Below are 546,564 nucleotides of genomic sequence, written 5' to 3'. Positions count from 1 at the left end.
TTTTTTTTAAACTTGTGTTCATTTGGATTAGTATTTTATCAGTAATGATGTGTGTGTGTAGATAATATGTATTGACAATTTAAGTATCACATATATTTTAAGTGTGAGAATAAATAAACAGTGCTGAGAAAATCATTTAAGTACTAGACTTGTGTGTGTTGATAAATAAAGAACTCCTAAAGATTATAAGCTCCTTTGAGTTTTCATTGTTTTTCAATGGCAGATCACACCAAGCATGGTGTGTCATTTTGGCCCAATACACAGTTTCTTTTTTCATTAGAACCTTTTTACATATCAAAGGCCAACAAGTAAGAAACTGAACCACTAGTGGTCAGCAAACACAAAATGATTAAAATTCCAGAAGCTATTAGAAACACATCTACGACACTTACATGACCAAACTTGTAGCCAGTATCACAATTGAGGAAAAGCCATCTTCCTTTTGAGAGATTTGAACACATTTAGGCCACACATTTGTTAGGAGTTCTTAAAATAACACAATACAAATAGATCTCACAGCAAACCTATGTGTTGCCAGTGAAAACATAATTTAGTTTACTTCTAAATTAAGCTTTAATAAATGGAAGTAAGTTACAAACAAGTCGTTTTTCCTGCAGTGACAGCTTAGCTCGCTGTTTCAGGATAGAGTGACAAAACGCTTCACTTGATTTATCCTAGCCAAACAGGGTAGAAACAGCGCCTCCTAAAGGCACCAATCGTAACTGCAGTTACAGCGAACAATGAGCGCTGCTGTGAGCCTATCCCGCCACCACGGTCAGTCTGAAGGGGCCCCGCAGTTCAGAAAAACCTAGAGATAGGATGTATGGAGGAGAGACTCGCTCTCACGCACGAGTCACGCATTCACAAAACTGCCGGTGACGTCACTTAGCGACTTCTAACGACTTTTGACCGTTAGCAACGGTTAAGGAGGAGATTCAGGGGACGGAGGAAAGCGGAGGTTAAGCAGCCAGAAATTTTACGTTGTATTACTGCATTTACAACAGCAGGTAAGTTTTATGTTCCACATTTAAGGCATGACCTCCATAGCCAAGGTCCTTGTAGCAACATAATGAAAGGCAATGGAAATGTTCTTGCACTCAAAGCAAGCCGTGACGCTTGTAACGGCGTAACTGTAAATTTAGAGAAATAGTGGGTGTTGATTGTGTCTCCAGTTAATAATGTCGCTAAAATTTCTAAGCAGTATTTCTCAAGATTAATAGTTTTTCCACCCGTCTGGTAAAATACGGTATTGTCCTGGGATGTGCAGTTAAATGTTGCGTCCCGTTTCCTAGCAACAGGCACCGCGCTGACACCACGCTGCTTTCAACAATCCGCGCCTTTTTTAAAATGCCTGCTTGCTTGTCATGACTTTGTGCTTTTTATTTAACACGTTGATACGTTTGAGGAGGAACGCACCATTAGAATGTTTTAGATAGAAACAAAGAGGTAAAACTTTACACGTAAAAAAAAAAAACAATTCCCACATGATTTTCACCCTTTAGACATTTTGATGTAATCATATCCAGGTGCTTTTTGTTGTTTCCCAGGCAACGACATCAAAAAAATGTTTTAACTTTGTGTTCTTATTACTGTCAAGGGATTCAAAGAATGTGATCCTATCAGTGAAACCATTAATCAAAGATATTTCTCTCAATATTAAAAACCCGTACGTCTGTTTCAGCATGGCCTCGGGATCAGCGACCGCCGCAGACGCGGAAACCGCTTTCCAGAAGTTTGCAGTCCACGGAGATCCTCATGCGACTGGGAGGGAGATGAATGGAAAGAACTTTGCCAAGATGTGCAAAGACTGTCAAATTATAGACGGCAAGCACGTCACTTCCACTGATGTCGATATAGTTTTCAGCAAAGTCAAGTAAGACTTAGGACAGTATTCATCTTCTCAAAATATTAATGCTAGCAAAGTGTCCCAACAACAAAGAGCAGGAATGTCTGTTTCATGTTTGGTGATTATTCTTACTTGTTTTCTTTATTTTTTCAGAATAAATACTCTACATTTGAATAACTATTTCAGCACAGTTTGTGGTTTTATTTTGATAAAGGCTACCATTACAGCAGCGTTTATTAAACAACTACCCTTTTTACATAACCAAAATATATCTCCACATAAATGATGTTGTTTATATTCACACAGAACTTCCATATGACATTTTCAAGTTTATTAAAAAAAATAAACTTGAAATACGTATTTACTTGAATAACGTATTTATTAATACGTATTAATAAATATTCATATGGAAACATGCATGAGATTATTGCCAGTTGGCTAATTCCTATCTCTAGTTCTATTTGCAGGTTGGTGTTAAAGCACAATGACAGATAAAACGGAAAAAATAGCAGTAACAGGGTTTGTCCCTTTTTTCTTTTTTTAAACCAGGGCAAAGACCGCTCGTGTCATCACATTTGAAGAGTTCAACCAGGCACTGCATGAGTTGGCTCAAAAGCGATTCAAAGGCAAGGTCCAAGCGGAGGCTATTGAGCATATGTATGGTCTCGTTGCTGGGCAGGATCCTGCCAATGCTGGAGTCACTGTAAGTATAAGCAGGTCATATCAACGCCTCCTTCAACACTCTCATGGGTAGATTTCTGACTGACTCGATGGGTCACTTTCATTTTGATTGGTAAAAAGAAAAAACAATAGTTTTTAAAAATTTGTGTTACTCATGTTAACAGCAACAGATGGTATAAACATGTGCAACACAATGTATGTATTGTGCCATGAGTAACACAATACACGTCGAATGCTATTGTTTACATCTGGAAATTTGTATACATTTCCGTATGTAAATGGATGTAAGGGTTAGGGTTAGAACAACCTCCACACTGGAACAACCTCTAGTGTTGTGCCCTCTAGCGACACAACACTAGTGGGCAAAAAGTCTATTCTTTTACTTGCCACCCATAGCTGTGCTGCTGCTGTAGTACAATTCTGTTGACAAAATTAAAATTGGAGATGTAGGTATTATTAATCTAGTGCAGGGCACCACAACAAGGGAAAAATAACGCAGAAAAACCGGTGAAGAACAACTCAAAACCACTCGTATTTTTCTTTTTTTCTCGTTCACCTTGTTGGATTTTTTTTTCAGGTTTTATTGGCTCTAGTGGCCTTTATTTGATAGTGAATTGACAGGAAAATGAGTAATGAGAGAAGGGGGAAGACATGCGGCCAAAGTGGTCAGGCCAGGACTTGAACCCATGACATCCACGTCAAGGATTAAGGCCTCCACATGTGGGTTGTGCTTAACCCCTGTGCCACCACAGCACTCCCACTTAGTTGGTTTTATGCTGCACACGAATCCACTGTCATAGCAACTGGCTGACAACATCTGAACTAGCTGACAGAGCAGATATCACGTTCAAGTGTATCAGGATTTAACACCAAAAACACGGCAACAAATAACAGAACACTGAGTCCAAAACAGTTGCATGTATTCAGGTTTGATGTTTATTTTGCGATTATTAAGGAGGGATTATGTGAAAACAGTAGTGGTTGATTAGCTAATTGCATCACTAATGATCTTTCAGAGAGTAGGTGTGCAGGTTGCCTTTTTTTGTAACTGAATGGAAACACACCGAATTCCACAGCACATCTTCGTGATAAGGTTGTCAAAGTCAAGCTAGCATAACTGACCTGCTTTCCTCTCCCTCGCTATTTTTTTTAATTAATTAAAACTTTTTAGTGACCTGTGATATGGGATACTTTTGGACCTGGTTTTCCAGTTGTCATAGTGTTGACAATTAGTAGCAAAACATTGCGTCCCTTTTCCTTTAATATATCACGCATACATTTACGATTTAGCTTGTTATGTTAAAAAGTTGACAGCTAAAGCCAACGGTATTCATCATCATGTGTCAATGTGTCTACTCCGCCAACGATGCAGTGCAATCTAAGTTGACAGTGTGTATTTCACGCGTTCCTTTTTCGTATCTGAACTGAATGAACTGTTTTGCATGTAACTTACTACTTTAGGTTTCTCATCGGATGTTTTCTGCTTTTCATTACTTCTTAGAAAATTTCAAAGGTAGGAGGAGTGGACAGACTGACGGACACATCCAAGTACACCGGGTCACACAAGGAGCGCTTTGACGAGTCAGGCAAAGGGAAAGGATTATCTGGGCGTGAGGAAATGACAGACGCCAGTGGATATGTGTCTGGTTATAAGGGCAGTGGCACTTATGACGACAAGGTCAACAATTGATAAGCAAATAAAAAACGTACACAGGCAACGCACTTGTATTTGTTGAGAACAATATTAACGAGTAAGAAATGTAAAAATATACATGTAATATTTGACGATATGACTGAAAAACATGTCACGATATAAGCGTTTCAAATCATTGGACATCAATAGCTATTGATTAGCTATTGACAGTTTTTGATTAGTTTTTAGTTTTAAATAGCTAAAATGCTCCCAAACTGTTGTTGCAGTAATTTTTTTAAGCACTCAAATAAGTTATGTATTCATGAAAAAGCTACAGAAAAATTGTTGCTCACCCTGATATATTCATCCTAACTATTATTCTAGTGGCAATAGCAGTGGAATAAACTACACCTGTTAAAAATACCTCTTTGATGGCTGAATGTGAATATTTGATCACTCAAAATCAAAGGAAAATAAAGTTCTGGTGGAAAAATGACAATTCATAGGATTTTTTAAACTCCTAAATAGATCTTTGTTTCTAGCAATAATTATGAGAATGAACGTTTTTTTTTGAGTTAATGAGCCGTTTAGGATGCGACTCTGTGTGTTTTAAGTACTTTGCTTTTCCCACAATATAATACATTTCCAAAATACTGAATTCTGGATTTCTATTACCTATCCATAACTAATATTACAAAACATAAAGACTTGAAATATTCAACTCAATATTTAATAAATCTGCATAATAAATAAATGTCACTTTGAGTGAAAAAAAAAGATTTTACTTTTTTATGATATTAAAAGTTTTTGAGAAATATCCACGTTTATTAGCATAGAGTTCTGAAGTTTCTTTAAAATTCCAGCAGATGGCAGCACTGTCTGAGGAATGTTGACGAGGATTTAATGTCCAGTATTTAAATTGGCTTTTCAGCTACAGCCAACACAGGGCCCACAGACACCAGGAAGCCCTCACAGATCACATGACTCACCCAGAGGGCACATCCTAAAAGTAACACTCAACATCACTGAGCTACAGTACATCACTGTTGTAGGTGCAACAATATTTCTGTTAATTGTTTGCTTTTTACCCACCAGTAGCTTTTAAATGACGCACAGTGATACGGAGCCCCCTAGCGGACATAGGGAGATTCTGCTTGATGATCAAACACTTATTTCACTCCCTATGATGCACATTTAAAAACATGTCATGGATTTATTGGAGGTTCTGTCTAAAGACTAGTTTAAACTATTGTTTTAAAGTAGATGGTGTTAATTTCCTTGACAAATCTAAAGAAGACATCTTGTTTCCAGAAAATATTGTGAATTAGCCATTTTTTTCCCAAGGAAAAATAAAAATAAAGGAACACAAACAAAGTTTGAACTCAAATTCATACTTCTGCATTTTAGTTATATTTTACATTGCACTTACTCAGTGCAGCACTTTGCTAATGAAAGGCCATTTTGAAAATTACACCAAGTCACATCGCACTACTTCACTTTCAGTAGATGGCGCCCTCTCGTTGTATGCACAAGTTTTCAGAAAGGCAGGGGGGAAAAAAAAAAGTTTTGTCAGCACATTTTGCTCCCATGCTCAACAGAGCCAGCCACAATTGTTTATAAAAGTTAAGAGAACTCAGCTTACTGTTTTGTGTCTAGTGCAATGCACTCCTTAACATATCGGAATGTTTAAGGGTTTCACAACGTAGAAGTCTTAATAAAAACGATGCAAACAATAAGAAATTGGAATGAGGAAAACCTAATGAAAAGCTGTGTCAGAGCTGTCGGGTTTAACGGGTCTTATTTTTTGGTTTGGTTTGTTAAAGATGGTGTGAAAACATAACTTCCTGTGAGAAACCATGTCATTGCAGAAGAATGTCTGTGCACGACGAAACTTTTTGTGTGAGAGGGCAATGGGTGGGTGACAGTACAGGGGAGTTTCAAGAAGTTGGGGTTTGCGCAATATGTGGTCGGAAAGAAAAAAGGCATTGGATGTAAAAGTAATATTAATATTTTGTCACAAAGGTATTAATTTCATCATGAATTTCTCTTTATATATAATGTTGTGATAAAAACTCTTCTTCTCTCTACCAGCTTTTCAAATCTAGACACCAATTAGATTTTTACTCATTATTCTTGGATTCTAGCGTTTCAGTACAGCTCCCACGCTCTTCTTGCCCATCTTCTTTTTTCTCTCTGGCTGTTAAGACTTTATTTTATTTAGGGGTAAAAGGAGTCGAACACACTTTTCAGAAAAAAACAAACTTTTATTTTCACCATACTAATTCAAGCGGAAACCCGTACAAAAATGTGAAACCTGTTTATCAAAGCTCAAAGGCAATTTATTGAACTTACAGAATGCAGTAAAATGATTAAAATAATGTATTCATTATTTTATAGGCTTTACAAACACAATACTACTGGTAAAACATGTAAAAAATTATTGTCTTCTGAAAAATATATTCCCATGCAGTAAAAACCCCCAACTCTTTCCTTTTCCAGATGATGGATTAAACAGCGCTTTTGACATGTTCAAGGGTTGTAGGGATGTTGTTTTAAAGCTTAATAACCCTTCTTTAATCTTCCCCACAACTTTAAACCGGACCTGATTTTCCTTTGGGGGTCATGATGCTGTGTATTCACAAAAAAAAAAAAAAGAAAAAATACACAGCATCAAAAAAACATCTCTAAGTCCTTCACTGCTATGTGATTTTTGTGAATAACATTGTTTTAAAATGCCAGAAGTGTAAATTTAGTTTAAAATACATAGTTACAGAATTACGGGTTTAAAAGAGAGTGAGTGAGAGAGAAAAACAATCACCAAAGTATTTATTCTGTAATTTGGCAGTCAAGATTGCTCTGGACACCGGTGCTATTCAGAATGTAAACAGTGTTACAGTCGGAAAGTTGTTTCATGGGTTTGTCTTTGCTGATTATTTTGAACGTCTCATAAGGTGGAATGAGCACCTCTTGCTCTCTGTCTCCGAGCTTTGGGTATTTTTTCAAATAAGCCCCGTGGCAGGTTCTAATTTTAAAGCATGTAGTCTTACCAAAGCTTGTCAGAGTTGATAAGCTGGAGGTAGAGGTAAAAGTGCCAAACCGAATCACTTTGCTGACAACGCCGGTGAATTTGGATTTGGTTCTGCGGAAGGTTGTGTGACATTTACCGTCACTGGTTTTCAGGATCTGTATCGCTCTGGTCAGCCAGAAATGTAAAGAATGGAATGAAAAATTCGAACCATACTGGGTTCTGTTGGTCCGGACTGCTTCGTTGAATGTCCTATAGAAGTTTTCTGGTCCTCCAGCTGTGTACGCACAAATTGCTTGCAGGTGGTCTTTTGTTAAAGCCTCATCGCCTTTCTCTCTTTCTTTGATTTTCTTCTTTGCACACTTTTCTGCTGTTATCCACATGTTTTTAAAGTTCTTCCTCATTTCCTTTTTGAAGTATGTGCCCTTGACCTTTGCTTCCATCTTTGTAGCGCAGGTAGAGTACATGTCATCAACTGAATTGTCAACCATGTCCAGGGGGATGGACTGATCATCTTTCGTAATGAAGATGCCAGAGATCTACAGGGAAAGAGAAACAAAACGTAAATCCAAATGAATCTGTTGTATTTGCTTATACGTTTTTCAGAATATTAACTCTGATGGGAAAATAAAACATCGGTGTAATCATCTCCCATATCAAGACCAAGACTTCATGAACCAAAATAGATAAATTTAGTGTAGTTTTAATTATATCATAACCCTTTTGTGGTATTTTGTTGTGAATTTGCCTCAAGCAAAGTTTTTATACCAGTGATGCCTGTTTATGCATATTCTATACACCATGGATTGCATTGGAAGCTCTTTTCTACCTTCTATTAGTTATTGTTATGCTCAATAATGTCTAAGCTAGTTAATTTTCATACAATACACCTAAATACTGTATGTGTCTATTATATGTGCTATTTTCAAATGAAAAACTACTGATAATCTGACAAATGAATTGTTTGATTATTTTTAAATTAGTGATTTAGTATTGGGTTGAGGGCAAAAAAAAAAAAGTTGATTAGTGCCTTTTCTAAGAGCGCCAAGGTATGATAAGATTTTATGCTTTCAGGAATTGTAACAGTAAAGATGGACATTTGTTGTTTCAGTTAGTGTTATGGTGAGAAAAAAGGACCTTTCATTGGAAGAACTGTAATTTCTTGCGGAAATCAGTTGCAGTTTCTTTTACACTTTGGACTCGGTCTACTCCTGATTCCGCATCAGTACTTATTAAATCAAAAGCTAACCACTTTTATTTAGTGGTTCAATTACGCTATACTGTATTATGTAAGTGGTGCGCAGAAGCAGCCTATCTGAGTAATTTTAGTATTTGTGTCTGTGGGGGCTCTGCTTGTATGCAAAGACAGATATATGGTCAAAAATATATTTTTTATTTTTAATGCAGTGAACATTCTAGAATATTGTGTCAAAGTTTTTTTTTTTTTGTCTAATATCAGCCATTAATACCCAACAGTTTGGTTATGACTGATTCTTGGCTTTTTGTGATCATTTGTTTTGACACTTTTCAGTGATTACAGCATCAAGGAGAAGTGCACATATTACATTCTTGATATCTAGATTGAGACTCTGAACTAAATTATATTTTACACTAGAACACCAACCAAAAAGAAGCTCCACTTACCTTGCAGGCGCATAGAGGAAGCATCCAACCAAGCAGCAAATACAGAGAACCAAAAACCAGCATGTTGGTCTTCATGACTGCAGTCCTGCAAGAACAAGTTCAGACATGTAAAAACTGATTTATGACTTTAGTGAGGGTAAAAAAAATAAAAAATAAACAAACAAAATCTAATTTACCCCATACAACAATCAGAGGTCTTTGAGATGACTAAGAGTTATAACCTGCAACATCATTTTCTCTCTCTCTCTCTCTCTCTCTCTCTCTCTCGCTCTCTCAGAGATAGTCTTCCAGTTGTCTCACACTAACTGAAGTTAAAAAAAAGCATTGTTAGCTACTGTCAAATAGAAATAAAATGTATATTGCTTTGAGAAACACATCCAATCACCTTCTTGTGGCCGAAACAAGCAGGAAGTGTGTGTCCTTAAAAATATGTAGAAATGAAAGGAAGTTTAACAGCATCTCTAAGTAGACTATAAAAATTACTGGCAAGTGTTGTTACAAAACTACAGCATGTGTTAAATCAGTAGATTGACAAATCCTTTTGTTACAATCAATAACTGTTATTGGTCTCACATACTAAAAAGTTAGCTTTAACCTTTTAGCCGTTCTAGAAAGCAAAATCTACCATAAGAGCTCTGTAGATTTATTAAGGCTTGCATCTGCCATGTACGTCTACGAAGTGAAGTTATGTCCATCCTTCTAGATATCCACTCACACCTGAAAATTGTGATAATTTTTGTGCACAACCTAAGAGACATGTCACACATGCACACATTCACAACACGCAACCTTCTCTTATAGGAAATGAGGTTAATTTGAACAGGAAAGGTGACACATCTATGCATCTGCGACTTGCAGTTGTAAACTGACTAACCAAAGTGTTACATTGCGAAGGAAAATTTATCATCACATTCCGTAACCAAACTAAAGTTGAGAGGAGTGAGAAACTGCTCTTGACTCGAGGCGTGAACTAGTAGTTTTGAGAACTTCAGTTCTGTTCTGAGAAATGCGCCGAAGCGACTGAGGAAACACTGTAACACAGAGGTCCTTTTTGAAACAGGCAGGAAAAGATGCATGAAAGAATATGATGGTGTGATTTTACCATCCCAGCAGATGGCAGCATTGTTAAGGGATTTTGTTTTCCCTGTTCTATGATGTTCTCATCACATAAATCTTGAGGAGGGGGGAATGCAGTTTGCTTACTTTAAATTGATTTTTAGTTGAAGTTGCCAATAAAAAAATCGGTTTCAAGGATGTCAGCCCCATTACGGCGATCCTCTTAATACTGATAGAAGCCTAAGAATAGAAGTGAGGAGGGAATAAAAGTTGTTTTCCTGGAAGAATTGAAAATGTTAAATATAGATGTGCGAAGAGGGACTCTGGTATTTTATCTGAGAAAGGAAATGGTAGAAAGATCAATGTGATGGGATGCAGAGTGAATTTAAAGGCAGGGGATGTTAAAGTTGTGGCGCGCTTGGAGGCATTGATGAGGAGCAGATATTTGGTTAAGCTGAAGCACACCCTGGAGAGCCGAGTGAGAGCAAAACAATATGGCAACGAGTGTAGAGGGAGCAGAATAAAGAAGAGACTTGGTGTGTTTTGAGCATACAAAGAATGTGTATAGAAGTAGTTTGGTGAATTACTTCACCATTCCCAGTTGAGAAAAAAAAAAGAAAAAAAGAGATGAATTCTCCTAAAGGATATGCATAGTGTGGACGGCTATGAAGATGTAAGAATAGGGGGGAAAACCTGGGAAATATTGAAAGAGCAAATGGTTACCGGAGCAAAGAAAATAAATGCTCAACAGGGTAAAGAGAATGAAACTTTGGAAAATGTGAAAAAGGACAGGTTGAAAGAATGAAGGAAAAAATTGATGAAAAGAAGCATGATGTAAGAAAATGATATGTAGCAAAGCAGCATAAGAGAAGATGAGAAAGAAAACCTGACAAAGTACAAGTGGCTGTGGAAATACTGTAATACAATCAAATGATAGACAGACAGACACATGCAGAGACAGGCAGACAGACAGCCATGTGGAGGAAAAGTAAATGAAGCTGAACGTGAATATTTAGGTGTTACGTTTACCGCAAGTCATATTTGGGTCAGAATGAACATACAAAGTTAGGTGCTTTAGCCTGGCCATTGGGCGGTGCCGCCAATGGTGGTAGGAGTTCTTCCCATAACTGTGGGGGTTGTCGGTTCAAGTCCCCTCTTCGTCCGTCTCCATCGTTGTGTCCTTGGACAAGACACTTCACCCGCCTTGCCTGCTGGTGAAAAGAGACTGTTGCGGCACCAACTCTATAAAAAAAAGATGAAAAAGATTTCTTCAGACGTGAGCTGTTGGTAGAGATACAGCCCAGAAGTGTTGCACCTGCAAATGAAGTGAAACTCAGTTCTACAAAGTACTGACTGACTTTATGAAGTTTGTATTTGAAAAGTTGGAAAAAGTTAAACGGGTCTGAAAATCGCAAACACTCCAAACAGACAATAAAAATGACACAACAGGTTTTCTGACGACGTCTTGATGAGAGCAGAGTCATGTGAGTCCATTAAAGAACAAACGCAGAGAAGAAAGCCTGGAGTGAAAAATAGTATAAGAAACATTGTTTGAGACTCATGCTTGGAGAACTCTTGATGGAAACTGCAAAAGCAAACTATAAGGAAATGTTTTGAAGACCTGGGAATCAGAGCCAGTTAATTTAGAGGGTTGGAAGGGACGGATATGCTTGGTGATGTAGACGGTACAATTCTGAAGTGGGTCACATATTCCCCAACTCTGACTTGAAAACAGTGGATGTGAGTGTGTCTGTGCATGTTTGCTCAAAATACAAGTCAAACACCCGTTGACAGAGCCCAGATGTTGTGGCAGGTGAGCAGAGACTGCACCGTGTTCTCTCAAGGTTTTTATTTTTTCACTTTTACTTTTCTTTGATCTAAGCTTCTTCTCGTCCGCCCAATCCCTTCGTGGTTTTGTCAATTTACTTTGTATGTTTTCGCCATACTTTTCTCTTGCTCAAGGTAAACATAAATTGTTTTTAACGATACTGTGGAATTATTAAAGGCTGAAGAGAAAAGTTTGGTTTTGAAGTGAAGCCGTGTGGAGATGTTTGTGCTTTACCTGCAGCTGACAGCAGTCGGAGGAATCTGGGTTTGGAAAACGAGGGGGAATGGAGCGAGTCAGTTGTAAAGCTGGGCTCGTCTTCTTTTTTCAAACAACTCTTGAATTTTTTTCTATTTTTTTCACTTACCTACCACCAGTACCTCCATTGCTAACTAGAAACAACAAATCAGAGCCAGGAGGAGGGTCTAAGCACTGTCAATCACAACCTCGGGCTTGATAGCAGAGCCTGTCGTGAAAGTTCAGGGTAGTTAGTTTGGAGGATAAACGGTTTTCCTGTAACAGTCGGTTGTTTCTCCACCATTAACACATTGAGCAGCGAGTATATGAGATTGATTGACATCGCTAAGACCCTCTTCCTGGCTCTGATTGGTTGTTTTTGGTAAGGAGGGGAGCATTTCTTAAGACAGCAACAATAGCTCAGGGAATGGGTGGAAAAGCTCTTTTCACAGATTATCTGTCTCATACCATACTGTCACAAAATGTTGACACTTTTAAAATAAAAAAACCCATTTTTTTAAGGAAAGTTACATACTGCAGCTTTTAAAAACAATGTTTCAAGATTACTTTCCTCTAATATTAAAATTATTTGAGAGACATAATTGTGTCACAAAGGTGAAAGCGAGAAATCTGTAAGGGGCAAGCACTTCTTCACAGCTCTGTAATCAAATTAATGTCTCCAACACTACAAAGTGCTGCAAGTAATCAAGCAAAATCATCGCCGTGACTACCGAGGTTTCAGCACCACCTGGTGTAATTACCAGTTACAAATTAAAACAAAGTGTTTAGTTAACTTTTAACAGTTTAGGGCAGTATTGGGTAAAAACAAAAACCTTACAACAAACGTTCTTCACCTCATGGGGTAATACTGTGAGATCAAATCACTACGTCATATTGACGTCGGGTCTCAAATTTCTCATAAGCGTTAACAAAGATGTTAAATGCACAATAAACTTGAAATGAAATCAAACCCATTAACACATGAAATACAGCCTAACGCCTTCAGACATTTTTTTAGAATATATTTTACATAAATGATAGAAGCAAAATGTCCTTAAACATCCCACAGCATCTTGTACAGCATTTTGTAGTCGATGTCCAGTCCGAGGTAAAACGGTTAATAAGCTTGGAAGCTTAATGAATTTTAAATCTCTGTCCAATAGTGCCAAACTTGCAATGCTGTTTTGTACAGATTCAATTTTCCACCTCGACGACCAGCCAGTTAGCATCGCTCCAGTGACAGTTTAGGCAGGTGCCGGTTTTATTTGCTATGTTTTCGTGCTGTATTCTGCCTAGCTGATTTGTACGTGAACATATCCGCCGATTTACCACATAAGCCTTGTTTATTTCGGCTTCAAAACCGTCTCAGAGAAATGCATCAATTTCTATCAAAGCATGCTTACTGGGATTCTTCTTTCAATCTTTCAATCTTTTTATCTCTCTTTGTTTTTAGTTTCGCAGTCCTACTATTTGTGCTTGTACTTTAATATCAGGCAGCATAGCGTGTCAGTGGCAGCAGTCCCCAGTGTTGTGCTATCACTTTCACTTGCCTGCTGTACTTCAAATGAACTGCTCCGAGGGTAACAGTGGTCGGGAGTCAGGAGTCATACTGAAGGCTTCAAAACTAAAGCTTTGTACATGAACAACTTTGTACATGTTTGTGTGCACAGCTAATTATTCAGAGCAAACTGGCTGAGGATGATTAAGCAGGAGGTGGAAACCGAGGCCCACTGTATGGGATTTGGAACTGTTGAAAATAGATAACAGGACGCGCCGCAGTTAAGGGAGCAGACAACATGGACTGTGACTGACAGAGCGAGAGAAAAAAATAGATGAGACACAGTCTGTATTTTTTAACCACGTTAAAAAATAGGGATTCTGAAAAAGGGACTCAATGTGTGGAGCAAAAATGAAGCTAGTTTATATCGTTATATCACATCATAACGTTAACAGGAAGGAATTCACTGTAGAGCATATCAACTCTGCACAAATTTGATGTAGAATTTCGTACACATTTTAAGAAAATACCATAAACCATTTCTACAGGAAGTGAGTCTACCTCATCTTCCCTTGAGTTGACCAAGTTGTATTCCTGGTCCAACAAAAAAGCTTTTGATTGAACATAAAACATTAGGACAAACGTTTGTGGGAGACATATAGTAATTCTCACATTAATAATGTGAGGAAAGAACTAGCCTGACTAGTGCCTTCCTATGTTATTCCATTTGATTCAAGTCTCGCTTCACAAACAATCTGGGCTTTCTTCCATTGACCCAGATTTCTTTGGTAGAGTTTATACCTGGCTAATCAGTGAATAGACAGAGAAGTTGTGAACGATTACGTTGATTTTCAGCATTATTTTAGAATTGCAGTGTGGATGTAGTTTTAGCATACCCACATACCTAGCTAAGTCCCTCCATGTGTAATATGATGATGATGATAATTTATTTCAGACAGACATTTCACCAACAAAACATAATGATGAAGACTTTACTTTTTCTAAGAATGAGTGCAATACCTTGCTACCAAATTTACATACTCAAGTACATGTAAATACACCACACACACAGATATATATATATATATATATATATATATATATATATATATATATATATATATATAATTTAGATTAAAAACTACAAAATATGTCTTAAAAAATTGGAAAATATGTATTTAAAACCGATTATGGATTTAATTGATTCTAAAATTAATTAAAGCCGCAAGCGGCGTTGGGCAGGAGCTCAGCGCCACTTCAGCCTATTGGCCACCGCGGGGTTCCAGCACCGCCGCCCGCCAGCCACCGCAGACGGTCTTGCGCAGTTTCCAGCACCGCCGCCCGCTCACCACCGCAGAAGCTGTCACGCATTTTCCCCGCCCGTCCACCAGGCAATACACATGAATGCGTTCGGCAGCGCTCCCTGACGACTCACAAAAAATCTGGTGCAGATCGGTCGATGTATCGAGGAGATATAGCTGATGGATTAACCTAGGGGGCGCAGTGGAGCCAAATTACATTTCAATTCTGTTGAGTTCTTTAGAGGTGAACAAAGGTCTTACATATTGAATTTGGTGCCAATCGGATCATCCATGTGTGATTTAAAGACAATCATATGAATATGGCGAGGGACTGATATTCGCCATTTGGCCACGCCCACACGGTTCTTCCATCAGCGAGCATTGACAGAGTTCATCATCATATCATTTATGTCAGTTTGAACATAATTAAACCCATATAAATAACAGAGAAAAAGTAAGACATACAGCAGGAAAAACAGGTGACTTCCTGTCTGAAGTGGGCGGGGCTAAGGTGACGACATGAACTGACCATGACAATGTGATCAGGACTGGTCTGTAGAGAGAAATAGGAAGTCTAATGCAGCTGTGACCTTGCATGTGGAAGTTATTGAACATTTTTCTCTGAAAAAACAGCTTCTCCTACAATCTCTTAGTTATTGGTGGAGTAACACTGACCCCTACTGGTGAAATACACATCTAGTTATTCATCATCTATAGTTGTCTGATGACAGATTCTGTTTTCTTATTGATCTGTGTGTCATTGGTCGAGTGATATTTACCGTTCTTTGCAAATTTCTAATATAGTTTCTATACAGTGACAGGTGATTTATAATATTGTGACAGGTCCCGAGTGTCAGGACTGCTGTAACAGTGATGACACAATCTAGAGGACAAATAGACAGGAGCCCTGGCCACAGACCCGTCCGCGAAGGTGCAACCGGCCGAGGCCTCGTAACTGGCCCGCACCACCCGAACCTGCACCACGTCGCAAACCTGCGCTTCCCAACATGGGCAGAGGGGACCATACACGGCCCGCTCCTCTACTACCGGACGTCCAGCACTCGGAGGATCCGGATTTTACCGAAAAGGTCAGGATTCTCCATCGTATAATTAAAGTGATACATCGGCCTGCGCCGATGTATGACCTCACCAATGTTGAGAGCGACGAGACCGATCGTTCTCCGTCCTCCCTGAGGAGGCTGATGGACCATCTGTCGGATGTCATCGTACTGGCCTTCCCCTCGGCCGATAAGGCCCTGCTGATTAGCGGTAACGCCAGAAATTGGACAAGGCCTGTCTGGCCACGGACTTTGGACTACGGTGGGGGTTTGGACCAGGGGAGTGGGAGGCCCCATTCGAGGTCGCAGCAAAATGGGAGCAGCGTAACCTGGGGCGTCGCCTTGATTTTGGGTATAAATTGTAAGTAAGTAAAATGTTTATGTTTTAGAAATTTGTTCTCTGGCTGAATTCCTTGCAAAAATTACATGAAACAGTGGTGTGGAATGGTATTCTTGGATTAAAAAAAGCGGCTATCAACATGATAAAACTTTGTGAATTTAATTTCTTTAATTGCTTTCTTACCAATGTCCATTTACCAAATAGAAATGGAAAGTAAATATTTTTTAGATACACAAACTTCAGGAAAATTACTCCATTGTTTTTGTCAAGCTCTGCCTGACCATCCTGGTTGCAATAAGCAACACAATTCCCTATGATGCTGTATCACTTCAGAGTTATTAATCAGCAATCCTGCACATATTAGCATAAACCCGTATTGCATTTACAAAGATTTTAACTGATTGTGTAAATAGGCTTTTATGGTTTCCGAAAATAATATATGCATGTGAATGGGGGGTTTACGAGGCACTACTGTTGTGCGAATTGGAGTAAGTGCACTGAAGTGTGTCTTGTTTTAAAAGGGATGATTTGCAGACCCATAATCATAATTCATCCACCATAAGATTTAAGCAGAGACAGTCATTTCAAAGACAATTAGAAAGAAAATAGGAATGTGCCCTGCTGCGTGAGTTTATCCTAGTTACTGTGTTATTGTCTCCCTTATGTTGTATATGAACTGCAATGTGAGCAAATGTCTGTGTGTGAATGGATGTTGAGCCATGAAAGCTATAACTCACTCCCTTGGTGGTGACTGTCTAGTTTCTAATCATCTGTTTTTAACTTTGAACAATCTCATGGGACTTGCAAGAAAACGTAAAGCATCAAAGTTTTGCAATTTAGGTCCCCTGCCCTCCCCCCCACACACAGACTAGTCTAATACTTTGCAATTATTCTGCTAACTGGATGTTCTCTGGTCCTGTATAGTGAAATCAACTAGTTCCTACAGAGATTATGGGGCCTTATTGGACACAACAACACAGTCAGATGACTCCAATGATTTATCTTTTGTTTCTTTTTTTCCATCTGCATGCCTTGAATCATTTACACCTCTCTAAGAACTGGCTTGTTGTTGCATAAATGTGTATTACAGCCTTGAATAAACAAGTGAAAAGCAGAGAGTGTTGAGAGTTAACGGACATCTGTGTGTGTGAAAGATTGGCTCTACAGTTTGTCAGGTAGCAGGTGAACATCACTGAGCTACTAACTTTGTCATGTAATTATTGTGAGTGTGTTTACTTCTGTACATACTCATGTTTATGTGTAGGTGCAAATGTGCGGTCTTGACCTAGGGCATATATGTGACATTGTTACACAGCACCTTTGTGACCAACACTTAGAACGACCTACTTACAGACAGGAAAAAATCAGCTATAGCCGAAGTTGAACACGTCTATGCACCACAAATCTAGAACAAACTTCAAAAAAAATACCAAGATGTCATGATTTGCGTTTTGACGGACGCAAAAGCAGAAAGGCAGAGACATCGAGTAAATGAAGAATGTTTAATGAAACAAAATGATGGACACACTTACAAAAGTGAGAGGGAGCAGAAGGAGCCAGAGCAGAACAAAAAGCAAAAATCAGACAGGCCAAACAGTGTTAACAGAAGCAGTCCCAACCAGAAAATGTTTCATAAAAACGTTTAAACACTGTCTTATTTTAAAGTCAAACATAAAAGATTTTCTATATTATGGTTGTTTGGTGCTAACAAATAATTTTTTATGGTTTGTGTTACGGCTGGAGGGGCTGATGGAAAGTCAGTACGTCAATGCAAGTGGCTGGATTTCCTTAACGGTCAAAACAGTCTCTTTCAAAATACAGTTGTGGAAGGGGTACACAAAAATTGTAAATTAATACCTTTACTCTTACTATTACTTGTCTTGTTGATTTATTTTTTAACGTGATCTGAGTTCCAACAACAAAGACATTTTTCTACAGAAAGATGCTACATAACGATGGCGAAGGGAAGTGAAAGAAGAAGGCACGTAATTTGAGAAAATTGTGTAAACATTATGTTTCTCTACAGCATGTCCATAGTCATGCTAGCCTCAAACTATGGTACTCGCTGTCGCGTCTATGCTTTGCTATAGTATAAATTACCTTTGGGTTTTAATTAAAGCCGGATTTTTCTGTGTTCTTTAAAACCATTCTAATTTAACAGTAATCAATGCAGTGTTACTATAATAAAACCTTATCATCTATAAATCAATGTCTGATCATCTTAAGATCAAAGAATCTAAAAGTGATTTATAGTATTATTTGAAATGACTTGCTCATCAAACAATCCATCAACGACAGTGCAGGTAATTAAATGCTACACTAAAAATAAGTAAACAAAAAAGTTGTGAATGATGAACTCTGTTTAACGAAGAGACGTGCTTTTGTAATTAACCAATGAGAAGTGCATTGATGCAGAGGTAAAGAAAGAAGGGATGTGGAAAATGAAATTAGCATGTGAGAGTGTGCATATGTCTTAAGTGTGTTTGAGAGTCATGCAGGGCTTGATGTACTCATCTGGTTTTAAATGGGCAGGTGCATCATTATGTGCTTGAGAAACTTGGTTATAGTTTCTTTCCTCTCCTGGACACAATTTCCTCCAGTCCCTCACTCCCACACATGCAAATCTGGGGCAGAGGAAAGAACTATAATTTTATTACAATATGATGTGCACTGACTTGTAAATATGCCACAGAGTGAAAAATGAGTCCTGGAGGTGTTCAGGAGCGCACCGCTCGCTAAGAATTGTTGAGGAAATTATGTAAAACGGAAGTTTAAAACAAGCCTGTCAGTATTTTGTTTTCCCGGCTGTAAATGGTAAACTTGTTTTTTTTGTATACATAAATTCAATGTGAAGCCACTGATCAACTTCTAAAACTCTGTCTGTTCCCTTTTTATTAGGTCCACTCTGTATATATTCAATCTTTTTTTATGAATAGTCAAGTCAAGTCTCTCTCATGTCTCTGAGAGCTGAGCTACTTTAGCTGTTGGTAGCCAAGTCCTTGTACTTAATGTCATGTTGTCAGTAGTGTTTAGGATAGTATCTGACTACCAACATTAATACTGTAAAAAATACATGATTTAATGGAATCATTTATGCTTGGGTTTTGTTTTATTGCATTTACAAAATTACATTGCACCAAGTCTTGACCTCTTGACATCTTAGTTGAACTCTAGTTCGTTTGCCTAGAAACTCTGTTTTTTGTGGGGACGCATCAACTCGCAAACGAACTTTGATCCGCTTTCAAACCTGCATATTGGTTCAGTTCAAGTGAACTCTGGTGTGGTTCAAATGCATACGCGAATGCTAAGCAGAACAGAACCCGCTCCAAAAGCTGGAAGTGGACTAAAGCGCAGGGCATTCTGGGTAAATACATCCAGTTAGCACATGCTAGTGCTATTTGTAGAAATGGCAAGTGGTCTTTTACCAAAGAGAAATCCTACAACCGTTAAAATATAATGCTACTTTGTTTTTGTCTACAATTCGTGAAGGAGGAAGCAGCGCTCAGCGTCTTCTTCGGAGGTTTCTGTGTCATTTTCTTTTGTGTTTCTTTATTATTGGACTCAGTCCAGTATGAAAGAGAACCGCACCAGCTGAAAATGTAATAAATGTTGCAATTTTTTATCCCTAATCGAACTGAGTGTACCGGAAAGTATTGGGTATAAATTTACCCAAAAATAATATATCTTTAAAAATCAATTTCTTCTTTAATTTTTGCTGTAAAATGTTAAGGTTATGACTATAAAATTTTTGATTTTATTTATTTGATCTTAGGTGGAGGCGGTCAGAGAAATCGGTCTGTGGTATCCTTGGATACAGAGGAATGTAGTCTTTACAAATCCTCTGTAACAACTTCGCTCTTCATCAAATAATGGAAAAATAGTTCTCTTCTTGGTGCTCCTCCAGGAGAACATGGACACAGACTCACTTCCCTTTGACGCTAAAGAATCTTCCAGAATGCCTCAGGCGCCCTCCTGTGTGGCATGCAACACAACCATGCCACTACAAATGCTGACACATGCTAACAAAAATGGCTCCATGTGTTCAAGTTCAGTTTCAATTTTAATGCATCTGGTGCTAACATGAGCAGAAGACGCACTTCAAATGTACAAATACAGGATTTGTTCAAGATCCCCTTTAGGAGTGTATGAGCAGCTGAATGCAACACATATGTATATTCACTGCATGCGTCTTTTCTGCTGTTTAAGAAGAAAAGAGACACTCCATGCATTACAGCATGGGCCCATGACAATATTTGCATTTTCTAGAAGCCAAGCATCTGGGCTTTGTGCATACGCAGAGCTTCTATTTTTAACCGTCGGCTTATTATGAGCCTGGGGTCTCCGCTTGTGTTGCTTCGTCAGAAATTAAAAAGGTGGGAAACCATTGGATGTGACCGTACCCACATGCACAGGTGCCAGCGTGAAAAACGGCTTTTTTACAGTGTTATTACTCATGCCTGACTTAATATACATTGTCCTCTAAGTCAGCAGGGTGCGCAGTAGAGGTGTACATCTCGACGTGGGTGGGTGTGCTCATATGTGGAAAAGTACTAATACAAGCTGTTCTACACATCTTTAGTATGCTAATCCTTTTGTGTCTGCAAGAGGGTGTGTGTGCGTGTTTCACGGTGGTCTACTTGACCTCCTCTCCACCTCTTTCCTAGTCCTTCTGCCTTCAATACCATCAGCATACTTCACACTGCTGCCGCCTGCCCACACACTGGTGCTTATACAGGAAACAAGGCACGCACACAACAATGCACCGACAACGAAGGGCAGCTTCTCCCCACCAAACACATTACCCTCGGTGATCCGACAATATTTAGACCAACTGCTGGAATGACTGCTGTCTATCTGATCACCCACAAGCAGGAGCAAGGCATAAAGACGGAGACAGCAAAGGTGGACAGCGAGGAATGTAAAAGAGAAGAAAAAAAAGGATAGGCTAGTGTGATGTGACCACAGGAAAACGGGGTAAAGAATGAATGTGTAGTGTCTAAACATTTTATTCTAAAATTGTTTCAAACCTGCACTGGTTGTAACGTTGCACGCTCACAGTTTGGAAAAGAAGCTGCTCTGCTGAAAGTGAATTTTTACAATCATGAAAAAGGGCTGGTCCACACGTAGCCCAATAAAAAATGAATAGGCTTTTATGCCATTTGGCTTTTCATGCATATGTAAAATTCATTTAAAATCACAAAAAATGATTATTAACAAAAACTCCTACCGAAGTGATGATTTGAGAATTCTCCTTATTTGCATGTGCATATGGACATTGGAAACTGGAGATTTAGAGTCCCTCGCACTGTAGTCTGTGACGTGACCATTGTTGGGAAGTCATTTTTGGTTCAAATGGTTTTTGCTTATTTGATTTTTACAAACTCAATTTCTCCAATACATTGAGTTGTATGGGAGAAAGAACGCACATGGACTTGCTTTGACAAGATTCCCAGTCGACATTGACTTGTGTTTTATTAAACTTTACTCTCTAACTTGGTATTTAAAAGTAGTCCAACTTATCTGCCTGTCCACACAAATGGATCTCTTGGCGACATGTTTAATTCCTAAAAGGAAGTCGTCATTGTTTTGAAGGATTGTGATTGGTTGACATTTTAGCTGTGCCCTACACTGCCCCCTATGGATTTGGCATGTTAAAACAACGGGTTTGTGTGGGAGAACGATTTTACTAAACCGATCCTATGTAGAATATTCTTTAAAACAATGTGGCAGACATATTTGTTTTTATCTAAACCCAGCTACGTGTGTACAATGCCTAAGTTAAACCTCAGAAATGTTAATGTGGATTAACAAGCATCATAAACCACATTGTCACAATTTTGCACCTGACAGTATTTTACTTGAACTTGTATGGGCTCTTTGCACCTCAGCTTCCACGTTCGGGGAAAACGATGGAGGCAAGGCCTCTGTTGAAATTTTAAATGTCGCTAACATTTGTCCTTGACGTATGTGACGCACCAGTTAGACACTATGAAGCTTACTGGAAATTACCTGCACTGTGAACAACCATCCTCCAATGCGAAGTGCCAAGCTGAACAAGATGGCTGTTAATCCCCTCCAGATGTCCAGCACACCTGTACATGTCGCAAATGAAGTTGGTACAAATGTCAACAGAAGAAAAATTATGGGAGGTACTAAGAAATTTTGCAACGTATTCCCAATGTGGAGTGAACAGTCACTTAATTTCTGATTCAAAACAATATTGTATTTATCTACGTGTACCAGCTTGAAATTTCACATGCTCAAATTACAGGCAGGATGATACTCGTTCTAAATTAACGCTTAGAACAAAATTACTCGTAAAATAACAAAAACTAAAAAGTGACTGAAAGCTATAGGTTTTAACAAGAAAAATACACATAAGCACAAAGATAAATTACACTTAACAATTTAAGAAAAACACCTTTATATCTTAATTGATCAATTATTAAATCTTCATAATTTTCTCGAGTTTAATGGCACAAATGTATTTTTCAGGCTTATTTTTGGTACTGCAAATAATTTTAACAAGTCATTTATTTTTTTCTGTATTTATTTTGAATTATGGTAGGAATGGTTCTCTGTAGCTTACACTTACAGCGCTAAGTTACGACTATATGTGCGATGAGGACTGTCGAAAAATACTACTTCAAGTGTCCCTCTAATTACATCGGCTTGCTCTTTGTTCTAGTCCAGTAGGAAAATGTTTCACATATAAAACAGATGACCTCATACTCAAGGGTGAGTGGATCAAAAGTTTATAGTTGAGGGTCAACATGAAATGTGTGGTTTTTTTTTTAAAATATAGATTAATAATTTGTTTAAAAAGAGCTGACTTCTGCTTGAATAATCTTAAAAATGTATCCTTTTTTTTTAAGTAGTTGAATTGTCAAATGTAACATTCAGGCAGGAAGAAACCTCAGATAGTAGCAGGTGTGTTACCGCAATACAGCAATTCTAGATTTGACCCTTATTTGTCTTGTCGGTCTCAACCCAGCCAAAGAGATCATGTGTGTTTATGTACGTGTGATGCGTGCATTTCTGCAAAGGACCAGATGAGGTGGGAACAGCTCGCATTAACCTGCCATTTCACAGTCCACAAAATGCAATAATGTGGAGGCAGAACAGGCACCCTATCCCCACAACAGCGCGCGCACACACACACACACACACACACACACACACACACACACACACACACACACACACACACACACAAGCATTCCCTATTTAATATCTTAGGACATGATTGCCTTGACTCCAGCTGTAATCACACCATTTTTATAGGACCTTTAAAGTACTGCCCCAACACCCAAGAGCACACGCACAGAAAAATGTGTTTTGATCTTTACTCCTGGACATTATCACTGAATTACATTCAATTTAATTTACAGATGCCCTCTGTAATGTAAGTGCCACTAACATGTTTTACTGGACCATTGGAGTTCTAGGTTTCTACATGTAGATGTACACACCTGCAAGAATCTTCCATGTGGAAAACATTCGTTACTGACAGAAAGTTAGCTTACATGAAGTTAAGTGATTTGCTATTGTTGAACCAATCATAATTAACCACAGAATAACAAGTTACAATTTAGATTTTTACTAGATGATGTATGTCACGTTGAGAAAAAAAGTGCAAATAACTCAAGAATTAAGAACTAACACTGCCAGAGTTTGCAGCGCCCACTATCTAGTAACGATCAGATTGTTTAAATTGTATTTTCAGATATTTTATTGGATAGTTACTTAGAAGGACAAGCCTTCATATGTAAGGTCAGATATATTATTTTTATGTCCTAGCTTGGTTGTCCTCGCTAATGAGTGCTAATGTTGTTAGCAGCTAACTCAGTGCCGAGTCCTGGACAAAAAATATGTTTATTTTATTTTTTTATTCTTTTTTTAGACATTTATTCTAAAAAAAAAAGAAAAAAGAAAATAAATTAAATATAACCTTCCCAGCCATACAGTCACAGTGAGCTGTGATTATTCCCCCACATGCTTCGTGTCTGGACACGACACGCGCATGGGGTTTCTGTAGATCGCTGTGAATGGTTGACCTACATTGGACCTGAATCCAGCGTCCTACAACGACTCAACATTAACGTACAACTCCAGCATGAATTTGGGTTTACAGAAGCTAAATAAATTCCAAGCTCATAGAAATAACATGGGTTAGTTCTTTCTTAGCAATAGCATCGTTGTCATAGACTAATTACTTAACAACTCACTACTCACCCTGCATAAACAAATCGAAAAATGTAACAATCAAATCAGGTAGTTATTCTGAACTTAAACATTTTATTATCCAAATAACCAATCAAGTTTATTTATATTGCACATTTCAGCAGCAAGGCAAATCAAAGTACTTTACATCATTAAAACACAAAAATAATGGTCTTGAAATGGCAGCGTCTTCTGAAAGTAAGAAATCAATTAAAAACTTGATATGGCTATTTCAGTGGTTCTTGAAGCAGTAGGGTAAACACACCAAACATCTCCTTTGTTCATATTTTACCTTCGTTTGAAATCCCTTTGCCTTGCCAACGGTTAAGTAGGTCACCTAAAACTCATGATCCTCTCAGGCAGAGAAAAGGGAGACAAAGATTGTAGCTAAAAAGAGAAATGGGACAAAAGAATCTTACAGATTATTTCTTTTTTCTATGATCCTTTCATACTATGCATAATTTAAGTTCATTCAATCACATGGTGGTGGTCCACCACGTCTATCTCTCGTGATATGATCTTAGTGTTACTGTGCTTTAGATTTATTTAGCCACGTCTCGGCGGTCTGGAGGGTACATTGTCTGTGATTCCCTGGTAGTTGAGCCTTGACTCTTGCATCTCTGCTGGATACAGTTAGAAAAGACAACAGTCCAAACACAGCAGCCTCCTATTTGCACATGTACATATTGCATTTGTGTTTCCATTCACCTGTCTATTGATTTTCTACATCTGCGTATCCTTGTAGGGCGTCTGGAGGGCTAATGCTTATCTCCAACAGTCACTGAAGGAGAAACCCAGGATACTCCCCGGACAGATCCACAGTCAATCACAAGGCAACATAGAGACTGACTCACTGACTGACATACGAGTTTGTTTCCTGCTGTAAATAAACAATTCTATTGTTCAAAGAAGCAACATTAACAGGAAACGTAGTGGTGTCGTTATTTCATCAGATTTCAGATTTATGGCCTCAGCCCGAGCCGAATTGGTTGGGCCAGAATTATTTGCTTGATGGTTGGATCGACCTCAGACTACTGCTGCACTTTTAATAATCCTAACGAGAATATACACCGGATAAAAATATAAACGTCCCATGTCAAATATAAGAGTTTTATTAACATTTGGGTTACGCAATATATAGAAAAACTCAAAATATATTTCGACTAATTACTGATCTTCATATCAGCATCGATGACATCGTGGTTTGGCCATTTGTAGCGGATTGACAGTCCTTTGAACATGATAGGGGTCAGGTTGAGGAATTTGCAGAGCATGCAAGTTGGCTTCTCGTAGGCGGTTACGGACAATCTGAGGTGTCTGTTGTGCAGACCAATTGTCTCATCAGCTGAGTATGCCGCAGATGGACGAGTTGGATGAGGCGATCTTGTGCTGGAGTGGCCGACGAGGATGAGGTCGATTTGCAGTAGTGCCAGTCTGTTGGAAACAAACTCTGAAAAGGCCAATGGTCCGATAATAGAGATTGAGCCGTGCAGCTACTGCTCTAGTGGACATTAAACAAACGCTAAGAACAGGAGAAGGTACATTGCTTGCTTAAGTGGTGGTCTAAAAACTAAAGCTCGTAATAAAATTGTAATTTAAAAAATATGTTGGGTTGGTTTACTTAACGCCCGTCACTCGGGTCAGATCAGGCTCAACCACAGTGGGTCTGATCTAAACTCTAATCAGATTTAAGCCGGGCCTCGTGAACAACCTGTATATTCAAGCACATTTCTAGCTGCCTTAATTGAATCTTTCAGTTGAGCTCCTGAGCCAACCGTAGTTTTTGCTACAAAACAAGCAAACTATTGTATTGCATACATCATCAAGGCAATCCTTCTCTACATCCAAACAAAACAACTACAACTACAGAAGAAGTGTCCATTACTAAATAAGTAAATAAATCAGAATTACTAAATAAATATATCTTGAAATAAATAAAAATTAAATCTTGGGGGCTGGGGGGTGGAATAAACATTTTATTTAGGAACATTTTACTGTCTTAGGAGCATGTATTTATTTAATAGAACATTTACTAATGATTTTTTTTTAGCAACAATTTATTTAATTTTGAATTTAGAGGCTGTCCATACGTACAAAGAAAAGAAAATATAATAAACTGTTTAAGAACAGCAAACTAAAAGAAGGGGGTAAGGAGAAGTCGAACATCTAATCTAAAGGAAAATATAGGCTGGAGCTGGTAGGGTGATAAACAACCAGGGATGAAGCAACAGCGCCTGAGATAATGGAGGCCGCACTAAAGTGATGATCAACATCAACTACAAGTCTTGTTAATGGTCATGCTGTGTGCGGTGTATGTGCCATTTAATGAGTGTGCAGAGCCAGAGCAATATTACAGTATATGTCCAAATGATACTCAGATATATGCATGAATCATAGTATTTGTCTGTTACTGCCCAGTTCTGTGCTGCACTGCTGCCTTTCATATTCTTTTTGTACACAAGTGGACTCACACATGAACACACACACAAACACACATGCACAAATACCATACCAACTTTATTTATGAAGCACTTTATACACCGACAGGGCCAAAGTGCTATACACAATCATAAAATACAATGCAATTATAAAATAGTAAAGATCGAATATAAAATACTTATTAATGTACAGACACAATACAACAAAGTGAAACCTCTCAGATTCTGCCAAAAGCCAAAGAAAAAATGATGGGTCTTAAGAAGGGACTTAAAAGCAGCGAGTGAAGAGGCCTGTCTGACGCCCAAAGGAAGATCATTGCATAGCTTGGGAGCTGCCACAGAAAACGCACGGCCCCCTCTGAGCTGCACTTTGTCTTTGGTAACTTCAGAAGCAGCTGATCAGCCGACCTGAGGGAACGGGAGGGTGTGTACGAATGTAACAGCTCAGTTAGGGAGGGGCAAGGCCATTAAGAGCTTTAAAAACAAATAAAAGGATTTGAAAATGAATCCTAAAATGTACTGGCAACCAGTGTAAGGAAGCTAAAATAGGGGAAATATGGTCACATTTTTGTGTACCTGTTAAAAGACGTGCAGCAGCATTTTGTACCCTATAGACAGATAAAGTGTAACTTGCCTCGCTAGATAAAGAATGTTATTACCTGCTACATATTTTAGCCTCTCATAATCTAGATCACATCACCCCAATATTAAAGTCCATCCACTGTCTTCCTGTATCTTGGGAAATAGACTTTACAATATTTTTGTATTCAGTTTATGAATCACTGAATGGCTTAGCACTGTATTCTATAAAAACCAGTTGTTGTTGTTGTATAAACCTTCCAGGCCACCCAGGTCTTCTGGTCCAAGTCTACCCTGCATCTCCAGAACCAAGAATATGGAAAAGCAGCATTCAGTTTTTATTATAAAGATGAGTTGGAAGAATTGTCTCTTTTTCTTTGTAGACATTTTGCTACTAGAATGAAAGGAGCAAACTTACCTGGATTCTACATTCTTTAGCCACATTCATTTGGCTTCTTCGTCTTCTGGTAGCCAATGGAAACTGAACCTAAAATCACAGGAAAGATCCTGTTTCACTTTGAGTGCATGTTTTACACACACTTGTACAAGCCACAAATTAAGGTTTGTCGGGTTATAGGTGTAGTCACAAACAGCAGAAGCTGCAGTTTTTCACGGAGACATATGAAGCCTTGGCATACATTCAAACTGGAAGACTCTTTAGCCCCACCTGCATCATACCAATCGGCGCATCTCGCTCATCGTCGTCGACCTATCAACGCCGGACCAAGCCACATCACGGCTAATCACCGACCAAGCCCCAGTTGATAAGGACCTCCATCCATGGCATCTTCCGCTTTCCAGCTGCGCTCAACCCTCCTCCGCTCCTTCTCCACCTCCACTCTCCTGGCTCTTCGGGCACCCGTCCTTCTCCGACCTCCACCACCAGTGTCGGGCCCCGGGGGATGACATTCCTAATCAGCATCGGGAATGCTCATCTGGGCTTATTGCAACCTGATGCTCGATGTCCTCGGCCGGGGCCCGAACACCAGACAACTTTAATTCACGCCTGTCAATAAACCTTTTTAATCGCTGTCTTTCTCCGTCTGAGTCTCTCCAGATTGAAATGTGATTATGACAAAGTACAAGAAGAAGAAATTTTGCTAAATTGCAAACCTGGCCTCAGCTTGCTACTTTTGAAAAACTATCCATTTATGTTTGGGGATGGCATGTTCCTTTTTCAATATTACAGTCCAGATCTCAACCCCAAAAAAACACTTTTGGGAGAAATTAGAGAGGAGAAAGCAAGTCGAGACTTTTTGTGCAATGTAACAAAAAGTCTTGTCAAGGAAACTTCGAAGTTCCCTTGACACGTGTTTGATCTGACTATTACGTTTCTGGAAAAAACACAGTCCTATACCACATAGAAATCATTCTCAGAAAAACTAAAGCTGTTGTTGCTACACATAGTGAACTGGAATCATATTAAACCAATATGGCTGCATACTTTTGTACATTTATTAGTGTATATTCATTGCCTAACAATTTTCCTGATGTTGATGCCTGTTTATATGAAATTTCTCTTTTTCCCTCTCAACAAACTCATTTTGTTCAAGCATTCCTTCACCCATTTTCTTCTGTTTAAAAGGTTTAATGACTTTTTGCAAGATTTTAAAGGGTGTCATTTATATCCTTTTTCACTCTCCTAATGGGAATGGCATTTATTAGCTGATTTGCTAAATTAAAGAAAAGACAGGATACGCGTGAAAGGCTCAGAAATAGACAGAAAAAAAACCCTATAAGGAAATACCTTACCCGAAATGAATCGTTTTTAAAATGGACTATCATCAATTCACAAAATTATTCTCACATTTCTACAATTAAGTCTTATGCTTCACAGCACTTAAGAGCTATCGAGCACAATTTTAATATCTTGCTAGAATTTTCATATAAATTATAAAGCAATTTGCATGAAATATGATTTGAATACATTTAGTGTCCTGTCAAGAATAAAGGAAGGGAATTTTTTTTTAGCTTTGAATGTTCTTTGATCCTTGATCAATTCATTTCAAATGCATTACATTTCCTCTGACAAGTATTCACTAAATTGATAATTTTCTGAATTTCTCATGCAGTGAGGGCTCTGATTTGATGTTGGCCTTTTAAAAGTTTTATATCTACATTATGCTAGCTCAAAGGTTTCCTTGACACTCGCTTGAAGTTTGGAACGTTATGAACTTGAACAAACTACTGGAGAAGCAGAGGGTGGAATTAAGTTGTCTGAGACAAAATTCGCCCTGGTAAGTCTGCAACAATCGATCCTGTCAGCCATCAAGGTTAGTGAGACATTTCCTTTCAAGTTTGCTCTTCCAAGATGTCCTTGTAATTCAGGCTTCTTGTGACACCTTCTGTATCAGGGATCCAACAAAGAAACAGTTTGTGCATCAGCCCGTATGTCTGTACATGGGTCTGTAATACATCATATCCAGGCTGACCAGACTTCATGCTGCTGAGATTTAATCATTTGGTTTTTTTCCGCATTGAATTTAAGGGCAACCTGAAGTTCAAAGGACTATTAAACTCTATTGCCTAATTGATTCTTCGTGTTGTTTGTTCTCAGGAACGATCTGGCTCTCTGTCTTGTTTGACTCGTCTTGCTTCTCCAATCCTGTGATCAAGTGCAGAGGAAGTAGTTCTGTAATTGTGCCGCAAATGTTTCGGCCAAAGGTCCAGGGAATTTCGACGTTTGGCAAAGGGGTTGTGTTGTTTTACTGCCACTATCGATAAAGACTACAGCTTTTGTTCTTTATCATAAGACAATCACCTTAAGCATAACAGCTAAGACAAGAAAAAAATATTTAGCACATCAGTGAAGCACCGTCTGATTTTAAGTTAAAGAAATGTTTGTTCATTTTCTTACTTTAGCAGTTATAGGTATTTATAGAATTGTAATCTTATGGTTCATTCTTTGGTTTTTCAGTTTCAAAACAAAATAAAAAATTGTTTTTTCTGTTTTAGGTTTTGGATTTTCCCTACACACACACAAAAAAGTAAAATCAAAATAATTAAAAATCCAGAGTGTTTCATCTGTTACATAGCAAAATACAAGCATATGTTGTTGTTTTTTACATGTAGCGATACCAGAAATTACAGAAGTTGCCAAAGAAGAAGAATCCGCAGACGATTATTTCACTATTACCTTCAATGTAAGGTGAAAAATATTTTTTACATTTTAATAAAAAAATCTTTTGGAGTTGTTTTTCTAATTTAGTTTCAAAACAGAAAACAAGAAGACCGTCTGATTTTTTGTTTTGTCTCGCTCTATTTTGACATGAATCCTCGTGAATTTTTAATGAACTATCATGAAACTAACAATTATTTTCTTATTAGTTTTAGTTTGTCTTGCTCCCTTTACTAATAAATTGCTTTCCCAACAAACCACCACCTTAACCAAAGCAGCCGTCAGTCATACTCCACTCTTCTCTTCTTTGAAATACCAGGGAGCTTTGCTACATAATCTGGTGCTCCTCACTTTTGCCTTCTTTTCTTTTGATTACACTGAACAATCGAGTGATTTCAGGACTTTTGTGATATTCCTCTCATCCCTTGACAGCTTCTTCTAGTTCTATAGTGTAAGAATATTCTGTTCACTTTGCATAAAGCACCCGGGGAACACCCAGACATATGGATTATTATTCATTTCCTAAAGGGAACCTTAAATTGCCCTTATATCCAAAAGGTGGAAATTATCCGTACAACGTAATGCATGAGAATGCCAGAGTGGAGTTTACTAAAAATGCCAAACCTTCGTCGATAGAAAATAACTTCCAACAGTTTCCTGTCACCTCAAATAGCTGTCACACTAAATTACGCAATCTTACGATCTAGTATCAGGAACTCAAATTGTATTATGAATTATAAATTTGCAAACTACCGGTACGTTAGTTGCTCTGAAGGGATAAAAACCACGACGTAAAGTGGTCCATATTTCCATTGTCGCGCAAGAGTGAACAATTCCAGATAAAAAGTCTCAATCCGATAACTGCAAAGACGTCCAAAACTACAGTAATGGAATTGAGATTAATGACAAACATACACGGGGAACACAAAAAAAACTAACAATCCTGAATGTACTGGTGAATAGGCCCAATATCTGTATGCATATCAGCAGTCAACAACAGGATGCTCCTCATTTTCCCAAATCTAAGCAATATGACACATTTTTATCCTCCCGAGAAAAAGGCTTCAGCACAAATCCTCCGCATATTGCTTCTTTAATGCTGCCATGTTGTTTTGACTGATGTGTCCTTCATTCCTCCGACCCAGAAAATTTACTGTACAGCACTCTGTTGCTCTCTTCTCAGAAAGTTATTGTCATGTTTACTGCTAGACGCCTTCTTTAGAAACAGATTGTATACTTCATTTTATGTGCTATGTTCAATGATTATTTGATGTAATTGTCAAGGGATGTGATAAAGTCACGGGTAGAAACAACAAAAGTGAGATTGAAAATGGTTTTAGATTTATTAACCAAAAGTTAAACAAGCAGGTATGTCAATAATTCCTTAATATTGATAAAAAGTACTAGTTTCTTTGGCATGTCACTTATGAAAACACATTTTCCCATGTAATGAGTGAAATAAGCAGCCACTGTAATTTTTCATCAATATGAAAAAATTGTTTACTTAAAACAAGCCCATGTTTCTTGCTAAAGAGTTACTTGTAAGTTATTTTTGTCTTGTTCCAACATACTGAGATATTTGCGCTAGAAACGAGACAGGAAATACTTGGGGAGATTTTGTGTTTTTGCAGCGTCATTCTCTGAGAGCGCAGGAAGCAGGAACAGGTCTTGCTGTAAGGAAACGCAGGGCTTGTTGCTTTGTAATCAGAACGGTCTAAAGTGCAAAGCACATTCCGTTTGGCCGGATTTACACAAACTGGCTGGCTCTGTGGCGCGCTTTCTCTCTGTCATGCATGCGTGCTTGCATCCTAATCGTGCTCACCCAGTTTGGGCTCTTAAAGGGGCTCAAGCTAACTGTACGGCAAAAGGAAAACAGGTGGTCAGCATCCCTTCAGGACATTTTCAGAAAAGGACATACTGCCAATGATATTAGCCCTGTGTGTTGACTGACACCTTAGTGGCTCTGCAGAATTTGGAAGTGCTATAAATAAGCAAACCTTATCCTTTTGTAGCCACTGTTTTTGTGCTCCTGCATCGTCAGAGGAGGGTCTAATTCAAACCAACCGAAGCATGCGTACGGAGCAACAAATGCTTGCATGCTCTCCGGTATGATGTTCGCGCACATCCTGGATTTTTCCCCCTCCAATGATTAATCGAGCCAGTGCACTTGAGGCTAAGCAGTGCAACAAGGCAACACTCCCTGCTCCAAATATCAATACTAAAACCCAATAGCAGTCAAATTACACAGCATACTGGTGATGGGGAACATTTTTAATCCACCTTGGGTAACACAGAGTGTTTGCAATGTTTCAGGAGATCAGGTTGTACAACAGCAGAACCAAAAGATGGCAAAAACCGATATTCACCGCCAGGGGCGCCGCTAAGAATCTTGGGCCCCATGACAAAAAATTTGTTTGGGCCCCCCCACGTAGCTGCTCTTACAATTTCTTGAGTCTATCTGATCTATCAAAAGCGTCACAATTTGAAAGGCTTGAAACTGCCTTGCTTTCTTTGGTCCAATACTGATAAATAGCACAATATTTACTGCTCATGAATTTTACATCCAACAGTCTGCATACAGTTTGCAAGTAGGTTGCGTAAATGTTTTCTATTAGTTTTAGATTACTGAAATGTCTCTCCCCACGAGCAACAGTCATAGGCAACGTGCAAAATATACATAAAACAATTCAAAGTTCTCAAAAATGCTATGAATTGCATTTGCATTTTATTCAAGCTGCAGTATATAACTTTAATAAAAAATATGTTTTCTCCATATTTGTTAAAGATGTCACCATGTTGTGACAGTTTGTTATGAGACAGATAATCTGTGAAAAGATCAATATCCTCCACCCTGAACTACTATTACTGGCTAAAGTAATGCAACGCCAAACAAACAAACAAACAAACAAACAAACAAACAAACAAACAAACAAACAAACAAACAAACAAACAAACAAACAGGAAAAAGCCAACTAATGGAAAAAGGTAAAAAGAAAATAATAATGGCCCCAGAACTCACCCTTGCGGAGCCCCACAAACTAGCACAGTCCAACGAGAATTTGTCTGTCTTGACTCAAGAATGTCCAATCAGACGAAAAGGAAGAAAAGCAGCCAGAACCTTTGACCTATTAAACAAACTTGAGTGGTCAATCGTATCGAAGGCAGTGCTGAGTTCAAGCAGGACTAGCACAGAGCATTTTAGTGTCATCAGCCATTAAGACATAATTGTAAACATTTACTAAAACAGGCTCAGTTTTAGTCAAAAAGACTAAATCTTCTTTAGATTGTCGCACTGATTATTGAGAAAGTAGAAGTCGTTTTTGGTAAAACAGCAATTCCCCTACCATTACCCATTATCCAGGAGGGCAAGGAGCAAACTAGTTAGCTTGCATTTTGATTAAAAACAAGCAAATTAGATACAAATATATAATTTAATTTTGATATTTTATGCTGTATTTGCAGTTTGTTTTTTTACATAAAATATAAATATGCATTTTTATTTTTGGAATCTTTACACTTGTTCGCCTTAACTTATATTTGTAAAGTGGCAGCTTCTTAAGAATACGTTTTCTGGTTCCAGAGACAGTCATTAACTGAGCAATCAGGGAGAAAACCAATCCTTCACATTAACAAATGGTTACTCAGTTGGAAGCGGCCGCCTCACCCAAAGGATGCCAAAGCCTCACAGTGAAGCTGGACTGCATCATTGATCCCACAGGGGTACCCGGAACAGAAGACAGGAAGCAATTAATGAGGCGTGAAAAAAAAGACATGATTGGAAAGGCACATGATGCTGCCAAGTATGATGCAAAAAAATAATAAATAAATTGGAAGGAAGCTGTGATGGTGGAAGGAGACAACAGAATAATCAGCCGCAGCAGCGTGCGGCGGCAAACACAACTAGCATCGCACAGTAGCAATCAGCGAACTGAAGCATCAGACTGGTAGAAAACAGAGCATACAAAGTAAGCTCAGGGTTATTAGTATCACTAAGACTCGGCTGATGATACTCAGCTGTCGATGCTTCATTATTGAAATGAGGTACTAATTTATGGCGAATAGGAAAAGCTTCATTATTCATTGTAAAATCACATGATGTCACCATGGATGTATGTCTGTGACAGTTATTACGTCCACTGTTGAGGATGTACACAGGTGTTGGTTGGAATCTGTTTGATTTAAATCTTCAAATTGAGAATGTGTGTATGTGTGAGTATGTGTGTGTCTTGCAAAAATATGCAGATCCTGCAAACCTTTCCATGTTTCTTCTCCCCATCACACAGTCACAGACTTCAATGTATTTCATTGGTGTTAATGTGATAAACCGACCCAAAGTAGCGCATAACTACGGTGAAAATAAACGGTATGTCGTTTTTGCACTTTTTTTCACAAATGAGAATTTGGAAAGTGTGCAGTGGCGTCCACATCTACATTCAGCAGGTCCCTGTTCTTCTTGCTTTTTAAATTGTAAATGGATTGAAGTTATTTCTAGTCCACACTAGAGCCACACTCACCCATTCGTAATCACAAACGCACACAATCATACACAAATCAATTGTTGACTGTAAGGTGTTTTATATGCCTTTGTATTTTTGTGTTTTTATGACGTAAAGCACTTTGAACTGCCTTTTTGTTGAGATGTGCTATGAAAATAAACCTGAGTGATTGATTGATCGATCAGTCAGCAATTTAGGATTAGGTACCTTGCAGGGACACATCAACATCTGGCAGAGAGAAGCCGGAATTGAACCCACAACCCTTTGATTGAAGACGATCACTAAACTGACCCCCAGCCAGCTGCCATTTTTATTCACATTTGTTTGCAGACTTGCACACTGAAGATGTGGGGCACGCAGCTGGCTGGATATGAGTGGTGCTAATTGTAAACAAACAAAATGCCCTGAAACTGTTGTTCAGGGTTTTACATCTGCAGCTGCTTGAACTCTTGACAAACCTGTAATCTTCTGCAGAAACAGACAGAAAAAGACAGAAACACAATTTTCCTTAGGTTATTTTTGTTCACCTCATTTCACGAAACTTAATGTCTGGTCTTACACTAACAGGCGAAGCGAGGAGGACGTTAATCTGAGAAGAGGCCAAGGGGTCCATGGCAACCCTGGAGGACCTACAGAGATCCTCCACTCAGATAGAGAGAATCTGTTCACTGAACTGCTGCTAATTGTACATTATGAAAAGCTGGCCTGTAGAGTAAAGCTATTGTTGGAAGACAAAATGAAGGCATGCTGAGATCTAAAGTCAAGTTGGCAGTGGAAGTCAGAGATACTACTGAATAATTACACAAAATAAAAGCTTTGAGACTTCAGTGCACACTGGACACGTTGCTATTGGCTCATATTAATCCGCATGTATTGACCTCAGCTATGTAACATGAATATAACTTCATTGTAAGCTTAAAACTAATCACATTAAACAACATTAAATCCTCTTATAAAGGGGAGTATTTTGTATTTTCCAGTCACTTTATAGCTCAAACAAGTAACATAGTTACTTGTTCAAACTATGTTGCTCAAAGTAACTGTTACTGTGAGCAACAACTTGCTCAAAATTTATATACACAATACAATATGCAAGTTTGAGTTACTTGGTCAAACTTGTATATTGTATTGTGTATATAAATTTTTCATAAAATTGTATATACACAATTTTATAAATATTTTATATATATATCAAAAATAAGTTAAAAGAAATTTGACTTCGCAAGTTGACGCCTCAAAATTAGCCTCTGTCTCTTCAAGAACCTCCTGCTCTTTCCGACACCCCCCCTTCAGCACGTCATCCCCACAATGCTTCTCCATTATGCTGTTTACAACTGTTCTTAGGACGGCTAATTGCTGCTGCTGCTAGTCTGGAGGAGCTGAGTGTGGAAGGTGCGTGGGGGAGGGGGATGTTCTGTGGGGCGAAAGCTCAGGTAACGATTGGATTTCTCAAACATCTATGAAAGAATCAAAGCAACACTGCAGGTAAGCTTTTGTCGAAGGAATGACATTATAACATGATGTAGAGCTAAAAAAAAGTTGATTTTAGATCATACACACCTTTTAACTACTGGCACCGACATATTTATGAGTTTGATATCCATTTTAAAGGCCTGACTGAGGGTAAGAAATTCAATTGGTGACACAAAACAACCTGCGCTCCTCCAGGCAAAGCTTTGCCATAGCTACCCATTGCTGTCACATGTCAGGCTTGATCTGGCTCACCTCTGCTGCCAGCACTTCCCACCATGCCTGATTCAACACACCTATTCCCAGACGTATGTGTTTGCACCCTTACTATGTTCCCATACTTTCTCTTCAATAGCGAGTGCCTTACATTCTTTTGATCCCTTTGTACTCTACTGCCTCCGCCCCGTGATTTGGACACCTCTGCCCGTTTGAATGGCATCCCTTAGCTTATTAAACAAGCCCTGTGACTTTGGATTCTGTCTGGCTTGTGCATTTAAATCCAGCTGCTTAGTTGACTGTTGCAATCGATATTTATTACACAGACAACATAAGAGTGTTGGTCAGCACAAAAGGCAGTGCAACAAGTTGCCCTTGGGTGAACATTGTTTATTGTACTTATGTCCTGAAACAAATCTATGGGATAACAGGGCATACAAAGGCAAGCCGGAGCTTTGCCTACCTGCACTGTGATGCTGGTAAGACACTAGGCAGTCACCTGCCTGATCAGAATGGAGTTATGTAGAGTTGTTTCTCTTAAGTTATGATTAACTCTGTTTCAGAAAATCTTTAAAGCAATCCTAATCTGTGAAAGCCTCGAATGGAACAGAGGACCTCAACTCTGTTTAGAGTACAACCTAAAAGACTTTCAAATGCAATTACAGCAAAGGCTAGCTAAACATAGTATTAGCACAATGGGCGAAAAATTTGGTTGATACCTTTAAGTTTACATGACGGAAGATTAATCGCATTACCTATTTTGACCTAAAAGCTTCTCTCCTGCCAAGTGTTACCTGGCTCAAAGCAGCGCCTCACACGGTCTTGTACTGCGGTCAATAAGAGAGAGTTACAAACATGAGTGAAAACATGAGCAAAGAGAGTCAAAGTGGTTCTCTCATCAAAAGGTTTTGATTTAAAAACATCCAGGTTCGAGCGGACGTCAAGTATACTGAGGTTAAAGACCTAAATGTGGCCAAAGATGAGTTCAAATCCCGTCTTTGGTTGCTTTGCCGCATGTTTATCCCGATTAGTGGTTAAAACCCCCCCCCAAAAAACAGCACAAGGGACGATTGGATTAAACCTAGGTGGTACGTACCCTACTTATTGCAACGGTGGATTATCCTTCCACCAATGCACAACCAGTTCACAGTTAACACTTCTACGTTTGAAGCAACTACTTTTAAACCTTCCTGAATATAAAAACCTGGAAAACTGAGATGCCTGGTCTGAGACAATGAAAGTTTTTTTTTCTAAAAAAATGTTTTCAAAATGTGCATTTACATTTGAAGCCCATGAAGGTAAGCATCGTGATTAATCACTGTGCTAGAGTGTGATTAACCAATTGATTCAATTTTACTAATCGATTGGCATCAATTTGTTATAACTGAAAACAAAAACTTAAAACTTTGTGTCCTTTGGGTTTGTCTGTCACATAAAGTCCCAATATAATAGTTTTTGGTTGTTACATGACAAAATGAGAATACCTTTATAAGGCTTTCTGAGATGTGAGATAAATATTATGACATGTACTTCTAGAAGCAACGCTTACAGGTAAAAGAAAGGTAAACATTTATTATGACGACTGACGAAAGGGGAAATATTTGAAGAAACTCATATGACTATAAGAATAAGCGACCCATATCTGTTAAATAAGTAACAAGTATGTCCTATTGAGCAACATTCACTAAGGCTCTCTCTGTCTAGCACTCATATATATTGACACGGCACTTTCCCCCCATGCAGAATAATGATCCGAAGTGTGAAATGACGTTCACACACTCGCCGTGTGTGTTATTAAGAGGGTGCAAGCCTACAAGTCCATTTTTAGCCTCCCCTTCAAATTCTGTGTGGAGAAACTTTTCTTAGCAACAGTTACTATGCCTACGAGGCTGCCAAAGATTCATCAAAGTCCTGCAGAAGCTCAGGCTATACCCAAGTTGCAAAAAGAAAGAAAGAAAGAGGCAGCACAGAGATCAAATTGGAGAGAGAGAGAGAGAGAGAGAGCCGCCCGATGTCAACGACAGCTCTACCTGAATCGATAAAAGAGATGAAGTAAATTGTTTCTTCCCTTTTGACGAAGATAAAGCAGAACGATGTTCCGAGCACCAGATCCGCTAAGAGTGGATTTAGTTTAGAGCACTGCGTTCTGTCTACCTGCTTTCATCACGCCAAATTGCCCTATGCGAATAAATTATGACTATGTAATTTAGCGTGTGTGTGGGCGTGTGTGTGTGCTAGGGGCTACTGGGATGGGGAAGAGGGTGTGGTGGGGGGGATGAGCCATATGCTGGGCCATATGGGTCTGCAGGGGCTCTGCTCTGTCTGCCTGGGGGAAAGTAAACATCCCTGAAACACACACCAAAACACAAGTTTACAGAGAGCCAAGTTGCTTCTGTTGACGACACCATTTGATGTATCCTCCCTTCACCGGGAGAGGCCAAGACAGAGGGGAAGAAAAAAAACAAAAAAAAAAACGGCCAGAGGCTAACAATGTACTGTCTCGCGATTACAAGCACGCTCTTCAGTGATGCGCAACACATAAAGGTAAACAATCGCAACAAAAGCCGCACGGCTACACACAGCAACAGTAAACACACACAGCAATTTTCACTCTCAAATTAAATCAGGGCGATACAAACAGCTGCAGAAAGGTTCAGATGAAATCATAATGTAGTATTTGGACAGGATTAAGTATCAGAATGAATCCTGGGCAGTATGAAATGGGGGCATTGTTCTTCCAGCATGGTGGTCCAGCTGTGCGCTTTACCAACCAGCAGCGCTGCAGAGCTCTGCCCGGGTTTCTGGCCGAGGATCGATCGACAATGAACGTGTTTTTCCAAGTAATTAAATCCCACTTACTTTAATTTGCACCAGCAATTGGATATTTAATGGCACAGCACAAAAAAACCCGGCAAAAGTTAGTGTTAAATTTGATGTGGGACAGTAATTTTTGCTACATTTTGAGTGGCACAATTTAAACACAAAACTTGATAAAGGGTTTGTATTTGTACATTTATGAAAGTAATCCTATACTAAGTATGTGTAACTATTTTTGTAATAAACGTTTTGCTTTATGATGTGGACATGAGGAAAAGTAACCATTGTGACAATTATGGCTAATGAGGGATCCAAGTGAACAAACAAACAAAGCTGACTCATGGCTACCAACGCTGCCTCCAGTATTTTACCTGTTCCAAACCTAATACAATATCTCTGGAGTGCATGCTAGTTTTCTGGGAAATTAAATTTCGTGTTAGGTAGGGATGCACCAATTTATCGGTGCAGATTTCCCTAATTTTAGGAAATCGGTGATCAGCCAATTTTTACACGTGAAGTCGAGCTTAATCACCGATTAAGGTTTTCTTTTTTTTTTTGTTGTGTTTGTATTTCCTTCTAATTCATGTAAAGCATCTACCTCGGCAAAGCTATTTAAATCATGTGACCCAAATCTCCTTGTTTTGCTGTTATCCAACCCAATACCAAGCTGTTCACCCTAATAAAAACACAATTTATGTTACTTCCATGAGTTTTATTTTCAGTACAAAATAGTTTTCAAAGCCTTTTCAGTCTAAAACAGAAAATTGTTTCGTTTATTACTAAACAATTCCTGGCCTGTGGCAGGAAGAAATCCTTCCTGCCACATGCCATCTCACTGTACAATAAAAGCTAAATCACTGTTCTGCACTAATCAGTCCAATTTTGCACAACTGCACTGTGGCACACTTGCTGTACATATATTTACAGATACATATCTGCATTTTTTGAATCTTTGCAAGGACTGCTCTTAAGTTGCTTTTTATATTAACAGCATTTCATATTTTTACAATTTATAGCATTTTATATTTAATTTTTTATTTTATCTACAACTGCTACTCAGTGGTAGTTGTTATTGTGTCTTGTTTCTATGCTATAACTGCAAAGTAATTTCCCTGCTGGGATGAATAAAGTACTTCTATTCTGTTCTATTACCAATTGTGGAGTATACTCATTACTTTAGACCAACATTTGGCTTTATGCTTTTAATATCAGAGCAAATGGAGAAACTCCTGTTCTTCTAATCTAGAACAAACTTAGAAAGAGCCTTCTACTTAACACCTCAGAACAAGAATCAAACAACTTATTCTTATTAAACATGGGGAACCAATATGTAGTTTTACACTTTTGTCTTTCTTTTGGTTTTTTTGTTGCCTTTGTATTTCCTTGTAATTCATGTAAAGCACTTTGAACTGCCTTGTTGCTGAAAATGTGCTAGTAATGCTGTATTTTTTGCAACTTATATGTCTTTGACGTGAGACGTGCGTAATATTTCTGCAGTCAGGCGAAGTAAATCCGGACGTAAGCAGTGGCTAAAAGTTATAAACCTGAATATTATGAATTTACAGCCCATTAACATCAGAATCCCACCTCTCCTGCCTTTGACTACACATCAAAAAAGACTTCTCTACACACTTTGCAGTCAATACTCCACAAAAGGCTATTTCTATAAGTTGCATTTTCAGTTTTTTGTAAACTTTAAATGAGTCCATAAACGGCGGCATCCGTTATCACTTCCGTAATCGACGCGCTGCTGTGAGACGTCAACGTTCTTCTTCTGTGTGTGCGTGTCGCTTTAGGGTTGTAAACCGTTCAAACAGACCTCTGGTTGTGGTCATATTTAATTAGTAGTAAAATAAATAAATAAAATAAAATTAAAAAATCAGAATTGACCTTTAAGACTGTGTGAATAGTTTCAGCCTAACGATCTGCAGAGCTTGTAAATATTCGGTTTTAGCTGTTGTCAAAAAGAGTAAAAAATCATCCAGGTAGCTCGGAAGCGCGGCAGTATTTGATGAAACACTAATGCGAGCTCAATTTGCGTAAATTGCTCAACACACGGGACTGGAAGCTGAGTGTATTTGAGTAAATTCAAGACGAAGGCAGAATCCATTAAATGGGCCACCATGAGACTCGGCGCGAAGCGCGGGGAACCACAGAGCAGCTGTGACCGAGTAAAGAGGTAAACTTCAGCACTTGAGTGTGCTTTTAAAATGCCTCGGCTGTAAAACAACTTCGAATTTCAAGCAGCTTAAAGGAATATTCCCTTTTTGTGGGACACTTTAAATGTCAAACTGCTCGGGGTTATTTGTGTTTTCACATTTGCATTAGCGCAGGGGTCTCAAACTCCAGTCCTTGAGGGCCGCAGTCCTGCAACTTTTAGATGTGCCTCTGCTGCACCACCTGAACAGGATAATTAGGTCAATAAGGCTCTGGAGAACTGATCTACACAAGCAGGAGGTAATTAAGCCATTTCATTTCAGAGTTTTGTACATGTGGCACATCTAAAAACTGTAGGACAGCGGCCCTCGAGGACTGGAGTTTGATACCTGTGCATTAGTGAGGGGAGATTTTTTGTTTTGCTGCCACTTAAAATCAGTCCCATAGGTTCCGAGTTATTCCAGAGAGGAAAATTATCTTTTTTTTTTTTTTTTAAATAGGAACTAACTCATTAATAAAGGTAGCTACTGCCTTTTGATCAAAGAGTAATAAAACTTCTGGTGTGTATCCTTATTGCTCTACTTTAACCTAAACTAGAATGTTACCTGATTGTCAATGAAACTGTTATGCAACTGCTTTGTCCTCCTTGTACTGGGATCTCAAATAATTTAATTTCTTCTGTGTTGTATGAATGATGTAATCATTTGGAAAAAAAAAGGCATGAATATTCAGGTGTTATGTCTCAAGGACTAATGGAGAAACAGAAGGAGAAGCTAGCGTTTCCTCTCAAGTTTCTGATTTAAACAAAAGTGTAAAGCAGTTTTACAAACGCATATTTTCCTCAGATGTACTTCTCATTCATCAAATAAATATTGCAGTAATTGTCATTTATCTTGGCAAAGAAAAATACACATGAATAAAACCGACGCTAAGCGAAGCTACGTGTCAAAATTAGACAAAATAAGCTGACAAGTTCTCCTCAAAGAAGCAGGCTTTGCTTACTTTGCTTTCATTTTAACAGCAGTAGCATTTTCTAATCGTACTTAGCTTAAATATAACATCATATAAAAAATTATTCACCCTTGAATGTTTAAACTTTTACAAATCAACCTTAACCCCCCAAAATTGCATTTTTTGACAAAAAAAAAGCACAAAAATTCCCCTTTAATTTCAAAGTGGAAATGGATTTATACAAAATAAAGACAAGCAAATCAAAATATGTAACATAAAATAAGTGATTGCACAAATATTTAACCTCTTCAGGTCAGTATTTAGCAGACGCACCTTTGGCTGCGATCACAGGACAGAATCTGCACCGATTAGTTTCAGTTTGGTTACACATCTGGACGCTGCAGTTTTACTCCATCCTCAAAACTGGGTGAAGACCAAGTTTTTTTTTGAAACAGGCGTCAAAATCCAAATAAGTGAGTATTTTCAAAATAAAAACCATTAAAATGTATTCATTTGAACGTCAGCTGTCTTGTCTTTGTAGTGATTTCAACTGAATAAGGGTTGAAAAGGATTCCTAAATCATTGTATTCTGTTTTTATTCATATTTTACACAAAGTCCCAATTTCATTGCAGTCGGTGTTGCATTCATTTCTCACTATTTTGTAGAAATCAGCTTTCATTAAAACATTAAATGTTTTTTTGTGTGTAATTCTTTAGTTTAAAAAAAAAAAGCTAACTTTTGTTGGTCATGATTGATTTGTAAAAACAACAAAAGGGTAAAGGAATTGATGGGAGTGAATATTTTTATAAGCACTTTGTGAACAGCTGATGCCTGTGAAATGAAAACAACATGAAAAATGTAATAAACAAACTGAAATGCAGCTCAGTCAAGTTGGCAGCACAGATACAGTTCACATAATATTCTTGTACCCAGTGCATGTTGAGCCGGTTCGTCGGTGATGCACCAACATTCATGACAAATTAATTTGTACTATAACAAACACTAAGAAAAAAAATGTTTTTAAACTTTTCCAGTTATTCCCCTCACGAAGAATGGGAAACACATGATACTGTAATTACGGCTGATGATTACGATTAATAAAATACTACAGTAGTTTTCCACAGTAAAAAAAAAAAAGAAATAAAAATTGTGCCGTCTAACGACACAATTTCCGCTATTTTCAGCGTTTTCTGAACCACAGAGAACAAAGTCGTAGAGCCGCTGATTGACTGGAACGATCAGACAGTTGGGGTCGGAGGCAGAAACTGCACAGCCAGGGAGCTTTTACAGCTCATTACAGACCGGAGTCCCAGGGTTTTCTAAAGTGACTCCTTATCCATGCTTCTGTTGTTTGTTTATGTCTGTCTTGTTTCAGAAACTAAAACAGGAAAAAAAAGCAAGGATAAAAGATCCGTCTTAAAGCTACTGAGAGAAAGAACGATTCACCCAGCCAATAGGAACTGATATTTTTTTTTTGCTATATAACAACCAAACATTGTTTGGTTACCAAAAAATTTTTCACCCCCAAACTGAATATTATGTAAAATTGACTTTTTTGAGCTTTACATAATTATTATAACGCTCTCCCTTTCATCAAAATGATACCTTGAGTGTTGCCTTGATTCTTTCATGCATGTTTGAGAAATCCTTTAATCTCCCATGGCAACTGTTCAGCTTTGCAAAACGCTTGATGAAACTTAGCCCCCGCCTTTGAGGCGAAGCTCGTCCTCAGAGCTGAAGTTTCCAAGCTTCCCAGCTTCCGTCTCACGTCCCTTGTGACGACCTCAGTCAGCCCCTTCAGACTAGCCAGGAGCAATTAGCAAACATCTGGTTGAACATCTGCTGAGCTCATTATAGGAGCTACTTCTCAGAGAAATGCTGGCAAAAACGTTGTTAAAGTGTTAATAGAAGAGCCATGTTGTGAGTTTCAGAAAGAGCAGGAGCTTTCAAAGAGACAGAGGCCCAATTTCTACATGTCAAATTAGAAAATAACATTTTTGATAACAACCAATGGTAACACAGTTAACTTGATTATGGTATAAAATATGCACTTAGTGCCTGGAAAATACATAATAATGAGAAGGAAATATTTGTGTATTTCTCATCTATTCTGTCTCTTTCACCCGATAGAGTATTACGATCATCCTAAGAAAAATACGAGAATAAAGTCATAATGTTACAACTTTTTTCTTGTAATATTATGACTTTATTCTTGGCTTTTTCTTAACGTGGCTCTAAAACTCTGTCACACCTTTAGGAAGCACGAGGTGCTGTTCGCTTCTTCTGACACGTCCCTCTCTAGTCTTATAACGCTAATTTTTCCCTGAGATAACTTTCCTACCGACAAACTGATGGGGAGCAAAAACAAATTGAATACGCGAGTAAAACAAACTCTCCATCACTTTTCATTTAACCCAAGATGCGAATGCCATTTAACCAGCAGATTTAAAGAACAGCCACCTCATTTAGCATGGCATTAGAAGACTGCCATTAGGACTGGCTGAATAAACTCCAGTGATAAATGAGAGGTTTATAAACATTCTGTTCTGCTTGGCTAAGGTCATTATGCTTAAAAGGCCATTAGTTGAGCGCTCCTGAATGCATTGGCCGGGCTTCAATGCGACACACATCAGTTAGCATTAACTTTGGCTTGCAGAGTCCTTGTCAAGAGCCAAAGGGGAATTTAACAAAGTTCACAAATACAGCTGCTTCAATGGGAAGTTTACACAAGTGGGGCCAAATCTGAATATGGTATTCAGAAAGGAACAAATTATGTGGTTGGTATGAATATTTATTTCCCTACGTCAACTTTTATTCAGTTATTTACATTCAGCGAGAAGAAGAACTCCAAGTCAAGTAGCTGCTTTTCCTCATTCGGATGCACGAGGTAGGCAACCCGAAGTCAGAGGAGAGGAAGAAGTAGAAAAAAATAGGGTCTATTTGTGCTCTAAAATATCAAGTGTTAAATACATTTGATCCGTAGTTAGATGACAGAGTTTATGGCATTTGAGAGCTGAAAAAGCATCATCTCCTTTTCTTTTTTTCTCTCTCATATTTTCATCGCAGCTCAATCAATGAAGTAATGGCAAAGCGAAGCTGAATGGACTTTTAGAGAAGTCGCAGAACACAGAGTTAGAAACTTTACTGTGCAGCACCTTGAAGCAAACGATTAGCCAGCATAGTGTTTGGAAAGCATCAGGATCCTAGGGCCGTCGTTGGAATTTAAAAAAACATCGTTATCCCTACCAACAACAAAAAAAGAGAATCAGTGCCATTTCCAAACACTTCATGATCCACCAGGAGACAAACTATGCTGCAAAAAAGAAAAACATTGCCGTTGTTGTCAACACAAGATTTCAAAAAACATCTGTAGACGTCAATGACAATCAGGTGTTGTTGCTCAGCCGACCTCTGCTGGAGCTGAAGCGTCAAGAAAGACAGTGGTAAGAGCTCTTCACCAAAAAGGACTTACAGTTCACTGTTCAAGAAAAGCTCCATTGTTGAAACAATGGCAGTCATGTGCTTGGGCAGTCTGTCATTTAATCTGATGAGAATAAACTTGACCTCTTCGGGCAGAGGAATGTTGGTTTTGTAAGACAAAACCCTAAAACACAGCTTAACTATGGGGGTGGGAGCATCATGTCAACAACCGGCTGATTAAACCAAATCTGGGAACATCACAATCAGTTATACTGTGTGCAATTTGCAATTTTAACGCCCTGAAATTGGGCTTCTGTCTCTTTGAGAAGCTCTTCTTCTCTCTGACACTTTGCCTTCAGCACCTCATCATAACATTTTTCTACTTTGACAACTTTTTTTACCAGCGTTTCAGAGAGAAGTAGCTCATACAAAGAGTTACACCAGGCGTTTGCTAATTGCTGCTGCCGCTAGTCTGAAGGAGCTGAGTGGGGGAGTCGTTTCTGCAAACAGATTGGCCACCAGGGGAGATTCAATTCAACAGGTAAGTGTTTGATAAGGGAGTAACATTGTAACACAATGTGAAGCTCAATTAAGTCTTTTTTTTTTACATAATACTGCCACTTTAATGAAATAACACTTGCATTATATTATGTGACGCTCTAGCCTAAAATGAACGACAAATTAGACTGAAACTGATGTCTTCTGGCTGTGTCTTAACGTCTGATCGTTTACAGCCAGCACACACTTGTCCATCTTGATTATTTTCCTTTTCCATAAGTCTTGAAATCAAACTCCAATTACGCCATGTTGCTACTTCTTTTAAACTCCAACATTATGTGGCGTGGTACTTTCATTTTATGAACTTGGACTTGATAATGACGACGACGTCTACTTCCACCTGTTGTCCCTTACTAAACAAATAATAATAAAAAAACATGTAATGCTCGACAACACACCCCAACACGTTGAACGCAACTCAACTAAAGAAAGTCCACGAGTGTGTCATTTCAGACAAAAGGATGTTAAGTTGCTGTGAATCCAATCAGCGGGCTGGAAGCAGTGAGAGCCCCGTGGAACAGCTCACATGCGTGTGATTACCCTCACGATGTCATTCGTGATTATGGTAATTAGCAAATCACAGGATAAGATCGGGCTCGTCATTCCACACACAGATGTTAAGGGGGAAAGTCGTGCACATCGACATCTATTCAGCCAATAACAGGGTGTGTGTGTGTCGCGAAAGAAACCACAACCCAAATGCCAGTGTCTGTCGCCTAATGTCACCCTGGGTATGAGGTAGTAGCTTGGAACAAAATGTACGCGGTATATAAATCAGATCCTAACAAGCCCTAATGAGTCTTAACAAGCCTAAAGACCTCATACAGCCCTGATGAAAGGTTGACTATCTCGCCAACAGTGCCTATGCAAATTTTAAAAGTGCCACTGGCGTTCGGGGGGGGAATGCATCGGGGAGGAAGAGAGGGGAAGTGTGTTCGGGAGAATCTCAGAGGACTTTGTGTGTATAGGTGAATGCACAAAAGGCAGTGATTGTGTGCTTCTGTCTGAGCCGAGGGTGAAAATGTGTTTCCAATCCACTGGGCTTAAAGCAGGAAACAAGGGGAATTGCAGTCACCCATGAAGAAAAACAGATACTTTCTTTCGTCTCTCCCTGTTCCTACACGTTGCTGGGGAAGACAGTGATGAATCGCCTTATCAGGAATTTGAGTCGACAGCTCCGGTAAATGCTAATGGGGACTCCTGAGTATAACAATGCAAACTGAGAGAAACCTAAAGTGTTTTTATTTAAAAATATGACTACAGTAGAATTTTCTACCTGAGTCTGCTTTAGGTACCGGAGGCAAAATGAGTCTATGATTGTGACCAAAAAAATCCTCCATTAAGAATTATCTTCAACATGGACTCAGCAAACTGTGAAGGTTTTTTTTTCCATCCAACTCCAGCTGGAAGGAAACTTTTTGAAGAGAGCAATAGTGATGTCTGAGTTTTGTAGGTGGAAAGGATGCATGCCGTTGGTGACCAAGTGCATGTGCTAAAGAGGTGTGGATTTAATGTGGTGACACAATGTAATTGAAAAGAAAAAAAACATCCAATAACATATTTTAAACTAGTCTGGACGTCAGAAAGAGGATAGTAGATGTTTGTTAGCAGGATAAAGGCTACACTGGCATTTCTACATGATGCTTTCTATCATTTCTATTCAGTAACTTGCCACCATCAGCATGTGAATGTGTGTGTGAATGCGTGTGTGGGTGGGTGTGTGTGAATGGGTGAATGGGTCCTCTGGGCTTGATAAACGCTGTACAAGTACCGACCATTTGCCACTTTCCTCTCCATAGCAATAGTTGGATACCATTCTGATGGTTTTATGTAGACACTTTAGGCTTGGTATTAATTTACAAAATCAAATTGCCTATAGGCTGTTTTAATGGGAAACAACAAAGCACTGTGGAAGGATAGACACCCACTTGCACGTATGTTTGTATGCATGCCAAGCTAAAAGAAAGAAAGAAAGAGGCACCACCAAGTAAAAATTTAATTTGATATTTTATAAAATAGGCTAGAAAATCTTTGAAAAAGGTCTTCTCCCAAAAGGTCATTCCTCATCTCATTTTTTTACTATATGTGGTGGATGCTCCTCCCACCACCACATCGTGTTAGTATTTTTTCATTATATTACATTACAGTTTATACGTTTAAGTTAGTTATTTCATTTAGACATATATTTTTTAATGGGTTCACACTGATTTAATGTCTGTCTGAATTGTTTATTTACACTTGTCTTTTGTTTGAGGTGCTGCTGAGACAAACCAGCTGGAGGAGGAAACCTGGAGCATACCATTTGTTTTTGAAAGACTGAAGGGGGAAGACTTGTTTCAAGTTGTTTTTATTTAGTTAATTTTGTCACTTAAATATTCACTCATTGTTTCTGCTAAGTAAGAGTTAGTTTTGCTTTATTTATTTCATAGAATGCTTTAGTTAATTTTGTATTTATTTGTTCTTTTGTTATGTCGTGCCTCCCTCATGTGGTAGATTTAGGTTACTCCACCCCTGTTTAAGCAGCCTTTTGTTCTTTGTTGGCAGGTCAGTTTTGTTTGTGTTCAGTTAGAATTCAGTTGACCTCAGTTAAATTGTTATTTATTCTTTGACTTATTTTTGCATTAAATCTTTATGTTTTGTTTGCTATTTTGGAATAATTAAATTGAATTTTGGCTACTTTGAACATTTTTGTGTCCTCGTTTGAGTCTGGTCCCTCACACTATACAACCATAATAGGAAATTATGGCCATCTTCTGAACGGCTGTCAGTAACTCTGTAGGTACTTGTGTGTTTGGTTCTCTCTTGTTTACGAATTTAAATAAAATATAGGTTGCTATTGTATCTACAAGACAGTTTATTTATTTGTGTTGCGTTTCTCTGGTCGTTCTTGTGCCCCACTCTCCTTTGTATTGGTTCAGATTCTCATGTAGTGCTGGCCTTTTGGCTTTGGTTAATTAGATCCTTCTTCGACCTGTATTTTTTTCTTCCGTGTTAATTTCTTTGTACATCGATCACTTTACCTCAGTTTCTCTGCTGAGGTTTTCCTCCAGCTGCACTGCATTTCACTGTTAAGTCACACCTTGTTCTTACATCAGTTATCCGTGTTCCCAGTAGTTAACAGCTTATCCGTTTCCTCTCACCCTTTTGCCAGACTTTCATGCTGGTTTCCAGCTGCTCCAGATTGCTACCTGGTTCGCTTAGTACGTTTTCTTGGTCCACCTTTGCAGGTTCCTTGGTTTTGGAAGCGGACTGTTTAATAAAATCCCATCAAATCAATATGAGACTGATCTTCTCACGTCTGCGCCGGCGTCTCACTCCACCGCCCTGAAAATCATGACAAAAGAGATGTTAAAGAAGATTCCTACAAGGAGCCAATCAAACACTGTTGTTCAGATGGATATGTTAGTCATCCAAATTGTGCTCTGCAGGCTGGAGAGAAACCCTTACATCAGGCATTTCAGACGTAAATCCTAACGGGCTTTTAGATGTATGTCTGCTTCAGCACATCTGACTCAACTGATTAGCTCTTCACTACAGCTCTGCAGAGCTTGACTGCATGCTAAGGGGGCAATTTAATCATATGACTTAGTTGTGTAGGTTTTAGGGCACTGGCCCCAAAGGAATAGACTTAGTGCAGAACCCCTTACCTTAAACGGATCGTTCCCAATTTTTGAATTGAGGTTTAAAGGCCAGGCAAAGCAAATTTATCTGTATTGTACACTTAAGCAATGGGGCAATTCACCTAGCTTTACATGACGAAAAGATAAAACAACAAACAAGCAAGAAACATTACTTTGCAGTGAGAACATAAAGGAAAAACAATAAAAAATTGGCGTAGAGACACAATGATGTTCCAGTTGCTATTTATCAAAGGCAAGTCTAAAAATATGGGTTTTTATTTAATGGATCTCAGGGTCTTTGTATTTTTGCTGTAAGTTTGTTCCAGATTAGTGGAGACTAACGCTTCTTCTCCATGTCTAGATCATATTCTGCAGATGCATGGTAGACTTGTACCAGAAGACCCGAGTGATCTGGACGGTTATACAAAAACAGCAGATCCTTCTGCCCAGAACACACCAGACCAGGTTTGGGATCCAATCTGACAGAAGATGAGATCGGTTGATGAACTCGGCCATTGGGATCTTGCAGACCGCTTGCAAGCAATTCCCTGTGACTCCGACTGTCTGACCAAGAGAGACCCGAGGCCTTTTGGTTGGAACTACGTGGCCATTTGATGGAAATGTCATGTGTGATACAGGAAGTGAGCCACACATCCACCTTAGGGGAAACAGCAAACTAAAATATTTTACTCACAAAAGAGTGTTGTACTTACCATTTTTATTACCTCAGAAGTACTAAAAAAATAAGAACAGCAATCCAGTTAAAGCAGCTTTCTGTTTACTGCCAGACCTGCTTGTGTTTACATTGGATTGATTTCTGGAATGTAACATGAATACCGAGAAATCTGTATGTGTGTGAAAAGTTGAATGCAACTGGTGTGGTTTTGAATTGATGTATTTCTGTGCTAATCAATTCAGTGGTTTAGAAACTAACAAAAGTAAGAGCTTTAGAAATGGGGGGCGCTCTTTTATTCTAGTCTACACCAGGAAGCGAGCAGCAGCCTTCTGGATCAGCTGCAGCTGTTTTGAAAGACGTTTTAGTCAGACTTGTGACGACACTGTTGCATTAATCAACGCAACTAAAGATAAACACCTGGACTTTCTCTAGATCTTGCTAGGACTTTGTAGTTCTTTAATTCGGGAAACGTTCTTCAGGCAATAGAAGGTTTGACTTTGTAATTGTCTTTATGCGTCTCTGAAGGTTTGGATCAGAATCCAACACTATATCTGTATCTGTTTCTAGCTGTAATGTCTGAAGATGTGAGCTGACTCTTGATTGTGCCTCTTTAGGTCCAAATTAATTACTTCAGTTTTGTTTTTATTCAGCTGAATCAAGTTATGGCACGTCCAAGCATTGATTTATTCCTAAATGCTTGAATGGGTTCAGAGTCACCAGGTGACATTGTAAAGCTGAGCTGTGTACCATCTGTGTGACTATAGTAACTACATGTATCTTATTATTTGTTGTAATATGAACTAGCTGGAGCATGTTTATATTAAATAGGAGGATCCCCAAGATGGAACTTTCCCTAAGCTTCTCTTGTATTTTGGATTTTTGGATATTTACATAGAAACTGTTGTCCCAGTCTCAATATACGCCTCCATTTCTGATGCAAATAAACATTGCTGTGACATATCTGAGATCGGAGTTGCTTTAAGAACATACACTTTGCTCTTAGGCTGCGTTCACACTTTCGCCTGAAGTGACCCAATTCAGATTTTTTGTCAAATTGGGTTTTTTTTTAACAGGGCCATTCACACTGCCACACATAAGCGACCTGTATGCGTTCTGCAGTGTGAACGGGCACCGACCTGAAAGTGTCCCGCATGAGCAGTAGAGGGAGCAATAGCGTCAGCATTCTCAGTGTTCTACCAACCGCCATAAAAAGAAGAAGCGCTCAGTGTTTGTGGAAGTAAACATGGAGGCTAACGGCGGAGCACAGCTTACATATTTGAAGTTGTCGTCCAACCGGAGCAGCATATTAACAACTTAATCCTCATATAGTCCCTCATGGTTGTTGCTCTTCTTGCTTCGGCGTATCAGGATGCAGAATAGTGAGATTTGTCCAGTATCAGTGACGTTTGGCTCAGATGTATGCCACCTGGACGTTAGGTCGCATTTGAATCGGATATGGATTTGATATGCGTCGCATTTGAAAAGAATCCGACCCAACGTCTGAACAGCAGACGAAAAGATCGGACACAGGTCGCATTACGTCACAAAAAATCAGAATTGGGTCACTTCAGGCTGCAGTGTGAACGCAGCCTTACGCTCTCAAACTCGTTGTTACCTTCGGAGTTGTGAACAATGGCAGCCGCGCCAGAGTTTTTGACCACACGTTGTCAAAAATGATCCAGGAAGACAAAGGAGTTGTCCCAGCTTCCTTCACATGAACGCATAATATTCCCCAGTATACGGAGGAAAGTTCAGAATCTTGATCTTTATCATTCAATTCCAGTCATTTCTTTTTTTCTTGAATTGAATGTGTTACCCCAGGCTAGCCTATTAAACATAAATAAGTAAAAACATTTAATGAGTTCTTCAAGCAGCTCTTTAAAAAAGACCACATCCAGACCATAAATCCCAATCTTTAAGGTTGAAACTTAGCTAATCTACTTTTACACAAAATGAAAATACTGTTGCTTACATCCTCCAGAGGGGCTAATACCTGCTTATTGCCTTAAAGCCGATAACACTTCAATTCAAAACTGTCCCTTTGACAGTGCTTCATTAATCCACGAGAAATAATTCACCTTTTTGTTACAAGAGAATTGTAATAAAAATGCAGAAAACTTTGAGAACAAAAATGTACCATTTGTGGCGGGGAGACATAAACACTGCATTTTCATAAGCATGCATCACTTTAAGTTGCCTCTGATTCATCAAACTGGCTCATGCAAATGAGCAAAAATAAGATTCGCAAAATGGTTCGGTCTTTTATGAGAGGATCTTAACATTTCAGCTCTGCCTGACCCATAAACAGGGGCATTAGTCTGATGTCTTTCCCCTGATGTCTCACTCTGATTGCTGTCTGAATCACACACCCTCCTTTATTATCTGTGTCAGCCACTGAACTCCCAACAATTTGTTGCCACGTTCTCCTTACAGTCTGATAGAGATGACAAGCTTAATTAATGAAGTGGGTGGTGAAACTGCCTCTTTTGATTTTTCTTTGTGCTGAAACAATCTGTAGTACAAATACCTCATAAAAAAGACGTGGTTAAAAAGAAAAAAAAACTCAATAAAGAAGTGATGAAAAAGAAAAAAAAGTGTTTGATTTTTATTTTTTATAAATCTCACCAGGCTTTTGTTACATGGCACAATGTGAATATAACTCAACTGCAGCAGGAGGCTGATGTATAGAAAATGTTTGATGGATTAAAAATAAAAAAAACCCAGCAATCGTTAGGTTATATGTCTTTTCTTTTTTCAATAGTCTATTCAGGTTAGGCTTTAGCATCTTATTTTACATGGTAATTAAGGGTGCACCAATTAATCAGCTAGTCGATAAATTCATTTTGGGACATCAGTGACTGGACGATACTTGCATGTGAAAACGATCTTATCCACAAATTTTAATTTTTTAAGGTCTAAAAATCAACCAGTGTCCTCTGTTGCCGTGACAGAGGTTTGACTGATAGACCTGTCCATCAAGTCTGCATGTTTGCAGTTAACAATAGTTATCCCACTCAGTGACTTTCTTGCTACATTTAGTAACAATTCAGACAAAAAAAAAACATATAAACATCAGTATTGGCCAAAATCAAAATCGGTAGGTGAGGGTTTTTGGCGATTGGTGAGAAAACTGCTAATTGCCAGCGCCAATGCTTTTTAACATTTACAGTAGTATTTTTGTCCCCAAAGATAACTTGTAACAAGCAGTCTGAGCGAAACTTAACAACTTTGTCCCTCGTAGCTAAGTAACTTGACTATCTATCCTAAAACTAAAAATCACAAAGTGTTTGGTTGCCAAATAAAGGAATGAAATAGAGATATGTGTAGAAAAATATCTAAAACTGTATTTGACTAAAGGTTCGTAGCCACCTTTTAAGATAAAAAACTCGGTATAAATTCAGTGGTGTCTCTTAAATGGACTTCATGTGGTACTCAGTATAGGACACGTATCTGCCAGAAATTACTGATCCTTATTATAAAGGTGAAGAGGAACTAAGAGTGGCCTCTGGTAAGCTGACGCTACGGCCCGACTTGAGTTGTTAGGCTTCAGAAGGTTCGAAATGCAATTAGGAGCTTGATCATGCAAAGCCTAAAAGGTTAACTTTCATGCTTTTAAAGTGAACTGTGAAAATAACAGGTAGAGACATCTGTACAGGAAGTGTGTGTGTGCCTCTCTATTAATTCAACTTAGGAGTTTGACTTGACAGTTTTGTACAAGCTGGAGCCCATCAGATAAAAAATAAAAAAAATCCATTAAAGTAATCTAAATGAGAAACTTATCCCTTTCAAATTCATGCCTTTACACCAAACTGGAAATATTTATGAGCGAAACGGTTTGGGACCAGTTGTGTAGAGAAAGCTTAGAGACAAATGTTCATCAGGTCAGACTGGTCCGCTGAATCCAAGACGTCTAAAACTCCCTTCTTTAAGGCTGCGTTCACACAGAAACTGTTGATGCTCAATTACATTTTTTTTTTTTTAGCTGAAATCGAAGTTGTTGTTGGGTTTTTTTCTTGCGCGGTTGTTCATAGTATTTGCCGTGTTGTTTTACATGAATGTAAATATTCTACCTGTCTTTGCACCGGAGTGCTTGACAGTGCTAGGCAGACAGCTAGCAAAAACGTTCAGGCATTGGTTGTGGTCTGAGCTTTAATGTAAAGCTGAAAAATAAGCATAAAAAAGATATGCATGAACATCTTGCACGTCTCAAGTAAACTCTGATATATGAAAGACTGTTAGAAATTTCACATGTAGTGCGACGAAGGCCGTTTGAACACATTTAATATAGCTAACGCTAATGCAAAAAAAATAAATAGCAGACAAGCTTACTTGTTTTCCTGGACAGACTGAATTTTAACGAAAACAAAACCTGACTTAAATCCTGCCACAAGGAATCAGTAAATCAACGGAAGGCGAATACGAACTTTTTAATGCCGTCTTCTAAGTATCACAGTACAGTAAAGCTTCAACTTTTGAGCGTACACGACGTACGTTAAGGGCTCTTCATGGAAGATGTTTCATTACAAGATGCAAAAAAGTTCATTTAGTTTCCCCACAATTGATCTGGTAAATTTCATGTTTTGAGGGGGAGATGAAAGAAAAATGTCTGGGAAGAAAAGACTGACTGAGGATGACAGATGATGGCGCCAGTAAACATCACACTGTCAGCCAAATTGTCAAACAGTCATCCCATCTGGGGGATTTGTGACAGTCACAACACACAACGGTGATCCACTACTCAGATAGATGGATAAACAATTCGTGTTAGGGCGCGCACAAAAACAAAAGGCATAATCTGGCAGTGCAATTAGTCGTAATCACGCTTGAATAATGTGACTGTAATAACACTAATGTCGCTTTGCCTGTCATAAATTCACACACACACACAGTAGAGGAAACATTAAAAAAACAACAAAAAACAACATGACATTTTCACTTATAGAACTGACAGCAGTGGTTTTGTAGTTAAGCTGCCATTGCAGTTAATGGAAGATCCAAAGCGCCGTGCCTGTGGACGTGACTGGCTGCCTGCATGCGCCAGCAATTAATTTCTCCCCGTGCGAGAAGCCAATGGCGGAAAGCTTGCAGACAGAGAGAAACACGAGATGTATAAAGTTATTCTGCTTCACTTGGCCGTCTCCTCCTCCCCTCCTCTCTCGTTTTATCTTTTGTGTTTAGCCGTAAAATTGCTATTTCCATCTCCTCCCCCCACCGTCTTCTCTCCTCAGAAAATAAATGAGAGAAAACAAGCACATTTAGCGGTTATTGTCTTTCTCGCTCCCCAGGTCGAGCAATCCAAAGGTCTGGTGGCATGATGCGCACAGGCGTACAGGCCGAGATAACTCTGTCACACTTCAGCACGTGCATTTCCACTTCCACGCGGACGCCCACACGCATGGGCTCACGCACACACACACACACACACACACAACACGTGTAGGGGCGAGTCTTCAACTTGGACGGCGCAATAAACACAATGATAAAACCATTTCTTTAATAAGCAGTGTTTGTCATCCCTCAGCCCCTCAGCTATTATCACAGCTTCAACATTTATAGTGGCTCTTTAAATAACCGACCCAGGCGTTCTTACCCTACAGTGATACACACACACACGTGCACACCCACACACACACACACACACACACACACACCCTCAGGCAAAGGCATATATCCTGTTTCTTTCTGCTACATGTCTGACCCTAGTACGGTGGAGTTAATGGGAACATCCCTCTGATATGACTGAGGATTTCAGTTTTTTGATCAAACCATTCCATTTGTTTTAATATGGTTGGCTGTCACTGATTTAATTAACATATATATATATATATATATATATATATATATATATACAATATATACAGTATATTTCTTTTTAAATGTAAATAATTATCTCAAGTTTCCATTGCTTATTATGGTTCTTTGCTGATGAATGGTGCAAATATCTAGTGTGGCTGGCACAAATACCTCAGGAATAATGGAAGTACATTTTTGCTTAAAAAATACATTTAAAAAACTTATATATATATATATATATATATATATTCAGATACCTTTAAAACTGCAATCATCAGAGGGTCTCAATTCATTTCTCTGTGTTTGTGAAATAAAACATGAAAAATTGTGTGCTAAGCTATGGCCTTATCTGGCTGTTGCTATGACAATGACCTTGCAACACGAACAAATATTAAGTACTGACTAAAAATAAAAAACATAAAATATTTTTTATTTAATATTAACAATATAGTTTACACTACAAAAGCTCAATGATTTATTGGATTCACACGTCTTACTACCCCACTTCAGATATAACTTTAAAATACAATAAAAAGTATTTCACTTTCTGCTAAAACTATTTTTTTTTTCCTCTGCGAGGAACAGGTTCCATAGCAACTTAGATTTCACCCATATGAGAAAACATGAGTTAACGGGTAAAACTACAACTAGATTCGTTACAACCTCAGAATTTCCTTTTCTGCAATATCGCATGTCTGGTCAATTTTATAAAAAAAAAAATAAAAATAAACACTGCTTTAATCTCTGGAAGTTTGTTACTCACAGCATCCTTGTCTAAAAACGTGAATTTGTTTCTCAGTTCGCTTTTCTCATTGAGTAACATTTTCATAACGGTCATATTTCTCAGCATAAGTCTCCAATTTTTTTTATAAAATCCTCTGATCAAAACTGGTCGTGATGACCTGAATCATCTAGCATCTCAGGGCGTTTTTCATAGAAAGCAGTTCTCTTCGTTATATTAATCCTAATAATATTCTCTCAGTGAGTAATCCTACCTGTCCACTCTGTGGACTCGTGGCTTCTGCTTGGTGCTGGATTTTTCTTCTGACTCTGCTCTGCAAGAAAGTTATGGGCATCGCGTCATAAAAATATTTAAATGGCACGTTATGCGACGTGCCACAACGCCACACAATTCATTGACTTGACTGAACAGAGGTTTGAAGTAAACGAGGTTAACGTGCGTCTGAACCTCTTAACAAAAATAAACCCAACCTGATTGCTATGCAGGAAGTGACACGCCTCAGAACATTTTAGATTTCAGATCTTCTCCATCTGCTGCAGTGGAGTTGATGAAAAAGCTAAACATGCTAGCATATTTAATCACATGCCATTTCCTCTAACCATCCTCCCAGTCTTTGAAAGTTGAAGGGGCAGTTATGATTATATCACACTATTTATACCATAAAAGGTCAGTCCTCTTTCAAATTTGTATTTGAGACTCTTTGCTTACATAGCAAGTATGTGGATTTGGACACTGTGGACAAAATTAATGAAAATACGAATTGCTTTTAGGAATTAGGTGGATGCATGATCAAAAAGAAAAAGCTCTTCTGTTGACATTTGTGCAAAGAATTCAATGTATGTTGAGACGGGAAGGTTAATCTTGTTTGAAGTAAGTGTGGCCAAAAAAGATTAAAAAAAAAAATGTTGTTATATATTTCTTTAAAGATATATGATGCTATAAAGATATGGGCTTTATTATCCAATATATTTCATCAAGTGTCAGCATCCACACACATTTACTACAAAGAGCCAACTTTATTAGCTTTGATTTTGTAGAGGTCTGACATATTCATCACGTTCGTTCATCTTCTCTCGCTCTCTGGCTCAAGAAGGTGTGACATATAATTATGTCTTATATCTTACTTATATTTTATGTGGGACATAACTGAGTCTCCGTTGTTTTTTTTTTTTGTCCTTTATCTGCCCATACTTTACAACGTTATGAAGATATTATTGGTAGCTTCCAGTCAAAATGAAACCTTTTTAGAGGCTTGCCCTGAGGTCGAACCTGACGGGATTCTCGGAATATTAACACAGGAAGCCTGAAACGAGAGGGCATGGGTCTTTGGCGCAGGTTAGCGAGACTATGACATAAAAATAAAAAAACATACTTGAGAAAGGCAGAAAGAAAAAGGGCTACGAGCAAAAAGCCTTTGAGAAAAGCCCTGACTCTTAAAAATAGCAACTCCATTAATATGATCTGTCCAGAGGCGATAATAAATAAAAAAGCGAAAAAGGCTCAAAATATTAAAAAGTCTTGAAGTACAACAAAACTCAACCAGAATATCAAATCAAAGGTATAACACTTAAAACGTTCCTTTTGAAAGTCTTAAAACTCTTTTGATTTTAATTGTAATTAGTTTCACTCTGACTTGCATTAACGCCAAAGAGTTTTCATCTGAGTTGTTGTAACACAGAGCAGCTCTTTCAGCAGTGTGTGTTTCAGTGGCTGTGAAAGGCGATGTGAGCTAGTCTGTATGTAAGGATATTTAATTATTATAGAGGTCAGTAAACAGAGAATTGACCTGGAACTCAGCTAAACTGTAGAGCATTGTAAATTGGATGTGAGAATTTGTGCAAGATATTATGAGAACTTGTACAGCATAAAATCTGAACATGTGAAGGTAAATATTTACTTGTATTAAAAAAAAATCACATACACTGTCTTATTCAAATTTTTCATTTAGCGCGTTAGCATTTTTGTAAACTTTGAAAACATTTCGTTCTCTTAGCTTCCCCTAAATGATCAATTCTAAAACCCTAATTTATTTGGCTGTTTTTGTAAACTTTCAGTTGGATAAAGTTTAACATCTCTGTCGAAGTTTTGGCCATTGAGGTTTATTCTGTAGCGAGAACGCATTGCTGTAGAACAGCAGAAAACAGCTCAAAAATCTACCGATGTCCTGCGCGCTGTCTGTCCGAGGCCTACAGCGGTAAATTGGGCAAGAATAAGGAGCACAAACTATAAAAATCCATAAAACTAAAACCATGAGTGAAAGGTCGGTAAATTTACACAACCCGACTCTGGGTTTTGACTTGTGCCTGGCTTCACTTTTATCTTCAGGGAGCGGCAATAATCCTCCAATGAAAAGGGGAAAAAAGACTTGAAAGCTGATTGTCAAGTGAAACATCCAATCTGCTATTTAAGGCCAATTAACTGAAGGTGTCATCACAACAAACTGTGAAAACTTTAAATCTGTTCTTTTAGATTAACAGTCACCAGAAGTACAAATGTGAGAAACATGCCTGCTGAACCATATGCTTTCCTAGACGTACGTCTCAGATGTTGAACCTTCTTGTATAAGTTTTAAAAGAACATTTACAAAGGAATTCAACAGTTCTGATATTGTATTTGACAAATGTTCACTTTATGCACCTCTATTGAAGGAAGCAGCTGTCATAGTACAAAATATGCTGAGCACAGTCATGAAGGACTGAACTTCAGCAGAACAAAACCTTGTAGTACAACTGAATTGCAGATAGCACTAAACATGGTAACACAATAGGTTTTCAGTCCACTCTTTTCGTTTTTCCACTGTAAGAGTGGACCGTGTCTGTGGAGTTGATGATGGAGTCATCAGAGTTTGGTTATCCAGTCCACGTGTGTCTTGCACTGAATACAGTCCAGCAATCCATCTGAATGTGGCTTCATAACTATTTCTGTCAATTGCCTTTTAACTATTGGATGCCTGGGTTGCTCTTGGGCAGCTGGGTTCTCAGAACAAATTCAAACTTCTTTCCACTGAGGGACTTTACCAGCACTGCAGCTTTACCGATCTTGTTTGTGGTGTTCTTTTACTTGATCTCAGTTAACAGCAGTGAAAAAGAAAATATCTGATTTGTAAATCTCACAGTCCTATCTTAACTTATTGTAGTTAATGTGGTCGACGGATGAGTGTGAAGTGACCAGGATTAGAGTAACCCTGTCTAAATTTGAAGTCAGAGTGGCTCTCAACTAGAAAAAGTTAGATTGGTCCCTTCAGCTTGGTCCCTTAGCTCAAGTGTCTTGGTATCTTTGTCAAAAGTGAATGTAGCACGGAACAGAATATGGATAGACGGTACCAGTCTGCTAAAGGGGAAAAACAAGATCCCACATACGAGTGACTTAAACAAGCTTTCTCTGGAGAGTGGCTGGGAATCACTAGGCCTCCTGGGAGCCTCCCCCTGGGGGATTCTCCATGCACATCCAACCCCTAGGCATAACTAGTACCTGATGGAGGGATTGAATATCCCCTCTGGACCTCCCAGAATGAGCTGGAGAGACATTTCTAGTTTTCCCTCCTGAACCTGTTGCCCCTGCAACTTGACTGTGGTTTGGTGGAAGGCAATGGATGGATGGCTGTTAAAGTTGACACAAATCGCCCTTACGGTGGGTATGAAAAGATACATGAATATTGCAAAACATTCTCGGTTAGATGGTTCCTTTTTAAGTCCTTGTAATTCAAGTGGGAGGTATTTGCGATTCTTAAAGTTTGTTGACCTAACTGATGCAACAGAGTATATTTTTTTCCATTCTTTCTGTATCAATTTATTATTATATTATTATTGTCATTTCATGGAAATTTCCAAAACAAACAAGAAAAAAAGAAACATTTTTATCAAAAGACACAACTTTATTCCTGCCTCTTCATGCCTCAAAAACGCCATCGCCAACTCCACTGCAGACAAAGTGCAAAGCCCTACCTGACCTCTGCCTCAACACCACCAGTTTCCAATGAAAATGGTGAAAGAGGCACAGCAATGGCACACAATGTCAGGTGTGACCAGATGGGGCCAATCTGTTTACAGTGAAGGCGGGTAGCGGAGACTGTTGTCCCACCAGGTCTGATACGTGGAGGACGTGCCGGTCAAAATATCAAAACAGCAAGATTAGGTTCGCTCAGTTGGTTGTCAGAGGAAACTGTGCTGGCCTTTTGATGTGAGAGGCACTGCAAGATGAAGCGTCCACAGTCAAACATACAGAGAGCCACTCAAACAGAAAAAAACATTAATCTTTGAGTTCTCACCACCCACTGGATACAAGCTAAGACTTGTCAATGCCCTGCACTACTTGCACTCTAACAGAGAACTAGGAGAGAAGGGAAAACCATGTGATGTGTTGAACACTGGATGACAACCCTAAGAAAGAAGCAGAGTATGCCTAACGGGACATCAGAACACGGTGTTCCTTAAGAGTAGCAATAGCTAAGGTACATGTATCTCAGCCTTTTATTCTAGCCCTCAAATCTCCATTCTGCAGTGGGTCTGCGAGGCCTTCCCCATAACCAATCCCTTCAACCGATATTACAATATCTGTTCAAATAGGTTTTAATAATTTACTTCCAGTAGTCTATATTTTATTGTAGCATCTCTCTTGACTGCTTCCTGTAAAAAGTGTGGATTATCAATGTTTCATCCAATCAGATTTCAGTCTCTATGTGTTGCTAGGGGCAACCTAATTTGTCCAGGGCCTTTCCAATCCATAGAGCAAGCGTACGTTGAACTACACAATATAGGAGCGGAACTGGGTTATTTTTTTTTTGTTTGTTTTTTAACCAATCACTTGTGAAACTCACCTCACAGTCAGCTAGAAAGCTTACAATGATGTCAGAGGTTTTCTCCCCACTGATTGGCCAGCCTCTCAGCAGCCTAAAAATTTTGCTAGCAAAGCTCTCATTAATATTTGTGAATTCATTTTTATTTTATGCCCACAACGGCTGACGAGGAAGGAGAAATTGATTTGGTCTCATGAGTTATTATTTGTGGCGTTACTGTGGAGAACACCACACATGTATCTTTGAACAAGCCAGAATTTATCTCCAATTCTGGTCATGACTACACCTACATCCACCAGCGGACATTTACGACATTTACTGCCGTCCAGTGAATAAAAAGAACACATGTCAGGAATACAACTGAACAGAGGAGTTCATTACCAAAGAATTGGTTCTTTATCTACAGGTGTGGCACAGCTGCAGCTGTAGTGTAGAAGGTGTTTTTTTTAGTTGTCCTCACTGGATTTATTGTCTTCATAATAATAATATTTACTCTGAATACACAAAATGTCCCTCATTATTAATTAGAAGTGGGTTAATTGATTAAGCAAAGCTGCTTATGTTTCACAAAATGTATTTTTGCTACTATTAGTAGTAGTGGCATACTGTTGGAAAGCATTGGCCGTTGCCATGGTTATTTGGATATGTGGTGGGAGCCTGCTGGGTATTTTTACCAGTTCACACATGTGTTTTTGTGTGGGGTCAGACCGGTCAGCTTCATAACTTCGTAGATGTTACTATGGTTAGTAATATAAAAATTATTTTTTAAAAATATATATAGGATGTGTGTTCTACTACCCCTCCGTCTGGTAACTTTGCTTTTTATGTATTTATATTATTCTCTTAAAGTTTCATTCAACAATTATTTGTTGGAAACAACGGTTTCCCAACCTTGGTCCTCAAGACACACTGTTTGCATGTTTTAAATGTTCCCCTGCTTCAACACACCCCATTCAGGTGATTACAATTCAGCAAAACCCTGTAAATCAGCCATCAATTGAAATCATGTGTGCTGAAGCAGAGAAATGCCTAAAACATGCAGGGCAATGTCCCTTGAGGACCAGGATTGAAAACCACTGGTAAAAAACAAAGGATGTGGAAAAAAACACAGAACAGCAGATTAAAATTGCAGAGCATCTGTTTCTCTTTTAAAGGCTTGGAAGCTTTGCTAGACCACTAATAACCTTTTTGAACCAAAATTTAACAAAAAATCTAGAGCCATTTTTCAGAAAACTGTTAATAAAAGGGCGGTTGCGATTTGGTGTTTCTGCAAGATAATGACCTAAAATGCTTCCATGGCAAAGTTCAATAGAAAACCTGTTGATGTGAGGATGAGAGCAGAGAAGGAGAGTACTTAGGATCCTTCTCTCTGTATCCTTCAACCTTGTGGAGTGGTTTTAAGAGAAGAGTAAGTGCTGTCTTACTGCCAGAGAGGGGCGCATTTTACTACTTCAACAAAATATTATTTTAGTCTCAAGGTTTATTTTCTCCCTCTATGTGTTTACAATGTGTGCCATCAGAACTAACTTGGCTAAAAGTTCTTGTGAAAGTCACACAAATGCACAGAAATACACAAATCCCCATAAGTATCAAACTTTGCATGACAGGTTATCGCCACAACAGCTTTTTTTTTTCCTATGTACATTTCCTTTGTTGAAGTCATGTCCATCTAAACAACTGCACTGAGTGTTGCTTTACAACATAAGTCTTTCCTGGGTTTACTTGTGGATAGAGACTTCATGGGTTTCTCTGGTTACTGCAGATTCCCTACAGAATCGTCGGTGTGTTCTCTGAACTAATAAAAACAACGACTTCAGCTGTGTTCAGATGAGTAAGAAAGCCATTTATAGTGCTGTAAATGCCAATAACAGCTCTTCATCCACTGTCTCGTTAACCACACACCCATACAAGAATCATACTTTTAGGTACTTTTAAACATGCCAAAAATTTTTACACTAAATTAACTCATGCACAACGCAAGTCACATCACAGATGTTGTATTGCTTTTTAGAAATGACTTAATTTGCAACTCTAAAGAACAGCTGCTTGGTATACAAAATACACACACATGCACATAGTATGTCTTTCTATTTTCACAAGGATTTTGCATTCACTTTAATTTATTTGTCATTCATTTCTATAGCCTAACCCCAACACTTACCCTAAACCTAACTTTTACCAGGACATACCGAACCCTAAGCCTAAATTCAATTCCCAACTTAGTCCATAACCTCAGCCCTCATCTGAAAAACAGTGCTTCTTCTGATGGGGCCCAGACTTTGGGTCCCATAAGGAGTGGGTCCACACAATGTAGTTTTTGTTAGAAATATGGGGCCTTAACTGAATGAAATACAAGACCATACACACAGCGAGTTTGTATTTCTACCCATATTAGGACTTTGTATTGGCTTCCATTCACTTTCGTAACTCCATTTATGCCTAACAGACATTTTCCATAACCTTAACCTAAACCTAAATAAGTGGGTTCACCGTATTAGGATTGGTTTTTGGTCCCCGTAAGGTCCGTCGGCCTTCAGAAGGTTAGTAAATACACCAGAAATGGTCCTTATAGTATGACTAAACAAGTACACACACACACACACACACACACACACACACACACACACACACACACACACACACACACACACACACACACACACACACACACACACACACACATGCACACGCATATAATGTTCATGACTTTGCTACTGACTTTGGGGAAGTAGCTTGTCCTTACAGCTACTGCCCCTCTAACATGTTTCAGGCCAGAAACAACAAAGTCATGCTGTCCATCAGCCCAGATTTGGGGACAAGGTGATTGCCTAGAGGGTATTTTTAATTAATGCAACACATATAAGAATACTTGTGAACGAATATATTAAATTAAAGCTGATCTTTCAAATAAGCTTTTAAAACGTATAGCAGTATTTAAATAAATAAACTGACTATGTGCGCTGGTACCAGTGGCTCTCGCCAGATTCAGTTGTACTTGGCAGAATATTTTGCTCTACATATATTTGTGCAGCATGTGCACCGACGCTGTCCCTTCTTTTCTCTCTGTAACTTCAGCTGTCTCACACACTGAGGCGTCTGGGGGTTTGTTAAGAATTCATCTCTAGGGAAACCCAAGGAGAGAGTTGCTGTAGAAAGGAACTGAGAGGTGTTTCCAGGAGCAGAGGGGATTTTTTTCTTTCTAAAGTGAAGTAGACAAGTAGGAGAGGAGGTAAAAATACAATACACAGAGAAAGACGAGAGATTGGGAGGCTTGTTTATATATAGCCACTGGAGAATGAAGTCAGTACCTCCAAATTGAGAGCACTATCCACCTGCTATGTAACAAGCTGATAACAACTGATTTGTGATACGTTTAACTTTGTTGTTGGAGATGAAGTGAAGGTATTTACAGAAAACCAGACAGGTCAACTCATCATCAGCAAAAGGGAATATTGTGGCACAATTGCAGACCTAGCAAGACATGCTACCTACTCATACTGACAAGCCAAGAAGTAAGATAAATATTTATAGAAAAAGCCAAGAGGAGGGATCTGGTGACTCTAGAGGAGCTGCAGAAATCCATAGCTCAGGTGGGAGATTTTACTATATTGACAAGATAACCATGGGCAGCAAGAAGTGATTTAGGATATTTTCAAGATGGAGACGTTAACATATCTTGTGAAAGCTCACAAAGGCAGATTCTACTGAATTTGGAATAAATGAATTATATTCATAATCCCAACCAGAACAGACTGTATGTGAAGTTTTTATTTTTACTTCCTAAGTTCATGCATAAAACATCTTCAAATTTAATTGAGTTCCTTCCCTTTTGCTTGAATGAATTAACCAATAATAATTAACATACATTAACCACTGAAGGAGAAAAGTGCTGCATCCGGTTGTAGCTACAAAAGTTCATTTCTACCTGTAGTCCCCAAAATACACTTAAAAAAATAAAGTATATGAATAAATAATAGTAATAATCATTGGTTGGCTTTTAAATTTTAAGAGTGGTAAGAAGAAAGCCATTTTTGGAGAAAGCCCTAAGACGTTTTGCTTGGAGTTTGTCACAAGGCATTTGTGCCACACTTAGCCTGAGAAAGTAAGTGAGCTTGTTGGACTTTCACATGATAGAACCTGAAATCTTTAATTCCTGTAGTGAAAATAATTTATTGGTTTTTTTTTTCACTCTAGCAAAGTTCCCAAGACGTTGAGAAGAGAGCCGGATCATCACAGATCCCCAGCAATTCAAAATGTAACTAGCTAAGAAAAAACACCCCAATTTCTTAATAGTATTACATCAATAAGAGAGTTTTGTTAAGACATAAAGTGGGGATATTATGAAATATATATACATATACTGTACATATATTCACTTATGCTATAATGATATTCTCTCATCAAAACATACCTTGAGTGTGACTTTGATTCTTTCATGCATGTTTGGAAAGAGCAGAAGCTTCTTAAAGAGACAGAGGCCCAATTTCAAAGTGTCAAATTTCTTTTAAGTCATGTTTTATACATACAGCATTGTTATAATTACTTAAAGTAACAGTTACTTGATTGTGCAATACAATGGCACTATTTGGCATGAAAATATGTAATACCGCCCCTTTAATCCCACAATTTTAGGAAATAAAGTGAGATAGAACTTTATGTGAACTATTATTATGATTCTATATTGCATTGTGATTCTGTGTTTGTTATGATGTAAAGCACTTTGAAATGCCTTGCTGCTGAAATGTGCTATACAAATAAAATTTGATTGATTGATTGATTGATTATATATGTATCTTCACACCAAGGATTAAATTATCTGCACTGATAACATCAGTAGAGAATCATTATAGCAACAAATGATGTTCTGACTAAGACCATGCAGGATTATAACTATGTGCCATTTTATTGTTTTTGTTTATGGTTCTTCTTTTTAGTTCTCAGTGACTTGTGTAGGAAAAGGCTGTGGTCACACCAGAGAAGTAGTAAAAACTACAGTTATGGATAATAAATTTTATGCTTGGTTCAATCCGAATCTAAACTGATTTCTCATCACGGAAAACTCAAATATAATTTGGGGAGAGACAAAAAAAAAAGAGGGGGGTAAAAAAAGAGAGATGCAGGAAATGAGAGCAGAGGCTCAGATTCTTTTTTTCATGCAATAATTAAACCTCCCTTTGAAGTATACACTTTAAAGGCCTCTGATTTCAATTCCCAGTAACTGGATGACTTAAAAAGGCCCCTTGTGTTATTGTTGGTGATGATCTCCCCCGCCCTCCGGTTGCGGTATGAAACGTGGATTTTGACAATTTGTCTGTGAACAAAACATAACTTGTTGCTCCATCACAGGACGGCCACTTCTTTAATTTCTCTTCCGTTGAAGTAAAAAAAAACAAACAAAAAAAACGAGGCGTTTGTTTGTGTTTGGGCTGGGAGAGGCATAGCTGCAGTCAGCCCCTCGGGACAGGAGGGTGGGGGAGGCTCGCCTCCTGTCTCTGCACTTTCATACATTTAACAATCTTCCACCATTATTCTGTTAATTGGGAACCAATGCAAATTTCATGAGAGGTGATTCTTGTTTTATTTGACCTTTAAATCAAAGATAAAGGGACAGGGGGAAAATCAAACGGACGAGCAAGAAAGTGGCCTACAAACAGACCAGAAATTACTACCGACAACAGAATCTAACAAAGTGTGCAAGTCATCGCCAAGCTTTGTTTGTGCGTAGGACTTACATAGGTATTTGTATGTAAATTAACCATTTACGCACATTAAGTTTTTGTTGCCATTTAGAACTGAATGGGAAATTTCTGCCATTTGGATTTTGAAAAGTTCAAACAGATAGAAAGTCCTGAATTTTGGAAGAGAGGTTCTGTTGTCACCTGCAGTAGATAAGTCCAATTACATCTTTATTTTGTATTCATCCAAATTAGCTGGTCATGCAAGCAACTTGCAGCTTGGGGTAGGATGAGAAAATTGATTTGTCTCCTTTTTGATCTCACTTGACCGCAGGACGTGGCTTTTATTGGTAAATTTGTAGTTGAAGCGACGAAAATTGTGGATATTGTTTTCTATCTCAGACTTGTTTCACCGTAGCATGCCACTTTAAAGCGCCTTAAATGCAACAAAAATCTAAATCTACAAGAAGAGTGCAACATCAATGAGACGGTGCCAAAGAGAGGAAAAAGAAAACGTGCTTTTAAGCAAGTGTTAAAAACAGAAAGAGATGGGGGTGGGGGGATTTCCTGACCTCAAACGGGCTGATTCCACAATTTAGGAGTCCGAGCTACAGAGCCTCCTGTGTATTTATTACAGGTGTTTGGGACTGCTAAAAGCATCTGGTCGGGCGATCTAAGAGGATGTGATGGCCCATAAAGGTGAAACAGTTCAGACAAACAAGAAGGGCTAAGACCATTAAAAAAACTTGAAAACAAACAAAGGAACTTTACTAACTGGAGTTACGTGCCCTTGTTTAACCTGCACCAGTTAAAAACCGCAGCAGCAGCATTTTACACCAGAAGGAGTAAAATGGAGGCCAGCTCTGATTTAAAAAGAAAAAAAGTTGCAGTAATCCAGACTTGAGATAATAAAAGTACGCTTTCTCCACAACGTTATCTCTAAACCTTCTGTCGTTTTTCTTGATTTATTTGTCCAGAAATTGATGAAATCTACTTATTACGTTACTCTGGCAGGCAGTTGGTTGAACCTTTTTCCTTTTTAGGGTTAAATAAGTAAAAAGAGATTCAACACAAATATAAACAGCACCACCATGTGGCTTTATTTGTTAAAAAAAAAAAAAAAAAACTTAAAAACCCCAATAAAAGTTAATCAAGTTTATGTGACAAAATGCAAAAAGATAAATAAATAAATAAATAAATAAATTGCTTAGGCTTCGAAAGAACCTAATCAAATCCTGAACTACCGTGACACCTTGACATGTTTTTCTGGACCTGCCTTGTTGGTGCAATTTTATGGGAGCTTCTTTGCCTTTTAGACCTGCAAATTCTTGACTAAAACCGCACTGTAAAATACCAGCATATTAAACATTCATATCCTTTAGAGTAATTTCTCAATAAAACCACCACCTAAAGCGAACCTTCGAATGCGACTTCAAAGAAAACTCTCAACTTAAAACATGAAACACTTTGCTCTTTTCCTCACTTCGTTTACTTTAAGCATACATATTTAAATAGCACATCGGCGCACATGCTCGTACTTCGGTCGTTAGGCGAAATGCCATTGTAGATGCAGGAAATGGTTTCCACGGCGATGTGCGGTGCTTTAGGGCTAGAGAGAGCGACGGCGGCCCTTCAGAGCTCAGCGAGAGAAAACCTTTGGACTTGCTGAGGAAACGGCTGCTGTCTCTCGGTGGTTGTTGTCTGGTGAAGATGCGAGGAGTGAAGCCTGGTTCTGGTTCTGACAGGAACAGGAGGAGAGTAAACGCACATACTGCACGCTGCGTACACTTCCCCATCTCCAGCCGCATGTAGGAGTCATATAGGAGTTTTTCCTTTTGTCACAGATGGAACTAAAGGGAAAAAAAAAAACACTTATAGTATCCATTTACTGTTTCACTTTCAGAACATCCCATACAGAGAAACATGGAAAAACCTTTCACAGCAGCCAGGCCAGCTGACATATGAATTACTTTGTAACTTTTTTTTGTTTTTACACCCTTAGTGGAGTCACCTGAAAGAGATTAAGTTAGCTTTGTTAGCTAAACCAAGCATCAAAAACATCTCTTGCTGAAATTTCAACTGAGCATCAGAAGGGAAGAAGAAGAAGGGATCTAAGGGACTTGAAACGTGTAATGGTTGTCAGTCCCCGGCTAGCAACGTAAAAACTGCTGACCTGCTTGGAATTTCACATTGAAGCTGGTTTACAGAAAAAAGTCTGAAAAGACAAAAAGCTGCAGTGAGACAGTCGATGTTGGAGCCAAAGTGGTCAGTTTGATTCAAGACAACAGAATCAGACTGTCCCAAAGAAATGTTCAGATCAGACCAGGCATAAAAAATTAAAAACTGATGTAAAGTTATATCTAACCTAGACTAGAATAACTAGAATACACAGTCCTGGAAAAAAGGAAGAGACCACTGCACTGAACCTCACCAAAAACCTCCTGGTTATTCCACCAGATATTGATTTCTGAACTCTTCCTGAGTTAAAACTTTAGTATTGTTGTGTCTAAATGAATATGAACTTGTTTTCTTTGCGTTATTTGAGATCTGAGAGCACTGCATCTTTGGCGTTATTTTTTACCATTTCTCATTTTCTGCAAATAAATAATACATTCTTCCTTGGAATTTCAGAGACATGCTGTAGAATAAAAGAACAATGTTCAGTTTACTCAAACATTCACATATAAAGAGTAAAATCAGAGAGACTGATCATTTTAAGGGTTCTCTTAATTTTTTCCAGATCTTTATTCCCCGAAAGTCTTGTTTGTTAGATTAACATGTCAACTTTAAGAAAATAAGAACTTTAAGTTGGTGTTACACACTGACTTGCAGCCACAGATGAAGCCAGTGGTTTTTTTCCCACACTTTAGCCTCCTTAGTTCCAGCTGAACATCACTCAAACACGAAAACCTACCTGAGTGCTAGTGATCCTGTTCATCCATGTATGTGCACCAGTTCTCTGATGGATCCTTCACAAAGCTCAAATGCTTCAACAATGGCTTCAATATGACCCCTCTACCAATAACCAATGAAGCAACATTGGGACAGAGCGGAAGATTAGCATCATGCATGTACAGCTGACTAATCTGCATAATACTGTCATATCAATATGGACCAAAATCAACTGGGTACTAGTATTGTGCACCTCATAAAGTAGCGAGTGTGAAACTATGAGCAATCTTTCTAGTTCCCCCGGCTAGATTCCCTCCAAACATCACTGAGTAAAGGGCTTCCAAGTGGCTCTTTTAGTCATGATTTGTCCTGTCAGCATTGGCAAAATACGTCCTTTGCTTTTCATTTTATGTTCCACTTCGGCTCCCAGACGTCAGCGAGAGGGCGCGACTTTTTAATGTGTCGTAAGAAGTCCGGTTGTAGCTCAAATCAAGTCTCACAGGCGCAGGGAAATCATTAAATCACGGCACTGAAGTCCTTTGATGCATAAAAACGTCAGCGAAATCTTCCTGGTCCTGTTTTCCGAGAAGGCCCGATAAAACCGCTGTTTCTCCAAGGTCTCACTGCGTATGCCCTGATTTAGGACTTAAAGCAGAAAAAATGAAATGTACACTCCTTGATCCGACAGCAAAAGTATCCTTTCATCGGTTATGAGTACATGATGTGTGAATACATCCGCTTTGATGAATGCACAATTTTGGTCTTTGAATATCCAAACTTTGTTCTCACAGGGAACTTTAATCTTAAAAGTAGTTAATTATTATTATTATTTTTTTTTTGCTCTAATGTGACTCCACCCACTCTCTGAGCAACATCTTCTTTTCTGTCAAAATGGTAAAGACACAAATGAAGTTTTTACATATGGCCTGTCTAATGTCTGATTAAATACTACAAAGCTTTTCTAGCCATCAACCAACGTCCGACATAAACTGGTTGGAAACTTAACTGCTGTTTTTATAATAATGGTGGGTATGGGTGTATATATATATATATATAGACATATGTAAACCCAGATAAGATGGAAAATTAATTAACCTGTTTATTTTTGATTTGATTTATTAATGACGGTCCATCTGAAAACATTGTATGAGTTTACGGGGTAGGAGTTCATAAGTTTCTTACTTCTTCCTGCTCCTTTTCAAGCATGTCAAGATTACTGTGGTACAAAAAAATGTGTCTTTTGCCTTCCTTGTTCTTGTGCATGATGTTATACTACTAACAAGTTTGAAATAAATAAATAAATAAATAAGTGGTAGAGCTGTTTTAAATTGGTTTGGTTGGTTACCTGGCCTTTTTAAATAGTAAATGAACTGAACTAATATCATGCTTTTCTGGTCGTGTCGACCACAAAAATAACTAAGGATGCGCTGATTGTTGCGATTATTCGGGTGTGTGAGTGTTGGGTGGGTACGACTCTTCGATTTGCGTCGTTTGAAAAATCTCTGTTGCAATGTCTTGTGATAAAGAATAAAATGTAATATGTAACAATGAAGACGTGCAGAACCACCGAGGGTCCAGCCGGTCCTGGAGCTGAAACTGTCCCACAACCTCGTTGAGAAATTGTGTGAAAGCCACATCCATGTTAGAAAAGCAAATAATTATTGTGAACTCTACCAGTTCCCGCCTTAGTAGGGGCGGTAAGTGAGCAGTGTGCGCACCAACATGATTAATAGCGCTAAGACCCTCCTCCTGGCTCTGATTGGTTGTTTCTGACAGTGGCGTTTCTCTGCATTTCATACTGAGAGAAGATGACAGAGCAGCTCCATTTTTTTTCACAAATTACCTACATCATACTATAGTGTCACGACACAGTGATAGTTGCAACAAATATGTATAAAAACATATATATATATATATATGAAAAGAAAATTACATACTGCAGCTTTAAGTGAGGGCCACCTGTTTGACACCAAAAAACCTTTATAGAATAAATAATTTTACTGATTTTAATTCACACCGCTATGATTTTGAACTGTTAATAATTGGGTTACACAGAATCAGCAGCAAATGTATTTTAGAAATATATTTTTTTTCGACAAAAAGCAGCGACTGACCCGAGTGGTGATGTTGGATTGTGATCGTATTCAAAATAATTATGCATCTGTTTTTGTGTTCATCTCAGATCTGTAAAATTTTAAGATTTTTTTGTTTTTTTGCACTCTTGAGTCGTCTTTGCTTAAAATCAAAACACATTCACGTTTGTTTGAGGCAAACAGAGCATTTCAAAGCCAGACGGTTCTTTTTCGAATGCAGGACTTTCCAGGATGTCGTGCCGGAGCGCTACTCGGTAATATAGGTACATTTATTTTGTGTTTTTTTTTTCTCCACTCTGTGGCTCTCTGTCCACGCCTCTCAGCCCCCCTCAGGTAAAGCAGCGGTGACAGCTATGAATCTCGGTGATGAGGTTTCTGGGCAGGTCCAGGATTATCTATGGGCCGGGGCCGGTTGGAAGGGGTCGCGGATGAGAAACAACATAATATTTTCGCTGAATTATGATTGCTCCCTGCAGTTGAGTATCCTGAAGTGTCTTTTCTCATCACCTTTGTGATTACTGCAGCAGGGTTGGAGAGGATGTTCAGAGGAATCTCCAAGACGTAGCAGAGATATAAATTAGTTTTTCGCACGTCAAGGACCGACGCCTCAGTCGGGGTGTGCAGACGAATGATGATGGTTTCCTGAGTGAACGGAGCCTGGTGTCAGAGGCGAATTACAAGATGGCTGTATGTTTGGCCAATGAGGATCTCCCTCAAATCAACTTCGTACCAATCAAGAACATATGCAGAGGAATTTTAAAACATAATTCTGTTTAAGATGTAGTCTTGTGCTACAGTACGTAGTTGCTTGATGTATTGCATCTAAACCAGTCTCCTTTCAGGTGGGAAGTGATGATACAACAGTGTGCACGTTGCAAGCTGTCTAAGAACGAGGGCCGGTAAAACTGTTGCGTTAACTGTTTTTTTTAATACTTTTTAAAAAAATTAACGCAACGATTCATTTGTCAAGTGCCCCGTCTGTGTTGCCGTACCTCGCTTCCGTATATCAGGGCCCAAAAATTGAGAAACTTTGAGATTAAGTTCAAAAGATTTTAAGAAAGAAAAAAAAAAGTTGGAGATTTCAGATTTCAAAAGTCGAAGGTTTTTGACTTTGGAAAATGTTCAAACTCGTCTTTCCAAAATTATTTGAGAACATTTCTGAGATTAATCTCAAAACGTCTGTCTTTTGTCATTTACGCCGTTTTGGTGGACATTTACTAAAGTCGTCGTACTTCTGTTTGCTCTGTCAAGCTAGCGGCGGATAAAGAGAAAGGCACGCTGTTAAATGGTCTGTTTCACATTAAGTTTAATGGTTTTTTCTTCGAGTAGCTAAAACTGGTCGATCTGTAAACATGGCTGAGGGTTCAGGACTGAGGGATGTGATCTGGTTTCAAAACAAAGCAGAATACTCTGAGATTATAAATTGCAGTTCGCACTAATTGATATCGTTTTTCAAACAGCGAATGTTCTAAGCTAAAAAAAAAAAAATGTTTGTAATGCCTTTTAGTTAAGTTATATTCTGCCTTTTTTATGCCAAATTTATTTCAACACTTCTAAACTGAGTAAAAAGAAAACAAAAACAAATTCCTTTTGTCACATTCTTGCCCTCATTGAAAACTGAATCCGTCTTTATTGTAATTTTCCTTGAGAAGCGATTAATCGCCGATAAATTTATAACCGGTTTGCGATTATTTTGTTGATTTTTAATAAAAGCCCTATTCCAAAAACACACGCTATTTTAATGTGTGTTTTGAAGGATTGTCCTGATATTTGAAACTGCCTTCCACACACAAGCCCAACTCATTCAGGGGGTTAGCTAAAGAGCTCGACTATCTGGCCAGAAAAAAACAGGAAGAATGCAAGCAAGGTGATGGTAGGGTCATGCTGAGGGTCTGTTTCACTGATAGTGCTCAGTGGAAAAATATTTAAAGTAACTACAAGAAGATATTCCAAAACACAGATTGAATAATTTTCTTCAGTTGCCGCGATCGCAAATACATATTTTTTTGCGTTTTAAGCAAAACGTCCAATAATTCCCGTTTCCAAAATCCCTACTCATTACTCTGGTAATTCAGCAAAACCAACAGATGCACAAAGATCCAAACACAGACACTCATGTACAGAGAAACCCAAGAAAACAAACAAAAAGAAAACAACCCAGTGATGCAACAAAGTAGCAACAGCTAGAGCAGCCCTCCAGTGATGAATGTGGCGGCTTTGGTCCGGGTGCCGACAGAGAAAAGGGTTTGTGGACGATTCAAGAAGAGGTTGGTGGCATCATGCCCTCAGCTGTGAGGCAACAGACGACGTTCTTCAAAGTTGACCACCGCACAGCGGTAAGCTAACAGAGGTTAGATGAGACAGGAAGATCAAACCCGGGAGTCAGATCAGCGATGGTGGCAGCATAAAGCATAGCTACTGGGAAACGTAAAAAACAAAAGAAAAACATTAGAGAGAGGGCCACAGAAAGAGATTTGAAAAGTTTAATAAAGCCAAGTAAATTTAACAAGGATCACAATTTGTCAGGGTTTCAGTGACCGGCAACAAGGCAGAAAAGCTTCACGAAAAGGTGCAGGGATCAGAGAAGCTGCTAAGACGGGAGCTACTTCTGAAATAAGAAAGACATTAAATGTAGCGGACGCAAGCGAAAGAAACATCCCAAAGAACAGAGACCGATGAAGGATTTCCTAGTAGGTCTGTGGCAACTCCGAGTGCAGCTAAGGTTGGCAAAAAACTTATAAAACGATGCAGGTTTAAACTGAATAAGAGCAATGAGGATTCAGTAAACAGTCCAGACAGAGGACGTGGGGTCATTTGTTTGTTTGGAAAGTAAAGTGCGTCTTTAAATATTTAAGACTAATTTGAGCAGGTGAGCAAATTGTTGGGGGTGGGGGGGATTATTTTAAGTATATTTTACTCTACCACTGTCCTCTCTCGAATATTTCCATTGATTTCTCTCCATTTGCAAGTACCGATGCCCCCCATTGGATGTGACATTTGTTCCGCCGTCCTTCACTGCCCAAAAAGGCAGATAGCTGAAGGACAACAGATGGGAAATACACCCTCACTGCAGATGATCAGAACTGGTCTTCAGTTTTATTTAAAAAATACTGCAACCCATGTATTTATTTATTTTGGATTTGATTTATGCTTCAGTAAACATACCCAAGTGTTTAAGTTCTGGTCAGAAGATTACATGGATTCACAGGGAAGGTATTGTATTAATTTGAGTCATTTTTCACATGGAATAAATATACAATACACAACTTCAATAATTTCTTAAACACCAAAAACAGGGACACAATTCTGGATTTAAAGTGGATTTTCGACATACAGGCTCAGGTATATATTTACACCCCAACTTGTAGTAGTTTAAATGTCCGATAGGAAGCTGTTAAGAAATCTATTTTCTTTTAGAAATTAAGCTTCTGGCATATATTTCTGATTGGAAATGTAATGAACAAATCTTGTGAGCAGAGTTGGTGACGCTCATTTAAAATGGTTGACTTCTTGGCATGGACGTAAATTTTAAGGAGAGTCCCCAGTTTAGAAGAAACTTGATGTTTATCCGTTCCTAAGATGACTATGTACATCTAGAATCCTTGTCCTGTTGAAATACGCAATAATGTCCAAAATTTCTATCAACTAATCAAAATGGACAACCGGACCAATCGGCAAACAGAAGAAGCTGTGAATGACGCTTTCAAATACTGAATCGACGTTGACGGCCGCCTCGTTCGGCTCTGCGCTTCTCTATTCGCGGTGAAAAACGGTTTTTAGACGCAAGACGGAAACATGAGGTTCCTATTTTAATCTCAAACCAACAAGCCAGAGTCGAAGTTTGGACACGTTTTGTTGTTCTGACAGAACACAGAACATTTAAAATGAAACATTTTAAATGAATTTCCATAATAAAAATGCCCAGATATCCAGGGAAATTATCTCAGAAGCTTGTTGATGCTGCACGAAGCAACACACCTTTCTCTTCTGCTCGTTGAGTGACATTTATCCAGAAATTGGTGGATGACTCTTAACGGTTTAAATAATTCATGAATGAAAAAAATAAAAAATTTCATGCCAGTGACAAGCGGACATACACTTTTGACCTGGGCTGTAACCGAATGTGAAAAAGCACACAGTATTTTTTCATACTCTAAATCAGAAACCCAATTCCAGCGGAAACAAAGGAGGAAGGGAAGGTATTACTGGAACGGTGCCATCGTTCCTGCAAAAATAATATATATATATATATATATATATATATATGTGATTTTGGAAACCAGTCATTGTGGCCAGGATTGTCCTTTCCTGCAGATAATCTCAGACCAGCATGCGCACAAACAATTGTTCACCCTTCCACAGATTTAGAGTAAAAATAGAAAAGAATGCAAGGGAATATTTTTATTCCATTTGTCAAACTACTCGTTCAACGGACCCATTCCTTCGTCTGCCCACACAGAGCAGCTTACATAAACGACTGCAGCGGCTCGGCCCACTCAGTGTTTCAGAGGGCAGTTCACAAGTAAGAGAATTAGAAATGCATGGATTCTGTAAATGACCTACGTCTCGGAAAGAAATGTTAACACTTGGTTCGGTCTTCGGTAGACTCTGCAGAGCTATTTTCTGCACGTCTGATTTCGTGTCGACGAACCCGGGAGGGAAATACACAGACGAGGATTTTTGATTAAGACTAAAAAAAAACTTTAAATTTAGAAATGAGCTTTAAGTGCTTCAATTTAAGTTAATTATTTATTCTTTTGAGCCAAACGATTTTAGAATTAATCATTCCCTGTGAACCCCCCTCCCCCCAAAAACAACTTATTGAAAGAAAACATTACAGAAGAAACACAGATTAGAGCAAATCAGTTGTCCTGGTTCAAACGAGTAAAACAATTCTCAGAAAATGTAAAGCTCATCACAGAACACATATGAAATATAGGCCAAATTTTTTATTCTTGTTGCGCTTTTATCGTAACGTAGTTCACTGATGGAGTGACACGTACGTTAGAGGCAGTATTAAAAGGTTTTAATACATCCAAGATCAAACATCCTAAGTTTTCCGATGCATCAATACAGGAAAAATTGTAAGAATAATAATAAAAAAAATTAATCTATTTACACATTTCCATTAATTGAGAAACTTCCCTGCCTAAAAAACCTCAAAGGTGGAACTTTTAAATATGGATCAGTTGTTACAAATATGCTTTAGTTGCTAACCTGAAAATGTAAAAACAGCCTTAGCTGATTGACTGATTGATCTTGTGAAAAAAAACAAGTTAATCCAATGAGAATGTTGTGAAGATCAGACGTGCCAACAACTTTATTTCCATCATTACAAAAAAAAAATAATTTTTTTAACACCATGGTTCCAGGACACCAGAAGCAACACAAAAGAAAAATCCCACAAAGCGCGTTTAGTTTTCCAAATATTTTCTTCACTCCTCTTCAATCCATACTGCATCTTCATCATCCTCTGCCCTGCTCGTCCTCCTCAGTTAGCATTTTACTTAATAAGAAAGCTGAAAAAAAAAATGTAACTGTTATTGAGAGGACAGACATACAAAACACACACAAACATCAAAATTATAATTTTTTTCCTAAAACTGTTTGTGAAAGCAGGTAATCAGGAAAATTTGCTCAAATGTCTGAAAATACTCTGGCATTTATTGAGGGAAATGAGAAGTAACAAACTCGCCAATGAATATTTCGAGGCCGTGGGCCGTTCAGGATTCAAAGCATGCGCTTCAATCATACAAAGGAAGTAGCAATCAAACATAAATAACATCCATTTGAAATGGCACTGCTTAATATAAGCAGCGCTAAAGTGCAGCATCTAATCTCAGGACTGGAAAACTGAAAAAAAGAAAAAAAAAAAGGCTTGCATGCTTCATCCCCCTCTGATCTCACAAATAAATGAGGAAAGTTTTGAGTCGGTTAAAGTTGGAAAACTAAGTAAATCGTCGAGTTTGACGTTCTTCTAATTTCTGCTGCAGTTTCAGGACTTTAACATTTTTTAATTCTGTAAAAAGGGAGTAAACAGATGACGTGGTGTCTATAACAGAGGGGCAAAAAGTCTTTAAGGCTGGTTGATATGGCTGAAAATCCCATCACAATGCAAGCATTTCATATCAATCGATATTTATAATTATTGACTAGTTTTTTTTTTCCCCACATTCTCAAGACGTACTTCATATGGACGGCACTCTGTCCGCAGACTGCTCACATTTAATGTGAGAAATTTCTTAATTTCCCACAATCCAAAGGGATTCTACTAGCAAGCCCGATGAGCTAGCCGGCCGTATAGACCCGTTTCTTCTCCACCAGGACGCAGCAGTCATACTACAGCGCTGACTCTCAACATTATCAGCTTGGTGTTGCATACAAAGCAGTTTGATATGAGCGCTGTTTCCTGCAGAGAAGTTTCCTATAAAAATGTGCTGTTGTTCAGGCTTGTCCGGCGAACCTAAGCTTTGAGTCTTTGCGGACCTCCAAGGAAGTGAAGTACGCCCAAATATGTTGGGGGGGTAACATGAAACTGCTACTGCGCAAGTTGCTCAACAGGGTGCTGCTAGGCAACCAAAGAGTGAATGAGTTAGTTGACGCCATCAACATTTCTTAGCTTAGCCGTGAGAGGCTGAGCGTCTAATGTTTCTCCTGAGACTACATCCCCCAGAATGCTGTGCGTTTCTGGATTGGAGTTCGGTGAAATGATCCGACATATTTTCTATTTACATTGATCACGAGTCTGCCGCGATATTTGTCGTTATTGTTGTATTGCCCAGCGATACGAAAGCAGTTCTATCTTCCATCTCAAGCTGTTTGTAAAACAAGCAAAAACAAATCTCCACCAGTCACCTGTGCTACCAACACTACAGTGTAAAACTAACATCTGAGTTACTCCCAAGGTAGTCGGTAATAGTTACGGATTTTCATTGGATATGAGGGAATGCATGAATCACACGGCTGCAGAAATTCACAAAAAAATGTAGCAGGACAAATATATATGAAAAACAACAACTGAAAAACAAGATTCAAGCCTCTGGAAAAATAATCACTGAGCTCTGCTGGAGAGCACTTGGCCTCCTGAAACTCACTAAACTCTACAAGTTAGTTTCAGCATTTGGGAGCCGTGGGTGCAGCACTGTAATATCCTGCTCAAGTGGCGATGAATTGAAGACAGACTCTGCAGACCTGTAGAGTATTTTCTGTCACACATTAAATCTTTCTTTTCTTTTTATGTGGCCGTGACCTTTAGCTAAAGGTGAGGCCAAATTGCTGCTGTTCTGGCTCACTAAGCCACAAAAAATGACTGTCGACACATTTCCAACATTTTCCGCCTTTGGAAAACATCTATTGGCCGATGACTGCTAAATGAGTCGGCTGAAGAAGAATAAACGGTGAAAACGTGATAAATGTACTTCAGAACCGATGCGGCAAACACTGAATGCAGCTAAAACTGCTGATTTTATTGAAACACTGCAATCGTTTTGGGATTCAAATTATTCAGCTTTGCATTTAAATTTGAATGTATTGTTTGTTTGCACAGAGTTGGAATGAAGGAATTTGGTCCTATAGTTACCTGTAGGGGTATCCGTGGTACTTGGACCTAAAGATGGAGAGCAGGAAGCTGAAGAAAAACACCACCAACCCGAGGCCAACCAGGCAGATGACTATGCAGAGGGAAAACAAAATGTCAGAAAAAGTATATTATAAATCACATGGAAGGGGAAATGATTATGGAGGCTTAAAGTAAAAATCTGTACCATTACATTTCAAGTAGTACAGTGAAATTCAAAATAACAGAAGATGCAGCATGTGCAGGCCTTGGGGAAAGTCCCTCTGATCAATTTAGATTGCACTTTTATGTTGTTCAAGTGCTCGACATAATACTAAACTTACAAACCCAATTTCACCAAAATGATTTCAATCTCGTGGTTTTGGTTGCCGTTTTGTGATCAATTTAAGAATAAAAAACAGTGGACTCTTGCCTATTCTAGGTTCAGTGTTCACGGACTCATCTCTTTGTGGTTAATGCGCGTTTCCAAATTATTTGTGGAAAATCTCCCTATTTATGGATTTTTGCTGTTCAGAGAATCTAACATATTCCAAAGAAAATGCAGCTTGGGAAGCTGGAAGATTTGCAGTGTTACTTGACTTTGGTTTTTGTTTGCAAAGCAACCTTTCCAGGAGCGCCATTCAATTTCCAGGAGATAAGACTGTAGACGTCATCGTCTGCGGTAGTGCCAAGACTGTTTCCGTAGCATCTGAAGGTATATTTGGTGTTTGAACAATTGGAATAGGCACTTATACCCCCTTTCCTTTATAGGATTTCAAGTATTTGTGGGTGATTCCCAACTCCTGTGAGTATCAGGCTACAACAGAGGCAGTCAATTTTCTTTTTGATTAATATTTCTCCAGGGTGGTTTTTGGTCGTGACTAAGCTACATTAGCACTCCATGTGGCCGTCACAACGACTGACCACAGAACACCAAACCAAGCTCATTCCTGTTCTTTGTTTATGACAAAAGACTCTGACTATATTGGTATGAAACCGGCTTTAGATCTAGGCCACAGTATCAATAGTAACAAAGTGATGTGTAAAAAAGGTATATTCTGAAATAATCAACTGAATGTGACAATATCATGTGAATAAGCTCTTCATCTAGCCATTCATTTTCTGTACCAGCTTAAGTCTCGTACAGGCAGGGGCGCCGTATAGGGGGGGAAAGTTATGACAATTTCAAGGGCCCTTGACCACAAGGGGACCCACCACATTTTTTTTTTTGTTGTTCATAGAAATAAAAAAAAAATGGGGCCCTGACAATTACAAAATTAATTACATGGTGTTTTCCAAAATTGTTTTTAGTAGTAAAAATTAAATGTTACCCCTCCCAGACCAAAAAGTACACATTTGCCCTGAAATGGTTTGTTCCTGCTTGGAGCTTGACGGTGTTCAGCAGCAGTCAGTGGAAACAAGAACGACTGTGGCAATAACTATGCTATCCTAGAAAAATAATAAAGTTAGGTTTTCAAAATATATATAGAGAAAGGGGTAAACGTGCCAATTTATAACCCAGTTTTTCTCAGAGAGGTGGGTAGACTGTGTGAGATTATCAACCATTCAGCATAATTAGTTTAGCTACAGACTGTTTGCCTCCATTTCACTGGCATTTAATGAACGAAGGAAAGAAATTACCAACATATTCATATAACTTGTCTCTGTACCTTTTACCACTTAACAACAGGTGGTGGAGGATATTGATTGTTTTCACAGATTATCTGTCTCATAACAAACTGTCACTACACGGTGACAGCTTTAACAAATATGGAGAAAACATATTTTTTATTAAAGTTATATACTGCAGCTTAAATAAAATGCAACTACATAGCATTTTTTGAGAAGTCTGGATTGTGTTATGTATATTTTTTACGTTGCCAATGACTGTTGCTCGTGGGAGAAAGTAAATATTGTGCTATTTATCAGTATTGGACTAAAGAAAGCAAGGCAGTTGCCAGCCTTTAAAATTGTGACACTTTTGATGGATCAGACAGACTCAAAAACATTGTAACAGCAGCTGCGTGGGGGGGCCTAATTTAATTTTTTGTCATGGGGCCCCAGATTCTTGGCGGCGCCCCTGCGTGCGGGTTATACAGAGACTGATCCTACAAAGATCAGAAAAAAAAGAATCCACAACGTTTTCAAGCAACTCCTGCGGCTGCATTCAGACTGTAACAAAACACTTTCTAAATATGTGGAGGTATAGAAATGTTTCTAGCTACAGAGAACAGACTGTACTCAGATTTATACAGTAATGGCTTTAAATATATGGCTAAAAACTGAAATACTTTATGAAAAACTGAATTCAGTCAGTATGTAGAGTTGGTCTCTGACTGAGGAGAACAAGCAGCACTTAGCAGTTACCCACAGCTCCGACAAACTAAACTGACTTTCAGAGAAACTCTCAACAGGAAAGGCCTGCTGATTACAGCGACAGTGTGAATATGTTTTAAGATCTCAAATATATGTTACCCTCTAATGACCTTGTTTTTTTATTTGATTATGCACCGTAAGAATACTTAACATTCAACCTAAAAAGCTGAAGCACAAACCTCAAGATTTCAGTTTCAATTAACCGCATTTTCAAGCTTTCAATTTGCACAGCGCTATGCAGAACTTGCAGACATTCTAAAGTCGAGCGTGGCAATTACAAGACAAAAACCTGTGATTTTTGGATACTGCGGGGCATTAATCTGGGTGCTTGATTTCAGGCTAAAGGCGTTGGTTTTAATCATTTCACTTGCATCAGTGACAACAAGTGCTGATGCAACGCTCTTTGATCTCTGTTCAAATCGAGGCCGCTGGCAGGGCTCAGACGTGGAAACACCGACGGCGTCCTCGTCTCCTCGCGTAAACAAACATCTTAATTTACCCGACCACACAGTCCGCACCTGAGTGACGCCGCACACCAACAGCTGAACTAATTAACATTGATAATCTTATTAAAATGAAATGTCTGGAAACAGTTGGTGGTTTTATTGATTTACGGGAACCGGGAACACAGTTAGCAATTCAAATCCGATCCGTTCAGTAAAACTCAGTTTGACTTGCAGGGCTGAGAAATTCAGAAATTTTCCTCTTTTTCTTTTTTTACTTTTGTAAAATCTGAGGCTGAACAAAACAAGACATTTTCCATTTAATATGGTACATATTTGAAGTGCTTGGGGGGGAAAAAAACAAACACCTTTTGTCCTGCCTAGCATTTCCTCTACACCGGGGGGTCGAACTAATTTTCATTTTGGGCCACATCAAAAATCTGAATGTTCTTAACATTGTTCCAGAACGTATTGATAAAACCCATTAAACTCCTAAAATATCAACAAACAGATGTTTGTTTCAGCATTCAGTAAGTGTTTCTTAAAATGAAATAATAAACATCTTTGCACACTGGTCAGTCCATCCAGGATTTTGTGATTGTATTTATTTTTATAAAATCACAAATCTTGTGGTGATAATTTAGAAATATTTGTATGGAATCTTTGCGATATTTGCACAAATGTATGACGTTAAATGTGACTTTTTATTAATCGCAGTATCGATCACTGACTATAGCTTGACCTCAAGAAAGACTGAGGCAGCAGTCACTTTTTTTGGCCAATTTTGAGAAAATCTTTTTAGTAAAAATTAGAGAAAATTGTGGGGATCTGTTGATTTTGTGTGAATTTGGCATGAATGTTGCAGATTTGCAAAAAACTGTAGGGACTTATTGATGTAATTTCTAGTCCAGAGGGCCACATGAAAAGCTACTGCGGGCCAGATTTGGCCCATGGGCCTCAAGTTTGATGCGTTTGCTCTACATGTAATTGATTTTGGCGCACTGCCACCGCAAAATAAAAGCCACCCCGTCTTCAGAATGAAGTGTGATTTTTGTATATATGTAGTCATCATTTGTGCACTTGCACTAAACATAATCATGTTACACATTTAAATATCATGAAATACTAAAATTGACTTTATTTTTAAAACCAACACTGTTGGCTCCTGCCTGTCTTGCTGTGACGCTCGCTACTGGGCGCTGCGCTGCTCTGAGGAATGAAGTAAAACTGGAGGCGGTCTGAAGTAGATGGAGGGAAAAGGCAAAAAAAAAAAGGAATGTTACGTGGAACTAATTTTTAGTTCAAGCCTGTGAAAATGACCCATTAAAAATATGACTCAATAAAAATATTGATCCTAGAGGAAACCCTGCTTTCATTTCAAGATCCCATTTAGCTTGAAAAACAAATACAGTCTGGATTAAGCTTCCTATCCTATAATAAGGTTTCCACTCATCTTTATCAGGGTTGCTAAAAACCAAAAAACAGCTGTGCAACACTAATTCACACACATAAAAAAAATCATACTCAAATACATAAAATACCTAAAGGTGCTCAAACTTCAATTCCAGCTCGTCAGATTCAGATTAAAACACTGCTCTATTAAAGTTACTAACCTTTTAAAATGCCCAATCATAATCTTTTCAAAAGCCTCTAAAACCTCCTCAGCTCAAGTCCTTGTCACAGTCCATGTTGTACAGGCTGTAAAATATAGATATGTATATATAAAATCGTAAATGCATGCACATACCCTCGTGCGGCGGTTAATCCTCAGGGAGCACCGTGTTGAATTTAACTGTCACCGCCAACAGATACGGCTAATCAGGGATTAGGATGAGTGCCTCTCTTGAAGACCAAACAGTGAGATGCGTTGGCACCGCGTGTGTGTGTCGGAGTGTGTCATTTAGTGTCAGAACAAAAGATTTGTCTGGAAAACCAAAGTAGTGTTTTAGTGTCAACCTCAACATAGGCAAAGCTTTTATAGTTTGCATGGCTCAAGCGTGTCAACAATAACACGACGAGAAATACATTTGTGTGAGACTGCGATTCCATCAATATAATTAAAAATTGATTTACTTAAAAACGTTATTTTTGTTTTCTCAAATTGTCCATTTACAGGCTGTGCGTATCACGAGCTGTTACATTAGGGGTTCTGCCCATGTGTTTATGTGCTGCGATATTTTCGTAAAGTGCCAAGTGGCAGATTCCTCTTTGCGAGTCGCAGATGATAAAACTGAGCATGTATCTGAGCGTAATGCTCTGAAATGCGCACATGCAAAGCATTTAAAAATGTCAGGTTATTTAAGACCCTTGGCGAAGTGACGAGCTGTTCAGACTGAATCATTTCCTTCACCGACAAAGAACATAATCCCTCTTTTGACTGTATGACTTGGCTCAATCTAAATCATAACATACGGGGCCATTAAAAACATTAGGAAAATCCATAATTATATTAGGGGAAGCATGTCTCATTAGGAGACAAATGGGAGGCGACTGCAATGCTAAATTACCCTAAAAGAACTTGTTGACGGTATGCGCTGTTTTAGTATGCACATTTTGATTTCGATGTGGCTGGAAAAAAAAAAATCAAAGCATTTTGTTCTCATAACATTAAAGCTGAGATGTATAGTAAATCTTTTTGAAAAAAGGAGGACGTCATAGTAACAGTATAAGTTAGATTGACATCAATATCGATGAAATGCATAACATGCCAGTCCTTCAAGGCTATAATGAGCTGCTGAGGTTCTTTAAGAGTATTTTGAGCCCAAATGTCCAATTACTAAAAATACTTGCAAAAAGTAAAGGAGAAAGAAGAGTTTAAAGTTTAAAACTACTGAGAAGAATATCTCAAGGCTGCAAGACGGACATTCTGGGTTTGCGGGGGAAAAAATAATATCTTACCTGCAGTGGTAGTAGTAGAGATTGATGAGTAAAACTCATGAAGCTGCATAGTTTAATTCATTTCTTGAAATCTTAAGCATGTACATAGTTTGATAAAACCTTCTGCTTATCTCCATCTTTATGTACTTATTCTTAATCTAACTTTTTTTGCTGAGATTTGTCATCTCTGACTCATGCTGTAGAATGACCAATACACTTTCTGTTCATTTGCAAATGTAATAAACACAACTGGCTAATAAAAGCTACAAAGTTAATTTTGTTGTAGTCCAATAAAATGTATTGATCAAATATTGAACCTGTGTCAAGGAACAATTTCTTTGCATGAATAGAAATATTTACATTTGGTAAATTAAGAGTGTGATATCAGTTTAATCTTTCATAAACAATAGAAATCTGTAAAGTATGAACAACAGTAAATATAGAAACCTGAAGATCATCTAGCAGCACATATTTGTTATTAAATCTATTTTGGACTTAAACTGAGATTTTCCCCTTACAGAGCAGTTTCTTTTATTTGGATTCTTCTGTAGAAAAGCTAACACGATGTATAACTACACGTGTATGCTTGCATATGTAGTACGGCTAACAAAAATGTAGCAAAACTGTTTCTCCACAGTACTTGAAGCCTACCTTTAAACGTCTCAAAAGCTCTGTGTCGTTTTACAGACCTCAGAGAACGTACGGTGTGAAACATCAATGATTCAGCGCATCAAAGGAAACTCGGGATATAAAAGAGGAAGTGGAAATGTTCGTGTCTGGGTCTATTTTGTGATTCCGGAGTCAAACACCTGCAGAGAATCTTTAGCCTGGTACAGGCGAGGTGTCACTCGCATCTTCAGAGACACGGCGCACCGTCTGCTTGCCATCATTTTTGGAGAAGTGTTCATGCTGCAGCAGGATAATGAGGCCAAATGCACCTCAAAGCGGTGCAAAAAAAAAAAAAAGAAAACACAACTTGAAGATCAAAGACGACCAGGGAGAGGCTTTAGGATTTTCATTAACTGGAGTGCAGCAACTATAAAAAGCAGGGAAACTCTAAAGAGATAAGATCTGCATCTTCATTTCTTTTTGTCTTTTTTATTATTTTGACTCAAACTGCTGAAATTTGCAGCTGGAGACAGCTTTTACAAGGTGGAATAATAAAGGTTCAGTATCTACACCACTAGACGTTTCAGAACTACTGCTTGTTCTCATTAATCTCTAACTTCACTACACATAAGATGATTTATTTAACGTATGTTTTTCTCTTAGTTCTGATCATTTTGGCTTATCATCAGAACTAAGGGCTGGGCCATACGGCCTAAAAACCAACATCATGATATACTGAGCGGCTAAGAGAAACTGAATTGGTGAATTCAGTTACTTTTTTGGAGTTTTATGTATTGAATTGCACCTGCCTTCAGTATATCACCAAATAAAGCAGTGGCAGCAACGTTGACTTTATCAATACTACTGAATTTATTTAATCTCATCTGACAAGAATCAACATTTTATTCAGGAGGTGATATATATATATATACTGGTATATATATATATACTGCTCAAAAAAATAAAGGGAACACTTAAACAACACAATATAACTCCAAGTAAATCAAACTTCTGTGAAATCAAACTGTCCACTTAGGAAGCAACACTGATTGACAATCAATGTCACCTGCTGTTGTGCAAATAGAACTTTGTACAGAACAAAGTATTCAATGAGAATATTTCTTTCATTCAGATCTAGGATGTGTTATTTGAGTGTTCCCTTTATTTTTTTGAGCAGTATATATATATATATATATATATATATATATATATATATATAAAAACACAACTTTTAACCTGAGAGTCTGAACTGTAGCTCATGTTGGGATCTTTTGTCTACGCTGAATTTTTTCAATGACGTCTTCACTCTTTAGGCTCCACCATTGTTCCACATGCCCCTTTAATAACAGTCTGCATCTGAGGAAGTCCACTTACACATTCTGTATCTCCCATATGAACTGTTAGAGCAAATAACAGCAGGTAACGCTGCATAGCAGCACTCAGCAGTATGTAAACTGTATTCCAGGGACTTTAAACCCACCTCTACTGATTACACCAACAACAGGTATTTATAATAAACATATCCAATTTCAGAGCATATCTTTATGTAACAGGCATCAATAGATATTTAACAAACGTTAAATGGCACTTTTTTCAACTTTAAAAAAAAACAAAACTCAACCAAGATAATCTGAACTGTGTTAAATAAAGGTTGAAGATTGATACCACTAAGAACCATTTGTCCACTATAAATTCTAGGCGAAAGTTGTACACCCAACATGTATCATCTATAGTCTGTGCGAGTTCGGCCTGATACTGCAGAAAAAGGAAAATGCTTGAGGCAGTTCATTTTAATTTCCCAGTTTTAACGTCTCAACAAGAACTCTCGGGTAATCTTACCTTTAGGGCATGTGTCCACAAAGCATTTTTTATTTTTTTTTTTTAAGTGGCCGAAAAGCGCTGACGGGGCTCTTTAAAGTGGCTGAACACACTGATTCATCAAGAAGTGTTTTCGCTCACTTTAGAGTTGTCTAAAAAAACACAGTGGGATCGCCACTTGCACAGCATAAAGCTGACCAGGAACACCCAAGAAGATTCATCCTCTTTTCCTGACAAACACACAGCTGAGTAAAAACATGGCCAAGTGAAGATATTTGATGGTATGAATGTTTCTAAGATACAGTCCTATTTAATAAATTGGGATATGTGTTCCGATAGAGTAAAAGTAAATTTAAAAACAACTTTTCAAGACATAAATAATAAAACCTTTTATTAAGCCCACTTTTTTAAGTTAAAATGTTTTTTTTTCTATTAGTCTAAGGTAATATTCTAATGTAAAATTTTGTTTTTCCAGTAGCTGCGAGTGGAAAGTCCTCATGATTAACAGAAATAAAGACTTTAAAGCATTGGTCTGCAACTAATTATTTCACTTTGTGAACCGAGTTACTGAAATAAACATACTTTTTAATTTCTTTCATATTTATTAAATGTTTCTGTAATTTTATTGAAACTATCAAGGCCCAATGTTATACAGCAGAATCTTGTTATTTGTGAGTGTTAGGTTCCACAGCAGCCTGTGAACATCTAAAATGTGCGAATACTTGTTTTAAAACTCTTACATATGTCCATTTTAAGTTGTTCACACACCAAATACACACAGGTGAAATCGTCTTAGCGCTATCGCAGAAGCTAATGTCAGCAGCCTTCCTTATCTTGCTTTTGGGGATCAACCAATCAACTTGGCAGTAAGTGTTTGGGGCTCCTGGATTGGCTGCTTTGCAAACGTCGCCCAATAGGGTCTCAAGTAGCATTGCATCCTCTATATCAACTTCCCAAGCTGCACTTTCAAATACTTTAGATAAGCCCTACTAAAAACAACAAAAAAGGAAATCTGCCAACAGGAGGATTTTACAGTGGAAATGGATACAGTGAAGCTTGGCTACATTAGAAATTGTTGGGACCATTTTCATGTTTAAACTGAAAAATTTATGGAACTTTAGTAAAGAAAATAACAGTAAAGAAAATAAAACTATTCCGTTAAAACAGGCAGGATGCATCACCTTTTCTCTAGATGATTAAATCCACCCAATTTTCAATGGAAACAGCAAAAAGTGAAACATTGATATTCGTCGGCAATGTGTCATACAAATGAAAATGGACTTCTGGTAGTGATCATGAGGCACTGCTAGGTTATTTCTCCAACTTGACACGGTTTATGTTGATGGTACACAGTTTGGATATATCAGATTTCTCCATTGATACTAAAAAGCAAGGTTTGCAACCTTAGTAATGAATATGAAAAATTGAAAACGTAAAATGCTAAAAATTTGCTTGACTTAACTTTCTATTTTACTGTCTTGCCTTGTACTTTCCAAAATTCAAACCTTTATGTTATAACAATTTGACATCTTAACCATCAGGGCTATATTTTACAGCACATAGTGTCTTGATAATTTTATAATTTACCTTATTTTTGCTTACTGGTTTTAGCAAAGTAATAAAATGCAAACATCTGGAGCTTTAAGTTTAGACAAAGCCCTGAAACTATGTTGTGCAAAAAAAAGAGAGAAAGAAACACTTACTCCTTCTCTTGCCAACATCTCCCTTAGAGGTGGCGGCTTCGTTAAGCAGAACCATTCCCATGGTGATCGCAGCATCTGGGAAAATGTTGTCAAGGAAACAAGACACATACGAAGCAAGCTGGAGCTGGAAAAGCAAAATGACCCAGAAGTAACTTTTAGAAATATGGGTCCATGTTCAGCTCAGCTAATAAATAAATATACATAAAACATACATAACAAATCCACACAGTGTGGATACAGTAAATGGACAAGGATATCATGAAGTAATTTTGAAAAAGTGCTTTAAAGGAATTTGTGCAGAAACTTAATCATTTGTTGAAACTAGACCAGCGTAAATTATTTCTGTAGGTTATGGTACGAAATGTTTAATTATGCAACAAACCTCTCTAAAATAAGTGAACTACAAATTTTTTTTACAGTAAAAATAGAAAAATAGGAACAAACTGTGCAAGGGATGAGATGTGTATCCTTTCAGAAAGACAAAATTAGCAATACATATTTTTGTAAAGCTATTTTCTTACATTTTTAAAACCCATTTTGCTCATTTTAACAGTTGAAATTCATTGCTCTGTAATAAGTAAACACAGCATGACTAGTCATAGCTTCTATCCACTGTTAAAATTGGTGCAAAAACTGAGATTTCTGCATGGAAAAAAAAACTGAGTAGGAGCCAACACATCATGTTGATCTGGCTAAAGAAACAACAGATCGATGCAAGGTGAGTGCTGTGACACCCAGATTTAAGGTTCTGCAATGAGGTTAGGAATCCTGCCTAGGATTTCAGAAACAAAATTCATGTCACATCAATGACTCTAGCAGTAATAAGAGCAAGTGTATGTTTCTGTCAAACTCACAACAATTTAAAGAATATATTTAAGAGCCTGAACTACTTTTCAGCTGCTGTTATATCAGATGTGAGAGGCAAGTAGAAGAATTCGTCTCAGATACACAATCCCAGTGCAGCTAAAAGCATTTGTTTTGCTTGGCTTCTGCTTTGTGACATAAGATCCCTGTGAGCAGTATTGCTCTCCTCCAAAAATAAGTCTTCTTGCCAAATCTAGAAAGTTGCGAATTGGTCTTGTTGGTTCAATAACACAGTTGTCCAAGTAACACAGTCTTTACCAGTCTCGAAACTGGTGGGCAAGCCAGCTGGCAACACCGACGTAATAGAAGCAAGAACTAAAAGTACTGAAAGGGGATTCTGGATCTATTTCCCAACTCCCTGTGTTTCCATTACAGAAGTGTGCAAAACATTTTTGATATTCCGATAATGTAAAAAAAAACAACAACAAAAAACCCCTCAAAAACTTCAAATTAGCTGTTTCAATAAAATAAGAAACACAGTTGGAAACCAGGCCACATCGTCATCCTTCTGCCACATCCAGTAAAATAATAATTTTGATATAGCCAAAAAAAAAGACAACACCTCATCCTAGTGAAAACCACAAGTTCTTTCGATATTGCCATGTTTCCATTAAGCAAATTTCATTTTTGTAATTCCAATTTGCGCAATTTTAAGATGAATATGAATGAAAACGCAAATACTGACTGTTGCAGATGTTCCTTTTTATACTAAACAAACTATTTACATTTGAAGAACCAAACTAAATGGAGGACTTTTCTGGGCATGTTATTAAGAACAAAAATAAAAACCATTTTGCAAAGGATAATAGTCAAAAGGTCTTAACACCACGAGCACACCAAACAAAATTTGATGTGTTAACATTTAGAGGGGTGTGTGTGTATGTGTGTGTTTCATCTAGATATGACTGGAAGGCTAAACACTGAGGGTGAACAAGCAAACATTTCTCTGCAGCAAGGCCAACCTTGGACCAGCTATTTCCACTGGGATAAATACAATAGTTAGAAGTGAACGGTATTATTATTGATAGAATAGAAGCAAGCACCAGAGCAGGCACACATGGGCAGACAGGCAGAGAGAAAAAAAATACATGCTGCCAATCCAGTCCACAATCATCCACAGAGTTTTTCACAAGTTGAAGACTTTGGAACAAATCCCCTAAAGGAGGAAATATTAAAGATGAACAATTTGTCTAATTGTCAAGGCAAGTTGGTGTCATTATTTTACAGAACGGACACAGAAGGCGATGCTTTAATATTTAGCAATCCAAAGTTTGAAAGGCGTACAACATAGGAGGGAACTTGCTTTGCGACATGTGTTGGTGAATAAAGGAAAAGTATTGCCAAAATGAGCCTCAGACATGTCAGGGACCTTAAAGTTGCTCTGTGATTAGCATTTTGGAGACCATGAATGACAAATAAGCCAACCAAAGGATACTCAGGAGCAGGATGATGTGAGATTCGGCCACAAACTGAGCCTGGCTGCTGCCGTGGATGTAACTCTGTGGGAAAGAGAACAAGAAAGCAAGAGACAGACGTTAGGCTTGGCAGTGTTATTTTCAGCTGGCAAAGTCTAAGATTACATGGGGAAATTTGTAAAATAAATGTGCTGTAGGAAATTACAAGTATCAAACAGAGCTTTTTTTCCCCCATTCAAAAACCAAAAACTTTTTTATTTTTGGTTTAAATCCCCCCAAACACTGAAACTCTGTTGAGGAAGTTTAATCTTACAAGAAAAAAAAAATTATATGGAAAAATGAATCTTAATCTTAATGCATACTATTCAGGTAAAGAGCCTTCTGCAGTCTACAGAGGTAAATGATATCCCTTTATTCTTCAAGTACGATAACATTGCTTTATGTTAGATAATCTACACTCAGTTGCAGCCAAATGGCATTCAAGCTCTGACTTCATAATATATTTACTCTTAAAGCAGGAAACCGGAATACAGTGTCAAGGAAATGTCTCCTTGCTTTGAGATGATATTCTATAAACCCAGACGGCTCGAGAAATGTTCGTAGAAAATGTTTGTACGTCACTCCATGAATAAATCTGTGCATGTGCTATGAGAAGACGAATTATCCTTCACGAAGCAGTAAGGTCAACCTGAACCAGCAGTGAATCTTACTCGATCATAGAATCAAATCATTCACTGTTCAGTTTGTAGTAGAAACTTGCTGTACAAGATTCACAGCTGATATATTTTAAATAGAGCATTAATGCAATACACAAACCCAAAATACACAAAAAAAAAGATAGTTTAAGAGACTCAAACTACAGTCGTATTCAATAAATCAGGGCTAGACAACATGGCTGAAAAACGTATCATGATATAGGTGTTTCGTATCAGTCGATATTGATCATTTTTGATTAGTTTATTGTTTTAAATATTTGAAATACAACCAAAGTAGTGACGCAACCTTTCCTGTTTTATCCAGTTTTCACTTCATGCTGTTTATTTTTAAGAAGTTATGAGGCACAGTGGTCAAACATCAACAGGCTATTGCTAGGTTACCAGAGAGAGAGAGAAGTGAGTGAGTGAGTGAGTGAGTGAGTGAGTGAGTGAGTGAGTGAGTGAGTGAGTGAGTGAGTGAGTGAGTGAGTGAGTGAGTGAGTGCCACCAAACCTAGCTTAACTGGCCATGAGAGATTGAGCAACTGAAGTCTTGCCTCTGCCTACATCACCCAGAATGCAGTGCGGTTCTTGATCGAAGTTCAGTGAAATGATTGAATATTCTGTCAGACGTATTACCTATTGATATTGATCATGTATCCATCACAATATTATTATAGATGTATTGTCCAGCCCTACAATAAATGATGGTTTTAATAACATTCAAACTTAATAAACGAGTCTGCATCTGTTGAGATCTCACTTTATAAAAATCAACTGGTAGCTTCCTCTCCAGGCCCTGTGACAGACGCTAATAGAAGAAAAACAAGAGAATAAAGTGTCATAGCTAATGTATATATATTTCTTTCTTTTTGCTACAACTGTGACATAATGACTGGGATATTGCTAATAAAAGCAAGTCATTAAATATATAGATCAGCAGCAGCTGGTATAACCACGGTGCTAAAAGGTTTCCTAAGGACAGGACTGTTAACTTTGCAAGACCTGCCCAAAATAGTGACCATTTATGACTCACAGTTAGTAGTAGTGCAATCCTTTGGACTGTTGCTCCACAACTGAGCACTTCTAGTTAAAAGTCTGATGCCTAATTCAACAGACATCTGTCAGCAAGCAATGGGGAAAAATCATTGTGAAAGACCACAGGAGACAAAACAGAGGTCTTAAAAGAAATCAAGCAAACATAAAATTATTAGTATCTGAGTTTACGGCACACAGAGCCTGGCTTTCCACTTGACTGCCACAGAATTTAAGGATGAAGAGTTGAATAGAAGACGACAAAGGAGGCAGGCATGCTGTCCTGCTTCAGTGGAGAGACATAAAGAACGTTTGCATTTGAAAGCAGACAAAGAGGAAAAACACACACAAAAAAAATTATCCTTTTTGTTCCAACAAAAACTTGGTGCTCTGCTATAGCAATTCAGATAGTGGTAAAGTGGCCGTCTTTCAAGATAGAGGAGGAAAAGTTTGTTTTTTAGCCATATGGGGAAGGCTTTTCTGATCAAGCTTCAATTATAAGAGTTAAATCCTTTCTAATCAATGCAACAAGGGCAAATAAAACTGGTTATTTCTTGAATTCTAAAAAAAAAAAAGTACGATATTAACTAATTAATGGTTTATTAGATTAAAGTTAGTTCCAATTTATTTATAACGTTGATCTTTGATCTTTCTTCAGTGATTTAGTTTGGTCGCCATTCAGCAGAGGGCGCCGCTTGTCTTCTTTACCCAGTTGATACAGAAACAATGACGGCGGATGGCGAAAGAAACTGTCCAAACACGTAAAATGCACTTTATGCGATTCTGTTCTGAAATACAAACACTCTTCAGGCTCCTTAAGTTTCAGCTTAGTGGCACTCATTCAGCCAAGCTGCTTGACGGAGCAGCGTCAACTTCTCACTAAAAATTACTGATGTGCTACGAAGACGAGAGGAGGGGATAACGCAGAGAAACTGAGATATGATGCCAAAAGCCCAGTTGATGTTGAGGGCTGTCGTAAGCTCATAAACATCTCTCTGTTCATGTGGGATTAAGTGGCTTACATACTTTAAAATAAGTATTTTATTCTTATTTTATTTAGCAACCTAGGAGGTTCCTTATTTGTTATATTTAAAAACATGTCTAAGTTAAATAATGGGGGGGAAACTCAATTTTGATCAAGTCAGTATTTTAATATCGCTGACAAAAAAAGTATAACGGTTGCTTCTTTTTTATAATTCTGCATTTTATGAAAAATAAAATGAGATCTTTATGTTATCTAAAGACAGTCAGCTCTGTTGATACAAGAAACCGCTGTTTTTAATAAAATTGTGTCATCAATTCATTAGTTGATCGATAATATCAAATAACTTTTGATTAACTCATTACTCGCTAACTTGCATCCCTGAGATTAGTCAGAATGAAATATTTTTCCTTTAAAGTTATTTCTAGTAGTGATAAATAAAATGGTGAGATTGTGTAAGCAATTTAAAACTTGTGGGCTCCAATTGAAAAAGTACCGTGTGTGTTTTTAGGAACCTTCTTCACATATTGATGGTTCTAGTTTGACTTCTAAAATATACAGGTGACGTGTCAAGGCGATGCAAAACTCACTGGAATCCCACGCTTTCTGGCAACATTTTAAACCAACGTAACCGTCATTATCTCTGCCACCCCATCGGCCGTACTTTTAAAATGCACAGCACAGCACATCAATTTTGGAATACGGATTTCCGTGTGTAGCCCTCTCAGTGTAAACAAAATCACGACAGAAAAAACGCACAGAGAGGCTGGAAGCAGACACGCTGCTTTTGGGATGAAAAATCCCTCAATCCATGGCCGGGCACTTCCAATTAATCTGATGGATTAGAATGCAGGAGTTTTATTCATTAGTGTGCCGAGCACAGAGTGTGCATGTCCCAGTGTATCTACGTAAGCACCAGAAATCTCTGATAAAGTTTGTTGTTTGCAACAAATTTGCTCACTTGAGGGAGGCACGGCTGTGTGAGAAGTTAGAAAGACAAACACTCAGGTGGCGCGGAGGTAAGAGCAGAGCAACACCTACAGTTATGTAAAACACAAATTAGCACAAACATCTTCTGGAAACTGATATCAACCCGAAAGGAGTTTGTAAAAAATAAATCAACTCACAAGGCAGTTTTAAGTTAACTTGCACAGTTGAGGTGAAAATTATGGAAGATTTTGGTTTCAGCTAATATTTTCATTTACCAACAAATCTACTCTGACAAGGTAATTAGGTCTGTCACGATAACACATTTTGCTGGACGATAAATTGTTCCAGAACTTGTGATAAATGACAATATTGTTGTTTTCAGAACATTTTCAAGTAATACTATAGTAATAATGGCATAAAAATGCAGGGACACATTCTCAAAGATCAATAAACTTTTAAATTCTAATGAAAATTTAAACTGGAAGATATTCGGAAAATCCAACATAAATCAACAACAGAAACAACAAAATATATATATCTTTCAAGAAAAGGGATAGTTGAGAACAAAACACCAGACTGAAGACTTTGATCATTCAGTTTTTGGTAAAAGGAGAGAACAGGAGAGAAAAAATAGAGAAAAACAATAAATCAAGCAAATGAAAATTATTGAGTTTCTTTTACTTTAACATGCGGTTAATTGATTTATTGTTTATTGTGACAGGCCTAAAAGTAATACTTCCCTTTTAGAATAGCCTAAAATACATTCCACATAATATTCACAAGCATGTTACCATTTGATTCTGTATTTGCTGGTCTAATCTGCTGGGTTTTTTTTACTTAAAGGCACTATTTTATAAAAACAGAATATGAACCATCATTTCTTGCTAGTTTCATACAGTAACTGTATGTTTCTAAATAAACGGAGACATCCCTCTTCTTCATTTTAAACTGGCTGAGAATTGCTTTAAGGCATTAAGTAGTTCTACACTGGAGACCTGTCAGGTACAATTGTAGCTTACATCCACTCCAATTAATTTGATGGATTAGCTTCTTTTTCTTCGTTTAGATTTTGAGCAAAGCAATCGAGTTAATTGGCTAAAACTACCCAGCGTTAAAGTAAATTGAAAAGTTGTATGAAAAATGTTTGAAATTTCTTTAACAAATTTTAGATCACAAAGTTCAAGCACACAGGTAATGTGTGTGGATTTGGTTGCAATCCAGAGAAAACGCTGTGAGCTGTGCGGTTTTGTGATGAGGCTGTTAACATGATTAGTATTCTAAGAGCTTAGTTTAATCAAGACCCAAGCTAGCATAAGAAATCTAACACCAATCCCCCTGCTGCGAGTGAAATATGCATCAGTACATTTTCATTAGTAGGTTTCTAAAATAAAAATGTGAAGAATGTGTTTTTTCAGCGATCAGAGCAGCACATTGTAAATTTGTGTCCATGCTCTTTTGCTCTCTCTTTTTGAGAACATGGACTCCGAAAATTTTGAATTTTTTTTTTTTTTATAGGAAGTACATTAGACCCCAATTTTTCAATATTTAATGGAAATTAAGGGGCTGCTCTAAAGTGTTTTTTAATATAAAAAGCTTTTAAATAAGCAAGGCTAAAGCCATCTAACAAGGCACGCTTTGACAAATGATTGTCAAGGGCTTCCACAATACGTCACTCTGCCGTGCAACATTTCAAAGAAAATATGCACAGACAAAAGCAGAAGCTCCAACAAATATATACTGCTCAAAAAAATAAAGGGAACACTTTAAGTGTGAAACACCTGTTTAAGTGTTCCCTTTATTTTTTTGAGCAGTGTAGATTACAAGTTTCAATTTGACAAGTCAAAGCTGACAACATATGTTAGCAACAAGTGCGATTTTGCCCTTTTCTACTTTTTTTTCTTCTTCTAAAAAAGACAAACCATAGTAATGTCAACCCATAATCAGTGTGGGCTGATAAACCTTTACATTTAGCCAGATTTATCCATTTTCCATCCTCTATGGTGTATTTGTGTATACAGTGTGTGCCTGAATCTGTGCTTTGGATTTGTTTTCGGCTGGTAAAGGTCAGGAGGCACTCAGACAGGGAAGATGATAAATGGAAAAATAAAAAAAACTGGAAAAAAACAGTGAAAAGAAGGTAAATACTATATAGAAGAGATATGAAGTGAAAACAGGTGTATAATTTACAACAGGAGGTGATTTATTATGGCTGTGTTCAAACTACTATTATGATAGGAACTGGGCTTTTTCAAGTTGTTGAGGACAAGGGTGTCAGTTACGATAAAACCTAAAACAATGCTGATCCTCAGATTTACAAAAAAAAGATAACTAAAAAAGGTAAGAGAAATGCCAAAGCATTTATCTATCACTTATAAAATATAAGGGAAATAGTTATTGGTTCACTGAATCTGAAGTAAAAACAGTCTACTTTAGTCACAGGTTTATGTTTCACAATTTCATCATCTTCTTGATATTTATGCGATGCGGTGTTTTACACACTCCGTTGAGATTTCAGCTTAATTACTCTGGAGTCAGTTAAAGCAGTCTGAAGTGTTTTTTCTCTTATCCATATTTCTTTTGAGGAGACGTCAATCATCAAAATGAGATGACTTCAATTTCCTCAGCAGGCTTTGTTATACTACTAATTTTATTTTCTGGATCACATCCAGTCTAGCTGGAGTGGTGGCTTAATGCCATATTAATTAAAAGGTTGCTGTGATAAATTAAGTGCTAAGGCCTTTCTTATTGGTGGAGTTAAGCAAGAGTTAGTGTTCAAAACACAAACATTTTTTAACTGTTGCTAAAGACGACTGGCCTGAAAATTATTGCAATGACAATCATTGTGAAAAAAATAAATGCAGTAGTCCTGTGTGGGACGGTAAATGGGGCTTGTAGACCAATATTACAAGTGCTGTGATCAAAATTGCAAAGTTTAATTTTCTGGCAGAAGTTCATGAAAATAGAAAAACCAGTGAACACATTAACTCTCACTATTTTGTAATATTATAATTTGGCTCTGAAAACCCATACAGGGTTACAACCGACCATGAAAACAGCTACTGTGGTGTGACCTCCATGTCCAGCACTCAGTACTTTGTTAAGGATTGTGGAGAATTATCCGTTCTCCATGCTAAGTTTTTGATGTATGAGGTTGAAGAATAGTTGGTGAGTTGAATTCATGAATTACATTTATTAATACCAAAATACAGCTGGTCCATTTCCCATGCTACCTTTTGGAGCTAACAGACAAAATGGCATCAAACAGAAGTTTTCCATTCCCTTTGTTAGCCTCCATCTAAGCTACACCCTAAAGAGGGCGTTCCCTAGTGGTTCATACCCCTTAAGCCTAGTTTTGAGGGCGTTTCCTAACATGTCCTTTCTTTTAGCTTTAGCTTTACAACTAGCTAAAGATAGAAAAACACAGAATTATTTATTCTCAACAGGATGTTTTGCAAAAGAACTCTGTGCTTCACTGGAAAGTCATTAGTGTTGGCCATGATTGTGCAGAATGATATTTAATGTAAAAAAAAAAAGTTATTTTAATAAATTAAATAATTAAATTATTTTTATTAAAATCCCTACAAGTCATTATCAATATTATGAATGATTGTGACTTTATGTGAAGTAGCAGCTTAAATAGGTCACCATTATGAATGTTTTTTTACCACCACTGAAATTAATTAAATTTTGATCATACAATTTATGAAGTTATACTTTTATATGATCAGACTAGAATAATATTACTAGTAATCAATTAATCCTGAAAAAATCATAATGAATTTGCATTCAGTACTAAATTTACTGTAATTATACCCACACAGAGTTACACACAAGCCTACAATTTTACAGTGACTTACAATATTGTCCTTCTGCACTCAATGTTCTGACATAATCAGGTATTATTTATGTAAAGTAATATGTCCAGCTAACCTTTTTTCACTTGTGATTGGATCCTTTTACTAGGATTTCAATAAGCAGGTACATGTAAACTACACCAGGAATTTACCTCAGTTCAGGTTTAGTCCCGTTTCTTTAACCAGTAGTCAAGAGTCTATTTGCTGTTATTTAGTTAACGCTCCTTTCTCTGGATTGCAGCAGCAAAGCGGCCATGTTCGTCTCCATTTATTTAATCTCTTCAGCAAACTCAATAAACGAGGTTAAATCCAGTCAGGTTTTACCATCTGGTTCTCATCATTATTCATCCCAATAATTCAGAGCTGAGCTGAATTGTAACACCAACATTTAAATGTGTTGAAACCGACTGCCACAGCACAATTTGCACTGTAAAGTCCTCTCTATCCACGACCAACATTTTTAATTGCGACTCCTGAGGTTTAAACTCTGCTTAACGAGAACTCTGCCGTCTAGAAGGGCTGCAGTTTGGATCAGCTGTAGTCAGTGGAGCTTACACCAAAAATGATCCACAGAATGTTAAGCATGTGATTGGAAATTATGAGGCTGAATATGCTTTGCTGCAGACACAGTTTGACAAAAATCTAATGTCAGCTGGCTGAGGAAGTACACACCGGACCACACCCACTAACTTAAAAAAAAAAAAAAAAAAAAAAAGCAGGCCGAGCTTTTCTGAAAACTGCAAATGTCCACATGGTGAATACTTTGAGGTTTTTCCTTTGCATTTAAAAAAATGCTTTATTAGAATTATTTGACTTTTGGCTTTTTTAGCCCCTTATTCTTAGCAAAGTGGTGGAAAAAGAAATGAAAAGTAGTTTTGTGTGTCAGTACGTCCTGAACGTACATCTGTGTGCGTGCGTCTGTGGGGTGAGCTCAGTTTGCTAGCTAATGCTTCTTTCATAAGCTAAATGTAGCTGTACATTGAAACTAACTGAAAATGAATAAACAGACTCTTAAACAACTAAAACTGCAATATGCAACCTTTACAACGACACGTTTTCTCCATATTTGCTAAAACTGACACCATGTTGTGATTATATGCTATGAGACAGATAATCTGTGGGGGGAAAAAAAGATCAAGCTCCTCCACCTCCTCTGGGCGATACCATTGTGGTGTGCAAAAATACATCGCTCTCAGTCAAAAACAACCAACCAGAGCCAGGAGGAGTGTCTTAGCGCTGTCAATAGTGTTTGTGTACATGCTGCTCAATGTTCTAATGGTTGACAAAACACTCACCGTTACAGGAAAACAATTTATCTGGCATTATTTATAACCATGATAACTAGCTTTAGCATTCATTGCAGATTATGTTCTGGCAAAGTAGCTGTAGCGTAGCAGAGAGAAAGGGTTGGGTTCGTGTGATGGTTTTTGTGCACGTCTTCCGATGACATCCTGCAGCCGTCCCTGGCCTCACACACACTTCCTCAGCCTCTTTTGTTCTTGCTCTCAACACTTTTCGTCTTCCTCTCGAGTTTGTGCCGTCATTAGTCGCAGTGTTCAAAGGGTGTGACAAAAACATGTTTTTTGGCGTCATTAGTTTGTGAAACTCAAATAGAGAACGCACAACCGTTTCCTCCCAGGGAGTGTACGAGTGCTGACTGTGTAACAAATTTTGCCTGTCAAATTTGTGTATAGCTTTGTTAAAGCTAACCTCCGCCATGTCCCATTTTGTGAGGGTATAAGCAAAAAAAAAAAAAAAAATGAGCAAGCGGTATTTCGTGGCTGCACAGTGTGACGCACAGCAGCTCCATCTACTTTGTTGTGCCATTTGTCAGTTGACAAATCCTTTCAATGGAATCTACCTGGCTTTGCTCGCCCATCATTTTAAAGGAATTACACTGTCTGGGAAGATGAAGGGATTAGAGAAGGGGGATGAGAGAAAGTTATATATAAGAAAAAGAAGGCGAGGGAGGAGTACAAAAAGGAGAAGATGGGTATCTATTCAACATCGTGTGCACAGCGGCCATGAAGCCATTCACTGTCGCAACAGACAGAACAAGAGAGAAAGGATCCAATGTGGCTAATCCAGAACTATTTCAGTCTGTTAGCTCAAGAACGTCAAATGTAGAGAGTTAGCATGCATCATGTCACTGTGCATGAAGACTGCTGCGCTTACAAAAAATGAAGCATGTAGAGTTGAAACTAATGCTTAGAGTTTCACAGACTAGTCTTTTTTGCACGCAATTATAAATAAATCTGACTCATTTTTGTGGCATTTGAAAGTAAGTTAGTAATTCTGACCGACCTAAAACCAAATAAGACGCTTGGTCCGATTCATTTTCAGATGGTGAGTAGAAAAATTTTACATTTATTTATGTGTACGTAAACTTCTGGTTTCAACTGTATGTGTTTCACTTTCTGAAAAGAATTACAGAATAAATTAGCTTTGATAATATTCTAATTAACTGGGAAACATTCACACTGTAGTGACACCATCAGGCATTCAGCATGTTTTTTTTCCCTCAGAAAAAGAAAAGTGCCAGCAACAAGTTAAAGGTAACTAAAGATAAGCATGTTCAAATTAACGAAAGAAAAACAAAAATAAGAATGAAAGATTGTACAATAAAGGCAAATTTACAACAGAAAACACTTGGTTATGCATTTCCGTAGTAGCTGTAAAGTGCAAACAGGATTCTTTAAGTTTTCCTCTATTCTTATGTAATCGTACACTGATGCAGCCTTTTCTGAACCTTTCTGAAAAATAAAAATAGTTTGTGCCTGCTTGGAAGGAAATCTTTTATGACCTGCTGACCAATGCATTTAAAAAATATGCCCATAGCTCCAGTTTTTAAAACTGCTGAATTAATTTCTGCTTATATCCAAAAGCCCGTCTTAACACTTGACTAAGCTTTAATGCTGCCATCATCACCATGTTCAGTCATCTAAAGGGTAGAACATGGTATTAAAATAAAAAAGGACAGACAGGCAAGGAGGAATTATTCAGATTAGCTAAAAAAAAAAAAAACACAACACACTTCAGCTTAAGTACTGCTGCATAATGTGTGAATAGTCAGAGATGCAAAAGATGGACTGGAAATGAAGAATAAGTGAATAGAGGAGAAAGAAAGAAGGAGTCAGGGAACAGGCAAAGAAAGAAAAGGCAAAATTCACAACATAACAAGGATTATTAAGCATGTGGGAGTTGTCACCATTGTGTAACTAGGAATTTATAGAATACATTGTAAACAAAAGGAATATTTTTAATCCCTCTCGGCTCTATTCTTGCCTTATGAATTTGCTGTGGCAACATTTGGTTTCACTTTTATTTGAATAGTGTGCATTTATCATACCGTTTATCATTTTGATTTATCGTTGTCACAAATCCCAAATAATGTTTTTTTTTTTTAAAAATGGTTACGTATTGTCTGGATTGATAGTTTTAGTAGTTTCTCCAATTGTTTGTTCAATGATGGTGTCATTACATAGCAATACATTTGGAAATATAATTAAATGCAGTTACTTTGTGCGGTTTAGTGGTACAAATCACACTTCTGCCGGTGACTGGCGACCTATAAAAAATTCATATTATCAATGGGTGTTTCTCAAGAGCAGAATTTGAGTAAACTGTCATACAGTTATAGAAAAAAAGAGTAATAAATGGTTGTTTTATCATTATCATAACAGTACTACAAAATATCGTGATAAAACTTTAAATCCATATCATTCTACCCTAAGTGCAACACATATAACGAGAATTTAAGTTATAGTGAAGATGTATACATTTTATCTTTATAAAGTAACAGCTGTAGAAAAGAAAAAAAAAACTCTATTTTTATTTGCACTTAAGTGATTAAATCTGGATTTAGAGTTTTGGTCACATTTACTTCCACTTTGAAGTGCTGAAACTCGCCTGGGCAAAACAAACCCGGCTCAGGGGGAAAGTAGCAAAGAGTAGCTTGCCTGTAGAAATGACAGCGAGAAGAAGAACAGGTGAAGGCTAAATTAAAAGCAGCACTGGATGACTGTGTAGCCTATCATCAAAAAGTTTGAAAAACGACAGAGGTAACATCCTCTGATAAATAGACCGCCTTTTACACTGAGCAAGAAAGAAGAGGTGGAATGGAAAAAGGGAAGAGGCGGGCAGGGAGGGGGGCTCGAAACGTGTGTTTTTATTACTCCACGGGAGTCTGTGGATGCTGTGTGGACGCCTCTCAGCTGTGTGTTTGTGCAGAGTTCTGCTGCCTGTTTTTCTTCCCCCTGTTTCTGTGTGAAATTGATCAAGTGTGTCCACAAAAACCTCACAGCTCACTTGTGTATTTGACCTTGTCCCTGACTGATAGTGGAAGAGTTTTTGTGCATCTGTGCATGCAAATGTCTGGATGGCATTTGAAACAATATCCTTTTAGTTGTGCTTCTAAAGTACTATTGTCTATTGTGAGTTTTTTTTTTTTCTTTTCAAACATCCCACTCATTACTCCATCAACATCCATCCTCAAGCTCCTTTTTTTTTATCAACTTCTCTCCATATAATCATTTTCTTCAGTTTGCAACAGATTTTCCTTTTAATTTCACACATGAGTGAACAAACTTAAATGATGACCACCCAATTCGCACCTATGTGACGGCTTGCACACACATCGTCAGTAAGAAGCATTTGTCTAAAAATAAAATAAAATTTAAAAAAATGCGGCAGACAAAATGGACTGAAACAAAAACGTAAAAAAGAAAAACATTAAAATGCCCCAAATATAAACAAACATTTAAAAAGAAAAAGAAATAGATCAGAGTTGTTGAGAAAGGTTAAAGTTGAGGAATAAGTTTTACGGGGATTAATATAAAGGTTGACAAAATATATATTTAAAACATGGAGGGAAATAAATGTTTGCATTTCATACCACTTGTCCGTTCTGTGGATTTTTGTGGGCGTAGGGAGGACCTCGAATGTGATTCCACATCTGTCCAGATGTCATTGCAAAAACCACACACTGTTACAGAGAGAAAACAAGAAATACACAGAAGTTGAGAGAGCTGAAGTCTGAAGTGAGGCAATAATGAGAATTTTAACTAAGTACATAAAATAAGGCAATTATTTTATTATTTTCTTAATAACATTTTTTCCTACACAGTTTTCAATTTAAAATTCCACATATTTCCGACCTTTTTTTTCCAGTAATTGTCTAATTGTGTTCCACAAAACATAACATCCATTTATGAAGTTAGCATTCAGTCCAGTATCTTGATGAACTGAGATCAGCTCCTTTGTAAGATGGTTAATGCTTGAACTTGTAAAATCGGAACTAAATTATTTTACACAGTTTGTAATTTTTGATGTCTTATCAAAATTTACAAATTTAATTGGACACCATGATGTCCAATTAAAGTCCCGTCTAGAAAACTGAACTATTCATTTTTAGATTCTGTCAGTATCTCAAAAACCAAAGTAGTTTTGACATTTAAAAAAAATAAAGAGACAAAGGATGTAGTTTAAACTTAAATAAATCTAAAAAGTCATTCATTTTTCATAAAAACATTTTCTTTTTCTTTTAAACAGCATAAAAAGGGTCGTATTTTTTCAGTAATTATTGTATTTCTCTATATTTATCTAGAAATTCATTTCAATCCTTTTTAGGACTTTGTGGGAAATATCTCTAGACATGAGGAGAAACTATAAAAACTAATCTTGAGTATTATGCTTTGTCATTTTTTTTAAAACAAATTTTTCATAGTATACCGGTAACTTTCCCCTTGGTGATTAGAAGGTTTTAACACTAAAGCTGGTGTGTGTTTGTGTGTGGGGGTGCATGTGTGTGTGTGTGCATTCAGTTATCATACCAATGCGGCCATGGCCCATCCAGTCTTGTTATATATGAATTCCAAGTTGTTTCTCCTCAGATACAGCAAACCTCCAACCAGAGACACCAAAAGAGCCAAAGCAATAGTCCCGGAATAATTTGGAGGACGGAAGACACGGATCTGAGAGGGAGATAAGAGATCAGCAAATCAAAAAATACCTCAAATAAGTGCTACAAGAGCATTTAAAACCTGTACCAAATATTCTCTTTGCACAAATCCACAGTAAAGCACAGGTTTCAACCTTGAACATATCAATTAAAGTCTGAAATGAATTCCAGTGATGTTTGTGGCAAGAATTTATGATTTCTAAAAGCAGAGCATTTTACAAAAATAAGGTTTCTCAAACATTGGTGGTATGCAGAGCAAGATAAAAAAAACGTTATTTTGGCAAACATAATGCGTCAGGTTGACATTTTCCCCAACCTGCTTCTCCATTAAACTTGCTCATGTAATATCATTTACAAATGAGAAATTCTTGAAAACGTTTTGGTTTGTTGACAATCCACAAGGACATTTTTTTTCCAATGATACTTACAAGGTCATCACTAATTGACTGGTTGCCATGACGCATTCTTCCGAGCATTTTGATTGGTTTAAGCACCAGAAGTGTTAGGAACCCTATCAGGATATTTCTATGAAGATGTAAGCATAATTTCTTAACTTTTTTGGACATTTTTCAGATGTTTTATTAAAAATAGTTTTTAAATCTTTTATGCTGACATAAATATGCAGATGATCCACATCATTTGTAAACAGAGAGCAACACAGTTACTTCGGTTGTTGCTGCACATTTTTCCATCGAGCAGATTTGATTCTGGGAAAGAAACGTTCACTATTACTATATCAAAAAACATTTGAAAACTGGCCCTGTCCTAAAAAAAGAAAAGAAAAACAAGGTCTTAATGACCATTTTGCACATTAATCTTTCTGAGGGAAACATAATGTATTCTATAATCATAAGAGAGAGAACCGAGTTAACAAAACAATTAAATATCTTATGCTAGAAAAGAAGAGGAAAATTAACTTTTACTCTTCCTAACTTATGCAATAACTTTACATAAATACGTCACATGAAGAAGCAGTTAGGTTATTCAAAATTTTGTACTTAAATGGCAGGATTATAAATAGAAGTTAATCAGTAAAATCTTTGGACGAAAGCTTGCACATAATCTTTTTTTGATGCTTTTGCACATCTTATTAAATTCTCCCACCTATATTTATGACAAAGCAAAGTTTCCTAAACAGATTATAATTGTATTCATGATTATGTTAATTTATTCAATTATATTTAATATGAAAATAAAGATGCCTAAACCCTTCCATTCTGAATATAAACCATCAGACTGAGGTGGATAACATGTATGTGTAGAGTTAATTAAAACACTTCTTTTTTAAAGCAATACAGAGCTATTCAACTGAAGTTGTGTTTTGTATTTACATTTGGGCTTGAATTTGAGGCTGAAGGTGAACCATAACAAAAAAAAAAGAAAAAAAAAGATTGCCTGCAGTTCTTTGACCCTCAAGACACCAAGGCAATGGGAGATCTTAAAAAAATCTCATAGTATTGAAGTAACTGCACTTTAAAACTGAAAATATTTCTCCAGCTGATGGAGAAATTGTAAATGTGCCACAACTAAAAACAAAAATTAAATCTGGGTTTCTTGCAAATGTGCATTCGTCTGCATCGGTAGTTTATCAGGCTGTACCTGAACGTCTGTGCGATCGGCAATCCACTTGGCCAGCTGCTCTGAGGCGAAGCCGATCCTCTGGAGGTCAAACGTATCAGCCCTCTTAGGTTTTCCCTTTGCAGGGAAATGCATGAAAGTTGGAGCGCTGTTCATGTTCAACTGAAAAAGAAAGGAAATAAGCCTCCGATTGTGAGAATCAATTTGTCAAACATAAATCTGTCATGCATTATTTTTGCCAAGCAAATGATGGAAGAGACAAGTATTGCTCAACCTCTCTGCTTCCACGTAATTATTGGTGGCACAGTATACATTGATTGAAATAGTAATCTGGTTTTGTTAACACATTCAACAACTTATTGGTTTGACAAAGCAAAATTTTTCACCAAACTATGTCTAACGTCACATTCTTAAATATTCTGGTTTTGCCTCTTCTTCATTTAAGCCATCACTAATTGGCCCAAATACGCTCTGACAAATTAATACAAATAAACTTCAACTTATAAGAAAAAAAAAAACAACTAAATGTGAACAGCAGACTTGGTGATGATTTCCTCAGTCAGAGCAAAGCTGTAAATGCTCACTCTTCTACATCACCAGCATTTTGCAGGTGTTTCATGACGCTAAAGTGCTGCTGCCAGCTGTAAAATGGATTTGCTAATCAGTGTTTTGTTTATGCCAACGACAGAAGAAAAAACAAGCTGTCAACATCGTGTCCACCATTTACCCAGACAATCCAGATAATAAAGCTTTCCAGTGAAGAAATCTTAGGCCATCTACAGTATGTCGACTCGTGGTCAGGTGCCACTATGGCTCAGAAAGGTCTTGGTGTTGAGATGTAGTTGGTAAAAATATAATTAATTTGTAAAAGAAAATCATCTTGGGTGACAAAAAAACAAAAACATACGTTTCAGAAATATAATCCATAAGTAATCACAACACATGAGCTCAAAGCTAATGAAACTACAAAAAAAAACAGAAACATGTCACCAAATTTATCTAAATCTAAATGAACAGATATACAGTACAGACCAAAAGTTTGGACACACCTTTTAATTCAATGAGTTTCCTTTATTTTCATGACTATTGACATTGTAGATTCACACTGAAGGCATCAAAACTATGAATAACACATGTGGAAATATGCACTAAACAAAAAAGTGTAAAACAACTGAAAATACCCCTTATATTCTAGTTTCTTCAAAGTAGCAACCTTTTGCTGTGATTACTGCTTTGCACACACTCTGCATTTTCTTGATGAGCTTCAAGAGGTCGTCACCTGAAATGGTTTTCACTTCATAGGTCAACCTGCCCTGTCAGGTTAATAAGTGGGATTTCTTGCCTTATAAATAGTCATGAAAATAAAGAAAACCCATTTTAATTAGAAGGTGTCCAAACTTTTGGTCTGTACTGTGTATATATATAACTTTAGGAAAAGTTTAAGATCTAAAAAAATATATACTGGTTTAAAAATAAATAAAAAGAATATTTGTGCTGTTAAAATGTCTTTTGGATGGAAAGACTTTAAGGTTGTGATACAAACTGCCTACCTGTTGGAAGACGTCAGCTCCTTCATCGTAGTCCACAACCGTGAAGAAGAGCTTGTTGGAAAATGCAGATGAATAACGCCAGGAGTTTGCCAGGACCTGGTATTCTTCATTCGCTTGCCTATAAAACAAAAACAGGACAATTACAGCTACTTAAGCAATTTTTTATAATAGTTATGATCCTATACAGTGGCTTAGTTTTTCAAAAGCTCATTTTGCAGGTGCTACTCTCTTATATGGCATTTTGTGAATAATGGATTAAATGTGGCCAGTTTTCTACAAAAGATCCCCTACAAAATTGTAAATTGTTAAACATGACATGCATGGAAACTTGCTTTGCAGCTATTACTATTCTATGTTGGTAGAAGAAGGTGCTGTATTTATTATACTTCATTTACAATCAGCTCAATAATTTCCCTTCTTTCTCTTAATGTTTTCACAGGACCTGTTTTCATCATACTTTCCTGCACCCTGATCTGCAGAACAGATCATTTAGATCATCATCGGCGGCCATGTTTACAGCTAAACAAAATTAGCACACAAACATAATCAGAAAATGAAAAACTAAAAGAGAACAGAACCAAGGCACACATTATGCATCTTTGGCAGTATAGTCCCACTCTGTCTCAGAAACGTCTTTCGTTTCTAAATGCTGAAACCACCTCAGTATGGTCATCTCCTCTGAAGGTTTTACTGAGTGGGAAGTCATCCATCAGGAAACATGAGTGGTGATGTTGTATTGCTATAGCTGCTGCTAATGGTAGGGCAGACGCTTTGAGGCGTCAATCATAAAAATGTCTGAATAAATCCAGGCAGAACTCAGGCTGGCAGGGTGAGAGGTGATATTACAAGCATTTTACTCAAATTCAACATCGAATTCTACTTTTAATGTAGAATTCGATTCATGATGCTAAAGCGTTTCAATCCCTTGAATAGAGCTTTTATTAAGGACACCCATTTGACAACCAAGGGTTTCATTAGGATCGCCAGGTGTGTTTTGAGATATAACATCTCAGTGGCTCGGGTTACCTACCATGTGCTTCTCTTACAATGGTGGGAAAGGAAGAAAACCTTGCAACACTTGGTGCCAGGTTCCACCTCTAGGTGACAAATTCTAACAGGCATTTGGCTCACACTCCAAATGACTGAAACTCTTACGAATCCAAGTTTCTATATCAAAGTCAACAAAGCTAATAGGGTACAATGGGATGTCTACTTTGTTGAGCAAAACTTCTCTGGCACATGCAGGCAGTCAGCATCTCCACATGGTACGCCGAACATGCCGAGACAGTACATGGGATAAAACGAAACGTTCAGATTGCTAATGAGTTTTTACTGCAGCAGTATTCGTTTTTATGTTTAGCTACGTCAAAGGAATTGAAAATACAGCAAACTAAATAGCACCTGAACGATATTTAATTCATGTTTTATGTACTGTATGAAAAAAGCAACACGAGTGTGTACGCAAAAGGAATGTGTTGGATCCGATATAAATAACTTCTTGAGGTGTGAAAGGTTAAGGCAAAATTCAATCAGTCTACAAAGATGAACGATGGTCTAAACGGAAACTGTTGTGGACAACTCAATGACAAGATGCAACTCATGTCAAGCACAGAGTGGTTAGGATATAAATATGTGCTCAAAAATAAAAGTTCTTGAACCGTGATCAATAAAATGCCACTTCATTTTTTACCAACAAGATTTGCTTGGGTTATTTTCTACACTTCTGCACTGTAAACCAAAGAAGTTCTTCTCTTTAAGACAAGCTACTAACAATGGTTATAATTTTCATGCATAGTCATGGGACGAACTAACACAAAATGCAAGCATAACAGCCAATTTAAATGTAATGGGCAAAGAATGTCAAAACAGAAATGCGTTATTTGCTTGAAGGAGTTATTTTTAGATGCGGTTTTATACTTGTTTGTATAGTTGCCATTAAAAATTAAGATTTCAAAACACTAATTTGTTGACAACATTCAATGTGGGGGGAAAAAAGATTTCTATACAAAGTATTTAATTATTACATTTCATTTATTTTTTTATTTCATTCACTCAATAAATATGAATAGTTCATGTAGCAACTAAAAGAAATCATGACTGAAAAGGTGCAGAAAGAAGTATAAACTTAGAATATCGGTGCCCAGCTGTGTATGTTCATATCTGGTTTGAACCACATAGAAGCTTACAAATAAATAGATAAAAATGAAAACACTCAGAAAAAAATATGATAAGCCAGCTTTGGCAATACAGCAATTGCTTATAAAAATAGTTATTCTTAAAATTTTAAAATGGATTTGTGAAGGCATTGTGAAACAACATGCAAGTCAGTCATACCTTTCTGGAATCAAAGGGGAGCTGACATTTTATGAATCATATGATTCATGATGAATACCTTACATAATCAAGAGACTGATGAGGCAAAACACTGGCTGATTAGAGTGAGAAATCAGGTCAAAATGGACAAGGATGGTGCTTATTTCAGAAAGTGGTTTAATGTCTCCTTGGAGACGTCGACGTGGTCAAATATAAGGCTTACACTAAATAGTCGAATGCCGCTACTCAAGTTTACATTACAGTAAAACACGAGCATGCATCATGGCTTCTGACTCCGAGATGAAATTGTCAGTGTTTGTCATGTTCACTCAACCTGAGCCAGACATCATGACAGTACAACAGAGTTTGAGCTTTAGCGGCAAAGGTGGATTTCTCATAGACGAATAAGCAGGAGCTTTACTGCAGGGTGGATCGCAGAGTAATATTTTCTTGTTTCAAAACACTTAGAGGTCTTCATTTGAAAGACCTACTTTTAGGGTATGGCTATATGTACAGTCATGTTCAAAATAACAGCGATGTGTTTTAAGAACAAAAAAGCAAAAGTTAAAAATCCTCATAACATCTTTATATCAATAATACAGAAAAATATTGGGAACATTGTTTTAAGAAGCAACAAACCGGCTTTCATCAGTTCACAAAATGTTGCACCCTTTCTCTTCACCCAATGTGTTCTGTAGCAAACTAACTTCTACATCCCACTTTCCTCCTTTCTCATTGATTCTTTGGTTACTCTGGGACTGGTCAGTGTTCGACCCTGACTTTTTGGCTATTTTCTTTTTGTTCTATTCAAATTGTTTTCTGTGTGTTCCAAGTATACTTCTCTTCCTGTTTCATCTGCTCTGTTTGTTTGTGTGGGTTTATTTCTATCTGAAATTTTATTAGGTTTATTGCTTTAAATAAGCTAAAAATATTTTTATCTTTTTTATTTTTATTACATCTTCCATCAGTCCAAATTGTATATAATATCTGAACTAGCGTTTCTGAACGGGGGCGGTACCGTTCAGAGGGCGGCAGAGGACGCTAGCAGATATTTTTACAAAAGAGGGGCGCTTGCTCGAAGGTAAACTTTACACCTTATATGCACAACAATTCCAGTTTAGACTTTGAGCAACTTGCTAAAACGGCATTGTGTAACATTAAAACATGCTTGGCTGCAACTGTGTCGATGGCTGTTCTCATTCTCTTCAGTGTTTGTTAGCTTCTCCTGCTACTGGTAGCTTCACTGCATCAGTTCAACGTTACACTGGCTGATGGCCTTGCTGTGATTTACTTGTCTGATGTCTGATTTTCAAATATTTTATGTTTTATTGAGGATTTTTGTACATTTAGGATTTATTGGCAGTGCTGTGATCATGTCAAAGCAACAACTTAAATTAAAAAGTGTTTTATTGTCCGTCTGGATGCTGCCCGCTTCCATGGAAGGACAACATATCGCTCCTATAAACATGTGATGACTAAAATCACGATACCCTCACTGTGTATCCCTCAGAAAAATGAACCAATTTAAATATAGAACTCCCTCCATGTGTGATATCACAGAGAGCGTTCATTTTATATAGTCAACATCGGTACTGAAAGTGATCTGGTGTGAAACAGTAGCACCACAGCAATTTTGAATTTTAACCATCAGAATACCGGGATTTTTTCTGTTGTTTTAAAAGGTTTACGTCAGTCTGCTTTTTTCCATCAATACGCTTCCCGACCGCTCCACACCGTAAGGGGTAAAAAAAAAAAAAGAAGAAGAAGAAAGAAATGATGCAAAAAATTCTGAAACAGGAGAACCTGGACCTAGAGTGAAGCAACGAACTAGATGTGATTCAGGATGAGAGAATCCGTGAACAGTGAAAAATCAATGAGTGGCAAATTAGGTGAAACTCATGATGACTAAGCGGCGCAGCACGTGAATGGCGTGATGAGTGAAGATTACTGGTGGTGAGCGTCAATACAAACGATAAAATAAAACTTAAAAGAAACTAAAGAGGACATAACAATAAACCAAGAGAGGATAATACTAATCAAAGAAAACTAAATGGAAACAAATGAAGAACAAAATGCAAGAATAAACTAAGAAACTAAAGTAAATACAAAGGAATAAACTGGTATGCAAGACCTTTTGAGTAATAATTAACACAGAGGACTATATGGCAAGACTAAACAGTTATTGTTTCCAGATAAAAGGTAAAATAATATTGTTGAAGTGCACAGCTAGAACTAAGAAGAAATATATTTTACAGACGATAACAGTAATAAGGGACTTATCACTTATTTATGTTTTTAATTAGATTTGATATATTTATTTCTTCAACATTATTTTTCATGACAGTGTTAATATCATGAGGCTGTTCAGTGACTCCATGATACTTTCAATCTGACTCATTAGGATTTGACTAAGAACCAGCCTTGGTCTTTGTAATTTCTGTCCAGTAAAACTATTAATCTATAAATCAATAGTCAGGTTTATATAAAGATATAACCCATGTTTCTGTCTCATATTTGTATGGCATTAAAATGATCTGGAACTTTTGTTTTTCCACTGAAAGCTCTGGTTTGCATAGTAAATGCCGTGTGGGTGAATTTTTATGAATGATACTCTGATGTCCCATTCTCCTGAAGGCAGCACAGAGCTGCACCACCAGAAACTCACAGAAACAAAGAAGAGTTATGATTATATAGTTGCAGTTCTACCCATGTTTTAATGTTGCAGCGCACAGTCTTTTTGCAAATAGTTTAAGCTTTAAACTGGCATTGTTGTACATATTTTATCTGGTCAATTTGTGAAAGATTTAACAACTAAAATGGCACAGAATAAGAATGTTTTTTCCACTCTGATAGGCTGCCGTTGGGCTTACCGATTTTAAGATGAATGCCCATTCATTACATTTTTCGTAGGCGCCTGTAAAAGTAATTTCTTTTCACATGGCTCTTTTGTTCTCGGGGAAATTATTTTTGATGATAAATACAGAAACAACCATAAAAATCAAAACATCAACAGTAGTGACAGTAATATTAATAATACAATAATATTCAGGCAAAGTAGCCTACAATTTCTTTGGTGGGGGGCGGTGAGGGACCTGGACAATGGACAGGGGGGCGTTGGCCCAAAAAAGGTTGAGAAACACGGATCTAAAATATTGGTAAATATCGGTTTTTCCCCAAAACAGCGATACTTACATCTAATATCGGCCCAACTTTTCATGTCAGTGCATCCCTAACTTTGATGACGAGGAAAAGATTAAATCATTCGATCAATAATTAAAACTGAATCTTCTGTATAATACAGAATTAAGTAGCATTTCTGAATTTCTTCTAACGGCTATGAGTTTTCCCCAGCAGTCGACCTACTTTTAAATTTTAAACAACTTGTTCACATTAAAAGTCAAACTCTATTGGCTACTCCAGCTCCATGTTTGTTTGATCTGACAACTTCAGTGCCTAACCAACAGCCTTGTGGTAGAGCTCTACACTGTGAGCTACCGTAGCACTCGTCGTTATCTACTGCAGCGTTAGGGGCACTAAGTTTATGAAGCAGGAGAACAACACAGATAGCTTTGTAGACAAACAATTAAGTGGAATCACTAGAAATACAACATGTTATGAGCCAAATTATTGAGTCATTTTACTGCCCCAATATGCAAAGATCACAGGCAAAAGCGAGATGTGCATTTGAAGGCTTTTTAAAGCTGTTTGCCAAGTGAGACAGATATTCCATTTTATTAATCAATCAAAATCAATCAATCAAATTTTATTTGTATAGCACATTTCAGCAGCAAGGCATTTCAAAGTGCTTTACATCATAACAAACACAGAATCACAATGCAACATAGAATCAACAATCAAAACGCGACATTAAGTCAAGTTCCATCATTAAATGTGTAATTGATTACGTTTCAAATACAATCCTAAACAAGTGGGTTTTTAATCGAGATTTAAAAGAGGTCAGTGTTTCAGCTGTTTTACAGTTTTCTGGAAGTTTTTCCAAATTTGTGGTGCATATATGCTGAAAGCTGCTTCTCCTCATTTGGTTCTGGTTCTGGGGATGCAGAGCAGACCAGAACCGGAAGACCTGAGAGGTCTGGAAAGTTGATACAACAACAGCAGATCTTTAATGTATTGTGGTGCTAAGCCGTTCAGTGATTTGTAAACTAACAACAGTACTTTAAAATCTATTCTTTGAGCTACAGGGAGCCAGTGTAGGAACTTTAAAACTGTCATTAAGTGTCAGGTGTGAAAATGAAAAGGTTAGCAAATGATACCTGTGTGTAGATGCAAACTCTGCAATATCAGAAATTGTTTTCAGGAGGAGAACTTAGGTTTGCAGCTAACTTTCAAATCACGTTGTCATCATGATTATATGGAGATGCTCTTATTTTCCCCAGGAAAATACCAAATAGGCCATAGTCTTAATAGTTATTTATATTAAAAAACTGCATTAAAATCCTGTTTTTATTAGTAAGACATTTTTCAGACGTTTGTGTTTAAAATCGCCTAAAATGGTGTGATAGTCTTTGCAGGTCAGCACTATTTGGCTAACAGGTTAAATTCTGACCAGCATTAATAGCTGTTCCCATGTTTGCTTGAAATGCTTTCCTCCAATGCAGACACACAATCTCTGGGCTGTGGGTGTGTATAACGTATAAATGACCACTTTCTCCATTTTCACCAACAAAGGGAGGTCATTTGTGGAAAGTCAGCATCTTGTCCCAATCCACACTTTTCTTCACTTCTACTGTGCTCCACTATTTAAGTTTAGGGGATGTGAAGTAAGTTTAAGATAAGGTTAGGATTTGACTGGTAATGGTTAGCCATAAATGCAGTTACTAAAATTAATGGAAGTGAATATAAAGTCAGTTTGATGGAAATACAACACTGTGTGTGTGTGGCCTTGTATCTGCTACATAGTAAAGACAATTTTTCCAACAAATAACACACTGTGAAAACTGACAACTCCTATGTGGTGCTGTTTTTGCATGATGAGTTAGTTTTAGGACTTTAAGGTGTGAATTGAGTATAGGTTAGGTTTAGGTTTAGGCATGAACTGGTAATGTTTAGGTTTAGGGAAGGGTTAGGCTACAGAAATACATGAAAAAAGAAGGGAAGTCAATGCAAAGTCCCTACGATGATAGAAAGACACACTGTGCATGTGTGTGTTGACAGAGATTTTTTTTGATTAGACTCTAGTCATGTTGTTGTATGCTGTGATTAAGCTGGATTTCAGCATAGATTTTATGGAATTGTATAGCTAGCAAACATGGAGATCCAAAAAAAGCAGCAGTGGTGACCTGAAGCTGCTTTCAGAACAATGGACAGCTCCAGAGCCGTCGCAGCTCCAGGTGCTGTCCGTTGTGCTGAAATGAAGGTGCATTAAGAGCAACATGGCTTTCAGTTCAAATCTGTTGTAGTCTTTTTTTATATATATATTATATATATACAATAGTGGGTTGACTGGAAGGTTTATATTCGACATATTATAGATCAGCTGGTTTATCTAAACCCAAGGAATGAGGGTGAATGAATTGTTGTCTCTATCTTGTGACTCAACGTGAATTAACTGATAACACAGGAATAATAGTTTAGAAAGCAGGTGGCAAAATCTAAATGCAAAACTTATATACTTTTAAATATTGCACATTTAAGGATGGTGTTCCAAGTGTTTCTAAGTCTCTCTGTAAGTAAGTAAGTGAGTAACTTTGTCTCAATGGTCTTATTTTGTGAAATTTATTCATGTCCCACTGGCAGTGTGACTAGCTGGAGTATTTTTGATCAAAATGTCAGTGTAACCCACAGGTTATCATTACATAAGACCATTTGCTGTTCTGATTGCGTGTGCAGTTTTATGAATATACAATCTGGGCGACAGGGGTGAGCCAAACATCAGCATATTTCTAGGCCAGGCGTGTGTGTGGGGATGCAGGGGTGCGCGCGTGTTTGTGTGTGTGAAACGTGAAAAATGCAGTTTTTAATGTTTAGTAGGGGATATGACAGTTGTTACTGTGGTGGTAGTATACCTGCAGACCGAACACTGCCTTTGAGGCTGCAGGGCGGTGAACATGACGATAACGGAGTAGTTCCTGGGCGGGGCCTTGACGAAACGGCGGAACTTGTCTCCGTTCATGCGGATGACTGAGCGTCGAGAAGACCACTCCATCATCTGCTCAACCTTCTCCGACAGCAGGTTCTAAACGCAGAAAATAAAGACAAAACACAGATAATACTTTTAGTTCAGATTCACAGAAAATGACTAGCTGGATATGTACAGAGTGTTCAGCTCACGAGATAAGATAAATAGGCTTTTAAATACAATACATTGTAGTGAAAGCACTTATTCCAATATCAGTTTGATGGCCACCAAAACTATAATTCACAAGGGGAGTGGTAAAGACAATGATATGATAGGAAAAAAATTGCATAATTATCACAATATTCAACGATCACACCTCAATATTATATTTTTCTCTCATCGTGAAGCCAAAGATTTAAGGCAGTGGTCTCAAACTCCAGTCCTCAAGACACGATGTCCTGCATCTTTTAGATGTCTCTCTGCTTCATTACACCTGACCCCAATATTAGCTCTGTGGAGCTTGACTGCATGCTAGTGAGGCAGTTTAGCCATTTAATTCAAGTGTGTAGGACAAGGGACACATCTAAAAGTTGTAAGACTTTGGTCCTCGAGGAACGCCGTTTGACACCACTGGTTTCGGTCAAGTTCATTTGTATAGCACACGTAGCAACTGTGGCTCAGTGGTTGAATATTTATCTAGCGATTGGAAAGTTGTAGGTTTGATTCCAGCTTCCTCCAGTCACATGTCGAAACGGCCCTGGGCAAGGAACGCCACCAAAAGTTGGCTAGATTGGTGTAGAAATGTGTGCAAATGGGTGAATGTGGCTCTAGTATAAAAAGCTTCTGAGCGGTCAAAATGACTGCAAAAACGGCGCGCCGTGGTGGCGTAGCGGTTAGCACGACCCGTATTTGGAGGCCTTGAGTCCTCAACGCGGCCGTCGCGAGTTCGGCTCCCGGACCCGATGACATTTGCCGCATGTCTTCCCCCCTCTCCTTCCCTGTTTCCTGTCAGTCTACTTTTGTAAAAAGGGACACTAGAGCCCACAAAAGACCCCCTGGAGGGGTACAAAAAAAAAAAAAAAAGACTGCAAAAACAATTTACAAGTTCAGTCCATTTATCATCCACAACAATCCTCATTGATCACTGGCGTTCCAATGTTCCATTTATTTTAGCTCTAACGTAACTATAAACAGTTCGATTTTTATCCTTGTTTTTAAGGAACTCAGTGTTTTGGCAGCTTTGCAGTTTTTTGGAAGTTCATTCCAGATTAGAGGAGCATAGAGGCTGAATGTTGCTTTTCCATGTTTGGTTCAGAACAGAACCAGAATACCTGAGAATCTGAAAGAATATACAACAACAGATCTTTAATGTGTTTTGGTAGAAAGTAGTTCAAGGTATTTGTGAAGTAACTGAAGCATTTTATAGTCTATTGTTTGAGCTACAGGGAGAAGTGGAAGGACTTTAGAAATAGAGTGATGTGTAGTATGGTAAAACTCCAGAAATACTCCTAGAATGTCACAGATTGCACAATATTAAAGTTTTTAACTTCTGGCATAGAGGAGAAAGTACTCCGTGGTGATAGTATTTATGTTGCACTCCCAAAAGACAGCAACATCAAGAAGAAACATGAGAGGCTTGAGAAATACTAAGGGCTACTGAATAAAAAACACCATCTGGCTGGGAAAAGAGCTCGACATCAGAGCTGGAGCGCAACTCTGCGGATAAACAACTTACAGCAAACATGTACACAAAGACTCATGCTACAGATTTGGGAGATGAAATACTTTCGGAGAGATGGATTTATGTAATTTTGCTTGGGTTCAGTGTCCTTATACTGTTTACATCTGTAAGTCTTTATGATGCAGCCAGTGTTGGTTCTCGAGGAGCTCGCTCAGATACTTGCCGACGTGATCTTCCCCACGCCGCCGCCGCTGCAGCAGCTCTGAGCTGAAGAGTGATGAAATAGTTAGACTCGAGATGAAATGCTTGTTTTTCCAACCTCTGCTGATCAAACTGTACCTTGAGAACCTCTGGAAACAAGAGGCGCACGTTTGGTTTCACGCACAATGCAATCAATGGTTTTGAATGAGAATGAGCTGCATATCTGAGCTCATGCATTTCTAATTAAAGACTTCCTATCTTATAATGTTTGGCATACTGTGACATGTGGCAAAGACTTGCATGACAAGCTTCACTGCTCCCTTAGTCAGCTGTTATCAGCTAGCACACCGATAAAAGTCTAAATCTGCAATCGCCTAATAAGGAGAAAAATATGAACCCTTTTTGGAAGTTTGTTGCATCACATAAAACATAAGTACCCCAACTTCTGTCCATTCCTGTTTTTGGTGTTTTTTTTGCACACAGGTTTTTAAGTATTGGTTCAAGCAGACAGTAGTTAAATAATTCAGCAGCGCCCCTCCATTCGACTGCTAATCGAACACTCCTACTTTCACACAGATCAACAACAGGCCTTAGAGTTGCAGAAGTGAAGCGTACACTGAATCTCTCCAGTAAACTGCCTGGAGACAAGATCAACAAAGATGAACTAAAAATCTGGAGGAGGATAAGGAAGAAAGTGAGGCAGTAAACAGGAGTAATGAAAACAAGCATAATGTGTTTTTGGGGGGTCATTTTAGATAACATGATAGTCATCTCTAAAGGAGGAGCAACTACATAGGGTCCATGTCCACTGTAGGTTTATTGTTTTGTTTGTTTTTTTGCTTCTTTGCCTTTAATTTATCCATCTTGTTTTAGCCTTCATGCCTTCTGCCCTAAAGGGAGAGCTGCCAGCTCTGAACTACAGTCTGTAATCATGGCCTGTCTCACTTATGCTTCTCAAACACTTTCTCACAAAGAGAAAAAGAGTAAAAAGAAAACCTCAAAAGAAAAAAGATCCAAATTATGTTAAATGTCCAGCAAATAAATGTCCAGCAAATAAAATAAAACTGTAAATAAAACGTAGCCATATTTCTGAAATACAAGCTTAAAAAGAAAAAGTCAGTGGAGGGGAAAGGTTTATCCTAATGTGCCATGAAGATTAAAGTGGATGCCTGTATCAATTTTAGATTCGTAGACAGAAAACAAACTTGGGAGCTGATTATTATTAAACGGTTTGCCAAAGGGAGAACACCACCTTAGAGCACAGCAAAAACACCAAATCGTAAGTATTTTTTCTCTAGTTTCTAATGTAATCTTATTACACTTGAAATGAGACAAAACTTACTTGCAAGTGTCTTTTCAGCAAAATATAGGAGCTTGTTTTGAAGTAAATAATTCCTTAATATTGATAAAAAGTTCTACTTCCACTGGCAGATACATTTATTTATTTATAGCAAGACAATTTCCTCATGTTTCAAGTGAAATAATCTGCCAATAGAACTAGTAGTTTTTCATCAATATCAAGGAATTATTTGCTTAAACTTAAAGCATACAGCTGACGAGATACTTTTTAAGTTAGTTCGATCTTAATTTTAGTGTACTAAGATATTTGTGCTAGAGACTAGACAAAACATACTTGGTCATATTTTGTGTTTGCATTGAGAGTGTTGCAGTTATCATATCTCACATCATTGGTCCATAATGTTGCATGATGTTAGTTCACTACATTATATCTGTTCCAATTAACTTTGACCAAATTGTTTCAGTTGTTTTCACAAAAGAGCCTATGCGTTCACTTTTCAATGACTGATTTGCCAGCAACAAACTCTTCTACAACAGAATATGGCTGTAATGCAGATATACTGTACATACAAGAATTAGTAACAGATTCTTTTGAAAAAGAAGAAAACGTATGAATAAAGCCTAAATTAAAAAGAAGCTCTATGTGTGAAGTCTGTGATGGGTTGCATTTTGATCAAGATTCCTTGAGGGGGCACTCTGTTGGTTTTTGTTTGTATTTTTTATTTTAATTAGGTTTGAACAATGTGTCCAAGTGTCTCACAACTAAACTGCTAATAATTTTTTGGGAAAAACAAAAACAAAAAAAAATCAAGTACAATTTGTCCGTGAACCATTTCAAAGAAACTTACATGAATTGACTTGACATGAGCTGTTTATTTACCTTCTGGGTCTAATAAACAACATTTTTGGGATGCTGGAAGGTTATCTTAGAGATCGCCGTAGCTCGGTCATATAACGAGTTACAAACAAATGCATCTGGACTCCCACATGGGAGGACTTGACCTTGCAAAATTAAGAGAAAAATGTTTAGCTAATGAACTTCGGTGTACTTGTAAATTTTGAAGAGGAGTCCACAGCCGCAGCCATTAATGTGCTTGTGCACGCCAAACAGCTGGAGATTAGCTGTGTCCTTCAAGGCTCGATAGCGTAGCGTCAGCGCCTCGTGATACAAGTTCAACTCAACATATGCTTACTTGTGTCTGGTCAGACCTTGGGCAGTCACAAATTACTAACCGAGTTCATTAACTGGAGAGGAAAAGAAAGTAGAAACATTTAAATTAAAGTTACTTACTTGGTTCTTTTAGGAATCTGTATAACTATGTAACATGTCTATGTTAATTAATACATTTGTGTGGCCAATGTTACAATTTAAAACAGAATCTCCCACTGAATTATCCTGATCCCTTTTATTAGTCCACTTCAAATTAAATAAATTAGTTTTTTTTAATAAAACTTACAAAGTATTTACAACAAAACGAAGACAGTTCTGGACAGAGAAATACCTTGAGATAAACCAACTCCTTCGCACCACCACGACTGCTCTTTGCCTTATCCAACCCTCAAACGTATGAGCTACATGCGCACTGACAGTCTAGAACCATTAAAAAACATTTATTTTCTACCCCGCTGAGCACAAAGGGCATTAAAATGAATCACGTCTTCTGCCGGTGTGTGTTTGGTGTGTTTTTATGTCTGTGTGGGAGCGACGCTGAGTGAGGAAGATGCGCAAATGCTCTGCAGATACCCTGCATTATCTCTCAGATTCTCTGTTAGCCACTCTAAGTATGTCATAACCTCTCCTTACATCACACACACACATTGTAGGTACATCGCCAGGAGGCAAAAAGCATAAATAGCACTTAACCATGGTTGCAATTTCTTGACAATTCCCTATTTGTTGTTCTTTCTTGGATTCATTTCTCTCTTACCTGTGGTCATTTCTTATAAAAAATCAATATTACTAAGTCATTTTCTAGTCATTTTTTAGAAACATTTCTCATATTTTGATCAATTTTAAGTGAGAAAGCGCTAAACACTAACATTTATGTCAAAACACAAAAACATGGTTACATTTAACAAAACTGTACAAAAAAAAACACAACACTGTCCGATGCAGAGTATTTAAAGCAACAACAGTAAGACTTTGTTCAATCAAGTCTACAAGAAGGTGGGAAAAAAAACGATACAAGGCAAAAAAAAAAAAAGGAAAAAAGGATGGGACAGACACAAGCAGAGCGAGAAGAGTAAATTGGGAAGAAAGAAAAATCACAGCCAGGAGGAAGATGACACATTAAGTGTAAGGCAACTGATTTTTGCACTGATGAGTACACAGCAGGAGGTTATGGAGGGCATGACAGAGGACAGCCATTTCATCAGCCATTCTGTTACACAATCATAAAGTCACTGTGCCGGCCATAAACATGTTTTTTTTTTCCCTCACTGTTGCTCTTTATTTGATTCTCAATGCTGGAAACAGAAACATTAACAATAACGTATAATGATTTACTGTAGTAACTCGTAAAGATTAGTGAATATACTTTGTTTTCCCATGTGAAAAGGCAGAATTAAGTCAAACTAAAAAGCACAAAGATCACGCAGATTTGAGTCAGAAAAAGCAGCGGATGTGTCAGAGTGGCAACAATAAGGAGAAAGCTGGAAGACAAAGGATTCTGCGTTTGTTGCTGCGAACATTATTATGCATAGGAGGTCAGAGTAACGCTGTGGCTCGATCGTCCACTGCTTTATGGACAGCAATAGATCAACTGAGACGTGGTGTCAACACTTCTAAGAAGCCAAGGCTCTTACTGGGTGTAAGCTGGAATGAAAGAAGACAAGATGCACTGCATGATGGGAAATATCAAGTAGCAACTTTATACGAAATCTCTGTGCTGCGATGTGACTTTCTGCACCGGTTGCATGTTCTCAAAGATTCCACTTCCTTTCAAAGGAAAGAAAATCATTTAAACCAATCAAATCATTACAAAAGTACTACCACAAACTATAACAGCTACATACGCAGCAAAACTGCACCAAGTAAAAACTGTTGGATTTAATTAGGACTGATATGATTAATCTGATTAATCGTGATGAATTGATTATTGAGATAATTGTCAACCAATTTATTTATCAACTAAATAAATTTTTAAAAAACTAAATATGTTCTACCTAAAATTCCTTAAGTGGAACAGTATTAGCTTCACTTAGTTTCAATTTTGGAAAAAAAAAAAAAGATAAAATAAATTTTAAAAAAACACAATAACAAAAAAATCTCCTATTAACCACCCTTTGCTATACATTTATTAATCAGTTATTCCAAAGAATAATCAGTCCTATACTGGGCTACACTTTTCACATGTTGATGTTAGAAGTTTATTTTTTTAGTCATAGATGCAACATTTGTTACAAATGATCAAACATTCAACAAAAGAATGCAACGTTATTGTATTCTAGGCAATAAAATGTTGATTTTCTTACTTAAAATTTTTTATATGCATATTTCCATCTATTATTGCATTTCTAAAATTGTAAAAAAAAATTTTTAAAAAAGCTTACATAAAAAATCGGCAGAAGATGCCAATTTTTTTTGTACATGGCTAATCATCAGAATAATCAATAGATTAATCAATAACTAAAACAATTATTAGCAGCCCTACATTTACTGTTTGAAAATGTGAATGTAGCACCTATGCTCACATGGAGAAGTCAAAAAATAGTTTAAGCAGCTAAAGCAAAGCTTCCAGACATTCCATCAGCTTCATAAATCATCAGTTTTCAACACTATTATTAATTTAAATGCACCTTTATCTCAAGATGCCTACATCATATCTGTTTCCCCTATAGTAACAAACGTTGCAGGATGCAGTCCCACTGAAAAGACACCGATAATAAAGTCACACTGCTGACTGTCTCGCGATGGAAAATGTTTTTCCACTTGTATAACAATTCGGACAGTTTTCTGACGCTTAATGAAGTACTGATGAAGTGCTCTGATCTTAGGACTGTTGCAGCAGAAAGCCAGAGTCAGACATGAACTACTTCAACATATTAATAAATAGGCGTCCACTCCATATGAATACGGGTGTAAATTCTGAGAAGATCCTGCTCACAACAAATGAAGATGACAATAAAATTTGATTGAAATAGCATGCCAAGACTTTTCTGAGTTTCCAAGTGCACGTCGCACCATAAACACAGCTTCATAAAGCTTTCCATATAACAATAAAAGCTTCCCATGGGGTGACTTTTAGATAATGGATGAGGACAACCAGCCAGGTATTTGATCTGCAAGCCTTCTAAATAATAATAATACAATAGCATTTGTCCTCCAAGCAATCTTTTCCTCTGGGAGATTTTAACACGTCTATTGTAAATGAATGGGTCTTGACTTTGGCCGTCAGCCCCCTATATAGTTTCCTCCAATCCCATCTCTAAAAGAGGGGATTATGAGAAATTGGCTTCATTTAACAAAGAACAAAGACTTGTCTCACACACAAAAATGCAGAAAAGGCCAGAAGGCAGATAAACACACAGTAAAATAGAAGGAAAAAAATATATAACGGAAAGAAAATGAGTCAATTCTGTTACGTACCATCCTTATAATGATGTCAGGACTTTCAATATTGTGTTAAACCAAAAACATGTACATGCATACAGTCACCCCCCCCCCCCCCCCCCCCCCCCCCCCCCCCCCCACATAAGGAAGCGCAAAAGGGCACAACAAATAAAAACATTTAAAAAGTTGCATTCAATTGGATGGCATTTTTATGACTTCTTACAATTTTCTTAGTCACCTTGAGGGGAAACAGGTGACTGAGAAAAAATATGAAGTTTAGATAGATGCATATGGATAAAAGAGACAAACAGAAAACAAGGTTATGGGATAGAGGAAGCAATAATATGAGGAACTCAGGAACAAGTTAAAAGAAAAACAAATGCAGATAAAAGTAGAAAATATATGTACAAAAACCAAAAACAGCAAAAAAGGAGTAAAACAGCTCAGACAGTCATAATCATAAAAGGTTTTTTCCACACACATTATCTGTGTACTTTTTCCCCCCATCTTCCTCCTATAGGTCCAGTAGTAATCTCAAGTTTTCTCAACTGTTTCAGATAGAAAAAGAAGAAACAATGTTCGGGTTATTTATCTCAAACAGGGAAGCAAACTGGAGGTCTGTGAATTCAAAAAAAAAAAAAAGCAAGTAATGAATAGTGAATGCTTTGTGGTGGGGATAATCGACAAATAATCAGACTTTGATTAATTTTATTTGGCTTGAAATGGCCGTCCCGATTAAATATAAAATTCTGATTAGACCAAAATAACCTTAAGTGACCTCCTGCTGGTATGTAAGATTTGCCAGTCTTATTATGTTTATGTACAACAATCCATAAGAAGGATATTGCTTTTCTGGCAATGCAGAATTAATTAATTGGTTACATTTTGCTTTGGTGTGTTTCTATGTTTTACATATTCACACACTGGTGGTGAAATAATGTGGATACATTTAGATCCCCCACACTTAGAAAAAAGCATTAAAGAAAAAGTCAGTTTAGAGAAATATAAACAGGACCATGCAACATTTAAACACACAGTGTGTGAGTCCACTGCGAGTCAGTGGCAGTGTACTATTTCCCTCTCACACCTGCAGTCAATCAAACCAACAAGGTATCGTGTTGCGAAGTCTGCATTTGTCAGCTCATAATCTGCGATTCCCAGAAATATCAAGAGTTGTCACTTAAGGGACTACGGGAGCGGATTTGTCAGCTTAACTGCCAAATAACAATTATTGGAAATAAATGCTTTTTTTCCCTCCGCTTTTGTCTGAGCGTCTTTCCAAATGTCTTTCTCCGGTGATTTTTTTCCTTTTCATATATTTTGCCCATTAGTGCGAGCAGTCATCTCTCTCTGTGATTCTTTGCAGACTATCTGAAATTTGTCTTGCTTACAGATAACCACTTTACTCTAAAAATCCCAGGAAAAGAACCTGACATTTGAAATCTGTCATTCCGTCTCTTCAAGGCACCTGACCAGCTTTTTCTCTTTTTGCTTGTAGTAATAGGGAGTCTGTCGTCAATCTAACTTATAAATTTAATTTTCTGAAATGACTTTGCGTGGGTGGGTTCATCATTCCCTTTATCATGTTAAGACATTCAAGATTTGAATGGTGCCTGTCACCATTTTTAGAATTTCATCTGTGTAGAATAATTTTGTGCTTAGACATCTATTGCTTCAATCCACCTGAAGATACAGCTGATGGCAATTAAAAAAAAAAAAAAAAAAGACAGGCGATCATTTGCATTTTACCTAAAATTATTTAAATAATTTTGTGACTGCTAGTAAGTAAAATGGTTAACAGTCAATAGGAGAGAGGCACAGAAAATGCATATTTATTTTAAAGGGGCAAGAAACTGCTATGCTTCAATGTGATGACTTAACCTACTCACTGGTCAGGTGTTTTCATCATGCAACTGGCAAAGATATAAATTGAAATGATTACATTTTAATGGAAAATATTTTTATGTGTCAGGTCATTGAAAAGCCTACTGTCATAAGAGGTTACAAATACAGGCCTACTTCACACACAAGGCTAAACGGTATAATAAGAGTAATTTAATACTGGGTTCTTTACACATTAAAAAAATAAAAATTCACTTTACTTCAGAAAACACTACAAATCTGTGCACAAACTAATATATAATAAAAGCATTTCAAGCTCTCCAAACTGCAGAGTACCAAAAGAAGCAAAGAAAAATGCTTTTGGAACAAGGCTGGAAACTACCGAGAGTCAAATAATCGACAAACGCATAAATGGAGCCCAGAGCAAGAAAGGTCTTCTCCCAAATTTGAAAAGGAAACACAAAGCAAATATGAAAACCTCTTCATCTCCCTGCAGCTGTGGTGCAACATGTTGTTCAAAAGTTTTTTTATTGTTATTTGCCACAATATGAGAGGTGGGATGGTAAACAAAAAGCTCAGTTTTAAAGTCACAGTTTGGTGACGTTTTGGAGCAGTTACAGCTATAGACAAAATAACTTTTTTTAATTCAATGGTGAATATAGGGACATAAGAAACTGTTTGTTTTTTTAAAAATTCAATATAGACAAAATTAACTGAAAATTAGCCAATTAGCTATACCCGACTAGTATTATTTCAAAATCAAATCAAATCAAATTTTATTTGTATGAGACATTTCAGCAGCAAGGCATTTCAAAGTGCTTTACATCATATCAAACACAGAAACACAAAGCAATATAGAATCAACAATCAAAACACGATATTAAGTCAGGTTCCATCATTAAATTTGTAATTGATTACGTTTCAAATACAATCCTAAACAGGTGGGATTTTAGTCGAGATTTAAAAGAAGTCTCACATTTATTTGCGCTGCATTTAAATGTGATGCTTTGATAAAGAGTTCAGTCCCACATAGGCCTGTCACGATTACAAGTTTTGATAGACGATAAATTGCCCCAGAAGTTATCGCGATAAACAAGGATATTGTGTCAAGACCATTTTTGAGTAATAAAATGGTGACAGCATGGCATTGATAGAATACATTCTCAAAGATCAATAAACTTTAATTTCTAATGAACATTTAACACTGAAACTGGAAGACATTTTAAATATCCAAAATAAATAAACAAAACAACAGAAAAGATAAATAAAATTAATCATGAAGAATCTATAAACAAAATTGTCCTTCCAAAGAAGAGATAGTTGAGACCAAAGAGTCAAACGTAAGACCAATTTTGGTAGAAAGAAAGAGAGAAAAAAGAAAAAAAACGATAAGTCATGCACCTGGAAATTATGAGATCATTATTGATATCATTTTAATTTATCATGTGGTTAATTGATTTATTGTGACAGGCCTAGTCACACGTCTACTGCTGTAGAGATTCCTGAAGCAGTTAGTATGGCTTTGGCAAGGTCCGCGTCACTACAATACTCTACAAGCTGAATTTGTACTGAAGTTTATTTTATCTTCATTCCAGTTACAGTCCATTCGAGTAATCCCATTTCAGTGGAATAACTAAATCCAACATGAAGTCAGGTACTAGGGCTGGGCGATAAAACACTAACGACAGCCATCACAATACAGGATAGAAAATGTGTCCAATAGAACGGTGATCATTTCTCTGAACTTTAATCTAGAACAGCATGGCATTCTGGGGAATGTAGGCAGAGGACATGCTTTCGCCACCATCCTTCATAACGGCTTAAAAATAAAAGGGCAAGATGGAGTTAAGGGACAAAATGAGTAGAGCAGCCTCTCCATGGGCTGCCACCTTATCGTGGTGGAGGGGTTTGAGTGCCCCAATGATCCTAGGAGCTATGCTGTCTGGGGCTTCATGCCCCTGGTAGGGTCACCCAAGGCAGACAGGTCCTAGGTGAGGGACCAGACAAAGTGCAGCCCGAAGACCCCAATGATGAGTAAAAACATTGGACTTGGCGTTCCCTCGCCCGGACGCGGGTCACCGGGGCCCCACTCTGGAGCCAGGCCTGGAGGGGGGGCACGATGGCGAGCGTCTGGTGGCCGGGCTTTTACCCATGGAGCCCGGCCGGGCTCAGCCCGAAGAGGAAACATGGGCCCCCCCTCCCATGGGCCCACCACCCGTGGGAGGGGCCAAAGGGGTCGGGTGCACTGTGTGATGGGTGGCGGCCAAGGGAGGGGACCCTGGCGGTCCGATCCTCGGTTGCAGAAACTGGCTCTTGGGACGTGGAATGTCACCTCTCTGGTGGGGAAGGAGCCGGAGCTAGTGCGTGAGGTCGAGAGGTTCCGGCTAGAAATAGTCGGTCTCACCTCGACGCATGGCTCTGGTTCTGGAACCAGTCTCCTTGAGAAGGGCTGGACATACTTCCACTCTGGAGTTGCCCAGGGAGAGAGACGTCGGGCAGGAGTGGGCATACTTGTTGCTCCCCATCTCGGCGCCTGTACGTTGGGGTTTACCCCGGTGAACGAGAGGGTAGCATCCCTCCGCCTACGGGTGGGGGGACGGGTTCTGACTGTCGTTTGTGCTTACGGGCCGAACGACAGTTCAGATTACCCACCCTTTTTGGAGTCCTTAGAGGGGGTACTGGAGAGTGCTCCTCCTGGGGACTCCCTTGCTCTGCTGGGGGACTTCAACGCTCACGTGGGCAACGACAGTGAGACCTGGAGGGGCGTGGTTGGGAGGAACGGCCCGCCCGACCTGAACTCGAGCGGTGTTCTGTTGCTGGACTTCTGTGCTCGCCATGGATTGTCCATAACGAACACCATGTTCAAGCATAAGGGTGTCCATATGTGCACTTTGTACCAGGACACCCTAGGCCGCAGTTCGATGATCGACTTTGTCATCGTTTCATCGGATCTGCGGCCGTATGTCTTGGACACTCGGGTGAAGAGAGGTGCGGAGCTGTCCACTGACCACTACCTGGTGGTGAGTTGGCTCCGGTGGTGGGGGCGAAAGCCGGTCAGACCTGGCAGGCCCAAACGTGTTGTGAGGGTCTGCTGGGAACGTCTGGCGGAATCCCCTGTGAGACGGAGCTTTAACTCCCATCTCCGGCAAAACTTCGAACACGTCCCGGGGGAGGTGGGGGACATGGAGTCTGAGTGGACCGTGTTCCGTGCCTCCATTGTCGAGGCGGCCGATCGGAGCTGTGGCCGCAAGGTTGTCGGTGCCTGTCGCGGCGGCAACCCTCGAACCCGTTGGTGGACACCTTCGGTGAGGGATGCCGTCAGGCTGAAGAAGGAGTCCTGTCGGGCCTTTTTGGCTTGTGGGACTCCGGAAGCAGCTGATGGGTACCGGCGGGCGAAGCGGCATGCGGCTCGGGCGGTTGCTGAGGCAAAAACTCGGGCGTGGGAGGAGTTTGGAGAGGCCATGGAGAAAGACTTCCGCACGGCTTCGAGGCGATTCTGGTCCACCATCCGGCGTCTCGGGGGGGGAAGCGGTGCAGCACAAACACTGTTTATAGTGGGGATGGTGTGCTGCTGACCTCTACTCGGGACGTTGTGGGTCGGTGGGCAGAGTACTTCGAAGACCTCCTCAATCCCACCAACATGCCTTCCACTGAGGAAGCGGAGCCTGGGGACTCTGGGTTGGGCTCTCCAATCTCTGGGGCGAGGTCGCCGAGGTGGTTAAAAAGCTCCTCGGTGGCAAGGCTCCGGGGGTGGATGAGATCCGCCCGGAGTTCCTTAAGGCTCTGGATGTTGTAGGGTTGTGTTGGTTGACGCGACTCTGCAATATCGCATGGACATCGGGGGCAGTTCCCCTGGATTGGCAGACTGGGATGTTGGTCCCCCTGTTCAAAAAGGGGGACCGGAGGGTGTGCTCCAATTATAGAGGGGTCACACTCTTAAGCCTCCCTGGCAAGGTCTATTCAGGGGTCCTGGAGAGGAGGGTCCGTCGGATAGTCGAACCTCGGATTCAGGAAGAGCAGTGTGGCTTTCGTCCTGGTCGTGGAACACTGGACCAGCTCTACACCCTCGGCAGGGTCCTGGAGGGTGCATGGGAGTTCGCCCAACCAGTCTACATGTGTTTTGTGGACTTGGAGAAGGCGTTCGACCGTGTCCCTCGGGGAGCCCTGTGGGGGGTTCTCCGGGAGTATGGGGTACCGGGCCCTTTGATACGGGCTGTCAGGTCCCTGTATGACCGGTGTCAGAGTCTGGTCCGCATTGCCGGCAGTAAGTCGGGCTCGTTTCCGGTGAGAGTTGGACTCCACCAGGGCTGCCCTTTGTCACCGATTCTGTTCATCACTTTCATGGACAGAATTTCTAGGCGCAGCCAAGGTGTTGAAGGGATCCGTTTTGGTGGCCTTAGGATCTCATCTCTGCTTTTCGCAGACGATGTGGTCCTTTTGGCTTCATCAAATCGTGATCTGCAGCTCTCGCTGGAGCGGTTCGCAGCCGAGTGTGAAGCGGCCGGGATGGGGATCAGTGCCTCCAAATCCGAGGCCATGGTCTTGAGCCGGAAAAGGGTAGAGTGCCTTCTCCGGGTCAGGGGGGGTGTCCTGCCCCAAGTGGAGGAGTTTAAGTATCTCGGGATCTTGTTCACGAATGGGGGAAGAAGGGAGCGGGAGATCGACAGGCGGATTGGCGCAGCGTCTGCTGTCAAGCGGGCGCTGTACCGGTCCGTCGTGGTGAAGAGAGAGCTGAGCCAAAAAGCGAAGCTCTCGATTTACCGGTCGATCTACGTTCCCACCCTCATCTATGGTCATGAGCTTTGGGTCATGACCGAAAGAACGAGATCGCGGATACAAGCGGCCGAAATGAGTTTTCTCCGTAGGGTGGCTGGGCTCTCCCTTAGAGATAGGGTGAGAAGCTCAGTCATCCGGGAGGGACTCAGAGTAGAGTCGCTGCTCCTTCACATCGAGAGGAGCCAGTTGAGGTGGCTTGGGCATCTGGTCAGGATGCCTCCTGGACGCCTCCCTGGTGAGGTGTTCCGGGCACGTCCCACCGGGAGGAGGCCCCGGGGAAGACCCAGGACACGCTGGAGAGACTATGTCTCTCGGCTGGCCTGGGAACGCCTCGGGATTCCCCCGGAGGAGCTAGAAGAAGTGGCCGGGGAGAGGGAAGTCTGGGCCTCCCTTCTGAAGCTGCTACCCCCGCGACCCGACCTCGGATAAGCGGAAGAAGATGGATGGATGGATGGATGGATGGATGAGTAGAGCATTACAAAGAAAAGTGTAGATAAAAGAAAAGGTCAGTCAATTAATAATTATCGATATTGTGTGATTTTGCCCAGCCCCAGCAGCTACATCCCTTGTCCCTGTTCAAAAATGCCAATTTTAATTTTAATTCAACAAACTTTCTTTCTCCAACATTGACTAAAAAAGGATCATGGTCCCAAACAGCACACTGATGATTGTGACAAGTCCTCCGGTTCTGGTTTGTATGTATTATCCATACAGAACTTGAGTTTTTGGGTTTTCCTCATGCGTTTTCTATTTACAGTCATATTGGAGCGTTCCATACTCTTCTTTAGTTTATCATATTTAACTACCAAAGAAAAAAGAACTGAAACCAAATCAACTTGATCAACATGGATACAGAACTCCAGACACAATTCAATTTGAGCACTTGAGTTCTAACACTTGGTATTTACACACCAATTCTTTTCATTTCAAGGAAAGAGCCGTTATCTGTCTACATTTAGTGGTTTAGACATTTCTGTGTGCAGGTTTGAACAACGATAATTGTTTGGGTGGGCGGGAGATTCAGGCAAAGCTCTAAAATGTGCTCTATCCTCCGACGGTGTTCATAGTGCCTCATACGTGAAATTAGGGGTAGCGGGGAATACTGAAGAATGAGAGACGCTTCAAACTGCTCTCTGTGCAGACATAGGAAGGAGTGGGAGTATTTAAACGGCTTTACAGTGAATGAAGAACAACATTACCATCTGACCCTTGTTATAAAAGTGCAGAAAGTCCAATGGGGAAAAACACTAGCTGTGGGCACATAAAAAATTTTAAACACACTAAATGGTCAAATTTACATACTCAAAAGGAAAACAGTCATGAGAAGAAAAAAAAGTAATCTAGGCCATGAGAAGCTCAAGTGAGTCCTGGCTAACTTCAGTGTCATATTACATGCTCCCCTGTTAGATTTTTAGCTGTAATTCTTGAAAATTTGAGAAGAATTCAGTCACTGTTTATTGTTCTCACAGAGTTCTTCGAGATGACAGAGGTCATGATATTTTAAATGATTCTCTTTTTTTCAGTCCCCGTAACACTGGCATTAAATTTAAACGCAATTCAGAGCAGAAAAGGCATGTTGAGTACCAATGAATATATTGATGTATAAAGAAATCAGGTGACCAGTGCTGACCAGTGGTTGGGCAGGTCAGAAACTAAAAAAAACAAAAAAACAAAACAAAAAACAGGTTTCTAATTAACTGTATGCACACTAAATCTAGCCACTACCAGTTTGTGTAACACTCTATGGTGCGGAAGCTGTTACTGAATGAAGAAGCCTTAAAGTTACAGAAGAAGAAGAAGATCATTTTTTTGATTTTTAACAAAACATTTATTACACAATAAGTCATCAATAAAAAACGTTGCATACTCAGGTCAAAGATCTTACAAAAAACACTAAATATTTACATTAGCAGCTTATTATTATAGAAGAAGAAGAAGAACTTCTCTACTTTATCCTTGTTTAGCTTCACACCTGTCATGGAACATGCTACATTTTAGAAAAATCTGTTATTAATCTGTGGTAATAATTGCTCTTGGTACTTCAGCACCATTCAAAACATTTTGGGACTTGCATTGTTCCAAATCTACAACCTTCATAAAACTAGACCACAACGATTATATCTAATGGCGAGGCATGTAAGAGAAAAGTACCAAACAAAATATACACCGTGAGATGTCCTTGATGTGAAATATTAAGATTTAATGGGTTTTAATCAGTTTAAATAGAACCTACTTTCCCTCTCAACATAATGTTACTTTTCTGCTCTGGTAGAAAAAACTTGATGTAGCAAGTTTTTTATACAAAGGTGTTACATCAATGGCAAGGGTTAGGCTTTGCAAAATGTAAACATTTAGCACTTAAGTTAAATTGGGTAAGTCCTGACAAGATAACAATGACTGGGCTCTCTAGAGAAACACATTAGTATCCAACTGATTTCTATCTACTTTATGTTTAAGCAAAACTTCTTCATTGGCATCACACTAGCAGCTTCCCCTGACTCAGAAGCAAAGCTTTTTTAAAGAGTCGCTTCCTCTGCAGAATCGCCCGCTTTATGACCGGGATGTTCATTCAGATGTTAAGATGACAATTATTTGCCAACAGATAAAAAAGGGTCTGTGCGAGCATTGAAGACAGTTTGCCTAAACTATCTCGACATGCTGGTATAAAGAGAGTCAAACGTAGCGGATTGTTTTTCTTTTAGGCCACTCAGCAGTTACTTGCAAATGCGAGCATATTCTTTATAGCTCTATGGGATGGGGGGAAAAAAAGTCAGGCCAACATTTCAGCACAATCATTAACTGCCCTCCTCTGCATTCCAGCCTTTATTTCCTCTACCATGTAGAATTTGATAATATTCACATGCAGATAGGAGGTGAGAGACACGCTGCTTGAAATAGTGAGAAAGTAGCCAATGACAACAAAACAGATTGGGACATAAAATAACTTAGACCATTTTTGCTGCATATGGAAGATTTAAGTTTTTGAAGCGAAAGGTGCCGCTGCTGTAAAGGTCACGAAGTTGAGACATGTCTGGAAATATGATCAGTGGTCTTTGCTCTTCCTCAATTCCCAGATGTACTTGCTAACATTTAATAACTAAAGCCATCATTCGCTTTCTCTCTTGTGAAAACGAATGCAACGTCCGGACATGCAGCGTATACCAACATATCAGCAGTAATTATTTCTAATAGTTAAAGTCATGGTGAGCAGCTTATTGCACATGCAAGTATACTAGCTGTATAGGTAACTGGCCTTGTACCTCATTAGCCTTCAGAGACTAACAATAGCATTAGTGCCTCATAACTGGGCACATAATCTGTTCCTAATTAGCCTCATAAACTATTCTGATATGTTATGTGCATCTGCTTAGGTAAGCACGGTTAGTCTCAGAAGACCCATTAGATAATCAGGACCAGGAGTTTTTGAAAAAACTTAAAAAATATAACGAGGATACCTGACTTTACATTCAGCACTTGCATTTTAGTAGAAAAACGTATTCCAGCATTATCAGCTCAAGTGCCTATTGTTAGCTACCTTAAGAAATTTTGCTATTCATAGAAGCACAAGTACATAGTCTAAGAAGAGCAGCATGGTGGTTAAGATTAGGGACCGCAGCTTCAGCTCCTATGGCGTCCTATTCCTTTACTTTGATTGCATTTTGTCACTTTTTCTCTACCTTGAGGGGTTCACTAAACTATATTCATTGATCTAATTTGCTGTCACTCTGCCTCTGCCCTCCTAATCATCTGGTTTGAGAGAGTGTGTAACTTTCCGGTGGCTCCTTATTCTCTCATTTCAACAGCGTGCCAAGCAATTTCTTTGGACAAATCAAGAGTGAAACTTGATATAAGCCCTGATTTCTTCACATGATTCACCCCCACTTCAATCTCCTCTTGTCCATAAGAGAATTAAGCAACCATGTAAACAAATGCCAGGTTTGCAGCTTCGAATGCCCAGGTCGGACCAAATGTTACGTTTTTGGTGAGACGTAAGGTGTCACACTAGGACAGTGGCTCAAAATGTCTTTTCTCCCACAGGGATAAGGTCCATCAAGTCTCCGTATAGGAAATAATGTTTACTTTGACTTGATTAAAATATTGTATACATTTCAAAATAAACTGATGTGCCATTTTTTTCCTTTTTACTGGCTGGAAAATGTATATATTCATTATTTCCCCGTTTTTTACCCCAATCGATCTTAATGTAGAACTCTTAGAATATTTCTAGCAGCCCAGTGAGCTCCAGGTGTCTTACACCAAGCAGCAAATTGGCATCAGTCTCACACAGGAGATGGTGAGCCAGATACACTATAAAGATCATGCTCTGAGCTAAGCTGGTGAAACTAATTGGCTGGTTGATAACATGAACAGCTGGGAAAGGGAGTGACCACTAGTTGCACAGTTTATTTAATGGCTACAACAATCAACATAAATCAAACTGCTCATTAGATATCATCCATCAGTCATAGTCCAAAGAGAGGTTTGTTTTCTCCGTCTCTTTTGCAGGCGCTCTCTCACTCTTGTTCTTTCTGGCTTTTTGAAGATTTACCAGATTGGCCGCGATTGTTTTACTGCCTTGAATCTACTATTATATTCAAAAAATAATAATTACGAGGGTCATTTGTCAGGTTAAAGGTACCTTTTGGAAAATTACCTTTAACTTGGTGCTAAATATTCGTTTCAGTAAGCCTGTGTTTCCGTATTAAAAATGTTTAATCGTCTGATGCAATACTTCAATTTCAAATCTGGAAAATTATCCTAATTAACAGAAAAATGCTTTTAATTATATTTCTGTGTGTAATTAATCTATATAATGCTTTTCTCAGTGAACAGAACTGAAATAATATAACAAAAAAATTATTAAGTATGACTGCAGTACCTGGGCTTTAAGCTTCTATAAAAGAAAGGAAAACAAAAATTACGAGTATTGACTTTTAAAATACTTTGTTGTGCTCGATGCAGATGATTAAAAAAAATCCAATAAAATAAGTGTATAAAGGCAAAAAAGCAAATAAAAATCTGAATGTGAAAGTAAAATGCAACAGAGAATGAAGGGGACCAGATATGACACCTGATGGTATTCAGCATTTATCCTGACTACAGCTTTATGCTAAACCGCCTCAGTTCATCCCATTATATTAAAGCATTAGTGTGTGTGCAGCTGTGAGTGGCTCTAATATAACTTATTTTGGGGGTCATAAATAACCTCAAAGTAAGACATTCATGCACAAAATTGTAGCTCCTCATAAATCTCAATGTAATATGTTGGTGGGAGATGAGCCCTTTTCTATATTTTTCCTCTCAACAGTCTCACCTTCCCATGAATTTTCCAGCAGCAATAATCACTGCAGTCAAACGCTGAACTCCATCAACATTACCGCCTCTTTTCCCTGCTTCCCTGATATTCCTCTGGAATTTGAAGTGCTTTCTTGACATCCTTTGGACAAATAAATATTTTGAAAAAGCATTATGCAGTATACAATATTTCCATAGCTCCTAAGCAGTATGACTGTTTAGGGGGCACTCTAACCAACAAGAAATGCAACAATGAACCTCGTGGATTAAAAATACATAATGTAGAGAAACTCAACAGTATATTTCTTTCTACCAAATTCATTGTACCAATTCTTCCTTTCATCTTGATATAATTTCACTGTTTTCTATATAGATGGGGGTACAGAATGATGACATGCAGACTTTGAGCTGTCAACCGGAGCATCCAAAGTAACCTACTTGCAGTATTCTAATGAAAGTCACATTTTTCCTCTTCTCCTTCCTGAAAGAAGTAGCAGTGAAGCAATTTAGTGTTAATTTTATCCCAACTGGTAGCCAAGTTGGTACTGAAACTACCTGCATCACAGTGTCAACTGCCTGAAGGCCTCTATTTAGCTGCTTAAGAGAAATAACCTAACACCATTTTATGGTGCGTTACTAACGTACAATTAGTTATGTTTATGCATCCAGCTGTTAGATGATGTAGATATAATTAGTGCAAACAGCTTTGTTTTGTTTAATAATTTTAATTCTGGATGAGCTACCTGACTTTTTAGACAGACCTGGAAAAACACTGTTACAGTAATCATTTTTAAAAAAATCTATTAAAAAACACTTCATAGTGATATGGTGACATTGAAATGTGGAGTTGTGAATCGTCTACATAGTTATGGTTAACTTATCTTATTACTTGTTATGTGAGCTAGAGGGAGAACATAGACAATAAATAGGAAGGACCCTAAAACAGAACCTTGCAGAATCCCATATTTTATTTTCCTCAGCTCCAATGAAAAGTTACCCATTGAAATGACGTCGCTGTTTCTTCGGTGAGGCTCAAACCAGTCAAGTTCTGTACCAGAATCTCCAAACAACAGTAGCTACCGCTGTATGAGAAAAGAATTAAATAAAAATACATTTTATAGCATGTGAATCGCGTTTAGTGAGAACTGACAGGTAACAGATTGAATAACAGATTATTTGGTCAATTCCACTTCAACTAATCAATCATGTAGAAGTGGGTAGACTGAGTAAACTACTAAATTAAATATAATTTTTGAGGGTGCTTCTAAGTGTGATTGATGGCAATGAGTACTTGATATTTTCAACTGCGAGGAACAAGGATGCATAGAAAGGAGTGATAGAAGGGGAACAAATAAAGAGACGACACTGGAAAATATGGGTTGGTTAGGCAAAAAGATGAAAATATTGTTGCCACTCAAAAGACTTGTTAGAAACATGATAGGAAGGGGAGGGCAAGAGGAGGAGGAATAGCAGCGGAAGAAAACGAAGCGGAAGCACAGGCCATCAGTCACAGAGAAAGCAGGCCTGACACCCATGCATCAATAATTCAGATAAATACGGTTAATGAGCGAGATCCAAACAGAACACCCCTGAATTTACTGGGAGAAGAGTGAAACGCTTCCCAGTATGAAGCGCTGCTATTTTTAGCCCCAATCGGAGTTTTATTGACAAGAGGGAAAGAAAGGAAAGGGCACAATATTCATCTCTTTTCACCCATGAAACAGAAAATCACCAGAGCCTGAGCTCTAGCATGCATATTTCCACAAGACACCAGGGGAAAGAAAAAAAAAGCTAGAGAAAGAAACATCTCTCCCAAAAAAAGCACTTGATGAGGGTCTGTGGGGGGGATTGAAAGCTCAACACCAAAACACTGAGTCATTACTTCTGTGACAGATTGAAGAAATAAAAGAGAACAAAGGTCCTTAACATTATCAAAATGTGCACCAGCTTTTAATTTTAATGGTTTTTTTATGCGACAAACAATTTTGAAAAGGGGGTTTTCTTTTGTGTCAAAAACACTATTCTTAGTTTTTGTTGTTTAAAAAACGAGGAGTAAACACTATAACACCTTGTAAAACCAGTAACAGTAAATGTTGACTTCTAGCAATCGAGTTGTTCATTTTCTTATTCACACCAAATTACATACTTTTTGGGCTATTAAATATTGTTAAAGTAAAAAAAATAAAATTTGAAAAAAAGGAAAATGTGGAATCTGGAGAAAAAAACATTAAACAATTAGAGCTATTTGTAATAACATGGACATATGCATCAGAGCCATTAACTAAAAGTAGTAGCGTTATCAATCAGTACAAAGATCAGGGGAGTTTTCATAAAAACTAGCATCTTAAAATACCAGGCCAACAATGTAACAAATCAAAATAATTTTACCATTGTAACATTTCAAGCTGGTAACCATTTCATCCCTACCCTAGACATGGCACTAACCCCACAAACATCCAAGTATTAATTCATTGTAGCAAATGAATGAATAGATTAATTTATGACAAAACTACTAACTATATCCAAACATCCATATATTTACTAAGGGTCAAAGAGAACTACAAAAAGCCATATCTTGTCAGCTTTGTCACAAATCACAGCTTTAAAATCTATTATTTCAAAGGCATATTAAGAATGCAAAAACTGTAAAGCAGTTACAGTTTTTGTAACTGCTTTACAGTTACAAAAACTGTAAAGCAGTAAAGTAGAAAAAACTACTTTTTTCTACTATTAGAAAAAAGTAGTTACTTTTTTCTAATATGAAGTTGTCAGAGCGAAAAGAAACAGTCAAAATTGCTTACACAGTGTTCATCTTAAAACGCTCCGGTTTAAAGTCTGCAAGGAGCTTTGGTTATGCCCTGAAGGGTCAACCACAGAAGTTTATTGGACCTCTGTGTGCAGAGGTAGCAGGCTTTTATTATTCCGATCCACTTATTAGACTGGTCCCTGGGTGGTACCAAGCACACAACTTTGTAATCTCCCTCTCTAGATATATACCTCTCCAGATATTACTGTCCCTGCTTCAGAATCACGGTCCTGAACTTTGTTTCCTCCTCTTGCCTCCTCTCACTATGCATGGGGAGGTATACGAAGTGCTTACGCAGCCCCTTTCTTTGTGCTGTGGTCAGCCGGAAGACAAAAACTCACCACTGTCTACAATTTAGAGATGAACTGGGGTGATGCACAAGAGTCTATCTAAATACTATTAACATCTTTTACCCATTAAATGCCTCTGCCTAAGGAGTATCTGGAAGGTTTTTTAAAATGAAGAAACTCCTAATACCTTTATGCCTGTGTCAATTTACCTTAATTGAAAAAAAGTACAGTTTTCTAAAAACGAGACGAGGAGAAAAGAGGAAAAAGCCTGAGAAGACTCCATTAAAGATTCAACAATTTAATCTTATTTGAGCATAAAAGAAGCTTTAAAACTATAATCTAAAAGTACATGAAGATTCAGGTAGTCAAGACAAAACTACAAGGTATAAAGATCAAGGCCAAAGCCCCTGTTAACGCTCATGTTGATTTCTAATGTGGCAAGCAGGAGAAATCATGGTGTCAACACGCATTTAAGCGGCGGCAAATTAAACAGCTGTTTTAATGTTTTTTGAGGGCTTTGAACTTTACGGTGCAGCTTTTACATTACAGACTTGAATGGAGGACAGCTCACTCAAAAACAACCAGTGGATTTCGAGTTTTTTTCAGTTTCTCTGAACTTCAATGAACAGCCGGTTGATTTGAGGGCAGAATCACTTCCATTTTCTGCAAGCACTCCACTGATTACCACCAACAAAGAAGAATGTACAGCAAATGACAACAAAACAAAGAGGGCAGGAAGAGGGAGATGCGTGGAGATTTTCTAAGCTACGGAAACATTTCACACAAAAGAAAAGTTTAACGTAAAGTGTAAAAAGAAGAATTATCTTCCACTGCGGTAGTACTACCCCAATGAATTGGCACCAAAAACGCTAACACTTGGCAGCAGTGATGACAACTCTGGATTACTAAACTTTTGTTATTAAGTCTCTGTGTTTTCCAACGCATTAGAAGTGACAAACGATGTTGTTGGCATACAATTTGTGTGCATGTGCAATGAATGAAAATAAGAGTTTCTCCATCGTGGAATAACGGCTGGAATAGAGCCATGCAAAGTTACTTTGACGCAGAAAGCATAGTAGAAGCCAGACAGGCTAAAGGCTAATGTTTGTGCAGCTGTAGTCTCTTGCTTTAGCTAATAGGTAGGACATTAGTTGGGCGGAAGGGGAAAGAGAGTCGGAAGACAATATGGAGACTAATTACATCGTTGGCAAGAAGAGCTGGTATTTGGCTGTTTAAGGCTGGACAAACACAAAGAAGTGTGGACTGCAATTTACGTCGAGCGCATGTTCTGACAAAGTCGGGGAAAACCCCAAATCTGTTTCACTATCTGAACCAGCGCCACCAGCTGGAGCATGCAGAATGTAAAGCTTAATCCCAGATGAAAGTGAGTGTATCTGAATTCCCAAATCAAAATTTTTGGGTGGGGTTTACAGAACAAAGGCAATGCCTATTTTATTAGTTAAATTATGTGTTTGAAAGTTGCTGAAGAGGATAAAGATTTTAAATGTATATTGTTTGAATGTCTATTTTATAGCTTTGGGGGTTTTTTTTCTTAAAGGTTATAAACAATTGCGTTAGGGTTTTTTGTCTTCTTACATTTCTATTCTATTGCTTATTCTTAAAAAGCAATATTCAAAATGAATATCATATTTCATATACATGATATTTATCTGTTAAGAAAAGAATGTCCTGTAATCCTGAAAGATTTTAGTTTAAAATTAGCCTCTAATTTATCCAAAGCAGTAGCATAATGTTCAATGACATGTTAAACTTTTAAAGGTAAATCTCTAAAATAAAAAATAACCTTCTATTATCTTAAAATCCCACCTAATAGTAAAACTATAGCAAAAATAGTAACTTGTTTTATATGATTTCCATCCATATTGGCTGATGTAAAAAAATTTCATTGAGATAGAATTGTTTTTCCATATCGCCCAGCCCGTATATGACACACACTAGCCAGCCCCAGACAGAAAGGGCAGCGAGGGAGGCCAGAAATCGCTGAGATGAATACAAAGTGCTGCATCACCATTTTGTCCATTTCCAGCTAAATAAGATCTTCCTCTGCCGGCTCCACCTTTCTGTCATGGCCCTAGGCTGGCAACTGCGAAAGTAGATTCCACCCATTATAACCCTTCAATATCTCTCCTGTGCCTCCCTGAAAGTAAGTCTGTGTGTAGGTGAAGGTCCGTGTGTAGAAGGTGGCATCTTTCTTTCCTCTATTTAGTGCTATTGGAGAAGCACATACCTAGATACATTTCAGATGTGTGGGAGACTATAAATTGTACTTTCAACCCTTTAGGGGATAGAAAGGTGTACCTTTGTTGAGCTGTTGCAATCAGGACCAAAGCTATAATGTGAATCTTTTCAGCACAATGGATAAAATAAAAAGTACTGCTCAAAATAAGCACTCTCGTCAATAGATGATCACAAAAGTGCTCAACTATCATAGTGTGTAAAAGTAACAATTCATCACTGCATGCTATGAGCTGTAATTTTAAATTGACCTCCTACCTTCTCTTTCTGTCTCCTTCTCTGTAATTGCTCCTTGTAGTCATTCTAATACCTTTCTTTCAGTTCTCCGTTAGGTGTATAATTTTCTCTGAACTTTAAACTCCTAATGTTGCGCCCTACATTAAAGAAGCGTTATTCAGACCCACTCGTTATGTGGAAAGTGTGCGATTTAAAGACATATCCAGGCCAGATATGAATCAACGACAAAGTAATTTAGATTAAAATGATAAACGATGGCCTTTATTAAACTGCTTAGTCTCATAAGCCATATCGCACCGCTTTGGTGTTTGTCACTCATGTCCAATGGTTGCATTTAAGAATCCCAATTCATTTGCCAATGCTGAACGCTATAAAGCACGGCAAACATGTCGCTTTCAATTATTTATAGATTTACTCACCCATTTATATGCTTTTCCATCAGTGGTTAATCTGCCTATTTATTCCTCATTTATTCTTTCACTCAGTCAGCTTTTTGTTCTGTTGACACATCCAATTCTTTGCTCATTAATATGCCTGTCGACCTGTCAGCCATTTTCCCCATACATTCCTTCTACGACTCCCTTCATAATCTGTTCAAATACTTCCCCATCATCTGTACAGTCAGCAAAATAAAATGGAGCAGTTGAAAAAGTTTACCAAAAGACTTAAAATGTTCCTCTGACTTTATTTAAATAAGTGGTTCTAAAGCAAAATGGATCTGAGCTTCATTTATCCACTTTTAGCAGTGTGGTAAATTTACAGTCACATCCACAGCCAGGACTTTAGAGGCCTTGCTTCAACTGACATGGAGTTATGATAATGAGATTCAGACAGTAATAACCCAGCTATTACAGACCGAGTAATATTCTCTTAAATGTTGTTTATAACACATATTTACTGTTATGAGTTAGTTATTTGCTTATGTTAAAAGTTGCTACAGATTACTTGTAAAATTAAATAAATAAAAATACAACAGCTGCATATCAGATGTTTTTTTAGTTTTAACATTTATTCGTCCTTTGTGCATCAGCTTGCTCTAATTTTAAACTTACCCAATATTTAAGTCCTTTTTGTTTTGTTTAATCAGCGTAGGTTCTGTTAAACAGTTGTATAAAAATATGTGCAATTCTGTAAATGGTTGAGCTAAGCTTTATTTCTTATACAATAAAGGACCCTGTGTGTTTTGGGTTTCCTTTTTGGGTTTTTTTGAATTTTTTTTTTTTTAAATTTAGATAAACTGTGCCATCCCTAACTCTACATGTATTCAGAACAAATGTGTTTTAGATTATTTTTGTTTCATATTTTTTATGTTTTGGGGTCTACAGATGTAGCTACAAATTAGCATTTCTAGCTATAACCTGGAACAGCACAGCTCTCCTTCAGTGGTTAATGTATGTTTTACATTGTCCTATCTTAAATAAAAATCATTCATTTATTTAGGTGTTTGTACTAACATGACTATGGAATGCTACAAAAAGTTTAAAATCTAAACTTTAAACTCTGTTTCCCTGATTTTAAATTAACAAAACTCTGTTGTAGAGCAACTCCTCCCACGCAAAACAACTTCATTTCTGCTTCAAATTTAAATAATTTCTGCAAACATAAAAAACAAACTAAAAGGAAATATTTGAATTATAAATATTTTTATCTAAAGAAATTCACATATGAATTTCACATATAAATGCTATTTAATGATAGTTTTTAAAAAACAAAAATGGCTAAAACTGGCAGCAGAAAGCTTCAGTAAAATTAGACTTTGGTAATCAGTGACAAAATTCTGTGACTAGGAATGTTAAACTATAATGCCTGAAATTGACTGTATTCTGTATATTGACTGATTTTCTATTATTATTACTACTATTTAAGACATTTCTTTTATCATTTTATAAGATAAAATGATAATTTTATAAGATAAAATGATAAAAGACATTTTGTCTTATCAGTCAAACAAATCTTTTGTTTATATCAGCCTCATAGTTTAAGTTAAGGTGTCACAGCTGCATATGGACGTGCATCCAGGCTATGCACCAGCCGATTCGCAGATTAAAATGGAAACTGCAAACGCCATCTACCTGGCGCAACCCTCTGTTTGCCAGCTGACAAACGATGTGCCACCAGTACGACAGCTCTGAATGAAAATGCATCCGTTTCAAACGGGGCACGCTCACGGCTGCACTCAGGTATTTCAGAATCCACCCAGAATATTTCGGTATTGGTAGAAAGCTCGCAAATTTAGCCTTTAAAGCAGAGCATGCAAAAAAAAAAAAAAAAAAAGGGCTCCGGGGACCAAAACGCTCAACACAATCACTTTACTTACGCTGTCTGGCTGTGCAGATCTCAGAAAACAAGACAGACAGGAGGCAAAACGAAAACAAGCATTAAACAACCGCCACTCACTACATGTAAGAACTGGGAGGGGAAAAAAAGAGAAAGAAAATCACTCAAGTACCAGACAATGTTTAGAACAATTGCTTGTCAAAGAAAACCGTCTATTATGTCTAATGAAAATGGGCAGCAGATGTATAATGCATGAGGATTATCAACATTCAGAATGCAAACAGTTAGAGGTAGACGCAGCAGGTTTTCTAAAAATTTCACTCACACTTGGACGATATAAACAAAAATTCTTTTCTGCACTGAAATAACCGTGTTAGTCCATTTTATTCATTTTTTTTCTTGCCACACTTTGAATTTACTTATGAAAAATTATATATTCCAGTGAGTGTCTATGTTTGCGCTTAACTCTTCAAAATAATAGATATTAGCTATTATTAAAAGTGTAATATTCAATATGTTATTTTAGCTAAATTATTGCTTTTCTGTTGGAAATGAAATATTAGATCAAATAATAAAAATTGTGTCATTAAAGCACCTGGGACCATGAAACTGATATGCAAACCTCATTTTATAAGCGACACAATATTAATACAAAGAGTTTTGATTAATAACGATCATCATGTGAGCTATTTAAGCAATAATATGAAGATTAGTGAATGAAAACCTGATTAACCACAAGGTGTTCTGTGTATACCTTCATGAACAAACACACAAAATATGCAACCAGAAATATATCAATTAATAGTTTGGGGTGAGTACATGTACAATCCATTAAAAGCTGAGAAATCCAGGGTGTAAACATGCTAAGGCTATCATTTCTACTTTCACATAAATCAGTCTGTTGTCTCTATCTTCATGCCTTCAGAGTAAACCAGCAGAACCAAAACAACAACAAAAAACCCCACAGCTCTTCTGTTGAACGACAATCTGCATGAGATCGAGCATTTAGCTTTCCTGTGTGGTTAGTTAGACCTCTTCCGCATTCACGGATTACATGAAAGCACACCCCGTATTTCCATTTCGTTTGCGGAACCCAAACAGACTTCCAATAAGCACAAAACATCCACATATAGTCGGAAAATATTCTACGTCGCTTTCTGACAAATTTAGTTAATAGAAGAAGAATACGTTTTGCCTGGTTTAGCAACTGCACGGCGTTAGCCTCATGGCTACAGCTGCGTGCTTTGTTAATCTCCGTGTGTTCTCAAAAACACCGCTCTAAGCACATTTTCTATGTGACTGCTCTCTTTCACATCAAACATGTAATTTGTGCGTCTAAAACGCAAATTAACCCTCTCGTCTCACGAGCCTTCTCATGACTGCTAGCTTGAGTAACACCGGCAGGTTACACCTGTGCAGCTCCTGTTTAAACAGCAGGAGGAAACTCTTTGGTAAAACATGCCCGGACGGCTCAGACATTACCTCTTTCTTCTTCTGTCCTCCTCCGAACGGCAGACATATCGCCAGCAGGAGTAAAACAGTCAGAAAGTGCAGGTTAACAATAGGGTTAGTCCGAGTAGACGCCATGACGGAAGGATGCTGACAGCGAGACACGTATCCGCCAAATGATTGGGTGTCGAGTTGACCAATTAGAGCTAAATTCTTGGAAAGCGGAAGTGTATGGGGTTTGTAGTTTTTGGCTTCGAAAGTCTTTGGCTAAATGCCATATCTGCCGACTCAGTGTAAAATATATAGTTTGAATGTAGTTAAAACATTGTTCAAATGGCTCAATACGTAAGTAATTTATTATTTTTGGATCAAGCAAATAATTTATCTGTCAAAAGTGTGAAAGCATTGGTTTTTAGGAGCAAGGAAAGTAGGGTTCGGCTGACCGAGTGTTGCAGACACATAGCCTATATAATTAATGGGAAGAGAAAAAAGACTAATGAAATCAGTAGGGGTAACATGTCATCTCAGTCTCATGATGAAATCCCTCCCACTCTTTGTTATTAATTAAATGCAGTCTATTACCCTTCCAATAAATTATCTGCATGAGAAAAAACAGCCCGTGGAACTAAGTAAGCAAATCTCTTGAGGCAAATTATTTGGTCAGTTCAGTAATGCACTTATTTGCTATTGTGTAAAACAGACTTTTATTTGTATACTTTTCAGCCCCCCCCCCCCACTCTCACTTCTGCTTAGATCTCACCACCACGCACACACACACAAACACACACACACACACCCTCACACCATGCTGATGAAATGAAACCTCTGCTGGAATATTAAAGTCAACGCACCGTGAAACAATCATTACATATTGCAGTCTTGTTAAACCACAGTTCATTCACTCACACCCACATACTCTGAGCTCAATAATGGAAACATTCTCAGACTTTCTGGGCCTGGTTGTAAAATGATTCCAGTGAACTTGCATTATTGTAATGTAGAGCTCGAGTTTCTTTTTATTGTTTTATGGTTATATAAGTTGCACTGCAGATCACATCTACTTTTGCTGTCAGCAAGGAGAAAATAGTCATGGATAAATACAGAAGGCTTTTTTAACCTTCAAAATATACAGTGCCTTGCGAAAGTAATCCTTGAACTTTTTTTTCCTTTTCGTCATTCTACGAAAGTAAGTTTTGCTGACATTTTATGAGATAAATCTGCAACAAATACAGTATAATTGTGAAGCTACAAGAAAATGATTTGTGATTTTAATTGAAAAAAGACTTTTGTCTAAAAATCTGAAAAGTGTGGTGCAGATTTAGCCCTAATTAAAATTCAGTACAATCATATGTCCCCAGAATTTATTAATTTTGAAAACAGAATCCACCTGCAAGTAGCTTAATCTCGGCAATAATACAACTATTGTGTGAGCAAACATCATCATTAAGACATGAGAATACACACAACAGGTCAAGGATAAATCCATGGAAACACGTAAGCAGAGGTGGTTTGTAAAACTGCATCAAAAGTTGTGAAAACATTCAACATCAGGGTGCATCCTTAAAATCTTAAATTAATGTACCTATCTAAAATTAAGGCCTTAAAATGTCTTGGGATTTTTCTGTCTTGCCAATTCACACACAGACATCTTCATTGAGTTCTGTGAGTCAAGACGGTTGAAGCTACCAGTATCTCACTGCTAACACACCCATGCTAGCTAGCTAGTTAGCTTTCTTGCATCTATCATGGGTAAGTGCAAATTTATTGCCACTTGGCTGGGCAAAGTACATACATTTCTGCGTAGATAAGTGTCTTAAATTCTTTGGATAATAGTCTTAAATGTCTTACAAAGTTTTAAATTTAAATTGGTGAAACTGATAATGAATCTTTTTAGCAAGGCACTATTCTTATAGACAGACGAGTAAACTTATCAAAAAAAAAGCATTTTGATTGCCTTGTGCATATAGATATGTATGAAAGTCAAGTTGGTAAAAAATAAAATGATAACCTAACAGCATTGCCAATGATACTAAAATCATGGGTTGAAAGTTCATCATCTTTTAATTGCATAGTACTAATCAGGAACAATTAGATGGTAAATAGTTCCCATTCTTGCAATTGATCTTAACCTTGTTTAAGCTCAAAATAGCTCTTTTACAATGTCTTTCTCTTTCACTGATAATCATTTAGCACTTTCTGTTAAATACTTTAGCGATAATTGGTGTGATTTTACTTGTAATCAGCTGCAGGCTTGTCACGGGCAATGGTACATGCTGTGTCTTGCCCAAAGACACCTCAACATGTGGCATGCCATGAGATCAAATTTCCAATTCTCTGATTGGAAGACTACCACTGAGTGACGGTCACCCTGTGGTTCAACCGTGGAGGTTAAGCAGCAGTAGTAAGGAACTTCTAATCACAAGTTTTTGACCATCAGTGATCATCAACAAATGAGACTACTTTAGTAAAAGCAAAGAATTTGCTGGTGGGGAACATTCGGCTGTATGTTAAGACATTGGCAGGGAGAAGAAAAAAAAACATCAGTAATGATCTTAAAGGGCCATAATTAGAAATCCCAGCAAAGTCAGGCTGGGACAGGCCTCTGACAGTATGTTTAATCTTAGAGTTCAAGGCAGCAGGACAGTTTAATTTAATTAAAACAAGTTGGGCTTGTTTTGAAAGATTGGAAGGTACAAAACTTCTTGTTCCCAAATTGCATCTGGCAGCATGGCTTGTGGTTTGCAAATTTGCATTTGTACCAACCGCAGAACTCATAGTCTTGTCCGTCCAGATGACAAATAAGATCTAGACGGTTATTTTGCAGAGCGCTGTGTTTGCCAAAATCTATGCACGCCGTCTCAACACAAACTCTTCAAACGGATTGGCAGGCAGAGTAGTGGACAAGTGATGATTAAGTGCTGGTTTTCAGCTGCCACGAGACCTAGATGTCTGGAACTCGCCGACAAACTCCCTTCTATAGCCACCAGCTGAACGTGATTTAAATGGTCAAACACAGCAGGGCATTCATTTCAAAGATACCAATAAAACTACAACCAAGTTGCTGAACAAAAGGGCGATTCAGTGAATCACAATCGTCATGTGAAAATCCAGACTTACATTTAAATGAGAACTATTTTCAATAAAAACTCAGGCCTTGTTCTGTAGATCTTTCTTAAAAACCAAGCAACTAAAACACCACAATACATTGACTCGTAGTGATAGTAAATATCTGTTAAGTGTTTTGTATGTTTTTTATAGCCCAGTCACACAAGTGCATATCTTGCTTTCAAACCATTTTGAGGCAGGACTGACACATATTATGGTCAGATGGTCATTAACATTTAATTATTAAAGAAACGTATTTTATCCTATTGCAGTAGCACGCTGTACTTTACACAACCACACACTATACAAATCTGATGGGGGTCACTCACATCATAAGTGACCCCCATGCAATATGTACATACTCAGTACACTTTAAATTGTTTATAAACTGTTCATTATTTTGTGATGAACAAAATATGCAAATTATTACTTGGCATTTTGGGAAATGGTGTGAAGGCACCAATTGAGATACCTGTCTTATAGTACAGACACTGTACACCACACAGATGCTGCTTGCTTTAGAGCAGCCAATGGGAATAATTGACAAAGTTAGAAGAAAGTGAGGGATACACAGAAAGATGGCAGAAACATGTTAACATATCTTTTTTGCCACAGCTCAGCAACATTGTAAATCTTTATAGCTCTGCAGCTATATTTAAGTCACATTAAAGGAGTGGTATTATGTATTTACCAGGCACATTTTATAGCTCAATGAGGCAACTATGTTACTTTAATTGTTATGTATCAGAAATGAATTAAAAGATATCTGACTTCCCAATTTGACGACTTCATATTGGCCTCTGTCTCTTTAAGCAGTTCAGGCTCTTTCTGACACTCTGGCTTCAGCACGTTATCACAACAATGCTTCTCAAAATGCCATTTACAACTGTAAACGGTTTGCTAATTGCTGCTGCTGCTAGTCTGAAGGAGATACTATAGAGCAGGGGTGTCAAACTCCAGTCCTCAAGGGCCACTGTCCTCCAGTTTTTAGATGTGCCACAGCTACAAAACACTGGAATGAAATGGCTTAATTACCTCCTTCTTGTGTAGATACGTTTTCCAGAGCCTTGCTAATGACCTAATTATTCTATTCAGGTGTGGTTCAGCAGAGACACATCTAAAAGTTGCAGGGCACCGGCCCTCCAGGACTGGAGTTTGACACCTGTGCTATAGAGTAAGCATGGGTGCCCAAAGTGGGTCCTGGAGGGCCGGCATCCTGCATGTTTTAGTTCTCTCCCTGGTGGTAGAAACAACCTTCTCAGCATGTCAATGTTCTTCTTAGGCCTTCTAAAGAGCCATCATTGGATCCAGGTGCGTTAAACCAGGGAGAGAACTAAAACATGCAGGATGCCGGCCCTCCAGGACCCACTTTGGGCACCCCTGCTCTAGAGTAACGGTAAGCTTTACACCAGAGGTGCCCAAAGTCGTTATTATCACTTCTATTTTGTGTTTGTATTTTTTGTGCAAATCTACATGCTTCAACATTGCTGCTGGTAAACGGGAAAGGTTATTTCTATTCATTTTATTATATTCTAAAGTGTAAAAAATCTTTTAAAAAAAATTAATACATGATCCATCTTTTTGCAGTTTTAATGTGGGTTAGTTCTTAACTCTGGGTTAAGAATCCTTAAGCTTAAGGACTCTTAAGGGGGGGGGATGATCAATTCTGAGGGGAAGAAAAGTGAAAGAAAAAAAGGAGGCTTATGGATGATGTCATTTCCAGCTGGCACAGAACTGTGTGCCCATATCTGAGGTCAGGCACTCCCTTGTTAAAAATAACATGGCCCCAGAAGAATGATTAATTACCTGCCAGCAGAAAGTTTATAGAAGAGATGGAGGAGGAAATATGGGTCCATGAGAGACAGAAGAGTAGGAAGCAGCTGTAAACTGAAACAGAAAAGGGAAGTGGTTGAAATCATTAGAAAAGAGACAGATCTGAGTCAAAGCAAAAAAAAAAAAAGCACAGCATGTATAGAGAGCTGCACCAAAAATCTAGAAAGAAAACTCTCAGACAAAAAAGGAAGGAGGAGCAGAGGATGAGGCATTTGTTAAAATTGCGTCAACAAACGTCTCAGTGCTCTCCAGCGTGTTAACGGTCAATGACTGAAATTGCGTGTCTGTGTGTGTGACACAGACATGCAGAAAAAGAAAGATTGTTTACTTTAGTTTGCCTTAAGCCTTTGCTTCTTTAATATCTAAACTATGTGGAACATAAGCTTGTATGAAATACACAGCTGCTAAATTAAAATCTTTAGACACTCATCATTTTCAAACACATGAAAATAGTTTCAAGCCAACATCTGCACAAGTTAACCGTTTTAGCTGAATTGGCTATGAATGTACCTTCCCTGTGAATTATTGGAAGACTTGCACAAGCTGTGAACAGCATGGTCCCTGTTATACGTGGCAACTAAATTGAGTCTGAATAACAAGTAAACCGTATGACTGAATGTCTATTTGTGCATACACCGTGACATTTATTATACTCTGAAACCACTATTTCTTTATAATTATTTGTCACATTTTGTCTTTAGATGGACATTCTACAACCTTTAAAAAATCTGATTTGCTAAGAGAACATATAGAAAACGGCAATCATAAATTACTTAAAATTGTCATGTTCTGTGTTGTCTGTGTATTTAATTAGAGTTTTCTGTGTCCCCGAGTCTTTGTGTTGTCCTGTCTTCCCCTTGATTGTTTCCCAGGTGTGTCTCGTTTCTGTGATTACCCTCCCGTGTATTTAATGTCACCTGTGCCCCAGCGTCTCTGTCGGGTCCTCGCCTCATTTGGCGTCTTTGCTGTCTTGTGTGTGTTCAGTCAGTCCAGTCTTTTACCTCGTTGCTACCTGTGATGAGCCTTGGTCTTCGCTCAACAGTGCTGCCTTGGATTTTGGACTGTTTTTGTCTTTATTAAACTTCATTCACTTCACTACAACCTGGGTCTCAAGCGTCTGCCTCACCATCTACACCGCATTTCATGACAAAAATACGTAATATGCATCATAGAGTCATATAGTTGGATATTCCCTTTCAACTTTTATGTGATTATTTGATAAATTAAATGACTTGTAACTTGTAAATATGAAAATAATCTATAGAGAAAAGTTCAAAGGTTATAATGGGTGGGATTGAAGACAAACTTTAAAATTGCACAATAGGATGGCGAGTTTTGATCGTAGCTTTGGAAAGGTATTGCTTCGTGTAGGTTCAACTGAAACTAACCTATAGAGTTTGTCACAACTTATTCATCTGTATTTTAACAAAGTGGATTTCCATTGATATTTTCAGGAGAGGCACCACTTATTAATAATAAAGAAGATTCTGACATATCTCCTGTTAACAACTTCAAAGATGCACATAGAGGAAATATGCAAAAAGGCCGGTTTCCATCATGATAAAGCCGTTGGAGCCATGACCATGGTAGAGGATAAAATATTTAAGGTGAGACAGAGAAGCTGTGGGTTAAAGAGCTAGCTGGGTGGCTGAGGGCAGGACAGGAGGATGCTTGTGTTAAGTTCATAGCCTCTGTCCAGTCTTCCATTGATCTGATCCACTTTCTGCTTGTGATCTTCTCTGTCCCTGACCACACATTTCTCACAATGCTTTGCTGTAGCTTCCTCTCTACTTATGCCTCCTTGCTGCCTCTAATCTCGATTTCATGTCATTTTTGTATGCTTCTCGATAATTTATTGTCTCCTTACCTGATGAAGTATCTTTTTTTTTGTTAAGCAGTTCCTTAAGATCACTGGTAACCCAATGGTTGTTACTGAAGAAGAACCTTGCTGTACTGGTGGGGAGAGGGTTGTCTACACAAACTTTTAGATAGTCAAACACTTAGTTATGGCATTAATGTAATGTCCATGTGCCAGGCAGGGTGCAACCCAGTCGGTGGCCTTGAAGCAACCCCGCAAGGCTTCTTCGATTTCATGTGACTGTCTTCTCAGTTCTTTTATCACAGGTTCTCTCTGTACAAGAGAAAAAACAAGATTACAATCTGCTGTACGAAAAGGAGGTCTTCCAACAGATGTTTTTTTCATGCTTCCCCGATTTCTACATAAGAGATCAAATGTGTTGTTGTCTCTGGTGGAGCAGCTGACAAACTGTTAAAACCTTGAACGTGTAGCAGAGACTGATGTGTGGTTTTAATCTCCAAATGCTGCCACAAATGCCATCGGGGAGTTGTGTCTGTTGCAACAGCAACAACTGAGCTGCTGATATTGCGAGCAATGACGCCAAAATGCATACTGTTGCTGGAAGAACACTGGTGAACCCGCCTTGGAAAAAAACTTGGAAAAAGGATTTTGTTGTACAGTAGCATATCTTGGAATTCACCATCTGTTGTTGACAAGCACTGCTAATCCACCTCCTATGCTTTTGCCACTGCTCTCCAAATTGTTGTAGACCATGCAAACATGTCTCAGTGACAAAAACAGAATACCGCATTAGTGGTAACTGTGGGTAAAGCCAACCAGGTGACCAGGTGAATGCAAACAATGGAGTCAATGAAAACATACTCAAAAAGTTCTTAGCTCATTGATTTAAATGGGTTCAATACCCTCTAAAGCTTGGAACATACAGTATCCACTTTTGACAGAAGAGTAATAGGCAGGAAATACACCTGAGATACCCCAACCACATCAACTTACCTCGATCTCTTTGTGCATGTGAATTTGTTTTAGGTAAAACATGTGGTACTTGAGACCTGTCATATTCTGTGTTGTCTGTGTGTTTAATTAGAGTTTTCTGTGTCCCCGAGTCTTTGTGTTGTCCTGTCTTCCCCTTGATTGTTTCCCAGGTGTGTCTCGTTTCTGTGATTACCCTCCCGTGTATTTAATGTCACCTGTGTCCCAGCGTCTCTGTCGGGTCCTCGTCTCGTTTGACTTAGTCTGTCGTCTGTGTATCCAGTCCGTCGTCTCGTCCGTTGTTTAACGGTTGCTACCGGCGTCGAGCCCTGGCTTCCGCTCGGCTGTGCTGCCCGTTGTTTGGACCATTTTGGACTGTGTTGTTTCTGGATATTCATCATTAAAAAACCATCATCTCTCACTTTACCTGGGTCTACAGCGTCTGCCTCACCATCTCTACACCGCACCTCATGACAAGACCATTTTTGAAAAAATAAATAAATAAGTAAAAGTGCGCAGTATTTTAGGTAAACTTTCAAAACAGTGCTACAGAAAGATTAGGAAACATTTGAAATGATTGATTTGGGTAGTATTTGGAATATGTTCTGCAGAGATGATTCACTGCATGCTACATCCCTTGTCATAGTGCCATATTTAGTAAGACTAATCACTGCTACAAACTAAAGTTCAATTAAGACCACAAATTTGAAGAATGGAATCAACAAAGCATCCTAAATGAAGTTATTTTGAATGATTTCTTATGTTAAAAGGGGATTTAGCCAAAATTTAAATATAATATAATTGTGTTAATATTTTAAATGAGTAATTTACAAATATTTATATATATATATATATACACACACACACACCCCACACACGCTCATTTAGAGAGTTGGACCCTTGTGGATCTTTGACAGGTTCACCACTTTTGTCTGATTTACTCAAAACGCTTTGGAAAACTAAACAAGACCTGGATGGGCTATGACCCATTATATGCCTTAATTTATCCCTAAAGAATCTAAGCAACGACAAAAGATCTGATTAAAGTGAAGTATAAAATATATAAGTAGCCTCAAACTGACAATATCGTCTTCTAGAAAATGTTTATTTTTAAATGGACCGTTCCCTATCCTAGTGGTTCTATCCTTCCTTCACATTTTCCACTCTCCAGCTCCCTCTCGATTTTCATTCTGCTTCCTCCTTGCCCAGCCCGCCCCTCCTCACCACACCTGCTCTCCCCACGCGATGTATATCTTCTGTCTCCTTTGTCAGCATTTACCTCCTCACACACACACACGCCTGCGAGTCATTCCCCACTCCTACTAATTATTATTATTATTCCCCCTATCGGTCTTATTTTTTTGCCACTCGTATAGTCCAAACATGTCTTTCCCCCTGCACGCACAATATTCAATAGGTGCTAAAGGTAACGCATAGGGACCATTACGGTCGGCAGGCGGCGACACTTTATTACGCAGCAGCGGGGGGATCAGGACAATGATGGCAGGATGAAAAATGAATAAGAAAAGTTTTGCTGTTTCATAAATACGTGACCAAAAATCTACTTTTGTGTTTCCACAAAATCGCACAGTGACGCGCGCGCCAAACCTTTCACCTTTCGTAAAAGGCGTGTTTGCGATAAATATTGTTAATTTCTTGTGTTTCCATTTTTTTCTTTTCTTTTCTTTTTCTAATTTACGCGCACGGGCTTTAAACCGAGCGAGCCCAGACTTTCTGCAACCCTCTCCCAACAGTCTCTGCATTTAAATCTCTCTTGACTTCAGTGGCAAAGCAGCATTGTCGATTCATCTACTTGATTAGAGCTGCTCCCCCTCCCAGTCTCTGTCTCTCTTTCTCCTTTACACACACGCGCGCCCCCCCTCCTCCCCCCATCCCACACACACACGCACACACACACACACACACACACACACACACACACACATTGGTACGTCAGTCATTGAAATAATATACAGCAACCTTCCTTGCTTCACTCCTCCCGTCTCCCTACAGCTCTCCACTGTTCAGCATTTCTCCCATCAGGTTTATCCTCTCTCCCTATCTCTCTCTTTTTCTCTCCCTCCCTCTCTGTTTCTCTCTCTTCCTCTCCTCTTTCGTGGAGGGGGGGGGGGGGGGGAAGCTCATATCTCTGGCGGTTTGCCGCATGGAAGTCGCCCAGGCTAGACTGAATCTTCTCTCCCTGACTCGGACTCCATTGGCCATTCCGCGGCAGCGACAGCGAACCCAACGCCACATGAGTCGGGACACGCGCCGGGATGTAACGGCATCTATCCGCTGACCGACTGTAAAAAAAAAAAAAAAAAAAAAGAGACAGAGAGCGAACGAGAGAGAGAGAGAGAACCAGAATCCCGGCATCATTCCAGCAGAGGGAAGGAAGTGGATTGGGGGGCGTTGGGGGAATGTTTCTCACTCAGATGTAACAACCACAGAAAGCAGGGATCGCCAAGTGCGCAAAAGCCGCTTCTTCCTGAGAACATCATTACGCACGGCGCTGCGCTCTCTCTCGCTCCCCCCAGCCCCCCAATTTCTTTTTTATTTTCACGTCTTTTCGTTCCCTCCGTTCACTGCACGGACTGACCGGAGGTTGGATGTACATGTGTGCGCGCGCGGCGGTGGGGACTTCCATGGTGTGAAGTCCAGATTTTTTTTCCTTTTCTTTCTTTCTTTCTTTTTTTTTTTTTGCCAAGCGACCCAACTGGAGGCTCGAAACTGAGAAAATCCGTCGCCCTACTGGAATATTAACAACCCAGTCTTAGCAGCGGCCCAGGGGAGTTGCGGGGAGGGAAGATGTTGCTGCTGCACCAGCAGCAGCAGCAGCAGAGTTTGGGACTCTAGAGAGCTTCCCCAACTTTTCTTCTTTTTTTTTGTTGCTTTCTCTCCCCTCCTCTGGCTCCGTTTCTAATCTGTTTTCCTCTGATCATCTTCGCCTTTGGGACTTTCTGTTTGATTTGCAGCTCAACGGAATCGGTCATGGACCGCTCCACGTCTTTGGATATCGAAGCGCTCAAGGTAAGACCCAACCCCTTCACCCCCAAACCCCTCGGTGTTAGGCGGGGAGGCGCGAAATCACTCCCGCGGAGTGAGCTGATGTGCCACTCTAGATGGGTGGCATGTTGGGTGAGCGCGACTGATGAGTGACTGATCGGTTGTCTCGGGTGACTGCTTGGATTAATCCGCCGCTGAGTGACTGATGGTGAGTTGGAGGGGATGGTGGGGGGAATAGAGGCTCGTGGCGACGGCTTTGATAGTTGGCCGAGACTCAGTTTGTTGGACGTGTGGGGAGGTCTTGAAAATATTCAATGTAGGAGAAATCCATAGGAAAGTAGGAAAGAGAGACTGAGCAGGTTAAGTTTCACTGCGTTCTCAACAAACGCGCACCGGTTTGGATGTACCGGTGAAATTATGACAGTGTTCCCCTGTTACCACATTCATGACCTATCTCTTCTGTAGAGGTTGGTGGGGTATCCAAAAATTGTACCCAGGGAACAAGCAGCACTATTTTCTCTTAAAATAAAGAAAAATAGCAGAAATCAAAATTTCTCAAGTGACAGTAAAAAGGTATTTGGTCAAATGTCATGAGTATTTTGAGTGTTGCCATTTAATCTGATTTAATTTGTGAAAAATTAAATCACCTGAAAAGAAATTACCTGTGGTCCTGTAAATATTGCCCCCCCAGATTATCATGTACATTTTTACAAAAAGTTGTCATGTTATCGCCTTTTCGTTATTTCGAATCAAAAGACAGGTCAATTTAATCCACCATGTCAAGTAGCATGAGCTTAAACTATTGCAATGAGCTCCCAACTTAAATGCATGTAAAATTCAACGGGGTACATTTTGTCCAAGTGTGCAAGTAAAGTTCTGCAGTGTGTGATTAAAATAGGCTCTTGTGTATGTTGAAATAATGTATATGTTGCTGATTCCCGTGATTGTCTGAAATATGCTTACACATATTGGACAGAAGCAGTTGTTAAGCAGTAATCAAATGCGAGCCACCGAGGGTGGAAACGTGCTGCTGTTGTACTGTGAACCAGTGATTGAGTAAATGAGCAAATAAATGAAATTCCCTGCGGTTTTGACATATTTTTTTGGTGGGGGGGGGACGACTTGATGCTGTGCCGACGCAGAACTTCAAAACGACTTTGGCCAAAAACTCGCAGATTGTGGATTCAAAAGATAAAAATTGGCATTCCAAATTGAACATGACCTCAACAGTTAGCCGGCGAAGCTGACCCACAGAACTGAGCAAGTGCCAAACAACTCTTTCTGAGCTTGTGAAATGTTGCTTTTCTTGCTCTATCTTTAGAAAGTAGAATACAGAGAAATGTTCAGCTTCAGCCAGGAAAACATCACTTTAAAGAGAATCATTCCAAAGAACTTATGAATAATTATTAGATACGTTTTTAGTAAAGCTGTGAATCCTTCATGTACCAAGTCTTTGGAAAATTTGGCAATAAAGTGTATAGTTCTTTATAGAGATGTTACTTATTTGTCATTTAAAGTGTCTTAAGGTAAAAATTGTTGTAAACTGGTGTCATATAAACCTGGTAAAACCGAATCCCTTGTTCAACGCTTTGCTTCGTACAGAGGATTTGGAACGTGGGCTATTGAGAAACGATTACTTGCTTGAGATGTGAACTCTGTTGAAGTTTTAATCGATTGTTAGCGATATTACCCAATCACTAACGTTTTAGTCATGACGTGTGTAATGTGCCAGTTACGCTATGACGTTTACCAGAAATCGCTTGTGCTGTAAACAACCAGCCCTAACTGCGAACAGAGAAGTGCCGCGCAGTATGACATCTTTGCTAGCAAAAAAATGTTTTAAGCATTCCCCTTTGTCCGATTTTAATCTCTCAGCATTTGGAAGGAAGCGTGGCCAACTTCGAATTAATGGCTTCATTCATTCCTCCGGTGCCATTGTCAAACTACAACCGTGGTAAACTACAGCGCAGAAAATCCATGTCATAATTTCAAAACTCCTCCCTCTGTACCTTGGGTTGAACAAACTGGACAAATTGAGCTCAATGGGAGAAATCCCAAACAGGCACCGAAGGGAGATGAGAATTGTACAGAACTGCGTAGAAAGGCAATGGACAGGCAATCAATTAAACTGGATTGAATCCTACATGTATTAAAATGGTGTCATCATTTTTTTAATCATATACAACAAATTTAATTTTCAAAAAAATAAAACTGCTCATAAAAGTCCTTAATGCAGTCTTTTTGAAGTGCATGCCAGGTGCATTATGTCACTGTGATGAGCTGAGTGTCAGAGGGTGTTGATTTTTTTTTTAAGCAGAGAAATGTTGAGAAGACACAAATCCTGGATTGAGCTAAATTGCAACGGTTGCCTCCATGTAACTCCCAAGTGATTGTCTGTAATCAAATCCCAGCCCTGGCCGGTATCAGTGCTCCACTCTGCACATTAAGTTGATAAGATTTTCACTCTCTGCTGGCAGTCCACCTTTTCATCTGCTCACCTGCCAGATGTTTTCCGGGCAGCGGTGAGAACCCCCCTAGGTTCCAGCGCATCGGCCATGGGCGCCCTCAGAGTAAACACGTTCTGTGCCCTCTTGTGTTCCTGTATTTGTATAGCAGTGTGTATGCGTACGTGTGTATGTTTGTTAGTCTTGGTGTGGACATGCTTGTCTATACAGTGGTGAGACCAAACTGCTGCCTGGGAAAGAAAATCCTTTCAAACACAGTTAACTGGAGGTGTGCGTCTGGAGGCGCACACTTTCAAGCTTACTGGATTTTAAGACACTGAATATAAATTAAATTGACATTTATACACTCCAGTCCAATTTATTGAAATACCTTTTTTTTTCTGAGTGTACATGTAGTATCTGGAGGTGTGTTAACACTGGTCTATGCGAACAATCCCAAAATGATAAACAGAAGAGGACGGCATTTAGACAGCAGCAAATAATGGCCAAATATTGCTGTGACCGGTGCGTGTTTGTCTTGGTTTGACCAGGACCGTGTGCTTGTAAATCAGTGCAGGTTTCAATATCAATGGAGCAGTTTAAGTGGTATTGATCTTTAGTAATAGCTGTGCTATAAATTCTATGCAGAATAATAAAGGCGGTGAATTTGACCCTCTAGATAAGAGGCTCCTGACTTGCAACGGCGGCATTTTGAAATGTAGTTAAGCTTTGCCGGCGTTACTGAAAGTATGAACGTGACAAGATGGAATCAGATGAATTGGTTTCGAAGTTACAGGCACAAAATGGCACGCAAATATGTATTCATGAGCAGTTTTTAACATATTTGCTAAAAGTGTCACTGCGTCGTGGCAGTATAATATGAGACGGATCGTCTGGGAAACAACCAATCAGAACCAGGAGGGGGGTCTTAGCGCTGTCAATCAATCTCGTGCTTAATGTGCTAATGGCAGAGAAACAACTTATCGATATAGGAGAACTGTTAATCCGCCGTCATTGGTGAGCAACGCATACACAAGGTTGACTGACAGCGCTAAGACCCTCTTCCTGTTTCTGTTTGGTTGTTTCTGATTTAGCTTTTTGGTTTGTAGTTGACACTGGGAGAAGGCAGAGGAGCTGATTTAGCTTTTTTCACAGATTATCTGTCTCATATTATGCTGACGTAGTTTTAAGGAATATGTAAGAAACACATGTTTTTTGTAAAAGTTATGTACCGCAGCTTTAAACATACCTAAAACAGGAAAATAGAGCATGTCACCCCAGTCCTAAAGTTCGTCCACTGGCTCCCTGTAGTTCAGAGAATAATACTTATATTAGTTTATAAATCACTGAACAGCTTAGCACCAAAATATATTAAAGACAACAACCTTCTGGACCTCTCAGGTCTTCTGGTTCTGCTCTGTATCCCTAGAACCTGAACCAAACATGGAGAAGCAGCATTCAGCTTCTATGCACCGCAAATCTGGAACAAACTTCCACAAAACCTAAAATTTGGCAAAACACTAAATCAAGATAGAAAGAAAAAAAAAACAACTAAAATACCTGTTTAGAGTTGCCTTGACTAATGACTGGAGCACTGATCAATATATTTGATGTGCTTTATGATTTGATGACAGTACTTGACAAAATGTTTATTGCTTGTTTCACAATTGGTTACAGTATTATGTGTCTATGGCATAAATCACTGTGAACTGCCTTGTTGCTGAAATGTGCTATGCAAACGAACTTGACTTGACTCAAGCATATGGAAAATAACAGGGTGACTGAATTATAACTCCGACCAATGAATGTTAATGAATTACAGCAGAAGCTCTGAATTATAAACTAACTACAGCTTCTAAGCCTGATTCATATTAGTTCCTACAAAAATACAGGCCAACTAGTCTGAATGAAGCATGAGTGTGAATTGGTGGTTAGTTGCCGATTGTGGTAGCCGACAAAATATTCTCACCTGGAGTTCCGGACTGTGCCCAGGCTTTGGTGGGAGTTTTTTCTTCTTCTTCCCACCCTGGTTGCTCTCTTTCATTCAACTCCATTTGATAACCACCCAGTGCAGTCATAGTTTTGCATTTCTGGCCACTGAGCAGCTCAATTTGAGCAATTGGGGGTTCAGTGCCTTTTCCAAGGGCACTTCAAAAGTAGCTGCTGAGGGACGGGAGAGCATTACTCATTCATTTAAGCCAGCCAAACCCGCCCCCGTCCCTCCGCCGCCCCTCCCCCAAAAGCTTGCTGCTCTAACCTTCAGGCAAGCACAATTTGTCATTTTGTGTATCATCGCTTCCGTTAACTCTGGTAAAAGCATAAACAACAAAAAAAAAACACGAGACAAACAAACAAAAAAAAGAAACATATGAAGTGATAACTTAATGCGCTGCGATGTGGAATACATTATGTTGTGCTGACAGTCGTGTTTGATGAAGCTGTCACTGTGACAGCTGCGAAACCTGAAAAGTGTCTGCCTCGGTTCGAGCCAAGTGGAGTCGACGCTTCGCCACACCGCAGGCTTCGCAAACGTTTGCACGTCTGCAGATTTCAGTTTTGAATCCATAACAGATGCGCCGCGACGCATTAGGATAACTGAGCGCGGCACTGAATTAATGTCAGCGTCCTCCCCAGTTGCCAAATGAAAGTATTGATAGCCGCATGTGAATTTGTCGACATGGCAGTTTCTCAATCTGTGGGATGGGACCACACAGCGCTGACATATTGATATACGTCCCATGTCTATATTTCTTACTTATGTATGGAAAATGAATACCATTACGTGGGAATATAGACCTGGGATTCAACAGTCTGTCATCTCAAGGTAACCCATTTAAGAAAGTGAATCTGGATATTGCCAACTTTTCGACCGATTCATCAACCAGTCTCAAGATTTCCTCCTAGTTCACAAGTCCATACTATTCAAGTTCGTTTGGAACCACTAGTTGGTTCACTGTAGTTTATCAACTCTAAAGTTGTCTGAAGACTTCACTTTCCAACATTGCCAGAAAAGTTGCTACCTGATTGGCTTAATGAGCATGCTATCACTACGTTTGATTGGTCAGCACACTCACATGACCGGACCCCCATAGAGAACCAATTGTGTATTCTCAAGAGGAAGATGGGACGAACCGGCCCAAGCACTGCAGGTGAGCCGAAGGCTGCTATTAAAGCAACAGATACAGAAATCCATGCACAAACAACCTTCGATCGGGAGTCGAGTCCTTATGCTCAGGAGGCCAACATTTCTGTATTAAATCTGTGTTTTCATTGGTTGCCTGTACTATTCAGATTCTCTCATTAAGTGGGTTTCTATGAGTTGTAGGTCATGATCACGCTAATTCGATTTATGCAATAGATGATTTTCAGTGTCTGTGTTGAATTACTGAATTTCTCGGTTATATCCTAGTTTATTGAGATGCACCTGTCAGTTTTTGTTGGCTGAAGAAGTGCATTCTCGTCCACTCGTTAGACTCTATAGCCTAAAATGCTCCTTAGTGTACTACAAAAAAAAAAAAAAAACTTTAAAAAGAACAAAGGAAAAGCGTTAATGTCTCTTCACTGTTACACATGTGGTGATGTATTTTTACTATTTTCTCTAGACATTTTGAACTTTCGGTTTCTATGTTGTGCTATCATATTTTCTCTATATTTACAAGGTCTTTCGCTGTTTGCACTGTTAGGATTCATGCAAACACCCACTCCAATAAACAAAAGCATTACACGCAGCTCGGGGCGTGAGAAGATGGTGTTTACGGTAATTTGCCAAGTCCAGTAGTCAGTGTTACAGTTAATTACCTCTTCTTGCAGAAAGACCACTTCCACTACACACTAGTGTTCACAATGTATGAATTTGACATTTTTTCTATTCCCCCTACAACATGGAAAACAAACTGAGACCAAAAATACTTTACTTTTTTTTGTTTTTGTGTGTGTGTGTGTGTTTATGTGGATCCAATTTTATGAGTTCTTCTAAATAAAAAAAACAACAACACAGCAACAGCATTTAAAGGTTTAACAGCTTCAGGGCTCCTGTTGGCCTTCTAAAGGTTAACTTTCAGCATTTAAACTCTCCGTGTGCACACATATTCATCTTGGGGGGGAGAAATTAGTTTCTGTTGTGCTTGTTGAGCAGCTGAGCATAGTAATCCACTGTGTTGAAGCCTCAGACTTTAATATTGCTTCCAGTCGTGTGTGTATTCCGGTTTGTCCACGTATTAACACCCCACCACTTTACTTAATGAGATGACTAAAAGTAAACTTTACCACACATTGTCTCTCTGTGTGTTTTTAAGCTCACATTTGTAATTATATCCGTGCATGCTAGCAGGGTCCTATCATGAGTTTACAATAACATTGATAAATAAGTGAAATACTGCAATGTGTTTACCAGAAGCCGCAAATTTAGCTTCTTTTGACTGTTGCGCTTAGAACCAACGTGGCTTTAATGTCCGCTGTGCTTGTAATATTCAGGAGTAATCTCTGTTAAAAAAATGTGGACATTTTGGTCAATAGACTATCTACATGTGGGTGTCTGCCTTACTGTGAGTACCAGAGAAGGGTCCTATGTTAACATTTCTACCTTTGGAGCCCAGAGACGGGTCGACTGACCTGAAGGATTTTAGCTATATTTGGTTATTTTAGCTATAACCAGTTTTGCATGATTTTCCACTCCTCCTTTCTGGCCTGACGGTCAATGGCCACGTTTACAATTGAAGAAGGGATGCTAATTTGAGCCATCAGAATTGTCAGTTTGGACTCAGGTCTTTTGACCCTCTTTTGGGACTTCAGGGGAGAGGTCGAAACCCTGGTACTCCCAGTGTTAAAAAATTAAACAAGATTTAGTTTATAAACTGCTTCAGTATGGCAAAAGTAAGCCTTTGGTCTTATGTTTCTTATTTTATAATAATAATAATAAAGAATAATAAATCACTGAAGAAAACATTTGGACATAAGAGTGATGTGCAGCTCTAGTTGTTAGATGAGCAAGGTAAATTTTCTAATCTGCCTCACAGGTTCCTCTGACTTTAAATGCTCAACTATAGCTGACGATGTTAAGTCTGCGAGAAAAAACTGGGATGCTTATTAGGTCGACCACGACGGCGAATTAGAAGAACGACAGGCAAAAAGAAAAGAAGTTAATTTCTGCCCAAAAACTCAAGACATTTTGAGATTAATCTGAGAAATTATCTAGGAAAAACTTGGAAATTTCTGAGCTCCAAAAGTTGGCGAGAAGAAAAAAAAAACAACTCACAATAAAATACATGAAATTCTGTAGTTGTAACAACAACAACAAAAAGTAAGACAGTTCAAGAGGCATAAAAGGGTTTGCTTGGCTATATTTGCTTCCCGAGGTGCACTTTGAGGGCGGTTTTTAACAAAATGAAGTTCTCCATGTGTAATATTGCCACAGTTGATGCTTCAGCAAAGGAAGCGCTGAGGCATACTGCCAGCTCTGACAAAAGAGCAGCATTTACCTCGTGGATGTGGTGAGTCATTTAGAAGAATTCACACGATGACATTCTGAATGCATCTGCTGCAGTGTGATGCTGACTGCAATTGAATACTTAATACTGTGAACTGGTGAGCTGGACCGGAGCTGCACCCCCCCATCCCTCCCCTCCCACGTGAAAAGCTAGTGGTGGAGTCATGCTGTATAAAATCCTGCTAAGATTGTTAGCCTACATGCCATCTATTACCCTAATTAGTCCAACTTGACAGATTTTAGGGGTCAAACCCAAGGTTAATGAGTTTTTTGCCAAATAGGGAAAATTTAATTTACTTTAGAATTACTGATCCTGCCAAGCCAGTGTTTCACAGGAACCTAATAAATGTTCGCAGTTAAGCTCTTAGTTCTCCCAAATAAATGGCGTCGCAAACTAAAGCGCACTCTGCATAAAATTACACGCCAGACAATGACTAGACTCAGGTAAAGTTTACTTAAGCATTTAAATTGATTCAGGGACACGTGGCAAACACTCTGACAAATAATGCTACAAAAGCAAAAGCAACTTTTTCGGTTTTTTTTAAACCCAGAGGGAAGAAATTATTGACAAGAAAAAGTGTGCAGACGCACGGCTCCCGAGCAGATACCTGGGGAAGCGAAGGCACAGAGAAATGCAGAGGTGCTCAGTAAGCTGAGGGGAAGAAAAAAAAAAAAAACCCATGGAGTTCAACTTGGCTCTGGGGATTCTCGAAGGTCCACATCACCACACGGTTGTTGTAATTACCCACACATGCGGATACACCCACAGACCTGCAGCCCATCAGCTCCTGCTAAAAATAGCTGGCAGTGGACAGATTTGTTTACACATTTTCATATGTCCTTGAATACAAAAGAAAATGCAGCAGAGCAAAACCACCCATGCGTTTTTCTCAGCGGTATTTACTTTAATATCGGATCGCCACTCGTGACAATAATCCGGCAAACTCGACGTCTATGGAACCTCGGCGCTCCCCAATGAGCGATCGGTCTTAACAATGACCGATGCTTCCCCGTGTTACCTGCCACTCAACCTTTCAACTATAAGCCTCGGGCTGCGTGTGAATGCCGTGTGTTTCTACTCGTAGTATGTCTCCAGTCGCAGAAGGGAATACTTCGGTCCACTTTATGTTCCGTCCCTGCAACTGCGTCGTCCTTCACGCGCTGATTTTTGACGTGGGGAAAGCGCGCGGCCTCGCGAGATTAATGCATGCACGGACGCGAGGCGCGCAGCATGTATACCGTAGCCGAAAGTTATCAACACTTTGGATTGGAGCGCGATGATGTTACAGAACATGCTTCATTTGCCGTATTTTCACACAGTCATTCATCTTCCTGTTATCTGCACTGCACTCTGTTCTGAAGCTGTCAGAAAGTATGGATGTGTCTTTGAGTGCGGCCGTGACCTTGGACTGCGTGTTTTCTCCTGTCCTTTTATTTTGTGCAAGAGCAAAACGTATTACTAAACAAACTAAACATTTTGTTTAACATTTAAGGTAAATGTGGTGGAATTTTGCTCAATGGTCCCCTGATTAACAAATCAACTTTCAATGACGGTACAGCTGCAAATCTTACTTTTTCATTACCAGTTTTGTACATCGAGTGAATTATTTATTTTTTAAATTGTTTTTGTAAAGTGTGAACATTCATTTTCAGATCTTACTTCTGAACCTTCACGGATTTATTGTTAACACGACTATACTGTGATCGGAGCCATTATGTTGTATCCCTGGCCGTATGTTTGTGATGACCTGAATACAAAACGATTCTGGATATGGCAAAACATATAGAGCAAAAATGAACCATGAAATCCTGAAAACACTGACACAAATGGAAAAATAAAACCCAAAATACCCAAAAATGTTGATGCAATGCTTGACATGCATTATTATAGGTCGTGTCCGTTTGTCCACCAACCAGGATGCTGCAGAGTGCGGCCAGACATGGATCTCGTGTTCATTACAGGTCTCAGTCATTTAATCCTCATTCCCCCCCCACACTCCCCTCTGCTCTAATTGCCATTATCATCTGGAGATTATTGCAATATGACTCACTTTGTCAACACCGGTTTTCCTCAAAATTGAATTATGCGACAATGACAAGGTAATCAAGATCTGGTAATTGTTCCCTGATCCTGCTATGGCAAGGTAATAATCACCTGTGTTTTTTTTTTTGTTTTTTTTTGTCAGATACACCAATCACTGCCTTTTATCTGCGGCTGCAGATTAAACACAGAAGCTGAATCCGCTGTCTGTGCCTTTGATTATAATTAAAAGTGACTATTTTTCGCCAACGGGGGCAGATTTGGCTTTATTGTGCTTATTGTTCACTGTCAATTTACTAAAATGAAGTTGTATTCTCTATGTCGTGTGCTTTCCGGAAGCCTACATGCTCCTCCACTCACCATGTATTTTACCTGTGACAGAGAAATCCTTTCAAGGAAGCTGAAAATCTTGGTGTTGAATTGCACCTCAATCTTTTGATCCCAAAGCTTATTTTATCTTATTTAATTTTTTTTCTGTTATATTTCTGCAGCAGGTCAGCTGTAATGTGCCCCAGCCTGAATATCCTTTCACGTGTCCTTGCAGGTGACAATGAAGTGACAGGCTACCAGTCATCTTTGCAGACGCAGTCTTGTTGTGCCTGCTAGCTCCCAAAGCGCAGATGTGGCTTCAACCGCTGACACGAGTTTCACTCGAGATACGAGTTTAATTCAATATGAAAAGCGCAAGGATCCTTAGCCAAGAAGATTGCTGTTACCGAAACAAAGCAAGTCTCACTTAATCTGGTGAAATCACTATTTTGATTGTTTTTAAGACACACCCCAGATTAAATTACTCCCAATATCACACAGAAAGTGCAATATTTTGTCATGGCCACAGAAATCAGTGTAGATAAATTTTTCTTTCAATTTTTTTCAAATTTCTCATTGTTTATTAATCTCTTTTACCTCACCGTTGCATTGTAGTATACCTTTTTCCATTTTCGCTTAGTCATTATGTCTGTGAACATAATGACTAAGCTTTCCAACAACAATTGGTCAGCTATCCTAGGGTGACCATATTTTACTTTGGAAAAACCCGGACAACCTGCAGCAGGGTGGGGGGGCTGTTGGCAAAGCCAGGAGAACCAGCAGCGGAGGGGGTGGGATTGGGGAAACCGGAACACCTTGGAGCGGGGGGGGGGCTGCTGGACAGAAAGTCTAAAAGCGGGAAAACTACATACATTTGCGCTTTCTCATGTTGTTGACGTACTGACAGCCATCTTCTGATTAAGAACAGGGCTGCCCGCACTGACGCGGCTCAGGGATTACGTAATTTGCAGTTGACCAAAATCCCGGACGATTTTTAAATTCCCCCCGGACATCTTTTTAGGTCTGAAAAGTAGGACATGTCCGGGAAAAAGAGGACGTCTGGTCACCCTAAGCTATCCTTAAGTATTTCCTATTCTTTTCATAAGAAGGTATAGCATGTTGTTCTATTAGCTGGACTTTGCTTTAAACTCAATGTAAGGAGTGAAAGCGCACACGGCCAGAACACACAGCTGCAGGGTTTATTCTACACATGTGGGGACAGATCACAACAAAAACAATGGCGGATAGCATCGTGCTACGTTGGGCTACTTAACCTGGTCAGTTTAGCACAACTTCTGATCAGTAATATATGTGTGTTTCATATATTACTTGTATGTAACAAGCATAAGTAATATATATGTGTGTTTTTTATTTTATGGGTTACTGTTTCTCAATAAAGTGGTAGCTAAGGGTCAAAAAGCACATGTGCGTTTCGACGACATGCTGAGCTCACAGCGCCATGTAGTGGCCTGGCATAACAACTACAAGGTGTATTGGCGGTCTTGTCTAAACATGAAACTTTTCCCCAATTGACATGCAGAAATACTGTCAGTTTCCAGACAGCGGTCTCATGTAAATTATAGCCTAACTTATGAACTATGTTGTTTGCCGAATACAAAACAGTTTTAATCTGTGTTGTGTTCCTCGAGGAATAAGCCCATTAGACTAGATGAAAAGGCTTCAGACTCCACAGCTTAATCTATTAAAAGGCTCTCTTTCAGCATAGTGTTTACCATAGCCAGCTAATTAAAACTCGATTGTTTGTGTCAATCCGTATTGTGTACTACTATTCTCCCCATCTAGTGTCCAGTGGCCTGCAGTCAGGCTGGGCAGAGTCAGGACTGTCTACCATAGGCTATTCTCAAAAGGTTATTCAAAATCAACTTTTGCTTACATAGTTTTTCTTTTTTATATAGACACTGTATAGTCACCGAATCACTTTAATGCAGATCAAAAACCGAAGAGTTAAGTATAGTTAAAAAGAAACAATTCAACATTGCCCTCTTCTGGTCAGGAGGGCAGCTGGCTGGATGAGCGAATCAACCCGTTGTTTTGTTAGTGTGATAGCAATTTATGAGAAGCATGTGGAAACTGGTGAAGCACATGTAAACATCCACACAGGCAGCCTTTCATGCAGCCTTTTATGTAGCTTTTTAGATTCACTTACATTGCCTATGCATTACATTTAGTTACAAAGCTGACTTGATAGCAATGTGACTGCCATATAGCACTGAAATAGGTTTTTTTTTATTTTCACTTGGAAAAAAAGCTGGGAAACATTTAGATCTTAATTTACTAAGCAAGAAAATGTCGGTCCTTACAAAAGGCCTATAGTTTTAAATTTTGTTGCTTTTTTACAGGGATGTGTATGGTGAAATGTCTGGATGACTGCAGGCTGATTTGTGCCATTAATTGAATTCCCTGGTCATTATAACTGACGTCCAGCAGATAAATATGTAGATGGCATCAGTTAAGAAGTGATTGGCTTTGCATGCTCTCCACCCGTCTTGCTTCCTTATCTATCTTTTGCAAGACCCTGTATTTAGATAAAGCAATGTTTCTTGAGAGAACACATTTATTTTTCTATTACTATAATTCTAGCCATATAATGAAGTTTTATTCATGACACATATTTGAGATGGATATATGTTTTGTGGAATAAGGTTAAACTATTAAGGTGCTTTATAAGACATTTGAAGACAATTTATTTTTGTTTTCCTGCTGTTATAAGTTTTATTGAAGAAAAAGCATCTTTGTTCTTTTTAAATGAAAAATATTATTGATACCAGATCATTATTATAATGAGCAATGGCTTTTGTTATTTTTTTTAATTTTATTTTGGAGCCTAAACATTAGCATGGATGAACAGTGTCACGTAAAAAAAAGAAGCTTAAAAATAGAATATTAGCAGTCAGGTAGCATACCAATTGGGTAGAGGCCAAGGTGTATTTTATACCATTGATAATTTCACTTATTAGACTGATTTCAGAATGATTTAATGAAATTCCCATCAGCATGTTGACAGTTTGAGCTCATAGAGCAGGTTTTGTTTTCTCTCCAGCCAGCCTACAGGTATCTTTTTTTTTTTTTTTTACTGATCCAAACACGGTTACCTGGGAGACAGAGCCTCATAATTTGTTGTGTAAATTTTAATTGCTTTATGGTTCTTAAATTCTGACACTAGGACAGCAATACGATCCTATTAAAGGAGCGGTTCTATGTATTTTCCAGGCACGTAGTGCCGTTTTATGGCGCAATCAAGTAACTTTGCTAGAAGAAATTTGATTCCACATTTTGACACCTTGAAATTGGCCTCTGTCTCTTTAAGAAGCTCCTACTCTTTAGGACAGTCAGCGTTCGTCCATTATGCTGTTCACAACTGTTCGTACAATTGAGAGGTCGTTTGTATGATGAGCTCTCAGCAGGTGCGCAGTTCCACCAGGTGTTTGCTAATTGCTGCTGCCACTAGTCTATAGGAGCCAAGCTCTGTGAGGCAGAAGCTTGGCAAGAGACTGAAGCTCAGGAGGAAATTTGTGGAAATAAGCGTCACTTTGTAGGAACAAGCATTTAGGCACCCCCGAATGGTTGCCATGGAAGACTCAAGGATTTCTCAAATATGTTTATGATGAGGGAATGACATTATATGACATTATTTTGCACAATACCCCCCCTTTAAAAGGTCTGAGTTAAAGGTGCTGATTTTATTCCATTTCATGAGAGAACTAACTAATAAAATGAAGGAACCAGAAGAGACGTATAATTTTCTGTCATAAACTCACATGTAATGCATGTCGTGATGAATGCTGCAGCCTTACACCATATGGTAGGGTCACATAAAAGTGTGATTTCAGAAGGTGAGGATTAACCAATGGAGCTAGCGGACGACACGCTAGGAATCCTGATTGGAAATAAACACGTGAACATTGGTGACAGACAAAGACGCCTTAACCGACTCCGCAACGTTAAGGTGTCCCACCGGGCTAGGTTAGCATCTTTTACAGTATTCCACTAGCTGCAGAGTACATTTATCTCTTAGCTGCATCTGTCTCCCTGTCCCTCAGCCCCTTGACAAGTAAATCATCTCTTCACCTGCTGTGACAGCACAATCCTAAAGTCTGTCATATCTGCAGGCCAGCGTGGGCCACACACATGCAAAGTGCACTGCTGCGCACACACACACACACACACACACACACACACGCACGTGCGCAAACAAACACATTTCCTCAGAGGGGATTTGCCCACTCAAGGACAGAGGTGACATCTCATCATGAGCCAAATGAAGCAAGAGTGGCAAGGAGAGGAGAAGGGAAGGAAGAGAGATGGAGGGATGGATGGAGCGGAACAACAGAGCAATATGTAGGAGGCTGAGTGGAGCTATAAACCAGCCAGACAACTGCTGCTAGGAGTCAGCAGCTTGGAGCTGAAATTATATTAGTACTTTTGTTTGGAAATAATAGGTACTGAGGATAATGACACGCCGAGTGTGTGATCTATAGGTGAACTGTAAAGGCTTTCGCAGATGTCTGTGTTTAGAGATGGGCGCTCTAACGTCACCATATGCTGAAGAAGTCATCCAACTTGCGGTAACAAGGTGTCAGAATTACAGAACAATGCGACGTTTCTTGTAGTTTTGGCTTGTCGTCTCAGAGAGTTACGTAAACAACGAAGCAAACTGAACCACTATTAAATCACTCTTACAGTAGAATTTGGGGTTCTTGGTTTAAAAAAAATAAAAAAATACTGTGAAAGAGTAAAAGATAGAATACAAATGATTTGTCGGCCTGCTACAGTCAGAAAATGCAGTTCGGTTCTGGAATGTATTTGTTCACTTCTTTCTTAAAATACTTGGACTGATTAAACCTAAACTCTAGAAGTCGACACTGAGCAGAAATTTTTACATACATAAGTTGAGATTAAAAAAGCCATTGTACTTGAAAAAGAAAAAAACACTTAAAAAGGAAACAATTTCAATGCAGTTTTTTTTTTTTTTTTAAATAGGGCCTGTTTAAAATGAGACAAGCTTAAACAATACAACACATAGGCTAGTCAAACATGGGCGGGTTTATTATACACTTATTTCTGGTTCTTTAATACACAGTTTGTGAAACAACCAGGGCCTTCTGAAAGCAGAACAATGGAGATCCTGAAGCTACGGTCACATAAGTTCAATGTGATGTCATTCAGATATCAAGATAAAGAAGTCCAGGGGTTTTTGTGGATCATTAAGTTGTGTCAGGTCTTTGAAGTATATGCGTCCCTTGGCTCCGAGTTTGAACAGTGTGTGTTGCTGTGTTTTTTTATGTAATTAATCAGAAACTGAGTCATGCTGAGTTTCAGTATCAAGCATACGACATCCTGAAGTGAGTAAAGTGTCTATGTCTCTGCAGAAACACAAAATTTATGGTACTTTTGGTCTAGTTTCTAGTGCAAATATCTTAGTACACCTGCAATAAGACGAAACTAACTTACAAGTAACTTTCCAAGAAGAAATAGGAGCTTGTTTGAAGTAAATAATTCCTTAACACTGATTTAAATAGCACCAGTTCCATTTTAACATATAAAAACATATTTACCATGTTATAAGTAAAATAATCTGCAAGTGGAAATAGAACTTTAAAAAAAATCAACATTAAGAAATTATTTACCTAAACCAAGCTCATTGCATGTGTACTAAGATATTTGCACTAGAAACTAGAGCAAAAATACTTTGTAAAAGTTTGTGGTTTTGCAGTGTAATTCACTGAGTGATTACAATGCTGCAATAGTTGAGTTATATTTTCATCGATTCTGGAGCAGTGCACATGTGTCGTACACATGATGTTTTAGTTTTAATAAAACTTTCCTCAAATTTCATCTCGTTCACTTGAATCCAATCCTGTGTTTCATCTACTGTGGTGAGCTGGAGGGATTGTTACATCCCTACTTATGAATAAAAACCAAGAGATTATATTTGAAAACGGTTTTTAGAAGTCCCGTTTTATCTATTTGAAATATCCGAAATGGTCTTTAAAAGCAAAGTTACTTCTGAATAAAAAGAGCGACAGCAATAGAGGTAGTGAAATTATACATTAGCGAGCTATAGAGATAATGGAAAAAAATCCTCGCAAAAAATAAAAAGAGGCAAGAATGTGAAGGAGAAATGAAGCAGAAATGAGGTAAAATGAGGCAGGCTCTTTGCCTCTGCCCGTCTCCCCAATTCAGAGGTGAGAAAGTGAAGGATAGATGGAAATGGAGTGACGGAGAAGAGGACGGAGCAGTGTGTTTCGCTTCGGAGAGCCCCAGATGGAAAGTGATGATAATGCAGCCATAGAAAGAGGACAGAGAGAGGGAAGGAAGAAAACAGCAGAGATAAAAATGGCGTACAGGAATGGTTGTAGAAAGTCAGAGCCAAGTTCTCTTTTTTTTTTAAGAGTTGAAGGCAGAGAGAAAGGGAAGGTCAGAATGGCCATAATGGAGCAGAAATCCAAAACAGTGAAAACAAACAAACAAAAACCCATACAAAAAAACCCAAAAATGTACAAGACCCGCTAAGCCCTTGAAACATCCACAGCATTGGCAGCGTTCTTCATCCTGACCTAAACTCTGGAGGGGATTTGAAAAAATAAAATCCTTTTGTGCTTTCCAGAGGGACGGCTAAGTTTGATCAGGTACAGCGACTGACAGGCAGCACAAACAGATGTCATTAACCTGTTACTGCTGTAAAAGATGCACTGGAAATGCACTGGGTAACTTTTACGATATGTTTTTACATATTTACTAAAACTGCCACTGTGTAATGACTTTATAATATGAGATGGATAATCTGTGGGGGAAAAAAATCCTTTGCTTCCTGCTAAGCTCCAGCTCCTTCCATATAGCACAGCTAGCTGTAAAACGCTAGTTAGCATAGCCAACGATGACCATGAGTAAACAGTTTTCTTGTAACTGTAAGCTGTTTCTCTGTCGTTAGCAGAGCTGTTGCAAAACAGCAATTTTGAACAGCACGTGCACAAGCTTAATTGACAGCGCTAAGACCCTCCTCCTGGCTCTGATTGGTTGTTTTTCACTAAGTCTTGTATTTCTGCAAATGAGAACCACAGGCAGAAGAAAGAAGAGCTCTATTTTTTTTCACATAGAAACAGTTGATCAAATATACAAAAACAAGAAACATTTCCTGTCAAGTAAAAGTTACCTGCTGCAGCTTTAAAACTAATTTAGTTCAGAAAATAAACTGGTGCTGCATTACGTCTGTAAGTTTAGATATTTCAGTGCGATACAAGTTGATTTATAACAGCATAAATTATGCAAGCGGCTGAGCATATGGTAGAGTCTCCCCTTAATCTTTTGAATGAAGCAACATGAAAGACAAACAGAGCAACACTTGCATGCCAGCTGCAAACAAAGAAAGAAATAATGATCGGAACGTTTCACACAGGAGTTTATTTCCCGACAAAACAAATCTTTGAACGGGGCCCCGATGAGGAATTCAAAGACTCTTCGGGTGGACAAAGTCTTGGCTAAGAGATCACGCCACATTTTATCGCGCTAGAAGTTGATCAAATGTGGCATATTTGATTTTCCTTTCATGACAGAATGACAGAATTGGTCATTGTGTCGAAGTCAAAGGTAACAACTATAGCTTGATGTCAAACACTTAAAAAAAAGAAAGAAATACTCCTAAATAAAATCAAGGGCTACCAATCGTCTTTAGATGTTACTTTTTTATTAACATGGAGTCCACTTGTGTGTGATTCAATCTCAGTGTAAATAAAGCTGTTTTATGAAGAGCTTAGAAGTTTGTTAGAGAATAATAATGAACAACCAGCGTCATGGGAGACCAATGAACACAGCAGAAAGGTCAGGTTTAAAGCATGGTTAGGTTATACAATAAATACTGTCTAAAATGACATTGCTTAATTATAGATTGATTGTAAATAAATAGACAATCAACCAAAAATAATAATAAGACACAAAATCTCACTGGAACAGCGATCCTAAACAAAGAGCCAGAACTATTAAGTAATAATGCAGAGCAGTATAGTCACACATTACAATGCTGAAGTGCAGAACTGAATGCAATTAAAAAATATTTGGTGTGGCTTCATCTGGTCTCACTAATCTTGAATTATTTCCAAAAGAGCAATATTTAGAGCAATATTCTAAATCTCAAGATGTTCAAAGCTGGCAAAATTTGAAAAGGTTAAAACTGGAACGAAGGTTTTCACGAGGCACTCAACCTCGTGCCTCCTCCTCTGTGACATTGGGCATTGCTTACCGGGCAGGTAAAGGCTGTATTCTGATATATATATACATACACACATGCTGGAGAGAGTTAACCTTTCTGTTTGAAAAATCACTGTAATAAATCTTCCCTTCAGACATCAATAAAGTAGGTATACCAGATGAACAAGCGAAGCTGCGGCTCAGGCATCTTTGTGCAGAGGAACGCTTGTTAAACACAAAGTGCTCGATACAATCGCTGTAACTCGGCCTTATTACTTCTGCACTTGTTTTGCCGGGAAGTAGCTCTACGTATTGCTTTTGTCAAAAGACGGACAGATCACGTGTCTCTCATTCCCTAAATCAGAAAATAAATAATGGGATAATAACTCTTCACAAACAGACTTATTCTCTTCCATTGTTGTGATGGCGTTTCTTTCCAGTGCAGAGATTCCCTTGATCTTGTCCTTTTACCTGCTTTTGATGCTCAGTGTGTATGTGTGTGTGTGTATGTGACTGTATAGCGTGCAGCAGCATGTGTCAGCCTGAAACTTGCTTGTGTGTTTGTGGGCATATAGAGGCACCCCTCTCTCTGTCTCCCAATGATTTGCTGTGAGTTGTTTATTCTTTGCGAGTTTTATAAAAATGCTAACCTTCCGAGTTTTTTCTTAGATGCAGCACAAACATTTTTTTAGTGGCTCTTTCACTCTACGGATCAGTGCTGTCATTTAAAATGTGGAATATCACCAAATCCTGCTACAGTGAGAAACATTTGGCACAAGTCTTAACCAAGTTTTCCCTCTGTTTTTTTTTTTACCCGTTACAAACTACGATGACATCTGAAGATTATGATTGCTGAGATTATGAATGCTTGAGCTTCAGGAGTAAACAAACATGATGAAGTCATCTGAACTGGAAAATGTGAGGGACAAAGAAGTTTTAATACGCATAGAAAGTAGACGATGACAAAACTGCTCTCGCATTGTTTCTTATCTTATGTTGCATGGGTTTAAACATAAAGAAATTAAGCACATTTCATAAAAACCTAATCTTGTCACATCAATCAAATAAAGTTCATTAGCATAGAAGGTGAATAAACAGTTTTAGCTATTTCTGGATGAGCCATCCTTCTGTTACCACATTGACACCATCCAGATAATACAAGCCTAATGCTCCAAGGTGACCCTATGTGGTCAAATCGTTATGTGCTCAATTTGATAATATAGTGAAAATAAATGGTTTTGTATACAATAACCATTTGGTCACAACAAGTGCTTTGAAGGGGGTAAAATAAGATAAAATACATAAAAAAGGAATAAAAGAGGATAAAACACAAAAGAACGCATAATGAAGTTTAAAAAGATAAGAAAGTAGGCCAAGCTGCCATCAGTTGTAGCCACTCAAAGCATTTGGCATTCAGATAAGTGTGGATCTTCATCATGTCAGACAGTGTCTGCATAGCATAGCATGATTTTAAGTCATGGTATTTTTGGGTTGTTGTTGCAATGTTTGAGTAAATTCTTTATCAGTGCTGCAAAGGTGCAGCATGTATGGCATATAGCTTTTATTGTAGCTGAGCTTAACTGAATTTCTTCAATAAAATATGCAAAGGAAGGCGATAAATATTTATCAAAAGCAACACATCTTCCTTTGAAACACAAATGAGTAAGAGAATTCATAGAATGGGTATTACTTGTCAGAGCAAAGGATTTAAAACAAATTCAGTAACCGTTCAAGAAAATACCTTAGCTTTAAATTAAGTTTGGTAAAAAGGCTACTCAAGCACCGAGTCACTGATCATAAGACCTGATTAAATATTTTAAAACCACATCAGCAGACAGCCAAACATGGGAAGCAACGTGCACATTCTGGTATTTTAAAGACTAACACGAAAATATTTATCCAAATAAAGGCGAAGATTGAAATCTGTCTCTTGTGCATATTTGGTTAAAATGTGTTTGTTATTTATTCAGTGAAATTTCTCACAGTGCTTAGAGCATCCAGAATTGTTTTACTTTAGTAAAAGTAGCAATATTTCACCATCATGTCATTGAAGTAGATGTAAAAAGTTTGTTTTAGTCAAACTAACCCTAAAAGCTTGCTCTGCTTGTTAATTAAACTGAACACTGGATTCCTAAAAAATATCAAACTTTTTAAATAAAACACATAGAAAACCCAAACAAACTTTTAAAACCAGAATATTCTTTTATTTACTCTTTGTCTATTAGCATTATTTGTTCTTTAAATGGTTATTTATATCATATTAGGTAATACTGTTTATTAAACTAATGATCATTCAAACTCACCATTCCTAAACAATCAACTAAACCACAATACTCTACTAAAAGCACAACAGGAGACCGGATCAATCATAACGTTCCACCATTTCAGCCTCAGGAGCCGATTGGGGGATGAAGAACTGTGACTCTGATGCTTTGGTCTTCTGAGCTCTGACTCGTCTGCAGCGCCGTTCTCCTGATTCATGCTAATTGATGCCACTGAAGAGATCCGCCGACAAATTTTTAACACTTGCCTTTTCATTCATCCTTACTGACGCTCTTCGGCCAGGAATGTGCTGTGCACTTACATCTGTATTTCTGCAAGAGTTTTTGCTTTTGAGGACGAGGTGGAGTGTCTGGAGGACATTTTAAAAAAGGCGCAGGTGTGGTACTTCTGTCTCTAGGCAACCAAAACGGCAGCATAGGCTGTGTGTGTGGGGGAGTGGGGGGATGAGGGAGAGGAAGCGTAGATTCCCCTCTTGACAATTCTGCTGGCCATCTTGTTTTATTCTGTTCATTATTGTTAAATTCAGAGCTAAAGTGTGTGTTGATATTTATTGGACGTTTAGGAAAATCCAGAATGGGACGCAACACTCCGCTGCCAAATAAAGGCCGGTTTTGTGTTTCACGGGACAAGTAAACATATCCGTTTCTTTTACTCAAGGTAAACTTTGCAGCAAGTCTTAAAGACGCAAATTCAAGACTGAGAGACGCTACGCTTTTGACTTTTTCCTCCTTGTTCTCTGTTTATCTCTACAAACTCACTGTCAGATAAATACGAATTGCTACCTTCGGAGAGCCTGACTTTGGTACTTAAAGCTCGTCTTTTAGTTTTGAGTTGAACTTACTTATGAATAGCATTCATCTCCACACCACTTACAGATTTCTTTAAAATTTACCGAGCTCTATGGTATTAAATCCATCCATAACTGAAAGCGGCTCCTTTGAAAGAAAAAAAAAAGTAAATCATAAAAAGACTTCCTTGCTTTTTTTGTTTTTAATACTTTGTCATGAAGGGCAGTGATTGAAGGCGCGGGATTTATTCACCTCTTTGTGGTCAGTGACTGGGGGGAAAAAAAGCATAGTGACTTTATATGTTTCTGGAAGAACAGAAATCTAGCTATTGTGTTAGACTACTTTTAAGATACTTTTTCTTTTTGAAGAAAAAATGCCTTACAGCAGAAACTATTTGACAACATTCTGTATGTGGGAAAGCTTTTCTTCTGTATAATTGTGTCTGTTTCTCTGGATCAATTCAAGCCCCCGTTTTCTACCTTCTTGTTTACTTGGTGTGCTTTTTCGGTGAGCAGATGTTTTAGCCTTGAGCAGATGTTTTAGCCTTGAGATTGTCCAATAGATGTTTTTTTTTTTATTGTTGTTGCCCAATATCGCTCTCTTATTGTTGAGCCATAAACTCTGATCTTAGCTCAAGCAGGTCAGGGCCGCAGTGCTTCAGATGTTCTCGGTTCTTTTGTGTCCTGCTGGATGTGCTGCCATCGCTTTCCTGGAGTAATTTAGGGAGATGGGTCTGTCCTGTGATTCACTGGAGTTCCGCAGTCATAGAAATTACTTTGTAACCCTTTCAATACTGATAGATAAAAATGATTTTTTTTCTCTACCTCTTCTTAGAGGGGCAGTGTTGTGTATATTCCAGACCATTTTACAGCATAATCAATAACTACTCACCTTTAGTTGTTATAAAAATGCTGTATATATCAAACATGACAAGGAATAGCATTATAATAGGATATGATGCTCAAAAATGTTGATTTTTGCATAACACTCTTCCCTTCCTTAAGTGACATCTTGATAAAACAGGTCCAATAAACATGTCCATAAGACATGAGTAAAATTGAACTCACCTTTTTTCCAAAAGATGTGGTTTATCATAGTTAATTTAAGATTTAGCATGGGGGATCCATTTATTTTTAAACAGAAATAGATGATTTCATATCGCATCAATAGTGCAGTAGGCGCGTTTAAGCGTAGAGTAATTCTTTCGGTAGGTTAGCACCAATAAGGTCCGGTGTTGTCTGAAGGAACACAGAAACGTGACGTGTGTTTCTGTCTAAGTGCATGTGCAGGCAGTGGGAAACAGAGTTATCCTGTTGTTCGGTGACAGCTGCTGTCACCAGAGGAGGCCAGAAACAGACAGGGCGGTTTGGCAGTACCAGCTGAGGACTTTTGGTGCCCCTCAGCGTGATGGCCTCCGTATGCCAGCTCTGTGTTAGAACTTAGCGGTGTCGAAACGTTCAGACCCGTTTGTTTTTTTCCACGACACATGATGGGAATCGGACGCAACGGTGGAATATATCAAGTGGAGAAACAAACAACCAAGCAAAAAAAAAAAAAAAAGGCAACTGAAAAACTGCTGGAAAACTTTTGCCACAAAAACTCCGGTGTTGTCTCACTGCTACCTTAAGTGATGCTATATATTTAAATATGTGCATAGGAAGAGATGCACATCTTTAATTCTCTTTGTTCTAATAATGTTCCGCTAACAGGTAATGAAAAAAAACAATATTTACGAGTAAAATATGACATCAGACCATTAAAAAAACTATTTTAAAAAACAGAAATGTGGGCTCACAGACAAGTATGTTTAAAATGGTTGTTATTTTCAACAGGTACTTTTAATTTGACAATTGAGTTGTTTCGTGTATAAAATTCACTTAAGCGGATGATCATAAAAATGTGGGAGGAGAAAATGTGTGTTTTTCACTCAGTTGTGTAATAATTCTGCACAAAAAATAATATCCCAATAATTGTGGATGTAGATTTTCCCAAGGAAGCCAAAACCTCACTTTTACTTTCTTAAGCATTTACGCTTGATGTTTAGGACCATGTTTGGTTAAGCAAGAGTACTGTAGTTAGTGATTAATATAAATAAAACTTACCCAATAATTGTGCACACGGTGTAAGCATTTATTACCAGAAAAACACAATAAAAAAGCTGTAACTTGATAAATGACAACCACAAACTCCAAGATAAAATGTCAAATAGCCAATTCTAGTGAATGCTGATCAGATCAAGTCAAAACAAATAGTTTGTTGGGCATAAAAAGCAGCGATACAGAAACATTAGTAAAGTTGTCATTTGATTTATAATGTAAAATTAAATATGTTTTGCACAAAAGATTGTTTGCCCTAACTGGAATTTGTCGCAACTCAACAGCCTTAATCCCAATATACATTCACTATTGAGAGCAGGAGTGCATCCATGACACCACACACAGTTCAAGCAGGTAGCAAGATATGATGTTCCACTAAAATCAGTTCCTCGTGTGTGGACCTAAATAACCAGACATTTTTCATCATATCCCAATATATGACCAGACAGGAAACTAAAGCAACACATCACTCATCAAGGCATTCTAAAACGCAATTTGTGTGTGAACGGTGATGTGCGTCAGCGTACTGACCATCTGTGGGAGAGTGTCACCGTCTCAGAGATACGAGATACCGCTCGGAGACCGTCGTGCTGAGCAGATTGGCAACGCCAGATATTTGAGCAACAGTCCCCAAACGATAATTGATTTTACTGAAGAGATCAAATCTTGGAGCAGCTCCAATAAAAAATAGCGGTTGCAAAGGGAGAAACTGAGATTGCGGCGTCCTTACAAATTGAAAAGTCGATACAAAAGAGGAGGTCAAGAGATAAAAGGGTCAACAGAAAAGATCATACTTTATTGAGGGCCATTAAGCTGCTGTTATTTAAATGGCATTTTTCATATCAAATGTGATGTTTGGTACCATTTGCCTTGAACCTTCTGTTAATGCTAAATTTAATTTCCTAATAAATGAGCATAAAGTCCTACCTATAGTGGTCCTGTAAACACGTTTAAGGCTTCCATAGGGCAAATATTGGATAAACATTTAATATTGACACTTTATTTTTTAAGCAGCCATTAAAAACAGAAACTACATCCTCTTTAAATTGAAACTGTCTTTATCAAATGTTTACAGCAGCCTTCACGTTTATTAGTATGAGTAGTAAATACACACACACACACACGCACACACCCACACACAATCCTATTCAGCAGCTTAATTGTACAGAAAAATGACAAAATTATTTTCAGGGCCAGGGGGAACAAATCTCACCTGAAAACATTGTTTTCTCTTTTATCAATATCACTGGGGCCACAATTATTTACCATTAAATAAACACAACGCAATTATGTATGTCAATTTGTACTTCACATGTATTCAAGTTATCTTAATAACCTGTTTGTTGAGATATATTGCCCAGTTCTTCTTTGTCGCTCTTCAAAATGGAAAAGATGAGAGGAAATGGAAGTAAGGCATTGTGTTGATCTTAAGTGAGAAAAATAACAAAAGAAAACATCTATTCACCTTTTAATTTGATCAGTTTCTCTTTCAAAGGTCATTGGAACAAACCTGAGCGGAGTGCATAGTATTATGGACTCCAGTAATTACCATCTGTTTTCTATACTTGGTTAATAGTTGAAAACAAAGTAGCTAATTAGCCGACATTAATATTTTGGGCAACGGGAAGAAGCCAAAGCATCTTGGGTTTAGGAAAGATCCAAGTGTTTGCATAAGACACACAAAGGCGCCTCAGTTCAAACCCATGACATAATTGCTACAATGCAACATCGCTAACCGAACCACTGTTAGCTCTTTGAAACACCTACATTTTTATTTAAAAGTCTAATGGCCTCTGAGAGCAAACTCAATGTGGATCAACATGAGTCAGTCAGCAAAAAAAAAACAAACAAAAAAAAAACTCTTCACACAAAATCTCGCTTTTTTTTTATGATCGTAGCCAAATCCTCAACTTGTGGGGTGAGCTCAAGAGCAGAGAACTTGAAAGAAAATCATGGCTCCGGAGGATCGAGAGAGATTGTGCAAAGAGCAAGGGTCGAAGGGCATTCTCTATGGAATCTTGAACTTTCAGAAATGTGGAGATGTGCAAGTGCCGTCCTATTGCAAAAAGGGCTCCTTTTAAGTGTGGTGTCAGGGTTTTTTTGGGTTAAAATAAATACATCTTTGTGAGGATTTGAGCTTTTCTGTGTGTTTATTTTAGGTTCCTGTATCTTCTGAGTGTCTGTGTTGTCATGTCTACCCCATGATTGTTCCCAGGTGTGTCTCGTTCCCTGATTACCCTCAGTGTATTTAATGCCACCTGTGTTTCCGTGTCTTTGTCGGGTCCTTGTCGTATCGGTCAAGTGCCCGATACACTAAAAGCTCAGAGCTGGTAGCAACTGAGCTTTTAGTGTCTGTTTATCTGTACTACCTGGATTTTGGATTTGCATTTCACCATTAAATCATCTTTATTCACTTCAACCTGGGTCCTCTGTGTCAGCCTCACCACCTCTTGCCGCATTTTGTGACGATCCTAGCACGGAATTAAATGCCTGGCTGGGTAAATATAATCAAAATAAGGTGGGACATTTGTGCATTTTTAGTGTAACGTGTTATTGCAGAAAAAAAAAATTGGTTTGGCTTCTTTTGCACATCTGCAACAGGTGTGTCAGTAGCTAGAGAACAGAGTGGGTTTATTCAAAGGCCTTTCAATTTCTGTTTCGTCCCCCCCCCCCCCCCCCAATGACTGTGGTGTGCACTTTTGTACGCTGAGATGTAAATAATTTTAGAACCTGGCGAAGGCCAGACAATTTTCATCACTAAATACCTAGAACTGAGGGATGGGTTATGGTGAATGGTTATGTTATCACATAGAAACTGCTGAAATCTGTGACAAGAAATACATTTTTAAAAACAGTCATGCAGCAAATCTTTGTACAATTCTGAACTGCTTTTGTTTCTCTGTTATTGGCAAAGGGTCGATCTCAAAATGTCGAAGCGATAAGGAAGAGGTTACAAAAAATGCCACAAAAGAAAGATTAGAACCAAGGAGTGTGTATGCACGCGTGCGTGTGTGTGAGGCCTCTAAACTGTTGTGTTCACATCTCCCCCTTTTCTATCTTCAGCTGAAGCCAGTAATATGATGATTGGGATATGATCTATATAGGTTTAGCCTTGAGTGGGGATGGCTTTTAGACCACACATAGACACACACACCCCGGCGGAAGGCCCCACTTTAATCTAGCATGCATTTAGACATGACAGACGATTTGGTCTTATCCTGTAAATATGTCAGCCGGCACTCCTCTCTCTTCCCTTCCTCTCATTTACTTTTCTCTCCATCCCTGCTCTCTATCTTCCATCCCCTGTGGGGTTTTTTTTTTTTTGCATTTTCTCTCCTCCACTTTACCCTTGTGTCTGCCTTTGCACAAAAGCCCACCTTTGCTCCTTCCTCCCCCCCACACACACCTATTGCTCTTTCCTATACCTCATCCTCTTTTCCCATCCAATCTTTCTTTCATCCATTCCACCACCTTCCTGCACTCCTGTCATCCATTCGTCTTCCCACCCCACCCTGCACCCCGACACGCAAACACACACAGATGGGATCAGAGGACCAAGTGAATGCGTGTGGGTGTGTGTGTGTGTGTGTGTGTGTGTGCGTATGTGTGGTCGAGCCATGAATCTTTCACAGTTTGAGCGGTCTGACTTTTCTTGGTCTGGATCAATGAACACAAAAGACGGCGTCCCCACACTGCCCCCTAGAAATCAGCTCAAGTGTTCGCATGTGAGCCTCTTGCTTGAAGTGGACACCCCACAAACAAGTGCATCTAGCATATGGCCCTATACCAGCAGTGTGGTTACTGGAGCTGCAGCTGTGCGGACATGGGTGTTTTTTTTTTGTTTTGTTTCGAGTGACTGGTCACCTGTGTGGTTTGAAGCCTGTCACAGCAGATCCACGCTGGTATCTGTGGGAAGCGATGGGAGGGTGGTCACCGCATCGATCGATATGTCAGCCGGTGCACACTTGTCCTCCGTCTTTCACTCTTCACTTTGCGATTTCGCTTCAAACCTACCTCTTCCCCCTACTGCTGCTCTCTGCTCTTTCCCTGTACCTCATTTGAATACATTTGACATTTTCTAACCCCCCCTTACATCTGTAAATCGCCGTCATTCCCCTTTATTTACTTCCCTCACTTATGTCTTTAGTGCCAGTTTCCTTCCCCATATTCCTACCCCATGGCGACTCCCCATGAGGTACTTCTTTTCCTTCTCAGTTTAAATCTGTCTTCATCACCCCTTGTCACTTCTGTCTCCTGTTCTCTCTCTTGCATGTTCAACTAAGACTGCCAGATTCCCTCTTTCCAGACACCCACTCTCACTCGAAGGCAGTAGTCTATTTCTGTGCATTAACAGTCAGTCATCGCTGCCCTCTGACAAAAGGATATGTCTAATTTATTACCCTATCCTATCCTCTCGCTATAAATTTGTCGCCGTGGCTGTTTACCAGTCGGTACGCGCGCTCCACTTATCGTTTCTCTCTCCATCTCTTCATTGGAGTTATCTTAACAGCAACGACGTGACAATAACAACCACAAACAGTTACATAATTTGAAGACTTTTGTGCATAAAGCGCACAGTTATGGTTAGGTTAGGAATTTGCGAACACTCACCGCAGTCATGAGCCTCGTTAATTTCATGAGAATGGTTCTCATGAATTTATTGATTTATTTGGACCATTTCGGAGTTCAACTTATTCATCAGATTCACAACAAATGTCATCTCAAGGCAATTTGCATAACAGCCAGATCCGAGTTGTACGTGGAAATATATAGCGAATTCAAATTTGATTCATTTGTAAACTGACATGTAAACATGATTTATAAAACTGACTTCTGGGAAATTCTGTTGGTCTTGGGGGAAGGGGCCCTGTAGGTTTGAAGGCCCCAACACGATGCCTGTGCTATTGCGATGTATGGCCTACAAAAATAAGAGGGAGACTGCTGAATTCACAGACTGTAAAAAGACACCCCGTAGAAGAGCAATAAACCAAAAAAGGCTATTGCAAAAAAACAAACAAAAAGGCGGGTGTTTACAAAGTGCTGTGTGTACATACAAGAAAATTAATGGAAAGTTAAGTGGAAGAAAACCGTCTGGTAGAAAATGGTACACAAGACACGGGGATAACCACTCCCTCAAGAGAATGTTCATTCTGCTTATAGCTTTGATCATTTGTTTTCTGTGTTTTGTCCTAATTACTTTGGGTTTTGATTAGATCAGCCTTGTTTCTATTGTACTTTAATTCAGTCTGTAAGTTATTTTAGTTAGCTCATGTTATTTCTTGTGTTTAGCAATTCTTTGGTACGATTAGACGTATGTTTCCCCGGCTCCCCTGTTACTCTACTCCCCTGTGTTCTTCTCTCCCTCAGCCTGCCTTCTCCTCTACCTTCACAGCTGCACCCGGTTAGTAATCAGTCCCAGTCCAACAATAAAACTCCCAGTATTTAACCAACTTTTCTTAATTCAATACTTGGCTTGGTGGTTTAGCAGGCACACCATAAATAGAGGCTACAGACTTTGACGCAGCTGTCCCGGGTTCAATTCCTAGTCCTGGGTCATTAATGTTCTCCCCTTCTCTGTCTGTTTAGCTACTAATGAATAAGACAAAAACCTTAAAGAGAACAAATAGTCGCATGTTCTCAAAGTCAGATGTGATATTCTGTGACTATTGCCTCCAACAGTTATTTTACACTGCCTTCAGTTTTGGAATATATGCAGATCCAGTTCTCCGTCCCGTTTCCCTCTGGTGTTGAGCGATCACTACATGGAGTTGTGGTGAAGTTTGCATGCGAGTTCTAAAATATGACTTGCATAACTTGGCTCAAAATTGATTGCTGCAGATATTTAATCATGAAATGAAGTCCATCATGTTCTGTAAGACTGAGTTTAGCTTTTTCAATGTTGTCCTGAGTTCTGTAGTCTGCTGCTTTTGTTTTTTTGTTTTTTTTTTTGCCTTTCTTGCGCATGAGTATAGTGGTCAAACCAGTCAAGCTGTCATATTCCATGAATTAGTCTCAGCTGTATCTTGTTGCAGTAATCATTGTCCCGCTATTTACTGTCTTGACTGTCTCTGTTATCCGTTTTCTCAGCGTTACCTCCTGTTGTCGTATAGTTGCTGATTTTACATTTAATTATTAAAGCATTCTGTATATCTACAGCAGTGGTCCCCAAACTACGGCCCGCAGGCCAGATGTGGCCCGCCTCCACATTTGGTCCGGCCCCCTGAACAATACCAGAGTATTTTCATATATGTGCATTTTTATTTGATAAGTTGGACTTTTGCAATAAAATAAATGTTCCTTAGTAATGAACTTTATTTATTATTAACTACTAGTTAGCAACTATTTTATACATGCATATAATTGACCCTAACCCTTTTTTTTATGTGGAGAACCCAGTGTTATTTGGTTATTATTTATTTCATAAATAGTGTTATTTCCTGACTTTTGTTCTCTGAAGAATCTAGAAAAGGTTATTTGATTGTGCTTTCTGAAAAACAATACATTTTTATGTTTAGCACTCTTACAATCATCACACTTTTTCTGTTACAAACTGACCCCGGCCCCCCATCAGAGAAGGGACAAGTTATGTGGCCCTCACAGGAGAAAGTTTGGGGACCCCTGATCTATACAATGTCATCAGGATACAGTTTAATGCCTGGTTCACACGGAAATATTACACAGAGTTTTCAAACCCTGAGAGACCACGCCCACACACGAGGGGAGAGCAGGTTTGGGAAATCTTGAGGAAAAAAAAGTGAGTTCAGAGTAAACAAACATGGCCGACTGGGAAGAAGTGATGGCCATAGTTTGTGGACTTTAGCAGAACAATAGAAAAAGTTGTGTCCGACGTCCACCTTACCTTTTCTGGTTTACCACGTTGCGGCCGAAACAATCCAACACGCTGAATATCTGCAATTTTAGACCGGAGTGGTTCCGACGTCCTTTCTAGTAAATCAGATCAGCCTCAACACTCCGTACATGGAAAGAATATCTCTTTAGATTATCTTAAAAGCCGTGTCGACAATCAGGGCATCTTTAAGATTGTTGTAACGGGAAAATTGGGATAAAAATTGTCATAAAACCTTGCCCTGTGAATTATGCATAAGTCAGATTTGGCATACGTAAAGAATTAAATGAAGAAGACAAGGAATTATGAGGTTAATTACTTATAATCCCTATCAAAGTTTATTTTGAGTTTATCTTAATTATTTTTTTCTTTTTAGCTTGTCATACTGTGTTGTAAAAAGCATCAATCATTTTGTTTTTCTTTCTTTGTACTGTCTTCACTGCTATCATACCCACTGTTAAAGGCATTTCTGGAAAAAAAACCCAACAAAAAACAATTTGATCAAGGCAATTATTGGATAGATTTGACATTCCCAATCATTAATGACTGGTGAATACCACACAAGGTTTTTCTTTCTTCCATTTTTTATGTTGAGAAAAAAATTTATATCAAAGATTAACCTGGGGCATTATTTATCTATTTTCTTTCTTTTGGTAATAGCATTAAAAACCATTCATTTGTGCTTTTTTTTTTGTTTGATTATGTTTTGGGGAGCATAAAGAGGGGTTACCACATGAGACCACGATCATCGAGTCTAAAATCTGGCATCTCAAGAGCCAGACTCTCATCCGGTTTGACTTTCATCTGCCAGCTCTGTTCTTTATTTCCTCTCCTGCGATTCCTTCAGGACAGGGTTTCCACCTCTCATTTCTTTAATTATGCTCTTTATTTCCAAAACGCCCCGAGCAAGTTTTCTGAGTCCATTTCTCCTGATGTAAAATGTGAAAATAAACTCCTCCTTAATGGGAAATGTTAACTGTATTTTTCTGTTTAATTAAGAAATCTGAGAAATCCAGCTGTAAAAAAAGGATCAGGTAATTTGTTAAAACGTAATTATATTTTAGAACACATATTTAAAGACAGACTTGTTAGTTTACCGTAGTGTGCCGGGTAATTTATAAAGCAACACTTCCATATAGTGGTTGAATTTTGTATTAATGGAAGTGACCTTGTGAGTTCAAAACGTAACTTTACTTAGGAAGTAAAGACATCTGTCTTGCGGTCAGGCTTCGTTACGCCTCTGTATTGTTTCAGCAAACCTCGCAAACATCTCATTTTTTCCGGTTGCATCTCCAGTAAAACGCGAAAAATATTTACGTTAGCTTGTATGCTTAATATAGGCCAGTGTGCTCCACTGTGCAAGTGTATTCAGGAGAGCACAGTCATTCAAGATACAGAAATAACACAGTCCAAGCTCACAAACAAGCTATCGCAACATGTCAGTTAAGTGCTGCTAATGTGATGGCACCAATATCATTGACAGGCACACCATTCCTGTCAATGATATTGGACAAAGCCTCGTAAACCCGATCACATGCCTCCTATTCTTCAGCATGATGAGGAGCCTCATCATCTAGCTCTGTTAGCACAAGAGCAAAAGCATGGGCAGCTCACCTTACAGACGTAGAGACGCAGAGAAAGAAATTAGTAGGTCTAGACTCTGAGATGGCCGTGTTTGTGAAGAGTGTCTGCGTTTCGCTTGTTTTTTTTTTCCTCATTAAGAAAAACCAAAGCAGTGCCCATTCATCTGCAGACGATTCAGCTCAGTCTTATCCATTCTACCATTACTAATGGATAAAGAAATGCAGATACTTACCTGCATTAGCCAAAGACCGAGTTGTTAGAAGCGTTCATCTTTCAAAAAGGGTGAGTCCAGAACAGGCAGAATTAAGCAGAAAAATGATGTTTAATTGCCGTGTTTGGTACCTTACAAAAACAACCCGTTCCAACAACGCACAGTCAGCCGAGGCTAGTCACGTCTAGGATCCCACAAACACTGGGGATAACAAGAGAACTTAAATACACTGGGAAACACAATCAAGACAACCAAAAACAGCTACGAGTAATATGCCCAGGTAGAGGGGCAAAAACGACCTAAAGGGAACAAAAAATACACATCATAAGAGTACCCCCCCTTCTACGGCAGATGCCAGACGCCGTAACACCAGAAACACTCAAAACAGGAGGAAGGGCAACAGTCATGCGGAAACACAGTTCTGGGCGGCCCCTGTGGGCAAAAAGAGGGATGCACCCATGAAAAGTCCATTCGGGATGGCGATGGTGTATTGGAGGAAAGTCAAGGTGAGGCCCCGGCGGGCGGTGGCTCCCAGCTCCCGCCGGGCAGCTGCTAACCGGCTCCGGCGGAGTTGCCCGAACAGCCGGAGAAGCCTCAATCTAATCCAGCGGGGAGCCCATGTGTTACCAACATGGGCCACCCTCCAGCAGGGTCGAGGCCGGGCCTCCCGAAGCTCACCCCCGAGAGAGGGCGCTGCAGGAGGTGATGACGGGGGGCCGGCCACTGGAGGCTCAGGGGGCTCGGACGCTGGAAACTCGGGAGGAGGGATTGCTGGAGGCTCGGGAGGAGGGGTCTCGGGAGGAGGGATCGCTGGAACCAGCTATGGTCCGGGACGGACCCTCGGAGCTGGCCGCGGAGGTGGTGGTCCCAGGAGGCGATTCGGGGAGCAGAGTCAGTGAATTTACTCCTTCAGCGTCACAGTCACTGTTGGAGATTAGAGTTAAAAAGCCAAGAGTTATTCATTCCATTTTAACACCTCCATATTATATATAATAACACTTTGTTTTCACTCTTGATTTTAACTACTAATATTATACACCCAAGAGTTACATATTTTGAACAAAATCTACTAACACCAAAACATTTAACACTTTTTTAAATTTGCGGTGCAGTGAGCTGCCATTCAGACAAACTGACACCAGTCCCAACCACTTTACGCATGCAAAGAAACTGCACTCTCAATGTCTAGGCTTGAAAAAAAAAGAAAATAAAGAGATGGCATACTTAGAACCCCAAATCATTCACCCTTATGTATTTGAAACAATCTTGACTTTGTGTCAAGAATGTGGACAAAACTCTTGCTTTGGTCATACAGGGATAAGATTTCCCTCAAAAGCATTCGTAGCAATGCAGCCTCTAGTGACGTCATCCACAAGATGCCTTGCGAAACCCAATTTCTGCAAACTATTAATAATAGTAAGAAAAAAAAACATGTCTGTAGTTTGTGAAAAGAAAATAGCTACTTGCCCATATTTAATGTTTGTCATGGTTTCAGTTCTGTTTAAACTTTTATTGATCAAACGAGGCAATACAAGGAAGACCCATTATCTTGCCACACACGTTACAGCGAGAAGGAATGTCAGAAAATAAAACAAACTCTCATTTTACATATGTAAATCTGATGCAACATTTTCAGTGTGAGATTGCACTGCTGTTGCCATATTTTACTTCTTGTGGAGGCGCTATAGTGCCTCCACTACAATGGCCCTTACTTTGCAAAGCTAACAGTGGTCAAATGCTTAAAAGAAAGAAGTTTCTTTCAGGGTTCTCATATATTCCTTTAAGATTTGGAAACCTTTTTCTGATTTTCACATGACGTGCACAACACGCACTGTTTGCTAAGATATATTTAGAACATTTCCAGTTATAAAAAAAAAAGAAATAAAAAAAAAGGCTTACGTTTGAGCATCAGTATCCCACTGCTGTTTCTTGAAGTAGGACATCTCCGTTAGAATTAATACTAAGAAAGACATTATTATTCATTTTGATGCTCTGGACTACCTCGTGCTGGAACCAGGATGCGGTCCAAAATTGGCATTCATTAGGGAGCGCATGTCGACATGGCGGATGCAGCATCCTCTCAGGCCCTCGCCTGATTAAGACGGCTGAGTCTGAAACGTAAAACGGGCCTCCGGGGAACAGTGTAAGTCGGCTGCTGACTAAGGCCTTCAGCTTTAAGGAGCTGCTTTGGAAGACGCAATAATTTACACTCCTTCAGAGGTAGCTCATGAGCAGGTGAGTACATTCATCATGAAATACTCCCCCACCTCACCCCCTTTTTTTAAATTAACAGCGCAAACTGCATGCCAGCAGGTCTTTGTTTCAGGTTGCTAGATTATCCAGCTCAGCTGGAGTCTGGGGCTGTTGTTTTATCGCAGGAAATACAACCGGGGCGGCTGCTTCCGTTTACTGTTTTTGCGTCGTCCAATTCATTTCAGGCAACTGATGACAAAAAATTGATCAGGTTTGTTTGTGAAAATTAGTTCAATGCTGTCTGCGGGGCACCACTTCAAGGATAATGAAGCGGGATATGGCTCCAAATGATAAAGTGGATCTTCCCTTTGGTCGCTCCACAGCGTTACGTTGCTTTATGGAAGTTGAGGATCAGGGGAGGCAGGTCTGCTCAAATTAGAATCAGTCACCCTAAATTGTGGTTTCAGAGCTCCACGGCGTTTTCCTGTAGAAACTGACTCGGACTGTTTCATTTCTATCTTCATTGTCCCCCGTATCAGTCTTTACGGCTCTTCCCATGTTTTACGATCCTTTTTTGCTCTTATGCTGGTAAAAGAGTTTCAATACATTCCTCTCACAAAGGTGGAAAAAAAAAAGTTCAATCTTCTTGTCGTGTGGCTATACTTACTGTAATGTTCTTTTTTTCATGCTGGCTAATATGTGCATTTCTGCTAACTATCATTTGATCTTCCGAATGCTTTTATAATAATTTGCTTACACGGGAAAACCCATTAAGATTTAAGAGTCTGGAGAAGTGGTTCTGGAGAAGATGACAGAAACTAGCAAAAATACGCCCGCTTTGACAAATCAAATGTGGCTAATAAATGATTTGTTGTTGTTATTGTAGTTAATGAGGTGAGGGCGTGACAGCATCACCACCACAATACTGAAAATTAGTCATTGATACAATGCAGTCGCGATGGTAGATATAAATAAACGAATAGGACCGATCCCATTTCTGATCCCTGAGGAACCCCTTTGGATACAGTGAGGGAAACAGATGAGATAATGTCACATTTCACACTCTAACCCTCATTTCCTGATAGCCAAGGCAAAGGGGTTTATTTGTTTTGCACGTTTTTAGCAACAGGAAAAATTTAAGTGCTTTACATGATTAAAAAGGAAACAAAAACTTAACTTTTCACTGGAAAAGCAAAGGAAAAGCAATGACAGGTTAAAAAAGCAGACTGCGATTTATGATGTTCCTTTTGTTATTAATCAAGGGAAACTCTAAACACGAGGGTTTTACTGGAGATGAAAAAGAACTCAGGTTTTCAGTATTTTTGCAGATTTTTGGAAGTTTGTTTCATACTAGAGGATAATAAGAACTGAATTCTGCTTCTTCATTTTTTTGGATCTGATTCTGGGTGGCAGACCTGAACCAGAACACTTGAATGGTCTGGAAGGTTGATACAACAACAACAATAGATCTTTAACATATTTGGTGCTAAGCCGTTCAGTGATTTATTAACTCACAAAAGTATTTTAAAGTCTGTTCTCCGAGCTTTAGAACTGGGCTGATGTGCTGTGAAGACATTGTTACAGGAATAATTTCAACTCGAGACAAACGCATAGAGGAGTTTTCAAGATCTGGTTTGAACTTCAGTCCTTTTTTTGGTAACACTTTATTCGACGGGGTGTGCATAAGCCTGACATAACATCTGTCATGAAGATGAAGGCGTCTTTGTGAATGTTTACTGAATGAAGTGTCATTCGGTAAATAATGACACTTTTAATACAGAATTGCATTAAAACTCGTATTAAAAGTCCATTGAAATTGTCAGCTTTGCATTATACGTGTCATTATTTACCAATTGACACTTCCTGACAACAGTCGTAGACATTCATGAAGACTCCTTCATGTTTATGACAATGTCATGTCAGTCTTATGCACACCCCTTCAAATAAAGTGTTGCAATGTCTTTTAGGGGGTAGAAGACCGACTTTGTAAATGTCTTTATGCGTCTCTGGAGGTTCATGTCTGATCACTACACCCTCCCCAGATTTTGGTAGTCAGTATTGACTAGTTTTCACTTTAAAAGAATATGATCTGTATTGTCAACAGCTTTGACGATGGGGAAGTTTTAAAAAAAGAAAAACAACTGCAGTGAGTTCTGTGTTGTTTAGTGCCTCAATAAAGCCAAGCAAAACTTGTGAAACCAGGTTTATAAATCAATTCTGTTTACAGCAATGCGTTTCTCTTCCCTAGGCTAGAATACACAAAACCATTGTTTGACAGCAACTGTGCAAAAAACCAGATGAACTGACCAAAACTGACAGCATGAAAGAAAAGTAAGAGAATATATCCCTATCAGTCTCCGACAATGCTACTCCCACCTGTTGTTTGTCCTGCACTGTGACTTGACTTTTGTCTGACAATAAAAGACGAGGAAGCTGAGCATCGATCCCCCCTGCAGGGGAGCCGTGATGCGGGAAGAGCTCCCCCAGCAGCAATACCCCTTCATGTGCAGGAGCACCAGAGTGGGAGTTTGTGAGTTAGACTTTATTTCAGTGTGTGTTTGTTCGTGTGCGTGTTTTGATCTCGTCGTTGTCTGCACTTGCCCACATCTTGTCGATCTGTAGGTGGCTGAATGTGCTACGAAGCCGCCTTTTCATGCTTTTTCACGTAATTGTATATCTTCGGGCACTTTGAGTTGCATATGGAATTGCGATTGCGTTACTGGTGCTTTGGGATTCTGTTGACGTACGGGGTGAATGCTTAAGTCTGCACACTTGAAAATCTTTTAGGCTTTCTCGCTGTGCTTTTACAGAAGTGCATGTTTTTATTCTTTTCTTTCCCCGTCCATTTGCCCGTACGTGCAGCAGATTATAGACTTTCACCCATCACCGAGCACACAGCACCCACAGGCTCTCTTACTCATACTGGCTTCCTTGCACAGTTTAGCTGGTGAAAACTCACGACTTTTCCCCGCTCTGTCAAGACTAATCATACTGTAGCAGACACAACCAGGAACATCTTCTCAAAAAAAAAAACCCAAAAAAATCATGTATCTCCATCACAAATTTCTCCTCAGTGAACCCTCTGTCCTAAGTATTTCTACAAACACAACAGCTGAATACTAATTTAATTGTAATATTGACAACCAAAAATGAAAGAAAAGATGAAAACAAGGCTTCAACAATGAACAATGTCATGTCTTAGCCACTGAAAGCATACAGTATTACGAATAGTGAGGCAAGTTAAGAAAAATATTTGCAACCGCGATATGTGGGTAAAGTTGAGTCTGCACGTGTATCTAATTCTGAAATAATGAAAATAAAATGACAGATCGGCTCTTAAAGTAACGTCAACAAGCAAATCGAACTTCATAGTGGCGCTTTTTGTCCACATTACATATGGATTGGTCTGTCTGTTTTGGTCTAAAACAGACAGAGTAAGAGAGAGTGCTGTGAACTTGGATTATTCCATTCTCCAGTTTTAAAATGATACTTTTATAATCAAATGTTGCTTATTTTCTTTTCACTATACTGCCCATAAAAAAACCCATATTATTTCTATTTCATCATAGTTGGGGACTCTTAAACTCAACATAACAGAGCTCAATTTCAGCTTGAATAACATTGTCAAAAAATCTAATTATCTGACTTTCTAAAACAGTTTTTCTCCAGCTGTTTATTCTATAAAATCCATCTGGTTTTGAGTCTTTGTGATGAATCTCAGTTATTTTTATATTACCTATGCAGTAGTCTATGCAGTGGGCTTTACGCAATGTTTTGTTTCAATGCTCTTGTTGCTTCAAGCAAATACCAATAAAATATTAATTCATGAGTGAAAAACAGAACAACTGACTCATGTTGAACACACAAAGACAGGTTGGAGAATTCGATTGCAGTACATGCACCACTAATACACTGACTAACACATCCCTCATCAAGTCTTTGTCACAGACATGAACCTTTAACGCCAAGAAAAAAACCTGTGAAAATTTTTTTCTTTGCATTTCTTTTACCCTAGGGTGACTCATATACACAATCAATTTTTTTTTTTCAACAGACCCTGTGGTTTTCAAAATATTGATCTCTACCAAACAGTTGAGATGTCACTTAATGGTTCAAGTACATGACGTAATAAAAATACCAAGTACAGTAGATAAATTAAAATAAAATGCTAATTTATAAAGAAATAAACAACAAAAAATGTCTGGTTCATTGGATACAGTTTATTTCTGTCAAAATGCCACAAAACACTGGTTTTAATTTCAACCAAGGAAAACATTGCGTCGAAGAAGGAAACTATCCTATGACAGAAAATTATTCCTACCTCTCAAAGTTTCAACACAACCAGTCGATATTGGTGACAGATTTTTGTGTTTCTGACTTCCTGGTTGGAGAGGGGACGAAGAAGAATGCTATTTAAAGAAACAGTGCCCTCTAGTGAATTTCTTTAGCATATCGTACCTCAACCAAGCGGCAGAGATGGCTCAATCGGGTTAAGCTAAGTTAGGCACTCCTCATATTGAGATATAGAGACCCAAAATGTGCTAAACCATATGGTTGAGTGGGCAGAGTTTGGTGTAAATCTGAAGAAGAAAATTAATGCCATTATATGATTTCCAAAGCAAGCTAACTTGACAGATTTCTTTGGTGACAGTCAAAGACTCTGATTCCTTTCGCACGTTAGTGTTCATAATGCATTAGATGTATGGTTTGGTGATGTAATATTAGTTTAATAGGGATTATAACACACCCATTAAACCTGCTTACAGGGTTATTGACTGCCTGAAATGATGCTTGATGGAATTAATACTTTACTTCATAATCCGCTCTAAGCCGAGCATCAAGCTCAGTAAATTAGTGTTCGAACATATACTATATACAAACGCAGCTGCACCTAAACTGATGTCTATTTCAAAATCGATTGAATTGACCGCAGACAGAGACTCGCTTGGTGATGTAAGCTTAGTCCAAATAGTAATCAGTCAGTGTCTGTCCTAATCAGGCTGTATCCGGCCCATAGGCTGACTTCAGGAACTTTTTCTTCTACCTTATCTTCTTCACTTCCCCTTGTCTGCCTGCCAGACTGGAAAAAATAAAAAAAAGAGCAGTCGTCTAGGAAAATGTCTCTGCAGGATACTCAGACATACAGAAAACAAACGCCACAATGCTACACAGACTTTATTTGGTTTATCTGGGTCTCCAGCTCAGTATTTACACTTCACCAGCGACAGCTTGCTACACTTTAAGCTGATCTTTGCGTATGATGTTGGAGTCATCACTTTTGGTTCTTAGTATTGACACAGGCTCTCCATCTGTTTCCCTGTCAGAGAGCGGGGAGGTGGCTTGCTTAAACTTGCACACAGCTTTGCAGAGGGGTGTGTGTCTGTGTGTGTTTCCATTCGAAACCCGCTTGACGTCTACTCAGCACATAAACAGAAAACGTAACTTTGGCATGTGAAAAGTGGTGCGCCTGATTTCTGTGGCAAATTATGAACAGTTTTTCTTAAGTGGCATGAAAACCCTCCAGAAAAATATAGTTTCATGTCTTTTTTTTATTTTACTGCGGATGGTAACAGAATAGCAAATATGTCGTTGGTGTTCTAAAGCAAAGTATGTTTCTTTGTTGATGGGATCCCTGTGGGAGGCCTGTTTCCCCCACTGTTCCTCACACTGTGCATCAAAATCAATGGAAGATGTGCATTAATTAAATCACTGATAACAAGTCCACTGGGAGAGATTGACTGCAACAAATAATGTAGGATCCTCTTTAAAAACTAAAAAAAAAAAAAAAAAAAGCATCCTGCTAATCTTAAAGCTTTTTTTTTTTTTTAAATGAGCTACTTTCAATTTAATAAACACAAAACTATCTTGGCTCGTGAATACATCAGTGTCATTAAAGATCGAGAGAGATTTCGCAATAGCATTTCTTTTCTAATATTGAAGGCTTTTTGGTTGCTGCTTTAGACTGTTATCATTGGTACAGTGTATGGAAGTGAGTGCTGTAAAACTGGTATCCTATATTGGTATTTGAGACATTTATTTATTTATTTTTTTCATGTGTCCAGTTCGGCCATTGCAGGCATACCATATTAATAAGCAGGTTGCCTACGTGTGCCACTGCAGCTTTGCTCTATGCAAAACAACATGGAACCCGGACAACGTGAGTGACTTTATTGAATCAAGACAAATCACTCGCCGTGGACAGACCACGCTGATGGAATATGAACTCGTGTTTGGATGGCGTGTGTTTGTGAATTTGTCACCTGGAGGTGTAGAGCTGTTGAAATGGTGTGAAGGGCAGAAAGCCTGCAACTCTCAGCGCCCCAGACCGGCAAAGGTCAGACAGCCTCGGCTCCTGAAGGTTGCAGCAGCCCCGGGCAGACGGACACCAGGATGGGTTGGTACTGTAGCACAGGAGCAGCAGCCCCCAGGCCAGAGAGGCACAGGGGAAGATACAGAGCACCGAACCCCCCCAAACCAGGTGCACTGCTGTCACGTTCTGAAGTTCAGGCCAAACTGGAAGCCCTGTCCACCTCCTTGTCTTAGAACTCTGCTAATAAAAGATTTCACAGGCACAGGGGAAAGCCTCCAACATTTTTTAAAATTTTTTACACAGTTTCTGTGGCACAGGACATTAAATGTGGCGTGATTTATGTTGAAAACAATGTGGTAAACAACCGACCCAAGCAATGCAGCAAGAGTGAAGACAAAGCAGGAGCTAACGTTAAGCATAGCATCGTCTGCATAAAGGATCTTGATTGCTGAATTGTTGGCTCCAGTTAGTTGAATTTTGCTGTGTTTTGACACAATGCTTTCAGAATGTGTGGAGTTCTTATTAATTCACCTTTTGTGTTTTTGTTTTTTATTTTGACACAAGATGCTCATAGGTAGGCGGGTTCAAGCCATGCTTGTTGCACTGTTAGCCTTTTGCATGTTAGCAATCAGAAGATTAAAACTATAACACTGCAACAAACCACTTTGAGAATATCGCAACTGAACGCTAAATGCTAAAGTTAGTCTGGTGCTAGATTCGTTACACATATGCTATAATATAAGATTTCAAGCTTTTATTTTTGCAGTTTTAATGATTATGGTGTACAGGTAAAGCAAACCCAAATTTCAGTGTCTTGGAAAGTAAAAATATCACATTAGACCAATCAAAGATTAATGTTTTAAGCACCTTGACTCTATGTGTGATGATTCTATATAAGATATGACTTTCACTTTCTGAGATGACTGGCAAAAAATATTGCACTTTTACACAGTATTCTAATACTTCCAGATGTATCTGTACAAGCTGTTAGTAGCTTACTCCAACCAAGGCCACTGCTTCTTGTTCTCATCGATGGAACAATTTAGCTTGTTTTCTTTTACATTGACTAAGTGAACAACTGAAAAGTGCGATTTGTAAAACTCAAGTGTGTTGTACTGATGGGATAAGAAATGCACTGGGAGAATGATCAATACTTTTAATTAAGATTGTTCCTAAATGATGCTTGGTTATTAGACTTTTGTGCATCTGTACTGAAGTGACATATTTACTTTCCTCATGTTAGTCTTTGGATCATTGCGACTGCAGAGTGGGTTTAAGGTGCTCCTAAGGTCAGATCAGGAAACCAGCAAACAACAACATAAATAAAGTCTCCAGCTTGGATAGGCCGTCTTATCTGTTTCTCACACTGTCTCTGCCTCCTCCACGGTGATCATTGGTCCTATTGATGGGCAGAGTGTGTCTCAGTGCATCAATATGATCTTCAGTAAGAACCCTTCTATCGATAATGCGGTCTGAAAAATAAGGTTTCGGGATAAAAGTGAGGTAAGAGGAAACGAAGAATTTCTCTGACAAGACTAGCGATAGTTCCCTCAAGTACACTTAAACAAACACAACCGCACACACTTTGGTTCCTCTCTTTTAAATTTTTTTTTTCTGAAAAACAGAATACGTTAGGTACCTGAAACACCATGTAGGATTTTGTTTTTTGATGTGTTTGGTACATTTGTTCTACACAGACTGAAAATGTTAGGAATTAATATATTTTTGCTGCCGTTTGGTCTTTGGCATAGTGCAACTTCATAAAGGTGTAAATGTAAGGGAATCCTAATTTATCCTTAGTTGGTCCAGTAGGCATCATCAAATGTCTCTAGCCAATTTTGTAGCTTCTCATCATTTCTGTTCAGAGTCATTGAGACAGTTGGGCTGTGGCTGAGCTAAGAAGAAATCTCATCAAACCAACTTCAATGCTGAAAAACAGTAACAACCTTACCGAACTGACGGTAAAATATTCATTTCTGTAGTTTTTCTGACAGGGGAAAACAGGGTGTACAACATTCCTATTACTGATTGAAAAAGCTCCATGAAGATTTCTGTCAGTAAATGTTTTCAATGATCTCCACGAAGCTCTGACCTGACATGTGCAAACCAATCTATTTGCAATACCTCATGCTCACAATGAGCGGGGTTGTCACGCCGAGATATTCATGTTTGGATGCAGAGTTTTCATTATTGAGCTATTTCAATGAGACGGTGCATACGTGTAATTACAATGTTCCCTTAGGTGATCTTGGGCTATTTTCTGCTCGTAATTTTCTCAGTATTTGATGACTGATAGATTTGAAACGTTACAGCTGCCTAACGGCTTAAAAAGGGATCTATTTTATTATTTTTTTAAAATATGCAAGCACTAAACACTGTAATGTTTTAACCATAATTTTGCTTTGTAAACAGTCGTAGTGTTGGCTCGTTTGAATTGAAAACTTGCATTCATTTAAATTTTGAGGAAAATGGAAGGTAACATTCAAGGTGTTTTATTGATTTATTTATTTTTCTGATAAAGTCAAGAATGGCTTACCAGAATGAAACTAGATGTAGTGAAGGGAGCCAAGGGCACGCCGTTGCAGAAGGCCAGGAAAAGAAACGAACAAAGGCAAAGAACATGAGTGAAGATTAGACTTGAGAGACAGAGAGAGCTGGACAAAATAAAAATTAAAAGACGGATGCCGATTTAACCTTGTTGCTATTGAGTGGTGAGTAAAAACCAATTAGCTCACTTGTTCTGAGCTCTGTCATGTTTGCTTTGCTAGTATCCGCCTGCGAAGCTCTCAAAGTGTGGCTCTATTATAGGGTGAAAGATGACAATGATTTCAGCAGCACTCAGCGGTGGTTGATTCCTGTAATAAAACCACCGAATGCAACTTTCACGAGGTTGGTACATTCCTGTTATGTAGATGATCAAAAGCTTGAAATAGAAGTCGTAGCCCCATCATTATTGCCTCTGCCCTCGCAGAAAAAGCCTCTCTCTGAGCTACCTCGCCTTTTAGACTCCCCTGTAAATTACAGCTTGTCTCATGTAGAAACACTTGGTCCAATTTTTTGCAAATTATACTTTGAAATCTTTGGAAACTTGTAGCCTTTGTCAAGATCTTCATCTGAGCCGGAGGGAGAGAGAAGGGGAAATAACTGGTGGTCTGACAACACCGCGTTTAATCCAAGGCAGCTATAAGTGAAGTGCAGGTATGTTGCCATGGTGAGGACCTGCTTGTCAGTTTCATTTTCGTAGCTCAAATTAGGTTAAAAAACTTCCGCTTGCCAGTTTCTGATAAGGAACGTAAGTCTAGGATTTAAAACGCCTTCTTGAATGGTAAAGTAAGACCCTACAATTAGATGGCATTAGTCACTTCTTCATTTACTACAGTTTAAGTAAAGATTTTCATGTAGCGCTCCATTTTGTGCAAGATGTTCAGTTGAAAAGGAAGATTTTATTTCCTTGTCGCACAATGATTGTTTGGCATTTAGACATGACAATTTTAGATTTGAATGCTTCACAGAGACTCATAAGATATATAAGCCTTTAAATAGAGTCAAAATATATGTAAAAATCATGTTGCAATCATAAAAGTTTGGGGTTTGATTCCAGCTTCCTCGCATGATGGATTGGTTATTCCCTTTCCAGGGCATTTAATTGGCTAACAGTTTTTGTATGTTTGTTTGTGACTGGGTGAACGTAGCTCTACTGTAAAAAAGTGCTTTGAGTGCTCTGTGTCACTAAAAAAAAGCACTATATGTTCAGTCCATTTACCACTACTGCCATTTTACTGCCCCGGACCAAAGTGTAGTGCAGAAAAAGGAAATAAAAACCTTGAAAAAATAAACTATAACAAAGACGAGACATAAAATAAAATAAAAAAATCATTAAAGCATAAAGCAAACAAGGCTGTAACACACAAAACAGACTAAAATAAATGGAACATTTCACGTGGTGTCAAAGGTCAGTGCAAAGAGTTTTCAAAAAGGGATTTTGAAACGGGATCCAAAGAGGCTTTTTTAGGTCATTCCACTTTTTTGGAGCTGGAGCAGCAAAGAGCACACCCTCCTAAACTTTCACTTCTTCCCTTTAGACACACTAAGGAGCAGCTTTAGATGACCTGACAGAATGGCAGGTTGTCTAGAGAAGTAGGTTTGAGGTTTAGAATCACATTAAAAAGACAAACTATAGGATGAATTCTGCAGTCAACGTGCAACCGGGGGAGTTGTGGCGAAATGGATGAAATGTACAGCTGCCACTTTAAAGGCATCCAGGAGCATTTTCCGCCTTCTGAAGTTAAGCAATGGAGGATTTAGTAACACCCACTTAAAATGCATTGCGGCTTTAGTGGTGATGTGGATTACTGTCTCAACGCGCTTCCTAGAGAGAAGGGTCTTTATTTGGTCCAGCTGCCTCAATTAGTAAAAATCGATCTGAGTATTATTCTAATCCGGTCTAATCTAACTGCAAATCATTATACTTTAGCAATAATTTAGCAGATGTCGCACTTTTGTTTTTGAAAAGGATGTAGATTTAACAATCGTCAGCGTGGAGAAAAGTGAAACAACACACCGTTGTGTTGCAGTATGAAACAAAGTGGAGAATAACAGAGAGGAAAGAGTAGTGGGCCTAAAACAGATCTCTGCGGGACTCCACATGACCCAGTGCTGTGTCCGTGACGTAACCACTGTCAAACACAGCAACCAAATCCAAACGTACGATAACAAAATCCTCAAGTTATCAAAATTTTGTTGCATGTCTATAAGATTTTCTATAAGAAATGATGAGATTTCTGTCTTTATTTTTCTAATCTGACAATACTCGTTGCAAGACTGAGCCCTTGTAGAGCCAACGTGTCGGCAACGATCCAGCCAAAGTTGCACTACCGCCCCACTTTGCACTATCTGAAAAAGTCCAACAGTTTCTGAAAGGGGAGACGTTGTGCTTTCCAGACAATCTGAGGTGCACTCTTTCGTAGACGGTAAATTGCAAAAATAGCGCGCTAGATATTGAAAGTTCCAGTTGTTATGGATCAATGGGCAAATATATATTTACTCACATGACATTTAAATAACTTCGTACAATTAAAATAAGCAAAAATATCCAAATGGAGATGTGAAACTTGGGGCTAAAAGGGTTAACAAAAACAAATAGAAGTCAATAGTTTGAAAAAAAAAATCGGTTGGACAGGAATACAAATTATGACTTTGTCCTGTGAACCAGTATGCTAAATTAAACCCAAAACCCAGGAATTGGTTCATGTTTGAACCAGGACAGCTATGTCACTCAAATTGGGTTGTTTCCACGCCAGCCGGAGTGTACAAACATTTTATTTATTTATTTATTTTTTACTGTTATTTCAGGTGCAGCTATATATTTAGGTTAGTTTATGAGACTGGAATATTAAAATGGCCGTATGGACTTAAGTTGCCTAAAACACAGGTGTAAACTCCCAAAGCCAAGCTTGTCGGCAACCGCAGTGAGAAGGGAGGAGAAAAAGGAGAGGAGATTAGCCGAGACAGAGAGGATTGACAGGAAGGAAGGGAGAGCTGGAGAGGTGAATTGAGGGAAGAAAGAGGAAGGAAGGAACATGGACAGCAAGATAGATACAAAAAGAAAGGGGAGGAGGAGGAAGGGGAGCGGAGCATACGCTGAAATAGAGTAACTGCAGCAGTGCTGTTAATTGAGAGGGAGAAGAGATACAGCAGAAAGGAGGAAGAGCAGTGCAGAGAAAGCTACGAAGAAACGCATTTAAAAGAACAACGTTTGCTGCTTTCCACTTCTTTTAATCGCATCTTTCATTCCCTTTTATCTGTATCCTTAGTGGATTTGTTTTTGCAGCATTAATTAACATATAGAGGCAATGGGAAATCAATATGTGTGGCCTATCGATGCTAAAGACTGTTTCTACTGGGACAGTTTGCCTGCTTTCTAAATACCTGTCAACAAATATGTGTAATTGTGTACCTATTTATCTGTATGTGCGTACATAAAGGTTGTCTTAAACTATTTAAACGCCTTATTAAGTTTAGTTTCATCAATTTGATTTAACGAAAAATCATTTCTTAATACTTTCGCATGTTCTTTGTAGAGTGCTGAATAGCTTTTTGCCTAATGCAATTTTATTTATGAAGCAATTTTCACGGTAACTTAGTCAAGGTGAAAACAAAAGAATAAAATCAGTTATATAATCAAAATACACTTTTTTTTTTTAAATATGTGGAAATGTAAGTATGCAATCGAGAGTCTGTATTGGCATAAGCTACATTTTAATTGACTTGATCTTGTAAAGCAGACCATTTTTTTCATGTCCTAATTACAACATTTGCATTATTATTCTATTTTTTTGCTGCATATTTGCTTTAAACATTGCATTTGTTCACACATCATTTTTAACCAAGGTCTAGCAACCAATAAATATGTTAGTGTGTTAACAATGTCGATGTGTGTGTGTGTGTGTATGCATACAGGGTGTGTGTGCTGCTTTGTGCTGCAGCTGTTAGACAGGGTTATGTCCTTTAAAGGGAGGAGAATGATACACTGTGTGTTTGCACTCAATTGCTTTGCAGTTATCTCTGCCAAAGACTTTTCCTTCTCTTGCTTGTTATTGATTAGTGTCATTTTGGCATACGCAGCACTGCAGCTGATAATTAGTTCACTCTACTAAGCTAGCATCTTTCTGTTAAATGTTTTCCTATTAATGGCTCAGTGGAGAGAGAGAATGTTGGTTTATGTGCTTTAATCCAGGATTTAAGGAACATTTAAATGCCTCACTTTCTTTTCAATTATTAATTCCGATGGATTAAAGAAAAAAATATATCGGAACAAGAAGATTTTCAGAGTAGGGTGGTTTAAAATGTTACTCCAAGTAACCAGACCACATGGAAACACAGGAATTATGTTGTTAAAGGAAAACATAACATTCCTCAACAATGTCAGAGAACCCTAATTACCCCGTCACGCCCATCATAAGTAGCTTTAGCTTCAATATCTAAACACTATGCTCTCAGAAAAATAACGCTCCATCATTGCCAGACTTGCATTTTTTTGTTTTTTGTTGTTGCACGGGTCCCACTGCTCTCACACACCATGTTCAATCAACAGGTCTGATACAGCTCAACAATTTCCAACATTTTCTACTCAGACCGAATAATAACGTGATAAAGGAGACGACTCGAGACTCTTTCTGTGCTGATCAAAAATTACTCAGGATGCAAAATGCTTGAGATTGAAAACGAAACCAAAGGCATTACCTGTTTTTTTTGTTTTTGCTTTTTTTAAAAAAAAATTGGCTAACAATTATCGGACCACTTGACACGCGAAAAGGCCTGAAAGTTAATTCTCAAGACGTCAAAAGTGACATTTTACTGGGACTCTAAACCCTTGATCACAATATACCCACACTCTAACCCATTTCCTGACATCTAGACCTGTGTGAAATTCATTCGTAAATCTGTCAAGTCACATAGAAAGACAGGGAACAGATTGAGTTTTGGTGCATTGATCATTTACAATGTCATAAAGAACCAGAGTTTTTCCACACCTTTCTAAAAAAATAAAAATTTGCTAGCCGTAGCGCTGTTTTAGAGTTGAACTGAGGTTAAATGAATAAATAACAATTCTTGTACGCTTGGGGCTACAGCACAGCCAGCAACTAAGAGAAGTTGGAAAAGTAGCACTTTAAAACTCACAACATGTTTACTGCCCATTATTTTGTGGCAAGGGTCTGTCTTTAGTATCGATGGTGTGGCAGTAGAAATCATATTAAAAGTCCCTGCAAACAGAACAGTTTTAACGCCATGATTCCCGATTATTAAAAAAAACATATACCTTGAAAAAAAATGGCCAAAATACCTGATCAAACATACATAATGCTCACTTAGAAGATTAAAGAAAAACAACACTCGTTGGAGCTTCTAATCCTAACATCTGAAGGGTAATTGCGCATATGTTAGCCTGCTGTCAGTGGACGTGATGTGTGGCGTTTGATTGCTCTGTCGTTAATCTTACTTTTCTCTCCCATCCTATGGATTTTATATATTTAGGTGTGCAGGCTGGGTGTGGGGGGTAAAGAAAAAAAACAACAAAAAAACGTGTGGTTGAGTATACAAATGATGCCGCTGTGAGGAATTGTTACTCGCCTCAGTATATAAATTTTTTGTCTGTTCATTTTGTTAAATTTGTAATGTATTGCTTGTAATACACGGTCCACATCATCTCTCATCTCTGCAGAAGGCTTCTCTTTTTTTTTTTCTCCTCCCGGGGAAGGCTGAGGCAAATCATCAGTAATGTATTGTAGATGCTGGAGATACTGCATCACTCAGGGTTTTCACCAAATACTCAACGCCTTCGCTGAGCATAGTTATTTCCTGCTTGGTATTCCAAACAAATGAAACAACTTGTGGAGAGCTTCAGAGTGATTTGCATTTATTTATTTTTTCTCCGTCTTTTCTTGGAGTAATGCCATCTCTGCATTACAGTGAACTTTTTTGAGTGCTTTGAGGATGCATCCTGTATACTTTGACGTCAAAAACGGAAAGCGATGGAATATTACAAGAATTATTAGATACACCTGTGGTGGTCCGCATTTTGGTGTTTTTGAGATGCGCATCCTGCATTTGAAACCTTTTGTGACAAAAACAAACAACCTCCTGAGAAACTCGACTGGCTGTTGACACACGCAGAGCGCCGACGTCGCCGAGGCCGACGGGAAGCACGCGAGGGAGTGAAAGGGGGCGGTTTATCCAAGAGGGGCATACAAAGGTTGGGGACCTGCTGGGTCGGACGAGGAACCCATTATAACTGCTTGCAGTTCTAGTTTTATTCTGTGGTTCTGGAAAAGAAAAACTGTTTCTTTTTCCAACACTTCCATTCAGTTCTTAATCAGGTCAGCTCAATGGGTGGTATTTTTCTACTTTTTGTAAGAAGTGAAAGCTTTTGTGCAACAAGGAGCAACGTCGTATTTGTCTAACTTGCTTGCTGCTGTTTTAAGTGAATTGTTTTATTGATTGTAGCGTTTTGAGATTTCTATAAATGTAGAGTGCATTATATTAAAAGGTATTATTATTAACTTAACTCTGCTGCACACCTAAATAATAACTGTGGCAATAATGGCTTTCTTAACATTTATGTTTTCAAATGTACGTTGTGCTTCACTGTTGGAAAAATTGAGTCATAAAATGTTTATTTCATGTGTTTGTTTATATTTTTCCCAATTAATAAATGTATTTCACCCTCCCATCCATGTAGCCTAACAAATAAGCCGACTGTTTTCACGGTTAGTGGATCTTTTCCAGACACATCTTCAACATATATTTCATCAACAACATATATTTCAATGTGAACAATAAAAGGTAATGAGGCTGAAAGACGGTATAGTTAAAAACCCGGCTGGTTGCTCGTTGCTGCTTCGCTGTGTTTTACCGTTCAGTGAGCGCGACTGCAGTTTTTGCTTTGTGTGACCAAATTTGAAACACCAGCTAATTTGCCACTTCAAAAGTGATGATTGTAAATTAAAGAAAAGATGACTGCTCCTTGGTTTTGTCTAATTATGCAGACCCGCTCACAGCAGCACTTTTATTGGTTAAAATTTGGACATAATAAGCATATTTTCCAGTGGAAAAATAAATAACCTTGTGGTTATTCCACCAAGTATGGTTTTCTGAACTTTTCCTGAGTTAAGACATCAGTATTGTTGTTTCTCAATGAATATCAACTTGTTTTCTTTGCATTATTTGAGGTCTGAGCACACTGCATCTTTTTTTGTTAGTTTGACCATTTCTCATTTTCTGCAAATAAATACTAAATGTTTGACTGGAGTCTCATAGAGATGCTGTCAGTAGTTCATAGAAAAAAAAATGTTGATTTTACTTAAACATATAATCATTTTAAATGGTCTCTTAATTTTTTTCCAGAGCTGTATAGGATTTTTTTTCATTTAACTTAATTTCAACAATAGATATATATATGCAACTATAGGCAAATACCAAAAAGTCACCTCGTTTACTTATTAAACAACAGGCATAAATCAAAAATAAATTTTAAAAATAATTGAATCCTTGAAAAAAAAGTTAGAACACTCTACCTTCTAAAGACTAACGTTAATGACAATTCTTGTTGCTATTTTCTAGTTTCTTACATTGACTGGAGGGAAGTTTGCCTCGCTCCTCACTTTCAGCTGTGAGACATTTATGGGATTCTTTCATGTGGTACAGTATATTGTAAGGAGCAAAATTGTATTACTAATTCTAATACCTCGTATTTCACCTGCTCTTCTGTGAGCGTTGGCAAATAACAGCCATTACACATTGTGTTTACGTCCTAAGATAATGCAACAACTGTTAAAGAGAAAAACATGTTTATTTTTAAAAGTGTGACAGAAATGAAGACAAACTCTGCCTTTGCGTCTCAATGTTTGTTTTTTTTTAATAAACACCCTTTTCTTTTCCGCATCGTTGCGCAATCTCAGTCCGTTTACGTTTAACAGTAGAAGAAGAGCTGATCCCCCTACTTTTTCTCCAGATACACTTTGATTATTTAAACCAATCTTCAACATCCAGTGGCTTTAAATTCACAGAATGTATAAAGTCTGTTAACGTTGGGACGCGTTGGTGAAAATTTAGCATATACTTTTACCAATGTAGATGTATAAATTCACCATCTAAGTTAGCAGGATGTGAGAACAAACACTTTCCTCAGTTCAAGCACTAATAAGACTTACTAGCAACTGGAGCAGGTGTTATCACCTCAACTTAATGAACGCCGACAACCCTGAAGGAAACGACTAAGCCGCTCACGATGCGTTTTGCTCTTTTTTTTACCTTCTGGAAATGAGAACTTAAGGCGTGTTTCCCTCACATAAGCTCAAACACTTGTGCACACAAAACACACACTGTAGCTCTCAGAATAGCTGCGAGAAGGTGTACAGTGACGATGACAGGCAGAGGATGAATGACCCGGTGGAGTTTCACTGAGCTGACATTTCGATAATTACATGCCAATCTCGCGCTTTCATTTCCTCCACTGACATACACAAACTTGCCAAAACACACTACTACTCTACTGTATGTATGCGTGCCGGGCGGCCACGAGAAACGCAAACAATGTGCACGCAAACACAATTAGGAACGCCATGATGAACGCATTCCTCGTTGCACACAAGGAAACTTGCGTTCAGCACGTTTTGGGTTGTAAAGTAAAAGTTTTAGAGCCACACACACACGTGCATGTACGGAGACCGGACGTGTTTTCCGCAATGCGTCTGTTCAAATTCCTTACTGTGTTCATTTAGAGGTCTCATCAAACTTTAACCACGCGGCGTACAGAGCTTCAAATGGAATAAAGCACAGCAGTCAGTTAAACTGGGACCACAAACACACACATACTGGGGAGAGGGAAAAAGCTGGCGCTGCAAACACACAAGCTACACACCAACTCACTGCTTTCCTTTGCTCTAGAAATCCGAAAACTGTAAACACACGGTTTACAGTTTACGGTCGGTCTGTTGCTAAATATCAGCAGCTGGTATCATAAGCCAGTATATTCCGTTGAGTCCCGAATATTTTGTATTGATTTGCATTTGTCAATTTGGATATGTCAGTGTTTGCTCATGTTGTGTTCAGTCATTAAAAACGACTCGCTGTTTGTTCGCTGTACAATCTTTATTTTTGAGTTCTACATCTTTTTTTTTCGCTGTGTTTTTGAAAGGCATTCTTTCTCCCAAGTAGTCTTTTTTTCACCCTCTGCCTCCCTCACAGCTGCAGCACATCCAGGTAATCAGACACACCTGTTCATTATCCAGCACTCGGCCTGCTCAGTGCGTTTTCTCCTGGCTCGGTTCCATCGAGTTTCAAACATTTCCTCATTGAGTCTCGCCGTTTTTCTGTTACCACCTTCTGTGTCACCGCTTGTAAGTCTCTTTCTCATTTAACATTTTCAATGCTTTAGGATTACGGCTGTATATCATGAACAAATCTTGACATTTTGGTCAGTCTTTTGGTCTTTCTAGGATCCCTTACTTCTGTTATTCTATCACAATTGATTTGTTTTTCTTCCCTTCTGTTTTGTCCTGGATCGGATTTTAGTTTTCATCACTTTACTTCTGACTCTTTTTTTCTTCTTGCTTTTCCTGTAAGACACAGTGCTGTCAATCGATTAAAAAATGTAATCAGCTTCATCTGATTGATCACCATGCTGAACTTTTTAAACTTGAAATGTAAATATGCACATTAAGCAAATGTTTTATTGTCTCAAACGTTCCCTCTCTTTTCACTTTCTAGAAGAAATATAGTAAATATATTTTTAGAAGTATTAACTATAGACTGCTTGTGCTTCGGTGGAAAGAAAATTCAATGTTGCAGCATTGTTGAATAGTTGATTGCTTCTGTGAAGTAGGTAGCCCTCCATAGGAAAGAGGGTTTTAGGTCAAAATAGGTACTGCAATTAATCTGCATTACATGTACATACTGTATTAATGCATTAGACTTTGCAGATTAATTGCATGTGTTCATGCGTTACAGTTGACGGCCGCAGTAAGAAAGTTTTTGGGTCAGTTTGCATCATCAGTTGTCAATCAATTTTGGACCAACTTTGGCCGCTGACTCTTTGTAGTAATTGTCAAAAAACTTCAGCCTACTAGATGTTACTCTGATAAACGATACCTACCAGCTGGAGACCCCCAGAGGGCGCATTTATTTTTACAACTTTAACTTTCTGTCCTTCCTTGTCGCCGTGCTGCTGCTTTTAGCACTGCTGTCTCTCGGCCTTGTCCTGGCGCCGACGCTCTACCCAGCGTCCAAAAACATTTATATTGGGCTAAATGGTCTCTCTACATCGCCCTCGGGACAAAATTTTCTTTTATCCTTTTTTTTGCATCAATGGTTGTTTGTCCTGTGTATCTCTGTGTTACCCTGTGTTAGACTAGTGAGAAGTGCAGGGTGCTCCCTGACTTTCCCCCGGTTGCTACTGGAGGTCGGTACCAGCTCCCTGTGACCCTCGACGGCAAAAAACAGGTCAACGTATTGGTGGATTTTCTTCCATAGCAGCTTTTTATTTCTAATAAGCCAACATTGTTCACTCATTGTTTGCCAGCTTGCATGCTCACATGTGGGTCATCTAATTAACTACTAGTTAATACACTTTTTATCTCATTTATTGCATCTCCAACAAAAAATTGTAAACACTAAAAAGCGGTTTGATCCATAAGAGTTTTCTAGGTGTAACCCAGCAACGGCTTTCTTAAAAACTCTTAAGGCATGTCACACGAATTAAGACAATAAAAGCAGCATGTAAGCTCTAATAATTATATACAATATTTTTTTTCAATCAGTTCAACCAATATTCTTTAAACCTTGAGGCCGCCATTTCAATGGCTCCATCACCGAGACTCTGCCTGTTTGACCCCAGTCTTATTAAGGGCACAGATGAGATGAAGTGCCCCCAAACCTGCACAGCCATAGGAGATTTCCTCTCTGATGCTCAGCCAATAGTCTATCTGTAAGACATTAAAGGGCCGTCTCATTAATCACCGCTAGAATCACTCACCCTGAGGGTGTCTCATGATTTTATTGATACCCGTCTCTTTAGAGGGCCGTTGCCCCCCAGACCCCTGTCTGAGACTCCTGGTGGAGTGTATGATTGGTTGTCCCAGAGGTGAAAGCGGACATCCATTGGCTGTCGTGATCAATGCGAGTTGTCTCAAAAAATGAATGACAGTCCTTTCTTGTCAACTCAGACTTGCTCGCTCGTTCAAGCGGCCTGGTTCAAAACGCGGCGTAGCGGCTGGGAGACGTGAGACCCGAGGTACATCTCTGCGTCTTAATATCAGAAAGGTTGTATTAACAAGGGCATTGCTAACAATATGACTCTGCATCTTTATGAACAAACAACTCGATTGTCTGCAAACTTTGCTAAACAAGTGAAATAATCTTTTTACTTTGCCTGGGTTTTTTTTGGAGGGGAGTAACGGTACGGTTCGGCAGATCTTAATGACATTGAGTCAGAATTTGTTTACTCCCCCTTGGCTACCCGTCCAAAAAATTCATCACGGCTGTCCCAACACACGGCACAGAGCGGTGACGTACAGTATTATTTAAGCCTAAATTCGACATGAGCAGATGACTAACTAGGGGGATATTTTTCAAAATTCACCATAGATATAACTTTCTTATAATTTCTCTGTATCCTGAGGCTGTTAACGTGAACTATAAACAAAGTAAATAAATAAACTAGACTCAAGGTCAGGGCAGCATGTTTGAATAAATGGTTTTAATCTCAAACCAATCTATTCATACACTGAATCGTTTTGACATGCCAGGTCACATGGCCTTGGAGAGGAAGTGAGCGGTAGTGTTTTCAACCATTAGAAATTGTGTGTGTGTGTGTGTGTGAGTGTTCTGTTATGTAGCAGCATCTTGATGGGAAATCTGACAGGAGTGTCTGCTACATTTTATTGTCATGCAATACTCTTCTCTTCTAATTGTTTTGCTTTTCTTTGTTTTAGCTCCTCATTGCTTTGGCATTTAGTATTTTTGTTGGTCCACTTTATTCAAATGCCTGAACAGATCTGCTCTGTTGTACTTTGGCCTTTTTAGGTGCATTTAAAGAAAACAGAGCAAAAACAATCTCAGGCTCTGCACAGAGAATTGTACTTGAATAAGAGAAACACTGCTTGAAACTAATGCTACTCAGGTAAAGGTAAAAAGTAGCCCTCCAAAAAATTATTTAAGTAAAAAAAAATTATTTTGTGAAAATACTGAGTAACAGATCATAACATCTGATTTAATATTTCAACATGATGTCATCAACCAGACAAAAATGTAAGATTTTGTGCAAATTCTGGTCTTTTTAAGGACTAAAATAATAATAATAAAAATAATAATGTAGAGTTGTCAAACAACTAATTCAGGCAGGAAAGAATAATTTTTTTCTGAAAAAAAAAAGCAAACAAAAAACTTCTTAACCTAGTACTTTGACTAGTTAGAGTACATACACTTTGTGGCTGCCATCAGCAGCAGTTTATACAGTTTGGGTTAATTTCATGATTCTAATTTGGTGTAGATAAGTTAAAGTGTGCAAATTGTTCCGAAGCGGAACCAATGTTTAATGTGATGTTTCATTCCGGGACTTTTTATGGTGACACGCAGCACTCTGTGTAAGGCAGCATGCTTCTTTTTTGCTGTTAGTTGATGGAGAGGTTTCGGTGAGGCATTAAGGCTCGTGTAGCTGATTACAAGAAGACGTTACACAGAGTTTTTTGTATTAACCCTTCCAGGTTGAAGCGGCCAATGAGGTACGCATTTTTTTGTATTTTAATTTGTGTCTAATAGTTGTTTATTCTCTAAGTGAATGTGTTTCTGTAAATATGTATTTTGTGTTTGTACAGTTCTCACGGCATAGTTATTAAACGCCAGTAACAAAGAAGAACGCCTTGTGTCCGTTTTCTGCTTGGAGGGAGTTACAGTGAGAACTCAGTCTGCTCGACATGAGGTGGCGAGATGAGGAACTGTGCCTTTCAGTCGCTGAGCAGGGGAGGATTCGTCGCACTCTAGCATCACGCAGATAAGATTGTGCAACACCAGAAACTGAAGCAGCAAGCGCTTTCAAGTTTACATTGATGTTCCAACAAGTGATACATTTAAAATAAGTTAAATGTTAGGAAGTGGATCAACTTTGTTTTAAGGAGACACTGCAAGTGTTAAAATTAAGTAATCTGGTGTTCTGCACAATTCTGTTTAAGTTCAAGGTTTTATCTAAGTTTTTGTAAACAATCATTTTACATATTTCTGTCATTTAGATGCTAAAAGTGTTGGATAATTAAGTGCTCAGTTTTGAGTTGGTTATTGTTAAGTCATTAGTACTGTAAAGCTATAGCTATAAGTCACCAAGTAATAAGTAAACATTGCATAATGGAGCAAATGACTGACAATGAAACTAAGAAGGGCGACTTATTTAAAGACAGTAATGGCGCAACTCTACAGCAGTCATCAGAACCGGAAGAGGAGCCAAGAAGAAGCCAAAGGACTAGAAAGCTTACTGAAAGGGCTCAAGAACTGCATGATACTAAATCAAAAAAACTGCAAGATCGTTTTACCAATACTTACGATAAATGGAAAGTGACGGCAAAGCAAGCTAAAAGGGTGATAAATGGAACTCCATCTTCTGATGTTGTGCAGGAATTGATGAGTAAGATAAGTTGTGCATCTGCAGATGTGAAGCACAGTTATGAAGAACTGCGCAAATGTGTTCTTCCAGGTAATGAGATCCGTCGCAGAGTAGACACCTGTGATGCTGTATCTGAAATAATCTTGAAAAATGCATCCACTTATCTTCACAACAAGGAAGACTGTGATGATCAGACAAAGGATGTTGTCTGGCCTGAGTCTGGTTCTGTGTTTCTATCTTCAGTCTCTAATACTACAAGTAAAGGTTCTCGAAGTTTAAACTCTGCTAGTAGTTCAAGTATGAAGTCCAAACAGTCAAGCCTTTCCTCTATTAGAAGACAGGAGGCTGCTGCAGAGCTAGCTGCTACACAGGCTGCTTTAAAGGTTCTGCAAAAAATAGAAAGTGAACAGCAGGAACTTGAAAATCTTGAAGAAGAAGATAGAAGGAAGATGGCATTACAAGAGGAAGAAAATGTGGCAAGAAAGAAAGCACTGGAAGAAAAACGCAGACAAATAGAACGTCTACAGACTGTTAAGAAGTTAAGTGCGGCAAAGGCACGACTGCAAGTTTATGAACAAGAAGCAAGTTCAGATGAAGAAGTTGCAGAGTTACTTCATAACCAGGCAGTTGAACGACATCGATCTTCTGGAGCTAAAAGAAGTTCCTATGAACATCCACACCAAGCAGCCAGTGCCACAGCTCTTGCTGAAGCAATAGCAGAGTCTATTAATGTGAGCCGTCTCCCAGTACCTGAACCTTCTGTTTTTACTGGAGACCCACTAAGATACAAGGACTGGAAGATGTCATTTCAAACACTAATAGGTAGAAAAAACATCCCTGTAAATGAAAGAGTTTATTACCTTCGTAAATACGTTGGTGGATCTGCAAGAAAAGCCATTGAAAGTTATTTTTTATTAGGAACCGATGCAGCTTATGATTCAGCATGGGTTATCCTGGAAGAAAGATTTGGAAGCTCCTTTGTGATAGCTAAAGCTTTCAAAGATAAGCTTGCATCGTGGCCTAAAATAGGACCCAGAGACAGTGTTGAACTGAGGGATTTTTCAGACTTTCTTAGGGGTTGCCAGGCTGCAATGTCCCAAATTAAAAGTCTAGAAGTACTGAACACCTGTGATGAAAATCAAAAACTTCTCACAAAGCTTCCTGATTGGTTAGTTGCTAGTTGGAACAGAAAGGTGATTGAGCTCGAAGAAATTTGCAATAATTTTCCTACATTCAGTCAGTTTGTGGAGTTCATCACAAGGGAAGCAAAAATAGCTTGCAATCCAGTAACTTCTCTTCATGCCTTGAAATCTGGTGATGTTGAAAAAATAAAGACAACAAAGACACGAAATGTTGGCGCAAAGGTGTTTGTGAGCAACTCTGAAGAGAGTCCGGAACATAAAGGCTGCATCTTCTGTGAAAAACAAAATCATGGCATTCAGAAATGCTGGAAATTCAACGAAAAACCAGTTCAGGAACGTCTTAAGTTTGTCCAAACAAAAAAATTGTGTTTTGGATGTTTGCAACCAGGACACCACTCTAAGAACTGCAAAAGAAGAAGTATTTGTGAAACATGTAAAGGAAAACATCCAACGTGTCTGCACGAAGATCGTGAAAGAGCAAATAGGAAAGAGAAAAGCAATGATGAGTATGCAGAGAATGTAAAAGTCTCTAAACCCACAAAATCAAAGGAAAAAACAGAGCACAATCATAATGTTGAACTCTCAGATGAAGCTACATCAAACAGAGTAGTGCAAGGCATGGACGACATGTACTCTTCTACTGTTGTTCCTGTGTGGTTATCTACGTCAAGTAACCCAGAGAATGAAATTCTCGTTTATGCTCTACTTGATAACCAAAGCGATACGACATTCATCATGCAAGATAAGGCAGATGTTCTGGAAACAAAAGGAGAACCTGTGCAGTTAAAACTCTCCACACTTTCATCCAGAAATACAATTATCCCAAGTCAGAGATTAGTTGGACTGCAGGTGAGAGGTTTTTATTCATCAAAGAAGATTTCTCTACCTGTAACCTATTCAAGAGAGTTCATTCCTGCTAATCTAAGTCACATACCGACCCCAAAAACTGCGAGAGCATGGCCTCATCTAGAGCATCTTGCAGAGGAGATTGCTCCATTGATCGAGTGTGATGTAGGACTACTCATAGGTTACAACTGTCCACAGGCTTTGTTACCTAGAGAAGTGGTGTCGGGTAAAGATGACGAACCATTTGCTCAAAAAACAGATCTTGGATGGAGCATAGTCGGTTGCGTTAGCCCGTGTGTTGATTATGGTGATGCGATTGGAAGCAGCCATAAGATCATCATGAAGTCTGTGAAACCCCACTCTCAGACATCTAAGAACCTCACAACTGAAGTGAAATACATTTGTAGGACTCAAGTTAAGGAGTTCATTTCTCCACCAGATGTGTTGAGGATGCTTGAGTCTGACTTCAGTGAGAGAAGAGTTGAAGATGCAAATTTATCTCAGGAAGATTTGCGGTTCCTATCTATCATGGAAGAAGGAGTCAAAATTAAAGCAGATGGTTATTGTGAAATGCCACTCCCTTTCAAGAAGGATCGACCAAATCTCCCAGATAATAAGGTGTGTGCAGTTCACAGACTCCGATGCTTGAAAAGGAGATTTGAAAGGGATAAAAAATACCAAAATGATTACGCAAACTTTATGAGTCAAATCATAGCAAATGGTGATGCAGAAAGAGTTCCAGAAGAAGAAATTAACAAAGGTTCTGTGTGGTACATTCCTCATCACGGAGTCTATCACCCACACAAGCCAGGAAAGATACGAGTCGTATTTGACTGCTCTGCAAAGTTCGAAGGTGTGTCATTAAATGATTACTTGCTCAGTGGGCCAGAATTAACGAACAGTCTGATAGGTGTTCTCTGCCGTTTTCGTAAAGGACAAGTTGGCATAATGTGCGATATTGAGCGCATGTTCCATCAATTTCATGTTAAAACAGAGGATCAAGACTACTTGAGATTTCTCTGGTGGGATGATGGAAACATTCAGGCTCAACCATCCATCTATCGTATGCGAGTTCATCTATTTGGAGCTGTATCATCGCCAGGCTGCGCAAATTTTGGGTTGAAACATGTTGCGGCCCAAGGTCAAGGTCAATACAGTGAAACAACCATCCAGTTCATTGAACGAAATTTTTACGTGGATGATGGACTGACAAGTGTTGCAACCAAAGATGAAGCTATAAGGTTGGTAAAGGAAGCAAGACAACTTTGTAGTTCTGGCAATCTACGACTTCACAAGTTTGTTTCCAACAACCAAGATGTACTTGCATCCATTCCAGAAGATGACTGCGCAGATTCAGTAAGAAATCGTGACATGACTCTTGGAGAGTCACACATAGAGAGAGCTTTGGGAATTAAATGGTGTGTTGTTTCGGACCAGTTCCATTTCAGAGTGATTGTGGATGAACGCCCACTTTCTAGAAGAGGTGTTTTATCAACAGTGGCATCCATCTATGACCCTCTTGGGTTTGTAGCACCATTTATTCTGGTTGGGAAGCAAATACTTCAAGAGATGTGTCGAGAGAAGATTGGATGGGACGAGCCATTATCTGAAGATCTCAGACCACGATGGGAGTCTTGGCTGTTGGACTTAAAGAATCTATCCGACATCAAAATTCAAAGGTGTTATCTCCCAAAGGATTTCAAGGAAGTCGAAAGATATGAGTTGCATCATTTCTCAGATGCAAGCGTTAAAGGATACGGTGAATGTTCTTACTTGAGAGCAATCAGTATATCGAACCAAGTCTACTGTTCTTTAGTTATTGGTAAGGCCAGGGTGACCCCTACAAAGGTCACCACAGTACCCAGACTTGAGCTTTCAGCAGCTGTTATTGCTGTTCGAACAAGCAACCTGCTTAAAAAGGAGTTGGATGTTCAAGCCCAAGAATTCTTCTGGACTGATTCAAAGGTCGTTCTTGGATACATTAACAACGATGCTAGACGATTTCACATATTTGTGGCAAATCGCATTCAGCGCATACAAGAAGGTTCCAATCCGGATCAATGGAGATATGTGACCTCTGAAGATAACCCCGCGGATCATTCATCAAGAGGTCTGACAGTTAAAGGACTGGTTACTTCCAATTGGTTCACTGGTCCAGATTTTCTCTGGCATAATGAACTTCCTGCTAATACTGTTAAGGTGGGAGAATTGGAAGCTGAAAATCCAGAACTACGAAAAACTTTTGTACATAAGACCCTAACGACAGAAGAATCTTTGCTCAGTCGTTTCTTAAGGTTCTCAAAATGGACAAGACTGGTTAAAGCCATTGCACGACTCATACGATGTGTCAAAGAGGTCAAGGGTTCACTCTCCAGAACCAACAAAGTCACCAGTCTTGAGGAGAGGAAAGAGGCAGAGTTTTTCATCATAGCTACAGTCCAAAGGGCAGTATTTTCTGAAGAAATCCAAGACCTAAGCTCCAAAAGGGAGATAACAAAGAACAGTGCGAAGAGGCTGCATAAACTGAATCCTTTCTTAGATGAAAAGGGTGTGCTCAGAGTAGGAGGTCGGCTGGAACGTTCTTCTTTGCACACATACATTAAACATCCAGCAATCTTGCCAAGCAAAACCCATATATCACAGTTGCTCATTGACCACTTCCATCAAAGGGTTCATCATCAGGGTCGTGGGATGACCATGAACGAGCTCCGATCAAACGGCATCTGGATATTGGGATGCAGTCACGCAGTGTCTTCTTACATTTACAAGTGTGTGAAATGTAGAAAGTTCAGAAGAAATACTGAAATACAAAGAATGGCAGATTTACCGTGTGAAAGAGTGGAAGCATCACCTCCCTTTACCTATTGTGGAGTGGATTGCTTCGGTCCATTTTACATTAAGGAGGGAAGAAAGGAACTTAAACGCTACGGTCTGTTATTCACATGCCTGTGCTCGCGTGCTGTGCACATAGAGCTACTTGATGACATGACATCTGACGCTTTTATTAATAGTCTTCGAACATTGATTGCCATACGTGGAAATGTTCGGCAGCTTTGGTCAGATCAAGGAACCAACTTTGTTGGAGCAAGACGAGAGTTCTTGGAATCCGTAAAGGAAATGGACCAAGAAAATCTAAAACAATTAGGTTGTGAATTTGTCATGAACCCACCATCTGCTAGCCATATGGGTGGAGCCTGGGAAAGGCAGATTAGGACAATAAGAAGTGTGTTGACATCCATTTTGGATCATTCATCCAAAAGACTTGACATTTCATCTTTACGTACATACCTTTATGAGGTCATGGCGATCATAAATAGTAGGCCCTTAACAACTCACCTGCTCAGTGATCCCTCTGCTCCACAGCCTCTTACACCGAATCATATCCTGACCATGAAGTCTTCAGTGGTTTTACCACCACCTGGTGAGTTTGTGAAAGAAGACCTTTATCTTCGCAAAAGATGGCGTAAGGTACAATATTTGGCCAATGAATTTTGGACCAGATGGAAAAGGGAATACCTGCTGAATCTTCAGCAAAGAAACAAATGGTACAAGACACAGAGAAATGCCAAGATCAATGACATTGTGATTCTGATGGATAATAGTCTACCCAGAAATGAGTGGAGACTGGCCAAGGTCACTAAGGTGTTCCCTAGTGAAGATGGAGTCATTAGGAAACTCGAATTGTTGATGAGTGATGCAACACTTGACGACCAAGGAAAAAGAGTTAACAAGCCAGTATATCTTGAGAGACCCATCCACAAAACAGTTACTTTAGTCGAAGCTGAGTAGCTCAGTACTGTGATACATGACTTGTTGGATTACAGATATTTGTTGTTTTTCTTTGTATTCAGGTGTAGTAGGAAATCATCTGTGATTTGGTGGGAGTGTGGCTGCCATCAGCAGCAGTTTATACAGTTTGGGTTAATTTCATGATTCTAATTTGGTGTAGATAAGTTAAAGTGTGCAAATTGTTCCGAAGCGGAACCAATGTTTAATGTGATGTTTCATTCCGGGACTTTTTATGGTGACACGCAGCACTCTGTGTAAGGCAGCATGCTTCTTTTTTGCTGTTAGTTGATGGAGAGGTTTCGGTGAGGCATTAAGGCTCGTGTAGCTGATTACAAGAAGACGTTACACAGAGTTTTTTGTATTAACCCTTCCAGGTTGAAGCGGCCAATGAGGTACGCATTTTTTTGTATTTTAATTTGTGTCTAATAGTTGTTTATTCTCTAAGTGAATGTGTTTCTGTAAATATGTATTTTGTGTTTGTACAGTTCTCACGGCATAGTTATTAAACGCCAGTAACAAAGAAGAACGCCTTGTGTCCGTTTTCTGCTTGGAGGGAGTTACACACTTTATATAATGACAGGATAAAGTACTTCAAGTGATAAAATATGCTGTTCGCTCTGCTAGATCTACAAATAGCACAGCAGGCTGAGCAAATAGAAAATAAAATTAGAACAAAGGTTGTGTACGAACAAGAAGTCTCACTTATACATAAATTGTAGGTCTGTGTCTCATGCATTTTTTGCTAACATGTTTTTTTTCAGTGAAGTTACAAACGGTGGGCAGAAATTTTATTAAAATAAGAGTAATGATACGCCATTTTAACATTACTCAAATAAAATTAAATGTATGTTGTAGAAAAACTACAAATGGCTGAATCCTTTTTTCCCTACCAAATCAGATTTCACATTCACTTATCGTCTAAGAGATGTCCGTCTTGTCTCCTATCAGAATCAAACTTGTTGGTTAAAGGGGGGGAAAAAATTCTAAATCTACCAGGGGTGTGAATATTTTATTTATTTATTTATTGTAATCAATGGATCCTGAATTAACAAATTCATTTTGTCCTGCTATTATTTATGATTTATTTTTGATGAATCCTGCAAGTTCCAGAGAAATAGTCAGTGAACTGGCAGGTTTGAATTTAAGCATCTTGAAATGTGTGCATCCTGTTACAATCTGGTGTAAAACTAACAGAATTTCAGATCAGCATCATACTGACATGACGGTCTGGAGCTGCTTCAGGACAGACTGCTGCAAGTGAAACCATGTATAGTATTTTGCTCTCTAGCAGAAAATCCCAAAGGAGAAAGTCCAGCCACCAGTTTCTAACCTTGAATTCAAGTTCTGTGTAATTATGCAGCTGGATGATGATGGTGCGACTTTCACCAGGAAATCCAGCTGTTTGTGGTTTAAAAACTAAAAAAAAAAAGGTGGCTTAGTCTGGGTGGTGCTGTAAATGGCTTACAAAGTTATTCGATTTTGGTGGAAAGTTGCTTTGTCACAGGGTTAGGTTTGTTTGCAATGTTTGTTGTTGGGGTTTTTTTTCTCCCCCAAATGAATCATTTAAAAACTTGGATTATTTTAAACATTCAAATGTGATAAAACAAGCAAGATGTGATGTGTATTTAAGGGCAAATCTGCAGCATAATTTCTGTATGTATTACAAAGGAAAACATTAAATCTTACAGTACAGGAAAACATGTACAAATATGAGTACAGAGTCATGCTATTAGTATGCAGGCACTATGATTAACTTACTAATACTGTTTATACAGTACTTTAAAAAATGTTTATCATGTACATCTCTAATTTGTCGATGAGAGAAATGGTTTTAATTTAGACCATGATTGGCTTTAGCTACAGTTTGCAGATTTTGTGTTGCATCATAAAATTAAAGGGGCGTTATTATGTATTTTCCAGGCACGTTGTGACATTTTACAGAATAATCCAGGAACTATATTAGATTGAGTTGTTATAAAAATGCCGTGCTGGGGGAGCAGCGCCGGGGGCAGGTGTGGGCGAGGGTTGCTCTGTGGGGCCGATGCTCAGCGGGAGCCTGCAGCCCTGAAGACGAGCTTTGTGAAAATGGGCGGGGCTTTGTGGGAGCAAGCGTTTAGGCGCCCCCAAGTTTTTGCCCTGCGGGATACAAGGCTTCCTCAAACATGAATAAATAATGAAGCCAGAATTCTTGGAGTGTTTTTGATGAGGGAATAACATTATAACATGATACAAACCTATAAAATAAATAAATTTTACATTTACACTTAAAAAAAACCCAAAATTAACAAGCCTACTAGTCTGACACCACCCTCATCTGCTCACATAACATCTGTTTAGAGTGTTTACCCATCCGGAAATAGATGCTGTTATTTATTTAAAAAAACAACAACAAACACTTCATCGGTTATTAGTTATTTTTATGGCACTGCTGCTGGATCGGCTTCAAGGATATTTCAACTCTAGTCGCTGAGCATTTCCATTCATTCCTCACTCTCATCTGAAATGTCACATTTGTAAAAGCGCAAATACTCCTGTCTGCAGTTTGTGTTGGATGGGAGCTTACAAGTGTGCGTCTGTTTGCCTACTCCTCCCTCCCTCCCCCACTCTCCCATCTCCCACGCCTCACACCCCACTTTACCCACCGCCCTCCGCCTCGTATCAAATGTCACATCTGCCTGTCTAAATGGCACTGGCTTCACTTAACACAGAGACACTGTTGGGTCCTGCTTCTACTTTAACACAATTGTCGGCGAGCGTTGGGAGAGAAATTACACACACACACACACACGCCAAGACTCGCTCAAAAGTGCCGGCATGCACACACACGTGGCAGAAGCCTCCGACAGCCTCTCTGCTCTGTGACGCAGAGGAAGCTCTGCATGTCCGTTTTTGGTAAAGTCCACTTGGTCTAAAGTGAGTGTCTCTCACTAGTTGCTTACGTGTCCATCAAAATTAATACCGGGAATTCCCTTGTTCCCTTGAATCCGCAGGGAAAGTTACAATATGGAAGTGTGTGTGTCATGGGACGTGATATTGTGTTCACAAAGTAAGGGTGAGGAGAGAAAGCTTGCTGGCTGCAGTAATGGATTCCAATTCTAGCTTCTCCTCCAGTATCCCATCTCTTAAGACGACCTCTCCTGTTTTTAGACTCACAAACAGACTAATCTCAATTCCATCCTTTTTTTTTATTCTTCTTCTTATTCTGGTCCTTTCTTTTCCTCCTCCTCCTCCTCTTTGTTTAACCTGCAGATGTCTAATGAACAGTTACTTGGATGAGAGAGGTCTGTCCTCCTCGGAGGATCCTTTCGCGTCAGGATTAAGAAATTCAAGCACATTACAAGTCTTCGTTTATCAGAACCTACTGTGAATGTCTCAAGGACAAAGAGCAAAGATTTCCATTACGGAACACTTTTAAGAAAGTAACAGCCCTCTAATTCATCACTCGTCATGAGTCCCTTTAGGTTTTTGTACGTAGAGTGGGCCTAATGGATCCTACAGTAATCAAATGGTGCCTAAATGTGTCCGGTGGGGAAAGGTGTGTGTGTTTTTAAGGCAAGATATACAGCTGAAGAAGAATGGATCTCCAGTTATTTCCACGTTAACCAAATAGGAAACATGTATGCATGTTTGTTTGCCGTTTTATCGTTTAATTTGTTATAATTGGTATTCTGTATTCATGTTTGGCAATTTCTTTTCCAGAAAAAAATGTAGCTGTCTGCTTTGGGAGTTTATTTTTATATTTTAATTTTGTTAGAGGGAAAGGGCTATTGCGACCTTGTAGAGGAGATCTCTGAATGGCAGTTTCCAATTTGGTTTCTTCGTTGTATTGAAAATCTGACTGGTTTTGGTTGTTTGTTTTTTTTACCTAAGTGACATTAGTGATATTTATAGAAAACTATACAAAATATTTGTTCACATTTCATGTTCGTATGTAAATATATTTATTAGTATTTAAACTTACATTGCATAATCTTGGATTAACAATGAATCGTCTTCATTTTTTCCTTAAAACAACACACACTTCTCCGTTTACAAGGACAGCACTATTTATTAAGACTTTTTTTTTTAGTTAACTGATCTGAATCTAATGTAGTTGGCTGTGTAACCTTTGACCAATGGGCGGGGCTCAGAACCGTAACGCTATAACAAAAAGCATCTGCCCTCAATGTGAATTGAATGTGGAAATCCAACAGGTAATAAAAACTAATGTGGCTTAATTCAATAAATTCAACTGTTGCAGTAAAGCCATGTCATTTAGGGCGGAAATAATAATGGAAAAATGTCATAGTTGTATTTTTATATGTATGCAGGATTCATTCAACAATGATCGATTTAACCACTATTGTAGCCCCATACCTCCTGCACGTTTTCTGACAGTATAGGGAACCCTGCTGGAGTTTGTCCTCCCAGCAGCTTCATACACCAATTAAGTGCAATGATGACAAGCGTCTGTCAGCCATCAGGAACTTAAGCCTGCCATCATCTGGGTCCGGAGTCGTCGTCTTGTCACTGTGGAATGATCAGAGCGACAGCCTCTAAGGATTTCCTATCGAGCCTTCCCTCATTGGCTCCAGAGGAATGTGAGAGTAATGCTTTGAGTGTGGTCTAGGCCTGCCTCCTCAGAAATGGTACATGTTGCCTTCTTAAGCTGAAAATAAAAATCAATGTGTCAAGACTTACTGGAAGGAGGCTGGAGAAATGGCTTCCCAGAATCTAATTCCCGATGTCCTAATGCGGCGCCTGGAGTAAGTGTGGTTGTAAATGGTGGGTAGGCTCTTTATTTATTTTTTTCGTGGGCAGTAAATGCAGAGTTCAGGCGTGGAGGTTGCCGTCGCCGTTTATCGCCTCTTTCAGCGCTTCTCTTTCTTTCCGTTTCCTATTTAAATGCAATTTAGCAATAAATCCCACCACTGTACGGAGTCCGAGGCCCATCAGCTACCCAAGGTGTTATCTGGATAAATAGGAATTTTTTTACATTCTGGCCTCCTTCCTCGTATTTGACATCAGTTGGTGAGACATTTGTGGCAAAAATAGAAGTGCTTGTTTGTGAATGGTCGGTCACGTTTTGCAGGCTCCATGAAAGCACCGTCACAGCGAAGGGCTTCCCTCTGAGCTGTGTGATCAAGGTCACGGCTACAAGCATGTCCTGTACGCCCACGTTTCCAGTTTGACCCAGGTCCAGATGTCTCTCTCTGCTGGACGTCTTCATAACCAGCTATTGTTGTTGGTAATGAACATGGTAAGCACTGGATGACGACGGGACAGACGCTGTGTGGTGGATGGACAGTCAGCAGGATGTCCCAGAAAATGGAACGGCTGGCAATACTAACCTTACGGTCTTCTATTTAAAAAAAAAGAAAAAAAGACTGCCTCTTTAAATTCTAGAGATCAACATATTTTGCATTTAAGGTTTTTGGGATGTACTTAATTTTTCACAAGTAATCATGGGATCTATGGTGCGTTTCTGTGTGCTTGTTTTTAAATAATTCTTGAAGTGTGTAACTTTTATGGAAAAAAAAAGTTTTTCACATGTTGAAAATTGTCATTATATATTATATATATTCCTTTATTTAACCAGGTAAACCCCGTTGAGATCTAGATCTCATTTTCAAGAGGGACCTGGGCAAAAAAATTTTGCATATCATTATGATATGACAGAATCTGTGCTCCTCTGTCTTCTCCAAGTGCCCCCATACTAACTATCTCTATCAAAAACAGCCAATCAGAGCCAGGAGGAGGAGTGTCTTAGCGTTGTCAATCACGCTACGCTACATCTTTGGGAAACATTAATTGAAGGTTCGGTCTCTATTATGATGTGTTATGAGTTTTTTGGTGAGCGTTTGTGCCAAATGACACATTTAGCTGAGTCAAAAATCTAATTACTGTTTTGTACAAAATAGATTTTAAAGAATTAAAAAAACAGAATCATCAAATTATTATGTTTTTAAATGTGTCTAGATAGAAATGTGCATGTTAAAATTAAATTACCTTTTTAAGTTAATGGATTCTAAGTTGCCTTTTGCTTTTGTAATTGATGCAGCGATTCAACTTTTAGTGGCATTTTGTTTCAAAGCTTTCATTTCATCTGCAGCTCTGGTAACTAGCAATTTAGCAACAGGTTGCCTTAAAAGCTGACATTTCATAACGGCTATAACTTTTCAAGTTTTTCCAATGTGGAAGTCTGGATGCTTTTGAAAAACTATGCCAGGTGACTTTCTTGTCAGCTGCATTTATATGGATGCAAATTAAGGAAAGTAACGCGTGATTATTAATTTCCTCCACATGTTTTAAGTAAAACCTTCCAAGTTCGAAGCTGGAAAAATAAAAAAGAAGATGCACTGAAGTAAGAATTCCAAGAGGGAAAGATGGAGGTGATATGTTGGCTATGCATTTAAAAAATAGTAAATGAACAGTGCAAGACATAAACTGCACTTCTGCAAGTGTGTAACACAGTAAATGTGCCTGATATACAACTACATGACGAAACTTTTAATTGTTACTGTTTGGATTCACAAAATTAACATTAACATTAACATTACATTGTGCTTTAAGGTTTGTAACCGCTAGCAGACGTCTTACACATCAAGAGTTGCATGCAAAAGCTGAATGGCCTCTTTAAGTGTACGGAGAAACAATCACCTGATGATCCTGGTTTATAAATCTCAACTCGGCTTTGCTCCAGCATACTTGAGCTCTCTCTTGCATAGATCTGTTATCTCCCATTTTTTATGCTCTAATAACATGTTTCTTTTGCATGTTCCACGTGTTCAGACTGAAAAGGGGAAGCAGGCATTCAGTGTTTTGGCTCCTACAGCCTGGAATCAGCTCCAGTCTGAACTCAAGATGTCAGAACTGATTTCATTGGATTTATTTCGAGCGGTTCTTAAAAACAGGCAACGAGATTCTATTAAACAGTGTCATTGATTTTAAATTGTTTTCTATTGTTTTACACTTGTGCATATGTATTAGTTTTATTTTGTAACCGGGCTGCTATTGCAGACGTCTGCCCAGGTCCCTCTTGAAAATGAGGTCTAGATCTCAACGGGGTTTACCTGGTTAAATAAAGGAAAAAAAAGATAATTAATATTAGCTACTATTTTGTGTCTCAGGCAAAATTCAACAATTTTGTTATCTCTGTAGTTTACCTACTTTGCTTTTTATTTACTTTTTTTTTAAACCATTAATACCAAATCTCCTCAGACTACCACTAAAGTTAAAAGTTTGTTTCCAAGTATTTGTACCACAGTTTGGGAACCATAGCTCAAAACTATGTGAAGAACAAAGGTTTAAAAATGTTCTATCTTCAGGTTTAAGACCAAGTAGTGGAATTTCACTTTTCTTTTAGCATTTTGTTTTTCAAATCCAGTTCCATAACGCATACACACTTTGAAAATCAATGTTCCTTTTCACTGTATGAACTGATAAACTCGTACAAAACAGAAATAGCCAATTTGCAAGCAAAGATTTGCTTTATCTTTGCTTCTAAAACATAAAGCCAAGAAAAAGGGCATCCTGGCTTGGGGTGTCTGAAACCCAGTAGCTCAGTTCTGTACATAAAATCTTTCAAATGCTCATCGCAAAATGGGCTGAAAAAAACAACAACCTTGAATATTTAGAAACCATTCATTTCAAGGATCCGAGGTATAATTTTGCTAGTTTCTACTTTTCTGCTCAGGTTCTTGAGCTGTGTACATATGCCTTGAAAAGTTATGGAAGGTCATGAAAATACTTCCATTCACTGTATTGACAGCGCTGGGCAACAGCAGAATTTTTACGTTTAAAACATATCAAGTGATGAATGTGTGTGTGTGTTTTTTTTTTCTTCAGAAAGCCCCATAGGCTTTCATTTGTACATCTCGTCAAGAAGGTCAAACATTTAAAACAGCTTAAGGAGCGCACACACCAGCTGCAGCTAGCATTGTGCTGTTGTCAAGGACATTTTTTGGGAGCAGATGCTTGCAAAAACATATGGTGCATTCAAGACACACACGCACGCATACACCCCAACATGAGCTACACAGACGGGAACCATTGTTTTTTTTACATTTGTTTCATGATTTAGCAGACATTATATCGAATTACCCTAGTTATAAGCTTATTATAGCTCTGCACTGTGTCTTACCTTAACAAGGCTCAGTCCCTTTTCTGTACTCACTCTCTGCCTCTGCGTTTGCCTGTTCAGGGTCAGTGGGACGAGGGCCCGTCCCAGCTTGCACAACTTCCAGTTTACAATTAATCCAAAATAAATGTCTTTAGCATTTAGCAGTTAACAGGTAATTTCTTGAAGTGGCAGTATTGTGTGTTTTCCAGGCACACAGTGCCATTCTATAGCATGATTAAGTAATTATGTTACCTTCAGTTGTTATACAAATGCTGTATATGTCAAACAGGAGTTAAAAGAAACATTCCTTCCTGATTTAACAGCTTGAAATTGGGCCTTTGTCTCTTTAAGAAACTCCTGCTCTTTCTGAAACTCCGCCTTCAGGAAGTCATCACAACACGGCTCCTCTATTAACCCTTTAACGATGTTTTTAAACAGCGTTTTACTGAGAAGTAGTAAAACGCTGATGTGCCCTTCCACCAGGTGTTAGCTAATTGCTGCTGGCTAGTCTGAAGGAGCTGAGTGGGGGAGTCGTGAGTAAATTTTGTTCCAATACTCAAAAATCAACCTCCTCATTTAGATGATGTGGGATAAGACAGAACAAATCTCGCTTTGTGAACCCAAGGAATTTGCATCTTTCTTCTGCACAGCTTTATAAATAGTAAATTTAGACAAAAAAGAAAAGCTACAAGACAAATTAGGAAACAACTGTTTCTATGTGGATGCATTTCTAATTTTATCTGAACGTTTCTTTTGTCTGGGTCTGGGATTCCCTTCCACACTAAACCCAGCCTCTGGTTTAAGATCCCGTCTTCCACGCGATAAAGGCACAAGCTGCTTATAGAGATGATCACCGATAGCCGCCGTCCCTGTTGCGACACAGCAATGGCAGCAGCAAGCAAGCAAACACACACACACACACACACACACACACACCTACAAGAATTCTCCTACTATTAGGCAGCTCGAGGCCTTGCTGCAGTTTTGACATGGGTTGTTGTGATGTGCAACAGCATGCCAGCTAGCTGGGTGGGAGGATGTAGATGTGTTGCTGTACGCCTCAGTAGGACTGTAATCCATGACTCAGATTGTGTGTGTGTGTGAATTCGTGTCAGGAGAAAAAACCAGAGGCGAGTTGGGTTTTAGGTGAACCTATTTCAAGTCATGCTTTCCGTGTCGTGGGTTTGTGCAAACAGAGTTCAAAGAGTGGAGGTGCATTCCTTGAATGTTTTACTCTCTAATTTCTCCAACGCTTGTTTAAATTTGATTTGCTCTTCAAGTGAATCTCTTCACTTGCATATTTTATACAGGTTCCCCCCGAAGTCAAACTTTTAGAAACTGCTTTTTTTTCTTTTTTAAGATTGTTCTCAGAAATAGCACAGAGTAAAGATCAAATATTGTTGAAGGTTAAGTAAAACTATGACTTAAGAGAATCAGAAGCAGACAGTAATACATGTAAGGGGGGGGAAGGAGGGGAATGAGAAGAAAGGAATTCCTCAAAAAGATCAGAGGCAGGCTGAAGCTGGTGGTTGTGACTTGAATAGTAATAATCCCAAAGACACAAAAACAGAGTCAACGGGTGGGTGGGAGTGTTGGGGGGGTTTGATTCAGTCCCTTAGTAACAACAGATAGAGGCACAGACAGGGAAGGCACAGAAGATGAAATCCATTAATAGAAATATTATCTAATGATTGCAGTCGCTGGATGCGCGAGCTGCGCTGCCTCACGATGAGGCATCGGGATCAGCGGCGCTAAAATATGATCTGGCTAACAGCAGCTCAAAATATTGCAGTGTCACTTCGCTCTGTTTGGTACAATACACTGAAAGCACTGCGAGCACAGCTTACGTTTGAGACCCTGATGACTTGAAATAAGGCGGTGCGTGTTCTGAGAATGGAAACGATTGGCTCAATGTAGCAACAACCGAGGTTGCCGTTTAAGAGGCCTATGGTGAAAGAGAGAGAGATTTTCATTGGGAGGAAAAAATGGAGCAAGAGAAGCTTGTCTGTTTCCTCTTAGCCAAACGTTTAATTTCATATAAATTGTGTTCATTAAATTTTTTTAATGAATGTAACTTGAATGATCCATCTAAATGTGTAGCCTTTGAAATGCGTAACCATGACAATCCTGATCACTAACTGGAAAGAAGATACCAAACCCGCAGATTTGTGCACCGTGTTAAAAAAAAAAACCAAAAAGACATTTCCCCCATGGAAATATCTGAATGTTTTAAGACCAAACTCCTTTTCTCATGTTTTTCATTTTAGCTCAAGACAAAAACAAAAAAGCACAAATGGACTTTATTGCCGATTTACGGCCTAATTTCACTTCCATGTTAAAACACCTTCAAAGTACAAACTCTTGACTGAAAGGAGAAATAAAAAAGGGAAAACTGAAACAAAATAGTCGGGAAGGACATTTATCGCATCGCATCGTTCATTATTTATTGTGACAAATTTCTTATAAGAATTTCAATTTATCGTCTTGATACATTTTATTTAATGGTGTTGAATAAAAACAAAACTGATAGTTTTATCAGAAATGTTTGTGATTTTAAACGTCAGTAAGTTTGAAAGATTAAATAAAGCTACTGTTTGCAGCTTAGTGGTATGAAGTCCACTTCTTTAAGAGGCGTCCTCAAGAAGCGCATTTCAAATATTTCTCAAGTACAATATTTGTGTTTGTGGGGCTACGAATGCTGCGACATGCAGTCACAGCCACACAATGACCCAAGAAGAGGCACTGATAGCTTCTTTATCATTTTTACAGTTATCGCAATAGTACCACAAAATATTGCAATAAAATTCTAACGCTGTACCCCTCCAAAATAATAAAAACTACATGCTATTCATTTCCAAAACCAAGCCAAAATTAATAACAGTAAAAAAAAATACAACCAACTTTAAAAATGATACACAAGAGCAACAGAGGTGAATGTTTTGATGTCAGGTAAACAGGGCACCATTACTGGAGAGGATGGCTGCAGTTTCTGTCCTTTGGTAGAATAGGTTAAGAAAGCGTGATATTGATTAAACCTTTTCATCTTATCAGTATCTTGTAATATCTTCTCGTGGCTTTTCATTGACACTTGTTATGACTTATTCCTCTTGAAAAGTCCGGTATTTTTGGTGTGTAGAGAAACAGGCATTTTGTTCCGCCTCTTTCTAGGATACTCCAAGCATTTTCCTTTTCCAGGGTACGAACTCTCTAGTTGATTCTAGAAAGTATGCATGCAGAAGACAAAAGTCATCTTTTTATTTTTTATTTTTATCCCTTTCCAGCTGGCCTGTGCAGAACAAAACCGATTTCCGTAGTCAGTCAACAGCTCAGTGGACAATTGGAAAGGTGATTTCTTTACTGAAGCTATTCTTCTCCCCCTTCCTCCCCCATTTTCTCATGCAAATGAGGAATTTGACACACCAAAGGATTCCTGTCGAGTGTTCATATGCATGTGTGTGTTTTGTTGTTGTTGGTTGCTCTGAGAGAAAGCCTCATCTGTGTGAAGACGCACATTATTTAGCATGCTACCAAGTGAAGCAGAACATGGAAGAAATTTTAATCAAGGCTCTTGGTGAGCCTTTTGGTTTTGTTGAGGTGGCTGTGTGTGTGTGCGTGCGTGTGCGTGTGTGTGTGTGTGTGTGTGTGCATTTGAGCATAGATTATTGGAAAGGGTGTCTGGGGAATTGCAAAGAGACATCAGTTCTTCTCCCAACACTTATGAAGAAGCAAATAGCCCTGACCCTGACTGCTTAGGAGTAGATTTGTACCACTCATGATTTTATAGTGTGTATTTTAAGCAAATACAGACTTTATTTTGTTTTTTTATCAGTTCATGTCTTCTTGGAATAGTAACACAGTAATGGTTCATTTCCTCTCTTGTAATAAAGGCAGACCTTTCCAACATGTGCATGGTCAGCAATGAATTAATTTGAGGTTTTTCCTCTTCAATTTGAGAAATCACCCAAAGTTTAAACTCAGGTCAACCTTTAATCACGCCACAGCGATTCTGCAGTATGTAGTTAACGTTTTTTAAAAAATAATTTTAAAAGTTATTTTATTCTTGCGCACTTTACTAACTACACCTAATTACATTTCACCCGTTCTACCAGTTACTGCTTCACCTTGTCAATTAGTGACTTAATTAGTACTTCACTTATTAGTTACTCCTTTGATACACAAAGTATTGTCACCCTGCCAGGTCAACTACTGTACATTCAAAGTTTCACATTTTGGGGAGATGATACACAGCTCTAAATGTGAAAAAGAGCGAAAAAGAGCAACCTGTTGCTGGTGTGCAGTTTGTTTTTTGTTTTGTCTGGGAAGCGAAGCACAGAGACTGAGTTGAGCTAGAGCACTACACAGCATCTTCTTTGGCCTCTGCTCAGGTTGGAGAGTCATTCATCTTACTTGACCCCGTCCCATCACAGTCCGGTGGCCAAACACCACAGCAGAGAACCAATTCGCCAGAGTGAAAATCCACAAAATGTAGGGAAATACTCCCCCTTTGCTACTGTGGTACCAGTAAACCCATTGCAGGTTTGTTGTTTAATCTCTAAAGACAGTTTTTTATCCCCTCTATATATTTTTTTTTAGCCGAGCCTTCCTTCATTTGCTTGGACCTGTCAAAGGCATTTCCTTTTTCCACGCATATTTACACTGCGCCGATTCTTACGCTACTGTTCGTCATTATTCCTGCGTTTTGCATTGGGCTGACTGCAGTGACTTATTTATGGCCGTTTCAAAATGCGCTGTAGGTTTTGTTAAAAATAAAGAAAGCAACGAGAGAATCCACATTCACAGCTAATGTCAGCATTATGTGCAAGGTCATTATATCTATTGATGCTCCTGGCAGATAAGTGTAATAGTTCAGGTCGGGTGTCATGGGATCTTTGCATTGTTTTCATTTAAATCGCTCAATGTAGAGCAGTGGAATACAATTTATTAGTCATACAAGTGTGACCTCTATTATCTGCTACAGTAACGCAGGCTTTTAACACACTGAACATCCATCTTTTTCAGATAACCGCACTCCTTGTCTCTGGTTTTCAAAAATGATCATTCTCACGACTGACACAGCACATTTTAACAAAGTAGAGACTTCAGCCAAAAAAAAAAAAAAAAGCATAATTATTACAATCAGAATGTATCAAGCTCAGCAAAGTTAATATTTCCTTTTGACGTGGATTTGGCTTCGTCAGTCTACCTTAATCACCCTAATGAGCACATGTGGTTTTTTTTTTTGCTCTAAATAGTTTTCATCATTTTTGAAACTTTTTTTGGCTCAGAAAAATCTCAGTGCTCACGTTTTTCACCACAGCCTCAATGCACAGGTTTTCCATCTGTCTATTTGGAAGAGAAGAAGAATAAAGTAGCTGAAAATGAAGAATAATATTGTGATTTGTTAGCAGGTTATTAATGCAGTCTTGGTTGTTCTCTTGGTCTCAGAGTTAAACAGTCCCAACTGGGACTGTGAATATTCCTACACCGTATTATTCTTTGTCTGCTTTTTGTCTTGACTTGGACTTTTCCTTATCAGCAATATGTTCATAAGCCAACCTTTAAAAGGACTTTTTTTTTATGATAACATGGCGGAAAGTTATGATATTCCTAGTGACACGATGTACACAAGAAAGAGAAGTAAATCTCCAGACTTTTAGCTTGTGCGTTGCAGCATCATGAAAATGCACACTAATCTTCATGAACCCACACAGGTTGACAGCAAAGAACAAATCTAATGTCAGAAAGAGAACAAACACATTTTATACTTGTTTGTTCCTGGTGTGAAATATCTGGAGATCTTGGTTCCGGCATAAGTGGTTTGACTTTTGAAAAAATAGGAAACAGAGACAGAACACAAACATAGCAAAACACTGCTACTTAGGATTTGTGTTTATTCCGCAAACTGTTGTGCAGATTAGAAGATATGAATTAACTTTATATGTCTTATGTCTTTATACATATTCACGAAACATTTCTATTACTGACCTTTTTATTTAAAGGGGGAAACAGTGACAGATTATGAGTTAACCAGTGGCTGTTTGAACAGTCAAGGAAAAGGAAATCAAATGGTGTAGAACCATGCTAACAATCCACAGTCTAACCCAAGATACAATGTTAATGTTGACCTTTTTCAGTTTGTGTTTACAAGCTAGGATTTTAGCGCTGCCATTGAATATTTATGACTGAGTTGTCTGTAGTAGAAAATGTCATAATCCACCAAACTTTTCTTTTAAATCATCTGATTACAGCTATCATGAGATTGGTCGGCTGCTCTCACGCTGACCTCTACAGTGCCATAAAACAGCAGGGAAGGAGCTCCTTTGTGCTGAAGACTCTCTTTTCGTTGCTTTCCCCGACCCCAAAACTGATCACGATCAAAGCTGTCCTCGTTAACATCAAAGACGACTCTCTATTCTAAACCAAAGCCAAATGGCAAGGCAATCTGTGCTGAGCGCCACAAAATTCTCGGCGCATTACAATCTGAAAACTTTCTGTTTGCTGGGGGAAAACACCCACAAACGGTGGCAACCTGCTGCCACAAGATCTGCTGACCAGAGCCTGTAAAACACAACCAGAATCAATTGTTAGCTCGGGCAGACTTCAGAGACTCCTTTCACTCCGTATTCTTTTTTCTCCCCTCACAAAGTTTTAGAATATTTTTAATAAATTTCTTACTTCTTTCCATCCAGACTCTTGTTAAATTAAGTTAACTGAGGGTAATATGAAAAAGATCACACAGTTTTTGAATGCAAGGCCTAGTAGCAGTCGTTCATAATATTCTGGTTAGAAAAGTAATCATTTATGCACCCAGAGTTATGCTTGCTCTGGGTAAGGCCTGTCCAGTTAGTTAAAACACTCTCCCACACAAGAAGTCACAAACGCTTCAAATTAGTGATGGTCCATCTGAAGCCAGGCTTCAAGGCGTGTACTGACTAAAAAGGGGGCGTGTCAGATGAAGCCCCGCTTCGACGCTTGCGTCATCTTGCTGAAAACCGTGTGACTGGCAACAAACGACGCCTCGCATCACCTGGGACACATGACTGCTTCATTTTGCGTGTTGGTTTTCAAAATAAAAGCACGATAAGCAGTCCTGCTTCATGGGTTGTTGTACTGTAGGTGCTGTGGAAAAAAAAAAAAAAACTATTACCAAGCACCGTTCAGGTAAAAATCACTCAATCAGGGTTAATTCTGAATTGTGCACAACTCAGAGAGCAGTAATGAAGCAAGTCTGGATGAAAAGAGACAACACATGAGTTTTATACCAAGGATAAAGGCTCCAAAACAAGGGGTGAGACAGTCTGGTTCTGATGCAGCTGTGGAAAACAACTCCCAACCTTCTACATGTAACCCAAATAGTTATATTTTGATGGGACTAATCAGGAACTTAGAATAAACATATAGCAATACAACTAGCAGATGTGACCGTATTGTAATCTTCCACTTCATAGGTCATTTGGTCGCGCATGGGAGGAGAATATTCATCTTCAGTGGCCACAATAAAAGGAACATTGACCAACATATTTGATGTGTATTGACGATGGCACTCATCAAAATGTAATGCTTGTTACTGGTTTTCTCAATTGTCGATTATGGTGTTTTTTCATGACTTTATAGTTTTGTGATTTTGTGATGTAAAGCTCTTTGAACTAGTGTTGCTGAAATCTGCCACACAAATAAACTCGATTGATTGTCTGAAATGGAGCCAGCAAGAGGAAAATCTCTGACATCTGGGATGACTTTTAGATGATCGCTCATAATAAAATTCTTATTTAAGTAAAAATAATTAACCACTCCGCCTCTCCGTTTCTCACCTTCTGGAAATTTCCACTATTATTTGCAGTCTGATCAGCAAAGATACATCAGTCTTGCACAGCAGAATCAGATTTAATGCTGTTGCAAGACTAAAATTCTGCATGTAGCTAAATATAAAGGATCAGAGCCAATTAGAAATCCAGGAAAAAGCGAATGCTCCAACAGGCACTGCACTAAGACTCTATAACATCAAATGTCTTTATTGTCAAATCAGTCTATGACATAAAAGAAAACCCAACACAACCACTGACGTTCAACATATACCAGGATTAGATTGGCTACAAATCATTTTAATAATTAAAACACATGACAATTAAATATGATTTAATTGATTCTCCTGTTACTAAACATGAGTTTGATGAAAACTTTGCGACAATATTGCATTTACTAATTTTTGGAAGTGTGATCCAACTGAGTGACAAGCCTGTTACAGTTTCACCAGCAGATGTCACTAGTGAGTGATGAATAAAGCATTAATGACCCTTTTTGCAAAGCAAAGGCTTGGAAAGCTTCATTGCTTCTTGAGGCCACATTTGCCCATCACTACTTGAAATGATTGGGCTTGTTTTTTTTTATGTGGCAGGTGTGAAACTGAATAAGCAAACACGGCATACATACTTAAATGTATTGCGCATTGATTCCTTCCTGCCACAGCGACGTGAAATTAATTTCCATGGCAAAATATTGTAAATAGATCCTTAAATCCAGTTTGTCACTTACCTAATTATGAATTTAGCCGATACTGCAGGGAATGCCTTTTTGAGTTTGAACAGCGATACAGAACACCCAGTCTCTTTTAGCATACTGTGCTAGCTCTGTAACACATGGCCTGATCAGATACTTCCTGGTTCTCTTAAAGGGCCAGCATGCCCACTTAAGCTAATGATAGAGCCAGAACAGCTGAAGATACATATCCTGGCAGATGAATACGATTCAGGAAAACGTTTCAATAACTGTCCAAAGGAGATGCTAACGATACAATTGGTATATTTTAAAATTGGAATTGTAGTTTCCATATCTGATTTGAAAAATCCTGTTAACTTTTTTATATATATTTATATATACTGCTCAAAAAAATAAAGGGAACACTTTAAGTGTTAAACACCTGTTTAAGTGTTCCCTTTATTTTTTTGAGCAGTGTATATACAGTATATATATAGACTAACATTGTTTAGCCCAATGTTAGTCTTTACATCTTTGAACTTTTGAAAATGTTTGAATGTCTTTTCAACCCCCAAATAAGTGAAGATGTCTTAGATCTATAAGCTTTAAAGTGGGAGCAGCTAATAAACACGCTCTTATTTCTGTTGGACCATCAGTACATCGCAATCTTCTTTCAATATTGCCAAGATGCACTCTTTAAAAGCTGTGCTTTTGTTCCTTCCTCTTTTCCCCCCCATCTACTTCCTCAGTTTGCTGGATGCAAACTAAGGTCCTTTTCCATATTCTGGTTCATCACCGCCAAGTGTGCAGGACAGAACTTGGCTCACATCCACCTACGCCATTTCAGATGAAGCCCTTGTCTGAGGATTATGTTGCAATCTTGGTTTTAAGTCAAAGTATAATTACTTCAGTCCTCGCGTGCCATGAGAGGCGGCGCTGTTTACTCACCCTGGCGAGTGTGTCGATGTAAAATTTCAATCTTCCAGGATGAAGGAGCAACAGATTGGAGAAATGGGGTTTTCGCGCCTCCTTCGCTGGCTCCTTGTTAACTCACGCTCGGTCGACACTAACCTCTAACCCCCCGCCGTCCGTATTAATTATGCTACTGTGTGGATCAGGGAGGATTTATTAGATAGAGGGCAGCTTACAATAGCTGGCATTTTGCTTATTAATGATAATCACGATAATCCCCTTTTCTACTAGGCTGAGATTTATTGTCTAGGGACAGGAGACCCGTGTTTACGTGGCTGGTGGTAAATCAATGTCAGGCTCGGTTTTTTTATTTTTATTTTTCTGTTGTGTTCGGTGCCCTTCTTTATTGTACCTTTTTAATACCAGACATAGTTGACCTCTTAGCACTGACATGAGTAGTTACGTCTGTCATTCTTCCTTTCCTGCTGGTAAAATCACCATCTCCCACCTGTAATACCTTCTGTTCCTTTCCCCTTTTTGGTTTTCTTGTGCCAAATCTTTTTTTCTTCTTCTCCTCATTAACTTTGAGAGATGAAGCTTTTTAGCCATCAAACCTTGCAGTGCATTTAAGCTTTTTCCTTCAATTACACACTCCTTTTATGAAACCGTTTTTGTTTAAGATTCTTGTTTCTTTTTCTCTCTGTTGCACTGTTCTGTATTGTCCCCGTCTTGCACTCTTTGCTTTCGATCTAGCAGTTTGCTCCCTACGAATAGGTTTAAATAGTCTTTTTTTTATGTATCTATTTATAGTTTAGCTTGTGAATATTGCCTGTATTTTACCTACTTCTCTTACTCTAATTATCATATCGTGTTTTTTTTTTTTTATATATAAATGTTCCTTCCCTCCCCCCCACTCTTCTCCAGAAGTCACTGCCTCTGGGCCAAGGCTGCCTATTAGCATTAGAATACATTTACCTCATCCCACTACCACTTATTGTGGCTTTCTTCTTTTTTTTCTTTCCGAGCTCGGCGACGCTTTCTGCCATCAGCTGCTACATTCAATAAAGCCCAGCTATAGACTCAGTGTTTTCATCAACCTCCCCTTCCTCCCTGCAGCATGTTACTGTGTTTACGGAGTACGTGGTAGCAGACGACGCGAGCTTTGATTTAATGATACCGCAGCTCAGTCCGTATTTTAGATCCGGGCATGTCTTTGGAAAGATGCAAAATAATGCAGATCCGGCATGACTGAACAAAAACGGCACCTCTCTGGAAATAACTCTGCGGCCTTCTATAAACAAATGCGCGGCGATAAAACTGTGGCGTCGATGTTACACTCAGCAAATCGGCCAATCGCCTGAGAATAATTCAATTCATTTTACATGGCGACGCAATTATGTTTAACTTAGACAGGGCAGACAACACTAAAATAAAACATGTGGTCAATGTATTCTGCACATGATGTGGACAATAATTAACTTTAATTAGCTTTTGTTAGTTTTTTTTTCTCCTTCAAAGTGGGGTTCATTTATTGAGGAGAGCACAGGGAAGTCTGCACTATATGCTACATACTGTAAGTCAGAATAGACAGAGAGCCTTTGGTATGCAAATGATTAGCGATAAAGAAATTCCAACCAAGACGAACAGAACGCCCTTGCACTTCAGTTAGGAGAGATGAGGGAGACCTTTTCAAATCACACTGACTCTATTGCCATTGAATAGTCATTTGAGATAATTTGCCGACTCAGCTTTTATAGGACAAAGATGAGCATCGGCCTGGGAAGGCACTTTTGAGTGTCAGATTTATAACATCTTGCTCTAAATACTCTTCTGTTCAGCTGGCCTCATTGTTTGCTTCATACTGTGAAGCCGCTCAAGGTCCAATGGTGTTTAACTTTTGGTTTCAAGCTGTAGAGATTCTCACAGTCGCCCCTCTTTTCATGTTTTGCAACAACTTTGATACGACGTAAAATATAAAGTTATAAAGGAAACAAAAGAGACTCAATGTAACTATATCAGCTTTTAATAAGCAGGATTTGCTTGTAGAGAAAAAAACTTCTGACATGGTTTTGAAAGGTTATATCTGGAAATGTCGGTTATCGGCCATGAGAACAACATTATCTTATCGACTATCCATGCTAACCCAAATTTTCAGGTCAGATTGGTCATTGGTTTCATTGGTTGTTGACTATTGTTACTACAAATAAATGTGAAAATCTCCAAGATGTGATGACATTAAGCGTAAATGCGGCGTTTTCATTGTCCATATAATTGCATAATTTGACATTTCAAAGATAAATTTGCATAATGGGAAAATGCCAGTAAAAGAAAAAAACAACCCTTTGTTGTTTTTTTTTTCATCAAAAGTTTTGGCGCTAGGATGAGGTTGTTATTTGGCCGTAAGGAAATATTTGCAATGGAAACACTTTTTTTCGCTTCATACGAGTACCATGATCGACAACTGGATGTTGCTACTGGTGCAAACCACGAAGACGACGGCAACAAGTAGCTAGACGATGATGGCACAGCTTGTTTTTTAATGCCTTATTGCGTTTCTGATTTAGTGGAAACGCCACAGTTGCCAAATTGTGTCTTTTCGACATTAGTAGGATGTTGACAAAGTTTTGTGCACATTTGTAATGGCAACACAACTTTAGTTGCCTTGACACTAGAGTAAAATGAAAATGCCCACTTACTCAGACAAATTTATAAAGTGTTTTTCATGCTCTACACAATAGTGTGGATCAGACAAAGTACATGGAAAAACTTGTTATTTGGGTTGAGTCTACAAGACCCAGGACACGCTGGAGGGACTCGGCTGACCTGGAAACGCCTTGGGATTCCCAAACTGGAACAAGTGGTTGGGGCAAGGGAAGTCTGGGCCTCCCTATGCTGCTACCCCCGCGACCTTTTTTCGTCTAGTCTTTCACACAGCACTAAAAACCACTTGAATACTGAATTGCTCTCCTTGACCCTTGCAATAACGACTTGTCAAGCCAGTCTAATTAGTCAACACACACAAACTCTTATGTACACGTAGAGGGAAGTGCCAGAGGAATGTGTTGATTGCACCAGACTGTAAAGCTCTTTCCTAACCTTCAAAATCTGTAGGACTTTTGTTGACTGAATTTATGCAGTACGGCACATTTGTTTTTATCTCTATGAACTTCTTTATCTGTTCACATTAGGAGTCAGGTTAGTCTGACACCCCACAGTCAAAACTTGTGCACCATCTGGCCTTGCAGAATAAATGCGTGCGTATAATACGTCTTTGTTGGTCACATTTATATAAAAAAGGAGTCCATTAGGAAACGGCTGAGCTGTTTTGAATAAATCCGAGGGAAGAAGTGTTTTTTACCAACTGCAAAAGCCAAGTAAGGTAAAGATCAATTGAGCTTCGTTAATTGTATTTCAGGCTTGCCGTGAGATGATTTTTATCTCTTCTTGAAGATGCGGGGGGACAAAAAACAAGTTATCTGTGTAGTGTGGACGGCCTGTTCTCTGATAAAGCTTTCTGTCTAGGAACGCCGCTGGTCTTTTCTTTGGCGATTTTTCATCTTATGTTCTTCTTGTATGTAAATTGTAAGAGAATTCTCAAGGCTGATATTAAAATCATCCTTCAAAAGACAAACAGGAACAAAATGAGAACATCTAGGATTCCATTATTTTTTTTGCCTCTTTCATTTTGAACAATGTTTTGGAAAGCATTGTAATGGGAAAGAGTTCACTTCCCTATTACAATTATTGTCTAAAAAAGGAAGCCCATGGAGCTTTTTTAAAACGATTGTTTGCTTACAATAATTTTGTGCTTTTTTGATGATGCTAATGGAAGCTTAGCTGTTCAGAGTTGATGGTGATTACCACAAATGCAACACGTGTGTGTTACCTAACAATGGTTTACATTTACATGAACTCTGGTGTTCCTTTGCTTGGAAGTTAAAATGTCCTGCTGTGCCTCCATGTGTGTGTGTGCATGTGTGTGTGTCTTTATATGACTGACATTTTCTGTATCACGTTTTTACCGGTTGTTTGATCTTCCCTCTTTCATCTTCTCTGCAAAGAAATCTGACATTACCCGGTCTCTATATTCACCCTCGCTCCATTGCAAATCCTTACTATGACTACTTGTGTGTGTGCATGTCTTGGTCTGTATGTGATTGTAAGTAAAAGCTAAATACGTGTTTGTCTTCCTCCCTGGGAAGACAGACACCCATTGTACTATTAAATATGACATTTACCAGGGTGTCGTATGGGTTCAGTTTGTGTTTTAACTTTGAAAATGTTCTTGTGGTTTTATTGTCAGTAGGGCTGGTGTAGCTGATTACTCTAGTAATCGATAATATATCAATTATTCTGATGATTGATCAAGTGATTGAGGAAAAAATGTGATAAAATGACATATTGGTAAATAATGCCATAACAGCAGCATAAATTTCTGCTACACATATTGGCCCAAATCAGTGCATTCCTAACAATTAGTCTTATGTATCTTAGAGATTTAACCTGTAACAATAATGGCTCTTTTAACTTTTACATTTTAAGTCAAGGTGGAGAGAAATCATAAAAAAAATCTAAAGTTATATTTAATGTGATTAGAAAAAAAAGCAGTAGTCTCGCACAGTCACTCTTTAAAAACAATACTGCAGTCTAGTCTACGTATTCATCTTCAGTCCAAAAGGGGACATGTCCAGGGAAACTAGGATGTTTGGTGAACCCATGTTATGCTAATTGCACTTAGCATTCGTCAACAACTCATTGGTGGAAGTGAGAGTGTTGCGCAACACAAATAATCGTCTGGCTGGAACACAGTGCAGATAAAGCAGATAAAATCAAGGCTCACACAGCTTTAAAAATCAGCGTACTCGAATCATCTGACGCAACGTTGCAGCCCTAATTGTCAGTTTCTGGCCAAACAAACCTTTTCTCCATTTAAGAAGATTAAACTGGTTTGTAAATTGATTTATTGTGGGGGGGTTTTGTGTCAATTTTTATTAAACAAGGGCAGTTTTTCACAGTTTAGGTAATAATAAAGTTGTATTTTTAAAGCCTCTAGCACTCCTTACCTACAGTCCTTCTGATGAGATGGCAGAGAAATTGACCGAGTGACCAAACTTATTTTTTAGATGCATGAATCAGAAATTTGCCTTGCACTGCTGTTCAATTGGCTGAAATGAGTCTAATACACAGTTTCTTTGCTTACAATACAAATTGAGACATTTGGGGATATTTTGTGCTGCTAAACCACATGAAATCTAAAGCAGAACTACCGTATTTTCCCACTATAAGGCGCACCTAAAAACCTTCAATTTTGTCAAAAGCTGACAGTGCACCTTATAATCCGGTGCACCTTATATATGGACCAATATTGAGCCACAACAGGTCTCGCAACTACAGTAAGCAGCTGCCGACTTCATTTTCCCCCGTAGAAGAAGAAAAGTGCGGCGCATGCTGGGATATATGACTGCGCGAAGCGGGCCGTTTCATTTCCATTTGTGTGTTTGTGTAAAGACCCCAAAATGGCTCCTATTAAGAGACACGCTTATGACGCAGAGTTTAAGCTCAAGGCGATCAGTCACGCAGTAAAACACGGGACTAGAGCAGCAGCAAGAGAATTTAACATGAACGAATCAATGGTGCGGAAGTGGAGGAAGCAACAAGATGACCTGCGTTTGACTGACCTATCTGACTGTTTTGTTGACATTCTCTTTAGCGCAGTTCCATCTAATGGATGCATAACGTAACCCCAGCCTCTACTGTAGCGTCTATTCTATGCGCCTTATAATGCGGTGCGCCTTATATATGAAAAAAGTTCTAAAATAGGCCATTCATTGAAGGTGCGCCTTATAGTGCGGAAAATACAGTACATTGAGCTATGAGTGACATTCCTGTTAGGAAACCACCTGCAGTCAGTCAGTCAGTCAGTCAGCTCATATTACACTTTTTAATCTATAAAATTGAAAAAGAGCAAAAAAAGTATCAACAAACTGTGGCTAAAAATATGAACAATTTAAAAGTTACATTCTGCAGCTTATGCATTGTTTATGTAATCTGTCCTGATTCTTGTTGTTCTGTGATTCTGTACTAATGTTGGCATCGTTATAGATCGTACTCTGCATGCCTCCCTGTCTATTCAACTTTTTTATTTTTATTTTAAAAAAGCAGATTATTTATGTGGGGTTTTTGGCTTCACTTTGAGTCAAAATGATCCATCCTCCCATCCGTCCATCTTATCATCCGTTGTCTAAACCTGCTTGCCGTTTTCCAGCAGCCATTAAACAAGACGGGTCACCAATCCATCACCCGGCAACACAGAGGTCAAGCAAAGGGTAAATTCTAGATACCAGTCAACCCACCAGTCATGTCTTTTGACTGTGGGGTGGGGAGTTGGTGAACTCAGAGAGAACCCATGCATGTATGGAGAGATCATGCATATTTAATGAACAATAAGTTAAAAGAAATCTATGTTTAAATGGTTACAGTCACTTCTTTCAGTAATATTGAAGGGGAATCGGAATGATTTGGAAGCAGATTGGACTTCAGTGATGAAAGTCATTACCAACGATGGTTGAGAAGAAGCAGACATATCTCATTTTGGGTCTTTAATGCTTGTAAGCAGAAGTTTCCACTCAATTCCAGTTAAGTGGTGATGCTACAGAAACTCCATCTGGCCCTTTGCCACAGTTTTCAGTGGGAATTTTGCCAGGTCATTAAGTTCCCGAGACTTCTGCGTCCCGCTTCTGAAAGTCACAGATCGTGTCGGTTTATGACATGTCGGCCAAAAGGAAATAAATGTGGCACAATGGGAATCGTGCACAAAGCTCGACAATAATTGTTATCGAGAACACACGAATCCATTGAAAAAATGTCATCTTTTACTTGCTCTATTAGCAGTATATCATGCTATTGCTGCTGGCAGGATTCATCAGTCTAATCTCATTAGAAGCGCCACATCCTAAATATAGAAAAGCAATCTATTTTCAGCGCACGGCGTTACATATATAATTCAATTTCAGGAAAAATAAAGAGGAACATGATGACATTTTAAATAATTATGTATGGGAGCTTTTAAAGTAAACAGACCACTGCGATTCCTCTGCACGGATTATTTCAGAAGGCCTTATCTTTCTGGGCAGCATGCACTGGTTCAAATGTGCTGTAAAAAATCAACAAGACTTCGTAATTTCTGTAAACAAACGAGGAGAAGACGTGCCCCCTCAAATCTTGTATCTTCTAAGCCACCTTACAATAATAATGCCTAAAGCTTCTGCTCGGTAAAACACCAAGTCACGCCAGGAGGTGGAAATTCCCACACAAGATTTCGCAAAGTTTGACACGGGCACAGTTATTTGCTCATACAAATACCCTGAAATACACACACACACATGCACACACCAAGAGGCTCAGAGAAGGAGATGTTCAGCTTTCATGCTGTGAAACTGTGTTGATAGTTTGTTATACTGTGCCTTGATGCTGTTTGCATCTTTTTCACGCAGTAAAATAACAATAAAAAAAAATCGTTTTAAAGGTGGCAAAGTTCTGCTTCAGTTTTTTAATGCTTTCTCCTATCGCGAAAATGTTCCTCGATATTCTTCTCGCGCCCTGTCAGCCTCTTATTACGCCGCGCCTGTCGTTCTTTACTTGACAATCTCTTTTTTCCCTTTGTCCCTTGCGAATGCCATTTTGTCAGCCAGTTGTCATTTTGAGTACTGTCTTTCATTTTCTTTTTGTTTTTCTCTCTGTGTCTCAACTTCTCCCTTCTTTTAAACTGCTGAAATACCAGAGTCACCGGACGTGGAGTAATGGATGGATGATACATGCATAACCCACGAGCACAACCAAAGAAGATTACATTTGAAGTGGCTTGTCTTCTTGTCGGACGAAGCCTTGCTTTAAATGCAGATGTGAATTTAAACACCTTTTTGAATTTCAACGGAGCCCAGAACTTCGGACGTGGTCAGTGTAGCTTTCAGGAAGTGGCGTCAAATTGAAGATTCACGTCGTCACATAGAAATTGGCAGTTAATTACTTCAGAGAGTATTTGTCTGAGAGAAAAATTGTGATGCTACCCCGATGCAGGGGAGACTCTCTAAAGTCATGATCATTGAGCCGTGCAATGAGCATGATGGATGATAATTGTTCCCGATTGGAAAGGTTCCCACCAAAAGTTTTCTTTTCCCGCAAAGGTCAGTGGAGCAAGTGTGTGTGGGTGCGTGTGTGTGTGTCTGTAATCAGTCTTAACTAAGGTCACACAAGTTGGTTCAGTGTTATTACAATCCAACATTTTCTTTGAGAAAATGTAAACAGATCTCAAGAACATTTCTTGTATCAATTTTAGAACTTTATTGTCATTATGTAATATAAAACAAAGCTCTGTTTGGAGCAATCCAGTTGCGGTTAAAATGTGCCATAATATTTAATTGCTGTGTGTAGTGTAACCCAAACATTTCCCCTACTACCAGCCTATCCCTAACAACTAATCAACTTAATTCAGATCAAACCTCTAAAGCTAACTAGGAGAGCACAAGGGACCTTGAAAAAAGTGAGGACTTCCCATTGTTGTGGTCCTCGATATTGTATTATAAACAAGTACACACACCCACTCGCTTTCTGCTTTTGATGCTGATATTCTGTTATGTGAGTTGTTAGTGCAAAGGATCAGTTATTTCCATATCGATGTAAACATTTGCTTTTATTGTTTATTTTATTTCACGCTAGAAGTTTACTGTTCCAACCAGAGTCAGGACTGCTTGTGACAGGCGCCACAGCTGTAAACTTATGCTTTGCTTTGAGGTTTTGTTCCGTTTTATTGTTTATCGACAGCCAAAGATATTGCTCGTCTTGACATTGCAAAAACCATAACAGTGGCATTAAAAACTAATCATAGAACACAACATCGATTGTTGAACACTAAGCTTTTGCTCTTATAAGCCCATTGTCTGGTTTGCCTTTTCTTGGGGGGGGGGATACACACAGAAACAAAAACACCGGCTTGTGCACACGCACACATCATTCAGACAGACGCACACGACCCACTTCGGGGAGTATGCTGGCATTTCGCTGCAGCTCTTTCTGTTATGATGGTGCTGCACACCCTTTCAGACACCTCTCAGACAGATTGGCTCCTCGTCTTTAAGACAGCTGATAATGAATTTAAAGCACGGCCCTTGGCTTTGGCGTACCTGTGGAAAGCACAGTCCCAGACGATGAAAGAGGCAGACGCACACTATGTGCCTTGGCAAGACATCATAGTGAAATTAAAATAACTAGTGCTGGGATAAGGTTACACTGGCAGCTTTCGCACGAAGCAGTCCTCCAACACTGTAAGGTGCTCCTAGAAGTGAAAACAAATGAAACAGTTGTTTTAGACATATCCTAACAGGCCACAAATCTCTGAATTGATAACTCAGCACACATTACAGTCCACAATATCCACTTGAAGTTTTTATTGTCACAGTGTGGATTTTGTGATGGTATTTAGTTGCACATGATTATTTATATTGGTGAGGTCTCAGCACTCAAAAGTGACATATTATGCTTTCTTGAATAGATTAGGCTGGGTCTATACCATACATGTTCATTACATTTTTTTGCACAAAATATTTTTTTAGTCAATGAGATTTTAGTCTGCTCGTTTCAAAATGACCTGCAAGTAGATGCACAACTATGCAAGCATTAGTAGCGTCTTCTCTACAAGAATGCAGCAAATGGTTTCTGGATGGAAGGCAACAAAAAAAGCTTGTTTTCTTCCAGCAGCCATTAGCGCATACAGCAGTAAAACCAGCTGACCAAACACCCTGGAACTTTGCTCGGGTTACTAGGTGATGGGCTGGACTCACTTGGGGTTGCTAGGCGGTGGCTGATTCTGAAGGTTTTTGAAACTGGTCATTTTCCAGACACCAAAAAATGTTAACTTATTGCCAAAAAAGAAACCTGGTGGATTTCCTTAAGCCCATTCCAGATGATTCTGAAATGTAGCTAAGACTCAGGAACATCAAAAAAAATGTGAATGTCATGGAAAAGATTGATATTGTGTTCAGAAATTTCAAAAACAGAAATTTTTTAATTGCTGTGTGTAGCGACACTAACCTTCTGAAAAGTCAAATGGTTAGTGTGTATTATAAAGACTCCAGTTGATGGAGCACATATTTTACTGCTCGTTCTGTACATAGCTATTAAACATGAACTTCTTTCTTGTGGAGCTTCTGACTCTGATCTTATTTCACCTGGAAAGATAAACCAAGAGCCTTCGGAAGGCTATAGCTTAAAGATGCCTACAGAACCACATGATCTGCAATAGACTGAGAAACGGCAACCAGATTCCCTGCTCTTCACGACAACAGATTGAGATACAGTCAATGAACATCACAGGAACATTTTCAAGAGGCAACTCCAATGGAGGCCTACGCATACTGTGAAGATGCTCAAACGAACCTAAGGACGTTGAAGAAAAGCCTTTGTACATTAAATGAAACAAGAAATGGCGTCTGAAGTCCAACCTTTACAACAGAGACCTCGTTTGAAATAACAGATGGAAGCAACTAAAGAAACAACAAAGAGCACATCTAAGACACTGTCCGCCATCATGACTACAAAAAAACAAACTCATTCTCTATCATCAAGTGAATCCAAGCTTTCTCATACTAAATCCACTCAAAACCTCTTGGAGAGTGATGAGACCACTGTCAGCATGTTAGTCTGCATGGAAGGAAGTGGCAGTGGGGTCATGAAAAATGTTATTCCCAGAGTTGTGCATTAACCGTCCCCGTGGTTATGTTAGTCTGTTGGAACAGCATTTCTACAAACTCCGGGGAACCCAAAACTGTAAATTTAGTAGACCCCCAGGGGGTAGAGACCCAAGGAAGTGAGAGTGGAAAACTGTGGTGTGGTGGGGAGGGAGATAGTGGGATTCTGAATATGCTACGTATGCTGCTCAACTGCCAAGAGGAGACTCCAGAGAATAAAGTGCCACCCACAGTTTGCAGGTCAGAGTGTGCTAAGTCAGAACAACATGTCCCCAGGACTGCTTCCAATCTGAGTCCAAAGTAGACTTTCATTAATATTGGCCGCTTAATCATAAAAACATCCATCCATTTTCTTACACCCTTGTCCCTTAGAGGGGTCGGGAGGTGCTGGTGCCAGCTAACTTTCCGGTCACTAGTCTGTCGCAGGGCAACACAGAGACAGACGGGACAAACAACCATGCACACACACTCACTCACTCACCCCTTCGAATTTAGAGAGACCAATTAACCTAACAGTCATGTTTTTGAAACACCCCGGGCCGGGAATCGAACCCAGGACCTTCTTGCTGCAAGGCAACAGCTCTACCCACTGCTCCACTGTGCAGCCCCTCATAAAAAGTAAAAATGTGTTGGTCTGAAGTTCACAGCTCAAATAATTCCATGTGTAACAACTGTGGAATGAAACGTCAATAAAATGTGTAATTAAAATAAAATACTGTTGGCGTCCTAAATGCAAACAACTTGAACTAAAGCAAGAATATTGACAGTAGGCTATGATTTTAATAGAAAACAAATAATACAAGAGCAATAGTAAAAGGAAAGAAAGGAAGCATTCATGTAAAAATGCAGGTCAAGACACAAAAACCTTAAGCGTGACACATTTTTAAGGGTCAAAAGGGACTAACAGTGTCCCAGAAAGATGCAGCAAAGAGGAAGATGAGAAGGTTGTTAGGAACAAGAAAGGAGATGGATGCATAAAAAGGCAGTCCTGTGTGCTTGTGCCACTCCTCCTCCCCCAGAGGACAGTGTGATGGGGTAGAGATGAAAGGGAGACTTTGAAGAAGGAGTGATCCTTCCCTCACTCCCTGGAAGGAGGAGGAAGGGGATCAGAGCAGAGGCCCCAGACACAGTAAGAGATGTCAAGATACACACACTCGCGGTACTTTTCGCATTATGCACTTGACTTCTTTTTAGAAGCACTTTTGAAGGTAACTTTACAGTCCAATCTGTTTTGCTTTGAGCACACTTTTCTGAGACTGGATTTCTTTCACACTTTCTTGGTGCTGACAGCTTAGAGCTGCTGCTGCACACAAAAAAAGTCGCATCTCTGACTGCTGCTGGACAACGGCTGAGGTTAGGATGTTCTGTGAATGCGGCATGGCTCTTCCCTACGAATATAATCTATGCAAGTCAGATACCTCAGAAACTGGTAGAAAGAGAAACATCTTTCACAAAACACTCAAAAGTCAAGATCAGGCATCTCTGTGTACTTTCCTTAAGGGCAGAAGATAAGTTTAAGTCTATCCTCTGTAGTTACGCCACTCAGATGCCAATGACGTAGTCTTAGCCCTTTGGGGTTATGTGGTTTTCAGATTCAGGGTGTTATATAGCAATAAATGTTCTGTGAGACCACCTAGAGAGTGCATTTAAGGCAAAAACACACCGAGACAGAGTTAGATCTGCACAATCATCTTGCCATTTCTTGGTTGGGTTAAGCTGAAGTGCATAGAGACAGAGCAGATCACTAGATTTCAGCCAAGAAAAAATTTCTTCAGTAGCATTTATGGCAGAAAACAAAACAAAAAAAAAACAGATTGTCATACCACCGATGTGTTACACTCTTCAGAAAAGGGCTTTTCTGAAACTTTGGGTCAAAATACTGTGTACCAAGACTAATAAGTTCCCCTCTATGTCTTGTTTCCACAACGCTGGCGTGATTCATGGGACTGGAAAATGGAAAGGTTTGTCTGACTCTACTTGCTGTTTTTCATTCATACTTGAACAGAGTTTACAGTGCAGATTAGTGCTTAGAAATGTAGACTGTAGCAAATACAATGGGAGAAAAATAACCACGTTATTATACCATACCAATTTTATTTATGTAGCACTTTAAACACCAACATGATCAAAGTGCTGTTGGTGTCTGAAGAGAAAATTATTTTATTAAGCATGGTTGGTTGTTTTTTTTTTCTTTGTCTAAGTGTGAACTTAAAGTCTACAAATAAAGTTTGGATTGAAATATAGCAGCTTGTGAACATAAAATGCTAAAGGTCTCCTGAAAAGGGAATGATTGGGACAAAGGGAGCTGGCCATTTGCCCAAAACATTTGCAAAGCTTTGACATTTGACAGTTTCTAAATCAGAGCTAGCCAACACAGTGCCCGCAGGCACAAGGTTACCCTCAGGGACCACATGAGTAGCCTGCAGGGCATATTTTAAAAATGCAAAGCACAAAGCAATTCACACCATGAATCAGAATCAGCTTCAGTCGCCAAGCTTGTGCCCACAAACAAGGACGCTCACTTCAGTTTCACTTTGTTATCGATGAAGACATTTAAAGAGAAAATGATAAGGGAGTATGTCTGGGTTGATGGTGTTGAAGGCCGAGATGAAGTCCACAACCAGGATCACGATGAACGTCATTGGGTTATCGAGGTGGTGCAGGATGAAGCGTAATCCCAAGTTGACTCCATCATCTATCGAGCTGTTTGTCCAGTAGACAAACTGCAAGGGAGCCTACGAAGTTCTCCAGATCTTATTTATTGCGACGGTGTGTTTTCTGCGCACTGTGATGACAGTGGAGGGAACTTCGCACAGCTTCACAGACTTGTCGAAGAGCTGGGAGTGGGTTGGTTAGCGCAGGCTCTCAAGAAGAGGGTGGGAGACATTGTCAGGTCTTTGAGCTTTCCTTGTCTTCTGACAAAAATCCTATTTGGATCTTTTTCAGAGATCTTAAATCCAGGCAGGTGGTCTGTGGAGTTGAAGAGGTGGCTGGTGCATGGGATGTGTTTGTTTCAGAGTGAGATGTGGATGGCTTTGTGGGAAGTGTGAGCAGTACATCTTTAAACCTGCAGGTCATCTGCCAGAAAAGGATTCTGCTCCGTGTGTGTGTGTGTGGAGATCCTTTACATAGAGCATTTCTAGCTGATGTTGAGTCACCTGCTGAGAAGTGTTTCTTTTAGCTTCTTGCTGTGCCCTGTCTTCTTGGCCTGCTCTACTCCTGTAAGCCTCTTCCTTTCCCCTTTGCAGATTGCTCAGATGTGAAGTGAATCATTGTTCATTTTTGATGTGCATGTGAAAGATCTTGGTCTGCCAAGAAGTGTAAGAAGTGATGATTTAGTAAGTACATTTAAATCCATGACTAAAGACCTTGTTCTTTTAAACTGCTGGCAAAGTATCCCTGTAACATCTGTTTTGACTGCTCTGTCCACTTGCTAACAGTCCAAACCACATGCATAGAAGTTCTTAATTTCTGCCTATTAGTTGGAATGAGATGAAGCAGATTGTAGTCAGAAAGTCCCAAAGCATGCCTGGTGACAGTGTGATATGGATCTTTTAAAGCTGTGTAGCAACAGTCCAGTGTGTTTCTATCCCTAGTGGGATACTTAATATGCTTTCTGTATTTTTGAAAGTTCATTGGAGTGTTATTAAAAAGCCCAAGAACAATGATGAGAGGGCCTGGGTGTTTATTTTCCATGTCTGTTATTGGCTCAGCAAGCTATCGCTCAGCATCTGATGTGCAGGCTAGTGATGGGATGAAAACACTGGCCAAAATAAATGAGGGGAACTCCCTTGGTGAATCAAATGGTTTGTAGTCTATAAATAATAATTCCCGGTGAGGACTAAATGTTTTTGGCAATACTGTGACATCAGTACACCAACTTTCCTTTATATAAAACCAGATTCCACCATTTCCCTCCACAAAAGCTCTGTTCTGTGTTTGGCTTGAAACGACAGAAAGCCCGGCCCAGTTTGCAGTCACTGAGCCAAGTTTTGGTGAAACACGGGGCAGGACATCTGAGGCATACCCAACGTTTTCGAGTTATGCAGGACTTCATCCATTTTGTTAGCCATAGAGAGGACATTAACCACTCTATGGCTCGAGGGATTGCCGAATCTTTGCAAGTGTGCTTGCCTATTTACGCTATCTGCATTCCTGGTAAACCCCACAGAGGGCCACTATGCTACCAACCAAGATCTCATAGAACATGACTGGAGAGGACTATATGATGTTTAGGACTTCCTCTTTGGTGAGAGTAACCTCAGAATGGTGGCAAAGGGCAGAATACACAAACAAAAACACACAAAGTACAGGAGAACAAAGTACCAGCACTCCCACTAGAGTATGGGTGCCCAAAGTCGGTCCTCAAGGGCCGGCATCCTGCATGTTTTAGTTCTGTCCCTGGTGGTACCAACAACCTTTTCAGCATGTCAGTGCTCTTCTTAGGCCTTCTAATGAGCCATCATTGGATCCAGGTGCGTTAAACCAGGGAGAGAACTACACTAGGGGGAATATAGCTGTGTTGGAAGTTTGCTTTGCTAACATTAACAGAAATTAGTTTCTGATTTTACTTTCAGTTTCATCTTGACAAAGATAAACTACTGTTTAACTTCATGTTTAGCTCCATGCACAGGTTGCCGCAACACAGTGTGTGTTCACGAAGAAAGCAAGCAGTTGCCAAAAAGAAAGACCTGCATTGCTCAGAGATTCACACAGAAGACCTTTTCTCTACAGGATGAAAGTCCTGACTGCCATGCTGGGGAGCCAATGTACTCACTTCTTTCGAGGCTTGATTACTCAACCTTTCCACTTTTCATATGAAGACCTTACAAGACGCACGGTGTTCACAGTGGCACTCAACCTTTTTGATGTCCTCGCAGTCTAGTGGTACTGAGGAAAGTTGGGCAGAGAAAAAAAAAAATCTGTGATAACCTAAATATTTAATTGCTTCGAAATGTCACAGGAGAAGGAGAGCGAGGAAACGAACCCTGCGGGATCTTCAGAGAGGGTCGGCAGACACAAAAGGTTGATTGATAAGGCCAGAATTGTGTGAAATGTAATTTTAAGAAGAATTTAATTAAATCTGAGGAGAATGTAATTATATCTTTAGTGGTAAATGGGATTTGATGTTCCTGTTCCTGCGCCAAAAAGCCGGGTGGTCATGTGAGTAGCAACATTTTCCTTTGACAATAAATGTCCAGGGTCTTGCTCTAATGTGCAACACCTCGCCCTCCACCCCTAAAGTGTCCTTTAGGTCTGTCTGTGTCCCAAATGGCATATGATAACTTTGTCCTGCGCTCTGAATATTTAATAATCTTCTGAATCTGTGGCACCCAATTTAATCATCAATGACTTTTAGGATTCTACAGTCTCTCCAGTCCCTTGTTTTGACAGGTAGAGATAGTCCCAACTGGACAGGGTATTTGTTGCAGGACAGCCTTAATGAGTCACTCCAAAAAGAAATTGATTGGGTTATGAAAGCAACTAAAGTACTATGTATAAAATGTACATTGCTTTATTATTATTATTTATTATGTATATCTGCCACTTACGTCTTAAATTTTCAATAATGCTCATCTTTGCTGAAGCAGTAGGCTAATGGAAACATGAATTCTCTTAGGTTTTTATATGACTTGTTGATAATTTGATATGGCTTGTTGATAATACACCTTCTAACTTGTTATAGTGCGATTCCACTTATTTGAGTGGTTTATATTTTCATTACTTTAAAAAGGTATGATGTATCAATGTTTTTAACGGAGCTTCAATTTTCTTGAAATGTTACCAAATTATGCCGTACATGTTGAACATAAAACAACATCGCCAGTTTAACAGAATCCCTACTGCTTTTAAGGGCTCTTGCCTATTTAATCCAAAGTGCCAAAATCAACTCTCATGGACATTGAAGTGTGATGAAAATGGCTGAAAACTATTTCAACAGAGCTCTGTGCGAAAGGGTTGTGTGATTGGTCAGAAGTTTGTTGCCAGGAAACTGGTTTTAACAACAAAAACAAGAGACATTGACATGGGTTCCTACACATTTTGCAGCATGCAAAAATAAAATCAACCGTGTTGTGTCAAAAGAAAAAATAAGTAGATAAAAGCAGATAACAGGAACCGGAGATGATTAAGCACACTCAAAATCACAGCGGTAGCTATTTTGCATTAAGGGCCTTGATCAAGCACGCCACGCCATTGTCTTACCCAATGATTACTATTCAGTGTTTCCTTTCTTGGCATTTCAGCATCAATTGATGTTACACTTCCAGCATCTTCTCTTTATCTGTAAGTGTCGCACTGGTTATTGATTAAGACGATGTTGCCTTTGCATTCACCTCTGAATGCAAATCAAGGGAGCTTTCACTCCGTGTTATTTTCTTTCTCGCAGACGTCTAATGACGCTCAACGGAGCAGTCCTCAAGGGGGCTCCAGACATAAGACAAAGTCACCAGAATTGTTCTTGAGTCATGATTAGCCGTGTGTTTATGGAAGAGTGTTTGTTTGCATTAAAAGCTGGATAGGTTTATCTATTCTGTCTAGTAGACTGTCTAGAGCAGGGTTGTCAAAACCCGTTTTCATTTTGGGCCACATCAAGATCAAGAAGCCATTTGTGGCGAAATGTGTTGATAAAACTACTTGTTAAAAGACTGTTAAAATATCAATAAATAGCTGCTTCTGTATTTCATGACAACTTTTTGAAATTAAGTAATATTTAACATATTTTCACCTGTATCTAATTTGGAACAATACAGATCAAACTGTTAATTTGATTTATACAATAATGTGTAACAACACTACTCTTATCTTAAAGATTCTATTTCTATAGTTTAGAGGGCCACAAAAAATCTTCCGGCGGGGCAAATATGGCCCGCGGGCCTTGAGTTTGACACATGTGGTCTACAGCTACAAAAAGTGTTTGTCCCGAGCTGAAAGAAGAAATATTTTTGTTGAAGTCAGATGTAGAAGGTGTGGACTCAACAGAGGAAGTCCCATTGAATAGAGTAGTTTTGAACACCCACAATTTCCTCTATTTTAAATACAGATTTCATTTTTGCTAAAAATTGATGTTTTTCTAGTAGCTCTTGCTCGTTCCAGTGTTCTGTCTGTTTGGTTATTGCTCCCCAAACTTTGAGTTTCTGTAGCGTTGTTATGTTCAGTCGCTTCTCATTGCGTTTCCCTCAGCTGCCTCATGCTTCCAGTCCATCAGTAATCGCTCTCTTGCTTCCCACCTCTGCCGTCCACACCGGAGTTGGTGTTTTGTTTTTTCATTTCTTTCTGTGCCAACTTCAGTAGGATTGCAGTTCTACTCCACATCGTGTACGTTTTTAATCGCTTTTGTCTTTTTAGGAGATTGACTGTCCTCAGTTATGCCACTGACCCCTTACATTTTGGAGTTCTTCGTAAAACTTGACACCAAAAGGCTCATGTAGTGCTTTGACCGCTTTAAAACGTATGCCTCTTTTTTGAGAATTGTGCTTGAAAAAGACATGAATAAAATAAATTAGAACTCAGAAAATGTTAGGTTTATTTAAAGCACACTGATGTCACAATAAAGGTAACACTCCAGAGACCTGAAAAATCTATATCTATGTTACTAAGAGAGAGCAAATGAATATACCACATTCTGGAAATTTAAAAAAGACAACGAAATCTGTCTGAAAATTGAACTTTATAATCAAAATATTATTTTTGAAAGTATGTAGTTACAATCCAAATAACATCTTGCAGTGCAGAATCTGTCCATTAGCTGTACACTGCTGGGATTACAACTAATAAATTAATCATATAAAAAGTACCAATAATGCAGCTGTTACCATGATATAAATCATTTTTTTCGTTTATGCATGTGTTCAGGTCAACAACATCTACGAAGCTGTAATTATCTGCATGATTAATGGGAATATGTTTCCATCACACAATTCTGTTTTACATCATACTGCGTACCAGCTGAAATTACTTAAACTTTTTTTGTGTGTGGTGGGCTGTGTGCGTGTGTGGGTGTGTGTGTGGGGGTGTGTGTGCGTGTGTGGACGCTGTGCTGGAGCTTGAACGGAGAGCGTTGTGGATTCCGCCCTGTGAACGAATGAAACGCACACAAAGCGAGCGAGACAAAGAATGAGAAAAGTATTCTGACTTATTAAGCTGAACAACAGGCAGAATGCACCGACTGTGAAGTTAATCAAAGATTATTATTATTCTCACTGCTTTTCAAACGTGGTTCGGTAAGCCCAATTCGGCCTTCGGAATCACTGTGGAACGTACGTTGTTCCTGCCTAAGTTGGAGCTTGTGTGGATTTCAGTCCCCTAATCTGTGCAGAGTGTGCTTGTGTACACGTCTGTGTGTCTTGAGATGAATAATAACCTCTCTTTTTTTCCATCTCTTTTACCCGGCGCTTCCAAGCTTTGCTGACTGGAGTTCAATTACTGAACTCCCTCTGGCCCACATTTTATCCACGAAGAAAATGCTCCTTGATACTTAGATTGTGTGTGTGCATGCGTGCGGATGCGTGTGTGTGTGTGTGTGTGTGTTGCCGACGGCTTAATGTTGAAATGGAAAGGTAGAAATTCAACAAGTAAGTCTAAAAATGGCGCAAAATAGTTGGCTGTTGACACGTTGTTTTCAGAGGGAGGGTCTACAGTGAGCCTCTGAATCTAAAATATGTCATTTTAAAACATGTTCTATCTTTGATGTTATTTAAATTGTGTATTATTAGATAACAGTCATTCTGTTAAAGGGAAAAACATACTATGAAAATTGACAAGCTTGCTTAATTATGCTTTTCTTGAAACACTTTGTTGAACAACTTTTTGTTTTAATTCCAACATTCAATCTTTTTAGGTTCACAACTGACATCGTTATACATGATCAGATTTAACATTGATATAGTACAGATATCAGGGTAAACACTGGGAAAAATGGGAGGAGAACAGTGGTGTTAGTAAAGCTAAACTTTTCTCCTTATCCGATTAAGAAGTCAAGACAAAAACTGGCCAGTAAAGTTGACATTAACACCAAATGAGTTGCAGAACATCTCTATATGTCTGGGTTACAATTATACTTGAAATACAAAAGCCTTTTTTTCCCACAAAATACTCAAAGAACCTGCCTAAATCTCCTGAAATCCTATGGAATACCAATGAAACCAAGCTTTAACCTTATTTATTGGATAAATATTTACCACAAAAAACTGTTGGAAAAGTTGGATCTCAACAAGACATCCTACATAAATGAAAGTTAAATAAGTTAGTCTTCTTATGTGAATGTGGATAAAGTCATAAATAGTTTTAAACACCAGACAGTTTGTGAAACCAAAACTTTCAGGATTACTAAAAAGCTAAAGCTGGATTTATGTAGTGTGGCATGACAATGGTTCTCACACAGGCATTTAAATTGGCGTCAATAAATGCTTTCAGAATTGAGATAAATTACGTATCGGTTCTTTTTAAGTATTGTTGACAAACATCTTTTGAGAAAAAGAGAATGAAACAATATGTGAATTACATGATGGGAGTTGAAAGGAATGGGAAGACCACGAAGTTCAAACAAGAAGAGAGAGAAGACATTTCTTTCTGATCGGTGACATTTCAGGGAAAATTGCTCACAGTATTAAAAATGTAAGGTCTTACTTTTATAAGACAAATATTTTTTTGACTAAGTGTGTTTTGGCAGTTCCCTCCAGGGGCTTTAAATCTGGAAACCACTGGTTTGATTCATGTACATTATATTGTATCTTCACAGCATCAGCCAAGCAACAAAAGCACTTTTTTTTTCAAGCCAGGTTTGGTTATAATTAGTATAAACGATGCCGTCAGGGTGGTTTGTGCCAGGACCAAAAGGTAACGATGAAAATGACACGTGAGCCGAGACAATTCCTCTATTAATTGGTAGAAATATTTATTATTTATTGGGGTCGCACAACTGTATATTTACAGAACACTATGAACAGTTTATAAGAAATAAATACACGGTTGTCAAAATAGGCTTAAAACATCCTGTGGTGTGCTACACCATTTTGCACCTGAAATAAAAGCAGATAAACTGCCAAAACAATACTTACCATGCCAGTGGCAGAAGAAATAAAATATGTGCACAAGTTAAAAGTAAAGAAAACTAAGGGGTTTAGGATAACTCAATATTAGAGACATGTTTTTCAAAGGATTTGGTTCGTTTGACTCACTGACTTGTTAAAATAAAACCCATTCATCCATCCATTTTCTGTTCACCCTTTGTCCCTAATGGGGTCAGGAGGGGTACCGGTGTCCATCTCCAGCTACGTTCTGGGCAAGAGGCGGAGTTCACCCTGGACAGGTCACTAGTCTGGCGCAGGGCAACACAGAGACATACAGGACAAACAACCATGCACACACACACACACACACACACACACACACACACACACGCACCCACACACACACGCACACACACACACACACACACACACACACACACACACACACACACCTAGGGAGAATTTAGAGAGACCAATTAACCTGACAGTCATGTTTTTGGACTGTGGGAGGAAGCCGGAGAACCCGGAGAGAACCCACCATGCACAGGGAGAACATGCAAACTCCATGCAGAAGATCACGGGCCGGGAATCGAACCCAGGACCCTCTTGCTGCAAGGCAACAGCTCAAGTAAAACCCCACAAGCCAAAATTGTAACAAATGTTGCAATTTTGCTCCCCAATCAAACCCCCTCTACTGGTGTGAAAACACCCTAAATATCACAAGCCATGACAGAGAAAGCAAAGCAAAACAAAACAAGGAGGAGCTGAGAAACAGCTGAATAAAAGGTCAACCAGTAATTGTATGAAGAATAATTTTTCAGTTTACAGAATGGATGAAACGATCCGTGAACAACTTCTCTCTTACTGGCTGCAGAGTGACGTAGTGTTTTTCCTAATTGTTTCCCTGTGATGTTGACTGGAATGATGATGATGATGATAGAAGTTGTCTTCTCATTGTAGATCTACTAGTCAGTTATTTTCCACCATATTGATGCTGAAGTTGGCATGTGATTCAGGGATTCCAATTTGTCTCTATGTTGTCTGAGTATTTTAATATAATCTGGATTCCTTTTGATCTGCTCGAGCTTACAAGCTCATACATAGGGGAAATACATCTGATCAAAGATGTATTTTGGGTTTTTTTTCAAAGTAACAAAGTAGTCCGTTGCATGGTTTCAAATCAGAAGCTACAGATCTCATGCAAACATTTTGGTAGCAAGTGAAAACGGAGGCAAACGAACAATGCATCAACTACTGATTTGGTTAGGAGAAACTTAGTCTTCTTTCCTCCGGTAGAGCTACATACATACATACATACATACATACATACATACATACATACATACATACATACATACACCCCTACATACATACAGTACATAAAGACAGACAGATGTAAATTTGCAGATCATAGTGCAGATGTAGCATTGTGTGTTTGACAAATGTCTGTGTTTTATTAGTATTTTTGCCACCAATCTGACAAACCCAAACGGCGTGTTTCCACTCCCGACACTGTTTGCCATTTCCACTCTGTTCAAACATGAACCGGCCGAGCCAAATCGTCGCAGAAATGGACAAAGCGCAGACGCAGTGATAAAGCAAGGAGGATAGACAAAGACTAATGAAAGTATTTTTTTTTTAAAGGAAAGGCTCCGATTTCTGTCAACAGCATCACGTGTTTACTCGTGTGGCAGCTGTTTTTATAACCATCAACACTATCTAGTGCCTCTCTCTGAGGACACGGTGCCACGGATTGGTGGGGAGACAGATAACGACAGTTAGATGGGATTGTAAATCACACTCCCGCAAACAGACCTGCAATTCGACCTTGACTTCTGCAACTACCCTCTACATCTCATGAACAAGCGTTACTCTCCTTCTCCTCCCACTGGCGAAAACCAATGCTTATCTACTTTATATATTCTTTATATATAACAGAAAGCACACAAGAGAGCCAAAGAAAGGCGAGAGACTCTACGCGGCGCAACAGACAGGAGTGAGAAAAGGTGAATAATAGGGGTTGTGCCCAAAACAAAGAGGTCATATTTATACATAGCGTATTCAAACAGCGGGGGACTGAAAGGTGAAAGTAATGATGATGTCTTCATGTGAATGAGAAGACGGTGTGGTAGTGTAAGCTACGTCTTGTTGATGGGACTGTGTTGCTGGAAAGCAGGGACTTGCTAGAACGTGCTTTTGCGCATTCACTGGCCCATTATGGAGCGGCAAAACGATCACAGTCGCAAAATTAAAGGGAACAAGTTGGAGGTGCATGCTGCTCCTGTTTACGCTCCTACGGTTACTGGTTGTTCTGTTTTGCTCATGAGTAAAAAGAAGAGAATTGGAGGAAAAAAAGAAAATCTAATTTGACATGTATTTAAGCAATTTGTTGGAAGTAAGTAGGAGTGTGCTTTGTCTGAACACCACTTTCGCTTCAAGACTCTTAACATTGGATGATGTTGTCTTGCCACAAGTGGCGATTAACTTATGTAAGGAGGAAAGGCAACTTCACAACATGTACGAGTTGCTACAAAACAGGGTTTCCTGTGATTTAAAACACAGAAAATGGTTGGTTTAGTTTTAAAATGTTAGTAAATGAATGAAGAACTTATATTTTTAAAACTGTCTTTAGCATCTAATATTGATGACTAAGGCAGTCAGCATTCCTAACTGTAAACATTTGCATCTGTGTTTAAAACTGACAAAAAGTACTCTATTAAGACGTCCAAATGGCTGCAAAAATGTGCAAAAACATGTGTCACAACAGGAAGGTGCTGAAAGATCAGAAGAAAAAACCATATCGTATTCTGTACTCTGTTCAGCCTTCCTGTTATCTGCTAAAAGTCTTGCTCTCTTACACGGGATGAATTCCTCATAAAAGTGTAAAATCCAGTTTCCTAAGAAGTTGCTTTTTTGAGCCCTGGTGTTTGCGCTGCATTCATTCATTTTGAAACATATTGAATTCATAAAAAAAAAAAAGTCAGATTCTGCTCACCAGCCTACAGTTTGGTGCATCTCTACTAGAAAGTTTAATGTTTTGTTTTTTTTTATTTCCAATCGGTTTGTTTTGGTGTGTAACTAAATGTGCTGCCGTACCGACACGCACAGGCAAAAGTAAATCCTACTGAAAACAAACACTATAAATTCGGAGCCAGCACCGGGTTCGTGGAAGTTGAACGTTCTGCTCCTGGTGTTAATCTGTTCTACTTTCTAAACTGGGAATCCATTTGCTCCCAATTAGACATTCCTCCAATTAAACCTTTGGTTCTTCGCACCGAGACACAATTATATTGCGGGTTGCAACTCAGTGATCAGTTGAGACAAAACAAAGATTTATTCTTCGCCATAACCGATAATGACGTTTTATTTTAGTGTCTTGTGTTATTTTTATGCGTTTTTGTCATTGTAGCTTAGAGCCTACGTCTTACATTTCACCAAAAGGCTTGAGCGCTATAAATGCAGTCTTTTCTTTTTTTTTTACAGGTCACACCTTGTCAAGATCAGTTAACAGCAGGAATACATGTGTATTACATTGAAGGCGAATTGTCTACATGTGAAGCTGTAATGCAAGTAAAGCAGACGTTTCAGACTACAGTTATTTCCCGAGTTTTATTGGTTAAACCTACTTTTGACTGAAGTGTCAGAATTATTTTCTTTTAAGATTTATGAAGGGGACAAGATGGTTTTTTTGGGTTTGTTTTTTTTTTTTTTACAGAGTGTATCATTAGTGTCTTTCCAATGCTGTCTCAAGGCACCATAACCTTCAGCTCTATTAATCATTGCTACAGAGATCCCAGAGCTTATTTCCTACTCAAAAGACAGGACGCACCGCAAAGAAATTCTTAAAGTGTCCTTGAGCAAGGCACATAAGCTTTGTACAGCTTTAAACCCTGCGACTAACCATTTATCTTCTGCACCGTTGATTTGTTGAAAATAATTTGCAAAATCAACTTCTCTGCTGTCTTCAGCACATCTGGTCTCCATAGACACGCCTGTTTCAAATCGCTGTTTGCACTCAAAAAAAAAAAATTAAATCAATTAGGTGAAATTCCCTACGACAAACACAATGTAGTCATCACAGCGACTCGATCCATGTTTGCGCCGCTGCATATTTGTCTCTGTGCATATGTCTGTGACCAACCAACTCCCACACCGGCTCTATTAATAAAAGTATTATCCATTGTGACTCATTCCAACACCAACTCTGGCACACTGACTCATACAGTTCATACTCTTATCAGCAGAAGTTCTTTTACTTTTGAATATAACTTATTTGCACCATGTGCAATACTTTGTTTCCTCGTGAACAATTAAAATAACTTTCGAGAGCAAATGATTTTGTTACAGTAATTTGCAGCTGCTGACTTGGTAACAGGTCAGCAGTCACATGGTCAAATCGGTTCCAGGTCCCTTCCCAAGTTGAAACTACGCAACTCATTAGACTTCAACAGGCTCTTGGACACTTTTCTTACCGTAAAGTGGAACTAATTTGTCAGTGCTTGTGGGGGTTCTTTTAGGCCACGATTGTACTTGTTGTTCGTAACCCTAATTGTTCTGTAGTCATTAAGATTAAGAAGCCCTTGAGCTACGGCAATTTCTCTTCTACCGAAATGAAGTAATACTCTTTTGACTGGTACACTCATACCACGACAGATGGGTTACCGCCTTCTGCAGTCTTAAACATGTTTTAATCATGTTGATTTGATGTTAAGGGAAGTAGATAGTCATCTTATTCCTGATTGCCACTTCTTTGCTTTTTGTACTTCGTTTTTCCCCTTGAATAGAACAAACCTAAGAGCTTAACCGGAGCACAATAACCTGGCACCAGACGTGTGCAAAAAAAAAGAAAAAAAAGAAAAAAGGATTCCCAGACATTACTAAATACATACAGCTGTGTGCTGCTGATTCATGGAGATTAGAGGAGAATAGTAATCCTATTATCATGTTTAATATCCCCCCATGGCTTCTATTACACTTGAAAAGAGTGGATTGATAAGCGTTTGCTTGTGTGAGTACTGTAACAGAGAAGAAGTGGAAATTGTGTGCAGTGTGCCTACATTCTTCTGCTTTTTTTTATTTATTTATTTTTACAATTTCCCCAGCTACGTGTTTGCTGTGTTTGATCATCAGTAAAATACCCTAAAGTCAAGATCTTACAAAAACTGACAACTAATGTAAATCACACAAATGTCATATGTCTTTATTCCTGTCTGCAATTGATCAGAAACCTCCATGTGCTTAAGAGGACAAAACAAAATATAATTTGGATCTATTTAATAAAGTGTAATCAACTTTCCAATTAGAAGAGCTCCCATATTTAACTTTAACTTTAGTCTTGGTGGTTTTGTATGAAATGTGCCAAAAACTTCTGATATGCTTGACCTCCAGTTTGTATGTCTAAACAGCTGCTTGCTGTTTGTGTGTACCATATAATGTTCCATGTAGACATTATATGGTATTGTATATATGGAAAGACATCACCCTATAATGGACTGTAGTTACAAGTGGAGTTAGCCAGGGGGCGCTGCGAGAAAGTTGGAGTTAACATGAGACAAAAAAAAGTGGCAAAAATATATAAATATAAAAAGGACTCATAAATTTTCTTAAATTTTTATCAGAATTTTAATTTTGTTTTTCAGTCCCTTTTATTAACACAATATAAGTTAATATAATTGATTTAAATGTTATTTCTGTAGCTCTTTTTCTGATTGGCTCTCAGTCAAATTCGTCATCCAGTAGCAAAAACCATACTTCGGTAATAAAATAATATTAAAGAGAAAAGAGAGAAATGTAATGAAAAATTGTATTATCTGGTAATAAAGTTATATATCATTATCCATCCATGTCCCTTGTCGGGTCAGGAGGGGTGCTGGTGTCCATCTCCAGCTAACGTTCTGGGGGAGAGGCGGGGTCACCCTGGACAGGTCGCTAGTCTGTTGCAGGGCAACACAGAGACAGACAGGACACACAACCATGCACACACACACCTAGTTATGTTTTTAGACTGTGGGAGGAAGCCGGAGTACCTGGAGAGAACCCGCGCATGCACAGGGAGAACATGCAAACTCCGTGCAGAAAGACCCCGGGCCGGGAATCGAACCTTCTTGCTGCAAGGCAACAGTGCTACCTACTGCGCCACTGTGCAGCCCATACATCATTACCTGATAATAAAAAATTCCCACCACAGAACTCATGTCCATCTAAAATGAGGAGCTATGAGGCAGCATTCATACTAAATTAATGTAACAATTAAGGAATAGTGGCTAAAGAAACATTTTATAAGCTGATCATTACATATTTTGTTGCGTTGTCTGTGGGTTTGCAAAAGAGGTGAACGCTCTTTGAGGGGTCAAGGTTTGGAGACCCCTGATCCAGAGCGTTAACTTGTATGTTATTTTATGTAACTGATTTATGTAAAAAAATAAATAAATAAATAAAATTTGAAATTCTGAAAAGTCTGTCAAGCATAACAAGGAAAAAAGAAGAAAAAAAGAACCATCTACCCCTTAAGGCAATCATTTTCTTGTTTTTCACTTGGAATTGGTTTAGCTTTTGTGACTATTTGCATGTGTGGCCCAGGGGCTAATGGTTTTCTGGCTATAGATAAGTGTATAGCACCCAAATGTCCATTAGAGTCAATGGAAAATCAATAGTTTTCACATGATGGACCTAAACGTAGGCTCTAAAAGCATCCAAATGTTCTTTGATCTCAGTATCGGGGTTCATCGTTTGCCTCTCTAACCTTCAGCTGTCCTCCTCTGTCATGTCCCGCTCTACCTCTTCACTCTCCATCCAACTACACGTCATTTACTTGTCCCAGTCACACACAAGCAAACCGCTAAGATATTTTTTGTCGTTCTTTATGATTTGTAAATGGCTCCCTTCCCGCTCTGAAACGAACAGTCTTGATGTAATCCTCCAGCCCCGGTCTCTTCCATCGTCAAAGTGTTTATTTCTGCTCACCGCTGAGTGTCCAGCAGCTGAACTTTATCAATAGACCTTTAGAATATATGGAAGGGCCAAAAGCATCAATGGCAGCTAAATTGCCTCATTTTGCAAACTCACTCTCTCACACTCCCCGGCTCACGCACGAATACGTGTACCCACACACACACACGCCTGCGAATGCACAAAACAATTACCCCTGGAGGTAGTGGCGGCGATGGCCTGATACTTGACACTTGCAGCTAAGTGTTGACCTATTGCCCCCGAGCCTGTGGCTGCCTCCTAATGAATTTACCTTCGTTCAGTTTCTATTCCTTTCCCTTCCTGTTCTCCCTTTTCACTTGCTCCTCAGCTGTCTGCTCACATCACTTCCTGCCCTCGTCTTTTTGTTCCGTCCGCACGGCAGCGTCGAGCGGTACCTGTTTTCGTCTCAAACAAATACAGAGCCCAAAACGGTTCTGAAATACTATTGAATTTATTTGTGGGAATGTGTGCAGTCTACATGCAAATACATTTATTTTTCTCCTTTTTTTTTGGCATAATTTGTTCACCGACTACAATGTATTTTGGGAATTTTTTTATGTTAACGGTGCTTATTTGTGAAGTTTCCCCGCACCCCCCCGCATCCCCTAATCAGAAATCTGAAAAGTGTGGCGCGGTCACGAAAGCATGTTTCTATAGCTTTTGCACATCCAAAAAAACCTTCTGGAAATTCTTCTAAATAGGAAATCCTGAGTCAACATTGACATTTAGCCAAAAATAATCAACTGAATTCAGCTCTGGACACCTGTGACGTCCACAACACTTGATTAGCAGAAGCGTAAAAAGTAAAAAACTAAATCTGCCTCTTTGGCCGAAACGTGCGAGACCTTGATATTTATTGCCACATGTATTATAGATTGAGCCGGTTATATAGAGAATATCTGATGGATATCGCTGCCTACCTTGGAGGCAGACTGCAAACATGTATCTGCTGAGTAAATATTAGATTGCTTGGTCAGGCACACATTGGTTGTCATGGTAACTGAATCATTTGAGATGTTGGAAAAACATTGTTTTTTTTATATATGTATATTTATAGTAAATTGAGTTAGAGGGAACCTCTCTTTGTATGTGTTATATAGATCTTTACCAAACCAAAGGATTAAAGCAGTTTATTTAGGGGTTGTTTGACAATTACTTCCAAGATTTGTATTTGTCACAGGGCTTTTCAGTCAAGGTCTTCCTTGAGGTGTACATGTTTGTATTTTTCAACGTCGTTTCTGGGCTCTGCAAACTTCCTTCCCCTCCCTCCTGTACAGTAAAGACAGTGCAGGAAGTGGGCCAGGGCTACAGGGGCTGAACTGATGGAATTTCAAGGCGCCAACGCTGCTTTTCTTCAAGTCACTTGCCTCTTGATTAGTATGGATGCTAAATGAGCACTAATGGCAAAGCAGGTGAAAACTGTTAAGTAACAAAATAAAACAAAACAACCTCTGGGCCTAGGCGGTAAAGCGGCGTAACGAGTGGAAGGGGTGGGGGGAGAAAGGTTTTATTTGTATATTGCAATTTAAAAAAAAAAAAAGCAGGATGAGCTGCGCAGAGACCCTCGGGGTGCAAAGACTCAGGAGTTCTTTAAGAGCAAGCAACGGGAGCGAGGAGGGGAAGGATTGTGATGTTTCGAAAACATTTTAAAAAGAGAAAAGCTGCTTCCGTTGCAGCCTCTCAACAATGTGGTTATTTGGTTGTTGTAGCGCCTGCCTGTGCAATTGTTTATTAGCCTGAAATAAATTCATAATCAGATGAGTTTTCAGGGTCTGAAAGTCTTTAAATACTATTGTATAAAAAGTCCAGATTCTTAGGTGAATGTGGAGCATTTAAAATATTCTGGGGAAAATAAAAGAATCAAACAAAAACACATTTTACACTTTGTGTACAAGCGTGTAACATAGAGAAGCGTTTAATGTTTAATCCCAGGTCTCCGTAAAGCAGATCCTGTGACTTTTCAATCACACGATGGTCCTAGAATTACAATTTCAAAGTTCAGTTTTTTGTCTTGGACTGTAATGGCAAATACATAAAGTCACCAGTTGACCATTCCTTTAATAAACATGGAGTTTAAACCTGTTTTGCATTGAGCCTTTTTGGAAGAAAACGCACTAAACTGACCTTATCTGAGCGCGAGTTAGTTTGCCTTGACATGACTATTTCTGTCCTTAGCTTAAACTCAACAGGGAGAAAGGAGCTGCGCCTCTTTTTCTTCTGAAGCCGTGAAAAGTTCATGGTGAATGAGATAAAGGCATGAAAGATAAAAGCTTGCTCTCTGAAAATTTTCTTACTGCTACAAATGAAAGTGTAGTTTATTTATGGCAATGAAGTGAAGGGAACATCTATTTCAATCCAGTTCTTTTTTTATATTATTATTATTATTATTATTTGTTTTTGTTTTTTTTTATCCTGTCACATTATGCTCACAGTAAGGACAACAGGTGAGTCTGGCTTGGTGAGACTGGGGTTGTTACAGAACTTAAAAATAGCGCCGCATTTTTTTGTGCGTGCGTGTAGTTTATAATTCTCCTTGTGGTTCTCCTCATGGTTTCTCAATTGTGCAGCATGTGGGAATGCTAATTAATAACCAATGAAAAAAACTCAAAAGAGTTTATTAAAGGAATGAAGCACTCAGGGGTATAGCCTGTACCAGTAACACCTTCTGTCGATGAGGCCGCGGCTGACCTCTTATTAAAGTCAGGTGTTAGTTTATTGCAGTCGTGTTGCCTGGTAAAACTGCAAACTTTTAAATATTGTTGTTTTTTTGGGGGGGGGGGGATTAATAAGCAGATCAATGTTAATCATGCTTCTGAATGAATTTACAGTTAATTCAAAACTTAAGTAGGGCCAAGTTTTCTTACAGACGCTGCTTTTGGATCTTTAAAAACATTTGGAACTAGGCAATTTGTGCGTATGTGCAAGAAAACTGTAACGCTACTAGCATCGCAAAGCTACTAAGCTACTAAGCTACTAGCAACACAAAGCTGAAATTTACACAAAAATCCCACAGAAACTTTAAGGTGGAATCTTAAATAATCTGTTATAGAATACGTTTTTTTTTTGTTTTTTTTAATTGCACCTCTTTCATGAATGATGAGGTTGAAAAAGAGTCGGTGAGTTGAATTCATGAATTCCATTTATTAATACCAAAATACAGCTGGTCCGTTTGACATGCTACCTTCAGGAGCTAACAGACAAAATAGCATCAAACAAAAGTTTTCCAAAAACGTTGGCCTCTATTTAAGGAGGGCGTTCCCTAGTCTGTCACACCCTTTAGCCCTAGCTTTGAGGGCATTTTGTAACATGCGATTTCCTTTAGCTTTAGCTTTGCAACTAGCTAAAAGAGATAGAAGGAAAAACAGAATAATTTATTCTCAACAACGACAATCTGGATTCTGAGAATATCTCCTCTAAACTTCGCCTGATGGTACATTTGTTCCTTTAAACTAGGGGTCCCCAAAGTGGGTCCTCGTGGGCCGGCATCCTGCATGTTTTAGTTCTCTCCCTGGTTTAACGCACCTGGATCCAATGATGGCTCGTTAGAAGGCCTAAGAAGAACATTGACCTGCTGAAAAGATTGTTGGTACCACCAGGGAGAGAACTAAAACGTGCAGGATGCCGGCCCTCCAGGACCGACTTTGGGCACCCCTGCAAACTGTCGTCAGGTTTTCACGAGTTTGACCTGGTTTAAGTGGCTGTGATTCCTCAACATGTCCGGTTTGTAAGTGTGTAATCTCATGTCACTCAGTCCCGAAAAAGCAAAAAACAAAAACAAAATCTGGACTTTCTGCCTCAGACGGCCTCTACCGCAGAGGTTTGCTTAAAGTTTGAACTCAGGTTGAACTCATTTAATGAGAAGGTGTGTGATTATACAAGTTAGAGATATTTTGTTTTGTTTTTTTCTTTGGGTTAACTATGTTTCTATGAGTTATGTCGCTAACAGAGTCACATCAATTAGTACAATAATCTGCTAGTTAGTCATGTTAGTACTTTTTAAAAAATAATTCATTTTCTTTTCTTTTATAATTGCAGGTAAAGCCAATAGAAACCTGCAAATGGAGAACGTAACAGAACAGAAAAGGGTTTTATTTACCTAGGCTTTTGTTTCTCTTTAAATGAACACTTTCAGCTGAAGGACAAAATACACAGGTTAGCTAAAATATCCAGGTGGCAGGCATCAACATATAAAACAAGGAGAGTTAAGAGCACAGTTGCTAGTTACTAGTTTTAAAGATTCAAAGATAATAAACGGGATGTGTTTATGTTGTTCTTTTTTTTTTTTTAGTTCATAGCTAAGGATAAGACATTTACCTGGGAGGTAAAAGAAATGTAAAAATGTGTCTCACTTAGTAGTCAGATTATTTAGTATTTTTCTGTCCTACTGTGTAGTTCACACATCCTCAGAAAAACACGTTTTACATGAACTTGCCCAGGGTGGATCGGTAGTAACAGATGGACCTTTCACCACGTCTTTTCTCTATGATTTAACACAACTTAGTTTTTTTTTTATTCCGAATACCTTTCTGTATATCTTGGCTTAATTTCTTTCTCTACTATTCTCTGTATTCTGTGCGATGTTTGCTTTTAGGACTGCTGTCTGTCTGTCTCCTGTGGGAAGCGACATTTCTGGGCAGGGCCACCACGCCACACTACCTTCATCCTGTTCCAGTGTGTGTGTGTTGGGGTGCACACCCCCACATACTGTTTACATGCCCTTCAGACTCTGTCAATTTCCAAATCGTGTGTTTGCGTGTGCATCAAGTGTGTGCTTGTCCGCGTGTCTGTTCATGTGTGCATCTCTTAGTGTTGACAGCGCTGGCATCGAACCGTTGGAACCTTCTTTCTATGATAGTGTGGCTGAACCGTTTTCAGTGTATTATTTTCCTCTGTCTGTCTGTCTATCTCAGCAAGTGTTCTGTCAGATGTTAAACACTGAAAGCGATGCCCAGACCACTCTAATGTGAGACTGCTTTTCTGTTCTCTCCCAGTCTGTCTCGTCACGCTTTTCTAAAATAAAACACAGGGACCCAACCCCCCCCCCCCCCCCCGAAATGGCTCGGAGCTAAAAAGAAGAAGAAGAAGAAAAAGGAGGGGGAAAAAACTCTCTAAGGCTTCCTCTTTTTTTCCCCCACTACCACTACCACTTTATTCCCCATCCGCCTCCTACTCTTCTGCTTTTTCATCTTCTCGTCCTTAAAACACTCCTCTCTCTCTCTCTCACTCCACCTTCCCACCTTTCCGTTTCCACATCTCTCCATCCTTCTCTCCTTCCCACTTGGCATCTTCTCTCCTTTCCCTCCTCATTCACCCTTTTGATACTTCTCTCTCTCTCTCTGAATCATTAATGCCTGCCATGTCATGATCTGTGTGGATGTGAGGGGAGTTTAGAACGATTATTCCTTCTCACTGTATTCACTTGATCTCCCACTTGCCGCCGCCGTGCACAGGCAGCAGCACGCTCCCCACTCCCAGCACATTTCGGCGTCGGATGACTCTCTAAAAGCTTCGAATTAGCTCGAGATTTCACAAACATGTTGGCAGGTGGTGCCACTGTGCTGTTGCTCTCTTACTCTCGAATCTTAGTTGTTAGCGTCACCTCATTAGTGTTTTTCCCACGGAAAAAATAAAAATAAAAAAATGGTTCACTAAAATACCATATGGTGGAATTTTGGAGTTTCCTTTCGCATTTTTCGAGCCTTGCCTCAATTACCTCCTCGCCTCACAGTATGCAAAACGAAAAGGCATATGTTTTCAGAGTGAACCTTTGGAATCACAGAAGTCCTTCTTGAGTTTTATGTGCACTTCAGCAAAAAGTGTGAAGTATTTGCTGATACCGGCAGTGAGTTAGACTCACCAATCCCTTTTTTGTCCAACGTCTTCTACTTTATTTTCATCGCCCAGTAAACGGTAAAAAGTGACACAGTAACAGCTCTGGTTTTTTTTCCTACATTGTGACAGCAAAATAAACACTGTTTTTATCTTTATGTGCAATTAGATTAGAATATATGCAGCAAAAGTTTCAAAATAGAACGTTGGGTAACACTTTATTTGAAGGAATGTGCAAAAGAGTGATATGACATAAATATCACACAACACCTGTTATGAACATGAAGGAGTCTGCATTAATGTCTGACTGTTGCCATGACACTTTTAATGCAAAGTTATACTAAAACTTGCATTAAAAGTCCATTAAAATTGGCAACTCTGCATTAAAAGTGTCGTTATTTGCCGAATGACACTTCATGACAACAGCCAAACACATTCATAAAGACTCCTTTGTGTTCATGACAGGTGTTATGTCACGTTTATTATTATCATTAGTTCATGTCAGTCTTTTGCACACCCCTTCAAATAAAGTATTACCGAACGGTGTCGTTGAATGGTCCACATTTTACAATAAAAAATATGGCAAAAAGCAGTTTTTATTTACTCAATATATAATATTGAGCACAAATTCCGTACCACAAACTCTCAAGGTGGTATGACAATAAAAAATCCTTGAAACCTTGAATATCCTAATTATTATTATTATTTTCTTAGACATGGTTATATTTTTGTTTTAGTTTTCACAAAATTAAAGACGAAGCTTCACTGCTGGTACTGCTGCTTTGCGGCAAGAAGGTCCTGGGTTCAAGTCCCAGCTTGGGCTGCGTCTGCGTGGAGTTTGAATGTTCTCCCTGAGCATGTGTGGGTTCTCTCCGGGTACTCCGGCTTCCTCTGCTCGAAAACTCAAAAACATGACTGTTGGATTAATTGATCTCTCTCAGTTGCTTATTTGAAGCAACAAGATTATGCAAAACAACAACTTCAGCTCAATCTGCAGCAAACTGTAAGTAGACGAAGAACGATCCGAGACTGCTCAAAAACTTCTCACATGCTCCGTTAAACCTCTTATTCCTTAATAATGCGCAAAATCATACACCCCCAGTTTATTTCTCAACATGAATTACAAGTGAGTAACATTTCTTCACATTTCTTCTGCTTTTGATATAAGCCGAAAGCAGCTGGTGGGGGGAACATGGCAGAATAAAGCAATTTTACATCCAAATGCAGCAGCAAAAAAAAGCAGACTTTAAATATTTCTTTAATTATAAACAGCGCAGACATCATGCATTGATTTTACTTCACAATCTTATCTCCAGTCATTTTAATGCTGAGGAACACTTCAGTGGTATTTACAGAACAATTTACGTTAGCATTCTGCTTCTGAATGGCGAGATAGTTATAGAATAGTATGAAATAGTACAAATTATGCATTTAAATCAGTAAATATCCATACACGGCTGAACTGAGGAAGCAAGAGTATAGAACTCCGAGCGCAAAACTTTTGTTTCTCAACTCTTTACCTCCCCGGGTAGTCCAGGCCACAGTTGTTAGAAGCTGACATCTTGTTAATTTCATGCAACAATAATCTCAGAGTGACTATTCCTTCATTGTGGATTTTTTTTTTTTAATCAGCTGTTGCACACTTGAATATATATAGGCTGGACAGGAAATTACACCGCAAACAGCGAGGTTGAATTGCACAGCAGCATCCAGAGTAATAGCGAGGAGCTATTTGACATCAACTTAAATACTACATATTAAATTACTGACCATCTCCGAGGCCTTGACGACATTATCTCACGTATCTTCAAACTGATATTACATTTTCTTTGTTGCAACATATGCAGCTACATGGTGGGTGAACATAAGATCATCATTATCAACATGGAAATTAAAAATAACAGGCTGAGCAACGCCTGGTCTAACACTGTCCTCTACATTTTCTTCTTTGTCATTACTTTCTTTAGCTTTCTTTGGAAATTTAAAGGAAACCATGGCAACACAAAGCAGGGAAAACAGTGGTTCTACTGTTGCAGTGTCCGGCATAGAGTTTGTGTGTCAATCTAGCATTCGTAGAAGTTTTCCTGTGCCCACAGCTGTGTCTTGAAAACACACACACACAAAATTTGTAACGGGCAGATTTATCCATGAAAAATGCTTCTTTGATAAAAGTGAAAAATGTACTTAAAACATTTGGGTTTTGACATGAACAGACGTCGTACACCGTCGACTTCATCACGCAGGACATCGAGCGCACCAGTCGCTGCCTGGAGGAACTCTGAAGAAATGTCATTAAAGTCAAAGAACATTTTTACACAAGAGAAGAAATGAAATAAAAAAAAAGTTGTCTGAAAGCAGAAAAAGAGAGAAAAGGAAGTAAAATAACAGAAGATGACAATAAGAAACTCGCGTTGATCACCTTGTCCTCTGTTTTTTTTTCTTCTTTTTTACTAAAACTCACTATATTTGATCTGTCTGTGAATGCCTCTAAAAGCAAGTGTGTAGTTTCTGTTACAGCTTCAGATGTGTTTGTTTGAAGGTTGATCCCCCCCTCACTCCTCTTTAAGTTGTACGCAATGATTTCATAATCTTGTCAGTGTCTTTTGTTCGCATGTCAGTTGGATGTCAGCTTAATGTGTTACTTTTTTAAAAGGGCCTGGGGGGAAAACAGCTTTAGCGCTAATAGCTACATTTTAAGGTGCCATGCATGAGGCGGGTGTGTGTGTCCATACGTGTGCGTGCGCTTGGGGGTGTGTGGGTGTGTGTGTGTGTGTGTGTGTGTGTGTTCCGACTGGATGAATGCTCGCCTGCCTGACTTCCTGTCTCTCTTCTCAATTAAGCTGCACATTTCTTTCCCGGCTCGAGTCTGGAGAACCTTTTTGTTGTCAAACTTTCTATAATCCCTCACATGTTTTCTCCTGCGTGACTCACGAGTGAAGCTAAAACCTTACTTTTTTTTTTCTGGTTTGTTGATCCTTCATCTTCATCTTTTTAGAAAGTTTACCCATACATCAGAAAAGCACGCACCACAAGTGGTTAGTGTGTTTTTTGCTCTTGTTGCATCCCAAAGCTCTATCTCTTTCTCTTTTAAAAAAAAAAAAAATCAGTTTATCTCCAAAGAAAAAAAAAAGATTTTTGGTGACGTCTGATTATAAAGACAAATGAGGAGGTTTTGCATCATGAACCGCTGGACTGGATATTATATTTTGCAATCGATATATGTGGCTAGTATTATGTTAAAATGAGGAAACTTGATGGAATTACAAGACTTTAATGTAGTGAAGCGTATACCTGTATTTTCTTGGTCTGCTTTCAAATTCAAACCACACATAAAAGGTCGACCCTCAAGCTGAACTATATACGACATCAATTTGCGTAATTCTAGAGCAAAATAAACTGAGTCTAATATTGTAATCTCTTGTTGTTAAGCTAACATACACATAATTCTGACTCTTTCAAACAAAATAGTTTCCTCTCAGACTGGATTAGCTATTTTAGTGTTAGCGCACTTGGCTGTTAGCGTGCTTGGCTGTTAGCCTGCGGTGATTTTCATTAAATCAGAATAAGCATTCTGATGAGACTTGCTTGTCTCATTTTGTTTTTCTTTGATAAAAATGACCTTTTATGTTTCATCAATCCTGCGTTTCTATATTCAGATTTTTTTTATTGGACTAATGTAACATTCCATTAGCTGCAAGTGAAGAAGATACCAAGGTTTTGTAACATCAACTTCTGTAGTCAATTTGCATTTTGTGTTTCACTTGCTAAATGAACTTTTCAATAATACTCTGCTATGTTGGATGTGACTGTACTGACTTTTCAACATAAACAATGATTACTCTACTGCCTATGCTAATAGGCATATATGGTAATTACTCATATAAAGTTGCAAAAGAAAATTAACATGTCAACTAATAACCTTGCCGCTATTTTTGAAGCTGAACATAATCCTCAGCTCCCCGCATAAACAAGCAGATATAAGATAATGGAGGGATATGTTTTCTTTGGACATGCATTTTTAGTTGGATGAGTTTTTTCTTGTAATATTCCACAGCAGCTATGTTCCAGTAAACTGAAAAATATACAGGTGGCTGATCATGCAGGGTTATGGATTATCTGAATTTATAATACATACCAATACACTAACACAGAGAAATCAGATAAGATGCGTCAGATGTGAGAGTGTAGATGACAGACTTAAATAGGGAGACATGACTTGTGATGTCGCTTTCTTCGTTCAGTTGAACTGTGAATGTTGAATCCTTGAGTATTTTGGCTGCTGCTTTTGCAACACTGGCTCTAGAAGTAGCTTTGCTCGCTAATTCAAAGGCTGTGGGGCGATGTGTTCTTCACAATTTGTGCAATGATTTGCGAGCAGTGCTACGTCTTTGATCATGACTTTAACATACACTTGAGAAAACAATCTTTTTAAAAAATCAAATTGCCTTTTTTTTTAAATAGTGGCATTACCGTGAGATTGACATTATTTTTGATTTAATGTTAACCCTTAGTGAACATTTTTAAATGAACAATTTGTCTTTAAATATTTTATATAGAGGAAATCATCTCTAGGACTTCATGACTTAGACTAGAATTTAAACTCGTAGCATTTAGTGCTGACCTCGTAAAAGTGAAACCTAAAAATGAATAACATTTGCACCATCTCAAGCAATGAACAGGATGTAATATTAAGCCTCTAAAACAGTGATGCTGTGCTTTTTTCCTTGTTTTAGGAATTTCTGCTCTAAACGTAACTTTTATTTGTACTAACAAATTCAACAATTGCTCTGATTCCTATTAATTAGCTAATTTTGCTCACTTGTCTTTTTTCTAGAAAGACTAATATACACTTCCTGGCCAAAAAAAAACTCGCCACCTGGATTTAACTAAGCAAATAGGTACAAGCCTCCTATTGGATAAGTACTGCATAGGCGATTATCTTTCAGCTGGCAACAAGTTATTTAACCCCAGCTGATGCAATGAGTAACTCCTCATTTCTTAAACAACCATGGCAAAAGACACATCCTGTGGTCGTGGAAAAGACGTTAGTCTGTTTAAGAAGGGTCAAATCATTGGCATGCATCAAGCAGAGAAAACATCTAAGGAGATTGCAGAAACTACTAGAATTGGGTTAAGAACTGTCCAACGCATCATTAAAAACTGGAAGGATGGTGGGGAACCATCGTCTTCCAGGAAGAAATGTGGTCGGAAAAAAATCCTGAATGATCGTGATGGGTGATTACTTAAACGTTTGGTCAAATCAAATCGAAGAAAAACAACAGCAGAACTCAGGAGTATGTTTAATTGTGAACGCAAAAGCATTTCCGCACGCACAATGCGAAGGGAACTCAAGGGGTTGGGATTGAACAGCTGTGTAGCCGTAAGAAAACCTCTAATCAGTACGGCTAACCAGAAAAAAAGGCTTCAGTTTGCTAGGGAGCATAAAGATTGGACTCTGGAGGAATGGAAGAGGGTCATGTGGTCTGATGAGTCCAGATTTACCCTGTTCCAGAGTGATGGGCGCATCAGGGTAAGAAGAGAGGCAGGTGAAGTGATGCACCCATCATGCCTAGTGCCTACTGTACAAGGCTGTGGGGGCAGTGCTATGATCTGGGGTTGCTGCAGTTGGTCAGGTCTAGGTTCAGCAACATTGTGTGCCCAAAGAATGAGGTCAGCTGACTACCTGAATATACTGAATGAACAGGTTATTCCATCAATGGATTTTGTCTTCCCAAATGGAACGGGCATATTCCAAGATGACAATGCCAGGATTCATCGGGCTCACATAGTGAAAGAGAGGTTCAGGGAGCATGAGACATCTTTTTCACACATGGATTGGCCACCACAGAGTCCAGACCTTAACCCCATTGAGAATCTTTGGGATGTGCTGGAGAAGGCTTTGCGCAGTGGTCAGACTCTCCCATCATCAATACAAGATCTTGGTGAAAGATTAATGAAACATTGGATGGAAATAAATCTTGTGACACTGCAGAAGCTTATTGAAACAATGCCACAGCGAATGCGGACTGTAATCAAAGCTAAAGGCGGTCCAACAAAATATTAGAGAGTGTGACCATTTTTTGGTGGCGACTTTTTTTTGGCCAGGCAGTGTACGTTTTCAGTTTCATTACCAACATACATCCGCTTTCACAGCTCATGCCTTTTCTTCTGCTTGATATTTTCACAATTTTATGTTGCATTAAAGCGTTCTCATCATCTGTTTGTTGTCTGTCTGTAACATTTCTACCCAGTTTACTCCCAGAGCGGTGTTTACTCACTTCACCACTACTGCAGAAAATGTCCAGATGGAAATATTGGAATATTTAAGTTTTAAAGTCACATATGAAATGTTAAAAATTAACAATGTGACTGGGAAAGACTGCTCAAGCCTGTGAATATCAGAAATTAAAACTGTGCGACATATTTGAGGTGTGAATTTTAAATAGCACACAGCAGCGTACTGAAAAATATACACGTATCTATTGGTCATGCATTCAATGGATATGGATTTTTCCTTTTTCTGGGGACAAATGTTCCCAGCTGATCTCAATGACAAAGAATTATTAGTCAAATTATTCAGAATGTAGGTTGAGGTTTCAGCATGCTGAAATTAGTTGTTCATTAGCACAGACAGAGCCCCTGCATGAATGCCTGTGGTGTAGAACTGGTTTTTGTTTTGTTTTTGTTCTTTCAATGTCATTTTAAAGTAAGACAGATGAGCAATAGAATGATAGCAATATTAAGATATTTGGAATGCTGTATTTTTTTTTTTTTGGCAAATCTCTGAAATGTTAAAGCTAAACAAACAAACCTTTTCCTTTTTCCTGGAACAAAAAGTTTGAAATGTAATGCATATTCGTTTTAGGTTCAGTTAAAACTTTATTCAAATAACAAGGTGCAGAAAATAAGTTTATGTATGCACTTGTATGCTGAAGCCTATACCTACTTTCTGAATAATTTGTCACGATTAATATTCTCAAGTTCCGTTTAGGAGACACCAGCCAGCAGCCTGACCTTCAGTATGACTTGCTTAGGGATAAACGACTTGTAGTGACGTATGTAATTTTGTTCACTACTTAGTATTACTTACTCACAACTTACATTTTCATATTCTATCAGAATTTATTTATATTTTCATTATTAGGTAAGCTGACTCCCAAGTGTTTCTCTCTTGCCAGTGCACTGAATAAAACAGGAACACATGGAAGACTCATCAAACTAACCCACATTTTTAAAAAAGTCTCGCTCCTTTAATGTACCCATAGCACACACTTACCCACAACCCAGAGCTAAACTCACCCGCACACGCACACACACATTGCTCCAGTTGATTAAACCTGTCACATCAGACCTGTCAGACAAAGAAAGAGGGAGGGGGAGGGAAAAGGTGGAACGTAATCAAAGAAGGAAAGAGAGGAAAATATGACAAACTGTCCTTCACATGTATTTGTGATTAAAGAGATCAGAGAGGCAAAGAAGGGTGGCGCAGACACACGCTCCATCACAGCTCTGTGTGATGCTTAGGCAATGTAAGTATACAGCAACCCTTTGAGTATGAACTTATAAATAATAAAGTGGTGAAAAGGAAAGAAGCAGTAAATAGTTGTGACAAGCAAATGCATCATTTGAATTGCAATCAGCTCCATCTATCACACCTCAGCTGTTTATTTCAAATACACAAAAAATAAATAGAGCTGTGCAGCTTCTTTTTTTTTTCTTTTCTCTCTCTTTTTTTTAAGGGAAACAAAAACAGAAATGTATTTATACAAAACAAATTTTACTGTGCTGGCAACATTAAGAAAAAAAAAGAACTGTCCTTTTCTGCTTTATTCTCTTTTTTTTAACCCAAATATTAAATATGTTACTAAATCTGACTTGGCTAGAAAAATTTGCAAAACTTCAGCAATTCAAATGTGCATTTAGTTTTATGTGGTCATATTTCGACTAACTATCAAACTAACTAAAAATATGGAGAAAAGTGTACAGCGGACTGACAGTTTTCTGAGTGACGAATTCTCTTTTCTTTTTGCATGTGGCATTTACGGCCAAAGTTGTGGATCTTTTCCATTTTGTTGTCTGTCTTCTTCAAATGTTGTGGTAGCCATGGTAAGTAGCCATGTGTTACTTTCAAACATGCAACTTATTGGCAGAAACCAATAACCAAAGGTGTGTGAATGGCCAAACAAAGCCGGTGTGTCTCCCGAGTCGACAAAATGGCGCTGTCTTACACTGTGAACAAACTGAACTGAATTCAATCTCAAAAGTTTACCATTTCAAAACCTCAGATACTGCTATCTAAGCAACTTCAACTAGTATATATTTTCTCAGAAATGTCTTTTTTTAAATATAGTTCTTTTTTTTTTTTTGCATTTCTGCTCTAGTGACTTGCTTCTGGTTTTGCCATGGCGAGTCACATTCCTGTGCATGTTTCCTGACTTTTTCTAAGTGTTAACTTCCCACTTCCAATTAATCTTCTGGATGCATCTTAAGTAATGAATTGTAGTTTGGGGCTTGCCATGCATTTTTTTGACTTAGGAAATTCTGTAATGGCCTCTCCCAGAACCAACCAGGGTTTCCAACAGTGCCTGGCACACGGCATGGTTGGGCAGCAGCTCAGCCTTTATGGCCTAAGCACAATGCCATTAATGCTGTAACACAGTGCTAATGTGCTTCCATGCTTATGTTCCTGCACAGATACACACACACACACGCGCGCGCATACAACACTTTTACCAACTCAAGCTGTGTTTCTCTGGAAACTAATGGGTTGTGTTCCTAGAAAGACACAACTACTTAAGAACTGGTTAGGGGCTGAACACAGATGGTTGGGGTGCGTGTGTGTGTGTGTGTGTGTGTGTGTGTATGAGACTGTTCATTTATGTGGACTTCTATATTGGTGCTTGAAACTGATAGGAAGACAAACATATTTGAATTCTGCTGTTTGTTACTCTTGTGTTTCTGTGCAGATACTTCCAGATGAGAGGATCAGTCTTTTGATAACCATCCAGCTGAAGGTTGTCCTTTAGTCTCTGTTCAGATTCAGAGGGTTCAGAAAAGTCTCTGTGTTTAACTAGTTATAAAATGATTGGTAACCGAGTTATTAATTAATTTTAAAAAATATGATAAAATGGAGTTACTGTGTGCGGTTTAGTGATACAAATCACATTTCTCTTTTTTGACTGATGTCCTGAAGAAGCATATTGCAAACAGGAATGTTTTTCAAGAGCATTATTTGTGTGTGTGAGACTACGATAAATAGTTATTTATTCTCACTTTTATTGTTATCGCCATATCACCAGAAAATATTGCGATTAAACTTTAAGTCCATATTCCCCACCCCAATTATACCGTCCATTCTGTTCCCTTTGTGAGCATATTGATAGTTGAAGCATTTTCTAAATGCATTTCAGCTCTTTAACAGCAAAATGTGAAAAAATAAATGTGCTCTTGGAACAAGTGCAGTCAAAATAGGCTGTAATATGTGAATATATAGTCACATATACACCCAAAAGGTGTCATATTTAGGCTAAAATATGTAACCATATTCCAGCCGGTTCGCCACAAATCGGCTCCATGAGCTTCGAATGTTTAATTGGGAGTAGAAACTGGGACCAGCTGTAAAGCTGCTAACCTCTCTCTGCATCGATGGCTGCTAAGCTCTCGTCATAACCGGCTGCTAAAAGAGCAGAGACAGGCTGATAGCAGTGAGGCGTGAAGAAAATCTGCCCGGACATGGAGCAGGAGCAGCAGCCTTTGTTATCACTGCTGCCTCTACAGAGCGTATGACTCTGGATTAGCCCATCTCCAGGTAATGTAAAGTGTCTTACATGCCTGTAGGCGAGTAATTCGGCAGCGCGGACCTAGTTTGCAACCCATCTGTTGCAGTCTGCAAAAGAAAACTGGTGCAGATAAAACACAAAAACAGTTATTTAGCAACTCAAGATTTTAAATTTTATTTTATTGATGTTTCTTTGCATCAGTTCTCTGCTGATTGCTTCATATTTGAATTTATGTTAAAACCCCAACACTTATGCTACAAGTAAGGTCCGTGTGTTCAGTTTGCATTTCTTTCCTTGTTCACAGCATTTCTTGGGGTTATCCAGCGTCTTCCCGTTGACTGCAGACATGCAAGTCAAGTGAATTAGAGGGAATGAATTGCCCATAGGTGTGAGTTGGAGTGTGAAGGATTTTCTGCTCCTGCGAGTTCAACGCGACAGACGACAGGAAACCTGTCCTGGGAGTGTTTGTGTCTTTCATCCAGTGCATGCTTGGGTGAACTCCAAAATCCTCGTGACCTTGACCAAGAGCTACCGGGGAAAAAAGGGGGGATTCATCTGATGGCGCATATTTGCTTCTGCTTTTCGTTTCCTAACACATTTTGGTGGACACTTTTAGTTACCTTAATCTAATATTCATGGAAATAAAACCCAGACTAACTCCCTGGCTTCCCAAGGGCAGTTTTTACCAGGTAATAAAGACACAAAACAGCTGCTGTTCTACTAAATTAAAAAATAAAGACCAACTGTCACACGCATAAGAGGAAATAGCCAGATCTTGATATTTGTGTCTGTCTGGAGGATAAGACCTCAAGCAGTAATACTTCCCAGCTCTAAATGTATGGCCCTTTTAGAGACATAATTACCGCGACTCCCACACTTACTATGATGGCCAGAAGAAAAATGTGACAGACATAAAAGAAAAAGCTGAGTTTCATACTTAAGTTGTCAAATGCTGCCACACGGTTACAATCACCTGTCAACACAAATGAACACACAAGCCTTTCTGGCTGACATTAAAGCTGCACTATACCATTTACAAAAAAATAGTTCCTTTTTACACATTTTCTTAAAACTGTCACCATGTTGTGACAGTATAATACGAGACAGATAATCTGTGAAGAGACTGAGCTCCTCCACCTTCTTCCTGTGTTGTTGTTGCCGTCCGAAGAAATGCACCACTGCTATCAAAAGCAACCAATCAGAGCCAGGAGGAGTGTCTTAGCGCTGTCAATCAACTTGTGTATGCGCTGCTGAATATATTAATGGCGGAGAAACAACTTACCATTCCAGGAAAACTGGGTAGCTTTGCTATAGCCTGAGCATTCATGGCAGTGCCTCTTGTGGAGAAAAAGCATGATTGACAGCGCTAAGACCCTCCTCTGGGCTCTGATTGGTTGTTTTTGTATTTGTTCAGATGAGAGCAGGTCCAGGCAGAGGAGCTCGATTTATTTATTTATTTTCTGATTATCTGCCTCATACCCTGCTGTCAGTGATAGTTTTAAGAAATATGTTAAAAAAAAATATTTTTTTTTATAAAGTCACAGAGATCAAAAATATGAAATGTTTCATTCAGCAGCCTTACGTTGACATCAGCCTAAAGTCACAATAAAATAGTCTTGATTTTAACTTGTGCTCTGGGAACTTCAGACTTGTTTTGAACTCCAGGTAAACTGGGTGTGAAAGTCAACCAGTAAGTAAGCCACAAACCATTACAGTTATAGTGATGCTTGCTTAATGCGTGTGCATCTGATTAACTAGTTCACAAACCATGAGCTAACAGTGGTTCAAAACAATCTGTTCATGTTAGTAGGATCATAATAACGACACAAACGGACAGATTCAAAATCAACTGTGTATTGAAAAGCATCAGATTATTTAATGTGACTGGCAACAGAAACAACAGAGTCAGTGTTGGGATCAGAGAGTGGGATCAACAGAGTCAGAGTCAGGATGGGACGTTTTGAGCACATTTTTGTAACTTCCCAAGCAATGGATGCTTCCCAAGGAGAAAAACGCCTAAAACTCCATGAGGTCAAACTGTGTAATTAAGCATTCATATTCATTTTTTGCTTATGAGAAATGTACTTCCTAGGATATCTTTTGCATTCAAGTATAAAACAGATGATTTCCATGCATTACCTCCTGGAATGCAAGGTTATAGACAGACTTTATGGCATGAGAAAAGTCATTTCACTCATACATAGACTTTATGTTGGACTTGGACATGGGACAAAGACTTGATTTTGAGAATAACAACCAGATTCTGTAAATTACACACCAACCAAATAGTTCAAAAATAATAATTATAATTATAATTATAATAAGAATAAAGCATGCAGCAAAATGCTTCGTAGCTTCTAGTCTCTAGTTCCAAAATCTTAGTGCACTTGAAATGAAGCTAACTTACAAGTTACTTTTAATGATGATACAGGAGCTTGTTTTAAGCCAGGGGTCTCAAACTCCAGGCCTCGAGGGCCGCAGACCTACAGTTTTTAGATGTGCCACAGGTACAAACCACTGGAATGAAATGGCTTAATTGCCTCCTCCTTGTGTAGATCAGTTTTCCCAGCTTTGCTAATGACCTAATTATTCTATTCAGGTGTGGTGCAGCAGAGGCTCATCTAAAGGTTGCAGGACTGTGGCCCTCGAGGACTGGAGTTTGAGACCCCTGTTTTAAGCCCATAATTCCTTAATATTGATGAAAAAGTACTGCTTATAAGTGAAATAATCTACTAGTGCAACAAGCCCTTTTAACTTGTAACATATGGGGAATTACTAACTTAAAACACGTTTTAGAACAATCAACAAAAGTGAGAATTGCTATTGCTTTCATTAATCAGTTAGGGATTTGTTTTGGTTTTAAGTTGTTTAAGAAATCCACATGGTGAAAACATTTGTCATACAATGTAACTTAACTTTCAAAAATGTCACTGTAAGGTTTTTTTAATTTTTTTTATCCGCTGCTTAAAAATAAAGCGTGTCCGTGAGATTAAATTCCCGACTGTTCCTGTTATCTTTCGACACAAAATGTGGCAGGGACTGATAATTAACTTCCTCCCCGTCCTCCTTATTAAATTAACAGTGGATGGTGTTTTGAAAAAAAATGTAGTCGCATCAGAATTCACGGAGGGAGGTATGGGATGGTAAAGGAAGAACATCTGGCAAGAGAAGACACCTACTGAGACCCGGAAAGGTTTATAGGGCTACAATGAGTAACACACACAGATACATGCCCACACACAACCATGTGCACGCCAACGTACACATGCATTATCAAACTTTAATCAAAAGAACAAGAATTCAATGGACACAGTTCGTGCAAGCATCAGCCTAATGGTACGAGAAAAAAAAAACCTGCAACAACATAAACCTCATTATACATCCGTAAAATAAGATACGACTGCAAATTTGCATGTCTATTGATGTTTGTGACAAGGTGAAGAAGCTCATATTGCGGTGATAACAAAGATGAGACATTGTTCACCGTAGCATCATTTTCCACAGAGAAATCCGTGCATACACTTTTTGCATTTAAATGTGAAACTGCAGAGTAGGACGAAAGGAATAGTCGGTAGATTATTGCCATCAAAAAGCAATTTGTAAAATGGCTTAATCACCAAATAATGAAAAAAAACAAATAATGAAAAAAGTAATGGCAGCTCTAACTAGCACGTAACGTCCATTTAAAGTTCTTTGTGTTCCTAGCTTTGTTTTAAACCATCGAGAATGTTCTCCTGCTAAGCATTCCCTCCCTCGTGGAGACAGGAACGAGCTTGTTATTTGAATTTGTCAGTTGTTGTTTCAGACGCACCGAACTGCCATCTCTTCCCTGGACTTTGTCATTAGTGTTGTGCTGTAGTGCTCAGCTTTCAGCGAATTCTTCACATTTGAAGAGCTCTTGATAGCCCATAGACAGTTACTGTCACCAAGGCCCAATTTGGATGTCACTGTGATATTGTGCTTGTCATTTTGGCTCCTGACTTTAAAATAATCCTCACAAATCCCTGAACTAAAAGTTATCCTCTTGTTAGTCAGGCTACACTTACAAACCAATGTACCTGCAGTATCCTGTCCCAAACACAACACATTTGTGTTAGATAGATAGATAGATAGATAGATAGATAGATAGATAGATAGATAGATAGATAGATAGATAGATAGATAGATAGATAGTGTGGAGGTTCCTCCCTTGTTTCCCCAGTGTTAGTATTTATTTTAATGTTTTCATACAATACATTTATAATTTCACTCTTTTTGTGTTTATTGCATTAGGTTGTTTACTATTATGGGTGCACACATTTAGTAAACTCCTTTTGTTTATTTGAATTATTAACTACTTTGTTTTGCTGAGTTTGAAGGACTGGCTGAGTGAGAGGACTGGTTGAAAGGCAAACCAGGAAGTGGGACAAACCATCAGGCTGCTGGAAACAGGGGACTTGATGTTAAAGAACCTGCCTCTCTCTCTATTAATAGCATAAGTCCTTAAACAATTTTGGTGTTAGGTTGTTTTGTTTTTATAGTTGTTTTGTAGTCAAAATGTGTTGGTTTGAATTACTTATTTATGTTTATGCATTGTCTGTCTTTGTCTCATTTCCCACCCCTCCACGTTTGTGTAGGCTAGCCTTTGTGTATAAATTCCCCTGTGTGTTCATTGTGTGAGGTCAGTTTTTTGGTTTGTTATCCTGAGTTAGGTATGCCTTAGTTGATTTCTTTTGGGCTCATTTTGTTATATTTTTGAGATTTGCTGTTGAAAGGCTTTTGTTAAGAATTTTTGAAAAATAAATAGAAAATATTTTTTCATATATGCCTTTGTCCTTGTGCCTTACTGGTCGGACCGTAACATATACATAGATAGATAGATAGATAGATAGATAGATAGATAGATAGACTCATTTTAACAGAAGCAAAAAAAAAAGAGGCAAGACAAGTTGTACTCTCTGTCACTCTACGTCTTTCGTCTGATTGGTACTGTCAGATATGAGGCCATATAAAAATAATGCTTCCAAATCGTCATCTCACGCATTTCTATGCATGAGATGATGCTGTACCATACACAATTTGAACACACCCTGCCATGGATTTTATCAGACATGTCAAAAACTTCCCAGCTCTCTCACACATCATGGATATTAGACTTGTCCACCACTGTTACAGCATCAGTGCAACTTCAAGTCAGACTTTATGTCACAATTATGACCCAATAATAACAACGTCTAATCTCACACTGCGCTGTACAGACACCAGTGGATGTGAGATGGTTAAGCGGTGAAAGGATTGCCACATTGTGACATAATCCTGCTGCAGTACAAACTGTGCTATTGGGTAATTCAACAGTTTAAAGCAAACAGCACAACAATAAATTTAAAGTAAGCGGTGGTGTTAACTGTCAGGATCTGGGGTTGTTTGAGTTTGGTTTTGGATTTTTGTCATTTTTGGTGCTCCTTAGTTTTTCTTAGTTATTATTCAGTTCAATGTTCTTTCCCACTTCTGTTCATCCTCAGTGATTCCAGTTATGTTTTATCTTGTTTCTAGTTATTTTGTTCTCTAGTTTATCATGTTGCTCCAGTGTAAGTATTCCTAATGTTAGTATTTTTTCCTGTTCCCCTGTGCCACTTTCTCCTGCTCTACTACTCACACCTGTAATCAATTAGCTCATCAGCCCAGGTCCATTGTTCCCACTATCAACCTCCCAGTATTTAGGCTTTTCATTCTCACTTATAACTTGCCGATTTGTCTTGTTACTTACATCTTATCTCGTCACTCCCCCCGGTTCTCTGTGAACCCTTTGTGTCTCTAATTTGGCTATGTTTCGATTTTTGGTTTCCCCAGACTTTTTGTAAGTTTGATTCTTTTATTTTTTTTCATTAAAACCCTCAAAAGAACTGTTTAGTCTCTCGCCTGCTGCAGTTGGATCCATTGAATGCACACAACATGTCATTAACACCCTTATTAGAATTATGCTCTCGAGGAAGAGAGTGTAATATGAGGAAACTGGGAACGCTGTGGAAGTGCTCATGGCTTAGGAGAGAGAGAGAGAGAGATAAAAGTTTCAATATATTTTCCCCAAAAATTTCTAACACAGCTTTTTATTTGTTGTAGGTCATGTTTGGTCATTTGAGTGTAATTTAGGAGTTCATAAGCCTGCCAAACTGAACGATCACACTACTAGAGACCTTATATTTCTTTCATAGCTAGAGATTTTTTCTAAGACCACCAATAACCACATAGTGCGTGAACCAGTGGCACAACCTGCCACTTTACTTTCACACTGCTGAGTTCATAGTCTTTTAAATCCCTTGTTGAGACGCTATCCATCCATGACAGGTCTGCTGCCCATCATAAGCTATACAGACACAAAGGAGACACAGGAAAAACTCCAAAACACGTGGAACCTTCAAATGTAAAGGGAATAATCTATTTGGCTTTTACTATGACTCTACATATATAACATAATTACACAGAGAGTGGTGGGCACATCAATCACTTAGGATCTAATGCATCTCACACATCATTGTGCTCGGTCATTATTTGCTCCAAGGATATATCAGCAAGTGACATGCAGAAACTTAATTGATCAAACTATTTTTCTTTCGCCCGCAGCTGTGAAAATCTCCCAGGCCAGCCTTTAGTAGGCAGAGAGGCTGTAATGAAAAGCCAGAGGGAGGCCCCAAAAAGTCCAGACCAAGCTCTTGTCATTTTCGACTGCACAGGTCTGAACTAATAACTTGCTCTGTTCCCCCTGAAGATTTTCTTTGCTACTTTTGCCTTTGACTTGATTTTTTGTTTGTTTCTTTTAAAACCGTAAAACACTGACTGCTGTTGAGATTCTTAACAGATTTCACCGAGACTGAAGAGAACGGTGCGATTTTATTTACAGGGTTGCCATGGAATCTATTTAGTAGTTGCCGGTCATTCAGACACATTAAAATTCAGTACAATAGCTTCTGAGAACCTAACTGTGAATATTTCCTCTTTTTAGTGTTTTGGCACTGTGGTTGGGATGATAAGAATTATGGCAAACATAATGATGAAGCGTTATTTTTCTCTAAATGAACCAAATAATAATAAAACAAGCAAACAAAAGCTGAAGAGCCTGAAAGCTACTTATACAGAACAAAATCTGAAACTCTGAACTCGGTCTAACAAGCAGTCTCAAATACCTGCCACAGTTTGGGCTTACTGAAATGTATGGTATGTAACTAGATGGAGCAGTTTGTACAAAAACAAAGAATATAGGGCCTCGATTACTCTACTCAGGATAATTATACATTGGTGTGTTTATTCAGACATTAAGGCAAAATACCTGAAAAGTTAAATACCATGTTGGGCAATTCAGCTCTTTTGAAAATGTCACAGAAATACCAAAGACAACTTCACTAAGCTCTTTGTGAACTCAACTACATTTACCATTTCTTCTAAGAAATTACATTCGTCAAGACACTGCTGAAGTTTAATCGCAACATTGTCGAGACAAATTGTGTAAGATACAGTCAAACAAAAACAAAAAACCACTGGCACCGCTATTGTGTTGCGTTGTGGCGCACGCTCAATACATAAACCAAAGTAGACAAGCATAAAATAGGATGCCACGTCATTGTTCCCTAAAAGTCTCAATTTGTTAAGTGCACACACAAGAAAGCAAAATCATCACAAAACGCTCATTAAGAAAACGATGATACAGTAAAGTAACTTTTCCAAGAGTTGTGGATTTCAGTGATTTTGTACATGTTCTTACATTTCTATCGATTGGGTTTTAGAGTTGTGAGAATTTGTTGTTTTTGGAGATTCCATGTCCACTTCATGGGGTCATGAAGTTGTCAGATCTCGATCTGTCAGTAATCATGTCTGAGTGTGGCTGATGAATCCGAACCAACAAAATTAATGTCAATGATGACAGGTTATTCACCAAAGTGTGTAATTATATTTGACATAAGCTGCAAGGTTAGATAGATTTAATCAACAAATAAAATTAGGATTTGAAAACAGCTTTCTGTATGTACATTATTCATCTTTGTCTGATATTGCAGTTTGTTTAATCTTGTTTATGGTACAAACAAAAAAAACCCTAACAGGACCTCGGGGGGAATCTGAACTTTAATATCTTGTCTGTCTGTTACAAGGGTATCTGCGGAATTAAAATCAATCAAAAAATTAATATAAGTACACTGTATTAAGTATATTGTCAATGTTAATATTAAAACCGGTATTGCCTGCACATGTATTGAATTTCTTTTAAAATATGATTGGAAATTGGCAAACAGAATTATTTATACCCTTCTGAAAAAATTCTGGACAAGTCTTTGCCTTTACATCAAACAAAATGCTTAATATATGATAAGCTGTTGGCATCTTCACATCAATTTTTGTTATTCTAATTTGTCCCTTTTTTTTTTTTTACAGATTTGTTGCTTTTGTAAAACATTGACCCTTTGTTTAAAATGTAAAAAATAATAATTTTAATTATCCCTAAAAATCTTACTAATACTGCATTTCTCTCATGAACTTAATGCCATGTATCCTCTCATCTGGTTAGATACACTGTATGCAATATTGTGTGCTTTTTTCTTGCAACATGGTTTTCACTTGATACAGTGAGTCAGTACCTGTCTGACTTGTTTATCTATGTCTCTGTTTTACCTGTCTAGTCCTATCTTTCATTTCTCGTGCTCTGAGCTTCATTTTCAGCACATGTCCGGGAAAAAAAGAGATGCACCTGCACATCGTGACAATATTCTGGTGACAGAAACTGAACAATCACAACCCGCTAACAATGCCCTGTAGTAAGCCCTCGGAGATGCTCTAACATCTTCTTTTGGTTCAAAATGCGCCTGTGTTTTCAGTTCACACAACAAACTCGGGCTTTAGTACCATTCATCCTTCGCCATCCATCCCGCTGGTCTACTTTTGGACCCTTGTCAGATTAGTTTCACTCTGTTTGTCCAATTTCATTTCAGGTGAACAGTGATTTCACTGCCCTCAGCTCACAGCGAGTGACACAAAAGTGAGAAACTGTCCACTCTGTGACCATCTGAGAAATTTTTAGGAAACGATCATTTTCTTGTGACCTGCAGCATATGACGGGAGTAGAGAGCTGTCAAAATTAGATTTTTTTTTTTTCTTTAATGCAGCAGGGAGATGAGTTTGGCTGTAAAAGGTTTTCATAATTTTTTAATTAATAACCAAGGTTGTTCCTGATATGATAGGTCTGTCTTCTTTTTTCTTTCTTGCAGAAAGGTGTCATTGTCTTTAATGACATTTAATTAGTTTCAGCTCCAGTTTAACAATGCAGCACTACTCTGAAACAATTGTCATCTAAATGGAACTTTACAGGACAAACAGGTCCAATTCTTCTCAAACTATATTGAATCCAATTTGCTAATAAATTTAAATTAATGCTAATTTAATCAAACAGTTAGATTTAAGTTGAACTATTTACAAGGCTAGGGCTGGGCAATAAATCGATTTGATCAATTAGATTTTCTGTTTTTGGAGATTTCATTTTTGGAAAGTTTGATTTTGTTTTTCTTTCACCAATGTATTCTTAGGTTTCCATATTTCAGAATGATGTTAGCCCAACCAAGAACTGCCATCTTGTTTGACAAGCGTGTTTTACAGCTTGTATTTATTCTGGATCTACTCAAAGAAAGAAAGATTGAAATAAGACATTTTTTTAATAATTTTTTTTGTCATTACTAATGTTTTTAAGGAAAGAAATGAGGGGCCAGGGGATGAAAGTGATCGAAAATCGAATTTGGTATATATAAAAAAAAAATCTGAGATTTTATTTTTAAGCCCTGTGCAGCATGATTCAATCCTGCTTAAAATACAACACAGTAAATGCAGGTTGTTAGAAGCTTGTTAAACCTGACCTTTTATGGTAACCAAGTCTAAATTTCCTCAGTCTTTAAGCTGCTAGTTACTTTCTGAGCCAACAGACTCAGAACATCAGGTCCATTTGATAGACATCCCATACCTGGTCAAGTTGATACCAGGCCTCCTGGTACCAGTCCCACACCTTTCTCTGGATCACAGCATATCATCTGTGTTTTGAATGTTTGCTTCTTGTCATGCGGTGTGGTGAGGGTTGGTGAGGCAGACGCTGTAGACCCAGGTAAGATGAATGAGATGATGAATTTAATTGTAAATAAGTCCAGTAACAAGCAGCAGGCACAAGGAAACACAGAACGACGAAGAAGCTAACATTGACGCTACATAGACGAGGACCCGACGAGGAACAAGGAACACAGGTGGAGTTAAATACACGGGAGGGTAATCACAGAGACGAGACACACCTGGGAACAATCAAGGGGAGGACAGGACAACGAAGAGACTTAAGGACACAAAAAACTCTAAATGAACACAGAAAACACAGATCCTGACAGTACCCCCCCCTCAAGGGCGGCTACCAGACGCCCAAAAAAAAAAAAAAAAAAAACCACAACAAGGGTGGGCGGAGGGGCGCCGGATGGGGGGCCAGAGTCCAGAAAAAACAAAAACACAACAAGGGTGGGCGGAGGGGCGCTGGACGGGGGGCCAGAGTCCAGAAAAACAAAAAACTACCCACCATCGTGGGCGGAAACACAAGAAGGGCCAAGAGTCCATAAACAAACAAAAAACTACCCACAGGGTGGGCGGAGGCAAAGGAGGCGGGAACCACGGAGGTGGTCCGGTGGTCGTCCGCGGCGGCGGGAACCACGGAGGTGGTCCGGTGGTCGTCCGCGGCGCTGGAGGCGGGAACCACAGAGGCGGTCCGGCGGCCGTCCGCGGCGCTGGAGGCGGGAATCACGGAGGCGGGAACCACGGAGGCGGTCCGGCGGCCGTCCGCGGCGCTGGAGGCGGGAACCACGGAGGCGGTCCGGCGGCCGTCCGCGGCGCTGGAGGCGGGAACCACGGAGGCGGTCCGGCGGCCGTCCGCGGCGCTGGAGGCGGGAACCACGGAGGCGGTCCGGCGGCCGTCCGCGGCGCTGGAGGCGGGAACCACGGAGGCGGGAACCCCGGAGGCGGGAACCACGGAGGCGGTCCGGCGGCCGTCCGCGGCGCTGGAGGCGGGAACCACGGAGGCGGTCCGGCGGCCGTCCGCGGCGCTGGAGGCGGGAACCACGGAGGCGGTCCGGCGGCCGTCCGCGGCGCTGGAGGTGGCGATGAGTCCCGGGGGCCGCCCACAGACGGCGACGACGAGCCCCCCGAGGCAGGGTCTCTGGTGGAGCACAGGGGGTCTCGGTCGGAGCACAGGGGGTCTCGGTCTCGGGAGGAACGCTGGGGGTCTCGGTCTCGGGAGGAACGCTGGGGGTCTCGGTCTCGGGAGGAACGCTGGGGGTCTCGGTCTCGGGAGGAACGCTGGGGGTCTCGGTCTCGGGAGGAACGCTGGGGGTCTCGGTCTCGGGAGGAACGCTGGGGGTCTCGGTCTCGGGAGGAACGCTGGGGGTCTCGGTCTCGGGAGGAACGCTGGGGGTCTCGGTCTCGGGAGGAACGCTGGGGGTCTCGGTCTCGGGAGGAACGCTGGGGGTCTCGGTCTCGGGAGGAACGCTGGGGGTCTCGGTCTCGGGAGGAACGCTGGAGGTCAGGGTCTCTGGAGGAACGCTGGAGGTCAGGGTCTCTGGAGGAACGCTGGAGGTCAGGGTCTCTGGAGGAACGCTGGAGGTCAGGGTCTCTGGAGGAACGCTGGAGGTCAGGGTCTCTGGAGGAACGCTGGAGGTCAGGGTCTCTGGAGGAACGCTGGAGGTCAGGGTCTCTGGAGGAACGCAGGGAGTCTCGGTAGGAACACAGGGAGTCTCGGTCTCAGGTGCGCCGGCTGGAACGCCGGCTGATTCGGCCTCGGGTGCGCCGGCTGGAGGTGAGCCGGAGCGGAGCCTCGGGGCCGGCTGCGGGGGCGAGCCGCAGCGAAGCCTGGGAACCGGCTGCGGAGGTGACAGCTCCGGAAGGCGACGAGGGGCCGGGTCCACCGGCGGCTCACGTCGCTGTCTCCGGGCGGCCTGGGGTGCGCCGGCTGGAACACCGGCTGATTCGGCCTGGGGTGCGCCGGCTGGAACACCGGCTGATTCGGCCTGCGGTGCGCCGGCTGGAACGCCGGCTGATTCGGCCTGCGGTGCGCCGGCTGGAACGCCGGCTGAGGCCTCGGGTGCGCCGGCTGGAACGCCGGCTGAAACGGCCTCGGGTGCGCCGGCTGGAACGCCGGCTGAAACGGCCCCGGGTGCGCCGGCTGGAACGCCGGCTGAAACGGCCCCGGGTGCGCCGGCCGCACCGGTTGGGGGTGCTGGTCCCGGAGCTGGAGCTGGATCCGGGCTGGCGGAGAGACTGTGCGGCTTGGGAGGCAGAGGTTCGCCAGCCATGACGGCTAGAGCCGCCATACGCTCCCACTCTGCCTCCCTCTGCAACTCCACCAACCCCGGGTGCGGAAAGCGAGGAACCCAGTAGTCCAACAGGAGCCCCAAGCGGATGGCGAAACCGAGCCGTCGGATGGCAGCGTACGGCTTGGCCATCGCCTCCTTATACTCGCTGATCGTTTCCGTCAGCTCCTTTATATCTTCTGGGTCCATGATGTAAAACTAAAAAATAGCGTGCCTCACCGTTCGTCCTGGTCGGGTCCTTCTGTCATGCGGTGTGGTGAGGGTTGGTGAGGCAGACGCTGTAGACCCAGGTAAGATGAATGAGATGATGAATTTAATTGTAAATAAGTCCAGTAACAAGCAGCAGGCACAAGGAAACACAGAACGACGAAGAAGCTAACATTGACGCTACATTGACGCTACATAGACGAGGACCCGACGAGGAACAAGGAACACAGGTGGAGTTAAATACACGGGAGGGTAATCACAGAGACGAGACACACCTGGGAACAATCAAGGGGAGGACAGGACAACGAAGAGACTTAAGGACACAAAAAACTCTAAATGAACACAGAAAACACAGATCCTGACACTTCTAAAGCACGTTGTGGTTTTCTGACCTGTGAAAGATGCTATGAATAAAATTTACCCATCTGTTAAAAGACAGCTGAGAAGTACTTAGGTTTTTGAGTCTACACCCTCGAGCTCAACGCATCTGGCGCTTTTTTTTTTTCTCCGATTTGTGTAGGATTTTTATGTATTGGTCTTCGGGCTAGACATTGTAACTATTAATCGGTGTCATCGTTATGGTTTATACCTTTGGTGAAAATTATGCCTGATTCCAGCGAGCACTCAAAGCAAACTATGAGTGTTATGCTGTCAGATTTTTTTAATGTGGATGAATACTCAGTAGAACTGCCAACTTTGCATCTATGTCAAGACACTTTTTTCCCCGGCTCACAGTGCTTATCTGCATAAATTAAGAATTTTCCAAACATAAAATATAAATGTGGACACTTTCATCAAGTACTGAACATTCTAATCAGTGTCTGACGTCGCATAAATTACTACCTCGAAAGAAGATTGTGAACTCTCCGCAACTGAATCTGGAATGCCTCAAAAGCCATTTCAACGCATTTGCATCCCTCTTCGATGCGAATCGTGGCAAAATGATAAAATGTCAAAATTCACTTTTCCAACTTTTGGCTGGTGTGTGCAGCTGTTAACTTTTTCATGCGTCCAGTTCCCTCCAGTCACTCCCTGAACAGTACATTCTCGATAAGACAGTGGTGTGATGAAATATTGAGCTGCTCATGTGGACGAGTCGTCTTTTTGAACAGGACAGACAGTCGTGCAGATAAACAGATCTGCAGGGTCATGCTGTGCAGAAACGTGTCCCGTCAAATGTTCCACACCCAACGCAAAGCAATGAGATACATATCAGATGAACCACAAAACATGAGAGTCGGCAATAAAAGTATATCTCTGTGTTGTCACTGTAACTTACAGTTTAAGTGATTTTTAATTGCACTTGACAAGCGCATACTGTCTACTGTGTCGAGAGTCATGTAATATCCAATCAGCCAAAGCAAAAGAGCGTGAGCGTGAATGAGGTAGAACACGGTTACAGCTTGTGTATTGCACATTTAAAATCAATTCATGTATGAAAGCGACAGCTGTAGCTGCCAAAGACAGCATATATTATTAACTAACTAGAGGCACACCATGAATACTAGATGACTATTAGGCATTAGAGGAGTTGGGAATGTGATGAGAAATAATGTAGTGCAAAAGTTTGGCTATGCTTAAAAAGGCATCGCCTGGTTCAACGCATCCCACTTTTGAGTAAGTGAATGATTCAAAGCAGAAACATTTATCGGAGGGAGTCTTTTGTAAAGCCAATGAAAAAGATAATGACTTGTGTGTTTTAATAATGTTTCATTACCTGTATCCTTGAGAGGGATTGGTACATTTAATAAATTTGATGGGTCCACAGTGGTGTATTTGCATTTTTTACAATAATGCAAATCCATTGTTGGATTTGCATTATCCAACAATCTGCTAGGGCCAGCAGTGAATTTGAGCTGTGTTTGACCAGTGTAAATGTCATTATCAGTTGAAGAATTGCGCAATAATGTGGCGTTAGAACCCTGGAAAAAAGCTGGTGGCAGAAATAGCTAACATATAACAACATAAGATAAGATAAGATAATATTTATTGTCATTGTCATCAACAGATTATAACGAGATTGAGATTTGCTCGACTTGAGTTAAGATGCAGGTTATGTGTATATACATAATATACAAAGATAAAGAAATAAGTAGTACAAAATGAGAAATAAATTTTAACAAAGTGGTGTCAAGAGCAGAAGTTTTTATGCCTTTGAATTTAGTGCCATGATTGCCATCGGGTAAAAACTGTTTTTTAGGCGATTTGTCCTGGTTTTTATTGCTCTGTATCTCTTTCCTGATGGCAGCAGCTGGAAGAGACCATGGCCAGGGTGTGAAGAGTCATTTAAAATGTACAAAACTTTCTTGTGGAGCCTGGAAGTGTAAATCTGTTCCATAGTGGGGAGGGGGCAGCCTAAGGTTCTCTCTGCTGCCCTAACAACCCTCTGGAGCGCCTTCTTGTCCGCAGATGTGCTGCTGCCGTACCAGACACACAGACTGTACGTGAGCACACTCTCTATGGAGCAGTGATAGAAGGCCTGCAGCAGGTCTGAGGGGAGACAGTTCTTCTTGAGTATTCTCAGAAAGTACAGTCTCTGCTGTGCCTTCTTCAACAGCTCCTTGGTGTTGGTGCTCCAGGTTAGCTTGTCCTCCAACTCCATGCCCAGAAACCTGAACACTGGGACCCTCTCCACACAGGTCCCACTGATGGTGAGAGGCTGGATGTCCGTTTTGTTCTTCCTGAAGTCGATCACCAGCTCCTTTGTTTTGGAGGTGTTGAGGAGCAGGTTATTGACAGCCGCTTCACCTCATCCCTATACTCCAGCTCCCCCTTCCCGCCTGAGATGAGACCAACAACAGTCGTGTCATCTGCAAACTTTATGATCTTGTTGCTGGGGTGGTTGGAGACACAGTCATGAGTGTAGAGGGTGTAGAGAAGTGGGCTGAGCACGCAACCCTGTGGCGATCCGGTGTTCAGACTCAGTAAGTCTAATTATAGTAAGACGTAATAATAGTGAAACGTGGAAAAACATTTGAATGGCATTAGGAACATTTTGTTCATAGTGTCACTAGTGAGTGCTGATGATTTTGCTTCTTCACCATTTCATATGTTTGAATTTTTAAATGTTTATTGTAGTAAGTAATTGAAAGAAGATGGACATGTTTTTCACCACTAGAAATATAAAGTCATTTTCTACTATTTATTGTTGTCTGCTGTAAAGAAATGCTGTAGTGTAATCGCTATCAAAAGCAGAAATACTCAGGGTTATTTTGTGTGAGGACTGTAAAACTGTCCAAACAATGGATCAGTAGTTACAACCAACATAAAGGCAGTCTAATATGCAATATTCTGAAAATATTGTACAATTTAAGGGAATTATACTCTGTATTTTGCCTTTTAAAAAATTTAGAAATATCATCAGAAATATTTAACCGTCCTTTAACCATTACAAATACTCTGAGGTACAACGAAGAATTGCCTGAACATGAACTGGTTTGTTTCCAGCCATGGAAGTAGAAGGGGAACAAATAGCAATGTGTGAATAACAAATGGGGTTGTGAACTGACAAAGGAAACATTTTGCTTCTGTAACTGGGACAAATATTACAAAAACGTGCTTGAAAGAAATGGAGGCAATAATTTTGAGTTCAGCGTCTTGCCGGGGTCTTTCTGTTTGGAGTTTCTCTATGCTCTCTTTATGCAAACGTGGGTTTTCATCCCCTTGACCCCACAGCATGTTGGGTTGATCTGACGTTGTAGTTCCTTGAACTGTGTTTTCCCTGCGACAGACTGGTGATGTGTCCAATGTGTATCACTTCCTTCGCCTACAGAACTGAAAAGCATATCTGAGTTATTAGGAGGTATAATTCCAGCAAAACAATCACAACTTTGCATTTTAGTGAGCCAGAGTGTGATGAATTGTTAAATTACTCCTTGATTTCTTGTTTTCCCATGATATGACTACGTTTTGGTACAAAATCGGTGCTAAAATTGGGGTGCAGATAGAACTTTATTTACTACTCCCCTGATAAGAATAAAGGTTGAAGTTTTTGAAAAATAACTTCCAGCCATGAATGTTGACTCCGATGCTTTTGTGAACAACACGGCATGACGTGTACTCAGGAAAACAAAGCAGGATTCTTCTTAGATTGCTTGTTAAGCTGCAAAACCTTCCCACGTGCCCATCATCATTTGTTCCGTCTAAGCAGGCACAGCTGCACAGTGGGATGGCAATGTCAAAACACAGATGACTTTGTTATCAAAGCGTTGACATGATGTAATGCAGTGCGACTGTCTATCAGTGAACTGCGTCTGTCTGGGCAAGAACGGATCAAAGCCGGTGACAGACGGAGCCGCTGGTCTCTGCGAATGCAGCACGGATGGTACTTAACGACTGCATGGTGCGTTTTATTTACAGATGGTGGACAGAAGCCTTTGCACTTGACGCCGACGAAAGAAAAGTCATTTAGTCCAAGCAAAGCATTTCTGATTTAGTTGCAGAAAGAGGAATATAAATGAGCTGCTCACAGCACCGCTTCATCCCTTCAGTGATAAGAGAATATTGACTGAACGGCTGCTGTAAACTCAATAATTGTAATATATTTATTGAATGAAATAGCCCATATGTCATTATGTTCAAATACAGAAGGGAAGGATGGGACAAAAGAGGCTATTACACATTGAAAGCGTGAACGTAGGATCTTGAAAGTACCTTGAAAAGTTAATTACATTTTTGAAAGACACTATGTGGTACCGAGACGTGCTGTCCCAGTAAATAGTTGTAGTAAAGTGATTGCATTGCAGTCACTGCGTCATGGTGAGAATTTATTTTACTCTCTCCTGTTCAAATGCTGACTACTTAAAAAAAACTCTTGCAACTTTTGTGTCTTGCAAAATAAAGATATTTCCACAACATCTTACTGCTGTTGATGTGAGGAGCGGCCATATTGAAACCCGAAGTCGACCTTACAAATCGTAACTGATGGTAGTCAGACTTATACTCAGGCTTTCAGTGGGAAATCCAACTTCGGAGAGCGTTGCAGTTTATTTATCTGACTGCGAAGTTCGAATTTCCCAGTACAGAGTATAACAAGAATGCAGCATAACCTTTTTTGACATGCTCTCTACATATTGGATTAAGCCTCAGGAATCATAAAATGTTGTACAAAAATAGTCATTTTAGTTAAGAGGCAACAGTAACTACATTAATCAAGCATTAAATACTTTAAATCTTGACAAAAAATGAAAATAAATTTGAATTTTTAATCTAAAAGTTATTTTCCCATTCTGTTTTAGCAGTTCCAGTCAGAACTTTACCTGCAGTTTATCTTTTTAATTTTGAGTTTTGAATATTTATGTACCCTGCCAAAGGCTGGGGTACATCAGTTTCTAATAGGAGCTTTTCATATTCGCTATTGGCGTTTGGGTGTTTTCATTCAGACAAATTATACATTTAAGTCAGATTAAAGAACATTTCATAATCTGTGTTAACAAATTGGCGCAGCAATATTCCAGTGCATTTTAGCTGATCAATACAAATGATAACAGGTGGCTATATGAAAATAAAACCTCAAAGTTGTGTTTTTCACATCTTCATCTTCTCGGCCTATACTTTCCTTTGCTCTATCCCTTTTACAGGAAGGCATAATTAGATCAAATTAAACATTATTTGGAAAACAGAATGAGGGATGGCTAATAGACCTGATTGTCAGAGCTGGTTAGACATTGGCAATTCAGTAATTCACTTAACAACCAAACCTGTGGGACAAAAATGGCATTATTTGTGTCTGTACACGAGGGTGTCCCAGGTCAATCTGCGGCTTCACGTTCCAAATTTTTAGCTGGTGTGCAGCTGACCCAAATAAAGGATAAGTGCTATATCTGTAAGGTCCCAACAGTTTGCTCAAGCAAACATGGACAAGCATGCATTTTAACACTAATGGCGCTAATGAGGGTGACCCACCTACCACCTCCACTGAAAAATAGGGAATTTAAATGTTGAACAGCCAGCATAATGACTAGAGGCTGGAATTAACACAAAGTATTCAATTACTGTCAGCTTGTGAACGTCTGTATCTGTGTCTCCTGACAATGGCTACTTATAGCTCTCTGGTGGAGTGATCTTGAAGGACACAGACAGATCAATGAACACTGATCTTTACACACCTGTAAACCTAGCCCCGTCTCAAGTTTAACTTTGCAATGAAAAGGAAGAAAGGAGAGGCAGAGGCAAATGGTTCTGCAATAAATGAGATGGTACTTTCTTCCTCAATTTAAAAATAGAACATACAGTAAGTTTCAGCAGCTTTAAGTAAACACTTAACTGTCACATGTGATACTTGTACAGGGTACCGCAGCTTATTCCACTATTTAAAATGGTGTAAATAATTTTCAAAATGCATTTCATAGTGAAATAAAAGTAAAAAAAATAAAATAAAAAAAAAACTTTTTTAAGCTGTTACATAATCAGTTCTTTTGTTGGAACGGCCCTGGTCATATTTTATCTGCAGTCAATCCCCAACCTGTGTCAGGACTAAGAGCATGCTGCTGGCTAGACACATTAAAAATCTTATTGACTTTTAGTATGTTGACAATAAAAAAAAGGCTCACCATTTATAGTTCTCAATATTTCAAAGTGAATTTGTTCTAGATTTGCATTTCAACTGCTTTAATCTCCGCAAGATGCTTTTCAACTTGACATTAACTAACATTTTTCTCCTTCATTGCATCACTCTTTTGTTTGCATACTTGCTCCTGGACAAAAAGGCACTAGCTTTAGACAAAGTTTCAAACACTTGTCCAGCAGAGAGAAAGTCAAAGAAAAACATGTTGCACACCTACAAAGCCCGCCAGAATATGTAAGCTTTTTAAACGCGCACAATTTTATTTGGAAGGCAGCACTTGTTCTCCTGAAAGTAGCAGAAAGAGTAACTCTCCTACTTCTGGTACATATGGCAAAGATACAAGAATACAAAATAGCCAATGTGATTAATCCCTGTCTCCTGACAAGCAGCAAAAATCCAGTCATCACTAAATAAAAGGTTTTGACCTGGCTTGGCTGATGGAGGACAAACACTCCCTCTGATTGAGTTTGTCCTGAGACATGTTGTCTTCTCAGGATGTATATATTAGCTTTCAAAAAGAGGTAAAATGTGAAACAGAGCTGTTTGGAATATATAAGCTTTGGAAACATGTTAGAAAAACAAGTCCACAAATCTGACACTTAATTTTCCTTTGACAATAAACTTCTAAAAAAACAAATCAAGACAAAAAAACTGTCTCTGAGCTTCCTTCTGTGTCCACACAGCAATTATTATCAATAATCTGTCACTGTGTGGCTAAATAAAATAGAGGCATTGTGGCACATATTAAAAGATTATCTCTTGAAAATCTAAAATTATTATTTAAAAAAATATACATATTTACTGTTACTTTCTGCTGTATCCACACCACGTCTCTTAAAGATGTTATTTCCTTCCCTTAAAATCATTCCTGAATGATGTAGGTATTTGTTACCTCCCTTTAATGAAACAGTTTTTTGGGACCTAAGCAAGTACGCAAATCATCCATCAAAGTAAATTCCGACTGCACCGCTTACTATTCAGATAAGCAGGGAACATCTGCATAAAAAGCCGGCGTCGAGAAGCAGGGCTCGTTGCCGAAATGTGAAGCAAATGACGTGCAGATGCCATTAGCTGTTGCTGCTGCTTAACGTCATATGAAAGCACAGCTCAAAGTCTGCGGCATGCATCCAGTCGGGTTGTGGTGGATCGGAGATGGCTTCTTTTTTTGCCTCTGCTTCTCCTTCAAACAGAAGGGCAAACAGCTTTGTCCTTATTAAACTGGAACAAATCGCCTCAGGACCAGAGCCTCATCAGTATGGATTCACACAGTTAAACTTCCTCATCCAAACCCCTTTGGCTCAGTATTTTGTCCATCCAGTTCTTCAGCAAAGCAGTTGGTCGTGGTGCCAGGGGGAAAAAAAAAAGAAAAAAAGACGGGAGTCCTCAATCTATTGATTGTCGTTCCTGTGACACCAGCTGTAGAAAATTAGCGTGAAATTATCCCAGCCCCATTTTCTTTGCCTGAAAAACCACCAGTAGAGAGAAAGAAAAGCACACACATGGAAAAGGGAGGGCATGTGTGAATTATTTTTAGGGGTATGAAATTAAAGGAGTCTTTTTTCCCCCCCAAAAGATTTCCTCTTTTTTAATGATTCCTTCCTCTCTTTCCAGATTATATGTTCAAATGCGTATGGAAGAAACTTTGTTTTAAAAAAGCAGAGATTTTACAGTAGTGTTGCAAAAGCTCAGGGATTTATTTATCTTTGGATAGTTTCTTGTTGCTTGGAAGCAACAAGAAAATCATCTGCAGCACTTCAAGTCATTTGCAACCAGTTTTAGCTTTCAACAAATCACACAGGGAAAACATGGAAACGAAATCAGGCTAAAAGCTGCTTGCCTTTTTTTAACCTCAGAGAGAGAAGGACCATGGGCCACACTGCAACTTGCTAATGAGACCAGCTCCTCATGCTCTATCCTTTCAATTATTAAAAAGGGTCTAAAACATTAATACTGATGCAAAATTCTCACGAATTTACTTCACATACTTGCAAATAACACTGCTCTGAAGCATTTCTTTCGCCTTTTTTAACAGAAAGCGTTAAGTTATGTCTTCTTGCTCTTTTCGTTATGAGCATTTTTCTAAATCTTAATCTGTATTTTTCTAGTGTGGAACCTCAAAACACACTTCAAGCTGACTATTGTCGTGCTCACATTTGTTACCGTCTTCCCAGTGTTTTTATTTATGTATTTATTTATTTTACGTAAATCAACTGGCACCTGTTGATGGTTCACCGGCGGGGAGGGGCGGAGCCAGCTGGACCAGGTAGCCGGTGACGCAGCTGAGGTTAATGAGAGGGATGGCGCGTGTGGAGCTTCTGATGCGGAGTTTTATCACGAGGGGGGGGAAAAAGTATGGTGCGGGTTGACTTCTACAAAATAAACCTCTACGTAGGGACGAATCAACCCAGCGGGGGAGAGTCGTATTTTTGGTTGGGCGGAAGTTTAAAAAAAAATTGCTTTGTTTCCGGAATAAAGTCGGCTGTACGCTATTGGATTGTTGCACCGTGGGGAGTTCATCCGCGCGCTACTGCTAACCACTGGGGAAATCAAATTTGGTGTGTTTTATTTTAGGAACAGAGGGGAAAAAATAGTGTCTTAGGAAAAAAAAACTAACTATTGAACTAATAAGCGTTTGACGGACGATGGACTGTGCGGACTGGCTCTAATCAACGGGATGTCAGCGTCTTGAAGAACTCCACATCGACACTGAAGGTAGCCCCCACCTCACTGCGTGTTCAGCCTGGTGTCCAGTTTGTTTTTGTTTTTTCTTTCTTTCCTTCCTCCACATTTCAATATGCATCCGTATTGTTGCGGTTCGACTCGGAAACCTTCAAAAACGGAAGACGTACAATGTACAAGTCGGGTTGAGAGTAGTGGGAAAGTAAAACTCTGCAAGGCAACACGAATAAGACGCCTCTGCAAACTCACATTTTGTTTAAAAAACAGGAGCCTTAAGAATGGATTAATAATCAAAGGAACAAGTTGGCTGTGACTGAACAGACTGGTGTGTGGGTGTGTGGGTGTGTGTGTGCACGCTGAATGTTTTTGGAGACCAGTCTTGCAACTTCAAAATTGACTTAAGCTACTAATTGCAAAACATCCTTAAGGCAATACCTTTAATTGCATTTTCTTTTCCTTTAAATCTTCCCAATTTTCTTCAGATGTCTTGCTGCCTGTCCGTGTTCATCTTTGCTTCTTTGTATCCATGCATTAGATTAATTTACCCATTCTCTCCTCTTTTTACTTCGTTGCCTTTTTTTTTTTAATTAATGCCCCACTCTACTCTGGTAGAGTGGTTTTCACAAAATGCTTCTCTGCTATGGCTATTTTGTATCTTTTTCTTGAGTGGCTTTTTCCACAGTGTTCAGACAAGAAACGGGACAGGGAGAGAAGTATGGAAACATTCAATAAAGGCGCCAATGTCAAGAAACTTTAAATTTTATTAGCTTGTTAAACAACTATGCAATACAAATTAAGACAAAGTTGCCTGCATTTTATCATGGCACCAGTGTTGATTTCAGTGTTGCCATTTGCTGATAAACAGTTTCTCAGTATCTTCCTGTTGCTTCTCATAGCTGCTGTGACCTCCATGGGTCTGCTGTTGGTCTGTCTTCTTTGACATGTGATGCATGAACCATAGTTTGTTGTATGGGCCAAAAATATAGGTCTTCACATTCATGTTCTCAAAAATGCTGATGCATGATGTCATATTAGTTGCTGCATCTTCAAAAACAGTCTAAGCAGTGCAATCAGGTCCGCAACTTCTGCATTGACCCATTTTCTACTTGTAGCCCTTGCTGCATGGTTGGACGTTTTTAATGTATGCCTGCAGATTGGTATCAGATAAAGTGTGTGTTTTGTGCTAAAATGCTGGAAAAAATTACGAGGAACTCTGGTGTTTTTCTTCTCTCTTTTGTCTGTTCAGCTAACTGTTTTTAGCTTCTGTTGCTCAAGTTTGGGCTGTGGTGAAAACCCTAGACCAAGCAATGAACAAATGATGAGAAATTCCTGAGGTAGAGGATGGCAGAGATGTGAAATATACTTTGTTTATAATTATTTTAGAAGCAGCAGTTCAGTCATATTGTTAGCCAGGGAGAGGACTTTTTGCAGGTGGAAAGGTGGGCAGTAATGAACAATGGAGAAGAAACTATTAAAGTTTCTTCTCCATTAACTGCGTGATCTTGAGTGAAGGGTAGCACACAAGTGTCATCCACGTCACCATCTTGGTTGAGGACAAGCTGAGTAAGGCTAAAGTTAGTATTGTAACACGGAAAAAAAGATCTTAATTTGTCAGGGCACCCAAAGCTTTTAGCTGTCTGATGGACACACACCCTCTTACTCATTCACACACTCATAAAGTGTATTAGTGTGCCACTTATTTATTCATTAACTTCTTCTGCAGTGCACTCCTACTCTATGGCTTTTTCGCTCACATCCTGTATTTCCTCACAGCTGGTGTCCGTTCAGTTTCAGGTTGATTGGCTGTTATTTCTTAGTCTGGATCTAATGGCTAATTACCATCCAGTTAATGATCTCTAGCTTTCGCTAATTTACTCGTTTTCTCCCGCTCTCATCCGCAGAAGATCTGGTACGGGCAAGGAGGGGAATGAGGGGACACTAAAGACTATCCAAAAATTTTTGTTTGCTTCTTTTAGAAGCAGATGGACAGACAAAGATAGAAGAAATCTGCACACGCTCCCACTTCTACTTTCCTCAACAGATGAAAAGCTAAACATGCACTGATTTTAAAGATGGTCCATCTGCTTCATGATTATGTTTTAAGCTTCTTAAAAATGCTTTTTTTTTTCCTTCCCCTCGTGGGTTGTTTAATCACTACCCGGGGAATCAGTCTATGTAGACAGACTGCTTTGGGTCAAACCCTGAGGATTCATGCAGGTAATCAGTTACGGCTTCATGTAAGCAAGACTGTTACCACTGACAGATTCACCACTTTACCTTAAATATTGCAATACTGCTATCTTGCTGAACGGAGTGACCATAGCTCTTCCCAATAAATAATTCCAAAGTTATAAATGCACAAATATAGCTAATACTTTGCTATCTCTTTTTAGATAATTAGTCATAATTTAGTGTTTTTAAAGTGATGTTTTGCGATATTATATATGATTCCCTCACAACTTGACAGAAACTATTTGGAGCGTGCTTGGAATGTGGGAATCACCTAGCGGTCCGGGATAAATCCATTCTCCTGTCTCTTCTCTGGACTTTTTCCCCTTCGCAAAGAAACTTTCCAAAGACATCTGATCTGTTGCTTACTCATTTTGCTGCTTGTGGGCTCAATGTTGGTGTGTAACCCAGAGAATCCGGTTAAAGGATTTTCAAAATAAAAGATCCTCCAGACTCAGATAATACATTAAACGGACAAATGTAATTATTTCTTGTGCGGCCCGGTACCAATTGGTACCTGGGGGTTAGGGACGACTGCTCTAAGGTGCACAATTAGTTTCTAGGTCTCTGACACTGCTTTTTAAAATTTACTGTCTGAATACTGTACTGTCAGTCACCTTCTGCTTTCTCCCTTTGTAATCACTTTTTCTGTCTCTTTCTTCCTTTTGACGCTTTGTGTGACTCTAACTTGCATTTAACTAGACTCTTCCAGGTTTGTTCCCTGCCTTTCTAACCATAGCTATTTGTGTTTCTTTTGGTGAATGGGAACTTATTGAGTTTCCAGCTAAGTGGAGGGAAAAACAAGAAACTACAAAACAAACTTGTAAGTTCTCACTGTGTGAGAATGGAGAGTAAACAGACTGAAGTAGAAGGAAAGGTGACAAAGTGAAAACTGAGAGTCTTCAACAAAGAAGTTTCAAAATAATTGGCAGTTTCTAAAACCTTGAAATGTTGAGGCTCCCTTACATCATTCTTTTCCACAATGGTTGTACAGTCCAAGAAAAACACTTTTGGATTGGTAGCTGATTGAATTCCAGTGCATTGAATTAGTCCCACAGTTGGAACACAAACAGCTTCCTGTGATGCTATTTTATCCACAGAACTCTCACAGCTGGCGTGTGTGGGTGCTTATGCGAACGTGTTCGCTGTCACTGTGATGCACGGGTAATCACCTTGGCTAATGGAGTCCTCAGGCAATTAATGAGCGTCTCAACTCCACCTAAGATGAGATGTACAGAGCACACATGCCCATAAAAACAAGCACAAGCATCCATACACTAATCTCCTGCACACACAATAACCCCCACACTAATGTAGTAAACTTCTAAACCACCCAAGTCAGCGTTTCCATTTAAAACCAATTACTGAAGGCATATTTCATTTTCTAGTAGATCTCCACTCGCTACACAGAACAAGAGAGCAAGTCATTGCAGCCATCAGTTATCAATGACAATTAATCAATACAATAATGCAACACAGTGTGGGGAGCTTGTGAACTCACCCATGGGAGGCACGCAAATGGCTCGCGCACATGGAATAACAAAGGCAGAAAAATAAATTAATTCATGCACTTTCAGCTTATGAAAAGTATTTAAAAACACACACTCGTAGACTAGATAGTGCATTGATGTTTGTTCCTAATAAGAAAATGCAACTTTGTGCCCTTTTAGTAGCTGTTACTTTCTTCACCTTCTATTCTTTCACACTCATCTTCTTTTTCCCCAGCCTCCTTGCTTTCATCAGCAACTCTGGCAGCTACTTTAAAAAAAAAAAAAATTTCCCTCGGCACTTTAGTAGGCTGTTGTGTACGTTTTATCTGTTGCATCAGCCCGTCACTCGCATTAGCTCACAGTTGTCAAGCTTAAAAACTATATCGGATCACATGTGGTCATTAAGTTTGAAGTTAAAGATTGTGATAGGAATACACTTGAGACAAAATTGCATGTTAGTTTTTAATAATTGAATAAGTGAAACACCTTGAAGAGCATACAGGAAAGGAACTTGAGTCGTTTGGAATTACTTGAAGACTTTATGATCCTAGGAATTTTTGATCATTTGTGTTGAACAAGGCTAGGGTTGTACGGGCCTGTTGGAAATGGGCACCAACAGCCATTGCAATCGTGTAAGGATAAGCATGTTGGATCATGGATGGCTGCGCTGAACAGATTAATTTTAAGGGTATCGTTGCACATTAGTAATAAACTGGACATTTGATCATATCTTAGGTGTTTAACTCTCCTGTGGTCTTAAGAAACTGGATCAATAAGACCCCACAAGTTGTTTTTTTTTTACTCTGTTGCACTGATGCCACATGCACTTTTACAAGGCTTGTTGTGCTGTATTTTTGGGAACTGACAGTCTCATGGGACAACCTCCCTGCTGTCCAACCGTGACATCTGCCATGCTTCTCCTGAGCAATGCGCTAAGACCACAGGAGGTTTAAATCAGGTCTGTTAGTTGTTGGAGTATCATGGCTAATGGTGTCAAAATCCAGTGTCGAGTCAGGCCAATTAATTCTGAAAAATTGGCTTAATGATTAGTTTGTTATATTTAAGAATTATCTGATCAACTGATTATATAAATTTTCCACATCTTTGTCAATTCTAAAGGAAAATTAATTTCTTTCTTTGATTTCACTCTTACTCTCCTGGGATTTGAGGCATATCACATAAACATAGCAAGTATGGTTATCCATTCTTGCTATGGATTTTTTTCTTTGCAAAAAGATCTCTATTTTATTGGAATTGCACAACTGACTTTATTAAATCAAGGCTGTATTTGGCATCAAACTAGATGGGCCACATCAATGAAATACAAATTTATATTGTTTGACATTCAGCCATTTGCATCATTTTTATGGGTGTGTTGGAGGGTAGATGTGCATGTCCAAAGTCCTTTGATGGATCTGCATGTGAATTTAACTGGAGTTTCAAACCTGAAACTGAACGGACACCAGCTGTGAGGAAATACAGGATGTGAGTGAAAAATGGAGGGAAGGGGTTAGGGTTGTTAGAAGCCTCACAACACTAAATGCTCAACATTAGCTAAAGGCAGTTGGCCACGAATCCCAAAATGTGAAATTTTACTTTAGAAGCAGATGTGTACATACCTGCAATCAACCAATGACGTACATCATATCTGAATTATTTAATTGTAAGGTAGTCAGTCATATGTTTTAGTGTTAATGTGATGTCAAACATTAAAAGCAACTTCGATAAAGGAAAATGCTGATATGCTGCAATAGTTGCATAAAGGAAAATTGATATTCAAACTTGACTCTCAAATTGGCATCAATTTTTGCTTCGTCAGCATACCCTGTTTTGGATGATGTGGCATTTACTTTTTGACAAATACTTTTTGCACTGAGACATGCATGTATTTAAGGTTTTATAACAAATCTGACGAACATTGAAGCTAAAGTCTAAGCATTAGCTGGACTATATTTACTGAAAAATGAACACCCATTCTGCAGTATTGCAAGTTTTGACTTCAAATATGTAAATATAAACGAACCCAAAGGATTTTGGATTTGCTAATCAAATTTATTGCTTAGATCAAAGCATTTGTCTTCCAAGGTAAAATGCTACAAGTTGTAAAATAAAAAATGTGCTCTGTTTAATGACAAATGTTTTATGCAAGTGTGGGTGTAATTTCTGCAAAGCTTCAGGTTTAAATCTCAACACTCTAGAGAAATAATGACAGAGGCGTAGTATCCATAGCTTGCTTTTAAATAACTTCGTGTTCTAACAAAAATCCAGAGTGTCTTATATTTCTTCTTTTTTTTTTTAGCCAAACCCTATGCCAAATGTAAAATGGACCTACATCTTGCTGAAAAACACGATAGGAGCACATCACATAATTGGTGGCACTCTCATTCAGTGATAATTCTGAACATATGCTTTCACATTCACATTTTGTGAGTGATGGCCTAGTCATCAGCAAGTGGTGTGTATTTACCAAGAGCTATTATCTATCCTACTAGAGTGTGAATTTTACACCAGCCATGTGACTTGTACACTGGTGGAGTAATTACTCATCACGCCCACCGTGAACTGAAGAGGATAATGAGATTTGTAAACAAAAGGCAGCCATTTTGGCAGCAGCCAACTCACTTACCATCCTCAATGGTCTCTTCTGACAGGCGTGTGTCTGCGTGCGTGTGTCAGTGTGAGCATACGTCTGCATGTGCAATACACGTTTGCACATTTTGTGCTCCCGTGACGGCAACAATGGGGAGATAAAGAGCAACTTAGCAACATAAAGTAGCCATTAATCCTCTCATACTGTCGCTCTTGCTCGCTCTCTGCGAAAGTAATTAAAAAAAATTACTTACTTAGGAGCAGACTAAGTGTTGCCTTTACATGTTAATATTTTACATGCCTAATCTAAACTGAGGTGTTGTTTTTTCTATACTAAGACTAACAGTCGACAGTTGTCTTTTCTGTGTAATCTTTTGGCATATTGTTTCCAAACTTACCAGTTTCCATTCTTCATTTGCATTCTCAAAATTGGTTCTTTGCTCCATGTTTGTCTGCAATTTCAGAACTGCCAAAACAAAACACTGAAGTTAAAGATTGAAAAAGACACACTAAATGTGTGCAAAGGGTCTTCACTTCTTGATGGTGAGTTGCTCAGTAAACAGTCTAACACTTCAGAAAAGGGAAGATTAAATCCAGCATCACATTAGATGGCTGTGGATAAAGGAAAGAGGTTCAGAAATTAAAATTTACTGGAAAGCTTTACAATCTTTTTTATTTTTTATTTTTATAGATGATATCCTTTATTTGTGAGAAATAATAAAACATCATTGCACAAATATTGATTGACATGGTTAGTATTGGAGTTAATAATCAGATACAAAAATGTTTTGGAGGAATCTTTTGGTTTCTGACACTACTGCATGATTAAACACTCCCCGGGTCAAATTGACCCACGAACATTATTGCTGTACCTCAGAAGCCAACATAACAGGAGGGTTAATTCACATATGCATAAATATTTCCAGATAAAATGCAAACTTATTTATCATCTGAAAAGAAGAATTTGTGGTGCAGTTCTCATTCTCCTTAGCCCAGGTAATGAGCTTGTAGCCCATGTGTACGATCTGCCTGTGTGGCTTTTGATGCTCTTCTTGTCCTCCAGTCCACTCTCTGTAGCTCACGTCTACAGTTGTCCCTGTTACTTGTGCACCTTTTCATACCAAACTTATATGGATATGCTTCTTTAGAAAAGACCTTTTCAGGCCTACCCTCCTTGTAGGAGGAATTAATGTCTTCTGGACAATCCCACTAAAGAGGACCGCCTGGGACAACCATGCTGAAGACCGTAGGGGATTGGTTAAAGACTGTAATGACTGGATACACATTAATTTTACATTTATAATATCCATCCATCGATTTTCTGTTCACCCTTTGTCCCTAATGGGGTCGGGAGGGTTGCCGGTGCCTATCTCCAGCTACGTTCCGGGCGAGAGGCGGGGTACACCCTGGACAGGTCGCCAGTCTGTCGCAGGGCAATAATTGTTTTTGTTGCAGGAAAACAATTTTGCTCCAATAGTTCCATGAAGGATTCAGTCCAGTTTGATCCAATTCACTGTCTGGAAAAAAAGACATATTTGTAAACCATGTCACTCACTTCCTTCAAAAGGCAGCAGTGTGTTTAGCACAAATCAACATCTGTAGAGAACATTGTTAAATCTGTACCTCAGATTTAACCATTTTTGGACGAAAACATGATTAAATCTAGCTTTGAGGTATAAATAGATCTTGGTTATCCTTCTCCATAAATTCCTTTGTAGAGGAAATAATCGTGGACAAAAGGTGCATGTAACTTTATTTGCTAAAAAAACAGATATTGATTATGTGTAAATTAAATTCAAAAATACTTTACTGATCTGAAAGGGAAGCTAAAAATAAATTAAGGACATTGAAACTGAAGATTAACTAAATTAACAAAGGTTATGTAGATGCAAAGAGGTGATCTAGTTTTGTAAGGCTGTTTAAAATGGTAAATAAGGGTTCCTGGCCAGCCGCAAAACCACCACACTGTCATGACCGGGCTGAGTGTGTAGTCTGTGTCAAGTATTTTAATAAATTATTTACAACAAATGAGCAAACGCATGAAAATTTTAACTTGCTTCATCCCCAGTTAGAAATGATGCTTGGTTAAAGTATGTGTGAATGCCAGCTCAGTCTCGCACACAGAACAATGCTAAAGTGTTATTGTACAAGATAAATACACACGGAATGAAGCAGTCGGTTAGGAACAGATAGTGGTAACAAATGGTCGGACCAGTTCATTTTTTGCTGCAGGTTCCCAGTTACTCAGGCTTATCTGCATATTGGGGAAAAGAAGAATAGACCGAAGTAGATAAAGGAGGGGGAAAAAAAGGAAGGAAAGAGATTTGTGTGCAGGTGTGCTCTTCCTCAGAAACTCCCTAACAGTACTGTTTAAAAATTCACCCAGCTGTACTTCTTTGATTTCAGGTTTTCTGTTGTTGACATGATCCTCCTTGCTGAACTTTGCCTTAAAAACGTGTCACCACGTTACCTTCCCCTCAGCATTGAAGCTGAGGCAAGACAGCTGCAGAGTCATGTGTGTGTGTGGCTCTTCATTGCACAGGTGGAGCTGACAGCAGGCAGAGGCACAAAAACAGGGTTTAAAACTTGGCAAGTCTTGAGGAATCTGTACCAAATGGTGCCGCTATTATACATACAGACACGGAGAGGGAGAGTTTACTTTCTTTAGAGCTTCCTATTTCAGACATTCTCTTTCATTAGAAAATTCCAGTTATGAAGAGATTCCTCTATTCTTGCCCAGATGCATATTATATCAAAGATTTTATTTTATTTTTTTTCTTGAGGCTTTATGGACTCACTTCACTGGTCTTTATTTTTATTACTTCCAGTGTTGTCTTTGAGTGTTGGATGGAACATAATTTTCAGATTGATCTTCCTGATTTCTTTAATGCGGGGTGATTGACGAGGCCGATCTTTATCTAGTTATCTTTTCTACCACCAAGGACCTGAGAGATAGCCACAATAGTCTGCCTACTATTACCAACTTTGCATATTATTGGCTATACCCAGTAAAGAAACAAATCTGTGCAAGCAAAAATCAGTCAGGCTTCTTCTTAAATATCAGAGATCGTCTAGAAAACTGCAATCGGTGCATCCCTGCTTTCGAATGGCAATAGTAACACTTCTGTAACACAAGAGAACAAGCTGCTGCTTTCAAAGCAAAATTGAGCACGTTTAAAAATTGCAGATGTCCTTGCCTGCTTTGCAGGTTTTTTCGCTGTTTTCTCCATCTGCTGGCGGTTGCATGTGTTCACCCGCGTGCGAACGCATCTGACTCGGCGCGTGTGGCACAGTCCAATTTTAGTCAACTTTGAAAATTTGTAATGAACGTGCGCTAGCGGAGCAAGTGGTGTGGTATAGCTTGCTGCGGCGTACTTTTGCGTGCAGTTCAACGCATGCATCACGTAGACGAGCAACTACATAGGGACAGAAATTGCTCACAATGTGATCTGGGCTTATTAGAAAGGCTGATAAGATCGATAACCTTAGCTTTGAATTCCTACTGTTACGATATGTTGTGATCTTCTTGGCAGGGTTGGTTGTCCTCCTGGACAATAGCAGAGAAAACGCTGATATCAGATTTGTTTTGTATTTTGAGGGTGTTTTTAGAATTCATCTCAATGTTTTTGGATGTCTCACACACTTGCACAGTTATGTTTTTGTGACCTGGTTTCTGAATTCTCTTGCATTAAAATAGGTTTAAAAAATCTCTACATTACAGGTGTTGCATTGGGTTTTCATATTTTGTATGAGCCAAGCTGTTTCTCACACAAGCACAAATTGTCATGTTTCTCAAATAGCCCAAGTCATTTTTTGAAAAAGTATGTCTTTTTTTTTTTTTTTTTTTTGCCAAAAACAACTTTTGGGAAGAAAACAACTTTTTATTTCGCCAAAATCACTTTTCACAAAAATAAAAAAAATGACTTGGACCATTATTTTAGGAAAATGTATTTTGTCTGCTCTCTGAATTCATGGATCATAGGTCAAATCAATCAGCAAAGATCTGCTTATGTGGTGAATAACATAAAATTGTGATAATCATTGACAACTATATACACTCTCACATACGTTCACTCTTGTGGCAGACTAGTTCCCAGAAGAGTATATACCCAAGACATGCAGCTTGAAGGCAATGCCACAAAATAACTTGATTATATGCCGATTGCTGACTTTGACGATAGTAGCTAAATTAATTGCCTTCTCATTACTCGGTCAATAATCAATTTAAACAATTCTGGTAATGCTAAAACAGAAAAGGTTTAGTGTGACTGAATGTCAGTGAGAAAAGGGGGATGGGAGGAAGCTCTGAACTTTTTATAGTGTATGTATACTTCTGGTTTCAGTCATGATTAACTTTATGTATTCCAGAATAAAGTGACCTAATTTTTTCCTTGAAAACATTTGCTATAAATTAAAGATAACTGACAAGATAACTTGCATATTAGAGTGGTAGATATACACAATTCTCTTGTGTAATCGCCTGCCTCCTCTGCAACACTTGGAATCATTTCAGAAACCGATTTCATCAGACTTTTGAGTAATTCTGGTGTTTCTTACGTCAACTAATTTTTTTGCTTCCCCAACGCCCAACATTATCATAACACAAACACATTTTCCTCTCTTCTGTATTTTCCAGAAGAAAGGATATAAATAAATTGTATTTTTTTGAAGCTACAAGCCAAATATGGATTTTTATGATTCTTCTCCATAATTTCCCAATAGACCACAGCGGATAAATTAGTTAAAATTGATTTCCTGTAAAATATCTGACATTGTTTTGCTTCTATTTCCTGTCATACTCTTGACATTCACTGACTGGACCGCATTAGACAACACTGGCCTGTTTATTCCCTCTATGTGCCTATGATTGTATGTCAGTGGGCATGAGTGTTCACTAATGAATGGGCATAACTTAGATGATGAATTCAAATCAGAGCAAACATGTTATTTCATCTCAATGAGAATGTATGACAGTGTGCCCTCCAGGGAAGTGCGTGCATTGAAAGCTTATTGAGTTCTGATTGCTCCCTAATCACAGCGCTGGCATTGTGCAGCAGTCCATTACAAACACACACACCACATGTGCACGCACACACACACATCTGTGGCTTTGTTTGTGTTGAAGCAGACATTGATAGAAGACAAATAACAGTCATATGCAGAAATTGGTAGTCACACCTAAAATACTCTATTGATGGTATTTAACATTTGCATAAGTCGCCTAATCTGATCCGACCTCTGGCTCAAAGTATTTAGTAATATTTCAAAACACATACTTACTTAGTTTTTTCTTTTAAACATTACAGAAATTAAACACACACTCAAATGCAGAACTTTGAACTCTAGAAAGTTGGTGGTAGGCATCTGATTTGGTTTCTAAACAATTCAACATAAATGCATTTAGAGAATAAAATTTTTTTTCTGGATTAATTAAATTAAAATTGGAGTCACTATGGTTGGTAATATGAAGTATGTAAAACTCAGAGCGACAAATGTATGAAGTAGGAGAGACACTGACTTTAAAAGTGAGAACAAAACCTTTAAAATCTGAAAACATAAGGTTGTCAATGCAGTGAGATTAAAATGTGTGAAAATTCTTATTTTAAAAAGATCTAGTGATATTCTGGAATGACTGGTCAAACCCCTTATTCAAGCAGATGTTTCAATGGACCATGTGAGAAGGATAAAAACATGATTCATAATATTAGCCTCAATATTTGAGACAAGACATGAAAGACCTTATACACTTTCTACTTACAGAATTATACTCCAAGTCAAAAATGTCACCAAGTTTCTAAGGTTTGGCTCAACGGTTGAACACTATGCACCAAGTTGTTGCTGTTCAATCCTTTGGAATCTCAATTGCAAGAAATTGTTTTATTACTGCTGTTTAACTCTGATTATGCATTTTTGCTTTAGCGCAGATGACAACTCTGTGGATCTAAATAATGTTAAAATTCAGATCATCAGCTGAAAGATCGGGTTAAATTCTACATTCTAGAGTGAATGTGTGCAAAATGATCAGTTCAACCTCAGGACTGAATCCTTTGCTAAAACCTAGTACAATCTGATGTGGATACATTAGAAATCCAAAAATGTCTTGAACAGTTTAAGCAAAAGACAGTTGGAGTTTAAATTTAATGAGAAAAGTGGAGATGTGTTACAGAAAAACTTTTTTATTGAGTTTAAAAAGGAATGCAAAAATGCATTAGTTTAGTATAAAAATGTACTTATTAACAATTTATATCTCTTCAGTTGGTTCAGGCTGATTTGTGTTCCATCAAATAAAGTTGATGGCTGTAATATTTCCTTTTTAATTAACAACAAAATTGCTGCAATAAACATGATTTGGGATGCAGAAATACCACACTTCTTTTAAAATTCAACCTTGAAATGTATAAAAACATTTCACATGTATGCCAGTGTTAATCTTTTTGAAAGGAAGTATTTACATTTACATAAATAGGTTAGCTACAGTATGAAACTTTTTCCTGTATTTGTTGCTGTGTCCTGGAACAGTTGCAGTTTGATTGGGGAGTACTTCAAGAGGATTTTTACAGCTTATTTTGAACATTTTTAACCCTTGAAAAATAACACATCTATACATTAAAACATCTAAAATATGTTCTCAGCCTTGTACCAGAAGGGCAAATGTTTGAAAATCAGTTTTCTGCATTAGATGGCACCAGTAGAGTGGGATGCTTTGATTAAAATACACATTTTGTTTTCCTGCTTTTTCCCCCTATTTTCTCTGCATCAAGGGATACAGAAATTAACTCTGCAAGGTTTGAACAGGGAGGTTGGTTTTGTGAAAAAACGTTAAACTTGTAATTGAACAAAATTTCCCTTTAACTATTAGATTGCAAACATCAATAGCATCATTACGTCCTGATCTTTAGCAATTTTGTCTAGAATTCGAAACTGACCCACAAACCTCAACACACACCCATCATCATTCCATGTTAGAAACCCTGGGACCTTGAACAAGCCACTGGCTTGTTAGGTAGAGGTAATTAATCATGTAAATTGCATCCTCCCGTCTCACTCCTGGGACAGATGGAGGGTCTTGTGTTTGCATTTAGGTAGGAGTTCAGCATCACATGCATAGTGATTAGAATGAGGTTGGCATATTAAAACGTGCTGCACTCTAGATTAGTCAGACATAACTCTGCTTTATTTTTTGCGAGAGGGCATTTGACCGCAGAGAGGCATGGCCAGTAAAACTATCTTGCCTCAAAGTTTTCCAGCTGCAGCACAAATTGCAGTATTGGTGCAAAGAGTGGAAAATGTTGGTTATTTTGTGAAGGTCGACCTTCCACACTTTAGTTGCCTTGGGCTTTTTGTGGTCTCTACCAGTTGAAAATGTTCTCGGTTTTTTCCCAGGTTCCTTCGCTTCCATTTCATTTCAAACTGTTTCTATCAAACTGGTAATACATGTGAATAAATATGCATAAATAAATAAATGCATAAATCTCTTTACTGTCCACCATTTCTAGTTTAATCGCTTTCATAAAGATTCAGAACACTCGCAATTTAGATTTGACTTGGCTTTTAATTTCTTGAAAGTGCAAAATTGTACAGGCTAACCATGAGATAAGGATTTTTCAAATGTATAATTTCTTTCATGGATCATATACTTGCTCGCATAACACATTGTAGTTAAATTGTACATAGACTGAACAGAGGAGAAGAAAATATCACTATCAATTACACATCTGTTTATCCCATAGACACAAAGAAACTTAACTTAAGTCTGTCATTTTAATGAGGAATGCATTTGTTAATCTGTCATTTCGTTGCTTTAATGCAAAACTGCATTCTTGCTCTACAGTTTAAATTTATACTAAAACACTTTACAGTGAACTGTAATCACTATTGTACTGGTACAATGTAAATTACCTTTGCACAAAAACCAAGTCATACTTGAAGAGTTACTGTTACCTAGTAGAACAATATGTATATAGTCTGGCACTATAAAACCAAGCTAAATTTAAAGTAACATGAATTGAGGAGCTTGCTTTTTTTTATAAAATCAGTCTCATGCTGTCAAGACAGTTCAAATATGTAAACAAAAAAATAAGTTGTATACTTCAACTTGAAATAGTTTTATTTTATAAACATTGTTTTGACATTTGATTGTGCCATTTATTCATGATAAATTTAAAGATGGGCATTCTTTTTATTGCTGTGAATGATACTTTGAGCAAGAGTCTGAGCGCTCCAAGCACATTTTCATTAACCTCACTGCAACAGCATGAGATGAAAGCAGCAATTTCCCTGAGCATCTGCTTAGTGCTACTGGCTGAAAAAGTGCTATCTGGTGCATGCACAGGTTATCACTCATGTGCAATCCAGGATATGAGGAAATATGGACAATTTGTTGTTAATGTGGTGTTTAATCAGCTCAGGACAGACAAGGGAAGGAAAATACGAAGAGGAAATTATGAATCAGGAAGCTGAGAAGGAAGGACGCTGTAAGAGACGGGACATGTCTCGAGGCTTGCATCATCATCCATGAGGATGCATTTTCCTCCCTCTCTTTACTGCACCAGATGGCCTTGGTTTTTAATCATGATATGTGTGTGTGCGTGGGCGTGTAATAGCAGTGTAAGCATTCACCTGACAATTGTTGGCATATAAATGTGGAGGATTTCTGCATTGGTGACAAATTAGGTATTTTTGTGACTGGACTTTTTTTTGTTGGTTACATTAAACTAGCAATAGTTTTCAGCACTGCTTTAAAGCTTTTTGTTGAGGTCAAATGTTTTCTTTTTTTATTGCTGGATTGTTAAGTTTTTTTCGATGACCTGTTTCATTTATTTTGGATCAATAGTCTTCAAAACATTTCAGTTTGGCAGGTGGTTGTTGAGCGTGTTAACAGCTGCATTATACTGTTCAGTCGTATCAATCCAGCCTTTTAATGGCTGGCTGATTGCATATATGTTGTTGCGGCCTGTATGACAGTGACACTGCCGGTCTTGTTATGACTCTCACGTTTGGAATGACAGCAATGACCATTAAATCCCTTTTAAAATAAAAATAATTAGCTAACACATTGTCAGCTGTATACTTGCAATGGTGGGCATATAGCACAAGTTAATGTTGCACACAGGTGATCGTCAATAAAATCTCTGAGGCACACGATTAAGTACACAGCACAAGTGCAGCTTAAGTGTAATAAAGCGATCTCATAAAACGATGACCGCACACAAGTTGGAAACCAAGAATATCATGTTAATATTTGCTGTCGCCCAGCCGAATTCAATTCAGTTTAGTTAATTTTAATGTGTATAGTGCGAATTCACAACAAAAGTCACTCTATAGTAATCTACAATGCGTACAATCCAGTGTTTGAGGCAGATATGAATACGTTATCTTTGATTATCCATTTAATTGTATTGCGTAACCGACCTTTGCAGCAATCCCTCCAATCTGAATAATCATGTGGTCACTGTAGGAAGGAACAACTTGCTTTTTACAGGAAGACACCTTCAGTTGGACCAAGCGCCTTATGAGTGGGCATGTCCCTTAACTGACTGGTTGTACTATAGCACATCAATGTTAAATAATCTGCATTTCAGCCTAACAAAATGCAATGGAGACTCTGAAAAGTTTAATTTGGTAAATTGGATATGAAAAGCTGGAAACAGTCTTACTACTTTAGTACTTCCAGCTTTAGGCATTTTCTATGTACATCTCATGAGAAGCGGTTTTCATATTTTGTTATTTTAAACAGGAACTTTTGCAGTGAGGATTGTGATGCATTATGACGTATGATAAGGTTTAACTCGAACTGATTTATTTAAACCCTCAAAACTCTTATTTGCTAGGGAGCTTGCTACATTTGCTGTTCATTTTTTTCCACTACTGGTTTTATGAGTTGAGTGATAAATATAGGTATGTTGGAAAATATTACTTAATATTGTGTGTTTCTCCTTGATGTTACTGCTACACTGAGGTTTCCTACTGGAATGAGGGTAAGAATTTTTTTGTTGTTCTCAGATTGTTTGCAGAATCAGATGAACTGTGGAAAAACCCAAAACATTCTTCAGTAGTTTTTATTGTAAGCTTTACTGATGATGCAAAGTAGGAAAAATGGACTTCAAGTTTTATTTCAATATTTTATCGGATAATATTATCTGCGGTAATATTGTTTTGATTTCTTTCACTTACACAAGAAACATTCAGATTAAAACATAGAGAAGTTACAGGTCTGCCAATGTCTTTCATGTTTCATTTTCGGCATGAATCAGACTCCGAAATAACAACCATACATTCACTACAGATGTCGACTGTATAATAAAACAAGCCTTTCCATACTGTTCAAATGTAGATACACACCTGCCAGACTTGTGGATGCCAGTGTGTTTTAACCCGGAGGCTCTTCTGGCAAGAGAGCAGAACATACGGAGAGACAGAGAGAGAGAGAGAGAGAGAGGGGGAGAGAGACAGGGAGACAGAGTTGGAGAAAAACAAGAGTGGAAGATGGAAAGCAAGCCAGGTGGAGCATAAAAAAAAAGAAAGCGAAGCCAAAAAGGATGATTTCATAAAACCAGGAAAATATTGTGGAGAGATGGATAGCGTGCGCAATGCAGAAAATTAAAGGAAGACAGCAAAAATAGTTTAAGCACAAAGGTGACCCTGAGCTAAGCCGCATTTCTTTGTGTGAGATAAAGAAAGAAGGAATTCTTCAAAAAGAGAGAACAAGCACCGATAAAATATAGAGTGGGGGAGATAAAAAGAGCTAATGATGAATAGTACAGTTATAAGCTGCTGACCCTGGGATGGTGTGAGCTCTTTCAGTCTGGCACAGTTTCATCCCAGAAAGACAGATGTCCAGGACAATGGCCAACTACACACATCTAAAAGGAAACTGGGGGTGTGTAGGCGTGTGTGTGTGTGTGTGTGATACTCTGAAAGGTAGGGTTGAGTGGACTATGTCAATAGAATTTAAACTAGTACTATTTTTATTTTTGAAATATAACATTTGATAAGAATTGTAAAATGAAGGTTTTAGTATTCGGTGTTAAAAGATCACAATATGTGCACTAGTCCACAGATGGACCCGTTACAACAGTAAAAGAAATGGAAAAAGTAAAGTTCTCAAAGTTTATTTTATATTTTTGTATTTACTCGTCATGAGCGAATGCATGTAACAATCTCCTTCAACTGCAAATACAACCACAAGAGTTCAGGAGCGTCACTACCACTTTAACACACAAAAGAACTGAAATTTGTTTTTTTTTTTGTAATACAGGCTCAGTTGAACTTCAAGTCAACTTCCAAAAACAGTTCCTCTCTTCAAGCGTTAGTATCCTCTGTGGCAAATGTTCTTGTTTTGTTAAACGTTCCACAATGATTTTGAGTTCATGGCCTCTTGAAGGCTAGCTTTTGCTCGGTCTTAAGCATTGCAGGCCTCTTGAAATGCTTTGAATACTCCATCACTTGAACTCCGTGCAGGACTTGTACTCGAATGCTTGATTTTAAGTGTTGTCAGTGCTATTTGTTAAAGCATTTGTTCGGTCTGATAAGAATGACGTCATAATTTCTTGATATGGGGTTGATAATTATCTGATGGATTATTATTTCAGTTACCACCCAGTGTTGCTAGTAGCATTCCAAAGACTCCCTACAAGAATTGCAGGGAAAGCTTTTGAGCTAAGCACTCACGATGCATTCAAACACTTAAATAGAAAGAGTGTTGAAGTCTGCCCAGCTCATAACTCATTCCAGGCAGTTTTCCTTCCGTCTGCTTCGGTCATGTCAGTGCACTCAGATACCTCTTCCTTGATGGATACCTTACCAGCTGTGGTCTCCAGGGTCCCCCTTCTCTCCACCATGGTTTTTACTCCTCATCAAGCCAGCACTCTGTCTGCTTGTCTACCTTCTTGTACTCTGCTGATAGGATCTCTAGGGGTTTCTTCCTCCTCCTCGGCTGTTGGCTCTCTTCCACGTTTTTGCTTCTCGAAGCTCTCCTCCTCACTCCGCTTTCTCATGCTACCTGAAAGAGAGCACAAGAAACCCCGCCTACCCCATCTGTCACAGGTCCTTCAGCCTGCATCTCTTGGATTGCCCGCCCACCTTGACACTGAGATTTGCTCATCACGCTACACTGAAACTCAACAAAATCAAGTAAAATAAATAAATCTGCAACACAAGAAACAGAACCACAAGTAGCTAATTTTTCACTTGCGCTGTTGAATTTAACAATGTGCTGTATTTCACAGTGGTAACCTCTCTGAAAGACAAGCGGAACAAAGTGCATGTAAGTGTATGTGAGGAAGCCATATCACTAAAAGGGACATAGTTTTATTGAGCTTTGACAAACATTAAAGCAATAAAAATAGAAATCCTGAAAGTACCATGAGATTGGTTAAATGGCCGGTGACAGTTTAATGAGACCATAACCCTCGTATACACAGATGAGCGAAGAAGAGAGCCCCAGTGCAGACAGATGGGTGGAGAGTCTTGCTTCCTGCCTTCTTATTTTGTTCATATCTGCCCCACTTTTGTGCCTAAAAGTCCCTCTTTGAGCTACTTTGAACAAGTGGTCAGCAGAGAATTACAGGGGAGTACCCATCTGTTATCCATCCCTTCTATCAATTTCTCTCTCTCCCTCTCCTCAGTCCCTCGTAACTCTCTCGGCCAAATGAGTTTCACTTCTATCCAGCCAGCAGCTCTATTCTGCCCAGCTAAAGTCTCATCATCATTATCCCTCTCTTTCCGTTTAGGCCCTATTTCATTTTGCCCCCCATCTGTCCATCTTCTATTTTCTCCTTTGTCTCCATGTCTTTTCTCCGCTCTTTTTGTGTCTTGTGCCAGGTCTTCATCCAGAGTACCAGCTGCAACCCCTGCAGCACTACCTTCTCTCCTCTGTGCCAAGCTGTGGGTCATTTTTTATGTAATGAGAGAGGGAATGGCAGAGAAGTAGAAAAAAGAAGCTAAAAAACAAAGGAGATGTGTATGAAGGATTGCATTTTCTTTTGGTGACTAAATCTCTGGTATAAATATTAGCATGGAAACATGGAAGATTGAATCTCAAAGGGTGGGGATATTATTTAAAATCGACTCTTTTGAACCTTGCGTCATCTTATAATGGTATCCCCTCATCAAAAAGGTACTTGGAGTGTTGATTTGATTCCTACATTTTTGAGGATTCCTTAAATCTATCGTGGCAGCCATTCAGGGTGCCTAAATGCTCCTTCAGATCCATGCAGCTCCTTCAGACCTGTCAGCAGCAATTAGCAAACACCTGGTGGAACTGTTCATCTGCTGATCTCAAGCTCCTTCTACAAGCTACTGCGTACACCGTTGGTAAAAAACTTAAAGGGTCAACAGAGGAGCAATGCAATGACTTCCTGAAGGCAGAGTATTGGAAAGAGAAACATCTTAAAGAGATAGGAAGCCCAATTTCAAGGCATTAAATTACAAAGTCAGTTTTCTTTTAAGTCATGTTTGACATACACAGCATTTCTATACAACCTGAAGATAACATAGTTACTTGGCACTATGTGCCTGGAAGGTACATACTACTGCCCCTTTAAAGCAAGCATAAGATGAGACACTTTTCAAGCTTCTGTCATCAAATGATGGTGAAATGTTGCAAAAAGGAGCTGGAAGCAGTTGTTTGTTTGTGTTCCATAAATTCTTTATCTCTGCCTTGATTTATAAGTCTCTAGCATCATTGAATGTTGTTTCAACTTTCAGAACACTGACTCTTCTTCTGTTTATCCAAGAAACATTGAAAATACTACACCTTCCAGTGGAACCCTTCGTCCACCATGCTGATCTGTCAGAGCTAAGACAAGCTTAATCAAAATAACGCTGGCCCATTGCAAATTGCTTTATTTGGAAGCGATGTATTTTAATATTTATACATAATTTGTACCTAAGAAGGCCCTTGAATTTGTTGTCGACACCCAAACATGGGCTCCATGTCAAACCTAATTATTTACAATGTTTATGTAGAGTAAGGCAGTAGGTTACTGGGGCTGGATATTATCTTTTCTATTCCCAGTAAAGGAGGTCTTTTATGAGTGATTGAGTTTTTACTTCTGTTTAGTCAGGAAATCCTAACCAAAGCTGGTTTGTGGTGATGACAGAACCCCATGTTGTTTTTTATATTGTGCAGAGTGACATTATAGCCAAATTTAATCGAATGCAACTTTGCATTGCTTTAAGGCTGCTAATTTTCTGATGACAACGTTTCTATTAATTTGGACTATGAGTCCCCTCTTTTATAGACCAAGCTAAAGACAAATTGAAGAGCTTTATTCAAAGCAACAAATGCTCATGTTGACAGTGACATATGTTGAGACTTTCTGGAACGTTGAGACCGTCTTTGCGTGCTTGGATACTCATCGAAATGAATTAAACAATTCATTGATCTTAGGGACTGGTATAAGAAAGACATTTTTACTTACAGGCATATTGCCAAAACGAATGCCTGTAAGCCACAACCATGAATAATTAGGACCAGTTGGCAGGATGCTGCAAACCCTCCTAGAAAAATGTTCAGATGAACCTTTTTTCTTTTCTGGGAAATACCAAAGTAACACAACACACATCTAATGTATTCTCACAGCATGACACTATATAATAAATCACAAGATTACACACTGTTTTCTGCTACCTGCAACATATGTTGTTTTGTATGCATGAATATAAAATAGCCCTGAAAACAGACAGCTTTGTTTGGGTTTTTGCATCATTCCTAGAACTTCACATTCATGTTTGCGTCTTGCTTTGCATACGGATTATTCTTTATTGACATGCATAGCTCAACGTTCCACCAAACATCAAGACTAGTCAACTTAAATGTGAAACTAATATGACCTTTTTTACCTACTTGACGATGTGTCATTTGACATGTCATGAAATTTGCTCTTTAATTCAGAGGTGGAGTGAGTCCTGTTACTCTTTGAAAATTTGTGGGCTACATGCTCTAAAAAAATTTAAGCAACTTGAACCTTCAGTGGCGTTACAAGCAAGGAATAGTGACTTTTGGGGTGTCACAAATATCCAATGTAACTCAGACTGTTAATGACTCTGTGTTATATGCTATTATATGGGAATTTCTGGTATCGCAGAGTAAAAGTTAAAGCAGCCTTATCTGAGTTCTGACTCTTTCTCTACCAATCCCTTTATAAAAATACTCGCATCCCTGATGTGCACTGGTATCTCTAGAGGAGAGTCTGTGATCCCAGACTGTTGATTTGCAACAACCCAATAGCATTTATTTATTGGGGCCTGCCATAGCAATGCATAGGAGAGCATTGAACTGCCTTGCAAAACTACTTGCTAGAATTTGCCAAAATCTGCATTTTGGCAAATTTTAGCTTATACATTAATTTTAACATACTGAATGGAGTAAGTCCATGTAGGTCAACATGCCTGTGATCCTCCACATGCTATTTAGTAAATGTTAAGTAAGCTTAGCATTGATGCTAACTTTTAGCATCAGAACGCTGGGTTTTTCTGGTAACAAACTGCTATGAAGTATAAATCGGATTTTTATTTTTGGGTTCAATGTCTGTTTTATAATGTATTTACTACAGATGACAAAAAATACATTTTCACTTTTCTGCAAAATTCACTACTGCACAATTCTTGTTAAACAGTAGTGTAAGATAAGTAGCATTACAAAAGAGCAGAAGAAATCTTTTGTCTTTTGAACAATAACAATATTTATCTGTTGCTAAGAGATGATCGCGTTTTCTGGAAACAAAGTGCCACAATGTAAACATGTGATTTTTACTTTTGCAAAATTTACCAACTATACATTTCTTGTGTTTACGGAGATAAGCAGTATTTCAAAAGAACATAAGCTTTATAAGCAATAATATTATTGATTAAATTGATGTTTAAAGAGAGCAGTAGAAATGTTATGTTTTTGGAACAATAACCATATTTGTTGTTAATCTGTTGCTAAGAGAAGAGCGCGTCTCCCGGTAGCGAAGTGTTATGATGTAAACATCTGATTTTTACTTTTACAAAATTTACCAACTGTAAATTTCTTGTTTCTAGGCAGATGAGCAGTATTTCAAAAGATTTTGTGTTTTATAAATCAATAACGTTACTGAATAATTTGGTGTTTAGATGTTTCAAAAGAGTAGAAGAAATCTTGTTTTTGGAACAATAATATTTGTTGTTAATCTGTTGCTAAGAGATGAAACAGATTGCTAACTTTTCTGTTAGCAAAGTGACACAAAATTAACATCTGATTTTTACTTTTGCAAAATTTACCAACTGTAAATTTCTTGTGTCTCGGCCGATGAGCAGCATTTCAAACGAGCTTATGTTTTATTAATAATATCACTTCTGTTATTAATTTGATGTCTTTTTCCAAGGCTTCATAATTAGTTTTGATGCAAATTTGTAGTTTCTATAATAAGAAATCCTAAATATGTTTTGAACTTTTTTTGTCATCTGAAAGACATGACATTTCTTTGTGCATATTTGAACTAAACTAAATCATAAACTTAGTTGATTTTTATTTCATTATAATTCCAAATCTAAAAAAACGCCGAAACCATTATATATCTGCATATTCAGTTTTGTACGAGGCTATAGCTAGATGTAAGAGAGAGGAAAATGGAAAACCTCTAAATAAAATATAATTTAAAAAAAGTTTTTCTACCACCTTAAATGCATTAGTGTAGAAGATGCCTGTTGGATTTTTACTTGTGATTAAAGTTTTATGTGCCGTGTTTCTTTACTAAGTGGATGTCTCTAAGCTAGTTAAGTGTTTGCCTAATCAGGAATCAGCAAAATTACATTACTGGCTATTACCCTGCCTTACTGTTTATTTCATGGAAATGCTGTTTGTGCCTGGAAAAACTGGAGAAGATTGTTGTCTTCATTTCTCGCTGGTAACATTATCTTATCTCACCAGAAACTCAAATAATAATCAAAGTCCAAGCACACACAGGTCCCGACAGGAAGACAATAGTGTCTGTGGCATAAATGAAAAACAGTTACAGTTGGGTTTTGTGCAGATTTCAGTTAAGAATCTTAATTTCGAAAGCTGCAGATTGAGGAAAGTCTACTCTGTTAGAGCATGGAAACATATAATAACTATTCTGTCTTCTTTGCACTTTCTAGCTCATATGTTAAAAGTGCAAATGGACATGTTCGAATTATAATTTGCTTTCTCTTTAAGAGATGTGCGTACCACGAAGTAAACCCTAACCCTACCATCAAATCTGATTTATTAAAATCAGTAATAAAATCTATAAATGAAATAAGAGAGAAAACAAGAAGAGATCAAATAAAAAGTCTGGAGAGCGAAGTGTGATCATCGTAATGAGGTAAACATATAAAATTAAATTTGGCTTAACTCTCAACAAGCCACCAAAATGTAGATGTCAACATGAGGACCAAACCGTAATCACTAAAGTTTACAAAGTGAGGGTTTTTTTTTTTTTTTTTTTAATGATTAAGACTTAGACTTGGGACCTAACTGATGATTGGATGTTCAGGTAAGGACTGGGGGAATGAATTGTGGCAGTAGTGTCCCTGTGGGGATGTGAAAATGTGTGTGTAGGTGTGTGTTGTTGCAAGGGCACCAGATGCTCTGTTGATGAATGGGTTGCTATCACAGCAGAGGCAGTGCAGTGACACTGAAGACCTTAGATCTTCTCTGGATGTCATACACACACACACACACACACACGCGCACACACACACCCCAACATGCACAGCTACACATGCGCGTTTTCTACCCCGACAGCACCGGAGTAGAACTGAACGTAGTGCTCATCTTTCATCTTCCAAGCCTCAACCATTTTTCAATCCGTTTTTTTCTTTTTTACAATATCGCCAATTTTTCCTGACACTTGTTTTTTGATAATACATGGCGTAAACATGTAAGAATATACCTGAATAGTTGTTACCCTCTGGGCTCTGATGTTGAATATGCCTCTAGCCTCTCAGGGGATCACATTTTTTGTAAATGTTATTTTTAAATAGAGAGGTTTATACAATTTTAATACTTTAACCTGAACCAGGTGATTTGATCAAATGAAACTAAAATTGTTAAAAAAAAACAAAAAACTCTTTGGATAGGTGTGGTGTGAAAACAATGGATTACTATGTGGTAATCCATTGTTTGTGCAGGGCAAGCAAACATTAATCCTTTGAAATGGAGGGAAATGTTAACTAAAAGTTGCTCTGCTATAAAACTAAGAAATGGATTCACTGTTTGCTAGACAGGATAATGATCCAAAGAATAAATCTAACTCAAATGCCTGCAGATGCATATTTAATACACACCACAGATCACATTGGTAGCACTTCATTGCCATGGACTGGTGGAATATATGTCAATTTTTGCCAAATAAACTAAAACCCCAAATGTACGTCTATTGTATGTTCATCTTAAAATGCAAAATTTCTACTTAATTTACCATATTGTTGAAGTAAATTTTAGCTCATTTATGTATTTTTTTTTTATTTTTTTTATAAAACTATAATAAATTCAAGCACTCCACCTTATTTGACCTTAACTATTACAGATTCCCTTTGTGAAAATTAAAATCCTTGGTTTAAAACGTTCACTTCCTGTTCATTATAAGTAGCTCATTTAATTTTGTTCACTTCTTTAGTTGCCTTGAAATACTTTTATGCTCTCCGCTGCAGTCCACATCTCATTAGTGTCCCCTGGACCTTCTTTATTCCTGGTCTTTTCTGCGATGCAGTTTGCTTCAGTTACCTTTCTCTGGCTCCTATAGACTTTGAAGTTCCTGCAGAAACTCACCAAAACTGAAAGCAGTTCAGGTGCAATGAAGAGTAGTAATGCAATAGTTGGATTAAATGTTGCAGATAAGGTTGACTGAACACCCAACCCGTAGACAGACTGACGAAGCTGAGCTTTGCTCTTCATTTATTTAGCTCAGCATTCTACCATCTGGAGTCCCGTTTAAGTTAGAGGAGCTTCACACTACTGTGGATGACTAAGCTTTTGTCTTTTTTATCAGAATGAAGCAGGAAATTTATCAGAATGAAACACTTTTGATGCATGAGGAAGTCAACAAGGTAAAAGCAACTGTGAAAAGATATGAAGAAATTAGAAATATCACAACAAACTAATAATTGTTGTTCTAAACAACAAAAATAATGAAACAATGCTTATTTTGCAATTAAATTGATCAGTTATCATTTTTAGCATTTGACATTAAAGTTGGTTGTACAGATTCTTGTCCCAACTTTAACTGAATAACACTGACTTAAGTTTTACAAAGGTATCACTTTTTTAATAACCTGCAGAATCGTTTTATTTAAATGTGACTCTAGTATGGATTTTTAAATGGATCAATTTTTACATTCTTGCTTCAAATATGTTGCTGAAACACTGGAGGTTAAAACAAACAACTGTCTCAAGATATCAGTAGCTTTGTTTCTATTATGAATGAATGCTAAAGGTTTCACAGATCCCAAATCAGTTAAAATTGCTCCATTTTGTGTTTCCAGAAATAAAATACAGGTTTCATGAATTTCAAAACTTTTGTTTCTTTTTAAATCTGTGTTGAATTATCCTGAATGAATGAATGTGGTTCAAAGTACTTAAAAGTAAAAAGCTGGTCAGAAACTTGAGCGCTGTTGGCAGATAATATTTCAATATTCTCGGTTTCTACAAAAATCTTGTATCGCGTCCTTCACATTGTCACTTTTTCTGTATCTTACTCTCACTTGCTTTAGCTACTGTACAATTACCGAAAATTGTTCATAAAAATGATTTAAGTGTCTGGGTCCTTTAGTTGTTAGTCAGCTCGACGGGCAGTTTTTTTTTTTTTCACAAACTGACTCCAACACAACACCGCAACTCAGAAAAAATGACTTTGTTTTAAAGTAAGTCTTTAACATTTATAGAGCTAATACCCAAAGCCTGTAGTGATAGCTTAAGCTAATACAGCAACAACAGCCAGTGTTGTTGTTTTTTTTAATTATCACTGGACCAGTGGCCTTTTGGGACTTGATCATGTTGTAATAGCCCGCAGCATCTGCTCTGATGTCACATCTACACCCAACAAATAAGCCACGTTCAGGGTCAGCAGTTCCGAGTTGCCGCATACCAGCGTCGAGTGTGAGTGTATTCATCTCTGTTGCCACAGTTTATCTCATCAATGTCTGTTTGCCTGAAGTCTAAATGGCATTGGTGATAAATTTCTTTCTTCTCTCTGTCTCTCATCTACAAATACTGAATCACATTAGATTTGTCCTTTAACAAGGCAACTGCACAGTAGACTAATTAATAAATCACATCGCCACGGTAACAGCAGGCACAGGTCAATGTGACATGCTGGGGAGGAGGTATAAATTTGTTTTGTTTTGTTAAAAAAAAAGTGCGTGTACAGAGATGTGACATTAGCTTATACAGACATGTAGTATAAAAAGACCGTAACTATATAATTGAAATGTTAAAATGAACTAATTTGTGTAATTTTTGTGCTTGCTAATTATCACACTGGGTTTATGGGGAAAAAAATTATAAAGCAATGTTTTGAATGCTCGCACTTCAACACACATTAATGACAAAGCTGTAAAAAGCATGGCCGATACCAACTCTGTCATTTTTGATGGATCTCAGGAGATATTGTATTACATCACCCAGGACTGCACTCTGCTTACGGATCTAGCACAAAATTAGGTTTATGTAAGCATCTGATTTAAGGTGCCTTCAATGATGATAAACATTTAGCGCCATTTTGTCTTGTCTTTTTTTTATATATATATATGTTCTAAGAAGGGTATCCCAAGTCAATGTGTGAAATTTCCTTCAAGCAAAATCATGCATTCATGATCTCATTTTAAATAGTTTCTCATCTAGTAATCATCTCCAGACTTCCAATACTGTATTTTCCGACCTATGGCAAAATTCACTTTACTGCTTATTTCTGTACTTGTACTTGGGTCTCTACTCCATCTAAAAACAGTTTAAGAGTTTTAAAAAACCTACCGATTCATTTTCTGTCAATGTTAATGTTTTGGGAGGGTTTTTTTGCGGAAAATGAGCAGTTTGAAAAACTTACCGATTTCGGTCAATCGGTGGGCGCTACCCTGTTACCTAGCAACCCAAGTGGAGCTCATGCCAATGGACCAAGAAAGCATAATGGGTCCCTTTTAAAATGACTATCAGGTCCTTTCAATTTTCAATTGCCAAGTTTTTGGATTTTATCTGAACTTGGGCTCAAACTTCAGGTCTGGGGTTCTGGTCTCTTAAAACATTTCTATTTTTTGGTTATCAAGAGTGAAACAAAACATCAAACTAGTACATTAGAAACAAAAATATGTAATTTCAGGAAAAAATAAACTTGCTTTCAATGACTCATTCTGTTATATTGAGTTCGCATTACTTCAAACAGTAAGAAATTCAATAAATCTCTAATTTAGTCATGAGATCAGACAATACTTTTAATTTTTAGCTAACCATTTGCTCATTATATTGAAAACAATGTCTAGCTGAAGGTTAAACATTGCACAGCAGACATGACTTTCTAAAAACATTTAAAATCCTCCCGCTCCAGTTCAGAAATTAAAAATCAAGACGTCAACTAATTTCCACTACTTAATATAAGCAGAGATGCATATTAGACTGCACAGTTGTTTCCACTGCCACATTGCACCAACAATGATTCATGTTTTAAGTCTGGACTCTCTAAAATTGCCGTCAAGAGTTGGTGCCCCTAGCAACCCTGCTTGAATAAGCAGGTAGAGAAACAGTGACTTGATGGATGGCTAAATGCATATTTCTAGAAATGCTAAATATTGCACCATTAACATTCAAACAAATTCACAACAGTGCATAAGTTTTGTTTCGGTTGAGTAAATTTAGTGATATAGTTGAGCACTAATGTACTGTTATAGGCCTCAGGATAACAAAACTACAAGATTTTAATTCATAACCTACAGCGACGGAGTGTCATGGTGAGACAAGATGGCATTCATTTGATAAGAGAACACTCATCCCGGTTGCTAGTGGCTGAAGAATTGACTTGGGATATAAATATTTGTGATATCTCTAGGGAAAACCGACGTCTCTCTGTGATGGACGGAGGAGCTGACACTCCAAACTCAACGGACAGATCATAAACAGAGTATTGAGGGATGTTATGGCTGTTTTTCAATTGGCCTTCACAACAACTTCCTCAGACGTACTTCCATTCATCCGGCAATAGTTTCAGATCAGCTTTTAAACGAGCAACTCAGCTCTGACCGCTTTGCTGACATGAACATAAGTTACCGATGAAAGCTTTTTGCAGCCGCTGAGTTTTAAGATACATTTCATCAGCAGTGACAACAAAGTGTTCAGTTGTCATCAAGGCCGTCCTTTAATAGTACTGCTTGTGTTTGATTCTGTACCGTGACAATGGTGGCATTTCAAATCGAAATACTATTTATTTATAAATAAAAACATCAAGTATTTTATTTAAGACAAACAAGTGTAATTTGTATGTGCTCTGTAGTCACAGATTTAAAAATTGGACGTGCTTATAAAGGCCAAACTTCTGAAAAATAAAAATCTGTTTTATGTGGAAGTTCTTTGTGTCTCAGTATTTGTACCATGACATTGAAATTTCATCCAAGCATTTTGTTGAAATTTAAATGGAGAATAGAGGGAGAAAAAAAACAGAGTAAACATGTTTGCAAAAGAAAAAAAAACAAACAAACAAACAGATTTGACCTTAAAAGCTGCAGAATATTAGACATCTCAAATATTAACTATGGAGTAGAATCACACAGGATAACAGAAGCTTTTCAGGAATAATTTCATGGCTGAATGTGTGCCGTTACAATGGCGTAAAGAATAATAAAGAAACTACAGAAAGATCAAATTTGAGTTGCACAGTCAATTGCCTGTCTCTCCATCAGTAATTTCGTTATCTCCTGACACTTTTCTTTTACTCTCTTTCAAGCCCGCTTTGTCAGCTAGTCGCTCCTCATTCCATTATACGGCACAGGGCTCAGAGGGTGATATACGAGCGCTCCATAGAGCAACTTGGACATGAGAGACTGCTGGACATACATTACGCACATCACTCACACTTTCAGTCTCTCGTCCGAACTATAAAGTGAGTTCTGGAAAAGGCGGCCAGGATGACAACACACAACTCAATTAGGATAGAGGTCAAAAAGGAATGAAAGCACAGTGAATGATGGCAACGAGGAAGACTAGTGAAAGGGAGACAGAGGAGCAGGTAATAATTTAACAATACAAAAGATAAAGCAGAAAGTAGACGTACCTTTTTTTTCCTCTGTTTATGAACAGCCCTTTGTCTCGTATAGCGCTTAATTTTGGTAATTCTTACCGAAAACAAGAGAAGTTTTGGTGTGATTTAACTTCAGGCATTGAGAAATGTGTTATTGTAAACTTCTGGTTGCTACTTTATATGTCAGGCTCTCTTTCAAGAAAAAAAATATTTTCTTTTTTCCCCTTGTTGGTTAGAGGTAACAAGAAAAAAAAGTTTTTTTCAGGCTTTCTGTCATGAGGTGAAGGACTTTGTTTTTTGTCATTTTGTTCTGTATCGTTTTCAGGTGATGTTTTGAGTCTTGTTGATTGTTGTTCTTGTTCAATTTACTTCCCGTTTTTCTTGTAACACCTATTGCTGAGTTGCTTTGTCAGTTTTTGGCCTTGAGTTTCTTGTTGCTTTGGTTTTGAATCGTGTTAATTTTTAAGGGTCGCAGTCACTCCCTGTGTCCTTTCATTTGACAGTGTTTTGACATTTGCTTTTCACTCATCTTGCTCAGCTATTGCTCATGTTCACCAATCAGACTCACCCGTTTTCACTCCCGGACTTATTAAAACCCTAGTAGTTTGTTTTTGCTTGTCGAATTGTTCTGTGTGCTCTTTGCACCTTGCTCAGCCTGTTTACTCTCCATTTTTCCTTGTGTATTTTCTGTTTGGTTTTCTTTGCTGCTCCTGCAGCGTATTGTAAGATTTTGCAATGCGTTATCAAAGTACTGCTGGTTTCCAATCTACTTCTTGCCTTTTCAATGTGTTCTGCTCCTCCGCTCATCAAAACATGACGCTCTCTTTGTAAACACTTCAAGAGTCCCATTTTTCTCAGTTCTTAAGAACACGTTGCCCAATATGGTGACGACTCCTAGGCTGTTGATCAAGACTATTTTAAAACTTGAAATAGATGTTTAGAGTTGACCAAAAGATATAGAGAAGAAAAATACATTAGGCTGGACTTTCTGTCATGTGAGAAGTTGATGAAATGTTTTTAGTCATTATGATTGATGTGCCGCATCCTCAATTGGTTCTTTTTACATGTCTTTTTAATAATTCACCCCCCCCTTTTTTTTTTTTTACGATTATGTTGTGTATTTTGATCTACATGAGGAAGTTTGAATAAAAATATAAGCATTAAAGCAGAAGAAATGGGTATGTCCCATCAAAATGACCCAGCCCAAGCTGCTTCAACCAGTGTTGCCTTTAATTGGTAATAAATTTTGGTATCAACCATTTGCAGATGTAAACAGAACAGTTAACTAATGTCTGATGGTGGTGATGAAGAACATTGAAGAAAAAAAAAAAACCCCAGTAAGTTATGCTAATTGGCATGCTTACAGATAAGCTATCTGATTTTAGCAACGCAACCCAATCAAAATTTAATGCTTTGTATTTTGGGCATTTAGATTCTGGGCCAACATGTTCAATAACTGATATATGAAAGATTTGGTAAGATGCAAAATTTCAAATAGGCAGTTTGTTACAGCAGTTATCTAACAATACACTTTAAACACTTAACAGCCATTTTGGATTTTGAGGTTGGGCTTGGTAATTTTCCAATATCCAATATCCCAATATTTCCTTTTGGAATTTTGAACTTCTTCCACCTTCGTGTCGATTCTTCATGCATGACATTGGCAAATTCCAACTTTCTTGAACAGTGAGAATAAACACAAAAAAATGCATCTTTTAATCAAACATAGCCAGCGGATAGCTGTATTTATTTATATTTTTTTTAAAACTCCACCAGTTTTCCAATTCAGCAAACCACAAGGCAAGATGAGAAACAGTGTGACAGGTGATTAAGAATGGTCATTGTACTGTGATTGTATGTTAGTACCGTGATATTGAAGATGTGAGCTAGTGCTCCCTCAAAGTGCATACAGCACATGCTAAAAAAGAGTCTGCTTGGAGAGGTAAACTGAAAAAAAGTCACCTGTGAGTCTTAGTATGAATGCTTGCTGAGCATCTGGTGAGAGTAGAGATGATGGAGGAGGCTGCCTCACTAAGCAGGGTCATAAAGTCGCTGTGCTGATTCTGTCACCTCGAAATATTTACCATCCCTTAGTCTCCGTCTCTCTCACATATGTAGAGGCACAAGTATGCACACATGCAGGCATGAGATGTACTTACAGCAGGCGTCCATCACACTCCTCACAGCGTGCATGCCCTTGGTTATCGTCTCTCTCGCCCTTATGTGATTACGGGCTGCTTTTTTCTGTCTCGAGTATTGTTATCTCGTTTTCACACTGGCACATGTGGATGCAGAGCATAGCCTCCACCACTGTCTTACCCCCTCTAAGAAAATACACAGTGGGAGGGAAAAACACTTATTTTCTTGTCCCTTTCTCAATGTCAAGGCATTTATCTTTTCCTTTACACCAGCTAACAAATACCTTTGAATAAACTTTTTTTTTTTTTTTACATTTCCATCCCCTCTGACCATTATTCTGTTTCCAATCTATTCTAAAGTAAGATGCCTCTTCTTAAAACACTGTTGCACATAGCTAGCCTTCCCTTTGTGGCTATAAACTGCAGTGAAGATTTGTACTGTGAACAACAGGCTTGGTAATATATTTTCAATAAAAATGTTGACTTCATGTGGCAGCGGAGATGTGAGCCAAACAAGTAAGATGAAAAGGCTTGTGTTTGAAACTTTTTCAAGTAACTTTAAGAAAACCGAGTTAGAAAATCTTCACTGTCCTCAAAGATGCCTATATGAGAGCGTATGAACCTTTGAAGATATGTTTTTCCGCACTTCTATGAGAACAACACTTAAACTAATACTTGATACTGAATTCAAATGGTATACTGAATTGAGCATTGCTAAAGCTATCATTGGTCAAAATGAAAGAAATATACTGCAACTGGAAAACTGGCAGGACATCAACCTAACCTGACAGTCTGGACAAGGAGGGGAATAATCAGAGAAGCTGCCAAGAGGCCATTGGTGAATCTGGAGAAGATGCAAATCCAACCTCTGCAAGAGTAGCAAGAAGACATTCTCTGTACAAACAGAAGCCACGGGAAGTCCAGAAAATTTACAAGTTATATAGAAGGACACAACAAGTATTTGAAAGAACATTTCCCAGCAAAAACGTAACTTTCATGTTTTATGCGATTGGAATTACTCAATGCAAACGTCTATAAAAAAAAAAGATGGCCTTAGATTTCATATAAACTTTGTATCTAGTCATGATTGATCTTATAGTGTAGTTGCCAGGCAAATGCGTGTCCACATCTCCATGGTAATCACAAGAACAGTTGCTCATCAGGTTTTTTTGTGATTTTCAAAAGTATGTCCGCTCTGTTTATAATTCTTTTAATCTATTTGCGAGAAGAGACACGGTACTTTCCTCTGTTAGTGTTGATGGTGCTTTGCTTCTTCGCAAAGACATTGAAAAGCTTCGAATAAACATAAATTTTCTTGTCAGAGAAAAAGGGAGAGGCTCAGAATGAAAACCAGGCATGAATATTTGAAGAGTCAGAATAGCAATGCGAGTGAATCCAAGGAACAGGAATACACTTACAGCTCTGAACGATCTACACATTACACCAAACTAGCACAAGAGTAGCAGCGAACAGTTCAAATCATCTAAATCATTACGGATACAGCGTCTGCAGGGAAAATTGACCATATTCCCCTAACTCTTGTCGATACAACTGCTGTCAGTCGGGTCTCAGCAATATGCAGGGTTCTTTCCTGTCTAACAGTGTGTAAAACTTTAGAGTTTTCCTTAAAAAATATTTGTCTCACCTGATTATCATAAAATAGCTAATTAGTTTTTAATCACATATAGAATATGGTAAATGGCCTGTATAGCGCTTTATCAAGTCAAGAGGACCCCAAAGCACTTCACACTACACACGACATCCACACTACATTCAGTCATTCACCCCTTCATGCACACACATTCACACACTGATAGTGGCAAGTACCATTAGTCCCAAGACAAAAGACACAATTCAGGGCTGTTATTGAAGTTTACACCAGTCTTTGTGTTCTCTCTGTAGTTGGTTAATAATGCATTTATATATAAAATGATTTCCATGCATTTCATGTAAAGAAATGCAGTTTTTTTTTAAATTATTTTGGTCACTGATCAAGATCAAATGAGGGTAAATGGGCAAATTTGCATTGCTGACTGACTGGTGCATCGTTAATTTAATTGTATATTTTTTATTAACATAATGGGAAACTCTATTTCCAGTGATTGCAGTTCTGATCCTCCTTCATAAGAGCTCTGGAGACTCTTATGAAGTATTAGAAATTATGATCCAAACCAATATAACTCCACCTGCTGGTAGATATCATTTACTGGAGCCACAACCACTTTCCCTTAGTTCAAGACAGCAGAGATAACAAAAGGAGCTTATGTGTCTCGTCAGCGCTTTCACTTTATATTCATTTAATGTTTTGATGACGCTTTATTTTTATGATCTGATGGTGTCGTTTCTGCTAACGGCCTTCTGTAGCTTTCAAACGGCTGAGAAAGTCTGTACTCTATGCCGTCCATACAAAGACAGGGATGTATTTTTCTCAAGACAAACAAATATTGCACCTGAAAGAGGCTGTACAATGACTCATAAACTAGAAAAAAATAAACTTAGTTTTAAATGCATATTTCCTCAAGTGTTCAGCTTTCTTTTGACCTATCAGGTGAAACAATCGTTCACACACAACCTTCCACTGCTGAATCATTCTTTGGGAATCCTCTGCAAACCCACCAGCTTCACTCTCCTTTCCAAACCTCTCTTTATCTTGAACAGAAGTGGGTTGTTTTTACCTGTCGTTTACCTCGTTACTCCTCTTCTTCTTCTAAATCTTTCAAACCACTTCTTCGCACTTCCTAATGAAATGGCAGAAAAGCTAGCTAATGAATCAAACCCCATCCCTCCCATACAACCACCACAAATTATTGATAAACCAACAGAAGAGCGTCAAAGGTCACTTGTGTCCTGGTCCGTAACTTCCTCCAACGTAAATGGCGTATTTTAATTGGCTAAAATACGCCATTTACCAGCAATAAGCTGCCTCAATTTTGTTTCTTCTCCCCCAAACTTTTCCCCACAAACTCTACCTCTTTGGTTCCCAGGCCTCAAAGTTCAGAAGAAGACTTTTCCTGTTCAACAAAAAAAATCCTGTGAGCCCAGTTGACCATTTTATCCTATAAATAAACATTTTATTTATAGGGTATTCAATAATCAGGGACATAAAATCTTTTAATGTCACTGTGAGAGAGTTTTCAGGATTGACTGTTATTTTGGACAACTTTTCATATTTGCTAAAGTGGAAAGTCCCAAAGTATTTACATACCAGCTTTGTTTACCTAAATGACTGCAAAAAGCAGAATATTGGACTGAAGATTCCATCATTACTTTTCAGATTTGTATTAGGAATAGATTATGAATATTTTCCTCCACTATTATACACTACTGTACTTTGGCATAATCTATTACAAATAATCACATTAGCATACATTGAGGCTTGTGGTTGCAATGTGACATTATAGGGAAAAAAATCACAAAGATAGTATGCAGTGTGTGAAATATTCTTCTCCTCCTCCTAAAAACTGTTATCTCTTTATCGCACAGCGGCTCTTTTATTTACTTTCAACTTCTGTCTAATGAAAGGTTTTAACATATACTTATCTCCTCTGAAAGAGAGTAGCCATGGAGCAGAATTTTTAACTGGCAATTTGAAAACACATTAACTCCATTAAGCTCATTCATCCTTCAGCTGCCCACCAAAGTAAACATCCCTTTTAGCAGCAAGTGACTGAATAAGCACTTTATAAGTAGACAGCTGCTCCATAGTGAAGTAACTTCCCCACTGACCAGGTGGATGGCCCATCAAAGTATTTCTGTTTTCCTCACCTGCTATGTTTTATTTTTATTTTTCCCCACACTATTATTTTGTTGTGCTGTTTGTTACTCAGGTTTGGCTTCTCTCATTTTCTCTTTCCATTTTCATCAGCCACTAATTAGTCTCATGGGTCCTGAACAAACGAAAGACATCAGTAGCTGGAGATGAATCTAGACAGAGACAAACGAGAGCAACTTTTCTGGAGCATCTATAAATAGATATGATAGTAAAGCTGTCCCCTTTGTGCAAAAGAAGCCTTTACAAAAATGCAAATATCAGAGGAGCTGAAAATTTAAGAGTAAGGGAGAGCACACTTTGCATTCCAAGAAAAAAAAGTAAATATTTTTTGTTTAGAAACCCTAAGAATTTATTTTTATTTTTGGATTGTAGTTCAATAGGTTTGTAACATGAAAGGGAAAAACAAGAAGAAAAAAAAAGCTAAACAAAAATAAATGCAGTGGATAGTTTGGTCCATCATCAATGTTGAATATGAATGCAATTTTTCAGAGTGAGGGAACACAAATACAGTAAACTAGAACTGGATCTGTGTTGTAGCTACATGTCAAAAGCAGATTCAAAAACAATGTTTTTAAAACCATAAAACCAGTTGTTTTTTTTTTTAATTGGAGTTCTTTTGGCTGTCAATAAGCTATAAACACGGGCAGAAAACGATGCGGAATGTGTAACTCTTTAATACCACATTCAAAATGTTCTATCCGTTTCTACAAGGCTAATGTTGCAGTGTTTATTCTTGTACCACAGGTTTAAGAGGACACCTATTGTTGTCGGTCTGTGCGAATCTTGTGTGTGTGTGAGAGAGACAGAAATAGAGCAAGAGTTCTCAATTCAAAGCTTTCTGTTTAACACAAAGCTCACTGCAGAGCCATGTAAATGTGCTGGAACGCCTCACTGCTCTACAGTCCTGTTCGTCTAATACAGTGTGTTTAACTGTGAACTCTGCTGCTTGTTTTCTGGTGCGTGTAGCTGCAGTGTGTCATCTCACAGTGTGTCATCTGTTTGTTTATTTACTCTACATTTTGGTAGGAAGGCGTGTGTCGGTGTGTGTTTTGTCCACGTTGGCTGAACACGTGGAATCCCACACTGACAGGAGGTGGGGAGGAAAAATGTCCCCTTGTCCAAATCAACAAAGTACAAAGTAGCAAACAGATTTCCATTTCTTCTGTTTCAGAGCTACACAAGTTCATAGATACAAGAGAAAATAATTTGGATGCTCTTGATCAAAATTTTAAGGCTAATTGCAAAGTGGCAAGAAATCAAGTTTTGCACTGTTGGATCGTAAGATTTTAAGTAGAGCTTCAAAATACAAAACAGAGAAATGGGAATGAGTAAGTAAACGACCAACCATCAACTGAGCAAAAGTTTAAGACCACAACATTTAAAAGCCCAGCTCTTTGCACAAATGCTAATCTGATGTCCTTTTCTGTCAGGTATCCACACTGTAATGACCTCCAAATGGCAAAGGCAAAAAAAAAACAAAAAACCTTTTGCTTTGGTTGGGGGGCTTAGCAAGTTTACAAAAATGGACACCAGATGTGAGTGTATGTGTGGTTGTTTGTCCATATTGTCTTGCAATACACCCTGTCTTGCTTTTATGACCACTGGAGCCTCAACAGGAGCCTGAAAGGATAAGCGGGTTTAGATGATGGATGGATATAAATAACTCTGGGTTATAAATCCAGGAGGGTCCCCAGTGACGTTCTCCTTCTCATTTAAGGAGATCTCAAGGAATTCCCAGGCCAAAGTTGACATACGGTCCATCCAGTGGGTTCTGGGCATGCCCTGGAATCTGCTCCCAACACCTACAAAACCTTCCAGGGAAGAACCCAGGAGGCGTCAGGTTCACCGTACACCCATACAATTTAAATAAATAAAAGTTGATTCCATTCAGAATGGAGAGGATGGATCTCTACTCCTGATTCTATCTAATGATGAATCTCATCCTATTACTAAAGCTGCTGGATATAATGAGCACTAAAAAAGCTCATTGTCCCCGGTAACAAATTCTTTGGGTTGGGATTTAAATCTCATGATTGCAGTCTGTGGTACATTGCACATTTTATGCCTTATGGTTCTCACTGTTTTTACGGTTTTTCTGTACTTTGTTGGACAAAATAATTTCCTTGCAGTGATTAATAGAGTAATTTCGACTTTGATATTGGAAACATTACGGCCAGATAAGGGGCTTTTCGTCTTTGACAGACCAACTGAATCTCATCCCCAAGTAAAGACATAAAATGATAAAACCTGAGTTTTTAGTTTATTCGTCAAATGAACTCACAGAGCGCCGCAAATTATAACAGATTCGGTTATATCGCTTTTCCAATAACTAAAATTTGTGCCTTCATTTTCTCTGCTGTCATGGAGAATAAAAACTGATACTGGTCATTTAGCACAGCAGGAAACAAACGAGGAAAACAAACGGTGGCGATGTTCAGAGTGTGATGGGGCAAATGCTGTCCCATTACATCTGCCTTGCTACTTCAAAGTGTTGGTGTGATGTGAAGTGAACCGTAGGATCCACTCGGGTTCAAAAACCAACTGATTAATATTACATTTATAAATGATGGATTTTTTTCCTAAAAAGAAGATAATCTAAAATCATCTGTTTCCTCTTGTTATCAGATTATGAGCCTGTTAGGCCAGAAACGGGCTTTCTGAGCCTTTTAAATCCGTGTGTTTAAATGGATCTAATATCAGATTTTAGATATTAACTTTTTTTTAAATGGATTTTACCTTTGTAACAAAGTCACAAGCTTCCTGATTTCCTCACCACAAGTTTATTAATTTACAGGGCTCTCCATTATTCACCTCTGTGTTGAATCCATCTTCACCCACTAGTCTGCACATTTATCTTCCACATACATTGTCAGGCAGCACACGTTTACATTTGATTCCACTGTTCTCCTTTATTTTCAGAGAGGGCCTACTCAATTCTGACCAGAAGGAGGGGAAAAAATGCACATAACAGCACAGCAAGGCAGTAAAGCAAAATTGGAAATCATTTTACTTTGACTGCTTGGGAAAAAATCATACTTTTTCAATACAGTAAATTCTAATAATAAACAATGCCAGCTTGAACTAAACCAATTTCTCGTCTCATAAAAAATGAGAGCACAAGATTAGCTGTTTACAGTGCATCTCTTCAAATCTCCTTGGTGGGTTTTTAAACGCTTGTTGTGTAGCAAAGACGACTTGAAACATAAATGTCTTAGTTTTCCAGGGTAATAGTATTCTGTGGCTTGTACTTATTATTCTTATTATTCTGTACTTATTATTCTCATTACTCTACTACATATTTTCTGACACATTTTTGGCTGAAATGAATAAAAGTTTACTTTAAGAATGATATCCAAGTACCTCACCACATCATGGACTCTGTTTGGGAACATAATTCATCAAGTAAACGTTCAAATTTTTACATCATATGTGTTCAATAATTATCGTAACTGAGTACTATTTGTCAAAGGGAATTGGCAAATAGGACAGCGCTTACTCTTCTCCTATTCACAAGGTTGACAATTTAAGCTTTTTTCTTTTCCACAAGGATTTTGGTCAATGGGCTGAGATTGCAATGGAAGGAGGCTAATTTTTAGGAAATGTTTTTGTTATTTTTTGAATAAATATTCAAAATTTCCTCATACTATTTATTGTAGCAAGGTTTCCAAAGTTTCTATAAAATTAACAGACCCAGATCATCACGGATGTTTGGGTATGCTTTCAAGTAGGCATATTATATACTAGATCAATAGGAAGTGTTTGAAGGTTAACATTTGTCATTTGGCCAAAAGGACAAAGTTTAAGTAAAAATCTCAGTAACTCATAAAACGCCACGTTTCCATGGGCAAAAAAAATAAATATCTGAATTGGTTTAAATTTTTATACATGCCAATATTTGACACATTTAAATAAATTTTTGTGATGTATTTGCCCATTGGTTGTAGCTCCTCAATTGATAAAGCTGGAGCTTTGATAGACAGTACATATTAGTTAACTACTGATCAGTAAGCCCTTTACATTGCCACTAGTTTAAAAGAAAAGCAAACCAATCAACCAGCCACAGCTATTCAATTATGTTCTATCATTCATTTAATTTATTGCTGTATTTGTATAATCCTGATTTGTAAGTCACATGGTACCAACCACAAAACATTCCCACAAAAAGCTAACTGTATTTATATATTTTATGAGTCGGTCTTAAGTAAAGTGCCTGAATTGACTTATGCCTCCATTAGATGTGCTGTGTTTGGTATCCATGGAAATGTGGCTCTTGCTGACATTGTACTCATGGCTGTAAAGAGATTGTGATGGTAATACAGTTAAGTCATGCTGGGCACAGACTGTGGTGCCCCATAGCATTGATTGATGACCATGCTGTCAGTTCAATCTAAGAAATGCATTGAGAGAGACGGAGAAAGAGGGATTGGTGTACGACAAAAAAAATGGGAGGGAGCATAATGGATCGGCTGAAAACAAAGGGAGGAAGGGAAGACGTAAACGGAGTTGGTCTGAAAAGCAGTAATGGAAGATGTGAATTGCAATATTGAAATAAAATCAAAATAATTGTAGTAGAGTTTAATTAAAAACTTCCATGTGATCTAAACTCTTTATTTATTTTTTGGGCACATAATGCCATTTAATTGCATAATCCAGTAACTGTTAACTTCAGTTGTTATGAAAATGCTGTTTATACCAAAAACAACTTAAAATTTGGCATCACAGCCATATCTGACACTTTAAAACTGGCCTCCGTCTCTTTAAGAACCTTTTACCTTTCCGACACTTCCACTTCAGCATGCCGTCAAAACAACACTTCTCTATGCTATTCATTGATGCCGTCTGCAACCGTTTTTCAGAAGGATGTAGCTCAGTAGACCCATAGATCCACCAGGTGTTTGCCGATTGCTGCTGCTGCTAGTCTGGAGGGGCTAAAAGGGAAGGTACAGGTAAGTGGTGCTGTGTGGGGTGGATCTTGAGCTGAGGGCTGATGCACGAAGCTTGCACTTTAGGGAAATAGATGGGGCATTGTAGGAGCAGACTTTAAGGCACCACCAAATGGTTGCCAATGGAGATTCAAGGATAATTCAAACATGTATGAATGAGTTAAACCAAAAGACAGAGTATGTTTTTGATGAGGGAATCAGCACATAACATGGCGCAAGGCTAAAAAATGTCTATTTGGCACAATGCTTCCCTTTTAAAACTTTCAGATTACGTTGATTTGACTTGGGTATTTTATCAGGCTTTCTGGTTAGTCCTCCACTTGTAACTTCCCTGTACTACACATGACGAAGCTACCGACAGCTTTAAGGTGTTGAACAGTAATTTGTATTACAATGTTTTGTCATGCATGTCACATTTTATAGAAGTTTGAAACCTTTTAAACCTTAAATCATAATCTCAGCAACTGCCATCAACGTTGACTGAAGTAACGATGCAAACGGGTAACTAACTGAATGCAATTTCAGTAATCCAATCTTCAAGCTTAAACACAAACGTTAATTCAATTTATTTTGAAGCATTTGAAGAAAGAAATGTCTTAAGCATTGTTGAAAAAGGAGCCAGAGGGCTTGAATAAGGAAATATGCTCGATGATATTTCCTTTGGTGCGTTTGTTTGTTGTTTGGCAGCGTGTGTGTGTCATTTGTTTTGTTTTTTTTTTCCTCGACATTTTGCGGAAAGCATACATTGTCAAACTACTGAGTTAAAGCGACAGGCATGAAAACAATGCTGGGCTTTGAGTGAAATGATACAGAAATTCAGATGTATCGCAGCAAATGACTCATTGGCACAGCCAGTTACAGTAAATCATGGAGGGACTTGGGGACTGGAAATTGACAAAAAGTAGCCACACACACTCTCCAGAAATAGGGGGGTGATGTCATTCCATTTATTTTGTTGTCATCTGTATCAGTGATTCTCATTGCTCGACTCGGTCGCACTGCAGAAACTACCATGCAACAAACGCACACAGTGCACGCTAACGCACACTAAGACCCTTCTGGACACCTATTGATTCTTGCTGTTTATGCTTGAAGGAAAATTATTAGCATTCTAACGTCACCACAAAAAACTCTTATACACACGGCAACATATCAGCACAGGAACAAACACCGCTATTGATTCAGCTGGGATACTGAAAAGGGAGATAATATGCCCAGTACCCTATCCCAACTCTGTATAATCAAACGCTTTTATGTTGATCCATAGGTTTTGTCTGCATAAAGTGATCGGTAACATAAAACGGTTTAGAGCGCTACTGTGATTCTTGACTATGAAATAGAAAAACATCATTAGTCCGTTATCCTACTTGACAAACATTACGCCCTCTTTCTGCTCGACTTTGCTGCATGTTCCCAATCGAGATTGTGCTTATATATAAATTGGTTGGATTACATTTGAATCAAAAATATTGAATGCTTGTTCAACATGCAAATTTTAAAGTAGATTTATCTTCCTTTGCTAAGGAACAAATTGGAATATGTACCACATTCCCCACATTGGTTCCTTTTAATCTTGTATGAAATTAAATTCTTTCCCCTCCATTACAAGAGCGACACAAGCCTTTTTAGGTATTAATAATTGCTACACATGCAATATTCTGATTGAATTCATGCTTCGTTGTTAATGCTTTCAGACGCATTCCTGTGCACCGCTGCATATGTTTTGGTTGATTAGGTTTCCGATGAATCTTGGTTGCATTTCACTTGTGTCTTTCCTCAGTCTGGACATGGTTCAGACTGAGGTATTTGGTTGTTTTGTGGAAAATATCTCCTGATGTACAGAGGAAACCACACTGCTGTGTTGGACTTTATGAAACTGTCCAACTCTCTACAGCTACTTGAAAGCTGCAGCATGTAAATTTCTTAAAGATCCTTTTTTCTCTCTCTCTTTTTTTTTCTTGTATACTACAGGGGTCACTGTTGTAGCAGTATAGTGTGAAACAGAAAGTCTGAGAAAAAATGGAACTCCGAAACAGGCAATCAGAGCCAGGAGGAGGGCCTTAGCGCTGTCCGTGTTGCTCATAACTTCCCCCCTTGCTAGGCTACAGCTAGCTTCCCACATCGGATCCTGCCATGAATGCTTAGGCCAGCTAGCTTAGCCACAGGTGACGGCGGATAAACAGTTTCCCTGGAACACTAAGTTTTCTCCGCCATTGACACAATGAGCAGCTCATACATGAGCATCATTGACGGCTTTAACTTTGATTGCTTGTTTAGTACTGACTGGAGGAATACATAGCTGCACCGGGATGTGAAAGAGGAGGTATATTTTTCATCACAGACTATCTCATGTCATATGGTGACAGTTTTTACAAATATAAAACAAAAACATTATTTAGGAAAGTTACATACTAAACTTGCTCCGTTTGAATATTTTTCTCATTGCGTGTATGCATTTGGATTAGAATATTAGCTCCAGTGTCCCCTTGCATGCAGGAGTAGTACTGAATAACCTGAGGAAAGACTTGTGTGCTGTTATGTAACTGCACTAGTCACAGAAGTGTGAAACAATTTCATATTGTAGACTTTACATTGATGAAATGGAAGTTTCTTAACATAGAAAAAAAGCACAGCAATGAACTGCAAATTATCATTGTCAAAAAGTTATTTTACATTTCACATTGGGACTGACCTTCTTGAATTGTCTTTAAAACTCCTTTTCACTTCATTTCTTGTTTGCATTCATTTTTTTCTCTCTTAAGCAAGTTTAGAGTCAGCAGTTTTCCCAGTCATGGCATTTTGGTATATTCACTGAGAGAAAGCTTTTCTTTGGGAAAGAGAGAGAAACAAAAAATCCAAAACCACTGAGGCGTTAAGATCATGCAGTTTCCACAAATAAAGACCAAATGCATGCTTGTGCATGAGAGTGAATGTGTGCAGGAGACAGAGACTGATGAAGATCGAGAGAAGTGCTAAAGTGAGATAGGAAGTGAATTAAGGAGTACAAGGAAGGGAGCAATAGAGACTTTAAGGTATAGAGAGCAAGGTAAGGAGAGCGAAAGAGTTGGAGAGCCAGATAGGCGAAGATAGTACAGCCTTGCAGCGAGAGTCCGTATCTCTTGCCACCAATGACTCCACATGCTGCACTTCAACTAATGGACTCTGTCTTCCTCTGCTTTCTTATCAGCCCTGTGTCCCTTTTTCCATCCTTCCTTCCTATCTCAGACGTACTCAAAGGTGTGCTATCTTTCCACCTAACGGCTCAACCTCAATCTCATTTTTATCGCTTTCGTCTTTCTTTCTCCTCACCGCTATCTCACTCTTAAATGCTTCCGGTCTTCTTCTTCCGTCTCCTCCTCGTCATTTTTCATCCATCTCTCCGTCAGCAGTTCACCCACACCTCTGGTGTCCTTATCTGTTCACTGACCTGGGTGAAGATCTATTTTTAGACATTTTGGTTCCCCTGCATTGGTCTGCCTTCAGCTTTTTTTTTTGGAAGATCCATTGAATGGATGTAACGTCTGGTCACTCAATTTCATCTTCACTTAACTAAACACGTTGTTGTAATTGAATCGTTTCAGATGACCCAGGAGCAGTACATCCTCGCGGCCCAGCCGAACCCCCTCCACCAGCGAGGCGCGTCAGAGTGCAGTGGCCAGGTCTACCCAGCAGTCGGCATCTACGGCTGGAGGAAGAGATGCTTGTACTTCTTCATCCTCCTCCTACTTGTCACCATGATTGTCAACCTGGCACTCACCATCTGGATTCTCAAAGTCATGAACTTCACTCCGGTAAGAGGCTTCTGCATGCATACCTCATTAAAGTGCCAAGCTGTTTTATGGGATTGGCGTAGAAGATGCTTTAAATGGCTTGAAAGGGTTCGCTTAAGTTGCTAATGCCAATACCTGATTGATAATAAAATTAAAAGCAGGTAACTGAGGATACCCAAGTAAATCTTAGTACCCCATTGTGTTTCACCCTGATAACTGTCCATTACATATATGAAATAATAAATCTTATTTCTCTTTTTGTGTGTTTGGCACAAAGGTAATCGTTCAGTATTGCTGAAGAGGATTTATTGTTGCATAGGGCACCTTGTGCTAGAGATAATGTGGGCAGAAAATAAAAAAATAAATAAAGGCAAAGCTTGGTGCAGGATTTTCTCTAAGTTATTGTCTGCTCTTCTCCCTTTATTCACATGCACCTTATCCCATGGAAGGTGGAAATCTCACTTCACAGTTTTGATAATAACCTGCAAGACTGACAGTATCAGTGGAGTGTCACACTTTTTTAATGCTGACTGCTGTTCTGAAGCCTGGGCTTTTTTTGCAGATAAAAATCCATGAGCAAAAGGATGGTTAGCTCTTTATCTAGATGGTTACCCGACCTGTATTTTTCCCTGGTTTTGCTCGCCTCCAAAAAGTTTCTCGTTCAGACTGGAGCAAGAAGTGAAAAGTAAAAATTAATGGCATGATGCGGAGTATCTAGTAGCCTTGACCGAGGATATACACTTTTGTACTTTTGGGTTGTTTTTAAGTGATAGAATCTCCTTATAATAATAAATAAAAAGAGAATAGAGGCCTTTTAAGGTAGAAACTAGCATCCCAAAGTGTTACTGTCGGTTTTCATAGCAAAAATGTGATGAAGGCTTGTCATGATGCTTCAGCAGCAGTCCTCTAAAAGAGGTTCTTCACAGTGCATTCTCTGGTCAGGGTTTTGGCCAGGAGAGGTCCTTAGTGAAATGTAATCCAATATGCTTAAGTTGAGCACATCAGCAGAGATCTATAAGCGCAGATCGATCTAATTTTGGATTCGGCCTCAGCTGCCCTCTCATGGAGCTGCAGTGTTATGTAATTCTGTATTGGATTCTGCTTTTTTTTCTACATAAAGCTGCCATTATCAATTATTCCACACTTTGTGTACATTTCATTGTTATTGGCTGTTGGTACCACAATCTCTGCTCAAAGGTTGGAAGCGAAAAATGCTCCAAACTGGATAATATGTCATAAAAACACTAGAATGCAGCTAGAGAGAGGAAACGTTAAAGTAGAAACCCTACCACCAGCCATTTTATGGAGATGCTGGGGAGAATTACTTTAGAAATGACTCTAAAATTATAATAACTGATAATTAAATGGCAGTAACTCCCCTATAAGTGAGGATTATGTCCATAAAGTTGGTAAAACGTGTAAAAACTTTTTTTTCTTACTACTCAATGGAATTAACAAGGGTTGATGTAGTTATTCCATTACGATCGGGGATTGCTTGCTTAATGGATGCTTTATAAACAAGTTTTTATTTTTGCTCCCTATAACAATAAACTATCCATACACCTGTTTTGCCTAGTGCACTGGGACTCACAAGATTATATTGTAGCAGTATATATATATTCAAATGAGGTACGTTTGAAATTGTGTAAACCTCTGCTTAAGCATCCTAACTTTATATCCCATGTTTTATTATGCAAACATCAGAACATAATTGAACAGAAAATGACATTTTGTGTGCTTACTTGTCTAGCTATTCTATTCTGAACCATTTCTAGCACATTTCCTAACCTTTTGATGGCCAGCGGGAACATGGGAACCAAAGCCTGGTGCTAATACAGTGAACCCTCTTGTTTAGGACAAGAGGTTAGGTTTAGACGTGTGGTGTGAATTAAATTTTGGCTAGGAAACACATCCACATAAGGAATAAATACTGTTGCTAAAATGAATGGAAATGAATGCAAAGGCCCAAATTGGGTAGAAATCCAAACCTGTGTGTGTATGTGGCCATGAACATGTCAGCCAAAGAAAGCGTGAAAGACATGGCAACATTTCAGGGGTTGTATAGCTTGTGAAATACGAAGAAGCTTGACAAATCCCAACAGAGTAAGACTTAACCCTATTAAGTTTTTGGCATAAAAAGGATAACTTACAAGACTTAGACTATATTGAAACGCTGAGTATTTGATATGCTGTGGCTGAAACCGTACATGGAGGATATTATTTGAAGCAGCCAACCGGGTTTCCTCTCGACCTCTGGACCTTTGCTGCATGTCCTCCCTGCTTCTCTCTCTCTCTTCTCTTTTCCTCGCCTAAAAAGAAAACCCACCCTTTAACAACACGAAAATGCCATTCTGAAAAAAAATAAATCTGATGTAAGTGTGAACCAAGAGTGAATTCTTCACTGATTCTAGTTGTGTATTTCAGCATGTTGATAACATATTGCTTACCAAGAAATTTTAGCTTTTTATTTGCAACAAATAGGCAATTTGTAAATGATCACATAGAGCCTACTTTGTCTCTACCATAGCTCTTGGCATGGGAAAAAAAAAGAAAGCGCCATTGTGCACATAGAATTAGAAAAAAAAGGGAGAAGATTTTGCAAAGGGCTTGAGGGAAAAAAAAAAACTACTTGAAGATGGAGCAAGGGAAAGATTAATGAAAATGAGAGGATATTTTTATATGGCTGAGTGGTTGTCCGTCTAGTTATTGTGTAGCTCTATTGTTTGAACATTCACACTCTTCTCTCTTCTCTTTCCTGCCCTCTCTGCCTCTTGGGTCCCCAGAGAGTCAGCTAGATATCTGTTTCAGAGTTGCACAATAGATTTCCCTCAGCTTTCAGTCAAAATGATTAAAAAAAACGCACAGTCATCTTCTGACAATAACTTACTCTTTTTGGTGTTTGGAAAATGAGCAATTTTAGAATCCTCCCATTTATTAAGTCACATTCGGCTGGTTTTACCACAGTTAGCATTGTACAATAGCTGCTAGAAAAAACAAACGTTATGTTGTTGACTTACCATCCAGAGAGCACTTGTTAGCACTTGTCATTGGTGGTAGCGCAGAAGGCTCTTCTCCTTCTGGGTCTGTCTCAGGATCAAAGATGTACGGTTGTACAGTTGCACATCTTTTTTCAGCTATTTCCACATGTACAAAGTGTGAGTGTAAGCAATGTAAAGTGAAAAGAGACCCTAAAACGGCTCATTCTGAACGGACTGATCATACTCCAATCTGATTATATAAGAATGATTTTGTACAAAACATGTAATGAACTTGTGTTGTATATCATAGGCCTATCCTAACATGTTGAAAGAAACAAAATGGGTCCCCTTTAAGGGATTCCTAGGGACTTGACAAATTTGTCCATCTAAAAGACGAGTTTCAGACACTGCTCGACCCTTTAGGTATCATTCCAGGTTGTTGCTGGTTACTTTATGTTGACCAAGATGTTCGTAGCAGGACTGAATGCTATAAAGAAGTTTGGCTCTTTGAGCAGAACTTTTAGGAAGCCATGGGTGGCTCAGACATTTCCATTAGCTTATATCCTACTCATTTTACCAAAATTACAGTTTAGAGAGGGAACTGTTTCTGTGATGGAACCACATGGGAAATCCCTGGAATTAACATTTTAAAGTCCCAGAGAGGATGCTCTACTTCATTCATGAACCCACTGTTACATCACATTAGCTGAAGGCTGCTGGGTTTGCGATAGACCTCAAAAGTGACATTGTTACAGCATCAGGAGGCGAGAATATCTATTGACGAGATGAGAGAAAAGCTGCAGTTATCAGCAGTGGCTGTGTACGTTTGCCAAAGTTAAGCAGTACTGGAAGGTTTAGCACATCCTTTTTTTAATTAAAAAAATTGAAAATGAGACCCATATGATCTATGCTAGAATTTTTGCTAAATAGTGTTGCATAACCATCAAAAGAAGCAGTGAAACACGAATGTTGAATGTGCCAAACAAGTTTTTGTAAGTCTCTGCTGGGAGACGGCTCTGGTCTTTCCTCAAACCACACAGGTGAAATAAATACAAAATGCAGGGAGAAACAAAAGCCTTGATTTTCAGATTTGTACAAATACCTTTCTTGAAATAATTGTGGTAAACCGTGAAGATGAATCCAAAATTATTCATTTTGATATGGTATTTTTTTCATTTAGTCCATAAAGATCATAAATGCATCAGAACAACGAAAAGGTGAAATATTAAGTTTCCTTTAAACAGATTAGGGGGCGTGAACAGATAGGTCTGTTTGTTTACACATTTTGAATAAATGCTGGAAATATCTTTTTTGGCATTACAAAAAAGATGATTAATCTTTTATCTGATTAATAAAATAAAACAAAAAAACACCCTCAACTCTTTACAGCTTTCCTAATTCCTTGCAGTTAGTTATATGAGGCGTTTAAAACATTTAGCTGTCATGATTACATGAGAAAACATAAATAGGTCTAGCATGCATGGATACTGATGCAGAACTCCCCTCCCTAATTATCTCCAATCCCAGTTCTGGGACTTGCTTGTTGCTTTGCTTCATGGCTGTCATAATCATCGTCAGCATTCAAATCACATCCAAGGGGCTGCGGTATAATGAAGGCCTTTGTTTAAGTTTTTGTTTTGGTTTGGAGTTTCCAGATGAGATTCTTATTGTTGCTGTTTCTGAAGAGAAAGCTTTGGCAGTAAATTGGAAAACAGGGACTTGTGGGAGTAGAGGGATAGAAGTGAGTGTGCATCTGAGAGAAAGGAAGAGAGAGAGAGGGGGGAAAAAAGGAGAGAAGAAAAGCTGGAAGAATCTTATATGTGTATGACTGCCAGCAATTATTCAGCAATTGTTTATGCTGATCAGTGTGCATGTTAGACTTTGTGGAAGCTTTTTCTTATTTGTGTGTGTCAAAACTTACAGTAGGGATTTGTGTGTGTGCGTGTGTGTTTTCATTCGAATCCTTTGGGTCCTCACGGCAGGGAAATTCAATTCCAGGTGTCACTCACCAATCAGCCAGCCTAATTCCTGGTCTGGACATGCCTGCAGTTTGTGATTGGGCGTGTGTTTGAGTGTGTAACGCGTACACTATTTTATTTCTTTTTTTACTCAAAAACTTTATAGTAAACAGTGCTGGGTGACTTGTGCAATGCATTACATGATATGATGAAGGAATGTCTTAATGTATTAGTATATTGAAAGAAGACTTGAGGGAAACAACGTTTTATAAACCAAAAATTTGCCTTAACTTTTTTATTTTGAATTTAATTTATACATATTTAAAAATTAATTACATAAAATTAGTCAACTCTGCATTTTCAGTTTTTGACCCAATTGAATTGGATGGTGTAAGTTTACTTAAATCACGTAACTGATCTGTTTTCTTTTTTCCTACAAAATTTGATCATACTATTCAAAGATAATAGCTCTTGATTACATTTCTCAATTAGTCCAACACATTTTAATTACTGACTGTAGATAAATTAAGATACAACATCAGAATTCCAGAGGTGTAATGGTACTTTATTTGTACAAAAAATTAAGAGTTATTCATATATTGTTATATTCTTAACTTCATAGTAGGCTACAAAATTCAAGTGTATTTTATCTTGAGTTTTTCTTAAAATTCTTCTTGCTTCGTAACTTCTTTCACTTCCTGGAGTATTTTGACTTGTTGGTGGTGATTGGTTATTTCCATCCAAGGAATACACTGATTGGATGAGAATGATCTTGTCATTTGCTGGTGCTGTGGTTCATTTACATAAACTTCACAGTTGCTTGTGTCTTAGTAATAAACTTTTCATGTCGAAGATGTGAAATCTCACACCTTTTTGGCCGCCTTGGTGTTCCATACACAAAGAGCAGGAACATCAGAGGAGCAATTGAGTGCGAGATATTAACATTCAACAGCACAAATTGTTTACTAAGTTATACACTTTACCATCAATTTCACTTCATATTTAAATCGATGACACTAAGACATCGCCATAGAAATGGAGTTTGAGGATCTTAACCATCTCACCACGAAACGTGTGTGTTAAAACAACCACATCCCCCACGAGTGTGACACCTGTGGAGTTGGGGATGTTCAGTATCACAAAGATCAGAAAGAGTGATTGGTTGTTGAACTTTGCTGTGATAGGTTTCACAGTCTATCACAGCCAAGTTTATCCTAATGCACCAAAAGCAGCCTAAGTAGACCTGATCCAAAGTTTACTTCTGCTAAAACCAAACGAATAGAAACTTTTAATTGTATTTTGGGATGAAAAAGCCCACTCTGAAAAGATATTATCATTTATCACAGTGTAGGAGTGCAGAACAAATCGCATTCTCAAAAGCTTACATTGTGTCCATGTCATCCTCACACCATTTTACCATATTTTTAAAGACAAATAAATGGCAAATGGACTGAATTTATAAAGCCCTTTTCTAGTCACACTGACCACTCAAAGCACTTTGAGCTGGAGTCACATTCACCCTATTGCACCCACAAATACACACATGTTTATGTATCAGTATATAGATCAATGTGTGCTGTGAAGTTAAATGCCTTGTGCCTGAATGCAGGAAGCTGGAATTAAACCCACAACTTTCTGATTGAAAGACAAGTTGCAACCAGCAGCATCTAATATAAAAACATTTACAATGAGAACATTTACAATTGTCCCCAATTACAATTTTAATAAAGGTACATAAACATTTTAAAATTAAAATGAAACATAAAATAATATTGAAATATTTGAAACTCTAAATATGTACATCAAAAATCTCAACAAATCTTTGACAGTGAATTTGTTTTTTCAAATTTTTGCTGACTGCTTTTCAGTGCTCAACTCTCTGCCATAATGCCAATAAAGACAGGCCCATTGTTGAGGATATGAATAATTTTTCAATATGCCATTTCCTCATTAAAATGTAGATAAACAACATATATTCACATTTCACACTTCATAACCCCTTTATCTTTACAGATATGCATTTCGTTTTTGTAGCAGAAACAAGATTCTTGATTGACAGCAGTTTTAATTTCAGCCTTCTCAGGAAAACCACCAAAGTGTGCTATTTTCAGTTTGCATTAAGATTTTTTTTTGCCTCCTCATTGGGAGTGCTGCTCTATTCTCAGCCACACCGGTTTTACATGACTGCACACACATCCGGACTCGATACTCAGGTCGACTTAGAGAGTCGATAACCAGCTTTGTATTAACACTTGAGAGCGTTCTTAAACAAAGTTATGGTAAGTTTGACTCCTTAAAGAAAAGCAGGAAATGTGACACCTGCTTAGCAGCACGGCTCACAGCTTACGATGTGGACCACCAGGAGATAAACAGGAGATTTACACATTTCCTGTTTGGGTAACAGGAGATGTTCAGAAACACTGCAAGCTTTCTGAATCAATTACAGTAACAATGGAGGACGAAAATGAGAACTTTATTTCAGCATTTTCAACAGTGATTAAGGTATGTAACCAGCTCTATAGCGAGCTTAATTAGTCGCTTAAAACGGCGTCACACAGATGTAGATATAACTGGTACAAAGACAAAAACAAGCTCAAGTACGAAACCTGAGGCATTCAAACAGCCCCAATTCAGACCAGACTAAACCCAACGCAAACTATTTTAAGCTGAAAATTATGGAGCCACAGCATAAACTTCACTCCTGCCAGCATTTTAGCCAGTAAGTTTTTGTTTATTATTTTATGGCAGTACAAAGAGCGACTTACATACTTTTGTCCATCTTCCTTTTACAAGGTGTGTATTGCAATAACATCTATCTAACTGCTGGGTAACATATTTTTAGTTTGTCTGTTTTAATCTAAACAGACAAATAAAGGACAACACACTAGTGGAACTTTTATTTTATAAATTTTTTGTACCTCCTGCAGATTTATTACAGACAGGGAATGATAACAATTCTTCAATAATGTATATAGTTTGCTTTTACTTTTTTTTTTTCTGTTTTTTTACTGCTGATTGGTTGCCCATCAGTGGGAACATACCATAAAGCTTTACTGTGGTACTTTTCAGATGAAGGTTACCGGGGAGCTTTAAACAATGATAAAACATTGACTGAGATGTATTTTTTAAAATAACTGCTAGTAATAACCACTGGAATTATAGCTACATAAAAAGGTTATGACAAGAGAGTACAACAGGGGGATAAAAAATGGAAAAACAAAGCTAGCAATGGAGCAAGGCTGAGACAACAGAGATGCATTCCTTTCATGAAGATATTGTTTTATAAAATAGAGAGAGATGTATGTAAATAGATGCAATAAGATGCAAATATGAGGGTAAAATGTACTTGCTTGCTGTAGCAAAAAGGGAGGACATATGTATGGGTTTATGCATGAATCACACTCCAGGAGTTAGCAGAAAAATCAGTCCAAGACGAGTGCTTTCATTAACCTCAGATATTTTTGACAGACCCACCATGTCAGTATCACTCCCCTGCTTCTCTGTATTAATTCAAAACGCTCCTGGATTGCCTGAGCATTCGATAAATTTCCAATTTTCTTTTCTTGTTTCTCCACATCATCCTTGTAAAATCAAGACCCAGCACCTTGTTGGCTCACTTGATTTGCTGCTTAGTCTGTTATGTCACCTGCCTGAATTTTTTTTTTTTACTTATTTAAAACTGCCTTCTTTCATTTTTCTTCTGTTTCATAACTGCTTCCCAATACAACTTCGAGGAGCAACTCATCTTGATTCACACGGCTTTTAAAGAGGCTTGCAAATAAATGGCAGAGAAAAACCTATAAAATTTTAGTATCTGTTACCCAGTAGATACAGACATCATACACATATATTTATTTATACCTGCAGAACCGGGGGAAACATGCAAATAGATCAGAGTCCAGGATTCAAACCTATGACCTTATTGCTGTAATGCCTATTTAAGCCCAACTTTTGACACACAAGTTACATAAATGGTATCCACTTGAAACTGTAAAAAAAAAGACGCTTTTTTAAAAAAAAACCTTAATCCTGGATTAATTTAGGAGGTTTAATTCTAAATTGGGAAAATATACCAATGTTTTGATGAAAATAGGGCTGATTATTCTATTTTATTTTAGCCTAAATAAATAAAAAAATGTTAGACACTAAGAAGGTCGCACGTGCTTCCATGAGGCCCCATTTCCCAATACCGTTTTCAGTCCCATAATATTTTTTCTCCTTTAGATAAACATCGCAATGGGTACATGATCTCAATTAGAGGATGTTTGGGTTTTTGCTGTGACAGTCGCATTTCTTTTTCATTTATTCATTTATTTTTCCAGGTTGGGCTCTCTCTGTACAAATAAACGAATCTGTCAGCTCACAATGGTGGAGTGGAGAAATTGGGGAAAAACAGAGATTGGAGTCGGGGAGGCGAGCACGGCGGCTGGCGAGTGATGCATGGAAGTAGACAGATAGGGGGGAAAAAACAGAGAGGGAAGAGATGGCAGCAAGTCTGTGAGTGTTTGTGTGTGGTTTAAACAGTATCCCATCATCCACGCTCAGCTTCTCCCCCTGTCCCCTGCCTATAGGATCCTTAGGGAATTGGAGAGGTGTCTGTTTCACTGCCTGATGAAGTGGAAGTGAGAGGATGATGGGCTGCCAGGAAACAGGTGCAGTGTGGATTCTGATGTCAGGTTTTGAGCCTCATCACTGAGGTGTTTGTGAACCTATATTCTTTTGTTAGTGCTTCATTTAACGTTCCTTAAACATTTTAGCTATTGGATAATATATTTAAAGAAGTTATTTACAGTTTTTTGATTTTGAAGTTACTGTTACACATTTTCCTTACTTCTGTGTATGTTGGCACATTGCCCTGATTTAAAGGTAAGGAAACGAAGCAATCACATCTGAGGTGCCTGCTTTTAAATATGCTCCGGATTTTAATATTGTGTGTATTAGTATCAAGGGAGTGGAATTTAGTTTTCAATTCAACTTCAAAAATGATCTTTAATGATCTTTCAGTGTCGCTTTAACTCAAATTATTCAAGACTCTTCAAAAGCGTTATTGCAGAGCAAAATTTAAAAGAATAAAAATGGAATAATTTCCTAAAGCATACACAGTTATAACCTTCAAATCTATTTGTTGGCAATATCTAATCTTTTTTTGTCCAATATTCTTCTGTTAACATAGCAATAACCTCGTTAGCAATTGTGCCATTCAATATATTAATAACGCAGCTCTAAACTGTAGTGTATTTAATTTTCAGTCAATGACTAATAAGAGGTTAATGAGAAAAAATCCTCTACATCATCCCTCTTTGCTTGATGAATAAAAAATATATTTCTGAATATGCAGCAGGCAACATTAAAAGTTATCTCAACATTATAAATTCAGTTAAAAATGCCTACCTCTTGTGTAGCGAGTCTCCACAACAGCAACCTCTTGGTATTCATGGCTCGTAAGCTTGCAGGTGTGTTGGAGGTTAAAATGCACAGCTACGGGCTCCCAAACCTGCTGAACTCAGCTGATCTACGTGTAGACCAAGCCTTCATTATGACTCTTCACACCTGCTTTCTGTTGCTTATTCCCCCCACACACACACATTTCATGCACGCACACACCAGTGCGTATGCTCACGTTTTTCTCACTTTGTCACTGACGGCGCTGACCTCAAGTCAGGGGAAAGTCCAATGGGTCTCCTGGTGATAAACGCATGCGCCAAAACACACATATCGAGGTTAATGCGATATATCCATTACACTTCTGTTGTCTAGATATTCAAGTCATCCATGCACACATATATTGACTGGAGGTGGAGGCTTACATAGAAAAAGCAATCTATAACATAAAATTGTTTGGTCCCATGGGGCTTTATTGCCCCATGCCAGGAGTTGCGTTAACAGAATACTTTCCATCATTGACCTTTTTTTTGTTTTTTTTAAACAGTGACGGAAAAGTTTCATGGCTGTTTGCTATCTGGACGGTTTCTAATTCAGACACCTAGACATGGTGCAGACAACCAGACATTTTCAACTTTAGTACATTGCGGGGGTAACTAAATCAACCAATAAAAAGAAACATTCCATCCGAGTATCTTCATGCTGGAAACCCTGGACACTGAGCTAAAAGCAATGAAAACCAAGTGGATTCGTAACTCATGTATGTTCATAGTTTAAATCCGAACATTTCATTTCATCTGTATATTAAGATGAGTGGTTTTGCATTCATCCTTTGCATCCTTTCAACAATTTTAAGCATTTTGGATGGTTTGTATGATGCGTTAGACTTTGACAGAATTAACCCTTGACTGATTACACACGCAACTTACAACAGATATGTCTGTCCTGAATGCTGAAGCTCAAAACGACCAACAATTCCTCAACTTCCCTGTTGTTCCCATACGACATAAATATTAGCTTAGATTGTTAAAGTGCCATTATAAACCAGTTTTGACAATGTAGACCAAGTATCTTATAAGAAATCTAAGGGAGTGTTTCAATGAAAGCATAGCAGTAGAGAGAGGGAATAAAACTTGAGACTGAACAATATAACTTGGCTTTGTTACCACTTTAAATTTTATATTCAACAGAGCAAAAATGTCTTTGTACAGAGCCAGCAATATTCTTTAGCTTCAGCTCTTAAGAGAAGCCAGTTCCTCAGCAATAAATCATATTCATGTGTAGTTTTTTTTAATGCATAAACCCAGGAGTCTGTATTTATGTGAGTAAGACAACATTGTACTGTCTGAGTGTATACATGTGACATCTAAATCTGGTTAAGTCAGCACTTCTAGTTTTTCCCTGGTAAATGCATCAAATGCTAATAAATAAGGCACATGCACCAAAAATACATGCAAACAATGTGACTGGGTTCTGAATACAACTCCATAAGGCCAAGGATGAAATAGTTGCATCTAATAAAAACCCACCTTGGTGTGAAGGAAACCCAGCTAGTCAGCGGTTTTGTCTAGTTACTTGCCTGCCACAATCATATAAGAAGTAATAAATACTGAATACATGTTCATGTTATTTCAAATGAGTTATTTTAGAAAAATCTAATTCATATCTCTACAACTCTCCCATGGGAAGTCAGATAAAACAAGACAGGCTATTCAGAACATCCTGTCACTTTTCAATACAGCTTGTGGTGCGTTAACACTGCAGAATTCATTAAAAACTGAAAATGACTAACTTCTACGCTGTTGGCAGCGGAAAGTTAGCCAGTTTAATTTTTCTCATGGTGCTTCCAAATCAACATGGTGTCACACAAACGGCGTAAAAGTGGTAGAGGCTTCTTCACTGCTCTTGTAGTCATTACTACCCCACAAAACAGGGTAACTCAAAAGCTTTTTTTCTAACTTCAATATGAGTCTCAAACATAGAAACAGGTTGTCAAGCTCATCTTGCTTCCTCCTTTCATTTGACCAGATCAAGTCTAGAAAAAAAAACACCAACTTTGCAAGAGATTTATATTTGACAAATGTGACGTTCACAAGATCTTGTAGCATGGAATTTTGTTACAACCAATGTTATTGTATTGCATTTTATTGTTTTGGTATTTTATTCCAAATTACACTTTGGCTAATGTCCGGAACCATCAAAAGTGGTAAAGTGTTGTGTAAGCATAAATGGACATGATGTAAGATGTATTTTCATTCCTTCTTTATCACATAAAGAACAAATAATGCGAATGGGTGTTGAGCCAAAGTGGATTGCCAGAAACCGGGCAGCCTCTGCGAGAGACTGCTGGCTCCGGCGCTCAGAGAAATAATACACCTGCTACTTTAATTCGGCAAATTGTCACTTTTTGGCAGAACAACGGAAACCTCTGAAGTCACTAGTGGATGTAATAAATTGTGCTGGACTCTTAAGAGAGCTGGGACATAGTGGCCCTGCCCCAGTAACAGGCAGGTCAAGACTTACTTTCAGGTGTCAGTAAGGATCCATAAAAAGAAGGCAGTTGTTCATAATAAAATAAAACATAGCATGAATTGGGTTTGCCATTGATTAGATGTCCTAAAGAACCTACTGCCATGTCAGGTTGAGTTAAATACTTGTTCTTCCTATCCTAAAAACTGAAACGTCACATTGATCAAAAGTCAAAGCTGCTAATATTTTGTTCATTTCCACACTGTTCAGTTTTTAATTCTACCTTTGCTTGCATCCTTAAAAGTGATTGGTTGACGTCAGTGAGTCGCACATACAAACTGACATACTTATCAGTCTTAATAAAATCCTTTTTTTATTTTGTATACTATGTTTTTACTTAACCACTTGCTTATTAGCTACCTGTTGGCCTGCTTTGTTTAAAATGAGTGCATATTTTTGAAACAACAAAAAATACAAAACAAGAAGAGCATACATTAAAGGCACAAAAGTACCTGAAAGTATGCCGGGCTCTCTTGCTTAACCATCTCTCTACAATGAGACTAGTTTTGATGTGGGTGATGATTGAAGTGCAGGCCTGGGAATGGACATACCTGGGCACGCTGTGCCAGCCTCTTCAGTGTGGTTATACATGGCGAAACCACCCTTTGCTCCCCCTCAAATAGCCTCTTTGTGGTGACCCTTGTTGAAAGCATTTACCTGCTGCTTTGATTCTGCTCTCATGTTGAAGTACCCGAGTGGCTACTTTCTGGGGCAGTTAAATACATCTGTGCTCTTTTCAAAGCCACTCGACACCTTTTGGCAAGAACAGCAATCTTTGCCTTGCACGACTTGGAAGTTACACAAGGCCAAGCTATGGTGCAGGAGAGAAGTGAAGAATGTATTTATGCCTAAGGAATCCTTTTCTTCCCAACAATGTTAGTTTCATCTTTATCAACATGTAGTATCTATTAAAATTCATGAGGAGGTTATAACATCCTCTCGGGAGTGGTGTGCTCATAGTTTAAGATTAAAAGAGTTGTAAAAGGCACCACCCTTTGAGAAAGTGTGTGTCTTAATGATAATAGAAATACACTCTCTCACTCCAAATGTATTGATGTGTACAGATGTGTGAAAAAGTCGTCAAATAGATTTATCCACTATTGTAATAGCACTGTCAGGCAATTTTTAAAATCCCGTCATCCTTAGGGCCCCCTAATTTGGGGGCAATATTACTGGTTCCAAGAGACTCTAGGGATCAAAGGTTAATTTAACATAAAACTTGACAACATACAATTAGTGTGGGGAAAAATCCAATGTTGAACACTGCTAAAAAGCAATTCACAACTCTTTGTCTATACATTCATCCGCTGTCTGTGACCTTCCTTGTAAAAACACCATGGGGCGGTTCGCCAGTCTAACACAGGGTCAAAACCAAATAGTTTTTTCTGAATGTGAAGATCCAAAATAAAATGTTTAACAATTACCACTATATCAATCTATGTTTTTTTTTTTTTTCTAATCAATTCATGGTGGCTCCTCAGATTTTGTAATATGGTTTTACATGAAACCGGGCATGTAAAACCATATAATGAGCAACCAAATTTTTCCATCTGCTTTTGGTGTCTTTTTTTAGATATATATATAATTTCACTCCAGCTTACACATAATGTTAGAGGACACCTCTTCAGCTCGATGGGCCCATTGTATCAAAAGAATATATGTACATGGAAAGCAGCTTTAATCAGTCATGAAATTGTTTATAATTCATGCAAAATCCTTTCACTGATTTTTTTTTTTTATTTTATTTTATTTCTTTAAATCCTCAACTAAAGAAAGCTATGTATAAGAACAGCATGTAATGAAATTAAAACCTCATCTAGTTATTTGGTAGTGCTAAAAAATAGCTGTCCGTTACTGAGGCCTTTAATTTTTTGTGGCATACTTTCACATCGGTACTGGGACGGTTTTGTACAAATTCTTGCATATTCAAAACGACTTGCAGGTTAAAACAAAAGATTCAGTACTTTAAATCCCGTTCACACCTATGCAGGAAACTGTTGTGGATGCAGAAGAATCTGATTTATTAAGGTTTTGTTGAACTGAGCTGATTGGAGATGGTGGGCAGTTGGAGGGAGAATACCAAACCGAATTTGGCAGGGTGCAGAATTGTCCAAAAGGTGTAGGGCTGGAGTGCAGAGACTGTAGATGAGCTGATGTGTTTTTGTCTTGGGAAGTAAAGAATAGAAATATATGAAAAATAAAAAAAATTCCAGGATCTTGGGAGACAAGAAAAGGTTTCCCCAATTCCTTTCCTGGCAAATGAGGCCGAGGGTATTCATACTGCAGAATTTGATTACTGTGTGGACATCAGGTGTGTTGGCTGATTGCAGATAATTCATGAATCGCATCCTGGCCTAAACACACCCCAACACACAAACAGGAAAGACAGAGAGAGAAATGAAAATCATCAAGAGAGTGGTGGGACAATGTAAATGCTTGTACTGCTGATGAAAGGGGGGAAAAAAAGCATATTTCCAGTGTGAACGCTAAAATCATGTAGACAGAACATAAACGTCAGCAGATGGGGTTCTGCCTGTCGAGGGAGCTTTGCTCTGGTTGCCTCTTTACAGTAAATTGTTAAAACCAACACCTCCTCCCACTGCCTGCTTCTAAGAAGGCACAGTAGATGCATTATCTTTTCAATTGTTTAAATGACGTTGGTAGAAGATGGAACCATACCATCCCCATGAGGAAACTGGATCCCTGTAGCTGCAAATGAGACGCAGCAAAGGAAATATACAGGGTTATAAACAAGAATACAGCAAATTAAGTGTTATGGAATGTAACACAACGGGCAAATGCACAATCAAAGCATATTCGGCACTGCAGTGTGCAATAACACCGTGCTATGGCATATTATGAATTGTACAGTTGGGAACGTGTCATGCTGGAGATGTTGATAATGTAAGAACTAATGGGAAGCTTGTTCATTGAAACACATTAAAGTTGAATAGTTAAAGCAAAACTATTAAAGTAGTACAAGTAATCTGAGAAAAAATAGTAGTTTTAGGTTATAATTAGTGGCTCCCTCTTTTGGTACTTTAACGTTTAGCGTTAATAAAAACGCTTTTACCTAGTGTCTGTATTGATTTTCTTTTGACTTTATCTTGTGGCACAGATGGAAAACTTAGGTATTTGCATGTGCGTCAGTTGTGTGAGAAATGCGTTGTTAAGGATTTCACAAAACTTGCAATGCAGATAGCTCAACAGCTCCTCCCCAGTAACTTTTACAACATCCTCCTTATTTAGCTTACTTTACGATACAGATATGGGTTTTGGTACACTTGTAGAACTTCCCAATACCTACCAAAAATTCTCTTGTACTCTTGAACAAACCGGAAGTCATCTGGGTTGGATTGAAGTTGACATTTTGATCCCATTTTGGCCATTTACAGCCTCTGTATCTGATTGAACTCATAAAGGTTTTGATTGCTTGGCTTGGAATTTAGTGAGTTGGATCAAAAGGCATAGCGACTTCAAAGTTGTAAAAAAAATGTCACTGTTTGTTGATGAAGGGTTGTAGTCAGGTCTCAAACTGTCGCCACACCGCCACATGGTTTTGGTACATTCTGTTAGCACACACCTGCAAGACTAATCTTGAAACGGACAAAAATGAATAAATATTGTGGTATTTTTCTCTGCCACTTGTCTAACATATTGGAGGATGAACACTTTGAGAGTAAAACACTGCTACTGTGTAGTCTACGTCACAAAGATTTTTTTTTTTGTCCCCCTCCTGATAAAACCTTTTCTGTTCTCAATTGGCCCTGGCTGACAAAATATAATTAGAGGCATGTCTAAGTGGATGACTTGGCTCCAAAGATGCATGGCACTGATTTTAAACAAAGCTCACACAATGGACTAATCTAAGCCCACTTTACAAGGCATTGTTTCTCTGGCATTTTGCCACTGTTTGACAAGTGTGGGATAATAACAACTATTTCAATCAATTGTACACATGAAAGAAATCCAAATCACTTACACAATGCTTTCTTTTCCTTCCATGTATTTAAAATGTCCGCTGGCTCTGAATATTTTTATGCTGGCTTTGTATAAAGGCTTCTGCTTTTTGTTGTCTCTGGAATTCATTTCTCAGGGCTTCGCTTGCACCCAACACATCCAGCTTCTTCTCTCCCCTTTATATTCTGTCTCATCTTGCTTCCTTCCTGAGTCAGTATATCATAGATTCAATTGAGGAAAAGGACAAACTGCATCTACAGATGACACCTCTATTTGTAGGATAAAGGTGTAAAAACTTTGATCTTTTTTAACATTTATGTCATAACTATGCTCTATCGGGATTATTTTTATTATTTAGTAGTTTTGTTCCACAGTATACTGGCAACCCCAACTTTATGCAGCAAAAGTTTCCACTGTCTCCAGTGAAATTTTTTATAGAAATGTAGGAATTTCTTTGGTTTTTCTTGGTTACCAACCTCTTGTTTCATATTAACTCGGCTGTAATTTAATCCCAAAACTGGCAAACAGGTTGGAACTTGGCAGAAATTTCTGTGCTTACACCGTTTGTGTTGTTTTGCAAACCTGGTTTAGGGTCAGGTTTAGACTCATCCAGACCCGAGTTGTTTAATCAGAAGAAAGTTTGGTCATAGGTTTGACATAGAAGGCACTTCAACCCCCAAAAAATTTTGAGTAATGTCTAACGTGATGGTTTTTTAAGAGTTGGTTGAAAAGAATAGCTGTTGGCTTATTACAAAAAGTAATGTTTGCATATGTAATTTCAGTTTGATCCTGGCTTTTTAAAAAATTAATAGCTTCAAATGATACATTTATAAAACATAGGCAGTGTTTAAAGTGTTGCCTGGTTATATTTACACTCAGTTCTTTGACCAAAGGGCGAATATTGAACAAAACTAGCAAGGTGAACAAATGTCCTTAAAGTAAACTAAAGTCGTTAAACTAACCCACTGACATGGACATCATTATGTCATTTTATCATCTCGAAACATAAACTCAACACTTTGTCTCAGAGTAAGATCTCTTTGCTGTTTTACCAATTTGTTGAAGTGAAAGAAAATTAGATTTAAGTCAGTTTGATAGTTTGAAAAAACATGGCAAGGGATTTATAAGCCAGGATGTGAATTGAAGACAAATACACAGACACGCCAGACTAAGCTTTGACATGACTGTTGTTTAAAATGAGAAAAATTAAAAAAGAGAAAATGTTCTTCCCATCTCATATGGGAGGGAGCAAACAGCACAACAAACTCAAAAATTAACCCCACCTTTTTTATGATTTAATTAGATCACTGTCTTTTCAAGTTAGTGAAATATTTGAAAAAGATTTTCTAAGCGAGGTGATGTTTGACACTCTCATGTTTCCATACTGTGGACTATTCCACATTTTCACTCTAGAGATTTTTTTCTTTTCTTTTTCCTGAGTTGATGGCCACCTCCTTTGTCTGAAAACATGTCCTGTATACATGTAGGCACTCTCAGCATCCTTAAAACCATTTTGGTGATGAAACTAATTATCAAAATAGTGTTGTGACTTTTTGGCCAGGTGTGTGATGTAATCGTCCTCGTGTCATAGTTGTCTCTGCATTGTTTGGCCATCAGTCGTTGGCAGAGGGTTGTCTTTCTGGGAGACTGGCACGAAAGTTAGAAAACACCTGCTCTCGTGCTCATTGGGTACTTAATGAAACGAATGAAACTCATTTTCTTGTTTTTGCGACTGTTAATTTTGACAGCACATTTTGATTTAGCTTTAGTTACATTCTGTTGACTTTGTTTAATGATTCTTTTGGCATGATTTGACATCTGTGTTTGCTCTAGTATTACTTTAGTTTTTTATTTTTGCTGACTAAATCCTTTTGCATTATAGTCAACTTTACTCTAAATGTAGTGGACGAAATATAAAGTCATGGGAAACTGCTTTGTTGGGCCTCTTGCATTTTTAAGGACATTTTTAGAACCAAAGTCAGATTTTTACTTTTTTACCCCCCCAAGGATAATTTTTTAATACACAGAGCCACAGATTGACTTTTGTTTTCTTAAAACAACTTTAAATTTCATTTCATTTCAAAATCTCATTGGATATTTTTCAAAGTTCACCAACAATTTGATCCTACAGAATAACATTTGTCTGATTTATATTTTTTATTTTTGCCAAATTCAGTCATTTTTCTATAGTTAGGAATTGTGCATGAGTTTCATTTTATTTTTTTATTGTTCCTGCCGGCGGAAAAAAAGAGGTTGTTGAATAAAACCAAATTTTAATCATGATCAAAATTAGCATGTGCTTATACGGGTCATCTCTCTGGCTGTAAATGTGGACCTAAATTATATGGTCCTGTCACGGCATGACTCCAAGCAGGAGTTGCAGTAAGTATTTCCAAACTTACTTAATTTTATGGACAGCAAGACTTATTCCATGTTTCCATGTGTAAAGTCTTTTTTTGTGGGCGCGCGTGGGTGTGTGTGTATGTTCCCCTTAAAATGGTAAGTGTAATTCTGACAATGCCGCAGCACAATACTACTGAGACCAGGCATTTTCATTTGATGGATACAGATGATAAAAGTGCTCCCCTTTGACATCCAGCAGGGAGCACCTTTGCATTTAGTCTCCTGCTTTTTCAGACAGAGGGTAGAAGGAGAATCTCTTGACAACTTATCCCTGTTTTTCCCTTCATACTGCAGGGAGAGAAAATTACAGAGAAAGGAATTGACAAAGGCTAAAAAAAGAAGTTTTAAAGTAAATCAGAGTAAAATGTTGTAGAAGTAACACAACTGAATGAAACTCAAATAACCTTTACAGCATGCATGTTGCTAATTAGCAAGAAAAGTAACAAAAAAAAGGAAATAAAATGCTGCTTTTCTATTTAGGGATGCCAGTTTGGCTTACAGCATATTCTACATTTGTTGGCAGAGGTTTGTGGTTAGAACATCTGCTTCACTGACACCTCCTGTTTGGTATTTAAATGTCAACCACCTGCTGTCCGTCTGTTTGGACAAAGTTATTGTTTAGTACGACTGGTAACTGAGATGGAAGCGGAAAACGGTAAACAATCCTGAATGCTAATTTGGATATAACAAGCAGAAAATATAGCCAGAAGCTGTTGTCCTTGATACATGTTTATATAGTTTTTGAAATTCTGAACTGCACTTGATAATCTCTAGTTCAAAATCTAAATATTTGAACTTGATTGCTCCCACCTTTAACAAAAAACTTACTAAAATGCTATTTGACTTCAGGTTAAGACAGACATTAAAATCCTAGTGAATTTGCTGGTCAAACTTTGCCAACTTGAAACTGATAGCAGATTTTGACTTGCGGAAAATGAATACAAATATATGGGGAAGTCATGTGTTTCTGACAGCTGTGATTCCCAAACACCTGCTTCTATCAACTAGTGATGAATTTAAAGTATAGTTTTTATTGCGCTTGACTAATATCCTATTCTGAAGTTCAAAACTCTGCAAGCAATTTCCCTGAAGAGCATATCTTTGGAGGACTATACTCCATGTTGCTGATCATACAGTACAATAATCTCTGAGGATAATACTCTGACCCATGCAACTTGATCAAGAATTTGTAGCTGGCCAAGAACCTCACTGTCCACCCTCCTATATCACAAAATCTACATTTTCTTCCCCTCTTCACAGCAGTTTGTTAGGTAGTAAAAATAAAACTTGTGAACTCCAGATGATAGACTCCCATTTTACTGGCAAAGCAGAGATCTGAGGGAAAATGAACTCGTCTGCCAATCAGTCAATAAAGACGCTTTAAAATGAAGTTTGCTTTGACAACGTCCATGAGAAACAACGTCCATGGTTTACCTACAGGCTGTACTTTTTTCCCTGTCATCTGTTAGCAGGGGCACATATAGGGGGAAAAAGTTAGGACAATTCCAACGGCCCCAGACCGACAGGCCCCGCAAATTTTTTTTTTCTCATAGAAATCAGAGAAATAAAAATCCCATCCATCCCTCCCATCCCTGTATTCATCTCTATTGATCGTTTTCTAATAGATGACTGTGTTTTTTAAAAACTCAATTGCTTGTAAAAGTTTTGTTTCTTTTTCTTTTTAAGTTTCTTTTTAATTGGGGCCCTGTCAATTACAAAATTAATCATATTGTGTTTTCTAAAATTGTTTTTAGTAGTAAAAATCAAATGTTGCCCCTCCCAAACCAAAAAGACACATCCATATTTGCACTGAACCCCTATGGATCTGCGTTAAATGGTTCGTTCCTGCTTGGAGCGCTTGACGGTGTTCAGCGACAGTCAGTGGAAGACAAGAACGACTGTGGCTGTTACTAAGATACTAAGAAAAATTATAAAATCAGGTTTTAAAAAAATAGAGATAAGAGAGAGATAAAGACAAGAGTGTCAATTTATAACCCAGTTTTTCTCCGAGAGAGATGAGTAGACTATGTGAGATTATCAACCACTCAGCTACAGACTGTTTGCCTCCATTTCACTGGCATTTAATGAACGAAGGAAAGAAATTACCAACATATTCATATAACTTATCTCTGTACCTTTTACCACTTAACAGGTGAGTCAGTCAGCAGCAGCTCTAGTCCCTCCTGACCCGTCCTCTCCTGACTGAAATTAAAGCTGCAGTATGTAACTGTTATAAAAATATATTTTTTTACTTATTTGTTAAACTGTTATGTTGTGACAGTATGGTATAGAAATAATCTGTGAAAAATTTATTTCGTCTGCCTTCTCCCAGTGTTCTCTAGAAACAACTAATTAGAGACAGGAGAGTTTTATTGCTGTCAATCACAATCTCATGTGGTGCTGCTCATCCTCACTCCACTTGCTCTGTGCTATTATGTAGCTAGCGGTAATGATAAACTGTTTCTCCACCATTAACACATTTAGCAGTGAGTGAATGAGATTAATTGACAGCACTAAGACCCTCCTCCTGGTTCTGATTGGTTGTTTTGGTTGGAACGTTGCATTACTTTAGCCAGTAATAGTAATTCAGGGAGGATATTGATCTTTTCACAGATTATCTGTCTCATAAACTGTTACTACATGGTGACAGCTTTAACAAATATGGAGAAAACATATTTTTTATTAGAGTTGTATACTGCAGCTTGAATAAAATGCAACTACATAGCATTTTTTGAGAACTTTGGATTGTTTTATGTGTATTTTGCACATTGCCTATGACTGTTGCTTGTGGGGAGAGACATTTCAGTAATCTAAAACTAAAAACTAATACAAAACATTTAACTTGCCTGCAGCATGTGGACTGTTGGATGTAAAATTCATGAGTAGTAAATATTGTGCTATTTATCAATATTGGACTAAAGAAAGCAAGGCAGTTGCAAGCCTTTCAAATTGTGACGCTTTTGATGGGTCAGATAGACTCAAGAAATTGTAACAGCAACTTTGAAGAGGGGGCCCAATTTAATTTTTTGTCATGAGGCTCAATATTCCTGGTGGCGCCCCTGTCTGTTAGTACCAGTCCAGAATGTGATATTTAACATTTTAACTAACCGCCTATAATATATGGGTTGAATTACTCTTGAATTTTCTCCCAAAATAGAAAATGACTTTTATTTTTCAGCAGAAAAACAGGGGTCGTGCTGAGACACCAGGGCTCACAGTGGCGACATTACAACTCTACCCGTCTCACCGAGACCACTGACGTCACTGTGCGCTTCTGCTTCTGCTAGTAGTGTGCTGATAATAGCCGTCAGTCGAACAGAACAGTTTGCGTGTGCGTGAAAATGCAATGAGAGATAAATGCGATAGTGCTCCTCTATGAATACCCTTCTCATTATTGCTGCAAAGGTCCTCGTGTTGCACTCCTTCACTGTCACTTCAACTGACTCCAGGCTGGATTCTGCAAACCGCTGGCTCCAAAAGCAAAATTGCATTCCCACCTTACCCTTTTTTTAAAAAACTATCACACTGAAGGGGAAGAAAACCACAAGATTTGTAATATCATCCATCAGTTGAGTTTTCTTGTCACGAAATCTCTGGTCCAGAAAGACTGTTGCAGTAGATTTACTTGTTTTACTGTATTTGCTGTTTACATGGAGGAGAGGCTGGCAATGTGTCTTTTACATACATTTCTAAGTTTGAGACAATTTTACTGTTTTAATTATTTTTCCTAGTTCCAGTTGAAAAGCCAGCTTTCATAAAAAGTTGACTGAGACGAGAGTTTCAATATGAATTCCATCTAAGGTGTTGACGATACACTCTTTACAAGATTGGGGCTGAAATTAAAATGTTTTGTCAAGCTGTTCAGGTGAAATTGGCCAGAATGTTTCCCCCGGTGAAACTGCCTTTGACGCTGAGCTTAATGAAGCCATAACTTGTCTCAGGGCAGATGATTTATATAAAGTGTGGCTCTGATTAACTTAAGGCTGAATAGAGCTAACAAATACCAGCACCAGCTCATATGTTTTTATAGTAACCATGTTGGGCGCATCACTTCATCTGTCGTTCCTCATTTTCTGATGCGTCAATCACTCTGGAACAGGGGAAGTTCGTACACGTCAACAAACTGTGTATTTTTTCTTTTTTTCCCCCTCCAGATTCAAAAGGGTATGCAAGTATTTTTCATGTTTCTGTTTCAGACAACCTCTTAACCCCCTCTGAATTTTCTATGGCTTTTAAGTTTAATTATTTTGTAACCAAACATCTTTTCATCAGCTGACTAGAATTAAAATGTCTTTCCACAGTAGAACTAGTTTTATTGTCCCAGTGACTTGAAATTATAACGACCCACTGGATTCATAATGTGTTCCTGAGTTTCTTATGTAGCCGTTTGATTCATTTTAATGTTCCTCTCCTTTCTAAGTAGATTTCTCCTTTGCCTTTTAAAAAATATTTTAGTCTGAGTTTGGTGTGCTACTTTCACCGTCGATTTAAAGATAGTTTGAGACTAAAACTTAATGGCTTTTAAAATGACATGGTCACCGGGGAAAGAATCTTGTAGCACACCAAATGATCTTCCATGTTTATATGTGAGTTTTTCATCTCGATGCTTATGACCAGTTATTTACATGTAGAGTTTGTAGCCCTGGGAAACATCTTTTCTTTCTGTGTCACTTTTTAAATCTCTGCCATTGGATGCCTTCTCGGTCTCCAGCAGCTCTCCGTCTCCCACTTCCGTTGTCTCCATTTTTCTTCCTCTGTTTTCCCATGTGTATATTTCCCTTTTACCTTTCATCCTGTCTTCCTGTTCGGATCGTTCTGCATTCCTCTCAACATCTATGCCTTACGTCTACTGTATTGTGACTGACGTCATGCAAACAAGAAGAGTTCTGCACAGAGGCAAGAGATGTGTGTGTGCACACACATGGGTATAATTGGCCTATCACAAAAAGTTGGTTAATTGCATGATAAATTAAAATGAGCTCAAAAATGTTTGTTTGCTTGATTTATCATTTTTCTCTTTTTTTCTCTATCAAATACTGGAAGACTAAAGTCTTCAGTTGCTTACCAGATCTTCATAATTCATTTTATTTGTTCTTTCTGTTTTTGTTGTTGTTTGACTCATTTTGGATTTTTCTAATGTCTTCCAGTTACGCAGTTAAATATTTAAAGTCTGTGAATCTTTGAGAGGAGATATTATTTATCGCAATAACTTCTTGGGAAATTTATTGTCCAGCAAATTTTTTATGACAGGCCTAAATATTCCCACATCATATCACTTGGCAAGATAATTACACTGCTTATACTAAAAGTACACACATACACACACGCTAAGGAAACGCATTTAACTTTGCATGGAAAGTTGAATATACAAAGCGTCCGACAGCTGATGCTTCATTTGTGCCAGAAGTTACTCATGAAGAAAACCAACTTGTGAGATTTTTGAGCTTTGTGTGTATTTATGCGTGTTGTATATAAGAAATGTCCGAAGTTGATACTTTAAATATACATTTAAAATTAGGAAGAAGTCGTCAGATGACAGCATTGCCTAATTTAATTAGCATATTTGGTCATGTGTGATCTAGGCAGCATAGACATGAATGCCAAAACACTGACAAGGCAAAAGTGATTAAAAATACTTGAGACATTTAGAACTACAAATAACATTTATGGAATAATTAAATTATTTCAATGTACCAATGTACATTTTTTACCTGAAACTACACTAAATAGTTTAATTTTGTATATCAAATTAAATTTTATCCAGGTAAATTCATGCATCAGTATAGTTGACAGCATTAAAAGAAGCTACTCTGCCAATTAATCTTGGATATTTTTAACAAAAAAAACACTGTCTCCTTCATTTCGTTAGCCCTTTATATGTACCAATACATTTCTTTCTCAAATCCAGAATTGGTTTTGTCCATCAAAACAAATTGTCCCTCTCTCATTCTACAGAGAATTGGTCAAAATGACAACGCTCCTCAATCTAGTTCATTAGGATATAATCTACAGGACTGTTCCCAAGAAATATCATTCATCACACTGAAATCTATTTTGTTGTTGGTGTGCCTTTCAGTATTCATCCTTGTAATCAGTATTCACTTGTCAGTTGGCTATCTCACCATTTTTTAATTAAAAAAAATAAAATTACTGGCAAAAAAACCCAAATTTTTTTTGTATATTTTTTTTTAAATCTCTGTTCATCAGTGGGTTCAGTCTTTTAGTTTTGATGGTAAGCATTCAGTCTGTCGGGTTAAGTTTAGACCAGATAAAAAGGGAATGTTCAAAGTGATATGTTATCACAAAGACTGCATCAGCAAAAACAATTACACTGCTTGTTGAGAACATTCAAAACAGCCATCTGCTCTCAAATTAAAGGAAAATTGTTGCAGTTTCTTTGTGTATAAAGTATTGCTGCATTTCTTTTTTCAGCAATATATGCTGTAGAAAATGCAGCAAATATTTTTGGTCCATCCCACAATAGAGCACGTTTATAAGGACAAGTTATATTAATTTCTGTTTTGACTTGTAAAATACCAAAATCAAGTTCAAAGTTCTCAAAAATGTATGCGCTGATCATTCTGAACACTGGCAAATGAACCGTAGAGTGTGCTGCACCTACAGACTCATTTTGTCGTGCTTCGTTGTCACTGCTTTAATTGTGTCATGCGGAAACAATTCACAGTCACAGCAGCAGCAGAAAATACTTTTTTTTGTTTGCAAAACATAAAACTGAACAAAACCTAGGTCTGTTATGACGCTGAAACTCTTACTTAAAGAACCTTAGCGGCTATCACCTGTGCTTATTCATAAAGAACTTGAATACTAATAATTTTCTGTTTTATATACAATGTCACATTTTAAAAAAATCTTGCCTCCAACTTTGCCCTATCCTGCATGTTCTGGATGTTTTCCTGCTTCAACTTAAACATTCCCTTAGTTCAAATGTCTCGCTCGCTTTTTTCTGATGTCCCCATCGTTTCCACTTGAGATGTGGGTGGAAGATGCAGTAGGTTTCTCATAAAACGAGGCATTCTTGTCTCTCAGCCAATTTCAAACTGACAGTCATATATGACGTGCGGCAGAGTTGCATCATCTGTTTCAATTCAGTTCAATTTAGTTTATTTATATAGCACTGTTTCACCACAAAAGTAATCTCATGGTGCTATAGAGAAACAGTAAACAGAGAAAGTTTAAATCCAATAACATACAGTTCGCTTCTATCTAATTTGTTCCAATTCAGCACAAGCTAATTTAATTACTTCTTACTCATTCATAAATAAATATCTATCTATCCATCTATCCATCTATCCATCCATCCATCCATCCATCCATCTATCCATCTATCCATCTATCTACTGAAAAAAGTATTTCTTGCAGTTTCTGGGAGAAAAATGAAAAGCAAAAGGAGAGGAGAAAAAAAAGTGTATGGAAAGGAAGTTAATTTCAGAAATATTAGTATACTATATATTGAGAAAATCATGAGATGTTCCCCAGCAACCAATGCTTCATAGTCACTGGATCTAACCTGAGCTCTAGTCATAAAAAGACTTCAGTAACATCCAAATATTCTTTCATACAAGTCCACTTCCAAGCAATAGGATACAAATCTCCGCTTTCAGATCCTCCACAAAACATCTCCAGACACAAATTTAAATTTAGATAGATGCTTCTAGATGTCTTGGTAGGATTTATTTCTGGGCCACAGGCCTGAGGTCGATGGATAAAGCAAGAGGGGAGGCACAAAACAGGAAAATAATCACTCAATTGAAGGACATGTGAATAAGGTACGTTGTGGTCAACAAAACATATTAGACAAGGTTTGTTTCCCCACCTTCCTGAATACAGAAACACTTCTTATAGTAGAAGAAAATTCACGGAGAACAAATAAATCATATTTTTACTACATGGGAAAATTGTCTAAAAGAAATCAAAAGTTTCAAGGAAAAGCAATCTACCCATAATGATCTGTCTTTACCTTGAGTTAGTTTCACCTATTGGATTACATTTTCTCATCATGGACATGCATAGGTCTGGTGACCCTAATAGACTTAGATGAACTTTTCTTTCTGTAGTTTGTAGGGATTATACAACACTAAAATTCAATCATCTTGATAAAGAAGTATTTGGTACATAAACCTAAATTTATTGTGAACATCTTACTCCTTCTAAAAGTTAGAAATGTTGGGTAAACACTACACAAACATTGAAATATTTTTTTAAGAAGTGGTTTTAAACATCATGTCATAACTAAAACTCATAAGAATATGAGTTTTTGTTTTATATGACCAAAGTTGACCTTTAGGCACTTGTTCTATTTAATGTTTTTACATGCTTAAAGTGGACATCACCTGTTTTACTCAATTAAAATGCTCACTGTTGTCTTCAAAAGAGGAAACTTCTCCTTGAGTTGTAATGAATCTCTGAGTGTTGACCTAACATGCTGGCTTTTCCACAAATGTATGAATCTGAATGTTTCTTCATGTGCTGGGCCATAGATGTCACTCTGACAGTCTTTTAAATGTGTGTGTGTGTATATATATATATATATATATATATATATATATATATATATATATATATATATACAGTATATAAGACACAGCATATATACAGTTTTTGTCATTTTGAAAGAGAGTGCAGATATTTGTAGATTAAATAAACTAACTAAGGTGAAAGGTGAAACCAGGCATGCATTGTCCCATCCTACTCAGTTTGTCACATATTGTAAATATGTAGGGTATTGTTATGAAAAAGACATGTTTTTCATGTCATAGTTCTTATTCTTTGCAGATTCAGTTGGTGTGTTTTTGTCATCTCTACAGTTTTAGAAAGAATGGAGGAGGATTTGTTTGATTTGTCTATCTAGAGGTAAGTGACAGACAGATGGGAGTTTGTGGCAACAGGATCCAGCAGAGATGATCTGTCAACCATGGCCCAATTAAGAAGTTGCATATCTGATGACAAGAAAAAGGCGGATGATGAATCACGTTTTTTTTTTCCCCCTACACTGAGCCAGGGAAATGTAGATGGAAATACTGACTGTGTCTGAGCTAACGCAGGAGTCTTCTATAGATGTTCTACAGTGATAAGTTTTAGATTGATGGCCACTGCACTAGCTGGTGTAAATTAAGTATCTGTCTTTAAAGTTAGATATAATTGAGTGGGGAATCGAAAATATTTTTGTAATCCTTTTTTATCCATCTCACACAAAACACAATTTCTGTAATTTCAGTAGTTTGTTCAGGATTGGGTTCTCTGCGTATTTGTAGCAGCTAGTTACCAGGTTTTATGGTGACTAAAAACCGAAGATTCTGACATGTAGCACTGAAGTGTCCAACTCTAAATCAGGTAAGCTTAAATAAAGCAATGTAGCCTTTAAGCTTCTGGCCTACTGATTCTTATTTTATTGTTCACATCTGTTAAGCTAATTTCTGCTCTAATGAAAGCACAAATGATTTATGTAAACATGGCATAAGACACCTTATGCTGTTGGATTTTTGGCTATGCCACAAAATCTGTGACAGCCTGGCTTAGCTGAAATGTTAAACTGAGAATGTCTAGGAAGGTATTACTAAAGTGTTATTTTTGAAGAGAGTACATTCTAACAGGAAGTGTATGCAACAGATGCAACAGTGTGATGTTTAGAGTAAAATGTTGCTGGATATTGTTTTTTTCATGTTCACAGATTCGAAAAACTGAGTTGAAAAGTTTCTAAATTAAATTTGTTTGTGGTTTACAAATGATGTCATAGTTATTGGTAGATTATTTCACTACTGCACAAATGCAAAATCTTACCAAATATATTTTTGTCTAGTTTCTAGTGAAAATATCTTGGCAAACTTGAAATAAGACAAAAGTAACTTACAAAGAACTTTTTAGCAAGATACAAAAGCTTGTTTTAAGTAAATAATTCCTTAATATTGATGAAAAAGTTCTACTTGCAATGGCAGATTATTTAACTTATAACAAGATATTTTTCCCACATTAGAAATTAATTTGTCTGCCAATAGAACAAATACTTTATACACACTAGAAACTAGACAAAAATGCAGATTAAATAAAGATTTTGTCTTTTTGCAGTGTAAAGTTAAGATCTGGTTCAAAATAGGGGTACGGACTGGTGGACAACCAATTTTTTAGCTGTAAATTAAGTTAAAAATTATATTTGTGTCAAAGAAAAAAATCACCTTTGTGTTTTTTTGTTTTTTCCAGGTATTTTGAGCTGAGCTCAGTTCTTAGTGGGTTTTTGTTGTATCTCTCTGTCACTGTTCTCCACTTCTGCAGCAACTCTGGCCTAAAATGGAATAGGATTCTTTGACAAACTTAAAGAAGAAAGATTTTAAATTATATACGCAAACAGGGAGGGAGAGCATCAGACCGTAGCAGAGGAAGAGAGAAACTATTGCCTGTGCCATGGTGAATAGCTGGCAGACTGCATTGGATTTGACATGAGGCTGGCTTTGAGATGTCCTCAGAGCCTTTGTCAATGAACAGATGAAGTTACAGTTTACCTCTTATAATACATGACATTGAAGAGCATTTCAGAAATCTTTTCTTTTAAAGCTCCCAGTAAGTCGTAAAAATGTGTTGAAGGATTTTCACTAGCGCAGCTATTTAGGGAACATTTTGAACTAAGCTTTTATTTTATGTTCTCCTCACATCAGTGCAAAGATGTTTATTACACTGTCTGAATAAAAAGTTAGGTGTTCATATGCAAGGAAGGATCTTTTTTCTGTCACATTTAAGCCAGCCACATCAAGCTAGGATGAAAATGTAAAGCTGTGTCAGTTTGTGTTCAGGATAATCTGGTCTGTGTGTTAGTTTAATGTGCTGTAGATCAGAGCTGGTTTTCCAGACGTTTCCCAGATTTGAAAAACGTGAGAAGCAGGCGTCTGTCTCTGGTGTTAGCTGTGAGAAGTAGCCGTCATGTCAGCGCCCTGTGCGGCTAGCTGGGGATCGGCCAAGTGATGCTCCATTTCTTCCAGCGGCTGTGGACAAGGCAGGACTTCCAGACCACATCCTTATGTCATGTAATGTTGTGGTGTAATTAGACGCAGACAATATAGTTGTAGTCTCATGTTGATGATGTTGGAATTGTTTGACGTAAGAGTTATAGATCTGAGAAACTGACACAAAAGAAGCAAAAGACAAGAAAAAAAAGGTAAGCACTTGGAGATCTGTAAAATTGTCATGGAGGATGCTGACAATGAAGAACCAAGGAGGAAACTAGGAGACTTAACAACTGGGAGAGTTTGCGTGGCATAAGGACTGCAGTTTGACTTATCAAGGCAATAGGGAGTAACAAGGGAAGAAGCAAATCTATAAAACTGAAGCAGGGTGGCTGATGCACTCAGAATGAAATCAGAGGGAACAAAGACGGCTCTACTAAAAGGTTAGATCAAAGGTTAGATCAAATGAAAAGAAGAATGAACAAAAAACCCAAAATAAAGGAATGAACTGATCTGTTAAAACCTAATGGGCAATAAAAAAAAACAGAACTCAAATACAAAAAGAAATGATAATCAAAAGCACAAACCTTCATGTTCATACTGACTGTAATGGTTTCTACTTAAGCATTCTCTGGTGGACTGTTGTTTCAAATTTGCCTCAAACCATTCTAAAATTCCTAAAAAGTGGTATGTTCAGTAAAGTAGTTGCAGACATGGTTCTTTCCTCTGCTCAGGTGTGTATTGAAAGACTTAATGCAACAGTGTAAATATATGTCTGGCTTATAATGAACACATTTCAATGTTATTATAGTCAAAGTTTCAGTTTCTGCTTTGGTAAAACTGTGGTAACGTGATTGCACGTTACTTTTCCTCATATGAACAGTAACGCGCAATCACTCCTTTGTCCCTGCAACTAGTTTCGGTTTTACCCTTGGACAGGGTAGTTGTATCTAATTGGTTGATATTGGTGTTGGCAGGAATTGATTAGGAATACATACTGTTAGCATTTTAGCTACTTCATATGCTACTGATGTTGTTTCAGCTCAATTTACCGAATTGCAAATTGGGCTGAAACAATTTAGACTTAAAGGTCTCACTTTTAGACCTTTAAGTGTATCCCTCTTATTTTTTATAGATTTTTTTTCTTTTTACTTGCTGTAACATTAATTTCCCTTTAGGAACACAAAGAAAGCTGAATCTTGATATGAACTGATTCTGAAATTTTGGTTGAGTGGAAAGCAACGCTGTAAGCCCGGCTCAGTGCAGCACATTTACCTACTCAAAGTGACTGACTGTGTCAACTGAACAGTGAAAAGATAATGGAAAGTAAGCTCATCTTACTGAGCTGCTGATGCATTTTTTAAAACTGCAGCTTAAATCATCCATCCATCCATTTTCTTCCGCTTATCCGGGGTCGGGTCGCGGGGTAGCAGCTTCAGAAGCTTAAATCAAACATATTAAAATTTAACCAAGTCATGAGTTTAGATGAGACTCTCATAATGTTGATTACTTCCCTCAAATAAGCCTACCTACTTCTTTTTACAAAAGTTTTTTTTTTTCCTCCACCGGCCCAGCTCTGGATTTGGGTCAAAAAAAAAAAAAAAAAAAAAAAGCAACAGTCTATGGTTTCTAGAGTAAATCCTTGTGATGAAGGAAAACCAAAGAACGATTGTTGAGTGAACACAATCAGCATGGAACCAGGTCATCACTGGAATCCATTTGCTGCAGGAATCCCCTCCCAGGAACACTAAACCAGATAGAAAATGTGTCCATGTGTTTAGTTTTACAACGACTGAAGTTGACTGTGAAAGCAACACTGGGACTTAATCAGTTTTTAGATGTTTCTTATAGAGATAGGGGTTCAACCTGCTGGACTGTGAGCTGGAAAGTGTAAAGTTTTGTTTTAAACTAAACTTAATAGAGGACTAATATTTTTTTACAAATGAGTGGAATCCATTTCAAGGAGAGATCCTAATTAAACCGTTTATTCCTCTCATTTAACTTTGTCATCTCTGCAAAATAAATAATGTTACCAACCAAAGTGGAGAATAGCAACACTTCAAACTACGGAGTTTTAACCAATACATGTTGAAGACATTTGAAATGATTTTTCTCTGAAACACAAATCCATTATAGATTAAAATGTGTTTGGAAGAAAAATAAGTAACAGCAGCCATCCTGAATATCAGCAAATCAATATTAACAACCTTACTTTTTATACTTTTTATTTATCCTTCTTGAGGTTGCTTAATCAATACAACATATTAAAATTCAGGCTAAATTCCTTTTGGTGTTTTATTTGTTGTTGTTGTGGTGGCTCCATTAATCTGTGCCCTTAAAATTTGAGCAAATACTAATCTGGCAATTATTCAAGCAAGTCCCAAGAAATAAAGGTAGAATTTTATATTTTCTGTCCAATTTAAGTGAGAAAAGGGAATATTTGTGTTTACATTGTGGACTCACCTAGCCCTTTGTGCTGCACTCAACATTTAAAAGCAAGCCAACATTATTGCTGTCCTTTACATATTTTTTTCCAACATCATCTAAAGAGTTACATAAACCGAAATTCAAAAGGCACAACATTTTTATCCAACAGACTTGAACTGATTCTTTTTTTTTTTTTTAAGTGTTTCAACCTTGTTCCAGCGTTTTCATGTTTTGGTACAGGTGAAGTGAACTCAAAACTGAAAATGAAGAAAAACATTTTACCATTACCAAGTCTGTCATTTTTTGTACCTTTAATCTCATCTTAGAAATAGTAAGGCAACGACACGGTGTTAAATAACCTCATAAGAACCTTTTAAAATATATACGCATTTAGGGTCGAATTGCTTTAGCCGACTTATTTCACAGCAACAAGTGTTCTGAAAGCAGTCCGTCTTACCGCAGGTTCTGTGGCAAAGTTGCTATTTTGGCACATTTGACAGAGTTTGCTTGAAGACCAGGTTTATCTTTTTCTCCTAGTTTCTCTGTGTCTCCTTTACATTTCCTCTCCATCTCGTTCAAACACTGCAATGCGCACTGATACGATTGGACCAGTAAAACATTCGCATGTTTCAACAGGCGGTGGTTGACTGTTGGACTGCAGCAGGACTTTTCTTTCTACAAAGATATGTCAAAAAGGAAAGGGGCTGTTGTCGATTGTGGCTGGACCAGCCCGGTGTTAGTAGTCTGATGATCTACTGGTTCAGTGGGCTGGTCTGACCCTGTAAATAAAAGACGTGTCGGGACTGTAGGCCCTTTGGGAAAAAGCCCCGTATGCCAGATGGCCAGACCGCCCATGATCGCAGGCACCTTTGGGAGTATAAAATCTTCTCCAGGTATTTTTCTGTGTCAGACTCTCTTTCCTCCCTTTTCCCAGAATGCATTCTGTGCAATACCGTCTACATCGTGCGGCTCTGCAATGCTTTTTTAAAGAAGTCTTCTGACCCAACAGACTTTTGTTTCAAGGACGTTGAGAGTAACCAGACTTTACTTTGCATGCAGCGCATTCTCTGAAAATTAGTCTCTAATCTCCTTCATTTCCAGACGTCTATGCTGCTGAACTCTTAAAATAAAAGTGCAGCACCAAATTCTCCTGGCTTGAACTGTTTCTAATTACTCAGTTAAAAAGTTTGTTTTCTCAAACTCTATTTTTCTGCAACACCTGTCGCCTTAAATTGTATTAAAACAACCTTCTTCTTTAGAACTAGTTTTCCTTTTCCTGCTTAGTCCTTACATTTTAGACTTATTTTATTTTTCCAAGAACACGCACATTGACAGGAGCAAAGCAAGCAGACGCGCACAAGTGTGAAAAGGGTTTAGACCTTTGCTGTTATTTGTCACTCAGGCTGTCTCGCAGGGTACAAAAGTGAAGTGGGACACAGTTGTTGGTGGAAGCAAGGTGATGTTAACTGCACTTGTCAACATGCTCCTTTGTGATTTTGTGCCCAATTTGAGTGGGTCAGTGGCTTGTGTGGGGAGAGCAAAGCATCAGGAAAGTCTTTGCTGTCATTTGTCAGTCAGACGGGCTTTGGAGGAAGCTTGCAGGCTCACACAAAAGGGTGGCAAACTGCCTTAGAAGAGGTTAATATTTATCCCCCTGGGATAACTGACACATCAGGTATCATTTTATTTAGCACCAGAAAAAGCTCACCGCAGAGACCTCAGGGGGACGGAAAATATTGCGCGCACACATTGAATTTAACATCTTTTGATTTGAAAGTTTGTTTAATTTAGAATATCAACGTGACATAAATAATTCACGTATTTCCAGAAAAGGCTTTTCTTCGTCTAACAGCAGACAGAATTTTAGTGTTGGACTGGAAATACTTGCATTTTATCTCATGCAGATGCAGGCAACTCCGTTGTTGGCAGCACACCAGCTGTACTCGCTTAGTTGTTTTTATAAAACCGTCCAATGCCTTGCAAAATTGCAAATTTTTAGATTATTTGTAAATAATTTTGATACTTGTGTCATTTCCCTTTCAATGCATAATTTATGTAATATATTGTAACACAAAAAAACTTGATAAAGCAATCCTCAACTTTGTAACATCACACAATATATAAGAAAAAGTCCAAAGGAAAACTTCTACAAGGGACTGCATCCTTACTGGGGAAAATAAGCATTTGATTGCCTGCTGATTTAAGTTAAGTGTTCTCACTTACAAATGAAAGATATATGGTGGTTTTATTTCGGTGTGAAAAGTAAGAGAATGACTAATCCAGGCAAAAATGCATTAAATGAAAGTGTTGGTAAAAATGGGAAGCACAACAGCTACACCCCTTTCATTGGTCATCAGGTTTTCAAACCGGGAAATTGACCTACTTTCCTTTACAAAAATCTAAAATCTAGGGGTGCAGAGATTGCAGTTTTCTGGCAAATTACTGATCTTTAAAAAGATTGACCTGTCGATACCAGTGTTTTTCTGTTTTTGTCTGAAATGTCTCTAAACATATTAAGAAAGGCCCTGATTTGGCAATAGCGGAGTGACTATTGCTAACTGCGAATGTGCAGACGTCACCTGGTGGTCTGTCAGTTAAACCTCTCTCTCAGCAGAGCAAAAGAGGACAGTGGTTGATTTGTAGATCTTTGCCCAGGTAGATCAGGTTGGTGGATAAAATCGGCTTCAGATTTCAGTATCAGCTGACAACCGATCTCCCAAAATTAAGGAAATCAGGGCCAGTTCGTCGACTGGCTGATTTATGGATGCATCCCTACTTAAATCTATTAGGGTTTTTGGCTGATGTTGCATGAAGCCCCAGCTCCCTCTGTATAGCCTAGTCCATGACCTTGATTTTTTTATTATTATTTTTATTACACTGTTATTATTGCAGTGTATTTCGAGTTATTTTCATGCTCAGACTCGTCCATGACACATTTTTTTTGTGTTCTTTCTCATCCTATATTTGACAGTGATGGAACATTTTAATGAGGTGAGGTCACCCTCTATACTAGAAGGAAAATAGCCTCAAATCATAATATTCCCACCTCTGTGCTCGACAGTGGGAACCGCATTCTCACTGTCGAGAACCCCATTCTCACTCAATCACTAATTTTCCTCCAAACACAGAGGGTTGGATTGATGTCAAAGCTTGAGTTTAGTCCTATGTGTCTACAGGCCTTCCTCCCAAGCCACCTCTGAATCGTTTCGATCGGTGACTGTCGTCCAACTGGCTTTGGCTCATTAACATGCTCCTCCTGTGTAACTCTTGGCTGATCTCTCGACTTTCTCGCGATCATTCTCACACGCAAAGACCTTGGGTGGAGCTCCAGAGGGCGACAGACGGTACTTTCATATTTCTGCCATTTCCGATTAAACGATCAGTACAACAGTTATCACCTTCTCACCAAGCTTCTAATTTGATGATATTGCAGAATACTCCAGCTTCGTGGAGATCCATCTTGTCTCTGACGTCCTTTGACAGCTCCTTGCTCTGCCATTATGGCGGCGAGGTTAATGATAAATTGATCGACTCGGATGCAACGAAACAAATTGGGTGGAGCCAGAATACTAGTTGTGTTCTAGGGGATGAAATACCAATTTTACTAAGTGGCATGCAATTGATGTGTTCCATGGATGGTGGTTGAATTTAAGAAAAATATATGGTTTTACATAAACCATAGCCTGTCATGGCTATAATAAATTATTTAAAGATGCTGTGTCGGACACATTAGAGGACTGGCTGTTTTTTTTTTTTATGTCAGTATTTTCCTAACTTATTTTCATAAACACACTTCAAATTCAGAGAAACAAGTTTTGGCTGTGCCACTTTGTGTGCTTTTAAAAAACTGTTTAGATATCACACATCTAAACAGTTTTTTTTTCTCCTCGAATTCAAATCATGTCACCCCACTGAAAACTGCTGTGCTTTCGGAGAAAAGGGCAAGAAAGAAACATCAGTGGTGGACATGCATTAATAGGTCTAACGTAAAAGTTGCAGCGGAGAGATGCAACTAGGACGTTTTTTATTTTTTTGATGTTCCTAATTAGTGCGTCCTTTCTGCCATTTTCCCAGATGTTTTTTTTTTTCATTTTCTGAGGAAGGTGACACCGTTCCTCATTTTCTCCGTAGTTTTCTGGTGTTGACATGAAGGATTTTATGAAAAATTACCACAGTCCCAAATTGTAGAGCTCCTAAAACACATTTCAGCTCTGATAGACATTGAGCCTAATGTGCATCTATGTACATCAGTGTGGATGTGTGGACATCTAAAAGTCATGGTGATAAGCACGTCTATGCCAGTTGTGTGTGCGTAACCTTGCAAACGGCATTCTTTCACCTAATAGGACAGTTTGCCAGTTAACCTCGCCATGATGGGGGAATCCATCATTATTTCAGCAACACTGAAGAGGACGTCTGCAAACTCACCAACTCTGTTGACCTTGCACACACCAAAGTCACACACAGACACTCACGCCCACACACACACACACACACAGATCCATTTATAGAGATGATATCAAAACATGTCCTATTTGGGTATTGCCTTGAGCTGCCTTTGCTATGCTAAATTTATAGTGATGTGTTTTTTTTTTTTTGTAACAAGTCTCTTGCTACAGCAAATAATTGCTTTTAGATACAGTACAAACCAAAAGTTTGGACACAACTTTCTCATTGAATTCAATAAGAAGGTGTGTCCAAACTTTTGGTCTGTACAGTATGTTGATGACTTTCAGTCTTTATTTTCTAAACTCCAAGTCAAAATAAATTAAGAAAATATGTGTTTGTATTTTTCATTTCCATATCAATTAGCATATTAATTAGTGCTGAAAATCTTTTCAAAATGAACCTTGATGTAACTGTAAATGTTTAGTTTGGTCTTTTTGGCAGTGTTCACACTAGGACTCTGAATGCTGACTATACCGTGCATGAATGTGTGTGTGCAATGTGGTTGTTTTGGATAATTGTGAGGCCAAAGTAAAGTTAGAGGGAGAACTCTGACTCCTGTTGGTCCATCTTTCCACAAACTGTTTGTAAAAGCAGTAAATAAGAGCCTTTACTGTACCTTTCCAGGAAAGCTGTGTTTTACATCAGTTATTCTGAGAAATAAGTTGTTTTCTACTTTTACTCTACCTCTTACATAATCTCAGGAGATTTATCTGGAGAATTATTTAAGCTATTTAATAATTATGGCTTTCCAAACAGTCACACTATATATATATATACACTGCTCAAAAAAATAAAGGGAACACTTAAACAACACAATATAACTCCAAGTAAATCAAACTTCTGTGAAATCAAACTGTCCACTTAGGAAGCAACACTGATTGACAATCAATTTCACCTGCTGTTGTGCAAATGGAATAGACAACAGGTGGAAATTATTGGCAATTAGCAAGACACACTCAATAAAGGAGTGGTTCTGCAGTTGGGACCACAGACCACGTCTCAGTACCTATGCTGTCTGGCTGATGTTTTGGTCAGTTTTGAATGTTGGTGGTGCTTTCACACTCGTGGTAGCATGAGACGGACTCCACAACCCACACAAGTGGCTCAGGTAGTGCACCTCATCCAGGATGGCACATCAATGCGAGCTGTGGCAAGAAGGTTTGCTGTGTCTGTCAGCGTAGTGTCCAGAGGCTGGAGGCGCTACCAGGAGACAGACCAATACACCAGGAGACGTGGAGGAGGCCGTAGGAGGGCAACAACCCAGCAGCAGGACCGCTACCTCCGCCTTTGTGCAAGAAGGAACAGGAGGAGCACTGCCAGAGCCCTGCAAAATGACCTCCAGCAGGCCACAAATGTGCATGTGTCTGCACAAACGGTTAGAAACCGACTCCATGAGGATGGTATGAGGGCCCGACGTCCACAGATGGGGGTTGTGCTCACAGCCCAACACCGTGCAGGACGCTTGGCAATTGCCAGAGAACACCAGGATTGGCAAATTCGCCACTGGCGCCTTGTGCTCTTCACAGATGAAAGCAGGTTCACACTGAGCACCTGTGACAGAGTCTGGAGACGCCGTGGAGAGCGGTCTGCTGCCTGCAACATCCTTCAGCATGACCGGTTTGGCAGTGGGTCAGTAATGGTGTGGGGAGGCATTTCTTTGGAGGGCCGCACAGCCCTCCATGTGCTCACCAGAGGTAGCCTGACTGCCATTAGGTACCGAGATGAGATCCTCAGACCCCTTGTGAGACCATATGCTGGTGCGGTTGGCCCTGGGTTCCTCTTAATGCAGGACAATGCTAGACCTCATGTGGCTGGAGTGTGTCAGCAGTTCCTGCAAGATGAAGGCATTGAAGCTATGGACTGGCCAGCCCGTTCCCCAGACCTGAATCCGATTGAGCACATCTGGGACATCATGTCTCGCTCCATCCACCAACGTCACGTTGCACCACAGACTGTCCAGGAGTTGGCAGATGTTTAGTCCAGGTCTGGGAGGAGATCCCTCAGGAGACCATCCGCCACCTCATCAGGAGCATGCCCAGGTGTTGTAGGGAGGTCATATATACACTCAACAAAAATATAAACACAACACTTTTTTCAGTATAAAAGATGATTTGGTTGCATTTCATTAGTTAGTGTTGGTATGGAAGCAGAATCCAAATAAAGAGGGATGTATTTATTATAATAAGTATTCAGAAACGATGAATGTCACCTGTAGATTTATCTGTTTAAAAGTGTTTTGTGTGATTATTACATGAAAATTTTAAAAAATTAAAAATCCCCCTGTTTTTTCTTCAAAACCTACATAACAATGACTAAGAAATAAAGCACCAGAAGTACAGTACACATTAGCCACACAAATTCAGGGACCAAGTGAACTAAATACTGACCAAAACAAATACATGCCAACACTTCCTTATTTGTTTGGCCTTGTTGACATTCTCATTGTTCTTTGTGCTTTTCACATTATACGTGACAACAACGTGAAACAGATGGAAAAAAAAATTAAACAAAGCGATGCTCAGTATGCGAGAGAGAATGTTGAAAGGAAGGCCGTCGTGTTCAGCTGGATTGAAGTTTGGACGACGAAGCAGTGAGGTGGAATAAAACCACCCGATTCATTTTGTTTCTACACTTCAGTGGGTTCTGGAGTGAGCCAGTCTGAGCCGGAGTCTGTCCTTACGTCCAGCTGTAGGGTTTCATCTTATGAGTGTATTTTCATTTTACAGTGAGTGGATTCATTTGAGAATCCCCAGGCCTGATGTGTAATTGCTTATTGAATAAGCTCCATGCTCCACTATATATTGTCAGAGTAATGGCTGTAGATGTAACAACACCAGAAAAGCTTCGTATTGATCAGACGCTGTCAGTTTGGTTTCCTCTATAAATGTGAATCTGTGTGTGGATAGCTGCACATTGTCTGGAATTTAGTTTGCCTAAATTGCTAAGAGAGTTTATTAGACGCACAGGTTTTCTTTACCCTGATAGGTTCCCAAAAGTTTAAATCAAATAAATCCAATATCAATTACTTGTGTATTGCCACCTTTGCTTGAATTTGGCAGGCACTGATTGGGAATTTATACATCACCTAAAGTAAAGAAGATCATATCTGAAAACCCAACATGGCACAAACTGTAAGAAGTGATGTCTTGTGCCACTGCAGGCCGTCTGTTTATTGATTTGCCAAGACCTGGCACTAAAAAAAAAAAAAAAAACTCATATTTTCTCTTGGCTGAGTGAAAATAGCTTGATGAAATGTTATTGTTGAACCAACTGCCTGATTTAATTTGAGACTCCAAAACACACTTTGCTGTAAAGTTATTCAAACTTTTCCTGTCTAGGTTAATAGGTACAGTTGACATTAAGTTAACCGAGCCTGTTTTTTTTGTTTTTTTTGCTGTACAGTTAATTAAATCACTGCATATTTTTAATCCATTTCTGGTGTGTTTTTTAAATCTTTTTTGCCTTTTGGGTTTATACATGGTCTATAAATTGTAGTAGAATTTCTTTACTTTTAACTTTTCAATTCTCAATTAAAAATTCATTTAATTTTTAATTGCTGTTTTGGCTGTTTTAATTCACAAGGGGCATTTATAATGATTTTCATATGTACAGTTGCATATATTTATGGTTTATTTATTTTGTTTGCTGTTGTAGAGCTTCAACTAAGGACTTATATCTACATTAATATTGGGTCAAAACTAAATACAGGAGGACCTGATTTACCTGGGTTTTATGTTTCCTTCTTTTTAGCTTAGCTTCGTCATGAAGGTTTAAACTGGAAGCTCAAATGTAACAGTTTATGGATTACTGCCATTCTGGCGGACCCCCAGAATGAACGTTTGAACGAAAATTAAAAAATAATTACTTTCCTATTTAACGTGACACCAATCATGATCCCTCCAAAAAGAATGTTATGCCAAATTCTTTCAATTTTCAGGTGATTGATTGAACAGTGCTCTGTGTAAGGCTTATCATTTGGAATAGTTTTGTAACCTAGCCTTGCTTTAAAGTACGCAAATTAATCTGTGACATGTTTAGTGTGCTGCTTGGTATTTATAATATACTGTATATGTAATGTTTTGGCAAATCTTTGAACCAATCGCACAACAACTGGATTTCTACTGGAGTTAATTAGTGGTATTAGATTAGAGGCTGGAAATTAGAAAACTAATTACTAATGCTACAGCTTGTAGATTTATTTTTTTTTTTTTGAGAAAAAAAACAGTAAATGTATTAAACCTCTGTATTCTTCCCCTGTACTATTTAAGGTGAAAGTTTGTCTTTGTAAAATGCAACTGTTATAATATGAAGAAATTGTATAATTGTAATATATATATATAGGTATTTGTTGTTTTTCACTGAATCTAATAAAACCCTGATAATTTCCTGGCACGTTGCACAACTGAAGGTCTCATCAATATTTGTGATTATAGAAAAAAGATGGGAACAAAGAAAGAGTCTGTAATTTGAATGCAAACTCCATTTGGAGGCAAACACATTCATTAGCAACTACCTTCACTTTCATTATACATTAATACAAAAAAAATGGCAGAGGCATCTCGCATCTGAAATGTTCATAATCACATTTTTATTTTAAAATGCTTTTTTCCCCCTCGGCCTTTAGGCTAACTTGGCATTAGAGCAGCCATTCCACATCCACTCTCACTATGCCTCCTCCTCTGTGACTTTGAGAAGCGCAGATCAGATATGGTACAGTAGCTGCCACCGTGTAAACGCCTCGACATTCATAATGCCCTACATGACTGTTTTAAAGGAATTTCATCTTACCGTGTAAGCCTGATCCCAACAATCTCTTGAGCATTCACTCGTGTGGAATCTGTAAAACGCTGCAGAACTGGTCACGAAGCGGCACAAAGCCGCTTTTATCCCACTGAGCAAACCAATATATTACAAATGCTGCTGTAAAGCATCTAACCTACATCTGTGCTTCAATAACTTTAGAGTTCAGTAACTGAAAGCAAGTTGTGTAGTCTGCTTCCTTTACTAGTTTAATGGGTTTTTTCCATCAGTGTGGTGATGCCTTTACCTGATAATATGAAACTTTATTATATATAAACTACAACATGACAAACTCCAAATGGATGAGACGAAATAAGTTTATTAGGGTTATCAATGCACTTTCAAACTAAGGTGCATTGACACTTTAGTTTTTTTAGGAGCATTTTTATTTAAATGCTCCTCTGCTACTATTTCTGCACATAACTTTGAAGTCTAAACGTTTGAGTCTAAACATAGACTGGTAAAGAAAACCAAGATTAATCTTTTTTATTACCATGTAGAAATGCAAAAAGTGTACATATGTAACAATTGTTTTTTATCTTAACCATGCCAATCTCTTTCTGTCTTTTTCAGGATGGCATGGGGAACCTGCGAGTTACCAAAGAAGGGATCCAACTGGAGGGGGTGTCCGAATTTTTGTTGCCCTTATACGTCAAAGAGATCCAGTCTCGAAGGGTGAGAGTTCATGTCGGTGTGCCTCTGCTTTGCCGTCTGAATTACTGCCTGTCTAACATGTTTCTCTGTGTGACTGCATGTTTTCCGGTCAGATGCATCAGTTATTGTCTGAACGTGTGTCCTTTGTCTGATCATTGAAGGAGTGTGTTCTCATGTCCATACTCTCTTTTGTTAAAACTGCTTTAATAATCATAAAGCTGATGTTTGTCACAATACCTTTCATTACTATGCATTGTTATAACACCTCCTTAGATCTATTCTGTATCCCCAATTATCATAACACTGAGAATTGTTGTTGGTCTAGGAAGCAAAGACGACATCCATAGCAAATGACTCTTTATTTCAGATAACTTCTGCAACAGTGTGTACATGTTCACAAGTGGTTTGCTGTATGTTTGTATTTCTGTGTTTTTATGCCATGTTTATGAGCTGGGAAATAACTTCACTGGTCCAATTAATCCATCCAATCATTCACTGCCTTTGCCAAATATTAGTTTTGAATGAATCACTTTTGTTGACTTTAAATTGGAGCAGGAAATTAGTGGCAAGATGAAGAATGAACGATATCATTCAACTCACAGACTAGATTTAACTTTGAAATTTATTTTTTACAATTTAAAGAACCCTGTAATAGAAACAAAAAAATGTCAGATCAGAAATTGCTTTCATGAACCAATCAGGCATAACATTATGATCTCTTAACAGTGCGTCTGCCCCCTCTGTTGTTGTCAAAGCAGCCTTAACCCACCCAAAGATAAGACTCCACTACACCCGTAAATGTGTGCTGTAGCACCAAGTAGCAGAAAATCTCTGAAGTCCTGTAAGTTGGGAGATGGGACCTTCATTAATCAGACTTGTTTGTCGGCTCATACTAAAGATGTAGGACTGGATTGAGAACCTGGAGGGAAACTCAACATCTTGAATGTGTTATGCTTCTTAAACCACTTTTGGACCATTTTTTGCTTGGTGGTGCATTTATCCTGCTGAAAGAGGCCAAAGCCATGGAAGGTGTACAAAGGTTGCAACAATGGTTAGGTAGGCGGTGCTTGTCAAAGTAACGTGAACCAATCGTTTTCCACCGGACGATTAGCTAAAACATCACACTGCCTCTGATGTCTTGCTGTTTTTTTTATACGGCGCCTTCTTCCATTGCTCAGTGCTCTGGTTCAGTTGGTCACGTCCTCATTATTGGCTCTGTTGTTGATGTCTGGTCTGCAATTATCCGACCCCTACGGCAACAGACTGCCATGCCCCGGGATAATCTGATACCCGTTGCATCAAGAACAGCAATAATCAGTTTGAGCTAAAGCAGCTCCTCTGTTGAATCAGACCAAATGGGTCAGCCTTTGCTCCCCACATGCATCAATGAGCCTTTCCTTAGCCCATTTGTTATGGATACTGACCGCCAAAGGCTCAAACATCCCACAAGAACTTCAGTTACGGAGCTGTTCTGACCCAGTTGTGTAGCAAACCCAGTCTCTTCCTGGTCAGACTTTCCTCCTTACTCTTCCTCATTTTATCTGCTTGTCACACGTCAACATTGAAGAGAAAACGTTCACTTGCAGGTAGGCCTGCCACAATAACAAATTTTGCTAAGCGATTAATTGTCTCAAAAATTATTGCGATAAACGATAATATTGTTTGAAGACCTTTGTACACTGACTTAATGGAAATGATGTAATAATGCATGTGATTTCCTGCCAAAGTTAGATACACTTTATTTTCAAAAGAACACCTAACACTGGAGTTGCTAAACAAAATAACCAAAACAACCAAAAACAAAAATAAAATGGATTCTCAGTCTCCATTAATAAAAAAATTACTTGAATAAAACCTTAACAACATAAAGCAAAAGTGGAAATAAATACTGCATTCAACCAAAAGAGTGCAGATTATAAAGTCTGTATATTATGTTGCCCTTCAGTAATAATTAGATTTAAATAGAGAAAATGGGCACATCGACTACCTGATGCAATAATTCACACTACATGATTTTTTGCCCAGATTTTCCCCTTACGACAATCTTAGAACGTTGGTCGTTCTAAGATTGTCGCTTCCGATTTCATAACCGATCATCCTGTAGTGTGTGGTGTGTTACGGTAGATCGTTGTTGCCACTCCGATCCAAATCAGGGGTTTTCCCCAACTGTGAGCTTTAATGCAACCTGTTGAATGTGACAGATAGCCAATCAGAAAGCGTGGATTCTCCTCAGTGCTTTCTGAGGGGAAATTATGGAGGGGAATCCCAAACAACTGACACGGGGCAACCCGAAGTCCAGCGGACATTGGAGATGATATGTGGAAACAACATTAATGTTTATTCAACATTTCGTGCAAAGAATATAGAAATGACAAGGGGATTTGTAATTTCTACCGCAATTTTGCAACTGCGGTAGCAAAATTTCTGCCACAGTTGATAAACCCAGTAACTTTTCAGCTGTTCTTTGTTAACGTGACGTAAATAGGTTATAATGATTTTCATTCAGTCAGGACTTTACACTGACACTAGCCACATGCATTGCAGGTAGATTGTAGTAAAGCATTGATTAATACCTGGTTTTAAAATTAGTTCACTGAACTTGTAGCCATTATTTTGTGCCCATTGTTGGACACCACATGGCAGGAACGAACCCGATCGAACCGTTATACCAAGGATTTCTGTCGGCTAATGTGTGGTCTGTCAGGTTTTGAAAATGGGCCGACAATCTGCCGACAGCTCTAAGATGGTGTTGTGTGCGCTGGGCTTTTCACTAAGGAAATGAGGAAGGGAGGGTCAGTGGAGAGCAACGGAGTTGAGCCTTTTTTCATTCGGTGTCATTAACAGAAAGAGAAAAGGGCCGGAAGAGACGATAATGCCGATAATTAAAATGAGGTTGATAGTGGACAGGCCTACTTGCAGCTCAACTCTGCTCATTTTCTAACAGGTGCCATGACAGAGATAATCAGTGTTAGTCATTTTACCAGTCATAATTGCATTCCTGCATTTTTCTGCGTTTCCCAATTTACAGTTAAAGATTCTCTGGTGTCATCTGCTCTGTCTGTGAGCAGACAGTAGCTGATATACCAATTTACAACACAGCCCTCCTGCCCTATTTTGATTTAAACATAATACTATAACACACTTTAGAGAAGTCTTGCAGAAAAGATTAGTTTTCTGCCACAAAGTGCCACAAACTATAGCTACCTGGTCTGCTATTTAAAGATTTGAGAATAACATGCACACAGTTGATGAAAATTAATCTCGGACAGAAAGGGTGTAAAGAGAAATGTGCTTTAAACTGAATGAGTCTTAGTGGAGTTTTCAGATGAGGATGAAATGAAGAGTAAAGAGGCAGAAGTAGGCAGGGAACGCCTCAAGTCTGTGGTTGTTTCAAAGAAAGATATCTTGTTAAAACACTACCTATTAGTCTGTGTTTTGGCAAAACACTGTTGTGAGTAAGGTAGCAATGAACAACTGAAGAGTATTTAGTTATCTGAAAAGAACACACCATGGAGAAAAGTTAAAATGATTTGCAACTGGATTCACAACCTTGCTGTTGCGAGTAAATTGCATGGAGAGCTTAAAAAACACGTGAACAAAAGAGAAATGTCATAAAAGCAGAGACTGGTGACCTGTCTAAGGTGCACCCCACACTGCCTTTTCTTTTTTTGGTTCTGGATCCTGTGATTCTAACCAAGATTAAGGTTTTAAAACCATGGCATTCTGCTTATAAAGCATAGCATAAATCTGATCTTTATTGCCTTACGAGGCAACAACAAAAAAAGCAATTTACTTGTGGCTGTGCCCACTGAACACCTTCAGCTCTAACAGTAATTGCTAGATTTTTGTAAAGATTTCTAAGACTTTTTAAACCAAATTCTTCCAAATCCCACTAGCCTTGCCACCCCTTTGAAAACTTTAGGCAGCTCACAGAATTCAAACGTTACCCTTAGTACCTAGTGTGACATTTTTATTTCCATCTATAAGATGATGAAGCATATGCCAATGTTAGCCTGATTTATTATTCAAAAGAAAACAATAGAAACCACTTTTTGTGAAAAAGGTTTTTAGTATGTGACCAAAACGAAAAGGTTTCTAATTTTTGAGAAAATAAGTTGGTGTAGAAGGTGGGTGAGAATGCGATGAGACATCTTAGGTATGTCTCACTCACACATATTAGATGCAGATGTAGATTTTATGTAATCGAGGCCATCCTGAAGGAAAGCGTTGTGGAAGGAAATGGAACATTGTGACTCCCAGTGAGAGATAAATTCAGAACACTGAGTGAAAAAAAACACACACACACACACGCCCTAACAACAACAGCGACCCAGTAAGAAATTAGATTGGCTAGGTGGGTTGAAAGAGATGAGGTGTAAGGAAGAGAGAGATAATTGTGGGGAAGAGAGGAGTGGGTAAAATAGAGAGAAAGGGGTCAAAAGAAAGTAAAAGTATTAGGAAAACATGAAAGTGGAAGGGGGGAAAAAAGGTTTTCTGTTTCAGAATATTTTTTAAAATGAGGGTAATGATTTAAAAATGTTCTTCAACTCTGAAAAGTTGTTTATTTCACACTGTGTTGTATTTTACCGGATGTTACCTACATGCACCATAAAATTCTAGAACAATGTCATTTGGAATGATGGGGTCAAAGGTAAAATGTTTGACCGTAGTGCACAGTTTCATGTTTGGTGAAAACCAAACACAGTATGTTACCACAAACGCCTCATTTAGAGCCTGTGGCCTTGAATATCTCTGTCACATTGTTTAAGAAAAAAACTAATTATACACACGGGATCAATATGTGAAGTTTTCATCCATATGAATTCACACAAATCCACCCATGAGCGTTAGTTTTAAACATGCCAGACCCATAAGGGGCTGAAACCTGTCAGCCAATCAGATTACTTCAAAAACAGCCATAACTTCCTGTTTGGAGTTTAAAATGTGGCTACATTTGGACAAAATTGTGTCACAGACTGTAAAACTTCCAACCCTAAACTTCCATTTTCTCACATGTGCATATAAACAGAGTTTTTTTTTTTTAAATCTCAACTTTGGTTGATACTCTGTAAGAGAAGGACAGTAAGAACATGAGGCAGAATCCTCAGAGATTTTTTTTTATTGTTTGCATATAGCTTATATAATCTACCTGCTTACGTGTGAAGTGTATCTGGAATATCACCACTGTTAGTTTTTAGAAATCCAGGTGAAAAATAAAAAATATGTCAACCTAAACTTTCCACAGAATGTGTTTCCTGAAAAGATAACTGTGGAGTGAAGGACACATCAACCTGATTTCTTTCATTTGATGCCATAGAAAAATAACTTCACTTTGACACGAACAGATTGTTTTGTTTTCAAATATCCTTTTATTGAATTTTTTTATTTTTTTTTTAGAAATGTATTGATAGATATGGTACAACACCTTGTACAGTCATCAAATTTGGACACATGCACACATAAAACTGAACAGAGGTACAACAGATAACATTTGCACAAAGCAGAAATAAGATACAACAAACGAATAATGCCATTTAAGATAAGTCTGACGACAAAATATGTTATCCACAAATATATATGAAAAGGAAAGAAAATTAGTCTGTTTGGGAATATTTATGGGAGTCACATTATCGTGTTTTACTTTGAAGAAAGAAAATTCTCTTAAAAGCAAGCCAACATCAACTGTCAGGAAAACACCAACTTCAAATGAGCAAGATAACAGTCCAGACAAATGGTTCCTAATCATGTTGGGTAATTTTGGGAGGAGGATAATTCCCCTCGTCCCCCAGTGGGCATTCATTTAGATCTTAAATATGTGTTTCATTCAGCATTTTTATCATTATGCCTTCTTCCTTCTGAAAGCACAAGCTAAGATCTGTGTGGAATAGTGTTTGAAGGTTGGCGGAGATGCAAGTCAGACTATTTCATTTTATTTATTTTTTCTTAGCTCCTCTGTATCTTATCCTCTGGTTTCACGCCCACCAAGGTCTTTCTTCAGTGATACGCATAATTGCACACATACACACGCAAACACTGGCTCTTGCCACTGAGCCTCATAATTGTCCCCACAGGGACCCTGTGACAACCTGTTGCCACCACAGGAGGCACAAAGACAACTTCAATTATTCTGGTCTCTTGCTGTCTCTCCGTCGTTTTGATTTGACTTTTTTTCTTTATGTCCCTTTTTTTTCCCCCCTCTGTCATTAGACCTTTTCTACCTCCATCCCCTGCATTTCTCTATTTCTCTGTCTGGTGGCGATACCGGTTCCCTGAAGTTGGGCTGACTTTGTGTTGCACACGACTCTAGTAAAGAATCCCAGTAAAGAACACTGTATGCATAGACACAAAAGCAGAAGTGGTACAAGACATGGAAAATTTACAAGGATGTTTTGGTGAGGAAAAGTGCCTGATAAAATAAGTGAATTATTTTTTTTTCTCTACTCTGCCAAAGAGTTTTCTTGTTATGAGGGCAGATGAAGAAGAGAGCTGCATGGACATTATCTTTGCTGTTTGTCAGTTTTCAGATTGATAGGCCCCTCACTCTCCCTCATTCGTTCTCATCGCGTCTCCTCTGGGGATCTGAGCTAGCTGAAACTTCTCCGACTCTGTTGCTGTAATTGAATAGCAGACAGTTCTAAAGGAACATTAGGCCATCGCCGCCTTGGCAAACCGTATTGATTTTGACTTTGCAGGAGTGTAAACAATCTAGATGGAACAGATGCACACTCTTTTTTTTTTTTTTTTTTTACAGGTTATCATTCCACTGCTACTGCTCAAGAACGCCCTTGTAAATGTTCAGTCGTAACATAAGTTACAGTATCTACCACGTTTGTATAAAATGACTTAAAGGTTTCCGAGACTTTGAAACGAACAATGTTATGTTTCAAGCAGAAGTCGGTCAACAAAACAGCTAAAGGCCATATTGGCTATTGATTAGGCACAAGCTTATCGTCAGATAAACGCCAAACAGCAGTATGCAAAACAACACCGATGAGACTTGAACACAACTTTTCGTTGAAATGAGTGACTCCGTTTAATCCTGCAATGCAGATCAATCGCCTTTCCTCATCAATGCTGAATTGCGCCTCTATGTGACTTCAGTTTGAAATTTTCAACACAGAGAAAAAGACATAAAGTCACTTCAAAACAACATGCAGAACCAGTCGATATTTACCTCTGGGTAAAATCTGTTCAATTAAAGATCACGAGTCATTTTTCAAAGTCAAAGTCAAGTTTCACGTCTGTAATGAAAGTGACATTCATACAACAAACAAGCGCCATCTCCTCTGCCTGTATCACTGAACCTCTGTAGGGTATGAACTCAGATTTTTATTCTTAAGCCTAATTTAACACAATATATTTAACATATTGGTGGTTAATTTGTGAAATTTAGTATGTAATAAGCAGTTATTACTTTTTGTGAGTTATTTTAGTCTGTTTATCCCACAAGACATAATGTTGAATGTCTGAAATATCAGGCTTTTAATTAAGAAGTTTTTTTTGTTTGTTTTAAAGTTGTAGGATTTATAATGTTCAATGGTAATCAATCTTCTCTTAAAAGCTAAGCAGTGCACATGCTCTGAAACATGTGATAAATGATGGAATGCACAGCGACACTCCATGTTGAGAAACATCACAAAGAACCCATACTTATTCTGCATCACATGACCAACAGTAATTTCCATGAACCATACTTAAAGTAGACAGCTTTCATCGTTTACTCAAATGATATACACTGAGGGGGTTATTTTCAACTTGAGATAGTTTAAGATATTTAAGTCCCAGATCTTGAGTTTGTAGATGGAAAGCCTAAATTAAGCCTGAAATCTTTGCTTTTGCAGTAGAGACCCCATATCTGCTGATTTCCTGTTTAGCATCATGACTTTGGCTGCTTGAAAGGGCTCTAAACCTACACGTAATATTTTAAGTGTTTTTTTTTTACCATATTAGTATATTATTTCGGATTATTTCTGATTCCAGCTCTGGAAAACAAATGAAGACCAGGTTTCGTTGACGTAATATTTCTTTTTCCTCTATGGTTTTAAAAAAAAAATGTTTTCAAGTCAAACTGTCAGGTAAACCTAATTTAATTGCATGTCACAAAGCTAATGCTGTCTGCTTTCCTGTCAAATAATAGCCTCTTTTTTATGTCAGCTTCTTTTATTTGTTATTGCATCAAGTAAAGAGAGCGGCGTGTTTTATTTATGCTCAGCGCACTCATTGTGTGGGTGTAAAGCTGTCCTGTCAAGGTGATAGCTTTCAGAAATAAGACGTAAAATAAAATCCGGAAATAATGTGAATTAGACATCAAAAGACAAACATTTAATGTGAATGAAATGCCAACTGTTGTGGGGTAAAATACAATTGAAAGAAATTTTGATTGAGAACAATTCAAATTTGCAAATTTACTCTAATTTGAGCCCCTCAATTTATCACTGTGGTGCAAAATCACTTAACAGCAATGCGTGACCAGGTACCCAGTGTTGATTGAATGTTGTTGGGTTGTTTACCTCAATATTTGTTCAGCAACAATGAGATTTCCCACATTTCTGCAATGAATTAGCTTAAATTGAGACTTTATTTTCTGTTTACGTGTGGGGGGGGAAGGAAATCATTGATGTTATATGCTCATCCACGCTGCTGTGTAAATTCACAAGCTTCAACTGTTTCAGTACAAACTTTCCTGCCTGTCTTTTGTTACCTTTCATTATAGCTGTCTCCTACTGTTCTTTCAGTATAATGTGCCAGTCTACCTTACAGAAGTTCAACAAATGCATGGCGTATTTGATTATGACAGCAGGCTGCCTTTAGCAGGTGATGCGCTGGGCATGGAAATCTCCCAACCATCAGGCTGTAGAAGTGGATAGATGATAAAAAACACTCTGTGCAGATGCGTGCAGAGAGTGTGTCAGATGAAATGAAAAGTCAAAGCAGCCACTGGAAATGAAGTAAAAATTACATTAAATAAAAACAGAAGAATAGAAAGTTTAACTTTCAGCAGACCAGCAGACATACTTAACGGGGCAGTATTATGGAAAATTTACCTTTACAGGTTTACATCATGTTATGATGTCATTCCTTCATCAAATACATTCCTGGAGTGTTGCCTTGATTCTCGGATCCATGTTTGAGAAATCCTTTAATCTCCCATGCTAACCATTTAGCTGTGAAAAAAACCTGAGTGGACCAAGCCCCGCCTTCGAGACTCAGCTCCTCCTTAGATTCTGCGACTCTCTGTCTCAGCTCCTTCAGACTAGCCAGCAGTAATTAGCAAATACCTGGAGGAACTGCACATCTGCTGAGCTCATCATATGAGGTACTTCTCAGTGAAACACTGGTGAAAATGTTGTTAGAGTTCATAAAGGAGCGACGTTGTAATAACTTCCTAAAGGCGGAGTTTCAGAAAGTGGGAGTTTTTAAAGACATAGGCCCAATTTCAAGGTGTTAAATTTCTAAGTCAAATTCCTTTTATGGTCTTTTCATAACAACTGAAGTTAACATAGTTTCTTGAGTATGCTATTGGAATTATGTGCCTCGAAAACACACATTTAAAACACCCATACCAGCAAAAATAATTTTTTTTACTTCATTTTTTAAAGAAAAAATATACTTTTAAGTTTTTATACGTGGTGTTTTATTCTGTTCTTTTGCCATCCAATCTATTGCAATAAGATGTTAAAATATATTAGCATTCTTTTTCACTTATTTCCATATTCGCCACCATATTTCTAAATTCTTGCGTGTCCACAGGCGGAGTGTCTGGTTTCTACACATGCACCAGATGGGGCCACGACCCACATAAAAATAGTCTCCATTAACATTTAACAGCATTTTTTAGAATGTCAGGAGACTCAAAGTCACTTTGGCCCTTCAAAGGAGACATGAGAACAGAGGAAACGAATAGGAATATTAATCCCTTGTTCTCAAAGATTATGTCCAGCTGCTGTCTCATAGGTCACATCATGTAAAAGCCACAACAAATCCGCTCATCACAAAACTTGACTGGGGGAAAAGGCCACCTAATGCCACATCATGTCAAGTCGAAGATTTTTCTATAAGACTGTCATTACAAGGGATATCGCTTGACCCAAACTCTAACACAATACTCTTCCTGCCTCTAAATTAGAGAGTTTAAGTCATCAGATAAACTGGGAAAAGCACAGCTTCAGCTAGAACTGCTTTTTATTAGCCTCCATTGTATGAAAACGGATGTGTTTTGTAAATACGGATGCTGTAGCACTTTGAAAGAGACAGAATTGGGAAAAATTAGACGACTACATAAATACTGTAACATAACTTGTTTTGTAACCATGCTTTTTTACGCTTACAATAAAAATCTTATGATCAGGAGACGTACAAGAATTTTGATTTTCTTGGCTTGGTTGCTAGGTAAAAAATTGAGACAACAATTTAGACGTTTTTGAAACAAGTTGTTTTGCAAACACCAGCAGAACATTTACCTATTCCCAACTTATTTGCTCTCGGACTGTTTCTAGAAGCAGAAAACATCCAAATTAAAGGACAGAAACGTGCGTTTTTGTTTTGCTGCCTTCCATTGTTTACCTGTGGCTCTGCAAATTCTTTCTTCACTTGTTCTTTAACCACAAACATGACAAGAGGCTCCACCGTGACCTGGGGATCCTTCTCCCAGTGTGCAACAATGTGGACATGTTTTAGACAATTTATCCACTGTTGTCGGTGTGCCGATGACCCAGACTTTCAACGGGACAATACTGCAGTTCTCCAGGCTCGTAAATAAGGATGTGAAGAAATGATCGAAGGAATCTCCCTTCCATTATTTCAGTTTAGTTCTAAAGCAATTACAATTTAATGTGGATAATAGTAAAAAGGTCAACATTAACCAACAAAGGAGACAAACTACTAGTAGTAAGTAGTCAGAGTAATTCTTGACAAAAATATGAAGTGAAATGTTTGCACTAAAAATCCATTTTAAGATAGAATAATCTTTTTCTTCTCCCTCATTAATAAAGTGTATAGACAAATACCCTACTTAAAGTCTTAATTACCTTTTTCTATTTTACTGACGTAACTAATTTACTGTAGACAGGAGCACATCGTCACGTGGCTGGGACAGCTGGAGTCAAACTCACAAATTTCCAGTTGGAAGACAACCACGCTACCCTCTGGGCCTCAATTGCTCCAGAACTTATGAAATTTATTAGGATTCTTAAAGACTTTTCTCCTCCACACCACCCTACATCTGCCCACAGGGATATCCAGGAATATATGCTGACTTTAATAAACTCATTTTTGAAGAGGAACACCTGCTCTCTTCCTTCGCCATAACTACTTCTGGCTCGAGGCTGCTCCTCCACATCCATAAATGCTGCACTGCTGGCATAAAGATAGTTATAACCATTGAGTGCAAGGCCATCAGCTGTCTGCCAGCACTCTATTTAACTTCTGATTTAGTGGACACACACTGAGGGTCATCCATAGCTGGCAGACTTATTCTAAACTATTTTAGAGGGATTTTGTTTGGTACAAAACTGAGTTCTTAGACTTAAAAAGTTAGCTCTCTATTGCACTGTAATTGTCTCATCCCTCTGAGAAACTTTAAAACCCTTATGCATAATCTGTCCCCTGAAACCCACGCAAAACATCGCTTATAAGGACGTCTATATTTGAAGCTCATTACCCCTGCAGTCATGGATTGTGCGTGGTAATTGGCATACTGGACAGATGAGCTGATAGTTTTGTACAGACAAATTTGTTTTCTAGCCTACAGCAAATTTTTGGGCGATACCATCAGTGGAGAAATGAGGGCAAATATTACGTAAATGGACAATGAGGACAGTGATGTTTCACACTGCAGTCAGATTTATGTATTTTCTGAAAGCTTTTATTGCGTTTGCGCGGTGTAATCACCTCGTCAGGCAAAGTTTATTTTAGCATGAGAATAAGACATGTTGACCACACATAGCATGAGTCACAGCATTTTGACAGTTGAGTAGAGACAAGTTAACATGGCCTGATGAAAACGGGCAGCAGTATCTACCCAGACTGTCTGCTTACCGTTTCTATAAATAGATACTGGAGCTGGAGGTGGTTTACTTATCTACACTTGACTATGCATCTACTAAGACAAGATATGCAGCAAATAATTTAAGACTTCATCTGGTTTTTAAAAGTAAAATTATTACTGGTAATATTGGTAGTTGTTTTATATTGTGCCTTTTCTTTATCTTCAAAATGTTTTTATGTTCGTAAGCATTAATATGTCAACTCGGTGACCAATTATGTGAACTAATGAAATCACTTCTGAATGCTGAATGTTTTAAATGGCTGTCTGTTCTACTCTTGGATTATTTTAGCTAACAATTGCTTGACCACTTGTGGGCAGTCATGGACTGAATTTAAAGCATTGAAGTCTCAACCCGAAATGGTCAAACGTGTGTTTAAGTATAAGGATCTAAGTATGTGCTGGGAGGAGTAATTTACTCTGCTATTGACGCTACATTTTAAACCCTACTTATAGTTTATTGCAATTTTTTTAATATAAAAAACTTTTTTTTTTAAATAATAAATTACGCAAGTATTCGCAAGTGATTTCTTGGTTTTTCTATTTTTCTATTTTTAATAAACACTCAGAAAATGTTCCCACATTGTCATAATAGGCAAATTTTGTATAGAATTGTGAGAAAAAGTGATTCATTTAATGCCATTTGGAGTAATGTGGTAACATAAAATAAGAAAGAAAAAAAAAGTGAAGTTCTGTGAATACTTTCCAGATGCGCTGTTCATATCCACCATATAAATTGTAAATGGACCGAACTTATGTAGCGCTACACTAGAGTCACATCTTGGACTTCAGGTTGAGTGCCTTGCCCAGGATAACATCGACATGCGACAGGATAAAGCTGAAATCAGACCAACAACCTTCTGATCACTAGACGACTACTCTACACGTACGTCTCAAATATAACATCTATTAAATATGTACTTTAATAAATGCGACAGACCCACAAAAGGCACTAAATTTCTTCATGTTAATATGCAAGCGACACACTTTAAGACACACCAACAAGCTGAGAAACAGTTTGGCAGCAACTTGAACACATTGATAGATTTAAAAAAATCACTCGACAGCCATTGTTCCCTCATTTTTAAAGTACCGAGAACATTTACACACCAAAGTACACATTATATCTGTCCTGGTATTTTACCATTCACAGGTTGTTACCCGGGAAACGTCACAATCCAACCTGTGAAATTAATTAAAGATGGACATTTGAATTAATTAACTGGACAGCAGAGTGGCATTATGCTGCTCCGGCCTTATGACATTAAGAATTCCCTCACACGTCCACATCCTCGTGAACTCTGGGGGGATACACACTTACACCAACGAGACCCACACGCACACACAGATTAGACTTAATTACCAATGTGCAGATCATTGGGACAATGTGGATCAAGCTTAATTACATATTTCACAGCTCCAATGGGTGCATTACGTGTGTGAGTGTATGTGCAAATGGTGGGAACAACTTCACGAAAATGCTGGCTCAGCTGGAATGACGTGGCGTCTTTATTGTTGCTTTTTATAATGAAACTGATTAATTCCCTACAGTAGACGTCAACAAGATGAATGGGGGTTAGACAGCATCCCTGGGAAATGTTGGGAAAATAGTTTTTGCTTGTGGCCTTAATTTGAGCTTTGTTCTGATTCTGGTATTCATGCTCAAACCTACTTTTGTTGTTTTGCAGGAGGCGTCTTCTAAAATATGCAAAACTCTATTTTTCAAACGTACAAAATAAGGCGCCAAAAACAGTTTATGTATAACACAAATTGTTTGACTTGTTTGATAAAAACTCTACAACTTTTATTTTTGTCAATATTCATGCATCATAATATTGATGAATAAGTTTCTACGTCTTCATATATGTGCCTCAAAATGAGCGAACAAAGGTTCTTAAGGGGTAGGAAAAGAATTTGAGGCTGTTTGGTTATCTTGAACATCAGAATTCAAGAAGTTCAAGCTCCCACATAAATCAAGTTCTCAAAGTACGACACAGGCCAAAAAATGTGACATCTCCGATCGGTCTGGGAATAATAAGAAGGATGGAAGTCTCATCACTCAGACTCTCTAGGAGAACTACTCATGCATATATATATATACGTATGTGTGTGTGGTCTTGTTTTTGCAGTATAAGGACCACCTAAAAGGGACCATCCCATAAGATGAAGAAGTGCTGATTTTGGGTTAGGTTTAGGACCAACGTATGAGTTGAGTTTAGGATAGGGTTAAGCTGTAGAACTTAATAAAAAATAAATGGAAATGAATGCAAAGTTCCTGTGAAGATAAAAATACATACAGTACAGACCAAAAATTTGGACACACTTTCTCATTGAATTCAATGAGAAAGTGTGTCCAAACTTTTGGTCTGTACTGTACATATGTGTGTGTCTATTTGATCACCACTTTCTAGAAAAATAACCAACCATCTATTGGTATAAAACGCAGTTTAGCTAATGAAGAAGAAAAAAAATATTTTTTGTCTCTTGCTAGGAAATGGGAGACATTAGTAAACCCTGCAAATGCGTGAAAGCTGAGAATTAGGTTTACTTTGACTACTTTTATCAATTGTAAGAAAGAATTGTTCTTTTCCAAAAGCAACACAACTCCTTTAAATTACTACTTTTTTTCTGGTGAATCAGATGGGTTGACCAGAAAAACTTTTAATTAGAGGAACTTTTAATCAGTAATCCTTATCCATGCTTCACAGTGGGTATGACAGAACACCATTATATCTGTAAAATTATAAATGTATTGAATAGGGATGTTCTGATCAGGTTTTTTGCTGCCGATTCCGATCACCAGTGAGGCCGATCTCTGCCGATCACCGTTCTTTGTCGATCGCCTGGATTGACTGTTTATTTTTTGTGTTAGTTATAAATTATACTATGTGATCTGGCAAATTAAAAAATTATCTGGTAATAAATTCACCTAATTAACGTGAACATGCAACATACTTGCAGGCACAATACAGCAGCCAAAAGAACAACTGAAAAGCCTGCAACCAGTTAAACAACATTAAACAGTAAGATTCTCTGTACCCTAAATTATACATGAGTCAAATACGTCTCCACACTGACTATATTAAATAATGTCTAGTAAAAGAGGGAAACATTCATTCAAAATCAAATGCAGGTTGCATCAAAATAAACAATCCTAAGTTACTGAATCAAAACTACTTAAGAGCACGGCTAGCTGATTAATGCTGGTTCTGGTTGGTTGTTTCTGACTGAGCTGAGTAATTCTGCAGAACACAGAAGGAGGTAGAGATCGATTATTTTTATTTTATTTTATTTCAGAAATTATCTCTCATATTTGGACACAGTCAAAAGTTTTAATATGTGAAATCTTTGTTGTTTACGTTACATGCTGCTGCTTTAAGCAGATGTTCCAGGTGGAGCAGAAACGGCGCTGTGAAATATTACTACCAGTAGCGCATAGCAACGGTCCAACAGCGAGAGCAGAACCAGCGTTTTTCACCACTACCTCGAATTATTTATCAGTTTATTTGTTTAGCTTTCTGACCGTGATGCTAATCCAGGTGAGTGTTGGTAGTTGTGTCCTGCTTTACCTGCTATCTAGCCGCTCCGGATGTCCTTTAGTTCCTGCACTGAGCCTCGATGTAGCCAAACTCCGTCAAGTTTTTGTTTTTTGTTCACACAACAGGATTTGTTGCCGCGCAGTGAGAAGGAAAGAGGAGATCAGCAGGCTGCGAAGGGAGATAAATGTGATCGATTTTCGTGATCGGCAACAAGAGATAGTGATCACCGAACATACACTTTTTCACCGAAATCGGCCGATTATGATCTGTGCCCGATCGAACGACACACCTCTAGTATTGAAACATTCAGGTGGAAATAATTTAACTCATTTGCCTAAATCCCCTGTGACCAGTTCAATATCAAATTTCTACATTTATAAGGACCATTTTTGACATGTCTGTGTTGTTATGATTAATATGAAACCTCAAACATTCTATGAAATCTTGGGGTAAAGGGGAAAACTATAAAAACTCGGCTACTAAGCCCTCTTTATGCAATTGAAGCCTGTACAGTGGAGACAGGGTCTGAAACTCATTGATATACCACTCCTTTATAGTGAGAAGACAGAAGAAAGGGCTTAACATCTCTAGACAATAGCAGAATACGCACACGGAGACGCAAAAATACATTATGGCAAAATAAGTTCAGAGAGTGAACATGATCCATACTTATGTACTCATAATCACTAATGTGCTAGATTCTTGAAAGAGCAACTATCACCTGCTTAGTTTTTTTGCCCTGTGTTACAATGTAAATGTCCTTGCTCAGATCTTGCAGATGTAGAACAGAGTGTAAATGTTTAAAACGAGTAATAGAGCAGAGGAAAGTCAGATTGAGAACCATGCACTGGATGAAGATCAAAGCAAGATACAGCAAGTGTGTAAATATGTGTGGACTTGTCAGTGTTTTTTTTTTTCTCTCTTTTCTTTTAAAGGACACTTAAAATAGAGATCAAGGAACAGCAAGGATAGAAAAAAATATACAGAAAGATGAAAGGAATGTGACTTTGTACTTTATATTCAGAGAATGCATTAACTCCTCCTGCAGAGACCCATCTTTCTGAGCTATCTTCATTGCATCTGTGGACAATGTTCTCTTGAAGAACTTTTCTAACTCAGCTAGGGGAAGTTAAACTTTAGGAATCTTTAAATAGTTTTCTGTTTGTCCTTTCTCTGCTTTAATCATTCATCTTTTTTTACAGCCTTTTATCCTCGTGCCATCATCGCAAAGTGATTCCATTCATCTCTTTGCTCAGCAACTCGCCCTGATTTATTAGTTGTTTTACTGTTCCTTCACTTTTAGCATTTTTCCCCTGCTATGTCTTTGGGAGTGTCATATCTTGGGTGAACTCTAATGCAGATAAATGACTTCTAAGAACAACCATAGGAATCTGGATAAGTTTGACTTTTTTTTTTTACTTAGAATTTTCTTTTTTCTTTTTTTTTTTTACATCAAAATTCTTGGTTCACTGAATCGCAAGTAATCATTTCACTGGTACAGTAGCTGCCATTTTGGCTCATTTCACAATGAAATCTAGACGTGTTTTTTTTTATGTTAATTTTCCTTTTTAAAATAGACCACAGTATTCACAGTAAATACAAAATAAATGCGTTATTAACCAAAATTTAGAAAACGGATTAAACTGAAAATTGTCCAAATGTGATTGTTGCCCAATATTCAGCAACCCACCTTCGTCCCAACACGTTATGAGATGGCAATGATTTAAGACGTACTAGCAGGCCAAATCCTATGGAGCTTCTCAACTGAAGTCTTAAAAATATAGCTTTAATATCGAACTTTCTGAAAAGCAGAAATTCTAATCTGCGAGATTCCTGTGGGGCCAGATTTACCGCTGCTCTAAGATCAGAGTTGGATTGCCACGGCAGCTCAGAGACTCATTTCTTTACCTGCTCAATGGGATTTAGGAGGTCTGATCGGGAGGCAGGAGCCTGCCTAGATGTTTACATATGAGCTCTTTCCCAGAACAGTCGCTAGTCCGTCACAGCGGTGACACTGAGACGTACAAGTCAGATAACGATACAATACACACAACCACAGTCACTGTCACTTTTTGCTGTCTTCCCATGTAAGCATCCATGTTGAATACTTACTTAGGTATCAACATGAGGAAATAAAAGGCGTTTTGTGGAACATCATTTGCTGTCATGTCTGAAATGCGTGTGTCCCTTGCATAATAGTATGTGTGCATTGCGATCAAGCGTGTGGAATTAAAGCACTCTGCAGTATTGACTGAGTACACTACGTATGTTAGGATGTCACCCTCTCCTATTTTTGTATTTAAGGATCAACTAAAAATCTTATCAACCTGTTTATACTACAAGGTCAAATCTGGAGTCTTGACATTCCAGAGGGTCGTTATGCTTTAGCATGATGTTTTCTATGCCTTTTGAAATGAAAGGCAGCGACACGGTAGTGTTACAGGAGAACTTTACGCTATGGCTGAATAAAATTCTGCATATTTTTATGCTACATTATATAGTTCTATAGTAACTGAAAAATCAGAAGTGGAAATGATGAATCATAGGCTCACCTGCAGTCATGGAGGTTTACGTTTGCACGTCACACGTCCTTGGTGTTGCTTTACCTGTAAGACATGCACATAGTTTTTGTAAGGTCACTACATATTTCAGTTTTTCCCCCTGAAATTATGATCATAATTTGCAGCTCTAGAAAGCATCTGAAAAGGCTCGGGTTAGTCCCTGCGAAAATCCTACGTAGGCAACTTACTTACCAAAATAGATTAGATGAAACTTTATTGTCCCCAAGGAACGATTTGCATTTCAGGCAGCAAGAATGATTGCAGATGAACATATTTAAAAATTTACAGTAGTTGTAGTACAACACAACATCCATTTAACACAAGGTCCAATCATATGCTACCACAGTTTGCATGGGCTCATCTCAAATTATTAATGAACATTTTTACTGTTTAGTGTTACATTTAATTGCCCTGTTTCCATGAGCAGAAGGCAGCGACACGTAATGGTGACGAAGAGGGTGATATGGGTCTGCAAGGATAGCTTTTACCTTGCTTGTGACTCTGGTTGCGTAGATCTGGGTGAGCTCTTCCAGGCTTATTCCCATCATTAGTAAGATTAACTTGTTCTTTTCTTTGCTGTATGTTTATTAAACTGTGCCGATGTTCAATTTGTCGAGCCTATCCTTATCTTACTCCTGTAACAGGTTACAGACCCCGTCTCTTTGCTCATTGTCGTGTAAATCACAGAAGTTACTATCTTTGTTTTTTCTGTTTGACTCTTTAATTTTTCTTTTTAGACTTTTGTTCGAAACCACTCTCATCACCTTGACATTATATACTGTATTTCTTTCTACTCTCATAGCTGTTGGCTAGCTTTTTACAAAACCATTTTCCACAAATGGATCATTTTTTAACCTTATCTACCAAACTTTATACCAATTCCCTCCTGTTTTGTTCACTCTTAGCCATTATCTTTGTGAGCAAGTCTCGCGTGTCATTTTACGCTATGTTTTGCTATCAGAAGAATCCACCACATACCTCTCATGCCCTGGCCATGTGAATCACTCTCGGTAATTACAATGGCAGTTACTCAACTGGGGATTTCATTACATGGTTAAACATTCAAGAAAGGACCCAAAATAGGGAAATCCCTGTCACGGTAATGAGACACTAACAACCCAAAAAGATATGCGGAACTGCCAGAAAATGACACAAAGAGGCCTGGAGGAGCTTTGATTAAGGCCTCTGTTCGGGTATCGCATTCAGACGCTAAAGTTTCCTCGCTGCTGCAGATTAGGCTAAAAGAAATAAAAAATGTTTTAATTCCTCAATTATGCTTGTTTAATCGTACATAAAATGTAATTAAAATGTCCAGATTAAACTAGATTAGTCATGTTGCCAATGGTGGTCCTTCCATGAACAGCACTCTGAGCGAGCCTGTACTTGTTCTGAATAATAATAAAAAAAAAACATGTCATACTTCCATACAGTTCCCCCCAAAAATATAAACATGGCAGATTTAAGTGTACCGTATGTGAAGGGAGCTAGATATGAGGGTGATGGTAATGAGACCTTCCAACCTCAAACATTTAGATCTGATCACCACAGATATAGTAATAAACTCTACCATAAATTTAATTTACTGGGAGCACAAATTATAGCGGTTGTGTTGACGCGTTCGCTCACCTGAGCCGAGGATCTCTACAGCTTGCTTTATATTTGTGAGACTCTTTAATTCTCTTTTTTCCGGGCTTATCAGCTCAGGTAGCTCAGGGTCTGTTTTGGGATATTTGCTGTTGTCATACGCTTTCATTTTTCAGATGCTGGACTAACCCAGTGTTTCTCAATTCTGGTCCTCGGGGACCACTGCCCTGTGTGTGTTATGCGTTTCCCTTCTGTGTCACACACCTGACTTGAAGTGGGTGATTGACAGACTTCTGCAGAACTTGATGGCATGCAGAGGAGGTCATGCAGTCATTTGAATCAGACGTCCTGGAAAAGAAACGCATCTAAAATATGCAGCGTGTATTTTAGTCCATGGAACACTGCGCTAACCTGTCTTCCATGAAATGCTGAAAGTTTTGTTTATTGTTTTATAATCTAACCCCACTGTGATTTCTTTTCCACTAGATAAGTGGGGGAAAACTGGATAAATAAGAGAAGATTTAAAAACTCTGAAACATATTGAGTCTTTCTAAATATTCATTGTCTCTGTTACATGAAAACAATATGTAAGACAATATTTCTTTTGGGTCAAAACTGCTGCTAAATGAAAAATCTAATGCCTTAAAGTTGCATTAGGTAACTTACAAATTTTTATTTTATTTTTTACATATTTGTTAAAAGTGTCACCATGTTGTGACAGTATGGTATGAGACAGATAATATGAGAAAAGACTGAGCCCCTCCACTTCCTCCCTGAGCTACTATTCCAGCCTAAAACAACAAAAACAATCACAGCTGGGAGGAGGGTCTTAGCACCGTCAATCATCCTTGTGTACATGATGGTAAATGTGCTAATGGCGCAGTGACAACCTACCATTACATCGTGATTGGTGGTCATGCTACTTAGCCTGAGGATTCAGGCCTCTGTTATGATGAACCACCTTTGGCATAGCAGAGCGCAAGTGGGAGGATGTTAGCAACACATACACAAGGTTGATTGACAGAGCTAAGGCCCTTCCCTTGGCTCTGATTGGTTGTTTCTAATGAAAGGGGGCAACATAGGGCAAAGGCAGAGGAGCTCTGTTTTTCACATATTAGCTTCCATATTATACTGTCAAGACATAATGACAATTTCAACAAATATGTAAAAGATTTTGTATAAGTTACATAGTGTAGCTTTAACAACTTCACATTTTCTCCAAAGTTAGTAGTTTAAAGAATAACCTTAAGTCGATCAATAAACTTGAAAACAACATTCTTGTTGTTGAGTGGTCAACAGCTTTGTGATGTTACTTATTTCCACCTTTTACTTAATCTGATTTGTATTCCTTGGAGGGAATGGACTGCCCTTAGCTTATAGGGGTGACAAGGTAATGAAAAAGTCTGTATAGGAAAAGAAGAATAAAGCTTTACAGCAGCCACATGACGGGATGCCATTTCAGCTGTAAATGAAAACATTTTGAGCTTTGCAAAAGAAATAAAAAGAGGGGAGGGGGGAAAGCCTAAAACATTTTGAATCATGTTAAAAAAAAACCCAAAAAACCCTGAAATTTGTCATCAGAATGGAAGACATCAGAGTGGCACACCATCTTCCAACATCCATCAACAGCTTGGACACAGACACCCTAAAACGTAAAAATATATATTCCAGAGGGCACGTTTATCTTTTCCCTGGTGTGTCTGCGATTTGTTATGGATTCTAAAAATATTCTAAACAGAAATGTGTGATTTGTTAAAGTGTATAGGGATAGCATGGGTAAGGTGTGTTCAAGTACATTAATATGCATGATTAAATCTGTCTTAAAATATGTCTGAATTATGATTTATTTACCTTCCCTTTGAATGATTGTTGACAGTTAAGTGCTGACATTATATTTAACATTAGAAAATACACTGATTGATTAAAGACACTAAGATAAATTGAGAATTAAACAGAAAAAAAAACCATTGAAAGACCTTTAGGAAAGAAAACAAAATTCTTTCAAATTACCATTTAAAATTAACTGGGGCTAAAGCAAAATTCATACATCAAGATGTTAAATACATGAATGAATAAATAAAGAGATGAATAAATAAATAGGCAACTTGCTGACCATAAGAATAAAAAATCGCGTTCCTGACACATCGTTCATTTTAACAACAAATGAACGATGCAGAGGGCCATTGTGGCAGCTTCTTTACATATATTTCTTCTTGTATGTCTTTGGTGTGTGTCTTCCTGCAAAACAAATCTTTGGCCTCGCCTCCATTTTTCTCATTCCATCAGTTTTCCTTTTTCCCTCCTGAAGATTTATCCCCCCACCGCTGTGGAGATGGGAGTCCCCTGCTTACCTCCACTACTCATTTCCACCTCGACTCCGAGTCTCTACCAAGTGCTTTTTATTTTTGTGCAGTGGTCATTCATTTCCCCAGTAAAATGGAACATTTTACTTGTACTTGACTTGTTTATTAGTTGCGACAGATTGGCGACCTGTCCAGGGTGAACCCCACCTCTCACCTGGAACGTTAGCTGGAGATAGGCACCAGCACCTCCCGACCCCATTAGGGACAAGGGTGTAAGAAAATGGATGGACGGATTGTTCATTAGTTTTAAAAGCATAACATTTGCCCCCATCCTGTTTTTTGCTGTGTATTTCTGATGTAGCGCATAGCTTGTTCTGCATCGTGCCTGAGCTCAGTGAAGTTGTTCTTTTGGACTGTTGAAAAATATCAGAATGTTTCGCAGAAATATTTGTTTTTTTAATTGTCGTTTAAGCAAGACTCTGAAAGCACAACTCCAGACTGCCAATAATAATTTGATAGGCATTGTGAAGAAACAATGGAGCTTAAGACTAACCTCAAGCAATATTTCTGAGCCCACCTATTTGATTAAAATCTATAAATATAGAACGTATCAACTGTAATGGTAATCTATAATTTTTTAGACCAAATGGCTATTCTGACTATTTTCCCTGCATGGTTATTACTGCAATAAAGAACACTTTTTTTATTGTTATTATTATTATTTTACTATTATAGGATATTATTATATTACTGGAATTAACATATTCACTTTTATGTATGAAATTACATGTTACATTCCTTTTCCAGAAATGTTGTAAATATCTGCAAGCCAACCAATCCACAGAGTATCCGCTTGGCCACAATTTTTTTTATTTTTTCCCAGCCTTTAGGATTTCAAGTGGCACTGCAGTAATTTCTGACAATGGCATTTAAAATTTTAGCAAATGAGAACATAAGTCATGTTCCTTCCCACGTTGCCGTATTTTGTGTATTTATTGTGCATTTATTGCACACAGACAATTACATTACACAAAACTTCCCCAACCCCTATCCTGGCTGCCACCTTTAGATTTTAACGCTATCAGTCAATCTCAAAATTGTTTACAACAAAAAAATTATAAAGCACGCTAATGTCTTGTTAAATCGATGTTCAAGGCTCCGACTGCACATTAAGAAGCTTAAACATATTAAATCCAACTACCCAGAGACGGCACTCCTGGGCATGGCGGTTTATTTTATATGGCTGTAGGGACCGAAAACAACAAATTAGCCCCATACACTAACAAACACATCACTTATTTAACAGTCCTCGCTAATTAGCTGAATCAAAGTTGAAAGTGAAATAGAGGAGCCCCCGAGGTTCTTTATCACACACTGTTTGATTGGTATTCTGTTCGAACTTGCACAGTAGTTGACAGGACCAATGAACTGAAACAAGTCTTTTTCAACCCCTTCACTTAATGAATCATTCATTTATCATCCATTTGACCTAATTTAAAGTAAATAAAGAAATAAAAAAAACATAAGAGAGGGACCAGACGTTCAGATGAACACGTAGGTATTTACTGCTCACCTGTTTGTAAACCTAGGTTTCCTTTTATTTTAAAGCATTTCTTCTTATGCTCGTCCTACATTTAAATTTTTATTAAATTAAACTTACGGCTTTAAAAAAAATAGCAAATCATAACATCATATTAATTGGGGCCAGGTAAAGGTAAGATCATTTTATTTATATAGCACATTTTCAGCAACACTGCAATTCAAAGTGCTTTACATGAGTTGGAGGAAATACAAAAAAAGCAAATTAAGAGAAAAATAAAAATGTAAGGAGCTTGCTAAAGGGTAAAAGTGTAAAACATATCTAGCGGTTCCCCATGTTTAGGAAGAATAAGAATTTATTAACTAGTCTGGGGTTTTCTGGATTCTTGATCTGATAAAACTAGATGTTTCTCCATGTTTGGTAAGATTAGTGGGGCATAAAACTAAAACTTGCTCCATGTTCAATACCATAAAATAGATGGTAAAGAAAATAAATTCAATTAAAGTGACAGAGGAAAGTGATCAAACCCTCATGCTCTGGCAAAAAACCCACTTAAAATAAAAAAAATACCGACATTACGTGTGAGCGTCAAGTCTAGACAAAAAAAATAATTTAAAAAAGAAAACTGTTGGCGTGGCGGGCGTCACACACGAGAAGGTAGAGCTCAGGTCTGTTTTTAGGGCCCATCTGCACGTCTGTCTGGAGGCTCTGATGATGAGCCATCAGTCCAGCTCATTATTACCTGACTAATTACAGCAGCTACCTCAGGCTGGCAGCCCTGTGCCTGTATTCATAATCAAAGTGAAATTAAACTATTAACTGAATTAATGGTGCACTGGTGCATGTTGTGTCAGCATACAAGAGACAGCATGATGTGTGTGTTTACGTGTGTGTGTGTGTGCGTGGTCTTGTATTTGATACAGTGTAAGGACCATTTTCGTAACACATGCTATGTAGAGGGGACCGACTGCTCCTTATGGGGCCCATGAGAGGAAGTGCTGCTTTTGGGGTTATGGGTTATGCTTAGGACTAAGTTTTGAATTGTGTTGTGGTTAGGTTAGGTTTAGGGTTAGGCATGAACTAGTAATGGTTAGGTGTAGGGTCAGGTTAAAGCTTTAGAAAGTAATGAAAGTCTATGTAAATTCCTTGTGACAATAAAAAGACACACTCTGCATAGTTTGCTTTTTTTGTTCTTTTATTAGTTCATATATTGAATCAAAATGATTTATTTATGGATAGAAATAGAAAATTAAACCAATAGGAACAATTGTGTTAGGACTATATCTCTGTATAATTTGCAGAATGTTTACATTTTTATCATTGTATAGTTGTGCAACAAAAAATGAGGCAAAAATTTTAATGCAGGCAGTAACTATAGTACAATAGTTACTATCCAATGTAAGGCACAGATGTTCACCAGTACTTTAATAATTCTGTCTCTCAAAACAATTTTACAATAATTCCCAATTAAGATATTCTAATCAGATTCTGTTTCCCACGGTTGAAACATTGTGCTGAAATGACTAAATTAGTAACGGTTACTATTTCATAACAGCTGCCCACGAATATAATATTAAAGGATTTGTTGAACGTTGAATAACTTAAAATTAATTGGGTTTTTGACAAACGTAAGCCTCATCAAGCCACATCAATTTCCGTTTGATTGTTTTCGGACCCCGGCTCCGTTTGCGCAACACTTCAAACCGGTCCATTTCTTTGTACGCTCAGATAAGGACCGGAGCAGCAAAGCAGTCATTCTGCTGCGATCGCTCTCGAGCTACCGCGGCGCAGCCAGTGTCGTGCCAGTTTACGCTTAACAAGAAATTGCTCTAAATGAATTTCACCCTCGTTAATTCCTTCTTGATTTCATTTCTCACAAACATCGTTTTATTGCGGCTGAATTCCCAGCGCAGCTGCTGTCACTCACATGCTTTAATGATTTTACCAGAAAGCACGAGGGAAGTTTTGACTGAAAAGTGGTCCATGTGGAACACTTTATGCACATTAATTACACACGGACTGATGTTCTCAAGCCTTTATCTCTGACAACATGATAGAAATTTAGCTTCCAGCTAATGGGGTGGGGGGAGATTACATCTACATGGAGACTTTATTGAAGTATGTTGGATATCGACTTAAAGATTGACATTTTCAAAAGATGCTTTTAATCTGACAAACAGGCCTCATTGGAAAGCATATTCTAACTGTATGCTTAATAGTCATGGTCACTTTTGAAGCTCTATAAGTTTGGTGTTCCTGTTTAATTAAACCATGATTGTTTCAGTACATCAGCCAACAAAATCTTCAGTTTTGTAAATCAAAGGCTTTATCGCTGTTATTTTGGCTTCTTTCCTGTACAAGGGAAAATGAGAGGGGGCAGATTGCATGAGGCTCCTACTTCAGTTCTTTTGTCTTATGTATTTTCCACCCAGTCACAACACAATTAGTATAACAAGAAATTTTTCCCACATAAGTGAAATAATCAGTCAGTGGAACAAGTTCTTTGTCATCAACATAAAGGAATTATTCACTTAAACTCCGATATCGTTCTGAAAAGTTACTTGTAAGTTGATTTTGTTTTATTGAAGTGTACTAAGATAACTGGACTAGAAACTAGATGAAAAACACTTACGGTTTTGTGTTTTTGCAGTGTAAAACATCTGTACAGTTTTATCATCCAATGAAAATTATTTGTATTCGGTAGATTTTTTTTTGTTATCTCCTACAAACTGTACAATCTATGTAACTTTTTTTAGTTGGAAACTCCAACCCACATGCTAGTTATCACTCAATAAAGCATGATTTGTCATCCACATGTTACACATTTGACACATGTCAAATTTGTGCTGGACACGTTTGATCAGATGTGGTCAGATGTGTCCACATTAGGTTGTGCTGGACAAGCGATTGGGTTCAGGTCTGTTCGTGCACACAGACCATTGAGCAGGAATCGAGTTGTTATCCTTTGCATTGTGGAGTCAATTTTAACAAACTGGAAAGACGACACACCACTACTGGAAACATGCAGTTTAAAAAAGACAATGGAGGTTTTACACTATTTTTTCATTTTTGTCAAGTGTGTGTGTACAAACACAAGGGCAGGACTTCTTTCACACCTTTAGATTTTTAGTGGTCGATGTTTATTTGCATTCAATACCAAATAGTTACACATACTCACGGTTTCTCTACACATCTTGTGTTTTTGTTGTATTTGTTTTTATGTCTCGTACTCGCATGTGCCCCCAACATACCTGCCCAGCAGTTCATTTTTGCGTTTTTGACACTTGTTGCAGAAGTTCCCCCACCACGACGCTCCAAAATAGAGTCCAGACAGGTTTGACATTTAAAACAGAAAGCATAAGCAGGCTGCAAAATAATAAATATTCATCCGTGGCAAAACAGCACCACTAAGTATGAGAAAAGGGAAAGTGAAGAGGATGGAAAAGGCGAGGGAAAATAAGGATTCCTCAATTTCAACGGATCAACGAGTTTTCAAATTGAACACTCTTCTCGTTTAAAATTCAGACGGGAATCCGGCGAGATGTTAGTAGGGGGAAATCGAGAGGGAAATTGGGTCACCTGTGAGCTGCTCATTTTATGCAGTCAAAACAAATAAGTAATTTAAAAAGGGAAAATGAGGAGGGGAGAGAAGAGAATTATAATAATAATAAAAAAAGAAAATTATGTCAGACACAATGAAACGGGAGAAGACAAAACAAAAGTCTTCAAGCAGATGGATCCACCGAGTAGGGTCAGTGAACCCGCACAACTTTTGTACTGTAGTTCATGAAAATAAAACGGGCTCAATCAGTGTGAAGAAGAGTGGAGGTTAAAGTCTTGGCTGCAGTTATCTCATTTAGGTTTAAAGCTATTGTTTTTTTTTACTGTGGACACACACTTTTTTTTTTTAAACAAGCAAACACTCCCAGATAGAATCCTGTTTTGAATAGACAATGCAGACTGGTTGCCAAGTTTGTAAGGTTTGCAGAACAGAGGGAATCAGGTGTGAACGGGGGGCAGTGGCTACAATTTCAAACGTCGTTTGTTTTGCAAACTAATTAGATATCGACTGAATTGATTGCAGTATCCAAAGAGAAGAAGAAATGGAGGAAATGCTTAACTATAGGAGAAAGTTTGCTTCCCCTTGGCTCAATTTAATGTCGAGCCTCATCTTCAGATGGCAGCGGTAAAATGTTTTTATACAGTATATTTTAAACAAATGTTCACCAAAATCTAATTTCATGGTTTTTTTTTATCTAACCAGGTCTGAATTTCAAGTTATTTTTGCCCCCATCTGGGCAAAATATTTTTGATTTTTTTTTTTTCTGGCCTATCTTAAAAAGTTAGATAGGCCATTATTTGCATTATTTGTTAGGGGATTTGGGTTAGAAATGGATTCATACAAAAGCCAAGGTTACATAAAGCTTGGAATAAGGCGACTCTTTTCAACTTTCAGCAGCAGTGATAGGCATTTTAAAAAGAAATTTCAAGGTAATTTATTTTGTACACAAATAAAGGCCTTACAGAACATTGAATCCTTTACCTTGGTAAAGTTCGGTCAATCGTTTGATCTTCCAATCTGCAACACAAACACGATTCAGCCTGATTTTTTTATGAGTAGCCCAAACATTCTCAGTAAAGATGAACTTTCTGTCAAAGTTTCTCTCTTGGAATCGGATGAAATAGAAATTTAATAATTTGATAAAGATTTTCAGGTACCTCTTAGCACTATTTACCAATGGTCATCAATCATTGGTGAATTATTCCACAAGTAATTTAAGGAATTAAGCACACAGTTGAAATAAAATTACACCAATCCAGATTCCCATTGAATATGTGGATGTCTTATCCATATTAAAAATGCAAATTTTAAATGGATTCTTTAGAGAGCAACTATCGAAAAGTCATTTCCTTTTAGTGATCCTCAAATCTTGCAGTTGGAGGCCACTGACCTTTAAGTAAAGACGGTGACTTGAGTTTGAAACAAAATGACTTCAGACCAGAGTAAGACTTGTAAGACTTAAAACTTGACTTGGACTTCTGGTCTGAGACTTGAGTGTTTGTAATAGTTTATATCTCATGTAATGAAGAGTGAAAGGAACCCATCAAGTGAGCAGAAAAAATGTGCTTGATAATTAGTCACGTTTATGGAGAGTTGATCGCTCATAGCGTTTTGTGCTTCCTTTTGGAAAACATTGACAGAGGTTTTTGTTTCCCCTCAAAATTTATGTCTTTGGCAATTTCTCTCTCTACATGTGGAATTAAGTGTTTAAAAATTCAAACATAACTGTACATGCAAATGAATAAGTTTAAACACAGTTATTAAATGTTCATGTGATAATTTAGGCCTAAGAACAAAGTATACAGGTTTGGAATCCTTTTGTATAATTTCATAGAGTTAGAGGAGTGCTAGTTGTAGTGGATTTGACGAAAAAACATTTATTTCAGGTGTTAAAATCGAGTCTCTACTTGGATTTAGGGGGTGAAACTGACTAGGACTCAGTGACTTGAGACTTGAGTTGTGAAAAATTAGTTTTGAACTTGTCTACAAGTTTTAGGTTGTCCTTCTCTGACATATGTATAATGGTTAAATTACTTTCATTACAAAGTCAGAAATGTCCACTGGTCCCTTTCAAAAAAATATTAGGACGATTGAAGGTTTGAAGCATCTAAAATATGCTGTACAGTGAAATCCATGTACCAAAGCTAGGCCAACATTCCTTAAATATGTTTAAATAAGGAGCAAGTAATTATCTCTAGTACAGAATCCTGTGGAACCCCCAAACTGACTCCTTATTTACTTGCAATTACAAGTTGCAATACATACAAAATGGGATATTACTACATGTTAAACTGTGAAACATGTCCAATGAGAAGCTTTTTAGCAGCTATTTATGTGTGCCATGCAGACGTCATGTTTCATTGTGCTTAATTAACTTTTCACCTACATTTTAATAAAAGCAGTACTTCCCCATTTCAGTAAAAGCAGTAAATATTTAGTGTTCCTCTCTCTTCTGCCCTCTACAGGACAGTCCGCTGATTCTCCAGTCAGACAGAAATGTGACGGTCAATGCTAGAAATGATCAGGGACAACTGACTGGTCAGCTCACCGTGGGTAAGACACACTCGTCACACACAGACACTTCACACATGCTATTTTCCCTTTACATAAGGTTCAGCCCGCCTGTTTTTTTTTGTTGTTGTTTAAACATAAAAATTTAAAGTATTCTTCTAGTTGAAACCTAAATGCTTTCCCCTCCATTTTGATTACCATAGTGAAGCTATCTATTTTTATTAGCTATCCAGCTCCCTTTTTTTTTCTTTATATAAAATCATGTTTTCAAGGCAAGCTTCACTAGTTTATGATATATCACACTTATTTTAGTGACCTTACTACATCTTTTTAATGTATCATATATTTTCACATTTGTTACCATATAGTTATGTGAAAATGTGTAGTTGTTGCACATTTTTGCATCAAAAATGCAAACTTGTATTGATGTAAGTATCTTTAACTGTGTACATTTTCCTTATCTGCATTTTCTGAACAAAAAGAAGTAAATCCAAGTATTTTTGAGCTTTAGATGTAACAAGAGGGCTAATGTGAATTGTGTAAAAAAAAAAAAAATTAGTAAATCCTGATCAATGACTGTTTTGCAATACGTCAGTGAACCTCTAGCACGGATTGCCATTTCTAGAAACAACACATGTATATTTAGCGCTCTTGGACATAATGTTCTCTGCTTCACTTCCATTTTTTAGATTTAAGGTTCAGATGTGACTTGCTGCACATTTTCAAAACTTGACTCACTGAACACGTTGGGGAAATCATTATAAACAAATTAATCCTGTCAAAAATGCCCTTGACCAAATTGGTTGTTTTGTTTGTTGTTTTTGTTTGTTTTTTTAGTAAAACATGTCTTTGCTCAAACCAGACTGTAGCTGTTGGCCACACATAAACATAAAATCTCACAGAAATGGATAGCTACAATAACAGTCTGACAGCCAGGTGACATGAATGGTGTTTTCTGTTTCCGGAACTGAAATTTTCATTTTGATGAAAGCATGAAAAACCATGAATAGCCGCTATATTACCATTGGCAGGCCAGACGTTGTATATATTATTTCTCTCTCTGAAGTTTTGAAATCTCTTATAGCTCACTTTTTGCTGCTAAACTCGCTAAAGCCTCTTCCCTCAGCAAGAAAAGTATTCCAGCTCTTATGCGCGCCTTAAGCATTATGTGCTTCCTCTGCAGACACTAGAGCTAGCCTGTTTTTCAAGTATTGGGCCTGGCAGTCGGCTTCAGTCGACCATGTTTCACTAGTTGTGGCTTATTGAGATTCTTTTTTAACTTTAACAGAATAGATTTGAATTCATATTTGCAAGGAAGCAAAACTTATGCAGTCGCATAACCGCACTTAAGCCTACATTTCAGTCAAAACCGTGCATGCAAGTAACTGTTTCATCAATAGCGAGCTGCAATATGCAAACATCGTCAAACCTAAGCGCTGTGGAAAATTTCAGTAACTGACTGACTATATAAAATAGGACAAGATGAATCCTCTTGTGGAGTTTCATCTTTCAGGCACAGAAATCCCCTTGGCTTCTTGATCTCATCCCGCTGCCCCCCCCCCCCAATCTTCCCCTGTTGCTCTTGTGCTGACTCAGCACCAGAATTAAAATGAACACAAACGCACTGAAAGACAGGAGCAACCGCACATGTTCTCCATTCGCCATCGACGCTCTCAAAGGGAGGTTCAAAAAAATCCTCAAAGAAAGATGGTGATTTCTCCTCCCCGGAAAACCTCACGCACTCGGGGGAGGGAGAAGTTCCACCTTATTAGCATTCATGACTTGAAATCCACCAGAGGACCAACTCTTTTTTAGCCTGTACAAGAGATACAGGACCATTTCAATTAGCAGCACGGGTAGATGAAATGCCCGCAAGTGCTTGCTTTTGTACATTCGCGGTGAATACCAAAGCAGAGGAGGCCCGATGTGACTGCTGCCCAATTCCCTCACCAGTCTTTTTTAAAAAAAAAAAAGAAAATGGCCAAACAGGGACATCCAGCTTACATAGCAATAATTTATTAGAATACTGATTGCGTTATCTCTAATTTCACTAATTCAGTCATATTTCATATCTAAATCATAACCTACCCAGATTAGGATTTTGTTCCCAAATACCAATCTGAGTCTTTTACTACTCTTAAAGATACAGTATGTTACTTTTTAATTTAATAATTATTAGTAGTTTATTTTTTTGAACAGATTTTTAAAGATTTGTCCATATGTTCTGACAGCATAATTTGAAACAGAAACAACCAATCAGAGCAATGAGGACAGTCTTGGCGCTTTCAGTCATGCCTGTGTACACGTTGCTCATACCCTACCCCTTGCTCTCTACTAGGTTAGTTTGCCACATCAAAGCCTGACATAAATGTTAAGGCTAGTTAGTAAGGCCACCGATGACGGTGGATAAATAGTTTTTTCTGTAAAGGTAAGTTGTTTCCTTGCCATTAGCACATTGAGGAGCGCATACACAAGCCCAATTGACAGCTCTTCCTCCTGGTTGTGATTGGTGAAGGAGATAAAATAGCTTGTTTTGTTCTTTTTTTCCAGATCATATGTCTCATGTTATACTGTCATGACATGGTCAGAGTTTTTCTTAATGAAAATGTCACAATCAGACAGCACGGATGTAGGGAGTTGTCCCGTCAGACCGTCAGTTCCCGAAACCACGAAAAAAAAAGGGAAAAATTGTAAAGGCGCACATGATGTCAGAGTAAAAAAACAAATGATCCCACAAGAGCGTTGAGCTAAAATAATTTTGTTCAGTCTATTGTAGTTCACATGCTGCAAAATAAAAACGGAGGTTCAAACCAGCAACCCATCAGTTACAGGACAAACTCCTACCTCATGAGCCACGTTATGCAAAATTCAATATAACACTGATTACATTTTCTTCTAAGGATGAAAAATATACTACAACATTTATTGTCCAAGCCAATTTCCTCCGAAGTTCAAAACCCTTTCTCCAAATATTAAGCTAGATTGTCATTAAACAAATTTGAGCGAAACAAAAAAGAGAACGTAATGCAACTAATAGGGACCGGACAAAACAACAAGCAACATTTGCGTACCACCATGTTTACTAAGGTGGGTGATGATGAAACAAACGCAGCTGTGGATATTAGACTCTTGAAAGCAAAGAGGCAAACACAAAGAGGCAGCCTTACAAAAGAGTGCAGCAGGCGCTTCTCGCAGAAACCAAAACTTAAAAAAAAAATCAACACAACCAAATAAAACCAAGACAAACCCAAGAATGATGCATAAAAACATTGCAGTGAAAGAAAAAAAACACAACTCATAAACACACAGGGCCTTCACACCTTGAGAAACAAAAAGAAGGCAAAAGAAATGTCTTTTCAAAGTGAACAACAGCCAGCATGTCAATGATGCAACAGCAGGAAACAAGAGGGTCACTGCATGATTTGAAGTGTTTTTACCTGCCAAAGAGCAGAGCAGGCCCTCTGCTGCACCAAACCAACCCTTCATGTCACCTTACGGTGTTTTTTAGACCTCTCAAAAAGAAAAAAGAAAAACCGAGGACAGAGGTTTGAAATGGTAGAGAAGAGAGATTCCGGAGACAATGGTGGAAACTGCACCACAAATCATGTCCCAGTTCAACTTATGCCACAGGTAGGAAAGCAAGATTCATGTTCCAAGCACAGAAATTATTTATTTGGGGTTGATTACAGCCATTAATAAAGTAAGGGAGGGGAAAATGAGACGGGGCGAAAGATGAATGAGCATCATTTTCTTTCCACATTAATCAGCAACATGCCTGTGATCTCGGGGCTCTGGGAGGCTTCGAAAGATGAAATGCTGATAAGACATGTAGTTTCTGTTATATGATCTGCATATCCACTCATGTCTTAAGCAACTAACTCCCACACAGCTATGGTGATATTCAAAATATTACAGCACAATTTAGATAGGCTTACTTCTACAACAAAATTCCCTCTTGTTTTATCAATTTTAGCTATTCAGATGAAGAGCCACTTCAAATGTTCCTCCATGTAAACATTACTGCAATATTTTTATTTAGAGCTACTCCTACATTTCCCTACATGAATGTCAATAAAACTATCTTTTTGTTTTGACTGTTTGCTAGTCAGTGAAGGTGTTTGACATCGCAGCAACACTGTTGATCAAATCAGCTTGTAGTGATTTTTGTTGTTTGTCCTGATCATGAGTGATTGGGTTTTGGTTTCATTTTGTGTTCTCTGATTCTGTTAGTTTATTATTTTATTTAATTTATTAATTATCATTTGGATCTATCTAGTGCAGTTCATTTCCCTGTATTCTATGATGTTGCTGAGTCATATTTCACTTCACCTCTTACTTATTCTTGGGTTTTGTGCATTTTAGTTTATTCTCTTGATTCAGGCTCATTTTGTGATTTCTGGGTTAAGTCTCCCTGTTCTCTCAGCTGACTAAACTCATTTGCTTCCAGTGTTACTCTCAACTCATGCCTTAGTACTGATATCTCGTCAAGCTGAATTGGAATCCAACAAAAACAATAAAGCAAAACTTTCATTACTTGTTCTTTCAGTTTTCTAAGGGCATTGATTTTGGTTCTGGTTATATATTTAATATCCTCTTTTGATACACAGTAGAAGCAAACTTTGAGAAGAAAAGCACACTGGATGAATCTAGTATATTTATTGTTACAAACTATGCTTAATTTTGTAAGCTTAAAATATAAACATGCACACAATTGTGCAAATTTTGCACACTCCAACCAATTAAAGTGTAGTTTATAGTTTCTCATTACTCAACAGCAACTAAGGGAAACTTACTCTACCACGCATGCATAAAAGTGGTAACAAACTTGCTCAGGGGACAACTGACAGATGATATGCATTTCATTTTTTAGTTCTCGGGTGCCCCAATGCTTTCTGATGCCGCCCTGGGCAACTGCCCATGTAGTGGCATGGTGCCACTGTACGCACGTTTTCAAAACATTACATTTTGTCTGTAGATTCTCAGTTCTTCAGGTTTTCACATTCAGGAGGGCTTAAAAGAAGTCATTTTGTTTTAAACGCTAATTTAGAAATGTCCCTCTCCATTCATTTCAGTGGAACTTGTCATCTGGATGAGGACCAGAGACGGCGGTCGATGGTCCTCATCTAGTTGAGCAACCGGCTCAGCTAAATGAGCCGGTTGCTCATTTTGTACTTTGTCAAAAATTCATGCATGTAAAATTTCAAGCTTATGCACATAAATGTGCACACACATTTACACACACAAAACGTTGAACATGTTTAACTTTTGTCTGCCGTCTGCTGTCACGGAAACCATTCGTCTTTCTGTCGTTTGTCACGCTTGTGTCGAGTCCATAATGTGATACCATGAGTGAGGTCAAATAGTAGTTCCATTAATCTGCATTATGTAACATTAATGTGTTAAAATTATCTGATTTTCACAACAAACACAACACCACCTCGTCATGCTTATTTGCTTGCTAATACGCTGATGTGAGACAGTATCCTGCACTTCAATCTGTATTTGTCGCAGCATGGCCAGTGTGCATGCATTAATCACTCTGGCATGAACAGCACACCCTAGGTAATCTTTGTCTTTCCTTTAATGGATATAAAAAAGGATCATATTAATAATGCATTGGTAAACTACCGTATACAAAACCCAAAAAGCCTTTTTCTGGATAAAAATGCTAAGAGGTTAAAGATGGAGGGTAATAAACAAAAACTGCCCATACAAAATCAGAGCTGCTTCATCTTTCTCATTGGCAAAAAATTATATTTTCCAACCAGGCTTTTTGGTCTGCACCAGTTTTCAGATTCATATTTTTTTGTTCCTAGTACAGATGCCTGCTTCAGCAGAAGGCACGAATGTTTGACACTCAGTCATTACTGCCAACATATTCTAGTGTTTTCGCAGGAAAAATGGTAAAAAAAAAAATGGTAAAAAAAAAATGGTACACTGTTGTTCTAACCTTGGGGGATATTATTTAGTCATGTTGAAGAGAGTATTATTGAGGACTTCAGACAGAGCAGAAAAGAAAAAGATTATTTAATATTACTGTTTCCTTCACAAAAAATAACTTTTGTCAGTTTGTGGCACTGCTTAGAATGATTTAATTGGACGATCAATTGTAAGTCAGCCAACAGCATGGCTGGGATAGTTCCTTTATTCCTGTGCTGAAACAAGTACAGGTGCATCTCAGTACACTTGAACTTAACCTTAAGAATCATTTTGGTAACTTGAGTCCAAAAGTAAAACTCAGTAAGTCTGATTATACACACAGAGGTGTATTTCAATCATTCATACTGTTGCACCAAGAAGAAGGGCATTTTGTTTACAAATGTCAGACCATTGGACAGTACCTACTGTAAAGTTTGCGCTCTGTACTTTGTCAAATTCCTTCTTTGCATAATTAGCGTGAGTCGGGTTTTTTTTGTGTTGCACGTTTCAGCGATAAAGCAGTTCAAAGTGCTTTACACTGTAAAAACATCGTAGGGTCATCAATTATGAAACCAGCAATAAACATTACATTTTGTCAAATGCCATCATCAAAGTCATCAAGCAAAAGCACATCAAATAGGTGGATCAATGTTACACTTACTGCTAATCAGGGGCAACTCTAAGCAGGTGGGTTTTAAGACTTGATGTTTCAGCAGTTTTTCAGTTTTCTGGAAGTTTGTTCCAGATTTGTGGTGCATAGAAGCTGAATGCTCCCTAGGAAGTGCCAATTTCTAGAGGGAAATGATGTTACCATCTTCTTGGAGGTTATCAGCATGAAAGCTCTAAAATATCATTCTAGATGGCTCTTCCGACTTTAAATGTGATCGAACGCAGGTGACACCTGCAAGTGACAAGCCTTCCCTAATCCTCCCACTATGTTGGATTCCATACTTTATGGCTTTATATTTTCTTCCAAATTAAATGGTAAATTTGTTTTCATCTGACTTTGGCTGTGGTTTAGTTGCGTACTCTGACTTATGTCTACACATTGAGGATCTCCCTTAAACTCGTCTCTTTAACTTGCTTTGCCTCCCAGTCCTCCTCATGGCTGCAGTTATCCTTGTTGTCTCTGCAATTTCTGCCATCGTTTTCCTTCCACTTAATTTTCCACTAATATCCTTCGGAACAACATGGTGTGAACATCCACCTTGTTTTGTGGCTCACCCTCAACACTCTGACAGTCAGCTGGGCATTTCTGATTTTGATGGAAAGCAAATTCCAGTAATGTAATGAAGCACATTACTGTTTTCAGATGTCTCTGAAAAAAAAAAACAACCTCCAATTATGTACTAATTTGAAAATCCAGGTGTAGTTTTAGTGATGTTTAAATTAAAAATGTTTACATTTTTAAGCATTTTTCCTTTCTGAAAAGTTTTTTTTCTCCTTCTAAGTAATAATCAATATAATGATATATTACACAGCCAGATAACTTGGTGCATTTCAAGATTATTACTTCATTAAATCCACAAGTGCAAAATTATCCCCATTTAAATCTGTCACCAAGCAACATTTTATGATGCAGTCTGTTGGCAAATGCATAAAAATTAACAAGCCTAACAAAAATGGTTTCTAGCTATATCTCTATAGCTACAGTATATCTGCAATATAGCTTGGTTGATCTTATAAATAACAATTCATATGTTGCGGTTTTATGCCTAATTTCCTTTTAAAAATATGTTTTCTGACGAAACACGCTCTAATACACTTAATATCATGCAGCTGCAGACCATGGAAAATGACCACCAGACAGCATCCCTTTTAATAAAGTAACACCATAAACTGTAACAGAGACACTTTTTGTAAATATTGAAACAGAGCCACGCAGTCTGAAGTAGCAGCAAAAGCTTTTTGAAGTGTTTTCTGCTGTTTATTAAATATTCTATTGAGTATTATTAATCTGTGAACATCTATAAACAGAGGAAGGACATGTAACAAAGAGATTGGGATTATCTTTGTGGTATTACATGTGACAAACACGTAAGTGTTTACTTAATTACTGAGCAGTTTTACCAACAACAAACCATAACCCAACACTACCACGATGCAACCTGACAGCAAACAGACGACATGTTTTATTGATTGTCAGTATAACGCGGCGCCAAGGTAAGTGACCTTTAGTTCAGACTGATTTTATTCGTATCCAGTCAGCATCAAACACCAATAGATCACTGGCGGAGAATGAATTGAGTCATTTGATCTGCACCTGTGAACAAGTGGTGAAAACATATTTTGTATATGCCATATTAAGGGCAAATAACAGGCCTTAATGTATGGAAACAATTAGCCATGTGCAATTTGAGGGCCACAAAAAAGTATAGTAAGTTCATAAGTGTACGAGTAACTTCTGGATGTCTGTGTAAACTTATTTGTCGTAGTAATTAAAGTTTTAAAGCTGGAAGACAAGTTTTAACTTCGTTGCTTAGATAAACCAGAATAAAACCACTTTGTGTTTCTGTTTCTGTGGGTCTCAGACAGCAAAACGACAACAGGCTGAAATTATGATCACAGCTAACTACGACCGTTATGTACATCATCTGTTCCTCGGAGGGGTTGGGGGGGACTTGCAATGATGCGAATTTACAATTACACTGAGCATAATGGAGAAATAAATGAAATCTGACTTTGCAAGTTCTCACAATGTGCACTATAATCAGAAAACAATTTTAGCTGACATTCAACTGTTCAGCTGCCACAGCGATGCCATGTTAGTGGTTAGTGAGGACGAATGGTAGCTAAATTCAATTAAAGCTGTATTTAATTAAATGTATCCTCTAGTTGAAGCCTTGCAGCAACCGTAAGCGGTTTAAGAACAGCGGAAGATGGATTTTGACTTTACAGAGCCAGTCAGAAGTTTGCGTACAATAAGCTAATCAGCGGGGTGAATGTCGTACACAGTTTGGGATTTTGAATATAAAACCATTTGAATTAAATCTTAAAACAAGAATTAGTTATTGTGGCTTTTCTGTAATGCAAGCAGAGGCTTTCTGTATAAGTTTGCATATTGGTATCTATATTGCCTTTAGGAATAATGTTTGTTTGTTTCATGGTTGTTTCTCTGTCTTGTGCTTGACTGGGAACCATGGTGTGAAGCTTCCCTCTCTCCAAACGACTGAACATGAGCAACAATCTGCCTGTAAGAATATAGAAAATCGATGGATGTCAGTGTCAGACTTATATTTTTATTTATACTGCACACTTAAGAACAAACAAAAGTTGGCCAAAGAATATAAAAGCCAGGAAAAGTGAATACTCTAAAGCCAATTTAGTCTATCTTGCTTAATCAAAGTTCTTGGGAAAGTTGGGAAAGAGGTGTTTCCTATTACTTGCTTATTTTAAGTGTACTAAGATATTTGCTTTAGAAACTAGACAAAAAAATACATTTGGTAAAATTTTGTGTTCTTGCAGTGCATCACCTTTTTTGGTTTATGCATTAAAATAACATTGGTTGAAGGGATGAGTCCAGCTTCGACATTTTTCAAATCAGGTTTTATGTTTTCAAATGACTCAAATGCACCTTTTAAGAGCATGACCTTATTACAACATCCAGGGCTAGGATTAGCGTTTGCAAGCCACAACTACAAATTCAGGATTTGTAAATAAATGCTACTGAGCTCCTCATGCCTTTAGTTACCTCAATTTCACTTTGATTAGACGCTGTTGAGCTACATCAGTAACAAAACCTTCGAAATGACGTGTGTGATTTTACCAAGTTTAAAAGGCAGCTTAATTGGAGTGAGACGATAAAGACAATGAAGCGACGAAGGTAAGCCTGAATTTAAAAGAAGATAAAATGTCATTGGGTGATTCATTAATTTCAAATGGCATCAGGTTCCAGAGTTGTAAGGGGAGAGTGAAAGAAGGTAATTAAAAAAAAAATTTATAGGTTCATTGTAGAAAGAGAATGACTAAGCAAGAAAGAGTGTGTGAACATGCTAGATGAAAAAATAGAAAGTGAGAATTTAAGATGAAAGTCTCTACTAAAGTTTATTTTTACAATAAATAATCAAAACAAACACACAAATGTAATACAAATGAATTTTTTCAATTCCTACTTTGTCCCATTATCATCAAAAGCACAGTGTTCTTTTGTCTTCTCCGTTTTTTCTTCTTCAAAGTATCACAGAACCTCATATGTTGCCCGTTACTGTTGGAGAAATTGGGGGAGGGAAAAAAAGAAGAAGTAATGTTAGAAAATTACTCCTCCATTTATATGGCACAGGTTTAGATAACCAGTGTAATCTAGACACCAATTCACTGCCTCGAATCCCGGGACATCATCACCAAGGCGGGTGAAAGGGTATGGCTTCAAAACTCCCAAGTTCACTCATCATCTTTATGGTCGGCCATTCAGAAGACAAAGATGACAGGTTCTCACTCACTTTAACGAGCTGACAGCAACAGAGAGGAAGAGAGAGAACAGAGGGATGAAAGGAGGAGAGCAATAAAACTGAGATGAGAAGCCCAAGGCCAATCCATGCTCTTAGACCTTCTCTCTCGAAGATGAGCCCTCAGGAGGGAGCAGAGTAATGGCAGAGACAGTGGGTGGACTCTGCTGCCTCACTCATATCAGTGAAATTCACAATATGACCACAGCCGAAATTGGGACGTCAAATTATAGTCTCAATGAACAGTTTGGTCAGCCAAAGTTAACACTTTGTCCTGTTCGTTTTGATGTTTCAGTTGCACTTTGAGTTTTTATATCTGGACTACAATCTGTTTAGTCATATTGAAGAGATTATAGTAATTACAGTGAACCCTCGTTTTTCGCGGGGGTTAGGTTCCAAAAAGAACCATGAAAGGCGAAATCCGTGAAGTAGTTACCTTTATTTTTTATAATTGTTATACAGCATAATTAAATACTCTACATTGAAACCAAAGAACAAAACCTGTTTTCAGGCCTAAGCATTTTTGTTAACAAATAGAAAATTTTCTTACAAATAACTACAGTAAAATAATCATTGTAATCATCAATATGTAGTACAGTAGGACAAATTGTGACTCGCGTATTTCACTGTTCCTCTGACTGTGACGCTGCAGCCTCACTCTGCTCTCTAGTGGCTTTTTCTTCTGAAGCCTGTGGTGCAGGTGTGTTTTTTATTTCGAGAGAAGAACATACTTATTGGTAGTTGTTGATGCTCTTTTTTCTTCTAGACAAAAATAGTTGCCAAAATTTGCCAAGCTGCATTATCACAAGGGGACTGGCGTCTGTCTCCAGGGGTCATTGGGCAAGAAGCGAGGTTACTCGCTGGACAGGTCACATGGCAACACAGAGGCACACAGGAAAGACAGCCAAGCACACACTATTACCTATGGGCAATTTGGAGTAATGAATTGACTACGCAATCATGTTTTTGGACTGTGGGGGGAAGTTAGAGTATCTAGAGGGAGGACATGCAAACTGCACACAGAAAGAGCCCAGGCTGTCATTCGACTGCAGAACCTTCAGAACAAACAGCGCTACTAACAGCACCACCATGAAGCCCATTTAGTAAAAGTGATTGACTGTGCAAATATTTAGGATTTCATGTGCATTTGTGAGCTCACCGAGAAATAAACATTTGAGTGACATTTAATGCCTTAGTTTTACTTGTACAATTACAAATTTGTACACTTTTCCTCTCAGACCTGAGTTTTGTGCAAAACAGATTTGTTTGTGCATAAATTTATGTCTGCCCCTAATGGGGTAGCGTTTGCATATTAGATTCCCTAAATCAAATACATTTTAAACATACAGATGGGCTTTGCTTCAGAATTTACCCAATGGGGAATCTGTCTGCTGCAGAGTAGGAGCTGGTGTAGGATTTGCTTCAACTTGAATGTGCAATATGGAATTCCTCTTTTACTCTTTGACAACTCCTCAAGACATGGTTTTACTTGTATTATGAAAACGTTAATTGCACTTTAAATATTAGTTATATTGAAATCCTGTCTTTTTTGGGAAGGTTAGGTGCAGCAATTTCAACATTTTTGTAAGATCGTGTCATGGCAAGAATAAACCTTAAAAAATGTCAACTTTGCAACTTTTTGGAAGATGCCAAAAAATTCTGTCATTTTAGGACAGCAATCTAAAAAAAAAACAAACATTGCAACATCTATGAGGTTGTGATAGACATCTGATCTCTCGTTATTTTTGAAACGTTTAACACCTGGTTAAAAGTTTTGTAGTTGAATACTTACAAACAAGCGTGTTCTGTACGAGCGACACAACCAAAATGGTGAGCTTCAAGAAATGTATTGAAAGAGATCATGTCAGACGGAAACAAGGCCAAAATCCATTCTGTTATTAATGGACCAGAAAAGCAGATGTGTTCTATCATTTTTTTTTTGAAAGAGTCATAAAGTAAAAGAGAGATGCTGATCCACTTGTCAGCTTAAGAGCAGCAACATTCAATCAGAGAGGACCTAAGTTACAGAAAATGTCACCAAAGAAGGAGCTGCTGGATGGTTCATCAAGTGATCGATGGCGCATGAAATGAGTCCTGGAGGGAGGCGTGACTCAACAATTATTGCAAAAGATTTTTCAACAAGTGTGTTTTGAGTGTATTTAATGTGTTATTGTTTGGTTTGACCATTGCAGAAAGAAAACTGGTGCATTCAAGCTCTGTATTTCACAAACAGTAATTTGTATCTGAACTGGAAAGCTACAGTATGTTTAATAAAAGTTGTAAAAGTGTCAAAAATTGTTTTCAACAACAACCTTATGCATTAATAAAAACCAAACGTGGACACTGAAAAACTGCTAAATTGGCAAAAAAAAAAAACACATTGCAGTTAAGTGCAGGCTGATAATCACAAGACTATTAACCACGTTTCAAAACATAAACCTTATTTATTAAAATAATTTTAAAAAGCATATTTACAATCCAGGCTGCATAGTGGCGCAGTTGGTAGCACTGTTGCCTTGCAGCAAGAAGGTTCGATTCCCGGCCCGGGGTCTTTCTGCATGGAGTTTGCATGTTTTCCCTGTGCATGGTGAGTTCTCTCCGGGGACTCTGGCTTCCTCCCACAGTCCAAAAACATGACTGTCATGTTAATTGGTCTCTCCAAGTTCTCATTAGGTGTGAGTGTATGTGTGGTTGTGTCCTGTCTGTTTCTGTGTTGCCCTGCGACCGACTGGCGACCTGTCCAGGGTGAACCCCGCCTCTCCAACGTTAGCTGGAGATCGGCACCAGCACCTCCCGACCCCATTAGGGCAAAGTGTTAGAAAATGGATGGATGGATATTTACAATCCAGAATGTCACATGCCTGCAACCATCCTTCCTAACAGATCTAGAGTAATCAAACACATCCATCTCAAACTCAGCAAATAGTTTCCTCTCTTTTTGTGATTAAAGTCCCTCTTTCATTTGTCTATTTTTGAACAAAGATGACGGTGGTTACATATTTACCATCTAATCTTGAAACTCCCTTCAACCAAGCAAATTAGCGTTGTTCCAGCTTTCTTTAAATCTCTAAAGCACAGGTGTCAAACTCCAGTCCTCGAGGGCCGCTGTCCTGCAACTTTTAGATGTGCCTCTGCTGCACCACCTGAATAGAATAATTAGGTCAATAAGGCTCTGGAGAACTGATCTACACAAGGAGGAGGAAATTAAGCCATTTCATTCCAGTGTTTTGTACCTGTGACACATCTAAAAACTGCAGGACACCGGCCCTTTAGGACACTGGAGTTTGACACCCCTGCTCTAAAGCCTTCTGTGATCACTAGGGAAAACGGCGCACTCTAGTGGTGGGAAGATCTTAATTTGGCTACAATAGTTTCTGTAATAGTACTGTCCGTGGCTCATGAATTGGTGATATAGGCTGAATTTTTTTTCACTACATGTTGAACCATACCATGTCACACACCCCATACCAAACCATATGCACCATATCATATAATATCAGACTGAGATACCATTTCAGACCAAATCACACATATTTAGTTATAAATCACTATAGAAAACAACGTACAGCCTGACTAAAGAGTCATGTGAAGTGATTGTTCTTGGGCTTGTTACTTCCAAGAGGAATTATATTACAATAACCAATATACCATTTAGGAAAAGTAAGTATTACTTTTAACAGTCAAGTTTAAGACCTGAGTCGCTGTGGTGTTTTGTTTTGGATGTGGCCGTTGATTAAAAATCAACATATTAAGGCTTGTCCAAGTCCGTCTTCATAACATGAATTCAATATTGGTCCTACGTAAAGTCAGAAGACTTAGTGTAACGTCAATGTTCTTCAGTGGACGTTAAACCTGACAGTGATTTGCATACGAATAACAAAGTGTTGTTTCTTAAAAATAACAAAACAGATGAGTGGATGAAAAGAAGAGAAGCAGGAATGAATCCTTCATGTGTCCCCATGTTAGTCCAGCAGCAATTGAGTTACAATTCTTTAAAAAACAAGTCTTCTCTGTAATAGCCGAGACCTAAACAACTCCAGAGCTAAAACTTTGATGACCCTCCCCTGCTCCTAAAGATGACAAATCTCATGGTTCGCTCGAAGGCATCTTTTGATTATTTTCTTTTTTTTCTTTTTCAAATCTAACAGCATAAATAGTACACATACAAAAGACTCCATTGCTAAATTGATGTCCTTAAAGACCTACAACAGAATGCAATCAGTACTGTGGCAAGTGTTAAACCCTAACTGGGAGGACTCACAGGATTGCCTGGTCACGGAGGATGAAGTAAAGTTGGATGCAGACATTCTTTCCAGTACTTTGTTTAATTTTAGGCCGGCTTTTAGTCAACCTTTTCTCGGCCAGAGGAGTCGAGGAAGACGTCTTTTTTCTTCTTTTTTTCTTGAGTAGTTGTATAGCAACATTTTATAAAACTTTTTGGAAAAACACCTGAGGTCAATCTGCTATAAACGGCAGAGTAAATAAAAGCATCAAGATATGTGGATTAGTCTTTTAAGGTCTGGATGATTTCAGATCTACGTCATAGTTTTTGCCAGTTAGCCTATTGAAAAAGCTCATTGTCCTTGTCAATAGGTTGTTAGTAGTAGTAGCTACTAGTTGTAGTTGACTACTAAATGTTAGTAGTTAACATTTAGCTACTCTATATGTCTATAGCCTTGACATAAACAAATATATTCCAAATCATAGAGAGAATATAGTCATTTAGGCAATGACTAAATGCAGCTACGTATTAAAATTTGTCACAAACTAAATGTGTTTCTAAAATCCACATTAAAAATTTACAAGGAGACAACAGTTACACTTCCACAACCTTACTTTTTAGTCGAAAGCTTAATGCAACATTTAGCCTATATCCAGAATTTTACCCAGAGGAAACCTAAAAAGTGATTAAAAAGGAACAAAATAAGGTTAAGTTTCTCTCCACGGCCAAAGGACAAGACCAACCTAATTTTGGATTTGTTTCTTAGAGCAAAAACACATTAGTATTCACAGATGCAAATTTGCCTCTCCGTGCATGCAAGCCAAAGCTGCAGACACACATTAAGAGAAGAAATTTTTTACATGAATGTCACACACTGCTTAAATAGCTCCTCTCATTCCCCATCTACAGGAACGTGAGGGAGAACCAGACCAGTTTGAGAAAATCTACCATGAATAAAGTGTTTACTTGGCTTACCAACGCTGTTCTTTGTAGCAACCCCTCAGTCCTTTTATGGTGTCGTCTTGCGTCATATCCCTTCATTGCTGGAAGACCTAATTTAAAACCTTGAATTAAACTTCAGGAGAGCAATCCCATTTAACTTTTATTATGGCCTCAACACTTTAATGTACGCTAGTAAAACAGTTAGACTGGCACTACTTTAATGTGTTCCATCCATTAACTCTGAATGGAAATTAAGATAATAAGAATTTATTGAATTTTTGGGAAATATGTCACTTCTTTTTATTTATTTATTTATTTTTAGAAATATACAACCAGAAAAAAATGGTAAATAAATAAAAAAAACTTAAGATTAAAAACATCTAAAACAAACATACATTGCTCTTCTGGCAAGTTTTTACTACATTTTGAAATATATTTTCTTATTCTTTTTATTTATAAATTTATATGAAGTGTTTTATATATATATATGTATATATATATATATATATATATAGAGAGAGAGAGCGAGAATATATATACTGTATATGCAAAGAATATACAAAATTCCTTGCAACATAGTGAATATAATCGAAGAGTCATCTGTTGACACCACTAGCAACGATATGCAAATGGGCATTAATTCAATAATGTCCATTTGCATATCTTTGCCCATTTGCATTTAGTTATTAATTTCTTACTAAGTAAGTAATTTCTTACTTCCTACTGTGTTAGCATATTCTCAAGATGAGAAATTGTGGAGGCATTGAACAAACTATACCTCAAAGCCTCATGGATTCCACACCATTGCTCAAAGTGGGCATGAAATGCATTTCCACAGATTTATGGGCTCAAGAATGATGTAAAGAATTTTGCAGGCATTAATACTGAGGAGGTAAATCAGCAGCTTTTCCAAATTTTGCAGATTCTTGTTATTGTTTCTCTGTTAGCATGTTTATAAAATTGCAAGCTAAAGCAAGTCTGTTTGCACAGCACATTCCAGCAACAAGACAATTCAAAGTGCTTTACATGATGGAAGCATAAAACAATCAAAACATTACATTGCAGTGGCACAAAAACGAAATGCAATGACAAGTTCAAGCACATAATAATGTTCTAGTTTATATTGTTCAAAGGTAACTCTAAACAAATGGGTGTTTAGCCTTTGATTTAAAGGAACTTAGCATTTCAGCATTTTTGAAGTTTCTTCCAGATTAGTGGAAAACAAATGTTTTTTGGTGCTAAGCCATTAAGTGACTTCTAAGCTAATAAATATAATATAAAGTTTCTCAGTAATGGGGAGCCTTGAGGTGATGTGCTCCAGTCTCTGGCTTTAGTAGAAATGTGAGCAGCAGCGTTCCCTATCAGCATTAACTGTCTTTTTTTTCTTAAACCTGATCTGTGACTATATTGTTGTATTAATCAGGGCGACTAAAGATTAACGCATGGATGAGTTCTTCTAGATCTCACTGTGACATTAGTTCTTCAATCCTGGAAATGTTCTTCAGGTGGTAGAAGACCAACTTTTTAATTGCCTTTATGCGTCTCTGAAGGTTCAGGCCTGAGTGGATCACTTTGCCTGGATTTTGGACCTGATCAGTCATTTCGTAAGAACTGCAGCTGTGTGCTGATGCTCCCCCTTTGGTCCAAAAATCATTACTTGAATTTTGGCTTTATTCAGATAAAGAAAGTTATGGCACATCGATGCGTTGATTCGTTATATGCATTCTATGAGAGGGTTCATGAAAAAGACTGATGGGGGATATTTATCAAACCTGACAGTCACAAAATATCCCATGAATCAGGTCAGTGAAAATACACTATGAATGGATTTTTCATAATATCCAAATCCAGATTTAATACCTGCATGTTAAGGCAGCACAAAAAGCATGTGCTTTTGCATAGATGTAAGAAGTAACATAATATGTAGATAACATTCAGATATAGCTGCGTTATACCTGCATCTTGTATTGAGCTATTGCCTCTTTCACATGCTCTCTACTGAACTGTTTTCTTGTTTCACCCACTGCACTTTGTCCCATCAGCAAAGTACTCTGAAAGCATTTATTATTGCTGCTGAGGACGGCACTTGTAACTAAAGAGGACATCCTGTCAGGAAGTGATTAAATCAGTACATTTAAATGAGCGCATTAATTATTAAGGGTACCTAAGAAGAACTCCTGCTGGTTTTGGTGGTCACAAAATTACTTGGTCTGATCAGGAAGAGAGACATTTGCAGAAGACAATTAGTTGCCCCCCCCAAAAAACTGCTCAATTACACAGAATTAACATTTGCCACCCACAGGTCAGCGAGGAAAAGGAAACGGAAAATGGTGGCACGGCCATTAGGTTTTGGGAACGACGTGTTCTGTCATTTGGTGAGTGAAACCTGGGGTTGATTTAACCGCAGGGTTAATGCAGAGACACTCGAACCCTTTTAATCTTCCTCCGTAGGACAAACACAATAAAAAGTAAGCACACATGATTTCTTGTGGATAAAAACACAAAAATTCTAAATTTATCTCAAATCAGTTTCTATTTGGTTTATTTTCTTCTGAATATAGAAATAAATACTCAGAAGTTTTTGTTTTGTTTTTTCTGCTAGTTGTCACACAGCTCTCTGTCAATTCTCCAATCAATCATTTAAAACAAATAACCCGTGGCCACTTTTTCCAAATGTTGTGGCTGCTGGCACATTAGGTAGAGTTTTAAATGGCTTTGTGTTTACTACCTTTCCTTTCCTCAGGTTACCTTATTTAAGAATTAAATTCATAGACACGGCTCTTGCGTAATCTCCCAGTACAGTGTCAAATGAAGTCAGGGGAAAATAAATCGGAAGAAAGGGGTGCAAGTCATAAGCTATACATATTATGCATTGAAAATCATGCACAATATTTAATATTTGTGAGTCAATTTTATCCTCCATGCCTGTTTTTTCCCCCATTTGGTTTACCTCAGTGTATTTCCTCCTTTTCCTGCCTCAAGCTCAGCCTGTTTACACATTTAGACTTGGCTTTCACTCAAACCAGTCAGATAACTGTAAGCTTAAAGTTTGTGCAGTTGTCAAAAAAAAAAGATAAAGCTCCCTCCTCTCCTGCTCTCAGCCATCATTTCACTGCATGTCACGTCGCTCCAGTCATAAGTCACATAAGTTATGCGTCACATCTCATCTGTGGCTTTTTAAAGCGCTGCTCCTCAGTCGATCACCAACACGAGTACGACTGGCTACCGCAATACCGCCCTGAATACGATGACTCCTCACACACACCTTGATGTCTGAAAGTGTGTCTGCCACTGGCCTGTACATCCTGGCCTTTTTATACTTCCAGTAAACATTAAATTATTAACAGTTCAGCTAGTTGTGGGTTGTTTTTTTCTTCACATTTTGTTTATTTCAAGGGAAGAAATGGTGGACTGACTTCTTGAAGTTAAGTAGAACTTGTTTTAAAAGCTTTTCGCATTATTTCTGGTACATACATTCTATCTGATACAGGATGGATGGAGTTATTGCTGAGATATTTTTAAAATGTCAGATCAGAAACCGAGTCGTCCACACACATCAGTGCCATCATCACTGCACACTCTTAACAAATCGTACTGCATCTGGAGCCATTATGTTTCTCAGTCACATGAATAATAATAATTATTATTATTATTATTATTATGTCTGATTGGTGAAGGACTAGTTTAATGCATCTCTTTTTGAAAAGATGCTCCATAGACTAAAAGAGTGGAGATGCTCTTTAAGTGGTCTGATGTCGCGCCATCACTCTTCATCCTTGATATATTTGACATGAAAAGCCGGCCAGCTGTTAGGAACTCTGTTGGTTTAACAAAACAAGAATAGTAACGGCATACAGCTAATGGAACAGGACAAAACATTATATTGAGTTTAATAAAGCTAAATCAGATAAATTCTTTTTGAAGCGGTGAATGCCTAGTGTTGTAATACATAAATAAAGTTTTTTAAAAATGTAGCTATTCACCGACTGTTTTAAAGAGTTTGTTCTGTGCATGAAATATTCCTGTCCAGATTTGACATTCTAATAAAAATAAATGCTCCCTTTTCATGTTTTCACAATCTCAAAATTGAAAAGTTTGGTAAATTAAGTGAGAAATTAAGTTAGATTTTTTTTTTTTTTTTTTTTTTAGTTTATTAAATACCGTTATCATGTTTATGGGCATAAATTAAATTTCCAGAAAGTTTCCAACTAGTTTTACTTTTTTATCTTATTTTATACATTTGCTTACACTGGTTACGCTTTTTATCAACTTGAAATTTTAACAGGTACTCATACAGTTTTGAGATCCAATGTCTGTAAATGTGCAGGTGTAGCAGCTTCTCTTTTTTTTCTTAGTGTTTCAGTATCTTCCTCATCTAAGTCTGTCTTTTCAAACACCCCACAGCCATGGAGCAAGCAAAATACACCATTTCCTGAATCAGACAAGTATTTTTAAATATGCTGACCTGCATCCATGCAACGAAAACAATCTCCTCTATAAGCTGGATTTCAGGACAACAACTAACCAGCAAAACTGTGCCAGATACCTGAGACAGAATCCCTCATTTAAACATGCTTCACTTTTTGTCCCTCTTCACCCTAAATCCTTTTTCTCTCCTTTACTGATTTCTTCCATGCAACTCCAAATTCTGTTGCTCACTCAGACTCGCACATAAACACACAATAGGCTTTCAGTTAAGCAAGGCACAATTAAATTTTGTGTAGTCACGAGGAGTGAGAGTCGAAACAATGTAGTTGGACGTAAAAAAAGACAGTGCCCGAGAAAGATGGGGAGAAAAAAAGCTTAATTCCAGATATCAGCCAATAAAGTCTGATTGTGACTCAAAGGACGTTCCAGGCTTTTAAGGAAGACGTTTTGAGTCATAGCTTGAAAACCCAGATGGTAAAGGGGAATTAGTGCGACAGTCAGAAACGGGAGACGGGGGGCTTTTTTTTTATATAGGTTCATCTGTAATGCAGTAATAAAACGTTCTTGTCTAATTCAGAAAATATAAAATACAGATAAATTAAATTAAAAGCATGGTTTAGACATAATTTGTCAATTTGGAATTTGGTTAGCAAAGTTTCACACCAGCTTGCAAGTCAAAGTTTTAATGACACAAAACCTGCAACATGAAACACATTTTTGGGTAAACTAGACTTTTTTTTTCTTAAACTAAGAACCCTTCACCTTGTAGGAAGGTGCTGGGTTCAAATCCCAACCTGGAGTCTTTCTACATGGATGGATTCTCTCTGGCTACCATAATTTCTCTAATACTCTGAATATATGCATTTTAGGTTAGTTAACTACTCTAATCTGCTGTTCATAACAAGTTATTCATGAAGCAAGGTTTATTATTATTATTATTATTATTATTATTATTATTATTATTATTCTCTAACAACCCATCCTTTTGGCTGTTAGGCGTATTATCTCTTCAATCACAAGTTATTTGTTTTTATTTGCTTTGGAGATTTTTGAGACGCCAAAGGCGGTACAACCAATGGTGCTGGTGACACAGTTTGAGAAGCGTGGGTGTAGAAGAGTCTACCCCGGTCCAGTTTTTACAGAATTGTTTAATTAAAGGTGCTCAAACACCTCCAGTTTTGTGTTTTCACCATGCGTGTATACTAATCCAGTATCAGATCAAGTACTTTATATTTTGCAATGGAATTATGTGGGCTTAAAACTTGGACTCAAAATAAGCTAAAACCCTTGAGCTTAGCCTGGTATGAAGCGCTAAAACAGATGCTAACTTTAGCGTTGCTGGTTGGGGGGGGCTAGCTTGTAGAGGAGACGCTCCATATTCGTCACAGCTTTCTGAAGTTCGACTTACGACCTCAGGACCTTTACTGAGGGTCCTGAGAAGTTGTACCCTACTTCTGTTTCTGCTTATTTTAAGTATTAACTGTGAATAACAGCCCCTTGTGGTATAAAATCTTTAAAAAAAACACTTGGAGCTATTTAAGCTAACAGTTAGCAAGAGGCTATATGCTACCAGTGTTCTGGTAGCATATACCATATATACCATAATTGGTCATTTGTTTGACTGGTGTTTTTGCATAAGTAATACACAGTTTTAGGCATTTCCCTGCTGCCACACACCGAACTAAATGAATGGGTGATTAACTTTTGCAGCACAATTTGGCATGGAGAGGAGCTAATGAAATCATTTGAATCAGCTGTCCTGGAGCAGGGAGACTTTTAAAACACAAAGAACTGATGGAGAAACTCTGTGTTATGGTATCAATGTTTTGTTTTTTACAACCGGAATTATTACATAAAAGCTAATGCAAAAATTTTCATTTCTGTGGTGCAGTCGTGTCCAATCAGTCATTCATCCCAACACACCGACCCATCCCTGCCAAATGCACATTAACATGCATCACCAGATGCTCAACCGTGTTTGCTGATGCTGACTGAAATTTACGGTCCGCATGAGGTTAAACAAAATTAAACACTGCTGTTACACAGAGAAGGATTCTGATTGGTAAGCGGACAAAGTCCTTTATGTGAAGGAGAAAAAAAAGGCAATAATTAAAAACCTTCACTTATTTATTGAAAGAACAGTTTATTAATCTAATGTGTGTACTCATAAATCCTAAATTGATCAATTACTTTAGGTTGTTATTGTGAAAGCTTATTAAAGCATTTTCATATTTTGAGTTAGTCTAACAGTTAATTAAAACAATAAAATTTTTTGAGGTTGTAATAAAACTTAAAAATATTATTAATTCCAGACGATTTTCAACCTTAAAAATAATCAAAAAGAAAGCTCTTCCTTTGTGTAATATGTATTCAGCTTTGGATGAGGTCGGTAGAGGCAGCGCCGTTATACTTTACAGACTGAGTAAGTGGTAATATTTTTCACTGTGTTTAAGGGAATTTTTTATAAAAGTTTTTCTTGTTCTCTTTGGTAAAAAGTTGTGAGACAAGAACCAAATGTTTTCTCCTTAAGTGGGACATTTTGTTTTTAAAGATTTGTTTCTGACTGCATCTCATGGCAGCTTGCATTGCAAAAGCTGCTTAACTACATCCTTGACGAAAGAAAAAAATGTCCCAATATATTCTCCGTGATTTGTGTGGTGTCAAAGCATGAACAAAGTCAGAGATGCTCTGGTTTGGAGTTCAGTTTCCTCTGTAGTTTTTCAATTTGAAACAATCAAGACTTAATGATTCTGTGAAGCGAGCTGGGTAACAAAGTCATCCACTCATTTGTTAGTTGTTGTTTTTTTTATTAGTTGCACTTTATGCTCTTGCGGTATGTTTTAAATTTAACACAGTTTATTTTTCTGCTTTTATTTCAGGTTCGGAAATGGTTGAGGCCCAGTGTCAGAGGTTCGAAGTGAAGAGCGCTGATGGCGAGAGAGTTCTGTTTTCTGCAGACGAGGAAGAGATCAGCATCGGAACAGAGAAACTTAAAGTCACAGGTAAAGTGTATGCCACGTACTGTGTAGATTGCGACATAGTTTTTTACACTTTCACATCGTTTTCTTCTTGTAGAACGTAGCGATATTACTAACGCAGAATAATGTTGGTGGTGGGACTCCATTAAAGATTTTGATCGAGTCAATTTGCAGGGTCTAAACAAATTTAGATCAAAAGCAACATTTTGACAAAATAAGCAACATTCTCAACTCAAAACACCTCTTTTGGTGCAAAATTATTAAATATACTGTACAAATATGCGAGCTCAATAATAAATATACAGATTGTTTTTTAATCTGTTGTATAAGAAATGGTGCAAAGTACTGGTATAAACTTTCGATTTTCAAATATTTCAGGAACTCCTGATTGTTCATGTAACTTGCACACGCTTGTCTTCTCTAGCGTCCCATCAGATTTTTTTTCTTTTTCATTATTTTACCACAAACATGATGGTTTTCTGCTTTTCTGCACCAATTTATTGTCTTTCTGAAAGGAGCGCTCATGTACTCAAGGCAGCACTGACTGTCATTTGCTCTTGTTTTGTTTTTGGGGACTTAAGTCAGACCACTGACGCTGCCAAGAAAGTATTTATGTTCAACCTCTGCACCAAATTATAAAATCCACCAGTAGCTCAGTTTTGTTTGATCTTCAATGATTGAAACTGTTTCCAATCAAACACTTGAACACTTAAATTGTAGACGTTTTCCGTCTAAACACCTTGTAGTTCAGTTAAGATTTTTTTCTCACTTTTTCCCAATTTTCCAAGAGTTTGTTTTCGAATGTTTTCTGAAAAATAACTCATGCACACTGTGAGTCATACGAAGTCATGACGAAACTGACCATCTGTTCGAAAAAATACGCTAAGCTCCCAGGTTTGCACTTGTCATAAAGTGTGCCAAAAGTAAATGTTCATTGATAAGTGGAAAAATCTAGTGTTTCACAGTGAATAGCAAGTAGAAAAACCTTCAATAATCACTCTGAACTCATTTTGGTTATGATCTTGGTGACGGGTATTCAAAATAAGTCTTCGCACGAACCCCATGAATTGAAGTTTGAAGGTGAACTTATGCTAAATCCACTCCCACAGACTCGTATAGTGCTGAAGGCAATTTGGGAGATTTGTCCATTAGAGTCGCTCTGAAAGAATGAGGGCAAAGAGGTTTAGGGCTTTAGGTGATTGCTTTTGTCTTTTCCTGGGTGTCGGAATGAAGAGAATGACCAAGCGTCCAAAAGAGCCACGTAAACCTCTAAGCGCAGGCTCATCGTGTCACTGTTTGAGTATGCTGGTATTTTTAAAGTTTAAAAAGAGTGACATTGCTACACGGATTTGTCAGAGTGAAACCAGCTGGCTTGCCAGTTTCGGGTCACCGGCTGCGCTTTGAAAACACACCGTGGGTATTCTGAACGAGGAAAGGTGCCGCCAAGCCGACGGTGACGAGCTCATAAACATTTCATGCAAACAAGAGAGAGGCGACAAAATCCCCAAAGCAAGCTTGGAAACAAATGCCAAATTCCTGCTGGCAAGATAAGCTGCATTGTGCGGAGCTCAAACGATAGAAAGCCCACACTAATATTCATAGTTTGTAGAAAATCGAGTTTTGATTCTCAGAATTTCCTACAAAGGAACGCCGCCCGCTTCGGCTATGAACATCGACTTGGTCGTCTCATTATCGGCGGGCCCGCCGGTGACTTTGCCTCATGCAGTATTAAATTTGCTGCGGTGCTGAGCTTTCAATGTACCATCTATCGTCTCAGCAAGAGCTACTGCCAAACATCTGTTCACAGCTGCAGAGGTGGCTGCTGGACACAGGGGGCTAAGCACGTCATTTTATCAGAGCCAGCCTGTTTTTTTTTTTTTTCAATAGGAGGAGGAGCATGTTGGGAGGAGGATAATGAAATCTCAGCAAAATTAGTTGGGACATGTTTACCCCCTTACTTTTAGCATCTCGTTAAATATCCTGTCTGCATCAGCACCGACTTGGAGAACAAAAAATGTTTAACTAAAATAAACTTTCCAGGATCTAACCTCCATTTCTCCACACTGCTCCTGAAATTAACACAGGGCCAGGTTTTACTGGAAATGCAAAATGAGTAGAACTGACATTATTTCCGAAAATTGTGACCTCCAGGGAGCAAAGACTGTATGAAGAAGTTGGTGTCATTTGATGTCAAAATAAGTGTTTTTGGTTTTACTCATTTTACCCTTTTTTCCTCTCTACAGGGGATGAAGGAGTGGTTTTTAGCCATTCTGTCGAGACTTCGCATGTCAGGGCAGAGCCATTTCAGGACCTTAAGTAAGTACTTCAATTATTTGTGTCTGTGTCATGGAAAAGTTAATATAGTTCACTAATTTGACAAATAAAACTGAACCTCACAGACAATTGGACATATTTTTAAGTGTTTATTTCACCGATTACGATGGTTTACACCTAATGAAACTCCAGATAGAGTTTCTCAGAAAACTTGAATATCGCATTGCACTCATTAAAAATGAAATTGAATACAGAAATGTTATGTTCTGGCAATGATATGCACTGAGTGGAGTTGTCTGTTGATTTTGTATTTGCCCATCGGGGGGTCTCAAACCAGTTATGACCCAAAGTTCTGGAATCATATGCTCTTGTCTTCCATCACTTCACTATATTTATTCTGTATTCCCCACATGGTTCATAGACCCAATGAGTTTCTTACCTAAGAGTGAAACCCCCAGCCCAAATTTCTTGGACCTTTCCACTTCATTTCCACATTTATTTAGATGCCCTTTTAGGTATGAATCACGCACACAGTAACAGAGGTGTTAATGTTGTAGCTTTTGCCAGTGCATCAACTTTACATTGTGACAAGTTTAGATTTCAGTTTCAACCTTTAAGTCATGGGAAAAGAAAAACTGAGACTTTGAAATGCTAAGGTACATATTTGGATAATTATCAGTTGTATGTGAAGCAAGGTAACGGCTTGCTTATTAGCGCTGTCAATCACCCTCATGTATGTGCTGCTCACACCCTCCCCCGTGCACTCAAATAAATTGTACTAAATTTTCTCCCCTGTCAGTGGAGCCTGTGGCTAATTAGCTAGCTACCATGACCCTCGATGATGACATAGATAAACAGTGTTTCTGTAACGTTAAGTTGTTTCTCTGCCATTAACACTGCTGCAGCACGTACACGAGTGTGATTGACGAGTGTGATTGACGAGTGTCAATCACACCAATCATGGTTCCGATTGGTTGTTTTCTAACTGAGCAGGGAGGAGGCAGTGGAGCTCAATGTTTTCACAGGTTTTCTGTCTCGTGCTGTACTTCCACATCATATAGACAGTTTTAATAAATGTGTAAAAAAAAATTTTTTTTTAAAAATGTAATGTTAGTGGTGAGAGTTAAGGGGTTTTAAAGAAGAAAAGTTATCTAATAATATTGTGGTAATGACGGGGACCAATCGTTTTACTTTTATTATATGTAATTCAAACATTTTCATAAATGTGGTCAGTCAGGCTACATTTACAATCCCCATGGAAATCCCTGTAGGATATAGATGTGACTCAGCCAGAGCCTCCCTGAATTTATGATGTGACTAATCTTGGTTGAGAGAACATGGTATCAAAAGATTCTCCCAGTGAAAAAAAAAACTTTTACAGTAGGAATATAAAGACATGTAGATAGGAGAAACACTACAGAGGCTCTGCAAGAGTTAAAATGTGGGAGAGAAACCGAGGTACTTACAGTATATGTTCTCAGGTAGGTAGTGGAGAAAAAAAAAGGCTGGAGAGTGGAGACAAAAAGGAGTGACACTGAAATCTGACACTCAACAAGAGTGATAGCGGCAAAAGCAGGACTGGGGCAGGAGGTGATAAGGACTGTCAAAAGAGAAGGAAGTGAGAAGACAAGACACTGACAGAGAGAGGAGAGAGAACGAGAGAGACAGAGAGAGGAGAGAGAGACAGAGAACGAGAGAGACAGAGAGAGGAGAGAGAGAATGAGAGAGACAGAGAGAGGAGAGAGAGACAGAGAACGAGAGAGACAGAGAGAGGAGAGAGAGAATGAGAGAGACAGAGAGAGAGCGCGAGAGACAGAGAACGAGAGAGAGAGAGAGAGAGAGCGAGAGACAGAGAACGAGAGAGAGAGAGGCAGAGAGAGAGAGAGGCAGAGAGCGAGAGAGACAGAGAGCGAGAGAGACAGAGAGAGAGAGAGGCAGAGAGCGAGAGAGACAGAGAGCGAGAGAGAGAATGAGAGAGACAGAGAGAGAGAGAGGCAGAGAGCGAGAGGAGAGAGTTTCACCGTGGTGGAGAGAAATTAGAGCCAGAAAAAATAGTCAGTTGCTTCAGCGAAACTGAGGTGCAGCTGAAGCAAAAAACAAAACAACCAGAGCAGTTTTTTTTTTTTTTTTGATAAAGTATGAATATTAAAGTGAAGTGTGGGACCAGCTGTTGGCATAAAACCAGTGGGTGATATGTGTGTTTGTCTTTGAATGATGCTAAGGGAAAGCTGTGCATTGCGTATTATTCTGTGTGACCTATTCTGCTTATATTTTTACATATAATCACTTTTTTTTGGTTGACATGTTTTTGCATAATTTGTTTTTTCTCTATTTTTCATTGACTTGGATCGATGTAGTTAAATGTAATCCTATCAAAGATCAGAGGTCTTTTCATGGTTCAGTTACCCTACACTTGGTATTTCAGAAATCAAACGTAGGATTCCAGCTTTTATTTCCAGTGATTACAATTTTATTTCTCATTAATACGTTTTAATGAAAACACGGTGAATACAGAACCACATATGTGCTCAAAAGTCACAAGAAATCTAAAGGTTTAAAAAATGACAGCAGTAACAAAACCTTAGAACAGAAAGAACTATTCAGTCAGTATCTGTAATGTGCAGCACTGGAAAAAAATTAGAAACCACTTAATCAATTTCTCTGATTTTATTCTTTATAGGTCTATGTTTGAGTAAAATGAACATTGTTTTTTTATTCATGACAACATGTCTGAAAATCCAAGAAAAAATGTAGTATTTATTTTTCAGAAAATGAAAAATGGTCAAAATAACTAAAAAGATGCGGAGCTTTCAGACCTCAAATAATGCAAAGAAAACAAGTTGATATTCATTTAGAAACAACAATACTGAAGTTTTAACTCAAGGAGAGTTCAGAAATCAATATTTAGAGGAATAACCATGAGGCTTTCAATGGGGTGCAGTGCAGTGGTCTCTTAACTTTTTCCAGAGCTGGGTTATTTCAAAGACAATTAAATTCTATTATAATTGCAGGTCCTGGTATTTGATTCAGTCATTTGATTCAGGTGAGTTGGACCAGGGAAACATTTAGACGTAGCAGGACATCTGGCCCTCGATTATTGGGATTAAAGACCCCAGCTGCAGACGATCAGAAACCAGAGCAGCTGTGTTTGCAGACAACTAACAACTGTGGCATCAGTGTAGAGTTGGAGAATTGCATCAGGCCATTCAAATTATTCATGTGGATTGCAAGAAGTGGTGACTTTAAAAAAAACGGGAGCAGCAATGAGGGAGTTTTGCAACAAGAAAGATGATTTGAAAAGCCGCCAGTGGCTTTGTCAATGAGGCCGACATCAGAAACCCTGTGGCGTAACAGGTCACGATCCACAGAGTAAATTGGTTTGGACAAGTCTTTAAAAGCGATCATCAAATCAGACCTTGGCATTCAAAGCTTCCACCGAGCAATTTAAAACGTCTGTAGAAGCAGCGAAAGTGGTATGTTTACCTGAAACCAGACTGACTGAAGAATAAAAATGTTTCTCCTGCGGTTCATATGAAACAGGAAGTAAGGTTATTGAGGCCTGCTGATGCTTTCTCTAAGGCAGGGGTGGGCACTCCTGGTCCTCGAGGGCCGGTGTCCTGCAACTTTTAGATGCATCTCTACTTCAACACACCTGAGTCAAATAATGAGGTCGTTAACAGGACTCTGGAGAACTTGACTGCACTTAGGAGGAGATTCAGCTGTTGGATTCAGGTGTGTTGGACCAGGGAGACATCTAAGAGTTGCAGGACACCGGCCCTCGAGGACCAGGAGTGCCCACCCCTGCTCTAAGGCCTTTGAAATTTCACTGAGAGACTGTAGAGAGAGAGAGAGAGAGAACGGTCTTATTTCATAGTGGTCACACAGGAAGACAGCGAAATGATTACAATTTAAATTTAGCGCTGGCTTTTAATGGTAATGCACTATTTAAACCAAAGCTCAAAAGTTTTACTCATTTTTATTAGTAAAAGAATTTTTGATGATATAATTGGACATAAATAATTTCCAATGACGAATTTGATTCCTCTTGCATTGGTAGTTTAATAAAACTTCACTGAAGTGTTAAGCTTCTGAATAAACTCAAGTGTTCACACATCACACCTTTACAGAGTTACACTCTTCTGCTTTTCTTCAACCCTGTTCCCTGTTTTTGGTCCCTAAATCAATGCTAAAATTAAAGGTAATGCAGAAATTGCAATCATGGCCCCTATGATCTGAAACCTTTTATTTTACTCAGAGCATAAAAGAACCGACTCTCAGGTGTTAAAATTGTCTTTGTTAAATTTTAACCCAAACAATAGAGCTGTAATTTCATTATTTCTTCATTGAGAATGAGAACACTAACAAAACTGTCAAAAAAAAAAAGTTTCAGCATCAGTTTAAAAATTTTCAGGTAAGATTTAAAGAACATGGGAAGTTTGATGCAAAGTGCAAATAATCTAATATGGTTTGTAGCTATGTTAACACAAAAGTCAATCTGATGCTGTGAGTTTAATCTTTGTGTTTGAATTTGATTTGTTCTCAAATGAACCTCAGCAAATTATAACCAATTCTCAGTGATTGCTTGTAAGGTCGGCCAATGAAACTCAGCTCTTCCTCCACCGAATCTGTACTGAAACGCTGTTAACGGTGGTGATGTTTTTAACAGGAAGTCATCTCCTAAATAATATTCTGCCTAAGGCCCCGATGAACCTTGGGTCAGCCCTGCTTCTACTCATATTCTGTGAGCCTAGTGGACTTGCTCAAAAAGCGCCTGAGGACTCATCTGCTGAGTCCTCATCTAAAAACAATAGCATAAGGCAAAAACACAATAATGAGGTTAAAAACATCATCAAAAACTAAAGAAATCTGCCCAAAAGTTATCTTCTCTTTCATCGCTGTGGAAGTATTTGTCAGATTCCCAAAGATTTCTCATAATTGCTTTGTTTTGTGTATTCTATTAAAATACAAAAGTGTCTTTTCAGAATTTTTAGTCGATATATAAATAAATAGTTTTGCATTTATTGAACACTGTAACAGTCAACTTTAGACACATAACTTTGTGTTATGCCTATTCGTGTACAGTGGTGTCTGTGTTGCCTGTTGTCGTTGTCTGTTTACACCTGCTTGATGTCCCTCACAGCTCTCCAACAGCTCCCGCTGCTCTCTTTTGTCCCTCTTATTAAGAAAAGTTGAGTGTTATGCAGTGAAGGTAAATGGGACATGTAATGAGTGGACTGAAACCCATTTAAAACTAATGAGCTGTCCAACAGGTTATCGGTGGCATACGGACGGGGGAAAAAAGCTGGAAGCATCGAAAGAAGAGGTGCACACGTAAATCAAAGGATGAGAAATTACTGGAAATTAAGATGGTGCACGTAAAGTTTAAATATCTTCAAACTGCCATTTTCACCGACCCACCTTCACTTTTGTTTGGTTCTTATAAACTGCTGAGTTTTTTTTTGTAGCCACATAATGAATGCATGAGACGTTTTACTTGCATGTTTGAAGGTGAAGAACCTCCTGGAGAGTGGAGTCTAGACTGAGCTGTTGAAGTTAAATTTGTATCTTGGACTTCATCTTGTCAATGTTTGCTTTCTGTTTGTCTTCCTTAAGGAAGGAAGGAAGACAAACAGAAACGTGGCTTGATAAAATGTTTTATCTCTATCCAGAACCTGCACAAGACTTTCCTCCTAAAGAGTTTCATTTATCAGCTTGAACAACTGAATCTTAACCTGTGAAACCGGGTCTTGTGCTAAATGCTTGTCAAGTTTACCATTTAATATGATAGATAGATAGATAGATAGATAGATAGATAGATAGATAGATAGATAGATAGATAGATAGATAGATAGATAGATAGATAGATAGATAGATAGATAGATAGATAGATAGATAGGCCTGTCATAACAAATGTAGCTGGCCAATTAATTGCCCCAGAAATTATTACAATAATATTGTTGTTTTCAGACCATTGTAAACTGATTGCATAAAATGGCATAATAATGCAAGTACACACTGTCCAAGACCAATAAACTAATCTCTAAAGAACATTTTACACTGGAACTGAGAGACATTTTAAGTATCCAAAACACATAAAACCAAAAACAAATCAAATGGATTATGAAGTCGTTGGAAACAAACATGCCCTTTAAGATATATTAATCATTGCACTCAGACAGGGAAAACAGGCGATATTGTGAATAAAAGTTTAAACTTCCTGCTGTTACTGGGTATCAAATGTGTGCAGCATTTTTCAAAAATACTGGCTTTTCAATGTGATTAGAGGGGCAACATCTCTTTAGCTATCAAGCAGTCTGCTTTAGTGTGCTCCATTTTGCATTTTGTTGATTAAACACCCCAGTGATTGTGGACTGTCAATGAAATGGAAACAGTTCACTGGTTGTATTTCTTTTTCTTTTCTTTTATTTTGAGCTAGGAAACATTTTAGGTGCAGATATATGTTTAATTGCCACTGTTATGCAACACAGTGGCTTCACAGGTTCAGTGGTTCATCCCGGTCATTCAGTTTGAGTCCCAAGCTGCATCTGTCATGATCGGCTTTTGAACCAGCGTTTTTCTGACTCGCTCTTCCTCATGTGGCGTTCATGCTACCCTCTGAGGAGACCAGGAGCATAGCAGGTAACTGATCGAAGAGTTCACTCCTCCTTATCGGCCCAGCAAACGGAGCGGGTAGCGTCGCTCTCTCTCATTCATTTCCTATGGAAGTTGTGCCATTAAGGCGACAATCGCTTCACTCTCCAGCCAAGCGACTAGCAAAGGTCGTGCATGCATATGCGAGCTAGCGATACAAAACAAGTTGAAAGATGTTCAACTTTTGATGCGGTCTTCGCTATCTCCTCATGTATTGGGCTTACCCCACGTGGCCCATTTTATCGTTTCCTGTATGTCCAGACCTATACACCAAGTAATCGAGAAGGGGAGGAGTCACTCAATCCACTGGAGTCAAGTTTTTATCATCCAGGCTGTTTTGTAGAAACGGACACGATGAAAACAATCACTCATGCAACTGGAAGTCATCGACCACATTTTAAGTGATCATGCGACTAATGAATTTATTGCTTATTGTGACAGGCCTGTTGGTTTATTCAAATGCTACTCAATTGTTGCAGCTATGACCCCAAAATAACCACAACAAACATGGAGTCTTTACGCACCTACAGTGTTTCTCTCCTTGCTTAGAAACATAACAATATAAACTGAAGGTCCATTCCCTAATATCTAAACTATTAAATTGAACTTCTATTATCTATGACCTTTGTTATTCTCAGTCTAAATGAGTAGAGGTTATGTATGAAGTCTAACCTTTATCTCAGGTCACTGTACAGATATGTTGCTGGCATAACACAGATGTCTTTCATTTACCAAACTGACAGGTTTGTCAGCTGATGTGATTAATCAAAACAATGACCTTTACATCAATCTTGTGGTGTTTTGAAGGTGAATTCAGTTACATATGTGCTAATGGAGCAAGAGTCAGTCAAGATTTCAGTTTTCACGTAAAGAGGAAAACGCACAATCGCCCACGTACACAGCCTGGCAGTAGATGGCCGCGACCTTGGGAATGTTTAAGCGGTGTTTATGCAGCGGTGTAGGAGCATGAATTCATTTTAACATGGGTTGAATAAATTTAGAACCAGCGCTTGTGAAATTGCACCACAGTGGTAACAACTTCAATTTCATGCCACAATATGTAGCCTCTCTGCATGGCAGTGGCGAGCAGGGACTCACTTCAGCTTGCTGAATGTTGGACATGGCTCTAGCAGGACGGGAGACCAAACAGAGAACACTGAGCTGGAAAAATATTCAGCGTAGAAAAGAAATTGAAACGAACGAAGCGCAGCTAAAGGACCGTACTCACTCCTGACCCGGCAAACTACATTTTACACCCTTCATCTTGATGCACAAACACTATATGAAACAGGGATGCATGTTAAAAATACGTTTTATAGTTCATTTTTTGCAAAATGAAAGTAATTTAATTCCCAAGGACAACAATGTGGGGCTGCACAGTGGCGCAGTTGGTAGCACTGTTGCCTTGCAGCAAGAAGGTCCTGGGTTTGATTCCCAGTCCGGGGTCTTTCTGCACAGAGTTTGCATGTTCTCCCTGTGCATGCGTGGGTTCTCTCCGAGGGTTCTCCGGCTTCCTTCTACAGTCCAAAAACATGGCTGTCAGGTTAATTGGTCTTTCTAAATTCTCCCTAGGTGTGAGTGTGTGTGCATGGTTGTTTGTCCTGTCTGTCTCTGTGTTGCTCTGTGACAGACTGGACGCCCGGAACGTCAGCTTGAGATAGACACCAGCACCTCCCGACCCCACTAGGGACAAGGGTGTAAGAAGATGGATGGATGGATGACGGACGGACAGACTGACGGACAACAATGCTTGGGGAAAAATATATTCTAGGAAATTTGGAAACTAAGAACAAACTCCAGTTCAACTCATCGTTTTTTTAAAGCAAAGAAAAAAAGTATGTAGATCAGACTGACCAGTAGGTAATTTTGTTTTTGTTTTTCATGGGACTGAAGCTATTAAATAAGACAATAACATAGAGATCCGTAATTAGGTTATCGTATCAGTAGACAAGGGAAAAACTGAGCAGCAAAGACCTAACAAAAGCTACGCTATGGATTGCCATGTCTGGTTTGAAACTATCCAGAAGCCATGTTAAGGCTCATATATTTTGTTTTCATATTGCTTTGAAGCATTTTAGCAGAGTGTAATTGCTTTAGAAAAAGTGCTGTACTTTGCATTTCTTTGACATCTCCCTTTAGCAAATGACTGACTAAATAATACTGAAATGAGAGGGTAATGTTGACTAGCTGCGTCTTTCTGTCAAGAAGAGCAAACGCAATGAAAACAGAGAATTATATGGATGGAAATGTTCTACCAACCTCAAGTGCTTTGGCTTTGTTGTTTTAAATATGCAAGATCTTCCAAACTTCTGCTGTTTTCTAATAGAAGCAGAAAGTCATAAAAACAAACCTGGCTTGTTGTCCAAGCAGGAAGCACTTCACTACAGAAGCAGAGTAAGAACAAAAAAACATCAAATGAATGCTGCCTTTGAAGAAAAATAATTACGGACGTACAATGCCGCTCAAACTAAATTGCTTTACAGAAATCACCTTTCAAAATTGTGGTGCTTCTAATCTTTCAGTGTTTTCTTTCTGCATCTGTCCCTAGAAATATAATATGATGCCTTGATTTGTAAGTCAGTGGGAATTTTTGTTGTGTTTTTTATGCACAATTTTTGGATATGACATATCGCATGCAAAAATTTTCAGTATTTTGTTTTATTATTATTTTTGAATAAGAAGTCAAACTTCATCAACATGAAGCAAAAAATGTCGGGTGTATGGGATGCAATAAGGGAACAAAACGGAGGTTAAAGTTTAAAGCAGTTCATTGTTCAATTTTGTTTCTTCTAATTTTTTATAAAAACATCCACTTCAAAAACATGAATAGACCCTGCATGTGGCAACAGGGCTTTTGTCGACCTGAACAAGAACTTAATCAAATCCAAATCAAGACTAAGCACAATTTAACAAATGAAGTTAAAGACAAAGCATTAAAATTTATTGCTATTCTTTATTGAGACACCAATGAATGATGCTCCCAGAATAGTGTGTTTTTATGTCCAGTGTGGATGACACTTCCTGATTTCTTCTTTCAGTCACTCACTATTGTCTGTTAAAGAGAAGAAGGATTAACACACATTTGTCTTTATATGAATTACTCCTCTTTTTTTGCAATTTTATTTTTGATAGCTACCTCCGTTCAAAATCTTCATTCATTTATTTATTCTTACTGATGTGCTGCCATTTTAGAAAAACAACCTTTAATCTGAATAAATTCTCCAACTTTAGTTTTTTAAAAATCTGCTAGTAGTTTTAAAAAATAAGCCCAAAGGCAAGAGGGCCCAAGGTTAGACAAAAAGTCTTTAATCTGTTTCTGATTATAAAATTTGCCAAATTTTTGTGACCCACCTTTAAATAACCCTGTTTGATTATGTTACTGCATTTTAAAGCAATCTCTCATCCATCCATGTAAAATCAACTTTTTTGAGCTTTACATCATGTTAGAATATTATGCCCTCATTAAAAACATACCCTGATTATTTCTGGCATATTTTTTTAGAAATTCTTTGATCTTCCATCGCATCCACTCGGCTGTGCTAAACGCCTGAGTGAACTGAGCACCGCCTTTGAGGCGAAGCTCCTCCTCGAGCTGTAGTTTCCAAGATTCCCAGCTTCCACCTCACAAAGCAATCTTCTCCCACGACTAACCCCAGTCAGCTCCTTCAGACTAGCAAGCAACAATTAGCAAACACCATGTGGAACTGCAAATCCCTGCCCATTATATAAGCTACTTCTCAGTACAACGCTGGTAAAAACGTTGAAGGGTTTATGGAGAAGTGTTGTGAAAACTTCCTGAAGGCGGAGTTTCAGAAAGAGCAGGAGTTTTTAAAGAGACAGAGGCCCATTTTCAAGGCATTAAATTGTGACTTATACTTTTATATTTGATATATGAAGCATTTTTATAACAACTGAAGGTAACATAGTTGCTTGATTGTGCTGTAAATTAGCACTATGTACCTGAAAAATGCATAATACAGTCCCTTTAAGCCGTAGTGTCATCTTATATTACATGTTTTTGTTTTTATTAGCGAGATTCAAGCTTTATGTACTCTTTCATGTATTTGCTTTTTAGACAGAGTGCTAGCTATGTAGAAATATCAGAACACCAATTTGACTAAGAGGGCAGAAAAATAAGCAGAAGAGTGAGAGAAGTTCCAATCAGCCAAATTGCTGTGCCGATGCTATAACTCTGGCTTGGTTTAGAGGTCTTCAACACCTCCTGAACAAGCCATACAGCAAAGATGAACTATATTCTTCAATCGATATCGCCTCCTCTTTCATCTTCTTATCCCTCCCTATGTGCCGCCTTCTCTCCATCAATACCTTGAGGTGAGGTCTCCTCAAAGAGGCTTAGCCTTCAGCCAGGGCAGCAGAGGAGAAATCGTATTCTTTGCCCCTTCCCACTCTCTATCACACTGCTTTAATGGAGCTACCTATGCTTGCATGTTAGAAAGCTAAAGTGAATGCAGAAGAAAGCAAAAGCCCTTTCAAACTAAGGGTCACAAGAAGGGGTTTTATTTGAATTGATTATTTTAGTTAGATCAGGTAGGGCAATTGGCTGTTTAAAATAGGGCTTTTGTAGCAGGAATAAGAGTACAAGTTATTACATTTACACAACATAGATAGGAGAGGGGAGGTTTATTTATAGAATAATTTAGTTAAAATGACACATTTTTCAGGTTTGGTAGATGTGGGTGGAATGTTGCCGGAATCTCCAGAAGGAAAATCAAGTTACATTTGGGAGAGTCCAAGGTTCAGATCGACAAATTACAATTATTCTCTTTAGTAATTGTTTTTCATAGCTACTTCTTTCATTTTAAATATTTTCCTCTTTCCGTTAGAGGTCAGGTGTCTAAAGAGATTAACAGTTCAAAATTGCCTAGGACAATGCTTGTACTTGTAGTGACAATGCGTGTGGTGTATTGCATATATGACAATATGCAATTCACTGGGTGATTTATGTCATATTGTAGAAGAAAATATGTCCCTTCATTAGTTGACTGTCAAATAGTTACAAATCAAAATGTGTTTTTCTGTCTGACATTCCTTTGCTAATGCTCTCCCAGCGCTCAGCGGACATTTGTGTTTTTGTTTTTACATTTCGTTGCAAGATTACTTCTACTGTCATACCATCTCTTGACTTGAGTTTGGATTTTCTAGAATTTCTTCAAAGGTCAACATGTAGCTGAGCTAAAACCTAAAACAGTAATTTAGAAAAAAAAAACCCGCTGCTGCCGTTCACTGAGTGCAACGGTTGACTGCGATGGAGACTCTGGATGCAAACTGGTGGAGAGACAATGCTGACCAAGTAGTCACAGTCGGTCAAGAAATGTAACAGATGCTGCTCTTCTGCCAAGCGTTATTGATCTCCTGAAATCAAAAGGAAGCATATATTTTGTTAAGTTGTACATTGTAGTGATGTCCTGGCCCAATCCAAGGTATTAAGTCCTGATGAAAAGATCTATTAATGACTGGCATTGCATTAGATGACTCCACTCAACTACAGATCTCTGTTGTTACATTACTGTGACTGAATTCAGCTTCGGCTAAGGCAGTTGCTGCAACATGTGGTGATGGAGCATGGCAACTGTTGTTGCCAAAATTTTTGCAGTTTTGAAATGTGGAAATACAGATAATAAATCTCACTTTCTTGCCACTTGCAACTTTTCAAATAGGGTGTTTCACACCGTTGTAGTAAAAGGAGTTATTGTCAATGCCACCAATTTAACTGAACAGTTAAAACAAATCTAAATATTTGGCAGAATACAATTAGTTCACTCAGCTAAAGTATGTAAAAAAGTCAATTTGGAGGAAACTCTAGACAGAGTTCCCAAGATGGAACAATAAGGACAGAAAGGTTTACAGCTGATATAACTCTGGGTGAACAACACATTACTGTGGTTCAGAATGTAGACTGTAAAGTTAAACTCCAAAAATGTAATTGAGTTGGTTATGCATGAAGTTGAACATAGATTTTCTACCTAGTTTCTTAAAATGGTCTTCAAAATATCTTCAACGTAATCTCCACCAACCTTCAAACGGAAAATTCTTTAAAATGATAAAACTGTAGGCAACAAAACTAAATTGGATAAAGTATGTAGTAAAGTTGCAATGTTTTTCTAATTACCTAGAACACAGACAAAGCAAAGTTCACTACTGTCTAAATATTTGGAAGTCATTAAAACCTAGCTTGAGGCAAAGTATCTTTAAAGTGTGGCACTAGAAGAGCAGCCTGCAGAGCTTTAAGGGTAATTTTTACTTGTTAGACACAACTTTAAAGTTCCTCTATTAATTTCTCTTGTCTAGCAGTTTTGCTCTTGATTATGTTCTAATATTCTACCATTATATTGGTGTTTATATATAGCAACTTTGTTTGATTGTGGGTCAAAATCCTTTTATTTTATGTCCTTGCTGACATACTAAAAACCCATCACTATTCACTTTAGAGATATTGACAACTTTCAAACAGTAGTTTTCCCCCAATCTAAAGTGTGTGAGCAAAACCCCATTAACCCCATTCAAAAAGCACATAATCTTAGTGTTTGCTGTCTTGTGATTGGATTTCCGATGCACTTCCCTTTTCCCTGGAACACAAAAAGGACAACTAGGACAATTAGCCCTGCCCCGTTTCATCTCTTATTGATTGGACACAAAGGCGAATCACTGAGAACAAGAGGAGAAAGGGAAAGCATGCCAACTAACAAGCAACCTTGGTTATGGGAACAATCTATAGCATATTTGAATTCACGTTTGTACTTTCCTGTGTTGCTTGGAAGCAGCATTTTTAACGACAGCGTACCACTGGAAATAAGTGCTACAAATTTCTGAGAGACAATCAGATGTGACGCTTATTAGGCTGGAGGAAATGTACCAATCAAAACTCTTGTTACTGTAAGAAAGTGGACATGGAGAGGTATTGCATTTGCTGGAACTGGAGCCAGCTTTAAACTTACACTTGCAAATGATCACACTTCCATCCTTTCAAAGCCACATTTGCTGCTTCTTACACCTTGAAAATGTGCAGACTTTTTTTTTGACTGGAGTTCACTCTAGCCTAATGGAAACAATGAAGAGTGGTTGGCTTTTTGGGGGGGATTTTTCTGCTAAGGGTACAGTGTTCCTTCATCACATTCAGGGGAAAGTGGATGTAACGCTGTGACCAACACATTGTTCCAGGGCAACTAAGGAGAAGCTAAAGAAAAACCACATGAAGACATAGAGGGATGTATCCCATTTTTAAACCTGAATTGTACAGACAAAAAAACAAAAACAAAAATAAGTTTCGAGTTGGAAGCACCAACACCTCTCAGATGTTTGCTTTATGTTCTGGATATTTCCATAAAAGTTATTTTACCATAAAATAATGTGTTTGTTGAAGAGAAAGCGCCACAAATATGCTTATATACCAAACTGTTAAATGAAATGCATTATACAAAAAAAATTGCCCAAGGTTTGGAAAAAGGAGTGGAAAAAAACCCCCAAAGCATTATGTTTGCAGAAAAATGATGGTGAATCATAAAATTAAAATTAGAATTTTCCTATTTAAGATTTTTTTCAATGCAGAGGGATGCAGCTGATGAGAACAAGAACAGGAAAAGTTGTGGTTCATGAAACCAAAACGCAAAAAAAAAAGAAGCCAGAGATGCAGCTGTGATGACAAATGGGGAAGAAGATTAAAAGGAACAACAATTAATGTCATCAACTGAAGTAAGAATGTGACAAGATCTGTAGTTAATCTCACAATTAGTACCAGTTCTTCCTGAATAGTTTTCCATGCTTATAATCTTTTTTTTTCTTTAAGCCCTGTGTTATGTGGAAGAGATAAAGCAGAGCAAACCCAACAGGTAAAAAGACAAAATGAGTCTCTTAAAGAGCTAAAATGGCAGCTAGCAAGTTAGAGAAGACTACAAATTAGAGCTGCTTGCCAAACAATATAAGGCCCATAATCAAGCTCATAAATAATACCCCTCTATCCTCCTGCCAGTCTAAAAAGTGAATTTCAGGCTCTGCTAGTACGTATTGTAAACATGTTTTACAATGAGGCCATGTTATGCTGCGCTTCTAAATGCGAAATAAAAAACATAAATAAGCCTCGTTCTATGCGAGACTAATTACAAACAAGTCATAAAACGAGTCCAACACTTTACTGATTCTAAACATTTAAGAAACTCAAGTGTTGCTGCTGTTATTGCTGGTTATGTAATGTAAAAAGTTCTTAACTGACAATTATCGTAGTTAATCATTATGAAGAACCGTTTTGTTTTTTTTCAGCTTTGACATTTATAGTTCATTGTAATATCAATGACTTGTAATTGATTATGTTTGCAATTCCCCCAAAAACTAAGGATATGGTCTCGTTTCATTGTGGATGATGACAATCTTAACCGAACAAGGTGTAACGTGGCGCCTTCCTGTAGTGTCACCTAATGAGGTGTTTCAAAGACATCTGCACTTTCTGGGTTCACCAGAATAACCCGGGCCACAGTGTCGGTGAATGGGCCCCACACCAGCAGTAATCAATGCGCTATTAGAGTGCCTAATGCTTTCTAGAAATAATTAGTGATCTACAACAGGGTGTTGTAGACGTGGCTTTTTGTTCGCCTTGCAGAAGCTCTGCATGCTCTGGTTAAGGCATTGTTTTTCTTTGCTGATTGTTGTTTATCTTTATTTATCACCTGCTGTTTATCATCACTTGCCATTGTGCACATCTTGAGCAGGGAATTCGGCTAAGCAACAACAAGTAAATATTCCACAGGCTTGCCATATTGCCACCCATCTGTTACTATTGTGGAAATAAGCATGAGTTATGAGTGAATGTGTGTTGACTGTTAAAAAAAAAAGCAGCTGTTAATATCAGATTGTGACTGGGCCAAATTGTTGTATGTGGATGAAGACGATTAGAAATGCTTTGAGGTTGCTAGGCAGAAAGGGGAGTTACAGCAGATTACAAAACACACACACACTTACAAAGAGTGTGACACAATATTGCATAAATATAAACATGTATGGACTGAGTTGCTACTCACCAAAGCAAAGAAGCAGTACCAGGGTTTCCCACGGTGTATTATAAGCCTGGCGGGCCACCAGGCTTTACTTGTGCTCCCAACAAGCTCGGCATTGTTTATTTATTTATTTTGTTTTGTTGGTGTTTTTATTTTAATTATTGCCTTTTTTTTAAAGATTTTAGTGTTGGTGTTCAGGTATTACTCTTCCAGTCATCCAATAACGCATAATGATCAGGTGATAGTTTCAAATTTTCTGTCAACTTTAAACATTTTTTAACTGAAAAACATGGCGGCCAGCTGGATGACTGCCCTAGCGCCCCGGGCATAGAAAGGTTTCTGGGGGAAACCCTTCAGCACTGTTTTGTTTACGTTCTTTTTCTTTTCAATAAATAAAAGAATATGGCTCATTGCCTACATACAAAGTAATCTTGGGCTTCCATAGTTATTGATATGTTATCAATTTGTAAAATGTTTCACTGGTAACACTGTGCTGTGCAATGCCCTCCAGTAATAATAAAGTAAAAACAGTTCTCCTTATTGAAACTTAAGATTTTGAATTAGTTTCATGGACAATAATGTGGGCCGTTTAGCACCTGTCCAAATCAAGACATTTATCAACAGACACTTTTCTTTGGCTTTGACTTAAATTTTTCAATATTCCAAATGTTGGTTTTGCCATTTTAAGACATTATTTCTACTGAAATAAAAGACTATTCTGAAAGAATAGTTTTAGCTATTAATTTAATAATAGAATTACATGGTGCTGGGATAGTAGAAAACTAAAAGAATTAAGTTTTTTTTTAAAAACTATGGGAAGGAGATCGAATTAATGAACTTCTAGTTCTAACATGGGAGCGTGTTATAATGTCTTAGGACTCTGAATTTTCAGATGTAATGAAGCCGCTCATGCAGGAAGAGTGCAGAATTTACACTGACTTTTATGAACACCATGAAAAACAGCTACGTATGAAGTCGATAAAGAATGTGGGAGGCTGTGGGATTTTTTTTTTTTTCCTCCGCTGTGTGTCTGTTTTTATGTTCCCTGCTCAGAGTGAGCACAGCGAGAATCCACCCAGGAGGTAGGGCACGATCAGGAGGGATGAGAGAAACACTGATAGGATGGCTGTAGGAGGGCAGGCAATGAGGCAGAGAAATGAAGGAAACAAAGTCGCTGATCGTACGTCTGCTGGCTCTGCAGAAGAATGTCTATCATACCTTTTCAATGGACTCTTTTGTTGTTTATAATGGCCTCAGTCTGCTAGCATTTCTTCCTTATGCATCTTCTTTCTGTCCACTAGAGGGAGAATATGAGCCACTGTCTGTGTACATTGTTTTTACCTTCTTTTTCTTTAAAAAATAATTACATTTACATAAATGTGCATTCTTTCAGGAAGCAGATCTTTTTTTTCTCGAATTTGAAAACGGTGTGAAAGCATAGTCTGCCTCTAACAGGTGCAACACATAAACCTGCAAATTAAAGTTGGGGCTAATTTGACTTTTTTCATAATGTAGGAAAAGGGATTGGAGGGGAAAAAAGAAAAAAGTGTTCTTAAAGAATTTTAACTAAGTATAAAATGACAGTAAAATGATTAAGCATATATCTACATGCTTAATCATTGTGTATCGATTACGTCAGTATTTTTGATCATCTTTGAAGATAAGAAATCAGAAAGTTGCTCAAATGTATTGTACATTCTGTATTTATCTCTGAGATTTTTTTAATTACATTCTTTTCCATCTGTGAGTGACTTCCTTCCTTCTCCTATTTATTCAAATAACATAGTGATTATATGCAGTTGTTTTTGAACAAAAATCTCTCAGAATGTGGCATCACACAATGGCATCATTGTCTGTGGCCGAATTGTGAAAAATAAACATGAGACTAAGCCAGAAAATGAATCTTTGTCAAAGTCTGAGATTCAATAGAACTCGTTACAATGTCCAGCACAACATTTTTTTGTTCATTTCAATATGACCCAAATGAACAGCTCATATGGACACAATGCCATTCATCATTGGGTAGCTGTTGTAATTAAATTCATCAAAACGTTTTTGTGCTTTGCTTATACTTTTCCAACTGTTCTGTTGTTTTTTTTTTTGTCTATTTGAATTTTTAGAATATATTTTTCTAAGTCAATTTTCTCTCTCAAAAAAAACAACAATTTAATGAACAATTGGTAAAATGGGGCTAAAGCTGTGGAGTAGTCAAGCTAGTCTTTTGCTACTGATTAAATTATCAGCCTTGCACTCCATTGGGGGCACAAAGGCATGAAATTGCTTCACTTTTTTCCCTCTGTGTGCGCTCCGCCATTATGCATTTCCTCAACTACATTTCATAGCGAGAAGAACCACAAGAGTCTTGGAATAAACATTCTGAAGCATAGTCTTAGAATTTGTCCAGTCAAAAGTTGTTGTCAAAAGGATGGATCCTGCGAAATTTAAATCAAATCGGCAACGTGATTTTATAAACACAAGATCGAACTGATGGAGACGTGGCAGGTGGAACGATCTGGGGGATTTCCAAAGGATCTTTAAATTGTCTCCTTATATATATATACATATATATATATATATATATATATATATTTATACAGTACAGACCAAAAGTTTGGACACACCTTTTAATTCAATGAGTTTCCTTTATTTTCATGACTATTGACATTGTAGATTCACACTGAAGGCATCAAAACTATGAATAACACATGTGGAAATATGCACTAAACAAAAAGGTGTAAAACAACTGAAAATAGCCCTTATATTCTAGTTTCTTCAAAGTAGCAACCTTTTGCTGTGATTACTGCTTTGCACACACTCTGCATTTTCTTGATGAGCTTCAAGAGGTCGTCACCTGAAATGGTTTTCACTTCATAGGTGTGCCCTGTCAGGTTAATAAGTGGGATTTCTTGCCTTATAAATAGTCATGAAAATAAAAAACCCCCATTGAAATAGAAGGTGTGTCTAAACTTTTGGTCTGTACTGTGTGTATATATATATATATATATATACACAGAAGTGAAAAGTGTATGTTGTCTTCTGAGACAACATAGTGCTAACTTGTGCTGCTGCAAAGTTGTAGAAGTTGAAGTTTGTATTGAACTCTGTATTGAAACAACTTTCAGCAGGAATATAAAGATATTCATGTTCAACTGTATGTCTAATCAAAAATCGTAGCATCAGTGTGCACTCTGAAATTCTGCTACCAGAAAACACTCCCTCAAAATTTATCTATGGGCGCTATCAAAGTTATTAAAGTGATGTAATCCTCAACAGCAGTCCCTGCAGAGACTCTTGGCTACAAGATGATGAAGGAAACAAATCCCACATAGCGGTTTTCCCACTGAAAGAAAAAGATCGTAAGGCAAGATTAATGCAATTCTGACAACAGTTAGCCTTCAATCAGAGCAGCTGCAAGATTCAGTGAAGAAGAACTTCACAGAAATACAGTAAACTAGCTATAATTAAGGCACTGGAGACAGCCAAGCTAAACCTGGAGCTCTGGATATCCACCTGAGGAGCAAGGGAGGGAATAGAGGCCACAGATATAAAGACATTAAAGCTTTCCTCAGTATATGGAGGGCTACACTGAGAGTTCAGAACTGGGAGACAGTATGATAAGCAGGAGTAGTGAGTGTCAGAATGCCAAAACAAAGAAGAAGCATCTTAAATATTATTCTCATGAAATGAAAGTCACTTGCAATGATCTAAAGTTTGTAATCGTTAAAAGTAAACATAGTCGTCATCATCTTTTTGACCTTTGAGAAAATTGGCCCACAGTTTTTACTCAAATCAGTAATGCATACATTTTTCCCAGCTCTGCTTTAGTAGGTTGCTTGTCGACTTTATTTATTTTTTCACATGAAAATGAGTTTTTACCTCATCATGTTATGACAAAGAAGTGGAATTATGTAACTTTGATAAATAATACCACTAGCAGGAGTTTACACAAGAGTTATTTTTGAAATGTTAGATTTTTGGAAAGCATGTTCATTTCTATGCACCCAATACTTGGTTAGGGCTCATTTCGCATAAGTTACTGCATCAATGCTCTGTGGCATAGAGGTGGTCATCCTGTGGCACTGTGTAGGTGTAACAGATTGCTCTGATAGCAGCAATTTGTTACACGCCTTGCAGGGTCTGGTGTCTCTCATCTTCCTCTCGACAATACTCCATAGATTGTCTTTGGGGTTTTTGTCGGGCCAGTTTGTTGGCCAATCACACACAGCAGCACCATGGTCACTGAACCAGATGTTATTGCCCTTGGCAGTGTGGGCAGGTGCCAAAAAAGTGTTCTAAAGTCTCCTGGTAGATGACGGCATTGACTCTGGACCCGCTAGGTTTAACATGGCACCCCAAATCATCACTGACTATGGAAATGTCAGGTTGGACTTTAGGCAATGTGGATTCTTTCCCTCTCCACTCTTCCTCTAGACTATGGGAACTTAATTTCCAAATGAAATGCAGAATCCTTTCATCTCGCATGACGACTTTGGACCAGCAGTCCTTTTCTCTTTAGCTCGTGTGTACAACACTCCTTGATCGCTCCGCTCCTTTTGTAGCTCCCCCAAAGTCTTGACTGGATTTTGCTTGGTAAGAAATTTTGAACTGTATATTTATCTCTATTATTTATCAAATATGTTGAACTACCACAATAAGTACAGGGATATGGAAAAGTTAAAAACACTGAAATAACAGTGGTTGTTTAGAGCTGATAACCAGAAAAGGAAAGATAAAAACAACAACATCTGGGAAATGGAGTACCAGCAGGTGAATGAGTGAACTGAAGTGGAGCCATTTTGATCAAAGTCTTTCACAAACATTGAGTGGAGGACTGGCGCCTTGCAACACTCTGGTTTGCTTGTATTTAGCAACAAACTTAACTTCACCCATTAACCAAGCTGACATCAGGTTAGTAGGTGTTTGTGCTGATATGATTTGTTTAATTTGTGCCATACACAGACCTGAACATTTCCATAGAGACATTGCTCTGGAAGCCTGGGGATGTGTTCAGATGTGCCTTTGTAAACCCAACGTTTGCTGCCATGTTCTGGAAGCAAACCCTTCGGATTCTGTGCTTTGGCTCATTTTCTTTCTCTTGTTTTGAATAGAAACTTTGCGTTATGATGTATTCACGATTTCAAGACCATGTATGGAGTTTTAGTTCCGTTGTTCCTCTATAAATTCACACATGTAAAACATCAGAATTCAAAGTGGAATGTGCTTATCTTTTATCTACTCCATATCTACATTTATAAACAAACTTTTTTTTCTTGCTTCACTTCTTCTTCACTTGCTTTCCTCAAAGAAATATGTACATTGACTTCCTCTTGCCCCACCTCAATAGCTTAGGAAGTTTTATAACTTCTTTTAAAAAGATGAAAAGTTTATTTTCTAAGATTTTCTTACCACACCTCAGGATTCATGCATCGATTTAAATACACAACATCACACTCACTTGGAAAGGTTTTTTTGTTTTGTTTTTTTTTTAGAAATGCCACCTTTTTGCAATCTGACTCAATTTAAGCCTCTAAAAGTCAAAAATGACACTTTTCCTGTCTTCAAACCTCACTCTGCGTATAAGTCAGCGGCACTTTTTAATATTTAAAAACTTATTTCAAGTTTTTCATGGAGGACGGCAACAGGGGCACTGAAGCAGATGATGGATCATTTAGCGTGAAAAGGTTAAAGGTTCGCATCCGAAATGGCAGGTTGGCGATAAGGTGGCTTGGCCTTCAACGGTTCTAAAGAAGAAAAGGGCAGGATGAATGTCAACCAAGTCATGTGGGGAAAAATAAGTCATGCTGAAATCCCTGAAACTCGAAATGTTTCCTTCAAACTTTCAGCTCAACTTTTGAAAAGTGGCCAATGCCTCTCCGTCCATGTAAATACCCAAATTATGACTACATGAATCAACTTTTTTTTACTTTTTTAAAAGATACTTGTTTATACATAGGACTTTATCTATTTTTCAAAGCTCTATGTTAAATAAGTCTTTGCAGCCCAGATTAAATAACAGTTGTTACAGCCTTGCATGAACACACTCAATTTAAATAATCTTTTAAAAAACATACATAAATTTAGATTTTGAGTAGCATATTAGACAAAAACATACTAAAAACAAGAACAGTGGCATTCATTGACATCGAAGGCCACTCTTTAGATTATGTTTCCTTTTTTCCTTTTCACAAAGTGTAAACCTACTTCTCTCCTGTCTGTTTCACTCTCCTATCTGTTCTAACCAGAAATGTATTAAGATAAAAACCATTTTGTGTTGATATATTCCTGTCCTGCTTATCTTGTCAGGGTGGACAAATATGGACGGCGCATGAAATGGCCTTGTCTCAACTGAAGGTCAAAATGGATCTATGAGCAAGAGGAGAGAACTGGGGATTATTGTCATGGTGGTGATGGGGATGCGAATGGGGAGGGAGGGAGGTGTAAGACCTTTTTTTTTCTTATAATAATGAATTGGAAAGATAAGAGCTTTGCTGCAGACTCCTGCTATCTGTACTGCGAAAGGAAAAACACAACCTTATGAGGGCCTGACCAGAAACTTGATGCCTGTGTGTGTGTGTGTGTAAAAGAGAGGGGGTGTTCCCGTGTGTGTGTTGGTGATTTACTCTCACTATGGGCTTTAGACTTCAAATAAAAGAAAGATGGAACGCTTAGAAATGTAGTGATCGTATATATTTATATGATCTAAATTAACCCTTTCTTCGCCGTAGCTCTTTCCTCTTTATATGTGTTTTGTGTTGTTAAAGTACAACATGCGTATAACCTGAATGTCGATAAGTATAGTTTATGCAGTGAAAAGACCGACTGGGCTGCAGTGTCAAAAATATTTTACGTTCATTCTGGCAAAGTTTTTAATTTCTTAGACATTTCATGTTTTAGTTGGTTGATTTTGGTGGTTGATTGATTTCCAAATGAACAGTTGTGGAACAAAGTCCTGCATGTCGTAGTAGCGTCATTCAAATGTGGGCAGATTTTCAACAGTTTGAAATTTAATGCTAATTTACACACAGTTTGAAAAGTTTGCTCATTTATCTTCATTGCTACTTGAAGAGTGCAGTTTGGAGCTTCATCTGTGAGACACTCTGTTTCCAAAGTAGTTAATGGAAAAGGCCAAATTAGTACAACAAATATAGGTGGCTATATATTTTACCTGACTAGATTTCCATGATATCATTCAGAATCCAAATGTTTCCAAAGCACTTTCAGATTTCAGACCATTTCCCCTAAATATTATTGTACATCCACTTAAATGACTTTGCATGCTCAGCTTTAGCGAGTCTGCTGAACATTGAGGTTAAACTACCTTGGCAGACGACAGTGTGCCAAGGTAGTTTACCTTGGCATACGTATGGTTGTATGGATCTTCTACAACCACACGTATGCACCTGACTCATAAAAAAAAATTCAATTCAGTTGTTGCTTTGTTAAATTTGATCCCAGAATACATTCATCAACTTTTGCATTACCGTGTCCAATGCCATGCAGCTGAATCAGTATCATGAAGATTAAGACAATAAATTGCATTTCACTCTCAAATCCACTGAACTTAATATGCTGCAACCAATTTATGTCCATAGACATGAGACTAAGTGGAGCCTCATCATTCTTCAAAGAGCACTGAACGACACTACAACCTCGCCAGACTTCACTAAACCTCGTCCATATAGAAATAGTATTTTGGTGTGCCACATTAAAATGTTAATTTCAGTGGTCTGTGTGAATTATTGTGTTCATATTGCTGAGATCTCGTGACCCTGAAAGGATGGACACTGTGGAGGCAACATTAGCATTTTAGCTTCTACTAAGCAGAGAGCACAATCTAATGCTAGCTAGCACCAACAGTCTAGCTAATGCTAGCTGAACTAAGAAATTGTTCATAAAGTCAAAAGGGAATATTTAACAGTGTGAAGACAAAATACTTGAAAGCCATGTAGGTTTCTTTTGTCCTGAAATTGAGGTCATTTTAATGTTCTATGTACAGAATATTTATTTTGCTCCATGTATCCTTCTGTTGGTCATTTTTTCCAGTAGAAAGCAAGTGGCCAAAATAAATACTCAGCCACACTGTGTATTAAGTAAAAAAAAAAAAGTCTTTATTTTAAATGACAAAATCAAAAAAAACACCTAATTGTCACAAATACACTTGGTCTACATCAAGATAGTTGCTGATTAAGAAAACTAATTTCACCAATCGGATAAGTCTCCAATCTTTTTTTATGTTTTTGATGTTTTTTGACAATGAAATTCAATCCAGCATGAACTGCTTCATATTTGATTCAGGAAAGGTTATATGTTCTTGTGTATCGTGGGTTCTTCTGGGTGTGCATCTCTGCTGGGGCCATCAAAGTTAATTCCTAATTTGGTATTAAGAAACATTGTGGGTGAAATGTTAGAAGTTAGTGAGCAAAAGCTTTGAGGGTGGCTGAGAGAGTGACGGGTATAAAGTATTAAGGTGTGTTTGTATGCTTGTTCACGAGCATACACACTGTTTTCCGAACACTCTGTGATTCTGACGTTTTTCTAATTAATGCTGGTAACCACAACATTAATTCACCCTCTTGTGATTTGTCTCTCATTCAAAACCAGCACTGCCTTTTGTTGTGTTTTTCTACTTTCCTTCCTTTTTGTTTTATTTCTTAACCTCTGACATGTCCAGTTTTTTTTTTACAGATCAGTAAGTCAGAGCCAGTGTGAAGTGTCTTCTTCGAAACACTTATTATATCACTTGGATGCTCAGCACTGCACAGTGGCAAACCGTCCATCACATTATGTCTGCCTCACTGCTCCTCCACTCCACAGTCTGAGTCTGACATTAACATGGACTCGTAATAAGTGGAAGATGCTGGTGTTGCATAGAGAAATCAGGAATTATTAAATAAATAATCTTTAATAAAAAACAAATATGCAGCTAAAGCAAAATAGCACGTGATACCTACCGTAATGATATTATTTAGCCAAGAGTGATAAGTATTTTATTAGCAAAATAAGATGTATTAGAAATATAATAAACTGAAAAGATTGGACCGAAGAAGATCCTATTTTCTCTTCGGGAAGACGAGCAAAAGCAGAGATGGAATGGCTTGGTTCCCTTGAAAGTGCTCTGCTTCGAGCAGTTTTCTAAATCAAGTGCCACTGTTAGCGGCTTGCTCCACTTTCAGTGTGTTGTCATCCAATCAGGGAAATGTCTATTGTCCACTGAGGTTGCATTTAAAGATAATAAAGTTAACTAAGATGTCTGCGCTAAAACATTTCAAGAAAAACATAAATTTCCTCCCCCAATAAGGCGTCTTTTTTTAATGTAAAACCATGACGGTGTGATGTCTGATAACAGATGGAGCAATTATGAGATACAGCTATAATATTAATGTTAATTGTATTTTATATATTTTTTTTACTTATAATTCCCTAGTTATTCAGGCTGAAATCCTGAGCTGAGCAATTACATTTAAAGCACCGGTTAGGAGCATGTAGTGAAGGACATTAGAAGAGGAAGTTGTCTGCTCATTTTGAGCCAAGTTGCCTTTGGTTCAAGCTACCAGTGTTTGTTTATGTAAGGTTTCCTTTTTCTTTTTTTTTTTTTTTGGGCAACATCCCAAATGCATGGCATAAGTTCAGCTGATAAATCCACTGGATTAAATGATTTGTCCCTTCTCAATAGGGACTGAGAAACCAACTTGCTAAAGTGCCCTTCATCAAGCTGTGCCTGGAAAAGTGCCCTCACGCATTGTATTATTTGATCATTGTTGTGAGTGTTTGGTTTAATCTGTTATAACTCCCACTTCATAAACCGTAATTCTTCCAGCTTTGCTAAAAGGGCTCTTTATTTAATTTCATTTCCTATCATGCCCTTGAGTGAAGCACAAGCGCTTATCTAACTCCACCAAGCTGTTTAATCAACTCATTTTGTTTTTCCCACTTTGAGTCGCAGACTGAGCGACTGACCCTTTTCGCTTCAAGGGCAATGATATCAGCCGTGACCAAAGCACTTTAAAGCTGTAAATTGTAACAATTCTTTTCATTTATGGATGCAAATTTTCCAAGAGAAAAATGATTTGTGGTTGCTAGAAAGAGAACAATAAAAAAAAAGACTCCAGCCAAAAATAGATGCGTCCATCTATCCAAAAATAATTAAAAGGTAAGGCAAGACTTCGACGTCTCCAATGGTTAATTTGATTTACAGACGGTAGTCTGGTCAGGTACTAAACATAAAAGATAAATTTCAGGCTAAAATGATTAATACCTTTGCGGGATTTGGGTTCAAAGCAATCTTTTGCTTTGATCAAAATGTTGGTAAAATTAATGTTGTGGATTGGTCACCACTTTTAAGTCTGATGCCCTCGCTTTAGTTGGAGCTAAAGGTCAGGATGATGGCAAGGAGGCGTTCCAACCTCAAAGACTTGCAGCTCATCAAAGATAAACTGTAAACAGAAACCTGTTGGAAACAGGCAAAAAAACTGCTTAGTCATTATAAGGAGGATTTCATTGCTGTCATGACAATAAATGTTTTGCACTGTTGATTGAGTGAGGTATAGATACAATTTGATGCAATGTTTTTGTCTTATTGAAATTTAAAGAAATGTTTTTTTTGTTTTTTTTTGTTTTTCTTTGCATTTTTCTAAATGATCTTTTGTGAAATATTAACTGTACCTGTTCTGTTTTGCATGTTGTGAGACAACTGTTTGTAAATCCAATTAAGGACATGGACATTTTACCTGATCTTTCCTCACCACATCACAAACTCATTTTGGGGAGCGACCAATTATTTGTTCTGAATGGTGCAGCCACACATACTTTTTGTTGTAAGAAAATAAAATCATAAGAGGAGAATGTGAAGTCAATGGTGGTGGAAATTACAAGTGTAATATGGGGAGTTCAATTTTCCAGCAGGACGTCTGTCATCTGCCCAAACTACCACAGCTACCGAAAGCTGTTTCAATGACTGTAGTGTTCCTGTTCGTGATTGGCCAGCAAACTGCTCTGACCTGAACCCCAAAGAAAAATCTATTGGCTGTTAAGAGGAAGATGAGAGACTCCAAATCCAACAAGGCAGATGACCTGAAGACGGCTACCAGAGCAACCTGGACTTCCAATAAAGCTTTGCAGGCTGATCTCACCACATTGATGCAATAGTTAATGCAAAAGGAGGTTCAACCAAATATTGAGTGTGCAGAAATGTAGTTTCCAGGTGCCTGATATTTGTGCGTACATCTGTTTTTGATTGATTTAATGTGATATTCTAACTTTGAGACACTGAATTTTGGGTTTACCTTAGTCTTTTAAGTTGTCACTGCAATTATGTGCGGCGTCAACGAAGGGTCTTTCTGCTTCTGGTGTGACTAAAATCTGTTTGTTGATTTTTACAGACTAGAGTCCCCAACTCGAACCTTGACGCTAGAAGCTCCCAGGGGGGTAGAGGTCAGTGCTGGAGTGGGCGACTTCACGGCTTCCTGTAGGAAAGACCTCCTCTTGCAATCCTCAGATGGAGAGGTCAGTTTGTGTTTACATTTGTTTTGGATGTATGCAGGGCGGATGAAGTCTTCTGCAATAAAACTATACAGCTCACAACAGCAGTGTCGGAAGTTGAAAATGTAGGAAAATATGAAAATGTTTGTGCTACCGTGTGTGTGGGCAATAGACTGTGTTGCACTCTATTGTAGCGGGCCAGCTTCATTAAAGTACCTTATTAAGCTAATGAGCATTATCAATCCAAGTGACCTTGTCCTCCTTTCCTCCCCTCCTCCTCTCATCACTGCTTTCTTGCTCTCTTCAATTTGGGAGAAGTGACTTCATTAAAGTTGGTTTGATGAGGTTCCCTGTCAGTTGCTGCTGCTGCTGCTGTGCGTGTGTGTTTGTGTGTGTGTCATTGTTAGCCTGTTATCTCACTGTCAAGCTCGTCGCATAGCAGCCTGCCACTTTTTGTGAGCGCCAAAGCAGACTTTGCCATTATCCCTATGCGTGCTCATAAGTGTGTGAGTGTATGTGTGTGTCAGCCTGCCATATTGCTTGTCCACTGGAGCATAGTGTGTCATTAACTTAGTAATTAACAGAAGAATGACCCCCCCTTGAGTTGCACGCACTGTCATTGTCAGTCACACACAAACGTTTCTCTTTTTTTTTTACAGCCAGCACACACGCAAATACTTATACACACACTGATGCAGTAGCGGAAAACACTCAAGTCTTCATCCATCCATCTGGGAGGCGTTTCAAAGCCAGTCGTCAGATATAATCTGAGTAGACTCAAGACTTCCACATGTTAAATGTCAAAGAAACCTGCCTTTACTGCAGAATTTACAAAGGGTTTCCTTCATATACTGTGCATTTGTAGAGTGTCTGACCGCATAAAGAGTATATACTCTGTACACACTATCGACATACAAGGTATGCAGTGACAGCTCTTTATTTTTCCTTTTTTTTTTAAAAAAAATATATATATTACAATTTCGCAATGAACTAAAAAAAAAGCAATTAAAAGCACACATGCATCATTTTGTACACATGATTAATCATAAAATTAAAAAAAACATTCCGTGCCATCATCTTCCTTCCTACCGTCTTTTCTCCCAATGGTAACATGCAATTGTTGGGGACATGACCCGTGTGATGTGAAAAAAGTGTTGTCGTTGTTTTTCTTATTACCTCACCTGTGTCATTTCCACAAACTGTGTAAAACATCTAATGCAAGTTCTTCCCCCTCCCCCATCAGCTGCTTTGTGTTGCCTTAAAAAGGTTTAGATTGACAAATGTAAACTTGAGTCCAAAGTTACATCTGACTAGAAATCATATAGTGCATTACTATCCAATCATCCATACCTGCTTGTATCTGGAAGGTTGCCCATCACCCTCACCTGCTGTTAGTTCTGCATCATATTTCTTCTGCTGCTGCGCTAGAAAACCCACCACTAATACTTAAAATGTGACAGTATATAATTGCCCTGGTGAGTTTTCTTTAGTCTTCTCCAATTTATTTCAGGATGGAAAAAGTTTTAAAGCATTCTTATCTACATTTATAGTTTTGCTACAACCCTGCTATTAAAAGAAACCCCGTGTAAAGATGGATTCAGACTACTTTATAGGCTACGGTGTCCCTGGGGTTTTAAACTTTTGTAGCATTTTGAAATGTGTACCGTAAAAACTACACAGGTTCTAAAGCAGAAAACATGTTCAAAAACTTATTTACCTCTGCACATTTCTCTCCCTGCTGAATTATCTTTGCTTTTGTCATCTCCAGCACCTTTTTTTCCCCTCCAACTTTCCAAATTCTCTAACCCGACTCATTTTTGTCTCTCTCTTCTCTTCTTGGAGTCTATAACATTCCTTTCTGCGTGATTTTGTCAACCTCTCTTTCTCATCCACTCCATCTGAGCCTCTCAGGCCTTCATCTTTCCAAGAGTTATCTAATTAACTTTCCATTGCCAGGGTTATACATCACTAGAGCTCTCACTTCACAAGGAAGAACGGAGGTTTATAATATAATTTTTTTCTTTTCTTTCTGCTTTGTCTCATTGGCATTTGTTCGACCGTCATCTCTTTCGATTTTTGATGTTTTTCCATGCCGTTTATGCATAAATCGCTGGCTCCCCACTGATGAGGAACAGTAGCATCAAGCACAGCGCAACAAGGGGTGGCGGTGTGGGCCTGCGACGAGGCTTGAGATCATGAAAGGCGTGAGAAAATTAAGCATTTATAGTGCTCTGCTTCTCAACCCCTGCTCCCTTTTCTACAGCGCTCTTCAGCCAGACACACATACAAAAAGAAGCCTGTGATCACCCCGGCACAGCTTCATAAATGCCAGGGAAGGCTTATCAGCATGGGTAAATGTATTCACAAAAGGCTCCTATTACCCCACATAAAGAGAGAAAAAAATGATCAAAATTTGAAAATATCCTGGCCATTGGTATGCAGCTTGTGTGTGCTTTTATAAGAAAAAATAAATCTAGAGTGTGGTAGAAAAACCATTTGCATTCACTTGATTTCATTATCTTGTTTTTCTGTTGTGTAATAAAAAAACAGGTACTGAAAATGTGCAGAGAAATCACCTGTTGCCCAGAACTGGGCAGCCTTACCCATGGCTAGCTTGTTAGCTAGCCGCCAATAGTCAGCTAGCCTTTTAGTGAACATTGCGTAATCAGGTTGGAGTAGACTACACTCATTTGAGCGGATGTTGCTGCTGAATGACAATTACACAAAATTGTCCATTTTCAGTACCAGTCATGTTTATCTGGAGTCAGAAAAATCACAGATGTAAAATTTGTAAAGGATTTGAAAGGTTTTGAGGGAGCAGGTGTAGGGTGACCAGACGTCCTCTTTTTCCCGGACATGTCCTACTTTTCAGACCTAAAAAGATGTCCGGGGGGAATTTAAAAATCGTCCGGGATTTTGGTCAACTGCCTCAAAACACATTACATAGCTTACAGTGCATTGTAAGGCACTGCGCACCGCGCTGCGTGTCACGTAATCCCTGAGCCACGTCAGTGCGGGCAGCCCTGTTCTCAATCAGAAGATGGCTGTCAGTACGCCAACAACATGCGAAGGCGCAAATGTATGTAGTTTTCCCGCTTTTAGACTTTGTGTCCAGCACCCCCCCTCCCCGCAGGTTGTCCGGGTTTTCCCAAAGTAAAATATGGTCACCCTAAGCAGGTGAGAACAAGACTTTCAATTGATAACAGAATTAAAAGTCGTTTTAATAAGATTTTTTTTATTCTTTTAAACTATCTGCTTGTCTTTTTGAACACATTAGGATGATGGACCTTTTGGAAATTTCAGACTTAAGGTTTACGTTCTCCGGAGAAAACAGGCTACAATTTTAGTAACGCTAGCTCTCCTATTCAGTTATATTCTGTTAGAGAACTGTCATATATGCCGCATGAAAAGAGATACTTATTGGTTTTTTCTCACCGTTTGAAGCTAAATCAGACCAAACGTTTGTTCTGAGTTAGTGTAGAATTATGGAAATTATTTCCATTTGCCAGAACAAGAAGATCTTTAGAATTTTTTGTAGCTTTCTTCAAAGATGCCTAATTTTCATTTTGGATCAAGCTATGCAACTTCATGAGCATTTTAAAATGCTCTTGAAGTTGCTGTTACTTTTTTTTTTCACTTTTTCACCTTACATATATTCCCAAGCTCATAACTGTAATATCACATTCTAGGCTAGAAGTTGTTTTATAATGTTTCAGTCTTTGCAATTTTCTGTTTATGGATCTTAATACAGCATCTATAAACAAATCTTCACCTAGTTCAGAATGCTCCAGTAATCATACCTATAACATTTGGTCAATTCTGCCACAGGCCTTGTTCTACCAGTCAGTTACATGATTCAGTATAAAGTTATGAAAATTAGCTATGGAGCCATGCTTGGTCTGGTGCTGGACGTGTGTCTCTGGCCTTGTCCCTGAGTTCAGCTGATCAGAGAACACCAGGATTCATTGGCACCTTGTGCTCTTTAAGGATAAAAACAGGCTCATACTGAGCAGATCTGATAGATGTGCCAAGGTCTAGAGACTCATTGAGGTTGTTACACTGCCGACAGAATGACCAGTTTGGCGGTGGGTCAGAAACTGTTTGGGGAAGCAATTTTTACTAGAAAGCCTCCCTGGGCGAAAGAAAGGGGTAACCTGACTGCTGTCATTACATACCTGGATGAGATCCTCAGACCCATTAGGCCTTTTTGCTCTGGGCCAGGGCCCTCCAGTGCCAAGGAGATGTGTTGCACTGCATGAGGCAAATGGTGCTCACCCCAGATACGGACTGGTTGGCCTTCTGTTATGGTCCCTCAGGCACACGTGTGTAATTACCATGCTGTCTAATCAGCTACCGTATTTTTCGGACTATAAGGTGCACCGGATTATAAGACGCAGTATCAGTGAACGGATCTATTTTTCATATATAAGACGCACCAGATTATAAGGGGCATGAAGAGAAACAAAATGCGGTAGTCGGATAGGTCAGGCCTTATTCAAATCATTAACAGTAATTGTCAACATTACACAAAAAAGTACACTCACTTTTTCAATCATTCATCTTCTACGAATCCATCAAATTCCTCGTCTTCGGTGTTGGAATTTAACAGTTGGGCGATAGCGGCATCAAGCAAGCCCGGATCCCTCTCGTCATCATCCAATTCAGTCTCATTGTCTTCATTGAGGGTTGAAGCACTGTACGTATCAGGAAAAGTGGTTCGCCACCCCAACACAAGTCTGTCTAGACAGCATAGAGAGCTGACTCCACGAGGTTTCTGACCAGCAGCGATTATGCTTCGACAATCAAGGGGAGTGGCTTCGTCGCTTACCAAAGTCGTAATGAAACATACGGTACACTGTTCATACAGGCGCACCGGAATATAAGGCACATTGCTGATTGTTTTGCAAATATAGGGATTTTATGTGCGCCTTATAGTCAGAAAAATACGGTACTCAATATGCAACACCTGCTCACTGACAGAATTAGACAGGTATTTATAGCAATAAAGCATATATATATATATATATATATATATATATATATATATATATATATATATATATATATATATAAATGTGTTTATAGAAAGAGTCCTGGATCTTTGAGTTCAGCTCATGACAAAACGGGAGGAAAAACAAAAGTGTTGCATTCTGTATTTTTGTTCATTGTATGTATTCTAGTGCAGGTCATCATCATCAGTTATTGGTCTCCGAGTCTGAAAATATACTGTGGTCATTTAAAAAGATGATTACACTGAGAAAAGCAATAATAAAGTAACAATATGAGAAAAACAATCATTAAAGAAAAGAAGAAGTAACTTTGATTGCAGGGCGTAGAGGCAGAAAAATACTGTCTACCATCTAATAGTGAAATATAGATGGGTCAATAGTATACCACTTTACATACAAGGGCAGAAATTAGATCTCTACACTTGAAATTTAGAGATTTATGACATCATCATTTAAGCTGTTGCCTGTTTAAAATGGCTCATTTAGGAAATAAGTGTTAATCTTTTGCTTAGAAACCCCCATCTGTTATGTAGGTGAAGCATTTAAATCTTTATAATTTTTTTTGGCATGAATGTGGTTTGTGACATATTTCTACATAGTTTAATTTGGGGGTTCTACTGCTTAAGGTAATAACTTATAGAAAATAGCTTTTCTCATACAATGTGCAAAATTTGGTCGTTTTCATGAAGCCACCTCTAGAAAATTAGTAACGTTTTCAGGAAGCAAACAGGTGACTAATCAGCTAACATCTCACTAACAGGAAAAGACTGAAGTCCACATGTAATACATGGCAGTGATACTTGGCATGATTCAAATTTTTCTCAAGTTGTGCCTTTCATTTCTTTTTAGCTTTGGTTTGAAGTTTGAAAATCTGTTCAAACGAAAACAACAAAACAAAAACATTAAGTCATAGGGGAACATCAAACACAGGAAAACCTCACAACTCCTAAAACTCACGCCTCATGCAGAATATTAAGCATTCCCTTTAGTTCATTTTTTTAAAATAATGGACAAGAGGTTCATACTAGGCTTTTTTTTGGTTGACTAGATGAAAGGCTTGGCATCATCAAATATAAAATGTTCACAAATGCACATGTACTCTAGTTCTCTTTTGTTAGTCTTCATTAAAGGTTTATATAGAAAAAAAAATTAGGACAGTGAAATCAAGGTTTTAGTTTATCACTGAATAGAAATTGAAAAAGATAAATGCTCCACTGACTTAAAATACACATACTGTACATCTTCCACGTTATGGTCTAAAGTGGACAGATTGATTATAAGCATGTTTGAGAATTCTGCATAGACTTAGTATGGTTGTTTATAATAAAAAAAATATTAAATACTCTTTCCACTTAAACCTTTTTCAAATATTTTCACTTCACAATCACAAGTTTTAATTCATAGGAGTCTTTGTGAGTGTATATATATATATATATATATATATATATATATATATATATATATATATATAAAAAAAACCTGCCCAAGCCGAGGAAAAGCTCCCCGCAGCATGATTCTGCAACCAAACACATTCTCTTAATCTCATTGATCATAGATGAATTTATTTGAAACGTAATCATTGTGTTTTGATATGTCCATTAATATGAGTCATATCTTTATAGATTTTTCATTTTTATTCATCCAACTTTCTTAAAATGAACTTTAAAAAGTACATTTTAGTGTTTTGAAGAGTGTTTGGGTGGGTTTATATTTTGTTGAAAAAAAACTAACGCTTCCACAAGTAACCTCTTGACATAACGAAAGGGCATAACGAAAAGCAAAAAAAAATCTGCCATGCTTGCAAAAGACAGATGTAAAAAGATGAATGACCAAAAAGGGCTGGGCATTCATCATATCAATTATAATTTACCGTGAGCCTTTTGCTTGTTTCATAAGAATTTGAAGATAAATTCATATCGATGTTTAAAATCTCCCAGAACTGTCCATATTGCTGGAATTTGAAAATATATTGAAATGTGGTTACTTTGTGAAGTCTAGTGATACAAATCACACTTCTTTGTGTTACTGGTGTCCTCAAGAAGCATATTACAAATGGTATGTTTTTCAAACGCCAACTTCTGCGTTTGTAGTAATGTGATTGTTGCACCATGCAGACACAGTCATACAGTTACCTAAAAAATAAGTAATATCATATCATAGCACCACAAAATATTATGATGAAACCTTAAGTCCGTATCGCTACGACCAATAACGTCCACAGATTTCTTTTTGAGCAATATAGTATTTGGATGCAGCACCAGATGCTGTATTGCTACATACACAAAGCAATAAACAAACACGTTTGTACAGACTGCAAAGGTTTATATTTCTGAGTTCAGACCACATCTGTTTAAAAGAAGAAGCAATAATAACACCCAGACCGTTTCCTCCCCGAAAAAAGGAAAAAGAAAAAAAAAATGCCACACACCTTATCGAAATAGCATTCTTTTCATCTATTCTCATACTCGACCGCTGACGCCGTCACATAAACGGAGGAGAGCGGATGAAGGCTGGATAGAAGGAGGATCAGATTAGTGGGAGGTGGAGAAGGATGGGAGAAAATAGATGTTTCTGTCGATTTTGCAGGAGAAAATAAAGGCACGCAGGACAGCAAAGCTTAAAGCCAAATCAATGTTGTCAGCAGCTGGCACTTAAGAAGGGACCATTAAAGTTTAAAAAGTTTGGAAAGCAGCAGTGGAATTAGGGCCAAATGGGTTAGAGGTAGGCTAGCGCTGGCTTCCATTAAAATCAAAGCCAACCAGAGCTGACAGATCCTCTCAGGCTTTCTTTTTTTCATTATTCTCTCTCTCTCTCCATTTCTCTTGCTCTCTCTGCGTCTCCAATCATATTTTTTTTTCTACAGTCACCTACTCTCTGGGTGCCCTCCATTCATGTAATTTTTGGCTTGTTCCCATCTCCTCCATGACCCAGAAATTGCTCTCACTTTAGCATCATGGAGGATGTTTCCATTCCTTAAATGTATTGCAGATGGCAGGAGTGGCGAGTAAGTGAGATCCTGGAGGAGTTTTGAGTAGAAAAACACAAAGTGTCACATAAGCCGAAGTTGTTTCTTAGTTGTTTTTTTTTTCTATTTCAATAACGTTTGGCGAGGAAAACAAAATAAATACTGATGCAAAACCGGGAGCGCTGATCAACAATAACAATAACTTTAATGAAACACACATGAAGTTGAAGTGTGCGAGAATGTTTTTCAGCTTGTTAAAAAAAATAATAAATTAAAGATTTTGACATTGATTGATTTCTTTATGCACTCCTAACTCAACGGAGCAATCAGAAAAGCATCACCCCAGTGAAGGTAAATCATGATTTAATTTCTTGTTGGATGGACAATTACACTAAAAAGAAATTATAGTGGAAAAGGAGGGAATGACAGTAGGGTCCAGCTTTGGTATCCAATATTCATGTCATTTATGCTTATTTGAATTTTCCACCAATGAGTCCTTTAAGAGGTTTTATGTTGTGTTCGATGCACTATCATAAATGTTTCAAGTTCATCTATAAATCTTGAATACTATGTGACCTCGTTTGCTAGGCTGAGACATCATTTATTTTTAAAATCGAGTCCAAAGAAAACAGACCCTCTTGAAGCTGAAATGTGGAACCATTTTCTAAAATTAAACAATTCACACACATTATTATTATATTACATTGTCATTATTATAAGAGTATTTTAGAGTCACAAGCGAAATGTCAAGCATCAGAGAGTTCAACGACATGAGCTGCTTAATTTTTGCTAGTGGTGGGACTCAATTAAAATTTTTAATTGCGGGGTTTGTAATTCATTAATCGCAATTAATTGCATTTTAATCAAACTATACATTGACAAGATAAGTAATATTTTCAATTCAAAACCCCTTTTAAATGTTAAATTATAAAGCAAATACACTACGAGCTCTGATCATTCATTTGACTTTGGTGAAAATACAGTATACCACTTTAAAAATGTGGACTGTGGATGCTGACACAAGTGTTCGGGACGTCTGGGCGCGGTCCAAATGTTTCGTATTGAGATGGTATTTTGGGCTTTAATGGTTCCGGTGAAAAGCCAACTGCTTTTTGCACAGCTTGCACACGACAATAGTCTTTTCTAACGTTCCAATCAGATTGTTTTTTTGAAGCACAAATTAACACCCAGCGGTCCAAGTGAAGCGGCTTTATTGTTTGCAGATGTCACTTGTGCGTCCGAATTACGGCCGTACCAGAAACACGCAAATACAAAGATTCCAGCGAGAACGCTTCAATATTACAAAAATACATTTAATTGGGCTAAGAAATATTTTGAGTTAAAACAACTGTTTATAACTAATAATCAAAGTCCTGACCATAATCCCCATCTACTAAACCGTTAAAGACAATGAGCAAATATCTTGCATCTTGAATATTTGTTGAGCTCTCTTGGAAGTAAATTCCAATCCAATGTTTAAACATGTGTAGTATATTTTTGTTTACTAACAGTTTCGACTCGACAATAAAAGGTGTTTGTCCAGTGAAGCAAAAGTGACATGCATTTACTCTTTTTGTTTTTAAAATAAATATTTGGGGGGTTTTCTGTATAAAGAAGAGACCATTTGAAAATATGCGCCAACTCACCATCGGCTAGAAATGCGAAATATCCTAAGTAATCAAATAAAATACAGTCGGACTTCTGTTGTTTCATGAAGTTGTTTCACCTCACATTCAAAGGCTTCTTCAGATAAAACACAGATGGAATCAGGCTTATAGAATGTAATCAAAACACACACTAATAGGGCCATCAAGGTCACTAATAGGGCCATTAAGGTCACTAATAGGGCTATTAAAGACACAGTTCAGTTTTACGTTTGGGTTGTTGTCCTTTGATGATCCAAGCATTCCCTAGCGATGCCATGGCAGTTGTTTTGGTCACATGTTCCCAAATTGGGAATTGCTGTTAAAGTGCTGAGGTAGAGGAGAGAAGGCTGTGATGCTCCCTCATCTGTTCAGTGCTGAAGATGCCATTTGGATGACTTTGTTTTTAATAAAGCAAGACTTTCTTCCATTTTCCGAAAAAAGGGAGGGCCAATAATAGACATTCAAAATCACTTACATTCTCATTTGTATGAGAGATGTAATGTGTTTAAGGAACAAGAGAAGTATTTGAGATCATACGTTTTTTGAAGATGGACTAGCAGAAGTCTTTTGTGGTACCACAAAGGCTGTGTCACACAAGGCGATGAGCAATAGCACCATGTTCAAAAGCCAACAGTTCTTTTTTTGCAAATATTTCTAGAATCCAGCTGCCTTTTATTGAGCTTAAGGTGTTCTCAAATGATGTAAAACTGAAGTATGTTTCTCTCATGAATAATGCCTTAAATTTGTTTGAATGCCACTACATATTAAAGGTTGCAAATTTATTGCAAACGAATTATTAGTATTTCCCCACTTCATTTCGCTGTCAACCTCTATGAACGGAAATCGGATTAATTACAGGAAGTTTTCACAAAAGTTTGGCTACATTCAAGTTTTGTTGTTTGTTTACACAGTCCTGGGGTTCGTTAAAATGTCATAGCCTCGAGGCGTTACAGGGTGCTATACAGGGACCAGCTTTTTTCTCCTGCTTGTTTTCTTTACCTGCGGGTAAGGCAAGAATGATGAGTAAACAAAAATGTTGGCAGAATGTAACTCCCTGTCATAAGAGCCAATAAGCACACAGACACAATAATGCAGAACATACAAATTACACAAAGCACTCAAATTCAAGCCGAAGAATAATTACATACAATTTTGTGAGTACAAACCGCCCCTACTGCACACACTACAGAAATAACAAGCTTTATCCCCTGATATGAGTGGATATATGCACGGCCGTCACAAAAATATGAACCAGTGTGAACTCAAAGTGCACTTCAACAGCTGCCACTACTTTTTTCAATCTCCAGAGATTTTCTGTTTACTTCTAAGTCTTGTTTTCATCATTCAGCTCCACTTAAGAGACTGCATCTATGTGTACGTGTCTATGGGTGCGATAACAGATTAGCAGATACCTGCCAATGGCTAAGTGATGTGGAGGATTTTTTTTTTTTTTTTTAACGGTGCGATTCATGTCAGAAAAGTTATTAGCCTATACTTCACACTCCCTGCGGTGGGTTTGCCAGATAGGGGTGCATTTGTGATCCTGTCAATCTGATGCAACTCTGTCTCAGACTCTTATTTTTCTGGGTCTTATTTTCATTGCTTTTGAATAATATTTCAGTCTTAAACCATTACTGTTTAAAACCAACAACATCTTCTGCAATACAGTTCTCGTGTCCTTCGTTAAAATGACCTTCGGGCATCAAAATATATTTAGTTTGAATTTTAAGTACAAGTCGCAACTCAAACAGCTCAGCAGTGCAGTCTAAAGGAGAAACCAAAGGAAGTTGGAGACCTTACATATTTTCAACATTTTGTAGTCAAAGAGTTAATAAATGCTTGAGACGACATGGTGGAAACATGTTCTTCAGTATAATCCCATTCATTCATTTTTTAAGAAATCCTTGATTTACTTGTGGCATCCATTCAGGAGTGTCTTAATACCTGCTTCTGCACTGTGTTGCCTACTTATCCAGTGCTTTGTCAAACATGGAGAGTCGTAAGAAACTAAAGGAACAACTAATTACTCTTATGTTGGTAATGTAAAACAACAGTGCTAACAACTGGGCCACAGTGTTGCATTGAGGTGGCAGCAGCCTAAGCAGGGAGGCCTAGACTTCCCGCTCCCCAGGAATTCCCTAGGCGTTCCCAGGTGAGCTGAGAAACATCGTCCCTCCAAACACCCTGAGGAGAAAACTCATTTTGGCTACTTATATCTGCGATCTCGTTTTTTCAGTGACGACCCAAAGCTCATGACTATAGATGAGGGTAAGAACGTAGATCGACCAATAAATCAAGAGCTTTGCCTTTTGACTCAACTCTCTGTTGACCACAACAGACCAGCACAGCATCTGCATCACCAATCTGCCTATTTATCTCTGACTCCATATTTCCCGGGATACTCCTCCACCTGAGACAGGACCTCTTTCCTGACCTGAAGAAGGTTTTCAGGCTCAAGACCACGGTCTCAAATATAGAGGCACTGATTCACATCCTGGCCGCTTCACACTTGGCTGAGAACTGCTCCAGTGAAAGCTGTAGATCATGACCCGATACTCTCATCAGGTTGTGATCTGCAACGTGATGCGAAAAGCAGAGACGCAATCCTAAGGCCACCAAATGGATCCCCTCACCACAGGATCGGCTGATCTAAGGCAGCCTTGGCGGAGTCCAACTATCACCGCAAACGAGTTGGACTTATTGACCAGACTCTGACACCAGTTGTACAGAGACCTAACAGCCCGGCTCAAAGAGCCTGGTACCCTGTGCTCCCAGAGTACCCCACAACAGCATTCCCTGAGGGACACGGTCAAACCCCTTCTACAAGTCCACAGAAGACATGTAGACTGGTTGGACGAACTCCCATCACCCTCCAGGACCCTGCTGAGGGTCCAGTGTTTCACAACCAGGACGTAGACCACACTACTTTTCCTGAATCCGAGGTTCTTCTATCCAATGGATCCTCCTCTCCAGAACCCTGAGGCACTCCTGTGTTGTGTGTAAATACTTTGATCACGTGACATTGTGGTATTTTTTACCAAGGATTCTGATTACCAAGCTTGTACCTTTGTGAAATGTACTTTTTTTTGTCTGCTGTTGATGCATGTTTCCATGAATATGTTTGCATACAACCACTGTGCTTACCTGGTACAGTATTGTTGACAGTTTTCTTTCTTTTGGTGCCTCTTTGTTTGGGTTATAAACCTCTTTCAGTGTCTCTTCAGCCTCAGTCATTTCATTCATTGTCAGCTCCCATTCCTGCTTGTGTCCATTCAACCAGGCTAATGGTCTGTGTAATACACTCAGATTGCTTCACCACCACCCACCTTTCTGTGTGCATTCTATGTGGCAACAAGAAAAGAAAAGAACAAAAAAGGCAAAAACAGAGGGAAGGTTAGCCATGGGGAGACAGTCATGAACGGTGTGGACACAATTCAGGGAGTTTGTGTGTGCTGAGATACTTTTGCTATTGTCCTTTCGACCTCCATTATGCCTCTCTATACCTTTCTTTTTTTCACTCCCCGATTCTTTCAATGTCTCGGCTAAAGATTTTAAGCTCGAGCTTTTCTTGTCTGTTTTGGTTCCTGGCAGTCCTCTAAAAAGTAGTCGTCAAGTTTTTCTTCGTGAGAGCCTGATGTGAGGATCAGAAGCAGTCTGACATATGTCGACTAACAAACCTCAAAGTTTCAAGAGTTTGTTATGATTGCATAAAATCAGCCCCTTTGGGATTCTGTTAGGGTAAGCAACTTATATTTCAGCATCGTGGTGCTTTCACATTTTCTGATTTAATAGAGATATTCTGATAATGTAGATTTTTATATGTAATGAAACCTTTCATTGTTAATATTTTGCTCCCAAGAGGCCAGAATTTTTTCTCATATTTTGAATGAGGGCTTCATCAATAGTTCCTACAGATGTTTAAGGCCTTATAATGTTTTCTTCTATCATTTTTTTTGTGACTCTTAGATTTTTTTCTTCTTCTTCTATATCTAGTATTTGTACTTGACCAACTGAGGACACAAAGCAGAGTTTGCATCTGTAAGTAATATCTTTAAGAACTTGGAAAATTCTCACTGAATATCAGTCAGAAAACCTGAGAGATGCAGTTACTGTAAATAAAGTTTTCTTGTGTGTGAAACTGTTATATCTGCTACTCAAAATCATATTTAGAGTTAGACTTGCCTTATTGTCAGTGAACAAAGACATGGCAGTGAATTTGGAAGTGAAATGTTGTTGCTTGGCTTGGAGTACACAGAAAAAAATACTGAAAAACTATAAATACATATGCATATATACAAGTGTGACTGGTGCATGTGAATAATATTTATGTGAATAGTAATTGTGAAAGGTCAATGTTCATATACTCTATGAATAAGTTGGCATTGTAACAAATGGTAAACAATTTAAAAAGGCGTTGAGTAATTAGGATTAGATTTACAAATCATGTGAAGATGATACTTGGGGGACAAATCAATAAATCAACTATTTAATTGGGAAGGAATTACATATATGGAAGTTTCATTCTACCTGGTTACAAATTTAAAAATGGAGCAGGTTTCCTTGTTCACATTTTCAAGAACTAAACTTCTTCCCCTCTGCCCTTAAGTTCATAAATACCTGACTGCATAAAGGCTTGCTGCTTCCCCTAAGATCTGTCTTTCTGCACTCAGATTTTGGAGGTGCAAATGACCTGTGCTTTAACTCGACCTTTCCACCTGTCACTCAGCCACGTCTGTTTGCGAATTTTCACTTTTTGCTCTCAGATATTTGTAAAACAAAGAGAGTCCTTTCAAAAATCCCTGCCAATAAAGCGCCAAATATGACCCCGACCCCTCCATTCACCGCCACTGCCTTCTGTCAGACCTCGAACTAAACACAAAAAGCAGAATTCGTTATTCGTTTGTTTGTTTATTTGTTTTTTCTGAATCCAGAATGTGAGCTTAAATGGAAGTGTATCTGGGAATAAAAACGCCAGTCACATATTCACTGAGCATTTCAGCATGTGAGAGCAGCACTTTGAAATTGAGCTATCTGGGTTTGGAAACTCTTGGAGACTCAGCAGGAGTCTCAGTAAAAGTCTTAGAGGCTTTAGAGAGATCAACAAGCCTCCAAGCGATGAGGGGAAACTCATACTGCTTACAGGGCGTTTTTTACAGAAGAGATGCAAGTTACCTATCGTAATAAACAAGCCAACAGAAACCGGCTGCCAGCATGTACTTAAGATGATGGGAGATGCCGAGATGAAGGTCAAGTCGGGAGACTTTCCATTAGGCTATCACTACCAGCGTCTGTGGTTTTTCTCTGTCTGCCTGTCTGTTATTAGAGGCTGAAAAATAGTCAGCGCAGTGCAGGGGATTCATCATCATCATAGACTCTCACAAAATCAGTCTACGGGAATTAATTTATCTAAGTAACACACATTTTGACAGTTTTGTGTTCTCCGGCTCCTCCTTGGCAATGAAGGATAACGCCAGTGAATCGGCTACGGTAGATCAAAAGTGCAAAAATTAAAGATGCCGATCAGAGATTTTGTGACTCGACCACATGGCAACAGCTTTAGTTGATTCTTACATGTCTGTTAGTTATAATTAACAACAAAATGCTGTTTTCTATTATGTTGAAAGACTGAAGACTTCCTAATGAAGTCAAAACAAATGTATTGAAACATCTAAGAGTTACATGGCTGTCTAGTTTTGCTGTATTGTTAATCCCGTCTATCTCCAAATCTATACTACTGAAATCTTCATTAGAAAAAAAAAAATATATATATATATATATATATATATATATATATATATATATACTATAATGTGCACTAAAAATAATAATTTTTCTTCAGTTTCTTTATTTAAAAAAGCATCAGTGTCAAGCTTAATATTTGTGAGGAAAACATTGACTTACTGTTACGCATTAGATCCTGAAATTGTTCAGGAATTTATTGTAAATATACAGGAGCTTTCAGCACTGTCATTAAATATTGATACATTTGCCAGAGGCATTGTCACACCATGTACATGACATGTAACTGCATTCAGACTGGATTTCACAAACATTATAAAACAATGGAAATGTATTAGAATTACCATTTTAATCTGTTTTTCTGTATCTTTTCATGAGTTATTAGCATCATTCGGATAGGGAGCATGTTTAGCATGATCTTCTTCTTTTTTTTTTTTTACAAAGCAATTATTGACCTTAACTTTGGCATATCATATCTTAAAGGTTGCCAATGTTTCCTGAGCCAGCATGTTCTGTGACAAATACAACTCGAGTCATCAAAGAGATGAAACAAAGCAACTTTCCAGTTAAATGTTTTCTTTCCTGTTGCCTGCTAACATTTAACTCCTCATTATAGTGTCCAAAGGAAGAAAAGAAACATATTTCTTTGTAGAAGCTTCTAACGCCGCAGAGATGCTGAAAATAAATCACTGAGTCTTCATCCCTCACTGAAGAATGATCTCACTGCTAGTCAGCTAGTTGGGTTTGTGATCAGGCCGTTTCTGGTTATCATCCAAATATATGGCTGCATCTCTATCATTTTTGTTTGTTTGCTGAGAATAATGGCAACTATATCAGAGAGAACTCTGTGCAATAACTTAACAGAGAATCAACCACATGTATATCAGCATTTTCATTTTTGTGTGAACCAGTTAATTTGAAACTTTACCACCATCAACCAGTTAGCTAGAAGAATTCATGAAATCCTGTCCTGGCTACCTCCACCTACCTCCCTCCACTTTGTCATTTTTCATTTAGCTCCATTTATTTTGTAACAAGCAACTCAGGTCAAAACCACAAAGTTATGATTATTTTCATTCCTTAGAAATGCATATAGCCTGACCTTTTTCTGTTTAGTGCAATCCTGTTCTAAAGAAAAACCAAGACGATTCTTGGTTTTCATGCACAAAACAAAGAAAAAATCTAAACATTGGCACGAAAGAAGCCGAAGTGTAAAAGATTCAGTTTTGTGGCGAAAGCAACAGAATTTCCCCCACATGTATTTCGGCTGCGCAGCCGGGTGTTACCAACATAAATTAGACAACTTAAATGTACCAGGCATCTTTGCTACAAATGAGAGCAGAGCGGCGCTCTTACTTTCTCCCCTTCACATCCTTCGCTTACGTCCTACTTCCACTTCCTTTCTCCTTTCATACCAGAAAAGCACTATTTCTTTCTGAGCTGCCGCCCCTAGTTTCTGAGAAGTCACTCATCTCCCTCTTTTGCTGTTCATGGCTGTGCCAAAGGAAATCATCCATGAAAAATGCTTTGACCCTTCATAATTGTGGCTCTCTGCATGTTTTCCATTTCCTTGGTGCCAGAGGCACATGCTTGCTAAACTGGTGTTAGAGGAAGATGGGCTTAGACGTAAATTCACGGTTTATGCACATGTTCAGGCCCTCGTGTGGACTCCCACATTTGTATTTGCGCATGAGTGATACATACAATACAGCCGGATTCAGTGTGTAAGTAATTTGAAAAAGGCGATTTTCAAAAGTTGCCCGGCTAAAGCAAATGATTGCTTTGACTCTACTTTACCGATATGTAATGAATATTAAGTTTGGCCTCCTTAAGGCTTAAGTTCCAAAATGATTTCATGTTCACTGGGAATTCTGATGTTTTTATGTCTAGCAAGAGGAACATTTTTGCAGTGAGCCAAAAAGAAATAGCCAATGTCTTTTTGAAGAAGGGGCCAGCTGGGGTTTGAAAACCTTGGTCGTACTTGACGACCTTTTACTTTTGGTACATTATTTTCCTACTTAGTATCTTAGAACTAAGAATTAAGAGGCCCTACCAGACTTCATAAATCATCTATTTTAACAAGATATGTTCATTGCCTGACATGCTAAATTACTTATGACTTTCGTTTACTTGAAAAACCAACAAGTTCCAACGTCCAACTTAAGGTATTGTTGTGCCAGTTTAATCCTAACCACTTGTTCAGTTCACACAGGTTAACACTGAATTATCTGGTTGTGAATACTTGCATGACAGTCTTTTTTTTTTTTGCTATTCCATTTTTAATAAATTTGCAAAACATTCCAAATATTCCATGTTGTCATAATGGGGCAATTGCGTGGAAATTTTAAGGAGAGAGATTCATTTAAAACTATTTGAAATAAGGATGTAACATAACAAAATGTTGAAAGAGTAAAGTGCTGTGAAAGTGAATACTTTCCAGATAAACGTCTGAACTGTGCAAAGAGGCACATGCACAGAGTCATAACACTCTTTTCTTGGGAGTACATGTTAAGACAATTGTGAAAAAAAGAAGCTAAATTTTGTCCTACACATTTCTGAGACAGAACAAACCATAGATCCAAAGTACAAAATTCAAGTTAATGCTAAATGCTTATTAGCAGTATTTGAATTAAAACCAAAGTTCACCGATTTACAAAGTATGATGGTTAGCTTGATCTTAAACAGGCAAAATTCTTGGAATAAATCACCATTGCGATTGAAATAATTGAAAGACCTCATCTTAATCCGTGATCTATGATGAGTGAAATTACTCCTAAAGTCTGGTTTGGCTAAGAACTTCCTCACACTGTTGGGGAAGTTAACAGTTTAGCTGCACAACTGAGATATGCTTGCATTGACATTACTAATTTTAATATTGGACCTTATGATGGAAGAGTTGTTTACATCCTTCACTGAATTTTACAGCACAAAAGTTGATATTAAGTCAGTGTCTTTATGATATGAATGTAGGTTTGAGGGTTTTTATGTTGTTGTTTTGCTGCTAAAACATATTTTTATTTATACCAATACTACGTTTTATTTTTTTAAAGTAATTAAGCACTAAGCAGTTTGCTGAGAGTCTCTTAAATTCTTGTTTTTGTTCTGTCATATTATCCCACCTAAATGCTTGGAGGAAGATTTCTCAGTAACACTTTATCTGAGGGGGTATGCCTAAGACTGACATCACACTGTCAAAAACATAATATAACACCATGAACGTGAATATTTATGACTGTTGTCATGAAGTGTCACTCAGTAAATAATGACGCTTTCAATTCAGTTATTAAATGGACTTTTAATGCCAGTTTTAGTACAACTTTGCATTGAAATTGTCAATATTTACAGAATGCCACTTCAAAGCAGTCATAGACATTCATAAAGACTCCTTCATGTTTACAACTGGTGTTATATCATGTTTATGACAGTGTCATGTCAGTGTTATGCACACCCCGTCAATTAAAGTGTTACCGATTTCTCTTTTGGTTTTGATGCTGAACTGAGAGATGTTTCCTGACAAAGTTATAAATAAGATAATGTCTTTTAACTGCTGGCCAGCAGAGTCCCCGTTATTGTCTCCTCTAATCTGAACAACCCTCAGGTATCTGTCAGAGCTCCTTCTGTCACATCTAGTTTGTTCTGAGCTGAGAAGCGTGACCACTGAAATCTATTTTATTGAGTTACCTACTTGACTGGCTCAAAGTGAAAATTGAATGCAAATCACATGCTTTATCAGCTACATAACTCTTTTTTTTTTTTTTTTTCTATCACCAATGAGCAGTGGACTCATACCCAGTTTGAAATCCACTGTGTCATAATTTCATTGAAACTGACTGCACTGAATTATTAACAGTTCGAAAGGATTTGAGTTTATATAATTGGATTTGAATTTGAGTCCGTCTCTAATGAGATCATTTTACTTGTTTGGACTGATCTGAACTGTGTGTCTTTGGAGGTAGAGCGGAGCACTGAGGTTGCTTTTTTGTTGGGAATTGGGTAATTGATGACAATATGTCAACCTGGCAGTCAAAGGCACTTTTTATCTGGGATAAGCTCAGTCTGTCTGGATGGAAAGCATCTGTGAAGTTGAACTTTGAAGTGTTGCCAGAAGATTCTCAATTGGATTTCGGCCTGAGCTTTTACTGCCGTTCCGAGCATCGCATTGTAGTTCTGCCTGTACGTCCAGGGCTGTTGTCCTGCTGGATGGACGACCTTCAAAATAAGTGGACAATTAGTTCAGTTTAAGACATTTTGTGTGGTCTGTCCTGCATTTTAATATCTAAATGGCTAACCCTTTTATGGACAGGCACATAAAAGTACATTTGAAATAATTTCACTGCCTTATAACATTCTGATACCTCAGAAAAAGGCATTTAGCATTAATGTGGCACTTTATTTTATTTATTTTTTTTATTAAAGGACCTTAATTTTTCAATTTAAGGTTTGAACCCCCCAGGACACATTGGCTTCTACAGTTAAAACCATCAACAAGATAAAAAATAAAAAAATTTAATATTTGTGTAATGTCATACAATAGACATTCTAAGCTATGAATTAGCTGAATAAATTTATAGCTTAGAAATGTAAAACATTTTAAAACGTGTTAAATTTATAAAATGCCACAGAGTCGACTAATTTAATTCTGGAAAAGACATCCTGATTAAGGAATAAATTTCAGTTCAAATTATATAGCAGCAGAAAATTGGTTCAATCAAGTCCTGGTTATTATTCAGTCTGATAAAAAATCTTTCTTTCCAGGGAAGTCTGTCTATAGAAGCCCCTTTGTTAGCATAGCTTCATCTAAGCTAAACCGATCAGCTCTGACCAATTTTCATGAAGGAAAGGACATACGGTTACACGCCACAGACTAAGAGTTAAACATAGATTCAGAGAAGCCTTAGAGGAAAAAAAACTTAATGCAACACCTTGTATAGGAATCTCATTTCACCTGCATGCATCCACCGTCTTGTAATGTAAATCGATCGACAAATCGAGAGCTGCAACTTTTGCCTCAGCTCTCTCTTTGCTACTACGGTCTGACATGATGCTCGCTTCACTGCAGATCCATTTTTCTCTCATTCATGATTAAGACCTCAAGACACTTCGACAAATTACTTTTTTTCTAATAGTTGATGAATATTTCCGCAGACCACGTTTGAACCCGTTTTTATCGCAGTCCAATGCTCACGCAGTCCTAAATTAACTTTAAGCTTTTATTTCTTCAAAAAGAAGGTAGTTAAGGTAGGTAAATTTGAGTTCTGGTGCCGAATACAACTGAATCCTTTCACCTTTCAAAGCTGTGAGTGAGTCATAGCAGCTCTTATTAGGGAGATAAAGAGAAGATGACGAGAGAACACCAGGGACCTATTAAAAACATACCTTGACATTTTGGGATGTTTTGTGTTTTTTGTTTTTTTTATGTATTTTTCTTTTCTAGCCATGTGTGAAAAAGGTTTACTCTTTTTATGAGCAGAACTTTAAACAAAAAAGCCACCTAATTCTGATAGTCACTTGCTTGAAACAAGTGAAGAATGTGATCCGATGGAATCAAATACACACGGATTTGTGTAACCAACACACATGTTAGAATGAAATTTCTTACATGAACTGGTGAAAAGATCAGTTTTAAAGATGCAGACAAACATGAAGTTTGAATGAAGTCCATGAACAGATTCAGTACTCTGAAGTTGAGTCCTGATTGGGGCGGATTAGCATGTTCAAGATTCAACAAAGTCTAATTTATTGATGTTACCGAGTTCAGTCTCAGCACACCTCTGCAAATTCACAAAAGACAAACTGAACCTTTACAACTCGCTACAGTGTTTTTTGGGTTTTTTTCTGAACAGGTCCTTGAAGACACAAGACGGGGGGGAAAAAAAAACAGCTCTAAGCATTTGGGGCACGGCGAGGTACAAAGAAAACTCCCCGGAGCGAGAAGGACCCATTCTGATGTTTGGCACTTCTATCTTTAGTGTCGCTGCAGAGAGATTAGCACCCAAAACAGCAGGAAGGGGTTTCTGTGAACAATACAACTTTCAAGTATGGGCTCAGCGTGTGTGGAACATCGTTTTTCCACAAAGACGAAGGAAACCACCAAAAGGAAACTCTCTTCACTGCAAACTATTACGACTAATGAGTAGTTTGTGATTAACGTGCTCCGGAGCTCCAATGTGTTCACAGTGTAATAATAAATTGAGCCACAGGTGCCACAGACCACCTGAGATCCCCCTTCAAATATGGCGAGAGTTATTGGAGCTGAGTGCGCTCTTAATCTGTCTGGAGTGTGTTGTGTTCACACCTGTCCATTTGTGAACAGACCGCCATGGATTTTCGTTAATGCCAGGTCTGAGCAGGACTTCAGTCCCACGGGAAAAGAAAACATGGAGAAGCAACAAATTTGTGGTTTTTACAGTGAACACCTGTTGAAATAAATCAGCCAAGGAACTTTTTCTACAGACACACATAAGCCTTAGTACAGATCTAAGAACAGCTAAAGGTTTGTGTATTTAAATGAGACACTTTACATGACAAAGGCATCATGCTATTGCATATCTCTCCTCCTATTGTATGGTATCAATGTCCGTGGCTGCAAAAACTGGTTAAAACTTTGTATAATCTCCAGCAAACTCTAATACTAAAGTAATACTTTTATTGCTTCGGGATGCACTGAGATTTTGAACGCAGCATTGACCTTTCAGCCCGATTCGGTCACGTGATTATCGGTGGTGGACAAAGACAATGTTGGGATCGACCAATTTATTTAAGTTCTCCGTCTGCCGGGGCTCACGCCGACTGTGTTAGAGCTGCCGCAACATGTGTGAGACGTAAGCAGCAGCGTGGCAACGACATTCAGGAGACCTTTTCGGAGTCGGAGTGTTTCGCCTAATAAAGGCAGTGTTGCTCTTGTAGAATTCTGCAGGTTGCGTTGCTAGACTTCATTTGCCTTCATGCTGCTGTCAAACGAATGCCTTGCTTTTAGTCTACGTTCGTTGAAAGTAACATTAGTGTATGTGTGTTTTCCTTTTTTTCAACAAATACTATGTGGTGATGACCCACAGTACGGTCGTAGGGTTTGGGTTAGGCTATAAAAATGGATGAACAATAATCAGAAGACCACGCAAAGTCTTTGTGTGTGTATATGTGCCTTGTTTATACAGACTGATGTGTACTGTGTCAGCTATTGTGGCATCATTAGTTAAATTAGTTGCTTCCTATCTTTGGAAGTATCCGAACCCTTTAGGTATGGGACGTCTTTTGGGCGAGATTTAACTCATTTAACTTAATTTATGTCATCCTTTTTTTTTGTTGAGAAAACTGTTTGTGTTACCGTTTCCTCTCCATCGCCCCTCTCACATCTTTCCATCAGCTCTTTCTCTCCTCATTGTCTCTTTCTTTCTGCACTCAAAGCAATTTTTCCTCACCCATTTATACTTCCCCTGTCCTCGTTTTTAAATTGAAGTACATGAATAATGGGGATACAAATATCTGCTGAGGAAACTATCCAGCCATGGCGGTGGGGAAAAGAAAAAGAAAACCAAGTGTGTGAGGAAACGCCAGAAAAAGGAAAAATTAAGATCTGAACTTCCCTCAAACACAGGAGTAAATAAGTGAGGCAGTCAATAGAAATCGAGATTGAGTAATGATTCTCAACCGATCAGAGGGCAGAATTAAGGAGACGGGGGATTTACACCCAGCAGGGCATGAAGAAATTAAGGTTAAATTAACAGAAAGGAACTTTTTTTTTCCTGCAGATTTTAAATCCAAAAGCATTATTTTTTGGGTATATGATCCATTGAAATGTTTTTTTTTTTTTTTCCAAGACTGTCTTTATCTGAGATCTGAGTTTTGCCTACGTTTGCATATTCTGGTAAAAAAAATTTATTTGTCAATTTTGTATTTTGATTGGTCTCTCCTTGTTGCTTATGTTTAGACATTTTGTGTTAACTTTTTCCCTTCTGTTGAAAATGTTTTTTACAGTTCCCCACTTAGTGCTCTCTCTCTGTCTCTCTCTAAACTTCAGATTGTCTATTTAGGCAAATTACTATTTTGATAACTTTTCCATGTTTTTTGAGGGAGACGGGGGAAAGCATATATACTGTATATATATATATATATATATATTTACTAAGACCTACATTATGACTGTGTATCTACTGTGCATTTGCATGGTTTAGGAAAACGTAAGACTTTCATAATTTAACGCTAAAACATTACCTTCCTTTGTATCTAGCACTACAGCATGATATGCTAATTGAAAGTCAAGCCAGACCTTTCAATTCTGCTGCATTAGCATGGCCACTCTGAGCAGCTGAAAATGTTCCATCTATTCTTCCCTGAAATTAAATTTATGAAACTATTATCAAATTTAGCAGAAATCACCCAGTTATAGCAATGCTAAAATCTCATGCTAAGCTATGCAAACGTTTCATCTCCACCAACGAAGATCAAATGATCCATAAAAAGAACTGTTGAGCTGATGGCAGCATAACCCAGTTTCTGATTAATTCTGCAAGTAATCACTTAACCATATGGTGTCACTCATATAGTCTCAGATGGTCAGTTGATTTTTAAAATAGCAAAAGACATAATAAATAAACAAAGTGCTGTTCTCGCACGTTAGACAAACTGATTTTAAGTCAACACTGACATTCATACTTTAAAGATGTAACATACCTGAAGGTTCCACTGAACGTGCTTCATTTCTTCAGGATTAGACAGGTATAGCTCACATTTTCCAATACAACAACATTCATAACCTGTAACCAAACAATTTTACTGCCTCTACTTTCTTTGTATATCCTCCTGTCTCTCTTTGCCCACACTCTTCTTTATCTTTTATACATCTAACTTTCCCTTCACTTATGTTACTTACTTTTCCTTCCCCCATAAAAAGAAAAATATTCCTAAATAAACATTTCCTCCCGACCTCTATGGAGTTTTTATGACAATCTAACTCAGTGAGAGTATAGTCACTGCCTACAGCAACATCCTTCCTCTGCTGCACCAAGAACAATGTTTGTTTTTTTTATTCTCTGCTGTTTGTTTGCATGTTATTTTAGGAACACAGAACAGTCCATGTGAGCTCAACCCCCCTGCAGACCTTAAATCAGCATCGATATGTATGCGTACATGTCTTTGTTCGTATTGGATGGTTGTTGACTGAAAATATTCTGTCGTCTCTTTTGTGTTTCAACAGATCTTTCTAGATGCCAACACAATCAAGCTGGGCAACATCCCCCTCGGCAGTGCCGTAGACCCACTGGAAGGGGCCCCTCCAGGCACCACTTACACCAAACAGACTGTGTACGAGCTCTGTGCCTGCGCTAATGGCAAGCTCTACCTGTCCCCAGCTGAGGAGGGATCCACCTGCCAAACCACTAGTAACTTTTGTCTCTGGAGTTGAAAATTAGAGGCTCGTAAAGAGACAGGACATATGGACTAACAAGCTTGGAGCTGACGCTAGCCAACAGACCGCAGGATGAAGGAACGTGTGTGTTTGGATTGAAGCCATCGACAGCTAAGCTAAGGGTCGGAATCAACAAGGACCGACGCATGGCGAAAGGGTGACGCATGTTCGGCAATCGAGTGACACGGATTCGCAAATGGTAGGGAGGTGACGGTTGCTAAGGGATGGGATCAACAAGAAATGTGGGGCTCGGTATCAAGGAACAGCCCACTAAAGGACTGAATCAACATGGAAAAGAGCCTGTGTGAGGCCGGTGCCAGCAGCACACAAATCAAATTAATAAGGATTGGTCTGTGGCCAATGCGAGTAACAAGGATGAATGACTTGGCAAGACACAAAAGATGGTTTTTATACTAAGACCACTCATGGACATAAATGGGCAGTCTAAGGCTTGAGCCTTTGCTGGCCGTCTCTTCCTTTTGCATTTTGCAGCCTGGAGAGACCCTTCAAGTCCTGAGGATTATTCATGGGATTTGCATTGTTTGTTCTCTGTTTGACCAAACTATCAAGGAGAAAAAAAACAAGCTTTTGTTTTGTTTTGGGTTTTTTTTGTTGGGTAAACAGAATAATTGTAAACTGAAAATACCACCCGGGGGAGGTGGACATGTGCTCCTGGTTAACATATCAGTTGGCTACAGTGATAGACGTGAGTGAACACGTTGGCTCAGCCCAGTGGGTAGCTAATAAAATTTAATCAGACAATGGGTTTTGTCTTGTGGGAAGCTAAAGGCTGCCCAATGGACCAATCTATACCAGAAAGGCCTTCCCCCAATGCCCGTCCCTTTTAGTCTTTCAACCCAACATTGTTACGTGAACCTTTTGCATCGGTGTACAAATGATAGTAACAATGTTCTCCAACCCCACTTTCCCTACTGGATAACCAATGCAAATAATTGCGCTTTAACCCTTGCATTCACCAAATTTTTTTCTCATGGATTTTCAACTCTTTAATGTCTTTTATCTCCTTTCGTTGGTTTTTTTCCCCCCGAATCATGTCTTTTGCTGGTTAACCTCTTGACATCCCTTGTAAACTTATGTTCTCACCCATCTATCAATACATCTCCTCAGCTTTTTTCTCTGTCCACCTTGTTTTCTATTTATCCAACAGCGCTTGACTGCTAAAAAAGGCAGATCGTGAAAAATGACGGGGGCGGGGGAATAGGCGTCATCTCTTTACAGGTGAATCAGTTGTACTATAAATCCTTGACCTCAAAATTTTGAATCTTTTCCTCTTCCCTCTCTCTTTTTTTCTGCATATTTTAAATCCAAAAACATCATCTTTTTGTTACATGATCTATTTGAATTAACTGAAAATGATAGAGAAATGTGAATCTTAAGTTAAATTGAAGTTCTTATGGGTGCTATAGGGAAAAAAAGACAAGTTTTTGTAACTCACTGAAAATTCCAGTAAGAGATGTCAGTGGCAGATGACGTTTAGTCGTATTAATAAGAATGAAATATTTTCATCCTATTTTAGAAACCTTTTGCTGCTGTACTTCTTTTCAAACACTCATTGTTCAGTGAGCTCAGTTTTATGATCTTTACTAGGCTTGCCTTTGTCTGCAGAATATCTGCTTTCCGTCTCTACTTCTCGTCCATCAGTAAGGACTCATCTTGTCTTTTTATCACATCTTTTACTTATCAATCATTCAGTGACATATCTTCATATTGTTTCCTCCATCCTATTTCTTACATGCTCATTTGTTACTCTTTTCTTTTTTTTTTTTGACATTGCACACTTTGATGCCAGGAAATCTGACCCCTATTTTGAAACCCATTTTAAAAACTGCGGCTGTATCACAGGAGAGGTTGGGAAACCGAAACACATTTCTTCAACACTCTGAATGATTTCCAGCTGACTAATCTTTCACCCATCATTTGCGACAGTTCAAAATGATAATAAGCATTCACGTGTGGTAGAAACCTAAGGACAATAACTGTGGATGGAGGTTGGTTGTGTCTGTGCGTGCGTGTGTGGGCGTGTGTGGGTGTGCGTGTGTGTGTTGACTCAACTGGAACAAGGCCCTGAGGCATTCTTTCTTTTTTCCTTTCTTTTAACAAAGTTATACACTGGTGCCTTTGCTACTGTTGGTAAAAGCACATCACAGTTGGAAGATTCACACTACCCTCAGCGGCCCATCCGTGTCTCTGAACTATTATCAATCTGCCTACCTATCTATTTAATTTTCTGACTTTTTTCCTTCCCTTTTATCTTCATTTTGTAGAATTCTCAGTATATCCACCAGACAAAAAAAAAAAAAAGAAGAGGAAAACAATTCAATAATGGATAAAAGTTTGAATTTTAATTTCCTGATGTGTTCCCTTCTGGTTTATTCTTGATAGTAAAAAAAGCACAACTTATGCCATGTATATAACAATACCAATAATACAAAATAAAATATTGTTTTTAAAGATAATTCCTGGAAGGGGTGTTGTCATTAAATCTTTTTGACTTCAGTTGTTTCCTAACACTTTTTCCTGACAATATAGGTTATTCTAATCAAATTATTTTTGCGTGCATACCTTTGAATGCTTAATTTGACGGATATGGCATGTGGACACTGTTTGCTTGATAGTGTAATAGCCATTTAACATCCATGTTGTGCTAAATACAGAACAATGCCATTTTACACTCTAGTCTAAGTGGATCCTAAACATAGAAGGGTATTACATGTAAGAAACGGTGTTGTATTTTTATGATGGTGTAAATTACTACATTTATAGTGTGGTAATGTTTTTTTCTTCTTTAAGTTTTATGTTGAGGTACTAAAAACAGAAACATTTTGATCCCATAATAATAACACTGAGTAGCTCTTCTCTCCTTGATCTTTTTTGAGAGAACATTTAAAGTACTTTTCCACAACAGTCGTAGTGCACATAAAATTGTAAATGTATTGCACACTAAGTTCATGTGAGCATATTCTAGCATAGAACCACCAACACAGATGATGGTTTTTCGACTTGGGTAAATTCAATTACTTTTCTTGCTTTCTGTTAAAACCTCAAAAACTAAAGTTTTATTTCACCCATGAGTCATCTGACATGCACAAAAAACAATATGAAGGTGTTGAAAATATGTCATATTGATTATTGACATATTGTGAGTTGCTTTCCATGATGCTTATGATTGAATTTTAAAACTATGTTATTTAAAATGCTCCATCCCTATTGGAGATTATCTATAGACCATCATGAATCCATAAAACCTGGTCCATAAAAAGACAAGTTTTCAAGAAAGATTTACAAATTGTTTAGACATTTATTCAAGGCAAAATACACAAATTATGTTTTCATACGTTATTCTACATGTAATGTAGAGTAACACTGCTCCAAACTCTGCTCACTCCAGAACTTTGTCTAGTGTTTTATTAAAAGGACTTTATACTGTCAAGCCTTTCACCGTCCTGATCCTCATCTGAAATCTATTTTTTTCTTTTAGTACACTTCATAAACTGTCTTTAGGCTCTGTATTGTAGAGGAAACAATATTCACATGAAGGTTACTTGTCGTCAAAGCTGATATGATTGTAGTTCAGTTTACCATTTATAAAAAAGTATTTCTACGCTTTGGAAATCAACGTCTTGATGGAAAACCTTAAACCTGGACCCTAGGACTTCCCAAAAACATTTTCTATGTATGTCATAAAGAAGTTGTGTTTATAGTGAAATAGAGCGACATCAAAACACAGTTAAAGCACAAAAATTGGTGACTTTGAAAACAACGGTAGTGGATTTATTGACTGCAGCAATGTAACAGCATTGTTTCTAAATTGTAAAAGTATAGAAGAATATAATCTGGGGAGCCACATTAATGCACTCCCGGTTGTTACAATATGTTGCTGATACGTGTACCTTGACAATTTTGGTCTTTTTGACTTGTTCCGATCATGTTTCCACCCACAGCAGCACATCGAAGCAGCAGAGGTCACCTTGGAAGTGGAAATGCCCCCCAGTAGCCGTTGTTGTTGGGCTCTGAGAGCGAGAGCAGCTTGATGTTGTTATTGTTGTTAGTTTTGTGTTGTACAGCAGCCACTGGAGGGAACGTGAACTGCCCAAGGGTGTTCGATCTCTTTTCAATGAATGCCAATGACACTGAGGGCATCCAGGGAAAAAAAGCACCAGCAAGATTTATTTCTCTCGTTCAGCCGGATAAAACAAACTCACTCATTCATCCATGAATTAATTCTCAGAACGGAGAGTTATTACTCAGATGATGAGATTCGTTGAGCTGATTCGCACTTTTTAAAGTTCCTGGTAAACTACGCATAAAATTGTTGTGAACTGTTAAGATCATCTGACGCATTTGACATTTACTTTATGCTGAGCTAAAGACAAGTATCCACAAACCAACTTTTCAATGTACTATTTGTTGGGTACAGACAGAACATACATGCACATGAAACATGGAACCATGAAAATTAACAGGACAACAAAATTCTGAGAGACTAATTATAAAACTGTATCAAAAATAAAATTGTGTTGCTTGACCTATCTTGAAGGTTCAGTAGTACAGCATATTGACTTCTTGGAAACAAACCACGGTCAAACAAACAAACTAGAACTCTCACTAAGATCGATTTGAAACAGTGAATAAGATTTGGGATAATATGTTCCTGAATGAAGACTTTAAATGGTTTTATGGACTGATTAGCTAACTAATCAAATGAATGGCATTGATTGGTATTAAATCACTGTTATTTCAAAGAAGGTTGATATGGCTACTACATACAGTAGCTTTATTTCTTAGCTTCATCTATCAAGCTTCACCTTTTGTTTACCTTCAAGAAGTCAAACTATTTTGCATATTTGTAGTTGGAAATAAACATGGGTAAATCTGTCACCTCACAATATTTTCTGCATTTTAATTATCTAATTACTTCCACCAACACCTGCCTATTAGCTGTGGATAACTTTCTTTTCTTTTAACAATGTGTTTTTAGTATTATATAAATCGTATCTGATGATACATTTCTGTTTCCAAAATAAACCTCAACCAGTCTATCCATTCATCTGTCTATTGACCTCTGCTTGGTGATGTCATGAGGGTAAAATTCACATTTAGCATGTTTTTATGCTTCCATTTGGGTCTCTACTTCTAAAACCAGCTCAAACGCTTAAAAAAGCACTTTTTGGGGGGGATTAAGCTAATGTTTTTTGGTGTCAGGAAAATGAGCCCTTTCAAAAGCCTTCTGAATGTAACATTCAGAAGGCTTTCTGAATGACAGACTCCTGCTGTCTTATCCTTGATAAATGCACAAAGTCTTCCTTCCCCAGATGAGGGATTGCTGCAAAGTCAATGAGTTGGCACAATTGTGTGAGCTTCCTTTGATGAATAACCTCATTGTATTTATGTAGTTTTAGTCAAGATCCAATTGGAATGTATGTTGCAATTCAAAACTATCTGATTGCATTTTAATTGACTTAAATCATATATTTTTGAATATGAACACATGAATCTGTTCATCATGTAAAGTTGTTGCGATATGGCATAATATGACTTCATATGGATCTTATTGAGTTGATTTAAATTGAACTGCATTGAATGGAGGAAGTATTGCCAGACCAGTCAGTGTTTGCCTGTCCAAAGCTTCTTATGATTAAAATGTAGCAGGGGAGAACATTAGACATCCACATATTTATGAATTTAAACAGCCAATACTAAACTGGCAGGTAAATGAAAATGTTTAGCGTTTTTCTGAAATTTCTACACATTTTTGTTTAGCAGCCTCCAAACGTCATAAGACATAATATTATTTGATGTAAAGTGTTTGAAACATTATCATTCAACACTATTCCCCAGCTGGTATACACTGATAGCAGGACGTACCCCTGGGATTTTATTTTATTTTTTTACCATCTAACTTAATTTTTGTTACATTACTTCAATTTAGCTGGTTCAAACTATGGACCCCCGTGGTAAAAATGCCACGGAGGCACGGAGGCAAACTAAGTTACCCATCCGCCGTGTTGCTGAAGCCGCACTTTTATCTTTAAAAATGCAGAGACCCAGGGCTCGGCTTGCCCTATGACTCACCCCAGAGGTTGCAGGGTAAATCGTAATGCCAACCTTCACATCCACCGCATTAATCATTTGTCTCTCTGGGAGGTGACACGGAAGACAGCGGAGGGACAAAATATGGGATTTGTTGTGAGACGAAACTCTCCCTGGGTGACCGCTTCCTTCTCAGGAGTTTGTTCCTTTCACCGGGGAGTAAATGGCACAAAGTATTATTAAACAGCTTCTTCTCTATTCAGATCCCCACTTTGCATGGGGTTTGCTTGGTGCTCTGTTTATGGTTTTTAATGAAGTTATAATTGGCTCTGTGGCACTAGTAACTCAGTTGCTACCAATTACCACTGAATCCCAATCATCTGTGTTTGTGTATGGATTAGTAATGACTTCAAGGTGTATCCCATGGTGTTTGGATAAATTTTCCCGGCTATGTAAAAGTGATTGAGATTCGTTGCAGGCTACAGTAAGTGCTTCCTTGTGTCACTAAGCAGTGATTTGTGTTTTCATCTTTCGTTCATTACCAGCCAACAGTCTTTTGGTCAACGCCATTAAGCCACATCGCAACAACAGAATCCTCTTCTATGGAGATTAAAATGTTTGCATTTATTTGTGTGTAATGTAAAAAAAAATCAACTTGGTGACCAAGGTGCTTTTATTTATTTATTTTTTTCCAGGCAAAAGTTGAGTTTATTTAGTTTTTTGTCTCAATACAGCTAAGCTTCCAGCCGATTGTCTTACGAATTTTTAGCAAACTTTAGAAATGTTGCAAAAAAATCTAATTATCCATGTTTCTATCTACTGGTTTGAGGCCTTTGTGGATTGGTTTCCATGTCCTCCTTGTCCATGTGTGGGTTCACGTTGGGTACTTCCTCCCACAGTCCAAAACCATGACCAGTATGTTACTGGGCCTGTCGGGGTGTGTGTATGTGTGTTTTCAAAATACATGAGATCCCCGATCTTAATTAAAGGAAATGTGAAATTGTGGAAAACTGTGGAAGGTCCGACAGATCAGCGAGTGCAGAACCAAAAAAGACAAACTTCGGTTAGAGAGTTGTGCTTCAGGGCAGCTCGTCTCCTTGGCAACCAGGGTCTTGGAGAAGTTGGGCATTTCTGTCAGTCGAGGCTGTGGAGGAGAAGATACCATGTTGTATGATTAAATCCTTTTCTTACAATAAATAATCAGTAAGTTTGGCTCTTTTCACAGTTAGGCAGTCATTTTTAACAGTTTTTTTTTCTTTCTCTTATTTAGTTGACTACAGAGAAGAGAGGGGCTGTAAACCTCTAGTGCAGCATGAGAGGTAAGAGACAACATTAAGATGCAGCTACTCAGACTGAGGAGAACTGTAAGGAATAAGACAATGATTCTATTACAAGCCTTGTGTTGTATGGTTAATTTCTCTATGAAACAAAAATTGATCATTCCATCTATCCCATGCTAAAAGCTTAAGCTTAGGAGTAAGAGTGAAGTTTAAATTAGGGCCTGCATATTGTTAGTTATTCAAATTAGTCAGAGCATTTATGAGATGTAAAACTATGTTATACCTTAAAGAAACAGTTATCCTTGCTATTGGCCTTTAAAGTAACGAATGAATGAATTTATTTCGAACATGATAGAAGTATAAAATCACACGTGAACAAGGAATGCAAGTAGTGGATACTTTCAAAATCAGTCATTGTTGAGTGTTTAGACGTGACACAATAAATTAATAAACAAACAGATATCTAAAACCAGCAGTAGAAAGAGGCCAAGGTCTGTGAATCATCCTCGTGTACACGCTCAAGAATGCCAGATGCGGCAGCTGCAAATGGCAGAGAAACGACTTACTGTTTATCCACGACCATCGGTGGTCATGCCAACTAGCTTGCGTGTTCACGGCAGGCTCCGCTGTCAGTTTTAGTGTAGCAGAAAGCAAGGAGGAGGATGTGAGCTGCACATACATAAGCATGATTGACAGTGCTAAGACCCTCCTCTTGGCTTTGTTTAGTTGTTTCTAACCGGGTGCCAATGAGAGGAGGAGCTTGATTTTTATTTATTTTGTCACAGATCACCTGGCTGATATCGGACATCAGAACAGTTTTAACAAATATGTAAAATAAAATCAATATATTTTTAAATAAAAGTTACATACTGCAGCTTTAAGGGAGACATAAAACAAGAAGAGTTATTGATATAATGAATGAAATTTTCTTTCTCCTTCTTGCAAGCAGTAGAAATTGTAAATTTTTTGAGAATTTTGTTTTTGTCGTATGCCACTTTAACACGTAGATCTGTTTTTTCCTTTGGTATCCAAATATATTATTATTATTATTAGAAGGTAAAAATAATCTTTTGTGCTTTTTATCAGACGTTTCAAAAGCAGAAACGCAGCATGACAATGTCACAGCGCTCAAAACAAGTCCAAATAATCATCCGTTCCCCCGTCATATCTGCACCATTAGCTCCAACCTTGATCTGCCGAGTGAAGTCGTGTTTTCAAATCAAATTTCAAAATTTCAAAAAGCAGGTTAAATAAAAATGTGACAATGGCATGCAAAACATTTCCAGGCAATTCGCTTGATGCGGTCAGGACCTATTCAAGGTCAATGCATTTTTCTCATTTTAGACCAAATTCTGTTGAAAAAGTTGCACAAAAGTTATAGAAATACCTCGTCTAGTGAGTCATAGCAGCAAATGCACTACAAAAGCCCATTTGCGATATTATACAAAGTATTTCACGTCAATTCTCCACACGTCATAAGTCCTTTGGTGTGGTAAAACTTGTTCATCTTTAGGTCTGGAGCCAGACATTACACAAGCTTTGCTGCTCTAACGGCACATGAGGGGTTACAGTGTGGGTCGGCCTGCTTCGGTCATCTATTTTCATCGGTCTAAGTGAAACTGGTCAGCTGTGCTTGTCTCTAGGAGGCGCAGTGGAACCAATTCTAATAAATACATAGTCTTTGATGTGTGAAAAAAAATCTGGGTTTTTGACATCTATAGTTTGGTGAGTTTTTGGGCACATTCAGGCCCCTATAAATGTCCTGCTTTTGGCCAAAAACGACAAAACAATGCAGTTTCTAATAAATGTGATTTGCTTATAAATATTTACTCCACCATTAGGTTAAGTCCTTCAAAGACAAATATGCGTTTTTTTAATACATTAATCTGTTAGTTTCTGACTTTCAATTCTGACATTCCAAATTCACTAAAGATCGACAACAGATGAATTTTATTTTATCTTTGAATGTCTGACTTTTCTGTATGGAAAATATGACAAAAACATGTTTAAATTAAATCACTGCTATTTTGTAGACCTTGAGTTAGACAGAAGGCGTGAAGTGAACAATAATAAAAGCCAAAACTGGAAGATGAGTGAGGTTTAGGGAGACAAATAAACTGCGATAATAAAAAGTGATGCTATACCAAAGAACCCTCATTAGCCACTCCTTTTTTTTTTTATCCAGCTGTGAGCATTCAGCAATTTACCCCAAAATAAAGCAGTGGACTGAAGAAACGGAGAAGAAAAGAAAGCAAAGGCTCTTCATTTAGTTTTCCATCCAGACCTCATGAGGAGGAGAAATTGGAAACAGAGACATGTCTCTGGAGACCTGGAGGAAATTAAATACTGAATTCAATGGGCAGACGGACTCAATCACACCACTCTTTTGTAAAATTACTTGGGAATTGAATCCCTCGCCGCTTAACAGGGGATGTTATTGCTCTTGTAGCTATTTCTGTTTAACTAAGCCTGGGAAGAGGCCGGGTCACACAGTATACATCCAACACATCAGGCGTCAGCTGACTTCCTCACAAACAAATGATCTCAGACAGATTCATTTTATTGCTACAAGGACCTGTCGAATACTCTCCTATGTCATAAACATTCAAATCTGAATGTAAGGAGTTGTGTTCAGAAATGCAGACTCTCAGGATTACTGCATACACACACGGTCCCCACAAGGAACTTCTGGGCAATGTCTTGATTCAGTCAAATTTTCTATCTTGTATCTCCTGAACTCTGATATTTTGCTTGCTGGTCTTCATCGTGCTCTGAATGCAGTATCGGTTTCTCTTACTTTAACCCGCCCAACTTGCACCTGATTGGCATGTTAGCCTTTTGATTCCCTCCCAGTGAGGCGGTGCTTCACAAAGCAAACTGTTTGTCAAACTGTTGATCTGCCTGATGGCTGTTTTAGAAGATATGGTGACTGAGGTTTAGACAGTACTAGCCGGCTCATGCAGCTTGTTTTTACTAGATGGCTGTCCTAAAAGTACATATCTTTAAAATATGAATAAATACATACAATTCCATAATTATTCGATCCAACGGTTATAGAAGTTTTGTAATAATGCAATTCAGGTATTTTACATTTTCTGGACTAAAGGAGGATTTCAGTTCAACACCTGTGGTTTCTTAATGTAAGTGTTTCTGCTACTGGACAAGAAACAGGGTTGAAAGAGGATTTAGAAAGCAAAATACAAAGATGATAGTTGTTTTTACCGAGAGCAAGGCTGTGACTAGTTATCAGGACAGAATGAGACTTGTAAAACTGTTGGGCCCATATGACCAAGGAGGGAACCAGTCATCTGCTCCAATAATTTATTGGCCTTTAGGAAATATTTTTGGACACAGCCATCCGCAGGAGCAAGATGAAGCAAGAACATCACAACATCAGATGTATTTTTTCATCCTTATATCCGTGATTTAAAACTATTTTTAATTTTGTGTCATCTTAAAGATGGAAAGATTCAATTATGTTTTCACCCATGGAAAAGTGTAATGTGTTTATTATGAGTAGGATTAACCAAGCTGAAGGAAAATAAAGAAAAAGGATAAATAAATAGTCATTGATACAGAACCGAATCAGCAAATATGAACTTATGAAACTATTGAAACCTTCAAGAATTTTATGTTGTGTAAGATATTTAAGAAACTAATACTGAATCTGCGCTCATGAATTTCTTTATTTGATCGTTATCTCTAAAATACGTTTACCTTTTGTTTTGTTGAACACCAGACATCTCATCTTTTTCCCACAGTTTTTTTTCCACTTAGTTTCACTACTGCAGTGGATTTTATAGTCAATGTTTAAAGCCAGCACAGAGTCTGAAGCGATGGAGGAAATTTACGTCAATATGGAACCTGTTGGACAAACCGCATCTAATCACACAGGTAAGAACAAAGTTACAGAGAAATCTAGTATGTATTGAATTCAATTTTGCTAAGGTTGAGGTTTTTGTTAAGGTTGGAGCAGCTCCAAAGAGAGGCTCTGCCTCGGTGCAGCTGTCTGTTTGGGAATGTTTTACTTTTGGCTGAACTCATCGCCCTCAGTGTACACAGTGAGTCTTGTTCTAGTCATCTTAAAGATGTAAAAAGACTAGATTTTATGTTTCTGTTATATTAAAAAGTCATTGTTCCCCTTCTAAAATCAAATAGCAAGGGTTTAAATAACAGAATAAAGCTTAGTGACTCAAAGTTTTGCAGAGAGGTGAAACATTACACTAAGACAAAACATTACACATGAGTTTGATTCATTTCAGAGTAGAATTCAATTTTTAATGAGATCCAAATTTTTTTTAAGTTTTGACCAACCTTAAAGTGTCTTCAGCTCGTGGAGCCGTTTCAGTGAAGTTAGCGATCATGGAGGGAAACTTGCTGCTGCTGTTCTGCTCGGTCAGAATGTTGCTGATGTCAGAAAAATCTGCTGTCACTTAAGACTTATAAAATAGTTTCATGATTTTGGTTATGCCTGTAGAATTTAAACTGAGGTAACACTGAACAATAAATCGTTGGATAAATAGTTTGAAAAAAGAAAAGATATTAAAGACACGCTAACCTAATGGCTACAAATGTATCATGTGACCGGAAATCAAAATTATTTAACTAGGGTCATTAATCACTCATCCATCAAACTCCGATTAAAATTTGACAGAAGGTGGCCCATATAGTCTCTCTGCTGCACATGTGTTTGGGGTTTCTTCAAATCTTTGGGGGCAATTTGCAGTGACCAACTGACCTGACCGACATGTTTTAGGAGTTGTGGGGGGAACCGGAGCACCCGGAGAAAACCCACGCAAACACGGGGAGAACATGCAAACTCCACACAGATGGTGTCTGTGAAGATGCAGCGGTAACCGCTGCACCACCGTGCTGCCCACGTTTTTTCCAATTGGGTTGGGAAGGGATCTATTTTCTAGTTTGCCAATGGGGGGAAAACCTTTTTAAATTTGGTCTTGACGGAGCGTGGCATGGCGCCCCGTTCACAGAGGCTACAACCTCCATGCGTTTGATTCCAGTCCTCGGTTCGTCTCCTGCACGTCTTTCTCCTTCTCTAAATATCAAAATTAAGAACTTTAGACACGATCTTGATTGTCTTCACTTGTTTGTTTCTTTTTTGGCTTCTTCCATCCCAGAGTGTTTCGTACCTTCTTCCAAAATGAATTTTTAGACTTTTTCTTTGTACCATCTGGATTGTCCAAATCCTCCAGGATGGTTTCTCCAGCGACCTCGGTCTCTTCTGAGGATTCTGGATCCGTGGAAGAACCTGGTAAATGTTCTCCTGAGAGATCCTGCTCTGAAGAAACCTCTTGATTTAATACTTTATCTTGGTTCTGTGAGTTTTCTTCCTTCTCTTGGGAAACTGTGATGGGTTGTTGTTGGAAACCTTTTTCCTCGGCTCTCAGAGTGTCGGCCAGCAGTAGATCGTCTCTCGCTTTTTGTAAATCATTTTTCACACAAATGAGCTCCTCCTGGTATTTTTCTACTTGCTGTTTTAATGCAGTTACTTCGGTTTCAAACCGACTGTTTAGCTCCATGTACAAACTGTTAACATTCTCCAGCTCAGCCTTTGCACTACTTTCCTTGTCTTGCAGGATTTTCTTCTCTGTTGTTGTTATTTCTTGGAGGATGGCATATTCAGCTCTCAGCTTCTCTAGAAGCTTCTTGTCCTCCTCTGTTTGCTCCAGGTGAGCTTTTCTCTCCTGCTCTACCTGATGCTGGTATGTCTCGATTTCTCCTGACATTTTGTGGAGGAGCTCCTCCTTCTCAGCTCTCATATGGTCTAGAAGCTTCTTGTCCTCCTCTGTTTGCTCCAGGTGAGCTTTTCTCTCCTGCTCTACCTGCTGCTTGTATGTCTCAACCTCCTGCTGTAAATCTATATTGTCTCTTTCAAACCTACGTTTTATCTCCTCGTGCGAAATGTGAACCTGATCCAGTTTGTTCAGCATCTGCTTCTCTCTCTTTCTCAGTATTATAATCTCTCTAGCCATTTTTCGAAAGAGCTCCTCCTTCTCTGCTTTCAGCTTGTTGACTAGCTTCAGACTCTCTTTCTGTCTTTCTTTGTTTGCGTCTTTCTCACGTTTCACCTCCTGCCTTACCAGAGAAATGTCTGCATCATATTTACATCTCAGCTCCTTGTAGGAAGTCTTAAGTTGGTCCAGTTCTTCTTGGACAGCCTCAGTTTTCTTTCTCTCAGCCTGTATTCCAGCTACAAATGCTTCCTGGCTGAGGAGGTGGGCCACCTTTAAATCCTCAAACTCCTGCTGCAAGGTCTTCTTCTTCATGTTTTTCACACTGTCGTAAAATTTGGATGCAATGTTTGCAGCGTAAAGTTCTCCTGGATCACTGGACATCTCTCCTCTCTCTTCTCTCTCTAGTCTCTCCAGCTCCCTCTTTGCCTCTTCGGCCTCGTTGATAAGAGTTTCTCTGAGAGCTTCCTGCCTTTTTAGTCTCAGTTCCATCTCTTCCAGTTTGGCCTCCAGCTCGGTCGGGTTTTGGTCGTCTTCTAACCTCCCCTTGCAACAAGACTTCAAATCCTCAAAGTCTTGTTGCAAAGGCTTCTCCTTCATGTCTTTCACAGCGTTGTGAACCTTGGAAGGAGTGACATCAGAGTTAAGGTCTCCTGGATCACTGGACATCTCTTGATTCTCTTGTGTCTCTAGTCTCTCTAGTTCTCTCTTTGCCTCTTTGACCTCGTTGATAAATCTCTCTCTGAGGGCTTCCTGCTGTTTTAGCCGGAGTTCCATCTCTTCCAGCTCCGCCTCCAGGTCGCCATGTCTTGGTTGTCTTCTATCCTGGCGCTCTCCATTTCCAGACTGGAGTCCAGTCTGTGGGTTTCCTCATCTAAAATATCCAGATGTGCAGGAGCGAACCTGCCTTGGGGGTCTTGCTGGACTCCAGTCCAGCAACTCCAAAAGAGTTGGGTAACTCTCATGTGAGTGAGAAGAAGGCACACAAGGAGAAACTGCTTCGGCAACAACCTTCCACACCCAGCTCAGGCAAAAGGGCGAAGTGTCAGGTCAACCATCGATGCAGGATGCGTGTCCTGAGGCCGAAACATCATCAGTGGCCCCTCACACCCCCACCATGGACTGTTCTCCCTGCTGCCCTCTGGAAAGAGGTTCCACAGCATCCGGTGCAGGTCCACCTGGTTCCGAAACAGCTTTTTCCCACTTGCCATCAGACTGCTGAACTCTTAACTGGACTGCACTCAAAAACTGGTCTCCACTTCATACCTTGCACATGTACAGAGCTAAATAACTTCTATTTTACTGTCAGTCCTGCACTTTATATTTTATATTTAGATTTAGATTCACATTTTATACTGTATTTTATTTTATTCTGGAGTAACCTCACAACATTGGAACCTCAAACATTGTCCTGAGCCGTATGCAACGAAATTTCGTTCTGTATACACCCTGTGCATGCAAAATAACAATAAAGTCAGTCTAAGTCTAAGGAACAATTGTGCAACTGTGAGATGCGTAGAGGCCATTACCAGGGTTATTACCAGGGTAATTACCAGGGTAATTACCAGGGTAATGGCCTTATTTACAGAACAAAAGCGCCTGCTAGCTAAAATCCTTCAGGTCACTCGACCTGTCTCTGGACTCCAAAGGTAGAAATGTTAAATGACCTTTCTCTGGTATCGCGTGTGTTAAAGTGAAGTTTTTATTAACCTCTTCCTGCTAGCTGCCGCCCCTGGAGGAATGAACACAGACGTCTTTTATACGGTGCAGGTGGGTCTCATCAACGTCTGATTGGCTTTGCTGATCCAATGGGGTGGCTGCTCTTCTGCAGCCTCTAGGCAGCCAATCAGAAAGCTGTGCCCGCACAGCTGATTCTGCATAATAGAAAAAAAATAAAGAGCCTCCACAGCCTGAAGAGGCCAGGGGCCGTAACAATGTTTATGTAGCTTTGTTGTATTTTTACACCAGTAAATTAACTCAATTAAAGTCTGACAAAGGTACCAGACGGATTTGACAGCCCATCTGTCAGTACAGACACTTTCAGTTTATCATATGATAATATAAAGTTAAGTGAAAAGTTTGGTATTTTAAGGACCAAAATGACAATAATTCATATCAATAACAAAAAATAAAACAGGAAAAAGAAAAATTTTTTAAATCAGTTTTTTCCAGTAAACAACTTATGAAACTTTAACAAAAACTACAGGTCTGTGTCTGGTGAATTTCTGGTTAAAATATGTTTGTTTTTCATTCAGCAGGTAGAAAATCCAGAAATTTTACTCATGCAAGAGTAGAAATACTTCAAAATAAAATTACTCAAGTAAAAGTCAAAAGTACAAGTAAATTATTTCTGTATATTAATCAGCCTGAATTTGTAGTGAAGTTAAATAATTTGAAGTTGGATTTCCTTATTGTATTGTATTCATTATTGTAAGGGGGGGGGGAAGAATTAATAATAATGAACTACACTGCAAAAACACAAAACCTTACCAATCAGTTTGTCTAGTTTCTAGTGCAAATGTCTTAGTACATGTAGGGCAGTGGCTTAAATATCCTTTCTTTGTCTAGTTAGAATTTTGGGAGTGCGTTAAGATAATTTAATTATTTATTTATCTTTGATTCATATCGAAAAAAAAAGAGTAAATAATTACATTTTGTTTGAAATATTTATTATATTGTGATTCTGTTCTGATCATTTATATAAGTTTAACTGGAATTTTGGGGAGTGATTCAAAATAACTGTGCCACACAATTATGTATGTATTTATTTATTTATTTAATTATTTATTTATTCATAAACACTTAAAAAGGGGACGTACACATACAAACATACATTTTGGCAGTCTACATAAAAAAAAAAAAAAAAAAAAAAAAAAAAGATCCTTGAAAATAATGAATGACTATGCAGTTACCCCAATGAGGCAGATGCCCTCTGCAGTAACATCTAGCCACCTACTTACCCCTGAACCAGTACTGAGCACCAGAACCTTCTGACACAATGTATGTTCCTCCCAGTAGAGCAGGTAGAAGAGATAGTGGAGAACACAGAGGATATGACAAGACAAGCCTCTGGAGTGACCGTGCAGAGGATGGAGCACTTACAGCTTGAAAATTGGAGGAAATTGTGGAGGAGGTTGAAGGCGAGACAACAAATAAACAGGTTGAGCAGCCTGAAATGGAAGGAGTGAATATACCAGACAGAAAATTCAATGGATGGACGGAACATATAACAGATGGAGGTATCACTGCAGCCGCTGCACCCATTGCTCTTAGAAGGAACATGCAGAGGAATCGACAACCCCCAAAGAGATTTTCCTGTGAGTCACAAGTAGTGGAAAGTGAAGACACTCAACAGAAGATAATAAGAGGACGGAAGCTGTGGGAGAAAGCTAAAGCCAGAAAAGCAGTAAAACACTTAGGAAATTCCACTTAATGGAGTACATGCTGGCCATTACACTGACACAGCACACAGTCATGTTTTTTATTTTTTTATTTATATGTTCATTGTTGTTTTGGGTCTAGTCTGATGACTGGGACGCCATCAAAGAAACAACGGGTAGATGTAGGGCAGTGGCTTAAATATGTCAGCAGATGCCACCAAAATGTTAGATTTGTTCTTTGAGTTGTGGAAGTCGGTGAAGTGTGTCCGTTGGGGAGCGCCGTACTTGGCGTCTGTTACGGTGCGCTGGCAGTACAACGGTCAGTATTTGCTGTGAATTCTGAAGGTAAGCAAAGCTGACCGCCAGCTCCTCAATGTAGCCAAATGTTACTTTTAATGTCCAAGTAGTTAGTTTTGTATCGTTTTGTCTTTTTCTTCTTTTTTTTAATATATGCTGTATCTGTTAAACAAAAAAAAAGAAAAGAATGATAATAATAACTGCGTTAATGAGACTTATATTGACACGCAGTATTTGCTGTGAATTCTGAAGGTGAAGTCGCTGCGCTGTCGGTTGGTCCAAATAAACGGTCTGAACCACGATCTCAACCGCCATGTGGGTCCAATTTATGCCTCAAGTTTCCTTCCGACAACCACCATTAAAGAAAACACAACGCAGAGTCTAAGGAACAGCGAGGTGTCGTCTCACACGGACAGGGTTACATCTTTGGTGCCGTGACCTGGATCGTGGTGCTTCAAGATCACCCAGGCAACAACGCCAGCAGCCCGGTTACCCAACGGTTTCGTTCTGGTAGTTTGTTGAGTGTCTGGCAATCTGAGTTAGCGTGTGAAGCTGAAGCTGCAACATATTATTTTAGTGTCACTTTTATTGCACCGTTTAAGGTAGTCAAAAAAAAAAAAAAAAAAAAAATTGTTTGTGAACTACATTTTGTTTGAAATATTTATTCTATTGTGATCATATCCTTTCTTTGTCTAGTTAGAATTTTGGGATTTGTAAAATGTCTCCATCTTGTTCCAAAGCTGTTTTTGTTTGTTTCGGTGCAGATTTGCAGACCAAAGCAGCGCTGCTGCATTCCTTTCAGAGTGAGGAACCGTTTTCCTGACAGCCCTTCCCAACACGTCGTACCTGTTTAGTTTATTTTTGATTCTCCTGACGTGAACTTTAAACACCGCAGGCCTTTACGGTCTCTGATGGAGCTCCTGCACTGCAAAAACACAACATCTTATTCTAATAAGTAGTTTTTAGTGCAAATATCTTAATACACTTGAAATAAGAGAAAACTAACTTACACAGGTGCTGAGGGCAAAACATCCACGTACTGTTTTAAAAGAAGCCTTAACACATTTTTTTTTAGCAAAACTTTTGGTTCATTTTCTGAGATATTGGTTTTAATCTCATTTATTGATTTATTTTTCTCCGCTAAAATTGCTTGTTTTGTTTTGGGGTTTTTTCCCTTTGAGATTTAAAGATATAAAGGGCATTATAAATCAAATTTGTAATAATAATTGTCTGTTATTATTACAAGTTTCTTATCAGCGGATGTAGCAGCTAGTTCTAAGTCAATAATTCTGATATTGATGAAAAATTACTAGTTTCACTGGCAGATTATTTCACTAAAAACATGGGGAAAATGTGTTTAGTGAAATAATCTGCCAGTGAAACTAGAATTTGGTTGCTAGGTAACAGGCTGGGCTTGGCAGGTGTTGCTAGGTAACGGCAGTTGATTCCAGTGGAACTAATAATACGTTCTCATACAATAATGAATTATTTACTTAAAACAAGCTCCTATATTTTGCTGAAAAGTTATTTTTAAGTTACTAAGATATTTGCACCATAAACTAGGCAAAACTCCTTGGTAAAATTTTGTGTTTTTTCAATGCAATCTTGTTTAAAAGAACCAACAAGACACTGTTGTTTCTGAGTTTAACAGTGGAGATCAGAGTTTGATTCCAGGAAATGAAATCATGAAGCAGTTTGTTCAGAGAAGAAAACAAAGAAACATCAGCTGTTCATTGTTCCAGTTCTAAATAATCTAATAATCCTCCAGATTAGCCTTCCAACAGAAGAGAGATGAAACTTTCAACTGAAATCAGAAGTGAACATGTTTTCTAAACATCCGAGAGCAAAAACTAGCAGGAAAATTCCTAAAGTCAAAGTTCAAGAAGGAAAAAATCAAACTTAAAATTTGTTCAAATGATCCAAAGAGTCGATAAAGAGAATATGAACAACAAACTGAGACTCAACTGAACCACAGCAGAACCAGACTGGTACCACACCTGCACAGAGATGTGAGGGAACAGAACTGGACTTTTACCTGACTTGAATAACTCAAAGTCAAGGTGTGATAAATGTTGTATAACTGATTATGTGCTAAACATAATCAGTTATGTCTACCATCTGGTTTGTAGTTTCTTCTTTCAGAACAGCAGAACCAGGAAGTGGAAGGTCTGCAGTGAAACAACAATTGTTGCCACGCTTACATTCACTCTTCTTATGATCAAAAGATACTATTTTCTTTATATATCAGCAGTAAACACTTGAAAGAATATCTTTTCAAAATATTTTATTTATATTTGTTTATTTAAATATTTTACTGACTTCCTCTTGTACAGGATTATGACAAACATTTATGTCCAGCGTCACACACAGGAAGTAAAGAGGTCTGGTCATGTGACCTTTCACACTGGATACATGAAATTGATATTGTTTAGAGAAGACACACTATTATTTTATTTTAAAACATTAAGCAGCTGCCAAAAGTCAAAAATAATTCATTTAAAGCTTCTAGAAGTTAGAAAAAATGTCTGGCAACAATTTTTGCTGGTGGGATTAAAATTCAGTAATAATTTGATTTATTTAACTGTCATAAGAGACAGAAGCGATTTCAGAATGTCAAGTTATATTTTCACCATGTTATTCATCCATTTATGAATACCACAGTTTCAGAGAAAACATTTCAGTTGGAGACTAAATATTCATCTTCATTCTAAATGATTCCCAGCAGACTGGCTTCCAGTCTCCAGTGTGGATCCTTCAGTCCAGCCGACAGCAGCTTCACTCCTGAGTCTCCTGGATGATTGTAGCTCAGGTCCAACTCTTTCAGATGGGAGGGGTTGGAGGTCAGAGAAGCACAGCCTTCCTCTGAGACCAAACAGCCTGATAAGCTGCAGACACACAATTCATCACATGATGAGAACATTGAGGTAGAACCCAAGGTCTGAACTGATCATTTTCACGAGAGGAAAACACTCAAGAAACTGGAGATTCACCTGTTAATAACATAGAATAGTAATAAAGCTGTATTTCATTCTGTAGATAGTAGAAATCAACATTTATCATTTGTAAAATGGACGAGAAAGTCTAACAACTGGTTGGAGGAAGAATCTGCAATGATGCTTCTTTGTACACTGAGGATGCAGCAATCTGTCAAGTGTCCGGCGTTACACTAGCAGTTAAAGCCTGATCCCCACCTTTCTACATTCCTCTCTTCCTGGTTCTTTCAGCCTGGAGTAAATGAAAACCAGCTGAGTTTATGTGTCAAGACTTAGCATGATTAGCCTCATCACAGTCAGACATTTTTATTTTAATAATCTACTATTGAAATAACATTTGCATCATCTATTGCAGCAGTTAATGGACAGAAATATGGCTTCACTAGGATTCAAAACATTTTACCTGAGTTTCCAGGTTGCAGTTTGGACTCTTCAGTCCAGCAGAGAGAAGCTTCACTCCTGAATCCTGCAGGTTGTTGTTACTCAGGTCCAGTTCTCTGAGACTGGAGGACTGGGAGCTGAGAACTGAGGACAGAGCTTCACAGCTTCTCTCTGAGAGGTTACAGATACTCAGTCTGAGGAGAGAGCGAAAAAACTCTGTTACTAGGCAATTCTTCAAAAGTGTTTTCCAAACAACAAATATTTTTGTTTAGTAATCTATCAATTATTCTTAAAATTAATCGAGTAATTGGATTAAAAAATTATAAAATAAATGAATGCAGCAAGCGGCGTCGTGCAGCCCTCGCAGCTCAGCACCGCTCCGGCCTATTGGCCACCGCGGGGTGCCGGCACTGCCACCCGCCAGCCACTGTAGACCCTCTGGCACAGTTCCCGCACCCGTCCACCAGGCGATATGCACCTACGCATTCGGCAGTGCTCTCCGACGACGCACAAGAAATCTGGCAAATTGGGTGATGATATATAGCTGTTGCTATAAAAATTGAGCCCAGTGTTGCTGCGGCGCTAAAGCAGCGAAGGGAAAAGGGCTAACGTACGGCTAATTCAATTAATTTTAAAGTTTAGCAATAAAGCTGCACATATGTTTGGGGTTTCTTCAAATCTTTGGGGGCAATTTGCAGTGACCAACTGACCTGACCGACATGTTTTAGGAGTTGTGTGGGGAACCGGAGCACCCGGAGAAAACCCACGCAAACACGGGGAGAACATGCAAACTCCACACAGATGGTGTCTGTGAAGATGCAGCGGTAACCGCTGCACCACCGTGCTGCCCACGTTTTTTCCAATTGGGTTGGGAAGGGATCTATTTTCTAGTTTGCCAATGGGGGGAAAACCTTTTTAAATTTGGTCTTGACGGAGCGTGGCATGGCGCCCCGTTCACAGAGGCTACAACCTCCATGCGTTTGATTCCAGTCCTCGGTTCGTCTCCTGCACGTCTTTCTCCTTCTCTAAATATCAAAATTAAGAACTTTAGACACGATCTTGATTGTCTTCACTTGTTTGTTTCTTTTTTGGCTTCTTCCATCCCAGAGTGTTTCGTACCTTCTTCCAAAATGAATTTTTAGACTTTTTCTTTGTACCATCTGGATTGTCCAAATCCTCCAGGATGGTTTCTCCAGCGACCTCGGTCTCTTCTGAGGATTCTGGATCCGTGGAAGAACCTGGTAAATGTTCTCCTGAGAGATCCTCCTCTGAAGAAACCTCTTGATTTAATACTTTAACTTGGTTCTGTGAATTTTCTTCCTTCTCTTGGGAAACTGTGATGGGTTGTTGTTGGAAACCTTTTTCCTCGGCTCTCAGAGTGTCGGCCAGCAGTAGATCGTCTCTCGCTCTTTTTAAATCATTTTTCACACAAATGAGCTCTTCCTGGTATTTTTCTACTTGCTGTTTTAATGCACTTACTTCGGTTTCAAACCGACTGTTTAGCTCCATGTACAAACTGTTAACATTCTCCAGCTCAGCCTTTGCACTACTTTCCTTGTCTTGCAGGATTTTCTTCTCTGTTGTTGTTATTTCTTGGAGGATGGCATATTCAGCTCTCAGCTTCTCTAGAAGCTTCTTGTCCTCCTCTGTTTGCTCCAGGTGAGCTTTTCTCTCCTGCTCTACCTGATGCTGGTATGTCTCGATTTCTCCTGACATTTTGTGGAGGAGCTCCTCCTTCTCAGCTCTCATATGGTCTAGAAGCTTCTTGTCCTCCTCTGTTTGCTCCAGGTGAGCTTTTCTCTCCTGCTCTACCTGCTGCTTGTATGTCTCAACCTCCTGCTGTAAATCTATATTGTCTCTTTCAAACCTACGTTTTATCTCCTCGTGCGAAATGTGAACCTGATCCAGTTTGTTCAGCATCTGCTTCTCTCTCTTTCTCAGTATTATAATCTCTCTAGCCATTTTTCGAAAGAGCTCCTCCTTCTCTGCTTTCAGCTTGTTGACTAGCTTCAGACTCTCTTTCTGTCTTTCTTTGTTTGCGTCTTTCTCACGTTTCACCTCCTGCCTTACCAGAGAAATGTCTGCATCATATTTACATCTCAGCTCCTTGTAGGAAGTCTTAAGTTGGTCCAGTTCTTCTTGGACAGCCTCAGTTTTCTTTCTCTCAGCCTGTATTCCAGCTACAAATGCTTCCTGGCTGAGGAGGTGGGCCACCTTTAAATCCTCAAACTCCTGTTGCAAAGGCTTCTCCTTCATGTCTTCCACATCGTTGTGAACCTTGGAAGCAGTGACATCAGAGTTAAGGTCTCCTGGATCACTGGACATCTCTTCCCTCTCTTCTCTCTCTAGTCTCTCTAGTTCTCTCTTTGCCTCTTTGACCTCGTTGATAAATCTCTCTCTGAGGGCTTCCTGCTGTTTTAGCCGGAGTTCCATCTCTTCCAGCTCCGCCTCCAGGTCGGCCATGTTTTGGTTGTCTTCTATCCCGGCGCTTTCCATTTCCAGACTGGAGTCCAGTCTGTGGGTTTCCTCATCTAAAATATCCAGATGTGCAGGAGCGAACCTGCCTTGGGGGTCTTGCTGGACTCCCGTTCTCGCCTGGGGTCCCATCATTTTGTTGCAGTATTGCTGAAATAAGTGAAACATTTCTCCTCAATACAATCACTAAAGTTGTCGATTGGTAAACTACCTGAAAGAGCTTTGCACACGTCTGAACTGGTCAGTGATATTGCAAGCAATGAAAAATATGCAGAATTGTGTTGCATACAATTCTGCAGTTGATGACATCACAGACTGCATCGCCAGTGACATCACAGAGTCTTCCTTTGCTGGCGGTGTGACATCATTCCACCACCAAATATCTCACTATTTATTCTTGTTTACATTCAAAATAGTCCATGATTCACTCGTTTTTATCCAAACTCATTTCCGTTTTGGGCCAGATCAAAAACCTGAATGTTCATAAAGGGCCTGTTGTGCCAGAACATATTGATAAAAACCAATAAAATTGTTAAAATATCAATAAATAGGTGTTTCAGCATCAATAAGTGTTTCTTAAAATAACATAATATTGAACATTTTTTCACACTAATCAGTTCATCCAGGATTGTTTTTGTGCTTTTCTGCAATCAACATCACAGATTTTGTGGCGCTAATTTAGAAATATCTGTAAGGAATTTTTTACAATATTTGCGCTAACATATGATGTTAAATGTGATCTTTTATTAATCGCTTTATCGGTCATGGACTATAAATTGACATCAGGTCAGGCTGAGACAGCAGGCACTTGATCCCAAATGTTTATGGTCAATTTTGAGAAAAAAAATGTTGATAAACTCAGAAAACATGTTGATAAACTCAGAAAACATGTTGATAAACTCAGAAAAAATGTCGATAAACTCAGAAAAATGTTGATAAACTCAGAAAACATGTTGATAAACTCAGAAAATGTTGATAAACTCAGAAAACATGTTGATAAACTCAGAAAATGTTGATAAACTCAGAAAACATGTTGATAAACTCAGAAAAATGTCGATAAACTCAGAAAACATGTTGATAAACTCAGAAAAATGTCGATAAACTCAGAAAACATGTTGATAAACTCAGAAAACATGTCGATAAACTCAGAAAAATGTTGATAAACTCAGAAAATGTTGATAAACTCAGAAAACATGTTGATAAACTCAGAAAAAATGTCGATAAACTCAGAAAAATGTTGATAAACTCAGAAAATGTTCATAAACTCAGAAAATGTTCATAAACTCAGAAAACATGATAAACTCAGAAAACATGAGGGGATCTGTTGATTTTTGTGTAAATTTTGCGGTTATTTGTAAAAACTGGAGGGGCCCATTGCTATGATTTGGAGTCTAGAGGGCCACATAAAAAGCTATGGCGGGCCAGATTTGGCCCTCGGGCCTTGAGTTTGACACACGTGCCATATATGATAATCTATAGAACTTTTTTCAATATCTATACATTTTGAAGTTAATTTTGCTTGTTTAGTCAAACATTTATTTTCTTTTGTATTGTGGAAAAAGAGAGTGTGAAAGAAAATTTATAATAAATTGATGTAAACAACATGAAAAAGTAAAAGATAAAAACTAAAACTATTGATTTATAAATCTTGTTGAAAGTTGGTATTACTAGGGTTTCCGACCTCTCCCAAGACGTACTGAAACAGGGTCAAAAGACCCTGAGTCCAAACTGACGACTGATGGCTCAAATTAGCATCCCTTCTTCAATTGTACATGTGGCCGTTGACCGTCAGGCCAGAAGGTAGGAGTGTGAATAGTCCATTGTTGGGGGTGGGTGCGATCTATGATGGAGGCAACTCTACAGTAGACTCTCCTGTAGGTAATGCTCTTCAGTTTAGTTTTGAAGCATACATGAAGTGTTTTTGGAGAGATGTGACGTTTTGCAGCTGATCCATGATGTTGTGCTGCATTATCCAGGTCATTTTGCCAAATGTACATAGAGTTTGCAAAACATACAATCTGTTTCAAGAAATATGCAAAGGTTTTTCTAAAAGAAATTAGTAATGTTTTTCTTTTAAATAAAGCTAAGTGGGTTTAAAATGACAGTTTAGAAATAAACTAACCAAATTAATTGTGTTGATCCACCTCAAAAAAATCATGCAAAAAGTGTAAGCAAAAGAGATCTGGGAGACTTTGTACATGCAAATTTGCATGCAGCCTTTTGTGCTGTGGAGGATAAATAGGTGACTGCTTCACCTATTTAGTTCACAAGAACTAATGGCATTTATTTCAGTCATTATCTTGCGGGGGGTGACCAAGGTTCCATCACTATGTGACAGCTGGTCAGCAAACCTGGCAAACATGATTGACGTGGCAGCACTGAATGCACATGTGCTTTATCAGGCATGCATTGGGGTGCAGGAGAAACGGGTGGACTTCCTGGTTGAGCTTGCAAAAGAGTTGGGTAACTCTCATGTGAGTGAGAAGAAGGCACACAAGGAGAAACTGCTTCGGCAACAACCTTCCACACCCAGCTCAGGCAAAAGGGCGAAGTGTCAGGTCAACCATCGATGCAGGATGCGTGTCCTGAGGCCGAAACATCATCAGTGACCCCTCACACCCCCACCATGGACTGTTCTCCCTGCTGCCCTCTGGAAAGAGGTTCTGCAGCATCCGGTGCAGGTCCACCTGGTTCCGAAACAGCTTTTTCCCACTTGCCATCAGACTGCTGAACTCTTAACTGGACTGCACTCAAAAACTGGTCTCCACTTTATACCTTGCACATGTACAGAGCTAAATAACTTCTATTTTACTGTCAGTCCTGCACTTTATATTTTATATTTAGATTTAGATTCACATTTTATACTGTATTTTATTTTATTCTGGAGTAACCTCACAACATTGGAACCTCAAACATTGTCCTGAGCCGTATGCAACGAAATTTCGTTCTGTATACACCCTGTGCATGCAAAATAACAATAAAGTCAGTCTAAGTCTAAGTCTAAGGAACAATTGCGCAACTGTGAGATGCGTAGAGGCCATTACCAGAGTAATTACCAGGGTAATTACCAGGGTTATTACCAGGGTAATTACCAGGGTAATTACCAGGGTAATGGCCTTATTTACAGAACAAAAGCGCCTGCTAGCTAAAATCCTTCAGGTCAGTCGACCCGTCACTGGACTCCAAAGGTAGAAATGTTAAATGACCTTTCTCTGGTATTGCGTGTGTTAAAGTGAAGTTTTTATTAACCTCTTCCTGCTAGCTGCCCCCCCTGGAGGAATGAACACAGACGTCTTTTATACGGTGCAGGTGGGTCTCATCAACGTCTGATTGGCTTTGCTGATCCAATGGGGTGGCTGCTCTCCTGCAGCCTTTAGGCAGCCAATCAGAAAGCTGTGCCTGCACAGCTGATTCTGCATAATAGAAAAAAAACAAAGAGCCTCCACAGCCTTAAGAGGCCAGGGGCCGTAACAATGTTTATGTAGCTTTGTTGTGTTTTTACACCTTCTCGGCCTTTTGGCTCAGACAGCGGTCCCCTCCTTTGGGTGGTGATAGCGGTAGTCTTTGTGACTTGGCTGTTACCACTGATTTAGAGGTTCAGTAAATTTTGTCCCCGGTTGAGATATTGACCACTAAGTAGTGGAAAATATCTTTTACCTTTTATTTGTATTTATTGGTGTTTCTTAACTATTTATTGGTTTTAGTAAAGGTTTTAAACCTTTAACTGGTGGTGCCTCCACCATGGCGGCTAGGCATGCCGGCATGCGGAGGAACCACAGTGTTCGATTTTTATTTAAAGAAAAAGAAGAAGAAAATAGAATAACGAGATTGGACTTTTCCAGGAAGCTGATTCAACAGGTGCTGAAGTTTCGGCCAGATGACCTGAATTGTATCCTTACCCTGCCTTTCAATAAGGGATATGACGTACGTTTTTGCTCTGCCGCACTTCTTAATGATTTTTGGACATGGTTTGAAAATGCTAAGACCCAGTTTTCAGTATTTGACGTCGAGAAACTGACTGACAACTCCCTGAAAACGGTGATTGTCAGGATGTTCAATGAGACTGTCAGTGCTGAAGACATCTGTATGTGGCTGGGTAGATACTGCACTGTGAGAGGCCAGGCTATGAAGGTGCGGGATGTGGACGGCATCTGGAACTGTGCTTGGCGGGTCCCCATTAAACAATGGGAAGACCCCCAAGGCTTCCAGGGCCTGAAGCATCTCCCCTCAATGACAGTCCTGGGGGAGAACAGAGGCTACATTCACTATCAAGGCCAACCCAAACTGTGCCGGAAGTGCGGCGAGCATGGTCATCTGGCCGAAACTTTTGAAAAAGTATTCTGTGGTAAATGTTGAGAAGTGGGACACACTTTTGATGAATGTACGAACGGGCGGAAATGTAATTTGTGTGGTGGACAGGATCGTTTGTTCAGAGACTGTCCAAAATCGTTTGCAAATAAACTGAAAAAAGGAAAAGAGACGCCAACGGAAACGGTAAATGAGCAAGTGGACGCAGCTGGGTCGGAAAATTCAAATCTCCCGCCAGGTCCTCTGATTGGAGGAGAGGGCAGGAAGCGGGGAGGGGAAGGAAGCACCCCCCCAGACCGAAACATCCAGTGAGGGGGGGGAGATGCTAACCGAAGGCGGAGCTAGCTCGGACTCTGAGGAAGAACAGACTGACAGCAGCGATGATGCCTCCCTCCCCGACGCCCAGCTGGCTAAGAGGCCGGCATCTGAGTCACCTCCCGACCTTACCCCCAAGGTAGGGAAGAGAGGAAGGCTGGAGGAACTCTTCGGTTCTTTCGGAGAGGAATCCAGAGCCTTCCTCTCTGGCTCATCCAATGAGGTTTCATTCCTAGACTTTGCTCACCAATCAACCCCGGAGGACCCAAACAAGGTAACGGCTTTAGAAAGACGGCCGACACCGAGAGCCCGAAGGGGGAATGGAGCTCCAACCCGACCTGCACCACCATGTGGGAAGGAAGAGCTCTGTTCACAGGACAGTCTCTGAACCCGCCTTGTTTTAATGTTTTTTAACATGGGTTTAAATTAGTCTTATCTTGTTTTTAATCCTTTAAAATGTCGTACGTGATTTTAGCCATCATACTCATGACTCTCACCTTCTCAACCATAAATGTTAGAAGAGTGAAGTCGCGAGTTAGAGCCCAGAGTGTTTTATCCTTTTTAAGCTCCGTACAGTCAGATGTGTTTTTACTACAAGAATGTTCACTCCCGTTTTTAAAGACTTACACCCGGTGGCAGGACTTGTGGCCACGGCCGTCTATATGGAGCGGCTCCAATGAAAATAAAAATGACGTCGTGGCCATTTTAATAAACAACCCGCACATCTTGGTGAAGGGGAGCACCGTGGTGAGAGAGGGACGAGCACTTTTAGCAAATCTGACTTTTAACGGACAGGATTTTAACCTCTTAAATATTTATGGCTTTAATGATAAACACGACAGGTATGACTTTTTAGAGGAACTGCAGCCCCACATGCTGGGAACTAAACCTTTAATAATTGGGGGGGATTTTAATTGCATTTTATCTAGAAAATATAGGAAAAGAAATAGACAGGATTTTAAGGTAAACAAAACATCACTTTTATTACAGAGAATCGTTAGGGATTTTAAACTAGTGGACTGTTTTAGAACTATGCATCCTGGAGAGGAGGGCCACACCTGGTTCAGTGGTGATGGCTCTATGGCCTCTCGTATTGATTATTTCTTCATCAGGGATTGCGCCCTAACTGATGCTAGATTGTCACCGGCTTTCTTTTCTGATCACCTCCTTCTGTCCTGCACGCTTTCACTTCCTTCAGGTGCGACGACCGGGAGAGGTCTGTGGAAACTCAACCGCTCCCTGCTGGAGGACCAGGTTCTGGTTGGCCAGTACCGGGAGCGGTACCACGAGTGGCAGACCCTCCAAGACCTGTACGAAACACGAGCACAGTGGTGGGAGATGGTGAAAGGTAGGACCCAGACTTTCTTTAGACAAGCAGGGAAAAAGAAAAAGGAGAAAGAACAGAGATGCATGATGGGGCTGCAAAAAAGATTACAAAGATATTACTTTTTAAACCAAAAGGGAATGGATTTTAATAAAGAAATAAGTCTAACAACTGGTTGGAGGAAGAATCTGCAATAATGCTTCTTTGTACACTGAGGATGCAGCAATCTGTCAAGTGTCCGGCGTTACACTAGCAGTTAAAGCCTGATCCCCACCTTTCTACATTCCTCTCTTCCTGGTTCTTTCAGCCTGGAGTAAATGAAAACCAGCTGAGTTTATGTGTCAAGACTTAGCATGATTAGCCTCATCACAGTCAGACATTTTTATTTTAATAATCTACTATTGAAATAACATTTGCATCATCTATTGCAGCAGTTAATGGACAGAAATATGGCTTCACTAGGATTCAAAACATTTTACCTGAGTTTCCAGGTTGCAGTTTGGACTCTTCAGTCCAGCAGAGAGAAGCTTCACTCCTGAATCCTGCAGGTTGTTGTTACTCAGGTCCAGTTCTCTGAGACTGGAGGACTGGGAGCTGAGAACTGAGGACAGAGCTTCACAGCTTCTCTCTGAGAGGTTACAGATACTCAGTCTGAGGAGAGAGTGAAAAAACTCTGTTACTAGGCAATTCTTCAAAAGTGTTTTCCAAACAACAAATATTTTTGTTTAGTAATCTATCAATTATTCTTATGATTAATCGAGTAATTGGATAAAAAAATTATAAAATAAATGAATGCAGCAAGCGGCGTCGTGCAGCCCTCGCAGCTCAGCACCGCTCCGGCCTATTGGCCACCGCGGGGTGCCGGCACTGCCACCCGCCAGCCACTGTAGACCCTCTGGCACAGTTCCCGCACCCGTCCACCAGGCGATATGCACCCACGCATTCGGCAGTGCTCTCCGACGATGCACAAAAAATCTGGCAAATTGGGTGATGATATATAGCTGTTGCTATGAAAATTGAGCCCAGTGTTGCTGCGGCGCTAAAACAGCGAAGGGAAAAGGGCTAACGTACGGCTAATTCAATTAATTTTAAAGTTTAACAATAAAGCTGCAAGAGAGACTACATGGGCCACCTTCTGTCAAATTTTAATCGGAGTTTGATGGATGAGTGATTAATGACCCTAATTAAATGATTTTGATTTCTGGTCACATGATGCCCCTCCCCCACCTTTCCCACCCATCCCCCACACAGATCCATTATTCCCACGCCTTCAGACCTGTATGAGTTGTAAGAATAATACAAATAAAGTATGAAAAACAATAAGTGTTAGATAATTGAGAATAATATACAATATAGTATATTTAAATAGGATGTTGTAGTTACCTCTGGTTTTAAACAGAATATTTTTCCTGAGACACTGCGGGAAACGGGAAAGGGCTCTGCGAGGCAGGTTAAAAAAATCCTAGTTGGGTGATTCTCATGACCTTTGGGGTCAAAACACATGCTGTGCAAGGAAACTCTATGTCACCGACATCCTCTGGCAAAGAATCGATAACAATGATGGTCAATCTCTGGTTTTAAAACGGAATATCTTCCTGATCGGGTCTGCTATCAGCTCTTGGAATCTGCATATGTCCCCACCCAGACACCCTGCCATGGGTGCGTGTCTGCGTGTGTGTGTGTGCGTGTGTGGGCGTGTGTGTGTGTGTGCGTGTGCGTGTGTGTGTGGGGGGGTGTGCGTGTGTGTGTGTGTGTGTGCTACTTCCCCCCACATGGACACATGTATCCTCTTCCTGGAATTTGCTGCCCCACCTGTCTGGGGATTTTGATCAATGTGGACACCATATGGCGAGGCTAATGATTAATGTTTACCCAGGCCGGAGCACACCTACACAGCTTTCCAGACACACGGGTAGATATAATCTGAGCAGATACCGAAGCGTTTGCCCTGGGACAGAGACACTGATACATAAGATTCTCCAACACCCGCAGAACGGTGTAAACAACAAACACGTCTGAAATTTGATTTTCTTTTGTCTGCGTTGGCCGCTGAAACTCAAACCAAGCAGAAAACCAAACAGCGCCATCCTGAGCCGTCCTTTGTCAATACGTCTAGTGAGAAGAGAACTGCAGACGTAAAATAATTTGGATATTTCATCACATGTTAGAATGTGTTTGATTATATCAGTAGACGCTCCTGGAATTTGTTTATTTGGCTTGTTCTGTTTCGCTCCGTATAGGTAGTGAACTCGGCTTTATTCAAGTCCAAACAACTGTCTTTCTCTTTCTCTGAGTGCGTGTGTGTGTGTGTGTGTCTCAAACGGAAGAAATTGTAAAGAGAACAAGACTAATTAGGCCTCTCTGAATTCTTCTGCATTAGTCGAGTGTGATGACATCCAGGCCACGCTGCTCCATAATGAGCTTTTTTCTGGGAAAACCTTCAGATTTCTTGCCAAACAGGAGCACAGGAGTTCTCATATACCCCGGCTTCAGCTGTGATTTTAGGATTACATTTTTCGCACTTCATTTTTCTGCATCATAATCCTTGTCGGATTGAATTATAGATGACCTTATTAAGCAAACAACAGAGTAGAATACTTCAGCAATAACGCGAGACTCGAATTTTTAAAAAGCCAAATGTTTTTAAAAGTGATCAAGGCCCACCTTAGCTGCTTTAATATCTGTGTCTCTAAGGGTTTTAGGCATTTTAGATTTAAACAATTTTCGTTGTTGTTGGTCATTTATATTGATGATAATCTAAATTTTAACGTCAGAAGAATAAAGCGATTAAAAAAAGGAGGTAAGGACATCATAAGAAGAGAATCTCCATGGTAACCTGTCCAAGTAGTAGGAGGGAGTAAAGTTAAAAGCATTCTGTGTCAATCAATCAATCAATCAATCAATCAATCAATCAATCAATCAATCAATCAATCAATCAATCAATCAATCAATCAATCAATCAATCAATCAATCAATCAATCAATCAATCAATCAATCAATCAATCAAATTTTATTTGTATAGCACATTTCAGCAGCAAGGCATTTCAAAGTGCTTTACATCATTACAAACACAGAAACACAATGCAACATAGAATCAATCATTAAGTCAAGTTCCATCAATAAATTTGTAATTGATCACATTTCAAATACAATTCACGTCATACAAGTTCAGTTTACTTCTACTGAATAATATCTGAGAATATATCCAGTGTTCAGCTGTGTGGTCATTATACATTATATCAGCAAAACACAGCAGCAGTGAAAGGAAGCAGCTGAAAGTCCCTCCTTTCCAGACTTAGTTTGTGTTTTACTCATAAGGATTTATTATTATTATTATTATTATTTTATTTTGTTATAGTCCAGGACAGAATTTGGACAAACCTCATAGATGTCTATAAAATAACTTAAGAACATGATACACAGAAACAACAGAAAAACAAAACCAATTTGTGTGCAATTAGTTTTTTCCTAAATGAACTGCAAAGAAATCTTACATTGAGAATAAATCAAAACATATCTTTTGAGCTGGAGTGGAGAAACTGAAATTGTAAAATAATAAACGTTTCAAGAAGGAATGTAACTCACTATTAATAAGTGTCCTTATGATAAAAAATGTTATGCTTACTACCGGTTAACTTCGTGCTGACTAACATATGGCAGTTTGCTATGATAAACACTGTCAATATTGTGTTGTGTTATTGTGTTCATCTAGATAAGGAACGTTCACTTTCTGACAAATTGCGACAGCCGTTTGGTCAGTTGCTGACAAAAGCCCTGGAATGATTGGGGGAGGACTGCTCTACGTGTGCATGGGGGCGGAGCCGGCATCATGTCACGGAAGTGATAAAACGCATAGACAAAGTTCAAATCCTCTTACGTGATTTTTTTTTTTTTTACTTCACTATATAATAATTTGTTTCTATTTTGTGTCTTTTGATGAAAATGCTGCAACAACTACACATAAGTAATGTTAAATCAGAAAAAAACACGAAACAAATTAATATTTTCTGGGGGTGCTATGACCTTTCCAGGGGGAGCTATAGCAACCCCTACTGCCTCCCTGGCGCCGCCACTGCCTCCCACTGACAAAAACATGCAGGGTAAAAGTGGACTTTTCCCCCCCCTCTGTCAGCGCCCTCTACCGGAGACCGAGACGATGCAGAAGCCTCGCTTCATAACCTGCGGCAAGCAGTTTATTATTTAAAGGGTGACACGGCTTTTTGGTGGCTAAGGAGCGGTCCAGCCTCTCCATTTTTGGGGAATCGTAAATATTTTCCTGTGTGGCTGGATTTTTGGAAAGCATCGATTTTGAAGTTGTTGTGAGATAATTATCCATGAGTGGTGTCTGCTGTGATCTCTTCTGGGAACACTTTGATGATAAAGGAAATAAAATTAGTAACAAGAAGTAGCGCATGGATATAATTAGCTTGAGTTAGATGTAAGAGGGTTTTTTTCATAATAGAAATCTTTGAAAACCTGACAATTTATTTGCTAAAACCAAATAAAGTGGTATAATATAAATAGGAAAGCTTTAGCCTTTTGGTTGTGTGAGAGAAGATTTCACATTTTAGTTGGTAAAGCAACATGTTTGTTGTTGTGTTTAGAGACAGAAAAGCCTTTTTCTTTCTTTCTTTCTTTCTTTCTTTCTTTCTTTCTTTCTTTCTTTCTTTCTTTCTTTCTTTCTTTCTTTCTTTCTTTCTTTCTTTCTGTATATTCATGGAATTTTAATTCAACACACAAAAGCTTTTAGCTGATAAGTTCAATAATTTACATTTTTATATTCTATAGATCATTAGTGTTTCGATTCATGGAAACATTTCTCAGAGGACATAGTCACTCGCTTGAAATGTGGATAAAAATGTAGATAAAAAGAGCAACTAGTTAAATATATATATATAATAGTGCAACCTCATTAAATTCACTCATCGTCTGTCTTTGTCACACATGTTACTGTGTTGTATTGCTCATATAAGAACTCATATATTTGCATTCTTGTAGACTTCAGTAAACCTGAAAGGCTTCTTTGAACATGAACCTCCTGCTGTAGGCTGCAGGGGGCATCTGGAGAACACAGCAGCCATGATTTTCATAATTTTATGGTATTTCTATTTTATTTATTTTTTTTATTTTTATTTTTTTTACCTCTGTCCATATTGAATGAGTTCAAGCAGAGGGAAGCCAAAAGAATTATATCTCACTCAGAGCAGTTTTTTTTGTTGTTTTTTTTTTAAGTGTTGCTGAGCCCACGCAGAGCTATCCACAACAGTTTCGGTAGTGTGTGTGTGTGTGTGTTTCTTATGCACTGATGCCTGGGGATGCGAGCTTGGCTATTTAAATATTGGTTTACACCCTCATCCTTTGCTAAGAAATCTCCACCTTCCCAGATTGTTTTAATAATTTTTTTCAGGAGGTTTTCCTGCAACTTTACTGATGGAAATATTGCTCTGATTTCAGAGCATTTTTTTTTTTTTTTAAGTTTTACGACTTCTTCTCTAATGGCCTTCTTTAAATGTTTTGTTTTTCTTCTCCACTATCCCTCTGCATATATAGTCCATTTTTAAAAAAAATCTACTTGAGCACATCTTTCAATTTAATCAACAGTTTAACACATCTGCATATCAATTCTGGCAGAGCCACTCAAAATGTACATTCTTCCTGAACTTCTGCGGAGAAGACGGTACTCTCGCGGCATTGTAAAGCACATTTCCATACGCTCACACAGACTCGTATTGAGGGCACAGAGAGGTTGGCTTCCATTTGCATGTGTCTTCCGCTAAGCTGAAAATTGCATTTGTTGATGTTCCTGGATTAGCTTATTTAGGATTTACTGGAAAGCGGTGGGTTGTCTAAACAAGCCAGAGAGGATTTGGCTGTGAAGCGACGGGGTGTGTGTGCGAGTGTGTGTGCGTGTTTTTGCATTCGTGTGTGCTCCATGTAAGTGTGTGGGAGTTTTTTTTTTTTTTTTCTGAATGCATGTGCATTGATGTGCCTGTGTTAACTTTTCAAAGCTCGCTCTCTTTATACGCTGGATTATCCTATGCAAAGTTTGCCATTGTGTAACAACGTTGTGCCAAAGTTAGGAGTGATTTTGTGCGCGTATCGATACACAGTGCGAGAAAGCGAATGTAGATAAATGCTGGATGTAAATGGTTCTCTCTGTAGTACTATATCATCTTGCCTCACACGTTCAGCTGGAGCATTGATCATGTCACAGATCGTTTTAAGTGCTGTTATTCTTAAACAAACACCTGTGAGCCTCTGCTAACATCACCAGGAAGGATTTGTAGAGGCATTGTTTAAATCCATCAGACTATCATATCACTTATATTATTACAGCACTTTGCTAGATGACAAATGGTTTTACATTTTTAGACTAAAGTGAGAAGTGTGGCGTCCATTTTTAGTCAGACTCTCTGAGTTAATGCAGTACTTTCCAGAGCCACCTTTCACCGCAATCGCATCGTCTTGTTGAATATGTCTCTTTATATATATATATATATATATATATATATATATATATATATATATATATATATATACACATTTACAGCAGTCTGCCCTACGACAGACTGGCCACCTGTCCAGGGTGACCCCGCCTCTCGTCTCGCTGGAGATAGGCACCAGCACCCCTGCCAACCCCACAAGGGACAAGGGTGTAAAGAAGATGGATGGATGGATGTAAAGTCCTCACGCAAATCACTATCCCATAATGCACTGCATGAAGAATTTTTGCTGCTGAGGACGGAGGCGCAGGTGAAGGAGTCGGTATCAACAGAGAAACCTGTGGTGTATTCACCATTTCTAATAAATAACCAATTTTCTTTTGTGCAAATTTAGCTGATTTCTATGGAAGACCCACGTTTTTCCTCCTTTCGTCCCTCAGATGGTGGACTGATGCCGGTTTTCCCATCTTTCCCATTTTTGGTATTAAATCCCTTCGCGAACATCTGTTCTCAGTGATAAAGGTTCTTGATTTCCGATCAGATCAGAAATCCACACCAGTATGCTTAACATGTCATGAAGAACATGAATAATTAAATATGTGCTTGTTGGTGTTTTGGCTTCCTCTCTGATTGACGTTATCGCCTGTAATCCAACTTAATTTTGTCTGTTTTTATTTGCAAGATCTCTTAATGTCAGTCAGATGGAAAAAGAAAACGTTGCCTTTTCACATCAGTCTTTGAGTCTTACCACAAATTCTCCTCTACTATGAAATCTGGACTTTGAAACATAAATAAATAATTGTAGCTCTGGTTGTATGTTTAGGGTTGCTGTAATTTTGAGATTTTCTTTCTGTGAGGATTTCTTCCCATCAGTTCTGACAAACTTCCCTGTTCCTGCTAATAAAAAGAAGCTTCCACCTCAACTTTATATGTTGTGTTTAAGGTGATGTGTTAGTTTTCCAGCACTCAATTTTTCTACGTAGCCCAGAAAGTTGAATTTTTGGTCTGATTTTGGTTCTTTCTTCCATATATTTGCTGAATTGTGGCAAACAATGCATCTCATGACATGTTTTTTAGCGATGGTTCTCTTTTTGAGACTTTGGCACCACCATAATCTCCAGATTTGTTTAGTTTATAACAATTGGGTGATATAGTCTGAGCGGTGCATTTACAGCCACTTAAGCTTTATTATAAGCTCTTTGCCAAGAATCGCAATTCAGCTGGACCCTATCAAGGCTGCCACACATTTAAAAGTTTCATTTGTCAAAAAGAAAACTGCACACTTTTTCTACCACTTTACGACATATGCGGCTTTTTGACGGTCGACCACATAAAAGCCCAATAACATGCCCAGAAGTTTGGGTATGAATGCTTTTACAAGTCACAGTGTAAATGAATGTGTTATGAATCAAGGATAAATTTAATTATCAGTGTTTCATTCGGGTGAAATTCTTTAAATTGCAATAAATAAAAATGAATTTCTGTGACTGGAAGGTTTGTGTTTGATGCTGGTTGTGATGTTTTATTTATTCTGAAGTTTTTCTTGGAAATTTTTAGCATCTCGAGAGTCCGAAGTGTTACTTTAGAAAACACATCCAGCAAATATTGATCTTTCTAACTGTGGGCACACAAAGCGCAACTTGTTCCAAGCAATATCCTAGTGGACCATTTTTCGGAAATCCATCCGTCACATTGAGAGAGAGTCAGCAAGCGTTAAATAATGCAAGCCTGTGATCAGATCCATGCTTGTGGATTCTCATGTATGCATGTTTTATTTACACTCTTCTCTCCGTGTTGGAGGAGTTATCTGAGGTGAAAACCCGACTCTGGCTTTTCAGCCGAAGAGAGATTTGTTGTTTACGGTGCTCTTTTGATTTATCCTCCAGCTGTATGTGCATGCATGAGCCCATTTTTTGCTTTAAATGCATCTAAACGTTTCCTTGCTTAATATTTAGCTTATAAAAACATTGTAGCAGAAGTAGCACGACAATAAAGGCGTTGAAAAAACAAAGGCGCTGATTCATTAAGAGGAAAATTATGATTCTGATCATTCAAGTCGATAAAATAAGCAGTGCTTTGACATTGTTATTTTTTTCTTCTCCATTGGTAAATTAATAACACTTAACAACAACTGGAAAGTATAGTAAAGTCAGAGGTAACATTAAAGGCTGAGTGGGTTGCAGTTATTCATGAGTATTCACCCGTGGTTATGATAAGTGACATGTTGGAGTTACTGTTTACAAAAAAATGGCACTACTTGAGCAAGAAGTACATATTAAATGCTAAGCCATAATTACACAGTTTTAGTCTGTTAGCCTTCTTTGAGTCATATTTTGGGGGGAATGCTTTTTATTTTTGTTGGGGGGTTTTGTTCAGCGGAATAAATGCAAATAGAAATGAAAAACGGGTCAATTAGACCAGTGGTTCTCAAATGGGGGTACGCGGACCCCTGGGGGTACGTGGAGGTACTGCAGGGGGTACGTGAAGCTTTTCAAAATATCTTTAAAAAATCAGTAGGCTCCTCATAATAAGTCTTGGGAAAAATTATTTTGTAAAAAGTTCAATAAAATATAAATGTGTGTTCATGCACTGAATTTTATATTCAGTATTTACAGGATATTTACAGCACTGTACCTCTTTTTTATTCCAAAAATGTTTCGCCCGTGTCAGGGGGTACTTGACTAAAATTATATTTTTAAGGGGGTACATCACTGAAAAAAGTTTGAGAACCACTGAATTAGACAATACTTATGTACATATACAACAAGATCAAAACATCATCTACACTACATAGTTATTTCTTTTGTTGTTAGTCTTCCTTGAAAGACATTCTTAAAGATTACTCCCGTTTTTAGTAGACTGACCGCTAATGGAAACTGTATTTTGTCAGCAGCTGTAAAATGCTGTGACTGTTAATCTGCATCTGCAAGTTTATTAGCAGTTTTGTTTGTGAAAAAGTGCCATTTATTTGTACCCAAGTTCAATTTCTCTACCTTTATAAGTGTGGTTCAGAGAAGCCGCATTGGTGAGAAGGAGTGGAGCATAAAAAGCACAGCAGTTAGCATGGCTGCTTCAAACTTTGTTGAGATGAGCATTATTGACCAAGAAGTTTTCTAACTTGAGTCTTTAGTGCTGCTATTTCTTGTTTTCTTTGGAAATGCGACCCATTCAGAAGGAAATGTTTAGTGAAAATTACAATGCTAATTGCTAATATTGTTAGCAACTTACAAGCTAGCTTTTCACTTTTCAGTTTTTAACAACATACCGTTTTGGCATTCTCTTTGTTCACAAGAGCATAACCCATTCCCTTTAGTAGACTAATGCTTTTTTGGCATGCTAAAAGACTAGACCATTATATGAATTATATTCACTCTTTTAAAAGTTTGCGTTTGATGCACACAAGCCGAGCAAGTGGAGCGGCCATGGGCTTCGCAATACTTATGTGTGAAGGGGAAGTGTCACCGTCACGTGAAAAATTACTTCCCTCAGCACAGTTTTTTTTTTCAAGAAAGAATCCATTCCACTTGATTTACATGCAAATACTGATACCGCTAAAACTCTGCATGCTCCAAGCATAAACAATAAAGTGACTCGCTAGTGCAGGCTGGTGAAAGCTGGACAAGGCCATGTCACAATGTCTAGATGGATAGATTACCAACTAATAATATATGACTTATTCTCTAAAATAACAAAGATTATGGGTCTTTGTCCTGCCTGTAAAAGAATAATTTGTGTTTAATTTGTATAAATAATTCGTATTTTCCTCCTTTTCTAACCCAACCTGTCTTTCACTTTTCAGAATTAGACTTTAAGGCAAAATTTTGGCAAATATTTTCTACATTGTGTGTTTCCTATCAAAGCTCAATAGCAGCTTTACGTCAAATAAAGCACAAAGTAATAATTCAGAAAACAGAAGTGTCACAATCCTGACATTAAAAATCCCAATGTTGTTTCTTCTTGAATATGTCTTTGGAGGTTGAATAAATTGTCTGGGCCAGTGTTGAGAGTGAGTCCAACAAATATGAGGTAAGGTCTGACTTGAAGAATATGTCTCATGGGTCGCAATATTACCGACGACCAAGGCTGAACAGCAATGTGCGCTGGCAGCCGTAGCTCAGGTAAACAAAATACACAAGGATGCTGTCGTGAATAGTCAAAGCCCGGCTCGTCACTTCTAATTACAGTTTTAATTTGTGTCTGAGTCGCGGATGCATTGTGTTCAATTTATCGCAAAAAATGGATAAACATATCCGTCAAATTAAAAGGGATCAGAGGAGGAAGAAAAAGCTGCACCTTTGTAGAGATGAATCCCCCCTGAAAACCTCCTTCCTGTAATGTAATGGATTTGGCTTTAATTACAAACTTGTTCCCTCTCCCTCACTCACTCACACGCTCACACACACAAATGAGGTAACAGAACAAACGCATCTCCTGTTTGCATGAGCGCGAACAAAAAGGAGAGAGCAAATCTTGCCCCTGTTTGCAATGCAGCAGTGTTGAGGGCAGGAGGCATAAGCAAACATTTCAGCACAAGCATTCTGATCCAAAACCACAATTTGACGTGAATATTTAGAATTAAGAGAAATGTCAAACGTCTTTTCCCACACTAATATGGCGTATGGGGCCACAAAAGTGATTAAAAATATTTTCTCCTTTTTAATTAAGGAGTTGACGAGAAGTTCATCAGTCACATGGACCACTGCACTGAACCCCATTGAAAGCCTCCTGGTTATTCCACCACATATTGATTTCTGAACTCTTCCTGAGTTAAAATTTTAGTACTGTTGTTTCTAAATGGATATGAACTTGTTTTCTCTGCGTTATTTGAGGTGTGAAAGCACTGCATCTTTTTTGTTATTTTGACCATTTCTCATTATCTGCAAATAAATACAAAATTTTTGCTTGGAATTTCGGAGACATGTTGTCAGTAGTTCATAGAATAAATGAACAATGTTCATTTTACTCAAACATAAACCTATCGAGAGTAAAATCAGAGAAACTGATCATTTTAAGTGTTGATTAGGAATCGTCTTTTGTTTGCCCGTCTTTTATTTAAAATACGTTTAGAGGAATAAATATGTTTTATTGGCTATATTGTCATTGGACTAACTTCACAATAATATATTGCCTTTTATCTAAGCTTTTATGAGTGATTTTGTTATCTTTCAAAATCAAAACAAGGTCTGCAAGGTTTTATAAATGTATAACATATATTAACACTTTGTTTTTTTCCCACTCTGCCGCATATTTTGAAATGAGTGATGTGTGATAAAAAGCATCCTAATTACTGACCCTGATCCTCAACACTCTTTGACAGTGAGCGCTCATTACAAGTGGAGTAATTCTCTCCTGCAGCGTCTCCCCTGTCTGATAATAAACCATGAAACAGACATGATTTAATGTCACACTAATACAACCCTTTGCTCCCTGCGTCTCTCCTGGGAAGTCATTTTGTTGCACGTTTGCAAACTAAGTTGCAGATATTATGTTCACACGGCTGACTCAAACGGACTCCATCGGGACGACATTTTTAGCTAGAAACGGACGACTCGGGAATCAAGTTTTTTATTTGAATTTGTTTCTTGTTTTTACTTTTTGTCTGTTTGAAACAAAATACTTATTTAAATAAATAAAATACATTTATAAAGAAAAGGAGCAGCCAGTTGCTGCCATTCAAATGCAGTTGATGGCTTGAATGCAGCTTAGAAGTGTGTGTTAAAATGCCATAATGGAAATAAATCAGGCATTAATTAAAGAAGCATTTGTTGAAGTCATTCAATCTGCGAATGAGTCGGCAGTCATTTCCAATTAACATGAACTCGTCTTTCTCCACTGTGAGAAACAAAGGAAAACACGACTGTCGCCAATGATTCAGATTTATTTTGTCACCACATCGCTTGGGATGATTTACAGACATTTAGTCAAATAGGTTTTATTTCAGCACTTTTTTTTTTCTTTTTTTTTTTGTCCTGCAAGCACAATATTTCACAGCGAGGCTACAAATGTCGGCAGAGGCCCTGAAAGCTACCGTCTAGGAAGAGAGGCGATGCAAAGTTTGACAAGATCGATGAAACTCCCTCATGCAAACATAATATCTGTGATGAGCAGCAGGTAAAACGTAAACCCTTTGGCCGCATCGTGATCGCCTGAATGCTGAAAGACGTTTTCCTTCTGTGCTTCTGTCCAGCCTCATCGGAGCGAGTCGTGTCGGCTGTGAGCTTTATGTTTCTGTCTTAATATGGTGTAAAGAGGGATTTTATTAAATTTTCCTTTCAGCGCTCAGCAGCCGTATAATAGCGTCGTGAGAATGTTTAAATCAATACCGGAGACCTTTCTTCTGCTGTGGATTAAAGTTTTATGTTTTTCTTAAAACAGTGTTAAATTTTGTTCTTGGCTTCTGTTAAAGTTTAATTACACTTTCTCTACAATTTATTTACTTTACTGTAATAGCACGTCTCTATGCAGCAGCGTTTCTCATATGGAGGGGTAGATATTACTTGAAAGATTTGGAGTTGACTAGAATTTAACGTTCTGTCTATTTCAGTGGGATTTCAATGATTAATGGGAAATATCTGGGTTATTCACAGAGGATGTGTGTCTTTGTGTCACAAAGGTGCCAAGGATCCTGTAGGCAAACACAAAATTATATCAAATTTGTGCAAAATGTGAGTTCATCTATTTAAATTGACTGAGTTTTTGGTGTTAAACTGAATAAAAACCTTTAGCTGTTATTGTGACAAGTTAATTTTCTAAGCTAAGGAAGAGTAATTTTTAGAGATGCGCTGACATCCAATAATAATACTGACCAATATACTTACCAATATCATAAATATTATATGTTCCCTGCACTTTTGACACCATGTAAAAGAGAAGCGACCACCTGCACTGCTTCTGTTCTTCAGTTAAACATCCCATAATGCACTGCTGCATCACTATCAATTCCACGTGATCAAACAACCTCCCTCCTAAAATCAATACTCTGAAATGGCAGCAAGATGGAAATAAACCGTTTTTCATATCATATTTCAAACAATATGTTGGAAAATGACTAACATCGACAGATGCCAACATTGATAGCAATACATTATGCATCTTTTGTTAATTATTGGGATTATTATTTATTTCCACATATTTCAAAGTCATTTTTTAGGACTTACTGAATATTCAAGAATATTTAAGTATTCTTTCTAACCACAGAGAGGGAATATTTTAAGATAAAAAGTCTTCTTTAAGTAACCAAATATGATCAAAGTGTTTTTGGGTTGGGTGAAAGGTCTGTGTTTTATTTTATGATTATTATATATCCACCTTAGGGCCTGAACTTTAGCAAAAGTGACCAACTCTCCCTTGTAAATGCAGTGTAAAATCAGTCTTAGGAAAATTTATGGTAACAGAAATAATTACGCTACAAAAATGAAAAAAAGAAAAGAAAACTCATTAAAAGTTGGAGAAAAAAAAAGGTTCATAAATCCTTAGCAATTTATCTCTGGCTGTTTGAAATTTAAGTCAATAATATAATTAGCAGAACCCTTCTCCTATTAAAGACTGCACTACAATAGGGTCACAAGTTCCCTCCGTGGAACATAAAGTAATCCTAAAGTGTTTGAGCCGAGCTGAAAGCGAGCTGTGTGCTCCAGCAGCAGGTGAGCTGCAGAAACAGAGTCAGGGACCTATTTGCATATTTATAGGTTCCCCTAACTGAATTAGGCAGAGGTTTAGAGGAACATCTAAGCCGTTTTAAAGGCATGAAGGGACTGTTTCCATGGCAAAACTTCTAAATATGTAATTTTGATGAAATGAGATGAGTTTATATGGGTTAAATCAACGCCAGGACAGGGACTTTGGGTTTCATCTAATCTTGGATCTCACAGTGTTTCATTTAGCAGCTCTACAGGGAAGCTCGACATTGGCAAAGGCATGCATGGTAAAAACCAAGCACATTTTTTCGATAAAATGTCAGAGTCGAGGAGCAGCTGCAACAGTCTTTAGAGGTGGATGTTTTGTTAGAGTAAACATGGATCCGCTGGAAAGGAGAAGACAAGCAAAACAGTCGGTGTTTAACTTTATTTGTGGCATTCGTCTTCCTCTGTGTTTGGTAGGTGTATTTACCAGGAGCATCCAATCAGATTTTTATCCCTGATAGTAACATGCGTCATCCTGTAGCAGGGATTTGCCAACGCTGTAATTTTTGTTAAGTTAAAAATCCGACCCAACTATGTGACTGGAACATGGGTAACATTACAGAGCAAAGAAATAACACATAACAACCTTAATCACCAATGACATTGGAGACGCTGCAGGCTCTCCTATTTTACTTTTGCTTGACAGTGTCAAATATGTCGTTCCAACCAGAGTTTTTGCAGTTAGCCTCAATGCACTGCTTTGAAAACCAGCTAGCTCAGTTATGAAAGCTGCTGTAAAGTTATGACAACATGTCACCTAAAAATCACGTAGTGTTATCAAATGTCTCTGGTTGTATATCTGACACAATAATTATAATTATTGTGCTTTTCATCCCGTCAGTGTTTTATCCAGGGTGCTACTGCTAGGCTAACATTAGCATGTCTGTTCTCTGTATTAGTTTATCCCTTAATAATTCCTCGCGCAGCATGTTCTAGTGTTTTTCCCATTAATTGCGTTCTCACAAAGTAAACTTTTTATGTGACCTCTATATTTGACCTTAACTCTCATTCTCAAGAGAGACCTGGCTGTTCTGGTCCAGAGACGCCACGCCTCGCTCTGGACCTGTTAAATCCTCAGTCTCATCCACTTTCTGGACGGCTCCTTCTCTGACAGCTGTCCTTGTGTCTAACTGATTCCAATAGACAGAGCAGGTCAGACGACACACACAGAAGGTGGGCCTGTACATTTTCTGTTTTGTCCTTGGATACAGAGGACTAAACACAGATTTGATCAACAATGAGAGAAGGACAAAAATAAAGAAAGTTTTGCAATCCGTGCACAAGAAAATAACATGATTGCTGGGGGAGCAGCTTAAACTTTTACAGACGATATCAGACCAACAGTTGGTATGTGAAGTTGGGTTATGTCAACCATTTAAAAATGCCACAATCTGCATGTTGAGTCAATACCTGGGTTTGGACTGGACCATTTCCATGAGGCAGTGACCCAATATGGACTGTCAGAATGTCAAAGTTGATGTAAACTATTTTTATCTAAACTGTACCTATTTCATAAGTGTCGATCAGATTATAATGTATGTTGAAGAGAAGGCATTACATATAAAAAGATCTCAGCCAGAGTGTGAGCTTTAAACTAGTCAGTTCAGGACTTAGGTGAAATTCATCCATCCATAGATCTTAACAGGTGGAAGAGTGGAAAGACCCTGTTGTGGTCCCCCTTTTTAAATAGGGGGCCACCACCCCTATTTGGTGGCCCCCTATTTAAAAGGGGGCCCATCCTAACAATCTAGAGGATTTGACCGGACCACTTCTATGAGGCAGTGATTGGTAGACTGGTAGTCATGGTCTATCAGGATTGACAGACCAATCCTATCACTCCTGGTAGACCTGGTAGACCCTGACTATCCACATGTAGTCAGGGTCTACCTCTGGATTGGTACACCATGACTACCACGGTCTACCATGACTAAACCATGGTCTATCAATTCCTGCCTCATGGAAATTGCCCAATCAAATCCTCCGAATTGGTAGAAAATGCCTGAACCACTCCCAGTGATAAACCATGCCATCCTCAAACCCAACAACTTCCTCCCCCACCCAGTGCCTCAAAGCCAAAATGAAGACTCCTATCCCAAAACAACACAGGCTTACATTCACCTCACGCAAACTTTTGCCAACAACAGTTTTACATAAAAATACACGCACAAAATCCAGACCAGGAGAGCACAATGAATCAGCAACTGATTTATTTTTAATCACTGTTTTAGGTTGTACTGGAAATTTACTCTAGGAGTATTTGTGCTTCTAAACCAAAATACATAGTAGCATGACTTATAACATGACAAACTCTGAAAAGTAAATATTCATCTCTGTGAAATACAATATTTTAAGTTAGAGTAAAAAAGTCACACTTTGCGTATCTCATCCTTATATTTACTGCCTTCTTCGGGAAAAACAATATCACCCATAGTACTGAATTAACATGACTGTGCTCCTGGAATGTCATGATTTGTAGAGATCACTGAGCAACAACAAAAGAATACACAACGTGCAACAATTTAGAGTAATTGATTTTCAATTTTAGCCCAGTTTTTTGATTAACTTTTTGAAAAAAACAAAAGATAACCAAAAATCTCTACTTATCCTGTAAAAGAGACACTAAATAAAATTCATGCTAAAAGTATACTTCGGCATTTTAAAATTCGCCTGCGTGTGATTCATCATCCCTAAAATACTGCGTTTGCCCTTGAGGTTGTTCCACGGCTCCCCGACGTAAATGAAAAGGGCAAATCAAACATATCACCAACAGAGTTACCTTTTTAAAAGGAAAGAAAAAAAATAAAAATTGGGTTCTGTTTTTTTTAATTTTCTAACTTTTAAAGAAAGAAAGTAAAAACTCTGTCTGATGTGGGTATTCCCTCTGCAGTCAGGGTTGTTCTTTGTTTGAGCAAAATGCCTGCAGGTGAGACTGGAATGACAGCGGCTCAAAAGGAGGAATACCGCAGAGAGGCTTATATAACAGGCTCAGATGATATCCAAACAAATCAAGAAGGCAGAAGGAAGCCTTTATTATGGGGTGGGTAGTTGTGTGGAAGATGCTTTTAGGATCTGATGGTATGGGACTGCGCCCAAGCACTCCTCAAACACAAACAATTTTGCAGGTGTGCATGTAAATAAATAAACATATAGACGTTATTCATTCTTTTCTGCCTTCCCAACTGAGGATTGAGAAGAAAGGGGCAACAAATTGCTGGCTGCAATTTCAATGTTCGCTTCTATGATTGCATATGTATGTATACGTTATGCTAGACGTGTGTTTATGGAGAGAAAAAGGATTGCACCCCCTCCCCATCCCCTCCCATGTAACGTCTCACAAATGCATCCTGTTCCAAATCCGTCACAATAAAAATCCTTCTGATCTTTTATCATAATCTTTGAAGTGTCTGAGTGTGAATGGCTGAGAATGCTGTTTGCTGCCATCTGTCCTCTTTTAGAAAGAACGCGTGGGCCAGAGGAAAGAAGAGCAGCTAGTGGCCATCAAGGTGAAACCTAATTTCTGATAGAAAGTAATGAATATGTACAGTAATAATAATAAATTGCGCACACTAGATTTTTTTGTTTGTTTGTTTTATGAAAGAAACCAATGATGCCCAATTACCTGTAAAGTCTATTCCAAGAAATTCAGTCTTGGTATTTGTGTTTGTTGGTGCGATTACCATCGCTTCTTATTCAGTGATCAATCTATGCCACCATTTCACCAAATCTGATTGGTACAAAGGCTCGGGTGTTGATTACTTTGGACTGGGAGAGGGAGGTGCGCCACCCGGTGGCGAGTTCGTTATCGCACATTCAGCAGCTGCAGAGACATTGTAGCTCTGGAGACACGCAGCTTGCAGCTGCTGCTTGCGGTTGAGGTCGATGTGCGTTCTTGACTTACTGTGAGCAATTGCTGTTAAATGTACCAAGGCAGTTCATTTAGTAGTTCCGTCTGTATTACATGTTGATGTTGTATTCGTAAGAGTCGCCGGTTTAATGCGACCTTTTACTAACTCCACGGTTATCGGTTGTAGCATCCGATATAGGTATAGTCAGTTTGTGGCCAGCAGATGTCACTGCGGCAACTTGTAGTTGATAATGTGTAAGGTGATGGGCTCTTTGCACCTCAGCTTCCGCGTTCGGGGAAAAGCGGCTCAATTGTTTCCGATCTATTGAAAAAGGCTCTTTACACTGGGTGTCTGAAGGGCTTGTCCAAGGTACCAATTAATGATGTAATCAATCCGAAGCCCCGACAATAAGCTGGAGAAAGGTTTTAAGATGTTCGCCTCCTTATACACAGATACAAAGGTAAGTTTTACTTTCTTTAAACTTTGTGGCTAACATTAGCTTTAGCTTATGCTAGACATTTGTCTTGTAAAAATGTGCTATTTAAGTATCTAAACATTTTTCATCCATTCTAAAGGACAATGTTTTTACCTTGTTTTCAAGTATATTACGTGGTTTATTGTCATTAGTGTCAGAGACCAAGTAACGGGGATTTTACGGTTCAGGCTTTTTGCTCCTGAAGCCTGAGGAACAACAAGCCCATAGCTTAACAGTAGAGCAGCTCTGGTGTCGGGGTTCTAGTTCAGCTGACGGTTCAGGTTCAAAGTTGTTGCTTTTAGAAAAATATGGCCGTGTTCCTTAAGGTCTCCATGTTATTTCGCTTTATTAGTTTTGCATGCTTCTTGTGAAGCAGGACGGTGTTTACAGCAGTGTGTTCAGGCAGATCAGTAGCTCAGCTGTCTGGCTCTGGTCTGCTCTCTCGATCCCATAAACTCTCTTTCAGGCTGAATACAGAAGTGATTCCATGGAAATAACACAGGAGGCTCCTTTACCTTCTGCTTTAGGCTGCAGAAGCTGATCCAGAGTGAAGTGAAGGCTGTAAACGTTGCTGTGCGGCGTTAGCTTTAACTGATAGCGACGAATATTTACAAGCCACCGTCTTCTTAATTCAGGATCGTTTGGAAATCCATGAAAACTTAAAAGCCCATTATATTAGAAAGACACCAATGTTCAACAATGTATTGTTTTATTTGCGTCTGAAATAAGACTTTGTCTTTTCTAGCTGTCATGGTAACTCAAAGCGGAAAAAAGAGAGCCGCATTTGCGCATGCGGTTGTGACGTCAGTGCGGCAGGTGCAAAGAGCCCATTAACGTGGGCTTTATTTCTGTTATGATTTAGATCACATCACCTCCACATCCACACATCTCCAACTCCAAGCCTACCTTCTGCTGCACATCTGTACTACTGCTGTAACAACGAAATGAAGAGAGCTTCTTCTCAAACAGGAAATCCCCTCCTCAGTTTGTCCTGATCGACACACAGTAGCAAGTGTAAACATTCCAAGCGCCTCAAGTTTAAAACGTAGAGCCTTCGCTACACTGATTATAAAAACTACCATCAGACTTGGACTTAACTGGGATTTCAATGGTTAAAAAAATTTGCAAGCACATTTTTTTCTCTTCCTAGAAAGGCTCAGTCTACCAAAATTTTAACTGTACGCAACATAAATAATTTAACACTTGAAAGAAAATAAATTGGAAGTAGTGCAAGTAGCTTTGCTTTGCAAAGACATACCAATAACTGAGGTGAGACTGAATCTACCGAGAGTAAGATTTTTCCTTTGCACTCTTTGCCAAATAGCTGAAGCTCATTTAGATTACTGCTACTGCAGGCAGTCGTTAAGTATCTACATCCTCATCTTTATGTGGCATGTAGCAAAACGCTTTGAAAATGTATGAATTCGTTAAGAAGAATCTCCTGACTCTTTCTTGGCTTAAATATTTCTATTCGTGTACCTCCAAAGGTAACATATTCGGTTTTTACCTGCAGCTCCACTTCCCCTGCAGGAACTCAAGTTGGAGGTGCTGTAAAGTCAAGATCTTTATAACTTGTGTTGCATGAGTTTTTGGAATTTCACACGATTAACTTGTTTGTTTTTTTTTTCCTGTCTCGGATCATATTACCCCGCTGTTTCTCCTGAACCCAATCTACAAGTCTAAGCGCTAGAACATTTTCCCCACATGTAATCTGAGTGGTGGCATGTAATCTAGATTGACGTCTAAATCCATTGGATTGATATTGGACAACAATGTCAATTGTTGACATTGGACTGACATTGGACAACAATGTCAATCCAGATTACATGTCACTCAGATTACATGTGGGGGAAATGTTCTAGCGCTTAGACGTCTGAAAGGCATATTTTGGGAGTCAGTTGAGCAGCTAATACGGCATCTGCGAATATTTATGTAAAAAAACGTTCATTGAGTGACCTGATCCAGGCCGTTATTTACCCCAAATCATGTTGTTTATTTTTTGGGTGTTTTTTTTTTTACATTTGTGTGAGCTTCATCTTCATTGGACATTTCAGAAAAAAGTTACATTTTTGCAATATGAGAGAGGCAGAAGGAGCAAATCAATTAATAATGTGGAGCTCAGCCTTCTCTGCTGACTAAAGCGACAGGAACAGAAACTTTAAGCGCTGCTCTTTTTTTTTTTCATTTTAAACGAGTCTCTGAAGGAAACGCCGAAAACACTGCCTCACCGTAAACAGCGAGCTTTACTACTTGTAAAACCTCCATTAGCTCGGCACGCCTTGTAAAGCACAAACAACACTTTCTACCCTTGCCCCAACGCTCCACGTTGAGTTCTGTCGTGTTGCACCGAAACACAAGTTCTGAGGAGGAGAAGCGTGCGCCTCTCCGTGCTAAACAATCAGGGCAAACGCCCACAAACCGACATGACGGATTCAGAGCTTTGTGGCTGAGCTCACAGCTGCAGCGTTGTTCTTTGTTGGTGCAGGAACTGACGCAGGATTTCACTTAAGATCATTTGTTAATGATACAAGATGTGATGCTTTTAAACATTATGGAGGAGTAGCAAAACATAAGTGCACAGTGTGTGGAGTTACATCGTGTTAGTAATTTGTAAATCTTCATGAAATGTTTTTTTTTTTTTTTTTTTGGAGACTAATTTTCATTAACAAGTGCACTGAATGTGGCTTTACAGAACGGGTTTGGAATATAATTGGGTTTAATTGCACTGTATTCATTTGAAATGAATTAAATTAAACTAACTAGATTTTATGTAATTGGATGTGAATAGGAGGAGTTGCAAACCAATGAATAGGATTTAAACTGAGTGGGCACATTTACACAAATAATGCATTGACATTTGACATCATATACAGGAGCGGTCAGAAGTTAATGTACGCTCATTAAAAGCGCGACATTTTATTTGAGCTATTTGTTGTTTTTTTTTATCTTTTGGCAAAAAGTGGTAGCATTTTAGTCCACAAATCTCTGGTATAATTGAGATGTTTAATGCTGGCTTGCTTTATGTGTTTAGAATTAGTGTGCCTTTGAAACACCAGGTTGTGTACATTGTTAACCATTTGTCGCTTACTTCCCCTTTAAGAATTTCTGGAGAAACAACTCAAGGTCAGACGAGTTGATTCACAACTGAACTATTTGGCCAAAATGACTAGGAGTATGTTCAAGATGAATCAACACAGGGCTTTTAGGCCTGGATAAACTGCACCAGTTGCCAAGCAATGTGACGGCGGCGTCAAGCTGAGTGTCTGTTTCACTCCTAGTCTTACTGGTTCATTGCACATAGTGGGTGGAATAATAATGGGGGACAATTTTGTAAAATTATTCAAGGTCACTTCAAATCAGTAGCTAAATGATTAAAACCTGGACGAAATTGAATGTTTCAACATTACAAGGAGCCCCAAACACATATCTT

The 546,564-nt window shown here is 38.5% G+C and overlaps 5 protein-coding genes and 1 long non-coding RNA gene across 12 annotated transcripts; 3 read left to right on the top strand and 3 right to left on the bottom strand.

Moving 5' to 3' along the window:
* Nucleotides 1-889: 889 nt before the first annotated feature.
* Nucleotides 890-4,242, top strand: LOC102226936 (tubulin polymerization-promoting protein family member 2-like). The gene is made up of 4 exons (XM_005807874.2): nt 890-1,007; nt 1,682-1,873; nt 2,396-2,549; nt 4,029-4,242. The coding sequence occupies exons 2-4, from the start codon at nt 1,683-1,685 to the stop codon at nt 4,215-4,217; spliced, it is 534 nt and encodes a 177-aa protein (XP_005807931.1). The 5' UTR covers nt 890-1,007; nt 1,682; the 3' UTR covers nt 4,218-4,242.
* Nucleotides 4,243-6,437: 2,195 nt separating this feature from the next.
* Nucleotides 6,438-11,105, bottom strand: LOC102229259 (erythroblast NAD(P)(+)--arginine ADP-ribosyltransferase-like). Of its 2 annotated transcripts, none has more exons than XM_014472062.2 (3): nt 10,947-11,105; nt 8,830-8,914; nt 6,438-7,724 (listed from the first exon to the last, which is right to left on the bottom strand). In XM_014472062.2, exons 1-3 carry the CDS (start codon nt 10,970-10,972, stop codon nt 6,987-6,989), a joined length of 849 nt encoding a protein of 282 aa, XP_014327548.2. In that variant the 5' UTR covers nt 10,973-11,105; the 3' UTR covers nt 6,438-6,986. The 2 variants fall into 2 exon arrangements, with proteins under 2 accessions (XP_014327548.2, XP_023190229.1); XM_023334461.1 differs by lacking the exon at nt 10,947-11,105 and adding an exon at nt 9,006-9,052.
* Nucleotides 11,106-26,669: 15,564 nt separating this feature from the next.
* LOC111608543 lies at nt 26,670-30,347 on the bottom strand. Of its 2 annotated transcripts, none has more exons than XR_002752731.1 (3): nt 28,052-30,347; nt 27,803-27,871; nt 26,670-27,684 (listed from the first exon to the last, which is right to left on the bottom strand). It is a non-coding gene; the product is annotated as an uncharacterized LOC111608543 (long non-coding RNA). The 2 variants fall into 2 exon arrangements; XR_002752730.1 differs by having other exon boundaries at nt 26,670-27,678.
* Nucleotides 30,348-77,803: 47,456 nt separating this feature from the next.
* On the bottom strand, nt 77,804-146,636 carry LOC102226677 (tumor suppressor candidate 3). The gene is made up of 10 exons (XM_005807873.3): nt 146,503-146,636; nt 117,456-117,625; nt 109,117-109,234; nt 107,588-107,728; nt 105,861-106,001; nt 104,924-105,013; nt 92,555-92,618; nt 90,256-90,330; nt 80,454-80,544; nt 77,804-78,393 (listed from the first exon to the last, which is right to left on the bottom strand). Exons 1-10 carry the CDS (start codon nt 146,605-146,607, stop codon nt 78,378-78,380), a joined length of 1,011 nt encoding a protein of 336 aa, XP_005807930.1. The 5' UTR covers nt 146,608-146,636; the 3' UTR covers nt 77,804-78,377.
* Nucleotides 146,637-156,350: 9,714 nt separating this feature from the next.
* On the top strand, nt 156,351-498,382 carry sgcz (sarcoglycan zeta). 3 transcript variants are annotated; one of them, XM_005807872.2, is made up of 8 exons: nt 156,351-157,225; nt 346,489-346,698; nt 389,089-389,190; nt 418,767-418,854; nt 441,648-441,770; nt 443,990-444,062; nt 471,055-471,178; nt 495,707-498,382. In XM_005807872.2, the coding sequence occupies exons 1-8, from the start codon at nt 157,187-157,189 to the stop codon at nt 495,911-495,913; spliced, it is 966 nt and encodes a 321-aa protein (XP_005807929.2). In that variant the 5' UTR covers nt 156,351-157,186; the 3' UTR covers nt 495,914-498,382. The 3 variants fall into 3 exon arrangements, with proteins under 3 accessions (XP_005807929.2, XP_023190319.1, XP_023190320.1); XM_023334551.1 differs by lacking the exon at nt 156,351-157,225 and adding an exon at nt 157,349-157,409; XM_023334552.1 differs by lacking the exon at nt 156,351-157,225 and adding an exon at nt 287,393-287,451.
* Nucleotides 212,991-220,471, top strand: LOC111608704. 3 transcript variants are annotated; one of them, XR_002752810.1, is made up of 2 exons: nt 212,991-220,316; nt 220,410-220,471. XR_002752810.1 is itself a non-coding variant. In XM_023334549.1 (2 exons), the coding sequence occupies exon 2, from the start codon at nt 213,892-213,894 to the stop codon at nt 219,922-219,924; it is 6,033 nt and encodes a 2,010-aa protein (XP_023190317.1). In that variant the 5' UTR covers nt 212,991-213,275; nt 213,437-213,891; the 3' UTR covers nt 219,925-220,447. The 3 variants fall into 3 exon arrangements, 2 of the variants coding, with proteins under 2 accessions (XP_023190317.1, XP_023190316.1); XM_023334549.1 differs by having other exon boundaries at nt 212,991-213,275; nt 213,437-220,447; XM_023334548.1 differs by having other exon boundaries at nt 212,991-213,275; nt 213,369-220,447.
* Nucleotides 498,383-546,564: the final 48,182 nt, after the last annotated feature.

The sequence above is a fragment of the Xiphophorus maculatus genome, chromosome 5 (genome assembly GCF_002775205.1).
Source record: "Xiphophorus maculatus strain JP 163 A chromosome 5, X_maculatus-5.0-male, whole genome shotgun sequence".
Classification (NCBI taxonomy): Eukaryota; Metazoa; Chordata; class Actinopteri; order Cyprinodontiformes; family Poeciliidae; genus Xiphophorus; species Xiphophorus maculatus.
Note: the sequence above shows the minus strand (reverse complement) of the source record. Positions and strands in the feature narration are given on the sequence as shown.

Bases quoted from the DNA above. Each gene is read 5' to 3' on its own strand.
- LOC102226677 (XM_005807873.3), bottom strand. From the start codon at position 146,607: ATGGCGTCTACTCGGACTAACCCTATTGTTAACCTGCACTTTCTGACT. The intron at 106,002-107,587 runs GTACAGCCTGAT...TCTCCCTCTCAG, and splicing joins CCGATCGCACAGACGTTCAG to ATCCGTGTCTTCCGTCCTCC. The intron at 80,545-90,255 runs GTAAGTGTTTCT...CCCTCTGCATAG, and splicing joins AGATGTTGGCAAGAGAAGGA to TCATCTGCCTGGTTGGCCTC.
- LOC102226936 (XM_005807874.2), top strand. From the start codon at position 1,683: ATGGCCTCGGGATCAGCGACCGCCGCAGACGCGGAAACCGCTTTCCAG. The intron at 1,874-2,395 runs GTAAGACTTAGG...TTTTTAAACCAG, and splicing joins ATAGTTTTCAGCAAAGTCAA to GGCAAAGACCGCTCGTGTCA. The intron at 2,550-4,028 runs GTAAGTATAAGC...ATTACTTCTTAG, and splicing joins CTGCCAATGCTGGAGTCACT to AAAATTTCAAAGGTAGGAGG.
- LOC111608704 (XM_023334549.1), top strand. From the start codon at position 213,892: ATGGAGCAAATGACTGACAATGAAACTAAGAAGGGCGACTTATTTAAA.
- sgcz (XM_005807872.2), top strand. From the start codon at position 157,187: ATGGACCGCTCCACGTCTTTGGATATCGAAGCGCTCAAG. The intron at 389,191-418,766 runs GTGAGAGTTCAT...TGCCCTCTACAG, and splicing joins AAGAGATCCAGTCTCGAAGG to GACAGTCCGCTGATTCTCCA. The intron at 418,855-441,647 runs GTAAGACACACT...CTTTTATTTCAG, and splicing joins GACTGGTCAGCTCACCGTGG to GTTCGGAAATGGTTGAGGCC.
- LOC102229259 (XM_014472062.2), bottom strand. From the start codon at position 10,972: ATGGCCAGGCTAAAGCACCTAACTTT. The intron at 8,915-10,946 runs GTATGTTCATTC...TTGTTCTTGCAG, and splicing joins AGGCTAAAGCACCTAACTTT to GACTGCAGTCATGAAGACCA. The intron at 7,725-8,829 runs GTAAGTGGAGCT...CTTTCCCTGTAG, and splicing joins TTCCTCTATGCGCCTGCAAG to ATCTCTGGCATCTTCATTAC.